Source organism: Podarcis pityusensis (genome assembly GCF_964106645.2).
Source record: "Podarcis pityusensis genome assembly, chromosome: 1".
NCBI classification, from domain to species: Eukaryota; Metazoa; Chordata; class Lepidosauria; order Squamata; family Lacertidae; genus Podarcis; species Podarcis pityusensis.
In genome coordinates this window covers 111217642-111697848 of record NC_138028.1, presented here as the reverse complement: position 1 = coordinate 111697848, position 480207 = coordinate 111217642, and the positions used below count along the sequence as shown (strand labels likewise).

At 42.9% G+C, this 480207-nt stretch overlaps 2 protein-coding genes and 3 long non-coding RNA genes across 12 annotated transcripts; 2 read left to right on the top strand and 3 right to left on the bottom strand.

Annotated features, from left to right (window-relative positions):
• Positions 1 to 27489: 27489 nt before the first annotated feature.
• B3GALT1 (beta-1,3-galactosyltransferase 1) lies at positions 27490 to 360226 on the bottom strand. Of its 6 annotated transcripts, XM_080972706.1 has the most exons (6): positions 360179 to 360226; positions 280655 to 280798; positions 210851 to 211015; positions 174812 to 174893; positions 124919 to 125038; positions 27490 to 34863 (listed from the first exon to the last, which is right to left on the bottom strand). In XM_080972706.1, exon 6 carries the CDS (start codon positions 34648 to 34650, stop codon positions 33670 to 33672), a length of 981 nt encoding a protein of 326 aa, XP_080828832.1. In that variant the 5' UTR covers positions 34651 to 34863; positions 124919 to 125038; positions 174812 to 174893; positions 210851 to 211015; positions 280655 to 280798; positions 360179 to 360226; the 3' UTR covers positions 27490 to 33669. The 6 variants fall into 6 exon arrangements, with proteins under 6 accessions (XP_080828832.1, XP_080828828.1, XP_080828829.1 ...); XM_080972702.1 differs by lacking the exon at positions 174812 to 174893; XM_080972703.1 differs by lacking the exon at positions 174812 to 174893 and having other exon boundaries at positions 360146 to 360223.
• On the bottom strand, positions 36496 to 37210 carry LOC308462822. 2 transcript variants are annotated; one of them, XR_013979373.1, is made up of 2 exons: positions 36703 to 37210; positions 36496 to 36669 (listed from the first exon to the last, which is right to left on the bottom strand). It is a non-coding gene; the product is annotated as an uncharacterized lncRNA (long non-coding RNA). The 2 variants fall into 2 exon arrangements; XR_013979374.1 differs by having other exon boundaries at positions 36736 to 37210.
• Positions 67911 to 99021, top strand: LOC308458854. Of its 2 annotated transcripts, none has more exons than XR_013977735.1 (3): positions 67911 to 67956; positions 95334 to 95732; positions 98770 to 99021. It is a non-coding gene; the product is annotated as an uncharacterized lncRNA (long non-coding RNA). The 2 variants fall into 2 exon arrangements; XR_013977736.1 differs by lacking the exons at positions 95334 to 95732; positions 98770 to 99021 and adding exons at positions 72511 to 72556; positions 73201 to 73594 and having other exon boundaries at positions 67921 to 67956.
• Positions 360227 to 360723: 497 nt separating the features above from the next.
• LOC308471855 lies at positions 360724 to 364385 on the top strand. Its single transcript, XR_013983183.1, has 2 exons — positions 360724 to 360814; positions 364176 to 364385. It is a non-coding gene; the product is annotated as an uncharacterized lncRNA (long non-coding RNA).
• Positions 364386 to 391323: 26938 nt separating this feature from the next.
• On the bottom strand, positions 391324 to 468660 carry XIRP2 (xin actin binding repeat containing 2). The gene is made up of 9 exons (XM_081023151.1): positions 468526 to 468660; positions 445884 to 446035; positions 433843 to 433968; positions 412549 to 412659; positions 410416 to 410488; positions 408589 to 408713; positions 397757 to 407216; positions 393453 to 393586; positions 391324 to 391462 (listed from the first exon to the last, which is right to left on the bottom strand). The coding sequence occupies exons 2-8, from the start codon at positions 445938 to 445940 to the stop codon at positions 393492 to 393494; spliced, it is 10047 nt and encodes a 3348-aa protein (XP_080879277.1). The 5' UTR covers positions 445941 to 446035; positions 468526 to 468660; the 3' UTR covers positions 391324 to 391462; positions 393453 to 393491.
• Between the last annotated feature and the right edge of the window lie 11547 nt (positions 468661 to 480207).

Here is a 480207-nt window from a genome sequence, read left to right as displayed (position 1 = left end):
CTTTCCATTTCCCGCTTTCCTTGAGTTCGTGTCATTTCTAGTTTTTTAGTAATTAGCAGTCAACCCCTGCACATGTTTAACTGGTGAGAAGCCTCTTTACTTCCATTTTTTCTTTTCTTTTTTGAGTTTTAGTTTTTCAAAAACAAAAACCACTTGTCATCACAGAACAATTGTTTAAAGCTGTTGTGTTAATAAGTACTTGGTTTTCTTTTTCAAAAGTTTTTTTGCGGGGAGGAGGCAAGGAATTCTAAAAATCCATTCCTGTGGGCAAGGAAGACCAGAAAAATGGGGGTGTTCCTCTATGGGTGAATAGAGACCATGTGCAGAATTTATACCAGAGCCTGTATACCACCACTATAGAGTAGGTAACAGGCAGTATTAGAGAGTAATGGTGCAGAGACAAAATGCTAAAGCTATTTAAACATTTAAAGCTATGAATGAAAACAGGGTTACTGCCGACTACCTTGGAATAAGAGGGAAAGCTGTTACCTGGCACAGACAAATGATCAAGGAAGAACACAATAAGCTCAGCTGAAGTAAGAGCACGCATAGGAAATCAAACACCTATGGCTTTTTAATGAACCAGTTGACAGCTTTCCGCTGTTCAGTCTCTCCCCCCCCCCTTTTAAAGTAAAAATCAGAATAGTTTAGATATGTAAGCAGTGACAAAGCACCATAAACATTGCATAAGAAGCCTCTTCACTGCAACTCTATTTATTTATTTAATTCATGTATTTATATACCATCCTCTAAGAAAACAGAGAAGTGTACAGCAGCATAAAAAAAACCTTTAAAAGGAATACAGCACAATTGTTAAAATGACTGGCTACCCAAGACATTTTTTAAACAATTGCCTAGGTATGTTGGCATAAGGAAGTCTTCCAAGGGTTTCCTGGCAGTCAGAAGTGAAGATTCCTGCTGAATTTCTGCTAGAAGAGTGCTCCAAAGCATGGGACTGGCAACACTAAATGCCCAACTTTCTTCTGGGGCCATGGTGTAACACAAAATGGCTGCCATGTGAAAAGAGCAGAAAAAGAGACAGGACCATAAAAGAGTTGACACGTGCCCCCCCCCCCAGCCATTTCTTTCATTGGGGGTAGGAGAAACAAACTGAGCAACGACTCATAGAGAACAGCTATTTGCACCTCTTATTTCAGAAAGGAAGTAAACGAGGGTGTCCGGTCTTGGCATCCATTGAAACGTGGGCATGTGTAAGGGGGCACATTCAAAACAGGAGAGACCAAGCCAGTATGATTTTGCAAAGTTTTTTGCAGATAAAATCGCTCAGATTTGGGAAGAAGTAGACTCCACCGTGGGAGCAGGGCCAGGGCGGGAGAGTGCTAGAGTTTTGTCTAGTCAAGTTGAGTGGGATCAATTCCAATCTGTTACCTCCGAGGATGTGGACAGGCTGCTTGGACGACTGAAACCAACCACCTGTCTCCTGGATCCTTGCCCATCCTGGCTTATAAAAGCTAGCCGGGAAGGACTGGGCGATGGGCTTCGTGGGGTGGTGAATGCTTCCCTCCGTGAGGGAGCCTTCCCAGACCCGCTGAAAGAGGCGGTTATTAAACCGCTTCTTAAAAAAACATTTTTAGATGCGGCCACGATGGCCAACTATTGCCCAGTCTCAAATCTTCCATTCTTGGGCAAGGTGACTGAGTGAGCGGTTGCTGAACAACTCCAGGCACGCCTGGAAGAAGCGGACCATTTGGATCCCTTCCAGTCGGGATTCAGGCCTCATCATGGGACTGAAACTGCCTTGGTCGCACTGGTTGATGATCTCCGGCGGGCTAGGGACAAAGGTGAGAGCTGTTTCCTAGTTCTGCTGGATCTCTCAGCGGCGTTTGATACCATCGACCATAACATCCTTCTGGACCGTCTTGAGGGGCTGGGAGCTGGGGGCACTGTCATACAGTGGTTCCGCTCCTTCCTCCTGGGCCGTGTTCAGAAAGTGGTGGGGGGGGGATGAGTGTTCAGACCCCTGGGCTCTCACTTGTGGGGTGCCTCAGGGTTCTGTTCTCTCCCCCATGCTTTTCAACATTTACATGCAGCCGCTGGGAGAGATCATCAGGAGGTTTGGGCTGGGTGTTCATCAGTATGCGGATGATACCCAGCTCTACCTCTCTTTTAAATCAGAACCAGTGAAGGCGGTGAAGGTCCTGTGTGAGTGTCTGGAGGCGGTTGGAGGATGGATGGCGGCTAACAGATTGAGGTTGAATCCTGACAAGACAGAAGTACTGTTTTGGGGGGACAGGAGGCGGGCAGGTGTGGAGGATTCCCTGGTCCTGAATGGGGTAACTATGCCCCTGAAGGACCAGGTGCGCAGCCTGGGAGTCATTTTGGACTCACAGCTGTCCATGGAGGCACAGGTCAAATCTGTGTCCAGGGCAGCTGTTTACCAGCTCCATCTGGTACGTAGGCTGAGACCCTATCTGCCTGCGGACTGTCTCGCCAGAATGGTGCATGCTCTGGTTATCTCCCGCTTGGACTACTGCAATGCACTCTACGTGGGGCTACCTTTGAAGGTGACTCGGAGACTACAACTAATCCAGAATGCGGCAGCTAGACCGGTGACTGGGGGTGGCCGCCGAGACCATATAGACCTACATTGGCTCCCAGTACGTTTCCGAGCACAATTCAAAGTGTTGGTGCTGACCTTTAAAGCCCTAAACGGCCTCGGTCCAGTATACCTGAAGGAGCGTCTCCACCCCCATCGTTATGCCCGGACGCTGAGGTCCAGCGCTGAGGGCCTTTGGTGGTTCCCTCATTGCGAGAAGCAAAGCTACAGGGAACCAGGCAGAGGGCCTTCTTGGTAGTGGCGCCCGCCCTGTGGAACGCCCTTCCAGCAGATGTCAAAGCGATAAACAACTACCTGACATTCAGAAGACATCTTAAGGCAGCCCTGTTCAGGGAAGTTTTTAACGTGTGATATTTTACTGTATTTTTTGTTTTTATGGAAGCCGCCCAGAGTGGCTGGGGAGGCCCAGCCAGATGGGCGGGGTATAAATAATAAATTATATTATTATTATTATTATTATTATTATTATTATTATTATTATTATTATAGATGGGAACCAAGCAGGAAGAGCAAGCAATCTCTTGTGTAGTATGGGTTTCAGATGAGATATTCACCTTATGCAAGCATCCTGTGAGGTTTTGGTAGATAGCCTGGTGGTGCTTGTGGGTGCCATGTTGGCAGTCCCTGAAACAATTATCCCACAATGCTTTGCTGCACTGTGCTATAAGAAGACTTTGTTAGCCCGTGGAAGAGTTCACAGTGCATCACTAATACATTTTTTTCTCCCCAAGCCTCTGCAGAAATAACAGTGGTAGTCACCTGAACTCCTTACATAGTTACTATTGACAGAAGCAGAGGCCACGCTAATACCCAGAGAGTGAGCGCCTGTAATATGAAGTGAAAAGTCAACACCATCTTGAAAAAGTAAACTACAGCAGCTAATGCTCATTCATGCATTAATGATCAATGTAGAGGCACAAAAGCTTTCAAAGGTTTCCTGAATACATAGAATGAAGCATTGGTATTGTTAAAAGCTGTTCACTTGAATACTAAAAAAAGAGGTAAAATAATCAGTAAAGTTGTGTTAACATTAATTTACAAGATTTATATAACTAAGGGAAACTGATGCTGAAGTTGGAAGCGAAGATTGCTTAAACTGCAGGGGGTGGGAATGTGAACCCTTGAGGTGGCAAGATGGTTCACTTCCCAGAATGCAACACCTGAAGCCATTTTATCTAATGCTCAGTGTCTTTACTGAATTTAAATTAAGCTACAGCAGAAAGTTTGCTCAGTTTCACTTGTCAGGGGAAGAATCCCTCCCACCCCACCCGGCCCCACAATTGTAAGAAACAGAAACATTTCACAATGTTGCATCTTGCTGATTTTGAGTCAGATGCAGTGGTGATTTTGTGTTCACAGACAATGCTTCTGCTCAGTTAAGACAGCTCACCTAATTTTCACATATCAGCCTTCATCAGCCAGGAGCAACATTTGAAGTCCATTGGAGTCTACTGAACATCACAAGTGTACACTGAAGCACACAGGGTGTGTTTTGCTTTGACTTGTCAACAGGCAGCAAATGCTTTCCTATGTTACCGACTTGATGCTATAGCAAAAACCCAGAGGCTGAAGAAGGGTTTTGTGGGAAAGGAGCTGTCATGGACCTAACTCTTTGCAAGTGATCATGGGAAACCATATATGACTAATTGAACAATATATGGCCTTTTAAACTCTGTGTGTGGGGTTATTGCTTTTGTTTCTTACTGTGCTATATATTTTTGTGTTTTTATATTGTTAACTACTCTGTGATCCTTGGAGGAAGGACAGTATAGAAGTTGTTGTTGTCCAGTCTCTGAGTTATCGGCAGATAGTCCTCACCAGGAACCACAGTGGGGAGAATGAAAATTGGTTTGCTTGAACTGCTAATAGCTTCAAGTATCCTGGAGGAAGGTGTGACTGGAACCCTGAGTGGGACTGATCCTGTTTCAGGGTGAGGAGGATATTGTATAACATCGCATTGCAGTTCCTGCATGTATAAAAAGCAGTATTGAAGGCTGCACAAACTCGTCCTCTCTTAAATTTATCCTGATGTTCTACATGATATGTTATTTGCACGCCTGGTGGTGATATGTTAGGTGTGGTTAGGACGTAAGTTTCTGAGGAAAAATGTGCTTCCAACCATTGACTTAGAGCGCAACCGCTGAGAATTCAGAGGTTGGTCCCCCTTCCTGCAGAGCCTTCCATTTGGCAAATTGCACATGTGTCTGTTTTGCTGTTTGTACATTCTGTGAAGCTCTGATTCTGGACCACACGATTGTCACCAGAGATGATCTCCATTAAACTCGAGCCGTTGTTTTTCTCTGCTCTTTTCCAGTTGCTGGGGGTGTGTCCCACTGAGCACAGTGGTTTTTTTGTGTGGAATTCAGCGATTCAAGTGGGTCTGTGGTAATTCATGAAGCAGAAACCGAAACCCACATAGCTGGTGATAGTAAAGTATACAATGACTTGCCTCAGAGGCATAAAGTTGAGAGCATGACAGGCAGTTGTAGGAGAACGGCAATACACAGGAGGAAAAGAGCAACATTAGTAAGCTGGCATTCCAAGGCGAGAAGGCCTTTCAAAGGCCAAATTTACATATCTCACACTGTGAAGGGGAATATCGGTGAGATCACTCTGAGTGACAATCAAAACCGAAAATGTGGACAGCGGCTCGGCTGGTTCATCGCAAGCCTGCCTCTCTAGTTCAGCTGGGTCTAATGAGCCTGTAGTGCAATTAGTGTAAAATTTGGCCCTGCTGCTTAGCATAAGAATTTAATCAGTCAAGAATGGGATAAAAGGTCAAAAGGAAACAGCCAAACACTTGTACTGCTGTGAATGCATTAGCCTTTCCTTGGTTGTGGTCTTTCTTGTCAGGGCTCCCAATTCCCCTGAGGGCACACACAGTGCCTCAGATTTTGAAAACCTTTGCCAAAATTGCATTATGTGGTCAAATAATCTGCGCGGGGCTGCCTGTTTATGCCTTTTCCATGCCCGGTATCTGCTGCTGCACAGACTGACCTGACCTCCTCACAAAGTGTCAGGCTGTGTAATAAATTTTATGTAGGAAACTAACTCCATTTGGGGGGAATAAATGAAAAGCGCAATAGCTCTGACCTGCTTCCCAACCTTTTATTTTAACTCCTAACTGCAGGGATCTTTGGATTAGTGCTCTCATCATCCCTGATCATTGGCCGCGCTGGCTGGAACTGATGGCTAATGGAAGCACTACGAGAAGGCCTCATTTTTGCCCTAAATAATACTTCTTCTGTGTCCATTTTGCCTTTCTTTGGAGGCATCCACAGCTCTGCAAGCAGCCCATATTCCCTCAATGTGAAGGATATTACACTGTGAATAGCCCTAGAAAGGGCTTTTTTTTTTTCCAGATGGAACTTTCCGGAACTCAGTTCCGGAACCTCTCAGGTGGGCGCCATTGCCATTCTAAGCAAGAGAGGCGTTCATGGTGAGTTCCAACACTTGTTTTTCTTTCACGGCGAGTTCCAGCACTTCTTTTTCTAGAAAAATAGCACTGGCCCTAGATAACCTGTGAGTTTTGCAGCTGGGCAGGGATTCATATGCAGGACTCCTTAAATCCAAATCGAGTCCTCTAACTGCTACACTATACCGCTGAGCTTTCCAGACTGTGTGTCACGACACGTTAGTGTGTCGGCTGCAGTGTGTATGTGTGCCACACAAACGCTCCTCCCATTCTTATAAGGGGTTAGTTTAACCTCCAGTTTGCTAGTAAAACTGAATTGCTGTGTTAAGAAATGATGCATGTCTAAAAAAGTGTGTCACCAACATGAAAAGATAGGAAAGCTCCGCAGAATGTCCCAGTTTCAGTCCTCAGCACCTCCAGGTTGGGTTAGGAATGTCCTCTGCTTAAAAACCCTGGGGATTGACAGCCAGTTGGAGTAGATAATGTTGAGCTAGAGAGACCATTGGTCTGACTCAGGAAAAGGCAGCTTCATATGTAGAGCCCGATCCCTTGCGAGGAGATCTGTGTCAAAAGGCACTGGGATTCTGAAAAAGCTGCAGCAGCCCATGTGTGGACTCTTAGATCACATATCCAATTTCAGGTGGAATTTCAAGGATGCTCTTGAAAGAGCAGGGAGCTTTGGCAAGGAATCTGTTTTTCTATTCTTCCATTCTCTACGTTTACTGACTCTCACATAATATCCTTCATATCCTTAAGTCCTTAACTTCTGTCTAATTTTTATTTCCTCTGGGCAAGTTGAAGAACAGTTGTATAAGGACAAGTCTATATAGAAACCTTGCTGCTTTGTGTTTTGTTGTTAGTTTTACTGTATTTAAATTGGTTTCTTTTTAAACGTGAGCTGCTTTGGAGGTCCATTCTGAGAGTGAAAAGTGGCCTATATTTTCCAGAATGCCTTCCATCTGCTTAATGCGAAGGTGAAGCGACTGATGGACGTCAGATTAGGTTACGCATATACATGTGGCCTGCTAACTGACTCACCTTCTTGCATTATTATCTGTTATGCATGTATTTTTTATTTTCTGCTTGTGAAACATTTAATTGTGTTAATGTTGGCTCCCACCACATGGCTGCCCATCATTGTTCTCTAGGTGTCAGTCTTCACCTTCTCAGAGCCAATCCTATGAACTACCTTTAATCCAAACATGGATTTGGGGACCCTTTCTAATTTTTCAATCAGATTGGTGGTTGTGAATGATGCAGTTGTGACCCTCCTTAGATCAGACCCTACCCACCTGTTGTGTGTGCTTATAATAGCCACTTTTAAAAATCTTTTTGCCATCTTTGCTTTCTGTGATCTCTGCTTTCTCCTCCCTGGATTATAGCCACATGAATGATGCCACCCAGTTAGAGAACTTAACCCGGCAAACCAGGGCAAGGACAGATATTCAGCACTATATCTTCATTCTTCATTCTGTAGACATGTAAGAGCTACTTGTTCTTGAATTTGTGTCCATGAAAGTAACTTTATTTTCATGCATCATTAGTTCTCTGCTAATGAACTGCAGGATTTGCCCGCCTAAGCAGGAAACCCCCCCCCTTGCAACCCTGCTTTTTTCCACTGCTAGAAAATGTCCTTTGTTTTTACTTGTCTTTCATTTACATGATGGCCCAACTGATTAGATATCCAGATTTAATGGCTGAGCACTGCGACACTCTGTAATTCATTTTGCCACTGTGAATAAACTCAACCTTACAGGGTACATAAAAACCGAGGTTTTATGGCTGTTTTTATGATTGCTGGATTGCTACTTGTCAAGCTTATATGCATAGCCAAGGCAATCAGACCTGCTCAATGAAACCAAGTTAAGTGAGAACTCCCCAATTATGGAAGGCCGGGGCAATGCTGGATCATCATGTAGATGAGACATTGAAGAGGTTCATTCAGAAAAGCTTATGCCCCAAAGCAAGAAGTCTTCTAAACTGCTGACAGGCTTTTTTTTTTTTTTTTTTGTACAAAAAAAGGCCACGTGTGGGTGCATTCTTGCCACCTATTATACAAACATGCCTTTGGAAATGGCATCATTCTGTTATCTCAGTAGGGTACACAGAAGGTCATTATGGCAGCTTATGTGAAGATATGGAGTTATGAGGCAATTAGATACTCCTAGACTATTTTCTGCTCATTCCTCCCCTCCACCTGTTTCCCTGTCTGCCTTACTGTTCAAACCAACATTTCCCCTTTATCTCCTTTTGTTCTACAGTTATTAAATCCATTGAGCTTTCAATGGGGTGTGTTAGGGAGTCGGTATTACTGAGATTTGTATTAAACAATGTAGATAATATTTTATCACTCAATCTACCACACCTCTGCACCTGGTCAGTAGTTGAATGTTCCTCGCCTCTTGGCAGTTTCATACAAGCTACTCATAGCTCCCTACCCCCGTTTATATATTTTGCTCATTTCCTGTGTCTATGGTTAAATGGCTCCAGAATGCAAGTCTGTTATATCTGTTCCCCTCCCTCCTCCCCCAAAAAGAGTTCTTTCTTTCTGAATTCTTGGGTTTGTTTTTCAGCCTTCATTGGTGGGAAAACAATGCCCTCTTCAGAGTTAAATGGAATTAAGGTAAGTAGGGGAAACATCTTGCAGCCTTGGTTTCCATCTGAAATATTAAAAGATAATCCAGAGGTAATGAAGTGGGCTAAGCCATGATTTATAGGAGGGATTTTAAGTTATTTTAAAGATTAATAGGAAACAAACTATAAATCATCATTCCCACTTGCAAAAGCACTGTGTGGGAGTTGGGACAAATTAATGGTTCGAGGAGAAACTGAAGTGTCTTGTGTTTGTATGCTCATGTGACTGGGGGGAAATTGAGAGAGAGAGAGCTCATGCTGGGCACAACAATTTGGGATGCTTTGCTAAAGGAAAGCTTTGTAGCCACTTTCCTGGCTTTCAGTTGATATGCTTTTGCTTTGATGCTAAAAGCTACGTATCAGTCCCGTAATAATAACAAAGGCAGAAAACTCTGCTGTTTCCATGTATAATTTTTACTTTGCAGACTACTGCTAAGAGGAATTACATACACATTTTTAAAAATGAGGGTGCTGGGCTTCTAAACTGGATGTGTGTGTGTACTTGGAATGGGGAAATGGCCTGGTTAGTAACAAGCTTGGTAAAGGTAAAGGGACCCTTGACCATTAGGTCCAGTCGTGGCCAACTCTGGGGTTGCGGCACTCATCTTGCTTTATTGGCCGAGGGAGCCGCCGTACAGCTTCCAGGTCATGTGGCCAGCATGACTAAGCCGCTTCTGGCGAACCAGAGCAGCACACAGAAACGCCATTTACCTTCCTGCCGGAAGGTATCTACTTGCACTTTGATGTGTTTTCAAACTGCTAGGTGGGCAGGAGCTGGGACTGAGCAACGGGAGCTCACCCTGTGGCGGGGATTCGAACCGCCAACCTTCTGATCAGCAAGTCCTAGGCTCTGTGGTTTAACCCACAGCGCCACCCGCGTAACAGGCTTGACTGACTGCCAAATCAACCTGGAAGAACTCATTCTTCCAGGGGAGTGGAAGCCATAGTCTTACGTCAGGGGTTGCCAATGTGCCACCCTCAGGCACACATGTATCCACAGAACAGAACAGAACAGAACAAAATAGAGTGGAATGGAACCAAACAGAATCTGAAGGCCCCCTCCAAGGCAGGTATGGATGATGGCCATGACAGCTTGGGCTTTTTCAGTGGTGGCCCCTAATTGTGGTAGGTTCTCCCCAAGGAGACCTGCCTGGTGCTGACATTATCAGCTTTTTAACACCAGGCAAAGACATTCTTGTTCTTCCAGGCTGTTTGTTTTTTTTAATGTGATTTTTTAGCCTGGTGTTCCATCTTTCGGTAGGGTGGGGAAATGTGCATACAGTGGTACCTTAGGTTAAGAACTTAATTCGTTCTGGAGGTCTGTTCTTAACCTGAAACTGTTCTTAACCTGAGGTACCACTTTAGCTAATGGGGCTTCCCGCCGCCGCGCGATTTCTGTTCTCATCCTGAAGCAAAGTTCTTAACCCGAGGTACTATTTTTGGGTTAGCGGAGTCTGTAACCTGAAGCGTCTGTAACCCGAGGTACCACTGTATATCAATTATCTATAGCTATACATGCACATCTATTCTATGTTGTGTTGTTCATGGATGAACACTCATAGTATGTCTGTTTTTTTATTTTCCTGGCATTCTTGAATTTTACATCTTTTTAAGTCACTCTTAAGACTCTTGCGAAAAGCTATGAATACATTTACATAATGATGATAAATAAATGCATTCAATAGAGCTTACTGCTGAGCAAATACACAGTTCACCTTTCTCAGCATGTTTGCTCACCTTGGTGGCCCCTGATCAACTGTTTTCACCTTTCTGAATTAGTGGCATGCGTAATCCCACCCAGTTATGGATCTTCAAACTGTAAACACAACAGCACGGTACTATGTTACATAACTAAGCACATTTGGCTACAAGGGGTTACAAGATGATGGAAGTGAGGCCAATATAAATGAATTTGCAAATAAAAAGCTTGACTCCCAAGCAAACAACTGACTCTCGATATCCTTGAGTTGAGTTAGGTCATCAAGGCTTTTGAAAAAATCCATTTATAAGCTATTCAATATATAAACCTGTCTCTTACTCCATTTATAAGCATATCCTAAAGGCTTGGGGGAAGTCTCAACGGGACTTATTAGGAAGCAAGTATTTTATGATTGCAAGCTTACTTTCTGATGTGAAATGAAATCATGTCCATACCATTGTGGAACTTTCTATCTGGCTCCAATGTAGCCAGCCTCCACCTCACATCCTTTGCCAATGAACAGAAGCAGTGGTCACAGGAATTAGAAATCGGATCATGGTTTGGTTGCTCAGTAAGAAAGAAAACATCAAACATACTAAACCCCTACGTGAAACTTAAAAAAACTACATGGCTTCTGGTAGTTATGAGCCACATCGAGTTCCACCTTGATCTATCCAGCTCCAGGCTAGTTACCTTTGGCTATAGTCTTTGTCTGCTTGCCCCCTGCTAAACTTTCACAATGGTGTTCTACTGCTTTTTTATCCATGTCTCAGGGTATAGCTAGCTACCCCAATGATCCCCAAAGACCCAACAAGAATTATATGTATTCCCATAAAATACACAACAGTCCATAAAATAAGGCCCATTCTGTTCAGAGCAGCCAAGTCCATCAGGAAAGAGAAGGGAGCCAATATTTTCTTATTCCTTGAGTTTTCTAGAAAGTTCCGCTCATGCCTTATCTACCACATCCCCAAATGTGTGACCATAGGGAGGATCATTAAACAGCAGCCCTGTTTTTCTGAATATAAATGGAATGAAATCCACAGTTTTGCCTGGGTCAGAACAACATTAAGCATTGACAAATAGGCTGTCTGCTCTCTAGCTTTGTAGCCAGAGGGTGAGATTTCCTCCTGTTTTCTTATGTCTTTGCTGTAAGCACCCAGGCTTACAAAATATGTCCACTAGATTTCAGCCGTTAAGATCATGATAACGTTTTCACAGCCATTTGGTTGCAATATGAATCTTTTAGTATATGTGTGTGTGTGTGTGTGTGCAAATATATATATATATATATATATATATATATATATATATGCAAATGCCTGCATATGTATGTTAAAGCAACTGCTTGTGGCACAAAAGTGACATCAGCTGAGTGATATTAATGACAAGTTGAAATGAGGCAGGGAAGCATAGATAAAGGTGTGCCTAAAATGCTCTGTCAAATAAAAGTATCATAAATCATCCCTTTCTTCCATTCCAGAACTTCTTTATATTATTCCTATCCCATCCTGCCACTCCGTATTGTTGTTGGAATTCGTCTGTCTTGAGAGACCATGCATCTCTGGGGGTGAAGTCAAACCTCTGTGTTAGGAGCACCGAAGTGACCTCCCTGGGGCACAAACAAACCTGGGCAGTGTGTATGGAGGCCCTGGGCTGCTTAGATGACAAGACTCACTGATGAGGTCCAAAGGAAAGCAGAGCAATACATTTGGCACCAGCTTGGCTGCAGGAGTTGCTGGAAGAAGGAGCACAAGATGCCATCCAACCATCTTAGGGACTCCACTCTGGATTTATGTAGGGTTTACTCCTTAGTCTTTCTTCTCCTGAAGATGTCCTGCAAGGCAGTGAAAGTCTAGGATCTGAGTTTTGGATGCACTATCTTCCCAGGTTGATGAGCCCCATCTGCCCCTTACTTCCTTCTACTGCACATTCAGAAACCTCCTTCTTGACTGTTGGACCCACTACTGGTCTTATCTACTCAATCTGCTGGAGCCATTCTTCACATGCAGGGGAAGTCCCTAACTTACCAAGGGTTTAAAACCCATTGGCTACCCTCACCTGGTTTAGCCACCCAGTCGAAGCCATTCTAGGAGCTACAGTGACAGCTGAGTGCAGGGAGGGGACTAAAGGTGGACAAACCACCCTAGAAGAAGCGCAATGTGTTCCCCACCAACAATAATAACCCTCCCCTAACACTCCATGCACCCCATTCCATACGGTGACCCACAGAAAAGAACCAAGCATCAGTAGCACATTTTGCTTTTAGCCTAAAAATGTCAGCAGTAAAATGTGAATTAGTTTCACTCTGCATCACTTTAATGTTGAGAGGTTAAGTATCCAGTCACCATGCATGGTACTCTTACAAAGTTCTGGAAGCTTCGAGACAGTTGCTCCACTGTATTTAAAAGTAAAACCCAAATTCTTCTGCGTATCGGTCATTCTTACTCCTGTCAACCTCAGAATATACACAGGAGGGTTTGAATCTGTTAACTTCATCCAGATCAGAATATGTTCATCTGTTCAGGCTCTCCAAATTGTGGTCTGAAGCACAGCAGATAGCAAATATCTTACCCCCTGCCAGTTGTCTTTCCAAAATGGTGGCCATACCTGTGTACTTATTTCAGAACACGCACACCCCACACATTGTACACTAAATAAATAAATTGGGTACATTATAAAACTGATGGGAGAGTATTTTGATGTGATGCATGCTTGGACAAACACATCGGCGTTTTGGCCCCTTCTGTGAACTATTAAATTTGGTGGTATGCACAAATGCAATAACCAAGTAAATTAAATGTGATTTGCTGGATTCCAGCAGTCATCTCATTTTCCTCTCCAGGGCATTTTCAGTTGTTAGTCCTATATGTATTTGTGACACTTTGTGAGTATCTCAGCAATAATTTCTTACTTCCATTTCCCCCTTCTCTGAATTACAGAGCATCTATACTCACTTGGTGGTACTTAACTTTGTTTATCTGTGAGAGATGAAACTCACCTAACTTTAATCTCTGGCAATTTTTTTCTCATTTTTTCTGCTACCTTATTCTCCGTAATGACCAATTTAATTTTCTCATTAGAGCCATTGTATTTTATTAGCACTCCCCAGCATTTCATTTACTAGCGCCTGTGGAGACACAAACAATCAGTATGGATTCCCTCTCAAAATTAAAACTACCCACATCTCGATAACAATCTCTACACAGATCCCCAGAGATTCCTTGCACTCCTGTGTGACTGAATTCTTCTTCTTCCTTTGAAAGTTTCCATGGCTGAGATTCAGTTGCAACCACTGTGTTGTTTATGTTCTTTTTTCAAAATATTCCTCTGCTCCTTGGAAGTATGTGCCCTATGGTTCTCATCACCACTTCTAGGTTGGAAAGAGGGACTATGGACTCCCCTTCTTTGGATGTCTCCAGTTTAAGCCTGGACAACGGGTGTTTTCCCGTGAATGGGAAGGAGTCCCACTCAACACAGTGAGGCTTACTTATGAGTGGCTTCCAACATATATAAAAACATAACAAAATATTACACATGAAAAAGCTTCCCTATACAGGGCTGCCTTCAGATGTCTTCTAAAGGTTATACAGTTACTCATCTCCTTGACATCTGATGGGACGGTGTTCCACAGAGTGGGTGCTACTACTGAGAAGGCCCCCTCTCTGGTTCCCTGTAACCTCACTTCTCGTGGTGAGGGAACGGCCAGAAGGCCCTTGGTACTGGATCTCAGTATCCAGGCTTATTCACAGCTGGTCCAGCAAAATGCTGTGATGGATGATATCAAAAGCTGCTGAGGGATCAAAGAGAAGCAAAAGCCCCAAATGGGAAGCATACCATTAAAATAAGGGAAAATAAGATGAAATGTGAGTACATAACTCAGGGGCTTCTGTTTTTAAAATGCACTGTAACCCATAAGAGCAATTCAGTGAATGACAAACTTTGCTGGTGTGTGTAAATTCAAATAAAATAGATTTCTGTGTGAATGTATTGTGGTGTGTTTTTGAAAAGCTACTTGAGAACTACTAGGTACAAATGTTTACTTAGACGCCTGTCGCCGTACGTGATTATCCAGACAAGTGCTTGAGAAGAATTGCAATATGAATTGCAAATAATTGTCAAGGAGCTGCCAACTATCTAAGCAGAGCCCTGCATCTGAAAGTAATGCGCAACCAGTGATGTAGTTCAAATGGATCTGTGCTGGGAAAATTCTCTCCTGTCTCTCTTACCACTAGGTAGAATTTCAAACATGCCATTGGCTCTTCTCATTCATAGCCTTGCCATGACAATGTGGGTTTTTTTCCTGGAAGCTGCAACTAGTGCAGTATAAGGGCAGGGTTGCTAAAGGCAGTGGCTGGCCATGTAACTGTGGAATATTGGCAATACAGTCAAACCAGCAATGCATGTTTGCTAGATAGGCACATGATAGGAGCGGAAGCTCAAAGAGTTTCCCTCTAAGTTTGCTTGCTAGAGAGAACTCTGAGAGCCATTGCCACTGTGCTCTGATAGGGGGAGTATGTAGCCATATATAATCTCACCTGGCTCTTTCCTCTTTGACCTCATTGCAGTAATGTAGAACACCTGCATGTCTGAGCTCCACAGCTCAGACACCATTTTAAATTAGACTAAAGCATGTCTTTGTAACTGGATTACCATTTTAAGCCTGCCTGTACAAAGCTGCTGTTATCGATTACTCTTCAACAAGTATTCTGAGTGAGTAAATGCTATTTTTACCTTTGGAAAGGCTGTGTGATGGCTGCTTTAAGGGGGGAGAAATACCAGGATAATCATCTGCCTTAAAGCATCCTGGATTACTTAAACTAAAAGGCTAAAACTAGCCTATCTAAGCTTCCCTTTTAAGCTGCAAAGGGTTGGACTCTGCTCAATTCACAAATATGGGGAAGGAAGGATAATTTCTAACAAATGCATTCTCTTGTACCATCTATACACATGCCAAAAATAACACCATTATTAAAAGAACTGCACTGCCTGCCAGTTTGCTACCAGGCCATGTTTAAGCTTTTAGTATTAACGTATAAAGCCCTTAACAACTTGGGACTAGCTTATGTGAAGGAACCCTAACCTTCTGCCACATAGAACCTGTCCATTCATTAAAGTCAGGGCTTTTTTACAGCTGGAACTCACTGGAACTCAGTTCTGGCACCTCCAGTGGGCGCCATTGCCATTCTAAGAGAATGAAGGAGGTGTTCATGGTGAGCTCTAGCACCTCTTTTTCTAGAAAAATTGCACTGATTAAAGTCATCAGTTGAAGCACTCCTGACTCTGCCACACTCTGCAAAATTTCATTTTGCAGCAAAGGGATGTGGGTGGTGCTGTGGGTTAAACCACAGAGCCTAGGGCTTCCCGATCAGACAGTCGGCGGTTCAAATCCCCATGACGGGGTGAGCTCCCGTTGCTCGGTCTCAGCTCCTGCCAACCTAGCAGTTATAAAGCACGTCAAAGTGCAAGTAGATAAATAGGTACCGCTCCAGCGGGAAGGTAAGCGGCGTTTCCGTGTGCTGCTCTTGTTCGCCAGAAGCGGCTTAGTCATGCTGGCCACATGACCCAGAAGCTGTACGCCAGTTCCCTTGGCCAATAAAGCGAGATGAGCGCCACAACCCCAGAGTTGGTCACGACTGGACCTAATGGTCAGGGGTCCCTTTACCTTTACCTTTACTGTAGGTGGAGGATCTTTCAACCTCCCCTCAGAAATAAGGTGAGTGCCAACAGTTCACTGCGTGCTAAAAACTTGCCTGTATACTGAATCGTTTGCTGTCTGTTGGCCATTTGTTCTAACATCTGTGCTGACTGAGGCTGCATACACACCATGTGTTTGAAGTATATTTAAAGCATGTATTATCCCTCACTGAGGTTCCCAATTCCCAGCACCCATAACTACAGTGCCCAGGATTATTTTGGGGGGAAGCCATGCACCTTAATTGGGCTTTCAGTGTATGGTGTATACTCAGGCTGTTTTACTGGAATGGCTTTTATTGAAAACCACCTTGAGATGTTTTCAAAAAAGCGTCTCCAACTAACTGACTGACTGACAGACTGACTAAATGCCTTTTGAATTACGAGAAAGGGAGAGGTAGATATCTATTCGTATCTCTCTCTCTCTCTCTCTCTCTCTCTCTCTCTCTCTCTCTCCACATAATGCTGGAAAACCTTGCTCCAGAGCATGATTTGGGATAACTAGCCACTTATAACCAACATGCTTAAGTCTAATTAATGCATGAAGGGGTTAAGACCATAGAATAAGCTGTCCTGCCAGGCTTAGCCAATGCCACCCCCCCCCCCGATCACCTTGGGAGGAATGGCTATCAAGCTCTTTGTTCTTTCATTCCATTATGAGAACTCCTATGAATAAGGAGGTCTGAGATGGTTGCTTCAAGTTTCGACTGTGCGGCTGACAGAAGCCATCTTTGTGATTCTATACAAATGATTTAGAAACTCTAACCACTTTGGAACCTAAGTTTTACTGCCTGTGTTTTCTGACTACTGTGTGGAAAAGCACACAAATCTGACCTTTGAAGAGTTTGTAAGCAAAAACCTTTTTTTAAATTTACCAAATGTGTGGTCGAGGGGAATCTTGGAAGCAACTCAGAAGGGGGTACAGTGGTACCTCTGGTTGCGAACCGGATCTGTTCCGGAGGCCCGTTCGCAACATGAATGGAATGTAACCCGCAGCAGCGCGTCTGCGCATGCGCGGGTTGCGATTCATCGCTTCTGCACATGCGCGTGACATCATTTTGCACATCTGCGCGAGCGGCGTAACCCGCAAGTAACCTTTCCCGGTGTTTCCGGGTCGCCACGGGACGCAACCTGAAAAAATGTATCATGAAGCAAATGTAACATGAAGGATGACTGTATTTGAAAGGTCCAATAACCTAATTTCCATGTGTTACTTTGCTGCATATTTTGTGATTTTAAATATCTGCTGGGGTTCTCTCACCAAAGAGTACATGCGCCAGACCTGGATCTTAGGCATCCAGGAAGTCTCATTTAATTGTACCTATATTTTTCTTTAACCAAAATCCAACATAAGGTTGGGCAACTTTTTGTCTGTGGAGGACTGCATCCCCTTGGGGAAAATTTGTCAGGGACTGCATGACATGTGTGGGAAGAGTCAAAGACAAGTGTGGATGGGGCTACTCCTTTTCTTCTCACTTTCTGTGATCCCCTTTCTCTGATTGTCGAGTAGGTAATTCTGTTTTTAATAAAGTTTTATTATACGTTTTATCCTTGTTCTTTTAAAAAAAGAGGAAACTGAAAAATCCCTCCTCAAAGTTTGGATTGCTTTTTAGTTTTCATTGTGCTATTCAATCTGTAGACATCAAATAAATTACGTCTGCTGTATCATCTGCAAAAAGTCTCTTAGTAGAATCTCTGAACCATTATGTAATTTATTGAACTTAATTAACACAAGCCAATATTTTACATAAGTAATTAAATGAGTTGAAAGTGTTGCACGACTCTCCCATCTGTTGGAAGCAACAGCTAAATTGCAGTACAAATTAAAACACATAGTGTATGTCTTCCATGTGTGACTATATACCATTTTTGACTATGTGTCTATTTACATATAAATTATGCTATTGAAATGCCTCGCAGTATATATATTCCTTATTGTGGCCCATTAGTTTTATTCCTGACTGTAGAAATGCTGATTCCAAGGAATATGGTGGTAAACAATAGAGCTTAAGGACCATTTAAACCAGCCTAACCTCCACCTTGACATCTGTTGAACTGTAGCTCATGGATTACTGTCGCCTTTTAAAGGTGCACCTGCCCATTGATCCTCCTGATTATATGCACCTCACATTTGCCCTCTATATTGTTTTGAAAAGCATCACTAAGCTGGTCTCATCAAACTACTCGTAAATTGTCAGATGAACTTTGGAAAATTTAGCCGTTACTGAAGAAGATTAGTATCTATCATTAAAGTACCATGGCGTCATGCCAGTTTCACTGCCCATTCAGAATAACATTTAGGGAATAGTACATTTGGTGGATTTCTCTCTCAGTGTAGAGGCCACTCAAATGTCAAGTTGTTGTTGTTTAGTCGTTCAGTCAAGTATCTATCCACTATGTTTGTGTTCTGGCCTTCCCCAAAGTAAGGTTGTCCGTCCATCTTAAAACAAAATGGAAGCTTATAAACAGTTGTACTCGTTGCTATTTTTCTAGAAAAAGAGGTGCCAGAACTCACCATGAGAACTCTCCCTTCTTCTCTTAGAATGGCAATGATGCCCACCAGAGGGATGTCAGAGTTGTGAGCTCTGGCTGAAAAAACACACCCTGTTTGTACTTCAGAATGGTCTCAAAAATATAAGAAAGCATTTCAGGCTGGAAAAACAAGAGCATTGGAAGATGAAGATCATGAAAACTAAAAAGATGGGGCATGGTGTCCAGATTCAACAATGTCACTAAACCTTGAAATACAGTGGTACCTCAGGTTACATACGCTTCAGGTTACAGACTCCGCTAAACCAGAAATAGTACCTCAGATTAAGAACTTTGCTTCAGGCTGAGAACAGAAATCGTGCTCCGGCGGCACAGCGGTAGCAGGAGGCCCCATTAGCTAAAGTGGTGCTTCAGGTTGAGAACAGTTTCAGGTTAAGAACGGACCTCCAGAACGAATTAAGTACTTAACCCGAGGTACCACTGTATACCTTGACACCTGCCAATATTCCCTCCTTGTTCAAGGCCAGTATTGGGATTTCGATGGAAAAATCTGTTTTCCTACATAGCAACAGCACAGGTTTGCTGCGTTCTCAGCAAGGTATATCTCAGCTTCCGCTGCATCTGGACTGAGTAAACTATGGGCGATGAAGAGGTACAGGGAGAACTTAGATTTAGTTCTCATCTGAAGGTGAACCTACCTAATTCACTCTCTCTGAAACAATACACAAATTGAAAGAACAGCCATCCACAACAGGCACTTTTCTGAATTTTGCAATGCAGTTCTCCAGCCAAGCAATGTTTTCAGAAATGCACAGTCTAGGGTAAACTGCATTTTAAATGCATATGTTGGTGAAAATTGCTTTTTAAAACTGTATATTCGGCAAAATTTCATTAAAAAGGTATATTTTGGGAGAAATTTGCACTAAAATTTCCAAGAGAACTTAAAAAATAAATTCATAACCGACATAGAAATGTGGAGAACTGAATTTAAGACTGGGAAAATGAGAAATGGAGGGGAAGTGAAATGGACAGGTTTTCCGTCCCTTGGTCCTGTGTTGCTCATGCTGAGTGACTGAGGACCCATTGTACTTCCAAGGCAGCATCTAGAGTAAAAGATATGAGTGTGGTAATTTAATCAGCTGCAACTCCTCAGACAGCCAGTCAGAGAACAGTGACGCTGGGATGATCGAGAGGGGATCACAGCTGGATTTCAAGCTGCTGTGGCAGCGAAATAAAGAAACAAAAAATCCATGGGGAAGGTGGACAACTTAAAGAAGGTGTACCAGACAGGGAGATAATAGCCTGCCCTCTGAACTGACCTGCACAAAACTCTATTTGTGCTTGTTAGCTGAGGTCAGGACTGGCCTCTGTGTCAGAAGCCCATTAACAAACTGGACACAGCTCAGAGGGCAACAGCCAAGAAGCCATTTCTGCTTCCTCTTTCCTTTCCAGTGGCAAGTCTGAGTGTGGTAATATTACTCCCAGCAGGTTTTGGACCTTTTCCTTATTTTATAGCAGGGGGTGGGATGAGGGAGGCCTAGCTTTCTGCTGAGGGGATAAATCTGTAACTCTACTAATTACGGGCATGGATGCGAGCTCCCTTGGTTCAATGCTGTTGGATAATGCTGTTGTTGCTTTGCAATGTTGTGTGTGAATGAATGAATGGGTGTGCATTATGTGTGGGAATGGATATATGTAGGTGTTATGTGTGGATTCTTATGAATTCTGTGGATTCTGTGTGTTGGAATGAGTGGGTGTGGGTGTGTGTATAAATGGATAAGAAAGCATGTTCTCCTTCAGGGAGAGCACGTGTTGCGGTGGGGTCTACTGAGCCACCCCCTTTGTTGCTGGGTAAGTTCTCCAAGATGGCCATGGGGCAGTGATTGGATTGCTGAGTTGCTGGGGCAAAAGTTGTGTTGCAATTTTGGTGGGAGGGGTAAAAGGTTTAAATACTCTGCACGCAGCCTTGTACTTTCTCTTTTGCTGCGTGCAACGGATCACCCGCCCACCCGCCCTAGAGTAAGGGGTTGTTGCATTGACCTTGCTATGCCTGTCATGGGGTCGTCTGCCTTTGAGCAGGGGCCTGGTAGGAATTTTTCCACCTGGGAAATTGGCCGGCTGGGTGGTTTTTGCCTACTGCGTAGCAAATCGTCACAACTTGTAAGGTTGTGGTTAGGCATTGGTTATAAATCTGGTGGAGGAGGGGTTAGGATAGGCTGGGCCTGCCCCTCCATGGTTGCTGCGGAAAGGGAATTCCGTTAAAGGAATCCTGGGGCTTGCCATCTTTTCTTCCAATCCCTGGAATGGGACTAGGGCCGGCAAGCCTTCGGGGAGCAGGCGGGTGAGAATTGAGGGTCTGTGACTCAGCTCCATTTCTCCCCATCTTGCTTTCCCCCGCACTGTCTTTCGGTGGTGCCCGGAAGTCAGTTCTGTCCCCAGGCGGGGGGACAGATAGTCTTAACCAATGCCTAAACAACCACTCACGTTTGTATTTTAATAAAGTTGTGGCCAAAATCATGCCAAAAATCTTAAACAAAAATTACGTCTCCGTTGTGAGTTATTTTGGGGGTGGATTGGGGACCTCGACACGCAACTCACCTTTTCCTGTAAGGGGGAGAGTTAGAAAAATTATACACCCCACAATTCCCTTCTACGACACAGTGCCTGAAGGCAAAGGAATCCCAGGCTCGTACTTCCTGCCAATCGTGGCACATCCACCATGCTTATCAAAGCATGCTGCAGACTCACACAAAGCTTTTATCCAAGGTTGCCTCTGCTTGCTGATTTAAATCCGCAGAGGAAGCCTTCACGAATCCTCTGCTGTTGTTTCCACAAAATATGAACCCTCCTGAAGCAGGCCATCTGGCCCGGCATCCTGTTTCTCACAGTGGCCAGTTAGATGCCATGGGGAATCAGACAAGCAGGATCTGAGTACAACAACACTTTTCCCGCATGTGATTCCTAGCAACTGGCGTTCAGAGGTATTCTGCCTCTGTATTGGAAGTTGTATATAGCTATCATGGCTAGTAGGCGTTGATAGCCTAATCCATGGGTAGGCAAACTAAGGCCCGGGGGCCGGATGCGGCCCAATTGCCTTCTCAGTCCGGCCCATGGACGGTCCGGGAATCAGCATGTTTTTACATGAGTAGAATGTGTCTTTTTCTTTAAAATGCATCTCTGGGTTATTTGTGGGGCATAGGAATTCGTTAATCCCCCCCCCCAAATATAGTCTGGCCCCCCACAAGGTCTGAGGGACAGTGGACCGGCCCCCTGCTGAAAAAGTTTGCTGACCCCTGGCCTAATCCTCTTTTAAAACAATCCAGTGAGCTACAGGAAGGCTCAGGTCACTGCAAGCAGCATGGCAGTTACATAGCTGGTATAATATCGAATAAACAGACTTTTTGCTGTAAGGAAGCTAAATGTGTTTTTTAACCTTCTGCACAAGCACAAGCGGCAGCTGTGCCGACTGCCTCCACCACCTTTCTGAGTAGTCTTTTCTTCAGTTTCACAAATGTCTATTTTTAAGTCCAAAGGTTGGCAGGTATTGTTCAGGGCAAAGTTTTTCATTGCATGCATATTCTTTCGAGGCAGACATACTCTCCTGAGAGGCCTCGTTTCAGTACTTTTAAGAATTATATTGGCTTCTTGTGCAGTACTGTGGATACATTGGGAGATCTATGACAATTAACCAAATGAGAAAATAGAGTGCTTGTAATTAAGATAATCAAGCTCAGGAAAAACCCACCCTCCTAATACTAATAGCCATGCAGCTTTAAGCTGTACATTAATTAAACCCTGGATAACAGTTACAGTCACTCACAGGCAATTTGGGGGAGAGAGAAAAATACGCAAGATCTGTGGCATGGAGACAAAACTGCTGCTAAAACACATCTACTTCTTCTTGGGTGATCACTCGTAGCTGAGTAAGATATAAACGCGTTTTTAACAATGAGTCTGTAAGTGACTGTGGAGGCCAGTTCTGGATCCACACGTCCTTCCACAATGGGGACATTGGTTTCTGGGTGGGAGTTGATCACAGTGTGGATTTGCCAAGCGTGCCTTCCTCTTAGCACGTTTCTCCCTTGCGTCCTGAGTCTGAGTGTCTTCAAAGCCCATGACACACTGCCCCTGACTTTATCTGCAAAGGTTATTTGTCCATTTTAAGCAGTTGCCAGGATGATTTAATGTGCTTTTTGCTTAAGGCCATCTTCCTGCAAGAGCAATGAATGTGCCCAACATCTGTTTCTGATCTGCAATTCTGTTTTGAAGCCTATATATGTGGCACAATCCCAGCCTCTCCTCGTTGATCTAGAGGCTCTGATCTGCTCCTGATAGGATGATAAAATACAACAGGAGATTTGTGTGAATGGTGTATGATCTCTGCTCTTTTGAATCTGCTCATCCCAAGGAAGAGCCCATTTCTCTGCTGCATCTGATCATGCTAAAACATGGCAGTACTTGCTCCAACCTGCAATGGCATCTCCATCCATGTCAAAGGAAGGGGCAACTCTGCACTCACAAAAATGTGTTTGTGCTGCACGGAGATGTCCTCTCCTATGAAGTAATTGGATCACAGGGCTCTGGATATATATGGTAGTGAGCATGGGCGAAGCTACATTTGTTTGAGTATTATTATTATTATTATTATTATTATTTTGCAGCACTGGAAATTTCCCAGTGCGTCAGAAGAAATTCATCACTTAAGGAGGACTAAGATACAGAATAACTGTAAAAAAATACAGGGGAGAATAATAATAAATTTTATTATTTATACCCCACCCATCTGGCTGGGTTTCCCCAGCTATCCTGGGCGGCTTCCAGCAAAATATAAAAAATATATTAAAATGTCAGACATTAAAAACTTCCCAATACAGGGCTACCTTCAGATGTCTTCTAAAAGTTGTGTAGTTCTTTATCTCTTTGACATCTGATGGGAGGGCATTCCACAGAGAGGGCACCACTGCCGAGAAGGCCCTCTGCCTTGTTCCCTGTAACTTCACTTCTCACAGTGAGGGAACCGCCAGAAGGCCCTTGGAGCCGGACCTCAGTGTCTGGGCTGAATGATGGGGGTGGAGACGCTCCTTCAGGTATACTGGGCCAAGGCCATTTAGGGCTAAAGATCAGCACCAACACTTTGAATTGTGCTTGGAAACAACTGGGAATCAGTGAAGATACTTTAGGACCTGTGTTATATGGTCCCAGCGGCTACTCCAGGACCACATGTAAAAGAAACATGTAAGATAAACATAGTGATCAGCAGAGTATATTTAATGGGTACAGCAAGCTCCAAATTCTAACAAAGATGTGCAGGTAGCCAGCAGGCGGTGCAATAAAGGGGTAAACAGGAAGCCTTGACAGTTATTTAAATATGAAGCAATTGCATGATCCATTGTTAAAAGAAGCCCCTCAAGCAGTGAGTTTATTACTGGAGAAAAAAGAAAAAGATGGGGGGAAAAATGAAGGAAGATGGATCTTTTTGGTTTCTCTTATGAAATAAAAAGAAGAAAATAATTCAAAAGATGCTGACCAAAGGAAACGTGGATTACTTTTCTCCAGGTCTAAAGTTCATGGGAAGAGATTATCATGAGACCAAGGATGCCACTTGGGTAATGAGTTCTGCTGAGTGGGTTAGAAATAGGTGATCCATGGAGCGAGTGTCAAAAGGCAGTGTGCCGCTCAGACTGGAAGGTGCAATGCTAGAGTTTCAGTGTCCAAGTGTGCAGTGACTGTATGTGTCATGTAACTAACAGGAGCGAAGAAACATCAGTTTTGCACCACTGTGATCAAGTATATGGTGCAAGAGATGCTGCTGTACTGTAACACCTAATCTATTTTCTTGCCTCAGTAGGTGTTACCTAGAGCTATCAAAGCTTTGGTATATTAGGGCAAAAATGATGACAGGAAATCGGTACAGGGGTGGAAATTTGGGATAAATCTTGACATCGCAGGTTTGTCAAGAAGTACTTAATTTGTTCCGGAGGTCCGTGCTTAACCTGAAACTGTTCTTAACCTGAAGCACCACTTTAGCTAATGGGGCCTCCTGCTGCCGCCGCGCTGCCGGAGCACGATTTCTGTTCTTATCCTGAAGCAAAGTTCTTAACCTGAAGCACTATTTCTGGGTTAGCGGAGTCTGTAACCTGAAGCGTATGTAACCTGAAGCGTATGTAACCTGAAGCGTATGTAACCTGAGGTAGCACTGTATGGAAGTTTTAGAATGGTTTTATGCAACTGATCAGATGATTACATATATCACCAAACTTAGATGTGGCATAAATTCACCCCGCCCTGCAGAATATTGCTGTTTTGAATGAGGTCCCACTCCCTTGACAGCAGTTCTGACATCCTGGTTGTCCTGATATGGGAAGCGCTGGAATACTCATTGTGTGGATGATGAATGAATAAATGAAAGTCAATGAATGAATACCAATGAAGGATTTATATGGGATGCTTATAAATGGCAGGCCTTTTGTGGTTGCTGTTGAGCTTGCTAGCAATGGGAGGCTGAGGATGTCAGGAAGTTCTGATCAAAGCTATATGTGCACTTCTTTTGTTTACCTGCAGCAATTATGCCACTGTGTGAGGAAACAGACACTTGTGGATACTTAAAATGCAGTGGTATACCGAAGGAGATAGTGTTTTGTTGATGGGAAAAGAATAACGCTCCTTGGTTTGTCTTCCATTTTTTCTCTTGAGCCAATGGGAGCAGACCAGAATGAAACAAAAGGAGTAGGTATAGAAAGACTTCTTGTCCACAAAATGAGACCAAACAAAGATAAAGTACTGTTGATGGGGGCAGATATCCATATTGATAAAGTATTTTATTCTGTTCAACCTCATACAGAATATCCCATACACAAAATGTGCAGGTTAGCACATTTACCCTCTACTCTCAATGTAGTTATCATGGTGCAAAGGGAAGAGTCAGGCCAGATTGGCTGGCCCTGCCCCCAACATTGTGTCTTCCCCCTGTCATCTATACCAGTGGTTCCCAAACTCCCCCACCTCCCAGCATGGACCACTTGAAGATTGCTGCAGATCTTGGTGGACCACTTAACACTTATTCTGCCACTTGTAGAAATTCTAATTTCATAGAATCTAAAATGTAAAACAATAAAAAGCAGAACAGGAATGGAAAGGAGTAATAAAATAGAATTGAAAATCAATATACATATTCAGTGCAATGGATGTGCCATCTCCCACCTTTAACCACAAATCCACAGACACCCTGCAGAACACCTGAATGAAGCTCATGGGCCACAGTTTGGGATTTATGCATTGGAGGAAGAAGGTCTGAGGCAGAGAGCCTGCTTTAAGTATGTTGACTCCTCTTGCAATTTAAAGCTCTGACAGTGCAGGGACCCCACACATGTGGAGCAGGCTCTCCGTCTCACACCTTTCCCCTCCAATGCATTCAAGATGGTGAGGGCCAGGTGATGGGGCTGAAACAGAAGGGGCAAGGTATAACCAGCAAGTAGAACCTGTGTGGTGTAGTGGTTAAGAGCGGTAGACTTGTAATCTGGTGAACCGGGTTCGCGTCTCCGCTCCTCCACATGCAGCTGTTGGGTGACCTTGGGCTAGTCACACTTTGAAGTTTCTCAGCCCCACTCACCTCACACAGTGTTTGCTGCGGGGGAGGAAGGGAAAGGAGAATGTTAGCCGCTTTGAGACTCCTTCGGGTAGTGATAAAGCAGGATATCAAATCCAAATCCAAACTCTTCTTCCCCTCACTTGTTTGAGGGTGAGCTAACATAGTACAGGGCTATGCTGCTCCCAGCTCCAACAGGAAATTCTCCAGAGAAGAAGAGTCAGAGCAGCTAGATAAGATGCTCTTACGACGTCCTCCCTTCTTATGATGAACTTGTCTCCCATTCATGTAAACTTGCTTCATATTGTGCAGCTGTGGAAGCATGACCAATGGATGGTGTTTGAGTCTTGGCCAAATTCTGACCTATCTTTTCATGTGTCTCTTTTGCCCTGGCATCCTATTCGTACTGTGAGTCAATATATTTCAGCTTCCTAAAGAGCAGGTTTCACTCTTGAAGAGACCTGCTAAGTTACTATGAGAAGTGTTAACCCTGTAATTGAACTGATTTTGACCCGAATTTAGCATGGCTTACTACTAGGAGTCTTATCTGTATGCTTGCAATATATCTAGCTACAGTTCCATAGGATACATAACTTATTCAAGAAACATGAAACAACATGTTTGAGGAAAGCATTGTAGAAATGACGACTTGATACAACTTTATTTTTCCTTAATTTATTTCCTCACCCACCCCTGCAATTTTTAAAAACAATCAGCAAAACAACACTCTGTCCTCCTCAGATGTGGTTATAGCTTGGCTTCGTGCTGTCTGAGTCTAGTTTACATTTCAGTAAGGAATGACAAAAAAGAAAACTGTACAGGACACTTTCATTTTCCCCCTTCACCTTTTTTTGAACATTTATATATATGTTTATAAAAACTTGATTAGCAGCTTGGCTGGCACCCCCACAACCCCCTAGATAATACTTTTCAACTAGAAGAAATGCACTTTTAGACAATTACACTAGATAAAACAATATATACAGTTTTGACAAATAAATACATAAATACAGCCATCTGTATATAATGGTACATTTAAACTTCAGATAATGTCAACAAGTTTTCTTAGTTCATTACCTTTTTTCCTTCCTAAATTGTACTTCTCTACATGACTCTATAAAGGTTTAATCCCAATAAGGGGTCATCTAATCCACCAAATCTTAATGACTCTGGAATCCTCCAAAGTCGCCCACTAAGGAAATCTATTATTATATAGTTCTTCAGAAGATAAGACTTCTGAAAGCTTATTGGCAACATGTGCTTTGTCCATTCAAATTTCAACAAAAATCAAACATGACTTTGATTCGGATGTTGGTTGCAATTGTAAAAAAAAAAGAGTGGTTTGTTCAAAAGTAACGTAAGTACTTATTTTCCTCAAAGATTTTTTTTTTAAAAAAAAAACCCAGTAGTTGTTGGTTCTTTACAATCTCTCTGTGACCAAATACTTCCAAGTAACAGGACTTGTATGCAGGTTTCAGGTTCCAAAATTGGTCTCCCTTTGCTGATTTAACCCCCCTCCCAAATTTGCTCAAAATAATTAAGAAAAGTATAAAAAACCAGTTATTTTTAAAAACTTCTTGTACATTCAAAAATCAGGGCACTCATGCTTAAGGCTTTTGAAACACTAAGAGATAAAAAGCCTGTCGCAGCTCCATGCAGAACAAAATGTTACATTGCAAGCTGACTCTACAGACATATGCAGTGGGAAAGAGAATAAATTGATTTAAAATATATACAACACTTTCCGTGATGAATATTTACAGATCTGTCAAAGAAAAAGAGAGAGAGAGAGAGGAGAGAATGCTAAGCATAAATGCAACACTGAGGGAAATTTCAAAATCTCTTGACTTAGGAAGATCTTATTTCTTCACTGTTGAAAATGTGTTTTTCCCATAGTAATCTTGCCATTTTTAGATTTTTTCTTTAAATAGCTGCTGGATTTGAACTTAGATTGCCTTGTACTCTTTTAAAACACTGATTACATCTTGATGTATTGCTAATTGTGATTCAATACTGCATTGAAACCATATCTCTCATATATATTCCAAGAATAATTCATACGGTAAGCCAACATACTTAGATATTTTATAGAGCCTGCCAGCTTCTCTAAGAATGAAATGTAGGATCCTATGATGTGAAATGTGCAGTTTGTCCTTCCTCCTAATGAAAGCACTCCTGTGGAGGGTTTCATCCAGCCATTCCCTCAAGCTGAGCATTTCATTCGTCTCTCCATGCCCCTGGTTTTCCATTTTTCTTGCCAACAGACATTCAATCATCTGTGGCTACTGAGGATGCTCACTGGACTCCCTTTTTTTGCCCTGTTTGTGGGTGTCTTAAATATTTTTAAAAGCTTGAGAGTTCCTTGAGATATGATATCTCCTCCTTATTTCTTAGTTTTGCCACCAATTCTGTTGAAACGTACTGAGTTTGTTACTGGAGGGATTCATGATATGGCCACAGACCAGCAGGGAACCGGTTTATATGTTACTCAGTCTATACATCCCCTGCTATTTCCGAATGATGAGTTTCCATCTGTGCACTTTAATATCTGCAAACATTCTCCATGTGACATTGTTGTCATATGGTGAGTTTTAACTCACCATGTGACAACACTGCGTCACATCTCACAGTGAATGTTTTGTTGACATTACGGTCCAAGAATGTCTCAGGCACAGGTTCAGTAACATCTCAGTCACTGTGAGTTTTCAGTCCTGTGTAATGCTGGATTGCAAATTGCTGGCCACCACTTAGTGCCTGTGTGCTAATGAGAAAGCAGCTCTCATATAAGAAAACCAATAAGAAGTGTCAGAAAAATGCTGAGGTTCTGCATAAGCTGTTAATCAAGCCGAAATACAGGAACTCTTTAACAGCCACTACAGAATGCCTTCCAGCATGTTGGTAGTAAAATGTTAGTCAATCTACACAAAGTACCCAAAGATGAAGTGATTTATTGAAGCTGTAACTTCTTTGTGATCTGTAATGAGTTCCACTTCTATCCTGAGACATTCTTGGGCATCAGTGCAACTGGTCATTGCTTATAACTAACGCTCACCATCACTGTCACTATTTTTTATCCTAGTTTGGGTTGTGTTACACAACCAGTAGGCACACCGACATCCAGTAGTTCCTTTACAAAATATTGAGCAAAGGTATCAGTTCTTACAGATTATTTGCACAGTACATTAAATGCATGCTGCATACTTAAAACATACTTTCTAAAATAAGTCAAACTATCTTAAAAGATAGAACAGATTTTACACTGGTATCTTTGTCCTGTAAGTATGATAAAAATGTATCTGAATGTCTCTCTTCCTGGCTAGAGAGCAGCTTTCATCGGATGATGCTGGTCTAGTGAAATGCTACTTTCCCTACTACATCCTAAAGCTGATGTATGCATCATGTGAACACATATCAGTGTCTGATATAAAAACTTCTTCTCTGCAACGTTTGACCTGTGACATACGATAGGCATTTCACACATTGAGCTATCATTTGCTATTGCAGTCATTTGGGGGCAAGTTAAAGAGAAGCCCTTTTCAAGCATTGACCATGAATGACTTAAAGTGGACACAGGCACAATCCCTGCCCTTAATGTCCTCATCCCCACAGGAAACCTTTGCACATTGAGTGTGAAGTTCAGAACGAGACTTGCAAGTACATTCAGCTGAGCATGCTTAGAAATATCTGCATGATGAGAAATCCTGCATTGTTCAGATTCCCTATCAAGTGGAGATTTCTAAGCATTTATTTGCCCACTCAATGTGGGAAAGTTGAGGTGATGTACGTGGGATGGAAACACTGAGTGAGCAAGCCTATGCACCTCCTAAATGCTGTCTCCCTCCCATGTTTCTCGGATGCCCAACTAGTCCTGAGCTTGTTTGCTGCAGCAAAATCCAGATGCTTTGAGCATATCAATTCTGAAGAAAGCCCCATCTGAGTTCAATGGGACCTACTCCCAGGCAACTGTATATAAGATTGCAGCCTAAGTGATGACTAACTTCTGCTAGTTACTCAGCTACATGAGTAAAGAAAAAGCGCCTTGTATGTGTTATAACACTGTGACACCAGATGGCACTGTGGAGTTCCATCTTTCGCCAATGCGATTTCCCCCTTTGAAGTGTACAATGCGTTTTTCTGAAACAATTTTTTTGATGTGTCTAGATCCAGCCGATGTCCACCAAGCAGCCACAAGCGTGTGTGGACTTGCTTGCATTTTCTAGGACTGATATGGGAAGTCTCTACCAAACCGACATGCGCAGCTACCATGTGATATTAGAACAAAACACCTTTACATCTCTGATATTAGATATTTAAAATTTAAACTCTATTGATATGCTGAGATGTGCTCTGTCCATTGCCTGCGCATATTCTCTTTGCCAGTAACGCCATCTAAGTTAAATGGAAATTGTTAATTACTTGGCCTGCTTTTATTTGCTGTTTGTTCAGCAGTTTTAAAATTCAGATTTATTCCCCAAATTATTTATCAAATTTAATATAGTTATGTGTGATCAGAAGTGGGCTTATTTTTCTTTGCTGCTATTTTTAAAATTCCTTATTTGCACAGCAGGTGTTCTGTGCTGTTATACTTTTTAGTGTGGATTATCACCAGCATGAATTAGATGGATATGAAACTTTTCTCTCTGCTTGGGCTAAGGAAGCAGGTATGTGGGGTTGGGCTGGAAGTGGACATCTTCCTGGAATCTCTTGACAGAACTGCTGTACTCTGTGGCATCACACAAATGACACTAGCGTTCAAGAGAAGGAGGGAAAGGAATAGGTGGTTTTTGAATGTTCAACTTGAGACACTTTTGTTAATTTCAAATCATGAGGCAATCATAATGCCACTGCCCTTTTGCTTTTTGGCAAATGCAAGGGTCAAATTTTACATGACACTGAGCCACATGCATTGTTTACTAGAGTGGGAGATGTGTTTGTGTGTGGCATGAACCTTTCCCCCTCGAATAGTATTTTAAGCTTAAGGGGGGAAAATGACCCCCAGCTGCTTCTTCCACTGCCATGGGAAAAGCAACAGGGGATTGTTGATTTTTAGGGAAAGGCATTGAATGCAACAGGGATAGAATCATGGAATGGTAGAGCTGGAAGGGACCCTAAGGGCCATCTAGTCCAACCCCCTACAATGCAGGAATCTCAACTAAAGCATCTATGACAATCTCTGCTTAAAAACCTCCAAGGAAAGAGAGTCCACATCCTCTTGAGGGAGACCACAACCTCCACAGAGGAAGCTTCTCCTCCCATGCAGAACTTCTACCACAGATTGAAGCATCAATGGCAGGTGAAAACAACAAATGACTGAGCATCTGTAATAGATTTGCTCTAAATCTTTGAGTAGTATTTCCAGCACAAACACTTTCCTTAGTAAAAGAAACAAAGAAAAAAATGAAATGGAACCTGTGCTGTGTAGGGGGCTTTGTAATATTTTTCTTCCACCCTTTATTTCAGAAAATATCTCCGGAGTCCAGACTATTAAATATGCATCAAAAACGTTCCAATCCCCTCAACTAAAGGAGAGCATGCTCATTAGTGTTTTAACGGACCCTGCCCCTGCTCAATCGTAACTTCTGAATTCACTTGTGGCACATAGGAAGCAGCAAGGGGGCGGGGAAAGGAGGTTGTTAACAATATTCCATTCAAACTATGTGTTGTGTATGAAGAGCAAAACAAGCTGAGGATTTATCTGCTACTCTTCTAAGTGGAAATAAATTATCGCCCATTCCAGGGGTACTAAACTGGTGCCTTTCAGATGTTGTGGACTCCAGCTCCCATCAGTTGCCAGCCAGCAGGGCCCAATGATCAGGGATGATGGGAGTTATGGTCCACAGCAGCTGAAGGGCACCACATTGGCTATTCCTGAACTACTCCTTCCAGAGTGCCCTGTGGTTCTGCTGTCAAGAAAAAAGTAAATCAAATAGTAATGAGATGGCCCATAAAAAATACTGGGAATGGTCCACAAAGTTGCTTTAGTTCAGGAGTGGGAAGGTTTTGGCATCCTTAACCACGAGCTGGTATCCAATGACACCTTGAGGAACCCAGTTTCCTTGCCACCCAGCTTGAGTTGCTGGTAAATTTAGGAAAGATTTTGAGTTGAGTCCACTGCTTGATTTTGTAACAGCAATCTCTTTGTTTTTTTAATATTGGGTATCACTGTTTTTAATTGACCTAGCGATGTGTGTGGCTTATTATTACGAAGTTGTCAATGTGTCTGTCAAATGATGATAACTGCTGGCTTCAAATCTAATTACTACTAGTGTCACTGGGAAAGGCATGCAGGGAGTAATAAACAGAAAGCCCTCCCCTTTCTATTGGTTCTCTATGTAGCTCTTAGGCCTTTTAATTATGGGGAAAAAACTAATTATGCTTATATCTACAGAATACAGTGCTATAATTCCTATGGGCAGCCTTTTATAATTGAAAAAGCACTTAGGCTCTTCGAAAAGCAAAGTGCCGTAACAAACGGTTTTTAACACTGAACTAGTGAAAGTGTCGGCTGAGGATTTGCTTCCCTCCCACAGCAGTTACAGATGTTTTCCAGTTAACTTTTTGTTTTATTTAACAATACTGCATATCCTTAATAATCATGTGATCTTTAATTCTGTGTCTACAAATATAATAATAAAACAGAAAATATTATTTTGATAAATGGGCATGTCACCATCTGTATTAAAACTGCAAAGTTCTAAAAGGTTCCTTTTTTGCAGTTTACATACTGGAGAAATTTGCCTTTTGTAAAGAATATAATGTAATGTAATGTATTTTGGCACGCACTTTTTGTTCTGTATTTTAACATCATCATCATAATCATTATTGTTAGTGTATTTTAAAGCCTTATGTTGCATCTCAGTGAAGAAATTGTGCATAGTGATTTTTTAAAAAATAAAAACCCTGCACCATCCCATTTTGGGGTCTGTGTTTTAATCTCTAACAATGCATGTCTACTCAGAAGTAAGTCCAGTGGAATCCAGTAAGGCTTACTCCCAGGTAGGTGAGATTAAACACTTGCTTCCAAAGAATCCTCTGCATGGAGAGAGACTCCTGATTTTTCTTCTTCTTCCAACCACAGCCCCATGTTCTGCTTCAGATCAGGAGGCCACTAGTATTTAGGGGAAGGAGAGGCTAATTTGAAATAGAAGACCATAATAAAACTGCTTAGCTTTCCCCATTCAAATCCATCTCAGTGAGCATAAGCTCAAGAAAGAAAGAGCTAGGATTCTTGATCTTTCAGACTGCTTACCCTTGCCTTAGAGGAGGGTTCCTATTCTGGAGGTGTAATAGGAATAGATTACACAGCATCTAGCAGTCATTTGTCCCCTTTATGCAATTATGAGACTGGCCAAGACAGATGTGACCCTACCTTTTTTGACAACTGCGTTATGTGGTCTGTAAACCAGAAATCAAAGCCGTAAAGAAGAACAAAAACAAAACAAAAAATACAGAAGATCTTCCCCTCCCGAAAGTTAGCATCCCATTTTCCAATCAAAAGACATCCATTTACTCTCTACTCAATTAATTTTTGTGTGTGTTTTTTTTACAAAAAGCATTTACATCTGCAAAGTGTCCTAACACCTGAGGTGCTTCTTGCTTGACATGTCATTCCAAATCCTGTGCATTTCCTCAGGTGATATCTGATGCACTGTGATAACGCGCCGGTATCTACATAGGCTGTAGGCCATCTTCCAGTGATTAAAGCCACTGTTTTGAAAAGGGTGGATGCCCAGCTTCCGCAGGCAAAGTCCCACGTACACATCTTCAAGATGAAGAAGTCTTGTGTGGAGGGAGGTTTTGTAAATCATCTCCGCTACATCCGCTGAAAAGATGTAGCCAGTGCCCGAGCAAAATGGCGGGTAGTTACTGTCAGGGTACAAGTCCCTAGGCATGTACCACTTGCTACGGACATCTCTTATTGGGCCTCCGTTGATGACGTAGCCAGTGAAGTACCTCCGCCTCGGCTTGGTATTGGGTTTTAGCAATTTGTAAATGAGGTTGTCCATATTCACGAAGATGTCGCTGTCCGTTTTCATGATGTACTTGGCTTTCGAACAAAACGTCGCCACCCACCTCATTCCCATCAACGTCTTCAGAGTCAGGTTGTGATAGGAGTCGATGAAATCCTCCACGATGATGTCATGGAAGATTTGACTTTCTTGCTCCACCATCTGATTTAACACGGGGTCTGTGTTTTTCCCCAGGAGAAAGAGAGTGGAAATCTTAATACCTTTGAAGTTGTTCTCGTCTCCCCACGTCTCCCGAATGGCTTGCCTGGCATCAAATTCTTTGTGTGTGGTGCTGATGAGAATGACCAGGAAGGGGGCATTCTTTTCGCATTTCTCCGGCTCGTTTATGAGGAAATCAAATGAGTGAGGATTGATTGGCCGAGTCCTTATATTGCCGAAGGAGACATTCTTTCTAGCTATTGAGATGGTGCGGAAACTTTTGTGGACTGTGTAGGACGAAGTGGGTCGTGTTATACTTAAGTACCACAGAGCACTTGCCCAGCAAACGACCGTCAAGACATACAAACAGGAGACTTTTGAAGCCATTGTTCATGGAGCTCTCCTATTCAGCAGAACAAATGAATAGCCTTGCTACCTCTGGCATCTCCCACAAGGGCAGCATGTTACTTTCCAAGCCGTAAAGTTCGACGCAGAGAAGCAACTTGGAACGCATTCATGGAGCTTAGAGAAAAGGTTTAACGTCTTGAGGGGCGTTCCTTCTCCTGTGTAGTCCCCATTCCTTGTGGCAACGTGCTATTTCTGAAAAACATGAACAGAAAATGATTTTTTTTGGACAGGGGCTGGTTTATGTTGATGCTAGCAGCAAAACATTTGAAATGCTAAATGATACCGGTTGAAGGTGTTTTAAGGTTTTGTGCAGAGATAAATGAATGGTAACTATTATCAACAGGCTTGGTCACGACTGTAAGGAAGCAAATAAAGCAAATCATTAACTTAACATGGCAAAGCAATGCAGTTCACTTGGGTACTTTGATATTTTCAATATCGCCTAGCAATTGGGGTAGCCCATCTAAGATCTTCAGCAACAGGTCACAAATATCTATACTGATGTCTTTCTCTTACAACTAGTTTTGGCAACCCGCCCCATCCCATAATTGGCTGACCTAACATTGATCTGAACCATATGAAAATAACCCTTTATTGTAGGCTCATATAGCACAAAATATCAGCTGCCTTCTGAAGTTCAGGCAGCCCCTCACTTACCCAGGGGTTACGTTCCGAGGCATCGTACGCATTGGAAATTGCATATAATTGAAACCCTTTGAAAAAGCCTGCAAGCACCCCACTCTGCCCGTTTAGTGATGTTTCAATGACGACTTTATGACATTTCCGGGTCACTTCTGGGTTCAGTGCAATGCACATGTAGTCATGCACATATTGTATGCACATAAATAGGGGGCTGCCTGTATTGCATATATTTATATTTGTCCTTTCCTCAGAGTTTAAGGTGACAAACACTAAAATAATCAACACTGAATAAATATAAAAAGAAACAACAAGAACATGGTTCAGCAGTCTGAGAACTGATGATACCCAGTTACAAGCAATGCCTGGTCAAAGTATTTGGTCTAGGTTCTCCCCAAAAAACTTGGTGCAAACTGTACAGATAAGGGCTTCAGTAGCATTAAAATACAGAGACCACTAAGCGGGGCATATAAGGGAGGCTTCATCCTGCCTCCTCTCTAAGGACCTGCTTTAGGCTGGTCAAAAGCTTTCTTCCTTGGCAGCCTTTTGAACAATAAATGGTTGCCCCCTGTTAATTGTTTCTTGCCAGTTGTTTTTGAAGGTTCATATTTTTGTATTTAACTTTGCTATACTTAAACCTTTGCTCTCTCTGCTGCTTTTGTACTTTATGGCTGCTTTACTCTATTGTGGTCAAAACCTGACCCTCAAACTCAGTTCCTGTTTTAACGTATGTGAGTTGCTGCCTTGCGTTCACTGAAGAATGGCGGGGTAAAAGTGTTTGAAATAAATAAATGGAGTACCATTTGCTACATTTGATTCTGATGGTTCTGCTGTGGGGTACCTCAGGCCACTATTAAATGCTATTTAATATCTATATGAAGCTGCTAGAAAGAGCCAGTAGGAGATCTGGGGCAAGGTGTTATTTGTACACCGATGATGTTTAGCTCTATTTCTCCATTATATCTGAGTGAGGAGAGGTTGTCTGGGCCCTGGACTAGTGCCTGGTTGGGATGGTTTGAGGGGAAATAAGCTTAGCTTGAATCCTGGCAAGATAGAAGCACCGTGGGGAGAGTGGTTTCTGTATCAAAAAATTGGACAATTGCCAGCCCTGAATGGGATTGGTACTGTTACCAGAAAAATCCGAGGGCTCCCTTGGACAAAAACAAAGACACCAACCAGGATAACTTGGAGCAAAACAGCAGCCTGTAGGCTTGGCCTTTATTGAACTGTTGCAACAGGGTGTTCCCCTCACTTGCAGGAGAGAGGAAAGACCCAGAAAGATGGTGTGCAAGACCTTATAAAAACTTTTGAAATTCCCATCCTCTAGGTCAAGCCCACCCCCAGAAACATCATGCATACCTTACAGAAAGGAGGGGTTGACATCATGCATACATTACAGAAAGGAGGGGTTGACATCATGCATACATTACAGAAAGGAGGGGTTGAGGGAGGAGTTGTGGTGGTAACCTGAGTGTCCTGTCACCTGGCTGGTTCCTCCTTTCCCCCCGGCCCATGAGTCACTTCCAGGAGACAAAGGGGAGTTGGCAGTTTCCTGCCCCCAGAGGGAAGATCTGATCATTGTCCTTTGTTTCAGTCCATGCTGAATCCACTCCCATATGCAAGTTCTTTGTGATCTTGATGGTCTTCTGTCTAGGACCATCAGGGTTGGCATAACAACTGGGCAGGGCTCCTGTGGATGTGCTGGGATGGTGAAGGGATTATGGCTGACCAGAACCAAGCCACCCCCCTTTGATAGTCCTTGTCATATGGAGTAAAATAAAAATGGAACAGTGCAAATCCAATGTATGGTTGATTTTTCTATGAATTTATAACAGAAGTGTGGCATATGTAGTGTGTGAGTGTGAGTGTGTGAAGTTTGTACAAACTGAATGATTGGGGTGGGGGGTTCCTGCTACAGTACACAGTCTAATAGTGCTTCTGGACCCCCCTTTTCTCAGTGGAGGTCCAGATAACCTCGGTGGCTAGAAGCCCCTTTTACTAGCTGAACCTGGTAGGAAGCTACAAGTGTTCCTAGACGGGGATTTCTCCAGTATCCCCCCCCCTTCTTTTTTAATTTTCAAAATGCAATAAATGCAACTAAAAAATGCTGGTAATAAATTTCTGTGGTACTTCAAATCCCCTACAGTTCAGATTTTATATATATATATATCATTGTCCTTTGTTCCCCCCCCCCCCCCCCAGATACCGTGTCGTACTTTCAGAGTGGATTTTTTTTTAAAAAATTTCTTCCAGAGGCATCTAACTCTTGCACTTCTCCTCTCATTGCCTTTAAGAAATTGTTCTTCGAACTTCCTCGGATTCCGTGTTGCGCGATAGGTCGCCCGTGATTACATCGATCACATTCCGCTATGGTAGTAACGTGGAAATTGCATCCTGGAGAGATTATAAACTGATGCAAATAACACATTTCACCTTCAGTTGCCATAGCCACTGTGATTATCTCTCATCACGTATGTGCCATGCTCTCCTCCAAGCTTTCTCAGCGAGCCTCCTTCCCTCTATTAAATCAACTATAGTGTTTTTCGTTTGATGGAAACTTTACCACAGCAACAGACAGGGACCCCCACCCCCATATGAGCCCTCGGCGCCTTTCTTTTTTGGGCAGGGATGTCTTTCAATGCTATTTAATGAATTCTTCATTATCTCTGCAATAATGCTACTGACAATAATTGCCACCGGAGCCTGTTAAATTATATTGTAGTAAGGAGCTGTTTCTCTGCTCCTTGTCTTAATCTTAAGCCTATTCTTTCTTGTAGTGTTCATAAAGATGCTTGTGGCGTGGCAGCCTGGGTTGTGACTTTCAGAAGGGGTGACAATGGCCTTGGTGATATAGAAGCCTCTTGGCGGAGCAGCGCAGCTTTCAATTAATCTGTGTCAGGATGAGAGGAGCTAATACTAATATGATGGCTCAAACATCTGAAAGCATACTTACAATGTCCGGGGTGTTAGCTCACTGAACTGAATAATGAATCGGCCTCCTATAACTCAACAAGTTATCACGACAAACAATTTAAAACTTTGGCATTTACTGGGCAAATTTCTAGGAGAAATTTCGAGCTTACACGTCAGATTATCCACACAAAATTATCCAGGTATTTCTAGTGCCTTTCAATCCAAGTTCAGTTATCCACATTTCTTTTTTAAGTCATTAAGAAAATTCATTAGCATTTTAGCGCTAATTACCCGCGGCAATAATTTTGACAAATCCCAGCTTCCTTACTCTTGGCCAAGCCATTTGTGCCATCTTATTAATTGTCGTCTTATTAAAATCACTCACTTTTGATCTTGCTTCACTTACTATTTATAGTGGCACACTAACTGTTTTGGAGTTGGTTTTTTATTTATTTTTTGCATGCTGCCATGTGATGTCATTATTCAGCAAGTATTCCAGAATAGTGTTCTTAAAAAACAACAGCACAACCCTGCTTTTCCTTCTCTACCACAAAAAAATCTGATACTTCAAGAAAGATCTGGAATGGCTCTGTGTGTGGCATTATTCTGGTTTTTGGTGAGGAGGGGATGGGGGTTGGTGGATGTGGTTTGGGGGACGCCTGTTTCATGCCACTTCTATTCGACTGGTGTGAGTTGTCAGTTTGAGAGTTCAATTCCGAGGAGAGTGGTGGGAGTCAAAGTACTGCCCATGACATCAATTCTTTGGTGCAGACAAACTTTCATCAGAGCAACCAGGTTTGACGTACCTAAGGCAGACACATCTTCCTCTTTTAATCTCATATACTGCACACCCACATGATTAGAATTCCTGAATGCTAGGCATTAAATACGAAAAACAAACAAACCCCAATAAAATGGCTGTCCACAAGTGCAGACATAACTACAGCATTTACTGGCTGAAGGAACATGAGGGTATGTAAAGGGTGGGACTTCGGCTTTGAAACTTTTTCCAGCTTGGGCACAACTTGTCAATTGTGTGGAAAGTAAAACCCCACACTCGCTCTCTGATAACAAGGGCATGTGATCAAAGCTGCAGATACAATTTCACTCCTCAAAACATCACAACAGACAGCAGTTATACAGCGGTACCTCGGGTTACAGACGCTTCAGGTTACAGACTCCGCTAACCCAGAAATAGTACCTCGGGTTAAGAACTTTGCTTCAGGATGAGAACAGAACTTGCATGGTGGCAGCGGAAGGCCCCATTAGCTAAAGTGGTACCTCAAGTTAAGAACAGTTTCAGGCTAAGAACGGACCTCCAGAACGAATTAAGTTCTTAACCCGAGGTACCACTGTACCACAATAACTGGTAAGTGCAGACAGGCCTTTCAAAAACTTTGGGTCCAAAATCAACTACAGATCCTCCAAGTGTCCCTATTTTCCAGGGACAGTCCCAGATTTTCAGAAGCAATCCTGGTTTTTGGTTTGATCTTGGAATGTCCTGCTTTTCCTTAGGATGATCCTATTTTCATCAGAGAAATGTTGGAGGGTATGCAACTATACCACTACAAATAACATAAGCAGAAGGCCCCCTTGTTTGTAAAAAAAAATAAAATAAAATGGCCAACACCACTTCTCCCAAGAGCAATGCCCCACTTCATGAATATTTTACTTAATTATTTTGAAACTGAGACAGAAAAACACACACCCATGATGTCCTTCCAAGCCACACATAGGTGCTGGCTCCCTGCGGACCTAGATGCCCGAGCACCCACAAAATTCCCCATGAAGGGGCCGGGCACCCAGACATTTTGGTGCCAGGGCCACTTCATGGCACCCACAGACCCAGGCACCCACAGTTGCAGGGCCAAGCTGGCACTCCTGAAGCTGCGTATTTAGTGCAACAGATAGTTTGCATTGGAGCAAAGGCTAAAATAGGGTTGAGGGCCACACACTCTCACACTTTTTGAATAAGCAGAAAATTGAGCACCTAGAAGAAATGTTTTGCATCTAATAGTCTGCCAGCATGGTTCCACTAGTGCAATGGGATTCTCCTTCCACTGTGTACCCCCAAAATCTTCTTTAGAGGGAACTAGAGGGGACAGGAAAAGAAGTTCTGTTGTGTGCATGGAAGTCCCTTATGCCAATGGTCCATTCTGGTTTAGGACTAAGGAATCTACTATATATAAAGAAACAGCAATCAGAAAATCATAATAACTATTTTCATTATTAATAGAATTTCAGTTGTATTCAGTATGATGAATGCAACAATGGCAATGAATAGAAGAATCAGACACCTTAATTTTTTTACCCATTAACTTCTATTCTTTGAAAATAATTGATCATGGAAATCATAATATCTCAATGCAGATGTCATGGAGGGCATTTAATGATGTTAATTGGCTTTCTAGACTCAGGGACAATAGAAAAATCATGTACCGTTTTGAATATCATAATCTTCAATGAATTCTGTTTGAAGCAACATACGTGACAAAATTGCTTAGAATAAAGGTCATCAGCACTGATCCTTTTCTACAGGAGACATCTTTGATTAAACTCTGTTCAATCAACAGACTCATATTCTAAAATATGTGATTAATCTATCATTTCATAACCCATTAGGATTTTCAGTCCAGACATTGTGCAGAAGGAACTGAACTCTTTGACTTTTTATGAAAATGAAACATCTGAGTTTTAGCTTTATAAAGGGGAAATTGGACAGCAATATGAATGTGCAGCAAGAATGTGTAATAATCTAAACAGGAAGGGAACCTGAAATTCTACCTTTTTTGTAACAAAAAAGAGATTTTTTTTAAAAAAAATGCTTTTTAAAAGAAATGATGTGTTACAGATGTAAACATTTTAAGTGCCAACAGATACGAAGCAGCAAAATATTTTATAATGTTTAAAATTGTGACGTGTAATTATAGCTTTTTATCAACATAATTCTGGAACCTACTGAAGATATATAACACAAGGTCTCTAAACTTCCAGTTACCCACCACAAATAAAAGCAGACATAAGCTACACAGGGAACATGCCCATCACAACATGACTGAGTGCTCTCTCTCTCTCTCCACCCCACCCTAATTTCTAAATAAAATTTTAATATGCTGATTCCTACCTGGAAACGATTTCTAACCTGCAAGCTGTGTTCCTTAATCATGAACATGAACTTACTCAGGCCAACTAAATGTGTGAATTCTGCTTGCTGGCTTCACTGCAGCAAATGTTCAGCCACTGTGTGAACAGAATGCTGGACTAGATGGGCCATTGGCCTGATCCTGCAGGATCTTCTTATGTGAGCTTTATATGCAGAAGGGTCCACAAGGCATCACTCGCTCCCCTGAGATGCACAACATTCTCATCACTTTCCTTAACCTTTGATGGGGAGCAAATGGCCAACATTGACTCCAGTGAAAACATTGCACATTTGAGGCAACCTGAACGTTTGCTTCTTTATTTGGTCTTTGTTCTGCCCTCTGTCACCTAAGTGTCCTCGGTTTGACTCCCAATTTCAAAAATGAAAAGAGAATATGGTCAGCATAGAACAGTGATGGGGATCCTGTGGATCCCCAGATGTTGGAGTACTCCACCTCCCATCAGCACCAGCTAGCATGGCTGGTGGTCAAGGATGATGGGAGCTGTAGTTCAACAACATCTGGAAGGCCACAGGGTCCCCACTCCTGGCACAGAAGATCAGAAAACTACAAAAACAGCAGGTAAAAGATGATTGTTGTTGTTTTGAAAGCAGCTTGAAAAGATTTAAAGGTTGGTAGAAAACAGAAATGGTCTTTTTGGATGTTATGTTATCAAGGGCAGATGGGGAGAACATTCCTCAGGCTGGCTGCCACAAGATGGCTGCCGTCTCCAGTTGCCATCTGCCTCACCTCAGGACATTCAGAGGAGAGTCTCTTGGAGTCTTCTGCCTCTTCAGTTCCAGCCATTTCCCAGTCCCAGCCTGTTTCAGTTACACTCAAGAGGGTGGTGGTAGGTGAAACATCTATATAGTTCACCCCCACTTTGAAATTGGCTGGGGTGTGTGTGGGTAACAGAGGTCTGGATTTTGTCCTCCTCCTTGCCTCCCATAAGCAGATGACTGACCATATTGAACCGCCTCTAACAGTAGGCCTAGATGCATTAGGTCCCAACATCTGGAGCAAGTTTCTCAGTTTGGGAAAATGTATGCACGGCACCCTTGTGTTCTCGCCTGTTGGATCAGGGCACATGTCTTTAAATTGTAAGTGTTTAAAATGTAAAGCGTAAAATAGAAGTTACCAAGGGGTCTAAGGAAGAAAGTGCTACGTGAGTATTTCTGTCTCCTGTTTCCATAGCAGCGATATTAAAAAAGTCCTGCAAGCCACTCCAGAAAAAAGGTTCTTTTTTTCCAACAGAAAACTCCAAATCGTAATTCTCATTCATTGCAGAATTTTGTTCCTAGGTCTGTGTGCAGGAAATATGGTATGCTAGTTAAAAATGACACGCTTTAGGCAAAAATATGCATCTACTTAAATGCACAGCTGGCTGATTAACAAAATTTACAACCGCTGTCAGGGTAGCTGTTAAATCTAGGAACAGAAGACGGAAACTAGGTTCAGATGTGTTTAAGAGGAACAGCTATGCAAGAATGAGCTTGATGGGTCCACTTATTACTTTGAATGGGGAAGTTCTGACATCTTTGTTAAATTCTTATTGAAAATAAGGCAGAGCTGCTCACTTTGGTAGGCCTGGAGCAAGAGACTGTTTGTTGATGAACAGCCCAACATGCAACTGCAGCGGAGAATGAAAGGAACCACAAGAACAAACTAACGGGTGGAGTTTTAGCTCCAGCCATTACCACATTCTTCTTTTGAAAGTCCAGTCTGAGAGAGGGAATTGCTCTGTAAGTTTATGTGAAGATAAGCAACCTGAGCATTCTGACTCTTCCTCCACCCATTAGATACCACAGAGGCCACAACCCCTTGTGTTTAACCAGGGTGCTGCCGCTAACCTAAATGCAACAATGAGAGGATTCAGACTTCTTGCTCTGTCTCTTATTTCTTTCTCAGCACCATTAGAATTACCTCTAGTAGATGTTCTTGTGTTTTTATTTGAGGTGCATAAAGTTCCTGGTGTGCTGGAACCTCTGGTCAAACATGCTAGTCCAGACCTTTAATCTAATCTAATCTTATCTATCATCTATCTATCTATCTATCTATCTATCTATCTATCATCTATCTATCTATCATCTATCTATCTCTATCATCTATCTATCTATCATTTATCTATCATCTATCTATCATCTGTCTGTCTATCTATCATCTATCTATCTATCATCTATCTATATCTATCTATCATCTATCTATCTATCTATCTATCTATCTATCTATCTATCTATCTATCTATCATCTATCTATCTATCTATCTATATCTATCGTCTATCTATCTATCTATCTATCTATCTATCTATCTATCTATCTATCTATCATCTATCTATCTATCTATCTATCTATCATCTATCTATCTATCTATCTATCTATCTATCTATCATCTATATCTATCATCTATCTATCATCTTCCTTTCTTCCTTCCTTTGCATCTGCATCATTTGATTTATTGCAATTGTTGCTCCCTGTTGAACAAAACCCCCTGGGTAATCCCATGTGCTCTGCCTTTCCATACTGTGAATTGTTTCTTCAGCAAGGTATGAAAGTGGGGTTTCTCTCCCACATCCTCATTAGGCAGCCTGCACATTATACTTGCATTTTCTCCCCCGTCGCACTCCCACTAGAGGAGCATGAGCCAGGCAATCCCTGCATCCCAATCTAATTGGAGGTTTCAGAATATTCTGCCCGTAACCTTTTGGCTCCCTATTGGGATGAGGCAGGTGCAGTTGGGCTTAGTGCCTTTCCCCATACAAAGCAGTGTAACTATGGACTAATGGAACTGCAGGCTTCAACAGAAGAGGGATAAAATGTGTATATCTCAGAATTTGCTTGTGCTGGAACACCAGGGAAGTATGCAGAGTACATTCCTTATAATATGGAGGTGTTACCAATAATTTCCTATTCTTCTCCTTCACCCACATGCACACTCACTAAAGCACATGTGTGAAACTCCCCTACACTGGCCAAGGCTACCAACGAAGGCATGGCTGCCCTGAGATTTGATCCCAGCACGTTCATGTCTAGGTCTTACCCCCCTCAGCCCCAGCAACCACTTTTGGGTTTTCCCCAAATTCTTAGGATTTTCAAAGCAGGAAACCACAAACTAATTCCAGACACTTGTATAAGGCTGTGATGCTTGGTGCTAACAAAGGCTTTTTTCAGCTGGAACTCTCCAGAACTCAGTTCCGGCACCTCTCAGGTGGGCACCATTGCCATTCTAAGAGAACAAGGGAGGTGTTCATGGTGAGTTTCATCATCTTTTCCTAGAAAAACAGCAGTGGCTAAAACTGGTGGAGTGGAAGGCAGGGAGGCCAACAGGTGGCAGAGCCAGAGCCCATCACAGGCAGAATCAGCTAATCTCTTGTTTCACCCCCATCCTCCCCACTGCTAAGTTCCAAAATGGCAACACTGAGACTAAAGAGTCTTTTAGTCTGTGCCAGCTGCTGAACTGGGTGTAAGTAATAAGGCAGGAAGGCTAAGGGCAGACTGTGGTTGGTGAGGCAATGCTCCATTTGCCCTGACGGACCAGCCTCCCCTGGTGTCAGGTGACTTGTGGTGGCAAGACTAGTCTTGGCTGGTCTTATCAGCTATGCACATTGAACCAAGAGAGACCTCACCACCAGCGATAGACTTACAGTGGGCACCCAATGTCAGCATGGAGCCACGTTGACTAACAACCTGTATTAATACTTGCCATGATTCCCAGCAAGCAATGTGCGGTACCTCCAATGGGAATTTCCTCTAATGTAATTTGGTTCCCTCAGGATTCTGTAATTGTCTTTTCTGAGCAGCAGTTGCTGACTTTACCTTTGGGGGTGTTTTTTAGATGAAATCTGGTGGCAGCTCTTTCCATTACTGAGCATTCATTCTGATTCGCTTGCACAAGGTTTATGCGGAGTTTAGACTCTATCCAGTCTTTATTGAGTATCCATTCTGATTTGTTTGCGGGACAGTTATAGGTGAATAAGCATTTCTCCCACATTCATTCTGATCTGCTTGTGGGGTGTTTATACATCTTTTCTTTAGGGCTTGCCCATACTTCTGCTTGTGCTGTCCTTAGAAATCGCAAGTCTGTACAATTTCCCACTTGACCCGCACTTTCTAGGAAAGGGGCCAAGTTGTTTCCCCCTTGCCCCACTCCTTTCCAAAGGAAAATGCGCTCTTTAGCAATAGATAGGAACAAATGGCAATTTGGGGAAAACCTGAACTGCTGTTTGCTCCAATTGAGTGCTAAAGAGTGGCTCCCCCTGGGGAAAAGCAACGGAAAAAGATGAAGTGTGGAGTCATTCAACCCAAACTTTTCAATGCATTTCCCCAAAACTTCCCAAACCACAGAACACTTTTTTTAAAAAATGGATTTGTTTTGCTAGGGAGGCAGAGCCCTTTGATCTGCTTCAAATGTGAAAACCTAAAGTTCTGGTATGTGATGGAATCTCTCCCACAAAACAGTGGTGGTGCCACAGGTCCAAGTTTGGACAACAAATGCTGTTTAATGGGGATAGCTCAGTTGGCAGAGCACAAGTCTCTTAATCTCAGGGTTGTGGGTTCAAGTCCCACGTTGGGCAAAAGATTCCTGCATTGCAGGGGGTTGGACTAGATGATCCCAATGGTCCCTTTCCAACTTTATGATTCTAGGATTGTGATGCTACTCTTTGTGGTCAGGGTTTGTTTGCTGCTATTCTTGGTTTGGTAATTTGTGTTTCTAATGGTTGGATCGCTGTCGTCTTTCTGTTTGCTTTTATATTCGTAACTCCCTTGGGGAATTACCTTCCCTGGAGACAAGCAGGGAATCTTTATGTGAGTTGGCCCATATTTTAATGGCCTAGGAAGGTGAGAAACAACTTTGATAGTTGTCTTTTATCAATGCAAATTTGTATTGTCTTTTATCTCCCAAGGCTTTTCAGTCCTTTGTGCAGGTGAGGAGAGTGCTCTTGCACTCAGGTCCTGATTGAGGCCTTCTCATGGGCACCTGGTTGGAGACCAGGGCTCTTACGTTCTTACCCAGCTTGCTGTTTTTTGTTTTTTAATTCCACAGACTGCTTTTGTACTGCTCTCTTACATTACGGTGTCCTGACGGTCTTGTTTTTATTTTAATTTGTTTTACTGTTAATGTTAACTTCCTGTAAGCTGCTCTGGGAATTTGCCGAAAGATGGGGGATAAATTAAATCAATGCATACATTATATCCACGACAACATTGGGGGAACGACGCTGGCGTGTTGTGTCCACATTCAGAGTTGGTCCTTAAGAGGCGCAGAGCTGCCAATGCAATTTGCATCTCTCGCTTAATACTTTAATAGTGCCTTCCTTTGGGGGAAATGGCAAGGGCTTTAAAAATATTAGCTCACTGAGCATCTCTGAGGCTGGCAGGAAAGTAATAAAATCTACTAGACCAAAATACCTCCCTGAGAGGTGGGGAAATTCAGCAGAGTGTTTTTCCTCGAGAGCCATTCTCGAGGAAATGTATCGAGACAATACATTCATACTCCATTCTGGGATGGAGTAGCCTTTCCTGAGTAATTTACAAAGCTGTGAGGGAAGCCAAGTACATCCGCTCAAACAGCAGTGGCTCGGCTATAATGATCTCAAACCCGGAGCTGCTCAGAAAGAAGCCCCCCGTGTGTGGGCGCAACGGGGAGCCTCTTGAACTCTGAACATCTCACCTCCGCTATTCTTTTTTTTTTTAAAGGAATTTTTATTAAAGTTTTAAACAACAACAAAAAGCAACACACACAAAAAACAGCACAAAATTCAACAAAAAAAAAAAACAACAAAAAACATAACAATTAAAAACAATATCTCTTTTCCATTTCCATTTTTAAGTTACTTATTTTCTGGACTTCCTCATACCTCCCTCTTTTGTATTCCAATCCAAATTATTTGTCCAGCAGTTTCTTTTCCACTTTTTTAATCCCAATCTTTAGTTTGATAAAATATTAAAATATATAACTTCAACTTCTTTAAACCTAATCCTTGGTCTTAATATCATATACCATTAAAATTTTCCCTCTTAATATCAAATTTCCATTTTTTTAAACATCTTTAATCTTAATCTTTAATCTTAATCTATCATTAACTTTAACCTGTACAGCTGGAGACCACTTATTTTCAGTCCAACATCACTCTAACATTCCTTAATTTTGCAGGGTTTCTGAGGATAGTCTTTGAATTTCTTCCAATCTTCCTCCATCGACTCTTCTCCCTGGTCACGGATTCTACCAGTCATTTCCGCCAATTTCATATAGTCCATAAGTTTCATCTGCCATTCCTCCAACGTGGGAAGTTCTTGTGTCTTCCCACCTCCACTATTCTTTGGCCTCTTTCTGTCATGCCTAGGAAGCTTCCATCACGATTTTAATCTGAGAGCTGTCTTGGAACAAAAGGTGTGTCTGCCCACCCTCCCCTGCACCTCTTGTGTCCCTTGAACCTGTTCTTTCTAACTATTCATTTCTCTGACACGAAGAGCAGCCTGAGGCAAAAGCGACACACAATTCGGCACAGCAGCTGCTAAAGCCAACTGGTATGGCAGTTCATATTGAGGCTGGGGTGGTGTTGGGAGACATTATTCAGAGTAGCACTTCTGAGTTCAGGCAGGAAAGTGAATATGTGTTTGTTTGTTTGTTTGTTTGTTTGTTTGTATGTATGTGTCAGAGAGTGTCTGTTTCATTCATATTGGAGGAAATATGAACAATATAATTACAGAATATAATTATAATTACAGAAGGAAATGCACTCTCTCTTTCCACAGTGGGTGGGATCCAGCGTTCCTGTTCTGCTACCACACAAGACTTTCACTCATGAAACAGAATTTCCCCCTAATATATACAATTTTGTACACACTGTTCAGCTGCAGAACTGCACTGCAAAATTCAGAGATGTGCCAAAACTGGTAAGATTAATGTGTTTTACTTTGAGGATTGGTTTGAAAAGTGTGAATTATCATTAAACGGCAAAGGAAAACAAAATTCGCCCCCACCCCTAACCCTGGGAGCTTTTTGGTTTCTCTGTTTTGTTTCCCCCCCCCCCCGAAAAAGTGGGGTAAGATTGCTTTACATAAACAAATAATAATTTTCAGTGCGGTCTGTTGAATGTTATGATATGCCCCACATGTATGGTAACATTAAGCCTTTTCGCACTGTTGGAAATTGTGTTGGCCTGAGTGTGGGTTAAGGCATTCATATACCACCCTTCTTCCAAACCTCACTCACGTGTGTGTGTGTGAGCACGCGCGCGCGCGCGCACACACACACACACACAGGGTTGCAGCTTGGAAAATGAACATACTCTCAAGGGCATAATCCAAATCTCTTTTCACACATCCCCCTGGCACAAGTTCCAACAGTGTGTGGGGGAAAGCTATTATGGCTTACCACCAACTCTCTGCTATGCTTAATGTTCAAGTGGTAGTGCTCTGTGGTCTCACTAAATATATATGATGCGTAAGAAAACACCTAGAACTGGACAATGTAGCCTGGTGCTGCAACCAAGCTGATTATGCAAACCCATTCTCGTTGTAAGAGAAGTTTGTTAGAATCATAGAGTTGGAAGGGACCCTGAGGGTCATCCATCCCAACCCCTGCAATGCAGGAATCACAACTAAAGCACCCATGACAGTGTCAGGAAAAAGCACCAAGGCAAAAGCCAGCTCCAGATGGCTGGAATGCAAAACAGTGCAGATGTACTGTTGGAGAAAAGGTGGAGCCTATTCTCTGTACTGAGCACCGGATGTTAGCTCAGTGTGTCATATGACCTGTACTGGAAGTACAGGGGAGGAGTGTGAGTCTCTTCTGATGGAGTCTGAAGGGAACAGTCACATTTCTATGTACTGTTGAGTGACAGGAATAAAACATGTAGAAAGGACTCCTGTCTGTCTCATTTCTCCTCCCTGGGGAGAATGCAGGGAGAGAGAGAGAAGCATAGAAGCAGAGGGTGTGTTCTTCTCACGTTTGAGGAGGATCGCCGGGTTTGTTTACCTAGCCTGCCGGGGGTCACAGACGGACGGTAAACACCAGTATCTCGCTCAATTGCCTCGGGGGAGGCCAGGTACCTCTGCCTGTGGGCTGATGATACTGACATATGGCAGCCTTCGGATGGTTTCGATCCATCGAACATCTGCATGAGAGGCTGGTGGATTGTCCTCCTCTGCTCCAAGGAGGAAGAGAAGCGTCTGAAAGAAGCTAGAGGCTCAACAGACAGCTGGTGGAAAGAAGAGGTGCTTTCCAGAGCAACAAAGTTCAAGGTATGCTGCATTTCGGGCTAAAAGTGTGAACGCAGTTGGATTAATTCACTGGTTCACGGGGAGCTGCGTTTTGGAAAAACAAAAGCTCCGGGAGGAAGAGGCCTGCAGCTTGAAGGCTGAAGCCTGCATTCCACAAATTTTTGTGGTTAAGATAAGATGTCCCATTGAAATGCATTGTTGCTAGGTAACGGAAAGTTGGAAAGTTACTGGCAAAGGGGCTGGACTGTGAGCCTGGGAAAGCGAAACAAAATCAGAGAATGTTTTGGCTACAAAGTTTACGTGCCCTTGGAAGGGACTTTAAATAGCAGCCTGAGTTTAGCTGCCAGGTGCAAAAAGCGTAAACAACTTGCAGTTTTGCCTGCGTGAGAAAGGAAAAAACAACTGTTGGATTTTACAGCTTGTTTGACAGAGTGAGAGAGGCTTGGATTCAAAATGGATGCCAAGAAGGGGGGAGACTTGCCTAACTCATCTCCCCTGACCAGAGACAGTTATTCATCAGGGTCTGGATGGATAACTACCCCAGAAGGGGTGAGCCAAGATGATGCTGGCCAAGTTCCTAAGAGCTCAACGAAAGCTGAGGAGAGCTTTGACCCCAGAGGGGAGAGTGCAGGAACTGTGGTTGTTGGAACTGTTTGGTGTTCCTGAACAAGGTGCAATGGGTGTTGCTGACAGGGGGAGGAAGGAACGGAGTTCTAATTCCCCCACTGATGATGCTACTGGGAAGCATGGAGTAGCATTGAGTGCTGTCCGATGCTACAATTGTGGACAGACTGGGCATCTACAGCGAAACTGTAAGAAGCCGCGCCAGTCAAGAGGAGCAAAGAGCAGCTCTACGAAGCCTGAGGCGTCAGGCAAAAGCCGTACCAAGTGCCAGGTGAAACCTGCAAAGGCTATGATGGCGAAAGGAACCACGCCAGATGTTGGGAACTCGTTCATAATCGGCACGGGCTGTACAAAACATTTGTGCCCGCACAGAGGACTATTTTCGACGTTGAGGAAGCAAAGCTTCACTGTGAAACAGCCCAACGGTCAGGAGTTGGAAGCGACTGGAATTGGGACTGTGTATCTTGAGAGTCTGAACTTGACTATAAGTGATGTTTACCTGGTTCCAGAACTGAGATTTAATCTGCTGAGTGTGTCGCAGATTGCAAAGAAAGGACTGAAACTGTCCTATGATGCTAAAAGCTGCAAGATCTACAAAGATGGAGAACTGTTTCTTACTGCCAAAGAGAAAGATGGACTGTATTTGTTGACTTTTGATCAAAATGATTACATGAAATGTAATTCTTCTGTTTCTAGCGAAATCTCTCTTGCAGGTGTGACCAGTGTGAGCACCAGGAAGGTGACGAAGAAGGTCGACAGAGCATTCCAGCGGGTGTATGCTGATGTGATTGGTCCTCTAGAACCATCTAGAGGCGGTGCACGATTTTACCTTGTGTGTGTGGATTGTTTCACTAATTATTCTTGGGTTTATATGATGGAGAAACCGCAAGAAACTTTAGAAAAGTTTCAGGAGTTTTGTGACAAGGTTAAAAGTATGCATGATGCTAACATTGATTGTCTTTTCACAGATGAGAAGCAAATTTTTCTGTTGCAGAAGTTTCAGAAGTTCCTGGATGGAAAAGGGATAGACCACAAAGTGGCAGTTTCGCAAGAAGCGTGGAACAGGGGGGTCTGTGTGAGGGTGAACAAAGAATTGCAAAAGGGGATGAATGCGCAATTGCTGAGTTCACATTTGCCACATGAATATTGGGCCGAATCGCTAGCGTCCTATCTTCATGTGTGGTTGAGAAAAGTCTCAACAGAGTTGGGATGTTCTCCTTTTGAGAAGCTGTTCAGTAGAAAACCTTCTGTTGCCTACTTTAAGGTTTTCGGGTCTCATGTGAGAACAGAAGCTCCAGGTGGAGTAAAGAATGCCAGAGGCATTTTTGTGGGTTATGAAAAGGGTCTCTACAGAGTAATTTTGTCTGAATCTGGTCAGGTGATTCTCACAAAGTTCCTAGAGAGTGCTCCAGAGCAAGAGCGGGTTGTAAAACACACATTTCCCACAGGAAACGATGATGATGATGATTTTTCTGATGTCACAGATTACAGTGGTACTGACGATGACAGTGATAGCTCAGAGAGTTCAGTTGTAACAGTCATTGAGAGAAAATCTCACACAATGGATAGACCTTCACAGGTGAAGGAAGAACCACTGATTGCTACTGGTTCTCAACAGAGTCCAAAGGTTGAACCAGTGAGCACAAAGGATCAGCACCTCATACGCAGGTCTGAGAGAGTTACAAAGGGTGTACCACCAAAGAGGTACTCAAAAGAGTTTGCTAACTTAGCTGTTGCGTGTGTTGCTATTGTTAACAACTCAAAGCAGGTAAAAGCAGTGTCTAAGTCAGAGACAAAGACACAACAGAGAGTAGCTAGCCAAGGTAATGCAGAGGCACTCATTCCTTGGAAGCCAGACAACCAGAGAGGTACACTGGTGAAACCAGTGGTGGGGAGTTCCAAGGGTGGAACTGAAACAACAGGGGACTGTTATATGTATAACAACTGTTTGTTTTCTTCTCTGGATCATGTTTTGCCAATTGATGCTTTTGGGGGAGGATGTCAGGAAAAAGCACCAAGGCAAAAGCCAGCTCCAGATGGCTGGAATGCAAAACAGTGCAGATGTACTGTTGGAGAAAAGGTGGAGCCTATTCTCTGTACTGAGCACCGGATGTTAGCTCAGTGTGTCATATGACCTGTACTGGAAGTACAGGGGAGGAGTGTGAGTCTCTTCTGATGGAGTCTGAAGGGAACAGTCACATTTCTATGTACTGTTGAGTGACAGGAATAAAACATGTAGAAAGGACTCCTGTCTGTCTCATTTCTCCTCCCTGGGGAGAATGCAGGGAGAGAGAGAGAAGCATAGAAGCAGAGGGTGTGTTCTTCTCACGTTTGAGGAGGATCGCCGGGTTTGTTTACCTAGCCTGCCGGGGGTCGCAGTATCTCGCTCAATTGCCTCGGGGGAGGCCAGGTACCTCTGCCTGTGGGCTGATGATACTGACAGACAGATGGCCACCCAACCTCTGCTTAAAAACCTCCCACGAAGGAGAGTCCACAACCTCCCAAGGGTGTGCATTTAGGATAGCACAGTTGGGTGGAATCTAGACACATATAAAAAAACTCTGCGATAATGGTTAAAAAAACGTTTTGAAAAATATATTGAATTTGCCATAAACTCACCATCGCCATCTAGTGTCGCATTTGTATAATGCATGCAAAACATTATATTTGCAGATGTGCAGCTGAGTCCTTGGTTAGAGCGTGCTGCTGATAATGCCAAGGTTACAGGTTTGGTCCCTGCATGGGATGGCTGAATATTCCTGCATTGCAAGGGTTTGAATTAGATGTTCCCCGGGGTCCCTTCCAATACGACTGTTCTATTATTCCATTCCACTGTCAAACAGCTACTATTTTCTTTTCTTATACGATACCTTCCTTTCTGATCCTGTACAATCAACAAGAATGTTTCTTGTTGGATTTGAATTGCAACACACTGACTTTGCCCAAAAGTCTGCTGTTCTGCCAAAATAACAGGATCGCCTTATTCCAGTTCCTGGAGGAAAGTTGGCAAGTAATACAAAAGCAAGAGCTGGAGAGCCTTATGCAGCTTCCATGGCTATTAAGGTTACCAGCTGGTTTGGATGTGAACCTTAATAACTTAGAAAGTGGTGGCAATGTTGACTAAGCTTTGACAGCCACAAAGCGTGTTCTCCCTAGCAGAGAGCACGTGTTGCGGTTGGGAACAGGCCACCCTCCAGTGACTAGGCAAATTTAGTTGAATCCCGACCATTTAAATGGTTAAACTGGGTTGCTGGGGTGTTTTGATTGTTGCCAATTCGGAGGAGGGGTCAGAGTCTATATATACAGGGGCCAGACGTTGGCACGGCCTCTTGGCCGTTTTGCATCGGATCACATGGAGCACTTGGACAATCTTCTCATTGTCTGGTTACATTTCTTTATTTCTTTATTTTCCCCTTCTTTTTAATCCTCTCTAGTCCCTTAAATAATTTATTTCCCCCCTTTTCCTGTTCAATTTCCCACCCCACCCCTTACCCTACCCCGTAGGAAGATTCTCCCTGTATCTGTGGCTTGCCTTTCCCAATAGGGAGAGAGCCCCCGTTAGGGGCTTTCTTTCGCAAAAAGGTTTCCCCCATTTCTCTTGTTGAAATTGTGGGGCTAGTCAGGGCTGTTCCCAGCTTAGCTGGTATCACTTTCGTTTATAGTATCCCCGAAGGTTGGCTTTATGGCTCCCTGTGCCTCCAAGGACTATGAGCACTCTGTATATGCTCTTGAACTATGCTGTTTCTGAACAAGTTTATTTTCTTTAAGTTTGTTTTGCCCTGATAGTGGCGACTGCCATTTTAGAGATGAGCCATTGTGGCTTAGTGGCTAAAGTGTAGGACTAGGACCTGGGAGACAGGGTTCATATCCCCCTCTTAACCATTGTTATAACAAAACAAACTGCTCCTTTTGGGCTATTCTGTTGCTGGGTAGTTCGGCCCATTTGTGATAAAAGAACTTTGGGTTTCTTGAAGGGGTGCTTCCCTCTAAAAGGGCAAGCAGGGATACCTGGACAAGCTGTGGGCTACCTCAACTCTGCGATTTCACTGGAAACATTTATGCCTGGCCTAGCAAGTGACCCTAGGGCTTTGCCCTAGAATTCGATGGCCTGGAAGCGTTTCCGGCCTCAATAGTGTCCCCATGTGGTCCATGAAGCATTGGTTTCACTGGGTCAGCGGATAGTGCCGGTAATGCCTAGGTTGCAGGATTGGTCCCTGTATGGGACAGCTGCATGCTCCCCCATTGCTCTACCTGGACACTTAAGTCCTTTTGGTGGTTACCTCACTGCGAGGGATGTAACGGGCGCCATGTTTGCAATATGCAACTGGGAGAAAGCACCTTTGCGTGCGTTGCAGAGCACGGCGCTGCACGGGCTGCAATTGCATTGCATTGCTAGGAGATTTGCAGTTGCATTGCACGGAGGGTGTGTGCATTGCATGGAGGGTGTGTGTGCATTGCACGGAGTGTGTAGTTGCATTGCACGGAGTGTGTAGTTGCATTGCACGGAGTTTGTTGTCGCATTGAACAGAGGGTGTGCAGTGCACGGAGTGTGTAGTTGCATTGCATGGAGTGTAGTTGCATTGCATGAAGGGTGTGTGCATTGCAGGGAGTGTGTAGCTGCATTGCATGGAGGGTGTAGTTGTATTGCACAGAGTGTGTTGTTTTGTTTTGTTTTTGCATTGCACGGAGTGTGTGTGCATTGCACGGAATATGTAGTTGCATTGAACAGAGGGTGTGCAGTGCACGGAGTGTGTAGTTGCATTGCATGGAGTGTAGTTGCATTGCACGAAGGGTGTGTGCATTGCAGGGAGTGTGTTTTGCATTGCACGGGGTGTGTAGTTGCATTGCACGGAGGGTTTGTGTGTGCATTGCACGGAGTGTGTAGTTGCATTGCACAGAGCGTGCTTTTTTGCATTGCACGGAGTGTGTAGTTGCATTGCATGGAGAGTGTGTGCACTGCACGGAGTGTGTTTTTTGCATTGCACAGAGTGTGTGTCTGAAAAGGAAGCTGGCTTGGCGGCAGCTTGGTTGGGACTTCTTTAGGGGTTCTGGCCAGCATCGGCCCTGTAAATTTACATATCATGATGGCAGCACAAGATGCCCCCTGCCCAAGCGGGGGCTGGAAGCTGGCAAGCAATAGCTCAATACCTTTTGCCCATATTCCCATTTTTAGGGATCCAGTTGGATATCGTTGCTAAAACATACCACTTGGCTATGGAGAAGCTGTCTGCCTTGAAGGAAGTTAATTTGTAATACTTCCTCTGTAGCAAGTGATGCTTCACCAGATCCGATCTTGCTGGGTCACTTAACTAATCTTCCCACTAGGCCAGGCTGCCTAGATTTCACCCCTCCCATATCCAAGAATCTCCTGAGGAGTCTGCTGATTCTCCAGAGAGGAGGAGGCGTGTTCTGGTCTCTACTTATTCTGCTCCAGCACCAAGTCAGTCAGTCAGTCAGTGTCGGAGAGGGAGAGAGACTGAGTGTTAGAGATCATGTGTAGAGATAAGGTTGCTGCTAAGGGCAGCTGCAGACACTCAGTGCAGTGCAGCATTTATTTATACTTAGACCTATTAAGCTCTGTATATAGTTTGTATAGTTGTAGATAGAATAAAGAAGATATTCTACAGAGCTGCTCTCCGAGTTGTTTATATACTCTGCTAGACTCTGCTGTACTCTGCTGTGCGACGACTGTCCTTTTGTTGGAGTGAATCCGGTGCTCACAACTCTAAGCTGTGAGTCCACAGCACTTTGACCTGTTCCTGTGCAGAAGGTGGTCTCTGGAAGTGCTACCCAGCTTGCCTAGCCCAGTTGGGGCTGAAGTGGATGAGTCCAGTTGGTGGCACTGGCTCAAGGGCGATGCTGACAGAGGTCCCCTTACCTTTGTGTATGCCTACCAAGTGTGGTGAAGGCAGATATCAGGCGATGGTAGCAATTCCTGAATGTATGCAATAGTAGTTCGCCATGGCAGGATACCTTGAACCCACTCAGGGATTTTCAGGTTCATGCTGGTGCTGCTGGATCTTTGCCCTTTGGTTTTATTTCAAGGGCTGCTGGTGTGCAAAGCTATGGCCTCAAGCCTGGTGTGGTGAGGCAATCATGTGACATAACTTTTCTTGAGTTTTCCCCATTGTAGTAGCAGTTCACGTGGCCCGAGGAGTTCAGTGACCATCGGATCTGCTTTTGGTCTGATAACCAGGTAGTGGTGAGCGTCTTGGCAAAACAGTCCTCATGCTGTAGCACAGTCTCTGCCCCTCCGCTCATGCTTTCGAGCTGCGCCACTTAAGGTTTAATATTGTGCTTTCTACTCTCCAAATTACGCTGACACTATTCGATTTTCAGATGAAGCGCTTCAGATCCTGGGCTCCAGACTCAGCTATTGCCAGACTTTTCCAGACCTGTGGCATTTTGACAACAATTAGTAATTTCAGAGAGCGGCAGCTTCCATTTCCCCTTCTGCTTTTACCTCTTATGGGAAGGCCTGGATGGATTTCTTAGCCTTAAGCTGGCAGTTCTCGGCCATTCAGAAGAATTGGCCCCCATCCTCTGAGCAGATCCTGCAGTATTTGGTCCACCTGCTGCAGATTGGGCATGCGGTTATAACTATCCGAATTCAGTCCGCTGCAATGTCTGTTACATTGAAGCTTTATTTTTCAGAGACCCTTGTATAAAGTTTGCAGTGCGCAGGGCCTTGGAAGGTTGGAATAGGCTCCAACCTCATAGGACAGTGGGCAGGAAGTCGGTCAATTTTTACCTATGCAGTATCTGCAACAAGTTAAAACTTGTCTGCGGGTTAAAGATCAAGGTGAGACTCCTTTCAGGAGTCCATTGCATTTTCGCACTGAGGGTTGGGGAAATGGTTGTTGGAGCCAGCACGGGGCTGAAAGTCTGGAGGCTTATTGCTTCAGGACTTTTCCTTATCCTTTGGAGCTTGTCATTAGAGTTGGTAACTCTAAAACAGACTTAGTGGGCAGGAGTGCCACAATCAGGCTTCCCGCCACAGGTGAGGAGGGCCCTTGCCCGGTTATGGATAACAGAATATTTGGCTTTTTATTCCCTGGGGGCTGGCCCGCTCCAGTGCATGAAAATGGGTTCCTGTTAGCCCGGCATCAATGTGCTTACGTCGTGCACCAGTTATTACAGCCTGCGGCTTGCTTACCGCTGTACACTCCTCATTCCTTACGATTAGGTGCTGCTGCAAAGGCTGCACACTGGGGGCCTGTCAGTAGACAGGATTGTGAATACGGGTCATTGGAAGTCTGACGCTGACAAGGGTTATATCAGGAAGTGTCACAATGATGTCTGTGCTGATGCTTGTCTGTTATTTCCTTTTTTCATAGGAGCAGCTGTGCACATTTGAGCCACAGCATTGTACACTAGGCTGGCAAGCATGTTGACGAGTTTGGACTGGGGCGCCATCTCAGTCTTCCTGCCCATGTGAACATATACTGGATGTCCAGATGGGGAATGCTTTGGGAGGAGATCCTTCCTTTGGTGCGGTTGAGTGTGACCTCTGCAGGTCCTCCCGCAATGGTGGTGGTACAGCTGGGCGAGAATGTTTGCTGTCTTCCTCCAGCATAAGTTTGCATTCCTGCATGCAAGAGGGCTTGGATTGAGTTGATGGCAGCTCTCCCTGGACTCAAAATAATTTAAGGCATTGGTTCAAGGTGGTCTGGAGGGGGGGTTGGAGCACCTGTCCCCTCCAATGCGCAAAGATGTTCCATTAAGGGAATCCAAGGATTCGCCATGCTTTTGTCGACCCCTTTTGAGGGGTAAGGCCATGCAAGAGTCCCTGGGAGCATTTGGGGTGAGCTTGAGTCTGATCCTGGTTCATTGCTCCCCCATGCTGTTTACTGGAACTGACGATATGGTGGGGCCCAGTCGTCAGTGCTGCCCTGCTGAGGTCAGGTGCAGCTAGTCGGGAACCAATGCCTAGACAAACTACCACCGAGCAGGCCTGAAAGCATGTTAATAAGGCGGTGGATAATAGAATAAAATAAATAAAGTAAATAAAATAACAAATAAAATAAAATAGGTCCTTGCTTTAGGTGGTTCTGTAACATTGCACCCTCCTAATTTTCTTCAAGGCTATTGCCCTCTTTAGGGCAGATGGGGTGCATCTTTCCCCTATGGGGAACGACACCTGGCGGGATGCGATTGCCTTGGGATTCATTGCTCCCCCACAATGTTTGCTGGTACTGACGATATGGTGGGGCCCAGTCGTCAGTGCTGCCCTGCTGAGGTCAGGTGCAGCTAGTCGGGAACCAATGCCTAGACAAACGTACCACCAAGAAGGCCGGAAAGCATGTTAATAAGGCAGTGGAAATAAAATACAGGTCGTTGAAATCGAATGCATTCAAAGATTATGTTCGTTAACATTATTGGTGTCTTACAATTTTTGCTTGTTTTATCTTATTTATCAGGTTTAGCGGTGACCCGTGTTTGGATTGTGGGGCACAGTATCGTCCATTGGGCTGGCGTCGCAGCACGGCAATCTGGATTGGGTCCAGATTTCGGCTTTCCTCCACATATTCGCTTGTCTTGGCTGTCCAGACGTGGGATGCGCTGGTCGGAGTTCCTGCCAAGTATCCGGAGGCAGTTGCTCTTGGAGGGGCTGCCACCTGCTATTGTGGTGCAGCTTGGTGAGAACGACCTGGTGCCCATGGACTGTTTGTCACTACGTGCTGCAATTTTGGGTGACCTGGAGACGCTGCGTGCAATGGTGCTGACAGCGAAAAATTTTTGGTCAAAGCTTTTGCAACGCTGCGTTTGGAAGGGCAGTCGTTGCCCGGCTGCCACTGAAAGGGCCAGAAAACGCATCAATTCTGCTGTGGTCAAAAAAGTTTTGGAGCTGGGTGGCGATGCAATTTCCCACCCCGAGATTCTTTTTGAGAGGCCATCCTTTTTCCGAGCTGATGGCATGCACCTTTCCGCTTCAGGGAATGAGGCTTGGATTGGTGCGGTGGTGACCAAGCTGAAGTCTTGGTTGGGGCTGTGAGTGGTTTGGCGGTGAGCTGAGGGCTCCATGGCGGTTAGGCATTGGTTAAATTGGTGCTTGGAGGGGTAAGTGCCTACCCCTCCAAATGATGCGAATGGGAATTCCGTTAAAGGAAATCCAGGGGCTTGCCATTCTTTCGTCCTTGTCCCCGGAGTCGGACTTGGGCCGTGCAAGCCCCACAGGAACATGAGGGTGAGAAGTAATGGTCTGGTGCCCAGCTTTATTTCTCACCCAATACTTGTTTCCCACGCTGGCTTCCGCTGGTGTCCGGAAGGCCAGCTCTGTCCCTGAGGGCAAGGACAGATAGTCATAACCAATGCCTAAGCAACCACTCACATTTTTGTATTTGAATAAAGTTGTGGCCAAAATTATGCCAAAAACCTTAAACAAAAATTGATGTGTGAAGTGTGAATTATTGGGGGGCTACTGTGACTCAACACGCAACTAGGATATGCCAGGTAAACTGATGGAAGAAAGTGTGGTGAGCAACCTGCCATTCTCCACAGCATATTAAGTAAAGAACAGAATAATAGTTGTGCTCTGCTTGATTTTATTCTGTGTACCTATTTTGAAGTTTGGGCATCCTTTCAACCCTATGCGCAGAGAGGTCAGTGAACATGCCAAATGGTGCCTGGCAATGGTGCAGGTGAGGCAAGCATCACAATCCTGCTCCCTTCTCCACTCCCTCTTACCTACTACTGAGCAAACCTGATACTACAGCATTCATTTCCTTCTTTCTCTCTGTTCCCCAAAATGCAATTTCTGGCATTCTGTATTTTTTGTTGTAAACAAATTTATGTTTTTCCGTTTGTGGCAGTGCAGTGCATATGCACTTTGTAGGAACACACCATCTGCTACTTTGTTTAACATCTAGGGAGGCAGGACAAGAGTGAGTGAGTTCACAGCACAGAAAGAAAAGTAAAAGGAGCTTATTTTTATTTTCTATGTTCAGCAGTGGGAGCGATTCCATAGCCACTCAGGAAGAGTCATGTAAGTGCCAATTGCAATCTTCTTATATAAGCTGCTAATTTAGTTCTTTTGAAACAGTTGCACATCTTGGAACATTGGAGTTTTGTAACTAGTTCGCAACTCTACTTCCACCCACTCAGAAAACAATGTTTGTGTGGTTGCTTTGTGGTTGTTGTTTTTTTAGCTTAAGGTTTGCTTCTTCCTAGAAAAGAAAAGCCCCATTTTTTTTTTTTTGCTATGTGATGATTGGCCTCATAGTTGGTTTTGTGCGAATCCCTAAAGCAATAGAACATATGACCATTAGGGCTGACCTGGAACAGCAAGAGCTGTGTCCATGACCGAAAAGCACAGTTCCTTTCAACAGTGGGCGGAACTATGATGACAGAGATGAAGATAATGAGGATCTGATTGGCTGAGATGACCCATGTGACTCAGCCAATGCAAGAAGTGTTGCCTTACAGTGACATCATCATGTAGCCATCATATTCAATATTTGAACTGAGGTCATTTAGTGGAAGAGAGCAAAGCTCTGCGAAAGAGTAAAAAGGCACTAAATGGAGAAATAGAATGAAAGACAACTCAAAGGAGGCAACATTCTCAGAAGTAAGGGAGTTTCTAGGAGACATCTCATTGAAAACGCAGCTTTTGCCCTGAAGCCCAAAACAGATGCCCACCTAGTAGTGACTGGAACAATGGGCTAAACCAAGGTTCTCTTACCTTGAAATAGTCTTTTGGGTGTCAGCACTGACATACCCTCTAACACGTTGAGTCCCAAAATCGGGAGACACCTGTTTGTGACTTGTATGAGATCAGAGAGCCCAAAAGACATCCTTTTTTTCAGGGCTGTGCTTTCATGGTGCCCCAAAACACATGTTTTAGGGTACCATGTCAGATCACAACCCTGAAAAAGCAGGGTTTTTTTCTGGGCAACATCTCAGCACGAAATCACGTGAGATCAATGACCAAAATGACCACCGTGCTCTCGTGGGAAAAAACAGGATGTTCCTATTTTTTCCAGAACACTTGTGGGGTATGCACTTAGTCCTGGCAGGTGTGTGGTACATAAATGCCTTCAGTCATGTGCCTTGGACTTAGAGGACCAGGCTTCTTGGCCAAAGCATGCGTACATCTGGCACTTGGAGCTCTCACGCTTTCTAAAGCAACTGGAACACCCTGATGGCTGAGGGCTGGATCTAGAAGAGGCTCGACCACCGCATGACCCCTCTGTTGCCCACAAGGACAAGAATATGGCGAGAAGCGGAATTAGACTGGGATTTGCATCTTTCACCAATTTGCGGAGGATGACTGTTGGAAGTGGAAAGCCCCTTGTACTCATGGAGGCTTCCTGTGCTTTTTGGAACCCCAATCTTCTGGGGTTCTAAAATGTGTGGGGAGTCTCCATTAAGTATGAGAAGATCCTTGCTTCAGACCTCTAGCCCATGGAGGGCTGATAACAAGACAAAGAGGACATGCTGGAAGGAGAGGGACTTGGCCGCATACCTCTCCTGTCTCTTGTGCACTTGCTTAATATGTGGATAATGTGAACGCCTGAACAGAGGCTGTGGATGGAGCATCAGATGGTTCTATTTGAACATCATAAAGTGCCAATCTGCTATGATAGTATTTGCAATGATGTATGAACGCCTTCCATCATGTAACAAGCCACTGTGATTACATTAGTTCCTCTGGCTCTCTTGGCATCATGGAAGGCACACACACCTTTAGAATCTCGGTAGCAGAAAGCAACAACCTTTGGCTCAGGACACAGCGAGCAGAATAATTTGGTCTGCCTTCTGAATGGCCAAGTGAAAAGAAAAGATAAGAAAGTACAATGCAACCAATTGTTAAAGAAAACCGCTCCTAGGGCAGTACGAAGCTGTACTCAGCAGTCCTGCCTAGTTGTGTTTCTCAGGGGTTCAGTAGCTCTTGTTCTGAAAGGGCTCGAGGAAAATGCACTTGAAAAGTTATTAATGCTCCTCCAAATTGCTACCCGGCCACACAAAGTTTTCTCCTGCAATGTCATGCTGTAAGTCAAATATAACATGAGAAGCTAAGCTGTATTGGGAAGAAAACTTGCCAGATGAAGATCCAAGACTACTTCTTTTTTTTCTAGCAGAGAAAGGAAACATGGAAAAAACAATAATATATTCTTACAAAAGCCGGGTGCCTGCCTCTCTCTCTGCCGAGCAGTGGCAAGAGCCCATGGGGTTTCCGGCACTCACCCAGGGTCTGTATCCTTTGGAGAATGGAAGACACAGCGGAGACAGTTGTGGCTTTAAGAAATATGCATGGAGTGAGTCCAGATCTTACAGCATGGTCCTTTCAAGAGGGGCTTGTACCCTCACGGAAATGCAGCCATGGAGTCCAAGGCCTCTCTCCCAGCCAGCCTGCAGCCAACCTCCCCAAATATGAATCCCAGACCTTCTTCCTTCTACTTCCCAGCAACCTTTGCTTGAAACTCCCTTTTCATGTCACCTCAAACACACACCCATCACACTGGGAACATCTGACTCCCTAGGCCAAAGGATTGTCGGATGGCCCATTAATACCTTTTGTCATGTTAATAGACTTGCTCTTCACTAAACCAGCCAGGCTGGTTTGCATAAGCCAGCCCAGGGATTCCTCTGCAGCTGGTATTTCTCCCTTCACATCCCAAATAATCAGAATCCTAGCATTTATTATTTTATAGAGTTTTGGGGGTCCCCTCTCCCAAATCTATAACAATATAATACACACAGAATAGATTTACCACAAATGGTTTTCACGGTAAAGAAGAGAAAGGTCTAAGGTCTAAGGTTGACCATGGTTTCAAGTTTCATTTGAGTGGCCTGGGGCAAGTGGCTGATTCTGCTTCATTTATTTATAAAAATGTGATTGGCATCTTACTCTGGAGAGCTGTTGTGAAAACGCTAAGGCAGGTGAGGGTAGCCAATGGGTCTCAAACCCTTGGCTGGACAGGATCTGGCAGATTGAGCAGATGAGATCAATAGTGGGTCAAACTGTCAAGAAGGCAGTTTCTGCATGTTCTTCCCATCATTCCTCTGCATCCAACCATTCCATGACATTCCTGGTTGGAACTGGAGTCCAACAGCGTCTAGGCAGCACCCAGCTGCAGAAGGACAGACTAGACATTTCTTTCAGGGAAGGCAATCAATCACACAAATCAGCCATCGGACTACGCAGAAAGGACCTGCCTTTAATTAGCATTGGGAACCATGCTAATAACTAAACATTAAAACTTGTCATATATTATTGGCAGACATCTCGACTGACAATTGGACTTCTTGCATTTTATAGATTAGATTATATTGTATATAAATAACTGGCAGATATCTCAAATGACAGACGGCTCGATTGTTTTCATAATGCTGCCCTCTTAAAACCATGTTGTGTGTAATGATACCTTTGGTTTCCCCGCAAAAAAAGTCAGTCCCCTGCAGAGCTCTGAAGTATATATAAACCCAGCAATCGAGAAATAATGCTGAATAGTAACCCCTGGCAAGTGTGAAAGAAAACCCACCAGACAAATCCAGACAAATAACATTTATCTCTGTGTGCTGTGACCCACTGTGAACAAAAAAGCAGCCGTCCACTCAGAAGCAATGGTTTCCTTCAGTGAGCTCTCATCGCTCAGTCCCTGCTCCTGCCTACCTAGCAATTCGAAAGCATGTCAAAGTGCAAGTAGATAAATAGGTACCACTCCAGTGGAAAGGTAAACGGCATTTCCGTGCCCTGCTCTGGTTCGCCAGAAGCGGCTTAGTCATGCCGGCCACATGACCCGGAAGCTGTACGCCGGCTCTCTCGGGCAATAAAGCGAGATGAGCGCCGCAACCCCAGAGTCGGCCACAACTGGACCTAATGGTCAGGGGTCCCTTTACCTTTACAATACCAGAAGGAGCGTCTCCACCCCCATCGTTCAGCCCAGACACTGAGGTCCAGCGCCGAGGGCCTTCTGGTGGTTCCCTCCCTGTGAGAAGTGAGGTTACAGGGAACCAGGCAGAGAGCCTTCTCGGTAGCGGCACCCGCCCTGTGGAATGCCGTCCCATCAGATGTCAAGGAAATAAACAACTATCTGACTTTTGGAAGACATCTGAAGGCAGCCCTGTCTATGGAAGTTTTTAATGTTTGAGGTTTTATCATGTTTTTAATATTCTGTTGGGAGCCACCCAGAGTGGCTGGGGAAACCCAGCCAGATGGGCAGGGTATTAATGAATGAATGAATGAATGAATGAATGAATAACTAACTAACTAACTAACTAACTAACTAACTAACTAACTAACCAAAGACAGACAGACAGTACAAAGGGAGATCACTTTTGCATGCCCATATTTCTGAATCATGGGGCTTGATTTGCTTTGGAAAGCACGATGGCTAACGGTGCACCATCATTTAATTTGTGGTAGGAGGGAACTAACTGCAGCTTCTACACAACATCCTGAAAGCAAATTTCCTGAAGAGGGACTTGGTTTCATCTGTCAGTCTCTTTATTGGAGAAGCTAAATAGATTTGTACGCAAAGTATCATTGGCATTCCACAGTGGAGATGACCGGGGTGGGGTGGGGGTGGGAATCCATTCTATTCTTAGGGACAGTGGCTTAATCAGAAGCAACTGTATTCTCTTTAAAAGGCACATGTCAATATGTGGCATGTGCACTGTGGAAAAATAATTGCACAAATTAAGCGGTACTCAAGGAGAAAAATGAAACACCCCCTCCCCACCAAAAAGCCTCCAAAGCCTTCCAGGCCTGAAGCCCATATCTATAATGAACGGAGGCAGAAAGGTAGCACCAGATATGCAAATTATAATACATCAATTTAATATAGTTATGGGTTTGAATCTAGAGCAGCTGAGCCTCCAAAAAACACAAGGAAAAACAAAATAGAAACACAGGCTGAATGTGGGATACAATTAACTCTTGGTTGACCTTGCTCCAAATGGATGCTCCCCCCCCCCTTTTTTTGAGGCGCTTGTGTATTTGAGAAGAACAGACGCAAGCCGCAATATTCCATGGTTGAAAAAGGATAGGGGCCCTCCTGTGCAGGAGTGGGTGGGACAAGAGGCAGAGTCTGGCAGCCTAGTGGTGTGATGTGGTGGGGGACAGAGGCAGGGCCAACATGGGCCAGAGTCAAACGTGCTCTTCATGTGTTGGATTTTTTTACCTGGAAGCTGGGTTCCAGTGTGGTGTAGTGGTTAAGAGCGGTAGTCTCGTAATCTGGTGAACCGGGTTCGCGTCTCCGTTCCTCCACATGCAGCTGTTGGGTGACTTTGGGCTAGTCACACTTCTTTGAAGTCTCTCAGCCCCACTCACCTCACAGAGTGTTTGTTGTGGGGGAGGAAGGGAAAGGAAAATGTTAGCCGCTTTGAAACTCCTTAAAGGGAGTGAAAGGCGGGATATCAAATCCAAACTCCTCCTCTTCTTCTTCTTCTTCTTCTTCTTCTTCTTCTTCTTCCTCTTCTTCTTCTTCTTCTTCCCTGCCCCTCCACAGTGCTCTGAATATTATGTCTTGGAGGCGTATGAAATCGGCTGTTGTTATACAGTCATACCTCGGGTTACAGCCGCTTCAGGTTGCGTTTTTTCAGGTTGCAGGCCACCGAAACCCGGAAGTACCGGACTGGGTTACTTCCGGGTTTCGGTGATCGTGCATGCGCAGAAGCACTAAATTGCACTTTGGGCATGTGCAGAGGCACCGAATCACAACTCATGCATGTGCAGACATGGGTTGCGAACGCTGCATCCCACACAGATCACGTTTGCAACCCGAGCGTCCACTGTATAATGCTACTAATGAATGTTTTTGCACACAATTACCATATTTTTCCGTGTATAACAGGCCCCCATGTATAAGACAACCTTATACCTTGGACCGCATCAAAAAAATTTTGGGGGGGGATTGCCCAAAGTTGGGGGACACACAGATAGCCACAGCCAACAATCATCTGTACAGCTCGCCGCCAAAAGACCACCTGCCCACTAAACACAACCACAGCCAATTGCACGCACACCTCGTCACTGCCGTAAATCAACCGCCCAATTGCCGCAGCTGCAGCCAGTTATCAACAGGCCTTGCCGCAGCAAACAATCACACGCCCAATCAATGCTGCCAAACTCCTGCTGGCTGCTGCCACCAATCGCCTGTCCGCCCTCTGCTATCCGTGTATAAGATGACCTGCAATTTTTGCCTATTATTTCTAAGGAAAAAATATTGTCTTATACGTGGAGAAATAGGGTAAATAGTGAGACAGGCGTCAGCCACCGGGTGTGGCAGAAGGAGACTTCCCAGAAGAAGTTAATGGAATTCATCATACATCAATTATAGCTGGAATTTCCTGTCCAGGCTCTTGCAATTTATGTCTAGCCGGGAGCCTATCCTGTTTCAATATTTTGAATCTCCAGGAAGGAACACTGTCTAGGGCAGATTTCATGCATTGCTGGAAGGCTGGATTTGATACCACTGAGCCTTCAGAGCGTGTTTCAATGCGGATGGAGATAATTCTTCAGATACTTTAACCAGGGTCCAAAGAAGAGTGACACTAGCGAGGCCAATGGGATATTACACTTGTGCTGTTCTCAAACAGTAGATTAGGCTGAATAACTGGCTCCAAGTCAGCCCGTGAGCATGACTTGAGTGAGGATTTGAACCGGGTCTCCTGGGTCCAAGATGGGTGCTTTAGCCACTGTACCAGCCACTGGCTGTTAGACTTTGATGTGGATCCATAATATACAGTAGCAGTATCCATGACACTCACACAGTAAAATGGTCAGGGAAGGAAATAAACCTGCAGTTTAAGTGTTTAGACGATTGATCTTTCTGTTTTATTACTTTTACATGCTAGATTTCTTCCATACATATCAGACCCCCACAAGGCAGCGTGAAGTAGCTCCCTCTGCCGCATGAACCCCCAGGGTGACACACCTGTGGGAACGCTAGTAAAACGCAAACCTGGGTGGAATATATATATATATATATATATATATGCTGTGAAAATGAATATATTGAATTTGTCATTAGCTCACAGGTGCCATCTAATGTCACATTTGTGTATTGCACTTAAAATGCACTGAAAATGTTATAATTGTAGCTGCATAGCTGAGTCCCTGCATAATTTTGGGTGGCCTCATGTGTCTTCAGAATACACAAGGGAACATTTAATGGCTACTGAATAGTGGCATGATAATAACAAACCTAGCAGGCAGATCTGGGCCTACATGTCTATATAATTTTCTTTGTTAGTCCCCCTGTATGATTTCTAATAGTTTTAAATAATATTTGTTTTTGGGGGGTTTTTCTTCTTCTTCTGGCAACCAGATGAATCTAGTAATTTTACAGACCACATAGCTTTTAATCACCCAGTTTCAATTTTCACGGGGCATGGAAAACAATGACTGTACTAGAATGTATAACATAGTGTAGGAAGTTGCGTATTGATTTGTGGGGTGGGGGGAGAAAAAGATATTAAAAGCCAAGCTTTGCAGTTTTTCTCTGCGATTGTCTAGGGGCCTTGGGTTATAAGTGGAAAGAGCTTAATTTTCGACAACAGCATTGTTTGTGACAGTGTTCGAAAGCTACTTCTGTGAGGTTTCTCCTTCTACTTAGGACTCTCTTCTCTATCTCATTCAGTTATTGGCTCGTAATTCCTAAGCACTACGAAAGTCATAGACTGAAGATTTTACTCAGTGAACTCGAAGTGTGCTGCATAAGCTGGAGATTTAAGGAGATTTTTTTTTTAAAGCCACACAAATGGATATGGAAGAGGAACAGGATTGTAAAGAAGAAAGAAGGTGCGTTTGGTGAATGTATGGGAAGGCCTTTTGGAATGAGAACACCATACCCTCCAACATTTCAACAATGAAAAATAGGGACGTCCTATTCTATTATGAAGGGACTCTGTGGGTTAAACCACAGAGCCTAGGACTTGCTGATCAGAAGGTCAGAAGGTTGGTGGTTCGAATCCCCACGCCGAGGTGAGCTCCCGTTGCTTGGTCCCTGCTCCTGCCAACCTAGCAGTTCAGAAGCACGTCTAAGTGCAAGTAGATAAATAGGTACCACTCTGGCGGGAAGGTAAACGGTGTTTCCGTGAGTTGCTCTGGTTCGCCAGAAGCGGCTTAGTCATGCTGGCCACATGACCCGGAAGCTGTACGCCGGCTCCCTCGGCTAATAAAGCGAGATGAGCACCACAACCCCAGAGTTGGCTATGACTGGACTTAATGGTCAGGGGTCGCTTTACCTTTACCTATTCTTTTATTATTGTGATTATGATTATTCCCCACCCATCTGATTGGGTTGCCCCAGCCACTCTGGCCGGCTTTCAACGTATATAAAAACATAATAAAACATTAAGCATTAAAAATCTTCCCTATGCAGGGCTGCCTTCAGATGTCCTCTAAAGGTTGTATAGTTATTTATCTCCTGGGCTCGGGGTTACATAACTGCATACGCCCCAACATTTATCCAATAAAAATAGGGATGTCCTAAGGAAAACTGGGACATTCCGGGATCAAATCAGAAACTGGGGCAGCTTCTGTAAATCTGGGACTGTCCCTGGAAAACAGGGACACTTGGAGGGTCTGGGACATAGGAAGATGTGGAGCAAGACCACGACTGGTGTGAACAGTCAGGTTGAGCACTGCCAAGGGAACCAGAACTCAGGAGGTGCCCTTGCTTGCTCAGTTAAGAGGGATAAGGAAAAAGAAGCCCCATCCCTCACTGGTCCAACTTGTCATCCATCCCCACCCCATTGGGCCTAGTTCCCTTCCCACCACAGCCAGCTTGTCAGACAGTTGGCTCCATCCTCTACATCCCTTCTTTGCCTGAGCTCTGGATAAGAGTCAAGGAAATCCTTCTTCTCAGAGTCTGGCATTTTGGGTGAGGTGGCTAGGAGAACTCCTGAACTACTGCCTCAGTTTGCCTTAGTGAATAGGAAAGTTTTAAACTTAGATTTTTTTATATACAGTGGTACCTCGGGTTACATATGCTTCAGGTTACATACGCTTCAGGTTACAGACTCCACTAACCCAGAAATAGTGCTTCAGGTTAAGAACTTTGCTTCAGGATGGGAACAGAAATCGGGCTCCGGCGGTGCGGCAGCAGCAGGAGGCCCCATTAGCTAAAGTGGTGCTTCAGGTTAAGAACAGTTTCAGGTTAAGTACGGACCTCTGGAACGAATTAAGTACTTAACCTGAGGTACCACTGTATATTCTTAAAAAAGCATCTCACTTTCTCCCACATAATTAAAAAACAGTCAGTGCTCCGAAATGTAGTTTGTACACAGAAAATGGCCAAAAACAGCCACACTGCGGTGAAATTCCACATCCTGAAGGACAGGCCGCTGAGTTTTCCTTCGACACCTCTTTAAAGCCCATACTTCATTTGTATCCAGCTTGAACTTTTGCCCTGTTCCCCATCCTCAACGAATTAATAGCGATGTGCACTGCGTGTATGAAAATATATGGTTGAATCAGTATAATAAACCTGTTCTTAGTCAACTCTGGGAAATGAAGTGGTTTTAATCTTGCCTGTACATGGCCCTTAAATTAGAGTTCTAATGGGAATTAATACCTCATTAATTCCTTACAAGGATGAGCCCTGGCACTGAAAATAGATTCTAGCCCTGGCGAGTCCTGGCACAAATTAAAGCTCGGAGGGTGGCAAGTGGGGAAAAAAGAAGCAAATTGAGGCTGACTTCTTCAGATGGAAGAGCGCTGGAAACGAGAACTTTTGGAAAATAATAGGAAAAAGGAAAGAGGATAAAGAATGAGATTAGAGTTGAGCATGAGGAGGGCGGTCCAGCAGGAGTCCCAATTTGGCCCACGAGGCCATTTTCCCCAAGCTGCACACCCCTGTCCTACACCTGACATCACGCATGACATTGCATGTGGGGCAGGTGAAGACAAAGCTCACAGCCAAAAGTGGGCTTGCAGATGCTGCCAACCAGTTTCACTGGCAGCTCCTGCAAACCCCTGTGCCTTGGCCTGTGTGACTCGATTTCAAACTGTGCAGGCAAAGCAAAATGCTTCACTTGACATCATGGTCAAAGTCAGGTGTTTGACAGGTCAGGAGCCCCAGACACCTATCAATTTGGCCCACACAGGTTGCAGACCCTCCAAGTGTCCCTATTTTCCAGGGACAGTCCTGGAATTACAGACACTGTGGCAGTTTCTGATTTGAACCTGGAATGTCCTGCTTTTCCTTAGGACATCCCTATTTTCATGAGAGAAATGTTGGAGGGTATGGAGTTATGTGACCCCTGAGCTAAGGAGATAAATAACCATACAGCCTTTAGAAGACACCTGAAAGCAGCCCTGTATAGGGAAAGGTTTTGTTTTTTTTAAAATTATTTTTAAATGTTTTTATATATGTTGGAAGCTACCCAGAGTGGCTGGGGCAACCCAGTCAGAGGCGCGGGGCACAAATAATAAAATTATTACTATTATTATTATTACAGTGGTACCTCAGGATGCGAACGGGATCCATTCCGGAGCCCCATTCACACCCTGAAGCGAACGCAACCCGCGACTGTGCATCTGCGTGTGTGCGGGTCACAATTTGCCGCTTCCGCGCATGCGCTTGATGTCATTTTGAGCATCTGTGCATGTGCGAGTGGCGAAACCCAGAAGTAACGTGTCCCGTGACTTCTGGGTCGCCGCGGAGCGCAACCTGAAAGCGCTCAATCTGAAAGGTATTCAACCCAAGGTATGACTGTATTATGGAATAGGACGTCTCTATTTTCACCGGAGAAATGTTGGAGGGTATGGAGTTGGGGGAGATCAGGATCTGTCCTGTCGGCTGGATCCAGTTCCCTACCCATGTTCTAAACTCTGTAACTTTATCCCTGTGCAAAGTTGGTTGATGCCAAAGCTGCTTTCAGACAAGCTGCACTTTTGGAGACGACAGGTGTGCTGATTCCCCATACCTGGCAACCATGTGGAAAAAAACAGTGCCCTCCAGGCTGCTTTCCCAAATTGTGAGGCTCACGAGTGGCACAGCTTGGGGCAGTGTCTGTCACACAGAGGTGATGTGTTGGTTGAGCCTGTTCGAGGTACCTTTTGGTACGTCTAGTTTAATGCTGCAGCGGTAACATCTGGAAACTGTTGTCTGGAAAGCCAGCGGCAGGAGAAGATGAAATAAACCAGGCAGTGTCTTTGACAGAGTGCAGCTTGCACATGTAACTTTCGATCACACCCTTGTGGTATTTAGTGTTCATTTTAAAAACATCATTCCATCGATGGCTGAGAGATGCAAACACGCCTAGCTATGATGAGACACATTCCTGGTAATCCTCCTAGAAGAAAGCAATATTACACCCCAAAATGAAACCCCAAATTTTAGCTCATGCCCAGTTTTCAGCCGGGAAGCAGCCTGTCACAGGATGTCTGAAAGCTTGGCACTGTCTTCACAGATACCAGCTGAAAATGTGGCTTGTCTCGAGTGCCCTGGCCTGGTAGCAGCAGCAGCCGTGGGCATTGGGCGCCATATGTGTTTGATTACTTGTAGCACGTTCTGTGTTGGGGGAACAAAAAGCTGATCCAAGGCCTGCACAGTTACTGCAGATGGCGACACAGCAGTCATCTGTCATTAGGGGTCAGCTCAGGAGAGACTTCATGCCTGCTTTATCCCTCCATGCCCCCCAGGAGCTGGTACCACAAGTAGCAACCGTTTTAGATTACAGTTTTGACATTTAAATCTATAAATGGTTCCAATCTCCCCCTTCCCCCACCCAAATCGGCTTGCATGTCAAGTATCATCTCAGATTCTCCCACGCTGAATGGGATGATCCAACTAATCTCGCAGGGAAAATAACTACACTAGTATTAAGAGATCTTTGGTTTCCAGAGTATTTATGTTCGGGCCCTAGAAAAAATGTGTTATCCGGATGCGTAAAGTTTATATAAGACAACTCCAGCCCTTTATTTTCTTCCTTCTTCCTTCTTGGTTATTATTTATAAAAATGTACAATGTATGTGATCAGAACAGTGTGGGAAGGTGCAGATTGCCTCTCTTTCACTTCCTATAGAATTACTATAGATTCCCAGTATTAATTCATTTATTTCGGTGCCCGCTAAATTTTTTTTTTGTTTTTGTTTCAGCAAGCCTACCCAGAAATGTGACATTAACATGTCAATGTCAATGTTTTATTTTAATACACACAGTTGTTTTAAAACTGCTGATTATTATTTTTTGGTAATTTTTTTGATCAACTTATTAACATGTCAATGTTTTATTTTAATACACACAGTTGTTTTAAAACTGCTGATTATTATTTTTTGGTAATTTTTTTGATCAACTTCTTTTTAATATTTGCATTCATTGGTATTTTTTTAAAATGAGTATTGTAGATTGCTCCATGTAAACTCCTTAGAGGTTGTCGCCATCAATTACATGGTATGTACATTTTGTTAAATAAATTGTGTGTGTGTGTGTGTGTGTGTATATATACAGTGGTACCTCGGGTTACATACGCTTCAGGTTACAGACGCTTCAGGTTACAGACTCCGCTAACCCAGAAATAGCACCTTGGGTTAAGAACATTGCTTCAGGATGAAAATAGAAATCGTGCGGCAGTGGCGCAGTGGCAGCAGGAGGCCCCATTAGCTAAAGTGGTGCTGCAGGTAAGAATGGACCTCCGGAACGAATTAGATTCTTAACCCGAGGTACCACTGTATAGAGCCGTTTTATGGAAGTTTCTAAAAAGCTGGGTATAAATACATAAAATAAATACATACATAGAGTAACTTGACAAAAAGCGCTAAAAGAAATACTTTCAAAGAAATGCCATATGATAGCGTCATTGCATTAGTGGGTGGAAGGTTAAATATTCAAAGACTACAAGATAATTGCAGGGAGAAATTTAAAAGATCACAACAGCAGGAGCTGCAAAACTCTAGCATTCAAATGTTTGAAGACAACAAAATGTTACATTTTGTAGGAGATTCTTGTACTTGGTGTTCTACCCTAACACCCCATGAGTTTTGTTTTTGAAACCTTTACTTATTTATTTATTTATTTAGTCACTTTCTCTTGCCCAGGACAACCCAAAGTGACATACAACCCTATGCAAGTCTACCCTGAAGCAATCTCAATTGAGTTTGATGGAGCCAACTCCTAGGTAGAACAGCTGATTCCATTTCTCCTATTACTACATTGAATAGTTTGACAGAGGGCATTTTGTTCAGTGCATGCAGACTACAGCATGCAGTTGATGTTTCCGAAGTTACACAAATGCACAGTGCATTGTATTTGTAAAGGCAACAAGTGATTCTATCCCCATTTCCCTACTTCACTATAGCTAACAAACCTGACCCAGGACTCTTGCTGTCCAACAGCCAATGTATGTCCATCTGCATTTCGTTAGCATACATAAAACCAGGACCAACTTTTATGATGTCTTTTCATTTTGAGGGTTTTAGCGCTGCCACTTCAGTACTGAGACTGACTTCTCCCCACTGCCAAGTGCTTGTGGATTACGTATTGAACCTGGGCTAGGGAACCATATATGTTTGTGCATTTTGTAAATTTGTAAGCTGTGTCGTCTGCTCAGTTGATTTTTTTTAAAAAAACATACTTTACAGTAATTAATTTATTGTGACTTTGCTGTTATTTTTATTGATTATAATTTATTAATGATTTTTTATAATTCCTGGGACTGATTTTCTGTTCAGTAATGATTTGCTGATATTTTGAGTTGACCCCCCCCGAATATTATATTTCAAATGGATCATTAAATATGTAATTTATTTCAGTTGTTTATTTTGATAGTCATGGATGTTTACAGGATGTGTGGGCTTTGTTGTTTATTTTGTCGTTTCCATGGCTTGTACATAGCAGTGTACAGTGGTACCTCGGGTTACAGACACTTCAGGTTACAGACGCTTCAGGTTACAGACTCTGCTAACCCAGAAATAGTACCTCGGGTTAAGAACTTTGCTTCAGGATGAGAACAGAAATCACGCGGTGGCAGCACGAGGCTCCATTAGCTAAAGAGGTACCTCAGGTTAAGAACAGTTTCAGGTTAAGAATGGACCTCCAGAACAAATTAAGTTCTTAACCTGAGGTACCACTGTATAAAGCTGGCATACAAATTAAAAATGAAATGAAAAAAATACGAAACAGTAACTCAGAAAGTCAAGATTTCCCTTGATGCATTAGGTGATACTTTATAGCCCAATGTGATACCAGTGGATTCTAGCCTAATATTAGCCTTCTTAGTTTCCTCATTTTCTTCCCTAAACCTTATCAAATGTGCATGCATAATTATAATCAATGCATTCCAAATTCATTTCAACCCGTCAGCACTTTCCAAATTCATTCTAACCTGTCTGAAGTCCTTTATTTTTTCCAGTTGTGTGCTAGTTCCACCCTTGCTACAATGATTAAATTGACTATGAAATCCTGTTACTTACACTGTTGCTTACGCTTGAGTGTTTCCTTTAGCAATGCCAGCCAACCAGTCAACGGACTTAAAGGGACCTACCTACATGATGTAAGATAGCAAAAGTTGTCACCTTCCAGGGGTGTCAACTTGAATAAAATATTGGGAGTGGCAGGTAAGCCCCGCCCCACATAAGTGATTACAAGATGTGGCACACACATCATTTGAATGGCAATACCCATCAACTTGGGTGTGTATGTGTGTTGGCCCACTCAAATATTTTATTGGTGGGGCTGAAGGGATCTTGGCCCCTAGGAGTTGGCTTCCAACCAGTATTTTTTGATGACCAAGCATTCCCACAATATATGGTAATAATGAATCAGTGTGACTTCCCCCCTCAGTATTTATGGTTCTAATAGATGGCTGGTGGTAGCACAGTGGTTAAGAAACTGAGCTGCAAAAGAAGACGTATTTCACTCCAATCTACTCTATGCAATGGAATATGGGAGCATGGGAGACCAGCAAAAAGTGCCCCATCGACTCTTAGCTGTGGCCCAGTCCCTGCAATATAGAGATATACCGTATTTTTCACCCCATAGGGCGCACCGGCCCATAGGACGCACCTAGTTTTTTTTTGGGGGGGGGGAAATAAAGGGGGAAAAATTATTTCCCCCCCCAGGTGCAGGGCTGGGGTGGGGGAAGCCCGAGCTTCCCCCGACCCCAGCCCCCAGAACAGGCTGTTATCCGCAAGCCATGGGAGAGCTGCGCGAAGCCCGAAGCCTGGGGCGTACTGAGCTCAGCGCGCCCCAAGCTTCTTGGTGCAGGCAAGCTCTCCGCTAGCCGTGGGAGAGCTGCGCGAAGTCTCGCAGCTCTCCCACAGCTTGCGGATAGCTTCCTGAAGCCTGGAGAGCGAGAGGGGTCGGTGCGCACCGACCCCCCTCGCTCTCCAGGCTTCAGCGAAAGCCTGCATTCGCCCCATAGGACGCACACACATTTCCCCTTCATTTTTGGAGGGGAAACAGTGCGTCCTATAGGGCGAAAAATACGGTAATCTCGTCAGGTGGTTTGTAAATTGACAGCAATGTAATGTCGGTAGCAATGCAGGGCTCAAGTACTAGATGCCTGCAAAGTGGTAGTAAAGATACATTTACTTCCAGAACAATGAAAAACCAGCACTTTAAGATTACTGAGGGCCACATGAATATGCACAAACTCTCTCACACACAGTGTAGATGCAACACTACTCATCTCAAACAATGATTAGATCAGATGTGAGCCATAACCTTCCCTTCCCCCTTACCTATGCAAATGTCCACTTTTTTCCCCTTGTAAAAAAGAACAGCATTTGTCTTCCAAAGGGATCCCCCGTCTTTTTTCTATCTCCATTTCTTTCCCTGGGCAAGTCAACTGGGAGAAGAGGCTGTATTGCCATAAATCTGTGGTGTGGGAGACAGAAGCCAACACCCCACCAATGACTCTTGAGATAAGAGTGTTCTTGCTGGTGCTCGCGCAACATTTCCCCTCTCCCAATCTTTCCTGGGAGCGCACGCGTACAAGTTCTGTGCAATTTATAGGCCTTCAACTCATAAAGCAGATGTGGGGGACATCCAGATGTTGCAGGTCTACAACTCTCACCAATCCCTGGCCACTGACCATGCTTACTGGGCCTTGGCAGGAACTGTAGTTCAGCAAAACATCTGGAAGGCTAAAGTCCCCCCCTAGTTGTCATAAATGTTGGCGGAAGGATCAAGGGGCATGACCCCTTTTATCATGTTCACATTACACTCGGCTACGCTTGAACAGCTTATGGGAAAAGCCAATATATTTGGGAGAAAAGACATCTTATTTCTTAACCATAAACCTGTGCTCTTGTTTAGTTGGAAAGCAAACCAAATGCATCATTCTTTCCAGATGCAGTTTAGCTCACAGAAAAGAAACTGTTTAGAAACTTTCAGGATAGTCTCATAAACTTTTCTGATGGATACTGCAAGCCCCTGAGATCAAGATACTTATCCAAAACCTGGATAATTGATTTTGTCTGCAAGCTAATGCATCAGTCTTGCTGCTTATTTTTTTGCTTTTAAATTCCAGGTCACATAAGCAGTATCATCAGCAATGAATTCCTTTTCTGTTTGGGGTGAGGTGGTGGGAACTTTCAGAGTAACTACCTAACACAATTCCCTGTCCCGAGCCAGTTAGTTACATTTTTAATCCATAACATCCTTTCCACTGTAATATTAAAATCTTTTAAATGCACAGTGGGGAGACCAGATAGGCTGGCATAGCTCTTTTAATTCTTCTCTTGCCCTGCTAACCTTGCACTTGAATCTGTAAACACTCCAAGGGCTCATTCGCTCAGCCCATTGAGGAGAGAGTGATGTGCTAAGCTTGCTTCCATGGGAAGCAAAGGCCCACGAAGATCAATCCATGCCCTTTCCATTTGGAGGGTTAGCAACATGACGCTGTTCCTCGATTCCAGTTACAGTAATTGTGGGTATAAAACAGAAACACATATTGGCCACAACACAACAGCTAATCTTAACTGTGATAAGCTTGAAACCTACTAGTTTGTCTCTATCTAATATTCACCCCCTATCCTATGTTTACTGAGATGTCTTAACTCTCAGTGTACTCAATGGGGCTTACTCCCAGGTAAGTGATACAGGATTGCAGCTTTAAACTTGTGGATTATTTTTTTTGGGGGGGTGGTGTCTAGTCTTGGAAACACCAATTTACATATCTGGCCTACTTTGATTAGGGATCCTGTGCAACCCAAAACCTAGTCATTACCTGGAGATGAAAGGCCACATCCTGCTCAAAGGCCTTGCTGCTCATGCCAACAAGGGGGAAGGTGGGGTGGCAGGTAAATTGCTGCTCCAGCCTAAAAGGCATGCCACATGATGCCATTATTGAAAAGGCAATGTCCAGGAGGGAGGGGGGAGTGACAGAAACAACCACTGAACCTGCTAGAACCTGCTTTTTGAGGAACTAAGCCACTCAAGTCTCACAGAGGACTGACCACAAGGTTTCTCCTTTGCTATCCATGTCTGCCTCCTTGACTTTAGAAAAGCATGCCTATGATCTTGGGTTGTTAACATGTAAATGTTTTGGGACAGTCATGCGCTCCTTTGAGTCATGCAAATTCTTTGGGTATTAACTTAATCTCATACCCTTCAACATTTCTCCGATGATGATGATGATGATGATAATAATAATAATAATAATTTTATTATTTATACCCCGCTCATCTGACTGGGTTGCCCCAGGCACTCTGGGTGGGCTTCTAACACATATAAAAAAATAGTAAAACTATACAGATGTCTTCTAAACGTTGTATGGTTACTCATCTCCTTGGCTTGGGGTTCATATAACTCCATACCTCCAACATTTCTCCGATGAAAAAGGGGACTTGTTCCATTCCCAACATTTATCTGATGAAAACAGGGACACCCTAAGGAAAAGCAGGACATTCCAGGATCAAATAAAAAACTGGGATGGTTTCTGTAAATCTGGGATGTCCCTGGAAAACAGGGATACTTGGAGGGCCTGTAATCTGTGCCTTCTGCCATGACTAAATAAACTATTTGGCTTTCCATCCCAGCGTGTTCATTGGCTACGTTGCTCACTAATTAGTGACAGTTTGGTTGTTCATAATAAACATGCTTTATTATGGCACTTTGACCCTGAACCAAGCTACTTATCCCTCTGATGAGTTTATTTGATGAATTTACTCTATAAACACATAACACAGACACACACACACACAGATTTGGCATGCAGGGGTCTGGCAACGAGCACGCGCAGGGATGACATCATTGTCTCTGCTCTGGAATCAATGGCGGCACTTCATCCTTGCCCATCCCTGGAGCAATTAATACCTGCCCCTGCTGATAACGCTGTTCTCTGTACAATTGTGCATCTGTGCATGGTCAAGAGGAATTGAATGGGAGCCAATGGCATGTGTGAATTATTGATCCATTGCTTTTTTTTATCTGGGTGTTCGCTGTTAAACAAAACCTGAAGTTCAAAAGAGCCTGTGGGATGCAACTAATTCCGCACTGAAAAAAACCTGGACGTGGATATATGATGTTGCTGTGTTATTTGAGCTGCCTTATTCATTCTAGGTCCACTGCTCACAATACAAAAATACCAGAGCCCTGCTAGCTGTTCCCATCCCTCTCGCACTCTGTCTTCCTGTCTCATAAAATGAATTGTCTAGTTTGCCTCCTTTGGTCTGAATAATGCCATTGCTACTGGAGCGGTTGGTGGGGGTTGGGGGGGGGGGAAGAGGAGAGAGACAACAGCTGCAAATCTGAGTTAATGTATGTTTATTCTTTGGGAGATATTTCTCCTCTGAAACTCTAAAACACATTCCTCCTTGATCCTGAAATGTGGCTCATGATATATGACTATGAGTATTTTTAATCAGACTAGATCTATTATTTTCTGTTTTCTCTCTCTACCCGAATGCAATGAATTTTACCACTCCTAGATGTACTTTCTCTCCCTCTCTTTACAATGTACATGTATAATAAAACCCTGCATTAACTCTCAACCTCCCACCGTCACATACTCTCTTAAAAGATTGCTTCTTTGAAATGCATTTCTTTCCGCCCTAATTTTTTTCTTTCTTGCAGCCCATACTGTGCCAGAACCCCATTCTTACAAGTGCTACTGACTATTAATGAAATACAACTGATAAACATAGGCAAATATTTTGATTATGTACATATGCTAGGAGGCTGCCTCCAAAGATTTAGGTAGTTATTTTGAATCTGAACCAATATTTGAACAGCTTTCATCTCCTGCCTTCATCAGGTCCTACTGAGTATATACTGTTCCTTTAGTGCCTTGGCCCTGTATAAAGTTTTTCCTCAGCCCCATCTACCTGACATCCCTGCTTCTCAAATTGCCCCTGTTATCGACCCTTCTTCAGTATACAGCACCCTTGCACTTAGTCCCTACATGATTCCTCCCTTGCAGGGTGGAACAATAAAATTATTTTCTGTTGTATTTTCAGCAAATGATAGACCAGTTCCCTTTTGAAGTTAGAATGTTTGAGGACATTCTGTATCACCAACAGGGCCACCTTCTCCCACACAAACCTTCCTGTACACTGAGTTAGTCTTTGGAGACCTTTTAGCTGGGTATATCTCTGCCTTCTGAGGTTAGATGGATGGGGACTGGAGAGAGGACCTTTTCAGTTGTTGCAATCTCCCTTTGGCACACTTCCCCCAGAGATGCTTTCTTCCTGCCTATCATCTTGTAAGTGCCATGCAAAGACCATTTTATTTCCCTGGGCCTTTTAAGATAGCATCTGAATTGGATTTATCATGGTGCTGACATGCTTTATACTGCTTTGGGTATTTTAATGTGTATGTAATTTTTGCTGTGATATGCTTGTTTTCTTACTTTAATAAGAAAACCACCCTGGGAAATACGAAAGGGTGAGATGATGATAATATATAAAAGTGACACCTTGGGCTTTTCTTCCTTGTTTCCAGCTCTGTGTGAATGTAAGATTTTGAACAGATGGTTTGAAAAGCATTTTTATGCAACAGTTTTTAAGGATAGTTTTTCCAAGGCTTGGCTTAGATGATTCCTAGCCCCTGGAAGGTTGGGGTGAATCAGTAACGCAAATATCTGTTACTGGAACTGTGGGACAAGAAATGTGGATTATTTCAGTTGGTGGTCATATCTTAAAATACAGAGGGTTTTTTTGTTATTTTTTAAGAAAATGTCCAAAAATGATCCTAGATATAATGGACTGGTTATTATGAATGGACCACTTGGCTATAGAACTGGAATATAAAAGAGGTTTGGAATTGGTACTAAATCTATTAATTCTGGTTTGAATAGAGTTGGGTAAGAATTCTCTGTTCTGGTTTGAATAGAGTGGGTAAGAAAAACCCCCAAATGTTTTTGTCATGTCTTTGGTTTGTGGCTGAAATGTTCAAATTAACTATTTTGTTAGGCTAAGGAGGATAATGAGTAATGATTTTCAGCTGAAATGGGAACCATTTGTTAAGTTATATGTTGGAATCTTTCTCTGTTATGCATTTCATGGCTGAAATATTTCATTTTGTTCCTTAATTGCAATGATGAATAATTTTAGATCAATACATACTGCTCAGAAAATACTGCCTACAGTTTTTCAGTGAGAATCTGAGCTGAAGGAGTATAATCTCACATTTATTTATTCAACTCCTCTGCTGTGGGAACTGGACTCCCAGAAACTAAGCATCTAGAGTTTCACTGCTGCTGAAGAATCAGGATGAGCTACACTTCCGAGTAAAGGTCAAGACGATCAGTTTGCTACTGGCTACCAAAGGGATGGATGTACACTTAAGACGGAAGCAAGGGAATAGTTGTCTTGAGTTCCAAGTCTTGTATGCCTTTTTGTCGTGTGATCCAAATGTGGGCATCACTTACTGCCAATCACCATTTGAGTCCCAAACTCAGACACATAAAGAAGAAGAAGAGTTTGGATTTGATATCCTGCTTTATCACTACCCGAAGGAGTCACAAAGCGGCTAACATTCTCCTTTCCCTTTCTCCCCCACAACAAACACTCTGTGAGGTGAGTGGGGCTGGGAGACTTCAGAGAAGTGTGACTAGCCCAAGGTCACCCAGCAGCTGCATGTGGAGGAGCGGGGAAGCGAACCCGGTTCACCAGATTACGAGACTACCGCTCTTAACCACTACACCATGTAGTTTGAAATCCTTAAGAATCTTCATAAGCACACACAATACTTCAGTGACCTGGTAAAGAGGCCACATAAATATCTATGGCAAAGCATAATTGAAGATTCCAGGACTTTAAAAACTGGACTATTGTAATGAAGGAGAAATGATGCACCACGAAGCAAAATATCCATCTGCCATAGCAATCTTGCATGCAATTCATTCTTTTTATGCTGTTCTACATGGAGTGCTACAAGAAACTTTACACTCCCCTTTATAATGAAGATGTGGAACAGCTGTAGCTCAGTGCTAGTGCATTTGCTATGGGGGGCAGAAGGTCCTGGGGTGAACCCCTTGCTTGTCCGGGCAGGGCTGAGCAAGACTCCTGTCAGAAAACCCTGGGGAGCTTCTTCCAGTCAATGTAGAAAATCCTGAGCTAAATGGACCAGTAGTCTGACTCAGCTTCCTATGCTCCCATCAAAATGTCCTTATGTTCAGCTGGTCAACCACAACATTTGCATGTGGAATTCTAACAACCCAGTCCTGTGCATGTTCTGTTGAGTTCAACTGGACTTAGTTGGCCAGGTATTAAAGGAAGGTTCTGGCAAGCAGGGGTGTGTTTGAGTTGCCAGGAAGGCAGGGTTGGTGAGGCAGGTGAACTAAGTAAAAGAACACTTAGCATATCTTGAACCAAAAGTTCCTGAGCAAAAAAGACTTCCAGGTGCAAAAGGGGCTCTTCATTTTCAGCAAAGTCTCCTTGCACCATATATCACGCCATCCCAGAGGGTTCTGCAACATGAAGAAAGAATGGGAAGTGGGTTGAACCAAGAATAGTCCTGAGAGCACTGCAGAGCTCATGGTAGGTAGGTAGAAAGACAGACAGACAGATAGACAGACAGACACTCACCCAACCACCTGAATGGCATAAACTAGGAATACAGTGGTACCTCGGGTGAAGTACTTAATTCGTTCCGGAGGTCCGTACTTAACCTGAAATTGTTCTTAACCTGAAGCACCACTTTAGCTAATGGGGCCTTCTGCTGCTGCTGCCCCGCCGGAGCCTGATTTCTGTTCTCATCCTGAAGCAAAGTTCTTAACCTGAAGCACTATTTCTAGGTTAGCGGAGTGTGTAACCTGAAGCGTATGTAACCCGAGGTACCACTGTATAACACAGGAAATGCTCCTGTTTATTGTGAGCTATTGGAGAAAGACTTCCATTGATCGACTAGCCTGCTTTCGTGTTGACATGCCCAAGATTAAAATGTTTGAGAAACTTTATACCTAAGGAAGCAAACCAGACAGATGGAAAAGAGGGTTGTTTCTATATGATCTCAGATAGGATTCCACATTTTACTTTGTTCCTGTGTATCAGAATTGGATGGAACATAAATGTCCTCCTTTCAAGACCCTACAGTTCTGTAAAATGCCACAGAACCAGACTTTTAAAAAAATAATAATAATTCTGAGTTCTCACTCACAAACCAATTTGGGGACTAATGCCATTTTACACTGCTGTTATCTGTAATGGCTACTGTTTAATTACAGCTTTATTCTCCACACAATAAACAGATAGTGACCCCCCCTTTCTCAAAGTGTTTACACGGCAGTAATCCCATTGACCTTGAAGGGATTAAGCCAGAGTAAATGGTTTGAAATTTGTAGCTAGCAAAAGGTGTTTATCTCCTAGAACAACACACACACACACACACACACACACACACACACCACACAAACACACACATACCCCCCAAACAAAACAAAAAAACCCGAAAAACAGGCAGTGAGAGAAAGCAGAGCCGAACTGATTATTTTTTTTCTTCAAAGAGAAGGGATGAGAGGCAAAACATTGCTAAGGGTCACTGACTTTCCACATTCCTTGTTGAAGTAAACTGGGGATATTTCTAGAAGGCCAGTTTCTCAGCAGGCATAAAACTGTAATGTGAGGTGGGGCAAAACACTGCCTACAATAAACTTTACTGGGTGAATTATTTAAAGTGGAGACATTTTTACACTGCGTCAAGGATGGTGGGAAGAGGATGCTTCTGAGAGCAGAGCTGTGTGAGCATCACCAGGGATATATGGAAAAAAGAAGCAAAACTTAGTCTTATTTGGCTTTATATATCAAGTAGAAGAAGAAGAAGAAGAAGAAGAAGAAGAAGAGTTTGGATTTGATATCCCGCCTTTCACTCCCTTTAAGGAGTCTCAAAGCGGCTAACATTCTCCTTTCCCTTCCTCCCCCACAACAAACACTCTGTGAGGTGAGTGGGGCTGAGAGAATGTAGGTACAAAACTTTACGAGTACTGCCTTTTCGTTTTTCTCTTTCTCTTTCTTTCTTTAGGTTCGTGCAACTTCTGAAAGTGACTGGTTTATTCATGTATTTTACATTTAGAAGAATTTTTTTAAAAATTCACCCCACTTTTCAAAGAAATCACAAAGCACTGACTAACCTGTGACAGCATTTAAGATGACATAAGCACATGTATAAACCAGTAGCTGCATGTAGAAGCGGCAGGGGGGGGGGGAAGACCAGTGACTCCATGGTAAAAGGGGGAAAGGGGGGGGGCGGAGAGAAAGGTCTTAACTTGCTTTGAAATGGCTGCAGGACTGTTTCTTGTCAGAGGTTAATCCAAAGCATTGGGGCTGCATAGGGAAGGCTCTGCTTCACATAGTCCAATCCACAGAAGGTAGTATCAGAAGACAACTAAATTCTAGCCCAGCACAACATGACTGCAGGCTGTTCTGAGCTTAGCTTTCAGCTCCCAGTGCACTTTTGGCTGCAAATGTAGTTTGCAACGTCCTTCTTTGCATTGACAGGATTACCGTATATCCCACTTGACTAGTAACTGTAGGAGTTCTGCAGCCAGATATGCCAGTCCTTTGTTGGAAATCCACCATCACAAAAAAATAAAAAAATAAAAATCCTACTATTTTTTCCCCCAAGTAAGATGTCTTCTAAGACTGGAAAGCTTTTACAAACATTAATTGACTAATTATATGGTTGAATATATATGCTTTATCTTCTGAAAAGAGAGAAAATGTTCATTTTGAGATACTTTCCCTACATCATACATTATGTTCTCATAACTTGATGTGATTAATCCAAAATGCATCCAGCCTTTGGGTGTTTGCTATTAACACAACTGCCACAGCCTGCAGTTCTAAGGCTGCAATCCCTAAATGTACTTACTAGAGGGGAGGTCCCATTGAATTTAAGGAGGTTTACATATGTGAACTCATGCCATTTTGCAATCATTTGCTATTTTAACAAATTTCCAATTTCAATTAGCATTATTTTTTTCTTCAAGTTTAGATGAACACTACATACTCCCCATTCTTCAAAGAAACAGAAGCCCTACAACAGCGCCAATAGGTTAAATATCCCTTTGGCTCAGAGAACAAACTCATGGTATCTTTATAACGTTTGATTACAGTGGTACCTCGGGTTAAGAACTTAATTTGTTCCGTTCTTAACCTGAAACTGTTCTTAACCTGAGGTACCACTTTAGCTAATGGGGCCTCCTGCTGCCGCCGCGCCAACGGAGCACAATTTCTGTTCTCATCCTGAAGCAAAGTTCTTAACCCGAGGTACTGTTTCTCTGTTAGCGGAGTCTGTAACCTGAAGCACCTGTAACCTAAAGCGTCTGTAACCTGAGGTACCACTGTATTTACAAAGAGACAAGCAGGGAATAGTGCAAGCAAACAGAATCCTACAGCATACAGCACAACCACCAATCCTACATCAGATTCTCAAGGCAATAATCTGGACCATTCACAAGTCTGAAGACTGCTTGTAGCTAACCTAAACTCACAGCTCTTTCCCATACTGTGAAAATTCAAATTGCTTCTGGCTGTTTTTCTTATCCCTTCCCTGTAAGCCAACATTCTTTTCTCTGAAGAAGGGTAGACGATTTGCTCCAAATGCAGAAGGTCCTATATTAGATCCCAGCATCATCAAATACAGCTGGGAATGTTTCCTATCTGAAATCATGGAGAGTCGCCCCTCCTAGTCAGGGTAGAAAATGGTCTCACTCTTCTTCTGGCAGCTTCTTCTGTCCCTGTTTTCTATGTAGAAATTCATCCAAGTTGGAGATAAATGCATGCTTCAAAAACTTTATGCAGCACTTTGTGCGTCTATGTCATGCCCAACTTCTTGCAGTGTAAATCTTAGCAAGAATACTCGCTGGCAGTATCCAAAAGGATTGTGCGTTTTACTTTTTATATTGTTTTATAAAGGATCCCATGTGATTCCGATAATTCTTGTGCATAATTCTAACATGAGTCAAGTTTTAAATAACAAAATGCTGTGTGGATAAAATGATTTTTAAATTGAAAAAAGAAAGAAATTCATCCAAGTGAATCTGGTGAATTGTGGTTTGTGAGTTCTTTGCCTACTGTGCACCAATTTCCAAATTTACTCTGTTGTCTCAGTGTCTCATCACATCAGGATGTGAGTGCAAAGTTTTGCAAAAGTTGGTTACTAAAAGCACATAGAAAAAAAGCAACACATAATTGCTGCATCACAGAGCTTTCATGCAGTGCCAAACAAGTCTCACTTCCTCGCAATCCACACTGAAGCACATTTCATCTAAATCAGCCCATTACCATCAAGAGAAAGATTTGGGGATTAGAATATAATTGATTTCACATGCAAGTATATAATTCCCAGTAGTATAATGAGAGCAGAATTGGATCCCCTGGTACATATGGATAAGTTCTGTCGGTAAATAATTTCCTAGATGTTTGTGTCTTGGTCCTGAGAGAGCTTATGTCTGATGAGTCCTACTGAAATATGAATGCTTTGAATAATGAGTCTGTGAATGTGTTTGTGTGTGTAATCATTAATCAATATTAGCTCCTAGCTATTATGTTATGATCAATTGTGTGTCCTTGGATAAGGAGAAATTAAGCCAGTCACTGGTATGTATATAAAATGACAGTTTTTATTTGTGTTTCTTATTTGGAATTTCATTTCCAAACCAAGCACATAATTAACAGTCCCTTGAAAGGCTTTGGGAAAATTCTCCTTGAACCAGTGAAGGTCCAAGAGGTTTGCTGCCTGAGGCAAAGGACAAGATGGCACTCTTCCACAAAATCCCACATACAGAAGATAGTTGGACATCAATGCTGGCTGCTTCTACCACACCTGAGGTCCAGGATTAGCCACCTGAGGCAGTTGCCTGACTCCACCTAATGGTAGGGCCAGCTCTGCCTGGAAACTTATCCCACAACTGAACTATTCTCAGGCTCAATCTACATATACATTCTGCCACAAAGGTGACTGCTTGATGTGGAACCATATGAGTGCAGATCTGTGTGGCAAGATGGTGCCCCAGTGCCACTGCAAACTTGCTTTTCAGCGGGAAAGAGTTACCGTATTTTTCGCTCTATAAGACGCACCAGACCAAAAGACGCACCTAGTTTTTGGAGGAGGAAAACAAGAAAAAAAATATTCTGAATCTCAGAAGCCAGAACAGCAAGAGGGATCGCTGCGCAGTGAAAGCAGCAATCCCTCTTGCTGTTCTGGCTTCTGGGATAGCTGCGCAGCCTGCATTCGCTCCATAAGACGCACACACATTTCCCCTTACTTTTTAGGAAGGAAAAAGTGAGTCTTATAGAGCAAAAAATACGGTACCTTCCCACCAATTGTTGCAAGGATACAATCTGGTGTCATGTGGGAAGTTTTGTGCAGCCCATTCAAAAAGACCTGTTTCTAATTGGGCAGAGAGGAGGGAGAGGGAACTTTAGCATCCCATCACACTTTCAGCGCTCACAAGAATTGTGATTAAATTTACAATTAATCCTATTTGCTAAAACAAGGGGTTCCCAAACCGTGGCTCGTGTCTGCATTAAATAGACATACTGATTTTCAATTGTCGTTTGACTGCTTCTTTTATTTCTTATATTGTATTTTATTGTTTTGCCATTTGAATTCCAATGCATTCACGAGTTTGGAGTGGTGGTGGCAGCTTGGGAGAGGGAATTATTTGTGATAACTTCTAGAGTTCCATTTCTACAAAGGTGTGCCAGGCACTTACATTACTTAGGACGGCCATACGTCCAGATTTCCCCCAGTCATTACCGGTATTTCAAAGGCAGAATTGATGAGGGGGGATTTCTGAAAGGCAGCGGTTTGCCCTGGATCTTAGATAAGTTAATTGAAAAATCAGTTTTTTTGTGCATATTTGTAAAAAAAGGTTGAACAGCTTTTTTTGACATGTGCTGAAAATGTATCTTGCTATCCTGGCCTTTGACACCTGATAAATATATTTAGGACCCACCCCATTCCCTTGATTACAATCTGTTTTAACTTTTTTTAATATTGTATTTTGAAATTGTTGCACGCCCTTGAACCTCAAAGTGAACGGCTGGCAAGAAATGTAATAAATAATGGTAATAGTAATAATACTGAAAGTTGGACAATTATTTTGGATGCATTTCTCAAGTCAACATATAAAACAATAGCAAAATAATAATGTAAGTCAGGCAAAAGCCACCGTCTGCCCCCACAGTACTTAGGAGTTGAAGCCGAACTGTTCAGGCACTATTGTTACTGAATAATAATGATATGCAAAGTACTAGAAAGAAATTAACAGCTAAAGCCTATTTCTCATCTGAAATATAGCAGTTAGCTGCTGGAAGAACAGTCCCCCCCCCTTGCCTTTGTGGAAGAAAATAAGGATGTTCAGCGTATGCATTATAAATATTCCAAATAAAGCTGTTCTTTAAATGTTACGTTAAATTGGATTTGTTTGAATAGAGTATGAATTCATTATGTTCACTGCAAGACTTCAGTTTACTTTGTGGTAATAAAGCTGAGAAATAATTGAACCAAGCTGGTATTAAACACAAGAGAACTAGAGCCATGTTTCAAGAACAACTTTCAGATGTGAGAAGTGAAAGTTGACGTTGTGTGGGGGGAAGAGAGGGAAGAAGGCATAAAGATGTCACGACCCAAAGTTCTGCCTTTAAGAAAAAGAAAAGAAGAGTTATGCAGCCCCGTTCAAAGCTTAGCAGATGCCGCAATGCGCAAATCTGAACTTTTCTAACTGTGGAATGTCCCATTCACTTTGAAGGAGGGGAGGTATAGTTCGCCTATGGTTGAGTTGCCTAGTTCTGGTGGCTGCTTCTACTTGGTCTCCAGCCCTTGATTTCTGGTCCTTGCAGTCTTCCTTAGGGAACTGCCTCCAGAAGAAGTGTTGGGTGGGGGGCATTTTGAGGGTTAAGGTAAAGGTCCCCTGGACGGTTAAGTCCAGTCAAAGCCAACTATGGGGTTATGGCGCTCATCTTGCTTTCAGGCTGAGGGAGCCGGCGATTGTCCACAGACAGCTTTCTGGGTCATGCAGCCAGCAGTACATATTTATCTACTTGCACTGGCATGCTTTCGAACTGCTAAGTTAGCGGGAGCTGGGACAGAGCGACGGGAGCTCACTCCGTCGTGGGGATTCGAACCGCCAACCTTCCAATCTCCAAGCCCAAGAGGCTCAGTGGTTTAGACCACAGCGCCACCCGCTTCCCTTTTAGGTTACTCTAATGCCATCGGCGTTGGGGCTATTTTGGATGGGAAGCTATTGAATACTGTTACTTGGCCTGTTGATAATCTTTATGCTCACTTTAACGTGCAGTTGTAAAACCGCCTGTCAATTCTTAGCATGTTGTGATACTATAACTTCACTGGGCTGGTTTGGGGGCTTCCTCCCCCTTTTTCGTAGTACAAGCGTATACCTCAAGCCTGCTGATATCTTCCTGCTGTATGTGCATTGTGCCATTTTGGCTACTGAAGCAACAGACCTCATGGTAGGACACCAGAAATAGAGGAAAGCCACTACATACCAGAGACATTTGCGCTGAGTGCTATGCTACAAGGCTGAAGACAGTCACATTCCTTAAAGTCTTATAGGAACTCATGGAACATATTTGCACAGTTGTGGACTAGCAGATTATCTCGCTGTTCTCTTAAGATATCTGTTGTGCAGCTCACACAGGTTTCCAAGTGAGACAGCTGCAAATTAAGACATGATGCATTTGTAACTCCCCGTGACACGTTATTCAGTCTTCTGCATAAGTTATGAAATAAGACAGAACAGCTCTTTATTATTTATGGAAGATCGTTGTTCATACAGAAAGCTGTAACATTTTGAAGCTGATGAGTGTTCCTGTAACTTTCTCTGTACTTCATAATGCAGCATTAAACTTTGTGGTTATTTCAGGTTTCTACAAGGCATCTTGTAGTCATTTCATTTTGATTGTTTATTTATTTTTGCCTTTTGGCACTGTTGGCTGGAAGTTGTGGGAGGCAAGTTTCCCCCCCCTCCGGACGAGCCAGTTTTCAGACCAGTTTAGCAGGAGTGGCTCACCAGAGGTTGTTGGACCCCCAACTCCCATAATTCCCAGCCTGCATGTCCAGTAGATGGGAGTTGTAGCTGAACAACATCTGGAGGGAGGCCACAGGCTCCTCACCCCTTTTTTCCCGGGGAGCAGATGTAGGAATCATTTATAGGTCAAGCTGTTGGCAAAATAAGAGCAGGAGGAACAAATTCAAAGTTCTAAATCCATCTCATACTTCCAGCTGAGTTATGAAAAGCATTCAATACATTATATACCCAGTTAGCAGAAAACGCTACAACTGTGCATCCTTTTTGAGTTCTTGTAGAATGGTTTCCTTTTGCTTGTGCATTATCAAGCACTATTAGCTTGTTGCCGTATCTACAAATACTTTTGATCTGATCAATCTCATTCTGCTGCTCTGGGTTCCTTTGGAAGGATATATTTAACAAATATATAAACAAATAAATGAGTATGTTCAACCAACAAGCAATGAAGCATGAAGGAGGTGGAGAAGGCGAAGGTAATTTAGTGAATTTGAACTGAAGGAAGGCAGGGCCGAGGAGGAAAAGGCAAAATTGCACTGAAGGCAACAGTGCAAGTTGATGAGGGAGACGGTGGTGGAAGAGATTTGGCTATGAAGGCAATGGTATTCAAGGCGATTCAAGGTGATGGTATTCAAGGTGTATTGCAAAACCTGAGGAGAGGCTCTTGAACACTGCTTTGCTGGTACCTTTGGTGCTGTGAAAACTGTGTAAAGAAATGGTACCAGTCTGGCCTGCTTAGAAGGAAATTTTCCTGTTGGGCTCTGGAAACGATTCTTTCAGACTGAGCTGCTTTGTGACACTGGTTTGTCACATTTGATGTGTCTAGAGATGGAATTTTGTGTGGGGTTTCTTGCCATCCCTGCTGTATTTTCTCCTCTCTTGGGGTGCCACCAGACTGTCACTATTTTGAGGAAAGAAACTGAGCACATAAAAGCGGATTAAAGTGCCCTGTGGTTCGAGTGCAAGAAATTCACTTAAAAAGCAAACAAACCCAGACTTTTGCAGTTTGAAAAGTGATGTGTGTGTGTGGGGGGGGAGCATGGGTGATTAAACACCCCTCAAGTAAATCTGGGTGAATGCTCATTGTTTCACAATTGCCCTGCAAACAAATCAGAAATGGACAATAAAGGCTGGCTATGCTGCAGAAGCTTTGTGCCAGCGAATCAGGATGAATGCTCAATAAATAGGTGATGTGGAGGAGCCCTTGGCTGTGTGTTCCGGGGCCCAGTCAAGAAGGCCACCAAAATGTGTCCCTACCTTTTAGATCATTATGATAGAATGATTAGCAGGGCAAAGAATCATTCTGTGTTCAGATGAAGATAGGTTCGGGAAAGACTCAAAGCCATCGAGGTGATCTCATTTCACGCTACTTAAGTTAAAAGCCACCTTGCAGCCATAAAAGCAGACAGCTTCTAATATCCTTTCCCTCCTTTCTCTAAAAGTTTATATTACAGCCTTCCCATTGTAAATCCAACCCTTTGCCTACGTCTTCATTCTCCGGTTACTTTGATCAATATATATGAGGCATTTAGAATGAGTATTCAAGACCCCAAACTGAACCACCTCGTATGCGTTCCCAAAGCCCTACTTATTCAGTTTGGGGATTTTAATGGGTATTACAGACCACGGGAACCCCCATTCAGAGGCAGCTGCGCTAAACTCTAATCTAAAATGGTAGGGTGACTTAAAGACACACACACACTCAAGCAACTGCAACTGAGCTTCACTGCTGTTGTTTCCTCATTCCCCTTTCCTTAGGTAACTCTGCTTCCTTTGTTTGTCTCTGCCAAATGCTTAGTTCATTAATGGTGGAGAACTGCATCTGCAATACATTATACAAGGCATGAACAGGACAAATGTGAGAAATGACTCCATAAATAATGAAAATTGACATTATTACAATGTGCCAAAAAAGCAGCTAAACCAGGACTTCATCAAAGTATATCATACTAATAATGATATAATTCACAATGAATAATTTATCTGATGAATTTAGCCCCTATTTCTCTGCTGCTGTAATACTAGTAATTAGCCTGTGATTTCCCAACATCATTCAAATTTATTTGACTTTTTTGTTATGGATTGATGGCAGTTAGAGGAAAACACATCTCACAGAGCTTGACTATAGCAGCTCACTTCACTTACAAATCCGTTGTACCAGGTCCTTGACTAAAATGATTGCTGCGGACATCTGTGCTGGGATGACTCCCCTCCACACCTTCCTTTTAACTGGAAACTTCAAATCCCTGCCCCCACTTTAAAAAAAATCTGGTCTAAGGGACCAGAGTTTATGGTGTTCATTCTCAAATGCAAAATACAAGGAAACAAAAAGACACAAACAACTACAGTGCAATAAGAGAATACGACCTCATGAAATACAAAAGCTAACATTTGACACCAGCTTAGAGAAACTCTGTGAATAATGTAAAAGTAAGGCACATGGGTGGCGCTGTGGGTTAAACCACAGAGCCTAGGGCTTGCCGATCAGAAGGTCAGCGGTTTGAATCCCCGCGACGGGGTGAGCTCCCGTTGCTCGGTCCCTGCTCCTGCCCACCTAGCAGTTCGAAAGCACGTCAAAGTACAAGTAGATAAATAGGTACCGCTCCGGCGGGAAGGTAAATGGCGTTTCCGTGCACTGCTCTGGTTCGCCAGAAGCGGCTTAGTCATGCTGGCCACATGACCCGGAAGCTGTACACCGGCTCCCTCGGCCAATAAAGCGAGATGATCGCCGCAACCCCAGAGTCGGTCATGACTGGACCTAATGGTCAGGGGTCCCTTTACCTTTTAAGGCACAATTGCATATCCTTGTCAAACTCTATTCCCGCCACATTTATTATTACTTTTTCAAGGGCAACAGTTTGTGCAGGCCTCTCTTCAACTTGGGTGGAACTGCCCTGGACAGGTTGTAATTAACTGTGGCTGATGAAATGCTCCTGCAATCTTAGACTGCATCATATGCACTAGCCAAGGTAGTTACCCCCCCCTGATTTTTTTGAAGGGACTGGGCCCCCTCAATGTTCTGAGGATGTTTGGCAATACCCCCCGGCTCTTCACCACATCAGGACATCACATCAGTTCCCTCAATCAACCTGAGAAGATGGCGCCTCTGGGCTGCATCAACAGATCCCTGCTACATCCTGTGTGCAACTCTTGGTACCACCAATGGACAGTGATCAACTGGCGTATGACCAGAGGAGGGTGACCAGGATCCCAAAGGGTCTAAAAACCAAGTCTCATGAGGAAAGTGGAAAGAGTTGAGTACAGTGGTACCTTGGGTTAAGAACTTAATTCATTCTGGAGGTCTGTTCTTAACCTGAAACTGTTCTTCACCTGAGGTACCACTTTAGCTAATGGGTCCTCCCACTGCTGCTGTGCCACTGTGCACAATTTCTGTTCTCATCCTGAAGCAAAGTTCTTAACCTGAGGTACTATTTCTGGGTTAGCAGAGTCTGTAACCTGAAGCGTCTGTAACCTGAAGTGTCTGTAACCCGAGGTACCACTGTATGTTTAATCTGGAAAAAGGGGGAGGTTAAGGAAGGACACAAGAACAGTCTCCAAGTAACTGAAGTGCTGCCATGCAAAACAGGGAGCGGGCTGTTGTTCTCAGCTGTTCCAGAAGGCAGGATTGGATCCACTGGGTGAAAATTGCAGAGAAGCAGATTTTGGTTAAACAGTAGGAGAAACTTCCTAATGGGAAGACCTGTCTGCTTCAGGAGGTGGTGGGTTCTCCCTCATTGGAGATGTAATAAGCTAAGACTGGATTGTCATCTTGCACCGAGCAAGGGTCAGACTAACTGACTTCCAAGCTCTCTTGCAACTCTTAACGATTCTGTTCTCAATCGTTATTTTCCTTTGTAACTGGTTTGTTAAAAATATCTAATTCTGTTTACTCCTTTTTAATAGTTTTTAAACAGCAACTTCTGCTTTAATGTCAGCTTTGTAGGTTGTCATGCACCTCGATAGGTTACATAATCCTTCAGAAAAAATCTATCTGTTTTATCCAGCAATGAGCAGCAGAGGATACAATAGCTCTGAAATCCCTTGGTATGTTCGGCAGTGTTGGCCAAATTGGCAGCTGTCAGATACATACTGTTAGGCTCAATTTACTATTCTGTTTTCATGCAAACTGACACACAGCAGGTTCCATGTCCTTTTCTGAAACATTTCTCCCAGGTGCTGGCTTTTGTGTTCACCAAAATGCCCAAATAATTCCCTTGGGAACAGTTAGAGGGAAATATTTCAGGAATCAGCCAGAAGTAAGGGATTTCTTGCAGTATTAATGAAATGTTATAGTGCAAAATGAGAAGCAGCGTTCATGATATATGAACCTAACAAACTCCAGCATATTCAGATGCCATTTTAATAAGCATACAGAACTGCTTTACAATGCCAGATGTGCATAAGAATCGGTGTGGGGGGGGGGGGAATCAAATCTTTGTACATGACGGATAGCTTACTTGGTAAAGCAGGAGACTTAATCTCAGGGTTGTGGGTTTGAGCCCCACGTTGGGCAAAAGATTCCTGCATTTTAGGAGATTGGAGTAGATGATCCTCATTGTCCATTCCAACTCTACAATTCTGTGATTCTATCTTATGCCCAGAAGGTTTCTGGGGAAATGAAGCCTTGTTACTTTGCTACACAATGCCCCAAACCACCCAAAACATTTCCAAATGCATTTTTTTTAAAATAAAAAAAGAAGTACGTTTCAGCGACTATTGTCAACACCCAAGGTATCTTTCCTGCTGTACTGTTGCTCCCCATCATCTGTTGCTGCCCCTGGTGTAATGGTTAGAGTGTTGGACTAGGATCTGGGAGATAAGGGTTTGAATCCCCACTTAACCATGAAGCTCAATAGGTGACCTTCGGCCAGTCACCATCTCTTACCTTAACCTACCTCACAGGATTATTGTGAGGATGAAATGGGGAGGAGGAGAACCACGTACAGCACTTTGAGATCCTTGGAAGATAAATGAAACAAACAAACAAACAAACAAACAAACAAACAAACAAACAACAAACATTTGGGCCCCCAGGGACTTTGGACTTGGGCTCCAAAGTTCAACTGTAACACCACCACTGGCTTACAGTAGCTCATCCATGATGACTACTCAAAGGGCTTCATGGCTGAATGGAGGTCCCAGGTCTCCCTAGGATGACATTCACAGTGGGAGCTGTGACACTGGGTCACAATATTCACAGCACTGCTTTGTGACTGCTGCAAGCTGCTGGTAGGAATGTTTGGGGGCGACACACTTTATCTTAATGCACAAAGCAAGTGCCACTTGCCTGGAGAAGTGTCCCCTAGGTACAAAAAAAGGGGACACTGGCGATGAAGCAAAACGATGGGCTTAGCGGCAGCCTCTGTTTCGTACGGCTGTGTCAGGACCGTTCCTCTCTGCGCCGAGAGCTTTGATGGACTTCTGCATTCCTGAAGACACTCAGGGCCATTAGGAAGAAAACAAATGCCACTGTTTGCTGCTCAATGAAGCCTAACATTAAAGGCTGATGTCCGTGGTGTGTGAATCCAATTAGCAATTTGATCAATGTTCTCAGTGCGAACAGTTGATATCATACAGAGGCCCTTATTCCAGAAGCCCATTGTAAATTTAGCACAGTTCGTTACAATGCAGATGGGCACACTGTTGCAAATGTTCTCGTTACTCACTGTTTTAAAATGTGAGAAGTTGTTTGTTTTTATTTACTATTTTAAGCAAGAAGTTTCTGTTTCACATCAGGGGTAGCTACCAGCTTTTGTGTAAGGAAGAGAAGACCACAAGCATCATTACTCTCAGCTTGAGACAGCCCTACAGATATCTTTCTGCTGTACTGAAGAAACATTTCAACACATCGATGTCACAGCTATCTGCTGGCATTTTTATCTTGGATCAAGGAGCTTTGCTCCCTCTTCTGAAGCCCACCTCTCTCCATGTCAGAGGTACCAGACAACACAAAGTTACAGCAGCAGAGACAGCTGTAGAAGGGAAGAGGGAGAAGAGGAAAGGGCAGAGGAGCCTGCACTTTGGTTAAGGCACAACAATTGGATGACCAACCTGCTGTGGATGTGTGTCCCCATTTCGGCATGCGTCGGCATCCACGTCGGTTACATGTGCGGATCTTCCAGTCGCTGGACTGAGGTAGATAAATGCACAGCCCCACAAGTTCCCCTTGAGCAACAGACTTTTCCAGAACTGCTTTGCTGGGAACCAGGCTTGGTTTGAAAACAACAAAGACTCTGGGGACTTCCGAAGGAAGGGCTTTGGCATTGTCTAATGATTTAGGCAGAGCTTTATTTCACACTTCATTTAGTTAGATGATTGGGACTGGAAATGAAGAGTAGGGGAAACGTGCCAATCTCTTTTAAATGACTTACTGTGTGTGGTTTTTATCGTCATGTCCCCTTCTGGGTTCCAGTGCAAGTTCTGGCTGTTTTGTCAGACCATCTCCTTAATTTATTATAATTAGTTGCTGCTGCTGCTGTTATTTTCCAGTTAGAAGATGTGCCTTCACTACCAGGATTGGCTATATATGTATTTTTTAACGAGTAAGCCAATTGAACCTTGGTGGATTAGAGAAGAGAGGCTTTCATAAGATCCTTAAAAGTACAAAAGAGAGGGGTGGCAATGTACAGCCCTCTCCTCCGCTCAGCAGAAGAGGTAAAACCCACATAGGCACATAGGGTGAAGGTCTAGTTTTACACTTTATGAGAAATCAAGTGATGCACATGTATGTGTGTACCTGTCAGGAGGTGGAGTCAGGAGCAGGTCAGCAATATGTTACAGACAGTTTGGATGCAGATGAGTGGTGCAAGGCATCAGCTGGGGATGAAGGCTCAGAGCCAGGGGACTGATGGTGGGACGATGGTGAGTGGTCAGAGGGAGAAGAGGGAGGAGACTGGGAGGAGGAGGTGTCAGAAGCTGAAGAGGCAACTGGGTTTAGTGAGCAGGAAGATGCTTGGGCAGACAGCAGCCCTGTTTCAGAGGTAGGAGAGGAAGGGGGCCAGGAGGCCGAGATGACATAGGCTGCTGAAGAATCCAGGGAGTCTCCTCCTGCTGCGACCAGCTCCCCTCCTGGCTGGTCTCCCAGAACATGCAGAGAAGTGAAAAGAGCAGAGGAGAGATTGGTTGTGAGCAGACACAGCCTCCGATTGCTTGGGGGGGAACATTGGAGAGGAGGGGACTTAGGTAGCTGTGGGAAGGTGAGGACCTTCAGTCCTCACAACTGCCTCATTGGGGCAAGACCTACTGAGAAGAGTTGCCTGTACTGTTTTGGTTTCTTTGAATAAAGAGCTAACTTCACAGGCACTGGGTGCTTTCTTGTTTTATTGTGAGGATATGGGAACCACATACCCACAGAGCTTCTGCTGAAAGTTGCTTGAGAATTGTTCTGCCGCTGAACTGAGTGCACAGTTAGCTCAACGGTACAGCATCTGCTTTGTGTGCAGAAGGTGCCAGGTCCTTTCCCTGCACTCCTGCCTGAAAATCCTGGAGAGACACTGCCAGTCAGTGTGAACAATACTGAACCACATGGACCAATGGTCTGACACGGTACAAGGCAGCTTCCTTTGTGCCTTCTAACTCTCATCCTCCCATGGCAGTCAATCCACACACCCCACAATGGCATCTTCTCCGATTCCATCGAGTCAAGAGTTTAATAATCTAGCAGAGAAGAGTAGGATGCTCTTCATCTAATAAAAAAGGGATAATCACAAGCAGGAGTTGAAGATTACACACTCCATGAGCCTTGCTTGTTTAATCGGCAGGTTTTGTAGTGTACAATAAAGTTCGATGCAGAGAGGTATGTAGCTTTTACCATTACTGCATTCAGGCAGGTGACTACGTAGTAAAATTTTTAAAAAGCACACCTGCAAGGACAGCCTTGACGAGTATAAGCAGATTAGTAGCAAAGACCTTGGTTTGCCTCCTCTCCGCTTTAAAGGAGATGTTGGGAAATGGCAGTGCTCTGCCCTTGAAAGACCAAGAACCAAGTTCATGCGAGGCAATTTTATGGTCAGAAACAATGAAAGCTCTTCCAACTCTTCTTCCACCTTTTTTTTTTTTTGCAGCAGAATAAATTCGTGGTCCAGAAGATATTAGTGAGCTTTGGCTGTGTTGAAGAATTTGAGATGGGAAGGAAAAAGAGAAATGCTAATGTTGAGAGAGTGGGTCTTTGTCCCAGAATTAGGCCAGATCTGTATTTCCCCTTATTTTTTCCACGTAGTTCCATGTTACAACCCCTTCCCCAGCCAGGACAGTCAGTTTGCCAGATTTTGGATATGAGGCCTGCAGCTTGCATGGGTGGGCAGGACCTGTCCAGAACCTTGAGAAGATACTTCAAGGCTACATTTTTTTAAAAAAAATGACCAGTACAGAATAGTTGCACCTAGAACGAAAGACCCCCCAATTCTAGCCCCAGTGGTGGCTCCTCATAGTGATGGGAGTTTTTCCTGAAGTAACCATGCAACCACAATATGTCCTCATATACATTTATATAGCAATAACAACCGCTTTCTAGGGTTAGGCTTATTCTTCTTCCTCATCAGCTCTATATGTTTTGCTGTAGTCTTTACCCAAGCAGGATATATATATTTATTTTTTAAAATGTGATTCTGGAGATTCAAAAATAATCAGATTCTGCTTTCTTAACCACCACAGGACACTCTTTTTAATTACCTTCAGCGGAAAGCAAGCGATGAGGTTGCTTAGCAACTGGAAAAGTCTCACCCTCCATACTTGGAAAAATGGCCATCCAAGCTGTGACTAAAATGCTCTGCTCCATTGGATATATGAGGTGTTTGTTGTGTGTACTGTTCTTTCATGAGCAGAGCTGCCACAATTTCTTGTAGGACAGGGATGAATTGTACGTTTATCCATTGAAAATTCTAACACCTATATTCATACAACTCTGTAATGAAGTAGATATATCTTTATCTACTCCCACCACAAATACGTTTAGGAAATCTAGAATGAAAATCACTTGGGCTTTTCAAAACTTATAAAAAGCAGAACAATGCCTCCCTATTCTGGGCAAAGAAATGTTAGCAAATTCACTTAGATAATGCAGATGGTATCCAGAGAGAAAAGTCCTGATTGCACTTTATTGTGGAACCAGAACAAAAGAGTATATAATGTGAGGAGAAATAAACATAGATTGTTTTTGTCTTTCTTATTTCAGGCTTTGCACGTAGCAGGACAACATTCAACCAAACATACAGAGGAAAACCCCTCAGAACTACACAGCCAATCAGAACTCATGCTCCTTCAGCAAAGATCCTACTGAAGTAATCTCTTAAATTACAAAGTGAATGATCCCTGCTGTTGCACTTCCAACAAGAAATGCATAAAAAAATTCAGTAATCAATCTCATCTTGTTTTCCTACTTTTGTTAGAAAGCCTTGAAAAGACAGCTTGGAAGCAATAAACCTACAAACAACCTGGTTCTTCTTTCTTTCTTTTTTTCTACTGAAAAAGCAGCCATTTGCACGCACACCCAATCCTGAGAGAAATGGTTTCCCAAAATCACATCTCCTCCCTCTCTTCTCTATGTAATAACTCCACTCTGACATACTTATTTGTGCAGTGTTGGGGATTCAGCTCAGATTCTTCCCCTTTGAAATGATGGCCTATGGATCAACTGCAAGTTGGTCATGTGACATATGATGCACTGCTAGGATATTATGGCTGTTTTATGACTTGGCTAAATAAATTCTGCTTGGCTGATTAAGTGGCCTTCATCCTATCATGCTTGTGCCTTCTCCTCCTTTTTAAAAAAAATGAATTTGTGTGAAGGAAACTATAAATGAACACAACATAAATTCTTTATACCTTCCCAGGATGAGGACTCTGATGCAGAAAGCAAAGTTACCTCTTGGGTGGATAATGCCATTGTATGGTTTTGCCACTAGGTGGCACTGGAGTTTAGTTGTGTCAGGATGGAGATCGGACAGGCATAGGCAAACTCCGGCCCTCCAGAAGTTTGGGACTACAGTTCCCATCATCCCTAGCTAACAGGACCAGTGGTCAGGGATGATGGGAATTGTAGTTCCAAACATCTGGAGGGCCAGAGTTTGCCTAGGGATGAGATAGGAGTTTTCTGTTATTTTTCTGTCCATGTTTCTGGGAGATAAGAAGATTCTTGGCAAGCTTCCTCACCATGTGTCTTCTAAGCTTCCTATAGCACCTGCCCACTATACAAAGTGTGCAAAGTTCTTTCCATTCACAGGCTTGAGCAGTGAATGAGTAAATCTGATCCTACTGTGCAGTACAGCAAATATGAGGTTTAGGCCAAGGCTGGGGTGAATAACGTCAGGACCAGTAACCCATGTGTGCTATCCATATAAAACCTGATGGCAATCTGTTTCTTCCAAGGTCAATAGTAAAGCTACCATTGGTTTTAATGGAGGATTGCAAGCCCTGCATGTCACTTAAAACTATATGCAATATATTAAAATACTAGTGAGAGAGCTTGAAGCATAACAAGGAAAAAACACAAGCCTCTTTTAATCTAATCCACTTGATAGACCCTTTTCCTTATCTGTTCTATGATTGCTCAGTTCTCCAGAGATATTGCTGGTGTAAACCTAATTAGCATCCCTGGTCTGTTTATTTATCTCTTAAGTGTTTGATATAATTTGATGTGTGCAGATATATTGATTAACTTAATGTATCTATAGAGTTTGTTTTAACCCTATTAAGAGAAAAGAAAGCGTGGGAGGAAGTTACCCAAAAAACATAAGTTTATCTCTTAAGCATTTGCTGTTAGAGCCTGCTCTACTTAATGCTATTAATTGTAAAGCACTTGCTAATTATTGAATGAGCTAAATAATTTACATTTCTAAATGCATATGCTGAGGATTTAAAACAAAACAAAACAGGTAAGTTGCTATAGAACATTCAAGTTGCAAAATATATAGCACTGGAATCCCCCCCCCCCATATATTATGCCCTTATCTTAATAGTTTCTTCTTAAATTAATAACAAGAACATATACTATAAATATATATATGTTATAAATATGCTAACTCTGAAACTTTCTAAAACCTGGTATGCCAAGGTAAGGAGTAAAACAGCTACACATAATGCAAAAAACAATGTGGATTTTAATGGGAATTAATTAAAAAGTATTAGTAATAATTCTAAATATTTTAGGGGTTTAGACTACACATATTATTTTTATGCATTCATCTCTGTATATTCCGGTGACCCAGTTAAGGTGGCCACCCAGTCAACTGAATTTCCATGCAAAATAAGACACCGTTTCTGCTTAGAAACTTGGGCCAGACATTTCCAGGAGAAGCACATTGTGCTCTACAGTGGTACTCTGGGTTACATACGCTTCAGGTTACAGACTCCGCTAACCCAGAAATAGTGTTTCAGGTTAAGAACTTTGCTTCAGGATGAGAACAAAAATCGTGCCCTGGCGGCGCGGTGGCAGCAGGAGGCCCCATTAGCTAAAGTGGTGCTTTAGGTTAAGAACAGTTTCAGGTTAAGTACGGACCTCCGGAACGAATTAAGTACTTAACCCAAGGTACCACTGTATGTCTAATGCCAAATGTACTTCATGCGCTTATGCTATCGTCACACAAATGCAGATTCTGACACCTGTTGTATCATGCTCATTAATGCATGCTAGAAGTATTCAGCCCGGCCATGTTCATAGTCTTCAGGGGATGGGTATGTGACAATGGCCCCCAAAGTTTATTGTGATTTTTCGGAGCTTTGAAATTTGGTGGCAGCCTGGCTTATTTGAAAGATATAAGGTGGCAGAAGTTTGCAATTAGTCTCTGCCCCCCACATTGTTGCTAATTTTGCTGTTGCTGCAAGCAGCGGTGGAGCTGCAATTAAAAGCAGCAGCCTTGATAAATGCCCCACAGGAACCATGCTATGTCATGACTTAACATCATTCCCACAGGCATTCTTGACACACCAGTACATCTTCAGAATATATAATCAACATTTTTTTCCATTGAGTTAATTTTTTTAAGTGAAAGAAAAGACCAAGTTCAGCTAAAATAATTTCAGTATTTGAAAATACTGAAATCCACCTCTCCCGTACAACCACTTCCCTAGCCAAGAATCTACCATCAATAATCAGCTCTCCAACTTTAGTCAGATTATTTAATTCCCATATTCTAAAATCATCAGACCACCCCCCTGGACTGAATGTTTTATGCCACACTAACTCTATTGCAGACCCTCCAAGTGTCCTATTTTCCAGGGACAGTCCCAGATTTCCAGAAGCCATCCTGGTTTCTGATTTAATCTTAGAATGTCCTGCTTTTCCTTAGGACGTACCTATTTTCATTGGAGAAATGTTGGAATGTCTCTATTTTTATCAGAGAAATGGTGGAGGGTATGCTATTGATATTAATGTATATAATCTTAGCTATAATTCACAATAAATCTGGATGTATGACTAATATACCTAGAGGACTTGCTGCATGTTTCTATGTTAACAAATAATCCTCTTTCTGAATGGTTTTGCCCAGAAGTTTTGCTTGCCGATTTTTTTACAGTGGTGCCTCGCAAGACGAAATTAATTCGTTCCGCGGGTTTTTTCGTCTTGCGGTTTTTTTCGTCTTGCGGAGCACGGTGTCGGAAAAGTTTTGGAAAAGCTTCAAAAATCACCAAAGTCTTCAAAAACCTCAAAAAAGGCTACCACACCGCGTGCTATGAGTTGCTCCTCGAAGTCAAGTCGCAACTGTATTAACGGTTTTAAGAAAAAGGAAACAAACTTGCAAGACGTTTCCGTCTTGCGAAGCAAGCCCATAGGGAAAATCGTCTTGCGAAGCAACTTAAAAAACAAAAAACCCTTTTGTCTAGCGAGTTTTCCGTCTTGCGAGACATTCGTCTTGCAAGGTACCACTGTATTTTATTAAAAATACCTATTCTTGTGTTGTAGCAGCGTTTACATTTGATAAGGCCCCATGATGTTAAAGGCTCGTTCTAGATTAATGAAGACACTCTGCTAATTAGTCAGTTCACGGGCTATGTCTACACAATTTATGCGTTCCTTCAATCTTTTTTGTTTCTCTATGTCTTGGGAACCACAGCCTTGACGTCCAGCACCTGCCAGCACTTGATTTACCATTATTATAGATTGTGTTAAGTGGAGGTTGTACAAGAAGATGATAAATGTACCAATGCGCCTTGAATTCTCAAATGGCAAAACTTCACAAAGGGCTCCCCTAACACAGAACTGTGCATTAGCTTATCTATTTGTTTTGTTTTGTTTGTAGGTCTTTCTGACCCGCTCAACTTATAAGATACCAGAATCTTGTGCATTTTAGGACTTGAAAGCATCTGCAAAATAAAATACAGGGGGAAAACCAACAAGATTAAGGTAACACAGACAGCATGGCTGTGCCACACTACTGGGAAAGTCTGTGTCAATGTTTTAAACACCCAAGGCATGGATGGGGAACCTTTGGCTCTCTAGATAGTGATGGGCTTCAACTTCTTCAGGCTGTGTCAGGGATGATGGGAGTTGGGAGTATATCAACATCAGGACAGCCAACAGGTTCCTACCCCTAGTCTAAAGCATAGCACCACAGATGCTGGCTGGATACCTAAGGGAGGGATTTCCACAAAATAGTTGTGGCAATGGTAAAAGCCCTGCCCTAGGTTGTCACAAACTGTACCTCAGAAGTGTGTGGCATAGTCAAAAGCTCCTTTCCTGGGCCTGGGGCTCAAATAGGCTGGTCCCAAGTTGTTTAGGGCTTTATATACCAACATGGTTTTCCCAGTAGTGATGTATGGAAGTGAGAGCTGGACCATAAAGAAGGCTGATCGCCGAAGAATTGATACTTTTGAATTATGGTGCTGGAGGAGACTCTTGAGAGTCCCATGGACTGCAAGAAGATCAAACCTATCCATTCTTAAGGAAATCAGCCCTGAGTGCTCACTGGAAGGACAGATTGTGAAGCTGAGGCTCCAATACTTTGGCCACCTCATGAGAAGAGAAGACTCCCTGGAAAAGACCCTGATGTTGGGAAAGATGGAGGGCACAAGGAGAAGGGGACGACAGAGGATGAGATGGTTGGACAGTGTTCTTGAAGCTACCAGCATGAGTTTGACCAAGCTGTGGGAGGCAGTGGAAGACAGGAGTGCCTGGCGTGCTCTGGTCCACGAAGAGTCGGATATGACTAAATGACTAAACAACAACAAATACCAGAGTGCCTGGCGTGCTCTGGTCCCCGAAGAGTCGGATATGGCTAAATGACTGAACAACAACAAATACCAACATGAGCCTATGTAATACCATAGAGGGATGTGGGTGGTGCTGTGGTCTAAATCACTGAGCCTCTTGGGCTTGCCGATCAGAAAGTTGGTGGTTCGAATCCCCACAATGGGGTAGGCTCCCGTTGCTCTGTCCTAGCTCCTGCCTACCTAGCAGTTTGAAAGCATGCTAGTGCAAGTAGATAAATAGGTACCACTCTGGCGGGAAGGTAAATGGCATTTCCGTGTGCTCTGGCTTCCGTCATGGTGTCCCATTGTGCCAGAAGTGGTTTAGTCATGCTGGCCACATGACCTGGAAAGCTGTCTGTGGACAAATACCAGCTCCCTTGGCCTGAAAAGCAAGATGAGCACCACAACCCCATAGTTGCCTTTGACCGGACTTAACCGTTCAGGGGCCCTTTGCCTTTTTTATGTGGTACCTTAAGCATTTTCTTGTCTTTATGGTAAGCATTATTAAATGGGCAGGACAAATTATACTTTTAGCAGATAGTTGAATAAAATGATGTTACTCTCAACGGATGGGAAAAACGCTAGCTTCTGGTGATCTGATATCCACAGATAAACAAGAACAGTTGTAGACTTGAGTAACAGCACTGCCATATATGTGGGTGACTTTTGTATAAATCCAGGGCATTAAAGATTCCTGACATGTTTCTCACTGAGATGTCAAATAACTGCAACCCCCCCCCCATTTTATTTGACAACTATGTCTTTGAGAAATATGCTGGGTACCTCATCATTTAATTAATTGTGTTACTCTTTGGAAAGCAACAACAAGGTCAACTCTTGACAAGCAAACTTCTGCAACCATCCTGCTCAGTGAAAATTCACTCAGCATATTGGTATTCATCCACATATCTGAGATCTCCTTTTGCCTCAGTAAGGGGTATTATCATCATTTTTCTCGATGCTAAATTTCTGCGTGCTCCTGCTACAAGGAGAAGAAGGAAGGAAGGAAATGGTATGTCAGGCTGAGAGATGGCTTGTCACATTTCTGAAAGCTACATGGAGGCAGGTGAATTCATGGATCCATTTCAGATGCTTAAGGTCAGCTGTTTGTCAGGGACTCTATTAAGAGTTTGATCACAGCAAACAAGTGCCTTAGCAATAACTTTAACTAGCTAAATTTTGGGAGATTTTTGTGTTCTGTTTAAACAAACCAATGGCCCTTATAGCTGGACTTCATTGGCCCTTGAATTTCATGGCCTGCCACCATGGGGTGAGGTGAGATATAAGCTCTCTGAACATGTCACTCTGCATTCTCAATCATAATACACATCCCTTTAATTTTAAAGTATTTAAGATGCAATCTTCGTTGTCATCAAAACCTGTTGCAAGAGTTGATATGTGACAGGTTATTGAATCGTTGCTTCAAAGGAGAGCTCTCTCCCCACTGGTCTGATGCACCTCCCATACAATTATGTACCACATCCAGCAATATAGTAATATCGTTATTTTATAAAATATATTTGCATAGAGTAATAGTTTTAAGTTGCCTTTGATCATTGTGCAACTGCTTACCTAGAACTAATCTGATTTCCCATAGTGTTTCTTGCTTATCTTAAACACCCTGTAACCTTTCAAAGGACAGTCAAATAGGGCAGTTTTGCTGAGCACTAGAGATGCTTAGAATATCAATTCAGTATATATCAATGTCAGAACAGATATTTACTTAACCAACAGAAAGTGTTGAAGCTTGACTTAACATTATTCTTCTTGATGTAAGATGCCAAGGAGAGTATGAAATAAATGAGAAAACGTAGTGTTGTAGAACTTGGCTTTCTCTGTTCAGAGAATTTAAGCCACATTAAATACTTAACATGTTCAGAGGGATGAAATAAAATACAGTCTCTCCATAAGAAGCTGGAATTTTTTTGAAAACGGAGACGGAGATATACAGAAAAGCTGCTTTTTCATCTTCTCACAAGTATGCTACACCCCACATAATAAAGAGTTACATTTATACCAATAGCATAATTACAACATTAAAGAGCTGAGCTCTAAAGAATGGCATCGTCAAGAGAGTTTCAGTGACTGCATTATACCCATTTTGCACATGGCTTTAATTAAGAACAGAAACTAAGACCGGGGCAATAAAGAAAACAAGCACATTACAAAAAAATAAATAAAACAAATTACCGTACAGATTCTTAACACATTTTCCCATGGGCTTCACTGAACCAGACTCTAAAATGTCCTGTTCCAGCCCAATAATATGTTACATCCATCTCTGTAATCTATCTATCCCCTGAATCTTGTGAAATGTTTATGACTATAGCTATCACTAATTTGTTTAGTGATGCTATTTCAAACGTTTCCCCAGAAATCATGTTTTGGGAAAACTATTCCATGCCACCACCATAGTCACTTCCTAACATTCTGTCACACTCCAGTATGATTGACAGCTTGATCCTATGCAGTTTTAAGTCCCATGTATTACTGCTATGAAAAATACTCATAAACGCTTTGTTTCAAGGCTTAAGAAGGCCTTCCCTGCCATTTTGTTTTGTTTTGTTTTATGGGAAGCAAGTGGAATCCAGTGTTAACAGGACAGTCTTATGCATGCTTAAGCAGAAGAAAGTCCCATAAGTTCAGTGGGACTTACTCCCAAGCGAGTGTTCTTAAGACCAGGGTGTAACATGGAGGGGGGCCTACCAGAGTGATCGCCCTGGGTGCATTTTTGCGGGGAGGCGTGCTGGTCACGCCAGCCTCCCCGAGCCAACCCTGTGTCACTTTGTGAGGCTGGGATCATTCCAGCCTTGCAAAGCAGCTTGGGGTTGGTGTCACTCCATCATCCCTGTTGCCATCGAGGGCTGGGCTGGTGCATGGTGGGATCCTATTGCCCTCTGCATCTGGCCCCAACCCACAGGCCAGCCCCCACAGTGTGTGTGCGCACCCTGGGCATTATTAAAGCACGCCCCGCAGCTGCTTAAGACCCAATGAAATAATTTGGAGAACGAAGGTTGGGAATGGGGTAGAGGTAGACAGATCTGTCCGTTCTCAGTTTCTCATTTCCCCATTCTGGGTTCTCACCCAGTGACCAAACAAGCTCTCAGCAAAACCCCAAACGTTTCACAACAAGAACAGTTCCTAGAAACAGCGGACATCACCCTGGTATCACACTCTAGACTTGCTTTTCCAAGATGGATGGCACTTCAAGTGTCACCCAGTTCCGGATGCAGCAAGTTTGAGTTTCCCAGGTGGCTCAAAGGATGGGAAGAGGGGCTCCCTCCACCCCACTTTCTTCACTCTCTGTCCTCTGCTTCTCCTCCTCCTCCTCCATCTCCAGTGGTGTTGGGGAGGAGTCTTGCCAGTCCCTCTTCTCTGCAGCATCCATTATCCCCTTCTACACTATTCCAGAGGGTTGGGGGACTCCCCTCTCAAACAGTGCGGTAAGTGGCACTGGGGTTACCATGGGGATGGGAATCAGGAGCCATTTTGGTTAAACCAACAGCCTTGTGGACAAAAGGAGACTTTCTGTCCCGTAAGGCGACATCTGAGCGCAACGCAGGGCGTTCTTACACATGTGGCACGCACAGAAGACCAACCCTTTTAAACAGTAGCCACCTTTTCTGCCTGGCATCCTCTGTACCCACCAAAAACTGCTGAATTGCAGAATAATCTTATATTGTTAAGAGTAATTAAGTTTTCGGATCAAATTAGCCTGAAAGGCTAAGCTTAATAATGTGTCTAAGAAACATGGTTTTGAATTGGGTAATTTATTGGGATACATTATTACCAAAGTATTCCGTATGAGATGCTATATTTGTCTATATAACAAAAATAATGTGCATGCCGTTATGTTTAAAAAGGTCTATTAAAACTACAGTGAGGGAATAAGCGTTACAAATTACTGTGCAGCCATAACAACAATAAACTTTTTTGTGGCTTAAATCTGCTAATAATAACCTTGCAGAGTTCAAATATGGGGTATGAGCCAAAGTCCTGTTGATGTCAGCTATTCAACTCTCTCCCATTTAAAACAACAGGACATATAAATGTACTCAGTTTTGGCTGGATTGTGTTGAGTTCCCCCACTATTACTAGTAATTTAATCAGAAGCTCTGTCTTCTCCTCCCTAGCCACCAGCTTCCTAGTTTATTCAGAAACGATTCATTCATCCTCACCCCCGCAGCCGGAAACAATTCTATTTAATCACAATTATTAACAGAACCATGCTATTCATTCTACATCCAGTGTGGTGTTGTGTAGTGACTATAGCAAGGGGCAGGGAGTTGTGGCCCCCTATAAATTGTTAGACAACAATTCCCATCAATCCAGACCATTGGCCATGCTGGCTGGAGCTGATGGGAGCTAGATTCCAGCAATATTTGTAGGGCCACAGGTTCTCACTTGACATACAGTGGTACCTCAGGTTAAGTACTTAATTTGTTCCGGAGGTCTGTTCTTAACCTGAAACTGTTCTTAACCTGAAGCACCACTTTAGCTAATGGGGCCTCCTGCTGCCACCGTGCCGCCAGAGCACGATTTCTGTTCTCATCCTGAAGCAAAGTTCTTAACCTGAGGTACTATTTCTGGGTTAGCGGAGTCTGTAACCTGAAGCATATGTAACCTGAAGCGTATGTAACCCGAGGTACCACTGTATTAAGAGTGTCAGGTTGGCATCAAGGCAAGTCAGGTTCACATTCCTACTTAACTAGCCTAGACTACCTTTTCAGGGTTGTTGTGAGAATAAAATGGGGGGAAGGTGAGCATGTATGCATAAATGAACTCCCTGGAGGAATCTATATGAAATAAATAAGTAAATATCCCCCTCCCGCCAAAAGTGGCAGTAGCACAACCAGATCAATCTTCATTAACCACTTCTGCGTCTTCTCCAGCCAGTCTCTTCTAGCCAGTTGTTTTTTTATTGGCGAAATAATGTGCAGAATATTTTGTGAATTTCCAAAAATGCTTAACATAATAATTACCATTCAGATATAAATCATACCTCTACTATAAATTTCAATAATGTTTTCCACTGTATCATTTATGTATTTATTTCATATACAACTCACCATTTACGATGACATCTGAAGGCAATGAGCCATGTAAAATAGCACATAGAAGATTCAAAAAAGGGGGGGGGGATTCATACAAAATATACAACATCCCCCCTCCTGAAATCCAAACTTGAAACACAATAAAAGTAACAAGCACTTAAAAACATAGGTTATTTCTTGCACCTCTCATTTCATATTAAATAAACTAAGTCCTATCCCAGGCATACTCAGAGTACACCAGTGAAATAAGTGAACTGATTTCCATGAGGTTGTTCTGAGTAGGACATACAATGAGGTAATCACCCATTAATCTGATTTACAATCCTGGTGACACTTAATACTTTCATATGTTTCATAATAACCGAGCGTTTAAAAATAAGTGACTTTGCATTTAAAACATTAATCAGGAGTATTGAGAATACGAGACCGAATGACATGAATTCTCATGTAAAAATGCCAGAGTCAACATTCTATCATTTCTTACCCTGTTCTTGCCCTCTCTGACTCTCTTACTATGTTTGTTAATTTAATCATATAAACTATATCCCATATTTTTGTTACCTGGCTCTCTACTGAAGCTCTGTCCCCCCCCCCCCATTCCTGACATACAGTCTGCTAAGCTACTATCATCCAGTCTCTTCTGTAGTTGTGTCCGAGTTCCCACACCCTGTGGATCCCAATAGCTGCACTGTGAAGTGGGAAGGGGGCTTTCGAGTTTTGAACCTGATGGGTCTTGCCTATAAATTGGTGAGCTAAGAGCTCCCTGAGGACAAAGGAACTAAAAGATGGTACACATTTTCATGCGCTGAGCATATTTTTCTATGTGCATGTGAGGTGGGAATCATATTTATAAGGAGGCAGGGAAACACTGGTTGATGTCCTGTGGATGGCTCCTCAACACTTTATGCCCTCATGCCCTTGACATTTTATTGTCAAATCTGTCTCCTATTCCCCTTGCAGAGAGACAATTCCCAGACTGATTTAACAATCTACCCCTCTTCCAAGGGAACCCTGAGAATTCTAGCTGTGGGAGGGCAATAGGGGCTTCCTAACAACTCTCAGAACTATTAATAAACCCAGAATTCTTTGGGGGAAGCCATGATTGTTTACAGTAGTATGAAGGCTTTCCCCCCTAGCCAGAACTCTCCAGAACTCTGCCACCTCTCAGGTGGGCACCGTTGCCATTCTAAGAGAATGAGGGAGGTGTTCATGGTGAGTTCTGGCACCTCTTTTTCTAGAAAAACGCTACTGCGTGGCATCATAGTGCTTTTAATATATGGTGTGAATGTGACCTAAATTCAGGGGTGGACTTGGGTATTATGGCACCCTGTGCAAAGCCAAAATTTGGTGCTCGCCCCAGCCCTAACGCTGCTTTCTGAAAGGAGGGTAAAGAGGTGACCAGCTTTGGGAAGGAGACACAAGGGCTCTGGGGGAGGGTTCTAGAGCTGTCCCACCTCCTTCCCAAATCTGAGAAAGCGCTAACTAGGCTTTGGGAAGGAGATGAGAGGACTTTAGGACCCTGTCGGAGCCTCACACCTCCTTCTCAAAAGTCCAGTGCCTCACTTACCAGGTTTTGAGACAGTGCCCCCTTGGCCCTGTGCCCAGTGCATGCTTGCACAACCCTAAATCTGCCCCTAAGTTGCACGTCTCTGCAGTACAAAGTTCACTGTAGTGAATATCCACCTACATATGGCAAACCCTCCTACTATGTCAGCTGTTAATTGGCTATCAGTGTGCAGAATCTTGTTAAATGTCTGGCCATGCCATCCACATGGCACGAGAGAGGGTGGTGATCAGAAATGGCAGTACCATTGTACAAGACAGCAGAGAGAGGAGAAAGGTTTTCCAGTTGTCATCTCCTCCTCCTCTAAAACCTGACAAATAGCAGGGAAATTATTATTTCCCAATGTTTTTGTCAATTTTGGATAGCGGTTTGATGCAGTACCTCTCTGAGTTATTACCTTTTGCTTGACATGCGTCTGAATAAGATTCTCACTCCTCAAATGAGACTGAATAGCTGTTTTTCATGCAAAATGCCCATGCTGACATTCAAAGAACGATTTTTGCCTATTTGTGGTCGAAATGTGCAGATACTTAAGCAGATCCTGTTATCTGGTGGTACAGCAGAAACATTATGCTGTGATTTAGAGGGCTGAAATCTAACCAAGATGGATCGTCGGAGGCACATTAAAATGAATACTTAGCAAAAGTTTGTGATCGAAGCAGCTATATTCATTTCTCATCTGTCCTTCCCCTGCCCCACTTAGCTTTCTGGTGTGTGTGTTTTAATTTTTTTAAAAAACACTACTGCTATACGTTTTACAAATATGATATGCAGAAATGCCCTTTAATACTGAAGTGGTATTTTTTGGGGGGGGGAGTGGGATCAGGAGAGACATGGGCTACAGTCTTAAAGCCATAATATTGTGATGTGCATGTGGGGTTAAGAACCTTTGGAAGTTTCTACTCCATAAATGTACTGCAAATGTTGACTGCTGCTAATAATAATAATAATAATAATAATAATAATAATAATGGGCAGAACAGTTCTATGGATCAGACTGCCCCTGACGTACCTCCACCCTCCTTGACAACAGCCTCTCTGCCATTCTTCTGAAAGCATAGGGTTGGTCTCCAAATGTAAATTCCTTAAATAATCACTTCAGAGGAACAGACAATGCACAAACCTTGCTCTTTCCTTGAACATTTGTGTTGTGTTTATTTCCCCCTGCATCAGGGCTATGTTGATGGGAATGAGCAGATCACAAGGGGAAGGGTGCCAGAGCACATGCTTTACATAGGGATCAGTTTTCTTACGTTTCCAGTCAAATCTTTCCATTTGTTTGTTTATTTATAAGATTTTGTACTCGCCTGTCACCATAAGGTCCCAGGGCAGGTCACAATAATTGACAGTGTTTGTGAAAGTCCATATGTTCTAAAAACAACTAAAACCGTTTCAAACTATTTTATGAAAAGATTCAGGTAATATCAGATACCAGGTGATGCAGAAGACCTCATTTTTGAGACTCCACAGAGCTGCCGCCAGTAGATAATATTGACCAAGGTGGACATTAGGTTGAGCTGGTAGTTTCCAGTGTTTGTAAGCAGGTCCCTGTTTTCATTACTGAAAATCTGGAATGTCTGCTGAATCGGCCCACAGTCAACAGTTGGTGGGTTTAGCAAAGTATTACTCAGAGTAGACTCATTGAAATGAATGGACCTAACTTAGTCATGGTCATTAATTTCAATGAGTGTAACTCTTGAATAAAACTTAGTTGACTACCACCCAGTGTTTCTTCAGAAGAATACCGAGGCGTGCTAAAGCTTACGAAGATTGCTCCTTGGCGTTTTGCATTACGTACAAACATTCTTCTTGCTGTTAAAAAAAACCCCAGTCCCTCATCACTTTCACAAACACTGTCAATATTTTGAAAAGAAGCAGCCAGGCAACTCCAAGCGAAGAAGGTATTTCTGGAGAAATGCTGATGCGGTGATACCATTCCCTGGCAATCCATTAGTATGCGGTGTGTGCCTTTTTGCTGCATGACACCTTGTCAAGAGATAGAAAAATGTCTCTTCACCCCACCCCAAATAATAACATAGATGAAATAAGCAGAGCTGGCAGGACAGGAACAATTGCATATTCCTACAGCAATTGATTAAATCAACCCCAGAATTACTGTCTCCTTAGATGTGTCTCAAATGTTGCAATATCAGGAAAGGCATAACTGCCTAGTAGATACGCTTCGAAATGGGGGGAAAGCCAGTTATCTCTCTGACTGGCATTTTTGAGGGTGTTGAAAACGAACTCTTCCCCTGAAAACTTGCTATAACGGGCCAGACTTCCCCAAAGCAACGCACAAGGGATGCATGCTAACGCCCTGTGATTTCACAGAATCAACAAATCTTAGAGTTGGAAGCCTAGCAATGCAGGAATCTCAGCTAAAGCATCCATGACAGATGGCCTTCCAACCTCTGCTTTAAAACTTTCCATGAAAGAGAGTCCACCACCTCTCGTGAGAGTCCATTCCACTGCCGAACAACTCTCACTGTCAGAAAGTTTTTTCCGAATGTTTAGTCGATACCTATACAGTGGTACCTCGGGTTAAGAACTTACCGGTAATTTGTTCTGGAGGTCCGTTCTTAACCTGAAACTGTTCTTAACCTGAGGTACCACTTTAGCTAATGGGGTCTCCCACTGCCACCACACGATTTCTGTTCTCATCCTGAAGCAAAGTTCTTAACCAGAGGTACTATTTCTGGGTTAGTGGAGTCTGTAACCTGAACCGTCTGTAACCTGAAGCGTCTGTAACCCGAGGTACCATTGTATTTATAATATTAGTATATCTCGCTAGTGAGTGCATCTGTATGAGTGAAAAGACCCTCCTGCCCCCCGAACCTGCATTATAATGCTTTCCTTCCTTGCCAAGCCCTACTGACACAGGGCATTCTGCTGGTATCCTATGCAGCATGCATTGAGCAAGGCCATTGGTCCATCGATGTCTGCACTGATTGGCGGCAGCTCTCTGTGGCTGGAGGCATTCCTACCTAGAGACGCTGAGGATTCAACCAGAGAGACCTGATCCATGTAGAGAAGATGCTATGGCCCTTTCCAGTATACCTCCTCCACCTGTGAGGGCAACATCTCTCCAAGTGCATCAAGTAGCTTATTTACTGAGAGTGCCTATGAAGATGCAGGCCACTGTTAGAATTCCTGCTCCGTGATTGCAGTCATGGGATTTTTGTCTATCACATGATGGTATATGTTTTGACTCCGCAGAGTGGGAAGTGATGGAGACAGGATGTTTGTGTTGCTGTGTTCTGTGAAGTGGGACTGTTGTCCTTTGTTCTCTCTGTTTGCTGTCTGATGCTAGAGAGAGAGGGAGCCATGTTGCAGTGCTCCGTGTGTGTTTATATGTAAAAAAGTAGATTAGCCAAAATGCTGAGTTGCTGAGGTCTGTTACGCATGATGTGCAAACTCTGTGGATCCCTAAGTGTGCCGGTGTCTGTTGGCACCAGTTGCTGTGATGTTTGTGCAGAAGAAAGCTTTTGAAGCTTCTGAATGAAAACCAGGAGGGAGAGAACATGCCAGTTGGGCATGTGTCTCTGCCAGGGTCCTACTTGAGTGTAGGCTGAGCTCCTGACAGCCACTGGGTGCTGCAGTATGAGGAGTGGGAGGCCTCAGCTTCCTCTGAAGGGCCTGAGGTGCTCCACTGGGCCTGACATGTCCCTGATGTGCCTTGTGACTGGGCACAGGGCTGGGGAAGGAGTAAAGAGGATGACAGCAGAGTCCTGTGGGAAGTTCTTTTCACTCTGCTCCTTACTCGCAGCAGTGAAAGGATTTCCCCCTACAAAACCACTTCTCACTACTCCCATTTTGTTTTCACCCCCCCTTATTTTCAGTTAATTCACATTACATGTTAATTGCCATACACCTTCATAATTATACGTAATATGAATACAGTGGGTTAAGAACTTAATTTGTTCTGGAGGTCCATTCTTAACCTGAAACTGTTCTTAACCTGAGGTACCACTTTAGCTTAATGAGGCCTCCCGCTGCTGCCGTGTCGGCGTCATGTGATTTCTGTTCTCATCCTGAGGTAATGTTCTTAACCCGAGGTACTATATCTGCATTAGTGGAGTCTGTAACCTGAAGCGTCTGTAACCTGAAGTGTCTGTAACCCGAGGTACCTCTGTATATTATTTCTGCAAATTCCCCACATCTAACCCTGCAACCACCTCCCCTTATACCCAAATGCCCGTGTGACTTCCTTCACCCACATGCATGATATCCAACTTATTACTTAATAAAAACCTCTAATATTGTGTTCATTTTTATTCATTGCAAAAGTCATTCATCTATTAAAAAAAGAGAGGGAAACATAACTTCTTAACTTAATGGGTTCAGTCTATACTTATCCAGAGATTTGTATGGTGATTTTGCAAGGGACCCCTTGAAGATCTGAGCAGGATCTGACCACAACCAAGCACTGTTTAACAATAAGTCAATTTGATGCCAACAGGAGAGATTTAAGTATGTGCTTCTCTGTATCGAAGTTAATGGAACTTGACGGTGCTGAAATTTGGCTTATGTTTAGGATATTAGTCACCTGTCCTGATTATTTCTGCTCTGAATACTCCACAGGTGCTTCTACCTCCACCCTTAAGGTACATATTTCCAAACAATTCAATTTTTGTTGCAATGTAATGGCTTGGCGTTGTTGTTTTGGGACACCGCCTGGTTGGAAAGTTCACCTGAATGTCTCTTTTCAAAAAAGTTCATGCAAATTCAGTAGTTACTCTACTTGTCTTTTGATAGCTCTCTTCCCAATGGGCAACTTGTAGGGCTGAATGGATAAACAAGCCTTTATTATTTGTTTATCTGCACTCTCTCTCTGCTTGTGAGGCTAAGTAGAGATCTTCTTACATCCTGGAAGCCTGTATTTGTTGTTCTTTGTCTGTGGACAATTGAAAACTGTATTTTAATTTATGTTTAAACCCAAGTTTGCTTTTTGAATGAAAATAGGAGCATTATCCACAGGGAAGGCTCGTGACCGACTATCAGGCAAGAATGAAGTACACACCAGATAAAGCTCCCAGCTTATACACCCTCTGGGATGAAATTATAGAAACAGATTTAGAAATAAAAGTCGTTATTTGTGCTGTGAAGTAAGCTTTTTTTAAAAAAAAGAAGAAGGAGAAAAGAAAAAAAAGATCGGTTTCTGCAGAAGAAAAGAATTTCTGCCTCCAGGATCTTATCAGCGCAGCCTTAATTTAGCAAAATCCTTCTTACGCCTAAGCCCCACATATAGTAAAAAGCAAGGAAGCTAAGCAATAGTAGGAACCTTTCTTCCCTTCCTAAAAATCCTATTTTTAGAGGAAAGCCTCCTACTGAAACAAGGTGTCGCTAAATGTTGGATGGAATATAAATCTTTTACAATGCTGCTTGCTCATTTTGATTGCTTTCTTTGATTCCCTCCAATGCTTCCTTTAATAATTTAAATTTATTTATTTATTTCTTCAGGTACCTTTTCTTGGCCAATGCTTTGAGGTTTCTTTTGGCATATTGATTTTGATCTTTGATATTGCAGCTGTTCCACAACAGCCCATGTCAAGGAGAGACAAGTATCCGATATTTACACTTTGGACCAGTGCTTAGAAAGTACATTTTTAAAAAGGAACCAGTTCCAGTTCAACTCCATCCTTTCACAAAATTAACTAGTTTCGTTCTAGTTTAGTTCAAGTTCTACCCCCCCCAAATGAACTTAATTCATCTTTAATTCATTCAACAATAATGGGAGCTACGTCTGAATGTGGTTTGGAAAATTCCAAACAAGTTCGTCCCAAGCAAAGAGGAAATGTATCACCAAAAAAGTGGGCAAATAAGGTATGTGTACTGTTCTGGAGGTCCGTTCTTAACCTGAAACTGTTCTTAACCTGAAGCACCACTTTAGCTAATGGGGCCTCCTGCTGCCGCCGCTGTGCAATTTCTGTTCTCATCCTGAAGCAAAGTTCTTAACCCGAGGTATTATTTCTGGGTTAGCGGAGTCTGTAACCTGAACCGTCTGTAACCTGAAGCACCTGTAACCCGAGGTACCACTGTATATGCATATGGCAATTTATATGTATAGAATATGTATACAATTTTAGAAATAGTTGCCATAATGTAAAGATTTTTTGAACAAAACATACCTCATCCTAGTGTAGCAGGAAACTTGGGTTCCTGTTTGGTCTGCAACTTCTAGGCTCCACCTCTCCCTTCTCAGGATTATTCATCTTTAAAACCAAACTTGATAACCCCCGCATTTAGAAAGGCACCTGCGTAAGCCAAATTTATCATCTTGCCATCTGCACTATTGGAAGGCAGATACAGAACTAGATTCCCCATGGCGAGTGGATCTGCCCATGGAAGAGAGGTCAAATTAAAACCGTAGGTAATGTTCTTTTCCCAGTGCAGATTTTATTCAGGTATCAGAGCCTCCTTCATAATCCCGCTTGTATGAAAAGTACCAGGGAGGACGGAGGAATATTTTTAAAGTTACTTCTTGTCTGACTGGAATCCCTATGTCACTAGAAATGTAGCTAGCTTTGGTGCAACAGCTGTAAGTCAAAGAAACCAAAAGACTACACGGCTCCACAAACAGTCATAATCTGACACAGCTCACAGTAAAATTCTTCTATTTTTTTAAAAAAAACTTTTAATGGAGTTTATATTTCCTTGGATGCATATTTTAAATCTATTGAATTAGTATATTGATTGTTAAATTCCACTTTGACCGTTTTAATGTTTACGGAAAAATGATGCTGAATTTCTGATTTTAATATGCTGGCTGTTTAGCCGTAATAATAAACATTCATATCTTTAAAACAGACAGTCCTCCAAACAGAGGACTGTAGCCTGTAAAGTAGGACACATGGCAACTATTAATTAAACAACCACTTTCTTATTTCGGTTTAAGGGAAAAGGAAAAGTCAACCTGGTTTTCAACACACTGTAAGCTTGAATAAATTCTTTAAACCTTAAAACTACTGGCCATATTAGATCCTACCACAAATAAGGATCCCTCACACGAGAAGTGACATTTAAAACTGGCTTCAGAGCTTAGGCCTGGCTGAGTGCTAGCTCCAAGTCTATTCTGTCGGGGAGCACCAAAGACAATACCATTGCTCTGAGAAAGCAGCAATGTCAACACAGCCATCAGCAAGGCATTTTGCTCCCTAAGGTGGAGCAGCAAATCCCCCCCTTTCCCAAAAAAATGAATCAAGATGGACCCAAGGCAGGTCAAGTTATTTTGGTACCTAAGGCAGAACATTCCACAAGCCTTTCTCTCGACTCCCTGGCAGTAAAAATACAATAAAGGGGCCCCTGACCATTAGGTCCAGTCGTGGCCGACTCTGGGGTTGCGGCGCTCATCTCTCTTTAGTGGCCGAGGGAGCCGGCGTACAGCTTCTGGGTCATGTGGCCAGCATGACTAAACCACGTCTGGCGAACCAGAGCAGTGCATGGAAACGCCGTTTACCTTCCCACCAGAGCGGTACCTATTTATCTACTTGCACTTTGACGTGCTTTCGAACTGCTAGGTTGGCAGGAGCGGGGACCGAGCAATGGGAGCTCACCCCGTCGCGGGGATTCAAACCGCCGACCTTCTGATCGGCAAGCCCTAGGCTCTGTGGTTTAGACCACAGCGCCACCTGCATCCATGCAAAAATACAATACAATGCTTTAAATAAATGGCTGTCCTTTCAAATCACCAAAACTTCGCTGATGGAGGTAGCCATTTCACTCTGTCTAATGGAAGGGCCAGCATATAACTGATGCAGATGAACACAAACATCTGCATGTTCCTTCCTCATCTGCAGGGCAATACCATGTGGTCCTGACTGGAATTGCAATCATATCATACATTTAAAGAACAATGGTACCACTTTAAACAGGAATGGCTTCCCCCAAGTAATTCCAGGAGCTGTAGTTTGTTAATGGGGAGCTATAGTTTGTTAGGAGGCCCCTGTTCTTGTCACCTATCTACAGTTCCCAGAGTTCCCCATGAAGAGGGATTGATAGTTAAACCACATTGGGCTGAGGGGGGGGGGGAAACAGGGGGGCTCTTTATAACAATAATAATTTATTGTTTATACCCTGCCCATCTGGCTGGGTTCCCCCAGCCACTCTGGGCACCTTAACAACTCTCACCAACCTTAACAAATTACAGCTCCCTGAATTCTTTGAGGGCAGCCATGACTGTGTAAATTGGGATGATAGTGCTTTAAATGTATGGTGTCAGTGTGGCCTAGATGCATCTTGTCATATGGATGGATATGTATAGCACCACTTGGGACCAAAAGTTGCTGCGATGAGCAACTAGTTGTTTGCAACCATTGCTGGGTTAAAGCTTTTAAGTGTTTCCCTGTTAAGAATGATGGGAGAACATATGGTTGGGTGGTTTTAGCGTCTCAGTGACTGAATGTAGAGCACTGTACCCTTCAGGTAAACATCACATGGCAACGAAACCGCATTTTCCAAGCCACTACCCTCATTTCGTACTTGCAATTATACCCCTCGTTCTAATTCTGTGCAAAGGTTAACAAACGTGATCTGATGAAAACCAAGACCCGAAGCATTTTGGAGTTGTTGTTATTTAAATCTAACAATTCTGAACATGGTAAACAAAGCTCTCTTGAAATGTTGCTAATAAATCAGGATAGGAAAATTAATGGGAATTCACGAGCACTAAATCAATGCTCATCAACAGGAGCAATTTAAACCCAACCCTTTGGCTGAAGGTCCATGCAGTTTTTAAAAAGAGAGCAAAAAAGCACAAGAGAGAAGATCTGTACAAGCCGTGCCAAAGTGTGAACCCTATTGGAAATCAGTGGAGATTTTGCCTACAGAACTGAGGCCATGGTCCTAATTATGCTTACTAGGGAGTACATGGCTTTAACAGCCAGGAGGAGGGCAAGGCTGCCCATAAGCCAACACTGAACTAGCAAAGACATCCTATTCTATCATCATCATTTTTATAACCTGCCCATCTGACTGAGTTGTCACAGCCACTCTGGGCGACTTCCAACATATATAAAAACATAATAAAACATTATACATTAAAAAAATCCCTGTACAGGGCTCCCTTCAGATGTGTTCTAGAGCAGGGGTCTGCAACCTTTAAGACAAAAAGAGCCACTTGGACCCGTTTCCGAAGAAAAAAAAACTGGGAGCCACAAAACCATTGCGACATTTAAAGCATGCGCGCCGCTGCCCTCCGATCTGACAGCGGGCGGGAAGGTGACGTCGGGACGGTGCGTGACTAACGCACGCACCGCCCCCATGCGACGTCACAGCCAGTACAGCGCCTGCCACAGTGGGGAGTGTCGGGGCACACAATGCGCCTCCTCCCCTCGCTAGTATCCGCCCCGGAGCCGCGGCAAAGGTGTAAAAGAGCCACATGCGGCTCCGGAGCCGTGGGTTGCTGACCCCTGTTCTAGAGGTTGTATGGTTACTGATTTCTTTGGTTCAAGGGTTACATAACATCATAGACTCCAACACTTATTGTGGGAGTCATAAAGCCACGGTAAAGGCTTGTAATATTGCAGGGTGCCCCCTGACCTCGGCTGACCAGCACTCTGAGCTTTACAATGTATTGGAATGTATTGGAGCTGTGTTTCCTCTGGGCAGTGATTAACCTTATATGGTGAAGGGGGCAATAAAAGCCTTGACCGGATGAGGTAACGTGAGACACTGGCAAACAGCCATGCGGCTGGAGAGAGACAAAGGAATAAAGAAGTTGCAGGAGGAGGAGAGGGAAGTTCGAGAGGAGCTGCTCCTACCATCATGAAAATATTGCTGGCTCTTTGTGTCATAATTTTATGCTAAACTTTGCCATTTGTACGGCTGGCTCCGACAACTTATCTGATGGAAATAGGGAAATCCTAAGAAAAAGCAGGACATTCTATGATCAAACAAAAAACCAGGACTGCTTCTGTAAATCCAGAACTGTCCCTGGAAAAACACTTGCAGGGTCTGTAATCGATAACCCTGCCTTCCTTCTCATCCAGGTATCTGTTTGTTTCATAAAGTGTAAGACTCCTTGGGCACTCACCTGCATCTAAATTGGACTTTCTATAGGGCCTGTTGCAATGTTAGGTAGCAGTCTTGTCATAAGGGACCGGTAAGTACCTTGAACACCATGAGAAAGCAGGGCACATTAAAGCCAAGAGGACATTAACCTGAAGTGCTCCCATTCATATAGTGGGAGGATTGCGCTTGTCAAATGTTGGCAACTGCTTCTTATTTCCATCGTAATAAATACATGGTTGCAGCATTTGCTTTCAAATCCACACACTGGCAAACCACTTCTGTTGGTGGGTATGTGCGGGAGATCTTCCAGTGCAGGGCAGTGGTTAGAGGCCTGTATTGTGACCTGGGTCCAAATCCCCTCCTATCCATGAAGTTCACATGGTACCCTTGGGCCTATCACCAATGCTCAACCTCACCTACCTGACAGGACAGTGATGACATGGAGAGCCAGAGACCACTTGGAGGAAAGGGGGGGGGGTATAAATACAATAATTAAATGAATAAATCTGCTACCACCAGATTCCTCTTCTGTGTTAAGAATAACTGGCAGTGGTATAACAGAGGAACATTACTCTTAACCGTGGTTACAAACAGTGCTATTTTTTTGAGAAAAAGAGGTGCTGGACCTCACCACAAATGCCTCCTTTGTTCGCTTATAAAGTGCCCACCTGAAAGGACCCGGAACTTAGTTCCGGCTGAAAAAAAACCCTGCTTACAAACAGAGATATGCAACACAAAATGTGGCAGCTGAAAATTGCTGCTTTTGTAATTTGGAAAATGTGCAGAAGGATCGTGGTCTCCAAGTATGCAGAGACCATTGTAATCCCAGACCTAATAAAACATCTGCCGGTCACAGTCCCTCGTCTATATTTAAACCAACAGTGCTTTATTCTTTTCTAAATTTACTTGACTGTTAAGCCATTGGCTCGGCATTTATTTTGCGCACACTTCTCGAAGAAGACGTTTGATTTTGTATGAAAGTCAAATTCAAAGCAAACTTGATTGCACAGACGACACAAGCATCGATTCCCTCTGTAGCCTCAGATAAAAAAAGAGGAAGGAATATGCTAAGTATCTGAAAGGGAGGCAAAGAGAACTGTCCTGGTACATCTCCCCCACCCCCTGGGAATCAAATCAACAGTGAACAACTTTCTTCCTGCTGAGGACTTTGTGGGACTTTTGCTCCCACCCAACAGGAATCAGCCAGATCTTTACAAGTCATCTCAACTGCTTTGTACCTTTATCCTTCTAGAGTCTTCTTCACTCTTTTTTTTTCTTCCATTGCACATTTTACCGCATACTTCCTGTTTTTGCAAACTGTCTGTCTTCAAAAGCCGCTCAAACTGTTGCTACCCCCTTCTTTACACCCCCTTCCCCGGCGCTCAGAGATGCATTTGCTGATTTGAGAGGACTCCTTCTGCAGTTTCACTCTGTAGTTAACTCAGCAGAAGCTATGTGATAGCACAGGCAGTGGAGTGACTGTCTTTGGTCACGGAGGGTGCTCAGCACTTCTGTGCCAAACGAAAAGCGGAGAGCCCAAGCGTGACTGCTGGCATCACTATGTTTACTTGGCAACGTATCAAGTACTTGGCAAGATTCGAATAAAAATTCCAGTGAAACTCTACAATGCTCTCTCACAAAGTTCATTCTCATGCTTTCTATAGCAGCAAAAATGCACCCAAGTTAGAAATACATAGGAACACGTAGGAAGCTGCCTTATCTCGAATCTGACCATTGCTCCACCTAGATCATTATTATCTACATTGACTTGTAGATCCTCAGGCAGAGGGCATTTCAGCCCCACCAAGAGATGCCAGGGATTTGAACCCAATACCTTCTACATGCAAAGCAGATTCTCTGCCTCTGAGCTCCAATCCTTCTCCTTCACGTTCATTTATTATAACTTGCCCTTCCATTAAAAGAAGAAGCAAAAGCCACAGAAATCGTAGCCTCATAGTTAAACACAGGAAGATCTGATTATGATCCATATACTATTTAATTATACTCTGCCTTTATCTCCACTGGGCCACAAGGTACCATATGATGCCTTAGTGTTGTAAGCCCTCACTCTTGCCACGTGAACAAAATATCCACAAACTAATAATACCACAAGTTGAATTGACTGTGTTAGTTCGGTGTGGCCAATATTTTGTTTGAATGCATTTGTCCCATGGCAAGAGCTACTATCTTCCACATCAAAGAGAGGCCTTCGTTTCAGTAGCTTGCCATGGTGTGATAAATACCAGCGCTCAACACAGGAGGGCACATTTACACAAAACATTCCCCACGTGAAACTGATATGGTACTGCTACTTTGTAGTAACTTTATCACATCACATAATACCTTCATTGCCATTACTGTTTTAGTCTTGTCAAGAACTCCACAGTATGTCGCTGAACAAAATGCATGCTAATACACGACCAAAGTGCTGTTACACTGTTAGCTTCATTCTGCTGAGAACTGTGGAGCTACTGGAGCAATGGGGCCTAAGGCCATTTTCATAGCGGATAATAAAGGCTGGAGACAGGCATGCACAGGCCATTTTAAATAGCTGCAATGGACAGGTTGGATACAGGTGACAGGAGCGAGCCAGCAGCAAATTAAACCAAGTAAGTTGGAGTTAACTCTTTATTAGCAAAAACAAGATCTGCACAGCAGTGTCAGGCTTCATGAGCACACCTGTGGGCATCACATTGGTGACCTTCGCATAGCATCATGGAGGCAAATTGTCTGATTTACATTGGGAGCTTGGGCTTGTATCCAAGGCAGCACCAAGTAACTGTGCAAGGATTTACACTTGCCCAATGAGAATTTCCTCCTCCTCCTCTGCTGTGGATACATTATATTTTCCCAAAATCTGTTCCAGAGGGTTGGGAGGGGACATAATCTGGGGTACATATGGGGAAATATCCTGTTGCACAAATGTAAATCCATGGGTTGATGTGACATTTCCTGCTACTCTGTTGGATAGAAGCCTATGTGTGTGCAAATTTTTGAGATACTCACCGTATTCACCTGTCACGGAGATCAGTATTAAAACTTTCATTGGCTTTAATGCAACTTAATTGTTGCTTTACATCTTGAGATTAGGAGGAATGATTAATATAAGCCATTCAACGTTGACTTTCATTTTTAAGTAGTTCAGGCTTTTGTTATAAAATGGATAAAGGGTTGTACCTATTGAAATGCACATGTAAAGATCTTCAAAAGCACTATCCATACCTTTTAAAAGTCGTCCATGTCACTAGCATTAATCTCCTGATGGAACTATTACTATATTTAATGGTATTACTGCAACTTTTTTTTCCCTTGGTCCCATTTTCATCTTGGGAAAGTGCTTTGATGTCTAAGTTAAACTCATTGCATATTTGTAACTCTTCTTACAGCATAAAAGCTTATTTGTGTGTCAAAGGGGGAGGCGATTCATTACTTTCAATTGACAAGAATCACAGAAGAGAATGCACTGCAGAAGTGTTTGATTTTGTGTCTCATTTTACTGTGGCAGAAATAATCAGTTGACAAAGGGAAGGACTGTGAGGATAACCCCAGCTGTGTGCTAAATTAATTAATGCCATCACGTTTCAGAAAATACCTTGGTAATAATTAGGAATAAATTAAAATTTGATCCTGTTTGCTCTAGTGCTGTAAAATGCCTAATTGTAGACAGGAATGGTAATTGTACCTTTGTGGTGGTCGCATGAGGCTCTTAAACACAATGCATAAGAGAGAATATGGTTGAGTCAAGTCCTAGTAAATCAAAAGAGACAGACGTCTAATTCCAAGGACATTCTAAGTGAAACTTCAGTTTCCAAAGAATTAACACACACTTTAAATAACTGGCTAAATGAGATGCCACACTCTAGGATTTCACTGATTAAATAATGTTTCTTAATAAAGCACCTCGTGATGGAGAGCATGCTACCAATTAAAAAAGACTACATTTTAATCTAAACACGTCACATTTATATTGTGGAAATATACACAACTGGGAGAATAACCCAAAAGGCTTACGATTAATTTCTCATGGCATATTCATGCCAAAGTTAAGTGCTTTTATAAGTTCCATTGATTTTATAGGGAGAATTGGCCATACACTTAAATCAATGGGATTCGAAAGTGCTTCACTTTGGCTAGATCACAATGTCAGCTTCTAGACTTTTATGAAAGTTTGTTCCCTCTTTCCCCCACAACTTGAAGCATTCACCTAGACAAATTCACCTGCAGGAGGAACACATCCATTGCATTTGCAAACTGCACATAGCTATACATAGTATTCCCAAGATCACAACAGTGTGGACTGGCGGAAGGGCGGGGGGAGAACCCAACACTATCACATATGATTACATAAGACACACAAGCCATTAAGCACAATCAAAGACGTAATCCAATTGTTTTCCATTCAGCAAAAAACATACAAACCCCAAACTTGTGACAGAATGCATGCAACCAAGTATCTTGCTGTACAGAATTTAAGACCCACAGATAAATGAGTTAAGTGGCAAAGCACTTACCATATACTTGACATCATCAAGCGAAGTTTGCCCAAAGGTCCCGAAAACATTGCCGACAGCTGATTAAAGGATGACCTGGGGTTCTTCCTTCTCCTCTTCTTTTCGTCAGAAGCGCATCATCTGGAATCAGAGCACATTTTGTTCATACTTAAACCTATCCTGCCCTGTTGTCATTTAAAAAAGACTGCTTGTCCATGAAATAATCGGGCTTGACAAACGGCCACCGAATGTGAGGACGGTGCTTCTTCTTCAGAAGGCTTCTCCATGTGTGCATGTGTGCGTACGTACGTAGGTGACTGATACAGGGCTTGTGTTAGGAATTTAGATTCCATTTCATGAAGCAGGATTCCAGCAGACTGAGTTAAAGAAACAGATGGGAGGAAGAGCAGGACAGATGGGGGGTGGAAGGGGGGGGGTGGAGAGAAAGCAAGCAAAAGGACCGAGGCTGAAACTGTTTTCATTACCTGTGTGTTTTGCGATTATGGAACAACCAGCATTTGGTTTATTGAAATGGGGGAGAAAATATCGGAGTTACAAAGCAGCTCTGCTTTATGGGAGATTCCATTTTAGGAGGTGCTTACTGGCACTCGGCAGTACTTTTCATTCAAGTTACAGAAATGATACTGAAGTCCTCAAAACCAATTTCTGCGCATGATTATTGAACGGTGCACACAGCACAGTCACCAGTTTTGTTTACATATTCTGGGTTTCACCCCCCTTTCCTAATGAAATAAAACACCAGCAGGTGTTTTGTACTCATTTGACATCTATGCCGGATCTAAGCAATGCTATCCATCTTTAGGTGCCAGCTAAAGACCTGCCTTTCCCTTCAGGCCTTTGAATGTGAAGGAATTGGCTGACAGATGGCAGAGGTTTTATCTAATTGCACCGAGTTGCTTATTGTGTCTTAATGTTGCCGATTGTTTCAATTGCCTTATTGCTGTAACTGGCCCTGGGCTCACGAGAACGTAAGGACGGCCCTGCTCAGGTAGACCAGTAGCCCCCTTTTTATCAAAGATGCCTATGGGAAACCCACAAGCAGGATCTGAGCACAACACGACTCTCCACTCCAGTGGTTCCCATCAAACGGCTGCACAGGAAAGGGTGGGACACAAGTCTTTCAAATGAAAATGCAACAAAATGAGAAGGTGTGTGCCAGAGGCACATGGGGGAGGGACTTTGGATCTGTAGGATCCAAAGGCCCCCCCCATTCAATCACAGCATACCACAGATAAGGGAGATGAACTACGCCAGTAGCAAATCTGGAATATTTCTCCTCCAGCTGAAAGTAACTTGAGATATATATTTTTTAGGTTCAGTGGAAGAGGGGGAAAGCCATTCCTGCCACCTCCTCGCTTGAGCTTAGAAAGCTACTTCACCACACACCCTAGACTTCCTCGGGGTTGCTCTACACTTGAATGGTTGCAGCTATGGAGTGTTCCAGAAGCAACTCAAAATGAATGTACAGGGGAATCAGAGGGATGCTCACAAGTCCGTTCAGCCCTGTTCCACCCCCTGCTCTGCCCCTGTTCCATTCTGCCCCCATTCTGCCCCCTTTTGGTGCTGAAAACAGCACACGGATCAGCAGTCGCTGATTGTGCATGAGTGGGGAGGTGCCTGTCCTGCAATTTTATTGGTTATATTTCTCCAAAGAACTCAAAACGGCATACATGGTTCTCCAATGGCCACATTTTATCCTCCCAACAGCTTTGTAAGGTAGGTTAGGCTGAAGGACAATGACCAGCCGAAGTGAACTTCATAGCTGGGTGGGGATTTGAACCCCGGCTTCCCAGGGCATAGTCTGACAAACTAACCACTGGACCACACTGCTTCTGAGACACTCACTTAGCAAAATTAGAACCTTCCCCCCACCAAGAATGCAGCTAATTTCAACTGAAACAACAGTCATCATAAAAGTCATCATGGCTGTGACTCATGTTTCATTCACATGCCCCATGGTGCTTTGCAGCCTGAGTCCACATTTGCCAAAGGTATTGACCCTCATAAAGTTAAGTTTGCTTTGGGACACTTAATGCATCAAAGGAGAATCCTTAGAGGTTAGACAATAATAGATCACTGTTATTCAGCATGGCATAAATTCTTCTCCTATGTTAGCTCAGATGCAAAGCCCACTAAATCCCCAGTTTCCCGGGTAAACATATGGAGAGGTCTTTATAGAAAATTAAACTACCTTTCTTTCCTTCCTTTGCATATTTTATTAACAATTGCTGTATTAAGCTTGCATTGCACATTTTGTAATTTTCCTGTTTCCTTACTGTCCCCCATCCCCTTATGTTCAACCACTGGTATTACTACTGTATTATGCCTTTAATGCAAGTCTGTAAAACTATTCTTATGAAAAAATGTCAACAAAAGTCTTTAAGAAAAGAAGAAGTTTGCGTTCAAAGGCGAAGCAACCTAATTCACACTTCCCCAAACAGTATGTGAACCAAAACACAGCCATCCTTTGAAATTTGCACTTTTATGAATTTTGCAATGCTGTTTGCCAACAAAATTGCGTTGCTTAGAGAAATGCTTAGAGGAGGAGAAAGTGTGCATAAACGTGTACATTAGCATAAAACAACATATACAAACATTCAGTATTGGGAACTTGCTTGCAAAAATATGTATGTCAGGAAAGAAATGTGTATCAAAACATGCAGATGGGGAGAAATGCCCACTTTAAAAAAAAATACATTCACAAACTATTGAAGAAATGTGGAGAGCTGAACTTAACACTTGAAAGAAGGAAGGAAGGAAGGAAGGAAGGAAGGAAGGAAGGAAGGAAGGAAAGAAAGAAAGAAAGAAAGAAAGAAAGAAAGAAAGAAAGAAAGAAAGAAAAGAGAAACAAAATTGAGAGGTTCATCCATCCTTACCCCTCACCCTCCTGGAAATTCAAGCACCCTTCCTAATTTGTTCCTATTGTATTTTGCTTTAATCTGCACAGTGCTTCATGGTAGCAGCTATCAGCCCTGAGTGCTCACTGGAAGGACAGATCCTGAAGCTGAGGCTCCAATACTTTGGCCACCTCGTGAGAAGAGAAGACTCCCTGGAAAAGACCCTGATGTTGGGAAAGATGGAGGGCGCAAGGGGAAGGGGACGACAGAGGACGAGATGGTTGGACAGTGTTCTCGAAGCTACCAGCATGAGTTTGACCAAATTGCGGGAGGCAGTGGAAGACAGGAGTGCCTGGCGTGCTCTGGTCCATGGGGTCACGAAGAGCCGGACACGACTAAACGACTAATCAACAACGACCATTAGGTCCAGTCGTGGCCGACTCTGGGGTTGCGGCACTCATCTCGCTTTACAGGCCAAGGGAGCCGGTGTACAGCTTCCGGATCATGTGGCCAGCATGACTAAGCCGCTTCTGGCGAACCAGAGCAGCGCACGGAAACGCCGTTTACCTTCCCACCGGAGCAGTACCTATTTATCTACTTGCACTTTGACGTGCTTTCGAACTGCTAGGTTGGCAGGAGCAGGGACCGAGCAATGGGAGCTCACCCCATCGTGGGGATTCGAACCGCCGACCTTCTGATCAGCAAGCCCTAGGCTCTGTGGTTTAGACCACAGCACCACCCGTGTCCCTGCAAAAAATACAATACAGTGCTTTAAATAAATGGCTGTCCTTTCACAACAACAACAATGGATTCTCTGTTGTAAGGGGCAGTGGGTGCTCTGCCACCCTCCCTCCCTCCCACAACAGTGATCACCCTGCTTCAGCAAGCTGACACATGAGCAATCACTGCTTTGGACTGTAATGTTCACTTTTGCGTATGCATGTATATTGAGCCTCCTGCAGAACTACATACATGGTGTGTGTGCAAATGGCAACAGTGGTGCTCACTTCTATTTTCAGTTCAGAAGCAGGTCTCCAGGGATGGTACTGGTCAGAGCGCTGTCCCAGGGATAGTCACAGGGCCCTGTTCATTGACACCCTCCTTCCAAGGATGACACGTGACCTTTCTCATGAGTCAGAAGGCACAAGGGAGACAGCCGAATGTCAGGAGGTCATGTGTTTAAATGTCTCTTAAAGTAAATCCAAAGTTAAGGAGGTAGGGGGGAAGTGTAAGCCGTACTGGGAGCAAGAGAATGGATGGAATGAATCTGATGAATGACTTACAATAAATGTGTTTTTCAGGGCCTCAGGAGAATGAGCAAGGGTGAATTGATCTGTGTCTAATTGATTTAAAATCAACCTTTTTTTGTGCTAGAGGAGATAGATGAATTGATCCAATTATTAAGTGATAAAAAGTGCAAAGTCCCTGAACTGGAAGTTACTGAGAAGTCGGCTAACTTAAAGCAGGATTATCAATGAAGAGGAAAAGAAATTATCTGCAATACATTTATCTGGATATTTTTTTTTAAAAAAAACAAACCCTGCTGCCTTGTGGGACATCTTAGGGGGAAGAAAAGGCTAAGGAGTAAACCCTACACAAATCTGGAGTGGAGTCCCTAAGGTGGTTGGATGGCGTCTTCTATGCCTCCTTTCAGCAACTCCTGCAACTAGGTAAAGATAAAGGGTAAAGGGACCCCTGACCATTAGGTCCAGTCGTGACCGACTCTGGGGTTGTGGCACTCATCTTGCTTTATTGGCCGAGGGAGCCGGCGTACAGCTTCCAGGTCCTGTGGCCAGCATGACTAAGCCGCTTCTGGCGAACCAGAGCAGCACACGGAAACGCCATTTACCTTTCCGCTGGAGTGGTACCTATTTATCTACTTGCACTTTGACATGCTTTCGAACTGCTAGGTGGGCAGGAGCTGGGACCGAGCAATGGGAGCTCACCCCGTCATGGGGATTCAAACCGCCAACCTTCTGATCGGCAAGCCCTAGGCTCTGTGGTTTAGACCACAGCGCCACCCGCGTCCCTACCTACCCTGTGGAATGCCCTTCCTTCAGATGTGAAAGAAAAAACAACTATTTGACGTTTAGATGACATCTGAAGGCAGCTCTGTTTAGGGAAGCTTTTAATATTTGATGAATTATTGTATTTTAATATTCTGCTGGAAGCCGCCCAGTTGTGACCACTGAGGCTTTGCCCTTTCCCAATGGTAAAAAGCAGGAGTCACATGGCCTGGGGGAAAACTGCTTGTGGAGCATCACCTTTCTCTCCTTCCTGCTTGATGTCCTGTGCCCTGACAGTCACAGATTGCTCTGGGCCATCCAACCAGGCCCATATTTTGAAAAGGCCTGTTTTAGTTCAGGACTCAGCCAAATCCAGTCCACCCTCTGGCTTGAAATCTAGTTACTGTGCATACTTAAGGATGTTTGCTCAGGTGGAATTCCCATTGGATTCAGTGCATCTTACTCCTAGGTAAATGGGTAAACAGATTTAGGCTCACAAGCTCCTCCAGCTCCCTGAGGCTACAGCTCTCTACCCCACCTCTTGGGATGATGTTTTGAGAGGCTTGGCATTTTCCTGTCCTTTCAAACACATTAATAGTAATCCCACACTTTTTTATTGTATTCGCCACCTAAGAGCTGTAGGTAGAATACCTGGTGCAAATCTCTTGGTGAGACAGATTAATGCTGGTGGGATAATCCAGGAACCTTAAGGTCTCCCATCTCCCTCGATGAACTCAGAATCCTGAACTTACTGTGCTTATAATATAAATGGACAATGGTGGGGGCTTATGAAGTTGGTACTTTTAAAGCTTTTCTGAGTTTGGCCCCCTTCTTCATTTCTTCATCTTCTGAATGTATATTTCAAATTATAGGGAGCATTTCATTATGATAACCCTGTTGAATTGCTCATTTCATCCTATTTCCATCTCTGAATTGATGAATTTCATTCATCAATACTCTTTTATCCGTAAAACTCTTTCCCAATCCAATTAGGCTGCAATCCCATATCCATTTGCCTGGAAACAAGTGCCAGTGAACTCAAAAGAGGATTTCTTCTGAGTGGACATGTATAGGATTGCATTGTTATACTTAGCTTTTTATTCTATGAGAACAGGGTTTTAACTGCTTAACAGATGCTTTTCAAACATTACCTCATGAAAGCGACTCTTGGATGATTGAATATTATGCTGAGGGGCTCCCCCCTTTTCCTTTCCCCATCTTTAGGCCACAAATGAGAGGCACTTTAAGAATTTTTTTCCCCAGGGTTGCAGAAGAAAATCAGTAGATTTTTAGGGGCATCGGGTTCACTAGAAAAAAAGTAGTGAAAGCAACTTCCTCTTGGCATCTTCTTGTAAAAAATTTCTAGAAGCTTCAAGTGGTAGCACAGTTCCAACTCGCAGCCTGGCAGCAGACTCGTTATCCCACAATGCTTTGTTGCTAGGAATAATGCTAAATGTAGGGATATTGTTGAGAGAAAGATGGCCGCTTCCGCTGGCCAATGGTGTGGTCCGCCATCTTTGTTTTTGTACAAATGTCACATTGTGAAGCATTATGGTAAAATATGGTGGCTGCTGGGCCACTGGCTACAGCTCCAAGACCGCTTGAAGTGGTGGGAAATATATATACATATATTTCCAGACACTTCTCATAATATATGTGTGTGTATGAAAAAAAAGTGTTTCCAGTGCTGTTCCTAGGACGTCCCCTCCTGAAAATTTCCACTCAACGTTATTCCGCCCTCCTCTGTTTTCATATTCTTCTTGTTACTGTTATTACCTCTCTGTGGGATTTCTACAAGATGGTTTATGTTTCATTTCCAAACTTATATTCTATTTATGAACTTCAGCGGAGAGTGCCCACCCTGCGTAGCACCCACATATAACAGGGATTTGGGGAAACTCTTCAGTTTTGGAGAATTAATAGTGAAAAACCCCTGGAATGGGGGAACCTTTCCCCACTCTGAACGTAATGTTGAGATACTGAGACTGAGGGCAGGAGGATGACTGACAACCAGATGTGAAGATTAGGGAAATACAGAATGGTGTACCTGGAAAGGGAGGGAGGGAGGGAGGGAGGCAAGAGATACTCAGAGATAAGAGTGCAGTCATTATCCTGTGACCCTCCCTGAGACCTGCAGGTATAGGGCGGTATACAAATTTAATAAATGATAACAACCACCACCACCACAACAACATTGTACTGGGAGAGGCATCTGCAACGACCCTCCACAGTAGTCTGCCATATCCCTATTACAGGTTAGAGGGCTTTGCTGACACAGAGTAACTCAAAGCAGCCCTGCAATACAGTCAAGCATTAATATTGTAGGCCAGAGGTGAGACTGAGACTTGCTGTGGATTCCCAGCCACAAACTGTCATACTTCTCAGGTTGCAGCGAAGGTCTATCAACTTAAATTCCCCGCTCAGACTCACAGATATTTTCAAAGTACAGCACATTATGGTGTTGTAATACATTCGTTGTAGCCATAAAAGGACAGGAATGACTTAAAATGAGAACTGTCAGTTTACAGAGGTCCTCTGGGAACTTTTGTTTTCCTGACGTCTACTGAATAATCCCAATCTTGGCTCCCCCACCCCAAGTGACAGAATACGTGGGCTGGAAAACACCAGCTCTCCTTAATGCTCTGTCTCAGCAAAACACTTTCCCAAGTCGTTTCTGCCAATTCATATCCATGTTTACCTCACAGAGATATCTGGGTATCAGCTGGATTGCTTTATTCTAACATGCAGGGATGATACACCCTTGAATTACTGGGCTAGTGTTTATAGACAGCTTCTTTTTTCTTAGCTTTGTAATTACAATGTTTTAGCAGCATTTTATGCTTTTAATTGTTTATATGAGCCACATGGTAAAGGTAAAAGACCCCTGGATGGTAAAGTCCAGTCAAAGGTGGCTATGGGGTGTGGCACTCATCTCACTTTAGGCCGAGGGAGCCGGCGTTTGTCCACAGACAGCTTTCTGGGTCACGTGGCCAGCATGACTAAGCCGCTTCGGGTGCAACACAAAGCCAGAGTGCACAGAAATGCCATTTACCTTCCCACCGGAGCGGTACCTATTTATCTACTTGCACTGGTGTGCTTTTGAACTGCTATGTTGGCAGGAGCTGGAACAGCGCAACAGGAGCTCACCCTGTCACACGGATTCAAACTCCTGACCTTCTGATCAGCAAGCCCAAGAGGCTCAGTGGTTTAGACCACAGCACCACCCGCATCCCTTAAGGAGCAGTGGCCGGTGGGGGGTGAGGTATAAGTCAGCTTTCTTCTCATTTTTTCCTCTTAAAATGAAAAGTGAATGGCTTTCAAGAACTGCATTAATAAAAGGGAAAAAAGTAGTTCATAAAATGGCAAAGCATTCCTGCTGGATAATAACATAGGTAGAATGAAAGGTGTAATGTTGTCAAGGGCGATGGCACATGAGTTGTCCAACTGGTGCTTGTGACACCCTCACTCATTCCACCTCCCACACCGGCTCAATGTAAGTACTAGCTGGGGGAAAATTTGCTTTTCCTTGGCAATAAAACATTGTGCTTTTGAGTGCAGTGAAAAGGTTTCCTCGAAACTGTTCTGCCACAAACAACAACTGTACATTTATTGTGCAATAAAGCAATCATTTGGAAGTTCTGAAAAGCTATTCAGCTACTATATTGCTTGCTGACTTTCTCACCTTCCCTTACATCCATTTTTACCCTACAGCGAGGGAAGAATTAGTTTTGCTCTGTATTCATTCTTCACACATTCATTCAGTCTTCGCACAAGATACACAGGTATCACTGAGCGGAAACTGGCATGTATTCGCTGTGTATACACTCGTCATGCCTTATGGGTTCTGACACATTTGTTTCATTGCACAGACATGCTGTGGACACACATGGACAACTGCTGCTCTCCCCATGTGCACATGCTGTCTATTATTATTATTAGAATTTATATTCCGCCCTATACCCGGAGTTCTCAGGTAGGTCTCAATTAAAGTCTGCTCTCAGTATGTGACGGTGTGTTGTTGGCATCTGCCAGTCTCATCAGACAATGGAGTGCATCTTGGGGGGTGAAGTCAAACCACTGCATTAGCAGCACCAAAGTGACCTCCCCAGGGTGCAAGCCTGGGCACAGTATATGGGACTCCTGGGCTGCCCAGACAACAAGACACCCCAACAACAAGACCCTCCTCTCGGCCTCACTGTTGTGCTCCAAAGCAAAGCAGAACAATATTTTGGCACAATTTGGTTGCAGGAGTTGCTGGCTGGAGGCATACAAGGCACCATCCAATCGTGTGTAGGGTTTACTCCTTAGCCTCTTCTTCTCCCAGAGATATCCCAGAAGAAGAAGAAGAAGAAGAAGAAGAAGAAGAAGAAGAAGAATCATAGAGTTGGAAGAGACCACAAGGGCCATCGAGTCCAACCCCCTGCCAAGCAGGAAACATCATCAGAGCACTCCTGACATATGGTTGTCAAGCCTCTGCTTAAAGACCTCCAAAGAAGGAGACTCCACCACACTCCTTGGCAGCAAATTCCACTGTCAAACAGCTCTTACTGTCAGGAAGTTCTTCCTAATGTTTAGGTGGAATCTTCTTTCTTGTAGTTTGGATCCATTGCTCCGTGTCCGCTTCTCTGGAGCAGCAGAAAATAACCTTTCTCCCTCCTCTATGTGACATCCTTTTATATATTTGAACATGGCTATCATATCACCCCTTAACCTCCTCTTCTCCAGGCTAAACATGCCCAGCTCCCTTAGCCGTTCCTCATAAGGCATCGTTTCCAGGTCTTTGACCAGAAAAGCTAAAGCTAAAGTTTGGATTTGATATCCTGCTTTATCACTACCCTAAGGAGTCTCAAGGGACACGGGTGGCGCTGTGGGTTAAACCACAGAGCCTAGGGCTTGCCAATCAAAAGGTCAGCGGCTCAAATCCCCGCAATGGGGTGAGCTCCCGTTGCTCAGTCCCTGCTCCTGCCAACCTAGCAGTTCGAAAGCACATCAAACTACAAGTAGATAAATAGGTACCGCTCCGGTGGGAAGGTAAACGGCATTTCTGTGCACTGCTCTGGTTCTCCAGAAGTGGCTTAGTCATGCTGGCCACATGACCCGGAAGCTGTACGCCGGCTCCCTTGGCCAATAAAGCGAGATGAGCGCCGCAAACCCTAGAGTCGGTCACGACTGGACTTAATGGTCAGGGGTCCCTTTACCTTTAAGGAGTCTCAAAGTGGCTAACATTCTCCTTTCCCTTCCTCCCCCACAACAAACACTCTGTGAGGTGAGTGGGGCTGAGAGACTTCAGAGGTCACCCAGCAGCTGCATGTGGAGGAATGGGGAAGCAAACCCTGTTCACCAGATTATGAGTCCACTGCTCTTAAACACTACACCACATTGGCAGAAAACATATGTCAGGCAGAAGTTTCTGTCCTAGCCTTCTCCTTGATATGCCAGCTTTCTCTCTCTGTAAGGTCTTTTTTAGATGTGAAAACATTCAGACGTGCCCTCCAACATGAAGTTTGAAATCGTCTAGCTCAGCAACAGCTGCATTGTAAGAGACTCTTGACAGTGTTGCTTGACTGTTTGGGGGCGGGGGTGGGGGAGGAGGAAGGGGCCAAGAAAGCACGTTGTTTCTTTCATGTGAAAAGCATCCCGTTTGATTAAACACAGCTTTGTAAGTGGTTCTCAAACCCCTCCTCCAATGCATCCTCAAAGGAAAGCAATATGCATTGAATGAGAGTGGCACTTGGAAACAAAAGCAAACCCAAGACTCCAGATACTGGAGAGATGAAACAACCTGCTTTTGCTTTCGGAGCTACGTCAGAAGGTCGCTATTCCCATGTGCTGGGATCAAGGAAAACGCTGCGGCTTTGATGACTTGCCTTCAAGAGTACACCACTGAGTCAAGTCTAGAGATGGACTGGGGAGCAGAGCACTTTGCAAAATGAACCGTCATTGATTTGATTTTGTTTCGGCTGTGAATGCTACTATTCCTCAGGCATAATGACACCTAATCCCTTCCACTGGGGATTTCTTCACAGAACTCTCTATCTCTGCAAAACCCTTCTTACTGCTCCCCTCCCAACCTCCAAATCTCCAGCCTTTCCCATTTCTGCATCTGAAGCGGAAAGAGTTGAAGTAGCCCATATATTCAATAGGAGAATGAAGGCATCCTGTTCCTTCCTTCAGACTACAGACTGAATTTTGAAAACTGTAACCCAATGAGGTCTTTCCAAAATACTGGTAAAGTCTTCGCAGTTATTTGTAACTTAATTATAGAATGGATTACTCTTGTAATTCTGCTTAAAAAAAGAAAAAAAGAAATCCCTGTAAGATTGCCTTTAAAGGACAAACCAGACAGTACCTGATTGCTTTCTCTGTGCCCGAGATAAATGTATTTTCTGAAAGGTAGCTGTTATCACTGCATCCTTATGTGGCTCTTAGATCTTTGCCATACAGCAAGAGTGGAATCAGATTTGCATGGGGAGAGAGCACTGGTTAATTTTCACTAATCCAAATCAAGAGAAGCATTCCTACAATTGTTGTGGGTGTGCTGGAGTCCATACACCTTTTCTGCATGAACAAAGCAATGACGAATCTTGTGTTAATATAATACAAAGATAGGGTTGCATTCAATTTTACTTCTACTCAGAGTAGACCCATTAAATTAATGGACATGCCTAAGTTTAAGTCCATTGATTTCAGTGGGTCTGCTTTGAATACAACTTATACCTGTATACCTGAAGGACCATTTCTGCCCTCATCATTCAGCCCAGATGCTGAGGTCCAGCTCCAAGGGCCTTCTGGTGGTTCCCTCATTGTGAGATGTGAAGTTACAGGGAACCAGGTCGAGCACTTTTTCAGTAGTGGCACCCACCCTGTGAAATGCCCTCCTGGCAGATGTCAAAGCGTTAGACAACTATACAGTGGTACCCTGGGTTACAGATGCTTCAGGTTACAGACACTTCATGTTACAGACTCTGCTAAACTAGAAATAGTACCTTGGGTTAAGAACTTTGCTTCAGGATGAGAACAGAAATCGTGCGGCGGTGGCGTGGCGGCAGCGGGAGGCCCCATTAGCTAAAGTGGTACCTCAGGTTAAGAACAATTTCAGGTTAAGAACGGACCTCCAGAACGAATTAAGTTCTTAACCCGAGGTACCACTGTATAATTTTTTGCAGACATCTGAAGGCAGCACTGTTTTGGCAAGCTTTTAACGTTTGTTGTTGTTGTTGCTGCTGCTATTGTTTTCCTGTATTTTTGTTGGAAGTCCAGAGTAGCTGGGGCAGCCCAGTCAGATGAGCAGGATATAAGAAATAAATTATTATTACTATTACTATTATTATTAGTTGGATGCAACCCATAATGTTGCACAAGATTTTGTGGGCCGTATCCCACTATGTCAAATATATGAAGTGGGAAAGTATGAATACCTACAATTATAAACAGAGGACAGATCCCCACTCCCAACCACAGTGCGCCCCAAAGACCAAGGAATGCCACAGGTATCAGGTAGGTGTGCCATAAAGTGAATATTAGACCCAATCAACTGAATACTAAGACTAGTAGGTCCAATTAGTGTGGGTAGCAGCTGCTGGTAGTAAATGGGCATAGCTTGATGTACAATGTAAACCAGGAACAGCCAAGCCTGATGTCTTCCATATGTTGTGGGCTAAAATTCTCATCAACCCCAGGCAGCATTGTCAATAGTCAGGGCTCATTGAAACTGTAGTCCAACAACATTTGTAGGTTGCCATGCTGGCTACCTTTGATGCAAATAAACACCTAGAGGGACAAGTACTTTCTTAGTGAGCTGCTCACTTCTCATCTTCTTATCTAAGTTCTTCATTTTAAGGTTTGATTAATGATTTTAACTTTTGGGTGGCTTAACCTTAGGATATCCCTTCATCAGATCACTATTGCAGTAGAGCGTCATAATAGAAATGGATGCACCAATTGAAGCCTAGACTTTATTTCCTCTCTCCTTCCAAGCTATTTTGAGCTACTTCAATACAGAAATGTATCTGCTTCATGTCCCAAATATTTTAAAAATATAAAACAAAAACCTTACCTATATTCTAACTTTAGCCATAAAAAAAGACTGTCAGACATCACCACCTGTTCTTGCTGTATTCTGAAATGAGGCATTCTTGGGAAAGTAAGCTTCTACCATAGTTTGCAAAGACTCATTATGAAACTTAATATCAGATTCAAATTGTAATTACCAGACTGAAACAGTCTTCGCTGATTTCTTTCCTCTCCCATCTTTCTCTCTTCCTTAATTGGGTATCGACTGATTAACTTGAAATAAGCTGATCTATAAGGACTCGAGGAGCATCTAAAAATTTGCTCCCAAATGTGGCCAGTGTTTACAATCAAACCCATCAGAGATTGCCTGATTGCCAGGAATGGCGTTACTTTATCCATTAGTAACTTTAGCAAAGCAGATAATCCATTTTTTTTTAAAAAGTTCTTAATTGTCGAGAAACAGGAGGGAAATGGCAGGGAGAAACAAACAGCAAGGGAGGTGTGTGGATAAAGGCTCCAGGTCTGTAAATAATGAATGCTGCTGGTTCCATCTATTACATCAAGAGTTTTTGAGAGTCAGAGCGATGGAACAAGAGATAACTCCTGAATCTGGGTTTGATGGATGGGATTCGAACTTGCTCAGCTTGCACTGCTCAGACATACTGAGTGCCCTCCAAGAGTTCTTTTCTAGGCTGGATAATACTCTGAGCCACGGGATCCATCGGCCCCGTCCTGTTGCCCTCATTCCACTCAGTTGCTGTATCAATGAGGACAGTGGTATGAAAGAAGGAGATTGGGAGACTGAAGTGATTGGGCAATTTAAGTGCAAGAGACTCTTGGGAACATAGTTTTCTACATGCCAGGGAGGAAAGGAAGGGGAGGGAGGCCTCCAAGGCCTTCAGATCTCTCTCTCCACTACCCTCATTTTTGTTGTTCTAATGGCTGCCACTAGGCTAAGCCAGGTAACTGAAGGGGTACAGTATTTGGGGACGCCCTGGGAAAAGGGGACAGGGAATCTTGTGAGACATTTGGAAAACGTAATGAGCTCCTGGTGGTGATGATGATGACAGAAGCATGGCAGGGTTGTCAAATACAAAACTAAACTAAAACAAAAAATATATATCTTGCACCCTGCCCAATATATTGGTAAAATCACTTGGTTTACTAAACCCAAACCCAAGTCAAAATGGAGCGGGTGGGGAGGTATCACTGAAAACCTTTTGCAATCATTAGTGCTCATAAAGAAGTCTTGGTGTTTAAAAGTGATCACCTTCACCTGTGCATTCTACTGTACTTTAGGGAACAGTGGTATTTATGGGTCACAATCCGAAAGCAGCAATGTGTAAAAGCAAAAAAAACCCATGCTATTCTGATGCAAAAGTTTATACTACACAAAGTGTTCCTTCATTTTTAATTGGACTCACTACAACCAAGTACCCACTCTGGAATTTTAGATTATGTGCAAGTTTGTTGCATATTTTACAATGGATTTCTTTTTCTTTTTTAAAAAGAAGCTTTGAGATCTATTTATTAGATGTATATCTATCTCGTTATTCCTTTATCAATGGCTTATATCCCAGTGGTCTTCCTTCCAGGTCTGATCCAGCCTGTATTGCTTTGCTTCCATGTTGCAAATGCTGTAACACTGGGTCTACCATTCGCTGGGATCTATGGGAGCTTCCGCAAATCTTTACAGAGCTGGAAAACACATACAAAACCATCTGCCATTCACAGACTAGGCACTCAAAAACACAGCTGCTATGTTGGCATTTCATTGGCCATTCACTGCTGAAGTTTTAATTGACCTGAACTTTCCTGGAAAAAAATGGGGATGTAATTTACAAAACAACATTGTGGCTTTTCACATTCACCCGCAGGGCTGATACCTGGCTCACGTGTTTGTGATCCTTACAAAAGAAAAGGCTACTCTTTTCCTGCGCACTGAGAGGTTTTCTTGTCTGTCAGGTTTTCTTGCTTACTTTTCCAAGTGTTTTTCTGGAGGAGATCTTCTGCTGAGCTGCCTTTTGCTTCTTACCGAACCAAGATGGTTATGTACTGCCTCCAACACAGGAACACAGGGATATGGATTTTGCTGAATCAAAACAATTGTCTCTCTAGCTGGGTATTGTGGTTACTCACCAGTGCTGTCTTTCTCTCCAGATATGTTTTTTTCTACTTCCTGGAGCAGACCATCCACATGTCCCTATTTTCCAGGGACAGTCCCGGATTTACAAAAGGAGGGTAGGCAAAGGGGTAAGGGAGAAAAGAGCAGGGCAACAAGATGCAGAATGTCAAAAATGTAGAGGAAAGACGGAGAGGAAAGAAGTGGGAAGAGGGGGAAATATTAATTCACTTTTCAGGGAGCCATTTTTCTTCCAAGAACAAGGCTTCTTCTCTGTTGTATGTGCAATAAACAATGTATCATTCACAGGGAAGGGTGGCAGGTTTTTAGAGATAAGGATGAATTTCATCTCATGCACGCAATGTCAGATAGCTAGAGGCTGAAAATGTGACAGAGCCCTTCACTGTCGCTATTTGGGAAGAGAAATTATTTACCCATATTGGGTCAGCCCTCCTGCTCCACTTAACTACCTGTGTAACGCAAACAGCACCCACTGTTGGAATGAAGTGAGCAGGGATGCCTATTCTGGATTCACAGCCCATACTTCTGTGCCCTGCCGAAGACTGCTGGCCACAGGAATTCCAAGCAGCAAGTCATTTGTAATGAGGCAATCTCTTTTGCCTATTAGGTGAATGTCTGCATTGGCTCTGAAGGAAATACCTTAAGGAAGGATGACTGGGCTTTCAAATTCAGATTTTGAGATGGCTCTCAAAACTAAATGATCTACCAGGATCAACATGGAGGAATATAACAATGATTGGATAAAATAAGCACCAATAGCACCCAATCCTCAGGCTAGATAGCACACATTCCTTCACTTCTTTTGACATAATTAGAGCTAGAGAAAATGCACTGGGTTGTATTCAACATTGCTGCTCTGCTAGTCCAAAAGACTTCCACTTGTGCAATGAAACTTACCTCTCCCCTCCCCTCCCTTGCCCCCTCAAAATGTGCTCCAGAGGGTTGGGGGACAGGGGAAGTCCTATTAGAATTTTGCACACATGGCATTAGATACAACCCTTAGATCTCCCTTTGGCCTCCTTGATGTTGTTAGGCCACAGCTCCTATCACCCCTCAGCACTGGTCCTATTGACCTCTGGCCATTCCTTAGCCACACTGGTTGGGACTGGTGAGAGTAGGCAACCAACAATATCTGGAAAGTCACAGGATGCCCATTCTTGACTTAGCTTATGAACCAGTTCACACAGAAGTCTTCTAAATGAAGCCTCACATGTACTGAGTTCTCAATGTTGAGTCGTGGGCTCTTCTTGAGAGAGAGAAAAGGACTGGTGACTTAGTAGCTTGGACTACTGTAATGCGTTATACATTGGGCTGCCTATGGAGACTATTCGGAAAGGGCAGATGACACAAAATTCAGCAGCCCAACTGTTGAGTAGGGCAGGATGGTTGGAACATTTAACACCAATGGTCATGACCGCACCCTCTAAGGCAGCGGTTCTCAACCTGTGGGTCCCCAGATGTTGTTGGACTACAACTTCCATCATCCCTGACCACTGGTTGTGCTGGCTAGGAAGATGGGAGTTGTAGTCCAACAACATCTGGGGACCCACAGGTTGAGAAACACTGTTCTAAGGGTTTCAGTGTTTGAAGGGGTCCAGTTCCTACCTCCTCAGGTCAATCAGCCTCCTGCTTTGCTATCCTTTTGCAGAATGTGCAAAGAGACCCCTTTGCCAACTATTGTGCCTTTCCAGCAGCCTCGGTCGTTGCCGCTGCTTTTGATCAAGGCACCACTTACTCCCTGTCTGCTTTCTAATTGTGCCACTCTTTGCCTCTGTAACTTTTTATCTCTTTTGATACTGGAATGACCGGTGCTGAGTATATTTTAAACAATAGCTTATCATAATATTTTACAGTCTCATTAAAACTTCCTCAAACGTCTAGCCTGCAATTTCATCTCTCTCTTTTCTAATGTGTTCCCATTTCCTAGATATTGCTGCAGAGACTGAATTTAGAGGCGAGCACGCCTCATAAAAAGGCTCGCTTCTGCTTCTCCTGCAGTCACTTTGTATTTGTTTTATCATTACGCATGGTGCATACTGTGCATGTCATTTGGTTTTGTGGCGAGCCCCGATTCCCAAGTTAAAATGCAATTTGCAGCTATTGCACACTCCAGGCAGGGGGTACAGGAAGGAAGCCTCAAAGAAACTAGATGATCCCTCCGCAGTTCATTCTGCTTCTCGACCATTACAGGAAAACAGCTCTTGGTAGTATTCATGGCTGGCTGTTTTATCCAAGTCCTCGATTCCTGCCTAGGTCCAAGTCCAAAACCGTTTTGTTGCAATCTGATATGGCACGGAAGGCTCTTTGAAAGTCCAACCTAATTTACTGATACAACAACAACACTTAGGCCGATATTGAGTTTTTAATTAATAAATCATTATAATTCCACAGTTGCTGCGAAGGAGAGCGAACTGCAGTGGTATGATGAAAAAGAAAGTACTTAAATCTTCATTAAAGGAAATCCGGAGACCTAATTAAAAAGCATTTGGGGATTTTTTGCCGGAGTCAGAGTTCACTGGTTATTCAATATATCCCACAAATTTGAGAAGAAAACTCAGCAGCATACCAAAGGAATAAAGCAAAGTCACTGATGCTTTCAACACACACTTAAAAAAAAAAAAAAATCTACCAATGGAATTCAGGAGTTGTTTACATAACTGACATTTCATTCATACCACACTGAGAAGAGTGGGGGGTTTGTAATATTTTTATCTGTAATGAACCGAGAAGGTTCATTAACTTCAAAGTATTGCTACAGTGACTTGTATACTCTGCAAATGAAATGCATATTTACAGTACAATGCATTTATCCTTTCCCCTGTTTCAAGCCATGCACTCATTGTACAGAAAACCAAGTAAACAAGTAATAGAGCTACAATTAACTTTACAGAAGACTAATTAGGTTGATTCCATTACACTATCTTCACTGAACATATTTCCTTCCGACAAAAGACATTTCCATGCAGTGGTGTAGTGAAAGAGAGAGAGAGAGAATATGAGCATTTGCTAGTTAAAAAGGTAATCATAGAATAATGCACTGTGCCTTTATGTTCAGCCAGATGGTAAGAACTGAATCTACTTAATTGTGAGTAACTTCACAGAATGCAACACCAGAGACTCAAGACCAATTCAGATGTTACTGGTGGTCACGTGGGGGGGTTTCATACTTCCCAGAGGATGCCCTGCCCCCATAGGGCGGATGGTATCCATTGGCAGGCTAGCTTGCTGGGGTGGGGGGAACCTGAACAGAGTTTCAGCCATCTTATGAGAACAGTCATTTGATCAAAGAAGCCTGTTTTTTTTCTATTCTATGAGAGCTTTTAGCAGCTGTTGAAGCTGGTAAAGAATTAAAGGAAGAATAGAAGGCTGTCCAGGAAACCAGAAGAGCCCCAAAATAGAGATGGATGCACCTGTCAATTTCGTTTTCCTTCAGTTTCCTTATTTCCCAAACTTCAGTATAAAGGTAAAGGTACCCCTGACCGCTAGGTCCAGTTGTGGACAACTTTTGGGGGGCCTTTTGCAGGAAAAACAGATGCTCTTCCACCAAGCTACAGCCTTTCATCAAAGAAGTACTTTGACTGAGTCAGGTGAGTAACCACTGTAGACACAACACTTCCCAGACCTGCAGCACCAACATTTTGATATGGTTCCGTGAATCAGCTCTAACTCTCTTGTACTCCTCAAGCTTAAAAATAGAATACCTTCATCTCACCCGGAAAATCAAAATTTTAAGTCATAAAAAGGTAATTTAAAAAGGGAAACAATTATGTCCCTCTTAAGGAGCTAATTGACATCATGCTACAAGAAGGAACAAATCTCACTAAAATGTATTTCCAGAGTAAAAGGACATGTTCTTTGCTCATCAGACCTTTGAAACCGCTAAGATTTTCCAAACACAAAGGATGCACAAGAACGAGTGCACGGGGAGGCTTCTATTCAAAGGATGGACTAGGCACAACCCTGGTTTTCCTCCATATCAGATAACACCAGCCTCTGTGCCTGTTTTAAGTATTTGATTTTCCTCTTCTGTTTAAGGCAGTCGGCTCCTGCTGGTTTCCATGACCACAGCTAGGCTGTTCATAACTCTCTTTTCAAGATCAGTTAACTTCTTACTTTAACAAACATAATTATGATCAATGACCTGTCCAATAAAAAATCCCATCAGCACTCTTTCCCAAATTCAGAGATCTGGAGGCCCTCCACCCCACCAAACAAGCAATGCTGGTTTTTTTCTTCTTGCAGTAGGGGTTATCATCAAAACTATATATAAAAAAGCCTTCATTGATTGAGCTTTCATCAATTGTTCAATTAATTAATCAATTACCCCTGAATACATTTTGCATTTAAAGGAAACATACAGGTTGGTTTTCAGACTTAGTCATGCCTACAGTAGGCCCACTGAAATCTTAAATCTCATTGATTTCAATGGGCCTAACTCAAAGCATGATTAATAGTGCAAACTTAAACATGTCTACCGAGGAGCAAGTCCAATGCTGAGTCCAAAGGGGTAGGAGTGGGGGACGCTTGGCATCATTTTTAGAAGTGTGGTTCATTCTTCATTCTCTCACAGGAGAACCTCCTAAGATGACTTTTGCAGTTTATAGAAATAAAAAATAAAACAAGCAGTTGTATTAAACACAATGATTTTTATTTAGGAAAAAAATCTACTGTCCAATTGACAAAGTTTTTTTATTTTTAATTACCATAAATGCATTGCTGTCACCTGCCCGTTATTTTTATTTCCACCCTCTGGTGTGAGGACTGATAAGAAACACGCCATCCCAGTCTTTCCTATGTACTCAAGAGATGCTTCCCACTGAGTTCAATGGGACCTTACTTACAAGGAAGGGTACAGAAGACTGCAGCCATCCTGTGCCACCCTATGCATGCTTACTCAAAAGTAAGCCCCTAAAGCTGCCATCAAGACACTTACCTGAAAGCAAGCCCATTGTACACAGTGGGACTTCCTTTCGCAGTAAACATCCACGGAATTGTGCCATTAGTTCGTGCTATTTTACATGCCACAAATCTTTCCCCCAATGATGCCTTATTTCCTTCTCTGTATTTTGATGTGATTTGGACACTTATCACCGGGCATTTAGGCTTCCCCATCACATAAAATAAATTGTCCATAGTTATGTATATGCAATCTGGCAAATAAAGCAAATCACTCACAGAAGCACATATTGTGAGCTTCGTGCACACTTGATCTGAAACCAGAATTTAATAATCACAAGAGAAGAGGCATCCATTGCCTTTTACGAAAACATTAGTCACTCCAAGGTATTAATAAACTAACCAGAAAGTCTCACTGGAAATTATGCACCTAAGCATCCAAATCATTTTGCATGCATTTACAAACTCCCAGCACAATCCATTTGCTTCAGTGGGATGTGCTAAACATCTAGGTATGCATCTTTTAAACAAAGCATGTAATTATACACTTCAGTTGCACTATAATTATTCCAAGCTGCTATCTCCAAAGCATGCCAGATGTGATGGTGCTAGAGGTAAAGACCAAAGGGCAGTTTCCCCTCACTGTTCACAGTGCAATTCTTCGTATGTCTATCCCAGGAGTAAGCCTCACTGGGTTCAATGGGACTTAAACTCTTAAGCAAATGTGCATAGGAATGAAGCCCTCAGATCTCCACCAGAGAGTTTATTAATACTTTATAGGACATCTGAAGTGGAGTGCACACTTACATAAGTCATGTAACTTACATGGCAGTAAGTAACTCTATTCCAAACTTAAAAATGGAAAGCGTAATGCTGGTGGTCAACAAAAGAGATTTAAAGACTGTCTCAAGGCAAATCTAAAAAAATGTAGTATAGATGATGATGAAGAAGAGTTTGGATTTGATATCCCGCTTTATCACTACCCAAAAGAGTCTCAAAGTGGCTAACATTCTCCTTTCCCTTCCTCCCCCACAACAAACACTCTGTGAGGTGAGTGGGGCTGAGAGACTCCAAAGAAGTGTGACTAGCCCAAGGTCACCCAGCAGCTGCATGTGGAGGAGCAGAGACGCGAACCTGGGTCACCAGATTATGAGTCTACTGCTCTTAACCACTACACCACACTGGCTCAACTCACGGACAACTGGGAAACACTGGCCTGCAAGTGCTCTAGTTGGAGAACAACCTTTACCAAAGGTGTCATAGACTTTGAAGACACTCGAACTCAGGAAGCAAGGGAGAAATGTGCTAAGAGGAAGGCACGATTGGCAAATCCACATGGTGATCAGCTCCCATCCAGAAACCAATGTCTCCACTGTGGAAGGACATGTGGGTCTAGAATTGGCCTCCACAGTCACTTATGGACTCATTGTTAAAACCGTGTTTATGGAAGACAATCTTACTCTGCTTCGAGTGATCGCCAAAGAAGAATAGGACTGCAGCCCTCAGATATTCACCAGTGAGTTTATTAACACTTTATAGGACATCTGAAGTGGAGTGCACACTTACATGGCAGTAAGTCCCATTGAACTCAATGGGGCTTACTTGTGAGTAGACATGCATAGGATTGCATTGCATTTCAAGTCTCACAGGTTTCAAAGGAGAGAGTTCATGCTCACATCTATAACATCTAAAGGGTATCTATAGCATCTAAAAATGTTTGGCGGTCTCGAATCACCCTCTGAGTAATGAAGGAAAACATAGCGGCGGTGTATGTTGAAAATTAAGGATGCTAATTTTCATTTATTCAAGTGGGAGAGAATTGAGCAGCTTCTTAATTCTGTGGTTGAAATAGAAAATCCTGTTCAAATATACACAGAGGTAAGTCCTATTGAGATCAGTGGGGGTTACTCCCACTTAAAGGAGCATAAAGGCTCAAAACATTTTGGCACCTGAGGTGATCCACAAAATTGCACCGCCTCCCTGCCAGGGAAGAAGGGATGAGTGAAAAACTACATCATGAACAAGATGGGAATAAAGATCTACATCTGGATCTGCTGCCCCATGGATCCTGCTGCCTGAGGCAGTCGCCTCACCTTGCCTCATGGGTGGGCTGGCCCTGGCCTGAAGTGGCTAACATAGTTTGCATTGTGTTAAACGTAAAGAAGGAAAAAATGAAGACAAAATAAAAATGGAACAGGATAAAGCAGGAAAGAGTAATGAAAAAGGGAGGTGGCAATGCCAGTTCTATAACTTTTTATTAACTGTGAGGTTCCAGTACATGTTTTAGTTTGATTTACCGTGATTTTTCTTTAGTTGCATAATATTACGATAGTAGACCGTGAAGCCAGATATACTGAACAAACTTTTGTTGCCATATTGCTTCCCTGCAATTGTTTCTGGTCTTGGATACTGCCTGACCGCCTGCAGACATTCCACTTAGAAACTTCCAAGGAAACTTCTTTGGCTTTTTCACCGGCCATGTATTTTTATGGTCCTGTGCGTTTCAAACTGGTGATGCAATGAAGCTTTGCAAGAGGTGTAATTGAACTGCATTGCTCACTGGCTTTCTGATTGCGAAAGAACAAACTAGCCAATGAGCGCCTAAATTAAAACACAATTTCTGGACCAGCGGACCTGAAGAGAAAAACTCCTGTAAGTAAAGGGCAGCCCAGCCTTACCTTCTGTTCTGTTCGACTCTAACGAACACAAATGTCATCCCATCTGCTATGGACTTAATTCAGATATGCCAAATAAGCTACTTATTCCAAGTATTTATGCTGCTCTGCTTTGCGCTGCTCTTTCTCCCTTCCTGCACTTATTTCAGTCATTCTTTACAATGACACTTTGAGGTAGGCACAGGGAGCTGCCTGCTGGGCCATCAAACTGAAGTGTTGTCTACACCAGGGATCACTGAGCTTTGGGGACTGGTGGGGACATGTTGATTTTTGCGGGAGTTCTGGGGGCAGCGTTGTTATCTCCCGCTTGGACTGCTGCAGTGTGCTCCATGTGGGGCTACCTTCGAAGGTGACTTGGAAACAACAACTAATCCAGAATGCGGCTGCCAGACTGGTGACTGGGAGTGGCTGCTGGAGCCATATAGTATTACAGTGGTATCTCACGTTAAGTACTTAATTCATTCCGGAGATCCGTACTTAACCTGAAACTGTTCTTAACTTGAAGCACCACTTTAGCTAATGGGGCCTCCTGCTGCTGCCGCGCCGCCGGAGCACGATTTCTGTTCTTATCCTGAAGCAAAGTTCTTAACCTGAAGCACTATTTCTGGGTTAGCGGCGTCTGTAACCTGAAGCGTTTGTAACCTGAAGCATATGTAACCCGAGGTACCACTGTACTCTTAAGGGATCTACATTGGCTCCCAGTACGTTTCCAAGCACAATTCAAAGTATTGGTGCTGACCTTTAAAGCCCTAAATGACCTTGGCCCTGTATACCTGAAGATCCCACCCCACTACAACCTTTTTTTGTGAGAGACTGAATCTCCTGGAAAATAGCTGAAATGCCCTCCTTTGCCTGCCTTCCACTGGGGCAACAAATTTTATGGAAAGGCAGTTTCAATTAGGTGTGTAATGCCCTGGTCTCAAGCTTACCGTCACAAGGACTGCTGTGTCACTGGCTGAAGAGCTAGACCTGGCTCACGGCTTGCTGAACCAGAGCTGGCCTTCACAAGCCCCTTCCCCAGAGTCTCTCTTTCCATGCCTACTCGGGAATGAAGAGGGAAACTGTGGGAGGCCACAGAAAGATGAAGCAGCACCCATCTCCAGAACATGTGGTTGTTTTTCCCCCCTGAGAAATGGGTTAGAGCAGGGTTTCCCAAACTTGGGTCTCCAGCTGTTTTTGAACTACAAATCCCATCATCCCTGACCACTGGCCCTGCTAGCTAGGGATGATGGGAGTTGCAGTCCAAAAACAGCTGGAGACCCAAGTTTGGTTAGAGCTTAGGAGGGGTGAACTGGAGACCAGAAGAGCTCAGTTTACTTTTAGCCTGGGGGGGGGGGGAGTTTTTCACTCAGAGTTGTTCATGGTGCCCTAACTTGCCTTGCTGCCTTGTGGACGTCCTGTCAGGCCGAAGACAGGATAATCCTTAGAGACAGGATGGGGACTCCTATCAGTCCCGGCCAGCATGGTCAAGAGTCAGGGATGGCAGGAAGTCTAACAATATGTGGTGGGCCACAGGTTCCTCACAGCTGCCCCAAAATCTATGGAGCCTCTGTCTCAGAGCAAAAGTCTGTGCATTAGTATTATTGATGGAACATAACCTTAAAGAGCTGGCTGGGTGTTTCCTCCTAGGCCCCCATTATGTAATCGGCATTCTTTGAAGATAAACAAGCAATCTCATTGTATAAAGTCAACTTGTTATGATGTAATTTAAAATAAGGCAACTAACAAGACACTTATCCTGAGGGCACTGATATAATGTAATGTAAAATATTGGCAATATAATTTTATTCTTCCCATAAATATTTAAGAGCTTAGGGAATTTATGAATGTGTAAATTGCTATCGGTTAAAGAGAAATCCAGTCTAGGAGTTAGAAGTACAAGGATGACTTTTCTTAAAATAATAATTAAAAAATATGCGTGGTGTTTGTGAGATTATAATTAATCTCTGCAACAATCACACCAGAGTCATGAAGCAGGATTTATATTATACTTAGTTTACATAAACAAGAATAATGCCAGAGGGAGGCATAAAACCTAACCATGATTAGAATGCCTAATACCTTGTAGATAAATCTTCCACATGTCTGATTAAAACACAGTCGTCTCCCCACCAAAAAAAGAGTAACAAGTGAAAATATTCCAAAAAATGATTGCGTCCAACACTCTGGAGAATATACATCTGATTTGACTATTCTAGCCTGTTCACTGATATTGCACCTCTTGCTCCTTTACTCCATTTAGCATGGAGGAGAGTGATGAGAGTCATTTTTGGCTATCAATTGTCTGTCTGGAACAGACCAGAGACCCAACAATTGCAGCACCTGGTTTCTGACCCTGGGCAGCTGGGTGCCCTTAGGATGTGCATTGCCAACCTGCTGCCCCCAGATGTTTTGAACTACATCTCTGCTGGCCCCAGCAAACCCAAAACATCTGGAGGGCTCCAGGTTTCCACATGTTTGGCATGCAGGAAGTCCCAGGTTGCAATCCCTGGCATCTGTAGGTAGGGCTGGGAATTGCTCCTATCTGAAAACCCTGGAGAGCTTTTGCAGTCAGTGTTGGCAATACTGAGCTTGATAGATCAATGGTGTGACTTGCTACAAGGCTGCTTCAAAGAATTATAGATTGGAAAGGGCTCTGAGGGCCATCTAGTCCAACCCCCTGCAATGCAGGAATCTCAACTAAAGCATCCATAAACATGACAGCTTTATAAGCTTTGTAGCCAGTAGCCAAAGGAGGTGTGCAAACATTTCTCTTTCCTTCAATCCCAAGTTCATAGTGTTATGTGCTCTGTAGTGTGTGGTTTATGGTGCTGACAAGGGACAGGCAGCAGACAATGTGCTTATTTCTGGCAGGCTATTTGTATCTTTGGGATTCCTCCTCTGGGGCTGATAAATCAGCTGGCCTTGCTCCCTCCCTATCTGATTGATCTGATCAATTGCTACCGGTGAGATCTGTGTGTCCCATTTTAGAAATTATGTTGGGCACAGGAAATCCAAACTGCAAGTCATTCATAATTCAGCAACCTCTTCTCCACATCTGATGAATGTTTGCATTGGCCCTGAGGCAAGGACGCTAGAGAACAAGGCCTGGGCTTTCAGATCCAGATACTGAGATGGCTTCTATACATGTAAGAGCTGCGTAGAAGGGGAAAATTATTCCCAAACCCGGTGTTTCCTAGATGTTTTAAACTACAGCTCCCATCATCCGTGATCATTGCCCATACTGGCTGAGACTGGTGGGAGTTGTAGTGTACCCTAGTTGCCAAAATTGTGGAAACCTTTTGGAAAAAGTGTATTTCTGAGGTTTGATGGCTCATAAAACCCCCTTTTTTGGAGTAATACCATAGAATTATATATCAATGGAATGATAATTTAATGAAGAATGTAAAAAAGTTTGTTCAATTATCTGTAGTCTATCAAAAGTTATAAGCCAAATAGCCAGAAAAAGGAAGCACAACTTGCTTAGGTTGATATGCAGTAGTTTTCCTTCATTTTAATGTAGCCAATGAGAGCCAATCAGATGTCATCTTGTTCTGGCAATGATTCAACCAGGTCACAGTAGGATTCAGCTACTGGAACTGAGAGGAGGACATTTTCCAAAAGGTTTCCACAATTTTGGCCGCTAGTGTAACAACTGTGGCGTCCCATCACAGAAGAGAATTGCACTACAAGGAAATCGTGTGATACTATCAACATTTCCCTTGGCACATCAGGAGAAGGATTTGACATTGCCTGCTATTTGAAACCCATGATTGTAGGGTGCTACTATGAATCTGTATATTTAGCAGTTACTCTGTAGAAAATAGTAGGATGTCACCTGGCTGACAAACAATGCACTAACTGGGTGGATCAAAAGCTGAAACTGGTTTAGCTTAAAACCATGAGAATATCTACAGCAGACCTCCCTTTTCCGAAGAAATGCATGTAGCCTAGGTGGATGTGATGAATACAACAAACAGCCTTGCCAGCATAGTGCAACAATATATAAGAGGGAAGAATCATAGAATTGTCTCTCCTGTAGATATACATCAGAGTTGGAGAAGCTGTGGACCTCTGGATGTTGCTGCAGTACAAATCCCTGACCAGTGGCTGGGCTAATGGAAGTTGGAGTCCAACCACTTCTGGACTCGTAGATGGCAACAGGTTCCCCAGCCCTGATCTAGGTTTATACACAGGGACACGTGGACACCAGCAGTCCTTAAGGGCTTTCTTCTACCAATCTGTTTTCAGTTAGGTTTCCTTACCTTTTTGGTGTAGGCTCTCCTCCCCCACCCTTAATCGCAGGAGCAAATATACCTTTCAATGACACAGACATGAGCTAGTTAAATATTGCGAGTCTCTCACTGTTCTAATATCTCACAGGCTAGATAGCACGTGAGTTGTTGTTGCTGCTGTTTTTTTTAACTGGCTATCGAGTCTGGAGCACAGATAGTTCTCCAAAGCTGATTAGTGCTACCTGTGTTGCGAGTTCTTTATAATGTTGTCACTGCTAATTGGCTCGTTAGCGCCAACAGCACACTAATTACCTCTTTTATCTAAACCTAAATTATCCAACAAGTTGTAGTGTCCTTAAAAATGCTGGATACTTAATGAAACTGCTGCAGATGGGGGTAGCTTTTGGTATAATATTATGAAAAAATATGCAGATCGTGTCTGCAGTTAAGCTCTACAACTCCTACCTTCCAGTATTTTGATGTATAAAATGTTGTACCTTTCCTGAGCGAACATATCACCAAGTTCTTCAGAAAGATATTGTTTATTCCCTGTTGTTATTTTTATTAATCATAGCTTCTACAGCTAGTGCGCTCTCTCTCTCTCTCTCTGTGTGTGTGTGTGGTTATATATAACAAACAGTTGCCCTCTTTCCCACTTTGACAAATATCTGTGACCTGATTACAGAATGGCCTCAATTTGACTTGATGTTAGTAAGAGCTGCTCAACCCCCCCCCCGCTCAGTAATGGAAAAAAAGCTGCAGTAGGAATGTGTGAATTACAGTGTAATTCTGTACAGCAGGGGCAACCAAAGTGGAACACTCTAGATACTGTTGGACACCAACTTCCATCAGTCCCAGCCAGCATGGCCAGTGCTCAGAGATGATGGAAGTCATTGGTCAACAGTATTAACTAATACAGATTAATGGCAACATGGCTAAGTGGTTTACAAAACATAAAAACCAATTTGCACAACGTTGTTAAAATATGGAATGAAAAAAAACACACCCTCAATAAACCACACAATAGAATGATCCCATTAGAACATAGCCACTCATGATTAAAATATGCAATAGAACAACCCCATTAAAACTGAAACAGGAGACTAAGGTCAAGAGATCAAGGGAATGCCTGTGAAAACAGATGCATCTTCAAAAATTGGTGGACTGCCAATTCAGATGAGACTACACTGTCCATCCCTTGTGTGCATGTTTCTCAGAAATAAGCTTTTTTTCTAGTTCAGTAGGGTTCATTCCCAGGTAAGTGGATATAGACTTGTACTCTTATGAAGCAGAGGATTTTCCACATTCTGCAACTTGAGATCCTTCTGCCTGGTGTTTCGCTCCTACTGAATTATTGTTTAACCAGGGGAATTTCTAAAATTACAAACGAATTATTGCAGCTTTCAGTTCCTTCAATTTACTTGCATCTTTCCCCTCTTTGGGTTACCAATGCTCCAAATGTCTTAATTCCAGGACATCCACAAGATTGTTTAAAACCCTTTAATCCTTGCAATACCCTCTTTCTATACAGGTTAGCAGACAGCTGGTTCACAGACCCTCCCGATTAATAATAATAATAATAATAATAATAATGATAATTTTATCATTTATAACCCACCCATCTGGCTAGGTTTCCCCAGCCACTCTGGGCGGCTCCCAACAGAGGACTAAAAACAGAATAAAACTTCAAACATTAAAAACTTCCCTAAACAGGGCTGCCTTCAGATGCCTTTTAAAAGTCAGATAGTTGCATATTTCCTTGACATCTGGTGGGAGGACATTCCACAGGGTGGGTTCCACTACCAAGAAGGCCCTCCCTGTAACCCCACTTCTTGCAGTAAGGCAACTGCCAGAAGGCCCTCGGTGCTGGACCTCAGCGTCCGAGCTGAACGATGGGGGTGGAGACGCTCCTTTAGGTATACTGGGCCTAGGCCATTTAGGGCTTTAAAGGTCAGCACCAACACTTTGAATTGTGCTCAGAAATGTGCTGGAAGCCAATGTAGGTCTTTAAGGACTGGTGTAATATGGTCTCAGCAACCACTCCAAGTCACCAGTCTGGCTGATTAGTTGTAGTTTCTGGGTCACCGTCAAAGGTAACCCCACGTAGAGCGCATTGCAGTAGTCCAAGCGGGAGATAACTAGAGCATGCACTACTCTGACGAGACAGTCTGCGGGCATGTAGGAACTCAGCCTGCATACCAGATGGAACTGGTAAACAGCTGCCCTGGACACATAATTGACCTGCACCTCCATGGACAGCTGTGAGTCCAAAATGACTCCCAGGCTGCACACCTGGTCCTTCAGGGGCACAGTTACCCCATTCAGGACCAGGGAGTCCCCCACACCTGCTCTCCTGATGTCCCCCCAAAACAGTACTGTCTTGTCAGGATTCAACCTCAATCTGTTAGCCGCCATCCATCCTCCAACTGCCTCCAGGCACTCACACAGGACCTTCACTGCCTTCACTGGTTCTGATTTGAAGGAGAGGTAGAGCTGGGTATCATCCACAGGCTGATGAACACCCAACCCCCCCCCCCGATGACTCCAGCATCAAGCAGCAACTTGCTGTAATGGAACCATCGCAAATCATAACCACAGGCACAATTTAAACAAGCCCCCGCGCCCCAAGCCTTCAAACTTTAATCTGCAGTGATTATTATATATTATGTTCATATCTCATTTTTCCTGCGAGAGCTCAAGGGAGTGTAAATGGTCCCTGCCCCAATTTTGATCCTCACAATGACTTTGTGAGGTAGCTTAGGCTGGGTAGCAAGCTTCATGGCTGAATTTGATTTGAACCTGAGTTTCCCTAGTCCTACTCTAAGGCTTCATCTGCACTGTACATTTAAAGCAGTATTATATCAAATTAAATAGTCATGATTTTCCTCAAAGCATCCTGTTATTTGCTAAGGGTGCTGAGAGTTGCTCAGAGACCTAATTTTCCCTCACAGAGCTACAAATTATGTGGCTTTTAATAACCAATCCCTTTTCCAAGGGAACTCTGGAAAGTGTAGCTCTGTGAGGAAATATAGGGTTTCCTAACAACTCTCAGCACCTGAAACATGGTTCTTAAAAATAAACAACAATCAACCAAACACCAGAAGGGTGCATTTATCCATCCAAACAATCCTGCTATTTCAAATCCTTCATCTTACTTCTAAATACCTATTTCCCATTGAGCAGAGTGCCTTCCCCTCTAAGTTCAAATGTAAAAAAAAAGTCTGGTTATCCCCTCTCCCACACCTAGGCTTTTTGGGCCTTCGGAAGATGGACTTCCCTCTCCTATATTATATTTATGTAGTAATTCTGGTACTGGAGAGGGCTCAGGGGTGACGGCATCTTGACAGCAATGGGGAAGCCATAGTGGCAATGCTCCATTTCCCCTCAGAGCCCAAGTCACCTATGGGATCACGAGCTACAGCATGAATCAGTTTGCAAGAACGAATTCCATGCAGATCTCTGCCACGAAGCAGCAGTCACTTAGCAACCACGTGAATCAACCAGTGTCTGCTGAAAAAGTTTAATATAGCTGCCTGTCTTCTGCAATGTTTTGAAAATCAATTCCGATGTGAATTTCCGTGTTGATGAACAGGTGCCAACAAGATGCTTGTCAATTAGCATGCTGTGTTTGCGGGAAAAGCTATACCTTATTTTAAGATGGTGTTTTTCCTTCCAACGTGTGACATCTTATTTTTTTACAAAATAAATAAATATATATGCAGGCATTATTCTGCACCTGAAATGTTTTCATAGTCTCCCCCTGCCTCCCCACACCTGATTGAAAAAAGGAAAGAAATTAGCATTTAAATAGCACCATGTCGTACATTGCAGCAACAGAAGTTTTGTAAGCTGGTTAGCCCTTGTTGAAGGGTGTTACAGAATGGAAACATACAATGATGTCTGGAGAGAGAGAGAGAGAGAGAGAGAGAGAGAGAGAGAGGGAAAAAACACACCCTGGAATTATGGTCTCTAATTTACAACTGTCTTTGTAACTGGAAGGGAAACGAAGGTGCTCAGATGGTGATAAAAAGACCATAAATGAGAGAGAGAAAGGCTAGCTATTCAAATGTGATAAGGACCATAAGGGAGAGGGCTGAAGCCCAGTGGTCAAACACCTGCTTTGCATGCAGAAAGTCTAAGGTTCAATCTCTGTCATTTCTAGGTAGGGCGAGGAGGGAATCCTGCCTAATTTGAGACTTCCACAGAATTGTAGAGTTGGAAGAGACCACAAGAGTCATCTAGTTCAATCCCCTGTAATACAGGAATCTTTTCCCCAATGTGGGGTTCGAACCCACAACCCTGAGATTAAGAGTCTCATGTTCTATTGACTGGGCTATCCCTTTGAGTATCCTGAATCCCTGGGAAGCTGCTCACAGGCTTTGTAGATAATATTTAGATAAAGGGAAAGAAAGGGGACAGTTTCTGGGCCTCACAGTGGGATAGAGACAACCTTTCCCCTCCAGCCCTACAGCTCAGTAAACTAGGGGCAAAACCAGACAAAACTACACCGTACGCAGCACACAGGGGGCAAGGAGCGTATATATGAAAATAGTGAGTGTCAAAGAGCACCAATGCAGGTTTGGCCCACCAGATGTTGTTGCACTCTTATCCCTGACCATTGGTCATATACGCTGAGCGACATCCATAGGGCCAGAGATTCTCCACCCTGATCAAATGCTTTGGATTTGGACAAAGTCACTCTAGTGTTGCCCATCACTTTCTAAAAGTACACGCCTATAATAAGTACAATAAGTCTAGGATCAAGTACCAGGTTTCAGAACTGCCATGCACACATGGAGAAGACCATTTTCCACTTATGCCTACTGGCACTGCAGGAGAATATATGTGTGTATCCCGAGAAGAATTTCCTTTGGCCTCATCTCTGAACCTAGCAAAATTAACTGTTGCTTACGCCGCAAAGCAGTGCACGGTTTCTTAGAATGCAGGTCAGCAGGCTGGTTCTACGTAACATGCCTCAGCCTTCATGCTGTCAATAAATAGCAGCCACTGAGACATTGGCGACACCATCCCTGTGACAAATTCCACCCTTTTCATCACTGTCATGACTTGGAAGTCACTGAACAAGGAGGACAGCAAAATGTCTTGGTGAGAGGGCATAAGAAGAAGGAAGTCTCCTGAGGTGTGGCTGAGGCTTCCAAAAAAGCTAAATGTATTATTCTGGACCTTAGCACAACATGATGCCTTAATCCAAGGATGGGGAACCATTTTCCACCAGGTTGAGGGCCACATTCCCTTCTGGTGAACCTTCCAGGGGCCATGTGCAGTGGCAAAAGTAGATTAAACAGTAAATATAAAGTTGTGTTGTTGTTGTTGTTGTTTTGCATTTTAAATGTATGGTGTGAATGTGGCCTAAATATAGCATACAGTCGTACCTTGGTTTTCGAACAGAATGCGTTCTGGAAGTCTGTTTGACTTCCGAAATGTTCTGAAACCAAGGCGCGGCTTCTGATTGGCTGCAGGAGTGTCCTGCAGCCAATCAGAAGCCGCGCAAGGCATTTGACTTCTGAGGCAAAGTTCACAAACCGGAACACCTACTTCCGGGTTTGCGGAGTTTCAGCTCCAAGTTGTTCGTGAAATAAGCTGTTTGAAAACCAAGGTACGACTGTACTGCCATGCAAGTGTGTGTGTTTTAAAGTGTCTTTGCGGCCTACACACCTTATAGCTCTTCCTCATCAGGCTGAATATCCATGTTTCCAAACATGGTATTAAAATGAAGATATTAAAATGAAGTCTTCTGCCTACACATATTCCCCGCCCAGCAAATAACAAATGCGCTCTTAATGAAATTCATTAAGGGCAACCTGAGGGAACATTCCCAGATGGAGGAGACACTGACAGGTGTGAGGGCAGCTGGGCAGCTGTGGAACCGTGGGAAGAATGACGGGAGTCGAATAAATGCTTGAATGCCTCAGGGTAAGAAGTATAAGACACGGAGACAGGCAACACCAGGAGAAAAACATTTAAAAAGTGATCTGTTTGTAAACAGCTTGCAAGATTTAATTTGGTACAATTTCAACAACTAAGCCTTCTCCCAAATGGCTCCTTGTCAAAAACTGAAAGCCTTGTGGTTTTTCTCTCCTTTTTCTTTTTCATTGAACAAGTTGCATTTAAACCTAAAACTCTTAATGTACAGCAGCAGCAGCAGCAGAAGCTCCGAGAGAAAAGGTGAAACATACTGTTTTCGGCCAAACTCATACTTATAATGCTTTTCAGATGAAGAAGAGACATACTTCTCTTTTTGTTGCCTGCTTGCTTCTCTATTGTGCTCCATCGCCAATTTTGTTGTATAGAATCCCAACCATTTCTAAATTACAGTGTGAAGAAAAAAATAGCAGCATGAGAAGAATGATATAACCGCTGTTATTTTATTTAATTTTTTTTAGCAATTTCTTTTCTTCAAAGGGAAGAAAAATGGTCCCAGAAAAAGGCCAAAAATGGAAAAAGTACTTTGAGAATAACGGTTATTTATCTTTATATAAAAGCCACTCCCTGTGTCCTCTCACAGCCTAGCCATGACCACAAACGTAAGTTTGCAGTTATGCAGATGTTATATAAATGGACATGTGGCACTGGGCTCTGTGGGTCTCGCTGAGTTCCAGTCAACAGACTGTTATTTGGGATGGAGGGCATACCACCTGCCCTAGTCATTGGAGTTGACATGGGTGGGGGCAAGTTTGGTATACCTGAGTGCAACCCTTTATTTTCTGCCATTGAAGTGAACGGCTGAATTGATTACAGTAATGATGTTCCTTATACTAAACAGAGCTGGAATTATGAATAATAATAATAATAATAATAATAATATTTATACTCCTGCCCATCTGACTGGGATGCCCCAGCCACTCTGGGTGGCTTCCAGCATATACAAGAACATAATAAAACATTAAACATTAAGAACTTCCCTATTCAGGGCTGCCTCTAGATGCCTTCGAAAGCTTGTATAGTGACTTAGCTCCTTGACATCTAATGGGAGGGTGTTCCACAAGATGGGCGCCACTACTAAGAGCCCGGCCCTGAGCCCTGAGCCCGGCTTCGGCTGGGGAGGGCGGGATATAAATAAAATTTATTATTATTATTACTAAGAAGGTCCTTTGCCTGGTTCCCTGCAACCTCACTTCTCACTGTGAGGGAACCACCAGAAGGCCCTTGGAACTGGATCTAAGTGTCTGGGCTGAGCGATGGGGGTGGAGACACTCCTTCAGGTAGACAGGGCCAAGGCCATTTGGGGCTTTAAAGGTCAGCACCAATACTTTGGATTGTGCTCTGAAACATACTGAGGTTCAGGGGAAAATCTAAGAGTGGCCTGTGGGGAGGAGGAAAGCCCACCACCACCATGGACAACTTGTGAGGGTGGATTCCCTCCCCCAGTCTTAGTTCTTATCCCTGCAGCTCTTTATTCTGAACCCCTTAAATGCCAAAATACATTGAATGAGGTTAGAATAAAGAGGAGCAGGGACTAAACCAGACAGCAGATAGGGAAGCACATGCCACAAGCCCTCCATGAGGGATGGTCTCCAACCCCACCTTTGGTTCCCCCCTAACTGCAGGGTCTTAATCTTCACCAGTTACATGTAATGGAGTGAGGAAGCATCAATGCTTCTCCCCCATGGATTTTAATTCAAAGGGAAGAATTATGTGATTTGAAGAGTTGACATCTTCCCTGAGGCAGGTTCAACAAACCCACCAAATTCATTTCTAAGCCTAGCTCAGGAGGATTTTCCTAGCATCTCAAAATGGCAACTACTTCTAGGATTAGTGTGCAAAGGGTTGCAGCCCATTGTGTGTATAAAAAAGAAAAATCCTGGAAGAAACATGGTAGCTTTTTGATATCACCCATTTATTCATTACTTTAGGGGTGGGGAGCCTAGGACCGACCAGATGTTGCTGGACTCCAAACCCCATCAGCTTTGGCCAGAATGCAAGTGGTCAGGGATGACGGGTGGTGTAGTTCAAGACCTGTCCTAGCTAATCCATCATGGAATTGCCTATGTCCTAAGGTTGCCCTTAGATGCCCTGTTCTCTGGCCTGTCATTCTTAAGAGATTCAATGGAGACCCGGCCTTTTCAGTGGTGGCACACAAGGTTCTACCTTGTGATATCTGTCAGGCTCCCTCTCTTCCTTCATTCATATGGGATTTGAAAACTCGCCTATTTAAAATTCAATCAGGCTTTAATGCAAATGTTCATATACCTATATATGTTTGTGTGTGTATCCAACAAAGTAATTCCATTAGAAGAAGAACTTGTAGCTTCACAATGGAACTTCTCCTCCCTCTCTGTTTGGGCACTCCCCAAATCTGTTCTAGGTATTCCCCCACCCCTCCATAGCAGATTTGGGAAGGATGTTGATAGTTGCATTGCACAAATGGAATTGCACTAATTAAACAACTTCATTTATCACTGCCCTTGATTTTTGAACACACTTTAATTATCTGCTGATTTAAAGACTGTATTAGTCCAATGTCACTCTCTTATAATTTTAACAGCAATGGTATTTTGGTTTTAACTGTTCTAATTTATTACTGCCTTTACAAGCTGTTTTGGGTTTAATTCCTTATTTTAAAAAGCTGGATACAAATAATAATATATTTAGGGTGTGAGCTCAAATAATATTTTTTAAGAGCTATGTGCAGCTACTAATTGGCCATAGTAATGCTGGCAAAAGCATAAAAGAATATATGACAAACATTTGCTGGCCTTTTTCATGACTAATAGGACATTTCACATCACTCTTCTGAACATGCCAGGAATATGGGGGTAAATATGCCATTTACCTAATAGCTACTGGAAAACACATGGACATCATAATTCTAAACATTCAGAATAAACTGCTTAGTGAGTTTTGAGCCAAGATTTATTTTCCAAATTATCAATAAATACAGAGAAATCACTATTTGCTTAGGCACTGTTCATTAAAACAGAAAAAGGGAAAAAATGTGAAATAGATTATTTATAAACTTGTTCATCTGTAACATTTGCTGTTGAGCATATCTTTAAAAGATTGAAATGTCTTCCACAAAGATTTTACATTATTTCAGCTTGACTCACACAACTGCTGTCTATCTCCCTCCCAGCAATTTTGTAATTATCCTATGGATGAGATTCATGCAATATTTAGAGTTGTCAATTAAAAACCCCAAATGGATCCTTAGTTGTCATATGAACCAGTGTTTCACATTGCTGTTTACACAGTGCCTGAGAATAATATAAATAATATAAATTTAGAATCCTTTCATGAGGGAAATTCATGTGACTATCGTAGTTGGAATGAACACAAAAATAATCCCATGGTGGGCATGGATTGACTTTTCACCTTTTTTTGGCCTTAACTGAGTTCTGACAGCAGACCTTGCACTACTGAAAGAGCACTGAAATACTGCAAATTCAAACAAATATTGACAATATGCATGCATATTTCCTGAACTGAAATGCATGTATGCATGTTTGTTCATATGTGTAATCCAATGGACTTCAAGTGGAGAGTGCTGAAGCTGAACACATCACAAAACTGTTAAGAGACTAAGCTTCAGCAAAACAGTGGCACTGAAGCCTGGTTCATGGCAATGGTATGGGACTTGCTTTGCTGTGATTTCTTTCCTTGCTATCCTATGAAGAATTCAGGAACCATGTCAGCAGCGCCAATGATGTAACATTTCCCCCTATGTTATCCAAGAGCCATCTTTTGGAGGGAAGACTTGTCAGTGTTTGTAAAAAAAAAAAAGGAAAGGGTTTTGACCTCCCTTTGTCTCCTCAGCCTGGTCCTCAGACCCTTGTTGGCATAAAAGAGTCCACGAGAAAAGTATCCTTGCAGAGTTTTATTCTTAAAAGTCTTTGTGCAAAAGCGACTGACACACAACAACACTACCAGCTTTCACTAACTAACCAACCAACCAACCCAACTCAACCTCAGCATTTCTCACTTTATATATACAACCTGCTGCAGGCCGCTGACTCATGCTGACCCAGCTTGTTTAAGCATTAAAGAAACAGCGGTCATTTTAGCCGTGACAAGACTGTGTGTTTTGATTAGTAAAGAACCATATGACTGGCCCTGCTTATGAGGTTTCTGGATGAGTCAAATGAGTCAAAATGAGTCAAAACATTCAGATTAATTGCAGTCTTTTGGCATAAGGGAAACAAGGATCCAAACCATCAACTTTCTCAACTCACTCTCTTATAAAATTCTCCATGATTTTGAACTTGGACTGAAAATGCTTGATGGTATTGCATTGATGACCTTACAACAACATGGATCCTTAGTCATCAAATGAATGGATGTTTCAAACCTACTTTCAATCCATTGTAGATTTGTTTTCTTGCATGTTTGTTTATCTGCACTGATACACTAAAACAGCATATAATGGGGAGAACCACTGAGTGTTTGAAGTATTTCTAACATAGCATGTTCCCAGTCTTCATTAACTTTCTTGCTGCAACTATGATACAGTACATAGTAGAAATGCGTCTCATATTTCCTAAATCCTGAGCTTAACTTGCAATTCAAATGGCCTTGTCACATAAAGAAGCAAATAGATGCCGTGGCTTTAGAAGAATACTCAATGCTTTCTCATTTACAAAATGTGAGATTTAGCTTCTGTTCAACAGCAAAGCAATCAACTTTTTCAATGGTGTATAGAGGATTTTTTTTCATATTTAAAAGTCAAAGGAAACACAAAACCTTTGCAGAGATTAGACAGTCTACAAAGATCACAGAAGTCTATGGAGAGCTTTTGAAATGCATACATCACAGAAGAGACCAATGTGTACATTTACTGAAAAGAAGATGTAAGAACCACTTTCCAAGAGAGCCATGACTGATGATTTACCAACTGTATGCACCAAAGGAGGAGGGGGGGGGGATCAGTTTCCTCAAATGAGCTATTCTGTATTAGTTCCCCAAACTTCTCAAAGGAATATGTGCTCTAAAGCTGTATTGTGCTGTAATTTCTTCCTATTTAATGCATGAGTAGATATGTTCATTTTTTTAAAAAAAAGATAATCTAATTATGCATGTATTTCTATGGTCTGATAGCTGTGTATACACGGAGGTGAGAGGGTCTGATAATTATGCTGCACTAGATGTCAGACACTCTGTATTATAGCTTTCTGTTGTCCTGGAATCAAAGAGTGTATCGTGAGGGAAAACTGGCCTGGCACACCTCAGCCTCATTCAGATCAAGCAGTGCTTTCTTTAATTGAGAAGTTTACTGGCAGATAGGTCAGTAAACAGCCTGCAACTAGGATGGATTATATTTTTAAAAAATTACATTTTTTTAAAAAAAATATTTTATTAAGGATTTTCTTGTTTTACAGAAGTGTAGTGTCTCGTATTTTTTTTTCCCATGTAACATTTTTACAAATCCGTTTCATTTGTTGAGGCATTAGGGGGAGAAGGAAAAAAGAAAGAAAAAAGAAAGGGGGTGGAGAGAGGGAAGATGGATAGGGGTGGGGTCGGGTGGCGGTGTTTCTATTATGTTTAATGTATGTAGAGTTTGGTGTCAGCGTTGCTTGTGTTGTTCACTTGTGTTCCTTTGGTGGTGAGAGAAGTTGGGGTTGGCCTAGGGTGTGATTGTTTGCTTGTGATTGGCTGTGGTGATCTTTGTTTTCGTGTGTGAGTGAGGTGGGTGGGTGTTTTGGATCAGGTTAGCCATATTGATTTGTATGCTGTTGGTGGATTATTGTCATTGTCCTGTTGGGCTGTGTATGTGATAAAGGGGAGCCATACCGGGGTGAAGGCGTCTTCTTCTGTTTGTCCCCGTGTCAGTTTCAGTTTATTAGTTAATTTTTCTAGTAGGGCTGTTTCCCATACTATTTGGTACCATTGGTCCATGCTTACTCCTGGCAGGTCTCTCCAGTGTCTGGTTATGGTGTTTCTGGCTGCTGAGAGCATTTGAACAACTGCCCCTTGCCTGGCTTCAGCCGAGCCTGAATTACCGTAGTTAACTTTTTCACTTCAGCATATTTTGGGAGCAATTTCTGTGTGAGTAATCACCCTTTAAAAAAAACAAAAAAAAACTATGAGAAAACAATGGGAGTATGTTAAACACATGGACTAGGAGGTCTCACAAAATTAGATGTCTTGGAAAAGGAGGTGTGTCCAGGATCCTCTTGCCTGGAAATGAAAGGCCAGGAGCTCAGGCTTCAAGCTTCAAGCTGGAACTGCTGAACTGATCATTTTAGTCTATTCCAGCAAAACCAACACTATAAAGCACCTTAAAGATGAGCAGTTTTATTATGGCATAAGCTTTTGTGGACTAGACTCCACTTTGCTAGATTTAGTGGATTCCAGTCAACAAAACATCTCTGTAATAGATTTTCTTTAAGATTCTTTGCTGGTGTTGTTTGAACTATCCATGGTGCTGAAGCCTACCCCAGCCAGCCTGTGTTGTGGATGATGTGTGAGAATTCCCATATATTTACCAAAAACTGAGGACCCTTTGCACTCTCGTTTGCAATTCAGGGGTTGTATTAATGGGCAGCAAAGAAGCAATTCCTAATGTGTCCAGCATGAGCGAGTGAGTGGGCTTGAATGCAGGAGATAGGGTAGATTATTTCAGCTTTGGTGAATAACATTAGCAGCATTCCAAGTTTGATTGCCACGGTGGCGCAGAAAACAGGAGGAAAATGTTGCAGATCCCAGACAATCAATTAGGAAATACTCTTCAAGCTGTGTAGGATTTATTGGCCCCAGTGACTTTAGTTTGATTTAGAATATTCCCCCCTCAAGAAAAGCAAAGCAAAACGAAACAAACAACATACACCTAAAGAATACGGAATAAAAGAAAGGAAAGAAAATGCTGCAGACAAAATATTCTTTGAAGATTGATGCCTCCTGCTATTTTAAATAATTTAAATCAAGTCAAAACAGAGGCCCCAGGACCCTTAAGATCCTGAACAACATTTTTTTACCAAAGCACTTCTTCAGTGGAAGCAGATCCTGCCTGCACGCTATAGCATATGATGAGGGGGCCTTTGAAGTCACTGTGCCTTGGACTGCAGCTGTTCCCAATTCCGCAGAGATAACTGACAGCTGCTTTCTGTTTCTGTTTTAACTTTTTCTACTGACAGGCAACTTCAATTAAGGGTCACAGTAAAATCAGAAACACAATTAAAATGGCCGAAACAACTGATGTTCTAATAGTTTCAGACTGGAAGAGCTGGCATTAACACACATAAAAATGAGGTGGTGTTTTGTTTTTGTTTTTAAAAATAATAATAACAACAAAATGTTCCATGGTATCTTCAGGTATATATTTTGGGCTGCCCTCCTTTACCCAGACATAGGTTTTCTGCCTTCTCCAGCTAGGGAGAATGCAGGTAATGTTTGTTCTATATATTATTGCACAACACCCAGTGTTAATCAACTTCACCATCATCAGTGATTGTCTTCTGCAGGAAAGAGAATTGTATCTTTTGGCAGAAACTAAAGAGAATATAGAAAATTGCATGACTTGAGGAAAGGAATACATCATCATCAACAACCAAAACATGACGACGACAACATCCAGACTAAATTAGTCAAACTTAAGTTTCCTTGAAATCAATGGGAAAAAATATTATAAATTGGCTTAGGTTGCCATTTGAACCTCATTTACTTGGGAGTAAGTCCCACTGAATCCAGTAGGGAGGGGGTTCCTCATGTGATCCATGAGCTTCATTCAGGTGTGTCTGTGGATTTGTGGATGAAGATAGGAGATTGCATATCCATTGCATTCAGCAGTGTGATTTTAACTGTATTTTTATTGCTTATTTTATTTCTTATCATTCAAACTGCAATAAAATACAGTACACAGGAAATAAAAAGCAATAAAATACAATTAAAAATTATACAGCATTGTGCGTTAAAATTGCTGCAACTGGCATAAAAGTCATTAAGTGGTCTGCCAAGACCCTTAGCAATTTTCAAGTGCTCTACAGGGAGGAAAAACATTTGGGAGCCACTGCAATAGGACTACTCAGTAAATATGGTTAGGATTGCACTGTTAGTTCCCATTGAAATCAATGGAACTTGAGTTTAATTAGTTGAGGGGGCAATCCAAACACAAAATCCACTGGGATGAGTGGAGTTTGGGGACAGGTGGGTCTCCAGCTGAATTGACTGATCCTGGGCTCAAGCAGAGTTATGTCAGCCAAAATCCCTCATCCTGGCTCAGCCAAAGATACACTGGCACAAGTGCTCCACCCATGCTCAGTCACCACAAGCAAAGCCAGCTGAGCTGAAGACAGGATAAGATCCAGAGAGAGAGACTCCTGTTCCAAACTCCCTTCAGCTCAGTCACAGGATCTTAACAACCCAGGGGACGCTACACTGGAAGAGAGGGTGGTGTTAAATCAAACACTACCTTAAAGGCTTGCTATTTCTCTGCCAGGCTCTGCCTGTTCCTGAATAGAGTCTGGAACACAGGAAAGTTACACTAGCATAATTTCCCAGAGCGGTTTAACAACCAACCCTTCTTCACTGGGAGCTCTGGGACTTATAGCTCTGTGAGGGGTATAGGGGTCTCTTAACAACTCTCAGCACCCTTTAAAAACTACACATCCCAGGATTCTTTGGGGGAAGCCATGTATGGTGTGGGTGTGACCACAGCCGTGTGAACCAACCATCTACTCTTCCCAGCAGGGGCGGAGGAAGGGGGGTGAGGTGGGGGGTGTCGGGATCTCTGCTCAGTCAAGCTGATAAAGCTCATCTTCCTCCAGCCAAGTCCTTCAGAATCGCCTCCGACGTGATTAACGACCTGAGCCTTTGATGAGGCCTTAGGCACATTCCCATCCAGCAGAGAATCAAAGCAGCACGCGGAAGTGATGAGATTTATGGCTACATTGCAAAGAGTTTTATTTTCCTAACTACGCAGACAAAAAACTCATCCTCTCTCTGTGAGAGCAGAGAGCAACTGAACAACAAAGGAACAGGAACAGGAAACCACTAACGTCACATCTGTCTCCCGTGAGACTTCCAACAGCCTGGACTGTGTGGAATGTAAACAGAGTCTTGTGACTCCAAAGCACTGCTCAGTGGCAAACAGAAACTAACAGGGGGGTGGGCCGCCCCAGGTGTCACTGCTGGGGTGTGTGTGACAAAATGCTGGGCGGAACTCACCGTGAGCCCTGTGGAGTGTCCTGCCCCGGCTGGCCCCACCCCACGGGTGGCTGGCTCCGCCCCTGGGCGCAGGGCACGCGCGCCGCCCCAGGCATCCAATCGACTTGCTCTGCCACTGCTTCCCCAGTACATTCGGCTTGCACACTTTCTCCTTCACACATTTCCCTCTTCTCCCCTCTGGCATGGCAAATTAGTCAAATTACCCTGCACAAACCAGCCTTCCAGTGCCAAGTGTTATTTTATATATATATTTATGCATTGGTGAAAGAAATGTTTTGATGGGTTCTTCAAAGAATTATTAAAAATGACACAAAGCTGTGGTGCTAAATGAACAAATAGACCCATTCAAGGATTGCTCAGGTTAGAATCACGGCAGCGCAGTTTAATACAGCTTGAAAGGTTAATTTGTCTATTCCTTTTACTTCAGTGGTATTTTGTGGCCTTTCCCAAGCAATGATGGGCTTTTGTGTTGCAGGAGGGGAAAATTAAACAAAACAAAACAAAAACCCAGTTAGACTTGGACTTTGGAAAGAAGCACTTCATGTGTTCTTATTTTTCAACCAACCAAAAACCTTCTAAAATTAAGATAATTTTCTTCCCAGAAATGAGGGGGAAACAAGCTATCATGATTCATACTTGGGGAATTGCTCGCTGCTTTATTCTCCTGCCTTCTTTTCCTTTACAGAACACAATCTGGCCCAGGGGACAGTAAATCCTTTGATGTGATAGGAAATCACTAGCTGGCTGATCAGTTGGGATTGTCCAATCTGTAAGACAATGACTTAGGCAGTTTTATTATTAAATAGTAGAAAAAAAGAGGAACAATTATAGGCCCTTTCCATTAATATATCCCTGTAGGCCATAGATGTTTGCCGCTTATACTGTTCTATTGAATATCAATATCATTATAAGGAAATGACAGACATTGGTGGGGGGAAGAAACATTCATAAGCTGTGTGGCAGTGGACAAATGCTGGAAAAGATTGAAGAGGCCTTCTTGCATATTATTTAAAACGATGATTCCTGGCTTGGCATTGAGGTTCAAATATGACTCCCCCCCCCTCCGCAAAACGTGCTTTTGCTAATCCTGATTTGGGAAGCAGCCAAAATGATTCCTTGTGTCACAGCACAAGAGATTTATTACAGCAGTGGTGATGCCAGATACTGGTTGGGATCCAAAGTATTATGTAGTTACACAGGGGGCTTTTCTGCTACCCCTTTTTTCTGCTACCCCTTTTGGCAACAGCCCTCCCCCCAAAAGCCTATCCAGAGCAGCTTTAGGGGAGTGTGAAGGACCCCAAACATGGTGGTGGTGGAGTATTGGCAACTCTCATGCAAAGGCATGCCTTCTGTTCATATATAGCTTGGATCCAATCCATTGTTCTTTCTTCCTGGGAGCTACAGCTATCTTGAAAGTGGATGCAAATATTGTGCTTAGCTGCAAAAAGGCTGATTAGGCTTAGGAGATGGAAGAAGAGGAGGCATGGCTGATGCATACCTGGGATCACCAGATTTTTGTAACTTCCCCTTGTTTTGAAGGATATCCAGAGGACACCAGTCTTTCAAATGCACTCTCTCTTTCTCATAGCAGTGGGAATACTAACTATGCCTTTCACAGAGAATTGCCAGCTATGATTCTGCTTAGGATCGGCTGATATTGAAACCTTGAGAATGGATAAACACTGATAACACATTAAATCTAGGATACGAGCTACAATAGCTACAGGAAGTCAATTTGGCTTAATTGTCACACACACACACACACACATACAGGTCCCTTCCCCAGCTTATATATTGTTAATCACGTGAAGTTGGCTTCCATTCCATAATGTTCTTATATGCTCAAGTAATAAGCCAAGGGCAATTTCATCAAAAGTGGAGATGGTGGAGCTCCAGTTGTTAGGAGCTGGACCCTCTTGGTAGTTCTACCACCCTCAGAAGCTTGTGGGTAGCAGCCTGGGAGAAGGCATTCTCTGTTATGGAATTCCCTCCCCACAGAGGTGCATCTGGTACATTCATCATGTCATTTTTGAATTAGGCTGAAGGTGCACAACTTTACCAAGGCCTTACGCACACACAAACATTCTTTTGACTGGAATCCATTTTACGGTAACTCTTTTTTATATTGTAACTCGCTCTGGGACTTCATGGTGAAGGACAGATAAGACATCTACTAGACAACAACAACAACATCATGACATTCTCAGTTTCTCTGTAATGTTCAGTCTGTCTTTCATGGAGAATTTAAATAAGCCCAAGTTTTATTTTTAGTTGTTGTTTAGTTGTCTCCGACTCTTTGTGACCCCATGGACCAGAGCATGCCAGGCACTCCTGTCTTCCACTGCCTCCTGCAGTTTGGTCAAACTCATGCTGGTAGCTTCAAGAACACTGTCCAACCATCTCGTCCTCTGTCGTCCCCTTCTCCTTGTTTATTTTTAGTAGGCAACCATTACTGAATGCTATATATCATCAATATTCTGACGCAGCTTTTTGAGTCTGAACATTCTTGTCTGACAGAAAGCCCCTTTAACACATAATATTACTGGGAAGAGCAGCATATGCTGTAATAGTCCATTTACATCTCCTAATGTTTGAGGAATGTGGTTTTATATCATGCAGTGCTCTAAGATCCACTGGATTAAGGTATATAGCCATAGAGTATGAGGTGCACTTAAGTTATTTATTACGTTTTGCGTTTAGAGTTCCCATGTTTACATACACTGCATATTTATTGGTGGGGAAGGGGGGAAGCACATTTCTGAGCCAGGAAATATTTTTAAGAATATTTCAACATAAAGAGATGCATGCATATGCTGTACATAGCTGTTCTAATTATATGAGGCTGGGAGAGTAATATGGTACGTCTTTGCATCTGTTTACATCAAACATACATCTGCAAAGAATGTGATGCTACAAACATGACCTTTCAGTGTACAGAAAATGCCGACTACTAAAGCAGGGGCAACTTTTGCTAATGCTCATTCCTTACTTAGCCTGGCCTTTTTCATTCCCTTTCCAGTTGTGACACCTCTCTCCTTCACTGCCCAGACCTAAATTGCAAGGTTCTTGGGAGCCATGTGCAAACAACACACAGGTAGAATTTAAGAACAGGGGGCCTCTGAACACATTCTTAGCCTAGGAATTCATCATCAGTACCAGAACTGAGCTGAGCTCACAGCCCAAAGCCCACCCATGGCTAGCTTTCTTCATTTCAGCAGCCCAGTTTAGGTGGGAAAAGTCTGTTTGTTGTTGCTATTGTACAACAATTGGGAGTCAGAACCCCTTCATTATCTATTACCCAGAGATCTACAAGTAGATCCTGATCTACCTTCTTCCCACCTCTGCTCTCCTTTCCAAAGAGCAATGGAGCTGTTGGTGGTTGGGCCAGGTACAAGTTGCTGATTATTCTTTCTCAATATTGTTTTTTTATCCCAGGATAAGTTTTGCACCAGGAATGGGGAAACTGCTAGCCTCCAAATGTTATTGAACAAACTTCTCATCATCCCGGACTGCTATCCATGTTGGCTGGGTCTGATGGGAGTCGTCAACAAGAACAACAGCTATACAGGGCTGCCTTCAGATATCTTCTAAAAGTTGTCTAGTTATTTATCTCCTTGACATCTGATGGGAGACATCTTTCATGGGGAGATGCCACTACCGAGAAGGCCCTCTGCCTGGTTCCCCATAACTTCACGTTTTGCAGTGAGTGAACTGCCAGAAAGCCCTCACAGCTGGACCCTCAGTGTCTGGGCTGAACGATGGGGGTGGAGATGCTCTTTCAGGTATACAGGGCTGGGGTCATTTAGGGCTTTAAAGGTCAGTCCCAGGTCCCTCATTTCTGCTCTATACCATAACTAGGCAGCCTGTCTACAGAAATGTGTCCATAAGTAATTTCACCAAGCAGGAAACTGACAAATCGAGTAAGGAGTGGAGAATCTCTTACTTATACTGTCAAATGTAAGCATTAGCAGTACATAGATCTTTTTCCTAAGAAGCAGAATGAAAGAAGAAATATGCAATATTCAGTACGATCATGCAATATTAAACATTATAGAGCTGTGGCCAAGTATAGCACTTTTATGGGTTTAAATTTTTATACCTATATCTCTCATCATTCACAATTTCCTTGGCATTTCTTAATCCCAAATTCTCATTGCCCCTCAGACACATGTAATATGTTATCAAAATATTAATAGTCCATTTCTTTCCATTACAGTCTTTCTTGGAACTCAAAGGCGTTTTCTTAGATCCAGAAGTTGTGAAATGTAGTGGGGAGCATTGCAGGTCACAAGTTCTTTTAGAGATTCAGAAATAAATCAAGCATTTGAGAAACAGGTTTATGAAACTTCCCTTGAATTCATTGCGGAACTAGAGATTGACATACACACAACTTCTCTTTTTGCTGCCCCAAAGCGATGCAGCAGTGCCTTGAACTTCTAAGCATACAAGCTTGATTCATACATCATCCATGCAACACAGCTGCTGTCTCACAATAACTGCACTTTATACCACTCTAATAATGTATAAAACAGCATTAGCAGCTTGTGGAGTGGGATGGAGCCAAGCTCCTAGCAGCAACATGGTTGAGGAACCTGGACAAGCCTAGGAAAGGTCTGAAGCTCAGGGAGAGAGTATCTGCTTCGCATGCAGAGGATCCCAGGTTCAATTCCTGGCAACTCCAGGTAGGGCAGGGCAGGACTCCTGTCTGAAACCTTGGAAAGCCACCACCAGCCAATGGGGATGATACCGACCATGGTGAGAGGAGTTCCCTACCAGGACAGACTTTGCTCGTGTGCTCAAGACATTGATTCCATAAAACATATTTTGTTGCACTGTGCAAAATATGAGTAAGCCAGGGCTGAACTGATACTACCCTTGCTGGTACCTTCCCCGGGAAAATCAGAGGCTCACTATGTTAGGTTCCTATTGGAAGACCGGACAAATGCTAGAACATTAGCAGTGGCAAAGTTTTTATCAGTGGTTGCAAGAACCAATGATCCCTATACAGTGGTACCTTGGGTTAAATACTTAATTCATTCCAGAGGTCCGTTCTTAACCTGAAACTGTTCTTAACCTGAAGCACCACTTTAGCTAATGGGGCCTCCCGCTGCTGCTGCACCGCTGGAGCACAATTTCTGTTCTCATCCTGAAGCATAGTTCTTAACCTGAAGCACTATTTCTGGGTTAGCAGAGTCTGTAACCTGAAGCGTATGTAACCTGAAGCATATGTAACCTGAGGTACCACTGTATGCTGAACAAAATGCTTGTTTAACCCGGAGGTAGGCTGTATGAACTGTGCATTGCTTTGTAACAATTTGTTGGGTCTCTGGACCGTAATAAAGATTGTTGTTGTTGTTGTTGTTGTTGTTGTTGTTGATACTGACCATGGAATAATGGTCTAAGGTAGCTTCCTGCATTGCTGTGTTTGGGATGGGGCAGGTGGCAGTATGTGCACCAGTAGAGCCAATCTGGCATTCTCATCAGCACACCTGCCCAGTCCTGGCATCACCACCACCCTGCCCTGCCCCAGCCCTGCTCAGGTAAGGTATGGCAATGCCATTGTTGGCAGGACAACTCCAAGGTTTTGTCCCTCCACGTAGGCCAGTACTGGAAAACGGGGAAGTTTCATGGAAGGTGAAAATACCATAGGAAGTTCCTCTGTTGTGCAATCTTGTAGCACTTAAACACCACAGTTCCACATTATTCTTTCCACCATTCCACGCATTGCTCTGAACGCCACACAGAACACAGCCACAGAAGGCCCAAGATATGGGGGATCTGAAGTAAGAGTATGACAAATGGAGGGTGGCATTCAATGCAAGTTTTATTCGGAGTAGACCCATCAATACGACTCATTTAGGTTCATTAATTTCAGCGGGTCTGCTCAAATTAGCTGAAGGCCACCTGAACTCTCCACCACCAAATGGTAAAAATGTAACTAAAGATTTGACAGTTTGCTGTCCTTCCTTAGTACAGTGGTGCCTCTGGTTGTGAATGGGATCCATTCCGGAGGCCCATTCACAACGTGAAAAGCACACAACCTGAAGTACCGTATCTGCGCAGGTGCGCGGCACGATTTGGTGCTTGTGCGCATGCGCGAAGCACAATTTAGCTCTACTGCACATGTGTAAGCAGCGAAACCTGAAAGGAACCCTTTCCGGCTCGCCAAGGGACGCAACCTGAAAAAACGTAACATGAAGCAAACGTAACATGAGGTATGACTGTACCCTCAAAAGCTACCATCTTCTACCTAAACCACAGGGTCAGCTCTGATTACTGAGACCTGAGGATTCAGCAACTATGCCCCTCAGCAGATGCCCCTATAATCCTTTAAACCACCATTTCCTTTGACACATTTCTGGCATGCTGCAGCATTTGATTTGCTAATATTCATTCTGGCTTTATGTAGAACTTGAAGTACCAAAGCCTCTTGGTGTGTGTGTGTGTGTGTGTGTGTGTGTCTGTGTCTGTGTGATATTGCACAAAGGAGTCCAAAAATGTGCATCCACTTACTGATCTGGCTGTGGGTGATTCTAAGCTTGCTTATGTTGTCCATCGGTACTTATTTTCTAGAAAGTCTGTTTACTATACTGGGCATTTGTTCTCTCTTTCCTTGCTAAATAATGGTTTCTATATTACTGAGAATAAATAGCACTGGGACAGCATTTCCTTCATTTCAAAATGCTTTGCTTCTCTACCTTTATACCGATCTTGTATGCATATACCACTGGAGTAAGGGAAATTAAGCTGCAAGAGGTTACAAAGCAAAATACCTTGCCTCCTTGTTGCATTTCCTCTCTGCTTCACCCATCAGCTCTGTTCCCTCGGTGTTATCAAACAGCTCCTCATTTCTTTGTTTGTGGGTGTTCACACAGCGATGCGGAAGAGGAAGCTTTGCAATTATAACACCACAACAAAATATTGGCAGGAGACTCAGGCAGCTGAAATGACTTCTTAAGAATCTCCTCAAGAAGGTACCCTGGAGCATCTAAGCATTCAAGGCAGCAGCATGCATTTGAAATATATATTTCATACACAGGCTGCATGAGGGTGTATCATCAGCCGAAAGTCAGAGAGTGTCTAACAATCATGTCACTGATAGTTCAAGGCTTCTTTCTGATAAGAGGTAATCCCAGCTTATATGAAAAGGGAGCAGTGCAGCGATTCAACGAACAAATGTTGTACTTCAAACCATTAGAGGAATAATAATAGGTCTTCTTCAAAGGCTTGGCAGTTGGCATCAGGAGAAACCCGCTGTGAGCTGCCCCTGCAACAAATGACTCACATTTGGACAATGTGAAAAGTACTGACCTCCATGGAAAAGTATTGGTTTTTGAGGTGATACAAGATCTCTCTGCGAGGTTAAGCAACAAGGACTGTTGTATACATGGCTAGGTAAAGTTTTCCAATTTAGCATCTCTTGAAGATGATGATTTCCACCCTAGCACAGCTCCTGAAATTAATCTGCAACTTTTAAAATATAAAAACTGCATAGGTCTCTCTCTTTCTCTCCCTGCCCTCCCCAGTTTTCCACCTATCCAAGAATCAGACAGAGCCTCATTTGAATGTCTGCACCTCCTCCCACAATCTGCCTCAAGACTCTTCAAAGAGACTCACATGACAGCTCCTAGGAGTGTGATGCCACAGGAAGGCTACTAGGAACACCATATGCAGCATTCTGAAATGACACAGTGTGGCACTGTCCTGAATGATTGCCAGTTCCCGCATCACAAAGTCTTAGAAGTAAAGGTAATCCTTAGCGACCGTAGTTTTTTCTTTTCTGTTTAACTCCACAGGAAAACAGGCAGGAGTGGCCATATTTTTCAGATGCAGTCTGTGGTGTGTCTGACCCACTGTGTGGAAGCTGATCACTCCTTGACGAGAAGCAACTTTTCATTTTACCTGCTCCACTAAAAACATGTACAATTATTGCACATGATTTGCATGATTACAAACAATATTATATCCAGTGCTATTTTTCTAGAAACTCACCATGAAGGCCTCCCTTGTTCTCTTAGAATGGCAATGGAGCTCAACCTGAGAGGGGCCGGAACTGAGTTCCAGTGAGTTTGGGCTGGAAAAAAAAAAGCCCTGATTATAACTATAATATTATATGCATGTTGTACACATAATCACTCTAGGTTTCCTACAGTAACCAATGCATTATCAGATATATATTACAACACATATTAGGGCATTGAAATACCTATGCATGAATACATGTAATCTTATGCTGCAGAAGTATAGTACTGCATGGGACTAGACTCTTTTGTATATATTATATATACAATATACTTTTTTGTTGCATATACCGTATTTTTTGCTCTATAAGACGCACTTTCGCCCCTCCAAAAATTAGGAGGAAATGTGTGTGTGTCTTATGGAGCGAATGCAGGCTCCATGGCTTCAGCGAAAGCAATGCGAAGCCTCTCCAAGCTTCTCCCACTGCACTCCAGAGGCTTTGCGTTGCTTTTGCTGAAGCCAGGAGAGCAAGAGGGATCGTTGCACACCGATCCCTCTTGCTCTCCTGGCTTCGCTTTGCTGGAGAGGCACTGCACATCTTTCCCCCTCTACGCAGCGCCCCTTCAGCGAAGCGGGAAGAGAAATGGAAGGGGCTACATTTCTCCTGCCACTTCGCTGAAGGGGTGCTGCACAGAGAGGGAGAGAATTTTGTTTTCTTGTTCTCCCCCTCTCAAACTAAGTGCGTCCTATGGTCGGGTGTGTCCTATAGAGTGAAAAATACCGTACTTAGTTGGATTGGTTTTGTTTTGGTTTTGTTTTAAAAAGCTTGACAAAGCATAAGCAATTTGGACATAAGCAGGTCTTTGAAGCAATATGTAGTCCAATCCAGGGATTGGTCAGAACCACCGAATTCTGTGCAAAAAGTTGCATACATTTAAGGCACATTCCCCCACAAAAGAATGTGTAGTTTATCCCATCACAGAGCTAAAAGTCCAAGCATGCTTAAAAACACACAGTTCCCAAGATTCTCTGTGTTTGTGTATGCGTGCGCGCACACACACATTTTAAATGTATGTTGTGCATGCAGCTTATTATGAGGTGAAAATAGATTGCTCCTCCACCCTTATCTCTCTCCCCCCCCACTCCATGCTGGTCCTGCTCCCAACTTCACAGCAAGCTGAAGTCATCACGATGCCAATGGGGAAAGCAACTGTGCCACGGGGGTTTATGTTGACTGCTAACAAATGGTAACTTATCCCTGTGGTCACACATCCACGTAGAGCACCAGGCTGCATTTACATGGCAGTTGACTCCATTCCCCTGTTAATTTTGGCCCTATATGTGAGCTTTCACGCAATGTGAAAGTCACTTCCGGAAATATAATGGAATATACCGCCTTGCTGCACCTCAAGCACAGCGATTCTACATACCTGGAAGCAGGGAATCTATTCTTTGCAATAGGCTTCATGGGGGAATGGGGGAATTGGCCCCAGTTCCCTGTGCAGCAAGAAACGTACACCGAATACTTGCATTTTTACTGCGTTTTTAAATAACAAAATAACCTTTTTCCTTAATTTGGTTTATGTGCAACCTGACCTATGAGGCTGTATTTATGTGTGCGCTGATTGACACATATTCATTTTTTGTTTGTTTTCTCCCCTCAATCCCGCTCTGTACATATGCTGGTCCCTCAGTGCTTTGGAAAGTTCTGCTGTTAATGATTATATATGAAGACATTTTTATCAGCTGTCTTCGAGTAACGTGGCAAGAGAAGGCAATCCATCAGCACTCCACTTGTGCTATCTTTCACATTAAGCAATCTGTTAAGCAGCCATTTCCATGCAGAGTAGGGTGGATTTTATTATTTCTGAGGACTGCAAATGACTTCAGAGGCTCCCAATCTGGAGCATTCGTGACGGCAGATGCAGCAATAACTGTGAAATGGCAAGGCAAATATTTTAATAATGTAAACTCCAGAGTTTCACTATGATGGGAGAACCACTCAGCAGCTAACACTTTAATAGTCTGTCCTAAGGGCAATTCAGATTTCTCTCCCCCACCAACCCCCGGATTGTTTTGAAAGAGAAGACAACAAAGCACTTTTGCTTTCTCTCCCAGATGTACTAAGGCCAGATATAGATGTTATGGAAGAGGCTGCTTCTCGGCCTGTTTCTGACACTATTTTTTAAAAAAGAAGTTTAGCTAAAAAATGTATACGCTACCTGGGAAGGAGAAGCCTTAGACCAGGGGTGTCCAACTTCCAAGAGACTGCTATCTACTCCCACTATAAATAAACTGGCAGTGATTTACCCATTAAATTGACCAAAGTTGTTGAGTTTTTGGGGGGAAGGGTGAGTCAAAGTTTTTGGTCGATCGATAGGAAGCAAGGGTCAAAGACCTATTGCTTTTTTCTGCAGTGGGCTCCCCACAGGGTCCCTGTCTCCAGTGTTTTAGAGCTGCCCAATCAGGATGGAAGGGGAGCACTGCAGCCACTGCATGCTCCAACACTAAGCTTTTAGGAACACTGAAAAACAGAAGATGCTTCAGTGTCAAAAGAATTGTGTACAGCTTCTGTTACATACCATGGAACTTCATGGAAAACACAACTTAAGTCACTCCAAAAGAAGGTATTGGAACACTCAAAATCATTTGCCCATGCACAGAAAAGAATAGATCTAGCTGAAAGGCAACATATGGCCATCTGTACTGATCATGGCAACACAGCCCTAATTGTTATTCTTGCATAACTGTAAGATTTCTGAATAATCTTAGAAGGTTGTATCATCTTAGAAGGGGTGTGGCAGTGACTATTATGAAGGGACTCTTCTGAATTTGTCACTACATTACCATGAAGGGGGAGAAACTGTAGTGGAAGGGCACAGATGTCTTCATTTGATCCTACTTGCAGAAAGGGATGCAGGTGCCACTGTGTTCTAAACCATTGAGCCTCTTGGGCTTGCTGATCATAAGGTTGGCGGTTCAAATCCCCGCAAAGGAGTGAGCTCCCATTGCTCTGTCCCAGCTCCTGCCAACCTAGCAGTTCAAAAGCACACAAGTGCAAGTAAATGGGTACCGCTGTGGTGGGAAGGTAAACTGTGTTTCCGTGCACTCTGGTTTCCATCATGGTGTTCCGTTGTGCCAGAAGCAGTTTAGTCATGCTGGCCACATGACCCAGAAAGCTGTCTGTGGACAAACGCCGGCTCCCTTGGCCTGAAAGCGAGAGGAGCACTGCAACCCCATAGTCACTTTACCTTTTTACCTTACTTGCAGAAAGCTCAGCTCTAAAAATGGGTGTGCCTGGGAGGGCACTGAACTAATCAAGGTGCCAGGATAAAACCTGAAGGTAGGATGGTGACTTGTAGCCCTACTTGGAATTGATAGGACAGATCTAGAAACAAAGCAAGAAATTAGGAGAGCATGAGCGACGTGTGTGTGTGTGTGTGTGTGTGTGAGAGAGAGAGAGAGAGAGAGAGAGCATGAAAAAGACAGAAGTCAATAGACTAATAGAACTTTGACAAAAGATATGTTAAATTAGGAAGTAGGGAGAGGATAAAACTTTGCTCGAGGGGATTGAGTTTCATGTCTGAGAGAGCCTGAAGAATAAAGGCTGAGAGTTAAAATGTTGGGTACTGAGTTATAAATTAAGCAGCTCAGTGGAGTTAGGAAATTGGTTTTGACTTTGCATCTGTGGCAAGCCTCCCCAAGGCATCTGTGGGACTCTATTCCTTTGGGCATTCTCACCAAGCAGCAGCTGAGTGAGAGGACTGATCAGGTATTCTGAGAAGCTGCTGCTGCAAATGCGTAACACAGCCCGTTTTCAAAAAGAACCTCAAGGCAGCAAACAAATACAAACATCACTATGACATTCACATACATCATAATCACCATTCCAAACCCCACCATAAATCAAAATTATTAATAGTAAGAACAAAACTAGAACGAGGAATTTCAAAATAGCCACTAGAACGATCTCATCATAGAAAAACCAGAAACAGAAAAACAGTTCAGTTTTCTTTTCAGAAAACTAACATAAGAATCTCAGTTGAAGGCCTTTTTAAACAACCAGGTTTTCACCAGCTGCCTAAAACAGTACAGTGGTCTGATGCAGCTCCCCTAATAAGGTGCCATGGTAGAAAAGACAGCCATGAACACTTGCCTTTACATTGTCAAAAAGTTCTTCCAGATATTTAGTCAGAATCTCCCTTCTTGTAACTTGAAGCCCTTGGTTTGGCTCTTACTGTCTAGAACAGGAGAAAACAAGTTTGTTCTATTTTCTTTGTGATGCCCCTTTAGATATTTGAAGGGGACTATCGTATCTTCTCTCAGTCTCCTCTTTTCCAGGCTAAACATCCCCAACTCTCTCATAAGGCTTGGTTTCCAGACCCTTGATCATCTTGGTCACCCCCCGCTGCACACATTCCAGCTTGTCAATATCCTCCTTAAATTGTGGCACCCAGAACTGGACACAATATTCCAGATGTGGTCTGATCACCACCCTAGATGCAAATACCAACTTTTTTAAAAAAGATAATTTATTACAGTCAAAGACCAGCTCACAATAAAAACAGCATTCATCAAGATAAAATATGCAATCAGAGCAGATTGCAGCAATAGCTCATGAGTTAAAATTGAGATATATACATACACCCATACAACTGAGATTTGGGCTACCATAAAAATTAACCCTGAAGCGCCCCAAAGGGAGACTTCAACATTTCCCTAGTAAGCTATTTTATTCTAGAGGATGATCTGTGCCTACAAATCTGGGTGCAGAATCTGGCTACCAGCCAGGTTTTTTTCCTCGTGATCTTTGCCTAAGAGGAGAGAATTAAGATTAGACTTGTCTGAAAGATCGGCGAGCCTCTTCAGCAAAGGATCAATGGTGTCTCTGCAAATCTCAACATAAAAAGGACATCTAAAATATATATGTTCGGGGCTTCCTATTTCCCCTAATGGGCAGGCACAAAGTCTCTGTGTGTACGGGACTCTTCTAGAGGAGCCTTCCAGAACCGGTGAGGGCAAGGCCGAGCTTCTAGCAAGAGTGAAAGCCCTTCTTGCGTTTCTGGATGCGATGCGAATACCAACATGAGAGTGGCACCACTGACAGGAAAACAGGGAAGGGGAGCGGGAAAATGACTACTCCTTGTTCCTTCTCTTTCATTGACTATTTGCTACACACAACATGAAAAGAAAAAAATGGATAACAATTGAAATACAGATCACATTTAAGGCTGCTTTGCATTCATCACATCATGACGGCAGCATCAAATGGTAATCTGCATGTGTGAATGGACAGGTTGATCATTGGTGGTCCTCCCACAGTGCCTATCACCACTGCAGCGGTGCTGTTCAGTGGAGTCAGTTCACACACACAGTTGAAAATCAACCAGTGTGGAACAGTGCAGAAGCAAGTGTAGACTGACCCTGTCAGAAAGGTAGGCCCATCGGCATTGAGACAGATGCTCCGGTTCTTTGTCAAATTGCACATGATGCTTGGTTGTATCAAGTTGGAAGGCTGGCCATTATGTTAGGTGTTCAGTTTAACTGGACAAAAACCCATTTTCTCAGATATTTGGGTGGCATTCATTATGAGATCACCAGGACCAGAATCTCTCTCCCCCTTGCCAGTCAAATGCTAGTGTGTATTTGTTACCCAGCTTTCCACATAATATAATAGGAGCCAGAAAATTGTCAAAAATCCCAATAGAGTTATTTATCTAACTCACACAGGAAATGGACGTGTGTCACACATCACACTTGATGAGCCATTTAAGTGAGTTATGTGGAGAGGCTGATAGATACTCCAGGAGGGCTGATAATATTCTAGCATGTATCTCTGTCACTCTTCGTTCCTTACCTTAAAGTGCATGTACTTTATTGGAACAGAAATTTTGGAACAGAAATCCATCACATCCTGAACTTACTTTTTTAATTGGAAGCAAATATCATTGAAACAAACAGTAGCTGCTTCCAAGTAAATAGTTTAACTTGGACTGTAAGTCAGCTTTGCAAAGTGAACTTTGATAGCACAAACTTTCCTAAGTATGGGGGTTTTTTTCTTTGAAAAAGAAAGGGTGTATGTGTGGTTGATTTCATTTAGACACCGAAGATGCAGTATGGGTGGGGGGGAGAGACCAAAATAGCCCAGAGGTCTGAGAGAAATCTTATCAAGAAGACAAGAATGTTCAGGGCAAACAGAACTTTCCTTTTGTGTAGGCTCTAGGTTTTGATCAAAGCTATTCATTCCCTGCACTGATCGGTCTGGTCCTCCTTCACTTAAGCCATGTGATGCAGCCCTTCCTCATCACATTACATATGTTCTGATTCCAATCACTTTTTGAGCCAAACCACTGAAGTCTGCATGGCTTCCTTCCTTCCTTCCTTCCCCACTGCCTCTCTGTTACAAGGGCAGATTCTGCTGCCAAAGCTGGAGCAGGAAATTGATTACCAACTAGCCTTATCATGGAGCAAGAGGGCATCCCACTGCGCTGCACAGCTGGCATCAGGAAAGCAGAGTCCGCTTGTTTGGATCAGCACTACATTTCCATTTTGCCAGGATGTTGTACTACCAAGAGTATGCAGTGGAAACTGTCTGTTCAAGTCTCTTCTTCCAGGGGCAAAATCAATTTTATAGTGTACATAAGAGCATAGCAACCAGTTGCTTTTAACAGAATCAGACCATTGGTCCACCCAGCTTTGTATGCCTAGACAAACTAGCAGTGGCTCTCCAGAATTTTCAGACATTCCAACCCCTACCTAGACATGCCGAGAATTGAACTTCTGCATGCAAAACAGATGTTCTACCATAGAGCTTTGGTCCTTCTCCCTATGTGAAAAATTCGACATTGCCTTTGTGGATTCTTTTCTGAATATACACCTGGCACCTCAAAATGTGCATCCCTCAAAGGCTGCCTGCATATTTTGCAGTCCCCAGGTATTTACTCCCCAAATGTTATCGCTCTCCAAATGTTTGCCCATCAGTCCAGAAACGCTTGTTTGTTTTTCAAAATTTGATGGCTTTCCCTTTGCTGTTTTACTATTATTTATCATTTCTGCTCATTTAGGCTGCAGTCCTTCACTGTGTGGACACAGAGAGCAGGGCACGAAGTAGCTCACATCGAGATCTGCTGCAACTCTTCCCTTCTCTGCACAAACCTCTGTGTGGGATGCATACCTGGTACAGTAGGTGTGCCTCAGCGGAATGTGGCAGTTAAATCTGAGTCCCACACTTACCTAAGAGTATCCAGCCAATTGCTTGTCACCAGGCAGTGACATATTCCTCCCCCCCCCCCCCGAGATGTAGCACTGTTTATCTAAGAGGCCATTTCACACATTGCAATAGTACACTTGCCAGAGGGGTTGGGGTCGGCCAAAGTATTGTTCCCTGAGAAGGGCAGCAGTAAGAAAAGAAGCGTTTGCCACACTCACAGTTTAAAACAATCACACAAAATAATGGCAGAAACATTATTGTCTTAATAGAAAAGCACAGTGCACGTGTTAAATAAATCAAGGCCATATTCATGCCAGTCATTTAAAACACTATGCTATTACTTTAAACCAGGCATGTCCAAAGTCTGTGTTATCTGCCCCTGTGGCAGTTTGTTTATTGGCGTCAAATCCTTTAAAAAGCTCAACAACTTTGGTTGACCCTCACGCATGTTCACTTCATCAAATCTGGCCCTCTTTAAAAAGTCATGGCTTTCTCCATGACTCCTGGAAATTCTGGGAACTATTGTTGGTTTAAATGTGCCTTAAAAGTGTGGGTGAATGTGGCCTACACGTTATATTCAATTCTATCTATCTATCTATCTATCTATCTATCTATCTATCTATCTATTGGGTTTATATACTGCCCTATACCTGGAGGTCTCAGGGTGTTTCACAGAACAAAATCAGAATACAAAACCACAAAATATATAATCAAAATAAAAACAACAACCCAATAACCCCACCAAACCACATTTTGAAAGGGTATAGGATGTCAATCAAATCAACCAAAGGCCTGGTTAAAAAGGAATGTTTTTTGCCTTGTGCCTAAATGTGTATAATGAAGGTGCCAGGCGAACTTCCCTGGGGTGAGCATTCCACAGACAGGGAGCCACTGCAGAGAAGGCCCGTTCACATCATTGTAAGTTTCTTTAAAAAGTCATTAGCATTGGCATGCAAATTTCTCCTTACACAGTTTCCCCTAATTTTTTTGCTAACTAGTTTCCCCTAACATAATGCATTTTTGTTATGCTCTTTTAATCAATATATGCATTTACATGAACACTTTGCCCTAATGGATGCATTCTCTGTGCACATGAGTTGGTTGGAGAAAATAAATGCACACAGGGGCACAATTTCTCCAAAGATACAGAATTTTGTATATTAGGTTGGAAAATCACTTTGCAAAATTCAGGGAGGTGACAAGAGAAGGATGGATGTTTTGGTTTGCAAATTGTTTCGGGGTATGTGAATTAGGTAAGATTTCCCCTTAAATGTGAACTGAATCAATTTCTTTTCCATTTATGCTCCTCCCATATTGAAGTTCAAACCTTTGCCAAGCCCCATCCATCCAGCTAATCCATTTCCCCCTTGTCCAAGATATCAGGTAACCACAATATTAACAACTTTGCTGCATCTTTTTTTAATTTACAGAAGGAAGTAGACATAGTGGTGTGTCAGAATGTCTTTTTTTTTTTTTAATGATGTCTTTAAAAAAAATATTCTGAGGGACATTCTTGTCAGCACTCAAGGTAGCCATGGGTGAAATGCCCTTTCTTATTAAATGTCACAAGATTTAATGTCATAGTATAATTGGGATGGAAGGATAATTGAACTCAGCTCAACATGTCTTTTCCCACAACCACGTTATTAATCGGCAGGAGAATTGAAATATATTACGGAAAGGCCCAAGTCTCTCAGAAATGGTTGGCAGCTGTGAGGGGGGTGGGGGTGGGAGGAGAAATTACAGCATTTCACTCTGAAGCCCAGACATGAAGAATTTGCAGAGAAATTTGATTTGCAAGTGGAACGTCAAACAGGAGGGGGCCTGCGACAGAAGTAGGCATTTATTCGTCAAGCATATGATTTTCAGGATATAAAATGCCCATATGCTTGATCTATAATATCTTGGTGTCAAGGCAGTCACTGTGGAATAAGCTCGAGAAAAGGTTTCAACACAAAGCTTCTATTCTCTCTCTCCCCCCTTCTCATTTTCTATCTACCTTCATGTATAAAAACATGAGACAGAGGTTGAGGGGGCGGGGAAGGGGGGAATTCTCACCCAGAACTGTACAGAACCAAATGACATAATGTATTACTCGGAGTACTGTTTGCAATTAAATGCATCCATTCATCTTTCTCTCAGGGTTCTTATTGCCAGCCATCACCAAAGTGTTTGAGTGCTTTCCATGAAAAATTCATTAGGTAAGATCTGAGCGTATTTTACAGGGCTTCCATCTCTCTTTTGGAATTTGGGAAGAGACAAGGGGCTTGATAACATTTTTGCTTCCGCAACGGTTTCAAGTTAGGGCTTCGCTTCAATTAATCCCACGTTGCCCTTTCTTCTCGGTGCATTTATTCAACTATGTTTTTTTCCACTTGCTTTCCCAAGACAGCTTTGTTGTCTGGTGTGCATCACACTGAACACCCCCCTGCCTTTAACCTTTCAGCTCCTTCCTTCCTTCCTTCATTCATGGAAATCCTTTACTTATACAAGCCAGCAGAGCTCTGTGTTTCCAGCCAGACAACATCTGCAATCTGGAATGCTGCATCTGGGCCTTGGAGACTTTGTAAGTGGCACTTTGTGGCTGTGACGTGAAAGCTCCCAGGCTGCATGGGGAGCTGGTTGCCACGGGTGGCCCAGAATGAAAAGGCCCAGCTCAGTGGTGGAGCATCTGATTTTCATGCTGAAGTCCCAGGTTCAATTGAGACAGCGCAGGGAATGTCCCCAGCCTGAAACCCTGGAAAGCTGCCGCCACGCAATGTAATAATATTGAGCTAGATGGAGCTTCCTATGTCCCTATTGCCCAAGAGTGTTTAGCCTAAGAGTATGCATTAAAAGCTAACATATTTAGAAGCATGCCGTATTCCGTGGGGCATATTCCCAGGTGTAAACATATCACAGGTATTCCCAATAGGCATTGCATAATGAGTAAATAGCACATTAATGGCATCTTAGGAATAAGTCTCACTGAATACTGTATAGGAATGGAGTCTCAGGCTGCAATTCTGGGCATTTGTCCCTGAGAGTGGGGACTACCACTGCATTTAATAGGATAGACTTCTGAGTAAATACAAAGAGTGCAAGGCCACCCAGGTTATATAGTTCCCCCCCATCCCAAGTTCTGAATGGTATAATAAGAGCTAAGGAGAAAGATGAGTCACCTCCACAAATGCAGTTGCTATCCTTTCCATTTGTATATATCAGGGGTGTCCACCAGCAGGTCAATTGCGATCTCCTGGTTGATCGTGAGGTGTCCTGCAAAAAAGCTCAACATCTTTGATGGGTAGATCACTGCCCCTTTTTTTTTTATAGTGGGAGTAGATCGCAGTCTCTTGGAAGTTGGACACCCCGGTATATATGAAGACCAACAGATCACTTGCATGTGCTAGCAGCAGCTGATTGTGCAAAGCCCTTTGGGAGAAAACAAGCAAACTTTAAACCCCCAAACATCATGTATGAAGTTGAGTCTTGCACCCTGCTTTTTCTCCTGACAAGCCAGTCAGCAGAGTATATTATTATTATTATTACTATTATTATTATTATTATTATGGTACCTCGGGTTACAGATGCTTCAGGTTACAGACACTTCAGGTTACAGACTCCACTAGCCCAGAAATAGTACCTCAGGTTAAGAACTTTGCTTCAGGATGAGAACAGAAATCATGCTCCGGCGACGCGGTGGCAGCGGGAGGCCCCATTAGCTAAAGTGGTCTTCAGGTTAAGAACAGTTTCAGGTTAAGAATGGACCTCCGGAACGAATTAAGTACTTAACCCGAGGTACCACTGTATTATTATTATTATTTCTACCACTATTATCAACCACCACCACTGTGTTTGCAGTCCTTCCTCTTGGATCAAGGAGGGCAGCTGATGGATCTCTTCGTACCCAACCAGATGAGAATTATGCACACAGAAGCTTCCTTTCACAAGCACTTAATTCCTAGCCAGTGTATTGAGCTGCGGTAGCAAATCTCTCAAAAGACAGCCTGATTGAAAAACAGTAGATGCTTTTCAATCTGATATATGTTTGCATGCATTTGAATATACCGTATTGGCCCGAATATAAGCCTCACTTTTTCCCCAAATTCTGACCGTGAAAGGTTGAAGTGCGGCTTATAATCGTGACCTTACGGTATGCAGCCAGGAGCGTGGGGCAGTGTGTAGTCCCTCATTCTCTCCCCCAAGATCGGGAAGGGAGAGAGCGAGGAAGGGGAAAGGCCTCTGGCCATGCAGTGTGGCAACCCCCCCCCCCGTATGCAACCAGGAGCAGCGAGGAAAGGAGCGGCTTATATTCGGTTATTTTCACATTTTTCCTCTCCCCCTCCAATTTTAAAGGTGCGGCTTATATTCGGGTGCAGCTTATATTCAGGCCAATATGGTATTTTCAGCTACTGAGAATCAAAATTGGACACCCTTTCTATCCCCTATGAGAAATAAAGATGAGCACACTGGGGAACCTTGAAACACCCAGTCTTTCACTTCTGCCCACGTCACATAGAATGATAGAACTGTAGAGTTGGAAGGGACCCCAAGGGTCATCTAGTCCAACCCCCTGCAATGCAGGAATCTCAGCTAAAGAATCCATGGCAGATGTCCATCCAACCTCTGCTTAAACACCTTCAAAAGGAAGGACCGTCCACAACCTCCCGAGGGAGCCAGTTCCACTATTGAACAGCTCTTGTGGTCAGAAAGTACTTCCTAATGTTAAGTCGGAATCTCCTTTCTTGTAACTTGAAGCCATTGGTTCGAGTCCTACCCTTCAGAGCAGGTTGCTATGAAGGTTATTACGAAGACAAAAGGGGGAGGAGGAAGACCATGTATTCCACTTTGAACTCCTTGGGAGAGAGGTGGGATATAGAGATAATTATGTAATAATAACTAAAATATCATAGCCACAATGTGGATGGTGAGGGGTGAGGTTGGGGCTGGGAAGGGAAGCCGCATTCCACACAATTTGCTATACACAGGATCTGAACTCTTGCTGACAGGATAGCATCTTCCACTGTACCTGTGGACACCATGTTAGCTTAGGAGCTGCATAGCACACACTGTCCAGTCCACCAACTCTCCAGTCCCCAGCATCTCCTGCCTAAGGCGGTTGCTTGACGCTGTCTAATGGCTGGGCTGGCCCTGTGTATAAAACTTTAATCAACAGACAAATGCTTTCCTTCTCTCATACAGGCTGGGCAGCAAAACTCTTCCTCAGTACCTGAACATCAAAAGCCAGCCTACTAGCTAAGCCCATCAGTGCCAGAGGCACAATTTAGTATAGATATGAAAGACATATCCATAACCCTTAATTTATTTCTCTCTTTTTTCATTTGTTAGAATATGAGGGAAGTGTAGAACACAAATCCACCTTTGCTACTGTTAATTTTCTTTATTCACCACCCATAAGAAGGGGGAAATATGAACTTGTCTTCATAGCCAAAATGTCCATTAGAGTTTGTTCCATATAATTAAATGTGACCTCTTCAGATTTGTTGGATTATAGTGATCCATAAGGAAAGGATCAAGGATCAGGGATTGGGCAAAATGCACCATACTAGAACTTCTGTAGGAAAAAAATGAATAACACTTACATAAAGCCAGATGGCTCAAGCAAATAATCCCTGCCATTTACCATAATTTAAAATAATCCCCAGAGACACCAACAAACTTTGACCCTGAGGGGAAATTCCTATCCAGTCAGAAGGCAAATCTATAGCATGTTTTGACGTGAGAGAAATTCTTTCCTGAGACCAAATAAAGATTTAGAATGTGGTCACATCTACACTGTGCATTTAAAGCACTTTATTTATTTATTTTTAATCATATTTATTAAAATTTCCAATAATAACAGAATAAAGAAGATAGAAAAGATAAAGAAAAAGAAAAGAAAGAAAAGAGACCAATTTTAAACCCTTATGTTCATAACCTTCTTTCTGGGACTCCCTCCTTCCCCTCCCGACTGTATTCCCCTTTCCCTACGTTGGTTCCACAAGTTCTCATTCCCAATTTAACCTAATATGTTATGCCTAATAGCCAATTTAAATTACAATCTTAACATCACTCCTCACCTTTAACAAAATAAAACAAAGATTTTTCCCCCCCAAAATCTACCCCGTTTCCTTCCACGAATTCCCCCTTTTCTTTTTTTTCCCAAAACTTGTTAAATCAAAATACCAAAGTTATATATAAAAAAAAAAAATTTAAAAGATAGAAAATAGAAGAAGATTCCAAAAGTTGATTACATAGCCTTTGGATTCTAGAATTCCCCCTCCCTTCCCCGGTTTAGATTCCCTATGTCCATCAGTCTGTATGTTGTCGGCCTGGAGGTCTCAAGTCCACAGCCAAACTTTCTCAATTCATCTTGCCGGTTTTCTTTAAATTTACTTATTTTGATAATATTTAATTTCAAAAGTCCAGTCTAATCGAGGCCTTTAATTTCCCTTGATCATTGTTACTCCTCCCATTGTTCTTGCCGTGGCGTAGTTGGTCCTTTACTCTTTTGTTTCTTACTTTCTCAGGTTTCTGTCTTGTTCAGCTGCAAAACCATTCTTATTCTGAAATCTAGTATCTCTACAGAGGTTTGTTATTCAGGAGCTTACTTAAATAGAAAGATTCTATTGTGTTGTCACCTCTGTAGACAAAACAAATATTTCAGTTTTGCTACTTTCCCAGGAGCTAAGACCAGTAATACACATCCCAGAGTAGTTTTCCATATACGCCGCTTGTAATGTCCCAAAGCCCCTCTAGAGGGATTGCAATAACTTTGTGTCCTCTCATCCAAAAGTCAAATTGTTGTTTCTTTTTCCATCCGACATTTTGTATCCATATTTATATCCAATTGTATCAAAATCAACCAGCAAAATACTTGTAGCAAAGTCCTCTTTATATTCTCAAGATTTGACAGCTACTTTGACAGCTGTCAAACTCTCCATCTCTCTCCGCCAGGTTCTCTGAATCGCCCCGGTTCCCGGGGGGGGGGGTTGCCTTTTCCCTCTCACCCTCGACTCTCCTCCAGCACAATTCTTGTAATGATTCCATCGTGGAATTTGGTATTTTTAGTCAGCAATAAACTTCAGAATTGATCTTGGTTTCTCAGTCCTTGTTTTAGCATGTTTACAATCAGGGAGGGGACTGACTTCCTTTTTAGATCCCCCCCGCTCGTGCCGAATCCGAAAAAAAAAATTCCTTTTTTCCCCCCTCCTTTTGTACCCGGTTACCCAATTTACTCACGGGTTTTTGTTAAATGTCCGAATTTCAAATGGAAGAAGCCAGCGCTCTCCGACGAATGGCATGCGGCTGCACTCGGCAGGGGAAGCGATAGACTCAAAGTACCACGCCACTCCCAGGCACCCGATCCGTAGCCTTTAAAAAGGCTCCTTCACGAGTCGGGAGGGCGCTGACGGTACCAGCCGAGTCCCCATGTCCACGGGCCCCGTGCCCGTGGTTTTTAAGGGTCCCCGCGTCGCCGGCGCGGTAGGACCCAGCCCCTGCCGAGCCGGCTCCCTCCGGAGCTCGGAGGGAGTCCGCCATTCGGCGATGGCGCCAACCCGGAAGTCCCGCATTTAAAGCACTTTAGCAGTCATGGGAACTCCCAAAGAATCCTGGGAATTGGTTAAGGGTGCTGAGAGTTCGTAGGAAACTCAAATCCCCCTCACAGAGCTACAATTGCCAGAGTGGTTTAACAAATCAATCCCTCTTCCCAGACAATTCTGGGAACTGTAGCTCGGTGAGGGAAATCTCTTAACAACTCTCAGCACCCTTAACAAACCACAGTTCCCATAATACTTTGGGGGGAGCCATGACTGTAAAAATGGAATAATACTGTTTTAAATGTGGCTTTTGGGAGCAATTCAGCACCTCACTGTTCTGATCACCGCAAGTATTTCGGCTTGCCAGAAGAAAGAATCTCCCTTGTCTCACCTGTGCTGCTCTGGGGGGGTCTTCTGCCCCCCCCTCCGTGAAAGAATTTGTGGGGTGCAGGGAGTGCACAGGGAAAGGAGGGGGGAAGCCCCACTGAACAAGCGGTAGTCCTTGTGCAGGGCTTACTGATTTTCCTCAAAATGCTAAAGTATAACCTGTAATACAAACTTAAAATCTCTATCTGCATTGCAAACATTGTACCACTTTGTACGTGGTATTATAATGGGTCCAAGACGTTTTGTTCCCTCAGCAGGAACAATATGTGGGGCAATCCAGTCAAGGTGCATAGTACCCAAAGCCAGCCAAGTTGCCGGTATTTTCTCACCGGAGGCAGAAAAATCCCACAACTGCCTGCTGCTGGAAAACACAATGGAAATAAATTAAACAACTAACTATTTGCTGCCTTTTCATCACAACCCCAATCAGCTGCCTGAGGCTGTCTGTGCCAGGATGAAATTCCCACTGGGGTGTTCAGCAGCTGCAAGTATCTCCGTGTACTTTAAGTAACAGAGAGGTAGAGAAAGGGAGGAATCCTCAGCCACTTCATTTGGAATATTGAGCTAGATGGAGCAATGTTAGGCAGCTTCCTAGGTTCTCAAGATTTTTTTTGGGGGGGGGGCATAAAGTTTGATTAAGACTTCTCACAATACAATAAAGAGCAAACTATTCTAAGCCTAAAATAATAGAAAAGAAAAAAAGAATAAGAGCTGGAAGAATGCAAAGTAAAGGGAAGTAATAAAAGAACACAGAGAGAAAAATAAAAGAGGGATAGGTAAAAGCTAAGGGATAATAACAGAATAAAGCCAAAGAGAAGAGATATGAATAAATGTGACTTCTAAGTATCCAACTGTCGATTGTCTGTTCCTAAGAATTTACCAGGACCTCCAGAAATTTAATGCAAGGTTTGGAGACTGTTTCTGCGCTCTCCCCAAATGTCCCCCCACCCAGGTCTGGCCCCAATCGGCCTGCCCTATGCTATTAAATGGCAGAATGGGAGGCACTTTTGATTGAGGAGATAGAAAGAGTGCACAATTTATGTCAATTTTCCACTACAGGTGCAGTTCCATGCAGGACCAGGGATGGGCAAATCTGTCCATTTCAATTTATCATTTTTCCCCAGTCCTAAGCTCAGTTCTCCACATTTTTGCATCAGTTTGTGATTCCTTAAAAAAAATAAAAATTAAGTCCTCGTGAAAATTCACCAGCATTTTATTGTGCATTTCTCCCAATACATCTTTGCATGCGACTTTTGCCTGAAATGAACATTCTGGCAAGCAACGTTCCCTAATGTAATGCATTTTATATGTTCATTCCCTCAAATGTATGGCTCTTTATGCACACCCCTCCCCTGATCTACACATTTATTTATTTTTGCATGCATCATTTGCTTTGAAAACCTGCACCGCAAAATTCAGAGAAGTGATTTTTTTGTAGGATAGCTGCGTTTTGTTTTGCATATTGCTCCAGGATGTATTGATTAGGTTCCCGTTAAAATGCAAACTGAACCAAATTTCTCCTCCATTCCTATTGCTCTGAGGTGGGCTCAACTCTCAGGAATGGCTTATTTTTGAAGGGGGTTCAATGGGCTCCAGTGGAATGGAGGAGGAAGGCCTGCGGCTCTATGGATTCTGCCCATGGAGCACCAGATAGCCTGCTCTAGTATATTATTTGAGGGGCATTTCTCAGTGTTAGAGAATCTGCTTTGCCTGCAGAAGAACACTGGTTCAATTCCTGACATCTCCAGGTAGCACTGTGAGAAAGCTCTGTCTGAAATCCTTGGCATCTGCTGCCAGTCAGTGTGGACAATACTGAGTTAGATGGACCAATAGTGACTTGGTATAAGGCAGCTCCCTATGATCCTAGTTTATCTACCCGCATGACTGGCAAAAGGTTTCACCTTGCCTATTTTGTACCTCCCAGTTTGGTTTTCAGCATTAGATGTCTGGGAGGAAGGAGGCGGCTGTGAATGTCTTGGTGAGGGAGGCAAGCACCCTCCTGACGCCCACAGGCTGCTGTTGTCAAGTGAAACCTGTCAATCCATTTGTGACAACCCTATGCAATATCAGCAAAAAGGTATCTGTCATCCTGAATACCGGAGCGTAGCCAAGCGTGAGCGGAGTCTATAAAAACTGAGACGCCTGGAGAATCGCAGAAGAAGAGGTGATCATCCCCAGGGAATTATGCAACAATTCTTGCAGAAGAGTACACTCCTGCTTGGTGAGAGGGAAATAGCTACAGCCCCTCTTGTAACCTCGAAAGAATGTTTCTTGGGATGTGTGGAGAAATGGCAGATTCTATTCGTCTCATAAATAGTTTCTGCATCTGGAAAGTCAAATAAATCAATAAATGGAACCCCACCCCTATCCTGCCCAACTGACTGCAATTTGTAAACCAGCCTATACAGTGGACGCTCGGGTTGCGAACGTGATCCGTCTGGGATGCATGTTCACAACCTGCAGCATTCGCAACCCACGTCTGCACACACGCAGGTTGTGATTCGGCGCTTCTGCGCATGCACGACCGCCGAAACCCAGAAGTAACCCGTTCCGGTACTTCCGGGTTTCTGCGGTCCATAACCTGAAAAAACGCAACCTGAATCGTCTGTAACCCAAGGTATGACTGTAGTTTGTCTAGTTTTAGTGTCAAGCATATGTGGCATGCTAAGATTTAGGGTTTGATTTTTTTGGGGGGGGGGGTTGCCGGGATCACTGGCATGATGAAGTTCCCACAGGAACTTCAACCCTGCTGATTACAAGGGCTGGTTGAGCTCCACACTGAACTTGGTTGTGCAGCCACATCTCAAACATCCCCAACCCTGATGTCACATATGATCTCACGAGTGGAGCCGGTGGGCGTTTTGGGAGGGAAACAGCTTCATGGGCCAAACTAGGATGCATGCTGGGCCAGAGCTGGCCCGTGGGCTGGAGGTTCCTCACCTCTGTTGTAAAATGTCTCTGATGTAAGCATGATGGGCAGAGTTCTTCTGAGACCAGAGCAGTGCAGTTCCTGCTTCTGCACAGTTGCATGGTCTTGCAACCCTGCTAATGGTTGATACATAGAGACCCCAGTGGGAGATGCAGAGGCATGAAGGCAGCACAATCTCTCTCCTGTGTTTATGGAGTGCTTTTCTCCCATTTTTAAAGGCAAGCACAGGCTCCAGATTATTATTGTTTTTGCTGTGCCCCTCGTACCCCCAGCCCCTAATCTCCACAATGCTAAGACATTTTTGTTCACAGTGACTGTGTGTGAGCAATGGAACGAGCTGGGGGCATTTTCAAGCTCTGTGAAATGGACGTGAAAACAGCGCTGGACATAAATTGCCTGGGAAAGAAAAAGAGACACGGATTCCGAACGCAGCTATAAAAATAAGAGTATGTTTCACTGAAACTCAGGTCAGTGCCTTCTGCTCTTCCCCCACCTCTTCCTAGAAGACAGCACTGCCGCTGCCACTCTTTTACATGGTCACAAAACATCTATTTTCTCCCAGGCTAAGAGGAGGAAATTTAATTTTGCTCCTCAGGAGATTGAACCAAGTGCAAGTGCACCAAGTAATTAACCATCACCAACTGATGCATGTTTCCAGCACTGGAGAAGGTACTGCAAAGAGTGTGAGACAATTATCTCCTCCTTGTAAAGCTCCCAGGAGCCGTCCCTTCCTTTTCCACTGTAAGCTACAACAGGAACTGGAAAGGAGAAAGTTCAAAAACTCTGCATCCTGAAATTTTACTGACCAGCTATATGCAAGCATCAGGAAAGGCTCTGGCTCCTTTCTCTATAAGCAACATCAGCATCACCCCATCTAGAGACGTTGCGGTGGGGTGCACATCTGCCACAATTATGCTAAAGCAAAGAGCAGTACTATTTTATAAAACTGAATTATCAACTGTGGCATACATGGAGCTTGTATCTAGATTTGTGGTGCTGCACATTTACCTACTTTCTCCATAAAGACACAGTGTTTTATATTCTCTCTGGCAAGGATGGGCAACCTCTGGATAATTTTGGAACTTCTGCTGCAATGGCCTGTTGTTCAGGGATTATAAGAGTAGCAGTCCATCAACATCTGGAGGGCCATCCCTGCTGTATGACATTTCAGCTAGGCTGCCTGAGCTCACAGGAGGTGAAAGAGAACCCCAGAAACAAAGGTCCCTGTTCAGGGAAGTTTTTAATGTGTGGCATTTTAATGTATTTTTAATCTTTGTTGGAAGCTACCGAGCGTGGCTGGGGAGACCCAGCCAGCTGGGCGGGGTACAAATAATAAATTATTATTATTATTATTATTATTATTATTATTATTATTGACAAGCTCCAAGCGACAATGGGATCAGGACAGCAGTTTCACTCATTATTCCCTGGCTCAGCTGAAGAAGATACTGACCTCTCTTGGTCAGTATCTGCACAAGTGCAGTAATGGTGATGGTGAAGGACCAGGACTAGAATTGGTTTCTCTCTCTATTGCAAGGAATATCCATCTGATCTCAAAAACCTGGAGATATGACATGAAGAGGTGGTGTGTGCATGTGCGTGTGCCACTTCCACTTCTGTTGATTAGCAGTACTTTACAGTGATGTAGTTTTTGAATGTTCATTCCCCCCATTACATTATTCTGAGTTTTCTATTTCTGCTAGGCCCAACAGATGAGTGTGACAGCAATTATCTGTCCCCAAGAGTAGATATTCATTGGTGAGCTAACAACCCTTTCCAACAGTGCAGTAATTACCTTTGTATAAAAGGATAATAAGCTGGTGCCATTGTCAGTCCTTTTCTGGCTAGTTATGAATATACCAGAGAGTTGGCTCTTGTAGACTGAAGGCTGTCATAGGAGGAGGACTTGCAGGGTTAAGGGGATCTGTCAGGGAAAAATTAAGGAAGGCTGTAAAATTATTTTCTTGACTCTCCTAGAAGAAAGATAAATTCTGATGTTCCTGGGAAGGAACTATCAAGAAGCTGGAAGAAATCCATAAGGTGCCTTTGCTGGATTGCTTTGAAAACTTCTAACAACCCAGTGAAAAAGTTGAGCATTCTTGAAGCCAGTTTTTTAACACGAAAGCTACTTAGCCATCAATAATTCCCATCGTGGCTTCTGGTGGGATGTCACAGAGTCTGTATCCAGATGGTCAGCCTGAATGCTTAATTGGCATAATGATGAACTACCTAAAGTTAAGGGACATCCCATAAGTTGTTCCTGAAGTAAACCTGTTTATATTTTCACAGGATTAGCATGTTGAACTCCAGATGCCAAACAGGTGGAAGGAGAGCAAGGAAAAATAGAGAGATCTAAATACAATTACCGCAACATGAGAAAGCAAGGCAGCTACATTAGGAAACAAGGCTAGTTAGGGACCTCTGGCTTCTTAAGACACTTTAATTGCAGCTCGGCACAGAATACTAATATCTTGCCAGATACACCATTTGTCCCATCTTATATCTGAAGAACTCATCAGGACTTCTAGTGCTCACAATGTTCATTTTTTGGCTGTGACCCAATGCAGTGACTTATTATTACTTGTGATTTACTCATGAGTTATGACACAGGATACACGTGAAACAAACACACACACACACACACACACACACACTGCAGGTTCCACTACCAAGGAGGCAAACTCATGGTCAGATTAGAAAGAGGGAATCACAGAAATAATGGTCTGGTTTGCACATGATGGATTATTGGGACTGCACAAATTTACCAGTTCCAAGAGATAAGCCCATAGTCACTTTGCTCCTCTTTGGTCTTTCTTACTGCTGTTCCATGCTGAGCAAAACCAAGGTTTGGCTAAGTGTGCCATCCAAATTCAGGCTTGATGGGGTGCCATCGCGGCTGCCCCACCACCCGCACTGGGTGGCGCGCCCCTACGGGTGGCGTGCCATGCCCCCAGGACGCACACCACGCCCCTACGGGCGGCACGCCACACCCCCAGGACGCATGTCAGCCCTGCCTCTGCCTGCTCTCCGTCCCCCAGTGCTGGAGCATGAAGCTCCGCCACTGACTCCAGGTTGGAAGCAGAGCGGAATATAAAAATATGAAGAACAGCCGGGCTGCTGGATCAGACCAAAGGCCCCTCTAGGTGAGCATCCCGTTCTCCTAAAAGCCAGGCAGATGGGGTGCCTGCAAGCAGGTCACGAGTGCAACAACACTCTCCTCACTTTTGTGGAGCCCAACAGCTGGAATTCAGAGGCACACTGCCTCCGGCAGTGGATCTAGATCTATGCTTTGTTACTGTGAATGTAAAAGAGCCCACCTGGATTGGGGCAAAGGCTCATCTAGTCCAGCATTATGTCCCCACAGTGACCAACCAAATGCTGACAGGAACCGCCAATATGGATGACTTCCTCTTTTCTCTCCTCTATATTGTGTGGCTCCTCACCACTATTAAGAGGTGCACATGAATTCCTGAATATATGCTGCATGTGGTAGGAAGAGTGAATAACTCTTGCTTTGCTCTTTTAATGCATCTCCTCCTCCCTCATAAGCATTAGCGAAGATGACAGAAAAGGAGTAGAGGCATCTGTTACCTTCCCGCAAGAGCACCAAAGTCCCTAATGGCAAGAAATTTACCTTTTCTTAACACTCAGGAAAAACACCTGCCACATTTCCAAGGCCAGTGGTTTCTTAGGGACTAGTTCCATTAGTTAGAATGCACCTGGTAAAAATGGAGAGAGAGAGAGTTGCCAGATCCAGTTGAACACAGAGATGAGCATCGCTGTCTCCCTCAACAGCATATAAATACTTCATTTTCATTTATTAGTGCAGAAAATTAAATATAAGTAATCCTTCATACACTTCACCCACCTGCTTGCAGGGCCTGAAAAACCTGCGCAAAAATTAGCAGATGGGATCTCGTAGCAATTTCCCTTTGAAAAAACGTTTTTGTATAAAATACTCAAGAGCCAGAGTTGATCTGGCTCTGCAGGGCTAGCTTCTCGAAAGGAAATAGCGGGAAGCGGGCAGCAGGCATGCAAGAAGGGTCCAATGGCTTCTTATAGGCATCTGGTTGGCCACTGTGGGAAATGGAAGGTAGGATGCTGGACAGGATGTGATCTAGCCGTGCTCTCCTTATATTCTTAAGGGTGTGCTGCTTTGGATCACTGGCCACTCCAGATGATATGGTTTGCCAGCATGATGCAATGTCAAAGCCATCTGTTGGAGCTTCTTCTTATTCACATACAAACGTGTTTGTGTTCTTATATTATTGGTGGCACCCGTCTTTCTTTAGAGACAATGGAGTATGACTCCAGTGTGTGTGGGGGGTCAAACCTGGGCAGTGTGTATGGAGGCCATGGGCTGCCCCTCTTGGCCTCACTGATGTGGTCCAAAGGAAAGCAGAGCAATACGCTTGGCACCAGCTTGGCTGCAGGAGTTGCTGGAAGGAGGTGTACAAGGCGCCATCCAATTGCATTGTGGACTCATCTCCATATCTGTGTAAGCTTTACTCCTCAGCCCTTTCTCCTCCCAAAATTACCCCGCAAGGCAGCAGAGGTTCAGGACCAGATTTTTCCTTCACCTAGATGGGCTACCTTCCCAGGTTGATGAGCCCCATCTGCCCCTCGCTTCCCTCTACAACTTGTTCAGAAACCACTTTCCTGATATTAACATTAATACTGCAAGACTACAAATGGCAACTTCAATGCTTGTTTTATAAGCTGACAAGACAAATTTACCAAATTCATATATATTTTTTTAAAAACCTCTGTGCACTCACTCAAAGACACAAGCAGAGCTGTCACTCAGTCAAACAAATCCTAGTTGAGTGATCATGTGATTAGTTGATCAAGTTGACTACTCAGTTAATCAGATAATTAAGATGAATGCGTAGATAACACACACAATAGTTTTGAAGGAGAAAGCATTTATTATTAGATGCAGGCCTGTTTGTAGCAGATATCACCTTCAAGAGGGTATGTCAAATACTTCATTTAGGATGGTGCTTGCCGCTGGCAACTTTGAAAAGTAGTAGTATTAAAGGTTTCTATATAGTCAGTATCCAAAGCTCAATGAAGACAAAAATGAAATATTCCACCACATCTGAACGACAGAAGGCTACACACTGCAGTGTCTCACATTAAGTCATTTCTGAAAAATAACAAAGGGTTTCAAAGTGTCAAAAGTGAACTCCCTGCTCAGAAACATGAATTGATACCTCAATTAAATCCATGAAATAATGCACCTGTGATCCTGAAATTATAATATCAGCCCTTTGGCTAACCCTTCAAACGAGCCTTAATTAAATATAGTGGTACCTTGGTTTTTGAATGGAATCTGTTCCAGAAGCCTGTTTGGCTTCCAAAACATTCAAAAACTGAGGCGCGGTTTCCTATTGGTTGCAAGAGCTTCTTGCACTCAGTGGAAGCTGCGTCGTTCAGGTCCGAACAAAGTTCGCAAACGGAAGCATTTACTTCCAGGTTTTTGGCGTTCAAGAACCAAAACGGAGGTGTTCAGGAACTGAGGTACCACTGTATATGTTCTCAAAAGGAAGCTTACATTGGTCAATAGCTAACAATTTCAGTTTTGCTAGTTAAAACATGTGCTAGAAACTTACTTTCTCATATTCAAGTACACAGACGTACTTGACTAGTACATTACTTTTAGTTTGCTAAAAACTGTAGATTGAGCATTGTGCCATAAATAATATTAAAAGGTTTCCATTGAAATAAAATCCCAATGATTTTCTAGGCTTCAGGGGCGCATCTTTCTTTTTATTGTTTCAAGGGGGTCCATTTCTTCCTGCAGTACCAATATTTTGGAGAACAGTCTGTCTGACTGTTCAGCTCTGCTGGAGGCTGAAGGAGCAGCACTCCCAAAAGCACTTGAGGAGTTTCTTCTCACTGGTTAGTGGAAGAGGGGAAGAATGTACTCTCTGTGAAAAGGAGGGAAGGCTGCACCCCCTTCTAAGGGAATGTGGAAATGGGCTTTATGAGTGCAGTAAGGGCTGTGCAGCTTGAAGACCTCTGGATCAGAGCCAGTATTGCAGGATACAAATCTACCCCTCTCAGTTAGGAATCCTGGAGGAATTCAACTGCCAAGAAGTCCCGTACAAAACTTGTGGTTCTGCACCATAATAATAATAATAATAATAATAATAATAATAATTATTATTATTTCTTGTTTCTACCCTGCCAATCTGGCTGGGTTTCCACAGCCACTCTGGTTAGCTTTCAATAGAACATTAAAAAGAGAATAAAACTTCAAACATTAAAAACTTCCCATTTGAGACTAAGCTTCAGATCAGAGCTTAACTATCCAGCGGAATTAGCACTTGCTTGAATGTTACATTGCGGCTCAACAGAGGACCTATCAAAGCATATGTTTGAATATTTATTCTGAGAGAAGACACACTTTTTAATGCATATTTTGAGATTAACATAGAAGTGGAATATGTGCAAAGGTGACACGGGCCGAAATGGACGGATTCATATATCCCTTCTCTTAGAGAGTAGGAATGTGAACTTTTTGGGTGTGTGGGTGTGCCAATCTGCAAATGGAAACCTGTTCTGCATATGTATCGTTCCTAGTGGCTGAGGACACTTGTGGGTTTGAGAAAAACAGTCACAGGAAAAGAATGCATATACACATTCCACTAACATTAATTAAGCAACAATCAATGGAAGAAAAGGACACAGGGAGATTCGTAGGGATATATATATATATGGTTAGGAGCAAAATAAAAATAAATGTCTAATTGACTGGGAAAGTGGTCACCAAAGAATAGGCTACAGAATCTAACAAATAAAAGAGCCTTTTATTAGTTGTTTTCTAGTCTTCAAGCTTAATGCAGAGTTTAATATTTCCAACAACCAAGACCATTTTGGAGAGAATGGCTTTGTGTTTCCACATTTTACAAGGTTAAACTGGCATTCTGAAGCCCGTTAGCCCCGGCATGACTCTAGCAGACATAAAAGCAGAAGAACGTTTTCCATTGTATGGTTAAACAACTGTAGACAAGTTCTGTTTCATTTCTTCAAAACAGTGCTCATTTCCTAATTAACGAAACAAAGCTATATAATTGAGACACTCAAATTTGTCCTCTTATGTACCCCAAAGAAGCTTTACTTTAAAAGCAACAATTACATACAATTGTCTGTTTTTGTTGTTTTCTTTTAAAAGATGATGCCTACAATAATGGCATTTCTGCAGAGAAACGTATATGTGTGATTAGTGTGATTACAATACAACAATAACCCATCACCGCTAACTATTATAAAACCGTAAACTATTATTCAGGACACTATAAAATTCAAAGCCTAATTGAAAATGCTAGTTTAGCATAATTCCCACAAGCCATCATTCTTTAATATTGTGAAATGAATGAGGTTTTCGTGGAGCTATTAATTGATACTGACAAGCAATAACCACTGGAATGAAACTCCAATTATGAGAGGCAATTAATCACTTTTACTGTCATCTGTGGTGTCAAACAAAATTCAATAAAGTTCTAAACAGTAAGAAAAAAAAAGAGAGAGAGAAATGTATACCTCTTGTGGATGAATGCAATTCAAGCAAATCAGATAGCCTTTTGTTGAGGGAAATCATGTCAGTTCAAACATGTTATTTTTGCAGAAGTAATAGGACATTTGACTTTCTGTTGTATTCCCCAAGATTAAATTTCCATCTGATTTAGACTTGCCATAATAAGGGTTTGTTCTGAAGCAGCTGGCATTGTCATGGCATAATTAACAACAAGCATGGGTTTGTGGCAGATAAATCATTAACAAAAAATATTCTACGGGATCCAGCTAAGTCATTTCTCAGTACTAAGATTCTAATTGCAGTTCTAAGATTCTAATGCTGTCTGTGACTTAGTTTTAGGGCCAGGGTGGACATAGTCTCTAATGAATATGGCTGTCAGAAGCTGCCAGGGCTTGAAATGAGAATTTTTGGTACTGTTACAGCTTCCCTGTGTGTTGAAGCATTAGAACTGTTGCTTGGAACATCTTGTTTGTAATGAACTAATCTGGGGAATTGGACTGCCCCCACCCATCACTCTAGGTCTATAAGAGACTTCCCATTTGACTTTGGAATTTACAACCAACATTAACATTGGGCTTCTTGGCTCTGGCAAGTTTCTGTGTATCTGTTTCCTTAGCTTTCTCTTCTTGCTCAGCCCATTGGCTCTGACCATTGCCTACAATTCAGCCTTCGCAAGAGTCAAGCAGCAAACTGAGAGGGACTTCCATGAAACCATTAACCACTGTATGCAACTCTTTGCAGGCCACAAGACAGTCAACTTTGCAGTAGGTCAGAAAAAGAGAAATGTTGTGAGCCATTAGGCAAGTGGGGCCATCAGTTACCCACACTCTTCAGGACTCTTCCGTATAAAGATGACTAGCTGATAGCAGCCCAATCAGTACCTATATTGATATAAAGCAAAAAAACCCAGGCACCAAGGATATTAGATTTTGTAACGTGCCTTGGGTTCATTTTCTTGCAGAGGGGTAGGATATACCTTTAGCTGCCATTCCAGAATGAGGCTTCTGTTAAACTCCCATTTCAAATATGACTGAATCTGCTCAGTATGCTGTTGGTTGCTTCCAGCCAGAACAATTGCCAAGTTAAAATATATGAAAATATTCACAACTTGTACTCTGGCCTTCAGAGGGGAGAAGAAAGGTACATCAAACGGATTACAGAATAACACAGTATTGATCCAAGAGACTACCCACACGGCCAGGAAAATGCGCTCAGGGCAAAACCACCCATTATGCAGAGAAACCTACATCTGTCAACCTGAATTGTGGAGTGGGAGGCAGAGTGAAGATTTGTTGGGGAGAACTGTTGGATGGGAGTGGGGAATGGCAGTGTCAAATCCTTTCTGCACCTTCCAACTCTCCCCTGCAGGTGGCTCCCCCAGTTATTTCTCCATGGAGCCAGCCTTTGAGATAGGAATGGGCAAATCCGGCCATTCTGGATTTTCCCAGGTTCTCATTTTTCCAGCCAGTCCTCCACATTTCCATATCAGTTTGTGGTTGCTTTTTTTTTTTTTTTTTGGAAGATCCTTATGATTTTTTTTGGAAAATCCTTAATAAAATAGGCATTTTAGTATAAATTTCTCCTGAAACACACAGAGTAGTGCAAATTTTAGCTAATGTACACATTTTTGTATACAGTCTCCCCCAGTAGGATTCAATTTTGTGCATTCTTTTCACTCATAGGTGCATTTTCAAATGCTTTTATATATATATAACCCTGGTACATGCATTCGCTTACACATTGCTTGGCTGGAGAACTGCACTGAACAAATTTTGAAGAATGGCTGTGTTTGTGTGCTGTTTCAGAAAGCACAAATTAGCTAGCTTCACCTTGCTGGTGGAATGTTTGCATGTGCCTCCTTTGATGTTGCCACTGGCTCTGGAGCTTTTTCTCCACTGACCTATCCCAGGCCTGCTTGGAGATTCAGAAGGCATCAGATCCTTCAGATCCAGGTCTGCCCCAGGCCACCTTCCAAACCACCCATAGCATGTCCCCTTAGTACTTCTGTCAACACCAGAGCTCTGACATTAGTAGGACAAGGATGCAGGTGCTTCTATGGAAAAGAGGCATCTGACACCAGACCTCTCTTGCTTTGATGTCTTTGCGTTGTTTCTTATGACCTTGGGATGCCCGCCTGAGGACATCAGCATTGCAGAACGAGAAATGCTTTAAAACACAACTGCAAGATGCAAACAATAAAATATCTTATGATGCCGTATCTCTTTTGCCACCTCCAATAATTAAAAAAAGAACATTTCCAGTAACAAACATCCTTCATTTCATCTCTACGTCTTTTCTTTTCTTTTCTTTTCTTTTCTTTTCTTTTCTTTTCTTTTCTTTTCAATTCTCCCTTTCAACAATATCTGGGATTTTTCCTAGCCAGCCAAAGACAGATGGAACACTTTGTCCTGTCTGGTATCTAGCCCACACAATTCTTCCAGCAATAAACACATTAGCACTATCAATGAAGGCCAAATTATTATATGAGCCTCAATCAATTTCTGCAACATATTTCCAGAATTGTCTTTTCTACTACAGATGGGGAAAGGAAACAGGTGCGCCGGGACCTTCTAAGCCCCTGCCCACCTATCAATCCATAAATTCTTCCTAGAGCAACTTCCTGCCTTGTGCTGGCCACCAAGAAAACTCTTTATCTTGTCTCCAGATTCTCCTGTGCTCTGGAGGTTCTCCTCAGTGTCATGATACTCAGGTCACTTCCAGGTGACCTGCTTATTGAGCATTTATCTTGATTTGTTGTGGGGAGGTTAGAAGACATCAGATATCTACTGAGCTTTCATCCTCCTTTGCTTGCGGGAAGGATATATTACATTGCGTCAAGCAAAGGTCACCCCATACTTCCCAAAGCATCTCCCCACAGCTTTCCATGAAGCATTAGGAGAAGAAGGTTTGTTGTGCAAGACCTCCAAATCAACTTCAATTGTGCTACCTGAATTTGCCAGTGCATGATTCACTCCTGCCTTAAAACAGTGACAGTCTGGAAGCAGCCTCTGTTTGTGTGTCTGCTTGCTCATTCCTGTTCCAGCTCTTCCAGTCACCCAGCTAGATCCTCCTGGGGAGGAAACCTAAATCTACCACCCACTTCCTGTCCTCCCTCTAAAGAATAACAGTAGCTAAGCCCAAAGGAATCCTTTAATAGCTTGCAATATATGTAAATAGGTCAAGCCATTCGATCTCACACTGTCTAAAATTCCATTATCAAGACATCATAATTGTCCCTACAGCTCATGGTCCTTTCAATATTAGACGAAATAGTCCTTCCAATATTAGATGAAACACCCCACCCACCCCAATACGCTTGGTTTTTTTTTTTGGCTCCAATTCAAGTCACCTTTCTTTCCCTTTACTATGACTTCAAATGAATTGAAAAACCTTTAAGAGGAGGAGAACCCATCACACAACTAATATGCAGTATGTAATGACAATGGTTTTGTCAGCGATTAAATTAAGCAGACTTCCCATTTGACCTCAGATGCTTCCAAGCATCTGAGAGGGAGAAAAGTCTCTCTCTTGGCTGGGAGTTAAAGACTATTGTGGCTTTACTACTTAGATGTTTTGATATAATTTGGGGTCATTACAAGACAGCCAACAGGCTATAATCAAAGGAGTGAGTTCTTTTGAGCTGCTTCCAAACAAGAGTCAATATTTTCAGCAACTTTAACATAGTAGTTCCATTCCATTCCATATATATATGATTTAAAAATTGAGTTTCTCTTGTTCAAAGGCCAACTTTGGCTGTCCACACCGAAAAACAGCAAAAGCCATTTCCAGCATTTTCATCTTTTTTACATTTTAGCAAAGACAGTTTTATTATCAGGGTAACTGACTTTTGCCAAACACTTGGAAAATTTTAATACTGGGGAGGGGGGCGCACCACAAAGGAAATATTCAATGTGCAGCTTTCAAAGAAATGTCTGGTCTGTCAAACATCATTTTTCTCACATTCACTGAAAAATAATAGGGATGCAAATGCAGATATGCCAAACGCAACAAAACCCCAGAGCTTTAAAAGAAATCATTGTGCTCTTCTCTTAACTGGCAGACAAATTAATTTTAGTGGGATGATTCTGAAAAGTTCATGCTCCGGCAACAATTGCTTATGACATTTTAAAGAAAGGGGGTTCTCATTCCAGAAATTATTTAAAGTTGTTCAAATTCTAGTGGCTGCTAATGTAAAGAAAGCAAACAGGATGGCCATAGATTTCAACAATAGAGGGCAGCAGTTTAAAAATTAGGGCTATCCTGTTGTAAAACACACACACACACACACACACAGAGAGAGAGAGAGAGAGAGAGAGAGGAGTTGTATCTTCTGATGATTATTGGAGACTATACCCACTGTAGAAGCACAGTGGGTATAAGGGCTATTAACTCACTTCCTATGAGATTGGGTGATACTATCCTAAGAAACTGCCTTATACCATGTCAGACTATTTGTTCATGTGGCTCAGGATTGTCTGTTTTGACTGCCAATGGCTCTCTAGAGTCTCAGAAAAAGGTTCTTTTTATAAATAAATGTAAAAGTCATTGGTATGTGTTGGTGCGGCTGTCCTACGAGTTACTTCCATGCAAGCACCATATTGTAGCATTGTGCAAAGGGAAGCGAGCTACATGATTGATTGCTATGGGAACGGTAACAGTGAAGTTTAGATTTCTGATACTATAGTTATTACATATATGCACATTATAACAACTAAATATGAACCATACATAAGGTATTTCTCATATAAGACATGTGTTGCCATTTTCTCTTATGCTGTCTTTTGGGGGGAACATCTGTAACAAGAGGGGTTCTATATGTGTTCAACTCACACCCAGGACACACAGGCTTTGCATCAGATTTTGTTACATCCCAGATTCAGAACCTAATAAAGTAGGGCTGCCACAAGTCCGGATTTTTTCGGACATTACCAGGATTTCAAAGGCGGAATTGAAGTCCAGGGGGGATTTCTGAAAGGCAGTGCTTTGCCCTGGATCTTAAGCAAGTCAATCAAAAAATCGTGGGTTTTTTGGTGTTTTTGTAAATAAAAAACCACGCTCAATAATTTTGGGGTTTACCCCAAAAAAGGTTGTATTTGGGGGGTCTTCCTAAAAAAAGTTCAACAACTTTTGGGGTCTCCAGGTTTTTACTCTTTGAAATTTGGCAACCATAAATGAAGTGATTCAGCTCAACCCATAATTTGTCCAGAACAGGTAGAGGCAGCCCCAGATCACCCACCCACCAGGGCTGTCAAAAGGATTGATGGACTGGCATCGAGGGGAGGGGGAGCGGATATACAAGCAACCTGCATGAACCCCCACCTTCCAACGACATTTAATTAGGGGTTTAAGCCCCAATTAAACACTGTGCAATGCCCCTTAATTGGGTCAGGTCAGTCAGAGATCATCGTGGGTCAGTCTGGGGCTGCTCCAAAACACCTGATTCGAGTCCAAAATTGGATTGCAGGGCCCATGCATAGCCCTACATACTGCTTAAGTGACCAATTCAGGAGCTGATAAGGTGAGCGCTAGCCCATGAAAGCTTACAGCAAAGTAAGTTTTTAGGATGGCACATGACTCACTGCTGTTTTTGTGGCAAAAGGCCAACAGGGTTACTCCTCTAGAATCTGTAGCAATAAAAGATAACCCCTGGAGAACTTAGCCTTTCTAAATAAACCAATAGTATGGTAAAAGAAACTGCCGTGCTGAGCTCCACATGAAGTGTCCCTCATAAGCTACATGCTCTGAGAACACGGGGCACATGGTGTCCTTTTCCACAGCTGGCCATGCATGCGCATCATCCGATGGTTCATAGCCAAAGTTTTCCACCGAATACACAGCAACTTTCTTCATTGCTAAAAGAACCCACTTAAATCTTTCATGCCGTGAGATGCCTTTCAAATGTGCTGCAGTATTTAAAGTCCAAACCCACAGAATTCAATTTGGTAGCGAGGGCAATTTCTCTTTTTGCCATAGCCTGCCAGTTTATTACATTGCAACAGGATTATTTTAATGCAAAACACAGAAACTTGACTAAATAGTTCACCATCCAAGAAGTAAATGCGGCAGAAGATGCGGAGCAAATCAAATACAGTTGTTCCAGTGCTTTATTCCCAAATATTTTATAAGCCTTCAGCCTAACTCCAGCAGATGGAATGAGGACAAGTCAGGCTCTGAGCTGATTTTTGCAATAGGTAAAATACAGCCTTAAGACTACAAAACCTATGGCGCATATGAAAAACACAGCAGCGACAACAAACAAGGAGAATCTTTACTTTGCCGGGGGCTCTTTGTTAAATCTTGAGTTTCATTCCTCTGCCTCTCGGGAGCCAGCAGTGATGCTCGGTGTTCGGAAGGCAGGTGAGCAACACCAGCTTGTCCTATTGAATGCCACTGGCTTCTAAAACACATTTTGGACACCAATTAACTTCAAGCTGTTATTTAAAATGTGTGACCCTTTACGTTTTAACTGTTGGCATTTGCTGCATCTGGAAATCAATGTCAAAACACCCTGACATATTCTGATATCAATTAGTGGATGTGGATAAAGCATTTGCCCTTTGGTGTTTTTTTTTTTGTTTTTACTCCAGGAGAATACACAGGCAAAAACTGAAATAGCTCTGACCAGGTAGGTTCTGTCTTTGGTTCTGTATAATGTTACTATGACCACCGTTATGCACATGCCTTACATCACAGCTTTCCAAACTGTGTGTCGCGATACACACAGTGTGCCAGCTGCAGTGTGTCACTCGAAAGCTCCTCGCGCTCCTCCTGGGGATGGAAAGGGGCTAGTTTAACCTCTGGTTTGCTAGTAATACTGAATTACAGTGTCACAAAATGATGCATGTCCACAAAGTGAGTCACCAACCTGAAGTTTGAAAAGCTCTGCTTACATGCATAAGAGTCCTAGATTCACTTCCAGGTATGGAGTACTGAGATTTAAGGAAGGCCATGGGGTTTCAAATAAAACAACAACAACAACACATTGGAAGGCCATGGCTCATGGGCAGAGTGCATGCTTTGCATGCAAAAATCCTCAAGTTCAACTCCTGGAATGTCTAGACACAACTGGGAAAGACCCCTGTCTGGAATCCTGAGGAGCTGCTGCAAGTCAGTGTTGACAATACTGAATTTGGTGGACCAGTGGTCTGATTTGGTATATGGCAGCTCGCTATGCTCCTTTCTGTGGGTATTTGCAGGCAAAGAAGCTCGCTGTCCCTTGAGCTCTGTGACGCAGTGGCACAGTGAGTGCTTAGGTTCTGTCACTGCTGCAAGTGGGATAATGAGATGGGATGAAGCAGCATGAAGAAGGAACACACTGTTTAAATGCACAGTCTGAAAGCGAACCAAGAATGGATGTGGACAAACTATTTGGCTTTTTTTAACACCAGGAAAATGCATTGTCTCTCTGCTTATTTAACTTATATGCAGAATTCATCATACGCAGAATTCATCACAACCTTAATGGCAGAAAGTGAGGAGGAATTAAAGAACCTCAATAATGAGGGTTAAAGAGGAGAGCACAAAATATGGTCTGAAGCTCAACATCAAAAAAGCCAAGATCATGGCCACTCATCCCATCAACTCCTGGCAAAAAGAAGGGGAAGAAATGGAGGCAGTGAGAGATTTTACTTTCTTGGGCTCCATGATCACTGCAGATGGTGACAGCAGTCATGAAATTAAAAGACGCCTGCTTCTTGGGAGAAAGGTGATGACAAACCTAGACAGCATCTTAAAAAGCAGAGACATCCTTGCCGACAAAGGTCTGTATAGTTAAAGCTATGGTTTTCCCAGTAGTGATGTATGGAAGTGAGAGCTGGACCATAAAGAAGGCTGATCGCCGAAGAATTGATGCTTTTGAATTATGGTGCTGGAGGAGACTCTTGAGAGTCCCATGGACTGCAAGAAGATCAAACCTATCCATTCTGAAGAAAATCAGCCCTGAGTGCTCACTGGAAGGACAGATTGTGAAGCTGAGGCTCCAATACTTTGGCCACCTCATGAGAAGAGAAGACTCCCTGGAAAAGACCCTGATGCTGGGAAAGATTGAGGGTACAAGGAGAAGGGAACAACAGAGGATAAGATGGTTGGACAGTGTTCTCAAAGCTACAAACATGAGTTTGACCAAACTGCGGGAGGCAGTGGAAGATAGGAGCGCCTGGTGTGCTCTGGTCCAGGGGGTCACGAAGAGTCGGACACGACTAAACGACTGAACAACAACAATGCACAGTCAAAACCAAAACAAAAATAACTAGGATCTTTAGCTAGGAGCTATCCTTCAGGCAACTGTTTCATTTATTAAAAGCCACTTGCATTTTTTAATTAGATTTGCATTATTTTCACAGTGGATTAACCTGACACTTTGTTTAAAAAAAGAATCTGTGGGTTTTTCCACTCTTCCTCCTTGCTAAATCCTTCTCACTTGTCCCAATTTTGAAATAATTTAAGAATCTTTTTCTTTAATCCCTTTCAGTAAATGAATTTTTGTTAATGTTAATACCACTCAGCCTGTGGACATATTTGCTACAGCTACGCATATGGAGAATCTCTTTTGGAGATTATTGGATTAACATTTTTTGGAGATTACCCTAGAAAATCTGATGCACAGTTGCGTTGCAATTGTTGAAAAGCTTGGGATTTCTCAGCTTTGATTACTTTTGATTTGTCTGAGGGGCTTTTAAATAAAATAGTTGGGAGATTTCTTCCTGTTCAGATGTTCCTAATAGGATTACATTGTCTGTTCAGCACTAGGGCCTTGAAAATCGTCCACCAAGCTCTCAATGGTATTTCACTCCTCCCCTCTGCCGTATCTCAATTAGATATCACACTGGTGTTATCAAGGACTACAGTAGGTTAACTTCTGATTATCATTCTATTCACCTTGAAATGTTCACTTCTCTTTTAATCCTTAGCACATTCCCAGAGGAAATAATAAATAATATCATGCCATATGGCAAATGGGATCAGCTGCAACTCCATGCAGCTTGTAGCTGAGGAGTACTGCCTCTTGTAACACAGCCATAGCTGGCATATAAAACCTGCTCCTGAATTCTCAGGAGAAGACAAAGAACTGGGCAAACCAGATCTCTGTACACAAAGTCAGGCAGAACTTTCTACTGTTCCTTCCCATTATGGCTCAGTCTATAACCTACTCTCCTCCAACTGAACCAACCCTCAGTCAACCTCCTCTCTAGGTGAGCAAACCTATGGACACCAACAATAGAATAATTTCCCTTTTTGTTGGTGACATTTACAACTAATTCAGAATGTGGCAGCTAGACTGGTGACTGGGAGTGGCCACTGGGACCATATAATACCGGCCTTAAGGATCTACACAGGCTCCCAGTATGTTTCTGAGCACAATTCAAAGTGTCAGTGCTGACCTTTAAAGCCCTAAATGGCCTTGGCCTTGTATACCTGAAGGAGCATCTCTCAACATTGTTCTGTCCAGATACTGAGGTCCAGCTCTGAGGGCCTTCTGGTGGTTCCCTCACTGCGAGAAGTGAAGTTACAGGGAACCAGGCAGAGGGTCTTCTCAGCAGTGACACCCTCCCTGTGGAACACCCTCCCAGCGGATTACAAAGAGATAAAGAACTACACAGCTTTTAGAAGACATCTGAAGGCAGCCCTATATTGGGAAGTTTTTAATGTTTGATGTTCTATTCTGTTTCTATATGTGCTGGAAGCCGCCCAGAGTGGCTGGGGCAAGCCAGACAGATGGGTGGGGTATAAATAATATATATTTTTAATTGTTATTTACCCAAGATTCAGGACAGACCAGAAAAAGTACTTCTTCACATAGCTAAATCATGGAATTTACTCTCAGAAGAGATAGCGTTTGCCACCAATGGGAAGCTATCAATGGCTCCCAGCCACAATGGCTCTGTTCTCCCTCTGAAGGCCAGTTGCTGGGAATCAGAAGTGGAGAGAGTGCCATTGTGCTCAAGTCCTCCTTGTGTGCTTTCCTTAGGTATCTGGCTGTTCACTGTGAGAATAAAATTCTGGAGTAGATGGGGCATTGGCCTAAGCCAGTAGGCTTTTCTTATGTTGACACTTAGGATTGTGTTGCATAGCAACCTGATTTAGTCCTCTTTTCTGTCACTCATACTTGTTCTCACCATCCATGTTTTGGGCTTGGCACATGAAGGCTTCTCCCATAATTTGGAATCCTGCAAGATTAGGATTCTACAGCACAGAAGGAGCTTGCACACATATACTAGGTTTGCCTTTAAAGAGGGCCCTTTCCGATGCATGAGGGGCAGTGCCAATGGGAATATGGAGGCGCATGGGGAAATACATAGAGGAGAAGACCTGAATAGCAATAGCTAGCTAGCTAGCTAGCTAGCTAGATAGGAAGGAGACACATAATATATTAATCTCTTGAGGATGGGGTGTGGGTTGTTGTTGTTTTTTCAACATCAGAGAAATCTTACACTGTTTCCGCACAATTACATTTTTCAGTGCAGCTTTCTGAATTACTCACCTAACTTCTCAAGACGTCCTGTTTTTTCTGCTTCCGTTTAAAAATCTGACATTCTTGCCATTGCATCGCCACACCCATCTTGTCAATAGTTCTTCATTCTCTGCCATACTTGACTGTGTCCACCCCACTTGACATCAAAGAGAATAGGGATGCCTGATGCTGAACCTGTTTTTTTTAAACAAAAAACAACAAACAAACCAAGAGAATTACAGTTTATATCAGAAAAGCTCTTAATACCTGTTTAGAGAGCAGACATTAAGATAATCCCAGCATGAATGAAGGAGAAAATAAAATCCAGTGGAACCTGCCTGTGAGGGGGTTGCCTTTAACTGACGGGCTGGTCAGCTGATTATCTTTTGGTGGAATGGGAGGAGTGGCTGAGAAGATGCTGTTTATTGGTTATTAGCTCAATAGTGGTGCTAACTGTACATAATGGTCAGCCACAGTCTGTTGAAGTTGCAATGGGGAATAAGCTTGCAGTTTTCCCTTACTGAACATGCCTGTGTTTTGGGCACCTGAGCTAGCAGGCATCCTTCTGGAAGATTTAGGGCAGGGTACCTTACTCCTCAAGATATTGCTGGACTACAATTCTCATTCTCCCTGACCATTGTCCAGGCTGGCTGAAGCTGATGGGAGTTGGAGTGCAATAACATCTGGATGATGCCATGTTAGCCACTCATGAGTTAAGGGGAATGGAGATGGGGTAGGGAATTCTGCCGTGGGGCAAGTTCTATAGGATTTCTATCAATGTCTAAACAGAAGAGAGTAACGAATGGCTTTTGCTCTGTGACAAGCAGTATTGAAGGAGCATCTCTCTCCGCCCCCATCGTTTAGCCTGGACACTGGGATCCAGAACTGAGGGCCTTCTGGCAGTTCCCTCACTGAGAGAAGTAAAGCTACAGGGAACCAGGCAGAGGGCCTTCTTGGTTGTGGCACCCACCCTGTGGAATGCCCATCAGATGGTATATAATGAGTAAAGGTAAAGGTAAAGGTAAAGGACCCCTGACAGTTAAGTCCAGTCACAAATGACTCTGGGGTTGTGGCGCTCATCTCGCTTTACTGGCCAAGGGAGCAGACGTTTGTCCACAGACAGTTTTCCGGGTCATGTGGGCAGCATGACAAGCTGCTTCTGGTGAAACCAGAGCAGCGCACGGAAACACCTTTTACCTTCCCACTGGAGCGGTACACATTTATCTACTTGAACTTTTTGGGCGTGTTTTCGAACTGCTAGGTGGGCAGGAGCTGGGACTGAGCAACGGGAGCTCACCCCGTCGCGGGGATTCAAACCGCCGATCTTCCTATCGGCAAACCCTAGGCTCAGTGGTTTAGACCACAGCACCACCCGTGTCCCTATATAATGAGTAATTATATAACATTTAGGAAACATCTGAAGGCAGCCCTGTATAAGGAAGGTTTCTAAGGCTTAAATGTTTTACTATGTTTTTATATATGCTGGAAGCTGCTCAGAGTGGCTGGAGCAACCCAGTCAGATGGGCAGGGTACAAATAAAAAAATATTATTTTGAATTGCCTTAGCTCTGCATTTCTCAAAATTTGCCCAATCATCTTCCCCTTTGCCAAGTTAGACACAACTAAGGGATGGGGACCTGCTCTCTGGAGAGTTAGCCACACTTTGGGATTGTCTCCCTTAAAACAGAATCAAGGAATTGTAGAGTTGGAAGGGGTGTCAAAGGCCACCCACTCCAATCCCTGCAATGCAGGAATCACAGCTAAAGACTTCCGGGTCAGCGCCATTGGTGAATGGCGGAGTTCCTCCGACCGGAGGAAAGGGCTCTGTGGAAACTGGGTTTTCCCGCCGCAGTGAAGGTGGGGACCCGCTAGAAATCCCAGGCAGAGGAAGCCTGGGAACGTGGGGTTTGGCAGGGCACCAGAAGCGCCCCCTACTCGCGGGGAATCCCATTTAGGGGCTCCGGAGCGAAGTGGGGTGAGAAGCGCGGTGCTACGAACTGACTGCTACTTTCACGGAGTGAAGCCGCACAGCCATTGCCAGAGAGCGCTGACTTTTTCCTGTGGACAATTGGACTTAAAACAAGTACCCATGAGTAGAAATGGAAAATTGGATCAAGAAATTGCTTAATTTGGTATCGAAGCGGGAAGGTGCAAAACAGGAAGTCCGCCTTCCGCTTTTTGTATATAGACTAAAGCAAAAACTTTGTAAGCTAAAGCCGGGAAAGCTGTCAAAAAAGCCTAAATTTCCTTCATTCAGAATCACTGAAACCCCCCTTGGAAGCAGGAGAAAAGGGGGGGGGGACTCTGTTTAACCCTAGCAGGAGAGGGAGTGAAGAAGGATAAGTTTCCACCGTCTCTAACCTGGGAACGGGGTGTCAGAGAGAGAAACTGTTGGAGAGGTTCATTGACTGTGAATGGAATATTTTGACAGATAGCTAATGAAGAGAAACAAGTTGATTCTAATGTTGCCTTTTGCATTTTAAAGAAACAAAATATCTGAAAAACATCTGAAATATCTGAAAAATGAAAGTAACTTTCCTTTGCCTTTAAAAAAAAATGGATACAAATAGAAATTGTCTCCTCTAGAGGGAGCTTGTTAAATTGTTGCTGCAGTATACTTGAGGACCCAACATCTGTGAGATTAAGATCGTGGGAACAGTCTTTTCCGACCTTGACCAAAGATGAGCTGGGAGGAAGATTGGGTGCTTGCTTTATGCAAGACAAATGCCTTGCTGGAACAGATGCACGAGAAGATGGACTTGATGAATGAGAAAATGGATTTGACTGTTGTGGTTAATAACTGTGGACAAACAGGGAACATTGATACAGAAATCATCCAGGGACCAACCTATGACTCTGTACTGACTGGGCAAGTGCAGATGACAATGGAGGAGGATGCAGTTGCACCTCAAATAATACAAATGGAGAGACCCGAGGCCCTACAGGAGCATAAGCCGCTGTCATTGAAGATTGAAGTTGGAGTGGGCCAGGGGGAGTTTGGAGCTGAGGAGGTTCCTAACCTTGGAGAGACCTTGAAATATGATTTTAAATACTTTTTGGATTATATTGAGGACTGTGGGGAGTGGAACTGTGGGTAATGGGCGGGCTGGATGAAGGGAGATGGAGACAATTTTGGGTTGGAATCCCCCAGAGACCTACTCCTCAATGAGAAAGGAAAGAAATTAAGAAAGAGACCAACAAAAGACAAGGAAAAGGGCAAGTATAAACAAGAAGAAGAAGAACTGCAGAAGGGACATGGAAGAGACTTAAGGGCCTTGGACATAAGGCTTCCAGGTTGATGGACTAGATGGAATGGACAGTAAGGACTGACACGATCCGAGACCAGGAAGAAGAGACGCTGCATGATGATTGGAAGAAAATTTATAAAGGAAACTTTTTATTTAGAATTAGCTTAATGAATATTAGGGGAAATGTTGGAATGAAACTATATGACTCTAGCAGAAATGATATCAGGAGCTATGTATATTTGAAAACTAAGATTTAAGCTTTAAGGTATTTTGGGGTAAGATAAGGTTAAATAAATTAAGGTAATCTGAATAACAGAATATGGGGAAAGATGGAAAGGATTTGTTGAGTTAATTATTAGGTTAAATTGTTAAGATAAATTTTTTAACAAAAATTGAGAAAGATGGAAAGAATTTGCTGAAACAATTAATTAAACTAGAATACAAAAAGGGAGGTGTGAGGAGGTCAATGAAACAAGCAAATGGAAATTATAGATATGCAATTTGGGATTTGTCTCTCCCCCCCCTTTTTTATTTTCTTTTGCTGTATTGTTGTATTGGTTTTTATGTTTTGCGTTTTTCTCCTTTTTTTGTATTGTAGTCTTGTTTTTTCTTTTTTCTTTTTTTTGTAATTCTGAAATTATTAATAAATATTATTTTAAAAAAGAAAAGGAATCACAGCTAAAGAATCCTTGACAGACGGCCACCCAACCTCTGTTAAAAAACCTCCAATGGAGATGGTATCTCCTTCCTGACATCAGTAGAAGGAGGGTGGATCAGAGGGGCCTTCTCTCATGCATAGACACATAGTAGTGGAGACTACTGTTAAGTTGATTCCCAAGGAACTTGCCATCCCCTCTTGCGGCATGCTAGTTTTGTCCCTTGGCACATAGCTTGGGAAATGCTGGCTTAGCCTGCCAAGCAGAATGCAATAGTAAGCAAGTCACTCGAACAAATGAGCTTTAGGACTGGACTCAACTTCTTAAACCTCTTTTTGGAATTTGTGCCTCGGGAAGAAAGCTCATCATTGCCTGCACCACCTCAAATGCTCCACAAAGCACACGCATCCCCAGATTCCCAAATCAGCAAGCCACTGTTATCTGTAATGTTGCTTCTTACAGAGCACCGGGTTTAATCATGTCTTAATGCAATTTGCATTTGTGTGGGTCCGCTGTGCATTTCCTTGGAGCATGCCACATTCTATTAAAGCGTCCGGCTTCTTGCAGGGAGAATATTAAATGAAAGCAGCTCGTAATTTGCCTGGAAATGCATGTACTACACGAAAAACACACACAATGTTATCTGTGATTAGTTTGCAGAAGCCATCTGTCATCTCTGCGCGCACACGCACACACCGCCTTGCACTCAACCAAACCAAGGATGACAGAGGAACTGGGAAAGAAAAGTATATTTACTTTTGACAATGGAATCTACCAGCTTCCTTTTTTGCTATGGCTGTTATCCAGCTTGGAGGAAAATGTGTTGGAGGGAAAGGATGTGGATTCTAATTTACAAGAGGAGAGGCATGCCTAGTCCAGACCAGCAGGCTTTTAACATCTTGAAGAAATGTGTGTGCAAAGTTCACGGCAGGCAGGTGCGCACTGAGTCTATTTACAGCTGGAAGCAAGAACCGAGATGCTTGATGAGGTCGGGTATATCAGGGAATGTGTCTTTTCGGCATCCTTTCCTGAGAGAGCAAATCATTTGCCTCTAATGAGAATACTCGTTTCAAAATTAAGCACAGCAGGTGGGGAAAAATCTTTCCTATTTATGCCCCAAAATATGTAGGTTTAGCGAACAAAGCAAAACAAAGAATAGTGGATACCAATCTTCAGAGTTTGGGGGCCAAAGAGGGGAAATGGGAAACAGGTTGGATGCATGTAGCTGTCACAAGCAGGACAAAGAGGAGGGTGAACAGCAATCAAGCAGTGAGCAACGATGGTTTGCTGAGCTGGTATTGTCCTGGGATTCTCAAGTCTTACTGCAACAAACATAGTGTAGTGATTAGAGCATGGGTAGGGAACCTTTTTCTCTGAAGGCCAGGCAGAGAGGCTTAGAGGACTAGGTTTGAATCTCTGAGTCTGAGGTTCTGTAATCTGTACCACTGGGTCAGAGTGTCAGGCAAGAATCAGGAAGATCCAGGTTCAAATCCCCCCAGTCCACTGAGTGACCTTGGGCCAATCACTATTTGACAGCCTAACTTTTCTGGCAGGATTGCTGGGAGGATTATGGGAGAGGGAGTAGATGATGTACGTTGCTCTAAGCCCGCTGTGGGAAGAGCAATATAAAAACTGGAGTAAATAAAGATATAACGCCTATATATTTTTCCATAAAACCGCCCCCTCCCCCGCAATATTCAGAAATGCCAGAGAAAATGGCAGTGGAGGCCAAAGGGAAATGTGAAGAGCCTAACTGCCCCCAGAGTTTCAGGCAGGCGTCTTTCCCAGCCCACCTTGGGATGCCATGGTTTGAACCTGGGGCACAGCATGTGCCTTGCCACTGAACAGTGTTCTGTAGTCAGAAAGCTCCCTGTTTTCCAACAGCCACATAACAATCCTTGCTTTGCCTACTAAAGTTTGTATTTTATTTCTGGAGCACAGCCTTTGGTGGTTCTTGCTAATAATCTATTGAAATTTCCAGTCTCAGAGATGAAAAGTTGGGGAGCCAACTATTGGCATTCTGCTGTTCTCATAAGGGATGTGCTTATGTACCCAAAACACACCCTTCCTTTTTTGGTGCCGGAGGACGAAAGGCAAGTTTCTTTGTTTTGCCTGGGAAGGGGAAGGGCTGCCACAGAGGGCTGGCTAACAGAAGTGGCATTCTCCATCTTAAGCCAGAACTGAATTCAAAGGTGCTGGCTTGCAACAAGGGGTTCTATCCAACTAAATCTACTCAGACGAAACCCATTTAAATGAATAGACCAAAGTAAGCTGTGAAGAACCTTTTAATGCGGGTGAAAGAGGAGAGCACAAAATATGGTCTGAAGCTCAACATCAAAAAAACGAAGATCATGGCCACTGGTCCCATCACCTCCCGGCAAATAGAAAGGGAAGAAAGGGAGGCAGTGAGAGATTATACTTTCTTGGGCTCCATGATCACTGCAGATAGTGACAGCAGTCACGAAATTAAAAGACACCTGCTTCTTGGGAGAAAAGCAATGACAAACCTAGACAGCATCTTAAAAAGCAGAGACATCACCTTGCCAACAAAGGTCCGTATAGTGAAAGCTATGGTTTTCCCAGTAGTGATTTATGGAAGTGAGAGCTGGACCATAAAGAAGGCTGATCGCTGAAGAATTGATGCTTTTGAATTATGGTGCTGGAGAGTCCCATGGACTGCAAGAAGATCAAACCTATCCATTCTGAAGGAAATCAACCCTGAGTGCTCACTGGAAGAGCAGATCCTGAAGCTGAGGCTCCAATACTTTGGCCACCTCATGAGAGGAGAAGACTCCCTGGAAAAGACCCTATTATTGGGAAAGATTGAGGGCACAAGGAGAAGGGGACAACAGAGGATGAGATGGCTGGATAGCGTTCTTAAAGCTACGAACATGAGTTTGACCAAACTGCAGGAGGCAATGGAAGACAGGAGTGCCTGGCATGCTCTGGTCCATGGAGTCACAAAGAGTCGGACACGACTAAACGACTAAACAACAACAAAGCTGTGCTCATTTATTTCAGTGAGCCTACGCTAAGTAGAACTAACATTGGCGGCAACCCAGAGTGAATCTGTATTTCAAACCCGGCTGCAAATCTGCTCCCAAAAATAACTAAAATAACTGAATTATCTCATAATGGTGAAGTGGGGATCTTAGTATGTCTCATTAGGAAAGATATTCTAACTGGGATTTTAATGTACCTGCTACCTCCTTGCTTGCTTGCTTTAACCATTAATTTCTAATGGCAGACGCTTGTCAAATTAACAGTATACTAAATCTACGGCCTTCCTCTCATCCATCACGGTAATAATATTCTTCAGATGACTCCTATGTGTTAGCAAAGCATGACCTTCTCTGCCTGAATCTATAGAAGTGACTCTTAATCAAACTCTTCATTCCCAGGTGTTCGCTGAAAGAGTCTACTTAAAAAAACCTATTTTCTTTCTACAGCTTCTGGGTGACTACCTTTTTTTTCTGGCACAATCCTAGGCATGTCTACTCAGAAGTAAGCCTCATTCAGTAAGCTCAGCTGGATTTACTTCTATTTCAGGTAAGTGCGCATGGGATTGAGACATTAGTCTGATGGTATTCTAACAAGAAAATATCCTACATTGTTGTCTGAGCTCTCGAAAGTTTATCTCCTTTTTATTGCTTTTTTATTAATTTATAAAGATTTCTTGGTTTACAAAAGTATGTGCAATGTCTCTTTTTTCAAATTACATTTTCTGCAGGTCAATTTTATTTGTTGAGACGTTAGTGTTACATTAGGAAGAAAAGGGGGGAAGAGGTGGAGGGGGCAATGGTGGGTAGGGATGGGGTCAGGTGGCGATGTTTCTCTTTTACTTAATGTATGTTTGGGGTTTTGTGTCATTTCTGCAGGTTCTCTTTGCTATTCGCTTGTGTACCAAAAATGATGGCTATTTAGGGAATGATTACTCAATATTAAGATTTATGTATGCATACACTTAAAACACTTCCTAGCTAAAAGATACCAAGGTGGGGTAAGAGAGGTGCAAATAAAACTTCAATATCAATGCAATATAAACAATACACAATATATTGGCCAGAACAGAGGGAGAGGTGGTGATGGTGGTCCACTTTTCAGGCACTGCATATACGCAACTGAACACCTGAACAATGCAGGTTGCTTTCGTCATGCTCATCCTGTGAGGGTAAGGATGATGTGAAGGTACCGTATTTTTCGCTCCATAAGACACTTTTTTCCTCCTAAAAAGTAAGGGGAAATGTATTTGCGTCTTATGGAGCAAATGCGTGGTCGCTGGAGCCGAATTGCCCAGGGGCAAAAAACAGATCATGGAGGGGGGAGGGAAAGACAGCGAACTTGCAAGGAGAGGAGACTGGAAGATTAAAGCAATGAGGAGAGAAATTAGAAGAAAAGGAGGAGCAAAAAACTGCTCCAGCTAAGGAAAAGACACTAAGGAAAACAAGAGGGAAGGGGGTATTGAAACAAAGCCGCTGAACAGCTGATCGGCAAGGGATCCGGAGGGAGATAAGGGACTCTAGAGATAAAGGAGGCTGCCTGGGAGGGGAAGGTAAAAGCACATGGATCCTCAGGATTTTTGCATTGGGTCACCCCAAATTCTCCATCAGATTACATAGCATGTCCATGGCTACAGCCTGCACCAAAACACACACGCATCCACTGTTTCGTGGGGCCGCAATGGCGCAAAAACGTGGTTACAAAGCACGGGTCCACATGGATCCTCAGGATTTTTGCATTGAGGTACCCCAAACTCACCGCCAAATCACATATCATGTCTATGGCCACAGCATGAACCACAAAAATCATACATCCACTGTTTCGTTCAGAATATTTTTTTCTTGATTTCCTCTTCTAAAAACTAGGTGCGTCTTCTGGTCAGGTGCATCTTATGGAGCGAAAAATACAGTACCCTATTCCTTCTCCCTTCTCCTCCAACAGGGGATCAGCAGAGTCACATCTGAAAACTGATAATTTCTGTGGCGTGAAGGCGATTCTTAAGAGTAAAATAGTGATGTTTTGTACAGAACTCTGGCTATGCATTGCTCCCCTTGTTGTCCTATTTTTCTTTTTCTGCAACAACTCAAAATTCAGCATATAAACTCATATTTTAAGAAGTTTAATGCAATAACAGCAAAACATTATGGGTCTGCCTAGATTACAATAAGAAATCACGGTCTTGAATATAAGTTTATTCAACTCTATTGTGGGTATTTCCAATTATTCTATTTAAATTATGGTGGGCTCCCCCCCCCCATTTCTTTGTGTATTTCTTTCCTCTATTCCCATGCCTCATTTTTTTATTTCATTTGCCTTTTCTACAACATCAGCTTATTTCGTGCTCTCTATCCTTTGAAGCAGTATTTATCATCATTTCAAAGTGGGGGATATTATGATTATAGAACAAACAAGTTTGCATAAATGAGTAAATGGATCAGATTGACTCTTTATTCTTTTGCATTACATAGTTCAGTAGCCACTGTTGCTTGTTCAACTTCTAAATAAATGTGTGTGCTTAAATAAACACAAGCCCATGGCAAACTTGATTTGACATTCAGGGTGCATTTCTGTAATTCTCTGTGCCAAAATCCTATCCCCAATGCCTTTGTGGTTATCTCCCACAAAAGTGGGAACGGTTTGGGGACTTTTGTGGAGTTGGGATAAATTTCTTAATTTGTGGGGGTTGCAGGGTCAAATACTTCATCTGACCTCCAGTAACCTCTCGAGATTTTGTTTGCTGGCTGAAAAGTACAGTTCTATTCCAGCAGAATTTTGACTGCTGAGTATAAACACTGAAGGTTATTTTTCACCTGCGATCTTGGCTCTTGCTGCTTTTAAAAAGGATGTTAAATGCCAAGGATTTTATGTAACGCTATAGTTGTATTATTTGTATTTCAATGCAATTTTATTTTATTTTGATTTTAGATTGTCACAAGCTGCCCTGAGTGGTGCACGTTCATTAAGAGGGTGGGGGAGAAATAGACAGATAGGTAGCTATGAATTAAAAATGAAGACAATGAGAGTGAGTAATTTGATGCATTTTTTCCTGAGATGGAAGCCCTGTGTAGATATTCTTAAAGTGGGTGCACTCACTGCATGGAGAGGGTGATTGGGATAACAATGCCAGCCCTCCTTCGTTCTCTCTGCATGGATCAGTCATTGTGCATCAGAGGCTTCGTATGCAGGATTGGTGTCCTGCTAAAAGTCTGCAGACTATGGGTACAGCACCCAGAGCCTCCACACGTGCTGGTTCCATGCAAAAGGTCAGATCAATGCATGTGAATTAGGAGAGGGCCCAGTTAACAAGAACCACCTTGAATTCACAGGCCTGTCTTTTGTTATCCTAGTTTCTACACAGTTAGAGTAGGTTAAAAGAGATTGTGGACATCCAAGTTTCAGCCATGAAGCTCCTTGATTGGTCTTAGAGAAATAAAGCATGCACTTCAGAAGGCTATTGTGAGAACAAAGTAGGACAACCTCATATGTGCTGCCTGGAGCTCCCCAAAGACAGAAAACAAATGAAAGCACACCAGCAAGGAAGTGATTGAATGGATGGTTGACCTTTGCGACTGTAACTGCTCAGCTTGTATTGAATTATGAAATCACAGAGCAAGGTCTTGCAAAGAATCAAAGCAACATTCAACAAATAATGAAGAAGTGCCTCCATCATCTTTAAAAGAGATAGAATAATGTGTTGGAAAAAAGACAGGATCATTTGACCCTGCTGACTAGCCTTCCCAGACCTGGGGCCTCCAGATCTTTTGGACAACAACTCCAAAGAGTCCCAGCCAGTGATCTGGGATGGTGGGAGTTTTGGATTAAAAACATCTGGAAGGAACCAATTTGGAGAAGGCAGTTTTAAACCAAAGCAGGAGACAGGTTTTTGTTTTTTAAGGGTTTGGGATTTATTTTCTCACTTTTACTTGCAAGGCTCAACAGTGCTAAGGCATTAGTGATTTTTTTCCAGTGAGAAGTCACAGAAACGTTCATTTGCATTCTTTGGGTACTTTTTCTAAAGCCTGGAAAAATGAAGGAGGCACAAATGAGTCAAAGGATCTGGGTGAGGAAATTACTACGTTGAAATATGCTGATGAAACTTAATACAATTTCAGGTGTAAAAACCCTCCTTCAAGTGCTCTCCTTCATTTCAGTAAAGCTTACTCAGGAGAACCTGCCAACAGATTGTGTCCTGTGTCATTATAGCACAGGGCTAGAAATGTAGTTTCCGATCGTAAGGATGACTCCATGTTGGGCTGTAGAAGTTTAACACCTTTAAAACAACATCTGGAATCTAATTAGCAATTGCAGCAGAAATGGGGAAACATTAGTGTTGCCAGCTGCCTTTATTTTACGGGACAGCTTGGATTTAAGAATCACACAGTTCCATAGGACAGAGTGGGTTAGAACTCAGAAGGCATCCCGTATTTCAGAGACCATAGATCAACAGCAAGGGTGGGGAACCTGAGGCCTCAGGGTGAAATGCAGCCCTCCAAGTGTCTATCTTGTCCTTAGAATGCTCCCTAGCTCATACCAATTCTCCCCAGGCCACATCTGTGTTTTTACCAAGCTCGGATGTGTCTTTGAACTCTGAGGATGCTTTTTGACTTCTTGAATGGAGGATGAAGATGGGTCTGTGAGTGTCTAGAAACTCGCCTGCCGTACAAAGGTAAATATTTACATTTGCTGTTCCACCCATGTGCATCTCTGACTCTGCACACCACTGACACGCAGCTTTTGGATGCTTGTTTAGAAGGAGATGTAACTCTTGGGTTGAAACAGAGTAAAAGAGTACTGGGAGATAATTTATAATGAATTGAAAAAAAATGTTTAAGAGTACTTTTCCAAAAACAAAACAAAACAAAAAACAGAGTCCTTTTTGTTGGGGATAATTCAGATGGGAATTCCCAGGTGTAAAAAAAAAGCTATTTTTGTATGCCACTACTGCGGCCCATGTTTTGTTAGTCCCAAAATGGAAAATGAGTGAGGTCCCAACTAAAGAAGAATGGCAACTTAAGCTGATGGAATATGCGCAGCTTGCAGACTTAACTTATAGAATAAGAGAACAAGAAGAATATACGTTTAAAGAAGATTGGAAAATGTTTATTGAATATATGGTTGAAAATTGTGTACATTGAAAACATTGGCAGCTTTAAGATAAATTCAACAGTGTAAATATGTTTTGGTGGATGTAAAAATGCAATAAATGATTTAGTTTATGTAAAATATGCAGGGATCTAAGACATGAAAACTGAACCATGGAAAGAGAAGAAGAGAAGTCACTGATATTTTGAGGTTGTTTAAATGAATATTCTAAAATGTAAAATAGAAAAACTTTATAAAAATTATACCAAAAAAGAAAAGAAACAATAGTTCTCACCTCACTCTACAGTGTCCCTCACTAATGAAACTTTGTTCTGTGATGCTGTAGAAGGTGCAACAAACACTGCAGGCCACAAACAGCTGCTGCAATCTTTCCCTTCCAATTAGATCATGTAAAGACAAGTGAATCTAGACATTTGGGCTGCCAACTCCCACCAGCTCTAGCCAACATTGCCAGTCATCATCTGGAGGATACAAATTCCACCTAAACATTAGGAAGAACTTCCTGACAGTAAGAGCTGTTCGACAGTGGAATTTGCTGCCAAGGAGTGTGGTGGAGTCTCCTTCTTTGGAGGTCTTTAAGCAGAGGCTTGACAACCATATGTCAGGAGTGCTCTGATGGTGTTTCCTGCTTGGCAGGGGGTTGGACTCGATGGCCCTTGTGGTCTCTTCCAACTCTATGATTCTATGATTCTATGAACTTAGGGGAAGGCTGATTTGGGGGACAAAATCACAAGCCACTAAGCAGTCAATTTACACAAGTAGCACTTGATTGAACCTGTGTAGATTGTGTGGGTTAATCTACAGGGTTGCCTAAAACTGGTGGTTAGGCATGGTGATTTATGATGACCCACCTTTTGCTGGGCTTCTCTGGGAAGGAGCTTTTTGAGAAAAGAAGGTGGTATGTGAAGTTTGTGAAGTGCAAGGATGATGGGCCTATGCTATTCACTTCAACTGAAAAGAAATGGCTGAATTAGGATAGGACTTAGAAAGAAATGTTTCCCAAAGCATGTGCTTTTATTTATTTATTTATTTATTTATTAAAAAAATCTTAACCTGTGCCTTTTATATGGCTATGTCTGAAATGAAATCTCATACTTCCAAACATAAAACGGTTGCCACAGATCAAACACCTCAGTCAAAGCTTTCACATCACCTGGCTTCTGTCAAACTTAATACTTTTCAGTAGTGGCAGTTCACCTGTTAATCTGGTAGTCATCCAGAGATAATTCCTGGAGTGAAAGATGAAACATCTAGTGATGCATGTAAACATGCAAATTAGCTATCAGTTAGATGTGTAAGGTCTTTTTCCTCACCCCATCACTTATCAAAATTATTTTAACAACCTTCCACATTTCCCCTGAGCAGGGGAATTCCCCCCCCCAAAAAAAAAAATTACCATTAGGTAAAATTTCTATAGACACACAAAAAGCCCCGGAAAAAAATCCACAAATCTCAGAATAATTTTACTTTACCTCCCAATTCCTACAGATGTTTAGCTTGACTATGACTCTTCAATAGCTCACTTCAGATCTTGCCGTAGGCAAAATTTGATGATAATTATAGCTGTGTTATACCCACACTCGGAGTGAACAGAAAACTTCCAGAACCAAACTTTCAGCATTGTGTGTGTTATTTGAAGCCCTTGAACTGGGAGATTTTAGAAACAGGATTCAGACTTTTAAAAAATGGTTTCAATGATGGTGGGAAGAGAACAGTGATCTCCTGTTCTTCGATTGCTGAAGTGTTTTTTGTTTTTTTAAATAGTTTTGCAGTTGTTTGTGGTGGCATCTGAATTTATTTGCAATGAACAACCGGCAGCTACCATTCCAATGTCCCTGTTGTGTTTTGGTCCAATGTTGGATCTCACAGAGTCAGCAGAGTGGCAAGGCAGAAGTTGCTGGACCATGGATAACTCTAAATAAGTAACTTACTCTGGCAAAAGTTGGAAGCAGACTGTGCCCTTTTAAGTCTCTGTCTCCAGACTATCTTTTCTAGGCTTCACCCTCTTGTAGAGAACTTCAGAGCTTTAAAGGGCCAGTCCTCTGGCCTGTAGACAGGAACCCCTCCTCTCTTTCATTGCCTCCATCCCGGTGTGCTCCATGAGCCACTAAATTGGTGACATGCAGTGGGAGGCATCTGGTCCAGGAGAAGGTGCCTGTGAGGGTCCAGGCTCTAGCCCAAGGGTTTCCCAAACTTGGGCCCCAACTCCCATCACCCCTAGCTAGCAGGACCAGTGGTCAGGGATGATGGGAACTGTAGTCCAAAACAGCTGGAGACCAAAGTTTGGGAAACCCTGCTCTAGCCCTACAGGTGCCAGTGATTCTGGGAAGTTCTTCCAGGGGCTGAACTAGACCCAGCTCCCTATCTGGTGCCTCTGCACCCCCTGATTCGGTGTCTGCATTGCTGCTGGATTCAAGGGTCATGAGAGTTCCCCACTCCTGGAATTCTTTCTACCACCGCCGTAAGTGCCCTATACTGACAAAAACCATTCAAAAATTCTATGGTCCCAGTCCTGAAATCCCCCCTTCCCTCTGTTGCTGAAATTTCTGTTCCACTGATTTTTAATGCAGTCATAGTTCAGGCATGACGTGGTAAGCACTTTTTTTTTAAAGTCTAAAACCATATTTGAGGTGGGTTTTTAGAAGGTCATTTTCATACTTTCACCCCCTACTGCCAACATTGGTGTTGTTTTTGGAGGGGTGGGGTTGTACAAAAAATTGCCGTCAACAATCCCATCACTTGCAATGGGCTGAGGAATTCTGGGAGGTCATATCATCAGACCTTGTTCAAAACAATGAAGGGCTAGATTCAGCCACAGGACCTGCTAGTGGAAGTCAATGCAAGGACTTTTGCTAGCACAGTGTGTCAGGAGACCCTCTAGAATAGCATAGCGGAGAGAGGGACAAGGGCTCTATAGGGCAAGGAGAAATGCTTGCACTGATGAAGCCATCTCCTTATTGCTGCATCGAATTCCTCCTCAGATATTGTTTAAGGGAAGCTTTACACAGAAAGGCATTCCTCATATGCCAGAGTGAAGTTTAATCACCGTGAGAAGCCCGTAGAAACATTACGCAAATAGTTAATAGTAAAAAAAATCTGTCAAAAGTGATATGTGTGCACTTAAAATGCAGCTCTTTCCTTTTATTATTCATAAATCTCATAGCCCACCTTGTTCCATTTTACCTCCCTCAGAGAAACTCTTTAGAAAAGCAAAAGTTGAAAAAAGGACAGAATCAGCCAAAGGGAAGCCTGTGCTGGCTCTAGAGAATATTTGACATTCACATCTTTTCTCTTTGCAAAGGGGGAAAAAGTATTAACATTTTTCCAAATTACAGGTGTGAAAATTAAGTCAGCTGGAGGCATGTGTCTGAAATATGCATTATATATCTGAGAACCTTTGGAATGTTAACAGTCAACCTAGGAAATGCACAACAAAAACAAATAATAATGAGGTGATTAATGAACTAGAAAATCACCAGTAGTGGGGTACCAAGATTGCGTGGTGACCTGAATGCAAAGCGATGGCAGGTCCTAGGCCATTATTCATTGTGGCCATGTATAAGTGAGTCACCACATGACAAGCTTTCAGGACAGCTATTGCATTTGCTGTAGAAAGTGCCTAAATGTTTTATGCCTGAATCGTAAAATGAGTGAATGCACTTTAAATCAGAATATGAAATTTCTCTTGTGGAAGTTATTCAAATACTTATGAAATGACAAAACATTTTGGAGCAGGCAAAAAAGGAAGGAAGGAAGGAAGGAAGGAAGGAAGGAAGGAAGGAAGGAAGGAAGGAAAGAAAGAAGGAAGGAAGGAAAGAATGTGGCTACATTTTTTGAAACCCCAACGATCTGTAAAACAGAAAACATTTAGATACAATTGCATCTTGAGCAGCGGTTATGTTTCGGGTATGGCGCGCATGTCCCCAAAGGTGTACACTTGAACTGTCCCCATTGGAACTGTCCTGTACAATTATCCCTACCATCCAAGCAAAGGAAGAAGGCTTTTAAGCTGTATGCCTTGCTTATTGGGTTCTGGGACACTCTTGTGAGATCTTGCGGGGCCATCCAAGTTCCCACAAAAGCCTCCCAAAGCCTAGGAGGCAAGCTTGAAAGCTTAAAAGCTCTTTCTGCACCAGGAAAACCCAGCACAAAAGGAGCTTTTAAGATCTCCAGCTTGCATGCAATTAATTTGCAGGATTTCAACTGTCCAGCTTTCAAAGTTGAAATTGTGCAGGTTGATTGCACCAAATTTTGAAAAAGTCACACAAGGAGTTATACAACCATACAAATGTCTTTATGTGAAAATGGTTTCAAAACAGATTTGGGGGTTCAGAATTCCCTTCCTCCTGCCTCTCCATTTTCTATATGATTCTCCCAATGTTAGGATGCATGGAAACTAATGGATGTTAGTTTATTGAAACTAACAGAAACTCAAATGACTTCAGAGTCTAGCAGGGGACACTGAGTCAAAGCCTATAGTGCCATCAGTTAAGGAGCCAGACTCCATTCCTGATCTCCCCTGTTGGAGATCAGGGGAGCCTATGGCAGAAGCTCACTGAACCAGATGCCACATGATTCCCCACAAGTTGCTCACTAGGAGCTCTCCATGGTGCTGTAGAAACCAACCACCCTTGTCTATGGGCTCCTATGTGAGGCACAGAACAGGGCAGAAACAAACATGCCTTGAAGGCACTGTTCCTCTCTGTGCAGCAGCCATTTTAACGGTACTGGGAGGGAATCAACGTTGCATTAAGCTGATTGCACCATCACAGCATGCATTTTGATTGCCTGGTATCACAGTCTGCTGCCCTCTCACCCCTCTGAGATTTTCTCAACCTCCTGAGTGAATGTGTGGAGGCAGCAGGACTGCACCTGTGGGAGTCTTCGTTCTTGCTTCTGCTGGTGGGGCTTGTTTGTTGAATCCTGCCCACTGTATACACGAACACTGTGTTTAATTTGGCACCACCAGCATAGAAAAGATTATGGTGGTAGCAGGGATGTGGAAGCTGCAGAAACAGGAACATCTGTTTCAGAAAGGTGAAAGCAAAATTTGTGTTGTGTGTGTAGGACAAATGAGAAAGACTGGATGGGAACATGGGGTCAGGTATGAATTTTTGACTTACACCTTCAAAGCTAAAGCTACCTTTGATTATGCAGGTAATGGAACAGAAGACGGGGTGCTACGTTATGCAAAAGGCTGAGAGAAAGGTACCGAGAGGTATCACAACCACCTGAATGCTAAACATCAAATAGTGCAAAATGGTCTCCCTAGTAGAGAGAACCGCTCAGAAAAAGATGTAGGCTATTTCTTCCCTTCTTTAGCTTGCCAGTGCTTTCATCACCATTAGCTTTTACTAAGAAACGGAAGGTAATCACAGAGTACCTGGTCATAAAGGTCATGAAATCCCACATCATGCATCTCTATTCCCTCTGCTTTTCCAAGAGGAAAACCATACGGAGGTTACAGTCCGGTTGTTGCTACCTTGTGCCATATCAAGGACATTGAGTGAGCTGTTCATCACGACTTTGTATTCACTGTTGAATCAAAAGAGCTTTTCAGTAGGGGGCAAGGGAGAATGATCTTCAAAAGAAGTCATGTGGAAATACAACGAACCTGGATTTGAAGTTACCAGTATTGAGCAAGCACATGAGAAATGCCAAAATGAAATGTGTATGTATGTATGTGTATATATATATATATATATATATATATATATATATATATAATGAAATTAAGCAAAGTTGGTTGTTTTCCCAGTTTGAGCCAACTAAAAAGATCTCACTTCTCTGGATCAATTCCCCCCTCCTCTTTATGATGTGGCGTTACACAATGAGTTAGCAATACAGCTCAGTAATTAGATTTTTCAAAGTAGAAATATGTAGGGGAGGAAAGCGAGCTGAATATTAAACCTTCATCCCGCTTTTCAGTATGGAGCTAAAACTTGGTCTTCTGAGGTCACCTCGAAAATAGTCCATTCTTCCCGCTGGCATCAATTTCCTAGATCAATTAAATTTAATATAGCCCATTATTCCCTGCAAAACTTCCACTCCTCCTTCTAAGCTCCTTGCTAAGAATTGTTAAAATGAGGTTTTGCCTTCATCAAATCACCAAGGAGATGAGTAATAGAAAAACGAGAAAAACTAAACAAAAGCTTCCATTAAACTCGTCCTCTCAATTTTGCCTTCCTTCTTGATAACACTATTTTATAAAGGCAGTCTAAAGCCAGGTACAAACCCTAAACATTTCAAGGGAATCCAATAGAGACTCTCCTCTGAACACTTAGCAAAACCCGAATATGTCGCTCATGGCAAGCTTTGCCCCTTGTTTTTTGTTTCTAGGAATGGTCATTTATCTGAATTTATTTAACAAAATTTATATATCACTTGATTCTATAATTGAGATCTGGCTTGCTAGCATGGCTCAGCTAGAAACTTTATGGAAGCGGCTCCTGAACTTTGAAACGTTCGCTCTGAGACAATGATGAAACTTTGGATTATTATTTTTTTCTTATACTTGTTAGTTGTATTTACTGTTCAACATTGGTTTTATGCTCTTTGTGACCGCTACTTGGGGAAAAGACAATTTATAAATATCTATTTATCCATATCTACTTTAGTAACTTTGTAACGGCAGGAGTGCAATTACATAAGAAATTCAGAGCAAATTCTGAAGTTGGCATCTTTTGAGCCCAAATCCTTATTAAACAGAAAAAAGGGGAAACTATGTTTTGTTAATCTCTTTTGTGAAATTCAAATCATGTTTATACCTCAGGGAAAAGGCCAGAGGCTAAGATTCCAGGCATGAGCTTGGAGACGATTAACCTACTTTACATTGCTCTTGCTACATTGCATTCAGTTAATCATTATTTTTTTACCGCAGTTTCTTTAACAATTAGGCAAAATCAGTGTTTATCTGCTTGCTATATTTAGAATATGAAGCTAAGCACTGTTTTCTGTTCACATTTCCAACAGGATATTTCATATGTCAAGTCCTGGAAGTTCAGTTAGCAAGCAAAACGCATAATTGTGGTTCCAGTGACTTTGACTGATGAGCTACATCTTCCTTGCTGTTAAGTCTTCTGTTAACATTCATGTTTAAGGAGTAGGTGTGGATATGAGCAGCAAATGGGTCTTCACCCCCATTCAGCTTCACAGCCAGACAGGGATTCCCCCCCCCCCATCCAAAACCTATCTGTATGTCCTTAAATCTTTCTAATCTACTGATAACTAATATATGGGAAATGACACTTATCCTGGAGTGTAACCTACACAGGGTGGCCTAAGTGGAATGGAAACTATTTTCATTCTGTTTCAAATCAGGCAGCCAACGTGCTGCAGCATAAATGGAAGGGTTTCCAGTGCACGCTCAGACTACATTTAGCAAGGGAAAATGTCCTATTCTTGTCGAAAAGTTGGACCAATTCCTTCTTGGCATGTTAGAAATTCTGCATGGTGCTCCTGGGGCAAAGACTACAGGGTAGCACAGAGGTAGCCACTAGCTCCTCGCTCCCAGCCCTAGCTAGCAAAGGGAATAGTCAGGAATGTTGGAAGTTGTAGTCTAGCAGCACCTATAGGATACCATGTTGGCTATCCCTGGGTAGTTCCTTCACTGGCAGCATTTTGTATGCAGATCAGAGCTCCACAGAGCTCTGGGTTGTGCCCAGGATGAGGGAGGGAGGGAGGGAGGGAGGGAGGGAGGGAGGGAGGGAGGGAGGAAGGAAGGATCTGGCCCTGATCTGGCCACAGTGATCCATGCGACGGTCACTTCCAGGCTTGATTATTGTAACTCGCTCTACGCAGGGCTGCCCTTGAGGCTGCCCTAGAAACTCCTGCGGGTGCAGAATGCCGCGGCGAGGCTCTTTACGGGGTTCTTACTGCAGGATCACATTAATCCAGTGCTTTTCCAGCTGCTGTGGCTCCCAGTGGAGTACAGGGTCAGGTTTAAGGTGCTGGTTTTGACCTTTAAAGCTCTATGCGGCCTAGGACCCTCGTACCTACAGGACCGCCTCTCCTGGTATGCCCCGCGGAGGACCTTAAGGTCCACAAATGACAACACCTTGGAGGTCGCAAGGTGGTTAGATTGGTCTCAACTAGGGCCAGGGCCTTTTCAGTACTGGCCCTGACTTGATGGAATGCTCTATCACAAGAGACCAGGGCCCAGCAGGACTTGACATCTTTCCGCAGGGCCTGCAAGACAGCTGTTCCGCCTGGCCTTTGGTTTGGACTCATTCTGACCCTTATGTTTCCCTCCCCTTATGGTTTTGATCTATGGGCTACTTTTAAAATGAGGCTGCATTTTAAATTATATTTTAACCTGTATTTTAAATTGTTTTTTTATTTTATTGTAATTTTACTGGTGTTAGCCGCCCTGAGCCTGGCTCTGGCTGGGGAGGGTGGGGTATAAATAGATTATTATTATTATTATTATTAGATAAAGAATCTTTATGTTTGCTTGATGTATATATTCATATGGGGTGTTGCTTTTTTCTTATATAGAATTATAGAGCTGGAAGAGTCCCCAAGAACCATCTAGTTTGACCACTTGCAATGCAGGAATCTGAACACAAAGTCCCCCATCCAACTTGAAACCATACTGGAACCTGCTTAGCCTTGTGATTATGCTAGCTGTTTTATCGCTGCACCGCATGCTACACAGATTGATCCAACCAAGGAGTAGCTCCTAAAATAGGTGTGAATTTATTTGTAGTTAAGGGTGTATGGGGTGTTAGGGGGAGGGTGGGGGGACATGTGGCACACTTTTTGGGGTAGTTTGTCCACTTTTGGTCCCCACCCTGCACTTAGCTCTCACCTGTGGCTCCTAGAAGCTGACAGCATGCGACAGCAGCCACACTCTGAGAAACGGCTTTGACTGCCTGGCAAAATCAGGTGAGGGTAGCTGATGGGTCCTCAAAGCCTCAGTGAATTAGGAACTTCCTCTGTATGCAAAGACAGGCTTTGGCAGATTGAGCAGATGAGAGCAAGAGTGGTCAAGAAGGTGGTTTCTGCACATGCTCTAGAGCAGCGGTTCTCAACCTGTGGGTCCCCAGATGTTGTTGGACTACAACTCCCATCATCCCTGACCACTGGTTGTTCTGGCTAGGAATGATGGGAGTTGTAGTCCAACAACATCCGGGGACCCATAGGTTGAGAAACACTGCTCTAGAGGAAAGTGAGAGGCAGGTGGGTCTCGTCAACCTGGGAAGGCATCCTACCTAGGAGAAGGAAAACTCTGATCCTAAACCTCCACTGCTTTGCAGGATATCTTCAGGAGATGAAAAGGCTAAACCCTACACAAATTTGGAGTGCAGTCCCTAAGATGGTTGGATAGTGCTTTCTACGCCTCCTTCCGGCAACTCTTGAAGCCAAGCTGGTGCCATATTTATTGCTCGGCCTTCCTTTGGACCACACCAGCAAGGTCGGGAGGGAGATACTGCCATCTGGGCAGGATCTCCATACAGCCCAGGATCTCCCAGCTTGTGCCCTGAGGAGGTCACTTTGCAGCTGCTAACACAGCGACAGACGGATGCTGCCCAGCTTTGTAGTTATAGCTGTACAGTGGTACCTCGGGTTAAGTACTTAATTTGTTCTGGAGGCCCGTTCTTAACCTGAAACTGTTCTTAACCTGAAGCACCACTTTAGCTAATGGGGCCTCCTGCTGCCGCCGCGCCACTGGAGCACGATTTCTGTTCTCATCCTGAAGCAAAGTTCTTAACCTCAAGCACTATTTCTGGGTTAGCGAAGTCTATAACCTGAAGCGTATGTAACCTGAAGCGTATGTAACCTGAGGTACCACTGTATTTCTTGTCTGCAGTTTGTTGGAGGTAGAGTTATTAATGGCTAATCAAATTTTGGTGACCCCAAGCTCTATTAGTGTTTTTATATAGCTTTTCTATAAGAAATGCTAACTACTGTATTGGCAGGGACCGGAAGGGCTCCGAAAAGTGTGGGGCAAAGGCAGGGGACCAGGGGAGTGACCCAGGAGAGGAGAGGAGACCAGCAATTAGAGTTTGGTGCCACCCATGAGGCAGGAGTCAGTGCAGGGGGAGGAGGAAGAGTCAGGGAAGTCCAAGGAGGAGGAAGGCATCTAGGATGTGGCTGAAAATAAAAGGCTGTTCTGCCGACAGATGGGTCAGTAGCTTTTTTTGTCAATAAAGACTTACGGTAACTATCAGACGTAGGCCTTCCTCAGGTGTGGTAGGCCAGGACACATTCACACAAAATGTACCCATTCTTATGATTAGTCCCTCATGTGGACACAAATATAAAAAAATGGCATATTTAGTTTATGATCATCTAATGGAAACCCAGACAAAAGCAGAATATATTCTAAAGGGTTTTTAGCTCTCTCTTATGGCAGATCTGATTTATAATTCATTTCTCAGTTATGAGCCTTTTGCTTTGTAAAGGAAACCTGACGATAATCCTTGGCATATGAAGCAAAGTAATAAATTGATACTGCAACATCTTTGCTGATGAGAAACAGCCCAGCTCCATTCTCATTAAAAATTAAAAGGGGACTGAGATGGGACTTTAATCTTAAGATTTTGATAATGCAAAAAAAAAGTAAATATAAGGACAATCAAAATACTTGCGGGCATAATAAAATGCAAAGTCCCCCTCCACTAAAAAGGATTTCGGATTAATTTCTGTGAGTGTCTGAAAATAGGTATATATTTCACCTTATTTTGAGCATATACACAAAAATTTGACTTGAACTTAGATTTTTCAAATGTTCACTGTATTTGTCTGGAATGACCATTTAGGTATGCTGACAATGTAAATAAACTACAGTCAGTCATGCATATCAAATAATGGAAAACAGATGTGGGTTTTGAATTTTGACTCTTATTTAGATTCTGAAACCTCTGGCGGAAACTTGTAATTTGGGTAAGGGCCAAAGTGCAGTTGCAAAGTACCAGCTCTGCATGCAGAAAGTCCCAGGCTCAATCACTAGCAGTTAATGTAGACAGTATTGAATGGAACAATGGTCTGGCTCACTACAAGGCAGCTCCCCATCTTCCTAGGATGCTTGTATTATGTAGCGCTGAACGTGCAAGAGAATAGTTAAACTTGCTACCACCATCAAAACAATACCCTTTCCCTGGAATATTTGGCTGAGCAGTGCAGTTCCACCAAAAATCTCCTGATAACTGAAAATATGCTATGCCTGCACCATTGCCATGGTTACAATATATGCTTTGTTGAGTTAGAGTTCTCTGTTCGCCTAGTATCTGCTTTCTCCTGATACAATGCTGTCTCCAGCTTTTGGAAGGCTCTTGGGTTGTGGGCCTCTGTTTACCAGGGCTTCCTTACTCCTCTGCAAGGCACTGCTGCCCCTCACACAGCTACAATTCTCAGAGTGGCTTAGCAATCGATCCCAGGGAACTCTTTATAGCTATATTTTCCCCACCAGGACTGCGGTGACAAAGGGAAGAGAGGAAGGGGGTCTTCTTTTTCTTAAAGTACTAGAATTTGGTTTGGATAAGTAAGAAGTTCACAAAAGTTTGTGGTCTGCCTTGTAATAGACTGTAAAACGGCCTCGGTCCACTCCTTGTGCAGCCAAGCTGTAAATGAATAATTGACAAAAAAAAAACGACTGGAGCGGTTAAAAGAACTAAAGGGCCATAAATTCTTTGTTAGGAGACGATAGATTGCTTAATATGGTACATGATTAGTTTGGAAGCATGCCATGTTTATATCATAGCTGAAATCAAGGTGTAAATGAGGCCCCATAGAGTGAGGCCAATGGCAACGATGGGTCTGTTGTGCCATGGAAAAGAAAGTTGTGCCATCTTTACAACTGCTGTAAGGAGTCTTGGCTTTGTCTAGGGCAAGTTGGGGCTTTCTCACTGATACTGTTGTATTTTTGTGCAAATGCTGGAAAAAAGACTCAGTGGTTGCATCAGCAGAATGTCAACTGTGCAACCAATATTTTGCACACACCCTGATCAGCTGCCCAAACAATGGGAGCCATACATGGGAAAGGGGGGGGGGAACACCAGAAATCAAGCAGAGGGATCTTGAACCACCAGAACGGCCATGGATCTACCCCCCCCCCCAATTTACAGGTAATTCCTCTGCAAATAGTAGCCTTCAGGCCTTCTTAACCACCCGGAGAGGGATGTGAAATGGAATTAGCGATGGGAGAGAAATTAGATTCAGTTCAAATACACAGGCAAACCAAACCTAAGCTGCACTTCTAAAAACAATACGTAAAACAAAATGTGTATTGTCATTCCCCAGCCAAGTAATGGGTGCAAAAATGTACACACGGGGTAAACTGTGAAAAAGTGTGTGTGTGTGTGTGTGTGTGTGTGTGTGTGTGAAATAACATGCACCATGCATTGTATTAGTGGAAATTGCTTTGCAGGAAAAGTGAGTATTGGGCAAAATTGCATAGAAACGTGTGTACACAAGGAGAAATTTGCACTAAAATGCGGATGAATTTTCATGAGGTTTTTTTTTTATATATATAAATGCAGATAGATGTGGCAGTGTGGAGAAATGAACCCAAGCCTAGAAAACTGAGAAAACTGAGAGAAACTAAAGTTGACGGATTCCCCCATGGCTAGTAGGATATAGGGGGCTGCAAGAACAAGGAGTGGGGAGGGAAAGAAAACAAAGATCAGTTGTGCAAGCTGTCTTCCATGCATGCAACTTTTCACACACCCTTGTTCTTTGCAGTGTCTCTATCCACCAGTTAATTAATTATACCCCTCATTTCCAAGCAAATGGCCCCCACAATGCGACTGCCCTAATCTTCCTGCAGGCCCTGGTGGACACTAACTTGCACCTTATCTGACAGCAGAAACCTTCTCCCCCCTGTTTTAGCTACATAATAATGCAGGCTGCTTAGTAGTAGCCTTTGAGGATTTAAAATTATAAACCACAGGAAGATATCTCTTTGCATAAAAGAGTTGACACAATGCTTCTCTCCTGCTTTACTCTGGCATTCTATTTTATACAATTCCTAGCGGGGTGGGGGATATATTTTGGGGGATGGGGTGGGGGACCTCGAGCGTGTTGATCAGTCGTGCATTGTGATTTGGAAAGATTGAAAGCCTGTGTGCCTACTCAACTATAATACTATATCCCCATCGTGAATTATTACTTCTTTCCAGCAAGGAAGAATTACTATACATAATGCATATAAATAGCCTCGTGTGGAATTTTGTTGGGAACAAAGGAACGGTAAGGTATTCATAAGAAATGCTAGACTGTTCCGGTTCAGAAAGTTGCTGCGCGTTGGTCCTAGGGAACGAGAAATACAAGTGGATAACAAGGCAGCATCCCTTTTCCTAAAGTTATTGCCAAAGCGTTGATACTCTGGTGTACTTATTCTGGGCACCACTTGCCTCTGAGCATCTACAGAAAAATATTTTGAGTGACCGCTTGCCCAAGCTCCCTGCTGTGTTGCCAGAGAACGTTCTGACTGAGGGGCGTAGGTCTGTTTCCAAATGTGGAGCTGGCGGAACATTCTTGCGGGTGGTGTGGTGTCAGGGATGACTGGTCACTGGGGAATGGTGGCTGGGTCCTGAGCAGGGAGGCAGGGGGTTTGGAGATTGACTTGGGAGAAGGGATCAGTGATCTGGAGGAACCTGTAGCAGCTGTGAGATGAGAGTCAGAAGCAAGAGAAGCTGCAGGATTGGATCGAAGAACAGGGGCAGGAGAAGAGAGAGAGAGAGATCAGTCAGGCTAGTGCAAAGGCAAGGGCTCCCACACCTCCTCCTCCTCTTCCTCCTGCTCCCATCTCTCCTGCTCCACTGTCTCCCAGGACCAGGATAAGATTGAAGTGGGAGAAGCAGAAACAGGTCACAAACAGGTAGGCCCTCTGCCTGCTTGTGTGCAGAATGGAGAGCATAGCTGTCAACTTTCAGATTTGAAAATAAGGGACCAGCAGCCTCAAAAATAAGGGATCAGCAGCCTCACCTGTCCCAGGGAGCCTTGAAAATAAGGGATCAGCAGCCTCACCTGTTCCGGTGACAGTCTGTGGGATATCTAACAATCTGGGATAGCAGCGGGAAACGGCACTGGAATAAGGGAATTTCCCGCAAAAAAAAAAAAAAAAGGGAAGGTTGACAGCTATGGCAGAGAGGTCAGAGGTGGGGGGCCTTCTCTGTTGTGGCAACTGCCTCATCGGGTGTACACCCAGGAGTAGGTGAGAAACAAAGAACTGGTGGACATGCCTTTTCCTAATTTGTTAAGTGTACTTTTGACACTAAAGAGTCAAATCCTCACTCTGGACACTCCTTGCCTTACAGGTGGAGGTCAGTCCCATGGGATCCTCCTGCTCCAGCTTGTCCACTCTCCTCTCCTGGCTGATGCTCTTGTCCATTGCTAAGGATGGAGCAGGACAAGTTGCCAGTGGCACTGCCTCCCCAACCTCTACAGGCAAAAGGGTAAAGCCTCTGTCCACCCTCCTGGGCCAACCCCTGCCAAGGGCACCCTCCATGCCATCCTCCTCCTCTGATAGCTAATCTAACAGCAGCTGCCACTCCAGCCAGTTGGGATCATGGGGTGCACAACAGAGACTGTGCAAAATAAGAGTGGATGTATTACTTCCCATGATTTACAGAGAGGCTGTGGGTTAGAGCACTAGCTCTGCAGGCAAATCCCTTGCCTTGCCAGAAATCCTGGACAGCTGCTGCCAGTCAGTGTAGACAATACTGAGCTAGATGGGCCGTTGGTCTGATTCAGCATAAGGCAGCTTCCTAGGATTCCTTTAAATCTGGACACAATGCAGCCTAGAACTGAGTTAGCTTTTTAGCAGCTGCAATGCACTATTGGCTCATGCTGGGCGTATGATCAACTGAGATGCCTATATCCTTTTCATATGCTTCACCATCCACTGAAACACACACACACATACACACTATGGGGTGCCTCAGTACAGGATTTTACATTTATCTCTCTTTAATTTTATCTTGTTGGTGCGGTTCAGTGCTCCAACCTGTCAAGATGGTTTTGATCGTGTCTTCGGTGATGGTGTTAGCTATTCTTCCCAGCTTCATACCATCTGTGAATCTGACTGGCATCCTTTCCGAGGCATCATCAAAGTCATTTATAAAAACCTTATGCAACTTTTTTGATACTCTACTTGTGAAATAATACCCGCTGAACCCCATGAGGCTTACTCCCAGGTAAGCTGCAGTCTGGATCCAATAAAATCAGTGCCAAACATGTAAATAAACCAAGCTATAGACTAGAATGGAGAACAATGCCCAATGACTACTTAAGTGAACTGGAATTTGAATCCAGCTTTCAAGGATTCACTTCCAGTCTTCAGCCCACTGGACTGCACCAAGAACTAGGTAGGAGAGTGAGGAATGAGTATCCCTGGCAGACTGAGAACATGATGGAGCTCAGGGGCAGCTGACATGGACCACAACTCCCACAACCTACAATAATCTTGGAAGATGGAGCAAGCTTGTTTTCTGCTGCTTCAGAGGTAAGGACCCCTGGAGATCCTTTCCAACTCTACAATTCTATCCATTACCATTCTATCCTTGACTCTTGACCCATGTGGGCTGGTGGGAGTTGAAATCCAAAACATCTGGCAGGTACCAGGTAAATCATCCCACTTATAGACCATTTGCTAGTGAAAGGAAATTGCAAAGCTAAACCCTCCAAAACTTTGGCAGGGGAAACAGGAAGGCTGTAGGACAGGGAGCTGAAGCAGCACAGGTCCTAATGAGGCATTAGCCTTTATCCAGTGTAACTGTATGGAAAGAGGTGGGATTGAAGCACCCAACCCAGGTATGTTTGTCCTAGATTATCTACACCATCACTATGCAAATGTAAGATGTATGAAAAGTGCTATTCTGCTGATGAGAAGAGGTGCGAAGAAGAGGCAGGAGTGAAATTCAAAATAATTGGCTAGTATTTTAATCTGGGAAGAAAGAGAGAAAGAGAGAGAGAGAGAGAGAGAGAGAGAGAGAGAGGGAGTTGAGTGGCTGAGGTGCAATGTGGAAAAAAACAAGCTTCCCCCATCAAATTGAAATCCCCAGCCAAAACTTCACCCCACGAGGATCTAGCACATTTTCATTCCTGAGCACATCTTTGTACAGGTGTTAAACAATCTCCCTTTTTAGCGCAAGAGATGGGAGATCAGAGAGGAAGCAATCATGTTGACAGGCATGCTCAGCCACAGGTGAGACTAGACCAAAATAACTTTCTTCAAATGATGTTTGTCGGTGTGCTCCTTACTTCTATTAAATTTGCATTTTATTGCCTTTAATAGCGATCCAATAACAGGCTCTCTTCTAGAAACAACAATATCAATCTGGGTTTATTATTTATGAAGCGCCTCAGAGATCTGAGGTGCTGCGCCATAATTAAGTTTTAAAAGAAGAAACTCTGCCTACGGGCTCTGCGACCTTAACAGACAAATGCAACAAGGGGAGGAGCAGGGAAATGAGATGGAAGGGGGACAGGGAAAAGAAGGAAAAGAAGAGACCAGAGGTTAAAACCTTGGGAGAGGGGAGCCACATTCACAGAGACCATCTAAAAATCAACAAGGAGAGGGAGTGGTGTAAACAACAGGGACAGAAATAGGCAGAAGAGAAGCAGCAGCTCAAAGGAGATATTAGTGACCCTTCAGCCATCATTTTTTTAGTGTGGACTCATGATTTGTGTTCATGTTGCTTCAAGGGCAATCCTGCTATCGAGGCTGCTTGCACCTGAGAAAATGTTGAGGGCGGTCACATGGCTTCCTTTCCAGTCAGTGCACACCCTGTAACTTCCTGCTGAATCTCCATAACTTTTTATACCGCAAATGTTCCAGGGGCTTGTTTTTGCCTCGCTTTGGCTGTGCTGTAGCCTCTCCAGGCAGCAATAATGTGATTTTGGCATTGGGAAAAGCATCGCAGAACAAGCTGAATCAGAATTAATCCACCATTAAGGCACTGTGATTGTTGTCAACACCATGCTGCTGAAGACACCAGCAATAAAACACCTGTCTGGAGAGGCTGTGTGTGAAGATGATAAGAGGGTGAATAAAGAGAAAGAAGAAAAGATAAGGAAGAAAGGGCTAAAAAGGGGAAACTTCTCCCAAGACAAAAGGACCAACCTGAACAGAGGAAGCTCACGTTCTACCTATGAGAGAAACGTATTTTATTTGTACAAAAATTATCCACCCCGAGTCATGTATTCAGGACTTTCTGGGACACTTCCTCCCAACTGAAATCAGACAGGCAGGTTGTTGGACTACAATTCCCATTATGCCTGACCATTTGCCATGCTGGATGGGGCTGATGGGAAATGGAGTCCAACAACTTCTGGAGGGTACCACATTGGCTATCACTGAAGGATAGGATGAAGCTGAACAAAAGGCTAACTAGAGAGAAGAGAATTGATCAACTGAGAAAAGAGACAAAGAGTAAACCATGCCGCTAAACTCCGGCTCCCATAAACCCCCAACACTATAGTCAATGATGAGGGATGCTGAGGGTTGTGGTTCAGCATCTGGAGGTTCCCCCTCCCCTGGAATAAATCAGAACTTTGTAGGAAGTGGACAGCAAATAAATAATAATAATAATAATAATAATAATAATAATAATAATAATAGAAGAAAAATATTTCTTGCAATATTGAAAAATTGAACTGCGAAGACTTTGCAGCAGTTCAAATAAAAATAGAAGAAAGTAAGATGTGGAGACAGACTTTCTCAGGTGTAGTCTAAGTGGTTTTGACATATATTCATTGGATCTCAAAGCATTTGTTTTTCAGGCAGAGTGTGGCCTGGTTTGCACGGCACAGCAAGGCTTACTGGAACCATGTAAATGGGTAGGACTTTGAAGATGACCTCACAGCTGCTTTGCTCCTATCTGGTCTTTTTGCTCCTGCACTGTGCTGAGCTAACCCAGACGCTCTTCTTGTGCACTTTCCATTTCTTCTGAAAGAGTGAATGCATGATAAGCAGCAAGGTTATCCTCGAAGATAGCACACCATTCACTCCTGAGGCTATTGGGTGATCTACCGTTCCTAACCATTTGGTTACGTGTGCCATTTCCTGATTTCTTCACAATCAGGTATGGTCTCAAAATAAGATTCCGGCCTTCAGAAAATGTCCCCCCCCCCCCCCTGGAAGCAGCATGTACTATCACAGAGCAGGGCTGCTTCCCTATTCATTAATCTATCCTATTAACTTCAATGGGATGAAGTGACCTCATAGTCTTGTCCATTGTGCTGCAAGGGTATAACTGAATTTATTTGGCTTTATTACCGTTTATAACAAAGAATACATGGTCCCTGTGTAATGCTCTCCCCCCCCCCATGTATTTCAGATGAGGAACACACAAACAAAAAAATAGGTTTAAGACTCCACTTACACAGATCATTTGAAGCACAGCTAGACAATTCAGTGGCACTTAATCTGCATTCTAAAAGATGTATGCATTTTATGACACATCACTCCTTAAAAGCATCTTAATACTTCCAGTCTTAACTGTAGCATATTACTCATTTTCATTTGCCTGGGTTTTTCTTATTATTATTGTAACTCTTTTTGTTCCCCTGTTTGCAATTTTTTCCCTTCTCTTCCTCTTCTTTTTTATATTTCTGCCTTTGCAGGCATTCTATCATACGGCAGCCTCAGTACCTTGCTGTTTGCTTCCACCCCTTGGGGAGAACTAAAGCAAAGCGCTCAGGACAGGTTCAAAGTAATATCTTGTCGTATTACCCTGTAGCATTACAAATGTACTGCTTGTGCAAGTCATCTCACTGCCCCACTCCCAAGTTACCCTATGCCATTAAAACAGTGACGCTGTACCCTGAAAGCAAGCACGACCATGTTTCTCCAGCCCGGGACAGTGTTCACATGCTTTTCTCTCTCTGTCCCCCTCCCCTTTTGGGGGAGCTGAAACCATGGCTTTTATTTCCAAAGACCAGCAGAACATGCACGTTAAGAGTTTAACTGTTCTAGATTTTTATAAGACAGTCCTCTGAAGTGCTTCTAAAACAGAAAAGTTGATGTGCATAGCTCAGAAGCAGAGCACATGTTTTGTATGAAGAAGATCCCAGTTGATAGAATTACAGAATTGTAGAATTGCAGAGTTGGAAGGGACCCCAAGCGTCACCTAATCCAACCCCCTGCAATGCAGGAATCTCAGCTAAAGCGTACCTTTTGACATCTCTAATTAGGAAGCACAAGCACTTAAGACCTTTGTAGCACTTCAATGCTCTCCCCTGGGAGGTCTACCTGCTGCCAACTTTGTCATAATTTCAGCACTAGGTAAATATCTATTTGTTTTCCTGGGCATCTGAGCAGCAGCAATGGTTGAAGGATTATATTCCAACTACGTTTCTAACAAGGGACGCGGGTGGCGCTGTGGGTTACACCACAGAGCCTAGGACTTGCCGATCAGAAGGTTGGCAGTTCGAATCCCCGCAACGGGGTGAGCTCCTGTTGCTCAGTCCCTGCTCCTGCCAACCTAGCAGTTCGAAAGCATGCCCCAAAAGTGCAAGTAGATAAATAGGTACCACTCCGGCGGGAAGGTAAACGGCATTTCCGTGCGCTGCTCTGATTCGCCAGAAGTGGCTTAGTCATGCCGGCCACATGACCCGGAAGCTGTACGCCGGCTCCCTCGGCCAATAAAGAGAGATGAGCGCTGCAACCCCAGAGTCGTCCACAACTGGACCTAATGGTCAGGGGTCCCTTTACCTTTATGTTTCTAACATGCCTATTTGTTTTTATTATTGCATTTTTACTGTGGGTGTAAATTGCTTCCAGACTTTACGTACTGGGAAGCAATACATTAATTTAACAAACCTAATCCTAAATTTTTGTACAGCACAGTTATTAGTGTTTGAGTGACGCAAATCTCTGCAAATGGCATACTGAGTCCAGAAGATCTTGCTTGCAAGCCCAGTTAATGCTTTGCTATCCATGCAGGAAATATTGGGTGGTATTCAACCACGTTTTACTCAGTGTTGTCCCGTTGACGTTAATAGACCCAACTGAGTCATGCCAATCAATTCCAATGGGTCTACTTTGAGTAAAACTTAGCTGACTATTACACTAAATATGTGCCATGTACTTTTGTTACTTTCTTTTAAGGCGACATCATATTGATCATGCAGAGTCTTCTACCCTCTTTGCCTTTTTCCACTTGGCAAGACTCCAGCAGCCAGGAAAGAAAACCACTTATTGATTGCTTGTTCCTGAATGCATGACCTGGCTCTTTGTGCTACTAGATGTCACAATGCTCCTTTTACTCTAGAACACATAGTCACCCATTTTATCCTGGATTATTTACCGATGAGAACCTGAAGGTAGCACAGGATAAAATGAATGTTTTCCACCATCAGTTTTGATCAACACGCCTGCACTGCCATCATTAGCAAAAATATTTTGCAAGGTATGTTGCAAGACTGAATGGGTTGCATCCCACTCCTGTTACAAGATTGCCTGAGATGACTGGTATTATAAATATAATGACACAAAAGTGGAGTGGAAGCCACCTAAACGGAGCTGATATCTGTAATAATTGGTACTGGCACAAATGTCAGTCCACTGCCAACCTGATATAAAGTTGCATCGGTGGCTGAATGCTGACTATTCAGTCTGCAAAGAAATTTTCTGTTCACTCTAATTAAACTGGATAAAGAAATTCATGAGCTGTTTCTGGATCATTGCTTCTCTTACTTTAATGGAAATCAATGAAAAATAAGTAGGCTTTCTGAAGAGGAAGTGAAAGTGCATTCTCAGGCACAGGGAAAACAAAGCATGACCATTGTTCAATTGGACTGGAAGGTAGCGGTATAAATACACATAATGTAGAGGGTTGTTAAAGCCACCCAACTCTGCATGGTGTTTGGGTGACATTTGAGTGGCAACTATATTCGGAATACTTGGCCTTATCTTAGTTGCACGTGGCTGGATTTTTATTTACGTATTTCTGGGACTGTAAAAAAATGAGCTGTGTCTGCACTCGTTTGAAACGAGCTCTCTCATTTAATGTTCGTTTATGCAGCTGCAGTAACGGAAAAATAGCACTCGGTGTTACATTATCCTGAGTCCAGTCCATTAATACTAAGAAAATTAGAAGAGCCCAACTGCATAGGGCTATTGCACTCAGGTCCTGTTTCCAGGTTTCTCATCAGCATCTCGTTGCTGGATTAGATGGGCCTGTTGGTTGACCACAAACTTGACATGAGCCAACAGTGTGACGCGGCAGCTAAAAAAGCCAATGCAATTCTGGGCTGCATCAATAGGAGTATAGCATCTAGATCAAGGGAAGTAATAGTGCCACTGTATTCTGCTCTGGTCAGACCTCACCTGGAGTACTGTGTCCAGTTCTGGGCACCACAGTTCAAGAAGGACACTGACAAACTGGAACGTGTCCAGAGGAGGGCAACCAAAATGGTCAAAGGCCTGGAAACGATGCCTTATGAGGAACGGCTAAGGGAGCTGGGCATGTTTAGCCTGGAGAAGAGGAGGTTAAGGGGTGATATGATAGCCATGTTCAAATATATAAAAGGATGTCACATAGAGGAGGGAGAAAGGTTGTTTTCTGCTGCTCCAGAGAAGCGGACACGGAGCAATGGATCCAAACTACAAGAAAGAAGATTCCACCTAATCATTAGGAAGAACTTCCTGACAGTAAGAGCTGTTCGACAGTGGAATTTGCTGCCAAGGAGTGTGGTGGAGTCTCCTTCTTTGGAGGTCTTTAAGCAGAGGCTTAACAACCATATGTCAGGAGTGCTCTGATGGTGTTTCCTGCTTGGCAGGGGGTTGGACTCAATGGCCCTTGTGGTCTCTTCCAACTCTATGATTCTATGATTCTATGGTCTGATCCAGAAGCGCTGTTCTTATGCAGTTAAAAATTATTCTGAACAATAAATAATCATAACCTCAACGTGGGTCTTGCTGTCACACATTTTCATAACTTAAGTTTAATACACTTTTAAAATCCTTTCTCAGTCTTTTATTTAACAACTACACCGCCATCAACAAATTGATTGAATGTATAAGCTGTTCTGAGCCCACATAATAGGCTTTTTATCTATATAATTTCCCCCTGCAAGGTGTCTGCCACAGGATGCAAACCACATGAATAAAACATGGAAGCGTTGGCTTTACTGAGATATAGACCTGCAGATTGGTGATGGTTGAAGATATCAACACTGAATTTGTTTGCCAGTCCCATGGAAAATCTTCCTGTGGAAGAGTTGAATGTTGGGTTTCATCCTAAGCACCTGGTGTGCCAATATTTACACACACACATGGTCTGCCAATGAATGAATTATACTTCATATGCTACTGTACATACATGAACCTTCAAGAGAATTTCATCTGGCAGGACATGCAGCAAACCTCCAGGTGAACTAGACCTCCCAATCACATTTCTGACTTATCTGGATTGACCCCTCAGTTTATTTACTTCCCGCCCCCTACACACACTCTCTCTCTCTCTCTCTCTCTCTCTCTCTCTCTCTCACACACACACACACAGCCTTATCACAGAATCATAGAGTTGGTAGGGACCCAAGGGTTGTCTAGTCCAACCCCTTGCAATGTCTTGAAGTACTTATTTAAGGAATTCACCTTAAATAATTCACCTGGATTAGATGTAAAAGAGAAAGGGAACTTGGCGTTATCAATAATAACAATAACAATAATATTAATAATAATAAATTATTTATACCCCGCCCATCTAGCTGGGTTGCCCCAGCAACTCTGGGCGGTTTCCAGCCAAATATTAAAAACAATACAGCATCAGACATTAAAAACTTCCCTAAACAGGGCCGCCTTCAGTTGCCTTTTAACAGTGAAATAGTTGTTTATTGCCTTGACATCTTCTGGGAGGGCATTCCACAGGGCAGGTGCCACTACCGAGAAGGCCCTCTGCCTGGTTCCCTGTTACCTCACTTCTCATGGTGAGGGAACCACCAGAAGGCCCTTGGTGCTGGACCTCAGTGTCCAGGCTGGACGATGGGGGTGGAGACGCTCCATCAGTATTCTGACAGTACCATACTCAGAGGACTCTGTCCCAGGAATGAAAAAATGTAAAGGCACAGCAGCCCCACAGGACAAATCCCACGGGGTGGAGCAGGCACCTCCCAGCATCAACACCAGGGTTTGGAACCTGCCTTTTAGTCAGGATGGGAAGCGCTGTCTAAATGTTAAACCTAGCCAAGTGATTCAGAAGGGAGCCACGGTCAATGGCAACTTTTCCCAATCTGTTTTGGACTATGGCTCTCAGCATTCCTGACCATTGGCCATGCTGGCTGGGGCTGACGGGAGCTGTACTTGAAAGATGTCAGGTTGGGGAAGGTTGGTCACCAGTAGCAAAATTGGCCAATAAATCTTTGCCGCGCTCCAGCTTCTAAAAATGTTATATAAGGACATGGCTGAATTTGAGGCTACCATAGCTTTACCCCCCACCCCAACCCAGTCGGTGTAATTTACATAATATGCAAATTAGGAGAGCTAATTACACAATTTGGGTGTGCTAAATTAGCTTGTCTTATTTGCATAATTCCCAGCCAGCATTATCCCACTTCTTACCACATGCTGAACGCAGCAGGGGAGGGAGCAATAGGAGGTCTTAAGTGTCTCTTACAGCTGCTAGAAGGAAAGGTCTACTCACACCAGGTTTACTCTCAAGCTGTATCCATGCTTTCTGGTGACATTTTGCCCCACCTGTGTACTTCTGCCTTCTCTGGCCTCAAGTCAATGTCTATGAAATTCCAGCACCTCAGCTCCTGGGCTTGGTATCTTGGTACAAAGTAGTTATTCTCCTCTACGGTTATTCTCCTCAGTTATTGAACTCCAAATCCATAGAGGTGCATTTGTCTTCTAGAGTAGCATTTTTCTCACCACCAGTTAAAAGCACACTTGCTTGAGCCTGCGAGGAAGAGTGACTCGGGCTCAGGTGTTTTTTATCCCTGGCCTCCTTTGGAGGAAGGGTGGGGTAAAAATAGAAAACTATAGAAAATTATAGTCTTCCCCATCTCAAACATGCATGCTGAGGAGGTTGACTGGAGGATGGCTCAGTCAGTAGAGCATGAGACTCTTAATCACAGGGACATGGGTTCAAGACCCAGATTGGGCAAAAGACTTCTACATTGCAGGGGGTTGGACTAGATGATCCTTGGGATCTCTTCCAACTCTACAATTTTATGATCCTACATGACTCCCCACTTGAATGTACACCGTGGCTGGGGGTTGCATTTAAGTCTTGTTAAAACCCTTTTTTTAAAAAAAGGTATACATTAGTTACAGCTTCCACACAAGCATCAGCAAAGACGCTGCCTCAGTCTGAATTTGCTCCTTACGGCAATCCACCAGCTTTACTAGTTACTTGAAAGCTTTCAAATCGGCCCAGGAAATGAGAAGCCTTCATTTAATTCGGCAGACATGGTGTTCTGGCTGCTTGGTTGTTTGTGCCCGTAAGCCAAAGTGTTACGCTCGGTGCCTTGGTATCCAGCTAATTCCCGAATCTTGGTCGTGTTGGCAAAAAAGACGACCTAATATAAATTATATGTTCCCGGGAGGGTCCTCTGCACATCTTCCAGCACACCCTGTGAAACTCTTTTCTGGGAAGGTTTAATAGGTTATGCCACCTGACATTTTATGTTGTCAATCATTGTGCCTCGTTACAATTTATAAAGCAGCGCTCGACATGAAGGATTTTGAAGCACTCTGCAAATTAGAGCAGTCTCCAAATGGCCAGGGATGCCACACTAGCCATGCCAGCTGCATCTCCTTCCCAGGAGCTAACCAGGCTCACCTCAGTGTCAAGTCAGCCATAGCCAGCAGGAATGCTGCAGGCTTCTTTCCAGAGCTGAAGCTCCAGCCTTTCCCCTTTCTGCCCCCCTCAGCCATATGGCACAGAGTCAGCTACCACCTTCCTGTCCGGGCCATCTCACAGTTTACTGTGCTGGCATATTATCTGCTGCACTTGCAACATTGCTTGCTGTGGGGAAATACGCAAAGTCTGAAGGGATGTGCCTCTCTATATAGTCAAAGGCCGTGTGGTTGTGGAAGGATGAGGAGAGCAGGGTTGGCCAAGACCAGGGCTGCTTTTCAACACTGTTATGCACCACCAGCGAAACATCGCAATGAAGGGATATATCATGATGTCTGAAAATGAGGAGAAAGGAAGACTTCAAAGCCATTTGAACTGGCTCAGTACAGTAGCCAGCAAGCCCTCCATAGCCATTCCTCCTTTGGAGGAAAACTGGGACGTTCGCAGGGAAACCAAAATGCTTGTTTACAAAACTATTGTACTACCAATCATACTGTATGCTTGTGAAACAAGGACCACTTATAAACGCCATCTCCAAGTCCTTCGAAAATTTTTACATATCACTTGGGAAGACAGGTGAACTAATGTCGGTGTACTGGAAGAAGCAAATATCACCAGTGTTGAAACAATGGTTCTTCAACATCAGCTTTGTTGGACTGTTCATGTTGTTCGAATGCCTGATGACCGTCTTCCAAAGCAACTACTCTATTCCCAACTTAAGAATGGAAGGTGTAATGCCGGTGGACAACGAAAGAGCGTTAAAGACACTCTCAAGGCAAAGCTTAAAAAATGTAGTATAAACACTGACAACTGGGAAACAGTGGCCTGCGAGCGCTCCAGTTAGAGAATAGTCTCTACCAAGAGCTTTGAAGAAGCACTAACTCAGGACAAAAAGGAGAAACAAGCTAAGAGTAAGGCACATTTGGCAAATCCTCACCCTGATTAACTCCTGCCCTGAAACCTATGTCCCCACTTTGGAAGGATGTGCAGATCCAGAATTGGCCTCCACAGTCACTTACGGACGCACTGTTAAGACTGTGTTCATGGAAGACAAATTTACTTGGCTACAAGTGATTGCCAAAGAAGAAGAAGAAGCAACTGCACCAATGGGACAGCATACACCAACAGCATTGCCTCACCTCGGTACCTCTTGCCACCCCCAAGCAGACACACCAACTCCCTGACTTACCCCATGGCCTTTGCTGCCTCGTGGTACACCCAAGAGCACCACAGTCAGTCCCACTACCTCCATCTTTGGGGCAGGGGCTTGAGGGGAAACAGACACCACTACCAACACCACCAATCCACCATGGTTCAGCATGGAGATGAGGTAGAAGAGCCAGAACTGATACTGATACTGATCCCCATGTGCTCCCACCGCAGGGACTCGCAGGACACAGTCATGTCTCCACTTCCCAGTGCCTGGCGGAAAGTGGGCTCTGGCCCACTTCCTCGGCCAGAGAAGCAATGGTGACACCTGCTGGAAATGGCAGTATATTTCCTGGCTTAAAATGGTGAAATCGTGACCATGGTGCAGCTTTTGAAGCCAGTTTTGGGCAATGAATCAATACATTGCCCAGGCCTAGCCAAGACCCCAGGAACTGTTGCTGGTTGGAGCCAGCAGTACCAGGTTCGACTGAGGTGGCATTCACAAGACTGTTCATTCCATTTTCATGACTTCCCCCTAACTGCTAACTTCTGTGTTATATTTCAGCTTTCAGGTGATGTGAAAGCCGCTTCTGGAACCATAGTGGTATATAGTGCCAGTTTAGTGCTCACTTCTGTGTTATTTGTTTCCAGAAAAAAATCATGCTGCAAATACAGTGGTACCTCGGAAGTGGTACTGTTCTGGAAGACCGTTCAACTTCTGAAATGTTCAAGTTCTGAGGCGTGGCTTCCGACTGGCTAACAGCTAGGTTTTTGTACAGTGGAAGCTGCGTTGAACGTTTGTGTTCTGAGGAATGTTCAAAAACTGGAGCACTTACTTCGAGGTTTTTGGCGTTTGGGAGCCGAAACGTTTGAGCCGTTTGAGTTCTGAGGTACCACTGTACAGGGGACTCCCCACTGATGTGAGGGTTACATTCCAGGTCCATGTGTACGTGGGGACTCACATCAGAATAAGGAACTAGGGTGATTTCTTCTTCTTTTACACCAAAAATTTTAGAGCTCTTCTGAACCCTACCTAACAAATAGTAACCCATACTGTACCTTTGCCTCCAAATCACCAGAAAGGGCAGGGGGCAGCAAGAGCTCCTTTTGCACCATAATTGTTTTGTTTTTACAGCCGTTAAAACTTATTTGGGCTCCAGGGAGGGAATCCTCATGAGCCATGAGGCCTTTCCAACTCTCTCCCACCATTTCAAAGTTTGAATTGATTTAAATTTATTTATTTCCCGGAGCCACACATATACGCAGTCACACACATAAGTGTGTGTGGGTGCCTGTAATATGGAAATGGGCGCTAAACTTGCCCTGTGTTCCCCTATAATTTCACTGTGTAGCTCTGGAAGTGGCTTTTACATTGTGTGAAATTTCAAATATAATGCAGAAGTTAACAGGTCATGAAAATGGAATGAGCTGCCATGTGAATGCAGCCCTAGATCAGGAATGGGGGATTTTTTTTTTTCAGCTGGAGGGCTACATTCCCTTCTGGGCAGCTGTCCAGGACCCACATGCCTGAGGTGGGCAAGGCTAGAGGCCAACGTTGGCAGAGCAAGAAGAGTGAGTCTTATCTTTGTCTAGTAGCTAGTTCCTACGCACAGTGGACAGTCAGTTGACTCTGGAAAGCTTCAGAGGAGGACGTGAGAGTGATAAGCATCTCCTAATGTTTTGCAGCAACTGGCAAGCTGCCTTCGATCCTGGAGACAGAATGAAACCATCATGCTTAGGAGCCACTGATAGACTTATTCTCCATGAACTCCCCTTTAAGACTGTCCAAGTTGGTGGCTGTTGCTACATCCCGTGGAACCAATTTCCACAGTTTGACTATGCGCCGTCAGAAGTAGTGATTCTTTTTGTCTGCGCTGAATCTCACACTGTTCAGCTTCACTGAATGACCCCCTAGGTTCTAGTACTAGGAGAGAGGGAGGAAAACAATCTTTTATCTATTCTCTTTCTCTGAACCGTGCATAAATTCATATACACCTCCATCGTGTCCCTTGTTTGCACATCTTTTTTCTCCCCCCCTTTCTAAACACTCCAATTGTTGCCATCTTCCGCCATGCAGGGAGTCTTTCCAGCCCCCACGTCATTTCGCATGCCCTTTTCCAGCTCTACAATTGCCATTCAAAAGAGAGAGACAACATTAGACTTCAGCATTCATGAACCTGGATTTATACTTCGTTCAATCTGTCAATGTTTATAGCTTTTTCAGCAGCTGCCATCTGCAAAACAAGAAACATTCTTTTCTGCCACTTAAGATTTATACATTCTTGCAAAACCGGGCTTCGCTATGGTGACAAGCTATAGGTAAACAATGAAGAGAGAGAGGGGGAGAAGTTGTTTTCACTCCCTGATGATGATGAGAATTGTCTGGCATGGAGAATTACACTGAGCTGTTCCAAGAATAGATGTTCCTATGATCCTCTGCCTGCCTGCAAAATGGAAAGTATCCCTGCTGCCTTCTCTTAACGCGTATTGCAGAATTGACTTGAAAAGCTTCTAAGCTGAAGTGGTGGTGGTGGGTTTCTTTGGCCTTCCTTATATCAGCTCCAAACAACCCTTTTTAAAGGTTTGCAGAGCTGGTTTCCTTTGGAAACCAATTTCAAAAGCAGTAGTAATTTCACTATCATGCATCATGAGGATCCATATTTTTACTGCTTTGGATAACTTGGCATGGAGCAGAAGCTGCCTGGCAGATTGCCACAAAATCCTGACTGCAAAGATTTAACAGTTTTGTACTATATTTTTTTATTCTAGTTGGTATTACAAATGTCATGGCTTTTAAAAACAACAGCGGCACTACTGCAAACTTCCCTGAGGCAAAACAAATCTGAATGAATAATAAATAATAAAAATGAAAAGATAGGCACGCTGAAAATGTTCTAAACTGTCTAGACAGGATTGGTCAAAGGCACCGTTTCCCAAACTCGGGTCTCCACCTGTTTTTGGACTACAACTCCTATCATCCCTAGCCAGCAGGACCAGTGGTCAGGAATAATGGGAATTGTAGTCCAATATCAGCTGGAGACCCACGTTTGGGAAACCATGGTCTGTGGGAATTGGCCACCCAAGGCTATGATAATTCAGTTCCTCTCTGGGGGATCTTTTAACTGCTCAAGAAAAAAAGGTGAAGCAGAGACATGATAGTGTGAGGACTCGATCCCTAGTCACATCCCACAGTTGGCCACAATTAATATTGTATTTATATATTGTTGTAACCTGTTCTGGGATTTTATGATGAAAAATGGTTAAGAAACTGAAATTATTATTATTACATTACTGTTATTATAACAATAATATTAATATAACTGTTGAACTGTTAAGTTCGCATCGTATTATATTTTAATTTAATTATGGTTATGCTATTAAAATTGTTTATCCTGTGAACTGCTCCAAGCACAATGTATTTGTGGAAAGTGCATTATACAAATAAATGTGACTTTGAGGCTTGTGTTTGAAATGGACCCTAGTTATTCCTAGCAGGTCTTATCTGCACTGCCAAAACAAACAGAAAGAAAGAAAGAAAGAAAGAAAGAAAGAAAGAAAGAACCTCTATGGTCCTTATGGAAAAACTAACATGTGTTTTCATTACTTAAAAACATAGTGTTTCATATCATTTCTCTCTCTTTTTTTAAAACTTCAAAGGGCTGCAAGAATGGACTCGGGGTTTTAGTTGTACTGCACATTTTGGATTCTCCATTCAAGTGTCAGGAGAGCTCTTGGCTTTCAAGTGTAGGAAAAACTAAAAAGAATTGCAGTGGATCTAATTTACATTTATTGTCAGACAGCGTCTGAAAGAAAACCAGAAGGGAAGGAATGTGATTGCAGCCGAGTGTGCTAAAATATCTCAATATGTTGAACTGCAGATGATGCGATTTCTGGTGATGTAGGGAAGGGAAGGGCAAGTGTTAATGCTTCACATTAAAGATGGAGGCGATGCACACAAGCTTCGGACTCAGATACAAAATTTGAGATCATAAATTTTCATATTATAGAAGAAACAAGGGAGCCACCATATTCTTCTTCAGCTTGGATTAAAATCTGAACCAAAGAACTACTCCAACCTTACTCCCGCCAGAGCCCTCATGCCTTCTTCCACACACCAATCACCAACCCTCTTCCTTGTTAAAAAGCCCCAGTGAAGAAGCAGTGGCTGTGGTCCTCCTGTCAATATGTGGAGAGGAAGGAAGGGAGCCCTTTGGGAATTGTTTTGGATGGAATAATTCTCAAAGGGTCAACGAAAGAGCAAGGGAAGGAAGGGTAAGACCTTTCTCAAAGAAAAGAAGGTAGGCAGATGTAATGCAGGGTGGGCAGTTCCTATTGTCTTAGAAAATAAGCCAAGCCATTTCCAAATTTTTGAGAAGCAGCCTGGCTTATTTTTCCAATCCAATGCAATCAGACACAAGCCCAAGGGAACTTGCCCATCCCTACTTGGTTCACACAAGGTCCTTGGTGCAATTCCTGCCATATCCAGTTTTTTTTTTTAAAAAAAGGACAGCACTAAACCTTGGAAGGTGAAGAATGGGGAAGAGCTCCACTTAAGAAATGTGGGACGAATAGACTATAGTCTGGGTGAACGTAGGGCTAGATGAGCCCCAAAGGTCTGGTTCAGTACAAGTCAGCATAAGAATATATCACCCGACATAGAGGTTTAACAGATGTTCAGCTGTGCTTGAGAATCTTTTCTTTTGTTGTCTCCAGCTGAAAGACTGTCATGTGTTCTATCTTCAAGGCTGCCATCCTATGTATACTTACCTAGGAATTCATCTCATTGGACCCACAGGTTTGCTCTGTATAACTGCTTGAAAATGCAACCCTAGACATGTCTACTCAAAAGTAACTCCTGTTGAGTTCCACAAGGTTTGTTTTCAGTTGCTGCCTGAAAGCTGTGCGAAATGTGAGGGTAATGTGATTAATATTATCCAATCTACAGCTTGAAAAGCGATTGCTTTTCTCCAGTTCTGATGTATGTATTAAATATGTATCAGGAAGAAAGACATTCTGGTTGCGGCAGGTCCTTTGCTCTCCACACTTCTACATGGGCTGGAGAAATTTGTGTGTTATGTACAGAGTTTCTATGGGAATCACTTGGCTTTTGTTAGTATGATGGAAGTCGGAAACAGCCTTAGGTATTCCACCTCTACCCACCCCCAAGGTAGTCTTATTTTCCAAAGTATGACTTGTACAATGGCAGAAAAGGCATTTCAAAATTAACAAGGAGATGTTTGGACCTGAAGGCAAATGAAATTTGACAGCAAGAAAATGTGCATTTGAAAAAATATTTATTGTGCCTATTCAGCAAAGTTTTGTTTTGAACGTTTCTTAGGTTCTCCTCTTAGCACCTACAAACATTCATAATAATTCAGACAATTAAGTGGAGAGGAACAAAATTAACACAAAAGAAAACAAATGGGTTTTGAGTTTAGGGAAATATTGATATTGCACATCTGTTTCTTGGAATTGAATTTTGTTTGCGGCTTTCTTAAATGTTAATAATAATAATAATAATAATAATAATAATTTATTATTTATACCCCGCCCATCTGGCTGAGTTTCCCCAGCCACTCTGGGCGGCTCCCAATCAAGTTTTAAAAACAGTACTGGTAGTTGCTCCAGTTTGCTTTGCAAGTCACTTAAAAAACAACAACCTGTTTAAATGTATTTTAGTTTTCTATCATTTTAATTAACTTTAAAAGGTTTTGCATTTTGCTGAGTGACTGAATATATGCATAATGATGACCACAGTTTAATTTTGTTTTTTTAAAAATGAGTACTGATACAGCATATTCTTGTTTGTCATTACAGCATTTTTGTTTGTTTGTTTGTTTGTTTGTGAGTGAGGTGGGTAACAGGTAACCTGGAATCTGTTAGGAAGATGAATACAGTGGTACCTCAGGTTAAGAACTTAATTCGTTCTGGAGGTCCATTCTTAACCTGAAGGTACCACTTAACCTGAGGTACCACTTTAGCTAATGGGACCTCCCACTGCCACTGCACAATTTTTGTTCTCCTCCTGAAGCAAAGTTCTTAACCTGAGGTACTATTTCTGGGCTAGCAGAGTCTGTAACCTGAAGCCTCTGTAACCTGAAGCTTCTGTAACCCGAGGAACCACTGTATTAATTTGAAATTGTCAGCAAGCCAGGATGTGTTTGCCTGTTCAGTTCTTGCAATGTAAGTGTAAATGGTTTATTTTTAACAATCTTTGACCCTGCTTTATGTATTGTATTTGTTTTGCTTTTATGTTTTAGTCTCCAAATTAATGCAAAATATTAACGTTTTAAAATTAATTGAATATTACAGATTTAGCTGTTAAGCTATACCCGGGAACCTCGGCTTCTCCTGGAGAAAATATCTGATGAGTTCCACTTCTCAGTTAAGAGAATTAAAAGCTAATGGTCTTCAGAAGGCAGCCAACAGGAAAGGTGCACACCCCCCTGTTGCTTTCATCACCCTCTCTATTAGAAATTCAGCTGGTGAATGCCAACAGGAAGGACTCCAAAATGGGGTCATTGAGAAACAAGGTAGAAGTAAAGGACCCCTGGATGGTTATGTCCAGTCAAAAGTGACTATGGGGTTGCGGCGCTCATCTCGCTTTCAGGTCGAGGGAGCTGGTTTTGTCCATAGACAGCTTTCTGGGTCATGTGGCCAGCATAACTAAACCACTTCTGGTGCAAAGGGACATTGTGATGGAAGCCAGAGAGCATGGAAACGCCTTTTACCTTCCTGCCAGAGCGGTATCTATTTATCTACTTGCATTGGCATGCTTTGGAACTGCTAGGTTGGCAGGAGCAGGGACAAAGCAATGGGAGCCCACCCTGTCATGGGGATTCGAGCCACCCAATCTTCTGATTGGCAAGCCCAAGAGGCTCGGCGGTTTAGACCACAGCACCACCTGCGTCCCTATCATTGAGAAACAAGAGAGAGGTATCAACACACTCAAGGGAAACCCAAGTTTTGAAAAAAGTTATAGAAATCTTTTTTTAACGTGGAACCCCCCCCCCCAAGCCCAATGAGGACTGAGGATGTTCAGTTATAGCAGGATGTAGAGTATTTGTTGGGGGTGGGGGGTGCTCTTCCAGTGACTGGAGATGAGAAGCCTCTCACATACTTTACGAGCTCTCATATGGGGTTGAAGAAATAGCGATGGCAGCACTTGAACATGGTCCATAAGAGAGTAGATAAAACTGCTAGCACATGCACAAAGCTAAGCAGGGTCCATTATGGTTTCAAATTAGATGGGGGACTACGAGTTGAGATTCCTGCATTGCAGGGGGTTGGACTAGATACCCTTGGTTCTGCTGACAACAATATTATATGCACAGAAATTGAAAGAAGAGAAGGTTATAAGGAAGGGGAATGGCTTCTGAAAGTAATGGACCATGCAGAAATGGCAAAGCTGACAGCAAAATTAAGAGATCAAAGGGAACTTTTTGTGGCATGGAGGCCTTTTGTGAACTATTTTGTAAAAAAATTACAGTCAAATGAAATTGCAGGCAGGATTAGAGATTTAAAAATGTCAGAATAATTGTAATAGAGAAACTTTTTGTATTAGATAAAGATTTAATGCTGTAGGAAAGGTTTGAGTAAAAACACGGTGGAGGTGAGAGTAGGAAGTCAGTTTATGATTTGACTTCCCTGTAATTTGAAAGGAATTGTGAAAATGTTTGGAAAAAGTTAAAAATTAAATATAGATGACCCTCAGAGTCCCCTCCAACTCTGCAATTCTATGATTGTCTGTGCTGGGTGTTTGGGAAGGATGCTGCAGAGTAAGGAATGCAGCTCAGGGGTAAAACATCTCTTCTGCATGAAGACGGTCTGAAGTTCAGCCCCTGGCCTCTCCAGATAGGGCTAAGAAAGACTCCTGCCTGGAACTGTGGAGAGGCACTGCCAGTCAGGCTGAATAGTACTGAGGTAGATAGACAGATGATAGATAGATAGATAGATAGATAGATAGATAGATAGATAGATGCACAAGTACAAGACAGCTTCCGATGACCTTCCTGCACAGCATCCTGCTTGGCATAGAAGATTCCCCGGCTGGAGCTTGTTTCCGCACACAGAGATCCGTTCCCAAAATTGGGCAACAGTGTGTTTCTTTCTCCCTTCATGCATTACCTTGGTCCCAAGACACCCCTGTCCTGTCATCAACTCCACAGCCAGAGGTCCTGCCACATCCAGTTGTATTAAATTAAGTGCCACAATCGCATGTGTTAACCCCGGGCACTTCTATAAAAAGGCTGCACATGGTTTCAAGGAAGCAGCAGCAGAAGAAGCAGAGAAGCGAGTCACTAACTTGACACAAGTCCTGAGAGGTAGAGGGCTCTGTAAGAACCTAGCAGAAGAGAAGTCATGTGCTGTAACAGTTGCACTGCTAGCTTCAAACATGACAGCTTCACAAATCTTCAGAATGGTTGCCTGATGTTGCCTGAACGTTACACTTACAAGCAGCCCACAGAGAGCCGTTGTCCTAGGTCAGGTCTACCCAAGGAAACCAAATTGCTCTAGTCTCCCTCCCCATTTTGTTTCCCTTTCTAATGAAGAAGTAAAGTAAGATGTCAACAGATGTTGCTAGAAACAAGCCACCAACAGAAGGCTTTGAGGCTGTGCAGAGCCTCATTTTATTGGGCCCCCTGCAAGGATCTCGGCCTCTAGGAGTTGGCTCCTATGTCTGTTCTTAACACTTGTGTGCTAAGTCTGACAGAAATGGTTCCCTGTAGACATCGCCAGATGTAGGGATATTGAGAATGTGTGACATCAGAAGTGGAGCTAGTCTGTGTGAACCTGGGAGGAATGGAACACAAGACCCATGGAACAATAAAGGAAAGGAACTAGAGGAAATCTTCCCAAATGTTGCAGTGTTCTTGAGAGGTTGAAGCATGACTCTCACCCCACATCAATTTTTAAATTATTATTTTTTTAAAGTGCAATTCAATTTGCTCTGCAAATTAACAAGAATAATTGTGGGACATGTCTATACAGTGGTACCTCTGGTTGCGAACGGGATCCGTTCCGGAGGACCGTTCGCAACATGAAAAGAATGCAACCCGCAGCAGTGCGTCTGCACACACACGGGTTGCAATTCACCACTTCTGCACATGCGTGTGACATCATTTTGCGCATGTGCGAGCGGCGAAACCCAGAAGTAACCCTTTCCGGTACTTCTGGGTCGCTGCGGGACGTAACATGAAAGAATGTAACATGAAGCGGACGTAACATGAGGCATGACTGTATTTAAAAGTGGGTATGTCTATCCTTATTGTATGAAGGAAGGTCTGTTTAATAAGAATGTAAATAGATTTTGCCAAAGCCTGTCCTTGAAAAGTTGAGGTCTCTAATATTATGATTTATACACCTGCTCAAAGTTGTAGACAAGACCAAAACATTAAAAAACAAACACACGCACAACAGCCCTCATGTCTCCTTGCCTGCAAATTGAAATCTTTGGTTCCTGGCTCTTTACAGCAAAATGTAACCTTCAAGTACTCCAATACATAAATAACCACCTGCAAGCTCCCCAAAGCTACTCCCATGCCCTGTTACATAAATAACCACCTGCAAGCTCCCCAAAGCTACTCCCATGCCCTGTTACAGAGAATGTTCATTACAAGCCTGATCTCCCTCCAGGCCAATCTGACAAAAGGTGGGATGGCTGTGTTTCTAAGCTTAGGCAACAGAGGGGAGAAAACCAAGGTGGTAACTCCTCCTTCTACCTCCACGCTGAACGGCCTGCTTCGCACAGACTTTACGAGGCAGAAACCCGTTGTTCGCCCCCTTTAAAAAACAAGGCTCTAATTTGTGTGTCAAAAATATCCATTTGCAAGTACCACTCCTAGCGCTTTCAGACCTGCAGATAGGTGTATCAATTTAAACTCTCTCCCGCGTTGTCAAATGTGCCAATTATACCAACACTGAGAAGCTACTGAACTACTCTGCCTTTTAAGCCTGTTATTACAAAGTAGCTCTCAGTGCACTAGGATGGGCTGAGCCTGGCACTTTCCTCTTAGTAATAAATTAAATCCAACAGGGTTTCTTTTATCACCAGCAATCCTACATCTTCCTCCCCAAGAAGGCAATCGCTTTGCCATTGATAATTCATTAAAAAAAACACACAAAAACCAAAGTCCTACAGATCCGAGATTTCTGAAAATTGGTTTGCTTGCATCACAGAAATAGTGAGAGAAACATGAAAGAGGAAATCTATTACGAGGATGGAATGATAGCTAGTCAATGTCTCAAAATTCTGTCCTGCGTAAAGGGGGGTGCATGAAACGAAGAAGCAGCCCATCAAACTCCAATGGCGGGGAGGCAGAGAGATTCCAGCTCACAAAAATCTTGGTGCAGCAGCCATATTTGCTTATCATTTCATTTCTACAGTGCAAACAGTCTTATTTCTTTATCATTTTATACTGCTTAACACCTTAGTCTCTAAGCAGTGTAAAGATAAAAAAGATACAGTGAAGATAAAACCAGTTGAAACTACAGTGGTAACTCTAGATGCGAATGGGATCCGTTCTGGAGCCCTGTTTGCATCTAGAAGCAAACGTAACTAGCGATGGCACGTCTGCGCGCACACGCGCGCCGCTTTTTGCCACTTCTGTGCATGCGTGTGATGTCATTTTGAGCGTCCGCGCGTGCGCAAGCGGCGAAACCCTTAAGTAACGCGCTCCGTTACTTCCGGGTTGCCACGGAGCGCAACCTGAACGCACTCATCCCGAAGCACATTCAACCCAAGGTATGACTGCATCTGTAACATAAGGAAACTTACTTAAAACGGCTGCTGAAATGAATCCCAGTGATCCTATCTAAACTATATAAGCGATCCTATAAAAAAAATATATAATTGTTTGCAATTTGGGCATAACAAGGGCATATCTACAGCTCCAAAATGGAAGCACCAATGGTTCACAGCAATTGCACTACTGCATAGATGTGACCCTTCCAGAATCCCAGTGGTCCTATAAAAGCAAAAACATTTGCAAAAACAATGTGCAAATTGCTACCACAAAATTGAGTTGCAGAAATCCTTGAGCACTGTTTGGCTGCCTACGTGCACAGCTTTAGTCACACTTAAGTCCTATTGATTCCAGGGTAACTTGGGATGCCTAGGAAAGTACCTTAAGGCCGGAGTAGGCAGTGGTTGTTTTTTTTGAGAGAACTGAAAGTTGTTTGAAAGTGATGGTAATTGTGTGTGTGTCCTTGCCAGGATCACTTTTACATTGTTTTCACCATCTCACCGAATGCAACCACCTAAACGAAGGAGACAAGACAGTGGCCTACTCATGGGAACTGCAATGGCAGAGATCATAAGCAGATTCTTTGTGGAAGGATCTCTGTTAAACTAAGAGCTATATAAAAAAGAGTGTTTCCAAGTGAGGTGATCTGCCTGTCTTGTATGCCCTTCTGCAGTTCCTATTCTTTCTTAACTTTCTGGACCGAGAGCAATCAGTGGCCTTTGTTCTCTACTTATTTCTAACTACAAAATACGGCTCGCTCACTCTCTCCATTATCCTCTCTCTTTGCAATCTGGAGAGGCAAATACTTTCCCCATTTGACATTCATATTAATTCAGCTCTGCCTGAAGAATAAATTACATCTATCAACAATTACTTGCTCACCTTCCCCTAGACTACATTTTACACTTCAGTCTCATTAGTGAGCGAGAGCATGTGTGTAAAATAATTCCACTTGGATAACCGCTTCTAGTTTGCTGCTAGCCTGCTTACAACCATTCCACGGCATTATGAAATGTTGCAGAGTATGTCAGGGCCCTTAATTGCCTCTTCTCCAATTTCTTTTTTATGATCTGAAATGCACACTGCCACTCCAGCTGCATCATAGAGAGGTGTTGCAATGCTAACCAAAGACCGCCTGATAAATTCTGCTCCCAGGCTCCTCAGTCATGCTTTCTCTGCCGCCACCAATACAACTCAAAGGGATTTCCTTTTTTTCCCCAGTCTAGCAAAGAAAAGTCACACTTGGTAGCAGCTGACCACAGCTTGCTGTAATAGAATGAACTCACTGACATAGGTCTTGGCAAAGCTCTTCTTTCTACCACCAATCTCCTGCATCTAAACCTTCCTCGTTAAACAAAAAAAAGTTATTAGAAGGATCTAAGTTCCAAAGGGTAACCTTTCAGCCAACTGCCTGTTCAGCTGTTTGAATTCCAACTAGGCTGTGTTTTAATGTGCAAAAGGAGCGAAGGGGAACTTAGCACACATCAAGGCGACAGCAATTGTTTTTCCTCTTTGGCTGGCTTACATTAACCCACTGAGTCCAGTTCTCCTGAAGTTAATGGGAATTTTGTCATTGGATCAGGACTGCTATTCAGAGTCCTTTGAATTAAATGGGTGAAAAATGGGTGAGAGAATCAAACACACTGCAGTTGTCTAGGGCAACTGAAAGAGGGGGGAAAGGAGAAGCGTCATGGTGATTCAGTAACAGAAAGGTTAGGAAAGTGGAGAATTTGTAAATGTGGGGCAGGGGGCTGAATCTACTAATGTGAAATTGCTTTGTTCTGGATGGTGTGGTACTGCATACCTGGGGAACAATTTCTTAAAATTCTTTGTGCGAACCGTTATGAGATCAAACAGCAGTGGAGTGACATGGAAAGACTTACTAGAGTCGTGAGTGACTGACAGTGTGATCCTATTCCTGTAAATGCACATGGAAGACACACTGTGTTCAATGGGGCGTACATCCAAGTAAGTATGCATAGAACTGTAGCTGACTGCAGTCATACACTTACCTGTGAGTAAGCTCTTTGAATAAAGTGAGACATACCTCTGAGTAAGTACGCATAGGACCACACTGCAAATTACATACTGGGATGTGAGATAGGTTCAAATGAATGCCAAACCAAAGCAAGATGCTTTGCAGGCATTCTGGGCTTGTCTGAGTGGCATCCGCCCAATTCACCCTGAACCAAAGTGAGGACCTCTGAAGCGCTTTGTGGCACCTTAGCAAATCTGACATAAAAAGCCAATGTCCATACAAGCAGAACTAATGTTTTAAAGCTTACAGTAAAAGCAAAATGCCAAGGAGAGCAGAGGAGAGCAGAGCAGAGAAGAAGCCCGTCATGGTTACTGACAGGTCTAGCTCTCCAATCCCAATGCTTTGAGGGAGCGGTGCTGAAGCCTTCAAGAGAATGCAAGGGAATGATCAGAGGCAACAACTAAGCCTGGAATCTTGTTAGTCGCCTACCTGCTGTTGCATAGCAGACGTTGTTTTTATTTTATTTTAAAATTAGTGACTTGGAAAGAAATGTGCTTTTGCTTGTAAAATGGGGATGTATTGCACTGCAGGGGGCTGGACTAAACGACCCTTGTGGTCTCTTCCAATTCTGTGATTCTATGATATTTTCTTATCTTCATTGGTGGGGGAAACCCCAAACCTTGTTGGAAGCTCTGCTAAAGGTTTAGAAAGCAGAATAGATGTGTGTGTGTGTGTGTGTGTGTGTGTGTGTGTAAGGGTGTGTGTGTAGCTCACACTAATGAACAGAGTATCAGGGATTTTTGCATACAGTAGTTCTTTGGTAACAGATTTTTTGCATTCAATGGTTCTTCCAAGCACCATAACCATCATCTTCTTGAGCAATGGGCATCTCTAATTAGCGACTACCTTCAGCTCAATTCAGAATTGGTTCAGTAGCTACCAGCTCTGAGGCTGGCGACTCCCACCAATGAAGGTTTGTACTTTTCAAAAGTCAGATTATGTGGGGGGGGGGGGGTGAAGGGGAACTCAAGCTCATACATAAATTGTAATAAAGTTTAAACTAAGTACATTAATGCTCTCTTATGAGTCAGAATGTCAATTCAGTAGAGGAAGAGGCTGAGATTGCAGACATAATACACTTTTAATTGCTGTGCTTTTCCCATAGAGTTAGTTTATTATGTTCTTAATTCACATAATCCTCAGAATACTAGAGAGAATCATTCTACTTCATATACGATAATCTGTTTCCACATGGCTCTCATTTGGGCATTTTATTAAGTGGCACTTTCTGCTAGGGTAAATCTACTAAGGTGGTGGTAACCAAATCTACACACAGCCTGAAGATCAAGGGGGACCAGTCTTTAGCAGCCAGGAGATCTCCCAAAAACCTGGATGCTTTCAGGGAGGAGCAGATGACTAGTTAAAAAGGGAGCATTGACAAATGGTTCTAATAACCCTGCTGCAGTAGTCGCCGCAGTCGAATTTGTAATGCACTCAATTATATTTTGTTAGACATGCTCGTCTGGTGGCATTATTTTCCATAACACGGTCTAGTAATTTATAATAGAGATTAAATGATAGCAATCAATTATGGAATTACTCTTGCATTTTCCCCTGGACACTACTTTTCCTGCTATTATTCCAAGCCTGATTATAGTGTCTCCCCTTTTCTTTCAAGCATCCATTGCTTTGCTTTATTGTCAAGGTTCACCACCGTCGACACTTTCAATATGCAGCATAATTCTGGGGGGAGACTGTACTGCACAACAGATAAAAGCTTTTGCTTTGCACTGACATTCCATTTAATGAAGTAAAATCCTGCAGCTCTTGCTCTGGTTCTTTACTATGGCCGTCTTCAAGCATCATTACTGTGAGTTTAGAAAACTGCCATCAGTTTTTAGCCACCCTCCGCCTCATAAAGCATGATCTTCTGAAGTAGGACGCCCCTGTCTCGCCACACATTCTAGAACTTAAATTTTCTAGGGCTCTATAACATGTTGGGAGCTTCCATGAGTACCATGGGGAGGAAGGGGACTTCAGAAATTCATTTTTCCATTTGCAAGGGCAACAAGAACGGCAATGGAGCTCATCACTGTTTCCCTTCCTTTTGTGTTTACTTAACTTGCTGCAGGGAGGAAAGACTTGCTGTGTGTCGGGAAGACTCACCTTAAGAGTTGGTTTCACCTTCAAAAATACTCAACAAATACATTTTAATTAGCTTGGTCACAAGGCTGTTTTTTATCATTTTTAAAAAAATCAATCAAATTTACCCATTATACAAAATACCTTATAATATGTGTGCTTATTCATTGAAATTATTGCTACACTGATTCCCTACAATGAAGCATACTCAAGGCAATAAAGCCACAACTTATTTCTTAAAAGAAGAAGTATAAGCACAACAATGAAACAGTAAAAAGCAGCAGCAGTTGAAACACCAGAGGCCAAATTTAGAAAATGCTTGCTGGAATAAGATTCTTTACTGCCCACCAAAAGACGGGGATTAAGTGTGCAATGCACCAAGCATACCTTCCCATCACATCAGTTTGTTATCACTGATATTCTAATGAATTACTCATATCTTTATATCTTTTCAGTTCATCCATCAATAATCCTGTCCTTTGATACTCTTCTTTACCCATGTATTTCTTATAGCAAATTGCCCAATATAGTGAGAGGTGTGTGAGTGTGTGGGTGTGAGAGAGAGAGTGTGCAGAGTGTGTGCGAAGAAAAATGCTACAATGGCCTTTGGGGTAGTGATGGCAAACCTGTGTCCTACCAGGTATTGCTAGACTCCAACTCTCATCATCCCTGACTATTGACCACATTGGTCATTGGAGCTGGACCTGCAACATCTGGGTGGTTGAAGGATCAACACTCCCTGCTGTGTTTTACAAACTACTTCAGAAGTCTTACCAATGAGGGTCTGAGTATTAGGGATGGGGGGGCAGACTTTGCCCTCCCTAGGCCACTATCTTCTTTTGCGGTGCTTCATTCTGCCACATTGGGGTGGGACGATACATTATATGTGACAATCCACTGGAGGGCTATAGTATTCCCTCTGGGGATGTCAACTACTGAGCCCAACTACATGACCACCATCCAAATAGTAGCATTCTGTGTTCTGCTTCCTGCATGCACCAGAAAAGCTCCATCCCGATCTACTAATCTTTTCAGCCAAGCAGACCAGGGCACCTCAAAGGTCTGCAAGGTTGGAGACAGGCAAGTTCCTGAGTAATTTACTCCTTGCATCCACCAGTTCTTTGCAACCTTGTGCATGGGGCTATCAGCACCCTCCTCTCCAGATACAAGGGAGGGGTACGTAGCCTTGTGCACCTTTAAGTATGCAAACCCCATCCTGTGTTGAGATTTGCAGGTCAGTATCAGCACCTGTCTAGTTTGAGTTTCAGTTCCCTTGTCATATTTTTATGTAAATGTGGGTGGGTGGGGGGACAAATTACCTGAAACCCTGTGGATGTATTACTCATTCACTTTGTAAATGGAGGCAAAGCTATTAGAAAGAGGCTTCCAGTTCTAGCCAGCTTGCTGCTCAATTAATAGAGCAGAGTACATGTATTTAAGAGAAAAATAATGGATGCCTTCCAGCATGACGCCTGCTTCACAGCACACATGCGGAGAAAGTAGCTGAGTCAGTCTTTTAAATAAGAGGGAAGGCAAGCTGTGGCCAGAAGCACCATAGAAATAAGGTGGGATGTTCTAAATTCAACCCCAGTTTTCATTCCCCTGGAACACAAAGAAGCACCTTTGACAGCGATCAACTCCCTGAGAAGGATTCCATTCTGACTTGAACCATAGCAACTCCAGGTTAGATTGGCTCAGCCCACAGCACTGCAGCAATACAAGTACATGCAGGTGAGCTCTAAATCAATTGGTCAGTTTGCATTAGGATAGGGAACCATGACCCTCCACATATCATTGGACTCCCAACATGCCAAAGATCAAGGATGATGGGAGTTGGGAGTCTGGCAACATCTGGTGGACCACAAGTTCCTCATTTCTGCACTAGGTGCTTTCAAATGCTATCTTTACCTTGTGATCACATAATCATTGCAGAGTTAGAAGGGGTCCTGAGTGTCATCTAGTCCAACCCCCTGCATGATAGATGGTGATCCAACCTCTGTTTAAAAACCTCCAAGGAAGGAGGGTCCACCATATCTTATGGGTGTCTGTTCCACTATTGAATAGCCCTTACTGGCAGAAGTCCTTCCTGATGCTTGGTTGGAATCTCCTTTCTTGTGACTTGAATCCATTGGTTCAGGTCTTACCCTCTGGAGGAGGAAGCAAGTTTGCTCCATCTTCCATGGGACAGCCCTTTCCATATCTGAAGATGGCTATCATATCTCCTCTCAATCTCCTCTTTTCCAGGCCAAACATACCCAACTCCTTCATCCATTCTTCATAAGGCTTGCTTTCCAGATCCTTGATCATATCAGTCACCCTTCTCTGCACATGTCCGGCTTGTCAATATCCTTCTTAAATTGTGCTGCCCCAAACAGGTCTCAGTACTCCAGGTATGGTCTGAACAAGGCAGAATAGAGTGGGGCTATTACTTCCCTTGATCAGAACACTGTAAATGCAGTCTAGAACAGCAATAGCATTTTTTTTTTTTTTTTGCTGCTGCATCATTCTGTTGACTCATGTTAAGCTTGTGGTCTACCAAGACCCCTAGATCCTTTTCACATCTACTACTGGCAATCAAAGTGTCCCCTATCTTATATTTGTGCAGCTGGCTGCTTCTGCCCAAGTGTAGGACCTTCCATTTGTCCCTATTGAAATTATTTTTGTTAGTGATGCTGGTGACTATCACAGCATAAGGGCAACACTTAGGAGGATGTGAACTTATCCAGTTAAATTGAAAGGCTGGAGCCCTCTGGCATTGCTTGCATGCTTCCTAACCCTTCCCATGACATCCATCTGAAAGGAGAGTCTATCTCTGTCTGTGACTGGTGTTCCTGATCATGTGGACTGACTACATTTGTGCAACTGTATCTGTGTAGGTGGCTCCTTTTCAGACATTGTACAGTCACCAGTTGTGATGGCTGAGATCTCCATGTTAGGTTTCTGTGTGGAAGGGGTTCATTCAAACACATATCCAATGGCATAGGGAAGAGTAGAGTTTTTGCAACATCAGAAGAACAATGTAGGCATTCAGGGTGACATGTTGCTAGTTTTATGAAAGCTTGCATGCTTCATGATACACACTTTGGTGGCAAAGGCACAGTAGAAGTACAGTGGTATCTCGGAAGTCAAATGGAATCTGTTCTGGAAGTCCATTCGATTTCCAAAACATTCAGAAACCAAGGCATGGCTTCCGATTGGCTGCAGAAAGCTCCTGCAGCCAACTGGAAGCCACGTAGGACATTCGGGTTCCAAAGAACGTTTGCAAACCAGAACAGTCACTTCCGCGTTTGCAGCATTCAGGAGCCAAAACGTTCAACTCGCAAGGCGTTCGGGATCCAAGGTACTACTGTATATACATGAATCAACTTCTGTCCTCTAACTTCCTATTGTATCAATGCTGCAAAAGGGGAAGGTGCTGACACAGGCTGATTCTTAAATACCAGCTGGCTTCTGGCACATTTATTCACTAGATTTCTGGAAAATATTCTGGTACTTCTGAAACAACAGTGTTAACTCATCTGCCAAAATGATGACACACTATTGATTGCAGAAGGTTACATCTGTCTTTTCGGAAGAACTGCCGTGATGTTGACTCTGTAGCTGCCAAAAATCTGTCCTTGGGTGAGTCTTGAAAGGGCCAGAATTGTGAATATAAAAGGATGGTTCACCAGGGAGAAAGGAGATAGGATTGTAAAGTTGATATTTAGCCTTCATGTCAGTCAACTTGCCTCTTTAAATAGCAACAGAGACATTGAAAATGAGTATTAGATGCCACAAAGGCTGCTTACAGACTTGGTATTTTGTGTGCAGGGTGAATTGCACACTAGCAAATTGACCTTGCATATTTAAAGTGAACTTGGCACTCTGGTGTTTTTTATTTTTTAAAAAGCAGATTTGTTGCACAAGACTTTTTGCTGTAAGGACAGTGGCAGGAAAATTCCCTGGAAAGTGTAGGGTAATAATTGCTGTACATGACATTGTATAACCTCCCCATAAACAAATCAGAATTATTGCTCAACAAACAGAAAAGGGAATGGTAACAGGTGTTGCCTGTCATGCCAGAGGAAGAAAAGTGGCACTTGCTGGGGGGGGGCACACATTTTCCCCTACAGCAGACCTGTTATTTGCCAATAGCCTCTCTACTGGAAAGGAAAAAGAGTTTGGTTCTGTTCCCTAGGAATAAAGTGGACTGCCATTGATGCTTCCATTACTCGGGGCTGGCCTAAGACATTTTGCTGCCTGAGGAGCAAGTCAAGATGACACACAATCCATATACAGAAGCAGACTAGAGTAGAAGCTGAAGCTGAATTCAGTGCTGGAAACAGGACAGCATCCTTCACCACACCTGAAGAGTGCAGGTACACACCACCATCACTATCATTTATATCCCCGCTTTTCTCCCCAAAAAGCCCAAGCTAGCAAACACACAAATGATAAAACACCTAAAAACAATTCTAATACAGACTTAGGGGGCACAGGGTAGGCCACATGGTGAACACAACTGTTGTTCTCCAACAGAGGGGAACAGCTGAAGGCGGAAACAGGAAGTGTCAGGAGCTCGTCCTACACTCGAGTAGGACCCTGGCAGAGACACATGCCCAACTGGCATGTTCTCTCCCTCCTGGTCAATCGTTCAGGAGCTTCAAAAGCTTTATTCAGCTCGAACATCACAGCAACCGATGCCAACAGACACAGGCACACTTAGGGATCTGCAGAGTCTGCGCAGTTTTCATGACAGACCTCAGCAACTCAGCAGTTTGGCTAATCTACTTTATTTACAAATAAACACACACGGAGCACTGCAACATAGCTCCCTCTCTCTCTAGCATCAGACAAGAAATAATAAGAACAAAGGACAATAGTCCCACTTCACGGAACACAGTAACACAAACATCCTGTCTCCATCACTTCCCACTTTGTGGAGTCAATGTGAAAGACAACAATCCCATGACTGCAATCATGGAGCAGGAATTCTAACAGGAAGATGGTCCGGATGCCACTGTTCCATCACATACTCCAAGTATCTGACACCTGAGGCAACTTCCTCAGTCTGTCTAATGGAAGAGCCGGACCTGCAATTTCTTCATGAGTCTGCCTGAATGCAGACCATCTTGTTTACTCTGGCTGGATACTACATACTGCATACTGATTTTGAAAACTTATTATTTTGAACAAAGATAATGATGTGCTATTGCAACACTCTGGTTTGGGGAAACTGTTGCAATGATACGCAAGCTTAAATAAAAAATGCCTGCTGAAAATGACTTTTTGGTCACATTTCTTGCATTATTCATCAGTAACAAACCTCTGTCAGAACTTTTTTTTTAATTAAAGCATATTCTGGACTATCTTAAATGAGTTTTGAAATTAATTAGAAAATCCAGCCTCTTTATCACCTCCTGTCAGAACTATTTGCAGAAATAAGGTAATAACCAGAGTTATCTTTTTATGAAAATTTGCAAGCGTGACATAAGGATTCCATTTGCCTAATTAACACCTTGAAATAAAAAAGATAATATTTACACATGATTTATGAACAAAATCCAAATTGTTTCCAATTTATTATTGGCACACATGCAACTTGTTCTAATTAAGGAGGCTCCGTTCCACGAGAAATACCTCCGATACATTTGTACTGGTGATAAATCCTTGAGAACGTCTTATGCCAGTGAGGTGTTTGGGTTATTTTCCCAGGTAGGAAGACTCTTGCTGACTTTGCCTATGCAAGAATTTCAATATGTGGTTGTGGCTCACACATTCAGCTCAGGCAGCATAAATGAACTGCTGTTGCTGCAAACACAGTGACGTGGCATGTCCAAAATGCAGCACTCATATAGCAGAAGACAAGGGCAGCAACAACAGCATTATTCCAGGCCGAGTGAACGAGCATGGGGGTGACAGGTGGGAAACCAAACACCTCCGTGTTTCGCTTTTGACGACATAAAATGCATCAATAGCCATTTTATGCCCTGCATGAGTCGCCACCCAAGGAAAGGTGAATAGCATATACTCTTAGCTTGAGCTAGGTATTGAGTGTGGGACTTATTTCTCCATGCAAGGCCAGCTTCCTTTTGTTCCAGGAAAGCTGACTTTTAGTCTCAGAGCACACCTTGGGGAGAGAAGTTTGGACAAAGACAATGGACACTAATGCATACTGTACAGTACACATAGATTAAGTGTGACAGCAATGAATACTCCAAGTTCACAATGGGCTTGTGCAAATTCAACAGAAGCATGGCAGATTTCAATATTTGAAGAGCAGGAGTCAGATTTACTGGAACAGTAATACCCAAGGTAAAGTGGGCAGTATTTAAAAAATCAAAATCAAATTTCTGTAATATTTATAATCTGGGGTATCAGTTATTTAACCCCTAATTGTTTGTAACATTTGTATGATATCCATCCCAACATGGAATAAACCCATCAAGATCGCAATTTAAAGGAATTTACTTCCCATACATCTCTTTTATGGTTAGAAGAATACAATTTTATATATATATATATATATATATATATATATATATATATAACCCAGCTTTGTGTTCAAGCACATTTCCTCAGCCTTGGTTCACTCTTATTTGTTCTTTTCCAGTCTCTTGATTTATACTAGATCATGTTTAGTGCCTCATTTCACTCAGGGCCAGACCTCACTTACCTTGAAAGATATGAAGATGTTCAATTTTAGCAAACAAAATATTGCTTTTGGGGTATAATAATAAATTCCAACCCAACATATTTTCTCCCCAAAATCATTCACACCTGAATAACGCAAAGCACTGTGTGGTCCATTAGCCTACGCAAGCCAGCTTAATGTATGGGAAACACATAAGGCTGTGATATATTATAGCAGCACCATCTCTAAATGTGATGGGGAGAGTGAGATGGGGTGAAAATATTTGAAAAAGACACCTAGTATAGGCAGAAAGGAGGCCGTTGGCATAGGCATTCCTACCATCATGACAAACAAAAACAATATATAAACTGTTACCCAAAACAAAACTCTTCAGCTTTATCATATCCAACAGTGATGCACATTGCTTTATCTAGCTTTTGAGCATGGAATGCCTTCCATTCCTTTGCAATTCAGACAACTTCAGCATTCATTTAAAAAATGTATGGCACTATCCAGCCAAAAATAATAACTTTAAAGTTTTATGAATTTCAGTGGGAGAGAGGGAGGCCTATGGCCAACTCTCCCACTAAAATCAAAGGGATTTAAGTATGACTGGATCGTAGCCATATATTTTCTCGCTTCAAAATAATGATTTCAAAATAGCTCAGCTTCTCCTGATGTTTACTTATGAAGAAGTGGCTCTAAAGCAAACTGATTAGGAATTCTTCAGCATTGAGATATTCCCCTTCTCCCACCCCAGCAATACTCGAGAGATACGAAAGATCTAGCAATGTGAAATCCATGAATACAGAGATTACCTGCCAAATACTGAGGAGTTTTAAGAAATCTTTCTCTTTCAAACTTGGTAGATGCCAAACTAAAAATTACTTATTTATGAGTGACTCACTGCATTTTTAGCCCACCTTTCCTTCAAAGAGCTGAAGGTGACATGCATTTTTCTCTCCTTCTTCATTTTATCCTCAAATTGAGAGAGTGAGTGCATGACTGGCCTAACAAGCTTCATGGCTTATTTTGGATTTGAACCCAGATCTCGCAAGTCTGCTCCACCACACTGATTCTATTACTCTATGACACTAGACTGGTATAACATGAGGTTATTGAACTTTTTGACTGCAATCCATTCTACACACACCAACCAGAGAGAAAACTGCATTAAACAGAAAGGGGCTCAGGTCTGAATAAGCACCTTCCAATTATAGGACTCTCGCTATTCTGTTATTAAAATGAATGGAACACAGAAAAGAAAATTAAAGTAATTTTCAGCGCTCACTGTGTCAGTTATAAAAGAAAGGTTTTTCCTACCTTTGTTTTTAAAATAAGTCTTTTCCTTGAACTTGTTTCCAAATCACAAATATGTTATCAAGGCAGGTTTTCGATAGCGCTCAGTAGAAGTGGTTAGAAAAAGTAATAATGCTAAGAAGCTCTAAGTATCGGCATTGTTAGCAATATAAATTACTCACGTTAGTTTATTAGCTCAGAGAGATACACACATTGTGCCTGCTGAGATTTGTAACAAAATATCAATAGAAAACAAAGCACTATGGCTTCACTCCCCTAAAAGAAACAAAACTACCAGTTGGTTCAGCACAAGCAGAGCTAATTCCTTAACCTTCCTCAGCAAGTTCTCATTCTTAAGGGGCAACTGCAGGTTGAGTCATGTCATCTAAACAGCCAATTACTATTTGGGTTGAGTAAAAATTGCCCTCAGGTGATCGGGCAACGAAACACTTCTAAACGGGAAGAGAGCTGGGATGTGTGTGCTTAATTCTTTGGGGCTTTCAGTGTACGACAGCTTTATTTATTTAAAGCATACATGTGCCTCTATTAAGAGTAAACACTCTCTCAAGGTTGCTTCTGTCATAAAACACTAGAAGGCAGCATGTGATATTTTCCACAACTCTCATAGCAGTCTCACCACCAAAGGTCAGAGCTTAGAGCCACTCTTGGTTCCTGACCGTAGACCTAGGAGCCCAAAGCTCATCATAACATAGGATTTGGGACAGCACCTCCCTCCTACAAAAACACGATATATCATGATGTTGTAAACCAGATATCTCCAGCTAAACACAGTGATATACAGTGGTACCTCGGGTTACAGACGCTTCAGGTTACAGACTCCGCTAACCCAGAAATGTTACCTCAGGTTAAGAACTTTGCTTCAGGATGAGAACAGAAATCGCGCCGCCGTGGCACGGCGCCAACAGGAGGCTCCATTAGCTAAAGTGGTACCCCAGGTTAGGAACGGACCTCTAGAACGAATTAAGTTCTTAACCTGAGGTACCACTGTACTGATATATCATGATGTCTGAAATAAGGATGGAGCTATGTAGAGACGGGAGATGGGAGGCGGGTGGCGCTGTGGGTTAAACCACAGAGTCTAGGACTTGCCGATCAGAAGGTCGGCGGTTCGAATCCCCACGACGGGGTGAACTCCCGTTGTTTGGTCCCTGCTCCTGCCAACCTAGCAATTCAAAAGCCCGTCAAAGTTCAAGTAGATAAATAGGTACTGCCCTGGCGGGAAGGTAGACGGCATTTCTGTGTACTTCTCTGGTTCGCCACATGCTGGCCACATGACCTGGAAGCTGTACGCCGGCTCCCTCAGCCAATAAAGCGAGATGAGCGCCACAACCCGAGTCGGCCACAACTGGACCTAATGGTCAGGGGTTCCTTTACCTTTACCTATGTAGAGACACTGGCTGGATTCATGGTTTTTCCTGCAACATGATTTTTGCCAGCGCCTGCTCTTGTGATTTGTTGCTCCCTGAAGGAGGCAGGCAGAGCTGAGCCAGCAGAGGCTACAGAAGTCCAGAGAAGCAATGGCTGGCTTTGTGGTTATTCCCACATTGTGATTTTTTGCGTAGCACACTGACACACATCATGATTTGAAATACATTGCCAGGTCAAAAATTATGGAAAACGATATAATAACATGGACTTCAAATTGCCATGGGATGATATATCTCTATCTCGCCCAGCCCTGCTATAATCCTTGAGATGATACCTCCCTTGCTGTAGGGATATCGCGGAGTGGACAGTGAGGTCCGGAGGGAGCACACTCTCCACCAGCAGGCAGTCACAGTCTGCCTGCACGCGTGACCCTGGGGTGCAGGGAAAACTCCCCCTCAGACAAGCCATGGCTGTCGGAACATCGTCCCCTACATCTGACCTTTTGCGGTCTCAGCAGTCAGCGGTGTCCTGTCTGTAACCTTTGTCCCTGAGACCTTTTGTCTCCTTCGTCATACACTCCTTCGTCATACACTGTGCAAGGGGAAAATGACGCTGTGGAAACAGGTGCCAAAATAGCTTTGTACCACCCCACAATCTCGGGACGGAAGATGTGTAAAGGTCACAGCCCCAAAATGTATCTGCCTGGCTTGCATATTTGTCTCAATAAAAGGAGGCTCCACAGGAATGGCAGCAGCTCGCTTCAGCCCACCTGTGCGCAGCTCACATGATGATCAACACCTGTCTTGGGACTTCACTTCACCTTGCCTCTGCTCTTCCAACTCCAGCCTCCAGCAACATGCCTGGGCTTGATTCCAAACCACTAGAGCGGGTAGGGAGTCAGAATGGACAATACTGGACTGGATGGGAAGATAGTCTGACTCTGAACTGAGCTAAAGAATCTTCCTCTGTTCCTCTCAGAACTAGAGCACTAGTTAGAGTGAGGTGGTTGCCTCAGGCAGCTGATTCTGCTTTTATGACAGGACATCAAATCATCAGTTATATTATCATATGTGTATCGTATATGTAATGTCGTATCGTATACATAATGCCATATTGTGTTTTACTTTGTTGGAAGCCGCCCACAGTATCTGGGGGTACCCAGTCAGATGGACGGCATATACATAATAAGTAAAATGTATTTTAATGCCAGGGAGGGGAAAACAGGCTTGTAGGATTTTTTGCCTCAGGTATCAGATTGGAGAAGGGTCACAGGTCAGTGAGAGAGAATATGTTTTACGCAGAGAAGCATCCTCTGTGGTAATCCTCACAGAACTCTAGCCCAATGGTTAATTTGATTTGAACTGATTTTATAATGAATTGATTTTAGAATGCTGTATTATTTTATTGTTGTTAGCTGCTCTGAGCCCAGCTTCAGCTGGGGAGCGCGGGTTATAAATAAAAGTTATTATTATTATTATTATTATTATTATTATTATTATTATTCAACCCCCAGCATCTCCCTGGCAGGAGACCGCCTCAAATTCTGACCAATCTAGCTCAGTATTTTCTGCATTGGTGGGGAGCAGGCCTCCAGAATTTGAGGCAGTCCTGCCAAGCTTCCTGTGTAACAAAATAAGATAGTTGGACTGGCATACTAGGCACCTGACAAGTGGCGACATGTCAAGGGTTGACACTGATGTTCTGTCACACCACACCTTGCTGGCATGGATGAAAATTTAGTATGGCGTGTCAGTATAAGTGACCAAAAAGTTGCAGTTTCATAACACAAGAAGCAATGCAGTGTAAAATAAGCCTTGGAAACCGGGGCAGACGTGCTGGCATTGTAATGAGGAAAACTAGCACAATAATCCTCACATCAAATGCAGCCACTGGAACTTCGTTCCAAGTTTATCTTCTGCATGCAAACCTACTTCACTAGCACCAGACTTCATTCAGGAGATCCAGTGCTAGCGATGGCCACATGAACACAAACATATTCCAACGTAAGCATGTTGCAATGAATTCCACTTTGCCTTCTCCAACTTCATTTCCTTTTGAGGGGTTTCAGTTTTGCTTTTCCTGAGCGGGAAACCTGTAATCTGGATTCAAAATGTTATTCAGGTTTTAATGAGAAATCCATGTACTTTTTGAAACTCATGGAAGACTTCATAACAAGCAAGGAAAAGAGCTCATATTTGTGTGTTTGCCGTGCAGCGAAATTCCAGTCATTGTTGGGAGTTTTTGCTCGTATTTTGTTTTACATTTTTAGTGCCACTGGGACTTTTACTAAATTAAAAGGTTTTCTAAAAATTAATTTCTCTCTTGCTAGAGCCCATAATGAATTTCACATCTGAGTTAGTACAATTATAAACATCAAAGAAAGGTCAAAGCCCACAAGTGTTCCTAATGGTACTAAAACTCTCATCTAGGAAGTGAGACTCTCGTTTTATGAACTTGCATTTATTACGCTGCCATCCTATCTACTGTATATCTCTTTCAACATCTCTCCCCACTACCAATATATTTTCACAACTGTAGACAAATGTCAAGCAACGTTATGTATTTTCTTTGGATCACTGAAATCTGCATCATATTGTAATTAATCACGTTTAAAACTATTATTTAATAATCCCTAACTGTAAAATTATTCCTACAAATTTGTAAGGGCTACATTACACTTATATTAAAAATATATTAAAAATTGTGGTGTGCCTTGAATACAGTGCTGTCTCTCTCCTAAACTTGTGTAGCATTTCTTTCTTGTTGATTCTATACAATAAAGAAGCATGCTAACCTTGGAGTAAACGCCACTGAATCCAGTGAGACATATCTCTGATCAAATACCCTGGGGACAGTGATGTACACGCAGCTACAGGGATCCTATGCGAGAACTGTAATCAAATTCCACATAAAGCAAACTTTACCAATTTAAGAGGACTCTGCGGTACTGTAACAGCTCTAACTAAGTCAAAATAAATAAAAATTGTCCAGTAGCACCTTCGAGGCCAACTAAGTTTGTTCTGGGTATAAGCTTTCGTGTGCACTTATACCCAGAACAAACTGAGTTGATCTCTAAGGTGCTACTGGACAATTTTTTAAATTTATTTTAACTGCGTCAGACCAACACGGCTACCTACCTGAAGCTCTAACCCAGGCACATGAAGGCCTGCTCTTACTTAATCTTTTTCAAATTGCTGTCACTTCTAAACTCTCAAAAGGCTTTGTAAGCCCAACCAACAGTGCAAAGCTACTTGTGATAAGGTAAACTTATGTGTGTACATATTGGAGCTACCCAGATCAGAACGAGCGTTTTTAGAAAATAAGTCATGCATGTCTGCAACATTTCTGGATATTATGTTTGCATGAAAACTTACCTTTCCAGATAAATTGTCTAGTATGTGGTTTTGGAAGGTATTTTCAGAAGCAGAAGGTGGGATTCACCGAATAAGCCTCATTAGTACGAGGACTTTTGCCTGTGTGATAGGGTGTACAACCTCTCCTCCTCCTCCTGCACCCCCTGAAATTGGCTTTGAGTGGTTTGGGAGAATCCCTAGAACAGTTCATGTTGGCAGGAGAGGGGGGATCATTCCATCTGGCAAGCTGCAATGCTTGAACAGGCAGAAAGTTCATCACAGTGCAACACTGAATTCCATTCACTGTATTTTAAGGTCACGATCCAATGCAGAACTCCAAAGCAGAGCTCTTTTTGATGTGGTGAAGAGACAAGCTACTGTTAAGTTAAAATAGGCTAAGAGTAAGCGAGTCTCTTTGACAATGGAATTTTCTACAGTGAAACCATTTTCTCTCTTGCGGTCTGATAGCCTTTCTTTTGGAATACAGCAGAATGGTCCTTCACTGTACGAGTTGTAAACCAAGCATCCCCCAGTTTATGCCACACCTCAGCCATGAATTCAGAAAGTGGCCTTAAGCGAGCCATCGCCTGATCCTTACATGGCTTGATCACTTTCTAAGTGTTATTCAATATTGTTAAATATCTAGCATATGTTAAGAAAGCCACTAAGAGCATCAGAGTAGATTTTTGTCATCTTGCAGAACAGAAGCCATGAGCACAATTGTATCTGCCACTCCTAATTGAATGCCGAATGATTTCAATGAATAACAAATAAATTTTTGGACGGTTAGTAAGATATTCATAGATAAATTGCAAGCAAAGTGATTAGAAGTACCGAATTATTCACTGCAAATTACTTGCCCAGCTCTTGTTAATTATCTGCAAGTAGCAATTCCTGCTCTATCATTTGTAGTCTCCTAAAAGGGAAATTAGAATCCAATGAATGGGCAAGAGGGAAAGCCAGCAAGTTTAAAAGCCTCTCAAGAAAATCAAGATATTATGAAATAAATAACAGCCTAAAACATTCAGATAGCTTTGACAAGGGCTTGATTTCTAAGGTGTAAAGTTCCTGGATATGCCTTTCAATAATTTGTCAGTGGTAAAGTGTGTGTTCATATAAAATAATGATTTATTGTTGTGTTGAATAGTATGGAACAGTTTTTGCTACTTTGGTTTATAGTTGACATATGGATTCCATCTACTACCTTTGCCATGAGTGTATATATCTGAATCAGTAGTGTAAAAAAGATGGCAGTGAATCACAATGTGCGTATCTATGTATAAAATACGATGGTCGATATAATATGGATGATACGTGTAGGATATTAGATCTCCTCCCATCTCCATCTCCATATTTTACAATACAACGCTTCTTTAGTTTTTCTTTCTTTTTGGTAATGCATATAGCTATCCATCCATCTATCATTCTATCTGCAGAATTGGGGGGGGGCAGTTAGGTGATTTGGGTACTGTGCCATGTAGGAATTAGAAACTGATGTTTCCCTGGGTAAGGTTAGAATAGTAAAAGGTAAAGGTAAAGGGACCCCTGACCATTAGGTCCAGTCGTGACCGACTCTGGGGTTGCCGCGCTCATCTCGCTTTATTGGCCGAGGGAGCCGGCGTACAGCTTCCGGGTCATGTGGCCAGCATGACTAAGCTGCTTCTGGCGAGCCTGAGCAGCGCATGGAAACGCTGTTTACCTTCCCGCCGGAGCGGTACCTATTTATCTACTTGCACTGGCGTACTTTCAAACTGCTAGGTTGGCAGGAGCAGGGACAGAAGAACAGGAACTCACCCCGTTGCAGGGATTTGAACCGCTGACCTTCTGATCAGCAAGCCCTAGGCTCTGTGGTTTAGTCCACAGCGCCACCCGCATCCCTCCCAAGGTTAGAATAAGAGAAGGCAAATTACTCTTGATGTTACAAACATCTAACACACCTCCCGTACCTATTCCGTTTTGTAGAGAGCGTCCCCAAAAGGTCGCCATGTCTGAGACTTTTATCATCATATCTCTGATTAGATGTGGTGATTGTATATGCAAGCTGCTCTGCAATTAAGGACATGCAATGGGCAACAATGATTCTGAGCTACATTCTGCTGGCTATAGAGATGTCTGTGCTTTTTAATGGGGAACGTGAGTGGCAGCTAAACCAATTCTGGATAATATTATTCAGCAGCCATTTGAATCTGCAAGTCTCATGTTCTATTCAGCACCATTTGGGATCGAGGACAGAGCTGAAACACATGCAGAGGAGGATTATAGGGTGTGACTCTTGCTGAGTCATAACCATGCCAGATTGCAAGTCTTTCTCCAAAGGTTTCTTTTCTTTTCTTTTTTTAAAAGAACCTCACTGCATATAGAAATCTGGAAATTAGGACCCTCCTCCCAGACGTGTCCCCCCCTCATAGGCATTTGAGGGGGTGTTGAAACATGTTATTCCTGTGCTTAGACCACAATCTGAAATGACTGGTGGGATTTTAGAGATTTTGCAATCTGCATCCCTACCACCACCACCCTAAAATACTGGGCAGCTAAAAAAGCCGGTGTCTGCTCATTGTCAGCAGCTCAGACTTTAGGATGATAGGACAATCACTGACTCACCAAGATTTCTTGCCTCAATAAAACTGGCACTCAAAAGAGACTGACTACCAGGGAAGGAAAACAATAAAACCACAGACAGGCTGGCTGACAAAATGAAAGTTCGCTTGCATGAGAGATGAACTTCAGACAACTGATGCCCTAAAACGCGGGGAAGGGAGTGACGAGATTTGGGAGTGCAGGGGTGTATGAAAGGGGTGAAAGATGTGAAATCCAGGTGTCTGATAGTGGGATAGAACAGTGAAGAACAGAGAGATCTGAGCCTCAACTGTGAAAGGTCCTCACATCAAGGCATCCTGGTGAAGGAGATGTAAGTTGAGGATCCCACCAGAGCTTCAGAGAAGTTTCACTTTGACACTCAAAGAGATAATAAAGCAAAAGCAAGAGATCCTCCCTCCCTGAGCAAATGTAAAACTGACAGTGCAAATAAAATGTAAAAAGAAGTGCAAATAAACTGATTGTTTCGGAAATTTAAGGTACAGTGGTACCTCAGGTTAAGAACGTAATTCGTTCTGGAGGTCCATTCTTAACCTGAAACTGTTCTTAACGTGAGGTACCACTTTAGCTAATGGGGCCTCCCGCTGCCGTCACACAATTTCTGTTCTCATCCTGAAGCAAAGTTCTTAACCCGAGGTACTATTTCTGTCTGTAACCACTGTCTGTAACCTGAAGCACCTATAACCACTGTATATGAAGGGACAATGGTTCAGACCCATACTAGAGCTCTTGGGTGAGGGGGAAGGCTCTCCTCTCTCTACAGAACTGACCATCCCATGGTGAGACCCTTCAAGGTTGGTGCCATGAATTTTTATTTGATTCTTCCCCGCCCCCCCAATGTCTTTTGCTATTACCTTTTAAAGTCATAGTCTGGCCTTTTGAAAACACTTAGAACCTTAATAATTAGCAAACACTTGATGTCCTTCACTTTGCTGTTGCTAAAGCAACCACCGGCTGTCTTGTGTTAGGAGAGGACAACAGTGACAGCCAGCTGGGTGGCATTTGGGCAGCTGTGACAAAACTAGAGAATTAAATCCTCCCAAATAATCCCGGGCTGCTTCAGACTTGAGGCTTGGGCTGTGAAAGGATTTCATTCTCACAAAGCCCATAGAGGGATCCTGGGCAGCAGAAGGAACTTCTGGATGGGTGGCCGATAGGAGGATCGTTCCAGGGCAGTCCCTGTCACTCTCTCGATACTGTCAGACTCCAGCTCCCATCAGCCTCTGCCATGATGGAATGATAGGTGCATACCCTCCAACATTTCTCCGATGGAAATAGGAGCACCCCATTCTATAAATATAATTTTACTATTTATAACCCACACATCTTACTGGGTTGCCCCAGCCACTCTGGGGTAGCTTCAAACATATATAAAAACATAATACAACATTAAACTTTTTTTTTAACTTCCCTATACAGCTTGGGGGTTGGCTAACTCCAAATCCTCCAACATTTCTCCAGTAGGGGCATCCTACCATACCCTCCAAGATTCCTCTAATGAAAATAGGGACATCCTAGGGGAAAGTGAGCCACTCCAGGATCAAATCAGAAACTGGGATGGCCTCTCTAAATCAGGGTCCTCCCTGGAAAATAGGGACACTTGGAGAGTCGGTGGGAGCTACAGGCTGACCCTATGTTGGACTACAACTCCCATCATCCCTAGCTAGCAAGGCCAGAGCTCAGGGATGATGGGAGTTGTAGTTCAACAACATCTGGGGACCCACAGGTTGAGAACCGCTGTTCTAGAGTGTAGTGGAAGGGAAATAAAAGGCAGTTTGTACAAGTACTGTACATATAGCAAGCAGGATCTCACCTCAATAAGGTCATGGATGCTTCTGATTTCCACCCTAGTCTTCCGGGATTTAAGCTGTGGGAAGAACAGGTTCAGCCTCATGGTGTGGCCCAGTGTGAAACTTCTGAGCATGTGTTTCCACTCTTAGACTGGTGATGAGTGCTCCTAGTGGGAAGGAAGGAAGGAAGGAAGGAAGGAAGGAAGGAAGGAAGGAAGGAAGGAAAAAGAAAGATACAGCATTACAGTCTCAGCTTTTGGGAACCTGCACTTCATTATTTTTTATTTTTGCCTCTGCTCATTGTAAGCATTCCTCCTCCCTCCTTTTTAATTTTCCTGTTCTCTAATCTTCTCAATCCTCCCCATCCACTGCTTAGCACTGAACTAATCTGTACTGTCTGAGAGAGTTGATGGCCCAAAACAGAGAATTGTTGCAGGAAATGACATCATTTAAAGACTGAAAGGGAGGGAGGAAGCATAGGAGACAGGATTTTTAAAAGAAAGAAAGAAAACAATTTAGGAATTTGTTTTCATTCGACTTATTAGTTACAGCTTTATACTGCATCCTTTCCCTGAATAAGTTGTCCCCACGCCCTTAGCTCAGTCTGGAAGATCTGAAAAGGGAGGGAGGATTATTGAAATTCAGAAAGCATTCTAACCTTTGAAAGAGCTTTAAATGTGAGAGGAGCTTTTATCAGCTCATGGGTGTAATTGGTTGCCTTGTAAAAGCAATGATATGGAGTGATAGGACAGCCTCAAATGCAATCCATCCATAGTAACTACAGATTATGTCTGGACTTTCTTTGGGATGCTCTGAGTAAATCTTTAACTCCGGACATTCCAAATCAGCAAGACTACTATTACACAGCTTGTTTCACACACAGCAATAATCTTCCTCAACCTTGTGTACCTTGTAAACCACACGGCTGCACTGGTAAATCCTCCTCTTAATCTAGGCTGGAAGTAGACCCTCTGGTTCTCACAGTTCATCTCTCTGGAGAGCCTAGCCCAGACCTTTTCCATTACAGTTGTACCTCGGGTTAAGTACTTAATTCGTTCCGGAGCTCCGTACTTAACCTGAAACTGTTCTTAACCTGAAGCACTACTTTAGTTAATGGGGCCTCCTGCTGTCACCGAGCTGCCGGAGCACGATTTCTGTTCTCATCCTGAGGTAAAGTTCTTAACCTGAGGTAATATTTCTGGGTTAGCGGAGTCTGTAACCTGAAGCGCATGTAACCTGAGGTACCACTGTATTCCACAGGTGAAAGAGACATTTATGCATTCTTACACTGAGCAGCATTGCCCCCCCACATAATGTGAAAGTAGAGGACCCTTCCCCAATCTAGCGCCCTTCAGATCTTATGGGCTAGAACTCCCAACCGCTAGAGGACCTTCTCTGACTTTTATATCCTCTGGTTCCTGAATTGCAGAGTGTTGGACTAGATGTACCCGGAGGTCCTTTCCAGCCCTACAATTCCATGACTTTTGAGTAGCTCAGCATCTTGCGCTGCTCTTGTTTGCTTTGCAGTGGCATATATATATTGCTCAAGAGCCACATTCCCTTTTGAGGGCTGCATGCCAATTCTGGGGAGGGTCAGGTGAAAAATTGGGCAGGTCAATTATTGTGAGTTTTCCCTTTGCGTAGGTTGGTTTCTACTCACACCCTTACATATTTTATCCTTCATCCAGGCAAGCAAAAAAAAGAGAAGATAATAGAATGATAATAATAATAATAAATAATAATAATATTTTTTTATTTATACCCCACCCTTCCTGGTTCAGAAAACCGGGCTCAGGGCAGCTAACAACAAATTTAAAACACTTAATTGTAGGAGCAGCATAAAATACAGTATAAAAACATGAATAACAATAAAATTCAAAGTTCAGAAATCAATTTGGAGGAAATCCATCTAATAAGCATTAGATTGTCACCAGGGTTAGCTGGCTGAATTAGTCCTACTTGGGCCAGCGAGGAGGCCGGGGAGAATTAGCTGTGGGGTCTCAGAGCTGGTAATCTTCATAAAAGGGGAGGGGGAGGGAAGAGAAGGGAAATAAAAGATCAGGCTGAATTCAAATTAAAGGCCAGGCGGAATAGAATCAATGCTCAACGCAAAGAAGGGTCACAGAGCAGGTGTGGCCTTAGGAGAATCTCAAGGGTCAGACAGAAAGTTCTAGAAGGCCACATTTGGCTCTGCAGCCAGGGGTCCCCCATCCCTGCTGTCTTTGTTTTATATTATTCTATGTTGCATTTTTATTTCTTTTAAAACTCATTTTGCTAAAGAACTCTTCATTCCATCAATGAAGTGACTTTCTCTGCATCACTTTGGCACCTGTACTCTTTCAGGGGGAGGAAGAGGGGGTCATTTTCCTTACTATTCCTGTTTTGTCTACTTTTCTGGAAATAATTTTTTAAAAATGATTTATTGTAACGAGGTAGCGAACAAATGCAAATACAAATTAAAATAATCTCTCATACTTCTTACTTGCAAATTTCCCAAAGGGCATTCCCAAAATCTCCCTCCAAATTAATACATAGTGCTAAAAATCGGTACGCATTCAAAAGCTGACATTGCATATGATCATGTTAAACAAACGTCAAGAATCAGAGCCTTATTTTCCCCTTAGTAGTGATCTTTTTCACCTTCCACCGATGATATGCATTAACAGGCAAAGCAGGAGACAGGGTGTTTATTCTATGAGTGGAATTATTATTCCTACTCCACCGAGGAGACATTAGTGCCAATAGATCCCCTTGAGTAAGTTTCAACACACTATATTAGGTATCACCTAATTCAGCATCCGGAAGTGCAGAAAAGCCAGCAAGTTCACACACAGCATGCTTCTGCTGCGGCAAAGTTGCACCAGAGAAACTGCATTTGAAGCAGCTCCCAATCCCCAGCCATTACACGTGGGGAGCAGAGAGCATACATCTTTCTCCACCATCTGCAAGGCATACAGGATTCCAAGTTTTTATAACCATGGCAGCTGGCAGCAGATGTCTGGGGGGGTTGGTGCTGCCCGTCCCCTAAGGAGAACATTAGCACCAAACCCGTATACACCAGTCAATTCAAATTTATTTGTACTGTAAGATTCAGATGTACAATAAAAAAGGGCCTTGGGGGAGAATTCACTATGTGCAGCATAGTGGGAGGAAAAAAGGAAAGGGAAAAAGAGACAGTCCAGAATCTAGGATAAAACTATTCTTGCTCTCCACTCCTCCTCCTTTAACTGAACCCATTGCAGATCAACATCCTTGTTAAGAGAAAACATTTCTCCAGAGATGGATGAATGGACGCCATATTTCAATGGATTTGTCCGAGTCCTGGGTGTTATTTAGCACTTTTATGTGTTTAGTCAATTTCTCCATCAGGGCTCTCCTGTGCGAGATGAAGATGGTCTAAACACTTTCAGTTCTGTTCAATAACTTGCCTTGGCACTACAAGTAGGAAGGTTATGAGTTCTTTATGAAATTATTTATGCTGCGGTTCTTTGTGAAGCATAAATACTGTTCTTCTCCAACACTGCATTCATAGCATGCCTCATAGGCCTTATTTTTCTCTTGAATCTTTCTCTTGTGGTACAAGAATTCCACTCTTTAGACTGCGTGTTCTCATGGTTTCACTGAACATTTATAACTAAGGCTGTATCCAAGTTATACTCAGACCCATTGAATTTGACGGGCATTTAGCTATGTCCAGGGATTTAAATGGGTCTACTCTGAGCAGGACTAATGTTAGATACAACCTACAGACTGTGTCTATATAGTACATTCAAAAATTTTGTGTCGGTTTATCTGTTCTGATCTTAATTTCCAGAAGTGTCAATTTAGCTAATTTTGCTTAAGCCATGGAGGTCCTGGGCTGCCCAGACAACAAAACCCCTCTCTTGGCCTTGTTGATGTTCCATCGTCTCTCGAGACAGATGGATGATAGAAAGAAGGTTAAGCCATTCACCTTATTCTCTCCAGTTCTATTTGTATGTACAACTTTATTTGTACAGTCACTCTGAAAACAGGATGCTAGACTAGATGGGCTTTTTGCTTAATCCAGCAGTGTTCATTGTTCGTTGTACCTGAGAGTAAGGCATGCAATTAGATTGTGCTATTGTGGTTACCAAAGAACAAAACACTGTGATGATCATCCAGCTATGACACCTTCTGGCATGCCAGGTGTTTAAAATATATCAGGAGAGCTAGTCTAGCTTCATAACAACCTGTTCCTGCAATCCTATATACACTTACCTGGGAGTACGTTCCGCTGGACTCACTGGAACTTACTTCTGAGTAGGCATGCATAGGTTTGTGCTGCATCATGGCGCCTTCTAGCTCCCCAGCACCAGCTACAGCAGTCTAGTTGCAATGTCTACCACATGGTCTGAAGAGAAGTGGCCCTGCTCCCAGAGCTTTGTATCTGCTTCAGAGGGTTGTTTTGAGTTTCAAATTGCACAAAGCAAATCCCCCATTATATTGAAGAGAAATACAAGGCTGCTGCTGGTGGTGCTGATGGGCAAAGGGCGGGTGGATAAGTTTTGTGATAGCTTGTTTCTTCTCCCCAACCCCAATCTCATTCCTGTTCTGGCCTTGGTTGCATTTGATTAAAGTTTGGCATTAAATCATTGCAGAGTTCTGTATCTGTGAGTTATAGTAGACTATCTGTCTGACTGTGTGTGTGTGTGTGTGTGTGTGTGTGTGTGTGTGTACACACACACTATGTACAAGCAGGTCAGTGCAAAGCTTGTCTGAGGCCTGCAGCGGAAGCCCTGTCCGTGAGACTCACCATTGCAGCACTGCCACCTAATCTGATCTGACGTTACACACTGGTATGTAGCAGTGCAAGTCCAGATTTTACTATTGAAGCCGTGCCATGCAGACAGACAGGCGTGGGCATTCCGCCCATGGCCATTTGACTCATTAAGTCCCCGGCTGGCTTGGAGGCACAGGGGATTCTTGGCATGACAGTGTAACTCCGTCAAGCCCCTGGCAGGTCCCCTGACTGGCTTAACCCTCCAAGACCTGGGGGGGGGGGCAAGTGAACCTGGCTGCACGCCCTGTGCACGGGCCTGTGTACAAACACTGTATTGGTGTACACTTTTAAATTTCAATAAAGTGTCATGCACTCCATCAAGCAGGAGCCTGGCATGGTTTGTTCTGTCCCTGCCCAAGGTAGATGTGTATTTTTGGAGGACATTCTCAATCCTCTCCCCCAAAATCAACTTTAAATGTGCCTGGTGCACACCCACCCACACACCCTGCATTTATTTGCCTGAAATATGGCAGGTTTCATCACTTCAGATAGGTCTATAATGCCTGCACATCCTCTCTCTCTCTCTCTCTCTCTCACACACACACACACACACACACTACAGCAATTTGGGGTTTCCCCAACTACAGTTATTTGGGAGACATACAAAGATTTGTATTTTCTGAAGTGAGGCTCTGCTTTGAATCTAAAACATAGTGAAACAACAGTCTGAACCACTGAACCTCAATGACACAATATTTGAAGGGCTGAAGTGGGTTCTTAAGTGATTCCCCCCCACACCCCCCAGCTGGAAACGCACTTATGAACTGGGGTCACTTATCCTAGGATTCCTTCTGTTTCAGAGTATAAGTCAGTATCTGCATCAGATCTTTAAAATGTATATTATGTTTTACATAGATATCCTATGCTATCTATCCCAAATTTCCCAGAGTTGCATTCCCCCCACCCCCGATCAGTGTGAAACTCTCTGATGTACAGGGGTTACTTGCGGACCCCCATGTACATTGGTGGGGCCTGTGTAAAGCATTCTGCCCCACCCTGCCCCTGTTCCACCCTTTTAGTGATGTTTTAATGACATTTGGTGGTCACTTCTGGGTTTGGCACTATATGTGTATGCGCAATCAAGCATCAACAGGACACTTGTAAATTGGCCATCACCTGTCTTTCACTTCTTCCATAGATGTGAAAGGATCCCACCAATTCAGGCAGGATAAGGGGACTCCCAGTGTCATTGAGGTGACAGCAAAACGTGCCTCCCATTCTTACTAAGCTGGACTAAAGGGCCTAAATCTGCTTTTACCCCCAAAAAGTCTTCTTGATTTACATTGTCTAATAAAAATCAATGGGAGCAATTGGTGAGGGCAGATGAAACCTCTGCAAGTAGGGAAGCAACAGGTCTCACCTCTTCCCTAAAGGAAGGGTAGCCACACATTGCCCTCCCAATATTGTTGGCCTGCAGTTCTCATTATCTGTGCTATGGCTGTGCTTTCAGTGACTGAAGAGAGCTGCAATCCACCAGGTTATGGAGGGCACCATGCTGACTATCCCTGCTTATCATGTTGACTTTCCAGCATCTGCACACCCCTTCCAGCAGAGGAGGGTCCATTGCATCGAACACCCAGCACGACCAAGCCGCAAACACTGAACTGTCAACCTATCGTCTTCATCTCTTCCATCTCCTCCCACTCCTGCTTCTCTGTAGTGGACTTTCTTACTTCAGGCAGTGCTAACACATTACTTTGTTGAACCATCTCTACAGAATATGAGTTTCACACCGGGGTGCTCATAAATCACCCAGAAAACCCATTCAGTACAAGATACATTATAAGGAAAATTATCTTTGTAGCGACAGAGGAGAAGTTAAAATCTTGTGGGCTGCAAAGAAAATGCCAACCAGCCAGCTAAGTCACTGAAGGCCATTAAATCAGATTTTAAGTATTGTCCCACCAGGGGAAAAATCAATCGGGGCTAAGTCCTTAACTTTATGACCTAAAGGCTTTCTAAATTTTCAGCAAGTGACTTGCATAAATTGTAAGCAACACCATATAATGTACCAAGAGTGTCGCTAAATATTGCAGCTTCTTTCCCTGACTCTTCTGAGCAACATGCACAGTCGTAGGTGAAACTTATTACTAATGAAAGCATAAACAAACAGGCCAAGTGACCCCAACACCAATCCACACACTCCAGCAAGGTTTCAATGGCAGGCTATGGCTGACCATCCTCTTCCATAAGTAGTGACTGGAAAGCCTGGCATGTGCTCATGGGCCCACCTAGCCAACAGCTCTTCCCTCCTCCCCAAACAAGCATTGCATAGCCGTGAGCTATGCCATGCAGGGCCACCCGAGACGGACAGGTCATAGCTGAAAGTTTAGACTAAATGTGATCCACCTGGAGAAGGAACTGGCAAACCACTCCAGTATTTTGCCAAGAAAACTCCATGGACATAAAAAAGGAGACGCTTTGAAAAGAAAGTGAGAGTTTCCAAGGCATGCTGTGGTTCATAGGGTCACGGAGAGTCGAACATGACTAAGACGACTAAACAACAAGCAAAATGAATCATGTAAGTATTTACTACATGAGGTGCCACCATTCTGTTTCAAGTCTCAACACTCTTCTTTCAAAGGCTAGTGGGGCCTTGAGATGCACAGTGTGGTGGCAATGTTCCCCATAGAGCAAAGCGTGCAAGGAGGGAGCACCAGGGCATATACAGTCATACCTCATGTTACATTTGCTTCAGGTTGCGCGTTTTCGGGTAGCGTCCCGCGGCGACTCAGAAGTACCGGAAAGTGTTACTTCTGGGTTTCGCCGCCCATGCATACGCACAAAATGACGTCACATGCATGCGCAGAAGTGACGAATCGCGACCCGCGCATGCGGGTTGTGTTCTTTTCAGGTTGCAAACGGGCCTCCAGAACGGATCCCATTCACAAACAGAGGTACCACTGTAGCTCATTCCCACACCGGGTGACTGTTTCCACAGCTTCATTAACATCCAACCCCAAAATTCTGGATCCCCCCAAACTGATGCCAAAGCTTAGTGCCAGTTCTGTGCTGTTTTGTGCCATGAACCAAAAAACCCAACCTCGTCTGGTTGACTCCAAACAGGCGCCAAAGTTTTGTATTACGTTTGTGCCGTTGGCTTACAGTTTTGTGTCTTGGCAAACAGTAATGGCTGTCATCACCCCGGTCTTCCCATTTTATCTAGTTGCCTGTGCATCTTATCCTGCTTTGGATTTTAAACACAGAGAAGATGTGAAACACACCATGAGGGTGACTTCACAGATCAACGTTTTTACAACCTGGTGTCCTGCTGGACTCCTGTTGGCCCTATAAAGACCAAAACATCTGTAGAGAGCCATGTTCGGGAGAGCTGTCATTGCCACAAACAAATAAGCTAAATACTGTGTGTTACTTGCTTGAAAAGCAGAACCACAACTGATAAAATGAAAACGTGGCCACTTTGAAGGCAAACTAATTCTATCGCTGTGATATTCAGTAAACTTTCATTTAGGCATTAGCGGCATTTCCTACTCACAGTATGGGACAATCTTTCCTGCCAGTAGATGTACCCAGCAATTTAAAAAATTGAGCCATCATTGTATTTTACTTCGCTGTACTGTTCGGACTGCCAAGTCTAGAGTAAGCCTAAGGCACAACCTTTGACCTGAAAGACACTTAAAAATAAAAAAGCTGTAAGTCACAATGGTCAAGTTAAGCCATCTAAAAATTGATTCAATGTTTCTTTTTTATCACACTTGCTTTAAGGTAAGGTGAACTGAAGGCACTTAAGAGAGTTTAGTTCTTGCTATTAAAAAATATTTCATTAAATGGGAACAATTATGTCTCTGGCTGATGTATGAGCTAATACTTCCAGTTGTGACCTAATTAAACGGTACTTCATGGCAAGAGTCCTGGAAAAAAAAGAAATTATTTGTACATTCACAGTTCATGTTAGAAATCTCAGGAGTTCTCATTAACTGAAAATTACAGTAGCGCAATCATCAGCGCCTTTGTCATTTGCAGCTAAAATAGTCTCTGGGAAGCTGTGAAGTATTTCAAGGTCTCTATGATTCTGTCTGAGCCACAAAAGCTAGCTGTTACAACTCTTATTTACCTTGCTGAGCGCTCATTTGCTGGAGGAGACAGAGATGGTCTGCCTTGCGGACAAGTTTGTCTCACAACAAAGCCCCACAGAAAGTGGTTAGGCTGCTTGCCACATATTTTAGAAGGCAAGTGGGTATGGAGCCAGACCCAGGATGGGGAACCCCAGGCCTTGGGGCCAAATGCAGGCCTTCAGGCCTAAACCCTCTGCACCACCACCACCACCACCTGTCTCTAGGACTTATCCCTCATGGTCCCTGCTTTCCAGTCTGCTTGAAACTTGTCCTTGAACTTTGATAGTGTCTGCTTGCCTGGATAGAGGATAGAGGACAGTGTGTGTGTGTGCAGAAACTACTAGTCTACTGTACAAACATATCCTTTAAATATTGCTCTCCCTACTTTTGCCTTTGGCCATGCCCCTCGCTGGCAAGAGGCACCTGGAAAGTTGCCCATAAGGAAATATGGCCCTCAATGTGGAAATTGGTTTCTCAGCCATGAGCAGAGCTGGGCTGTGAGACTGGGGACTTTGGAGGCAGGCTTTTAACTATATCTAATGATAACTTTAATATTCCTTGTAAACTGCTTAGAGGTTTCATTATAGGCATTTTGCTATAAGGAACGAATAAAAAGACGGCCAGTCATGGGAAGATGAGTATGTCGAACAGCTTCTCCAGCTTGCACAATGGATCTACGTGCAATGCAAAAACACAGACTTATGGCTGCAGGTTCTATTTATTAATGAGAACATGGGTTATTTTTTTTCATAACTGTGTGGAATCCTGGTCCATGTTTTTGTGCCTTGAAACCTAACTCAATGTTAGGCTGGGGGAAGATTCCTACAGCTGGGTTATTCTTATGCCAATTTTGGATTCCCAGAGTTTGTTTGGTTATTATTCTTTATTTATTTTTAAAAATAAATAAATTGCTGTGAAGCGTTTGGGACAAGTTCCAGTATTTTTGGAACAGCCTTGCCACCATCTGGTACCTGTACCCACAAGGGTATTCAGCTCTTACTCAAAGAGGCAACACATTCATTAACAATTGCTTGTCTCTGCGAGGACACAGATGTGTCTGGGACCGAGCTTCATAGATTATAGCTCCAGGAGATTAATGATGCTATTTCATGTTCCTTCAATGGGCAATGGACCTCACCTCCGATTCTTTCCTATGCAATGTTCCAAGCTCCAGAAGATGCCATCCTCCAGGGTAGTAGCAGCTGAATGCAGGAAAGAGGTGGCATCTGCGCATAAGGATGAAACATTGATTCAACTGAACATCTGAAGCTGCCTTGGATGCAGTCAGATTATCCCTCCATCTATTTAAAACCAAGATAGCTGAAGCTGATGGGAGCAACTTCCCAAGCTCTGTCTGGTAGAAATCTTCCACAGCCCTACAATCCAAGTTCTTCTTAAAAGGAGATGTTGCCTTAGAAGGAACCTAGAACTTTCTGTATTTAAGGTATGGACTCTGTCGCTGAGCTACAGGTTCCTCAAAGTGCAACTGACACAATATTCCAGGATTGTAAGTAAAATGGAATGTTGTCTCGAAAGAAACTCCATGCAACCAACATTTCAGATATATTAATGCAGGGAAGGCACTAGAGATGTCACTACAGCTGCAGTGCTTTAATTCCCCCTTTTCACAACATCTCTCTAAGGACAGGCAACCCCTGCCTTCAAACAGCAACACACACAATGGAAAGGAGGCAGCAGGGTGGTTGTAGGCAGTGCTGCAAATGTTTGTGGATAACAGTGAGAAATTTTGGCTCAGCCCTAATGTTGACGGTAAAATCGAAGTGTGGCAATTTGCGCATTCAGATTTTCTGCTGAAAATTCGTCTTAGTTCCTCAGACATACTTTACTGATATTCCCTCACGTCGCTTCTTTTTTATTATTTTTTCTTCCTCCTACCCGCAATCCTCTGAGGTAACTTTGTCATTCAACTTCAACACCTTGAATCCACAGTCTGCACGTTCTCGTATGTCTTTTACATTTATCTCTTCTGAGATGTTTACCTAGCATAATTTTGTTTTCCCTTCTGTCTCTCTCCACACAAACACACACCTTTGCATCAGCCTGCCTGCATCCTAAAATCAGCCACAAAGCCCCTATTCAAAAGCTTAGAATCACAGAATTATAGAATTGTAGAGTTGGAAGGAACCAACTCTTTTGCCCAACGTGGGGTTCGAACACACAACCCTGAGATTGAGAGTCTCACGCTCTACCAACTGAGCTATGGCTTGCCACTAAACGCCAGACTTGTCATCCCCTCTCCCTGGCTCCATCCTTATGCAATGTCCTCCCATGGGAAAGTCTGTCAGGCCCATTGCCTGACTACTTTTAAATTGGCCTTAAAGATCTGGAGACTTCTGTCCACTTTTAATTGAATAAAGTCTGCTGATTTACATCTTTTAAAAAGCTGTAGTTTTAACTGCCACTTGTATTTTTTGGTTTGTATTGAAGTAGAACACTAATGCTGATGCTCGGTTAACTGTATTTTACAATGTTTTTGTTTTACATGTGTTATTTGTAATTGCCTTGAAAGGGGATATAACATATTTTTAAGTGCATATGCATGAGATATTCTCTCTCTCTCTCTCTCTCTCTCTCTCTCTCTAATATTTTACACCTCTGTGCAAATGCTGTTTACTCTTCCAGCCTAGTCATTTCTTCATTCTTCTCATACAGAGGCTATTTCTCCAGTGCCACATTCCATGCAGATTTATTCCATATTTATTTTATTTATTCAAGTTTTGCTCTTTGGAAAATGTCACTAGTGCTGCAGCAGGTAGAAATTATTTTAATTGTTTAAAATTCATCCCTTTAATGTTTTGTATTAACATTAAATAGCTATGCAGGGTGAAAAGGGGGCACAGTGCCCTTGTTTGCAATCCAAAACAACAACAGAAATAAATTATTTATTTTTTAATCTTGACAACTGCATGATTTACAGTTTAAAGAGGTTTTAAAAAGAAGGAGGGGGGAATAACAAATATTCTACCAAGGTATCATAACCATGGTGTATTCGGAATAGTTCAGCGTTAGCAGAATGAGTGAGAAGTTCAGAAAGCTCTCTCAAAGGCCTTGTGTCAGGAGGCAAATGTATGTTTCTCCCCACCAGGCACCTATACAATTTGACAGTGGAACTGGGCACACTCACCAAACAACCAGTGCTGAAACTGACCAAATATTCAAACTGACAACACAAATTTAAGTGGTATAAAGAGCAGTGGTGGACTTTGTCTCTCAATTTTCAGTGGCACCCTGTGTGACTAAAATTTGGCATGCTTCTTTTTTATGCTTCCCTCAAAAGCAGATACCCTAAAACGACTTCTGTGAAGAGGATTCATAAGCAAAAACATGACTGGTTGTCTGCTTTTTAAATCCAAGGTCTTTCTCGTTCAGTAACTGGGTCACTTTCTATTTAAAAAAAGTGAAGTGGTGTCTGTTGCATTAGGATGTGTTTACACATTGTGGCATTATCCATTGGTGAGGTAGGGTTGGGAGGATGTTTTCATCTTTCTGTTTGATCACTCCAATTTTAAGTGGTTGCTGGCAAGCTGTCCTACTACAGAATTTAGAAGTGCTCTTCCCTTTTTGCAGATTGCTTTTCCATCCAGAAAAACCTCACCAGGCTCAAGACAAAGAGCAATTGGAAAAGATAAATATCACTTAGCAGATTTACACATCTTATTTGAATAGCTTGACTTCCAGCAACCCTGTCTGAAATTATGTGTGTTTTGCATGAATCTTGACAAATCTAGGTCTGTGAAGGTATACTTTGCAATCCCAAAAGTAGGCCACCTGTAAATATTTATTACTGTTGCTACAGCCAAACAGATTTGAAAACAATCCTCATTGATGTCAACTTATCTCTTTCCAACAAAAAAACCCCCCAGTCCTCAAATGAAGACGTGGATTAGTCAAGGCTCTGCCCTTTTTAAATTAACCCGCTCCAACAACAAGACATTGTAACAAATTATTCCTCTGAAATTGAGGTATTTCTAAGTTAATTGCCTCCCACACCTTTTTATTCTCACTCCAAACCAGTTTCAGTTTATGGTATTTCCTAGCTCAGTGTTGCTTTGCTTTTATTTTTAATTAACTCTGCTGCCTTCTTTTCTTCATTGGATGTTGCAGTTGCTGTGCTGCCTTGGAAAACAATTTTTGTGCTAGATATTCCTGCTATCTCTCCTGCCACGGCTGTGCTCTGAGCTGCCAGAGAAGTGTGCTATGGTTATGGTACCTCTTAGCATTGTGGTGGAGTGGGAGCGCGGAACCCTTGTTTCCACAACTGTCATCCCTGGCCATTGGCCATGCTTCCTGCAGCTGATGGGAGCTGAGTTCAGCAACATCTGGAGGTTCAAAAGTTCCCTCCACCTGTAGTAAAAAAAATGGGGGGGGGGACCCCCTGGATGGCTAAGTACAGTCAAAGGTGACTATGGGGTGTGACACTCATCTCACTTCAGGCCAAGGGAGCTGGCGTTTGTCCACAGACAATTTTCCAGGTCAAGTGGCCAGCATGACTAAACCGCTTCTGGTGCAACGGAACAGTGTGATGGAAGCCAGAATGCACAAAAATGCTGTTTACCTTCCCGCCACAGCGGTACCTATATATCTACTCGCACTGGCATGCTAGGTTGGCAGGAGCTGGGACAGAGCAATGGGAGCTCACCCCATCTGTCTCAATCATTCACGATATGCAGCAACACTCCATCTTATGCAATGCACGTTTCCCATGCTTTACAACATCAGAATATGTTTTCTCCAGCCCACGACATTCATGGGGTAGGGAAATAAAATATATAATGTGATGCCTTGACATGGACATATCTGCACTTATGGGGAGGTGGGTGGAGATAGTCTAGTGCAGGGTTTACCAAACTTGGGTCTCCAGCTGCTTTGGGGCTACAATACCCACCATCCTTGCCAACTATTCCTGCTAACTAGGATGATGGGAGCTGTAGTCCAACAACAGCTGGAGACCCAAGTTTGGGATACCCTGGTCTAGTGAGAATGTATTGGATGGGCCACAACATAAATGTGTTGGCATCTTTATCTCAGGAGTAAATGGAGGACTGCACCTTTGGGGGTGAAGTCAAACTATTGGAAGGTTGCAGTGCCTCTTGTGGCTGTAGAGACTGATGCAGAAGAGACACATTTTGTTGCAGCTGGAGCAGATGAATGTTTCTGGTCGTGCTGCTGCAGATGCACCACGGCGTTTCTTCTCTGTGCTCCTCCCAGTGGTCATTCCTCCACTGGTCACTGCTGTGGACACATGACCTTTCTGTCTGTCTCCAGGCACTGTGGTTGTCTGAAAGCAATTCACACATAGCGAGGTTGATATTGCCAACCTTCATGTCATGTTTACAGACAACTTTGTAAAGCAGAGCTGGTCTGCCAATGGGCCTGGTGCCTGAAGCCAGCTCCCCATAGAGCACATCGTTGGGGATTCTGTGAACATGACCAAGTCAGCATAGATGTAGCTGAGATAGGAGTGCAAACATGCTGGGAATGTAGACTCGGGAGAGCACATCTTTGTTTGAAACTCTGCCCTGCCATATGATAGACTAATTATGTTCCTGATAGATTGCATGTGGAAGGCATTGAGGTGTCACTCCTGACAGCTCAACTTAGTATTGGATGTTAGCATCAAATTCTCCCATATCCTTTTGAGAGGTGGGCCATTGCTGTAGTTGCCTTGCCAATATGTTTGTCCAGCTCGGCATCAACGGAGAGGCTGCTGTTTAGGGTGGAATCCAGGTGGTAGTAGAATAGAAAGAAATGTCTATGAAATACAGGGGGGATGGGACTCACACACCAGTAAATATTTCTCTTCACAAGCCAACTTGCTACTTCCTCCCTCTAAAACCGTAATTTTTTAAAATGCTTCCGTTCTTGTCTTCCTCAACTCTTTCATTTTGAGCAAAGTAGTAATTTGTAGGTGAACACAAGCTGTAATTTAATTTGAGATGGTGCTGTCATTAAATAATGCCACACAGTTGCCTAACAAAATCCTGTGTAAACAAAAAGTAATTCGGCAAATTGGGTAAGTGCATCAGCAACGCTAATGTAGTTGTGCTGCGTTCCTTCATAAGCAAAGTGAATAAAAGTAATAATGTTGACAGATGTTCCCTTTTTTAAAACCTTAATAGCTTATTCCAAAATACTTAAACTCTACAAAAAAGCCATAAAACAGGACTGCAGGCTGCTGCTCATGATAGGACCTGGGATAGCTCAGTCTGTAGAGCAGGAGACTCGATCTTAGGGTCATAGGTTCGAGCCCCATGTTGGGGGAAAGAGTCCTGCATTGCAGGGGTTGGACTAGATGACACTTGTGGTCCCTTCCAACTCTGAGTCTATGATTCAGTGAGCAAGCGTCTTCCTTGCATTCGAAGGAGTAGCTACCAGCACTTTGTTGTTTAGTCGTTTAGTCGTGTCCGACTCTTCGTGACCCCATGGACCAGAGCACGCCAGGCACTCCTGTCTTCCACTGCCTCCCGCAGTTTGGTCAAACTCATGCTGGTAGCTTCGAGAACACTGTCCAACCATCTCGTCCTCTGTCATCCCCTTTCTCCTTGTGCCCTCAATCTTTCCCAGCATCAGGGTCTTTTCCAGGGAGTCTTCTCTTTTCATGAGGTGGCCAAAGTACTGGCACCTCAGCTTCACAATCTGTCCTTCCAGTGAGCACTCAGGGCTGATTTCCTTAAGAATGGATCGGTTTGATCTTCTTGCAGTCCATGGGACTCTCAAGAGTCTCCTCCAGCACCATAATTCAAAAGCATCAATTCTTCGGCGATCAGCCTTCTTTATGATCCAGCTCTCTCTTCCATACATCACTAGCTACCGGCACTATACAGGGATAAATCTTTCTACTGACCAGCTGTTAAGCAAGAGCATTGAATCCTGCAAAGTGCTGCTTCAGAGGTGAGGAGGAGGAGAAGCCTGGCAGGAAGAAGAAAAGCTCAGGTGGGAAAGCAGCCACCCACCCTCAACTTCTACCATGAAGATGATTGCATCTCCTTCTTCCGATCTACACATCACCCTCAGACAGCCCTGAATTAATATGAACCCTGCAACCCAGCCAAGGGTATCTCAACCCAACACAACTCACATTCGGAGCCCTCCAAATCAGTCTAATCTGTTGCATTGTCTGAAACATGGAAATGTTCTATTTTCGTCTTCGCGTTACTCTCTTTCCTGTTCAGTTGAAGCTATTTAATTAGGTTACTTTATACAATGTTTAGTTTAAACTGTTGCAATAGATTAGCGTATTTATATCATTTTCATACAAATATAATTTTTTGTATTTATTGATATGCTTATAGCTAATTGTTTCTAACATTTCTCAATGTTTATATTTATTGTTGCCCGTTTTACATGTTGTGAGCCACTTTGGACACAATTTTGAGCAAAGTGGCATATAAACAAACAATGTCCCATTTAGCAGAATAAGCAGGTGGGCCCACAATACATAGTTCAGTTGGTTAGAGTGGTGCTGATAATGGCAAGGTTGCAGGTTCAATCCCCATGTGGGGCAGCTGCATATTCTGCATTGCAGGGGGTTGGACTAGATGATCCTCAGGGTCCCTTCGAACTCTACCATTCTATGAGTAGTGTATGAATCTGGTGCACAGCCCTAGCAGAAACCTGGTTTTCAATGCTACCCTAGCAAGAAAGGGCCACAGTAAAGTAGAGAAGAAGTGGAGAAGTAAAATGATAACTCCACTAATATACTATCATTCCACACTATATATACACCTTATTTAAGCTGTAACTAACACCCACTTTTCTCTGTACTGACAAGCCCGGGGTGACTAAATAGAACAATGTTTTTAACTGTAACTGCTTTTAGATGTTTTCAACTGTAATTGTTCTTAGAATGTTTCAATTGTTTTGGAATGTTTTTGCTTTTAATTGTGGATCTGTTTGCTGCCTTGGGCTCCTGTGGCAGGAAGGGCAGGATATGAATTCAGTAAATGCCTCAGTGCTGTTTTACTTGCTGTTTTCCATGTTGTGCACATAAATGCTTTAATCATAATAATTGTGTGTTTCTTTGCTAAATTTCCCCTACTAATCAAAGAAACGCAGACAGAGTATTGGTGTTCACTGCGATAATCTCTGCAGTACAGAACTGTCTTCACAGTTCCATTACCACACATGTTAAGGCAGGAGTTCACACACATTGTGTGCATATGTATATAAGCAGACCAGCAAAACTATTCACTATTTTTGAAACTTTAACCCAACAACCCAAGGCACATGATAGCTGATTTACCAGATTATCATGTGACTCAGTGACGCGGTCAACTGGCCTATTGGAGCCTTGGATGACTGCTTGGCTAACCTATGGAAGCCTACTGAGGGAACTTGAGGGTAGTCAAATTAAAGGGAAGCAGTCAGGGCTGGATAAGGGTTATAGCCCTTAAAAAGTACAGCTGCCAAGAAGCGTTGAAACTCACATATATAAGCTAGGTGCCAAATGGCTTCTTAAACCAAGGTTATAGTCACCAATACGGAAAGTCTAGTTGCCATTTGGGGGAAAGACGGCTCTAAAGTCTTTATTTTTCAAATGATGCACTGACTGATTATCAGTTAAGCATCTGGCTAGTTCAGATGACAACCTTGAGCTAGGTTAAGAACTTTGAGAACTCAAAGACGAAAAGTCACTTGATCCAGGGACAGTCCACAAACATATATATTGGCCTAATTCTACCTCTCTTTCTGAATGGTGACACGAACCATTCATAACGTAGGGATAATTCTTCTCAACTGTGAGCAGGACAAGGGACAACAATTAACTATAACATTATTCGCTGCTCCTGCTCAGGCTGCACAGAAAAAGCATCTTAGTTCCTGAAATTCAAATGTGCAGATAAAATATAACTGCTCGAAGTCTGCAGGATGTGGTATTAAGTGTGTAAAAACAGGCAAGGTCCAATGATTCCCCAGGCATGTACCTTCAGATGGTGGAGATGTTAGGCACCATCCTGGCGCCCAGGCATCTTCACTTGATTGCAGGTGGCCAATAGTCAGGTGCAAAGTTGCACCCGGCTAATTTTGAACACTGCGATTAAGTGAGGAGTCAAAGAAATCTGCTAAGCAAGCCTCACAGCGTGCTTGAAGTTGACAGAGTACTCAGAGGTCTTTGTGAAAACCACGTTCTCACACACTTTCACACAAAAGTGGTGAAAAAGAGGGGCCAGATGATTTAAGAAAAGTCATTTTTCAAAGTGTACAGCTGGAACCAAGACATTTCACTACCAGAAATGAGCTTACACACACCTATCATACTGCGTTTCAGGGGTGATGGGGATACAGCTTAAGGTGTAAAGGCAGAGCAGGATCAGCTTTAAAATATGCATTATCCAAATAACCTCCATGGGAAGGAAAGGTAAGATCCAGACAACACCTGTCTCATCCAGTCTTCTCTAAGCTGGAACTGCAACTCCCAGCATCCCTGGGCATCGGTTGTGCTGGCTGCAGCTGATGGGAGTTACAGTCCAGCAACAAGTGTAGGACACCAGTTTGAGGAAGGCTGCCTATAATCCTACAACTCTGGAGTTTTGATGGTGGCTCACCAGGCTCCTGATTAAACTGAAGCAGAGGTCATGTGGGCATTTGGGAGTCCCACGTCCCCCTGGATCTTAGTCTCTTGACACATTTCATTCTGAAGGAATACATGAACGAATGGCGGACACTGTCCAGAAACCAACTTTATAGACCATCTGTTTTGATAAATCAAGATGCAAGAATACTGCACCAGCCAGTTGTCAAGAATGAAGAGTTGTACCTGCTAGCAGAGATGTTTTCCATTTCTTAACCAGCATCCCGGTCCATGACAGAACTGATTGGCTTTTCGACATATTCTTCTACACACGGAGATAAAAAATGATCCCTCTTCAAATCACTATCTTTACGCCAAATTTGTTCAGGTCAGACCTGCTCAATATTGTAAATGTTTTGTGTTTTGGAAACAGAGAAGTGCATTAATCCAAAGCTACAGGGCTGTGGCGTTTATCATTGGAGAAATGCATTTTTTTCCCCAAGCAGAATCTGCACAAGGAGAGCATGAGAAAGAGCTTGTGTATTTGTCATAATGCAAGCACAGTGCATGGGATTTGCTCCTCCACCACGGTGTTAACCACAAATCCACATTTTGGAACTGAGAAGGACGTTAAATTAATCAGCTCCAATCTCCAACTTTGTAAATGGTTAATATACAGCAATATTTTAGTAAGGTTGATAAATGTGCACTATATAAAGACTGTGGTTAAGGCAATCATTTTAACTGGTTGCAAAGAGATAAACAAAAAAATAGAAAAAGTCCAGCATGAATTACCTCCTTTGTCTAGATGGGCATTTTCCAGATTTACACTGGAAGCCATGTTCAGATTTTTTCTAAAGCAAATGTGAGTGCTGTCCATGGAAATCTATCTGGAACTGTTGTTTGACTATGGGTAGACACTATCCTGTCCATCCTCAAGTAAACAGAAGAAGCAAGCAGAGGTGTTCCTGGCAAAACAGTCAAAGCATCAATGTAAAGCCCTCTCTCCCCTAGGGGTGACGATGGTAGATTTGCTCCGGGACAGGGCAAGGGGTAGTCAGCTGTCACTATTGCTTGGAATTCCCACTGGGTATACAGCAACCTCCATCTTTTTTGTGATGACCATCCTAACCAATCGGTACAGGTCTACCTGTGCTCACTACTACGAGGAATGACGGACCTCCTCCAGCACCTCTCAATTTAGAAATGAAACACTGATGAGCAAGAGAAAAAAGTTCATTGAAACCTTGTATTTTAGAACATCATTTCCGATCGCTATGAAGTTGAGCTTACATGTGCAAAAGGAAGCTAAATGAATAGGATGACTGAGCTGGAGGAGCCACCGGCCATTGAAGCCATGCCATGCCACACTGGGCTCCACACTTGGACTCCTCCCAACGTTGCAGGCATGATGCTGCATGTGCGCAATGCGCACCAGGCTCCCTCAATCTTGGACACAAGTCGGCGCCTCTGGTGCTCGATAATCCCACTTGTGGTTCCAGGCAGGCAACAGAATCAGTTGGTTTTTAATCAATGGTTTACCAATCCAAACAGTAGCTGCAAAGGAGTGGTGCTGTGGTCGGATGAAAAGAGGATAAATACAGCTATATCCGGAGGACCACATGCGTCTTGCTCTTATGCGGAGGACTGCAAGAGTAAGTCATTCAAATTTTGTTCCAAGGCCCAGTTCAAGGCTTCTCAGTTGCCTGTCCTTATTCCTATCCAAGGCAGGTTACATTATTGTTTCTGCAGTACAGGAGCAGTTCATCAGTGGAACAGTCTGTCCAGATTAGTTTAGGAATCTTCCTTGGAGCTATTCAAACAAAAGCCAATGAAGAGTAAAGGCATCCATCAGGTGTGCTTTAGGTATATGTTCTGCAGCCTCAGGACCGTTGTCTACTACTAGATGAATGATGAATACCTAACATTTAAAATCTATAATCCCACAATTCAAGAAATATAGACACCTACAAGCCCTGCATACTTCAAATTAGACTGAGTGATAAATAAAGGCTAGAGCATTGTTAACAGGGACACTGGAAAGCCAGGTGGGTTGCAAGAATAGGATTTCTCCCAATGGCACTTGCCAATTGTTGGAAGTTTGGGTGCAAACTAAAAAGTTTTCTATCCAAGTTATGCATTTCCTCAGTAAACAACTTTATTATTTTCTTACCTATAAGCATATCACTGTGTGTGATCGTAACAGGTAAAGTCTATTCTCTAAGCAAGATTCACTAGTCAAACATTGCTCATTCTGCACAGAATCACAGAATTGTTGGAAGGGACCACGAGGGTCATCTGGTCCAGCCCCCTGCAAAGTAAGAATCTTTTGCCCAACTTCGGTATTGAACCCAAGACCCTGAGATTAAGAGCCTCATGCTCTACCAACTGAGCTATTTCAATGAGTAACTGACCCAGTTATCCCAATACAAAGTCTTATTTCAATCAGACTTTTTCTCATGACCTTAAATGAGTTTTTCATGTAGTGACATTAATTTGCAAACATGCTGCCCTGAAAGTAATAAAATTATAATGAAAACAATCATAAGAATATTTTCCTGAATCTTTTGACACATACACTTTAAAAAAAAAATAGAAAGGGCTTACAACTTTTGAACATTAGATTTGGGTCATGTTAAATTACACACTCTTTCTGCATTTTAAAAAATTCCTTTCTCGACAACTTTACTTTTTCAACCCACTACAGCAATTCCTTTGAGGCAGAGAGGCAAAGCATAGATCTAATTATGCAAACATGAAGCAAATGTGTGGCTCACTTTTTTAAAGTGTTCTTGCATGGTCATAGTAAAGAGAGAGCGAGAGAGCGAGAGAGAGAGAGAGAGAGAGAGAGAGAGAGAAGAGAAAGGAGGATTGAAATTGTGGTTGCATAGAGGATACCATTCCTGGAGAAAAGACCTTCTACAACATCTCTCAGCAGTTCTGTTTCACAGCGATTCAATACATTAAAATGTTTGCATTTAGAGGCTACCCATGAAATGCCATCTATAAATTTGTAACATTCCAGGATTATAAATTTATAAACCTACAAATGTTGTGAATTCAATAAAGCATGGGAGAACCGTGCGGTTCTGATGTGGGAAAAGGAACCACAGTCCTGATTCGGTAACACTGGATTTTCTCAGGCAGAGCTCAAGGTGTGGAACTAAGGGCTCAGCACAATGCCACAAAGCTGGAAGGAAGCCTTCGTGGAAAACTGCAACTTGCTTCCCAACAAATATGCACAGATAACATCAAGCTGTAAGTAGAGATGCAGGAGAATTCGGATGAAAACAGACACAGGAGCAGAATTGCCAGTATTTGCTTATTTGCCCCATGTCCAGAACGGAAACCTATCTAGCCAACACAATCAGGATTTGCTGTTTAACAAACAATAAGTAACTGATTACACTCCTCTCCATTTGCGCTCTGTTTTCTTTGGATTGAAACGAATGGGGTGGACTATCATAATGACAGAGCCACTTATGCAATTTACATAATTATTTATGTTACATCATTTCATCACAGCAGACAGTGTGATGAATAATGTAGGGGGGTTGGCAGAAGACAAACTGCAGCAGAACAGAAAGAGCACAGCATGCGATGAATAGAGGGTGGAACAGAAAATGGTGCATGTTTACATTCCCAGGTGTAAGACCATCTTGACTGTGAGTCCTGGAAGCCCTGCTCCCTGTATTGCAGGCCTTTGCTCACCTGGACTGAGAGGGCAGGGCCCAGACTGACTCCAGCTACAAAAGCTGAAGCTGCTGAAGAGACCAGAGACCATCTTGGCTGTATCTTAGCGCAGACCCAGATCTTCATGCCTGAACTACCACTATTGCTACCTACCTTGAGCCACCATTGGCAGGATTGGCAGCAACAGCAGCGGACATGTTCTATGCTTATGATAACATTGTATTCTCTTGCTTATTATGCTGTTTCAAGTGTGCATTTTATATTTGACTTCCTTTAGTAACGATTTCTTTTGAAATGTTTACAGCATTTTTTTTGTTAACTTTGATGCAATAAACGTGCCTTCTGTAGTTGGCTTCCTCTGTAACAATTTTTTTTTGAAACCTTTAAAATAATATTTTAGGTAAAGGTAAAGGTACCCCTGACCATTAGGTCCAGTCACAGACAACTCTGGGGTTGTGGAGCTCATCTCGCTCTATAGGTCGAGGGAGCCGGCATTTGGCCGCAGACAGCTTCTGGGTCATGTGGCCAACATGACTAAGCCGCTTCTGGTAAACCAGAGCAGCGCACGGAAATGCCATTTACCTTCCCGCCGGAGTGGTACCTATTTATCTACTTGCACTTGAAGTGCTTTTGAACTGCTAGGGGGGCAGGAGCTGAGTCCGAGCAACGGGAGCTCACCCCATCATAGGGATTCGAACAGCCGACCTTCTGATTGGCAAGCCCTAGACTCTGTGGTTTAGACCACAGCGCCACTAAAATAATATTTTAGTTTCCTTTTAATTATGTTGCTTTGAATGTGTACTTTGTGTGTTCCACCCTGTGGAACGCCCTCCCATCAGATATCAAGGAGATAAATAACTGCACAACTTGTGGAAGATATCTGAAGGAAGCCTTGTATAGGAAAGTTTTTAATGTTTGGTGTTTCATTATGCTTTTATATTTGTTGGAAACCACCAAGAGTGGCTGAGGAAACCCAGTCAGATGGGCAGGGTACAACTAATAAAAGTATTATTATGACTATTGCTGCTACTACTACTTTATAGTTGACATTCTTCAGTAATGTTTTATTCTGGATAGTTTTATTTGATGTTTTAATGTGTTGTAAGCTGCTTTAAGATCTTTTTCATAAAAATATAAAGTGATATAGAAATGCAAATAATAATAAGTCCACGTATCATTTGGAGACTTTATGTCTGTTGGACGGAAGCATACCAAGGGTTTGTGATTTGGCATGGAAGAGGAGCTACTGTTCAAAAGGACACTTTCATATTTCTCACGGGAGACATCCAAAAAAGGGCCCTCTGGATTATCTCCAGTCACATGTTTAAGCACGCTTCACGGCGGGGGGGGGGGGGGGCAAGGAGGCATATAACCAAAGAAAAGACACATTAGGTTACACCATATTTTCAAAGCCTTGGGAAATTACCAGACTTAAAAAAAACCCCAGAAGCATAAAAATGAATGATATTGAGTGCGCTAACAGTACGACGTTCAGTCTTGCTTAGGAAAAAAATGCCAGTGTAATGCTTCCAGGAAGATTGATTGGTCTGACTAGTAAATTTCAAAAGAAATAAAAGATTAAATTACTTTTCTGCAAAAAAAAGAGAAAAGTGTAAAGACTTAGTGAGATCTTAGTACAGTTACAGGAAACCAAGCACTTAAACACATAAGCTATAATATATTGTTGAGAAAATAGCAAAATTCATTAGCTACTGTGACTATGAGACGTTTGCATAAAGAAAAATGAAAGAAGTTATTTGTCCAGAGAAGCAGGGTCTCTATGGCTACTTTCTTGACAGGAAATGCATGCACTATCAACATATCCTGGAGAGTTGTCCATTGATCATTGCTGGATTGGATCTTTAACTGCAGCCATTGCTCTGACCATCTGTCAATCAGTTCTGACAGTTCCAATCACCTGCTGTGAGGGCAGAAGCTGGACCTCCTCTTCCCAGAACAGGGCATCACTGCTGCCAGACCAGACACCATATGTTTGCTGATGGCACATAAGAATCTGTTTACAGAAGCCTGTATGTCAAAACTCTATTGTGTTGAGTTGTGTGTGTTTTTTTAAGCGGACTTTTTAAGAAATAAAAATAAAGAGTTAAACTTGATTTGAGACCACTATCAGCCCTGTCGCATCAGAATCAAAGGCAGCAGAACCATTATGAACAGGAATGTTAATCTCAAAAGGGAGAGTTGGAGAAATCTGAAAATAATCAGTTCTGCTGTTTAGATTTAGACACAGAGGGACAAAGTCCAGAGCTACTTGGGTGTCTGGTCTTACTATTTATAAGGTAACTCACTGCACCTTAAAAATAACTAAAAGCAAAATCACAAAGCCCCTCTTAAAGTTATATTAACTAAAACAGAAGCCCTAAAAAACTATGTACAAACCAGGACCAAGGAATACCCTTTTACAGCTTCAGGTTTCACAATGAGCATCATTAACGAATAGGTCAGTTATGTAGTTTTTCTGCCCTTATTGCACCTGCCGATCTTGGTGGCCACAGGCTCTACCTCAAAGGGTGAAATCCCTGTGGCTCATGCCCTTTGGTTCCCGCTAGAACCTCATGCATGAATTTTAGTTACCCAAGGGAAACAAGAAATGCAGAGCTTTCTGAAACAGTCCCAGGTGAAGTCAAGTCAGGCAACTGGATTCTGGGTCAGGCTTTCATATGTGGCAGAACAGCTCCCTCAGTGGAATCTATTGAAGGAGTAGGCCTATTGCAATGGAGACATCATTACATTTTACTAAGTCAGTAGGCTGAAAAGGATGATAAGGACTATTAACGCTGAAGGATGAAGACAGCTTCAAATGGCAATTTCTCTAAAGTCTTTTGAACATTTTAAGAAGTCAGCAGAGAAGCTAACTTGGAGCTGTAGGTTGGCTAGAGGTGAAGTACAAGGGGGGTAAATCTTCTGAAATATGGCTTCCTTCTGCTGCATATGTTAACCGCAATGGCATTGTGCTGCAACCCTCAGCCTTTCCAAGGTCTGCTTGGTTGGATTGGCTCACAATATAAATTACTGCTAGTGCCTGGTACAGACTGTATCACTGCAGACATACTGAAACTGCAGGTATCTACTGTTGAATTATTGCTTTTGTTTATTATCAAAATTCAATTAAAACACTGAAAAATAAAGAAGAGGGTGTTTCCCTCTCCCCGCCAACCACTGTCTCCACCCACTGCTTTCCCTTCAGTGCTGCTTTGTGGAACTTTTCCAGAAATGAATTGCCTGTTAGTGGACTCTGTTGAAATGTCAGAAAAGTAGTTTCTCCTAGAAACAAGTTGCCACCACTTAGTTACAAGCTGATGAAATATGTTTTTTGTGCCACTGTAGATCACAATTTTTTTGGTTAGAACTAGGTATAATTCAGGCCAAAGGCTTAGCTTTTAAATTTTAAAAGGAGGAAAAACAAAACAAAAAGACTAAACTGGAAGGCAGCCTGCAAGAAAAACATGAATAGAACTCATCTACTCACACTAGCCAAAAGGCGCTGTGCAGAAGTTGGGTTGGCACAAGCTGTTAGGAACCAAGAAGTGCAAAGTGCCAATAGCAAGCATAGCAGCAAGCACTTCCGTCAGAACAGAAAAGTCCAAGCTAAATACGCAACAACACAGGCTGAACACACACACACACACACACACACACACACACATTTTAAAAAATCTGTCAGAAACACAAGCTATGGAAATTATGGACTTGCCTCTTTATTCTCCCCTGTGCTCCCTTTGAAATTAGTTGTGCTTCTCACAGCAAGGAAGAAGGCTCCCACAATTTGCAAAGCACAGTATGTCAAAGCTCAGAATTTTCCTTGTGACAACATTCCTCCCTCTCCCTCTTCCTCCCTCCCTCCCTCTCTCTCTCTCATACACACACCCCATGCAATGTGAGGCAGACTGATGGTTCATTCCTATGCTGAACAATGCAGGATCTGGTACACTCTAGGATTCCTATTGCCAACACAAAGCTGCAGTGGAAAATGGACCGTAAGGGCTTCCTAAGACCAATGAAGCTGAACTCTGCAGTTTGGCCACACGTGGCCTGACATGGGATGCTGCTTTAACTGCCCTGGTGCAAGTGTGTGCTTGGCTGCTACAGCTAAGGTGGCAGCAAAAGCCATAAAGCAGCAGGTGAGGATGTTATGGCTGGAAGCATTGCCCTAAGGATGAAGGAGTGCAGCACTGCTTAATACTGATAATGGTCAGAAGAAGCATCATTTTCCATCTGACCTTGTCAACTAACTACAAATTGCAATCCGAGCACAAGTGTGTGTGTGTGGCTGTCAATCCCATCTACATCACCATTACATTCAGCGGGGGAGGAGGGGGGCTTTAAAAATCCAACACAAAAAACCCCAACATTAAAACTATAAAAACGTCGTGGTAGCTAAATAACTTGCTCTGCTGTTCCACTTGCATCAGCCAAGGAATTCTAGAGAGACAGAAGCTCAACTTTAGCTCAATAAACCACAGTTTATCAAGCCGATCTCCATTGTACCCATAAACTCCCTGCTCCTTCCTCTCACATGCCTTAGTTAATGCAATATTTCTGGGGTATTTTTAAACACAGTTTCTTGTTGCCACTAAACTGGGAAAGTGGATTAAGCTTCTAACAGAAGCCACGATCAGATCTGGATCCAAGTTCTCCACCATTATTATTATATATATTTTTTGCCTTTTCAGGAACCTGAGTTATCGCAGGAGATTTATGTTTAATTTTGCTTGATTTCTGTTTACTAAATGATATGTAAATTCTATCAAAGAGAGACAGCTGCCACAGCATAACTTGTTATCAGAGGAAGTGCAATTAGGAAAGTTGCAGAATGCAAGCTATCATTTACTGAGCAGTAGTTTAATCAAGTTTCACCCCCCATAACAACTCTTCAAAGAAATCTTTGTGCAAGATGAGTATGAATGAGAGCAGCAAAAAACAACCTAGGAGACTAGCAAGCAGATCATACAATATGATGAGGAGACATGGCTGCATTTGCACGTCACATTTAACCATACTTAATGTTTAATTATGGTTTAGTGAAAATGAGCAGAATGCCGCTTTGTGCTGCTCAAAAGTCCCCACTTCAGTCCCCTCCTCTCCTGGCCACTTGCCTTGGCCTGTCAAGTCATTTGAACCCAGACTCATGGCTTGTTTCCCTCAAACAAACTACAAGTGGAAAGCCAAGAACAAACTTTGATTGCTGCTCATGGTTTGTTTGGAAGGGAAAAAACCATGAGGACAGGGCCAGACTACACAACAAGCCAAGGTTTGTGGTTTGTTGCTCCCGGCGCAGTGCAGTCAGAACCAGGAGAGGGAAACCGTAATTTTTGAATAGAATGTGCACCTTGAAAATAAACGAAACAAGCATTAAGTTGGGCTTAAAGCAGCCTAGGGGGACGCGGGTGGCCCTGTGGGTTAAACCACAGAGCCTAGGACTTGCCAATCAGAAGGTCAGTGGTTCGAATCCCCGCGATCGGGTGAACTCCCGTTGCTTGATCCCAGCTCCTGCCCACCTAGCAGTTCGAAAGCACGTCAAAGTGCAAGTAGATAAATAGGTACCACTCCGGCGGGAAGGTAAACGGCGTTTCCGTGCGCTGCTCTGGTTCACCAGAAGTGGCTTAGTCATGCTGGCCACATGACCCGGAAGCTGTACGCCGGCTCCCTCGGCCAGTAAAGCGAGATGAGCGCCGCAACCCCAGAGTCGTCCACGACTGGACCTAATGGTCAGGGGTCCCTTTACCTTTAAAGCAGCCTAGAATTTCTCAGAGCTCTGGGTCAGAAAATAAAAATGTGTAAAAGGAGAATTCAGGGCATGCCCGTGGTGGGTCCGGACAGATTGCTGGGTCCCTGGCAGGTGTCTAACAACACTGGGTACCAACACCAGCCCTGCACAGTTTTTTTAGGGAGTTTTAGGGAGTTACACCAACACAGTGCAGGAATTTTGTAGATCAGGACATAATGTGGAACAATCCATGAAATGCAACAACAACTAACTTCTAACTTGTGTAGACAATATGGAACGTTTTGGGAATTTTTTCTGTCTGGGAGTATCAACAAGGGACATTGCACAATTGAAATAAAAAGTGTTCTGACTTTAATTTTCCACTCAACTGAGCAGTTATTTGGGAGATAGTTTTCAGAAATAATGCCATCTCAAAATGCAATATAAATAAGATGTTAGTGTTTATTAAATAAAACGTTACTATCCAAAAGGCCGATTCTTCTCCTTTGATGCTGCAAACTCAGCATATTTTGCAATATTCAATTTATTAAGAAAGAAATGAGCCCATTTCATCTGGGAGATTTGAAGTGTCTTTAAAACTCATTTTCCCTTTGTATTATATTTCTCCCAGGGAGGTGTGTGTGTGCCTCGACTTCAGTAAGGAAGCTGATGCATTTGATATGTCTTCAGAATAGAAACACAACATCTTCCTCTTTGATCTAGTGTGCTCTGATACCTTGTATAATAACACTGGATATTTACACCCAGATATGCTCGGTTCTTGATAGGTGTCAGTGTAATTGCACAATTCAGTACAAACACTGCTGGAGTTATTCGCTGCATAACCCAGGAACTAAAATTCACTTCTCATCTGCTTTCTCCAGAAACTGAGTTGTGAAGAAAAGGACCTGCACATGACTTCTGTAATCCCTCTCCCATTAATAGGAGGTAATTAACTGCACTAGAGCTTCTAGGATGGCATTACTGAGGGGTTTTACAAGGAGGTACCCTGGGGGAACGGAGGTGACATTAGGACCCTGCAGATTTAGTGATTCCCAACATACCTCAATACCCACCACCTATGGGGCATGTATGTTTGAGGAAATGGGGAAGACTCCAGCAGCATTAGTGCCATCCCAATTACAGGCCTCCCTCTCATGTTTATGCTGCTTTGCACAGCCCCAAGCCAACTTTTGGCCAGTTTTAAGATAAAGTTCTATAAATATTTGTGCATGTGCATCTCCTGCCTTGAAGTCTATCCCAGCCATCAAGGGTCCGAAGTATTCATAAAATGCAATCGAGCTGATCTGCATAGCAAATTATAACCCAACCACAAAAACAGCAGCAAAGTAAGCTTGTTGGCGGCACTGCTCAATAATAATAATAATAATAATAATAATAAACAAAAACAAAACCCTGATGTTCTGAATACATTCATGATTTAAAAAGCATCTCAACAGTCTAAAAATAAATGAAATATAACAGTAGTCACCAAAATAAAAAAAAAATCCTTCCAGTAGCACCTAAGAGACCAACTAAGTTTGCTATTGGTATGAGCTTTCGTGTGCATGCACACTTCTTCAGATACCAAACATGGGTAAAGGATATGAAAGCCTAGGGGGAAATGTGAAAGGCTGTGGGAGAAACAGAGCCCCCTCCCTTTTTCCTGAAACATTGGCAATTGGGGGAAACTGGGTGGTGTTGGGAACCACTTATCAAGGACTCACTTTGGTCTTCCAGACTTCCACGGCGCCCTGTGCAAGTCCAAAATTCAGCACCGCCACCTCTCACCTTCCATTCAGTTCACTACATCACCCTCTAGGCTCCGCTTCCAGTGTGGGGGAACTACCCTAAATCTGCCCTCTGCTCTTTCAAATCATTTTCTCTTTTACAACAACATGGGAAATGTTTTATAGATTTGAAAACTGTTTTAGTTGCACTTTGCACCCTTAAAATAATTTGGGAGGCAGTATGTCGCATTAGGAAATTACATTAGCAAACGATTCCTGTATATTGTTGACGTGAACCAGTCTGTGGTCAGAGGCAGTAATCTTTCTGAATACCAGTTGCTGGAAAACGCAGGAAGGGAAGAGTGATGTTGTGCTCGAGTCCTGCTTGCGGGTTTCCCGCAGGCATCTGATTGGCCACTGTGAGAACAGGAGGCGGGACTAGGTAGGCGGGACTCTTCTCAGGTAGAGAGAAACATTAGTTCTTTTAAGCGAGTAGAAAACTGCTTCAAAGAGAGAGGGCTGGTTATAGAATGTAAAAGCATCCTAGTCACCTCATAGAAGTATGTGGTTTTGGGAGGGTGGTTATGGGTATTATTTCTTCTGTTCCTGTATAATACTGAGCATGGAGATTTTTTCTAAGCCCAAATAGTTTTTTTTTACTTCCGTTTTCCTTCTGTGAAAATTTTCCTTCTGTTTACTACAATGTTGATGGGTTCTATTCTTAAACTCTCATTTTCCCTGTTTTCATAAATATGGAGCAGCAAGCTGTTATAACCTAACACTGAATATATTTTTTATGATCGTTTGAACAAAAGTAAAACATTCAAAATATTAAACGTAATTATTTTAGCAACTGTATGTGCTAAGTTATTCATAATGCATTTTATGTTCTTAAGCAGTAGTTTAGAACAGAGAAGAAAATAAATATTGCAGATATTTCATTACCCCTTTTTTTAACCCCCCCCAAAAAATGGGGGGGGGGTGCTTCCCTGGCTTCAAAATGTCTGAAAACTCCACATCTCTAAAAAATCTATAATACCAACAGCAGCTGCTAGAACATTGCTGTTGTTGTTTAGTCGTTTAGTCGTGTCCGACTCTTCGTGACCCCATTATATGCACATAAATGGAAAGAAAAGAAGGTTGCAACAAAGGAGGAATGGCTTTTGAAAGTAATGGACTATGCAGGAATTGCAAAGATGACCGAGAAAGGAAGAGATCAAAATGATCAACTTTTTATAGAAGAATGGAGGCCTTTTGTGGACTATTTAAAAATATATTACAGTCAAATAAAATAACGGGCAGGATTTGAGATAAAAGCAGTGGAAGAAAAATGATAAAATAATTATAATAGAGAAAATTTTGTAATAGAATATAATGCAGTAGAAAAGGTTTGAGTAAAAACAATGTGGAGGTGAGGGTAGGAAGTCAACTTACAAAGCAATCTAATTATTTGATTTGAAGGTGGTTATTGTTAAAACGTTTGAAAAAATCTAATAAAAATTACACACACACACAAAGATATATCCATCCATAATAAATGGGCAATTACAGTGCAATCCTATATGTACCTACTTAGAAGTTAGCCCCATTGGGTTCAAAGTAGACTCCACCACATGAAAAGTTGTCATAACGCAGCTTATCAATCAGTACTGCATGTCAGCAGAGCCCAAAATAAAAGTGTTATTTTTTGAGGGGGGGGTGTCAATATTTAGCTCCATTGACTTTCTAAGAAGCTCACTGCTTCAGTTGGCACCCTGATCTGTGAAAGTCTCTTTGAGGTTGAAAGCTTCGCATAATGTCATTGATGATCATCAGAAAGAAGTGGAATATGTCAAGTGATTAATGCTGCTAAGATGCAGAGCAGCCCCATGGCTTCAAAAGATCAGAACTGGCACTCTGCAGAATGAAAGATACAACTTCCTAGAAGTGGCAGATGAGAACAAGACTGGACACTGGGCAACACAACCCAGTTATCTTTTGAAGTAGATAAAAAGAACGGATATAGTTCTCATCAGATTTTCTACATGAGGTCTAGGGCTAGATTAAAGAGGCCAACCCCCTGTTACCTTTCATGGGCCTTTTACATGTTGGCTGTAAAAAGAATTTGAACACAGTGCTTTCTAAAAACTGTATGCCTTCCAAACCAGGGCCTTTAAATTTCAGTGGCAGAGGTTGTGCTATGCCCTCCTTGACCCCTGGCTCAAACCTGCATTGCCTCCCATTGAATGACCTCAAGAAGAAAGGTCATTGCTGAGATCCAGCCATATATATTCGCATGTGCCAGGTGTCAGTAGAGTGACCTGAGATGGGCAGATTCACTGACCTCAAAAGGAGCAAGCCAGTCCTTATCAAAGACTTTTTAAAAAAGTGTAGGAAACCAGAAAAATTGCACCTGCTGTTGCCCATTTGTTCAGGGTTTGGATAAACTTCACTAGATTGTGAAATTACAGGGTTTCATTGCAGTTTTCTCCTTGCAGACACTCAGCCCCATAAACAGAGCTGTTTTCCTCACCTCTCTTAGAAGTAAAATGTTTTCTGAGGACAGAAAGGAATGGCAGACTTCCAAATTCTTCTTACAGATACAGAAAGCGTGAAAGTGTGTGAGAGAAAGCAGGGTGGGGGTGGACGGGAGAAAAGAAAGCAAGCCAAACATATCTGGTCAGCAAGAGCTAATGTATTATTGGAGTGGGTATTGGTTTTTATATGGGGTAAAGGTGGGAAAATAAATGTGATCAAGCTTCCAACTAGTTTTTCTCAGTATATAAACTTTTTTTATATATAACCGCACAAAGGAGCATACGTTTGACTTTCTATTACATACAGGAGTCGTAAACCTTGAGCGCTGCCCAGTCAAATTGAAAAAGATGGCTCAAATTGGGTTTCATATTTGCCACCAAGTGTATTATAGCTACAGTGCGGGAATATTGTGCTCAATGTGGGGCTCAAACCCACGATTAAGAGTCTCATGCTCTACTGACTGAGCTGTCCCTCAGGGCTGAAGAAGTGGTGAGGAACCCTGGACCTCCAGATGTTGTTGAACACCAACTTCTATCACAGCCATCGTGGCCAATAGTCAGGGAGGATGAGAGTCGTATTTCAACATCATCTAGAACAGGGGTAGCCAAAGTGGTGGTCTCCAGCTATTGAGGACCACAACTCACATTGAGGTTGGTGAGATTTGAGCTCCAAAATATGTGAAGGGTACCACACTGGCTATTCTATATCTAGACGTTTTTGGACTACAACTACCACCCCACAGGTTCCTCATTCTTGGTATATATGTTCTCATATCCAAAACCTTTTTTAAATATTGAAAGAACCTGCTACACATCCAATCCGTTAGTGTGACCTACAAAGCCTTTCTACAGTGACCTTTCCCTACTGCTGCCCCCCCCCCCTGACACACATGACAAGGATATGTTGCTTGGAAAGGGGAAGGAACTAATAGTGGGGCTCTCTCAAGCTCTCTCAAGCTTGGCATTTCTGAAACTCCTCAGGAAAAAAAGCTGAGCCCCACCCCCACCCCGCATCCCATGATTTCTCTGCAAAAGCAAAATTAATTATGAGGTAAGCCTGAGGGAGCTCACCCATCCCTATTTATTTTTCCTCATGCCAGTGCTCTAAGCATAGTTATTTTCAGCTACGTCCATGGTAATAACTATACTGAGACAATCGCAGATCCACAAGTTGTAATTAAGGCTTGTTAGTTCTCAAGAAGCTTTTGCTGTTGCCAAACAGCAGAAATGAGGGCCCCTTTTGTTTGGCAGGAAGGAGAACATTTGCTCTTTTCTCACCTCCTGCTGCTGAGTTTGGTGTAGAGCTGAAAGCCCAAAGACAATCCTTTCCTTGCCTGGTATTGTTTCTGGGATCCTACAGACCGGTAACCATTAGAAACCTTAACATTCCCAGAAACATAACCAGTAGATCAGCTTAGAGATGGGCACATTCCCTCTTAAGGTCTTCTCTCACTTAATATTTCAGCCCACACCTAAGACAGCAATCTGGAGAAAAACAATCTGGGGAGGAAAAAATGCTGAGAATTGATTGGATCCAGATGTCTGCATACATAGCAGCCAAAGATGCATATGTATAGTGCTCTGAAGAAATAGGGGTGAAATCTACCTGGCTGGTCCCCTTCCCGAATGGCACCTTTTCGCACAGCCAGTTCTTCCTCCTGAGCTTTATAACGAATACACGGAACAGTGGATGCCTATCCTGGCTGGCTTATTTACTACCATAAACAAGACAGGCCAAATGTCCCCTGGATGGAAAATGAGTATAATTTTATTGATTTATAAGAAAAAGGATAGGAAGGATCCACAAGCTATAGGTCAATTAGCTTGTTAGACATATCCTCAAAGCTATATGCGCAGCATTGCCTTCAAAAGTGATCAGACTGGTTGCAAAAACAACAGCATTATTCATGAAGAACAAATGGGATTCAGAGGAAGACACAGTACCATTGATCACTGTTTTACTCTGAACCATATTGTAAGGAAATATACTAAGAGCATTAAGAATAATCTTTATGTAGCCTTTATTGATCTTCCTGGTACATTCGACTCTATTAATCGAAACAGACTGTGGGGGCAATTTAAAATTGTTAACATCAACTGCAGACTTTTGCTATTGATCCAAGAACTATAAAGCAATACAGAAATGAGGGTCAGAGTAGGTTTAAATGGTGGCATGGCTGATGCTTCTAAAACGTCACAAGGCATGAAGCAAGGTTGAATTCTGGCTCCCACTCTTTAACTTTTATATTAATGATTGATGTCAATGCAATCTCCCCTTCTCCAGTAATTAGGAACAAAAGATCTCAATCTTGATGTATGCAGATGATTTAGTGATCCTCTCTCTTTCCCGACTGGGCCTCAAAAATCACTAGGAGGTGTTCAGCACATACTGTAAGAGTAAGATTATGGGTTTGGGCAAACATAGTCCTGGGTATAAATGGTGCTTAGATCAGCAAGCTATAGAACAAACTCGCTTATTTAGATATCTGGGTGTATCATTTAGCAAAACTCTCTCTGCCCATCCCATCTTGGATGGTTGCTACAATAAGGTCCCAAACCCAGACAGACTTTGTATTTGCGGTCAACCTCAGGTGGAATACATCACACATTATCTGTTGGCCTGCTCCTTATACAGACATCCAAGAGATCGCTTTCCAAAACCTTTATTCACACATGAAAACCCCGGCAGAAATGGTTCAATTTCTTTTCAGTGACAATAACAGCTTCGTAACACACAGAGTTGCCCTCTATGCACTGGCTACGAAAAACAAAAAACAAACTAGGAAAAAGGAATAAATTTAAAAAATTTAAAAAATGACCAGTAGCACCTTAGAGACCAACTAAGTTTGTTCTGGGTATAAGCTAAAAAAAAAAGGAATTTGCTAAAATTGCTATAAATTGATGTGGTGATTTGGATGTTTAATCCGAAATCAAGCTGGCTTTGAGTTTGTTGGTGTCTCTGGTAACTTCTCTTTCTTACATCATGGATGTTGACAAATTGGATTTTTAAAAGGCAAAATAATATTAGAATTGAAGCTGTAAGATGTACAAGGGAAACTTTTAACGCTCGGGAACTTTGCAAAAAAAAAATTTACATTATGGAAATTAAATAATCAGTCAATGGTCATGGGTAATAGGAATTGTAGTCTAGGGGTAGCCAATATGGTGCTCTACGGTTGTTGCTAGACTACAGTTTCCATTATCCTTGATCATGCTGGCAGGGGCTGATGAGAACTGTAGTCCCACAACATCTCGAGGGCACCCCATTGGGTACCCCTGTTGTAGTCCGATAACATCTGCAGTGTCATCTCTGGGTTAAACCGTTATAATGATTCATTATCTTTATTCAATCCCTTTGTGTTCTGTATTCTGTATTCAATGGGATTAAGAATTTTAATTCCCAAGCATTTCTTATTCACATTTCCTCTTATGATAAGGACCAAGAGCTGAGAGAGAGAGGGGGAGAGAGAGAGAGAGAGAGAGAGAGAGAGAGAGAGAGAGAGAGAGACTGAGAGGATGAAAATAGTCAGGTTGGGGGAAAATATTACGCAGCTGGCAACTGTGACTTCTTTCCTCCAGAAATGCTACAGCAACATGTTGAAAACCCAACTACCACTGCATGCACAATAAACATATGCAGCTAAGGAAGTTTCAGAATATATTTTCTGAGGCAAGAAAACAGTATGGCAATCTAAGGCCACCAATCCCTACTTTGGCAGGTCTTTCTGGAGCTTTCTCCACACCCTATCTTTCATTAACCCTTCTTTTTTCAACTGTGCTTTATCTGCTGTTGTTTCCCCTGGCCATCTTCTGCACCTGCCTTCCTTAAGGTTAATGTGACTCTCTCCATTCTGCTACTTTCTTCAACTTCCCTCTTCTAACTTTTCTGCCCCATGGATTTCCTACCCCCTAGGATATTGTTTCACTCAACTATCTAGTATTCAGGTTGTTCCTGGGGTCTATATGAAGCTAGACATATGGACATATTTCCTCACACCTTCTTGAAGGTCCATAAAAATTCCGCGATACCACAGAAGCTTAGCCCATCTCTGCCAAAGGCTAAAAACTTCAATGCCTTCATTACAATCTAGTTATAGAAGAATCCTTCCAAAGCTTGTATGGACACTGACAGAGACATATCCGCACCTGTCAACCATCCTTGTATTGTGACTTTATTGAGCTTGATTTCTCATGACTCCCTCCCCCTTCCCCTCATCACTTTATGATGGATTATGGCACAGCTACCTTTGTACCAGAAAAACTGCCACCACCTGACAAACATATTCTATTTTTATCCTTGTTTACCGCATCTTCAGATTTTGCAAGAAGACAAATATAACGAGAGAGCAGCTTTTAACTTACAAATAGTACTGAAAGACGATTCCAAAATTGAAAATAAAATAAAAATACTAATGGATACAGAAAACCACTAATTTTAAAGTTAAATTATGTGAAACCACATGAATACAATGTAGAGTTGAGCATTTTGTTATCTATATATATAATTTTCCTGTTATTAGTGGGCTAAGAACAAAGCCAGAGTGACACTCAGAGGAATATATATTCTATACTGTACTCAAGTTCTTTCTCTGCATCACCAAAAAAGAATAAAACTTTTGTTAGGTTAAGAATGTCTAGGGAACACAGCAAATTTTCTCACAACGTTCCCTTACACAATCTGAAGAAAGAAAAATCAGTTTTCTTTCAATGCCTGCCTTAATATACATTGAAAGCAAAACTAAGCTGTAAACTATTTTTCGGGAATATGGTTTTGAACTTCTTTGGCCAGCTGTGTCAAATGTTGCGAGCAAACAATAAATAAATAGTGCCCCTTTCCGAATCTTTGTTTCTTTTTTTTAAAAAAGGTTTCTCACAACAAAAATGGACTTGTATGTCCCTGACCTTGTTTGGATCTCAAGCTGAGCACATGAGAGAAATCTGTACTGTGACAAATTTACCATCCTCCCACAACACTGAAAGGAAGATTCTCTGCATTGATTTTACAAAAGGGTATCTAGAAGCCCTCCTGTCACTTGTCACTCATTCTCTATCCTATAAGAGTGATGTGAGCAAACATTTTAACCCCCGTCCAACTAATAGGATATTATCTGAGAGGAAAGCAGCTTTTCCAAGATGTCTGCCTTGGAGAGCAACAGCGTGAGGGAGCCAGTGACAGCTGGATTCAGAGCCCATTAAGTGTAGTTCTGTCCCCATTTCACTCTCTGCAGAATTCTGTAAGTTTAACACTTAAGACTAAGAGCTACCCCCTGGACTAGTTGCAAGGAAGAAGGCAGGCAACTGGGAGCTGGCTGAGGGCAGGCTTTGGTTGGTGGAGCAGCTCCCCATTTGCCCCAATGGACCAGCCTTCACCAGTGTAAAAATCAGTTTAGGACTCTGCATATGAGAGGGTAATAGCCAGACCTCTGTCCATCTGGCTTACTGTGATCACTCTCCTTGAAAACATCCGATGAAAATTTTCCTTGAGCACTGTCTGGCTGCTAATTAACTTTCAACAGAACAGCAGAAAGTGGAGAGAGATGAGACGATGCTTAAACACTTTCAAATATCTGCAGAAGACTCTCTTGGGCCCCATTTACATTTAAAGCAGTATCATGCCACTTTAAACAGTCATGGCTTCCTCCAGAGACTCCTGGGAACTGTCGCCTTTTCAGGGTGCTGAGAGTTAAAAGTAAACGGATCCCTGACCATTAGGTCCAGTCGTGACCGACTCTGGGGTTGCTGGTCGAGGGAGCCGGCGTACAGCTTCCGGATCATGTGGCCAGCATGACTAAGCCACTTCTGGTGAACCAGAGCAGTGCACGGAAACACCGTTTACCATCCCGCCAGAGTGGTACCTATTTATCTACCTGCACTTTGATGTGCTTTTCGAATTGCTAGGTTGGCAGGAGCAGGGACCAAGCAACGGGAGCTCACCCCGTCACGGAGATTCGAACCACCGACCTTCTGATCGGCAAGTCCTAGGCACTGTGGTTTAACCCACAGCGCCACCCACATCCTTGAGAGTTGTTAGGAGAGCCCTATTCCCCTCACAGAGAGTTACAAATTACAGCCAATCCCTCTCCCCAAGGAACTCTGAGAATTCCCAGGTGGTTGTTTTATTTCTGCGTGGGTGGAGATACCACTTTCTGAATGGCAGTCAAGCTATGTTCCCAACCACAGTGGCCTCCCGCCATCTTAGTTTACCCCATCTATGATTTCACAGATCTATAGCGTAGGGCATGGCATGGCATTTTGGGTAAATAAGGATGGCAGGCACCCATTTAAAAGTGGCACTGCCATTTGCTCACTGCTAAAACACTGCTTGGGGAAGAGAGTGAGTGGGTGGTGGTGCTGTGGTGACAGAAATAGATAGATAGATAGATAGATAGATAGATAGATGATTGATTGATTGATAGATAGTATAGCGACATTAGGATGGGGTGGGTGAACTGGAGGGGAGCATCAACAACACCATGACAAGGATCTCCCAAAATCTGGCCCTGATCAACAAACAAGGAGTGCGTTCCCTCAAAATTATATTTTAATCAACTCTATGGTCAACTGTGAAATTCATGGAAATGTCTTGTCAAGCCAAACACCACTGAGCCTAGGAAGTTACTTAAAGTTGTGCCCAAAGCTGTTTACTGGTATAATGTATAAGCAAGTTTTCTAGGAACCAATGCTCTCAATTTCTTATACCAGTGGAGTTGTAGGATATGCAACTTTTATCCATTCAGAACCATCCTGTTACTCCTTGGGACAAGCGGACCTCAATTGATTAAACTAAACAAACACGAACATGCCAACAAACAATTACATTGCCATCTGACAACACATTTTCCTCCAAAATCATTTGCTTTTTAAAAAGTGGTATACAATAAACTGAAAAAGAATTACTCTGTTCACCTCTAAAGTCTCAAGGGTAAAAGTTTATTGGGCAGGCTTTTGCTAGCCGAACACACATCTGTTGAGATACACCAGGTCAAATTACACTCCACATTACCAATTTTCTCTGATTTTTAAAAATATATATATTAGAACAGGATGCTAGCTATAACAATCTTTTGCCAGGTATCTGTATTTCCAGAATTATTTTTTTTATAATAAATGGGACTGAATAAGAATGAAAACTGTTTTGCAATTTTGGTAATTGTCTTTCTACCATATGGTGTATATTAAGGCAAGAAATAAGTAACCACCAGCTTAAAGCTGCATGCAACCCTTTTGAATAGTTGTTTCAGCTATATGATCTCTATGCACAGCATCTTTATGGCATCCGCTAAGAAGCGCTGTGGTCTAAACCACCGAGACTAGGACTTGCCGATCAGAAGGTCGGTGGTTCAAATCCCCGTGACGGGGTGAGCTCCCGTTCCTCGGTCCCAGCTCCTGCCAACCTAGCAGTTCAAAAGCACATCAAAGTGCAAGTAGATAAATATGTACCGCTCCGGTGGGAAGGTAAACAGTGTTTCCTTGCTCTGCTCTGGTTCGCCAGAAGCGGCTTAGTCATGCTGGGCACATGACCCGGAAGCTGTACGCCGGCTCCCTCGGCCAATAAAGCGAGATGAGCGCCACAACCCCAGAGTCGGCTACAACTGGGCCTAATGGTCAGGGTCCCTTTACCTTTACCTTTAAGAGGCAAATCACACACACCAAGGCTTTATATGATTACTTATCCAAGGAGGGAGGAGAAGTATGCAAAAAATATATATTAAAAAATTGGTGGATGACTCTTTGGAGCTAACATCAACTTCTGAGGATTGATTCACACTTTATAATGCAAACTTCCCCCTGATGTTTGCACTGCCACAGACAGCACCGTTAAATATGAGATCATTGTTAGATGTAGAATACCAGGTATCATTCAATTGGTAACCTATGGGTCTTGACAGTCAGCCAACCAAGAGGGTGATGGTGGAGGAGGTTTTGCCTAGCAATGAGTCAAGATTGCCATGATCCTTGCTGAGGTAACTTGTTGATTGGCTGTGTGGTTCTGAGGGAGCTTTGCCCAGTATGTGTAGTTGTATGTCTTCCTGCTATGTACTAGTCCTGAACTACTAAGAAATACAACCACCCTCTGTTTATTTCTCCTCAAGTAATAGACTTTTCTTTTTCAGTTTACTCAGTGAAGTATTATCAGAGTCTCTGGACTCTGGCTGCATTATTCAAGTGACTCCACTAACACTTATGTCTCACCCTAAACATGCACTGAACCAGAGTGCCCTCCACATGTTGTTGGACTATTTTCCCCATCAACCTTGACCATGCTGGAAAGGGGTGATGGGAGTTGAAGTCCAACAATATCTGCTGGGCTCCCCATTGACAACCCATGCACTAGGGTGCAGTAATCATTCATAGCTCCCCAGCAAGAGCTGTTGTGTTTCCCTATTTGAATGTCTCCCATTCAAAAGTTATTGTGTTTGTCAGGTCTAGATCAGGTATTTGAAGTTTTTTGTTCTTATAGTGAAGAAGCAGGACCTCCTCCTCCTTGGAGTTCACAATGTAATATGTGGGCGATAAATCCTATCCACATATCTATCAGTGTGAAGGACCAAATCACACAATTCCCCTCCCTCTTTCTCCTGCAGCATTAGAATAGGACTATAAAGTATATGAAATGCGAATCAGTCCTCATTCATACCTTTGATCATTTTTATAAGGCTGAAGGGAGTTCAGTGGTTGTTATCCCAGGAGAACTGATCCTATGAACAGGCTCAGAAATGGGACACAACCCAGCACAAAATGCTTGGTTTTAGCTCCTGCTCCCAAAACTCTGTATATCAAAAGTAACCACTCTTTATTCAGAGAAATAAAACTCAAACCACATGCCTTTTTAATCATCAGTGTCTTGTATTTCATCAGTAGTGTCTTGCAGGAAGGAAATAACACCAGTATAAAACAAATAAACCTCAATATTTACCTCCTCTGTTCTTGACTTGATATGTAGCTTGCACGTCTAGTGATACTTTGAGTTTCCTATTGACGTTAGAAACATTTCAAGTGAAAGAGAAACCAGTGGTTTGTCAGCATACTAATCTGATGTGAAACTAATATGAAAGGAATGCTGACAGTCTACAAAATATTTCTCTTTCCTGAATACATGACACTGTCTCCTCTAGCTCCAAATTAAAAACTGACTCAAACCAATTTTCGACAGGACTGGTGTGTAACTTTTGAAAACCATGGTACAGCTGCATTGCAATAAAGACTCAATTTTGGAAAATGCATATCGCTAGGTTTAAAACATAGAGGCTAGTTCACCTCAATGTCCACTCAAAACCCTACAATGTGAAATAGCCATCAAGTTATTTCTTTGCTTTATTTCACTTTGAATAAAAAAAAATTAAATGCATTAACATTTCTAGCATTATCAAAGTTTTAATTGTATTGGTCACTGGCAGTCAGCAACAAATGCCTTTCAATTATTTAATAGAGTATTTTAATCATTTAATAAATTTCTATGCCATCCATCGTAAAGAACCTCAGGGCGGCTTACACAAACAATACTTTTTATTAAAACTACAAAACACTATTGAACACAATACAACTAATTAAGATCAGTACCAAAATCAATACCAAACCTACAGCAGAAAGCAGTTGTTCATTATAAATGGACTACACTGATGACCTTCCCAGTTGCCTTCAGCTAGCATCAATCCCATACAATGTAGAGGGACTAAACATATTCCTGATGAGAGGGAGTTCCACAGCTGGGTGCCACCACTGAAAAGGCCCTATCTCGAGTCCCCACTCATTGTATCACAGTTACTGGCGGGACCTCCAGAAGGGGCACGCCTGCAAATCTCATACGGCAGGGATAAGAAACCCTTTTCAGCCTGTGGACTGTATTCCCTTCTTCTCATTCTTCCAGGGACCACGTGCCACTGGTGGATGGGTCCATATCCAAAAGTAGAACAATGAATGAATATTACCTTCGTACATTAGATTAGTATCTACATACAGACCTCTCTCCACCCTTCAGCCATGCATGTGAGAAGCATTATCAGCATCCAAGTACACATTCCACCCAGGCAAAAACACCGAAGCAGGGTGCAAATGAGGGGTAGTGACTGGTGTAGCTGAGGAGAGTCAAGAGCCAGATACAGAGGCCCGCATATGGAACCCAGGTCTGAGGCTCCCCACTCATGTTATACACCCACAAACATACCCCACACACCCCAACTCAGGCATGGTTGATACATATCACACCCCCACACCCCGCGTATTTGCCTTCATAGGATTTTCAGAATTACATTTTTGTCTACCCACATCATTCCTATTCTTCAGCCTGAGTCCGTTTCATACACGTGAATGATGAATTCCTAGAGCTTAACCTTCTTGTCTGATGCACGCTTCGGTTAAAAGCATCTCATTTCCGCATGTTTCCACTAATCAAGGTGCGTTTAACTCTGCAGCAAATTTAAGATTTTTATTTGTTGCAGAAGTGCTTCGGAATACCGATGTCAAAATGGGTGCCTTCCTCAGATGATTGACTCAGTCCCTAAGCAGAAGTGATGTTAACTGCGGGGTTTTGGCACCTAATGAGCAGGTTTTTGAAAATGCAAATTGCACCCACCTACCTGCCTGATGCTATTTGCGTTTAAAGAAGCGGCACCTTAGATGTGAAGGAAGGCACATCCATCTCATGATGCAATCCCTTTTGTTTGGGAGGCAAAGCTGCGCTCGTATTTTTTGCTTATGCAGTTGCTGTTTGCAGAGCACACGTATGGAATGCAATGCTGGATAAAGGCAATTGTGTGTTGCAGGCCACTGGGGGGTCCAATAATCATGTCTACTGTATTGTCTCCCCCTGCCCCACCATGCAATATAGGAAGTGTGTGGTGCTTGAAAGGCCACTTTCCTCCCCACCCCCCAGTACATCCATGTGCACTTCCACACCTGCCCAGATATGCAATGCACATTAACAGATTAATCTCTCCCTTAACTTGCATAGGGGAAAAGAAGAGGCTGCACCCCCAGAAACAGCTGAGGGGAAAATATCACCACTGGTGTACATGTGCTAGTGGGAAGATATTCTCCACCAAGACCACTCTTTTCTGAAGATCCAGTCCCTTCTTTTCCCCATGCAAGTTAAGGGAGGAATCACTCTCTCAATTAACTTGTATTGGGGTAAATAGGAGGCACCCCCGCTTCCCCCAGAAAGGGTTGCAGACTGCATGCAGCTACCACCACAGTCACATTCTCCAATCCCTGTGAAAGGTGAAGATCTGGATGAACAGGGCTTTTACAGTTAAGCACAGTGTGCAGTTGTGCATTAAACATTTCCAAAGAAACTATGACAATTGTCCTGTCAGAAATGTGGGTAACACTAGGTTTCCAGTCTATTGGCAATGCAGGCACAGTTCCTGGAAGCAGGAGGGAGCAGAGCTCTCTGAGGGCTGAGCATCCCCAGATATGATCGGGGACAGGGACTGCTGTTGTAGTCGAAGGTGGCTGATGTTCTTCCATGTTTGTTTTGCTTAGCTACTAGTTATTATATGATCACTGGGAGAAGTGCAGAGAGAAGAAACGACATGGGGCACTTGTAGCAGGAAAACCAGGTGCCTTCATCTGCCCCACCTACAACAAAACATGTCTCTTCTGCAGTGTTAGAAAGTGAGATATGAAAGCTAGGAGCTAAATGGCACCTTAAAACTAGGTTATGGGCGCAACAATGGAATGCCTAGGCACACTTTTTTTATAAGAAGAATACAAAGCTAATAATGAACGAGCTGCAGCTAAAATATGTTCATTTTTCACATGGTCTAGTCCTTCCCTTGCCCACCCCCCTAATATTCTTAAGAGGGTCTCTTCTCTAGTATTCAGAGAGTATATGGAAGTGGGGAGGCAAAAAAAGGTCCTCCTTTCCTTCCACTCTGCAGTTTTAATCTGAAATCTTAGGTGCAGTACTGTGCTCAGAGCTCAGAAACTGCTCGCGTGAATGAAATTCCCCATTGCAAAATGCGCCTAGAACATCGGGAGCGTCGGCCACTGCTCTCCTGTATTCGTCTCTAAAGCCACACTTCTGCTGTCTCCCAAGACAGACGGATGGCAACAAGTTAATATATTTTTCTCTCTTTGTGCATGAGTGCAATCAGCTCATTTCAAAAATATTGAATGTGATAGTTTATAGCTTTATACTTTGCCCACTAAATAAGCTGATGTCATAATGAACATGAAATGTGAGCAACATTCATCATGCCCTCCTGACTGCCTTGGACATTCTCACCCACCTAAAAATACTCCTGGTGTCCATCAATATAGACAGAGGCTAGATCTGAATAGCTAAAGCCTCAGCTGCCAGGGGGACACACTTGCATTGCATGGGGGGGGGGGAGCTATGACAAACAGACAACAAATCTTCCTTATCAGAGCCATCTCCACTATATGCATATAGCTGGCAGCAAAATATCTATTATTAAAATACTCACATTGCCCCCATCTAAGTAAAAGGCTTTGTTATTGTTCCTGACAGGGTTTTCTTCTCCCACACTGAGCTGTCTTAGCACTTCAGAATTAATTAAAAGGGGGGAGAGGTTTTCATTTTAAGCAGCACCCAAGCTTGCTCTTAAAAGAAACTTTTCAAATCTGCTAAGACCACCACAGTGGAGCCACTCTCATTAGTGGTTCCATGTTCCAGCCCACAATTAAGCCCCACAGGTAAAGAGGACAAATTATCTCCAACAGATAACGCACAAGCCATCCATTTCAAGCGCATGACTTCCTCTCAAAGAAGCCTGGGGACTGTGGTTTAGCCTTCACAGAGCTACAACTCCCAGCACCCTTAAACTACAGTTCCCAGGATTCTTTGGGGTTAGGGTTAGGTTTAAATGGACGCCGCACACACAGCCAATATGTGAGGAGCTAACATCTTAAAAAGGCTGAGGAAAGTTCGGAAAAGAGCGAGACAGGGAGACCATAGCAACACAGAGAAAGCCAATGCATTTGTTTTGTTTATGGCATGGAGGCAGTTCTACACAGAGCAATTTAAAAATGCCTCAAGTGCATGCAAGTTATTCACTCTCACCTTGTTTTGCTGCCTTTTAACATACATCATTTAAAAATATTGTGCTTTTGGCAGCCCACCCTGTGTTGCATGTCTTGTATAACTGCCACAGATGTGCTGTCTGACAGTTCTATCAACATCTGCATTAGCTTCTTATTTTAAACCAGAAGGTTCAGACTTTTAAAGGCAACCTTCAGCCATAACCTGTTTCAGAGAAATTATCAGCCTCGTGTGTTTCCTATTAACACACTGCAAGCAGCTCCTAGCAACTGTAGCAAATGGAAAGAACCCACACCTCCCTCTTTGTTCTTTCTGCAAGGAGATTACTGTACTTAGCTCTTTTCATATTACAAGTACATGTTGCCTTGCTTCCATTATTCCGATTCACTAAACATTACTTAAAAGGGGGTAAATGTACATTTTCAAAAGATTAGGAAGTGAACAGACTTTATCTCCCTGTCTCTGTTCCCCACCCCCACCCCGCCAAGCAATTGACAGGCAGACCCACAACATAAAATCAGCAATCTGCACTCATCAGAAAACTCCAGTTTTAGTAATGGCCTTCAACGCAGTACATGACAAAATGTGTTTTAAAGGATTCTCTAGCCTTCAGCTGGTCATAAACAAGTCGACTTGGTTTGCGTCGCCACAGCAGCACTACCACCACTGCCAAACAAATTATGAAACGAGGCCCCGGTTTGGGTTCAAGGTGGGTCCTTTCAAAGGGGACCCTACCTCCATTTGGTTTGCCCTCTCACAGCAGTGCAATTTCCATTGCACAAGGTGAAGAGGCTAATCTGCAGGCAGGAGAGAGGCTGACCTTCTGGCACAGAGAGCAAACTGTACTCAAGGAAGCTCCCTGCATGATCAACAACCCTAACCTTCCAAGCTTCTAAGTCAGGTGGGTGTCATAGTCTCGTTGCTGAGCAACAATGTGCAGAGTTCAGTTGAATGGGAGGCCAGCCATCCAGAAGAGTCTCTGAGGTGTACTTGCCTGGAGTCAGAGTCAGCATCTGAAGTCAGGTCCAGTCCTAGGGTCAGACGAAAAGCAATCCACATGGTCAGACAGTCCAGGGGTCAGGGAATCTGATGATCATGGGGTCAAGACGAGCACCAAGACAGGACCAGGAACTACAAACGTTGTTACCAGCAACCAGAAGGCTGAAGCCAGCTGGTTCTCATCAGCACCTCCTCCTCTGTTCTCCTTGAAAGCTGATCAGCTGCAGGTGGAGTCACTCTGCCTTCTCTACCTTCAAGCAGCTGTTCAGCAGGCAAAGCTGACTCCTGGCCCATGATAGTGGGGAACCTACACAAGTAGCAAAGGCTCCCTGCTACCCCCTCCCCTCCCTCCCTCCCTCCCTCTCTTATTGAGAGTGCTCATTCCTTGCTAAAACAGTGCTGTGAGGAGGTTATGGGGCTGTAAGATTTTCCACTGCTTTTACCACTCACCTGGGGATTCCACCCCTTCTGAAAGGAAGAATGCCGGCCTTTGAAGAGAATGGAAAATGGGTGTCCCTTGGCTGCCAAGACAGTTGCCACTGGTATCAGTTGTAGAAGCAACAAAACAAGAGAAAAACCACCACTGCTAATATCGAACCTCATATCCAAGAAACTGTTGGAATATTTTGCTAGGGGAGGAGAAATGATGCCCATTTGTCCACTAGGAGGGTGGGGTTTCAAGAGGCCATCTGCACACATCTCCGGACTTCTGTAGCATAGGAGTTGCCTGGTAACACTTTTGAATCAACTTGCAACAAACTCAGAAAATAAATAAATAAATAAATAAATAAATAAATAAATAAATATAATAATAATAATAATAATTTTATTATTTATATGCCACCCATATGACTGGGTTGCCCCAGCCACGCTGAGCAGCTCCCAACAAAATATTAAAACACAATAAAACATCAACCATTAATAGGCAGCTGTAGGGGGTGGGGTAGCAATGACCCTGGTTGCTGTCTCCCAATCAGGAAGAGTACTAAACACAGTGGTACCTCAGGTTAAGAACTTAACTCATTCTGGAGGTCCGTTCTTAACCTGAAACTGTTCTTAACCTGAGGTACCACTTTAGCCAATGGGGCGTCCTGCTGCTGCCGCACCGCCACCGCGCAATTTCTGTTCTCATCCTGAAGCAAAGTTCTTAACCTGAGGTACTATTTCTGGGTTAGCGGAGTCTGTAATCTGAAGCATCTGTAACCCGAGGTACCACTGTAGCTTCCTCTGGTTGCCATGCTATTCCCATGGACTCAGAATCTGGTCACCCAAATGAGGTGTAGAGTCGATGGGAGCACAGCTCCACCTTCTCCATCATGGAGGCTGAAGGGCTCTGGTTCTGTGGTAAAGCACATGCTCTGTGTGCAGCAGGTCCCAGGTTCAAATCTGGCATCTCCAGTGAAGGCTGGGAAATATCTCTACCTAAAACCTTGGGGAGCCCTTAGCAGTGTATGTAGATGCAACTGAACAAACGGATCAATGGTCAAACTCCATATAAGGCACTTCCCTAGAATCCCAGCTGGAAGATTTAATTAGGCTCCTGCTTAAATGTCGCAAGCTTTAGACCATGCCATTAATAAACTTTGCCCTTTATGTCTACGTTAACTTGTATTACCTGAGAACGCATAATGATGCTCACAAAGAAACGTTCATTGAAAAGTGGATAATGTTTGCAATGTACTGGAAACAACACATTCTGGGGTAATGCTCACCTATAATCTTTCTCCAATTATTATAAAAATAACCTTATTTTTATTTTTAAAAAGCTGCACATTGACGTAATTAAAGTAACTTGCTCCTCTAGAAATGACCAACTTTTAGATGATAAAAAACTTGTACTTCCTATCATTCTTCTGGCACCTAGGAAAAAATAATATTCACGCCTTGCCATGGAATAAAGTAAATAATACAATAAAAAGTAGTAGTATGAATTTCAGGAAACTATTTTATATTTCTTCATTATGGGTTCATCCCTACAAAGATACACTTAAATGGATCCCAACTCAAAAATACTGTGTGTTAGTGAGTCTTGTTTAAAATACTTCTCTTCAGTGAACCAGACTAGCATATCTTAAGTGCAGAACCAGCGAACAGGGAAATTCAATTTGTGGGTGTGCTCCAAGGGTGGCTTCCCCAGTGGAAAATGTTTTAATTGCAGCTCCAAAGTGATAGAGTTCATTCTTAATAACTTGCATTAACTGCATCAGGGCTAGGCAATGGAGAGGAAAATGTAGCAGCCTGCTCCGCCCCTTAATGGCTGCGAAGAATCAAGGGTAGGCTGAAATGTGGCAGTTTCCTTTCACCGCAGTACATCTACTTAGAAAAGCTCCTTCCATATATATGCCCAATGGAGGGGAAGTGGGTCTGTGCCTCTCCAGTGTCCTCTCTCTTCCTCCCGTGCCCCCAATGAGCACAGATCGAGAGGAATGGTGGTGGGGAACTACATTTTTCTAAATGAGCAGACATCTAAGGGTAGGGACAAGAAGCACACAGAAGTCTGGGACACAGCTAAGAGGTGCAGTCCCATACACACAAACACCCTAACACCCCCAGGGAGACTTGCTCTGTTGCGTTCAAAGCATGCAGTGGCAAGGAGCCCTGTATGCTAGAAGTTTGAAAGGAGAGAAATCTCTTTTGGAGGAACAGAAGGAAAGCTGCAGCCTTCAGACCACCTCAATCACAATTCACTTTTAAAAGATGTAAGGATGGGAAGTTGCCAAGATAAATAAATAGATGTTGTTGTAAACTGTATGTTACATCATCTTAAAGTAAATCAATGTAAAAGAATATTTCCAGAAAACAGCAGCATAAAAATACACTGGGTGTTTCCGCATGATATTTTAAGGGTTTCCCCTAAATATTCTGCATGTAAATGGGATGGACTTGCCAACACCCTTGCAGAACGGGGATAGACCAGACTTTAATAAGGTCTATCCATCCCTAGATACCAATTAGTTTATGGGCCAGATGGGATGGTCATTACCATATGGTTGAATAAATGAGGTAGCTTAGGTAATAAGTTGTTTCACTGTGTGTGAGGAAGGTTGATTATGTTCAATAAATAGCCAAAAATAAATAGCTACCAGTTTGGGGCTATAATTTTCACACATTCTGCCCAAATTGGACCCAAGACAGCTGAAATTGAGTGCAAAACATCCATAATGTAGTGACATAATTTTTAGAAGTAGCACTGAAAAAATGTTGGACAGTGCAAAATCTGTAAATAATACAAGGGATGGGTGGGGGAAATAAATATTATTTAGATTTCACTTACAGATAAAATGCTACACAGGTGCTGAAGTGTGGTCTGTCTTCTGCATAACATACACCAATAAGCATTTAGCCTGCTGACATTGATCAGTGGCTGGTCATCTCTCTATTGCAGTAACATTCTTGATGTAAAACAATACTCCTCTCTCCCTTCACCTCTCAACACAGTTCAATCCAATTACACAGGACTTTAAATTGGGTGGTCAGTACCATTTTGAGGTACTGAATTAGGACCTGGTTTTTTTATTGTCTAATAAAATTATTAACCATAATAGTTCTCAGTAATGAGTAGCTTACATGGGACAGGGAGGGAAAGGAACCTTAGGTGCACAGAACAGCAGCTCAGCATACATACTGTATTGGTAAAGGTAAAAGGTAAAGGACCCCTGGACAGTTAAGTCCAGTCAGACTTGACTATGGGGTGGGGCGCTCATATCACTTCAGGCTGAGGGAGTCAGTGTTTGTCCGTAGACAGCTTTCTGGGTCATGTGGCCAGCATGACTAAACCACTTCTGGTGCAACAGGACACCGTGATGAGTGCCAGATCACACGGAAACCCTGTTTACCTTCCCGCCACAGTGGTACCTATTTATATACTTGCACTGGTGTGCTTTCGAACTGCTAGGTTGGCAGAAGCTGGGACAGAGAAACGGGAGTGAACCCCATGGTGCGGATTCGAACCGCTAACCTTCCGATTGGCAAGCCCAAGAGCAGGGGTGGGCAACCTAAGGCCCGTGGGCCGGATGTGGCCCAATCACCTTCTCAATCCGGCCTGCGGATGGTCTGGGAATCACCGTGTTTTTACATGAGTAGAATGTGTCCTTTTATTTAAAATGCATCTCTGGGTTATTTATGGGGCATAGGAATTTGTTCACCCCCCCCCCCCAAAATATAGTTCAGCCCACCACATGGTCTGAGGGACTGGCCCACAGCTAAAAAAGGTTACTGACCCCTGCCCAAGAGGCTCAATGGTTTGGACCACAGCACAGTGTCACCCACTCCCTGGTCACACTGTAATACTCAGCTATGAGCAACAAAACAGCAAAACATCTTGATAAACACAACGTATTCTACAGCCAGAGAACTGAAAATAGAAGATAACTCAATTCCAGGAGAAAATGTTTAGCACGTTGTTACTATACATTCATTCACAAATCCACAAAAACAGCAGAGCTGGAGTATGTTTTGTCCATCATTTTAATGAAGCATAAAGCCATTGTCACCATTCTCTATTTAAAAAGGGCAGGCTCAAAGTCATATTCAGCAGCTTGCTTGTCACAATGGCTTACTGTCATGCACATCAAATAACTCTTCTTACAGGTACACATAGAGGACACTCTCCTAGGGGTACAGGCATGCGATTTGTAGTAGTCCAAACTCACTTCTATCTGCTTATTCTCTTCTTCGTATTTTGCCTATTAGTGGCATGGGACTGCCATGCTTGACACTGTCTGGTGCCCAAATGATGCACTGGGCCAGATGTCATGCCTTGTGATTTTGTAGAAGACACACCCCAGGAAGTGTGGCTGCATCATTTGTTGAGGACCAACAAACTGAAGTTCAGTTGACCCAAGATGGAGGTTCCACTGGTGGGCAGTTTAATGAAACAGAGAGGTGGCAGTCAAAGTGCGCTGGAGAGGTTTAGAAAGGTCATGTTCATGCATTGGGGTTATTCTTAGATCAGCGGTGGAGAACCTGTGGTCCTCTAGGTGATCCAAACTTGGGTCTCCAGCTGTTATTGGACTACAATTACCATCATCCTTGACCACTGGTTAGTTTGGGATGATGAGAGTTGTAGTCCAACAACAGCTGGAGTCCCAAATTTGGGAAACCCTGCTGTGGGTGATCTTTGATTCCAACTCCCATTGTTCTCAGGAAGCATAACCCATGGGAGGTGCCATTTAGGAACAAGCTGAAGGTCAGCAGGATGAGGAAGACTACTTGATCGCATCAGAGTTGCTCAGCCAATGGCTGTATGCATATAAACAAGCCCTTGCAGTCCCTTCCAGCTCTACAATTCTATGATTCTAAGCAGGTGAAAGGACGCGGGTGGCTCTGTGGGTTAAACCACAGAGCCTAGAACTTGCAGATCAGAAGGTTGGCAGTTCGAATCCCCACGACGGGGTGAGCTCCCGTTGCTCGGTCTCTGCTCCTGCCAACCTAGCAGTTCGAAAGCACGTCAAAGTGCAAGTAGATAAATAGGTACCGCTCCGGCGGGAAGGTAAACGGCGTTTCCGTGCGCTGCTCTGTTTCGCCAGAAGCGGCTTAGTCATGCTGGCCACATGACCCGGAAGCTGTACGCCAGCGCCCTCAGCCAATAAAGCAAGATGAGCGCCACAACCCCAAAGTTGGTCATGACTGGACCTAATGGTCAGGGGTCCCTTTACCTTTTAAGCAGGTGAAAACTCTTTTTTTCCCCCTCCTGGGTCTTTGATGACATGACTGTTTTAGACAGACAGATAGCAAATAAGTAAACTAAAATTGAATCTGATTGTGTAGTTACAGATCCATTAAAAATATTACAGACATGTAGTACAAAAGTGATGTTGTCCCCATAACATAAATCTTTGCAATTATATTGACTAAGGCAGTAATGGAGCACAAAATGTGAGGGCCAACAATGCAGGATTCAGGGCCAGCTTCCGCTCTGAAGTATCCTTAGTAAAGCTCTCCCCAGCAATGCCGGTAGGCTCCCAGCCAAGAGGTTTTCCTCACAGCAGCAGTAGCAGCAAATGAACACTTTAATTTCCCACAGTGCCTGCATGACACTATGCAAAGCACTGTGGGAAGATAAAACACCTCCTTGATGCTGCTGCTCACAGATAAGCCTGTGGCCATCAGTCCAGGACTGGCACCAACATGGATGGACTGTGCTAGGGCTCCAAGGGCGCTGGGCATTGATGCCAAGCCTGCTGTGGCCTGGCAGGAGTGGCTTCTTGGGTTTCTTCCCTGGCAAAATGCAGCCTTTTTGTGGAAAGAAGAATGAATAAGAAGTGCAATGGAGACTAAAGTTCCCAACTCTTGCATCGCTTCCTGACAACAGTTATTTTATAGCCTTCTTTGGGAATGGGCCACTTTCCCTTCTTCTTTGGTTCCTCTATATTTCTTACTTTTATGCAAATTTTACCCTAGATACAAAGAGAGAGATGAAAGTCCTGCATCAAGGGGAAAGGAGCTCTGTGATAATCAAGAGCAAATTATACCAAGGTGTCATTAAAATGCAGGTTGGTTTTTTTTAAAAAAGAGATCCTCCTTAAGACAATAGTATGCTTTCCATATTTACTATGAAAACATGCTATCAAGTAAACAGAGTGTTGTTCATTTTTTTACGGCGTGGCTAATTATTTACATCCTTTCTTTCTTCGTCTTATGTGGTGTAGATGGGCAGGTCTGCAATAAGTGGAAAGCCCCTATTAGCACTAATGAGAACTGAAGGGAAAATAGACTCCCCACCTCCCAAAAAAATATATTTTAGAAGAAAAATATTTAATCATCAGTTTAATTATGCAGTGTCCTCCTTATTCTGAAAAGCCTCTTTTTCTTAAGAGCAAGGCATGGAATGGAGAACTAAATCACAAAGATCTAAGCCCTTCCCTTAGAGAACTGAAAATCCCTATTTAAAAATTGGGGGGGGGGGGGGGCAGGCGCTTGTGATCATGTTAACATACATTAGGTTTCCAGTGTATATTTCTAACCAGAACTCATATATTTTCCCCATCTCTACCCCATCATATCTTCCATTTCTATCAATATTTTGGCACATTTCTACACTGGTCTCCTGGGCAGATTGGATTGCAAGCTTAATTCCACTGGAATGAAGAAATATAAGCACACAAGTAAGAACTAATGGGCTGTTTCGGATATAAGTCCCATTCTGACCTAAGTGGGGGGGGGGAGGCAGAGAATGAAAATACCTTAAGGGAGCTGCATTGTGGCAGCAGGCTCTTCCCACCACCTAGGCACATTCATTCAAACATGTAGAAACCCTCCTATGATATATAGCTTCTATGTGTGGGAACTCTCCATTCTAAACAAACATGTGCTGGTTGTGGACGGTGCCTTGCTGCTAGGATCCTGATCCCTCCTTATAAATCTCTAAAACGTGAGTAACCCCAGTCATCCCCAACTGCCTATCCACATGCTCAAACATAATGCAGGAATCAGGCATTGACAACAATTTCAAAGAACAGGGTCGATTCTACCATTAGGTAGATGAGGCCTCTGGCCATTCTCTTCTGTTAGGGATCAGAGCTCTGTGTGTGCGCGTCACACAATCTGTCATGCAACCCGCTAAACTGACCCGCTACCTTCAGGTGCAGAAGATGAGGAGGCTAAATTGATGGTAGCGTCAAGTAAGATTCAACTGGTAGTCCAACCTGCTTCTGTACAATGAATAGGAAAGGGAACCTTCACCTGGGGCAGCAGAAGGTCTTGAACCAGCCCTATCTAGGAAGAGGGTGACACAATGATTCACTGGCTTTTGAGATCATCCATGCAGCAAGTGGACATTCAGACAGCCAATGTAGCTTGTGTGAGCAGAGGATTGTAGGAGCTGATCATGTCTTAACTGGTTTTAATATTGTATTTCCAAATGGTTGTGACCTGCTCTGGCCCCTCACAGCAAAAGGTAGGTAAGAAATCTAATACAGTGGTACCTCGGGTTACAGACACATCAGGTTACAGATGCTTCAGGTTACAGACTCCGCTAACCCAGAAAAAGTACCTCAGGTTAAGAACTTTACCTCAGGATGAGAACAGAAATTGTGTGCCGGCGGTGCAGTGGGAGGCCCCATTAGCTAAAGTGGTACCTCAGGTTAAGAACAGTTTCAGGTTAAGAACGGGCCTCCAGAACGAGTTGAGTTCTTAACCCAAGGTACCGCTGTAAATAACAGCAGCAGCAACAGCGATTCAAATTAGGTGCACCTACTATTCTGCAGGAATTTAGGGAACTCTGCTTAGAAACTTTCCTAAGTGCATTTATATTGCTTTGCCATTCGCCAAAATTCCTCAGATGTTTTTCTTGATGAGAAACTCTCTCCCCACCAGTTCACTTGAATTCCACTGCAGGTAGCATTTCCATGCCAAAGCTGCTTCTTTGTGTCTTGAAGGCATCAGTACTGCATTTGTATGTGACGGGTCTGAGCGAGCAAGGGGACAAGGGGACAAGACATGGTCTGTCTTTCAACTTTTATTCATTCCATTTCTAAAGTGCTTCTTAGCAAACTCCACAAACATGTCAAATGTAAAATAAATAAAAGAATGACTCTTTGGTTCACCCAACTACACCAACACTAAGTAACATCTGGCCTGATGAAAAGTTATGGAGAACTTTAAAGCTCACAGAGTATTTGTGATGTATTAATTAGTCCTAAAGGCATTATCCAACTATGGTTTATTTTTTTAAGAATAAACCAAGATCCAATGAAATCAAAATACAAAACATATTTAAGACCATAATTGAAATCCAAAGTAAGAAGTGTTAAACTAAAGTAGATCAGCAACCAGCCCACACTTTCAGGATCTAATTAAGCTTTTGGGAAATCATCACTTTCTCCAGTTTTGAAAAAGTTTTGCTTTTTAAAAAAGAAGAAGCAAGGCATATGAGTCATCCCACCAATTCCAAGGGTCTGTACCACTGATGAGCGATGAACTATTTTAAATTTGCACATTAAACACACACATCTGTATCACTGCCTTTTGCCATTATGGAATTCTAACCAGCTCACTCCCAAATACATACCTCAAGAATCAACTTTTTAAAAGAAATCTGCTTCCCAATTAGCAACAGAACAAGTCATTACTGATAATATAAGCACTTCCATAAACTGCAGATGGCAGGCATAATCTTTGAACAGACATTCCCCTTCAGTTTCACACAAAAGCAAATGCATCTTTTGTGACATCTACATGCACCACCTAAAAAGAAAGGAGCGTGTTTTTGATCAAAACTATTGTTTTAGTCGTATGCAAACGTATGCAGCCTTAATCAAAAATTAAAATTACTTTGATTAGTTGACAAAGATTTCTTTAATTGGATGACATCCCTTATCTCTCTCTTTCTCCCAGCGATTACATTTCTTGGTATAGCCTTTCAGACCAAGCTGGCAGCAAAGTGCTGTAAATCATCCAGATAAAAAAAAAGAACCATCCAATTCTAAATCCCAACACCATTCCAAGCCTGATATTAATTAGATAAAGAAAGGTTAAAAGAACCATGCACATTCATTCTCTGTGAATCCTGGCACTCAGGTATTCAATGGGGGGGGGGGTGGACAGCAGGTAAAGGAAACAATTCTTCCCTGGCCCAAGGAAGAGGGCCAAAGGACTGCAGCAGCATCAATTTAGATTGAATAACAACAGCTAGGAAATTGAACATATTGCCCAGAAAAGCTATGGGATCTCTTATCACCGGAGGTTTTAAGGAAGCTAGATAGAAATCTCAGCGGGATGCTTTCGGTACAGAATTTCCTCCTCTAAGCTTGGCCTGGATGATGCCTGCCAACGTCTTATGTTTTAGCGATTCTACTGGACTTCAATTTGCAATTCTGGCAGCAAAGGCAGTAAGCAGAAATTTCAAGCAGGGTTAGATGAAATGCCGTGAAATGGTACAGAAGACTTGTGGGTCTAGAAGCCCGACAAACCACATGAATAAATCTATCCAAGAAGCAAGGACAAGGGATTTAGCCGCGAAGATTTTGCTATTAGTCATAAATCATCAAACAAACAAAAATAAATAACATTTGACAAAGAGCAAGATACAAAGGAAGGCTCCATCAATACCATGGAGTGAGCAATGTACCAGATTATAGCAGCGTCTTCTCAGAGCCCATTATTCAGCTGCCCCTATTGCACAGAATGAAACCTAAACATTAGGAAGAACTTCCTAACAGTAAGAGCTGTTCGACAATGGAATTTGCTGCCAAGGAGTGTGGTGGAGTCTCCTTCTTTGGAGATCTTTAAGCAGAGGCTTGACAACCATATGTCAGGAGTGCTCTGATGGTGTTTCCTGCTTGGCAGGGGGTTGGACTCGATGGCCCTTGTGGTCTCTTCCAACTCTATGATTCTATGATTCTAAGCCCACTTGTTATATAGTTCAATGTGTTGGGGTTCATTTCTCTATTGTTTGAAGTCAACAGCAGAACTTTCCACTTGCTCGAAGATGAGACATTATTGATTCCAAAGATGTACCACACACAAAAAAACTTTAATGGGGAAGTTACTGCTACATTCTGGGTCACACCATGGGAAAATGAGTTGTATTGTTCTTGGGGCAGAGTTGCAATTGGTCAATCATCTGTTTGGAGTATTGTAGCTATTTGCAAACAAAACATGTATTTTCCTTTCTTATATGAAGTTTCTATTTTAGGACGGAAATCCAGGATGGAGGCAAGGGTGTGCTCTTCTAGTTCACCATCCTTTGTGGGCATTTTATTTTATTCTATTTTATTTTAGTTGGGCAGCAGCAATGAGAGGAAAATCAGAGGGAGTGTTAAGTTGTGGGTGAACATATCAGACAACACAGCAATTCTTCTAACACCTCTTGTTTATTCACAGGCCCAGAACAGAACTGGGCTGAAGGGTTCAGCCAACCTGCTTATATAGAGCTCAACTACAAAGCAACAGTAACAACAACAGTAACAATCACTGAAGGTCACTTTCAATTCCTTATTTGCATATGTGGACCTGAGTGAAAACTATCTACAGTATCCCCCTGCTGGCCCAGGGAGAGAACTTCAATACATAACAGAGAGAGAAAGGTTTAAACCAGCTCCTGAGCTCGTCTAAATATCTCCATTTTCCAGAAGTGTTATGCACCGAGGCAGCATCGGGTGAAAGCCATTTCCTGTTCCTCCGTTCTTACGCCCCCAAACTGACCTTGATATCCCAAACATTTGCCCCTACCAATAATGGTAAGCTACTATCAGTTGGGCCAAGACACCAGAAGTTTCACAGAGCAGGCTGTGGCGGATCTGATATTGGAGCTCTCACTCCAACGTCAGAGTGGGAAATCTGGAATATTCTATCATGCCTGTGATGCCAAGAGAACCAGGATTACGGGGCAAGTAACAAATGCAAGGAACAAAAAAACAAAAGAAGCAGCAGCATTCTGTTTGAAATGCCTGTTTCAGAAACCTATGACTATGCTGACAGTCTTTTCTCTGGAAGCATTCAAGTTCCTGGCATTAATTCATTATCACAGAACAATATGTCTTCAAAAAAACAACAGCCATAAGTTTTTAATATTACCTACTGCAATTACTCCAGGATTTTGTTTCACCGTTAATCCTGGATATGATTAAATTGCTTCGCGTGGTATCACCAGCACAAATCTTAATAATTTTTATTTAGTGGGGATTGATACAATGTATCATTATAACTTGACAATACAATTGGAAAAAGCAATTAAATTTGTAAACACGTTACTGTGCTCCACAGGAAACATTTGACCAATAAATATTTTTCAAGCAGGAATAAAAAAATTAAGTTGATAGTTCTTTGTTCAAAAAAGACCTACTAAGAGAGTTTCTCAATCTGACAATCACCAGCTTAAGTTCCAATTTAACCATTTTCATTATTTCATAGTTACCCGTATAAAGGAATGCTATATCTTTTGTTCTTCTAGAACAGGGTTTCCAAAACTTGGGTCTCTCGCTCATTTTTGGACTACAACCCCCATCACCCCTAGCTAGCAGGACCAGTGGTCAGGGATGATGAGAATTGTAGTCCAAAAACAGCTGAAGACCCAACTCTGTTCCAGAAGGTAACAAGTGATCACATGTGGTTGATTTTAACTGACAATAGCTATTTGTTCAACAGCATTTATTTAGTACCTATTTACCCCCTATAAACAGGATGGCGGCCTAACACCCTGATCCCAAGAGCATAATCAAAACCCTGGTGGTGGGAGGCAGTGTTGGGGTTTAATGGAGCAATGGAGCCACTGCAGCCCCACAACTTGCAATGGTCAGGATGGAAGGTAGCAAGGGCAGGAAAATGTTATACCTTTACTGCAACAACTTCAGAATGGAACAGCAGAGAGCCCTGAATCAGGCCTACTGCTATTTTATGGTAGCTGGTCCATCTTAGGATTCAGTGGGTCTTTGCCTGATCCAAATCCTCCCTGTCCCCACCAAACAAAAGTCACTGAACTCCCATCAGCCAGCAGGGCCAATGGGTGAAAGATGATGGGAGTTGGGCGCCCAAAACAAAAGGCTGCTATACTGCATATTCTTTCTTTCTTTCTTCTTCTTTTTTGCTGCTGATAACTGCGTTCTCTTTCTCCAGCTTTCGGGCAGAACCATGTAGAAACAGGAAAAACAACAACCCAAAATGCCCTCACACTGAGTACTTTGCTTTTTGATGATGCGGTGGGTGATTTGTTTAAATACCGTATTTTCCCGTGTATAAGACTAGGTCCCCCCCTAAAAAATAATGTCAAAAATTTGGGGGCGTCTTATACATACACCCCCCAATTTTCTTACATTGGAGTCCCCCAAAATAGGGGGAGTCTTATACATGGGGGCGTCTTATAGAAAGGAAAATATGGTAAATAAGTAATTAGCTAGCTCCTGACAATCAGAACCATGCAGCAATTCAAAGGCTTCTCCGAGCTTTCGGTGTCTCTTCTCCAATACCCCTCTGGTTTTAGCATTTGTAATTATTAATAGCTTCAGAGAACCTGGAACGAAGTATGTGGGTAGGTGGGAGAAGACTCTACATTTGCCAATATTAATCCAGCCCTGGTTGCACTGAAGAGTGGAACTACAGTTCTTAATCCTTCAGGCAAGAAGAGGGGTGCCAGTGAGCTGGCTTCTAGTATTCAGTGAATAGAGCTCAGTCAAATGCCGTTTTGACCTGCTTATTGATATCACAGCCACAGCCACGGGGCTCCCTTATGCTCAAACAAAAGCCTCAAGTGATGCCACTGAAAGAAAGAAAACAGGGACGGAAGCTACTTTTGAAAAGATACAGGAGCTTCTTCTCCCCACCCCACCCCCCACTACTAAGGCTGACTTTTGGCTTTCAAGAGACTGCACAAACGAGGCCTCCATCCTGGAAAACACAGGGTAGGTTCACAGACATGCTCACAGTTGTGAAGACTATTCCTGCACTATGAATGGTCCATGTCACCTTTAAGAAAAAGAGGTAGGAATAGGCTGATATATAGAGGGGGCGAGAAATGGAGGCAGTAAGAGATTTTACTTTCTTGGGCTCCATGATCACTGCAGATGGTGACAGCAGTCACGAAATTAAAAGATGCCTGCTTCTTGGGAGAAATGCAATGACAAACCTAGACAGCATCTTAAAAAGCAGAGACATCACCTTGCCGACAAAGGTCTGTATAGTTAAAGCTATGGTTTTCCCAGTAGTGATGTATGGAAGTGAGAGCTGGACCATAAAGAAGGCTGATTGCCGAAGAATTGATGCTTTTGAATTATGGTGCTGGAGGAGACTTCTGAGAGTTTCATGGACTGCAGGAAGATCAAACCTATCCATTCTGAAGGAAATCAGCCCTGAGTGCTCACTGGAAGGACAGATCCTGAAGCTGAGTCTCCAATACTTTGGCCACCTCATGAGAAGAAAAGACTCTGATGTTGGGAAAGACTGAGGGCGCAAAGAGAAGGGGACAACAGAGGACGAGATGGCTGGACAGTGTTTTCGAAGCTACTAACATGAGTTTGACAAAACTGGAGGAGGCAGTGGAAGACAGGAGTGCCTGGCGTGCTCTGGCCCATGGGGTCACGAAGAGTCGGACACGACTAAATGACTAAACAACAACAACAAGTTCTTAACCTAGCTCAAGGTTGTCATCTGAACTAGCCAGATGCTTAAGTGATAATCCCAATCAGTCCATCATTTGAAAAATAAGACTTTAGAGCTGTCTTTGCCTCAATATGGCAACTAGACATTCCTTTTTGGCAACTGTAGCCTTGGTTTAAGGAGCCATTTGGCACCCAGTTTATATATCTGAGTTTCTAACACTGATTGGGGGCAATTCCAGATGTCAAATTTCTGGTGCGCCACATTAGAGAAAGAGTGCTTTCCACCAGCACAAAGTCCATACTAGATATTGCCCAATGCATCTACACTTTTTAAAAAATCTTTTTTAACAATCCTTCCATGCAGCTTATTTTTTTTTTTTTGCATGAGCAAACTTTTAACAGAATGTGGCTAATTATGTTAAGTGATAGGCAGTGATTTTATAATACAGAGACCAGCCTGCTGGGGGGCAAACGGAAGTCATCTAATTTGTTTAACTAAAGACAGAATGTTCTATGAACAGCATCACCCCCAAAGAGTTGAAAGTGCAGCCCCTTCTTCCTGCAATTCCTAATCTTTGACATTCTTCCCTGTTTAGAATTTTTATCCCCCATTATTTCAATAAAGTTTCTATGGTTACAAACCTATTAGAGTTTGAGCAGTAGATGCTAGATAATCATACGAAAAATTCAAATTTTCTCCTTTCCTGGACTATGCTAGAGGCAGAAGATACCCATGTATGATGCCCCCCCCCCAAAGTAGCCTGACAGGATATTTGAAGCAGCCCTTCTTAATTCTTAGACCTAAGGTGTATTGTTTACAATGGTCTAATGGATAGAGGACAGTTGGGAGTCAAATCTCCCATTGGCGGGATTTTCCCAGCATGCCTTGTGTAAGGATGCATGAATTTGTCAATTTCAATTATATCCTCTCAATTTCTTTGCATTTTAATGCTAATTTCTCTTAAAATAGACATTTTTGTACAAAGGTCTGATGAATATGCATTTTTTGCAAGCAATTTTCCCTAATATAATCCTTCCTTGTATGTTATTTTCATGAATGCAATGCATTTTTTTGCACACCCTCTCCCCTAATAAGTTCATTTTTGTTCACAGTGGCTGGAGGCCCACATCACAAAATTAAGAGAATAGCAGATTTCAAGGGATAACCATGTTTCAGTCAGCATACTGGTTTGAAAAGTGTAAATTGGGTAGTTTCTTATTAAAATGCAGAGAAAATCAATTTTCTTCCCTATTCAAAATTTATGGGTCAGCCATGATCTCTTAACCTCACCCTCTCAGCCTTACAGAACCGGGGTTTTTTTTTGGGGGGGGGGATGGAATCACACCCATTGTTTGCTGCCCTCAGCAACTTAGGTGCCATCAACACTATACATTAAACCACTATACATTAAACACTAAACCATTATCATATCACTTTAAACAGTTGTGATTCCTCCCCAAAGAATCATGGGGACTGCGTAGTTTGTTGAATGTGCTGAGAGTTGCTACAGACCCTTATTCCCCTACAATTCTCAAGAGTTCCCTGGGAAGAGAGGCTGATTGTTAAACCACTTTGAGAATTGTAGCTCTAAGGAAAATATGGGTCTCTTAACAGCCCTCAGCACCCTTAACAAACTACACTCTCAGGATTTCTTGGGAGAAGCCAAGCAGTATCACAGTGCTTTAAATGTATAGCACAGATGGGACATTGGTGGAAGGATAGGAAAGAAATGTGAACAACAGCAACAGCCATAAAAATATGTGCTGTACTGCAGGCTGCCTCTGTTGTGTTAGTTCTGTGGAAAGTTCATCCTCAAAATGCCTCTCTTCTTTCCAAGCAGAGTTATTTCGTGCCCTGGCTCGAGGGACAAAATCATTGCTGAATGATGCCAATAATTAATATGAGTAATTGGAGAGGACCTGTGCAGGGCAATCCTAGAGAGCCGGAGCAGTTTCGAATGCCAGACTCATTGAGTCCTGAAGAAGACATCACTCAGTCTCAGAGCTCCAACACCAAGGGATAGAGATGGACTGCAAGACCGAAAGGAAGTCCCTTACAAAAAGGAGGATACAACAGGAAGACTCTGATGGAGCTGTGACGAAGTTCCAAGGTGAGCAGAAACAAGAAGATGCGACTGAGCAAGAAAACCGTATCAGCTATGAAAAGCCAATGGTTGGATCTAGAATTGCCCCTCTGTGACTAGAAGGGCATTTGATGGAACTGTGTTCAACACCACCTTCCATGCAGGATCCTCAATCTTCGAGTTCAACTTTTCAGGGGGCAAAGTGGGTTGCAAAGGGAAGGAGGAATAAGCAAAAATAATATCACTACCCCTTCCTCCAGCATGAGCAGAACTCTGCTGAGGGCTAATCTGGATCTAACCCGACAATTTTTATTCCCAGTCACCAGTAGGGAAAGCACTCCGTTGGGGGGGGGGGGGAGTACATGCCTAGAGAACTCTGAGAAATTTAAAAATCTTTCTAAATAAAATAAATAAAAACAAATTTAAAGGGGGGGGGGGAGGTCAAGATACATCTCTTTATGGCTATACAGTGCATTTTTTCCCCAAATATGGAAATGTGCTTCTCGGGTTCCTTAATAAAAGTAGAGGGGTGCTTCCTTACTTATAAAATGCAGTAAATAAATCTGCAATATAATTTAATGTATTGCAGATGACATGCGATTTGAAGGTAGAGGGAGGGAGCAAGGTGGTGCTTGCTGACCCCTATCTGTTGTGCAGAAGACCTGCTTACTGTACAGCAGAAACAAAGAAGGAGCAGTGCTCAAAATCACTTCAAAAACTGTGATTGACTGGAACTGATTAAAATTCAAGCATTCAAAAAAAAAAAAAAAAAAGGCTTCATTTTATCAGGTTGTGGCACCATCATGAATTCAAAGCATCACTCCAATCAAAGCCTAGCACTGCAGACATCCCACTCTCGCTTGGAGAACATGGAGTCGCAATGGCCCATTTCATGTTACAATTCACAAACGTCTCTTCAAAAGAAGAACTACCCCCGCCCCCACAAAAGAAATCCCTGGGGAAAAGAAGAGAATTTTTAAAACCTTGCACTTCTCAGGGTTTGTACCATAAATCATTTCATAAAAGCAAAAAATAACAATAAAAAAACACAAAATCACATCCACACCTGCTGTGTGACGCATAATAAAAGCAGAAACCCAAAGGAAAGGCACAGAAACGAGAAGGAACACAAAAAGAAAAACTTGTTCTCAAAAGTGCTGGCTTGGGAGGATTTATCATTGCTCAGTACATTTCAGAACACAGATCCCATCTTCTGGCATCAATACTTAAAAGAGCTGAAGCTACTACTTGCACAACTATTGCTGCCTGTTTGGCATCAAGCAGAAGACAATAGCAGCAAGCCAATTAGGCATTTAAAAACCAAAACAAAACAAAGCCTGAAAAGGGCCAAACAGCTCCCTCCAACACACTGGCAACCCAAATCAAATTCACAAGCCCTGACATGACTTCTCATGGTTTATTAGAGCTTTAGAGAAAGCAGCTCATAAGGTGAGGAATGTGAAACTCAGGTCACCACTCCAAAACATTCCAACCTAAATATAGTAGATGCTGGGTTTCAGTCCAACTCCTCAGTATAGGTATGTTAACTTTCTTGGGGTCACAGAATATAATAAGGCAACGTGCATGGGCAATGGTCAGGAATGACGGCAGTTGTAGCCCAACAACATCTCCACCCCTAGTGTAGAGACAAGGAACCAGAAATACAGTAAACAATTTCTGGAACTCAGGGACTGCCCAGATAACTCCACTATTATTTTAAAAGAGGCATATAATCAATACTCACATTCAACCCTTTAGGGAGTGATTGAATAAAGCCTCACAATCTTCTCTGCTTCTTTCTTAAGAAGATTTTTCTTATGCCTCTCTTTAGGGGGGTATTTGCTCTATAATAATACAACAAAACACAAAGACTCCATCAGCAGGAGAGGAGTGGTTGTTTTTTTTTTAGCAGAAAGTGGCAAGCTCCGTAGCAAAGTTCAAAAATCTGATCTTGGATATATTCAAGAATATATGAGAGAGGGTGGGGTGGAAGAAGCATTGCATTCCAAGGAGAATTTGTTGTGTTCCTTGTTTACGTGTAATAATAACCACAGCAATGCCATTTGAAAGCAAAAGAGGATGTGGGGTTTTGTTTTGGTTTTTTTTGGTCTTTTGATACCTAGTACATAGGTGGCACTGTGGGTTAAATCACTGAGCCTAGGATTTGCCGATCAGAAGGTCAGCGGTTCAAATCCCCACGACGAGGTGAGCTCCTGTTGCTCGGTCCCTTCTCCTGCCAACCTAGCAGTTCGAAAGCACGTCAAAGTGCAAGTAGATAAATAGGTACCGCTCTGGCGGGAAGGTAAACGGCATTTCCGTGTGCTGCTCTGGTTCGCCAGAAGCGGCTTAGTCATGCTGGCCACATGACCTGGAAGCTGTACGCCAGCTCCCTCGGCCAATAAAGCGAGATGAGCGCCTCAACCCCAGAGTCGGTCACGACTGGACCTAATGGTCAGGGGTCCCTTTACCTTTACCTTACATAGACCAAGTTCAGCAGAAGGAAGACTGGGATCTATCAGTGACGCTCTGGATGCTTTTCAACCAGTTGACAAGGATATTTGATTCCTAATTGGCTAACAATGGCAACATATCAGATTCCCACAGAAACCTGAGGAAAAGTCGACTTTTTGTCAGTCCTGTGTATTATCCCTACACCATGTCTTAGGGACAAGCCCATGGCCATTCTCAATGTTCCCTACCCATGCCACTGACTTCAGTGTTCCAGATAATGTTGTGTCCTGTACCAGCCAGCTTAAATCTGTCAATTCAATTAGTCTTCATCTCATCTAAAGAGCAGTCAAAAATGTTTCCCGCGTGAGGATCGCTCCTCCTGCCCTGAATAACTGCTCTCTAAGCAAACCATTCATTATAAACAGACCCAATATTCTGTGACTAAAGAAAACCAACACTTTGCCAATTGAAAGGCTTTTATGGTACAATGATATTTTAATTATATTGCAGGTGACAGTTACTTAAATGAAAAGCAGTTTCTTTGAAAGTTATCCACACTGTCACTATCTATATTCTGTTATTATTGACATAATACGATTACTTCTTCAGTATGATGCAGTTTTCGTAGTGTCAACACAATTGCTGCTGCTTTCTGTACCCCAATTAGATATATATATATATATCAAGTGGTAGAGAAATGGTCTAAATCAGGCACATCCAACAGGTAGATCGTGACCACTGGACGTCTGTGGTAGATCATTGGTAAATCACTGGCTCCCCCCAAAAAACAGACCTTCCTCCTCTCTGAACCCCCCAAAACAGGGCTTTCCTTCCTAAAAATAGCTCAACAACTTTGACCTGAACAGTCTCACAGTCTCTTGTGAGTTGGCCACCCCTGATCTAAATAAATATTTTCTTCCTTCTCCCGCCCCTTTTGAAGACAGGACACAATACCCTAAGAAGAAGACAATTGCAGATTTCCCCCATACCATGAATATGGCTGATCTCATACATCACACAATAAAGATACTATGATAATTTTCTATAATTTGTATATCGTAATGTTTAATTGCTCAATCCACTGTTGTCGTTATTGGGTTTTTTTTAAGCCACACACTTTCGCAGCAACCTATGCATCTACTCAGAAGCAAGTCCTACTGACATCAATGTCCCAGGAAAGTGTACATAGGATTGTAGTCTTTATCACTTATCACTCTATCAAGTTGCCCTTGTGAAATTGGGCTGCAGCTTTCATATTTACTTATTGTTAGTATGCTGCTTAACCATAAAAAAAACTTTAAGTGGTTTACATAAAACAAAATATACATTAAAATTGTTGAAGAAAAACATAGTTAAAAACAAATTAACAACCCCCCCCAAATATAAATAACATCAGCAGTTAAAAATAGAATAAAGTCATGTACTGTATTAAAAGGCATGTCAACTCCACATATCTAAGTTTTCAGTAGCCTCCAAGTACAGTGGTACCTCGGGTTACAGATGCTTCAGGTTACAGACTCCACTAACCCAGAAATAGTACCTCGGGTTAAGAACTTTGCTTCAGGATGAGAACAGAAATCGCGCAGCAGCAGCAGGAGGCCCCATTAGCTAAAGTGGTGCTTCAGGTTAAGAACAGTTTCAGGTTAAGAACAGACCTCCAGAACGAATTAAGACCTTAACCCGAGGTACCACTGTACATTAAAAAAATGCAGGGGGCAGGCAATGATTGAGGTAAAGTATTCTCCCTCTTCCGTCACATTGTGTTGCCTGCTGCCTGAAAGTACAGGGGAGAAGAGAAGAGTGGGACGTTCAAATGGAGCAGCAGTGTTGGACACAACCTGAAAAATCCCTTTCAGAGAGCGAGAGAATGGGAGGCCATTATGGAAGACTTACAGGATACACAAGTCAGGAAGCTGGGTAAGAACTCCATTGTCTCTTTCAAATAGGAAGCAAAGAACTGAAGAAAATTTCTGCCACATATATGTAATTTAAGTTCACTAGTAACTAAACTAGGGGTTGCAATGTATGCTGCAAGACTGGAGTTCTGCTCACTCAATAGGACTTCCTTTTTCCTCTCCCATTCCCTGCAGCCCCAAACTTCTCCCTAAAACTACTCTAGAGGGTAAACAGGAAGCCAGCCACACCTCGTCACATCAGATTAAATAAGGCTTAGGTCGGCCCAAAATTCCAGCTGATATGTCTTTCTCTAGGTATGCTAGGAGGGAAAAGCTTCAGCCAGCATAACCTATTTGGAGCTGTCCAGGGTCCTGTTGTGCTTCATGTAAGAGAACTTTGCTCTGACTTTGCCTTCATTGACTGGGCTGGACCTGCTTGCTCTACCCTTACCTACCTATCCCTGTCCAGATAAAGGTGCAGCTGGGCCACAAGACAAAGCTGATGGAAGGCACTCCATACCACTGAGGCCACCTGAGTCTCAAGTGACAGCAAAGAATCCAGAAGGACCCCCAGGCTATGTATCTGCTCCTTCAGAAGAAGTGTAAGCCCATCAAGAGCAGGCAGCCTCCTAACCATCCAGTCTAGGGAACCACCACTAACTGTCAGGAGCTCGTCTTACACTCGAGTAGGACCCAGGCAGAGACATATGCCCGACTGGCATGTTCTCTCCCTCCTGGTCTTTCGTTCGGGAGCTTCAAAAGCTTTCTTCTGCCCAAACATCACAGCGACCGATGCCAACAGACATGGGCACACTTAGGGATCTGCAGAGTCTTCGCAGTTTGCGTGAGAGACCTCAGCAACTCAGCAGTTTGGCTAATCTACTTTATTTACATATAAACACACATGGAGCACTGCAACATGGCTCCCTCTCTCTCTAGCATCAGACAAGAAATAATACGAACAAAGGACAATAGTCCCACTTCACGGAACACAGTAACACAAACATCCTGTCTCCATCACTTCCCACTTTGTGGAGTCAAAACATACCACATCATGTGAAAGACAACAATCCCATGACTGCAATCACGGAGCAGGAATTCTAACACTAACAGTGCCTATCTGGATTGAGCATCAGTTTGTTGGCTCTCATTCAGTCCATTACCAAGGCACATCCACTTCCATACTTGCAGGTGTAAAGCACAGCTATATGTCCTCAGCATTTTGCTAACATTGTACTACAAAACTCTGGATGTTCCAACTCAGCAGTTTCATGTAGATGTTAAACAGCATAAGGTAGGGGATAAAAGCGAACTTTTGCGGAACTCCACATTGAAGGCTCCATGGGGCCAAAGAGCACTCCCCAAGCATCACCCTCTGGGAACGACCATCCAAGAAGGACCAGAACCACTGCAAAGTAGGGCCACCCACCTCCAACTTGGACAGCCACTCCAGAAGGATACCACGGCTGATGGTATTGAAAGCTGCTGAGAGGTCAAGGAGAATTAACGGGGACACATTTCCCCCAGATTCTCTCCCAGCAGAGGTCTTCATACAGTTGGTCATCAAGCAGTTTCTGTCCCAAAACTGGGCCTAAACCCTGTTTGAAACGGATCCAGAAAATCAGTTTCCTCCAAGAGTGCCTGGATCTGGTGCACAATCATCTGCTCAGGGATCTTGCCCAAGAAAGGGAGATTGGCAACTATATGCACACTTTCCATATTTATATTTTTGTACGCATTTTCTATTGGATAACAGCAGCATTTGAATAAGTTTGAACTGTGAAAAATAGAACTGTATTTCAGTTTGTGTATTGTTTCAAGAAGTGCATATCAGGTAGGCTTTCCTTAAAAAGAGAACCAAATCAGATTTCTGCCCCCAACTCTACCCTTGATAGAATACGATCTGGGCATTTCATTTTCCCCAGTACTTGGATTCTGCCATGTCCTTTCTCTACCACCACCAGGTGCCTTATGAAATTGTAGTAAAGCCTCTCATTCAGTCAGCTTTGGGGCTCAGGGTTAAGTTGACTGAGGATGGGAATTATATTTAATGATATTCTAGCACGATAGAATTCTATTCTGTTTTGCTGTGGAGGGAAAGCAGCTGTTGCTACCTTTGGGTTGACGTTAGCTATAAAGATAAGAAATTGGATTTTTTTTTAAAGTGTCTAAGGTAAGGAAATGAAAACATAACTCTTCTCTGGTAGAAAAATAGCAAAGAACCTCAATAGGGTAGAGGGTATTCTGATTTTTTGTTAGGTTGTTTACTTTGAGGTTGATGTGTTTTGTTTTAACATGTAATGTCATTTACAAACAGGTGGGTATTTTTGATGCATTGTTTCATATTTTAAAGTAAAATTAACCACAAAAGCAACTAAGCTGAATCAACACATAACGAGACTGAAAGATGTTGATATTCACTGAAATGTTTGAAGAATTATGCGTATTTCTTCAGTCATCACAAAGCTTACGGCATCAAAGGAGAACACAATAACTGCATGATCAACCTAATTATTCATCCTCCTTTAATTTAGTCATTTATATGGATGCCGTGTGCATGAGCCCCAACATGCTATGCCTCCAATTCTTTAGCCAAAGCAAAATCACACATGCATTTTAAAGCACATGAATCACCACTTAAGTATCTTACTCCTGTCCATTTTATGTGCATTACTACCATTTACAAGATAATACCTTTCCCAGTTCAAATGTCACCTACACATTCCTTCAGCTAATTTAAGAGTCGCCCCTAACCCTTGACTTTGCCTATCCTGGAATCTAGAAACATAGGTAGCTGGAGAACATCTAGTCAATGGGTCAAATTAGGCCCACCAGGGGTTCTAATTCAGCCTGTGGGACAATTTCCCTCAGCTATGCCCACCAACCACACACATCAGCTGTAGGGCAGGTAAAATCACTACTGCAAAGGCAACAATCAGAAACCTTGAAATAGATTCTCAGTTGTTCTTGCATTTGATGTCTTTTAAATCTGGCCTCAGAAGCAAGCCCAGCTAGGATTGATTCCTGAGTGTAGCTGCCCCCCTAAAATTTATTCCATTCAGGAGGTCCCAACTACAAGCTCCCAAGTGGAGCTGAAAACAGTGAGCTTAAATTCAGCACCGACAGCAGGTCCTGCATTCAAGTACTCCATCATTCAAAGTTGATCCAAAATCAGCACATCTGTCATTTTGTAAATAATATTCCACACAATGGAGCTACGATTAGCAACGTGAAATAGAGGACAGAGTAAAAGGATTTGGATTATAATAGGATAGAAGCTGCCAAATGAGCCTTTGCAAAAATTTCTGAAGCTTCTAAATGTGTTTCAGAGATGATCTTGTCTCTCTCATCTCCTCCCACTTGAGACTTTTGATGGATATAAAAATTCCATTATGTTGACCATCTTCCAATTGAACAAATCTGCAGCTGTTACAGGCTTTAGGGTACAATCCTACTCCCACTTTATACTTATTTCTGAGATGTGTTGCACTGTTAAAATGTGTGTGTGTGTGTGTGAGAGAGAGAGAGAGAGAGAGAGAGAAATCAAAAGGATGGTTGATTCAATCTATTTTTGGCCCCTATCTCTTTCATGAGAATTATACACCACCCTCTGAGTGCAGAGAGGACGTCTCTATTGCATGTATCTAAGCTCCCGTGACCATAAACGGGAATCTATTAGGGATGAATGAATTAGTCTATTTGTGGTTCATATCACTTTTGCATGCACTCACCTATAAGACTGTCCCATCCTGCATGTACATTACTTCAGCATTATTTGCTGCTTCTTTTCACACACACACAATCTACATGAAAATTCACATTTAAATTTCTAAGCACATTTTTCTCCCAGAAGATACATTTCTAAACATGATTATGTGAACAGAAAACATGGAGCATTCCAGAAGTGCCAAAGTTGCTGGATAACCACATTCCTATGTACACATTAGTCCAGGAGGGGTGGATCAGCAATGAAAGATTGAATCCTCCAATCGTTCCTACCGCTATGGCAAAAAAAATTACTCATTTGTTGCAAGTTAGCCAAACACTCTCAACCTAGAATCAGAATGTGCTCCACAGCAGGTTTAGAACTGAAGTGGAAATGAGCCAACAAAAGGATAGCATCAACAAAAACTCTTCCTGCAAAACGTCAGCTGAGGCTTGCAGAAGAATGTCATCTCACATGCTTCTTCAAACAGGCTAGAGCACAGAAACAGAAAGCAGCTTTATATACTAATGCGGACCATTGGGCTAACTAACTCAATACGGTCCACACAGACTGGAAATGGATATTTGGACACGGTTGTTTTCCCAGTCCTGTCTGGCAATGTTGGGGATTGAATCTGGGAACTTCTACATACAAGGGAGATGAACAACCACTTAGCTACATCATTTCACCTATTTTGCCTCTCAGGTTAAGTAGCACTAGCCATGGGTGACACTTGGAAAAGCCACCCACCCACTGCTGCTGAAGGAGGACAGATGGCAGAATTACCACAGCCAGAGACATCTCTCTCTCTCTCGCTCTCGCTCTCTCTCTCTCTTTCTCTCTCTCACACACACACACACACACACACAAAGTCAAGGTGGATAGAATTCAAGGCTGGCCAAGTTATTATGGTGCATTTTTTTTATTTTATAAGATACCACAAATGGTGAGAAGAAAACAACTCTCTTAAGCATTTTAATTTTAATTTCCATGGCAAAACCTCAAATGGTCTCAAAGTAAACAAATGTGTCCTTCCTTTTCAGCCCAGTGATTAAAATGTGCCCTTGATTAATCAACAAAAGCATAGTAATTGGTCTACCAATTATGCCAGTAATGACTGAGGCCTTACTTGCTGGACATGCCTTGAATGGACAGTATTATTCCTAAGCATTCCATCCTAAAACACGCTTGCTAGCAAGTCAGCTCCATTGAAGATAATGGGACTAATTTATGGGTAAACATGCATAGAATTGGGCTGCACAGCCAGCCCTCTGTCTAATTATATTTTTAGAGACATAGCCTCATAATTAGGAACAAAGACTTTCTTCCCATCCTTCCTTTCTCCCTGGCTCAGCTCAGAAGCACTGCTCAAAGACACAGCTTTAGGTAGACAATCTATTTGTAATGTCTTCCTGATTGAATATCAGCGCTTTCTTCTGTCACACTGAACTAATTGGTTTCCTGGAAAACAAATTTGCGACCCTAACTTTGCTTCCTCTGCTTCTTTGTTAAGAAATGTTCGTGTAAAAATACTGTGGAATTCCAACGGAAATGAAAAGATGCTTTCTTGCCTGTAGCAATAGAAACTGGATAAGGGGTCAGCCATAGATGTCCATGAGCGGCAGAGGTGTCCAGCCTCTCCAAAATGGCAAAACCTCACTTTTAGCACTGTTTCCCAAATTCTAGAGCGGTGGTTTTCAAATTTACAACAGGGAAAACCTTTCTAGGCCCCTTTGCCTGCCAAAGGGCCCTTTTTTATTTGTTTCCGGAGTTGACAACACACAACAGAAACTGCTCAACGTTCCCCAGCCGCTGGCCTTTGCAAGGGAAGATCAACAATAGCAAAGAAACAACTACTTAGGGCATATTGTCTATCAGTTGACAAATTTTCTCATTAAGAAAGCCATAAGAAACTTCAAATGAAGTCCAGGACCCTAGAGGATATAGTTATTGATATTGATTAAAACTGTATTTGCAAAATTTAAAAATTTATTATTTTTATAAATATAGAATCATAGAGTTGGAAGAGACCACAAGGGCCTTCGAGTCCAACCCCCTGCCAAGCAGGAAACACCATCAGAGCACTCCTGACATATGGTTGTCAAGCCTCTGCTTAAAGACCTCCAAAGAAGGAGACTCCACCACACTCCTTGGCAGCAAATTCCACTGTCAAACAGCTCTTACTGTCAGGAAGTTCTTCCTAATGTTTAGGTGGAATCTTCTTTCTTGTAGTTTGGATCCATTGCTCCGTGTTCGCTTCTCTGGAGCAGCAGAAAACAACCTTTCTCCCTCCTCTATGTGACATCCTTTTATATATTTGAACATGGCTATCATATCACCCCTTAACCTCCTCTTCTCCAGGCTAAACATGCCCAGCTCCCTTAGCCGTTCCTCATAAGGCATCGTTTCCAGGCCTTTGACCATTTTGGTTGCCCTCCTCTGGACACGTTCCAGTTTGTCAGTGTCCTTCTTGAACTGTGGTGCCCAGAACTGGACACAGTACTCCAGGTGAGGTCTGACCAGAGCAGAATACAGTGGCACTATTACTTCCCTTGATCTAGATGCTATACTCCTATTGATGCAGCCCAGAATTGCATTGGCTTTTTTAGCTGCCGCGTCACACTGTTGGCTCATGTCAAGTTTGTGGTCAACCAAGACTCCTAGATCCTTTTCACATGTACTGCTCTCAAGCCAGGTGTCACCCATCTTGTATTTGTGCCTCTCATTTTTTTTGCCCAAGTGCAATACTTTACATTTCTCCCTGTTAAAATTCATCTTGTTTGTTTTTGCCCAGTTCTCTAATCTGTCAAGGTCGTTTTGAAGTGTGATCCTGTCCTCTGGGATATAAATATAATAAATATAAATGACTACATCATGTTTCCTGCAAAAAACCCTCCCCCAAACTTTCTTATTAAATTAAAATCCATTAATAAAAAAAAAGCTTTAATAGCGGGGACACAGTTTGAAAACCATCATTATAGAAAAATAGCAGTAAGAGTTGCAGACTTTTTATTGTGGTGGTAGTGTGATCCAGTTGCTTTTGTGCACCTCACTAGAAGTTCTCCTGACATTTTCTGCATCTATATGTCATTAGTAACTTCCTATGGAACTTTTCTTTATCTCTTATGTATTGCTCTCTGCATACAAAGGACTTGGGCAGTTAAAATACTGTAATCAAACTGCAATTAAGGCACTCAAAATTCCTCTCTTCCCTCCTTATACACAAAGTCAACTGGAAAACGTATTCCACTGCTTCCTGAAGACAATCACATTTGCATCTGAATAAATCAACAAAAGAATCAAAACCCAAAGTTAAGAAGCCATCATCATTAACGCCTCTCTGCCTATATGGCTTTGCTATGTATGCCATCTTGAATCCATTCTTTGGGAGAAGGTGGAATATAAGTCTTTAAAAATAAAGATATGCCATTGCAGCTTGGTTTGTAAACATAACAGAGTATATCCTTCTTATCTGAAGAAGTGTGCTTGCACACGAAAGCTCATACCAAGAACTAACTTAGTTGGTCTCAAAGGTGCTACTGGAAGGATTTTTTTTTTATTTAGAGTTTATCCAGTTGGTCTTCCATTTTGTGATGGGACAAAGGGATGGATATGTTCTCTTAGATATGATGAACTCAAGTCACTTAAGGCAATATGGGCCATCACCAACATTTTCAGCTAAGAGAAGATGGTAATAGAGAGACCAATTCTCTAACCCTGGGGTGGGGGATCTGTGGCCCTCTCGACAGTACAGGACCACAACTCCTGTCATATCTGGCCATTGGCTGAGCTGGATGGGCTGGACAGAAACATCTGAAATCCAACAGCATCTGAAAGGTCAAAGGTTCCCCACCCCTGCTCTAAGAAGAATGATAAAGAATTTAGTTTGTCAAAACACACTGAAGACAATAATATACAACAAATAGGTAGCAATACTACAATGACTAGTCTCCAGAACCTTCATATACTCTGTGTTTCCACTCTTTCTGGGGGTTGAGACTACTAGATAACAATTGTCCAGCTGGTCTTTTTGAGTTGTGCACTGATTTTGGAAGCCATTACACGGTTATGCATAGAAACACCTGTCTTGGTGTATGTGGAGAGACTTGGATGAAGAATCCAGACCTCAGACTAGGTGGTGATGGGAGGGCATCAGAGAAATTAGGAAAATGTTCTTCTAACCAAGATCAAAGTTCCTTCATGCAAATGAAGGATAATCTATGCATGTCCCAAAGAAAACCATCAAGTAACTTGGAAGATGTAAGGCAGCAACTGACAGATCAGTGTAGTTTTATCTCTTGGTTGCCTTGGTATCCCGTGGGAGGTCTGCTGAGTGCCTGAAAAATGTGCATTTATAAAAACATCATTTCAATGGGAGACATAGATGTCACCAATTAACTTTAGTTCAAGGAGAAGAGTAACTTTCCCATGTCAGTCAGAACGCAATTTTGAAGGGTTCATAAAATTACTAAATTAACAAGAAGAACACCTCTGCAGTTCTTAAAAACCACTTTAGTAGTTCAACCTGTTGTATACAAACACAATATTTAAGGGCTTTGTTTTGTCCTGCTGTACCCATGTAAGTCACTTTATTGCTGCCAATTTCACCACTGAGATTTTAGTGCTGTGATATAATCTTTATTTGGGCAATTAAATCAGGCAGCAGGTTGGCATGTGCAAAAATGATGGTTTCATTCCATTTTTTTAAAAAAGCCGAACACATACATAAATTGTTTACATCCCTTTCGTGCAATGAGGAAAATGAGGAAGTTTCTTTTTCAAAGAAATATAGTAGCTTGCTAATTATCCAGGCAATAGGATTCGAATATATTTTCAGAAGGAACTTATATTTCTTCTACCATTTTGAAAGGCAGAATGGAAACTGAATGCTCTTTTTGACATTTCATATTTTTAATGCAAAGACAAAACACAAAAAATACGGCAAATATGCCCTCTGGCAGTTGAGTCATTTTTATTTTTTAAAAAATTCTGTAGTAGTAGCATTTACAGCTTTTCTGTGGTTAAGTTTGGTGTATTCAATAATTTGAACACAAAAGATTGTAATAATGTAAAAAAAAGTTCTTGATCCATTAAAATAACAATACCATACACTGAGGCAGCAGTCCTGTGTCCGCTTACCAGGGAGTAAGCCTCAATGAACTTGGTGTGCCTTAGTTATTTGACGTATCTGTATTGCACACGGTCTTTTAAGGGCTGGCTCCCTACCAGATCCATTTCATTTAGGGCAAAGAAATGCCCCTTTCATCAGGCCTTTGAAATGGAAGCTTTTGTGTTATGAATTACTTTTACGTTGCTTTGATTTTATTCTTATTCTTATAATATCATTCTTATTTGCACCAAGTAGTTTTCAGTGCTAGTCCTACTCAGAGCAGACCCACTGAAATTAATACACATGCCTAACTTAGGCCCCTTAGTTTTAATGGGCTTACTCCAAGTAGGGCTAGCATTGTTGACAACCCATTATTTTGTAATTCCAAACGCAATAGCTGCCCAGAGGACCAGTAGCTTAAGAGGTAAGGCAATACAATAAAAATAAGGGAGATTTCCTATATTTCTATTCAGATGAATAATTGTGCTGAAGTAAATAGGATTTCCCAAGTGAGTAAGCAGGAATCAAATGAACAATGGATTGAAGCCCCAATATACAATGTAAGGCACAAGGAAAATCAGTTTGGGGGTTTCAACCTTGCCTTTCGACAAAACAGCATTTGTCTATGTCACTAAACCACTAAAAAAAATTGACACTGACTGCACCCAGTGGTGTAGGTCAGGAAAAACTAGAATGGAAGCACTAAGTAGGAATAGAACAAACTGCACACAGCTCTCTGCAAGGTACCTAGCTACCGAAAAAAATCTTAAATAGATTTCATTAACTGCATCACATCAGTTTAACACTTTTTTAGCACCATATGACAAAAATTCATAAATCTGATAAAGTACCATTTCAGTTCTGTTTCCTGTAAGTAAATATATTTTTCTCTGATAAGTGCATTGCAGGGCAGAAGATTTGTGTTTTATAGGGACCAAGGAAAGCATTGAGTATTAAAACCTACCCTTAATATTTACAATTCAGCTATAAAAGCTTATTAGTGCAAAACACAAACATGCTGTTAATGACAACCTGATTTGACCAAAGGATTAATTATTCTAAAGCCCACTGGTGTCAATATGTAGCTTTCATTAACTTCCCATTAGTTTTTCAACTATTATGAATGGATTTGTGCATCCAACCAAGACACAGTAACCCAGGTTGCACCATGTTTTGGAGGTCTGGGAGTGTATTGTGGGTTTAAACACGCCTTCCTCTTCCCCCTCCCTGATACTTCAATTACTCATCCATTTCTAAGTTGCCCTAACCACGGCTTTCCAATGTAGCATCCAAGTCTGAATCAAGTAAAACATGATTGGAGCTAACACTCAAACAAAGCACAACTTGAAACCATGGTTTGAGGTCGGTTTGCAAAACATGAATTATGTGAATGCTAACCATGGTTTACCCAGTTCAGACATCAAGGGAAAGTGTGGATAGTACAACCTGGAAACAGAGAAGAGAATTCATGTATGTTAGAGAAGGAGGTCGCATAAGCAACATGGCACATTCCTAGACTTCTAAACATGTGAGACTTTTTCAGAGCTAAAAATGCCTACAGGGAACCAGATGGTTTTAGCAGAACAAAATACCATCTTAAATATTTGAGCAGTCTCCCTACCATTCCACCACTGGCTTTGAATTAATAAGGCCAAGGTATCTGCAGATCACAATCCATTATTTAACAAATCATTAGAATGGTATGTAGATTAGACTCTACATCAGATGGAAGATCATAGATATGCTACACTTTCCCCAATGTGTTGGTGTTTGGCTGCTAATTACATCAGTGGCACAATGCTTCAGAAAATTTAGAAGCATTAAGCACCATAAAAAATAAAAATAAAGATCCCTCTCGTAATTATGAGGGTTAGCTACTGCTCTATTAGAGAGTTAATGTTTTGCATCATGGAGTCGTTCCTTTTTAAGAAAGATATGAGAACAACCAATGCATGCTAAGATAACAAAACACTACTAACCAACTCAGAATCTAGTGTTCGTAATGGTCTGCAGCCCAAGCCTGTGCATATTTACTCAGGAGTAAGTTCCCACTGAGGTCCACAGTGCTTACTCCCTAGGAAGTGTGTACAAGATTGCAGCCAACAGAGCAACATATTAGACCACTGGATAAGCTGAAGTTTTGCTTTGTTTTATTGCTTCCAGTCTTCAAGAAGAAAGAACACATCCCAGTAAACCCAGAACTCATCTGGTGAGACCTAAGGTTTGGAAGAATTTAATAGTGTGATCCTAACTACGCTTACAAAGAAGTAAGCCCCCCCCAACGCAACTGAACTTATTTCAGAGTAAACATGCCAAGAGCAGCACTGCACATTATTATCCACAAGTCAAGGTCAGGGATTTTGTAATAAACTTTCTGTAACCAAAATCTCAGCCAAGTTGCTATTCCCTTTAAGTAGCTCTTGTGCATGTGTCTTTTGACCACTAGCTTGCTCTTTCTCAGTATGCACAGAGTAGCTTTTTCTGCTTCATTTCTGTATTGCTTTTACCCCTCAGAGAACCACGAGAAGTCAAACAGGCGACTGACGTGTCACTGAATTACTTCACCTTACTTCTGAGAAAAACTGCTTAATATTAGGTTGCATATCTCTAAGGAAAAAACAGGGAAAGTTCTGATGTATCTTTAAGACTTACAATGTATCATGCCAAAAGGTTTTATGGCTACAAGCAACCCACTTTGTTATATTCAAGAGGATACATATGGCTGCAGCCACAATCCAATGCACATTTACTTGAGAGTAAACCTCACAGACTTACTTTTGTATAGGATAGCAAGCGACTTCTTGTCCATGAAACCTTATACCACAAGATCCGTTAGTTTTTCGAAAGGTGCCACAAGACCCTTTCTTCAACGTTGCTACAACAGACTAACACCATTACCTCCTCTAGGATCAATATTCATAGAGTTCTTCTTTTAAAAATAATAATCCTCAAAAAAACTATTAAGGAACAAGCATCAATGGGTCATCCCATCCACTTCCCAAAGTTGCAAGGTTCCAAATCTACCAACCAACCAGCATTAGCCATCAGCAGAGTTGGGAACAAAAAAAGCCCTTTTCATTTAACGCAATTTCTGTGGGAGAATAAAATCAAACCCAGTCCCCTGCGGAGATGGTTACAAAAACAGAAGGTTAACGCTGTTTTCTTAATTGGCAATCTGTCTTTTAAAATAAATAAATAAATCCCTGCATCTTATTTGGGAGGGGAAAAAGCAAAGTAACAGCTGCCCTGACATCAATACACTTTGGAAGTCAAACAGTGCAGGCTGGCAAATAATCCGGCATCCCATTGTGGGGAACTGACAGTTCACAGCTGAGAGCCACTGGACTTCTCAACTCTCTCGCTCAGACATGAAAACAAAAGCTTGCTCTTCTCCACCAACCCCCAGCCAAACACACGCCTCCAATAGTACTCTCTCACACACGGGAAAAGCTCCAGAAAAGTAGGCGAGCTGAACCCAAAGCCTGGCATCCACAAGGTGGATCTTCAGGTATTCGAACCAAGGCAGAGGTGGACAGGGAAGGAGTTGGGCGGCTGCCTACCTGACTCACCCTAAGGTCTGAGGAGCTCGAAGCTGCTAGGAGAGATCAGTCCAAGGGCTCACCTCCTCAACTTCGGGCATGGGCTGCGGGGCAAAGCCCGCCAGGCCACGGGCTCCAGCTGAAGTTTCGCTTGCAAGAAGCAAAAAGAACCCCAAAGCAAGCAACCCCTCTTGCTCTCTCTCCAGCAACCTGAGCCCAGGGCATTGCCTTGCCAATCCGCGCTTCCCCTCGCCATGCAAATCGTCTTTTAATTAGGCCAATAAAGTTCCATCTGCGGGGCTTCCGGGATGCTCCTTCGTCCTCGCGTTCCGGCTGCCGGCGAAGCCTCCTTGAAGGGCATCCGAGCACCAGGGCGATGCTCCGGAGGCGGCCGGGCGCCTCTGCCCCGCCAAGTGCGCCCAAGCCCTCCAGGCGCCCATGCCGCTCAGCCGCGCTCGCCCCTCGCCCAGACATCTTGCTCAATGCCCCCCAGCCCAGCCCAGCCCTGCGCCGCCCGAGTCCAGCCCTTCCAACAACGGATGCTGCGCGGGGAGATCCTGCCCCTCACGCACAGCCACAATACACACACACATACACACACACACACACCACAACACACACCCAGAAAGAAGCCTGCCCGGCGCCAAACCTCACCGGCGGGGCTCGGCTCACGTCCTTCCCTTGACTGGCAGCAGCAGCAGCAGCAGCAGCAGCAGCAGCGCGGACGCTTCTCAGCGGAGTTCCGACTCCCGCTCGCCGCTTTCCTGCCCGGCCGCCCATTCCGCCAGCATCCCTTCTCCCTCCGCCGCCGCCGCCGCGCCGCCAGCCCCGCTCTCCCCGCAGCTGCACCAGCCGCCGCGGCAGCAGCAGCAGCGATTCACGCCGCACGCCCAGCCAGCAATGGAACTCGGCCCTCGCCGACTGACAAGCGCCGGCAGCCAATCGGCGCCTCCTCGGGCTCCCCGGGAGAGAGGGGCTCCCACCAATGGCGGGAGGAGGGCTGCCCGCCCAGCCGCTTCCCCCGCCCACCCAGCCCCCGTGGTCGCCTCCTTGCTTCCTCGCGTTCTCCTTCGCCCCCTGCTTCAGTCGGCAGCTCGGCTTCCGGGAGCGCGGGAAGGAAGGGGCCGTCGGCTCCCGGTGGGGCTTTCGGGGGTCCGCAGCGCCGAGGTGCGCCCGCCTTGCCCGAGGCTTTGTTTAAGGTGGCTTCGGCCATCCCCTTCCACCTTAACCGGGGGATCGGAGGGACCCAGGGTCGAAAGAGAGGGGGCGGGGGACAAATCGGTACCAAAGGTATCACTGCTTCTTCGGGAGAATACCTTTAGAGTAAGCGTTGCACGCCAGGAAGGTGGGATTAGCATCGCGGGGGGTGGGGAGTATAGGGCAGAGCTAGCAAAATATGCCCCCATGCTGAAGGAAGGTTTGCACCTGCTGCAAGCAGAAAGTGCACCTTTCTGATCCCTTGTCCCTGATCACTCCAGCCTTCCCCGTTCCTTTCCTCCCCAGCCCCTCTCCCCATTTCCCTTTTCTTATCCGAAAGCTGGCATCGTTGCGTTTATAACAGATAGGTATTTCGGAATGAGGCTGTGGGGTGAGGGAATGTAGCAGAGCCATTGGTAACAACAAAGGAGAGGTTCGTGGCCAAGGATGGAGATTTTCCCCAGCAATAGGGAGAGAACTTGTTTTTGTTTTCTGAGTTTCATGCAACATAGTCTGCTTCTCATTCTCAAAGGCTATGTACAGGTTAGCAACTTAGAACACAGTAAGGTTGACTTCACCCAATATGCATTGCCTGTTTGGTTTCAACTATACCTGCTACCCCCCACCCACCCCACTGGAAAACGCCTATTCTCACAGCTGGCATTTGCACATGTGTCAAAACAGTCTCGAGTGTATACATCACAGTTTCATCATGAAGTGAATGTGCCTTACATTTTCAAATCAGATGGAAGCTGGTTTGAGGGGAAGTACATCCAACAGCTGTATTTCTCAAAAATTACAAGGCAGATACAAATTGTGGCTAATGTCATAGAGCCATAGAATGGTAGAGTTGGAAAGGACCCAACAATCCAGGAATCATAGCTACAGAATCCTGGACAGATGGCCACATAACCTCTGCTTAAAAGCTTCCAAGGATGGTGAGGCCACCACCTTCTGAGGGAGCCCATTTGACTGTCGAACAGCTCTTACTGTAAGAAACTTATTCCTAATGTTTAGTTGTAATCTCCTTTCTTGCTATTTGAATCCATTGGTTCATGTTCAACCCCTTGAAGCCTCAGCAAACAAGCTTGCTCCATCCTCCATGTGACAGCTCTTCAGATATTTGAAGATGCCTATTATATCTCCTCTCAGTCTTTTCTTTTCCAGACTAAGCATACCCAACTCCCTCAACCTTTCCTCATAAAGCTTGGTTTCCATACCCTTGATCATCTTGGTCGCCCTCCCCTGCACACGTTCCAGCTTGTCAATATCCTTCTTAAAACTGTGGTGTCATGTCATATGCACATGACTTCAAACACTATTGGTGGGGGCACCAGTAATGTGTCCAGAGCCAAATGAATGGGAGAGCCCATAACCAAATATTTATAACAATTTTGGAGCTTATACAATGTCCATGGGTTAAAAGGAAGATGGGACACATACACTGTTATGTATTTCATTGGCTTCAGAACAAAAATAACTTGGAGAGTAAAGCATGGAAGAGAATCCTGTAATCCATGTTGTCTGGTGACAATGTTGGAAAAAATCTGTTCTTTGAGAACTTGTGGGTTCAGTTCCACACATTTGTGTGTGTTGATACGCATTCGTCTCACTTCAAGATTAGCGCCCTGTATTTGGTGCATGTGTGGTGGAAGTGAACTCCAACTAAGTCATACTCAGACCCACTGAAATCAATTATCTACTCTGAGTACAGTATGACCAATATTGTATATTACCCAGCTGTAGCATGTCTTTGCATCCTTTACCATGTGAATTTGGCAGTATATGCTGTACATTTATAGGCACCTGTCAACCATACCACCTCAGGAGAAATATCAAAGTTTTTCTATAATGCTAAGGCACTTGTTCCATTAATATATTGGTCTTTCTGTGAGGATTTAAGCCTTTCAACAACCCTTTGAGATAGGCTAGGCTGCAAGATTGTGACTTGAGCAAGACCACCCAGTGAGCATCATAGCCAAGTGTGGATTTCAATAGGGACAAATGTGAGGCTCTGCATTTAGGCAGGAAGAACTAGCTGCACAAATATAAGATGGGAAACATCTGGATTGCCGGTAGTCCATGTGGAAAGGATCTAGAGGTCTTAGTAGACCACAAGTTTAACATGAGTCAACAGTTTGATGCAGCAGCAAAAAATATATGCTAATAATGTTCCAGACTGCATCAACAGAACTATAGTGTCAAGATCACAATACATTTCCAAGCACAATTCAAAGTGTTGGTGTTGACCTTTAAAGTCCTAAACTGCCTCAGTCCAGTATACCTGAAGGAGCGTTACCACCCCCATCGTTCTGCCCGGATGCTGAGGTCCAGTGCTGAGGGCCTTCTGGTGGTTCCCTCATTGCAAGAAGCAAAGCTACAGGGAACCAGTCAGAGGGCCTTCTCAGTAGTGGCGCCCGCCCTGTGGAACGCCCTCCCATCAGATGTCAAAGCAATAAACAACTACCTGACATTTAGAAGACATCTGAAGGCAGCCGTGTTCAGTGAAGTTTTTAATGTGTGACATTTTAATGTATTTTTAATCTTTGTTGGAAGCCGCCAACCCAGACAGATGGGTGGGGTACAAATAATAAATCAGTAATAATAATAATAATAATAATAATAATAATAATATAAAGGGATGTTACAGTCCTGCTCTATTCTGCCTTGGTCAGACCACACCTGGAGAACTGTGTCTAGTTCTGGGAACCACAATTTAAGAAAGATATTGACAAGCTGAAACATGTGCAGAGGAAGGCAACCAATATGATCAAGAGACTGGAAACCAAGCCTTCTAAGGAATGGTTGATGGAGTTGGGCCTGGAAAACAGGAGACTGAGAGGAGATATGATAGCCATCTTCAAATATCTAAAGGGCTATCACATGGAGGATGGAGCGAGCCTGTTTTTTCCTGCTTTGGAGGCTAGGACCTGAACCAATGGATTCAAGTTACAAGAAAGGAAATTCCAACTAAGCATCAGAAAGAACTTTCTGACAGTAAGGGCTGTTCAACAGTGAAACAGACTCCTATGAGAGGTGGTGGCCTCTCCTTCCTTGGATGTTTTTAAGCAGAGGCTAATTGGCCATCTGTCATGCATGATTTAGTTGAAATTCCTGCATTGCTGGGGTTTGGACTAGATGACTCTCAAGAACCTTTCCAACTCTATAATTCCATTATTCTATGCTAAAAATCTCAGATTCTTACACTGTGTAATTTATGACAGAAAATTATAAGTTCTCTTAAAGCCTTACAGCTTGAAACATTTTTCAGGCCTGAGGGGACTTAGGATGTTTGTGTACATAGCATGTCAATATAAAATAGCTAAAAGCCCAGCAGGAAACTGCATTTTAAACAAGTTACCACAATGTATACTGCCGATTCTGTTTAATTCAGAATTAGTTACAAGTATCATCAATATCAACGCTGCGTTGTATGTATTTTGTCAATCCACAGAGATCTGCAGCAACTGTACAGAAATCCAAAGTGCCACAGCAAACAGAACATGAAGATACTTTTCTTCCGTCTAGCAACTCAACTTACAAAAACTAAAAACAAAACCTTTCAATCTCTTCAGTAAAAGCACCCCACATTTCTTAAACTGCAAAGCACTTAAAGAGCAAAGCATTGATCCCAGCGCTAATAAAATCCATGGCTGCATGTCAACATTGCTTGGGTTAATTACCCTTGGGTACCGGAGGATTAAAAACAAATGTGTGCAAAAAGATGTCTTAAAGAGAGCTAGCTAGCTTAAGAACAGCAACACACCATTCACAAATATAAGATGATCTGCATTGGCAGGAAGACAGGACTCCTGAACAGATTGATAGCAACACCAAAACATGCTAAACTTCAGCAGAAGTCGGACTTGGAAAGAAAAAGCCCAGAGGACGGCAAATGAACTCCCAGCATTATATTGGTCAGGATGCAAGTAATAAAAGCTTCCCCTCCTCCCTGTCCAAACACAATAGTGTGTTACCATCATACTCAGCCACAATAGACTCTTATCTAAAGTTATTTATTACTTAAGACAGAGCACCAGACACTCCTCACCTCAAAATGTCAAAATCTTAGAAGATGATACAAAGCAGTGTCTCCTATGCAGTTTTATGGATGGGGAGAGCTGTGAAGAGAATGGCTTAGCCCAGAGTCGATGGCAGATAATAAAGATTAGCAGTATAATAACTTGCTTTTTCCTATTATGATACCGTAAGGAGAAGGGTTCAGGCCGTGCGCCATTGCCAAGCTTCTGTTGTGCTTTGCAGCTTCCTGAAAAATCTTTCTGCATTTTTCTGCATTTTTAAAAGTCATTTTCCTGTCGTGTTTTCAGGTAGAAGCTGAAATTATGAGGGCAGCATGTTTGAAAGGCAACATAACCGGGAAGCAAATAAACTGCACATATGTTGTGTTTTCCAAGCTTGTGACTCAACCAAGATTTCAGTTGAAGGCCTCAGTGCTATACTTGGGAGTAAGCCCCGCTGTGGACTTATTTCTGAGTAGACATGTACAATTGCACCATTAGGATATGATCTTAAAGCCACTTACTTGGGAGTAAGTTCTACTGACCTTGGTTAGATGTCCTTCTGAGTAAATATGCATATGTGGTACTGCAGTCCTTATTTTATGCTTTTAGAGCAATATCAGAGTTTCTGTCCAGAAAGCTTGAAGATCCCTCCCTCTTTGACCAGTTCCATAATTGCATAGCTGTTTATGGGCAATATTCTGAATGGTGCATGGTATATGCCTTCTTGTTCCACCAGCCAAAAACAGTCACATAGATATACCATGCAAAATAAATCCTCATACATGTTTCCCCCAGTTCTGATAAGGTCATTCTGTTCTTTTGTGTGCTCACCAAAAGACCCAAAACAAAAGGATTTTGTTAGGCATTACAAAACCGTGAGGCAAACTCTGAATGTTATCTTCCCGGCAGTGGGGTGTCTTTCCTGCTTCAGTTTTCTCCGGTTTCTGCAAAGCAACATATTAGTAAAATTTACCAGGAAATCTACAAAGGCAACCGTTGTCAAATTCACACAGCAAAGGATGCAAAAACAGATAGACAAACACAGTCATGGAGTATATTGTTGCTAGGGCAACATCAGGGCCTGCTGGAGTTGGACTGACTCCTCTCCTTCCCAGGGCCAAAGGGGTCTGCCCTGTGACAAGGAAGAAGAGAGGAAATATGTCAAACAGTCCCCTCTTCACACAGTGCAAACTGACACTACCTGCCCTGTGAGAAGGAAGGAGAGAGCAAGAGAGGCAGGGTCTGTGCCCTCTCCCCTTGCCTTTGTCAGGTGCAACTTTTACATATGTGTGTGTGTGTGTGTGTGTGTGTGTGTGTGTATTTCTGGAAGTCTGTTTACTTCCAAAACATTCAGAAACCAAGGTGTGGCTTCCAATTGGCTGCAGGAAGTTCCTGCAGCGAATCGGAAGCTGTGCAAGCCGAGCCAGATGTTTGGGTTCCAAAGAACGTTCACAAACCAGAACACTCACTTTGTGGCATTCAGGAGCCAAAACATTCGAGTTGCAAGGCATTTGTCAACCAAGGTACGACTGTATATATACAGCTCTATAAGACCCACTTTTTCCCTCCTAAAAAGTAAGGGGAAATGTGTGTGCGTCTTATGGAGCGAATGCAGGCTGCGCAGCTATCCCAGAAGCCAGAACAGCAAGAGGGATCACTGCTTTCGCTGCGCAGCGATCCCTCTTGCTGTTCTGGCTTCTGGGATTCAGAATATTTTTTTGTTTGTTTTCCTCCTCCAAAAACTAGGTGTGTCTTGTGGTCTGGTGCATCTTATAGAGCAAAAAATATGGTACATACATACATACAGAATATTTTATTATGTAGCAAAACAAAGTACATATAGCGTCTCCACTTTCGATTCATAAAGTCTTGTATCATTTATTTGTGTTAGCATTTTAACTTTGTAAACCGCCTTGGGGGCATTGGTAGAAAGGCTGTGTATAAATGCAATAAATAAAACGAACATAAAAAGTAAAGGTAAAGGACCCCTGACAGTTAAGTCCAGTCGCGAACGACTCTGAGGTTGCAGCGCTCATCTCGCTTTGCTGGCCGAGGGAGCCGACGTTTGTCTGCAGACAGTTTTTCTGGGTCATGTGGCTAGCATGACTAAGCCACTTCTGGCGAAACATGGCACATGGAAACGTTATTTACCTTCCCACCGGAGCGGTACCTATTTATCTACTTGCACTTTTTGGGCGTGCTTTCGAACTGCTAGGTTGGGAGGAGCTGGGACTGAGCAACAGGAGCTTACCCGGTTGCGGGGATTTGAACTGCCAATCTTCCGATCAGAAAGCCCTAGGCTCAGTGGTTTAACCCACAGCACCACCCGCGTCCCACATAGATACGCATAAAACAAACAGATACACATAAATGTGTGTCGCCACATTTCTCTTCTGCTTCCTGCCTCAGATGGATCCTCTATGTCCTCTTCAGTCCCAAAGACACATCCAAATAACTGCTAGATTCTCTGGTTGCCAACAGTACGGGGGAACAACCATCATTGTTTCTTTGTTCTGGCAGTCCTCAGTGCAGCCTGAACTCTGCTTTGCACCTTGCAGTGCCAAACATGGTCTGCCTACCACCTCCTGCACCCCTATCTGCAGACTGTGCAGCTTCAACATCATGCTCAGCAATTCCTCTCCCTTTCTTGTGCTTCCTCAACCTCCTCCTTCATTGTGGTTCCAACTTCCAGTCTAAGCAGTTCTGGAGAACTTGAAAGCTGGCTTCTACTCTGTGTGGCATTTTTCTTAATAAAGGTTGTGCCTCACTGAGACTTTGCCTTGTGTTTCCCCCTCCTAAAATACTGTTTTTGTAAACAGATTCTCAATGTAATTTATTAAGGCTAAGGATTGCTAAGTATTTGCTTTGTCATTGCCACATTTCCCCTTTCTACTGTGAAATAGGAGGAGTTAAGAACACCTCTTTATTACTGCATCCTAAGGGGGTGATTAGAAGGGACACAGGTGGTGCTGTGGGTTAAACCACAGAGCCTAGGACTTGCCGATCATAAGGTTGGCAGTTCGAATCCCCGCGACGGGGTGAGCGCCCATTGCTCGGTCCCTGCTCCTGCCAACCTAGCAGTTTGAAAGCACGTCAAAGTGCAAGTGGGAAGGTAAACAGCATTTCCGTGCGCTGCTCTGGTTCGCCAGAAGCGGCTTAGTCCTGCTGGCCACATGACTTGGAAGTTGTACACCGGCTCCCTCGGCCAATAAAGCGAGATGAGCGCCGCAACCCCAGAGTCGGCCACAACTGAACCTAATGGTCAGGGGTCCCTTTACCTTTACCTTTTTAAGGGGGTGATTTGACTGTCAGGGGTCAGCAAAAATCAGCTGCACAGCCGAATTATCACTCCTCACCTGTTTTGGGTGACACCAACCTTCCACATTGCCAAATATCTTCACTTGGGAACTCATGGGGAACTTGGCAGCTAAACTCATTCCTGTAGGGAGTGGGATTTGAGGATTTATTTAGATGGTTTGACGGAGCTGCTAAGTTGTAAATTTATTTCTTCTAGTCCTTGTCTCATTTTACTGGCTTGACCATCTGATCCCCAGATTATAGATGAGACAACCTGAAGCAAAAATTTGCAAGCTTCTGAAACTGGAGATGGTCAAGCAAAGTTCTGGGAAATGTGCCTAAAATCCCGTGGGAAAGCAGTACCATAAAAAGAAGGAGAGTTCTGAGAAATTGAAAGCTCAGTGCTGAAAACCAATATTATGATTTTAATTCATTGTGAGGTGTGTGTTTTTAAAAGAAAAAGTCAAAAAAATTAGATATGATTTGCAGTAAATTAATCAAGGTACTTGAACTGCTTAAGCTTACAGGATTTGAAGTTATATAAGCCAATTAATTACGTTGAATTCTTCATTGGATTTCCAAACTTGTATGCTTGCAATTCTTTATTTCAAGGCATTTTGAACAGTTTACACTAGCAATAGTACCTTTTTCTTCTTCAGTGCACTTGCTGTAATCATAAGGCTTCACAATAATTTTTCAGAGAGAAAGCTGACTGCACAGAGGATGGACAGCACAAGCTACAGCTCAGCATCCTTTTGACAAGTTGGGTACCACTGTATCAACTGACAACGTTCTTAGTTACAAAACCTTGTGTCATTTGGAACACGACAGTGATACAAATAAGCAAGCACCAAAACATCTGGAAAGAATGATATATATACAGGGTGGTTTAAGGAAATAGGGAGCCTGTGGTCCACATCCATCAGACAGCCGACAAGAGATGATACAAGTATGAGCTCTGTGTATGGGGCATCGCTGTGTTTGTAGATTAAGGTTGCTGCCTTCTTAGAAAGCACCCTTTTGCACATGTGGCTGGAAGCTCATCCCTAACAGGGATGAGGGAGCCGGTGGCCCTCAGGCCATTGTTCAGCTCCCACCACCCCTGACCTTTGGCCATACTTGCTGGGGCTGATGGGAGTTGGAGTCCAACAATCTCTGGTGGGTCACAGGTTCCTCATCCCTCATCCAGAAGAACAATCCACATGATGTTTCCTTTAATGAGTTGCTGTTACAGGATGATGTCAATGTAGCGTAATGCACTAAACTGTGCACAGGCTAATGCAATGTTCCTGCTGTCACAAGGCCTCAAACAGATATGTGTAGTTCCTCAGGAGTTTATTAACTTTAATGGAAGAGGCAGTTCCATGCACAGAAAGGAATGTGCATGTGAAGTGGTGCCCTTCATTGAAACGAATGCTGACACCTGCATGCGCAAGTATGGCACCCGGGTCAAAGCATTCTTCATTGGGGCATCAAAGTCCAATGCAACCACCAGTTTTCAAAATGTGACTCTTTGGATGCAGCAGAATTGAATTAAAAACTAATTATCAGCTGTAAGTTACTCAAACCTTCAATGAATATTCAAAAGTTAGCCTACGGTATTATATGTGAGTTAAAGCAGATATTTAGCAATAGAAATGTTTAGTTGTCTTTAGAACATAAATATTTAAAGTCTGCAGTTTTACATATAATGTATTTTACATTTTCCCTGTGTGGGATTCATAAATCCTTCAAGCCAGGGGAAAAAAAGGGAATAATTCTGTGTTCAGTCATTTCTGAATAGCTAAAAGAAATATTTTTGTATTATCTGAAAAACGTAAACAAAAACCTTCAGCCATTCCGCTTGGACAATATTGGCCATCTCATAAATATAACCTTCAAGACTCAACATTCTGGTGCAGTTTCTTCCCATAATATAATAGCTCTGGTGCACACAGTAGCTATTTTCTTGTCCAGAAAAGCCTGCCCTCAGCCTACTCAGAATCAGTAATATGTCTAACCCAATTCATCAAAAGTGTTGGAAGATAACTAAACAGCATTTGGTTGGAATACAAAAACCATCTATCACATCTCAACAGCTGTATCGTTGCAGATTCTCCCAAAAGTGCCTGCTGGAAGAATCTTGGTAGAGGCAGAGATAAAGGAAACAAACCGTTTAAAAATCACACTTTGGGGAGGGATGTGTGTGGAAATCACATCAATGATATGCCTAAAATTTAATTTAGCTAGCACTTATTATCTCATATTTTTTTAGCTCTCCCTGTTAGTAAGAAATGCCCCACATAGGTGAACTCACTCCACAGAAAAACCGAATCGAGAAGAACCAGGTCCTAGTTTTCAGCATTGTCGAGGCTGGATATTATTGTATTAGTAGTGCTAGATTTTATTGACGATTTTCTGTCCGTTGCTGTATTGCATGGCACTACACCTATCTGCACTATACATTTAAAGAAGTATCATGCCACTTTAAAGCACTCATAGCTTTCCCCAAATGATCCTGTGTTTCTTAAGGAGGCTGAGAGTTGTTAGGAGACCATTATCCCACTCACTGAGCTACGATTCCAAGAGTGCTTTAACAGTCAATCCCTCTTCCCAGGGAACTCTGGGAATTGTGCCTCTGTGAGGGGAATTGGGGGCTTCTAATGATACTGCTATGATAACAGTGGTATATGGTACTGCTCTGGTTTAAATGTACAGTGCAGATGTGGCCTGTGTTTCGTTATTGAGGTCTTTTGCTTTTTTTAAATTCTGGAACCTGAAACTGTAACTCCTCCTCCCCAGAATCAGACAGAACATATTTCTGCGAAGATGAAATCACAGTTTGGAACTGTTCCATAAGCAGACTCCACCCTTTCCCCTTCCTGCTAGCAAGCAGAGATATTTGGATCCTGGTTAATACTCCTCAGGGACCTTCGTATTGACTTTTAGCGAAATAATCCAGCTTTCCAAACAACCTGACCGAGACAGGCCTGCCAGTGTCTGGACTCCTTCCCAAAAAGTCACGCACCATCCCTGCCATGGGAAAGGGAAACAGGTTATCTTCTCATGATTATTAACAGCAGCAATTGCCAGATTATCCCATGAAAAGCCTTTAGAAAGAAATTACATGCAAAATTATAAATAAAATGAAAATATTAATCACGATTAAGGAAACCACTGAACAAAACTACAGATTTATGCAAGCTGAAAGCTGAATGTTCTTTCCCTCGGTTAATCCAGTTCAGATTAATTTATTGTATTAGAAAATTAATTTTTGCATTCTTGATAGCAGTAATGTTCCTTGAAACAGATGGTCTGCTACTGTCTGGTGAGGGGGTGGAGAGACAGACTCTAACCGGGGGGTGGCGGTGGGGGGTGGGATGTGAAATAGCTTAACCACTCACAGATGCAAAGGAAGATTGAACAAAAGGAACAAAAGTCCATTCTGCCGTCCACTCACCTTGCTTGAGTCAGAAATTAGTTTAATTTATGGGGGTTGTGCTCGCACATGACCTCCAAATCTAGGTGCATTCCATCTCCTACCATCCATGACTTTTAGTCATGCTGGCTGGGGCAGCAATATATAGAAGGGGCCACATGGTCTAGCCATGCTATACTTGTCTGGAGAGTGAATCAAGGACAGTGCAATCCTATTTGTGTCTACTCAAAAGTAAGCCGTACTAAATTTATTGGTGCTTACTCTCAGGTACGTGGGGTTAGGATTGCAGTCGACATGCATTGGCTTAAGCTATATATAGTTTAGAGCCTCATTTCCTGTACCAAATTTACAGTGCAGAAGGTCAGTGTGCTACAGTTCACAACCAGATGTACTAGATATGTACACACACAAAAGAGAACACCATGCAGCTTGCATCACTCACTGTTTCCATAATCACCACAGACTGAAGCCCTTTGAGCATATGCACTGTGGCAATTTCATGTGCCATTGGCCGAAGAGATGTGTGGAAACATTTCTAATGAGAAGTCTTCATGCATTTATCACAGCATTACATGCTTCTGTACATTGCTTAAGGTCAAGGTAGATAATCAAATTGATAAGGTGACCTTCAAAAGCCCTTCGGGTGCCCCCGCCAAGTGAGCTATGACTAATGGGTATTGGGGAGATGGCCTTCTACCTTGCCTTCCACCTTCTTGACTTGCACCCACTCGGCACCCTTCTTGGATTTTAGGTGCAGACCCAGTTAAATGGCGATGACAACAACTACTCAGTGTTTCTACAATACAAAGCTGTTTTAACACAAGGTGCTCTTCCTAGGAAACCCTGAGAACCTGTAGGAGAGAATGGGATGGGGCATTTACCTGACCTCCTAGCAGCAGAGTCTCTATAGCTCACCTGGAGGGAGAGTGGGAAGGGCAAGGAAGCAGGGAGGTCAGTGCTGTGCAAACACACCAGCAGGAGACCATGTCAGTTGAAGTCTCCATTGCCTTGCCTCGCTCCCTCTCCCTCTTGGTAAGCAGCAGGAGGTTATGTAACTACTGCTATCCTACCCTATCAACTACTACTGCTCAGAACTGAAGTTCTGGAACGGTTAGAGTTTTTTAGGAGGTGGGGTGCAGACAAGCAAACATCTGAAGACACACCAGCTATGGTCTAAGGCATTTATTTTCAGGGTAGAGAATGTTTTCCAAAATGTATTCCACTAAACATAATAGGATGTAGAAATTCCCAGCGTTTTCACCAAACTACCATTCCCAGAAGCCCTGACAGTTAAAATGATATAAAACTGGCATAGGTTTGTATTGTAGATGCACTGCTGCCCCCAATGAATGGATTATAGGTGCTTCTGGAGGACAATCATGCATGGTTCAGACAAATGGACCACCATTGCCTCTAAATGGTACCATGACCACACTCTTGGGGGGGAAGATTTCTGCATGTTTCAAAGAATCCAGCTGGTGATAACAAAAGATTGTGAAAATAATTAAGTTAAACATAATGATAAAGAATTCTGAGACGGGGCTGAGTGATTTGCTGGTGAATCATGATGACACAACAATTCTATTGTTAAAATGTTGTTGATCAAGAAATATCTTTCTGGCTTCCAACCAATGGCTATTAACAGATGTCTATTTACCCTTGGGCTCAGCACAAAGCCATCAAAAATATGTAAATGAATGAAAAAAATGGATTTTAGAATGCAGTGTAACAGAGCACATCTCTCCATGAACAAAAGGAGGTAAATTGGAGACAATATGAATAGGGTGGAACCAGTAGCTTGCAAACAACTTTGTGTCCTGACCAATCTAAAATATTCATTGTCTAAAATACCCCTCATGGAATGCATTCCCTGGTGCCTAAGACCTGGAATAGTCCCCTGTGCATGTTAGCAGATTCAGCTTGAGAAGAGCTGTTTGGATCCCCCAGTCCTACTACGTTAGGTAACTTCATAATACAAATCAAACCAGGGTCCATGGACAAGGGTTTGATTTGGTGTTTCTCACTAACTTGAACATATCAAATGTCACTGGCTCCCAGGATATTCCAGAGCACAATTCAAAGTGTTGGTGCTAACCTTTAAAGTCCTAAATGGTCTCGGCCCAGTATACCTGAAGGAGCATCTCCACCTCCATCGTTCAGCCGGGACACTGAGGTCCTCCTCCAAAGGTCATCTGCTGGTTCCCTCACTGTGAGATGCAAAGTTACAGGGAACCAGGCAGAAGGCCTTCCCGGTAGTGGCACCCTCCCTGGTGGCACCTTTGGCCCACTTTTTGAAATATGGCAACCCTACAATAGCCCTTTCCTGCTCATGATCCCCAACAATTGGTGTTCAATGCTGCTTCTGATATGGGAGGTAATATAATCACCATGAATGTTCCAATCCCTCTTTAAAAGTAAAGAGGTAAAGATACCCTGACCGTTAGGTCTAGTAGTGGACGACTCTGGGGCTGTGTGCTCATCTCACTCTATAGGCTGAAGGAGCCGGCGTTTGTCTGCAGACAGCTTCTGGGTCATGTGGCCAGCATGACCAAGCTGCTTCTGGCAAACCAGGCAGCGCACGGAAACACCATTTACCTTCCTGCCGAAGTGGTACCTATTTATCTACTTGCACTTTGATAAGCTTTCGAACTGCTAGGTGGGCAGGAGCTGGGACTGAGCAACGGGAGCTCACCCCGTTGTGGGGATTTGAACTGCCGACCTTCTGATCAGCAAGCCCTAGGCTCTGTGGTTTAGACCACTACGCCACCCATGTCACATTATTACCTATATGACCATTAAAGTTCCTTTGAAGTGCTAACTACTGTTTTCCTATGCATCTTTTAGACCAGTTGGATGCTTAAGCTCTGAAGATTCAAGACTGCTTTATTTCAAGGATCTTTGGGGATATACCCACTAATTTGGGGAATGTAGTCATGTACCCCTAATGCAGCAGGGCAGATTGGGTAAGAGGAGGAAGAACCCTAATATCTCTCTCTCTCTCTCTCTCTCTCTCTCTCTCTCTCACACACACACACACCCCCCCCCAAACTTAGAACTGCAAGGTAAGTTGGGAGGGAATAGGATCACATATGATATGAAGTAAGGTATGTAGAAAATCACTTAAAGTTGTGGAACACAGCAAGTACAAGTGGGATCAGGGTGTGGGAATTGTTTTCACACTTGTTCATTGCCCTGGAATCTCCTGATAAAGGACACTTTGGCAATATTTCGGCTGAATAACTAAATATATAAAGCAAACAAAGCTCAAGCTACCTGAGCAAATTAAAACAGCTGAAGGTCAATAAAGAAGGGCAATCATGGGTCTCAGAGAAGAGTTTATTCCGCAGCATTGGGGCAATGTAGTCACGTACACATTTATACATAAAGTAATTAAGAAACATGAACATGTTCTGCCACTTTGCCTTTGCCCTGGACATAGCACTCAGGTTGTACTTCTGATCAGATTAGTTGACGATCGAAGCCCACAGAAATTATTTCATCAGTTTGATCCTTCAGTAGCCCTTACAATATAATCCTGTACACATACACTCAGAAATAAGCCCCATTGGCTTCAATGGGACTTACTCTCAGGTAAGTTGGTATAGAGTTGTAGCATTAGTTGAATTGATCAGAAGGTGCTTGTGTGTGGAATATTCCAACCTCTGGCATCTCCAGCTTCTCCAGATGATTGAGGGCCCCTGACATGTCATCCTGACTTTGCGCACATGATGATGTGTGATGTCCTGATGTCACACTTGGAACTCTCTGAATTTTGAGGGGGCCCAGCCCCTGCAAAAAAGATCAGGGCCCGAAGTGCCTTGGGCCCAGAAACTGGTGCCCTTGTACCCTGGAGACGCCAGAGATTGGAACAGGGGGCTGTTGTGTACTAAGCAGATGCTTCACCACTGACCTCCAGCCTTTCTCCAAATGGTAAAATGGGGAAGAGATGATAGGAACATAGGAATACACCTTATACCAAGCCAAGCCATTGGTGCATCTGTTGACAATGACAGGAAGCAGCTCTCCAGATTTTCAGCCCAGGGTATTTTTCAGTCCCACCTGGAGATGGAACCTGCAACCTTCTGCATACAGGGCAGAAGCTCTGTCACTGCAATACACATCCCTCCCCCCCTCCCAATATATGTAATCTCTCTCATTGGTTTTAGAAAACGCTAATTATCTGATATTGCCACAACCCTGCTTCTAAAAACCAGGTGACTTAGGTGGTGTTCCAGCTGTGCAGAGCTAAGTGGGACAGAGGCAAGAAGAATAAACGTTCAAAAATAGTGGTTTTGATCCCGAAATGTGCCAGTTCTTTGAAGTGCTAAGAATCCTCCAGGGCTGGAACTATATAATGAACACATCAGGAGGAGACATGCCTCCATTTCAAATGGTGGCAGGCCGTTCTGTCCTGTAGCCATTTCCAGCCCCCGAAGGCCGAACATTTCTAAACCAGGCACCTAACTTTGTACTAGAAGGTGACTTTATTCCGACACGGCGCACAGTCTCTCCAGTCAAAGCATCTCCCTCTTCTGCATATTTATTTTCCTGATGGTTTCTCAGCCTTGCTTGTGGAGCCCACGTGAGCTTTATTATGTCAGGCTACCGTAAAGCACCAGTGAGCTTGACAGTGAATCATTTCATCGCAACATTAATCTGGGCTTGGGTTGTGGGTATTTGGGGGAGGGTTTGTATCTTCCTTTTTGGCTGTGCCATATGGTGCCTTAAAAAAAAAAAAAAAGCAGCTTCCAAGGTGTGATCGTGCACAAATTGCAGGCTTACGTGCTTCCGAGGAATAAAAGAAAAATGGGGAAAGGCTCCTGGCGATGCTCCTTCACTCCAGAATCAGGGTTCACATGGCTTCTCTTTTGTTGCACTCCAACAGCAGAGACAACAACCAAGAGCCTTTCAAATTGTTCTCCGTTGCCTCTTTCCCAAGTATCAAAATAGCTGTGCCTGATGGCGATGGAAATCTCCTCTCACCAGCCTTCCTCACAAAGGCACAATTTGTATCTTTTTTTGAAAAATGAGCCCTGTACTGATGAATTATAGCATTGACTCAGCAAGCAAAGGAAGACAGAAAACAAGAGGATGCAAAAAAATGTGCAGGTATTAATTTCTTCCCCTTCACTCATTGCTTCACCCTAAGCCAGGGTTGGAGGACCTGGGGAGCTCCAGCTGTTGATGGACTTGAATGCTCATCAGCACCGGCGAGCATGGCCAAAGGCCAGGGATGTTGGGGATGGTAATCCAACAGAAGATCAGGAGGAAAACTGGTTCGCTGTCCCTGCCCTGGGTTGCCCAAGGCTCATAAAATAAGAATGGAATATATAATAACATCTAGCTGTCCATTGCACACTTTCCCCTCTTAACTGCTTTTATAGTATGCCTACCTTAAGGGGGTGATCCAAAGAAGACAGAGTACCCCTCATTGGAAGAAGAATTATACACTGAATATATTGTACCTGCCAAGTGCCCCAGAAAAAAATGGGACATCCTGTTTTTTTGCACAAGTTTGTGGTGGTCATTTTGGGTACAGTGCTCTCACTCTGCATTCTCACCCCTAGGCAGTGCTTTTTTGGGGTTGCACAAGATCTTGCCCTCCAAAAGTGCTTTTTTGGGGCAAGAGGAAGATCTGGGTCAGGTGACTCTCCCAGAAGCATGTCCTGGAAGACATGCGCCCCAGTTTGGGGTCTGGAAGAGTTGGACAGTGTGATAGATACAGTGCTTTTTTTCCTTAAGAAAATGTTTAGGGGTACTCTCATTTTGACTCAAGAAAACTACCATTTTATAGTTCAAACCAGGGGAAATAAATTCAGTAAATGGACAGAAGTACAAAGAGTCACAAAATGTTTAGGGATATGCATACCCCTGCATCCCCCCAGAAAAAAAGCACCGGATAGATACATCCTGATGGTTAGTTGGCAGGGCTTCCAGATCACAGGGCACAGAGCTGGGCACAGGGCCTTTGCAGGTACTTCCAATCTGCTGGTTGGTGGTGCCCAGAAACAACCTGTTGGCCAACTCTCTTAGTTACCTCCCCACCACCTCCACTTGACACATACGCTCAATTTTTCCAATGAAAATAGAAATGTCCCCTTCAACATTTCTCCATTGAAAATAGGGGAGTCCTCAGGAAAAACAAGGGACGTAGGTGGCGCTGTGGGTTAAACCACAGAGCCTAGGACTTGCCGATCAGAAGGTTGGCAGTTTGAATCCCCACGACCGGATGAGCTGCCATTGTTCGGTCCCTGCTCCTGCCAACCTAGCAATTTGAAAGCACGTCAAAGTGCAAGTGGATAAATAGGTACCTCTCCAGTGGGAAGATAAACGGCGTTTCCGTGCACTGCTCTGGTTTGCCAGAAGCGGCTTAGTCATGCTGGCCACATGACCCGGAAGCTGTACGCCGGCTCCCTCGGCCAATAAAGCGAGATGAGTGGCGCAACCCCAGAGTTGGCCATGACTGGACCTAATGGTCAGGGGTCCCTTTACCTTTAAGGAAAAGCAGGACATTCCAGTACAATTCAGAAACCAGAATAACTTCTGTAAATCCAGGACTGTCCCTGGAAATCAGGGATACTTGGAGGGTCTGTATATCATATGTGGCATCAGGTGTAAGGCAAGCGGTCATGGCTTGACCAAAACAGCCTGTGGAAGCCTGGGAGGCCTAAAGAGGCCTGGTGGTCAGAGGTTCCTATCTGCTGCTATGTAGGTTGGAAGGAAAAGCATCCAGCAATGTTCTCCAGGCTCATGCTGTATCTTTATTCCAGGTGGAAGGGGTTGCTGAGGCCTTCACTATCAAACTGGCTAGATAAATTGCACTTAGAGGTGGCACTTTCACGCATGACACATGAAAATGTTTCTTTACTGTGTTATCACTATGCCAGAAAACCCCCCACTATTTTTCTCATGCTGGGCAGCTGTTAAAGGCATAGACAAAAAAGTATGGGGGAAAACATGGCAACTCTAGTAGCAAAGTGCCCCATGTCCCAAGTGTGAGGGAAGGCAGAAAGTAATCTGTTACAGTGCCTTTCAATAACTTCCTGAACTTCTTGTTTGTTTGTTTTTAAAAACACCCTGCAAAACAAATGCTTCACAGCCTATTCATGATGGATTTAATTTTTAGTCGCAAGTTCAGTTTATATACCTAGAAGCCATTAGCACTTATGAAATATTTCATTTAGATTATTATAATTAGACATTTGATAGTTGTTACACATTTTTTGCTTTTGCCTGTCGTTTGCTCTGCATTTGTTTGTTGTGTGTTGTTCACAGTGGTAATTTAATATGCTTGCAACTGCATTTACCAGTTGGAAGTTAACTCCTGTGACCTAAATCTTACATAAATAATTCTGGTAATTATCCTCCATGTTGGAACAGAAGCCTTGACTGTAAATATTTATAGCTGAGATTCTGCAGAAAGTGCTTTGTGGGGTGCTAGATAAGGTTGGGCTCTAGCATGACGGGAAGAGTTTTCTTGAATGTTGCTGGGGAGGAGTTTGGAAGCTTCCATCCATTTAGCCACCTACAAGACTATCCTCTGTAGAGAACTCTCACCAAACCAGCATCCTTTCAAGGCAATCCAGCCCATACTTGCCTTAAAAAAACCACCATCCCTTGCCTTCAGTTTGGTGGGGCTGGGGTAAGGTTTTTCTTGGCTCAGAGTATTTTCTTGGCTACCTCAGCCAGCCTCCAGATCCCATGAGTTGGTGGGCGGATTATGCAGCAGGATAAAAAATTCAACACCCGGTGCTGCCTTAATACAGTTGCACACTTCCGTCACTGGGTACTTTTGAAAATGGCTTCTCCATGCAAACCAAGAAGTGATCTTTCTAGACAATGGAACACTCTTCTTATCTCTGTGGCTGTGATCTCCTGAGTGATGTGGATACTGTCAAGCAGTCGAATGTGCATGCATACTATGTCTGTTTCCCTCCCTCCCACCTACCCCTCTGCGCAGCCCCGGGCACTGGCAACCCATGTTACACCACTGATCTAATTCCATCACCAGGGCAGGGTGTGTGTGTGTTAGGTTTTAACATACAGTAATCTCCAGGTTTTGTTGGACTACAACTCCCATGAGCCTTGATAATTGGCCATACTGGCTGGGGCTGATGGGTATTGGAGTCCCAAATACCTGAAGGGCACCAGGTTGCAGAAGGCTGCTTTAGATGAAATGAAGTAGTGATGGATTTTCTCTCTTTTGGGTGTAGGAAGAGTTTTGTCACCCAGCTTCACAAAATTTCTAGGATTCAACAGCTAGGATTTATGCAAAGGGCATAAAATCATAGAATCACAGAACTGCAGGATTGGAAGGGTCCCGAAGGACTGCCTTGCAGTGAAGATGAGAAAGTTGCTATTTCCTACTAAGGACTTTCACACGCACACTTTCCTCTCAGTCCTCCTTCCTCTCGCCTCCCCACCTTCTTGGCAAGTCTCTAGGGATCTTATCCCCCAAGGTCATCTAGCATTCATGGATCCAAGAGAAGCAAAATTCCTAGCTAGGAGAACTTTACAGTCACCACTAAAATTTCCTGGGTCATTTTATGATGCTAATATATGTATGTGTGCTGTGGGCCATAAAGTTGGCTATGTTTCACAGAAAACACAAATACTACCAAGACAGTACAAGAGCCATCCACTTCCTTTTTGTGACCACACATCCCAATGAAAATAAGAACACCTCAGGCAGACATTTACAGTTATGATCTATGTTCCATTTTTTATAGTTGTCAGGATGCACCTCGTTGATCATGCAAACAGCACCAATTCAGGTTGTTCCAAGCTGGCCCGGGTGCTAAGCCAACTATGTTAATGAAGCTGCAAAGGGCCTTCTCTCCCTCCCCTCCACACATTTACAAGCCCCATAAAGCCTAATAATAGAAATGCAAAAGTCTCTTAAGGACACATCAACTCACATCCTTTGATTAGTGCAGAAGAAAACGTGTCCACTCTTGGGGCCCTGTGATACACAAGTGGGTGCTCTGCCCCCTGCTAATAGGCTGGCTAGTTTTAGAAGCAGGCATTCTAACTGTTCCTTTAACAGCCGTCTGATTTGCAGCAATTAGCAGGTGACCTGGTTTAGCTTCATAGCCTGAAAAGTCCAAGCTGCTGCTATCAAGCTGCTGTTAAAACAACAGGGATCAAGACAGGCTGTTTCTTTTTCCTTGGCTGGCTGGCAACCTTAAGTGCCGATACGGATAGAGAGAGCTAGACTGTGCTGTCCCAACAGCTATGGATCAGTTGAATTGTTTACATTTTAGGGACATAGGTAGAAACATAGAAAGCAACCTTATATTGAGTCAGACGATTGGCACACCCTTCAGCATTTCTCCTATGAAAATAGTAACACTAAAGGGACCCCTGAACGTTAGGTCCAGTAGCAGATGACTCTGGGGTTGCGGCGCTCATCTCGCATTATTGGCCAAGAGAGCCGGCATACAGCTTCCGGGTCATGTGGCCAGCATGACTAAGCTGCTTCTGGCAAACCAGAGCAGTGCACGGAAATGCTGTTTACCATCCCGTCAGAGCAGTACCTATTTATCTACTTGCACTGCGTGCTTTCGAACTACTAGGTTGGCAGGAGGAGGGACCGAGCAACAGGAGCTCACCCCATCACGGGGATTTGAACCGCTGACCTTCTGATTGGCAAACCCTAGGCTCTGTGGTTTAACCCACAGCACCACCCGCGGCCCTATGAAAATAGGGACGTCCTATTCCGTAACATCTCTACTGTTTATAGCCCACCAATCTGACTGGGTTGTCCCAGCCTCTCTGGGCAGCTTTCAACATATATAATAACATCATGAAACGTTATACATTTGAAAACTTCCCTATACAGTGGTACCCCGGGTTACAAACACTTCAGGTTACAGACTCTGGTAACCCGGAAGTAGTACCTCAGGTTAAGAACTTTACCTCAGGATGAGAACAGAAACTGTGCGGCAGCTGCAGGAGGCCCCATCAGCTAAAGTTTTACCTCAGGTAAAGAATGGTTTCAGGTTAAGAACAGACCTCCGGAATGAATTAAGTTCGTAACCAGAGGTACCACTGTACAGGACTGCCTTCAGACAGCTCGGGGGTTGAATAGTTTCCTACCCTCCAACATTTCTCCAATGAAAATAGGGATGTCTTAAGGAAAAGCAGGACATTCCAGGATTGAATCAGAAACTGGGACGGCATCTGTAAACCTGTGACTGTCAATGGTAAATAGGGACACTTGGAGGGTCTGCATTGGTTCATCTAGCTAAGGGCTGGGGAACCCTTGGCCCTTCAGATGTTGCCAAACCACAGCTCCCATCAGCCCCAGCAAGCAAGGGCAATGACCAGGGATGGTGGGAGTTGTAGTTTAGCAACATTTGGATGCCACAGATTCCCCACCCATGATATAGCTCACTATTAGCCACACTGGCCTGATTCACACCGCGCAGTCAGCCAAACCAAGGTTAGCATGAGCTTAACCACAGTTTGGACAACACAGTAAACCGAACTTTGGCTTATCTCAGTATGGTGCAGCAACAAAAAGCACTGGGAAGGACCAAAGTGACTGCAAGCTCCTCTCCAGAAGTTCACTCCCTTGCACAGTCTTCACTTAGCACATAGCTCAAGTGACTGGTAGTGGCTTTTCAGGATATCAAGCAGGAGTCTCCCCCAGCCCAATCCAGGGATGCCAAGGGTTGCACTTTGGTCCTCTGCAGGTGGAACACATGCTCTGCCATTGAGCTGTGGCCCTTCTATGCAAAAGAGGAGAGGCAGTCCTGTGCCAGATGGCACCCTATATTGCAGGGTGATGAGTGCTGTGCCCGGGCTGCAAAGGGATTAAATGATGTTTGATTCTTGCCTCTTAAAGCAGTTCCTCAACAGTTGAGAAGAAAATGGTTCAGTAAATGTCCTGAACCCCTCGCCTACCTGGTGGCAAGCGCCCAGTCCAGGGTCAATCCATAAGTCCAAAGTCCAAACTGAAGCACAGTCCCACAGAGATTCTACCTCATCCAAGCTGGGGTCCATCAACATGGGCACTTGAGCAGACACAGCACCTCAGCTCTGCTGCTGTTTTATAGTTTGCATGCTGATTGCAGCACCTGGGCTTGGCGAGGCAAGTGACCCTCACCTGTTCCAAGTCTACTCCAGCTGAGGAATCACACACTAGTGAGCCCCACCTGCCTTGCTAGTGAGCTGGGCTGTGGGCCCTTGCCTGCCTCTGCCTCCTAGAGCACCCCTCTCACTGCTCCCTATGCCTCAGAGCCCTCTGTGCTCGAGGAGGCTGGCATCCCTGTGGCTCTGGTGATGGGTCTTGCTGCTCTGGTTCCTGTGCACTCACCCCCATCCCCTTATCATCCTCTGACACTCCATGAGTACTTCCTACACCAACCTCTCCTTGCCCCATCCTCAGCTTGCCCCGGTGTGTCCCAGTCCCAGTTGCTATACCCCTCACTGGGATCCTCTTCCTCTTCTCCATTGTCCTGCCAGTCTATGACACTAAACTAAAGGCTTTCATTGTAAGAATGAGTCTGTTAGAAATAAAAACGCCTAACACATTAGAAAGCATGTAAGAACTAACATGCCGCATATTGCACAAGTAATTTTAGTCATCATCCTTCATACTAGAATTGAATCCTAAACTATAATTATTTGAACTATAATAATATCAAAAATAAACAAAGTTGTGACACAATGTAACTGAAGGTGGTATACCGGAGAGTGACATTTTATTGCTAACATATTTTAATTTTTTTAAATCTTGTAAGTGTGTGTGTATCCCAAGCAGGTATGCTTTTACTTCATATTTTCACCAACTAAAAGTAGCCCCAACTAAGGAATCAGCTGGACCAGATGCAAGTCTGCATCCTCAGTTTGTACTCACAGTTGTGAGAAGAAGAAAAAGGTCACCTGTCATTTTCCCCGTGTTGAATCTGTATTTGTTGAAGTGCCTCCATGTGGTTCTATGGCCCATCCCACGGTCACTTTCCCTCTGTCATAAATGATGACACAAACTGACACTTAAGAGGAATTTGCATGACTCTTTTCAGATGACAACTAATGAATTGTCAAACCAACACAAGGTTGGGAGAAGGGCATAGTAAGTGGTGTGATACCCCCCCACTTTCTCCTCCCTCTCTCTCCCCCCCTCCTTCCCTACAAATCCCACCTGCAAATCATCTGGGCTCCCAGTTCTCTTGCTATAGTGACAAGATGGCACTAATGACAAAACACGAGTGTTGCCTTTTATACAATGATGGGTTGTGGACCACATCCAAGCCAACATATTTAGCAAACAACAACGACAACTCCAGGGAAGAGGCGCTTTACCCTTGGAATGACCACCAGTGAAAAGTAGCCCCTTTCTGTTTTGTGGGCTGTTTTGCTTCTTTATTGCAGTCTCTAGCGTCTGCAGCAAAGAGTCATTCTGAGTTAAATATGGATCTGACAAAACTGAAAATGAAACTGTCCCAGGATGGCATTTTTACAAAAGAGTTTTAGATTTTTATCTCTCTTCCACCAGATTAACTTTTCTACTTAAGAGAGGCACTGTCTTATGAGTCAGAGCAAATGTTGAAAGGTTTAATGTAGCTTTTAGTCACAGTTCCGTAGCGAGGCCACAAAATGGCCTTTCCCCTCCTGCTCAGTCTCAGCAGAGCTGACTGGATTTTTGGCAGCCCCTGATTTCAGAGGTAGCAATTCTACAGGTTTATGTATATAAAAGAACCAGGTTTGAGCTGAAAGTCCAGTTTCAAAAACCCTCATGGCAGCCTCCACCCCCCGCCCCCTTTTTGGCAGATAGTCTGAAGAAAATGTGCAAGTAGAGTCACCGGTGATATTTCACATAAAGCAAAATTCAAAGTGAATTTTGTGGCAGGGCCTGAGGTGCAGCCAAGGAATTTCAAATTCAATAAAGCTAGTGAACCTTCCCAAGGGGCTCCTGTGCCTTCCTAGGTTGACAAAGGAATTCAATTTTTAAAAAGCTTTTTAAGAACATTAGAAGAACTCTAACTCTGCTGGATCAGACCAAAGGTCACTGTAGGTTGAGGCCACCATCTTCATTTCCACCAGATGCTTGCAGAAAACCCATGCGTAGTCTGAAGGCAACATTTCGGTTTATACCCCATCTTCCCATGCCAATGGTATTCAGTGATCAATGGGCTCTGGATATAGACATTTCTTATAGCCACCCATCACAGACAGGCCCATGAATCTGTGACACACCATTGACCCTCCTTTCTCTTTTAAAGGCATTTGGCAGAGCAACCCAAACCTGCTTTGTGCCAGGCTGAGGGAGGGGTTGGATTCACAGAAGTGCCCCTCTGCCCAACTCCGCCAGCCTCCGTTGGCCTCCCACCCACTGCTACCTGTCGATTGACTCTGGTATTGCTCTACTGAGGTGCAGCTCCACCTACTGCCCACCAAACAAGTGGATGGATGCAGGGCTGGCTTGGGGTACTTTAGCACCTGAGACAAACCACAAATGGTGCCCTTCCACCACAACCTGGGAAGATGGGGTGAGTAAAGATTGACACCTGGAACAAGGTGGGAATAAAGATCTCTATCAGGAACCAGGGAGGTAATCAAATTAACCATACCCAGTCTTGGGGATCAAAGGCAATTGCAGGGGAGAAAGGGGTTGGCTTTGAATCAGAGCCCAGGAGACCCCAGAAAGTGGTCCCAGCCATTTCCTCCCTAGGGGTGGAACGAGACCAGCAGCATCCTCTTTTCACTGAAAGGTTGCTGTAGGGGCAGGGGAGGGCAGCTGAAGAGGTGGTAGGGTTGGCGACAGCACAGCTGATGCCTTCCTTGGAGGCAGGACCTACTGCCCCTTTGGATCTTGTTGCTTCTTTGGATTCTACTGCCTGAGACCTTTGCTTCACCTTGCCTCATGAGTGGAAGTTCCAGCGGTGGGATCTGCACCAATGGAAACCCTCCAAATAGGTCCCATTGGATAGGTCCCTTGGCAAGGCCCTATTGCTGTGCAGCAATCTGCTTGCCCCTCCCACCTTATTATTATTATTTATTAAATTTTGCATACTGCCCTATAGAAGAAGAGGAGGAGGAGTTTGGATTTGATATCCCGCTTTATCACTACCCGAAGGAGTCTCAAAGTGGATAACATTCTCTTTTTCCTTCTTCCCCCGCAACAAACACTCTGTGAGGAGAGCGGGGCTGAGAGACTTCAAAGAAGTGTGACTGGCCCAAGGTCACCCAGCAGCTGCTTGTGGAGGAGCTGAGATGTGAACCCAGTTCCCCAGATTACAAATCTACCGCTCTTAACCACTACACCACACTGGCTACCAATAGATCTCAAGGTGCAGCTGGACTGTGAAGGTGGTGGTGGTCCAAGCCCTCTGGAAAACTCCACCAGGGTGGAGTAGGTTTGGGATTGCAGTCTAAGCCAATGACCATCACCACATTTCAATTATTATGCTCATATCATTCAAGGCCGATTCCTGTCCTGTCAGGTAAGCTCATTTACATGTTACTGGGAGATGAGAGAGAAGTCAAGCCAGGCTTGCCATTGCTGGTAGCAGCTCATTTCCCACCACAACTCTGTGCAATCCATTCTCTGCAGGTTGTGCAAGAGGACAGGAAGGTGGAATCCAAGCCACACAGGAAGAAAGTTCATTCTCTACCTTCTACCTTTCACCTTTGCTTCAGAGCAGAAAGAGAACGAGGAGAAGTCAGAGCAGCCCTAAATTGGCCAGGTCTGCTCCCCCATGATTGGTCACCATGGCCCAGGTGACCTTGCCCCTTCTTCCTTAGGAAATTCCTGTCAGCCTCTTTCAGGAAAGTGGGTAATAGTGCAAACTCACCTCTGCTAAAAGATGCTTCCACATTGCTAATTTGCCTGTTTGTCCTGACAGCTCCAGGGCTTCCACAGCGCAGTTCTTCCAAAGCTTCTTAGATTTGATTTCAGCATACTATTGATATTACAAAGAGCACAATCACATCCAACCCCAACACCATTTCCCCCCCAAGTTTTGCAATGGAGAGTTGCTACAGTCATTTTCTATTAGCCTGATGAGAAATACTTTCAAGAATGCCACTTCCCTGATCTCTTTGACTTCAACTTTTTTATTATTATGCTAACGGCTGCGCTGCACGGACTGGTTTGGCTTTACTTTCGCATTCTCTTTCTTTCACTCAGCCTTCTTCACTGAAATTGATGGGGATTTGGGCAAGTGATCCATGTGTCTCATTTCTGGTATGGATGAGCTGCCTCATTTTTATCTCCTTCAGGGAAGATTTAGAGTACTGCTTAAAGTTTTAGACTATTGTGCAATGAATATATATATATATATATATATATATATATATATATATGGAAAATCTTTTCAGGGAGCACTTTGGACTGGTAATCATTTGTGCAATGGAATTTACGCTTGCAAAGTCACACTCCCTGCCAATCACTTAGATGCAGGTCATAATACCACATTTGTTTCATCAGAGGCAAGGGTGAAGGATGCAACCTTTTTCTCGGAAACAAATAAAAATGATCAGCATCCAAAAGGCCATGTGAGATGGTTATGATGATGGCAAATCTCTGAGTAAATGTTCGATGAGTTGTATAATAGGAACAGTTCAAAGCAAAGTGCTCTCAAGTGGAGGGAATGTGCATCTTAAAAAAGAAACCACCCACAATTTTTTATACAGTACAGCCCTGTAACATTAATTTCTTCGGTGGAGTGAGGCTGGGCTTCTTGCTCACAGTGTGAGAAGTGGGTTTCTCCACACAAAGTGCATCTCAGTCTGTTCTCCCAAGTCCCCCCCCCCTTTTTTGAAGCATCACTTAAGCTGAGTGCTTTACACAGAGCAGAATTGATAGCTCGCTGTTTTTTGCCACACCCAGCCTTGGCCAGCGCTCCAGGAGCTACATGGCAGTGGGAGCCACACCACATTCTGTCACACACATACAAAATACATACACAGATCCTGAGCTTTCCTCCTCCTCAGCTGATCCATGCAGATCAGCTGAGAAGGGTGGAAATTGCCCCCTCCCTGCTCATCAAATAATCAATCCCGGAAACTACAACTAATCCAGAATGCGGCAGCTAGACTGGTGACTGGGAGTGGACACTGAGGCCATCTAACACCGGTCCTGAAAGACCTACATTGGCTCCCAGTACGTTTCTGAGCACAATTCAAAGTGTTGGTGCTGACCTTTAAAGCCCTAAACAGCCTCGGTCCTGTATACCTGAAGGAGCATCTCTACCCCCATCGTTCAGCCCAGACACTGAGGTCCAGCTCCGAGGGCTTTCTGGAGGTTCCCGCACTGCGAGAAGTGAGGTTACAGGGAACTAGGCAGAGGGCCTTCTTGGTAGTGGCGCCCGCCCTGTGGAACGCCCTCCCACCAGATGTCAAAGAGAAAAACAACTACCAGACTTTTAGAAGAAATCTGAAGGCAGCCCTGTTTAGGGAAGTTTTAAATGTTTGATGTTTCATCGTGTTTTTAATATTCTGTGGGGAGCCACCCAGAGTGGGTGGGGAAACCCAGCCAGATAGGCAGAGTATGTATGTATGTATGTATGTATGTATGTATGTATAAATAAATAAATAATCTTCTTATTATTATTACTACTACTACTACAACCTGATGACCAGGGAAGGGGCAACTTGCATTCCCATCTGGATGCTGGGCTGCATGGTGAGGTTGAAATCCCAACTCCCAAAACTGCTTTAACGGGACAGTCGATAAATTCATGGTCTACCACTGGCTCTTGTGATGCTCATGCTGTCACTGAAAAAGTGTTTGTGTGCATAGGAGTGCTTTTGCTCATGTGTCCCACTTGTGGGCTTCTCACAGGCATCTGGCTGGCCACCTCAAATTAGATGGGCCTTTGGCCTCACCCAGCAGCATCTTTCTTCTGTTCTCATCATGTATATTACTTTAGTTTTATGAGCCAGTGTTCCCAGAGAGGAATAATTATGAACGTTAGGCTTCAGTTTGGTTTTCAGTGCTGCTGACTTTATATAATTTATTTTTTATGTTCACCACAAAGTAATTCTCTTATGCTAAAACCATTATAGTAATTTTTTATTACCAAACTTTTTCAAAAGTGTTGGGCTTAAAAATAAACTCAAAAGCTGCATTTTGTAAAGTGCTTTTTTATTATTAGGCATTGTCAACTGCTCAGTGAAGTGCTTTCATGCAAGCTCGACTACTGTTAACCTAGAAAAATCACTGCTATTCAGTACATAAAAGTCAGTCATCAAAAGTGCTACATGTTTCTAAAACTGAACCAGAGCCTGGTTTCGTTTCCAGTCACGTTGGAATATTTCAGTGAATTAACATTGGCTCACCAGCTCACTATTTCTGTAGATATCATCCATGATGAAGTTCTCTGAATGCAGATCAGCCCAACTCAAGCAAGCTGAAGTCCTATTGATTCCAATGGGAGAAACTTAGCTTACTGTTTTCTCATTGAGCTAAATGGGACTTTTAGTGTGCAAATCTATGCAGGTAAGCCACATTGAACTTAGTAGTACTTACTTTTAAGAAAATATGCAAAGGATCTTGCTGCATACTGCTTAACTTTGGTTGGATCATGCACCTTATTTTGGGTTTTCAGGCAACATAATGTATACACTGGATTCAAAAATGTGAAGGCACATCATACCTCAACGACAAAAACAATATGTATAATGTGCAAATGCTGGATAAATGGATTATGGTGCATTATGATGATCGATTTCAACCAAGGACTCTGATTCAATATTTCTTTTCTTAAAAAAAATGAAAAAGAAACAATGCTACTCCTATAGCTAAGAAAGCAAATGTACATACCATATCATGAAACAACAGCTCATTTACTTACAGTAATAACAGTAGGTGAAAAAATATCTTTAGAAACCTTTGTCTTCCTCTTAGAGCACACCAGGTGCATCATCTCCAAGTTTATTACAACAGATAAAGCATATATTTGAAAAAGTGCAGTAGAAGAGAATAATATTGTAGCCTGTTTTTCCAGGGATGGAGTCACACATGCACGCTCATCTCTTGAATGCAACACTAACACAATCATCTACAGTATGTGTGAAGGGACCCATCATAAGAGCTAAAACCACAGTGAGAATTTTCATACACGCAATGTCACCTCAAACTAGATACATTTCAGTTCACACCTTTAGCCAGAGCTATCAAGCATTGGGTAAACAGGAGATGCGCTTGCATGTATGAAGTAGCCCTTAATAAACATTTTTTTTAAATACAGATTATCTTTGTCTGAACAGACATGACAGATATTTCTCAGCTAGACATGAATTCCAGTACACCTCCAGCAAATTAAGTGTAAATCGTTGGTGAAATAGAGTACAAATAAATGATTTCTGGTGCGACCTCGTGGTTTAAGTGTTTACAAAAAGTTATGGCAGGTAGCCGGATGTGAAAGGTATATTTCATAAATAATGGTTATATAAACGTTTAACCACAGTTAACAAATTATGCTCGGTCAATTGGACTACATTTACTCATTATCATCATACTGTGTATTTCCTTTAAATTGATCTCCATCAGCTGGCTTCCTCATCTTGACATAATCTTCTTGAGAAGACAGAACAGCTCTACAGCTTGAGTCCAGTGAATCTATGCTTGTATCTTTCTGCATAATTTCCTTTGCTTGACAGATATTAATACGACCATTCATAGCGTCTTTTGAATGCGGGCTGGAAACATCTTTGGTTGCGCCAAAAGAGCCCAACAGACCAATGCTGTCATTGCGGGATAAAAAAAAAGTGTCTGCGTTACCAGATGAAATAGTATTTAACTTTTTAGCATGTCTGACTGTTTCCCTGGTGCCTAGTAACTCACTATCCAAAGGATATGTTGCATTAGCGACCTCCTTTAAAATGACGGCGTTGCTAGCGCGTGGTTTTTGACAACTGGCAATTTTATTATTATGTCGAATAAGACTATCTGAGGTAGTGGTAACTTTCCTTTTGATGCTTTCTTCAACGAGATTTAAAGCCTCAGCGGAGTAGCCCATGTCAGGGTCAGTTCTACTGAGCTGTTCTGAATTTCCTGTGTCTCTCTCTGGCCTTTCAAATGCATATACATAGGGAGCGCTCTTTTCTCCTAACAGAGAGTGCATATCACCAAGAGATACTTCCTGTCTCCCAATGTTCTGATGCGGAAAAGCGGATATACAACTGTTGTTGTTGTTGTTGTTGTTGTTGTTATTGCTGCTGTTGAAAGTGATATCCTTATTATTCGGCAATATGATGTCCTCATCTGTGTTAGTAACTGGTATAACTTCCGCAACATCAGCCTTGCTATTTCTTCCATCCATCTCCTTTTCAGTACCCTTCATAGTCGTGTTATCACATTCTTTCACATTCTTTCCACTTTCCTTCTCCTTTTCTGATTCTTCAGCTTCACTTGTTTTCCCTTGCCTAGTTTCGTTTCCCCCCTTTTTGCCGACTTCACATGTCCTTGTCATACTGGTGTTTGTGGCTTCCACTCCCTGAGATGCAGAAGTAGGAAAGGGCTGGCCAATTGATTGTGAGTCAACAGTTTCACCTCTCTTTTTCTCCTTGGTTTCCCAAATATAGTCATCGCCATTTGCCAGTTGATGCTGGTTTCGGTCACCCACACATGGATTTAGACAGGTCCTGATGACCTCTTGTTCAGAAACTTCTGGTGGCCATTTTGGTTTATTCACCTTAACCTCCTCCTCAATAGAAAATGATTTTTTGGGTGTTTCCATAGAAGGAGGCCATGTGACATTTAGTTTCCCCCACTCTGTGTTTTGTTTTAAATTCTCACCCAAAGTTTCACGATGCCCTCGCCGCCTGCCAGGATTTGAAATTTGATCAGTTGGTTTATCTGTCTTTGAGATGGATGGATGAACTTCTTGAGCACGAACACAGCCAATGGGACCTTTTTGATCTTTGGGAATCCATAATTCTTTATGTTGCTTGTGTCCAAAACCTTCATCATAATTTCCTTTGGATTTGAAAAGTTGCTTAAAATGGGGTTTACAGTATATTTTTCCATGGAGAGAAGCGTAATTTCCCAAGCTGCCAAATCAAAGAGAAAGTGTTTTATGGCATCTATCTATCACAAATGCTCCAAGAATATCCAATTTCAGTTGACATTTTAAGTACCTATAAATAACAGTTTCTATAAATATGGCCCTAACTCATATCATTTTAGAAAAGAGATAATAAATGCATTTTATTTAATGTATTCTCAGAGATTACAGATTCGATGTATTCTAACAGATTATGTCTACTAGCAAGTGATATAACATTCACTTTCAATGTTGGTTTTATAACTTTGTTTTAAATGTGGAAATTGGTTTTTCAGGGCCATCTGCTATCCTCCTGTGCAAGAAGTGGCACAAACCATAGCAGTGTGCAACACTAGACAGAAATTGTTCTTTGTGAGGCAGTGTGGAATAAGAGTAGGTTGAAGGTGCCTATTCTTTTGACGGCAATAGTGAGTTCAACTCACTATTGGGTTGTGGCCTGATCCAAAGGAGGTTGCAACAGGAGCACCACCACCGTGCAAATATATGGCCACAAGAAGAAGAAATGAGTCCTCACATGCATGCCTGGATAGCTCAGTGGGTTAGAGGGTGGTGCTGACAATGCCAAGGTTGCAAGTTTGATCCCTGCATGGGGCAGCTACATATTCCTACATTGCAGGGGGTTGGACTAGATGATCCTCAGGGTCCAACACCACAATTCTATGGTTCTTTGTTTGGGTTAAAAGTAGGTCATGGGTCTCCAAAGGCTGAAGACACCCGCTTTAGAAAAACATATTAGAAGAGACAGAGAAGATAAATCTGTGGGTTGGGCTAGTCTGGTGTGAGAGAGTGAGAGAATTTGTTAAGAGGAGTCAGTCAAACAGTTGAGATAATCCCTCAGAAGGTATTAGGAAGGTATAGGCTGGTAAAGAAACTAAAGTTGATATACTGACAGGAATATTATCTGAGAAACCATAAACTTGTTAATGTTTGTAAAATAAACTTGTTTTTTTGGTTCACTTTCAACAACTGTCTGGGCTCAGTGTTTTACCCGAGAGTAATGGGTTGGTGGCAGCGGGGAAGTGAGCACAGTGGTGGCACAGGGATCAATAGACCGTTAAACGTCCGGGGACCCTGTGTGATCGCCACACCAAGGAACATCAGACCTTGCATCTGATAGCCACGCATCTCCCTGCATGGTATGAGAGCTGGACATTTCACACATGACCCCCCAAGTGTTGCAAGAGGAACCACAACCCATTTGTACTTTCTGTTTGAACACTTTTCAGATAAACCAAGGTGTGTTTCAGATTCATTACACAAGTATTGATTAACTGCAGCGTACTGAAATACAGCACAGCAATGCAAGCGTGGTGAGGCTGTCCAGTCACATCACTACTATTCCTGGAAGCCAAATGGGAATGGGCAACGTGGTAGGAGAGCAGTGCAGTGCACCTCTTCTCTTTTGGTTGATCTATACTTTGCTGCTTTTTCTTGGAATTGTTTTACACGGTTTTTTTTTTTTAATAATCATACATAAACTGATATATTTCTTTTCTTTGTTTTTAAATTGCATGATTGTATTACTGTAAGCTGTCCTGAGGCCTTTTGTTGAAGGGCAAGTAATGAATTTTTCAACTAAATAAATATTATGAGTTCCTTGGGAAACACAGCATATTTAGTGTCCATGTGCAATATTATTTTGCAAACATAGCAAATGGAAAATAATTTCCAGGGAACAGATCCACCCAATTATTCTTGTCGCTCTGATTCTACCTACAAGACTTACATCGCACTTTGCATCCAGCTTTGACAAGTTCTAAAATATGGAGAACCGATATTCCCCCCCCCCCCCTTAGATGGAAATGTCCAAAGAGAAAGAGCTTAAGTGCCAAACGACCATTTCGGTGCTAGAGTTCGGCAGGAATTCCCGGTCTGTTGACTTTTGACCCACTCTCTTGGATATCACTCATATGAGAACAGATGCCGGCTATGACAGTATTTGTATGTCAATGTGTTAATTGTTCACTTCATCTTACCTTAATTTACTGCCACAATGGTGACACCGGAAACATGATTTATGAAAGGTCTGCTTGTCGGCAACCAGGCATTCCATTGGATAGACTCTCTTTTGACAAAGTAGGCACGTTTCCTTTCCCTGAAGTTGCAGTTTCTAGAAATAAATAAGACAGGGTCTCAGAGCTATTACTCATTTTCCCCCCCTTCACGCTCTGCACCAAATGTTTTGCCACCACTAAGAAAGCTGAAATGCTTGACTCACATTGAATTAACACCTAAGATTCCAGTTTAAAGGGCCAAATAAAATCCATGTTGCATCATAACCTATACATCCTTGGGAGACTAGGCTCACCTGTTTACTTGGAAGGCACAGATTGCGGTTTAATATTCCAAGAGGAAGAGTGACTCATGCTTCCTACTTTTACATTTTCACTGTCATGTGCCAAGCAGGAGCTTGCATAGCGAAGCTGCATATTTCTGCAACCGGAGCTCGCCCACACCTTCCCACTGGGGAGGCGATGCATATGTTCCCCCTTAGCACATATTTCAGTGGAAATGCCTGTTTTTCCTCTTTCACTGCATTGGGGATTTTCTGCAGGCAGCAGATCATACATTTTTAAAGGGTTGGCTCAACAGCGTTGATCAATAGTCCAAGACATTTTGTGTTATTTACTTTGTTGAATCAGATCTGTTCTCCTTGGACAACGTGGATTATTACAGTGATGTCGATCCCTTTGTGTGTGTTTGTGTGTGGGGCTTGATGCTGTTTAGCAATGAAGTTGCTGCCAAGGTTTGCGTTGCTGTGCTCTCTGCGAGGGACTGTGTTCCATCCAGGAATGGATGAAACCAGCTGACCAACTCCACTCCACAGTCCCGCCACCTGTGTACTGAAACTATAAACCAGAGCTGACTCACCTATGCCCACCCCAGATGTTGTTAGATTACAACATCCATAAGCCCCAGCTAAATTTGGCCAATGTTCAGGAATGATGGGAGTTGTAGTCCAACAACATCTGGGGGAAGGGGCACAGCTTAGACATCCTTGCTAAAAAGAAGACACTTCAGAATAAATGACAGCAATCTGGATTTCTTTTCTTTTTGAATTACATTTGGCCAGAAGAAGAGAGAATGAGTTTTGGAGAGAAGTTTTGTTCTTGAAATACCCTGTTTAGGTTGAACTAATCTTTTGAATTACGGTGCTGGAGGAGACTCTTGAGAGTCCCATGGACTGCAAGAAGATCAAACCTAACCATTCTTAAGGAAATCAGCCCTGAGTGCTCACTGGAAGGACAGATTGTGAAGCTGAGGCTCCAATACTTTGGCCACCTCATTGAGAAGAGAAGACTCCCTGGAAAAGACCCTGATGCTGGGAAAGATTGAGGGCACAAGGAGAAGGGGACGACAGAGGACGAGACGGTTGGACAGTGTTCTTGAAGCTACAAACGTGAGTTTGACCAAACTGCGGGAGACAGTGGAAGACAGGAGTGCCTGGTGTGCTCTGGTCCATGGGGTCACAAAGAGTCGGACACGACTAAACAACAACAACAATCTGTGAATATTTTACATGTGCTCCTCTATGCTTAAATGTATTGACACTGTGTTTTTTTTTGCATTTAGACCATTCATACAGTTCTTAGGCTGCTGATTTAACTGTTTTTAGTGTTATCTAATTGGAATTGTTTATATTAAGTATTGATTTTTGTGAGAAATTAGCTTATAATTACTGTTGCTTTTGTACTCGGCATATTGATATGTTAGGAAGCAATCTGAGCCCTTGATCCATGTTCCTGGAGGGGGTTAGAATTGGGCAAATGTCACTCCATCCAGCTCTGCTGAAAGGGTAGCTCTATTGCCATGGATGCCCCATTGCACCTACTGAAGATGGTACTGCCATCTGTATTCCTGCTGACAGTAGCTGGTGCAAGGACCCCAAATGTGGGTGTTATATGGGGAGCAGCAGGAGTGACCAAGGGTTTTCTGGGTCCTAAAATGGCCTATTTTCAAGTTAGGGTCTTGATTTGGGCCTTTCTGCTGCTCATGCTCAGAGCTGAAACAGGAGAGAGAGAGAGAGAGAGAGAGAGAGAGAGAGAGAGAGAGAGAGAAATGCCTCCACCTCTGCCAGAAGAGGTTTAGGTAAGGCGATGGTCCCATGACTCTGATTTTCCCTGGGACCAGATTATTCTGATTCAAATTGCTCTGTTATTATACTTTTGACATTGATGTATTTACTGACATGTTGTACATATTATTGCTATGAAGCACTTTGAGCTCAACTTTGCTGTTGGAAAAGTGGCATGCAAGTAAATCAGATGGAATCCTTCACAAATGAAGCCCATCACCACTTTAATTATAGCAATTAAAATGGATTAATATGGCATCAATATCATCACCCTTTGTTTTTAGTCTCTTAGCTGTGATATAACGTCCTGAAATGTTTATATTGCTGTTATTACGACCCTGATTATATTGCTTATATTTTACAAGGTTTTTAATTGTTTTAAATCTTGTACACTACTGTGGGAAAATATTTTGAATGAAGGCTAATAATTTCTTTAAATAAATAAATATCCAGGGAGGCCAAAGAGTTGTTGGGGAGGGGAGAGAAAGGGGCAGGAAAGTCCCTTTCTATGAGCTTCTTTTTGTTTCCTATTCATGGGTTCCAAGCCCATATGTTGGTTTCACGTTTATACTGGAACAGAGTGTTTGAAAATCCCAAAATCCTATGGATGTAATCACCCTCAACAGTTCTGGTAGTGCAAGCATTTCTGGCTATGCAATTAAACTTCCCCTCCCTCTTTTCTTCCTGTCCAACCCCATGAACCACTTAAAGCTGTTCCAGATGGTTGTGGAGAAACCCACTGTGATGTACTGAAGTTCTCACCCTGGGCCAGCAGGGGGATACTGTAGATAGTCATGCAAATAAGGGATTGAAAGTGACGTTCAGTGATTGGATAGTTTTAGAAAATTGTTACAGTTACGTTGTACTGGAGCTCTATATAAGCAGGCTGACTGAACCCTTCAGTTCAGTTCTGTTCTGGCCTGTGAATAAACAAGAGCTGTTTGAAGAATCGCTGTGTCGTCTGATACGTTCACCCACAACTTAACACCCACGACATATTTCGGGGATGTGCAGGCAGAGAAGAGGGAGAGGAAGTTCGGTGGTACAGCCAAAAGTGTTTCCACTAGCGGAACTATTTACCTGGATAACATCTAGTGATTATATCCATAACTTCATTGCTCCTTTTCACAATGTTTTTTACTGCAATTAGTGTCTTCAGTCTCTCCTTCACTATAACATGTATTTGAAATAGTATGAATGAAGTGTTTTCATCAAATCAGTGCAATATTATTGTGCTTCCTTTCCCTGCTCCATCAGTTTGTGCCCATCCCTTGGCACAAACATCATTGAGAATGCCTTCCTATGGGAGAATCATTTTTGACAATAATTCCACACGCCACAGAGTAGAACTCCAAATAAATGCAACATTTTATGATGTCTTCTTTCTCTCTGTCTGGCATTCTGAGGTTTCAGCCCTAAACACACTTCTATAATTGGATCATTACCACGGAGCACATTGTAAGGGTTGCGCTATAAATCTCTTTAAAGGCCTGCACATATAAAACAAAATGAAGTTGCATTAAGGCAGGGGTAGCTAACCTGCCACTTTCCGAATGTTTATGGACTACAATATCCATCATCCCTGACCGTTGGTCATGCTGGCTAGGGATGATGGGAATTGTAGTCCAAAAACATTGGGTGGCTGGAGATAAGACACCCTTGCATTATGGGCATACTCTTCTAGGAAAAAGTCAAGCACTAGCCACTTTTTTTTTAAAAAAAATGATGGCTGCAAAAGATCATATTAATTTTATACACCATGCAGATCCAAAGACCTTCATTCAATTAAGTGCAAAAAAACAAAACAATCCACACATGTTAGCATACTTTTAAAACTCAAGGAATCAACCAAAGTATCTTAAAACAAATGTCATAGTATGTTAATTATTTTGTTCTAATTTTAGTGCTCAGGAGAATGTCATTCCCAGAAATCAAATTTAACATTTGCATTTTTCAACCTAAATCTAGGTGAATCCCACACTTGGCACATATATCAAAGCACATGCCTTTGGAAAGGAAAGATTTCTGAGACACAGAGAGGTGGGGTAAGTGGGAGGGGAAAACACCAGCAAATAATTGTTAGTTGGAGTTATGTAACTTCACTCTTCCAATAGACACATTAATTGCACTCCATGTTTCATTGTCATGGTGCCATACTCTTCCCAAGTTGTTAATACCTGCTTCACACGCTGCATGCTTATTTACCACTGATAAACTCTGCCTCCTCATGGAAGCTACTTCTCACTTCTGCTTCGGCAGCATCAGACACCGTGTAGCCGAGGCTTTTGAAGACTCTCTCGCTTTCTTGCCATGTCTTCTGAAAATTCCTTAGCAGCTCTTCTGGTGAATCAGCAGCAGAAATATCCAAGATATGCCCTGAGATGACGTCTTCATAGGTTGGCGGTGCACGCTTGAAGCCAAATCCTGACTGCATCCCATCTGCACTTCGTGATGTGGAGGTGGCAGTTCTCGATTCCACGACGGTGTTCTCAAACGTATCCATGCCGGAGGAGCATTCAGTGTGGAACTTCGCATCAAAGCACACCCTGGGTTCCAAGGGATGCTCTTTAATGGCACATTGCTTTTGCTTGCAAGGTGCGTTTTCCTTGGGTTCTCTTTGCCACTTGCCTGGAAACTTTTGGAAGCTATCTAATCTCTTCTCACTCTCTTGGGAAGTTTGGCTCAATTCCTCTTTCCTAACCCTGTGCCTTTCTTCTTTTATTTTACCACTGATTACACCATTCTCTACATACTTTTTCTTTGTTTTCACCTCAGCCACTGGCTTATCATGAAGTGTTCCTAACACTACATGTATTTTATCCTCACTCTCCTTGCCCAATCTTTCAGATGCAGACGGTTCCTTCCTTATGGGAATAATCAATTCAGGGACTTCGGCCTTCTGCACAAGACCTTGGGGACCAGTCTTAGAAACCTCAATATTTTGAGTCCTGCAGACAGAGTCCATATTTTGTCCATGTGGCTCTAAGCCTTCTGGAATGTTTCCTCCCTTTTTGGAGATGTGAGCCTTGTTTGTTTTGGATTCGTCACGAGCTTTTTTCACTGTACCAGCAGTTATTTGGGATTCATTTACGGACGACATTTTTGAAGTCAAAACATCAGATTGCCGTGCCTCAATCTTGATTTGTCGGCGGAGTGTTGCAGGAGATTTCACTATCTCTGACCTCTTTTCCACAATAGGAACTGGGGTTACTGATCGGTTTTGCGTTGCTCCTTGAGCAAGTTTTACTGTGGTGTCTTTAAGCTTGGCCAGCTGCTCAGAACGGCTTCTTGGAGGAGAGGGGGAGAGGCAGGCAGCTGGCCGCTGCACCTTAGACGTTGGTGTAGTAGACCTGGGAGGTGGTGATGGTGGAACTGGGGTACTTTCCCTTTGAACAGGAGACAAGACCTCCCTGAGAGGAGATTCAATGCATCTAGATTCAATTGTAATGTAAGTAGGTGAAGGTGCTCTCATTCTTAGGGTTGAGGGTGAAGAAGTTCTGGTTTCCGAAAACCTGTGTTCACTAACTTGCTGTTTCACCTCTCGATGTGCCCTTGTGTCTTTGATCATCTCTTTAGTCTCCTGTGATTCTTTCCTGCTTGAACCAATGCTTACTTTAGCTGTCTTTTGCAATGATCCCCCAACTTTAGGAAACTCTTTTCTCTGTTTTTGGGGTTTTGTGGAATTCATGGCTGTCTGGATGGCCTCCTCAAAGGATTCAAGCATTTTGGTGGCTTGATCTTTAATCAGCGATAACTCTTCTTTCATCTTCTCAACATCATTCCCTTGTGTGAAGTAAGCTAAGTTTTGCTTCCTGTCTTGTTCTACCAACCACTCTGGAATGACATTTAAGAATGCCTGTAATGTTTTGAGCCCATTTTTATTCGGCTCAGTTTCAAACTCCTTCACTCTGGACAACACCTGCTGTACTTCCTCACGTTTCCTCAAAAACTCTAATATATCTACTGGGCTTTTCTCGTTACTCTGCAGTGATCCTCCTGGTGAAACGGAGGATAATGTCTTTTTCTGTGCCAGCTCCTGTTTCATCTCTGTTGCCTTTAAAAGGCCCTTTTTCTGCTGTGTGGACTTTTCCTGGGCATATTCCTTTCCTTGTAGGCTGCTAGTTTTCTGGGACAGTTTTTTATTTTGGGCATTTGTTTCTGAAACAAATGTTTTCTCTTTCTGTGAGATAGATGTCTGTGACTCCTGATGCATATCAATTATCTTTTGCTTGACCATTTTCTCTGATTTATTGCTAACCTCGTCTTGTTTTCTTTGGATTATTACTTTCTCTTCCTTGGGGCAAGCGATGACTTGCTTCTGCTTTCTTTCCACAGCCAAGGAGAGTCTTTCTTGCTTCATTTCTTCTGTCCCTGTTTCTTTCCTTTGAACTAATATTTGCTTCACTTCACTTGAATCTTTCTCTCTTCCGTCCTGCTTGCCTTCTGTATATTTTAGGAGTCCTTTCCCCAGTTGCATCTTCTCATCAACATTCACCTGGTTATTTGTCTTTGTGGTGCTTTGCTTTTTTCTGATAGAATTGCTTACATTGTCTTTCTGTTTCTCTTGAACTTCTTGCTTCACAGCATTCTGGAAGCTAGTTCCCTCTTGCTTTTTATGCATCTCAGACTCCTTGTGGGTTTCATATGAACTTTGTTCTAAGGTGGGAAGCTTGACGGTTCTTACATTGAAAGTAGGGGAGACCAGTTTGCTTTTGGGCATGTGCAAATGCTCCACATTTTTATGTTGCTCTCCTGCATGCATAGGATGTTCTTTATGGGTCTTTACCTTCTGAGAAGACACACAGTGCTTTGTTAGGTTTTCTGACTCATGCGTTGATGTTTTTTGAGTGTGTTCCTCTGCTGAGATCCTAACAATGGTTTGAGACTGTTCAGCAGCTAATACCGTTGACATAGACTGCAGTTTATTGCTTTGTGACACCATGACTTGCGCCTTTCCCTGACATTCAGGCTGAGTGGGCCGATCTGGAGCTGAGGGCAAAAGGCCTGGCAGAGGGGTTTGATCCTGTTTGTCTGGTTTTAGTACTGGCAGACAATGTTCTGGCTCTGTCTGAACTGAACTTCCCGAAGCTTCACTGTTTCTTCTCATAACCACTTTGCAAACATCTTGGGTTTGCTTCTGCTCCATCTGTTCCCTTTGCTGCCTGTATTTTTCTTCTGCGATCATTAAAGGGGTTTTGAATTTTCGCACATAAGGCTTAGGACTTGCTTGTGTCACATCTGCTGGCAGGGAAGGAGATTTGACAAGCGGGAATGGACTTGTTTTCTTTAGTGGCGAGGGCTCCAGCTTGATCACTTCCGTAACTGATGCCGGCCTTCTAACCTCTTCAGCCCTTGCACAAACTCTTTCTTCTCTCTTTTCACAGCTAACAACATTCCTTGTTGTTGTGCTTTCCATGTTTTCTTCCATTATTTTTGTGGCATTGTTTTCTTGGTGCTTCTGGACAATGCTTGGGTGAACTTTGTGAGATGTTTTAGGCTGGGGTGCTTCTGACTCTTTCGTAAGTTCTATTGAAGGATGTTTCTTGCTGTGTGGGGCCTTGCCAGGCTTAACACTGGCATGAAGCTGAGTCGACTGCTGCAAAGTGTTGTCTAGACGTTTGAGGAAATGTTCTTTCCTTTGCTTTGCCTGATGAACAGCAAAGGGCTGAGGAACAGGAGATGAAGCCAAAGCCACCAATTCATGCTCATCTTCGATAGGGGGCGGAGGTGGAGGAGGAAAATGTTCATATTCGGCTTTAGCCTGTCCTATGGGGGGCGGAGGGGAAGGAAAGCTTTGTCTGTCAGAAGCCATCATGAAATGGGTCAGAGGAGGAGGAGGAGGCAGAGGAAGATCTGCTTGAGATGAAGTCACTGAGATTGGGGGTGAAGGGGGAGGCGGAGGCGGAGGCGGAGAATCAATTTCTGTTCTGTCTGGGCCTTTGGGGTTTTTGTTTGGATTCAGTGGATTTTTCACCACACCTCTGAAGTCCAATGCCGCAGCTTCCACGTTAGCTTTTCCTTGAAACTTCACTGTGGATTTTTCATTTTGCTGGATAATGTCTTGCTTCCTCTCGGCTTCTTTAAATTGGCTGTGCATTTCCTGGGTGACTCTGACTTTTTTATTGGTTTTAATATTCTGCTCTGATGCCATGGAAACCTCCGCTTGGGTCGCCTTAACATTCTTTTTCTTCTCTTGGCAAACTGCCTTTGAATACTGAGATTGTTTTCTATCTTGCTGCGCCCCTTGCGCTTCAACATGACCGGTTGCTTTGGAAATCACGCCAGTTGACATGTTGACCAGCTGCTCCGCACCCCTGCGATGAGAGCTGTACTCACGGGCCGACAATTTTGATTTTTCTTTCCTCTCCTCCTGAACGCTCATGTCAAAATATTCTTCATCTTTACATTCCTGGAAAACATTCTGCTTCTTTCCAGTCATTACTTGCTTTGCAGACGGAACAATGCCGGGTGAACTGACTTTCCTCAGCATCCCACCTCCCTCTGACTTCTCTGTTCTTTCGCTTTTCTGAATAGTGCTAGGAAGAGCAGGTTGATCAATCACATATTGATCTGTATGACTTTTTGCTTCCCTTTTCACAGTGTTCTGGACTCTGACCTTATTCATGGACTTATCCACTTTCTCGGTGACCTTGTGCTGGGAATTAGATAAGCACGTCACATTTTTCTTATCTGACTCATGTGCCTTGCTGCTCCATTTCTGAACAGAATGGATTGCTCTGGTGCCTCCGGTGAGAACGCTTGTCTCCCCAGACTTCATTCCTTCATGAAGTTCCCGGTGACATTCTTCAATATTATTTTGTGAACTTTCAGTTACATTAACTTGCTTCTTGACTAATTGCTGAGGTGGCTCATGCAGTTGCTCGGTGAGCCTCTTCATCTCTCGGCCGGTGCCTGTTTGCTGCAGCTTTGTTTTAGTTTCTGCAGAAGTTTCAAGAAAGCTCTCTACCTCCACCTGAACATCCCTCCTGACCATTTCCTCTTTGCTGACACTCTTGAAAGACTGTTGTGCTGCTTTTAAAGACCTCAGTGTGGATTCAAGGTCACCTCGAACAACCTCTTCTCTCAATACCTGTCCTTTTGTGTTTCTTGCTTTCTCCAGAGATTCAATCGCTTGCTTAATATCTCCAGGGATGACATCAGGCTTTTCTGTTTCCTTCAGCTGAGAAGCTGATTCTTTAAGGGACTTCAGAATTGCAAGGATGTCAGCTTTTATAATTTCTTCCTTCTCTGTAACAGTTGTTTGATTTATGGCCTGGCTGAGGGAATTTAAAGCTGCCTTCAAATCACCCCTTATAATTTCTTCTTTGCATACATGACAAGATATATTTTGTGGCTCTGTTGTAAAGATTTTAACTGCATTGCACACATCTCCAGGGATTATGTCAGTTTCCTCAACTGTCCGCTGAATTTGAGACTTCTTTTTCTTAAGCAACAGTTTTGTAGCTTCAACATCACCACCGATGATTTCCTCCTCCTCCTCTTCTTGATTATGTCTTGCAAATGTTTCATTTTCCCCTGTCTGGAGTAGTCTCAAATAATCTAGTGCCCCAGCTTCTATGCATGTTGTAAAAAACTGAACATTTCCCCTTTCTGAATCATCTATTTTAGGTCTTTCTGATATTTCATAATTCATTGCAGAAGAGAGAAGGCTATGAATTGTACGCTTCACATCGCCACATATCACTTCTTCTTGCTCAATTTTATCACTATCCTTTTTGTGAAAGAGAGAATAGACTGTCATGTTAATATCACCTCTCTCATTTTCCTGAATTAAAATTCCACGTTTTACAGAGCTGTCCTTACTAAACAGGTTTTTTATGGCTTGCTGTATATCACCTCTCACTACCTCTTCCTTTTCAATGTGAACATCTGTTGATCTATTCAGCAATTGCTCTTTTGCTAAATTCACATTTCCCTTTTCATCTTCATTGACTTTAGTTTCCCTTTCAATGGGGCCTGGTTTGGACAGCAGGTTCAACATGATGTTGGCTAAATCTCCTCTGATTATCTCTTCTTTTTGTATTTCAGGAGCCTCCTGATTCATAAGTTTATATTTTGTCATTCGGACATCGCCAATTTCATCTGCTTCCAAGATGATCCCATGGGATTCTACGACTTTGTGAGAATAAAGTTCCTTTAAAGTTTCTTTCACGCTTTTCCCTATGATTTCTTCCTTTTCAACTCTGCTTTCATTGAATTCATGGAAAGGAGTTGTTTCAAACAGCCACGTCGTAGTCTTTACATCTGCCTGTGGAATTTCCTCTTTATCTATTTTTGTATCGTTTTCGTCAGTTTCCTTAATGGAGTCCAGAGGCTGGTTTTCAAAAAGCCACACTGCATGCTGAACATCACCTTCTTGCACATCCTCCTTTGTTACTGTCTTGACATCTTTATACTCTGACCCCTCTCCTCTAATCTCATCCATGGTGTGTGTTTCAAATAACCAAGTAGACGTTTTGACATTGCCTTGCTGTATTTCGCTGACACTCACTGTTCTTACATACATGCCTCCTTGGCTTTCTTCAGACTCAAATAATTTCTTGTTGGCCTTCACGTTGCCACCCTGCACAGTGTTGACTGTGGGTACAATGAATTTTTCCTCATCTGAAATGGTGTCCAGCGGCTGTGTTTCAAATCGGTACCTGACCGAACTAACATCTCCTTTCTGAATATCTTCCTGGGTGACAGATTTTATAACATACACATTATCTGATTTGTTTATCGATCCTAAAGGCTTTGTTTCAAACAACCAGCGCGTTCCACGTACATCCCCATGAATTACTTCTTCCTTCTTCACGGTAGTCACCTCATGATAATACCCTTCTTTGTCTTGAATTGCGTAAAGTGGCTGGGTCTCAAATAGCATTCTGTAACTTTTCACATCCCCTTTGGCTATTTCTTCTTCACTTATGGTTTTCTTGGTGCTGACATCTACAGAAGATTCATCTTTAATCTGGTCCAAAGAAAACGTCTCAAAGATGAAACATCCTTTCCTCACATTTCCACCTTGTATGTCTGTAACAGTTTTAACTGAGGTCCTGTCTCCCTGGTGGTCTGTTATTTCGTCAATTGACTGGTTCTCAAAAAGCCAACAGCAGCGCAAAACATCCCCTTTCTGTATATCTTCACTTTGGATGGTTTTAATTTTGTTCACAACTTCCTCTGAGCTGACATTTATTGAGTCTAACGATTGATTCTCAAATTTATACCGCATGGTGGAGACATCTCCAGGCTGGATGTCAATTTCCACCACCCGCTTGAGTTCTTTCTCTTCTTCTCCTTGGATATTTTCTAGGTTTTCAGTCTCAAAAAGGAAACAAGCTGTGCGGACAACACTTCCCTGAATGTCCTCCTGCTCCATAGTGTGAAGTTTTATGGCTGTTTCTGCTTCTTCCCTTATTGCATCGAGAGGCTGAGTTTCAAAGAGCCAGGTACAGGTCTTGACATCTCCTCTGCGGATTTCTTCACTGTCTGTCGTGACCTTCTCTTTGTCATATAGAGATTCCATTGGCTGGGTTTCAAATAACCACCTGCATGTTTTAACATTCCCCTTCACAATTTCAGTTGTCTCAGTCTGTTCTGTGCTTTCTTCATCTTCCACATTGCTAAAGTATTTAATGGAGTCAAGGGGCTGAGTTTCAAACAGCCACTTGGCTGTTTTCACATCACCTGACTGTACTTCTTGTGAGGAGATCCCTTTGATGATCTCAATTTTTTCAATACTCTCGTCAAACTGGTCAATGGGCCTTGTCTCAAAGAGCCACCTGCAGTTCCTGACATCCCCTCTCACGACCTCCTCTTGTCGAATTGTTTTAACTTCATGATATTTGCCATGCCTATCTTGGATGGCATATAATGGAGTTGTTTCAAAAAGACCTTTGTTTAATTTTACAGCACCTCTTGTTACACCTTCCACATGGATTTTACATGAGTCGTCGTGTTTTCTGAAACGGCACATTTCAAATGCATGTTTGCAGCTGTTCACATCCCCCTTGTCAATTTCCTCCAGTCTCACAGTTCTTATGACTTCTTTCTTTTCCTCTCTAATCTGTTCAAGGGGCTTAGTCTCAAAAATCCATTTCTGATGCCTCACATCCCCTTTTTCTTCCTCAGTGGCAGCCATTTTCTGAAGCTTTCCAACATCTGGGCTGTCTTTCAGCATATCCATTGGCAGTGTTTCAAACAAGTGTTTTGTGGTATTTACGTCACCTCCGATTATTTCTTCTGTGGGTAGAGGATTTTCATCTTCACTTTCCTTTAGAGTGTCAAGAGGCTGAGTCTCAAAAAGCCAGCATTTTCTGCAGACATCAGTGCCTAGGATGACTTCTTTTTCCACCACAGTTTCTTCAGTCTCCTCCTTAATGGCATCTAAAGGCTGGGTTTCAAAGAGCCATTTTGCCCTGCCTACTTCACCCTTGACACCCTCCTCCATGGAGATTCCACGGACAACTTTGATTTCCAAGGAATCTTTGTTGATCATGTCCAAAGGCTGCGTTTCAAACATCCAGCGCACTGTCCTGACATCTCCTCTCTCAAGGTCTTCTCTGTGGACAGTTTTAATCTCTAGCATTTGGCCCAAATTGTTTCTAATAACATACATCGGTAGAGTTTCAAAATGCCTTATACTTCTCTTCACACCACCTTTAATCTCCTGTAATTCAGATCGGAGCTGCAGCAGCTTAGCTTCATCCACTGAATAAAGTTGTCCAATGCTATCCAGATGTTGTGTTTCAAACATATACCTCACCGTTTTCACATCTCCACCAGTGATCTCCTCATCAGAGGTTTCATTGGATTCCTGGTCTTTCTCATGGTGAATTTTATTCATTGAGTCCAGTGGCTGAGTTTCAAACATCCACGCAGCTGTGCGGACATCACCTCGAGCCAATTCAGGAATTCTGTCTGCGCTTTCAGTGTTGTCTGAAGAATGTCCCCCCAGTGCATCAATGGGCTGGTTTTCAAACATCCAGGTGGTATACTTAACATCCCCACCTGCAATGATTTCTTGACTGGCAATGCTTTTAACATTGTCCGGGTCAGGAGATTCATCTTTGATGGAATCCAGAGGCTGATTCTCAAAGATCCACCTCATAGATTGGACCTCTCCCTTGAGGATTTCATCCCACTCCAGATATTCCCTTTCTGGGCTCATGCACTTCTGAGGGCTGCTCTCTGTGTTTTCAAAGGCGTACCTCGCCTGGCGTACATCTCTTGCAGTTGAGCTACTTATTTCAGTGTCACTAGACACGATATCAGAAATATCATTGAAGTAATCTTTTTCCAAATTCTTTCTCAATTCTGGGTGGATGTGTTTGTACAAACGCTTTAATTCGTAAAGGTTTCTTTGCTTGGAATACAGATCTTTGGGAAGGGGCTGCTTCAATGGAGAGGGGGAGGATTCAGGGGACTGGGAAAACTCTGTCATTTCAGGTGGAGCCTGTAGTAAGTCTGGAGAAGGTGGAGGAGGAAACTCCTCTGTACTTGCATACTTGGAAGAGCAGCTATAAGCTGCAGCTAAGGCAGCAGATGTGCACTCGGTTTCCCTCGCCATATATATTCCTTGCTGTCTATTTGCAGAAGCCACTTCAGCAGAAGAGGAAAAGGCTGCAGAAGGCCAGGCCATTTCTTGATACTCATTTTCAATCTTTAGGGGACAAAATTAGTTGTTTCTTTTAAAAAACTGTTTCCTTGAATTCATTCTATATAGTTCACTCAGCCCTCCCAAGTGCTAAGCAGCAGGAGCTCAAATTTCTAATCTACCTGAGAACAAAACTAATGTCCAACAGTGTGATTCAACATATTGGGGAAGGGCCATTGCTCAGTAGTAGAGCATCTGCTTTTCAGGCAGAAAGGTCCAAATTTCAATTCCTGGCATCTGTAGGCAGGGCTGTGAGAGTCCCCAGCCTGTTATGCTTGAGAGCTGCTACCAGTCAGTGTAGACAATAATAGGCTAGATGGGCCTACCTGGTAGAAGGCAGCCTCCTACATTCTGTGAATTAGAACTGGTGGAATTCATCCATAGCCTCCATTACTTCAACAAGGTAGTTTGTTCCGATATTATTTATCTGCACTATAGTATATACACATTCTGAGATAATCTTGATCTTGCCTGCTTTTATTTCATATTAACAGATGCAGCAGTCAAAGGCCTATGCCTTCTTGTAAGAATTGTAAATAGACAGAACACAGAGCATGGAGCCAGCTAGTTTATACCCGTAAAATATCATTTATCTACACTATAGTGTGTGTGCCTTCTTCTAAGAATGGGAAATGGAATACAGAACATGCAGCCAGAGAAAAAGAATTTAACAGCACACAAAGGATATTTCAAAAAGGAAAGCTGTACCTTATAGGTGGGTGTTGATCAAAAAATACGCTTAAGGATGTTAGAGAATTCCAGATTATTGCTGTAAAATTTAGACTAAACACTTGCAAGATCTTCCTGGATATCTCCCAAACAGACCTAAATATAATTTAATATACAAACAGCACTGTCCTGTGAGTCACTATACATTGGTTCATGGGATCACTCTTAAGGAGCCCAATGTTGTTATGACGCTCTAACAGGTACATGGGAAGGTAAGGGGGGGGGGAGTCACAACCCCAACTCTGCTATTGGCTGCCATGCTCACAGCATCCTAACATCTTTTTCAGTCAAAGAAAAGCCAGTGTAATCAAATCCCACTACTTCATTGCAGCAAGGACTTGGCAGGAAAAACAGTGAGCACACTCTGTCTTGCTAGCAAGTGATCAGAGGACACTCTAGCAGAACTCACTGTTTGCCCTGCCACAGTTTTAATTTGCCCCCAAACAATTGGAGCATACCCCCCTTGCCACACACACCTCTTGTTTACAGACTTAAGATTTGCACTGGAAATATCACTTAAACGAATGCAACATGGCTATTCTGAATTTAAAGGCACTGCAACTCAGAAAAGAATGTTAACTATATGCAAAAATTGATAACAATTAAGGATTGTTCGGATGGAGATAATCCCATTTTCAGCACCACCGACCTTGATCTGCTTTGCAGGTGTTCCACTCTCTCGGCCAGAATGGAACTGGGCGGTTTTTTCAAAGTGCTGCTTTAAGGATTGCGTAGAAATCTTTGGGATCTCCTCATCTGTAGCTGCATTGACCACTGCAATACAGAAAGAAAATGAAAATGAAAACTTGAATCTATATCGGCTGTATGAAAATTCATCAGCATTTTTCTGTGCGTTTCTCCCCACAGGCACATTTTTGTATGTGATCCCCCCCCCCAAAAATATATTGCATTTTTATATCTAATTTTCACAAATTTATGCATTTTTATGAACAACTCCCCCTAACGTATGCATTTCATTCCCCCCCCCCCCAGTGCAAATTTCAAAGGATGGTTTGCATTTTGGTTTGCATATTATTCGGGATGTGTGAGTTACACCGTTGTGCAAATTAATTGAAACAAACAATGAATTTAGTAGTTTATTGTACAAAACTCACATACAAAACTAGCGGATATGACCTCTGCTATTTTTAAGCAGCATTTGAACATGGTTTGGCATAGCGTCTACTAGTTTCGAACAGACACTGTTGATTTTCGGATCCATGTACCACACCTGAATCATCGCCTGAATTAGCTTCTTCATAGTCATACAGTCTACAACACAGAGGCGACTTTTGCATATAGCCCACAAAGTCCCAAATAGGATTTATGTCCGGGGAATTCCCTGGCCAATCAAGTACCCATATTTGCTGCTCTGTCATGAATTTCTTCACCACTTTCGATGTGTGACAGGGGACTAGGTCCTGCTGCAATATCCCAGTACCATCAGGATACCTCTTTTTCAGCTCTGGAATAACTCTCTTTCATAGAACCTCAATATATTGTGGCGAGCACATCATTCCTTCTATTGGCTTCTGGCTTCCGGCACCATAATGATCAACTGACTTTTCATGTTTGTTTTGAGTACAGGATTACGAGTAAGATAGAAAACATGCTTTGTTTCAATTAATTTGCACAAGGGTGTAGATAGTGTTGCAAACCGGAGCAAATATCTCCTCCATCCCTACTTCAGGAATCCCCAAAGGCTTGAGCATTCCCAGTGGCGTGATTGGCTGGAAGATGCTACCAAAAACCACCAGGTTGGATTTGATGGGCCTCTGGGTCAAAGTCTAGCCTGGAAACTCTATGGTTCTTATTCTGCACTATTTCTCTCGCATTGATAGCAGAGAACCTTTCATAGATAGAAAGACCTAGCCATGAGCTGGAAGCACAATGAACCAGAGCTTATTTGCTGAGTGACATAGCAGCACCTCTTTCACATGTCAGATCAGAGCTGATTGAACACTGCAATAACAGGGACTGCGAGCCTTTATTAATTTCTGGCTAGGTGATCAGTCCAAGGGTAATTATATCCTTTGATATTCATGACATTTAAATATCTGCTAGGGGAATTGTTACAATAATAATAGAGAAAGAAAAATTGTTTGCCTAAGCCCAGGGCACTTGTGAAAAACACTCAAGAATATATTAGGTAATTTTAAGCACATCGCCATTCATATCAATGGGATGTATGAATGTGCTTAAGTGGAGATGCAAAGGCTTCTGGGCTGGAGTGAGTGTAAATAACCTTAATTATATTCTAATCTTTATGGCCACAATCCATCCAAAGTTAAGTCCCACTGATTTTGATGGATGATATTTAAGTAGGTGCTTAGTTCTCCAGTCAAAATTAATGGCACTCCCAGGACTTAATTGTGGATGGATTTTGTCTTTCATCCATATGCATACAACAGAATTTGCTATGTGAAAGGGTAGCTATTGCTTCTTGCCTCCCAGTATATTCTCAGATTTCTCTTACCTGTTTCCTCAATGCTTTGAGTGACGTTAGAAGCTCTCTTAGCCTCAGACAAACCTTGTTCACGATGAGAAACCTGCAAACACAAATACACACCACAAAATAATTAAATAAACCAGATCTCAATGTGAAAATCAATATTTTAATTTGATCTATTGTATGCTTTATGTAACTCTGGGTGGAGGAGGAACAAGTGCTTTAAGGGGGGAATGGTGTGAGTCCTTCCTCCACCAGAACTGATGCTCTGTAGTTATCTGTGAGACAGAAAATCAGCAGTTAAAATTTCACCTCTGCCAAAAATTCACAAGGTAGGCAAGTTGCCATCTCTTCGTCTCTTGAAATGCATTTATTTATGTATTTTATTGACCACTATTTATAAATATGTAAGAGCAATACTTGACAGTGCTTGAATTGGGGGACAGAGAGGGTCCAGCCCCCCTTATTTTAGGGGTCAGTCCTGCTACATGGCTGCATCATTTGGCTAAGCTTAGTATGTTAGGGGATGAAGGATTTCTTTAAGATCCCCCCGCCACCTCCCCATCCCCATAATTTAAGCCCCATATAATTGGAAATGCCATCATCATCATCATCATCATCATCATCATCATCATCATCATCTCAAAGCATTCTGTGACAATACTGGGACAGTAATTTAGCCTACTTTACAGGGCAGTTTCAAGGATAACTGAGACAAAGTATGTGAAGTGCTTTGAGGACTCAATAACTTCCATTTGAATGCAGAAAACATCAAATACACAACATCAGTGACTGAATTTGGAGCAGCTCACACAGAGCACAAACTCTGCAGCCAGTGGTTTGTTTGTTTTTTGAGGCAGTACATGCAGGGACAGTGCACACCACCTCTCCCCCCATCTTGCCACTGTTTGCCTACCCCCCTTGCTTCCCTCACACTTTTGCTGCCACCGCCTCCATTGCTGCAAATGCTTCCTGGGCTTGGGGAACAAGGCACAAGGCTCTGTCAGGATCCTGACTACCTGCTGCCTCATTCCCTAAGCCTAGGAAACACTTGCCCGGCTTTGGGAAGGATGCAGCAGTGTGCCAGGATCCTGATGGAGCCTGACAGACCCTCACACCATCATCCCACAAGCTGGACAAGCACGTCCTGGGCTCAGGGAACGAGGCCCTGCCAGCACCCTGGAGCCTGAAATGAGAGGGCTCTTGGACCCTGTCAGAGCCTTCCTGCCTCCATCCCAAAGCTGAGTAAGTGCTTCCTGCGCTTAGGGAATGAGGCAAGAGTCTCTTCCAGGATCCTGGAGCCCTGCTGCCTCCTTCCCTGAGCATGTGCAGAGCGCCTCCCCACCTTTGCCCACTTGGTTGTCCCTCCTCCAGCCATTTCTAGGCGGTGAGTACCAGCACCTTATTTTCCAGAGACTGAAAAGCGCTGGGTACAGCAATACAAACTTACACATCGGTACAGACATCTGGACCAGCAGTTCTTTAATTTCTGTAGGTAAGTGTCAATCCGGTAGGTATAGCATATTACATACAATGTTCACTTGTTCCAGTTTAGCATGGGGCAACCCAAAGAGGAGAGACCAAAGAAGAAAGTGGAAATGGGTTTGAGGAGGAACGGATGTGGTTAACAGGAAGGTGTCAAAGAAGGAAAGCTGCGGTGAAAGGAGGATGGGGCAGTGTCCAGTGGGATCCACTGCTCTTCTGTCACCCAAGGGCCCACACAAACTTGAAGCCTGCCCTGCCAAGTGGCAACATTTTTGCACAAATACTTTTATCAGTGGTACTTCAATTATTTCCTGAGACGGGTAAGGAGTACAGGGAAGACTCCCTGGAAAAAACCCTGATGTTGGGAAAGATGGAGGGCACAAGGAGAAGGGGATGACAGAGGATGAGATGGTTGGACAGTGTTCTCGAAGCTACAAGCATGAGTCTGACCAAACTGCAGGAGGCAGTGGAAGACAGGAGTGCCTGGCGTGCTCTGGTCCATGGGGTCACGAAGAGTCGGATACGACTAAATGACTAAACAACAACAATGAGTACAGGTGCAAATTATCCCATATAAAACTCCTCCTTGCCACCAAAGCAAGGACGGGTGCCGTAAGCACCAGAGGGCAAAAGTGGCACAGGCAAAATGGTATCTCATTGCATTGATACAGTTACCTTTTCTGATTGAAAGGCTTCCCGCTGAGTTGCCTTTGACGCCACCTCGTTCACTCTGGTTTCTGTGCTGCTGCTGCTTGACATTGTGGCTTGGCTTCGACTCGTCACCTTCTGAAGATGAATAGAAAATAATTCTACGTTGGCAAGTTTTACGGTACACTTAAATAAACACTTTATTTTATTTTCCTTTTATTTCTTGTACATGGGCCTTTCCTCATACAGAGCCCTCAGGGACTAACACCCGCATTAAAAAACACACAAGTAAAGCCACAATTGCCAATGCAACAGCATGTGGCAATCAGCAAAACTGGTTGACCAAGAGGGCCACTCCCGCGATGCTCTGAAGACCTGCAAAAATAAATGGTTCTTAAGCTGGCGCATGAATCAGTACATAATGCGGGTGAGAACCAGATCTGTACTGGGAGGGAGTTCCATAAATAGAACTGTCTCCATAATCATAAATGATTCTACGGTATATAAGAGGAAAGAGCCAGTTATTTAGTAATAGGGCATAACTCATAATATAATTGGCAAGGATAAGATAAGGAAAAAAATACTGGGATGGCTTTTGCCGTAACACACATTGTGGTTTCATTACTATAGTGCATCCAGGAGATTTCCTTTGCTAGGCTCTGTGGCATAAGATATGTATTAAAAGTAGTAGTACAGGACACAGTGACCTGGGTTTTAATGGAAGCTCTGTTGATTTAATCGTCAAATTCCTATTTACAAGCAAGTACGTGACTGGAATATATAGGAGAAAGTTCCCCAACTTGAAGATGATGTGAAGGTCTTGTTCGGAGGATGTAAATATGCGGAGCTAGAAGTCCCAGCAGTTGGGACAGGGGAATATTTCTAGTGTTGCTAGAAATTGTTGCAGCTTAAATCCCTGATTACAAACCACAGCAACTCTTAATCTTTGCCTTCAATACAAGCTGTGCATTATGGCTCCTCAGCTCCTCAGATTTCAACCCTATTCGAGCTGAACAAGGACTTCCCCCACCCACCTTTCTACCCCATTTCTGCCACAGTGGGGCCAGCTGCCACAAAGAAGAAGGTTGCCCTCCATCTTCTGTCCTGCTCCTCAGAGAAGGACACCTCTGTCATTTCCTACTTGCTCCCTGGTGCTTGGGATGCTGTTACTACAGTGCTCCAGACATTGGGGGACGGAGAGTGGAAAGAGACACCTCTTTTTTCCACCACCAGTGCCAAAGAAGAGGAAGGTGAGAAAGAGCACTGTGGTGTTTGTACGAATTGCTTTGGGTTGCTAGCCTCAGCCTGAGTCAAGCCTGGAGAGTTCACTCCTCGCTGCCTGTTTCTCCAAGGGGCAAATGAGGGAGGAGCCAATTCACATGCCGGAAACTGTAAAGTAATGAGGTCTCCAGCAAACAGCATAATGGTGGGAAGCAGCATCTGCAGTGTGCGGCAATTATTATGACAATGTAGCTAGTTTTTTCAGCATGATGGCCATATACAAGCCCAAGTTAAATTCCCATGGATTTCAAGGGGAGCATTAGCAGAAGTCAATAGGAATTTATAAGGGATTAACTTTGGCTGGGCCATGCACAAGAGGGCTTCCATTGCATTCCCTAAACAATGGCTTAATTGGCCATTCCTGGGGTTGCTCAGCTGGTAGTTTATGAGACTCTTAATCTCAGGGTTGTGAGTTTGAGACCCATATTGAGGAAAAGATTCCTGCATTGCAGGGGGGTTGGACTAAATGACCCTCGTGCTCCCTTCTAACTCTACAAGTCGATGATTCTATGATCCTCCTCGGATCCATGTTATCATGGATGTTCATGCCAAATTTTAAAATCAGATGCCTAGCTCTACGGATCTGTGGGACCTGGAGCACATGGAAATAGTCAGAGACACACAAATGGTTTTGGGTGTGATGGACTGTTCAGCTCATGTTCCCAAAGCCCTTGGGTAGGGACAATGGGTGTGGGGGTGATTTTCAAAGGAAATAATCTATTTCCTTGTTTGATAATTCATAGGTTCATAAATATTTCCTGATGTCCACAGGGAAAGAGAGCATGTGAATTGCAGAATGTAAAGGTTTGAACTTTCCAACTGTTGCTTGCAACGGCAATTATGTTAAGCGGAGGCAACCATGAGGCAGAACATATCGTTCAAACTAGGTGGGAAGGAATGGTAGGAAGAATGGGCAAGATTATTTAGATGGGCCATTCCCCCCCCCCATAAATGTAATTGTGGAAATGCTGTTGTAAAGTGATTTTCACATAAAAATAGCGTGCGGTTGAAAGCAAATGTGGGTCAGGGGGAGGAATCAATGCATGTCCCACAGGTAAGAATAAATGTTAAGAAGTGTTCAGGATTGATTGATTTTTTTTTTAAATTTTTTTTTTACATCTAGAATTCTCTGGAGTCGATCACAGTTGAAAGGAAGCAGAAGTCAAGGAGTCTAGATGGCATCATCCACTGGCATCTCTCTCATTTTGAGATGAACCTTAAAACTACATTATATTAAGCATTTTCCTAATTATGGTTCCATTAGGTATATAACTGACAGTTCAAAGCCAGCTAACAATGGTTAGTAAGTGTATGAGGGCTTGCTTTGTTTTTATAGTTGAATCTTTCCTACAGCGCCAATGGGATTGTTATGTAGCTAAGTGGCTTGAGAGCTACAGGCATTCCATTTACAATTTGCCTCATCTTTCTTCCTTGCCGAGACTGAGTGATGGGCACAGCACACAATTTGCTGGGAACACAACTGGCTCTATTCTACACGGTTCACCTACAGCTGTTGTTATCACAGTCTGTGTGCTTTTTATGTTCAGTGCCAAAAATAAAGGCTCCTCTCTTAAGTTATAACTCCAAGTAACTTCATAGGGTAAAAAAAATGGGATGAGTTGCCAGTTTGGTCCAGGCACTCTTGAAGGAGATGGGGTTTCTGGATCCATGAAATCTGGGTCCATGCCTGGTTTTGGTACTTGGTCACCTTGCAGGATAACCTCTGTGGGGATCAAGGATAGAGCATGAGACTCTTAATTCAAGGTAGTGGGTTTGAGCCCCACATTGGGTGAAATATTTCTGCATTGCAGGGGCCCTTGTGGTTCCTTCTAACTTTACAATTTTCTGATTCAGTTATTCTAAGACAGGGGGAGTGTGAACCTGTTGATTCCCCTTGTCCTCGCAGTAATTGCTGTTACTATGAACCATGGTATTAATTTGGAAAGGCTGTCCAAGCTGGGTGAGGGTGGTATTTCATTGTGGTGGTTCCACTCATCCAAAATGTAGCACTGGGGGGGGGGGGGGCGGGTTCTGCTTCAGGGTTCTATCTTATCCACTTTTCTGTTCATCGTCTACAAAAGACCACTGAATGGTCTTGTAATATATTACTAATTTAATACTTTACAGACTTGAAATTGAATCTGTTCACACACACAAATGAGAGAGAGAAATTCTTCTTCATCCGGATATAAGAAGGTCCAATTTCAGGTCTGCCAACCACGTCCCTGTCCATTAAATGGAAGTTATGTGTACAACATTTTAGAGTCTTCTCATGACACATATGCCGATAAGCAAACTCTGCGTTAAAGATACTAATTTTTTATAAGACAACACCACAGGAGATGTTGGACTACACAGCATGGGGAAATAACAGGTTCTCACACATTCTCACCCATTTGACAATGAACCATATTAGTAATCAGCATTGTTTAGTTTGTGTATCCATCATTTGCAGTGACATCCTATGCATGTCTACTCAGAAGCTGGACCCACCCCCAGGGAAAATGGGTGCAGGACTGCAAGCCTCACCTACTATGCTCATCCTTTCATCTACCAGTCTTGGTCTGCTTTTGTGCAGCCCGGGCAAAGAGCTGTCAATCCCCTTCAAGCAAATCCCAAAATAGAGTGGATGAGCCCTACGCGTTAGTGACCAATATTATTTGTAATCACATTCTTTGGAGAGATGTGCAGCCAGAGGTCTCTAAAGGGAATGATGATCATATTCTTCAGCAGTGACTCAGGTGCACTACCCTGGTTTTACTAGCAGTAATCCATTTTCCTGAGCTTTCTGTGCTTTTTATGATGAGCCAAACTTCATATCAGTTGATGCTCTTTGTTATGGCACAATGTCCTCTGGTCTATAAGAATTCAGCTTTATCCCTTTCCATGGAGAAGGCTGCCTGCTCTTTGTCTGAGAGTGTTTGTATCTGACAGCCAGGTTTATGCCGTATTGACGGATTGGCCTCCTTATCCTTCAAAATCAATTTAGTAGCTGCGACTGAGATGATTTTTGGCCCCTTCAAGAACAGAAGAGGTTCTTTCCAATTTCACACAGTGCAGTGGTGAACTTCTGTAGCTAAATTGCATGCTATACCCCGCCACATGCACATAAAGATACCAGGCTCTGAAACAAAGATCCTGGTGTTTAGTAGTGGTCTGCATGCCTAGACACATTGTGAAGATAGTGAGAGAACAGTCCCCAACCTTCTCCAAATGATATGATCAGCACTGTCAAAATGGACAGCATCAGCCATGCATTTGGTACTATAACATGGATCCCAATGCACACTGCAGGAACCTTATATCAATCCTTGGTACCAGATGTAAGGAAGTTTGTTTTAAAAACAAACAAGTTCAAGTTCAACTTGTCTGCAAAGGAGCTAATTCTGGCTCACAGCTGTTCCTTTGCAAAACAAAGCTGCTGTGCCAAAGTATAAAACATACTTAAGAAGTCTAAGAAAACATCTAAACACACACACATATGTGTGTGAATTTTGTTTCATCCCCCATTTATTTCCCCCAACAATTAGGATCTTTAAACTAAAAGGCCCAAAGTGTGAATGAACTTGAAGATGAACAAGAAATCATTCAAAGTTCTGCTCCAAAAATGAACTTAATTCATGTTCAGCTCACTTGGCAATTATGGGAACTATTTTCAGATACAGTTCAGAAATTTTTGAACTAATTCAGTGAATTTCATTGAACCAAACTAGGTCATCCCAAGGCCTGATAAGAATTTGGCAAAAGGAACTGCAGGCATGACCCTCATTTGCACATGTGGATCCTTATCCATTAGGGCTTCAGCCCTGCACAAACAAACTAGGAGTATGCCCCATTTAATACAGTGGGACTTACATTTGAGCATACATATGCACAGGACTGAGGTTCACCGACATTGGGTGGTGGCATTCCATGCCAAAGAGTTTAATATTTGATGCTACAATTCTATGCAATTCTCTTTGCAATGTTAAGTTGTGCATGTATTACAGTATACAGTGGTGTCTCGGGTTACAGATGCTTCAGGTTACAGACGCTTCAGGTTACAGACTCCGCTAACCCATAAATAGTACCTCAGGTTAAGAACTTTGCTTCAGGATGAGAACAGAAATCGTGTGGCGGTAGCGGGAGGCCCCATTAGCTAAAGTGGTACCTCAGGTTAAGAACAGTTTCAGGTTAAGAACGGACCTCCAGAACGAATTACCGGTAAGTTCTTAACCTGAGGTACCACTGTATTTGTTTCTGAAGAGCAAGAGACATATACCAGGCAGATGATTTTTGGAGAGCAGATTACGCTTGCTTTGGTTTTCAGAACACTGGCTGCTGCTTCTATCAATGGCTGTTGCTTAAATGCCATTCAAAACTATTTCCTTGTGTTCAGTAGCATTGTGTGAAGGAGACAGGAGGGGGCTTCCTAGCAGTATTTACAACCAGAGTTTGAAAGCACTTCACCACATGCTGCTTTTTTCTTTTTTTAAACTTTTACTTTTGCTTAGAATTGAACACCACCCTGGTGGGAAAGTCAAATGAAAGAGCTCCATCTATGTGGCTCCTGCTAATGCATGGCTTTTTAGATCTATTTGAGTGTGCTGGTTGTGTGGGAAAGCTACACAAAAGCAGGATGGAATTACTAAGCCCTGTGTTGTGATGCCCATTATTCTCAATGAAATTTGAAATGTGTAGACTGCTCTATGCTCCCTATATGAGTTAGAACCTAAGTTTTGCAGAACAAAACTGTCCTTCCTATAACTGCCCCCCCCCGGTCCTTTACCTAACTTATTATCTGACTTTGAACTTTGGGTTCTGTATTGGTTCTAGGGGTTGCTCGTGCGTAAATCGGCGCCACACCTGGCTGGGTTGCCTGAGTGAACCCTTTCTGTCCGGACAGCCACTCGCCCGTGGCTGTCTCAATCGCTGGCAGAATCCGTCAGTGGGCGTTTCTTGAACTTCTTCCAGCAAAGAAGCTCTTTGACGCCTAGTCTCCGCCTACTCTCCCTGCGCGGAAGCCTTCTGCGCAGGGAGGGTGTGGGTAGCGGAGGACCCATGCTCTCCCCTCTGGTCCCTGACGAGGAGTCATGGAGCCACCTCGCCAATTCCCCCATCTGCCCCCCCTTCTCCACTGGTGCTACACTGATTTCCTTCCCCAGAAGATGTGCTGCTTCTCTCCCTCCCGGGACGCTCTCCGGAATCCCTCTGGAGCCCTCCCTCTCCCCCTGGCTCCAATGGCAGTTCCCTGACAGGTTCCATTGTTTCCCTGTTCTTGTGGTAGTTTTCAGTATCCACCCCAATAACTCTGATGAATCAGATGCTTGATGTCATCTTGCGCTTTCTGGTTTGTATCCCCATCCCTCAATTTTTCTACCTCTTTGGCTCACTCACAGATCATGTTTTGGATTTGATAACAGTTTTTTCTATATTTCCATTTTCTGATGGTCACCTTCTTTTTCTCTCATTCTTCTTTGTGCAAACCTCTTACTAGATCATCAAATTACCTTCAGAATCTGGATTTTGATGCCTTCACCCCTGTTAGGTCCTTCGGTCGATATCTCCTGTTTATTTATTCCCTGCATCTTCTTCCAGTGTTCCTCTTTCCCTATGTAACTGCTCTTCTATATTGTTTCTGTCATCCTTCTCCTACTTTGCCTTTAGTTCCTCATTGTAGTAACTTCAGTAATGAACTTGGGCTGCTTTATAAGTTATGGGGCAAGACTAAACACATTTCTTCTCCCTGGCATAAATTAATGTACATCTCTTTTCTTCTTCCACCTGCTCAACCTTAGTATTTGCCAAAACAAATTGCTTCTTTTCCTTCTTCTCCTTGCTTTTTAACTGTTAATTTTGTGCTCTACCTTTTTTCATCCCTTCCCCATGTCTCAGATTTTTGCTTAGTTCCCCTGCCCACCATAATAAATCAGCAGCTCCTGACTTTTCTATTTCTGTAACTTACATCTCCTGGTCCTTTATAGAACTCTTATTTCTAAACCTTCTCAACCAAATGGGTCATAGCTCATTGGCAGAGGACCTGCAGTGCATGGAGAAGGTCCCACATTCAATCCTGGGCATCTCCAGGGCTGGAAAAGACGCCTAGTCAATATAGACAATACTGAGCTGGACAGATCATCTAAAGAAATAGCAGTGGAAGAAGGAAAACAATGAGCAGAAGAAATAAAGGAAGATGCTTTGCTACAAGGCAAATTCCTATGCCTGCCCCTATGCCTCATGATTTTCTTCTTTCTCTACTATTTCTTCAGAATATCTTTCTGGTTTCATCCTCACCCAAACCTACATCCAGTCCTTTTTCATCCCATTTCTTCTTCTTCTCATTAAATATATTGCTTTAGCTCATTTTGCTTTCTTTCTCTAACTAATCCCTCCTTGATTTCTGGTTAGTTTTCTTTGACCTTTAATTCTAATTTTAATTTAAGAACACAGAAGTGTCAACAATGGTTGATTCTTCTTCACTTGCTATTGGCTAGTTTTTCATCTTGCTTTTTGGTGGCATCCAGTGTTAGTCAAACTTAGAGCAGACCCATTTAAATCAGTGGTTGTCTGCTGAATTCAGTGGGCCTACTCTGAGAATCACTAACATTGGATATCTCCCTTTGTTTCTTAATTACTTGAACAAATCTTATTTGAATTTTATCAAATACTCTTTTTGAGTCTTATCAATCAGATCTTCATGCTAACAGAACAGAAACAATGTTCTTTTCCTTAGCTAATTTATCTGAATGCCCCTTGTATGCTGATCTCTTCCTGATCTCTCCTCTGCATTAAATATTATTAGTAATTCTCTTCTTCCTTCTGTTTTCAATATTGTTAATCATACTCTTCTTTCTTCCTTGCATGAGTTTAGTTTCATGGTTCTCGTCATATTTTTTTTTTTTTTAACAATGCTTGTGTTTCTATTATTTGAAATTCCTAAAGGTTCTGATTCAGGCCGTTTGATTATTGTTGTTTACCTTCATTAGAGTTTTAGATTCTCTCATTTAGTCTTTTCATATTGATCAGCATGTTCAGGACGATATCTAGCTACTCTTTTCTATTTCTGATCTGTCTTCTTCTTTTGCCAATCTTTCGTCATGTCTTCTTGCTGCTTCCACATGGCAGCCTGCTCATTCTTTGAAGTTAAATCTTCAAACAGAAAATAGAATATCTTATTTTTCCTGTCTCTTCTCTTCCCGTTCTTTTTGCTTCTTTGATTTATGGCTGATGTTATCAGTTGTCCTTCTCTTCCAACCAGAGATCTCAGAACCTTTTCCTTCTTTTTTCTTCACAGACTTTATTTTCAGCTAAGCTCTGTCATTTTCGGTTGTCAAAGCCAGCTAAAATTCATTCATTTCTTTTTGTTTATTCTGTCCATCCTTTGAATCATTCTCTTATTTTCTGACACTTGGATTATTGCAGTGCTCTTTTGGTTGGTCTTCTGAATTACCCTCTTGTTGCTTTCATTTTGTCACCTGCCTTATTTTTCCTCACACAAATATGATCATGTTTCTCTGCCTTTGATTCCTCTTCAGTGGTTACCTTTTCCTTTTCACATTCAGTTTATGATTCTGCAACTTGCCACAAAATGTATTCAATCTTGGACTTCCTGTTATGCAACGAACCCAGCGAGTCGCCCTCTCGGGTGCTCTGATGCCTGGGAGGGGTCCCCATGGAGATTAATGGGTAAGGGGCATGTCTCCCCTATCCTTTTGAGGGTAACAAAAGGGCACGACCTGTGGTCGTCCATTAATGCCTTTTTGGTAACAACTGGACTGACTGTCTGTAAAGCACTTGGAAGAGAATAAACTGTTGAGTTGGATGTAATGGAACTGAGGATTGGCAGGATGGACTGCAGGAAGATTAATTAGTTTAGGGAGGAGGATGGAGAGGAGATATGGATTTTGTTGAGATTACATCAGCCCACCCTCTTGAAGCTTGAAGTTGGAAAGAAGAACAGTGAAAGGGACGGGATGGACCACAGTGTATACCAACTTGACGGCTTCTGAGACTTTCAGACAGAAAAGAAGAGATGTGGATTGTGTTTATTTATTAATGAGCTCGTTGTATGTAAAACTGAGGATTAAATTTGGCAAAATCTGAAGGGTGGGTGATGCTGGGAGATTGGCAGTATTAAAGGGGGGGATGTTTATTACATATTTTTACAAAAAAAATTATAGGGGTTTCGTTTTCACCCTCTGCACGCCGCACCAGTGAGGCTGAGTTGTTGATTACTGGGCCAGATGTCAGACAGCAATGTTCAAGACTATGTTAGGGAGGAATGTGTGTGTGTTGACTGGGAGGAAACAAGATCTGTTTTTCTCAGGTAAAATGTTACTCAAGAGGTATCAGGAGGAAATGTTTGAAAATTGATGAACAAGTATTATAGATAGATGAGGATTTACTCTACTCAACTATTTGGAGGAGAGGTTATAACAATGTATAAAAGATATAGCAGAAATTGGTAATCAAACAGGTGTAGAGGTGAAGGGATGAATGTATTTTTAATTATAGCTGGAAAAGTTATTTTATTGGGAGCAGCAAAGGAGGAAGGAAAATAGAGGGGACATCTGGGGTGGCTGGTAAGTCAACTTTTAAATTTGTATTGAACTTGTATTAATTTGGTGAAAATTTGTTAAAATTTATGGAAAATCAATAAAAATAATTGGCAAAAAATGTATTCATTCTCTAGATCCTGCTCGCCTTCATCTCTGGTTTCTCTATATTCTACTTTCCTTCCTTTCCATTTTTCTGCTTCTTATTATTTGTCACATGCTGGACTTCTTCCTCTCATGCTTCATGCTTTTTTCCTTTTTCTCCCTCACTATGCAACTCTTTAGCAAACAATATTTGTTAAATTAATTCTCATACTTTTGATTTAAAAATGCCTTTAGAATGCAATTCTATAATCAAATCTGAATTTTATGCTGAAATCCTAATCCTCTTTAACTATGAGTAAAAGGTAAAGGGACCCCTGACCATTAGGTCCAATCGTGAACGACTCTGGGGTCGCAGCGCTCATCTCGCTTTATTGGCCAAGGGAGCTGGCGTACAGCTTCCGGACATGTGGCCAGCATGACTATGAGTAACCCCAATTTAATTCAATAGGTTTTATTTCTGAGTCTACATGGTTTGGATGGTGTTATAAGTCTATTTGAAGTGGTGCTTGCTTCTGAGTAGAGATATATATATAACTGCATTGTCTTATCTATTTCAGCTAGTTTCTTGCTGCCTTCTCCAGTGTTTAGCTTCATTTTTAGTATATTATTTCAGTATTAGCAGATTGTTGTCTTACATAGACCTGTCTTTGGGTCAAGCAGAAAAGAGGTATCCATAATGAGTCTCCAAAATAGATAGTGTATTGCAAATTCACTAGGATGTATGTCACTGGAATACAATGGGACTGAGACCTGGGTTAAATGTGTAACAAACTCACCCATGCTGGGTTCCATGCACCTGGTGTCATGCCTGTTGGCATCTACATGTGCAGCATTAGTACACAAGTGATCTGTGCCTCAGGAGTATTTTGTGCTAGCATGTTCATTATGCACACAGAACCGGTGACACTGTGTGCGCAATTCCTTTTCTTCTTTTTTGCTCAGCACATTTAAACCGGGCTGTATTTTTGTAAATGCGGAATCTGATATAGTCTGACGGATGGAGGCTTTCACATGGCATCTTCAGTTTGCTTCCAGCGCAGCCATGATGTGCATTTTGTGGCCTTTATCAAGTCAGCATTACCTATCCCACCAGGATGCCATGAGGATGAAAGGAGATCATTGCAAGTGTGCCACCCTGAGTTCTTTAGAAGCCAGAATAGAACAATTACTAATAAATATATTTCTTGCTATCCAGAGACGAGTGATGTTTGCCCTTTAGTTGGACTTTGCTTTCAGTTCTGCTAGAAGCAAGTACTAACCATTATTCAGCCACTCGTTTTATGTGAAGAACTGCACATAGCTCAAAAGCTTGCACAATTAATATATAATACCTTTGTAATACAATGGTATCAGTGCTCAAATTACAGACAGCAGAAGAGAATCAGAGTTGAATAAAGAGGAGTCAGCCACACCTGGGGCTGCTGTACCACTCACTGGGGAATTGGACCAGGTTCACTGTGTGCTCCTACAGAAGCTTGGGCTGATGATTTGGAAGCCATGGAAACTGGGGCTGGTGGTCTGGAGTAAGCAGAGCTTAGGTCCTTAAGAGACACTATCAGGAATCAGACCTGCCCAGCAATACAAGGAGAACATCAGAAGGAAGGTCATAGAAAGAGTAAGTGCTTGTCTTCAGGACAGAGTGCTGGCCAGAACCACAGGTGTCAGGCCAAGGTGGTGGAGCCTGGGGAAGGTAGACTGAACGAAGAGATGTATTAGGTCTCAGTTCATCTCCAGTCTTCCTCAGAGCAAGTTGCTCACTTGGTGCTGCAACCACAGAACTGCCTTGCTGCCTTGGCCCCATGGGTACCCAATTAGTATGGTCAGAACCACCTTCCACTCGGACACTCAGGGTGGGGTGAGTTAAAGCCAAGTCAGTGTCTTGGATCCAAAATGTTCCTCCTAGTAGAATATCCACAGCAAATAATTTGAATGAACGCTTACAGAGGAAATCATTCAAGGAGGATCCTGTCAGTGATCAGAAAAGAGCAAGCCTTCTTCCTTCGGCCTCCCAGATCTTATAATGTCATGGAACTGATATGCTTTCCTGGTTCACTGCTAGCTTTCAAAAATGAAGATTTAACTTGCTTTCCACTGTTTATTGCCAAATGTTCCTTCTAGAACAAAGATCTTTTATAGTAAGACTGTACTGTGTGCTCCTACACACACACAAAACAAACATAGCAGTCTGAAAGGAGAGGCAAACAGCTATTGACCTGAAAGCTGCAGTATGAAAGAAAATCCACGGTAAAATCAGGTAATTTTTGCTTATTTGACTCTAATGCACAACAATAACATTAGCAGATTTTTTTTCTAAGGAACATGGGCTCAACAATCATTATTATTTCTAACTGAGGTGATGCATGCTTCAAGTCCAATGTTTAAAATGCATCTTGATCAAGCTTCTATTGCTCTCTTTGGTACACTGCATTGAATATTGACCCAAGATACCAAAGTTAAATAAGGACCAGATGCCAACCTGGATTTCCTTGTTACCATTAGCTACGTGAATCCTGGCTTGCAATAGGGCAACACAGCAGACCTGATCTTTATATTTGCTCGGGTGGCTTAAAACAGCTTTCAAACGGGGAATGCATCACATTGATTAAAAGGAATTGAATAATTTCCTGTGACAGGCTATGGATTCCCTTAAGAGTTGTCAGAAATCTGTGGACAGAAAACCCATGCAGTTTCAGAAGGGGAAGTGAATGCATAACTTGATTAGATGAGATTTTTTGCTGGAGGCTACTCTCCCTGCCTGTCTCCCATATACCTCAAGGGATATGACTACCATATGCATTTCGAGCTACACTTATTTTTAGCATTAGGTTTACTTTAAGTAAGTAAAATGCACTAAGCATAGGTAAGTACCAGTTGAGATTGCGCCCGTGAGAGTGTAGTACATTACTGACAAATCACGTTAAATCAAATGGCGAGCACCTTTTTTTTATTTCTTTTTTTACTAGGGGTGTGTATTATTTATGATCCTACAGAAGAGAAAGCTCCATTGGATATAAATACAGCACCATCAATGAAAGCAGCAGAAGAAATAGAGTTGAGCTCCTAAAGGACTAGGTAAAGGTAAAGGGACCCCTGACCATTAGGTCCATTTGTGACCGACTCTGGGGTTGCGGCACTCATCTTGCTTTATTGGCCAAGGGAGCCTGCGTACAGCTTCCGGGTCATGTGGCCAGCATGACTAAGCCGCTTCTGGCGAACCAGAGCAGCACACGGAAATGCCATTTACCTTCCCTCCGGAGTGGTACCTATTTATCTACTTGCACTTTGATGTGCTTTCGAACTGCTAGGTTAGTAGGAGCAGGGACCGAGCAATGGGAGCTCACCCCGTTGCGATGATTCGAACCGCCAACCTTCTGATTGGCAAGGCCTAGACTCTGTCGTTTAACCCACAGCGCCACCCACGTCCCATCCACAGGCCAGGAAACTCTGAGTAAATATGCAGAGGACCAAGCTTTTGTTTTTATCCAGACAGTCCCACTTTCTGCTCTGCCCTATTCTATTAAGACCAAGAAGATAATCTCTGTTCTCTCTATGAGTGTCTTTTGTGCCCAGAATTCCTTTTCAGCCCGAAAGACTATGGTGGTTGTTTGTTTGTTTGTTTTTAGCCTTGCAGTACATATTGCTGCTAATAGGATTTATTTGTGTAAAGCCTGCATACATAGAAGACAAAGAAGATACCTAGAGGTCTGTGCTTGTTTTGGTTTTTGGTTTTTTTACAAACCTGTAGTAGGTAAGCTGATTTCTTCTTCATGATGCATTTGAAAATCAAATTAAGAGCGGCGTAATTCATGGGACATTATTAATTGGGCAAAAGCTTCTTTTCAGTCTCAAGAAGTTGAAAGTTTAGTATTATACTAAACTTCTAATGCAGGGATATCCAACCGGTCAACCACACTTGACAGGTCAATCCCCAGGTTATAGTGGTAGATCGCGGTTGATTGCGGGCTCACTTTCCTCTGCGGGGGAAAAAGGGCATCTGCCCCCGCCCCCTCAGTCTTCCCTTCATTCGTGCACGATTGCAAAAATGGAAGACGGAGTTGTTGCTGCTACTCGGTAAGCATTTCATGACGCGTCCCCCCCCAAAAAGCAGCAGAAGTATGGCATCCCCCCAAAAAAGCTCAACAAATTTGGCCTGCCTCCCTAGCTCAACAACTTTGGGTTCCCTCCCAAATGGGTAGATCACTGCTAGATTTTTTTTATCTGGGAGTAGATCGCAGTCTCTTGGGAGTTGGACGTCCCTGTTCTACTGCATGCACATCCTATCTCCTGCTGTAAACCAGTCCCCCCCAAAAAACTTGGGTCCCCCCAGCTGCTTTTGAACTATAATACCCATCATCCCTGACCCTGCTAGCTAGGAATGATGGGAGTTGCAGTCCAAAAACAGCCAGAGACACAAGTCTGAGAAACACTGCTGTAAATACTACACAAAGAAAATGGTCTTTTCACTTTATTGTGGGGAACCTGCCAGGTTCTCTCCCACTTCCCATCTCCACTCAAATCTAGTCCTTGGCTGAAGTATTTGGCCCAGTCATTTTCATACATTTTGAGGAGAATGTCCTCTGGTGATTGGATTAATCTTTGGGGAATGGACAAATTGTTAAGAATTTTCATCGTTGACTTCAAATTCAAGGTGCTCTCAGTTTGTTCATTTCTTTTTTAAAACAACAGAAATGGCTTTCCACAGTGTGGCTGCTCTGGCTCCATTCTCGGAACAGACTGCTCTTTGGGAATAATGCTACATCGTGACATGTACAATATAGGTATTTATCATACACATCACTTGGCTGCAGAAGTTACCTTCGGAGAAATGCAAATTTTGAGAGTTGGCTGTGTTTTGATTTGCATATTGTTAAGTGTGAATTAAGCAAGTTTGCCTTTAAATGAAAACTGGATCAAATTCCCCTCCATTCCCAGTTAAAAAGTAACATGGGAAGTAATTATTAACTACATGGAAGGGAACAGCTACTTCTGACCAGCCTGGAGAGATCAGGGAACTGCTAACATGGCATAAAGTACCTGAAGATAAAGCCCAGTATCAATAAAAACACTTCTAACACACTCTAAAAGGCTTTATTTACGCTTGTTTTGGTTGACCTCTATAACTCACTCCTGGTTTTTCTGCTGAGCCATGTTAAACTTGCACCAATGAAATGTACCGTGCCACAGAGAGCTGTCAGAACGGTTCATTGTATCACCATAGCTGGCAGAATTTCTGACTGTAGATATGAGATGGTCTGAGGAAATTGCCTATGCAAACCTATTAAATATAGGCCTTTTGTGTTTCACACCTTTAATTATTTTGGCTTTTTTCTCCCTCAAGTTTCACCTAAATTTGCTTTCCTGTAATGGAGGGTTAGCTAACATGGTGCCCTCCATCTGTTGCTGTATTCCTGCTCCCTGTAGTACCAGCCAGCTTGGTTAATAGCCAGGAATGATGGTAGTTTAAGTCCAGCACCACATCGCCCACTTAAAACACAGAATTTCTATGTGGTGCACGTAAAATGTTTAAACAAAATAACCCTCTAGAATAAGGACACTTAAAATCTATTCTAGAAACAGAAAACTACCTTTAATGCCTGCCAAAACAGGAAAGTCTTTTTCAAGCACCTGAAGTTTACCAGAGAAGGTGCCTACCTAATCTCAACTGGAAGGGGGTTCTATAGGATTTTGCCCCAAATACTGAATGCACAGCTTCTGGTAGTTACAAGTCATGTATCTAAACCATGGGGGAGGGGGGCTAACTGTGATTCCTTTCAAAGATCACAGTGGTTGGGCAGAGATATAAGGCATCAGGAGGTGCTGGAGGTATCTTGTACCCAAGGGCCTTGTATATTAAGAACCCTGAACCTGGTCCAGTATAATATGGTATAATAAGTACAATAAGTACCAGTGTTATGTGCTGACATGTTTCCATCAACGATCTAGTCGCAGCACTGGGCACCAGACAAAGCAGAAGGGTAGCCCCGTATGGAGCACATTGCAATGATCAAGCCTTGAGAGCGAATGCTCATTAAATAGCCAACTTTGTCTAATATTCTTGCAAACAAATCATGATGAAGGGTCATCTGGAAGCTACACTAATGACATATCCAGGTTGTCACATTATCAAGACATGTGTTTCCCTGCACCTGTACCGCAACAATGGCTGCCTGCTGGCGGAGAGAGAGAAATTGCAGAATGTGTTGATGTCATAACACGGCCTCTTCCAGAAGAGTTTGCAATACCAGCCCTGCCTCATACACAACCCGTATTCCCATACTAGGTATCAGTGGGTTAATTTAAGGCAGCATAGTGAAGTATTGTCAATGGCTAATTTTAAAATTAGACAGCATCTTAAAAAGCGGAGACATCACCTTGCCAACAAAGGTCCGTATAGTTAAAGCTATGGTTTTCCCAGTAGTGATGTATGGAAGTGAGAGCTGGACCATAAAGAAGGCTGATCGCCGAAGAATTGATGCTTTTGAATTATGGTGCTGGAGGAGACTCTTGAGAGTCCCATGGACTGCAAGAAGATCAAACCTATCCATTCTGAAGGAAATCAGCCCTGAGTGCTCACTGGAAGGACAGATTGTGAAGCTGAGGCTCCAATACTTTGGCCACCTCATGAGAAGAGAAGACTCCCTGGAAAAGACCCTGATGCTGGGAAAGATGGAGGGCACAAGCAGAAGGGGACAACAGAGGACGAGATGGTTGGACAGTGTTCTCGAAGCTACCAGCATGGGTTTGATCAAGCTGCAGGAGGCAGTGGAAGACAGGAGTGCCTGGCGTGCTCTGGTCCATGGGGTCACGAAGAGTCGGACATGACTAAACGACTAAACAACAACAAATTTTAAAATCCACAGGGTGATAGCCAGTTGTCAGTGCATGAGTGGAATGGACTTCCCCTTCCCCTCCCCCCCTCTGGAGCTCTAACCAAGGAACATCCCAAGAGGAAGAGGAAGTCCTGTTGTACAAGCAGTAGCCCCCTCACACAACATTGGGTTTCACCCACAGTTTAAAAGCAAAGCAGCCTAGATGCAAAATGGATTTGTTTACAGTACAACCACATATACACACAGAAACTCTCTCACATACATTTACTATACATTATGGTATACTTAGTCCCTGGTCCATACATGCCAGCTCCTAGGGGCTGAGGCTGTTTTGGCCCCCCTGATTTTTTTAAGAGGGCCGGACTCCCTCAATGTTCAGAGGGCATTTGGCTGTATCCCATGGCTCCTTGTGACAACATTAGGATGTCGCATCAGGCCCCTCAATCAACTTAAGAAGCTGGTGCCTCTGCCCAGTCCTAGTCAAGATTTCAGGCTACTCTGAGTAATTTCAGGCTGCTTCATCCTAATGGACTTCACTGGGAAGAAGAACCAAGAACCTTAACCTTTATTTGAAACCCAGGCATGGACAAACACGATATGACATTTCTCTAGGGATGAAACATTTCCTACTACAGATTGTGTGAAGGGATTTAATCGCAATTCTCCATGTGAAAACCCATTATTTCATTGACATGTACCTCCAGCATTAGACTCAAAACATTTTCTGGTGATGCTTTTAATTCTTTACATATTCACAACTGGAGAAAAATCCTGCCTTCGGATACAGAGTTCTCATTTTATGTAAATAAAACCTGCTCACGTTGATACCCAAAGGCAGCTAGCTGTCTCACTGTGGACTGTAAAAGCTGGATGACAAAATTGACAGTGACCTTGTGTATGAATGACCTTGATTTAAAGCACCTCGAGACCATGGAATTTTACTTATTGGTTCAGCAGAGTTTTAGACTAACATCATTTCGTTGTTTCATAGATGAGCGCTGAGCATTAGAGTAAATGTGGCTGTTTATCAAGCCGTTCCTATTTCTCAAAATGAACAGCACATAGATAGTGCAATGAGTTTCATTATACCATCCCTTACATATTCCAAAAATCATTAACTTGGCTGCAACAGTTTTTTTCCATGATATATGATAATGAAGTAATAAAATACATAAACCTCTTATCTAAACCAACATTTGGAAGCTGCGTTTATATGGCTTTGTGTAACATCTGGGTTCCTCTGTGCCATTTTTGATCTATTTAGAGAAGCTGATTAAATTTAACACAAAGAAAACAGCAAACTCTTTCCCAAAGAGAACAGCTTAGCACAGCTCCAAGAAAAATATATGCAAAACACTCACAGATAGTTTATAATGAATTATAACCCCAAAGACGTGGCTTACATTTTCATATGTTTGAGGGCCACAGAGCAGAGGTGTGCTTGGATCACTGTTCTACAATAAGAGTTTTGACTGGCATTTCATTCATTTGTTTGTTTTACCTTCAGATACAGTAACCACCACAGGGATGTGGGTGGCACTGTGGTCTAAACCACTGAGCCTCTTGGGCTTGCCGATTCAGAAGGTCAGCAGTTCGAGTCCCTGCGATGGGGTGAGCTCACATTGGCTGTCCCAGCTTCTGCCAACCTAGCAGTTCAAAAGCATACCAGTGAAAGTAGATAAATCAGCGCCGCTGTGGCAGGAAGGTAAATGGCATTTCCATGTGCTCTGGCTTCTGTTGTGCCAGAAGTGGTTTAGTCATGCTAGTCACATGACTCGGAAAGCTGTCTGTGGACAAACGCTGACTCACTCGGCCTGAAAGTTAGATGAGCGCCACAATCTTATACAGTGGTACCTCGGGTTAAGTATTTAATTCATTCCGGAGGTCCGTACTTAACCTGAAACTGTTCTTAACCTGAAGCACCACTTTAGCTAATGGGGCCTCCCGGTGCTGCCACTGCGCCGCTGGAGAACGATTTCTGTTCTCATCCTGAAGCAAAGTTCTTAACCTGAAGCACTATTTCTGGGTTAGCGGAGTATGTAACCTGAAGCGTATGTAACCCGAGGTACCACTATAGTCACCTTTGACTGGACTTAACCATCCAGGGGTCCTTTACCTTTACCTTACAGTAACCCTGTAAAACAGAACATTGAAAATTACCAATATTCATGCGCATCCAGGAAAATTGCCAATCAGGGAAGCAGCTCATATTACTTTTTTTGTTTAAAGCCAAGTGAACATTCCCATGGCGCATCCTCTTTCAGATGGCGATGCAGGGCCGGCCGGCGCTGTCATTAGGCAGAGGGAAGGGGCTGCCTCAGGCAGTTGATTTTGAGTGTCATTAGAGAGCAGCAAACTGTTAATTGTTTAATGTATGTTTATTGCATTTTTGCTCCCAGAGAAAGGGACTTGTGGGATTTTCCTTGAAAACAACTTGGCCAGCTTGGGTTCCTTATGTGCATAGGGATAGGTTTGGGGAAGCATCATTTGCTGTTCTGTTGTTCAGTCAACAAAATGCCATGGGCCAGCCCTCTTGCAAGTTGGAGAATTTCACAGTCATCAAACTTTAATGTAACTGTAATGTTTGCTTATTCGCCAACCATACGAGTATGTAGAGTTTTATGCAAGCACTAGTGATATTTAAGGATACATTGTAAATCAATCAATCAGACAATCAATCAATCAATCAATCACAAACTTCATGACAATGTTGTCAAACCCAGAGCATTATACTAATGGTACTCTGTTCACTGACATTGTTTTGGAGTTACCATCCAATCTGATATGCTGAAATGTATATTCCCTTGAAGTGATGATGGTAGCCATTAACAATAATTGTTATATTTCTTATCCTGTCTCTCTACCTATATAACTCTCTGTTATATTAGTTTTTGTTGTGAACTGTCCTGAGACCTACAGGTATAGGACGGCATACAAAATAAATAAATAATAAATAAAATAAAATAAAATAAAATATTTCGTGCTTTTATCTTGTATTTTTATGCTGTGAACTGCTCTGAGATCTACAAATGAAGGGTGGAATACAAATTTACTAAATACTAAATAATAGTAGGAAGGACATATTACTCTGTCCCAGCTCCTGCCCACCTAGCAGTTCAAAAGCACGTCAAAGTGCAAGTAGATAAATAGGCATCGCTCTGGCAGGAAGATAAATGGTGTTTCCGTGCACTGCTCTGGTTTGCCAGATGCGGCTTAGTCATTCTGGCCACATGACCAGCTGTCTGTGGACAAACACCGGCTCCCTCGGCCAGTAAAGCGAGATGAGCCTGCAACCCCAGAGTTGTCCACAACTGGACCAAACGGTCAGGGGTACCTTTACCTTTACATAATAGCAATAGTAGTAGGCAATAAATATGCAGGCAGATTATTTTTTAAAGTAAGAACGATTATCTCAGCTTCCCTCAGAGGTACTTGAGGAAATCCTATCAGTGGATGGCTCAGTAATCTGCACAAACAATGTTGGGTAGAAATCTGTATCCTGAGGCAAAAAGTATCATCGACAAGCTGAGAGGAGGAGGACTAGAGGGCGGGCCTTATGAATAGAAGCAGAAACATTACCTATACAATACTGGGTGGTGGATCCTGCATTATCAATTTTGGTTTGAGTCACACTTCACAGTTCCACCAAGTAACTGTAAGGTCAAGAGACACGATTACAGTGCTTGACGGCTTAAAATAAAGCCATCCAGACATGTGACACTTCTCAGTATCAACCCCCACCCCCAAGAAAAAAACCCAGTTAGGACCAACAACACAATTGAGATTTGAGGATTGAGTAAACGTTTAAAACAGAAAATAGTGAAGCAAATTACAGTGTTCAGCTGCATGCACAAGTCTCATTAAATTAAAAAAAAAGGAAAGAAGAAAGGGACATGTCAAAATTAATGTGATGCTGCCACAAGACAGATGAATTACAATGTGCCTGGTGGGGGGGTGGGGTGGGTATATGATGGGATACTTGATGATGGGCAATAAATAACAGTAGCCGTACTGTCAATAACAATATCCGTTACACAAGCAACGCCAGCAACACTGTCAGGAAGATCGAAAGCCCTTACGTTGTTTTTTGTAAGCCACCCAATTTGGCCGAGATCATATAAGTTTAACAAAATATGAACTGCAACAGACCAAGTTTGGGTTATGGTAACATGATGAAAAGATGCAGTAAGCCCTGTTCTTAATGATGACAGTCTTTAAAAGACTTAGGTGGAATCTATACACATATAAAAAAAGTTCTAGGACTGCTTTTTCCAAAAAGCGTTTTTTAAAAATACACTGAATTTGCCATAAGCTCGCCATTGCCATCTAGTGTCACATTGTGTACTGCACTTAAAACACACTTCAAATGTTTTATTTGCAGCTGTATAGCTGAGCCCTGTGAATATGAATGGGCTATCACACATTTAAAACAAAACCCCCCATAAAAGTCATCTGTAAGCATACACCCTGATTTATATGAAGGTGGCTTACAAGGTCAATACATCTTACTGTTGCTTAAAACTAGGACTACCCTCCACACAACCACCATTGCTAATTCTACTACTTCTTACCTGTACAGATTTCTGCTGGTATTGGTACTGAGCACTCTGCGATGTGGCAGTTTCTGCTTTTTCAAATTGGTTCTTCACGCTTGCCAAGCCTCCAGGTATCCTACAAGCCTCTGTTTCGTCGAGAGCCTGGTGGGACAAATAAGGGTGGTATAGTGGTTAGAGCGTTGGATTAGGATGCATGAGAAGAGGGTTCATAGCCTCACCCAGCCGTGAAGCTTGCCGGGTGAATTGAACCAGTCGCTGTCTCTCAACCACCATCTTACTTAAGTTAAAACAGTACAACGCATCATCAGAGATCTACAACCTCTCCTGGACAATGACAGTTCTCTTTCTCAAGCTCTGGGAGGAAGACCTTTCATTGCCTACAGACAGCCACCCAATCTTAAACAACTCCTAACCCACAATAATACTACAACCAGACTTAACACCGACACTGGCACCAGAGCCTGTAATAAACCCAGATGCCAACTTTGCTGCCACATACACCCGGACAACACCATTACTGGCCCCAACAACATCACACATACCATCTCGGGACTATTTAATTGCTCATCGTCTAACATTGTGTATGCCATCAAATGCCAACAGTGTCCTTCAGCTCTCTATATTGGACAAACAGGCCAAACCTTACGCCAAAGAATAAACGGACATAAATCAGACATCAAGAATCACAAAACAGAGAAACCAGTAGGAGAACACTTCAATCTCCCAGGACATTCTATACAAGATCTCAAAGTAGCTGTTTTGCTACAAAGGAATTTCAGAAATAGAGTGGAAAGAGAAGCTGCTGAATTGCAACTCATTACCAAACTTAAAACCATGGAGAGACGTGGTTTGAACAAAGACATTGGATTCTTATCTCATTATACATGACTAAGCCATTTCTCACCTTCTCACCCCTTGCCTTTTCCTGTAAGACCTATTGCAGTCGTTAAGAGTCGTCAACAGGCTCATCCCAGCTATCTGCCAATCACCCATTCCCACCACCCTTCTGAGTAATACCCCTCCCCACCTTCTCACTATATAGAAGGATCTGGCAACTTCTGTTTCAGTGTATCTGAAGAAGTGTGCATGCACACGAAAGCTCATACCAAGAACTAACTTAGTTGGTCTTTAAGGTGCTACTAGAAGGAATATTTTTTATTTTTACTTAACCATAGTTGCTATTCTGCCTATTCTTCCGAATGACGCTTCTGCATTTTGTAGGATTTTTTTAAATTAAAAAAGTCAGTTTTTTTTTAAAAAAGGAGTTTTTAAATATTAGAAGTGCACAAAGTGTAAGATGCGAATTATTATGCAATGACGATGTTGTTGGGTTTTTTTATGCAGAAAATGCCTTTGACACTTGTTCCTTGTATCCCGAACAGCAGCTCATTCGCATACATTTCTTAATAAGCCATGCCAAAGTTAGAAAGCAAACCTATTAGGAGGCTGTCATCAAAATCCTTAAAATATGAATGGGCTGTACATTATGAAGATTCCTACTTAGAGAAGCTTGCTGTGGTATTATTACCTCATTGATTTAAAAGATTAAAGCCATACTAACAATAAACAGATTTCAGAATCCCCTAATCCAGAGCTTCTTCAATACCATTAACTGCTTTACACTGTCAGGTGTTCAGAGACAACGAAGAGATTCTGCCGTTACACAGCTACGAATTAATCTCTTTTCAAAACCAACATGCAAAGTCTCAGAGGCCCCTTCCATAATGCAGATGGATTAGCACAATAATGCACGCTGCACTCTGTGTTTGGAAAGAATTGCGTTTCAGACACTGACCCAGAGAGAGCCACAAAGTAAGTTAGAAAAGCCGAGGCTCAATGACAACTTGGAAACTGGGATTCCAGCGAGACTTTTAAAACAGTGGCGGATCCACAATGCATCTGGAAGCCACTGGCTCCTGACAACCACAATGATGACTAATCACCACCACTTAGGATCTGCCCATTACCTATCTATCTTCCTTTGTTTTCCTCTGTGCTAATAGGATCCTTGTGTTTTGAATACCATGTAAGAGGAGGAAGCAGGAAGCAGGAAGGGAGTGTGAACCAGCAGGTAATTTTAGGACAGGGGTGGGAAACTGTGAACTCCAACTTCCCCCAACCACAGTCACCATGGCCAATGCTCAGGAAAAACAAGAGCTGTGGTTCAAAACCATCTGGGGAGCCACAGCTTCCTCATTTCTGCTTTAGGGTAATAACCCTGATCCCAAGCTCTGCCTGGAGTTTGGGTCATGCACATGCATGTTTGGCCTGGGGCAAGCTATATACATCATGCACGAATGGGCATGACACACTGACAATGACTGCTCTTTCTAAAGGAAGGCAGCCTGTTTGAATCTAGAACAGTGTTTCCCAAACTTGCGCAGCCAGCTATTTTTTGGGACTACAGTTCCCATCATCCCTGACCACTGGTCCTGCTAGCTAGGGACGATGGGAGTTGTAGTCCAACAAGAGCCAGAAACACTGATCCAGAAGCCTCAGGTGACCAGGAGGTGCCTCAGCATTTCTCCATTTTTTCTTCTGATGGCCATTTCTCCTTTCCTCCAAACTACCCTCAAGATTCACATGTGTATACCAGATGTGAGGGGGGAAGGAAGATCTTGAGTAAGAAGATGGCCCATCGGAAATGGTAAAGGACCCTCCTCCTACTCACGGCTTCTCTGATAAAATTTGCTGCAGCTGCATTGCGTGCATTTCTGTATAACATGTTGTTTGCCCCTAAGTATAGAGATCCCATTTGTTTCTTATACATCACTGTGTTGTTCTCTAATATCCAAGTGTGAGTGGGTGAAGCATATATTTCATTCTTTGGGTGCCAGCTTGACAAATCTGCACATTTGCTTCCAGCATTCTTATATATTAAAGCTGTGAAAAACAGATGAGCACACACTTTGCAAATCTCCATTGCACACTTTGTTTTCCAGGAATGCAAGGGGATATATTGCCAGAGTGCATTGTACAAGTTTGTGGGATTAAAAAAACCACAACAACACCCAAACAAACATGTTTTGGACAGGTATGAATTCACTCAGAGACTTCATAACTCCAAGGCTAAGAAACTGCCTCCCAAAATAGCTTCAAAAACATATTGATTTTTTAAAAACAAAAAAGCACATGCTACTTTGCCACTAACCTCCACAAAGAAGAAGAAGAAGAAGAAGAAGAAGAAGAAGAAGAAGAAGAAGAAGAAGAAGAAGAAGTGGCGGCGCCAATGGGATACTTTTTAAATTGTATATTTGCCCACTGATATTAGGACCATCTCTACCATTAGGTAGAGTGAAGAAGCTGCCTCAGGAAGCAGAAACTTGGGTGGGGGCAGGCAGCAGCAGTGAAGTATTGGAAGAAACAGTTGAATATGCTACACAACGTGCCTTGAACCTTCAAGCCAGCCTGCCATCCTCTGGTGTGGTGAAGGGAAAGTTAAACTAGCAGTCCAGTTGGTTTCAGTACGTGGAATGGAGAGGGGCACCATCTTGATCTTCACCTTTATTCACAACGATTTACATGTCACAAAGAGTTGACTAGGTAATGTTGTTACAAAAAAGAATCTCACTCATCTCCCCCACAGCAAGAAGTGGGAGTTGCTCCCTCCCATCTGGATCTCACCTTTTGCAGACTATTATGGAAGCACAAAAAGACATGCTTTTCTCTGTATCAGGGCTGGAAACTGCATGGGAAGAATAAGAAACCCACCGAAGGGCCAAGAACATCACATTCAAGGGAAGCAAGTGGCAAGGAGACCATGGCAAAGAGATATGAAGAAGGGTATAATGTCAAAAATTAAAGAACTTAAAATAAAAATCCTAGCAAGGCGTCCTTCCCCTCCAAAACAAATCAAGCAAAAATTCTGTGTCATGTTCTATCTAACCTAGTGGTACAAGTAACTTTCGTTATTGTGGTTTGCAGGGCATTAGGGTCATCCAAAGACAGATGGGAAGCAGCAACATCATGGCAGGGGGATTGGACACCACTGCTTTGTGACAAATTACCTTCCTGATCGGACCTCATTAGAATATAGCACTCTGCCTGTTTAACTGAACACTTTGTTGCAAACTAGGAGATGGTGGAAGCAGTGACCTTGGGAAAGGCTACCTCTAGCAAAAAGAGTCACGTCTTGTCTATTGAAAGAGAAGTGAACTCTAATAAACCAAGTATGGTGTTTTCAAAATGTCTTTTTAAACCACTAAAAGTCTATAAAAACACTCTCCTGATAAGGAACTGGCAACTTCCTCCCCCAGTTGGGTGGGAAACCGTTCTCAGTTTAGTGCGCAGAGCTTTCCATTAAGATTTTCCACATTAACAAGTGGCGTGGAAGTTCTTGTCCTGCACAGTTTGCATGATTTTGTTAAAAATCAAACCCTGTTAGTGACCTTGTGTGTCAACCCCAGACACACACTTGGGGGTTGTGCTGCTCCTCCTTCCACACACACCTCTGTTGCCTTTGCACAAATTTCACATGCACCTTATTTTCCCAACAAAGACGGCTCCTTCCTGGTTCCTGCCGTACGGCAAGCATTTTGGACTATATCAAGGGGAAGTTGAGGTGTCACACCCTACATTTAGATTTGGGGTCCTCTGTTTTGAAATGGCAATTTCACACCAGGGCACTAAATAGCCAAAGCTGCCAGGATCTGACATATTTCTTAACAACAACAACCTCAAAACACTATAGCAACTAGCAAGTCAGTGGGGAATGTAATTTTCTTGAAATGTCCAAGTCATTTTGGGTAGCTAGTACATATATCTGAGGAGCAACTAGGCATGTCCTAACAAAACAGCACCGGTTTCCAAAGGATGCAAAAGACATGAAGTTACGTTTGAAGATCTATGTTTTGGCAGAGCAAATGTGAACAGCCAGTTATATTAGCAAGCGGCCATTTCATGCATGCCTAGCGCAAGCCAGTGAATTTTCAATGATTTGTGGTGGGCAATTTTAGTCTGACACTCTTTAAGCTCTCCGATGAATGTTACTTATATAAAAGGCCACTAGCAAATATCTACTGTCTGTTCAGACATCCGGTTTGGGAGAAAGTAGCTCTAATTTCAGTGTTAGGTTTAGCTACGTATTGAGTCCTTAAATGGCACAAAACATTCAATGGTCAGTAAATTTACAATGCAAAGGTGTGTAGAGTTCTTAATACAGCTCTTGGATTTGGAGAGAGATTACAGGTTTCCATTAAATTCTCTATTTTAATTATGGAAGCAGTGTATCTCTTTCTCTCTCCAGCACAAAAACAAACAAGCAAAATCTCCTTGCAACACACATTTTCTCTGACCAAAAGTGAAATGCCAATCAACCAAGCAGCTCGAATGCAACAGTTGCCATATGATAGGTAGAAAAGGTAATAATAATAATAATAATAATAATAATAATATACAATGGCCCTTTGTTGGATGATTGTTTGAGGTGTTAGAAGGCAATGAGAAGCAATTGTAGGATGGTTGATTACAGTAATTTCACTATTTCCGAACAAATGGAAAACACAAGTTACATTTGAATACTGCATTGTGTGAAGGCACTCAGAGAAATATATACATATATATATACACACACATATATATATATATGAATGAGAGAGAATATGTTTTGCCTAATTAAACGTATGAGGTCTGTTCTTCAGATAGGAAGGACAGTAGCTCAGTGATAGAGCATTTGCGCTGCATGCAGAAATTTCCAGGTTCAATCCCTAATATCTCTACAGGTAGGTAAGGCTGGAAATGCTCATTGCTCTGAAATCCCAGAAAGCTGCTGCCAGTCAGTGTGGACAATACTGAGCTAGATGGACCAAAGGTTTGTTTCAGCATAAGGCACTTCCTATATTCCTTTGTGAGCGGCAGGAATTGGCAACCCCCTCCCAGTGGCAAGTCCTGTTCCTGTGGCTCCTGTGTACTGGACTGTGTGCATGCTTAGGGCAGAGTAGAGGCATCACGACACAATATGCAAATGACCCATAGTATCCTGCACAACGCACAAAAGTACACTTCATTCGCCAGCCTTCTCAGCTACATATTGCAGTGCTATGCAAAAGGAGCAAGCCGTTTCCACCTGTGTGGGTCTAAAGAACTGCAAGGCATTTGCTACTGCTGCTTCATCATGCCCAATGGACACCTGTTGGTCATACATCACTATCAGCGATGGGGAGCATGTGGCCCATCGGATGTTGTTCAACTCCAATTCCTAGGCACCAATTCCTAGGGACCTGCTCTCCCCCCACCCCACCCACAATGATCAGGGAGTGGAGAAGGCCGAGTGCGGAGGCAAGCGTGGTGTGGCTTCAGTGGCTGGCTCTTCTTCCTCCTGCCGCAGAGGGGAAAGAGGGAGGAAGCAGTCTCTGGTTGGTGGCAGCGACAGGAGGAGGAAGAGGCGGCCAGCCGTGGAACCCAGCAAGGTGTGGCACAACTTCAGCGGCTCATGGTTCCTTCTCCTGCTGTTGCTGTTGCATAACAGAAAGACGGGGGAAGCAGCCCCTGGCCGGTGGCGACAACAGCAGGAGGAGAAGGCCAAGCACAAGAGGGGAGGAGCTGCTGGCCATTGAAGCCACACTGCCACTGTGTTTGGCTCTGGGCCCTAGCTCTTCCTGGCATCCTGACGTCACATATGTGTAATCAGCCCCCCCCCCCATCTTCTGTGCAGGTTGGTGCTTCTGACAGCCAGTATGACCCATGCTCAGGGATGACAGGACTTGGAATCCAGCAAAGTCAGGAGGTCCACATGTTCCCCTACTGTAGAATTTGGGGACCAATAATAATAATAATAATAATAATAATAATAATAATAATAATTTATTTATACCCCGCCCATCTGGCTGGGTTTCCCCAGCCACTCGGGGCAGCTTCCAACAAAACACTAAAATACAATAACCTATTAAACATTAAAAGCTTCCCTAAACAGGGCTGCCTTCAGATGTCTTCTAAAAGTTTGTTAGTTCTTTTTCCCTTTGACATCTGGTGGGAGGGCGTTCCACAGGGTGGCTGCCACTACCAAGAAGGCCCTCTGCCTGGTTCCCTGTAACCTGGCTTCTCGCAGCGAGGGAACCGCCAGAAGGCCCTCGGCGCTGGACCTCAGTGTCTGGGCAGAATGATGGAGGTGGAGACGCTCCTTCAGATATACTGGACAAGGCCGTTTAGGGCTTTAAAGGTCAGCACCAACACTTTGAATTGTGCTCCCACCAACTAAACAGCAAGAAGTAGATTAGGCAATACCTTTAAAGTCTCCACATTACCTGGGTACTTCCTCTGAGGCACTTAGTAATGCCAAGCTCTAAGTATTATGCGTGGAACTTTTATTTTGATACTTTGTATTCTGGCACTATTAAATGGGGCTGTCAAAAGAAGATTTGTAGTTCCTTAATTGCTTGACTTTTAAACAACCAACCGATTTTCATATTAAATTTGCATATTACCCGAACCACCGTATGGGCGTGTTTTTAATATATCAAAGAAGACAGATTTTGTTTGCGAAAATTTAAGTGATCACTCACTGTTAGCAAGGAATGGGACCTTTAATATTTTATTGCTCATTCCTCCTTACCCAGAAACACACCGAAAGCAAAACAGCCTCAAAAATAAGTATTGTGCCATGAACTTACAGCCTCATGAATTAAAATTTGCCCCATCTCTGTTTCAAATTACCCTCTATGTATAAAGCAACTATAACAGCGCATTCCAGCGCATGACTACTCAATATTAAGTCCTTCTGAGTTCAATGGGACTTGTTCCCTGCTAAGTGTGTGCAGCAGGGATGGAGAGCTTCTCACCAGGTCTCCTCATTTGGCCCAGAAACCATGCCCATGTGCCCCAAATCTGATGTCATATGTGACATCAGCTGTGGAACAGGAACAGATGCAGATGAATTGGCAACTGTTGTGGCCAAGATATGTAGAAAGCAGGAATGACATCCCTGTGCACCAGAAGTTCAGTCCTGCTTGTTTCAGGTGCGTGAGAGAGTTCCCTTGCACTTTTCCTTTCGCTGTTTCTTTAGTGGCAGCATTGAGACCCTCCATCTCATCCCTCCCTTATTTCCTCTAGGAAGGGAGAAGTTGGAAAGCCTCTCTGGCTGGGTAGGTGGTGGCAGAGCCAGTCAGGCAGCAGGGCTGCTAGCTGTAGCTGCCAGTTTCAGGTGTGGCCCCCTCCCCACAAAGCATAGGGTCTAAGAGAGGTGACCTTTCTCCACCACAACAGGGGTGTCCCTAACTGTGAGCATAGCTGCATCTTGTGCGTTGACACAAGTTTTCACATGCAGGTGAGATGGAATGGGTATACCCTAAATGGCCTCAGCCCTGTATACCTGAAGGAGCGTCTCCACCTCCGTCCTTCTGCCCAGACACTGAGATCCAGCACTGAAGGCCTTCTGGTGGCCCCCTCAATGTGAGAAGTGAAGCTATAGGGAACCAGGCAGAGGGCCTTCTCGGTAGTGGCATCCACCCTGTGGAACGCCTTCCCATCAAATGTCAAGGAGATGAGTAACTATATAACCTTTAGAAGGCATCTGAAGGCAGCTCTGTATAGGAAAGCTTTTTTATGTGCAATTATTTCTTATGTTTTTATGAGTGTTGGAAGCCACCAAGAGAGGCTGAAGCAACCCAGTATGATATGAATAATAAAATTATTATTATTAGTAGTAGTAGTAGTAGTGGTATTATGCAACATGGAGGATATGGACAAAACAAGGGCATCTGTAACACTCTGGTAATGGTGTATTACCCTATGTAAAGCAGCCAATTTTATAGAACCATGGATATGACTGCAGGCATCAAGCCTTCTGCTGGTTCCATATTTCCTGGGATTAGAGAATCCATCTTCATTACAATTCACTAATTATTTCAATGATCTTTTAACATTCCTGTTGCTTTTCTTACAACACGAGGCAGCTGTGGCTGCACTGCAGTCATTTCAAGCAACAACTACTATTACAACAATACTAAGCTGCCGCCACCATGGGAATCTGCAGCTATTCCTACTCCTTTAACTGGTTTATCAAGTGACAAGAGTGTAAACAGATCTCATTTCTCTGCTGACTAAGCCAATTCGAACAGATTTTATGCCTTCAGCAGCAGGAAGAAGAGAAATTGGCCAGCAGTATGATGTACACAGTACAATTTTTTATCTGTCATACCTTATATTTAACCCTAGGTAATTTTAAAGATGCTACACAGCAGTCGTAAAGTACCATTAATGCTGGAATGTAGCTAAATAAATTCTAATCAGAGTAAACCCACTGAAACCAATGACCAAAATCAGTCCCATCCATTGATTTCAATTAGTCTGCTCTAAATATGAGCAGTACCATACAATTCATTGGGTGGTAAGCAATGCTAGTCCTACTCAGAGTAGACCCACTGAATTTAATATACATTACTAACTTAGGTTCATTAATTTCAGTGGGTCTTTTCTGAACAGGACTTGGTTGAATACAACCCATTGGGCCAAATTCAACTAACTGGTCTCATTATGGCCAGCCCATACAAGGGCTTCCCCCTTCTTCCCTCCCCACTGAATTGGCTGTGTGTGTGTGTGTGTGTAATTAAGTAAGTAGAACTGCTTACATATGGAGGAGAGGAGAGATTGTTCCACTGAGCAAGCAGGAATGCATGTGCTGACAACATGTGTGGCAGTGTGACATTGAATCCTACCTATTGTACAGGGTGAGTCTTTTGAAAGAGGCCCTGTGGAACAGGTGTACTCTGTATCCATGGGGCCTCTTTTAAAGGACTCACCCTGTATATTAGCTTGGGTTATGTATGCATGTATTTTATTTACTGAATTTATATTCCCCCTTTTTCTCCAAGGAGTTCAATGTGGCATACCCTGAGAGTAAGAGTCTTATGCTCTACCATATAGATACAGACCCGGCTTTTTCCCAGTTGGATATGCAATATGCCCCCTCCATCCAAACTGTTACTGGAGGCTGAAGCCTCCAGGGTTAGGGTTGGGAGGCAATTTTCAGCTCCATCTGAAAGATGTCTACAAGCGCAGAGCTTCATTTATCTTCACACGAGTGAATAGCAGACATTCGCTTACATAGGGAGAGTAAAGGGCTTTTTATGTTCCATTCGGCGTTCCATAAAAAAAAGGTGGACTCCTTTCTGAAGGTTAAAAATCCATCATACACACTGCTATGGATTTACTTCACACACACTTTTAAAAGATATCCTTAATTTGGGATGGCTCCCTTTGCATCATGAAACGAGATTATTCTGATATGATATCTGATTGACTTTTGTTTCCTTGACTTTAGGATTTGCCAAACATCGCAAAAGCAAACAGGAGTCCAGGCTCATTTTATTATGCCTTGGACGTGAATTCTCATATGCAGCTAAGCAAAGATTAATCCGTGAGCAGAAGCTTCCATTGGGAGAGCTGACGTCAGCACTTCTGAGCAGAAAGCAGGCACCCAAGTGGGAGCACAGCAGCGATCCCTCTGACCCACGTTATTTTCTTTGCAGTGAGCAATTTATTTTCCTGAGCTCTCCAGGAATTAGTTACACCTCCAGAGCAAACCCCAAGAGTTTAGCTTCTAATCATTTTTGTTATCCCTCAGTAGGGCCCACAATCAGACACTTTCCTTGGACTTCCAGTTGAGGACAGGGTCAGTTCTTACCGCCTTTCAAATATGACTACCAGGTCCCTAACTCCAAAAGAGGTGCATCCACTATACATTATTTGGAAGAACTGTGGAGCTAAGTAATGGGCCTCTTAATCCCAGGATATTTTGTCAGTATTTTCGTACCTTGGAAGTCAAGCGCCTTGCTAGTTGAACATTTTGGCTCCCAAATGTCACAAACATTATGGTTTGACTGTTCCGGTTTGCAAACTATTTTAGGAAGCCAAACATCCGACAGGGCTTCTGCAGTTTCTGATTTGCTGCAGGAAGCCGCGCTTTGGTTTCTGAACATTTTGGAAGTCGAATGGACTTCCAGAATGGATTCCGTTTGACTTCCAAGGTACGACTGTTTAACAAGCACAGTCTGCAATGGCATGTGTGCTAGGGAGGAGCTACCGAGCCAACTCCCCAACACCAACATCGCTGATGTTTACCAGGATAGAAGTGGGTCAGGGCAGGGTGATGGTGAGGTTGGGACCATGCGAGTACATTGGCAGGACCACCACTGCTCACCACCAACCTGTCCCAACTCAACCCCATCAAGGTAAGCAGCAGCTAATTATAGAACTCCTTTGGATTTTTGTGGGTATGTGTGGGGAAAGGAAAATGAATTAATTTGAGACACTTGGGTCTGAAGATTGGGGAAATATTGCTGAAGAGAAAGTAGAACAAGTTGGATGTCATCCTAGAGTGAGTTTTTTGAATAATTTCTTTTATGTAACTGACAGGTAGAAAACCAGAAGTCCTTGTCATTTCTCTTTCTTCTTCTTTTTCTTCTTCTTTCCTTTCCTTCTTTTATCATTTTTTATTTATTTTTGTTTTGTTTTCCTTTGTTTTCCTGCTCTGGGCCATTATTGGGGTCCAAGGATTACAGACACATGAAGGTGATGGATGGTTGGGTGAAGGACATTGACTGAGTGAGAGGCAGGGAAGGGAAGATCTGCCAGAGTGAGCGAAAGGAAAGCTCCCAGGTGAGAGTTTGGAGGAGGGTCCACCACTTTCTGTGTGAGACAAGGGTTAAGATCCACCTTTGAGAGAGGACTCTGTCCTTCCTTCCTTCCTTCCTTCCTTCCTTCCTTCCTTCCTTCCTGTTTTTATTTAGATTAGTTTCTTTCATCTTACTCTATTATGAAAAAACTTTAATAAATTCTTACAGGGTGGGGGGAGTAAGCAGGGGCAATGCCTTCACATGTGCTGCTACTGAAACAAGCTATGACATATGGTCACGTTGCTCTGCTTACCTGTTCACCTACTGGTTGTGTGAACAGCCTATCATGGGCCAGACAGGGAAAATTGTGCCTTCTTATCATGTGACTCGTGAAAGAAAGGTAGGATGGAACATTATCACTGACAAATATTTGCTTTGAAGGGGTGGTATGAAGGCACTGGCACACTATTGAACTAAAGGCTTAGGAGGGAAAGGTGGCTCACTTACATTCGCAGAGGAATTGCTGATCTCTACTTTGGACACGGCTGCTTGATACAAAGCCATCCTCTCCTTCAGTGAGACCACCTCCTGGGGCTCCTTGTTGCTCTGGCTAGTCCCTCCTGGCTGTCCACTGGCTGATTTCTTACCACCTACGGAACCTAAAACAGAACAAAATGAGACAAGAACACAAGGGTATGAAGAAAAGGATTATTTCTGTGTGAAGTAAGGAGGAAGTGGAATGGTTCATATTCATTTATTAATGCCTGCATTTATATACCCTTTCTATAAACAAAAGTCACACAGGAGCTAGTTTGGATTGGATTGTGGTATAAAAGTGTAACATCCGCAACAAATGATTAAAAGCCCCTAAAACACAATTAATGAGCCATTTTAAAATCATTTTGTTTGTACCAGAGATAGGCAAAACTGCTACTTTCTTTGTTTTTTCCTTAGAGAATTATACAAACGGCCACTGTGCTCCATCTATGCAATATTTCTATAGTGCGTAGATGCAGCTGTTTATTATATTTAGTACAATGAGCTGATTACCTGTTATCAGATTGTTTCACCTGTTGTGACCTGTCTCTGGCCTGTCTCTGTTGTTTGCTTATTTGTGATATGCTTACCGGGCTGTTTTCCTATGATGTAAGCCGGCCTTACAATGGAAATATGGGTTATAAATGTTTTAAATACGTGTTTTTAATGCTGCATGTGGCAGCTATGAATGAACAGGAGGCACCTATTGGTTTTCCTTGTGCGGGGGACCTTTCCTTGGATTCTCAAGGGTGTTCAACACCTACTGAATGGGAAAGCGGGATAGCGGTAACACCAGTTCCAGAAACTGGTTAAGGTTAGAAGGCTTCTTGCTAGAAAAGAGGGAAAATCAGAGGTTGCAGCAAAGGGAGAAACAAGACCTTCTGGGAGTTGTAAGGCTGTGAACCCCTCCATCATAGGCTCAGGTTGTATATATGTGTAAATAAACCATATATCATAAAGACACCGCAGTCTCCACTGTGCCTCATTTCCAAACAAGATACAAACCCTGGGAAGCACCTGGGAATCTTGCTCTGCTCAGCTATAGGGGTGGTGTGCAACAATACAATAATGGACTGGATGACCCTTGGGGTCCCTTCCAACTCTACAATTCTATGATTCTATGAATGTGATCTCCACAATTCAGTCTTTTACTATTAATTATTTTGCCTGCAGGACTGTGATAAATCCTTCGCAATAATTAATTATTTTGACCTCCCTTGAAGTACTGCAAAATGAAGTCACTGTGCAGGGGCTGACTACTCCCAAGCCCACAGGTTGTCCCCTTAGTTCTGTAAAACTTTTTGTGGAAACGCAAAACATAAATTACTTCCTCTATTAGCCTCACAACCAGGTCAGTAATTTTCCTTCCAACCAGCAATTAATGAAATTATTCCTGTCAAATATGTGCATTTTCTTGTCATAATATGCTTTTTTATTTGCAGCTTAATGAGCTTAACAACCATTTTATTGAGCTCTTAGCTGGGCTACAATATAACCTTTTCAGCAGAGGGGAACAGGAAACCCAGCGTTTGTAAATTTGACCAAAAAATATACCTATGTATTACACCTATGCTTGTTGATTTCAACCATACATTCACACTTTTCCAAGCGTGCGACTGAAATGAGCAAAATCACAAAAGACTATGGAGCCAAACACCATTTAGGATCAATTTATGCACTTAATGTTCCAGAAAGAACAGCCCCATTTTCATGCGCCTTCCATTCGACTCTGTAAGCACAATCCAGCATGTATCTACTCAGAAATAAACCCCACTGAATTCAATGGAACTTGCTCTCAGAGCATCGGATTGCAGCCTATGAGGCTTGCAGGTGATGTCATCGTGATTTGTTACCAACACCACTTTGCTTTAAAAGTCCTTACATTTTTATTGGTGTTTGTTCCTTCCGCTTTGATCACAGTAGGGGATGTGAGGCTGGGAAATTGTTACTGGCTCTCCATGCACAGCTGATGAGATTCATGAGTTTGCTAGGATTTTCAGCCTCTCAGTCATTTTCAGCCTCACTTTCTAACCCTGTCCTTTTGAAAGTTTTATTTCTTAAAACACAACTTTACAACAATAACTCCAGAGACATGGTGGTGCTTCATACAGGATGGCATGAGTTGAGACACCAGTGAGCAAGGAGGAAGGAAATCTTGGTCTCACTACCACACAAATGCTGAAAATCCAAATATGTATGAGAAGCCAGTCACACAGACGTTAGAGCAGCATTTCTCGAACTTGGGTCTCCAGCTGTTGTTGGACTACAACTCCCATCACCCCTAGCTAGCAGGACTGGTGGTTAGGAATGATTGGAGTTGTAGCCTAACAGCAGCTGAAGACCCAAGTCTGAGCAACACTGTGTTAGAGTATGCAGAAGGGTCAAGCTTTTTTTAAAGGTTGCAATAAGGCATTAAACCAAGATCTGCAAAGCTGGACTTCGGGTACATACAGGTTCCCACAGTAAGAATGACATGAATTCCCTCTCCCACTGGCAGTGACAGCCTATAGGACTAGTATTAGTACTATAGTACTCAAAACACTTCTTGTTTTCTTGTCATTTAGTTATGCCCATTGTAGAATGTAAACTTGGTTTCATATGAGCTATTCTATTTCCGTCTGGAAAGAGTATCCTGAAAACCTTTCAGGTTGCTCACTCACAGAGAATAGGCAATTGCATTCAAGAACAAGTATTTCGTTCTTTCTTATTCTCACTTCCACTTGTTATATTCAAATAGCAAGTAATGGTTGGAATTGGGAAAGGATTTCAGAGAAGCAGCTCTTCCAAGGACTACTGGTCCTGAGCACTATGCATCACCTCCAGCATCAAAGCACAAGAGTGGGAAACAAGATATTATTATTGCATTAATTTTGTATGCTGCCCTATACCCATAGATCTTGGCACTTCACAACATAAAATTACAATATAAAACATTATGCCAATAAAGGCCAATAAGGTAAAGGTAAAGGACCCGTGGATGGTTAAGTCTAGTCAAAGGAGACTATGAGGTTGTGGCACTCATCTTGCTTTCAGGCCAAGGGAGCAGGCATTAGTCCACAGACTGCTTTCTGGGTCATATGACCAACATGACTAAGCCGCTTCAGGCGCAACGGAACACCGTGACGGAAACCAGAGCACACAGAAACGCCGTTTACCTTCTTGCCACAGTGGTACCTATTTATCTACTTGCACTGGTGTGCTTTTGAACTGCTAGGTTGGCAGGAGCTGGGACAGAGCAACGGGAGATCACCCTGTCACACGGATTCAAACTGCTGACCTTCCGATCAGCAAGCCCAAGTGGCTCAGGGGTTTAGACCACAGCGCCACCCGGTCCAATAACAATAATATAAAACACACAAAATACATAATAAAAACAGAATCCAGCAGGGCTTTTCTTTATGTTCTTAAGATACAAATAGATTCCCTGCCCCACTCCCACCCCTTCTGGTCAAAAGTGTCATAAGCAAAATCTTGTAAGTTTACTTGAAAGGTGTGTCCATATACCATGAGCAGTGAATTACTTTTTGAACTCTTGTGCTGTGTGTGGCACGTCCTCTATAATGCCTTTGTTACTATTACCAGAATACTAACTTAGTTTAGTAGTTAGAATTTGCAAGATTTTTCATTGGTTCTCAAAATAGCTTACTGATATTTCTGGGTTGAGTCTTTTTTTTATTTTTTATGAACAAGGGACAGAACAAAGCAATAGAGGCTAAAGCCAGACAATAGTTTCTTTCTTAGAGTGTTGAAGGTGATACAGTTAGCATTGCTCCCTGTGGTTTTCTATAAACTCGTTTCTTTTTATCCTGCTACCAGCTGTGGTGTGCCTGGATGGCAGAAGCTGCAGACAAACCTACAGCTGGAGAAAAATACACCTCTCTGCTGTTGCTGTTTTAAACGCACCTATCTAGAAATACTGGTTTAAAGAGCAGCAGATTAATGCTTGCAATGACTCAATGGGAAAGTTGCATGAGGCTGTTAACATGGTTTTGATTATACACCACATCTTTGATATGGCTGCTATCATAAGAGGAATATAATTAGCCCTATGTCTGAATTGAAACCCAGTGGACTCAGTTATACTTTTTCTTATAATGCAAGAAGATTCCTGCTGGATCAGACCAAAAGCCCCTTGAATCCAACACTCAAAATAGCTAAACATATGTCAGTAGGAAGTCCACAAGAGACTCATGAGTGTAGCAGCAGAATGGAGTGTCATTACCCGCTCTGGGATCCCACAGCTAATTCTCCCCTGGTCTCCTCACTGGCCCAAATAGGACTAATTTAGCCAGCTAGCCTTAGTGATCATCTAATGATTATTGGATGGATTTCCCCCCTAAATTGATTTTTGAATTCTGAATTTATTGTTATTCACGTTTTATATTGTATTTTATGCTGTTTTTTGTTGCATCAATTAAGTGTTTTAAATTTGTTGTTAGCCACCCTGAGCCCGGTTTTCTGAACCGGGAAGGGCAGGGTATAAATAAAAAATTATTATTATTATTATTATTATTATTATTATTATTATTAAAGAGCGGGGCTATGGGTGGCTCACCCATCTTGGGTTCAGGCCCTGTCCACTGCTAACATGGCAGCAGAAACCGTCTCCCCCCCACCCCACCCCAAGGAAATGCAGCAATATTGACAGAATAAATGTTCCTCGACCCTGCTTTTATGTAGTGAGGATTACATGATGGACTACAGCAGTGCAAAGTAGTCCCTAAAGTGTACCCTAAAATATATTTGTCATTCTGCTGTGTGGTAGAACCCAGAAAGAAAGGAGAGCAAGGACTTCATTTGCTGAAGGCTTAGAAAGCAGAGCAGCAAGGTCAATTTCCCCTCGGTTGGTTAATACAATGAAATAGCTGTTTCTCATGCCGTGGGTACAACACTGTGCTCTTAAAGCACATTCAGAGCACATCCCTCCTTGCCCAATAATTCTAGGAAATGTAGTTTGTTAAGGGATGCTGGGAATTGTAGCTCTGTGAGGGGTAAACGTACATTCTCCAGAATTCTTTGAGGGAAAGAATATGCCCTGGATGTGCATTAAAGGCATTGTGTGTTAGCCACATCAGAGTGCAGTAGTACTCAGAAACACACCAGCAGGTGGAGTCTTCCCCTATAGTTACTGGAGGAATATGCTGTTCTGATGGCCCATAAAACATTACACATGTAGCAATTTCCTTTTGGCAAAGTCATGCTGATTGTTAATAAACAGCAGTCATCTGCATAGCTCTTCCCCTTTCTTCTGTATTAGGTCTAAGGAGAAGAGAATGTACTAAAAAGATAATAATTGTAAGCCCACCAAAAAACACTTCCTTCAAAAATTACTGGAAGAGCATTTGCTCCAGTTGACTGGAGAGGCACCCACTGCTGTATATTAAACAAAAATAACGTCCATTTTTAATCCTTGCTCCTGTCTTCCAGGCTGCTAGCTGTGGCTAGCCACAGCGGTGATCACATTATAGCTCCACCACCCATCCCCAGTCTGTCCCCCGTACCTGTTTCTGAAGGCCTTTTCAGCTACTGTTTTTAGAAGGTAACAGATAAAAGGAGCACAATTTGGTAAAAAAAACAAAACAGGAACATTTAAGTGGTGTGGGAATGTGATTTTCATTAAGAGCCCCTCTGCATTATCTGCTCTAACTTGAGCACTGGGTCATAGTTTTGTTTTTAAACTGCATATTCATGCAAAGTAGAGATTGTCGTTAAATGCTGGCTATGTGTGTGTGTGTGTGTGTGTGAGAGAGAGAGAGACAGCAAGTGGGAGAGAGAGAGGAATGCAAAACAGGTAGAGCAAACTCTGCCCAAACTCTTGCTTCCTTTGACTTACTCTGTGAAACTAATATATGCTGCTTGATCCAGGAGTACAGAGAAATGTATACGCAGCCATCTCTAGCACCTCAGAAATGTCTCCATTCACAAACAAGTACCCAGCAGTCTCTTCTGTTGGCATTTTCCCTATTCCCTTGCCAGGCTAAGAGAATCATTTATAATTGAAAGGATGCCTTAAAAGCATCACCATGAATATCTTCGCTCTTGGTGTACGCAGGGATGAAGAAAATAAGTTGTGAACATCCTCTGGCTTATTAATAATCTCTCTGTAGAGAATCAACCACCCATCTCCCCCAAGTTTACCTCATAAAAATTGCACCATTCCTGTGCGGGCAAGCTTTACGCTGCTTGGAAACTTTGATTTGGCAGCACACAAACTTCTGCGAACAGGATGTTTTCCTCTAGAAAATGGGAAGTGTTCAGCCAGCAATTCTGTATTGATTGAAATGCTGCCTTGCTATCAATTCCCACATGGACATACTGTGCTAACCTTTGAGCATCTTGGTGGGGCGAAGGGTTAGTACAGGCAATAATGTACAGCTCTCAGGCCGAACACACTGTGTTACAATCTTGGGATTCCTCCACTTTCATTGATGTGTGGGCAGGCAGAGGCATCCAACAAAATAGTTCCATATGTGCAAAGATTTCCACCTGCACAACAGAACTCCCCTTCCCCCTCCTCTTCCCATGTGCCCTCCCCAAATCTGGTCCAGACGGTTGAGGGAACCACAGAACAGACAGGAGGAGCACAGAAAGAGGCGAGGGAGAAGTTTCATTGCACAACCAAGTATCCTTGAGCTAATGGAACAACTTTGTTTGATAGCACCCAGAGTGTTTGAAAGGTTCAGCAATTAGCAAATATGGAATTGCTGCAATATTCAGAGGCAAATATTGCTGGTTTTTATATTTTTGAAAGGGAAACAGCCATGATGTCCTAGTAACCTTTGGTGAACCTGAAAGCTCTTTTGCATACATCATGATCTAATTTAAGTAGTGCTGGGAGAAAGCCCATTGAGCAAAATTGACCTTTTTTCTTACTACACATGTATAGGATTGCACTGATAGTTTGCATAAGACTTCACGTACGCCATCTTAAGACTGCAAGAATGGACAGTAGTCTGGGCCATTTCCTTCATACCCAGTTTTCTCATTCTCTCCACCACTTTTTAAAAAGTTTTATTTTATATTTGTTTAATGTCCAGCTGGATGAAGATTTGTGGGCTCAAAAGCTTGTTCACTACACTCTGTCCTTGTCGCAGGTCCTAAGGAAAGAATTATACCACTGTTATTTTTTTGATTTCCCCCTCCCCACTCCATACACATACAATGAACACAGGTATCTGTATTTTTTTGCATTGATTGTGATTACCACCATATCTTCTCATGATTTTCTGGGACTATATTATGACATTAAATATATGGGACTCTCCAAGTGAGAGTCCCAGATTTACAGAAGCCGTCCTGGTTTCTGACTTGATCCTGGAACATTTCCTTAGGACGTCCATATTTTCTTCGGATAAATGCTGGCAGGTATGGTTATGCAACCCCCGAGCCAAGGAGATAAGTAACTATATAATCTTTAGAAGATATTTGCAGTCCTATATAGGGAAGAGTTTTTTTAAAAAACTTTTAAATGTTTTATTAGGTTTATGTATATGTTGGAAGCTGCCCAGAATGGCTACAGGAACCCTTTTAGATGGGCGGGGTATAAATAAAATTATTATTACTGTGGAATAGGATGTCCCTATTTTTATCAGAGAAATGTTGAAAAGTATGAAGTAACAAGAGGATTTTGTACATTTCAACAAATTTATAAAGTGCTTATAAGTGATTAGACCATGGTTATTTCTCTTGCCAACAACACACAGTCCTTCCTGTTTCATCTGCAGCTGTTGTCCCAATTCTTTCTCCCAAGCAAACGGATCTTTCACTTCCTTCATGGAAGCTGTGCAATCAGCATTCCAACCACTTTCTGCAAATGGCCAGGAAATAGGAATGGAACCACTGAAGTACAGTGCCCCCAGTCCCCACATTCCTGGGGTGCTCTGGAAAGATACCAAGGATCAAAAGCTACTGAAAGATTGAGGGGAAACAAGTAGGGTCACACTCTCCCCATCTTTCTCCTGATAAATGTCACCAACAAGGGTGACAAAGGCAGTTTCAGTGTTATGACCAGGTCTGAGGCCTGACTGGAAGGGACCCAAGTAATCAGCTTCCTCCAAGCATGTCTGAAGCTGGTCCACTACCACCTTCTCAAGCATTTTGCCCCCAAAGGGGATATTTGACAATTGGCTTTAGTTGTTTAAGACTTCTGGATCCAGGGAGACCTTAAGGAAGGGGGCACACCACAGTCTCCTTCTCCAGGAAAGCATTCATCACACCCTGACCCACCCTGTCAACCTCCTACAGCTAGTCCTACGAAGCCAAGATGGGCAAAGGTGGTTGTCTAAACCTCTTCAAACAGCTTGTTCATATCCTCAGACTGCAATAATCATGACACTTTAAAACCACAAAAAATATTTAAGTGTAGTATTTTGGAGAGGTTAGAAGAAAAGAAAACTGCTAATCAGCAGAGCACCTTAGCCCATGTGAAGTTGCTGGAACAAGCCTAGATTATTCCATTAGTTTAGGAATGGGGTGAGTGGGAAGGTTCTTATAACAATCTATCAGGAGGTTAATTTAATTCCTATGTTGTAGATGTTCACAACGGTCTGTCGCTTTTGTTCTAAATTTCAAAATGCATTTAATCTGATGCGTCTGACATCATGTAATTTAATTTTAAAGAACTCCTCCTGAGATATATACCAGCATCTGGTCATTTCCCAGTAGCTCAACAGGCATTTACTGTTAAGGGCATTGTAGTTGCTAAAAGAACTATTTTAGAACACTTGGAATCTGCTTCCTCTCCAATCAATATGCAGTATGCACAATTAGCAATTTCATTTACGAATGGAATAAAGGCATACAAAGGGAGAAGGAAACTCGAGACTGTTTTGGACGTGGGCCTTCCCGCCCAAATTATGCTGACCAAATCAATGGGCTATTGGATTTCAAAAAAAAGAGAGACTTGGATGCTTATTTTAGCTATGCTTTAATACATTTCTTTTGAAATTACCTAGAAATAATAAAAATACCTCTGAAATTACCTAGAAATAATAAAAATAAAAGAACCTGGTCTCATTTTACATGCCATTGCAGAACACATATAAGTGAAATAATGGGGAAAACCCTTTGGAAGAATAAATCAGTGTGCAACATAAAAAAACACACCCCACGAACTCCAGCTAATAAAGGCGTTTGAAGGGTGCTATGATTCATCTTTAATATGTAAATTGTGATTATGTTTTTTCCGGCATTTGTTTTCTATGCCTCATAATTGCACACACATATTAAATAATGTTGCCATACCGTTCTCCGCTTAATGAGGGGTATTTATTATTATAAATGGAACCAATGAAAATTGGATGTGTTGGATGCAAAGCAAGGATTAGAATGGATTTTGCCTCCCATCAAGTCAGTCTCTCAGCCTTATAATAACTACATCTGAATTACTCAGCTATAACTTCCAGAAAGATATGATGTCATAATCAATATAGGCCGATCCATAACGAGGGCTTTGCTAGTGCAACAGGGGTACTCTCCTGCCTTAATAATTTCCTGCCTTAAGTGCTCTCATCGCAGCTTCCTTTTCTTTTCCCCCTTCATAAATTAAGCCTAGAGAAGTAACAGAATCTGACAGAAGAACTGCTGGGAAAGGGTTTATAGAGGTGGGTGCACTCAAATTGCACATAAAGTGGGACATACTGAAATATTCAACCTCATGGGTAACCCAACCTATAAGGTATGCGAGAGCCTAGAAGTGTACAGTTTAATTCAAAGGGAAGGAGAGGGGGAGCGAGAGAGCGAGACAGAGGAGTAAAAAGCAGAGAGCGTGTGTCTTATTTCTTGCCATTGAAATGTCACTGCTCCCTTTCTGACAGCCGTGCGGTTCTCAAAATCTGCCTGACTCACTCTGAAATTATTTCCCAGTGCCACAATGTTTTTTTAAGCATCAAAATCACCTTTTTTAAAAGTTGATGAATGCAAACCTGACATTCTGCACAAATGTCCCTGCAAGGACACCTGAGACTACTTGCCAGGCTATCATGTTTATCAGCTGAGACCAAACCGTTTGAGGGAGGTGGGGGCACATTTGTCAATTCTTGGGGCAGAGCTGACAACTGACATCTTAGAGGGAACCCAATTTTTGTTTTCTGACAGAGGAACAGCTTTTGTCCTTTTAAGAACCCCAAGGAAGTTGGAAGGTGCAAAGTGCAGTTTCTGACGTCACATCGTGATGGCGGGTGGTGGAGATGGGAAGGCCCTTGCTCTTGCTAAATGCTTACCCAGGCATAGGCAAACTTCGGTCCTCCAGATGTTTTGGATCTACAATTCCCACCATCCCTAGCTAACAGGACCAGTGGTCAGGGATGATGGGGATTGTAGTCTCAAAACATCTGGAGCGCCGGAGTTTGCCTATGCCTGTGCTTACCTGTTTCAGATAACTTAAAGAGACAGAAACTATGTTAGACTGTGGCCACATCTTTGAGGTTCATGAGAGCTTCACTGCCAACATGCATCCCATGAGAACCAACCAAACTCCATCATTATATCTGCAGATGAGACCCATTTACAATGGTCTTTGCATGGCAATGCAACAGTTGTTTCAAATGGCAGGGCTTTATGGCTTCTTTTCCATTCTGAACAGGCTGCCCTTGACAAGCATGTTCAAGGAAAGATAAGGATTAGGAAGGAGTTGATTGGTTTTTGCCCTCACAAAAATTACCTTTCCTGTTCAGGGAAATCTATATTCTCCCTCTTCATGATGGCAGATAAACCTGAGAGCAGCTAAGGTTACCTCTTGCCCCTGCCCTCCTTTATTCTTCCCAGTTTCCCTTTTCTTTTAATTATATAGTCTTTGCCCTAGTCAACGAGCAGTTTTAAATGTGCAATCTTTCTAAGTGTGATAAATGCACAAGTGAACAAATGCATGCAGATTATTCTGTCTGAAAGAGGTACAGCTGACCTGCACTTAAAACAACTTTGGGAGCCAACTTCAAGAGCAAAGTTCTTGTGTTCCATATATACTGCTGCAATTCTCCATTACCTAAACAGGTTTTATTTAAGGGAGGGGGCTCATGGATGATATATGCTACAACAATGAACTACGGTTAACCTAAACCAGGCACATGAAAACTTGGCCCTCCAGATGTTTTGAGACTACAATTCCCATCATCCCTGACCACTGGTCCTGTTAGCTAGGGATGATGGGTGTTGTAGTCCCAAAACATCTGGAGGGCCGAGTTTGCCTATGCCTGACCTAAACTATTGAGAGTAATCACATGCACATTTGTGTTGCATACCTCCCAACATTCCTCAGATGAAAATAGGGACATTTCTCACTCCCCACAACTGACCCTCCTCGGCCCCCCATTTTGGCCCATCCGCTGCCACAGAGCGTTTCCACCACCATAACACAAATCGAACACAGCACACACACCCTCCACTGTCCAAGGAAAAACCCCTTGCGCTTTGCTCCACCCCCCCCTTTCCACCCAAGGTGGCCTCTGCCTGCCCCTCAGAGCCAGTGTGTCACATTGGGTTGGGCGTTGATGGTAGCAGCCTCTCCTTCTCTTCACCCGTTCTCCACTACAAGCTGCCCAACGGTGGAGGCCAACAGTGGCGGCTATGGAAAGGCCATGGGATGTTCCCTCACAGCTGTTATTGCCACTGCTGGCCCTGCTTGAGACAAAGCAGTGGCTCATCCTTGTTCCCAAGTTCGGTGGCAGCAGTACTGGCAGGGAAATTAGGGACATTCCAGGATCAAATCAGGAGCCAGGATGGCTTTTGGTAATTCCAGGACTGACTGGAAAATAGGGACACTTGGAGGGTATGTTGCTGTGTTTTGATAGCAGTTTGTATCATATAAGGTGTGTTCTGCTTCACCTCTTTAAAGCCAGAGCAGAAAACATGTGCCGGGAATATCACTTAAGTAATTATCTTTGCAGCACTTATAAGGCATGAAAGAATGGGAATTAAACTCCCCTGGCAGATTAAAAATAGAAGGCTGCTTTGAACCTCTGAACCTCCTATAACACAATCAAACTTACTGCCAAAAATCCTCCGAAAGGTGCCACATGAGCAAGTGAAGATTAAAACTACAAAACTGTTTGTATGGAAAGCAAAACACGTACCTATCGGGCTTTGCGCCAATTCCGTTCCCTGCCAGAAGTTGAATGTTTCCATTATTGCAGCACAGTGAAAGGCAATATTTATTTGTGTCTGAAAACTTTACCCCACCCCACTAAACATAAAGATTTCTTTTTGACGGTGGCCAAATCACAACAGACTTTACATTTGCTCATGTGGTTGTGAGATTAGAAAACTCAGCCTTGGACACAGTGGCCTTAGTCTGCCATCTGCCCATGGAAGTTGGTGGAAAATAACACTGAGCAAATGAATCTTGGCAGGGAGTGCATATTCTCTCACCGAGTTTTCACCTTCACCTCCATAATTTAATTATGTACATAATGCATAGTGATAAGGGAAGAAATGAGTTCATGGTTAAAGGTGAACCTCCCTAATTTGCACCTTCCAAAAAAAATAAAAATAAAAAATGCATAAACCAAAACACTACCATCCTTTGAAACTCATGAATTTTGCAGGGCACTTCTCCAGTCGAGGAATGTTACACAAATGCACATACTGAGGCAAAGTGTGCATAAAAATGCATATGTTAGCAACCGTAGCTTAACAAAAATGCATTATATTAAGGAAATTGCTTTGCAAAAATGTGTATAATAGGCAAAAATGCATAGAAGCACGGGTACATTCACTCCAAAATCATGGCTGGATCTAGACACACCAAAAAAGCATTGTAAACCTCAAAGTGGGAAATCATGTTGGTGGAAGACGGACCTTCACAGCACCATCTGGTGTCACAGTGTTGGAACACATATAAAACGCTTTTTTCTTTACTAATGTAGCTGAGTTTCACAATTAATTGTCATGAGGACTTAAAATAAAAGAGGAAACTGACGCAGAAACACCAGTTTTTAAAGAGTGGAAAAACGGGGAACTGAAAGAAGCAGAAATTGACAGATTTGCCCATACCTGGTAATAAAAAGCATATGTTTATGCATTTATACATAGAATCATAGAGTTGGAAGAGACCCTGAGGATCATCTAGTCCAGGCATAGGCAAACTCGGCCCTCAAGATGTTTTGGGACTACAACTGCCATCATCCCTAGCTAACAGGACCAGTGGTCAGGGATGATGGGAATTGTAGTCTCAAAACATCTGGAGGGCCGAGTTGGCCTAAGCCTGATCTAGTCCAACCCCCTGCAATGCAGGAATATGCAGCTGTCCCATCAAACCCATCAAACCTGCATATATACATACATATATACATGCAACCAGGGAGGAGCAGGAGGCAAGGGAAGCCAACAGAAAAGCTTCCAACAGAAAAGCTTCCTAATCACACAAGGATTGGAAGGGGCAGAGTAGGCAGGGCACTCAGTTCTGGCACCTCTAAGGTGGGCACCATTGCCATTCAATGAGGATGGTGCTCATGGTGAGTTCCGGCACCTCTTTTTCTAGAAAATAGCACTGAGAGTAGGCCTTCCGTGGGATCTGGAAGCCTGATTGTGCATGCTTCCAGGTCCACTAGAAGTCTATGCATGCTGGCCTCCTCAGCCTAGAAAGCCATGCTCAATACGTGGGCATTGGGAGATGGGGAGCTGCACAATGCTGGGGACTGACTGGTGCCATAGTCCAGTGCTTCCCTTTCCAGTGCCAGACCCTCCTTCCCATAATAAACACATGACAGGAACTAGAGAGAGTGTTATGTACTGAGTTCAATAGGTTCCAAAATGTAGCAGTCTGATCGGTCCTAGAACAATAGGATCCAGAATGCAGCAGTCTGATTGGTCTGCAGGAGCCACCCAATCCACTCCAGGTGGAAGTGAATCCGCAACTTGATTGGCCTACAGGAGAATCCCGGTTCTTATGGTTCTTAAAGGCCTTTAAGAACCATATTGTCAGAAAATCACTGTTTAATGTCTGGACAAAATATAAAGACTTGTTGGAAAATAAAACTCCAAGGTGGCTTTCACCTTTGGAAGCTAAGGTCCGAAAAAGACCCAATATGGAGGCTAAATGGCCAAAATATTGGGAAATACTAGAAAAAGATGGAGACAATTGGAAATTGCAGAGTTTGGAGAAAATGAAGGATAAAGTGCGAGACTGGTTACATTACGCTCAGATTAAAGAAGTTTTTTAAAATGATAAGAAACTAGGGTTCCAGGTGGAGAAATCGAAACTAGAAACAGAATTGTTAGAACCAAAGTCTAAGGTACTTTCAAGGATGTATAACTTGCTGTTAAAATGGAATACACAAGATGAAATGGTTAAATCGGCTATGATAAGGTGGGCGCAGGACATTGGGTATAATATCATGTTTGAGGACTGGGAAAGGTTGTGGAGCACTGGGTTGAACTTTACTGCATGTAATGCTTTGAAAGAAAATGTAATGAAAATGATATATAGATGGTATATGACCCCAGTCAAACTTGCAAAAATATACCACCTGTCTGATAATAAGTGTTGGAAATGTAAAGAGAGTGAAGGAACATTCTTCCACCTCTGGTGGACCTGCCCTAAAGTGAAGGCGTTCTGGGAAATGATTTATAATGAACTGAAAAAGGTATTTAAGTATACCTTCACAAAGAAACCAGAGGCCTTTCTTTTGGGTATTGTCGGCCAAGGGGTGGTAAAGAAGGACTTGACATTTTTTATGTACGCAACAACAGCAGCAAGGATACTTCTTGCAAAGCACTGGAAAGCTCAAGATCTACCCACACTAGAAGAATGGCAGATGCAACTGATAGACTATATGGAACTGGCCGAGATGACCGGCAGAATCCGTGACCTGGGAGAGGAGAAGATGGAGGAGGACTGGAAGAAATTCAAGATTTATTTACAAAAACATTGTAATTTGAGTGAATGTTAAGCAGGATGCTAGATCATAAATAATTGAGCACCACTAAATTGGATGATTTAAGATAATAAGTGAGATTGAGAAAATATAAACTTTTTTGAGAATTACAAGATTATAAATATACAGATGGGACATAAGAATGTAAATAAGATAATAAACTGCTGGCAAAAAGTTACAACGATGAAAGTGGGAGCGGGAGATGTGAGGAAGTCCGAAGAAAATGTGAAATTATGTTAAGACATATGTTATATTATTTGTTATATCTATTTCTATTTGAAACCCTAATAAATATTTATATAAAAAAAAAATACAGGAGAATCCCGGAATTAGCCAATCACGTGGGGCCCATTGTGTAAATAATGTATATAAAGCAGACAGTTTGGGGAAACTTCCATTTCTCGCTACTATGAGCTGAATAAAGAGCATTAAATCCACACTCGACTCCGAGTATATTTCACAGAGGAGAGACAATGTAGAGGAGTAAGGTAAAAAGCACTCTGCATGTGAGCAAACTTAAGGAATGGTGTAGGATAGGTGACCTTTGTGTAAGTTATTGTGTGTTTGGTGGGGGGACTGTTTGCATCAGTTTATTCATGTGAGAGGGACCTGTGTGTACCTGTAGCCCCTATCCAGGACCAGGCCTTAGTCTTTCTGATTTTGTTGTCTCTTGCACATACCCAGCTTTGCTTGTGTATCCTCAAAAAGTATCATGGGGCAAAAGTATCATGTAGCAGGCAAACAAAAATACAAAATTCCCTGATGATTAAATTCAGGCGCCTTCTTCATCATCAGTTAAGCTTCTCTTCAAGCACAACCTTTCTATTTAAAAATAGGATCCCCGTGAGGTCCCACACATTTAAATATGCAACCAACAATTTTAGAGCACAACTCACAGGCAGACAGAATGTGAGGAAGGCTCTCAGTATGGTGGCATTTGATGCGCAACTAGCACAGCAATCTCCCAAAATAAACCGTTTTAGGATCAGTTTTATGACAGGTCAGATTATCAGCTCAAACCAAACATTTGTCTTTTTAAAAATCCTTTTAAGTAAAATTGATGCAGCTCAATTTGGGACAGACAAGGCAATTACAACTTTCTTGGACAAATCCAGTAAGCCGATGGAGATATTTCAAAGACGCTCTGTGGAAAATGATACGCATCCAAGGTGGGGGGGAGGGGGGATGTGAGAGAAGGACTCATATAACACGGATGCTGAACAGCTTATAGCACATACCCAGGGTGAAAAAATAAATCACTTCTTTTATTTTCAGCTTTCATTATTCATAAGGTCATATTCCTTTCCCCTTAACACAACTATTTTTAAAACTTGTGGAAAACAAAACAAAGAATGGATATGGGGCAATCTGTTCCATCTGCCTGGATGAGCAGGGAACTAAATGAATACCATAGGACACCTGGTGTTTCCATACCATATTCAACGCTAACATTTCTAACTTTCCCCAATTATATATCAGGTTGTCATGACCCCAGATGACCCTAAAGCCACAGTATCTTGTAAACTTTAGCAACTTTAGCTCTTTGGACAGAGAAAGCCTGTCACACTCTGGTAACAACTAGCCTACCTAGACATGTCTTTTAAAATTTATTTTGTACATTTTTAAAACCACTGGTTTCATTTATATATTTTTGTTTTTATTGAAATCTTTCATGGATATTTTATAGCATTTTACGCAAACTACTTAGAGACTTTTTAATGAAATGACATGTTGCTAAATCAATCATTCAATCTACAAGTGGACCAAAGGTTTGCAAAAACAAACTTTTCCAATGTGTGTGAGCATGACTGTATGCGTGTGCAAAAGATTTTGAACCTCTGAATTCGGAGGCAATTTCAGGGGTGAGGAGTAAATTTTTCAGATAGCTAGTGTATGTTGACTACAGCCGTGAGCAAAGGCAGCTCCCCCAATAAGACAGCTGTGAAGATGAAGATAATGAATATCTAAACCACTTCTTTACTTCACTCAGTTACAGTTATGGTTACAGCTATGGTTGTTGCTTTCCTCCTTTGATTGATTTGTGCACCTTGTTGACTTTTTGCAGTTGTATTTTTGAAAACTAATAAACATATGGTAAAACTAATACACACACCTGGAATAATGTCACTGCAAGTGGCATCCAAAGTACATTTTTCAGCCATTGTTTTTTTAATGAGGAAAAGGAGATAGCCGCCATCTTTGCTTTTATCACAAAGTATGTATCTAAAGTATTCAAGGTATTACCGAAAGTGCATAAAAGCCCTTAAAACACCCTAGGAGCTGGTTACCTGAAGGATCACCTTGTCTCTTATACACTGGCCAGATTGCTGTGATCACTTGGAGAAGTCCTCTGTCTCACACTTATTTTATGCCCTCTTGTTTTCCATGCAAGCCAAGGCTTTACAGCAAACTGGCACCAGCAATTTGGAACACTTCCTATTAAATTCCAGCAGGCACTGTTAATTCTGATATTTCATCACCTACTGAAAAACATTTTTGTTTCTCCAAGCATTTTTAGGGAATTAATTTGATTCAGTGCTAGTCATTTGTTCTGGGTTTTATAGCTTTATGGTATTTTAATGATTTTATCATACACTGCCTTTAAAAATAAATAAATGCTTTGCTGGCCTTTAAATATCCCCCACACCACCACCCCAACTGAAGACATGTCTTTCCAATTCACCACCACCAAATGCCATAGTAAAATTGGGAATGAGAACTTTGTTAAACTAACATCCCTGTTAAGAGTACTGCAAAGTGTTGTATGCAAGTTGCCTTCGAAGAATATCTGGAAACTTCAATTAGCTCAAAATACAGCCAGTTTTGGGATAATAATGCAATGTGCGTAAAGTTGGTGCAATTTCTCTACTTAGGTTTTGAAAACTTTTGTTTGTGACATTTATTTATGTCTTGAATATGGTTTTTATGCTTGTTTGTGATATTTACTTATTTAAAATACAAAATACAAATACAGTCACTAGACAGTTGACTTCAACAGTCTGGAAAGAAAATATATTGGTGTTCTAAAACCAACTAACTGGCTCCTGGTCTGTTTTATAGCACAATTCAAATCATAGCTCTCTACAGATTGGCATTTGAATATCTAAAGCACTGATTTCTTGTCACATGAATTGGCCCATGTCAAGAGACATGGAGACATCATGGAGAGAGTGGTCAGATGAGCAGCAGCTGTGGGAGGAGATTGGGGAGTTGGAGGAGCCTGATGCAGAGGAAAGCCCTAGAGGAATGCTGGGAGGGCCCTTATGGCTTGGGAAGCAGAGAATTGGATTTGGGGACAGGGCTAAGCAGAAGAGTGACCCACCTCTGGGCCATCAGATACCATTAGCATAACAGAAGTGTGGTTGGCTTGGTGTCTCCCCATGGCTTTCAGGGAGAAGGCATCTAGGGGTAGATCTGGATTCAAGTTGTCCCATTGCCTCCATCTCTATTTCCAAGGATGCAAAGATGACTGCACCAGCAGGAACAGACGGTGCAAACTTTTTGTACTCATAAGGATGCCCACTTGCTTGCCTGGTGCCAAGATTAGGGGGCATGTCAAGTGTTGGAACAACTAATAATAATAATAATAATAATAATAATTTTTTATTTGTACCCCACCCTCCCCAGCCGTAGCCGGACTCAGAGCATCATATATATGCATAATACAATATGCATAAAAACAAGCAATCAATCGATTAAAATGCATCCCAAAAGTAATTCAAATAAATTAAAGTTAAAGTTAAAACCGAACAAATGACAATCCTCAGGTTAAAATTGAAAGTGGTTAATACTTGCCAGGACCAACTGTTTCCACTGATATTATAAGGACCTGTAAGTGGTAAGTTTACACCTAGCCATATATTGTAGAGCTCTGCCATGCCTTAGGAATGTGTAGCCTGCACCCAAGCCTATGTTGGGACAGTGTACTGATTTTTGCAACAGAGCCTTTCATCACAAACTGATAGTTTGCAGAGGGCTTTAAAAATTAGTCAGAGAGCTGCATACAGGCCCAGAACCACACATTGCCCACCTCTGATGTATGGGTTGAGATTATCATGGCTGCAACCCTTTGACCCTGCAGTTATTGTGCTTTCTCACAGCTCACTGCAGAAAAGCAATGGCAGGTTTTCCAATTCACAGGTCCCCACCACCCCCATTAAGCACTAAAGCAAGGTTTGTATCTAATGTAGCACTGAGTAACCATCCTGCCAGTGTAAGGATTTGTGTTTGTGCAGCAGGATGTCCACTGTCCTCTGCCTGCACATGCCCCATTTGCTCTGGAAGGTTAGGGGAACACCTAGAACAGATTTAGGTAGTGCACAGAGGGAGGAAGAAGAAAAGTCCTGTTTCAAAAGTGTAAATCCTTGGAGTTTCTCAGCACTACATTGGACACTTTTCCTGTTTGTCCCTTTCCTGGATCTATTCAAAATAGTCAGGAACTACTTGTTCGTCTAATTTTAGCATCCTCCAAAGTACACATACCTTTTCATCCCTGGCTAATTTGACATTAAGTGTTTAAGTGATAAGGAGGGAAGAAAACAACATAACTTGTTTGAATGTCAGACATCGAATGATGCCAAGGCACTGCTTGATTAAACCGAAAGCTGCAGATAGACTCGCAGCCCAAAATAATCTGCCCCAGGATGAACTTGAATCTGTATCTTCAGTGCAATCCTGAGGCAGCAGTCTTGAAGTTGGTTAGGACCTCAGCTGACCTTAGAAGTTCAGAAGTAAAGATGAACCTCAGATATAAGATGGATGGTCAACAATGCTAAATTTTGGGGGGCTGGAGATGGAGATGGTGGTGGCAAAGAGATAAGTGCCTACTAGACAATGTGGGAACATAACTTGAAAAATATTGGGAGAGTAAGAAGAACCTAAATGAGAGGTATGTGAAAGAACTATTAGAAAAAGAAGTGGGCAACTTAATGTTAGAAGCTTGTGGTAGGTGTGGCCTGCACATATTCATTCATGTGCACATAGTCTCTCTCTCTCTCTCTCTCTCTCTCTCTCACACACACACACACACACACACTCCCTCACAAACACTTAAAAATGGGGAGAGTGCAATCCTCACTCTCCCATACCCTCCAATAAGGACATCTGTAATTATTCCATAACAACAACAACAACAACAACAACAACAACAACAACAACAACAATAATAATAATAATATTTATACCCTGCCCATCTGACTGGGTTGCCCCAGTCACTCTGAGCAGCTTCCAGCATACATAAAAACATAATAAAACATTAAGCATTTTAAAAAACTTTCCTATACAGGGCTGCTTACTTAGCTCCTTGGCTCGTGGGTCACATAACTCTATACCCTCCAACATTTCTCCGATGAAAATAAGGACATTCTAAGGAAAAGCAGGACATTTCAGGATCAAATCAGAAACCAGGATGGCTTCTATAACTCCAGGGCTGTCCCTGGAAAACAGGGACACCTTGAGGGTCCGATCTCAAAAGCTCTCCTTGCTGAAACAGAGAAGGCTGGACCACTCCCTACTTCAGCAGGGAGAGAAAGCACTTTCAAAATGCTGGTAGTGCTGGTGCAAGGAGTTATCTCCACTGCTGAAGGTTATTCTGCCACAACCAATACTTTACCTTCCTGTTTATTTCCATCATCCTGGTTTGAAAAATTCAATTTCAGGCCAGAATATCAGTGCAAAATATCAAGAAGTAGAAAAGTTGTTAGATCAGTTGTCTTGAGCTATGCTTATGGTGAAAAAGAAGGACTAATTGCACAGTTGCACAGCCATTTTTCTGCAGTCATTGCACGTTGACTGTGCCATTTTGGGCTGAGCTGGCTGTGTGTGTGAGCATACTAACGCCATATGCTGAAGTCGGCGTAGATATGATTTTGGAATGAAAAACAGATAATTCTTTTGGGAAGTTGTGTTGAATGCTAGGTTCAACAAGCAATAACTTCAGGTTTAATTAAACTTTGAAGTCCAAGTGGAATGCTCTTGGGGGTAAGGGAGGTAGGGAAAAGCAACCCAATGCCTATTAATACCACAAACATTTCAGTCAGAATCCCTAGATCTTCACCACAGTGCTAATTGTAAAGCACTAAGCTGTTGGTTTATATTAGCGATAGAGGGACATGCCTCTTTATTTTCAGCATGTCTATTTTTATAAAGATTGCAGCTTGGTAATGGTCCTTAAATACATGCTGGAGTAATGGGGTAGGCTGCATGAGGATTGCTTCTGAATACCTTGTGAACTTATTAGCCAACATGGCACAATTAGGGGCGGTGATCTCACTGAAGGAACAAGAATTGTGTAATCTAATACCCTATCGTATTAGCTCACCATTGAAATAAATAATTAGGAGGCAAAAGAACCAAAAACAAAGCACCTACCTAACATGAAATACTTGGGAGTATTACTAGCCAATCTTTCCAACAAGAGTTCATACCAGCGCAATAATTACTGTCGTGACAATGTAACCAGAAACAAATTAACACTAACCATATATGACATTTGAAAAGTTATTGTACTCAGTGCTGTATAAAACTTCTGCTAGTTTCAGTGCTAGTTTCTAAGATCTGTTCAAAACTTTTCAGACATCATACACACTATTCAAAAGCAAGCAAAAAAGATAAACTGTTCAAATGATCTGTATTTCTTATTCTTAATTACTAGTTTTGCTTCTAGGCCCTCTTCTGTGTTCTTGCCTTAAGTTGTTGAATGCATGAAGTGAGGTCCGCTCACACAACGAGACCCCCCCCCCATCTCACCCACCTGCATACCCCCACAACCCTTAAATCTGCTCCGGGCGTTGGGGACACCCCAAGAACAGGCTCAGGGGAGCACAAGGGGAGGGCCTCATTTCCCACCACACTGAATTCCTCTCGCATTGAATTCCACCCGGTGATTTTAAACATCCATGGCAATTTCAGTTCTCACTTCAATCCTACATTTGCACAGTGTCATAAATGCTACCTTTAGATGGTGTGCTATCTCTTTACAACAAAACCTTCGTGCCCTCCAGATGTTTTGGATGTCCCCTCCTGTCAGCCCCAGACAGCAAAGGTCAGAGAATTGTGCTTCAAAACATGTGGAATGCATCAGGTTCAGGAAGGCTGTGTTAAATATTATGATGTACTTGAGCTGCTATGAAAATGACGATTGCTGTTTTAATTTAAAAATGCTGATGCACTCAGGAATTAGAGAGAGAGAGAGAGAGAGAGAGATTTTCATGCAGCGGGTGCTATTAACTTCAATGGGGTTTGTTCAGATCAAACCAAGGTTTACTTCCAACAAAGTGGAATTGGGAGTGCAATCTTGAATGAACTCTGTGCTGCAGTTTGGGGTTTGATCTCGAGCTGCAATCATTATGATTAGGTGCTGAAAATGTATCCATGTGGTGTTTATCCAATATATCAGAGTGTGTGGTGTTTGCGTGCACAAACCTGATCAGTCCACAGCCGCTCAGCTAGAAGTCCACACAAACTAACAAAGCAAAGCCAGTGAGTGCCACAGGTTGAGAGAGTGGTGTGAGATTCCAAGTATTGGCCATTTTGCTGTTGTTGTTGATTCTAAAATAACATTTAAATGCCACTCATGTGTTCTTGCTCCCTCTCAGCCCTGTATCAATAAATGCCATGCTGTATCTATAATCTCCACATAAAATCCATGTCTTGAGAGGGAAGCAGTTTCTGTTCACCGCTCACACAGGAATGCCTTGCTTCCCACTCACATGAACACAGAGAATAATGCCCAACCCACTTACCTTTCCTAATGTTCAGAACTCTGTGAGAGAACCGCAGCCTCTTTGTCACTGAAAAATCTTTATAGTCCTCTCCACACAGACTTGGTTTTGCTTGGTTTTCTTTGCGAGACAAAGTTCCCAGTCCCCTGAATACAGAGTCTAGTGGAGACCAGCTCCACTGAAACACGCACCTCTCCCTTCTCTCAAGTGAGTGGATTGAGACAGCTGGTTTTATTTTAGCCCTGCGTGCAGAGCATGGCACTTGGCACCTATTTTTAGGGGCTGAGGCCTGATGAGCCAGTGCCTGAGTCGACTACTAGCTCTAGGAACCTGTTAGTAAAGGCCATCTTAGAGTGTCCTTTTGTCATATCTCTATGCATGGCATAAGCACTTGTTCAGTCAATCAAAGTTTCACTTACCTAACCCTCTAGTCATTCCTCCTTAAGTTTTTCCCCCCTATATAAAACAAGAACTCCAATTATCCTACCAAAATAGGAACAACCCCACAATGCTTTAGATTAACATTTCTACCCCTTTCCCCTTAATTTATGCATACCAAGTTATTTTGTGAGGGAATTTTTATTATTATTTTAAACTCCTATTCTACCAAACAATATATATCATTTATTTAATGAAGGTTATACAGCAGGTTATTTTGTGAGGGAATTGTTTCCTTTAACCAAGAAGTCCATATTTTTTAGGAAGTAGCACATTAAACTCTGGGGATGTGCATGAAAAAAAGCACTGGGAGAAGAGGTAGGCAGCCAGGTGAGAGCTGTGGGAGTCTGCCTTTCTTTCTAGGAATGATATGATATGCATGACATAAATGTGATAGTTAAAGAATAACTAAAAAGACTTTTTATTCTCTTTTCTCCTATCTGCTTTCTGTTTTGTATTTTCTTATGAGTTTGAATTTTCATGTTTAATATGTTAAAAATAACTTTCAATAAAATTGATATTATTATTTTAAAATGAAATTGACCCTGACTGGAACAGGGTTTTTTTAATTTTTAACCTGAGCCAAAACTCAGTCCCACAACTTGCTCAAAGTTCAAAGTGAAGTAGCCATGAGTGCATTTTTTTTCCTGGTCACCTCTGCATCACGACTCTCTATTCCCAAGCCTGTGAGGTTGATAATAGATTCACCAGTGAAACTCTGCTTACTGTGAAATATGAATTGAATTTGGAGGAAGGGTCATCAGTCAAAACATCTGAGGAATGTTGATAGGGTTTTGAGAAAAGGAGTGAAGCTCCTCACAGGAATTCCACACATCCCAAGGCTGTCATGCCAAGTTTTGCCTGTACTGTATTGTCGGGAGCACCCTGATCAGGTGAAACATTTGTGGAATTTGGAGGGAAGACCATTTGTGTAAGTCTAGCCAAATGTCTAGATCAGGGTGGTGGTAGCAGTTTCATGCATACATACAAGTGTATCTTCTAAGTTAGAAAATACAGCTTCTAGACAGGAGCATACATTAGTACATTTCTTTTAAGCATTGAGGATATCATGGAAAGCTTAGAGGCAAACCAGTCAGAAAGTTAGACAAAAAACTTTATTGTCTCTCTCTAGCAAAAACAGAGGTGACACAGGGAATGCCTGACTCCCGCAAATACAACTAAGTAAAGTGCCACCTAGTGAGTTGACTGTATAATTACCCCTAACCACAAAGAGGGCAGCCACACTTTCCAATTCTATCGTAAAGCTAATTTTATACACAAGGAAGAATGAGTACTGAGTATTAAAATGAAACAATGGCGTGGATCCCAGGCCAGTAAATGCTTTCACTATTTTCACACAGGATGGTGACAAAGTATGCCTTTATTTGGATCCCTAAATTATCTATCACCTTTTTGTCATGTATTAGCATGATCAAGGAACATAATCCAGGGCAGGACTAAACAAATATAGGGTGATGATTATCAGTTCTCGAATTAGCAAACCCCCCCCCCCATGAATAGAGGGATCCTTTATAAAATTTAGAATTCTTGACTACCTAACTCTGCCTAAAAAGTCCTGTTGCACTGATTGATCTTGTTCTGCACACACAACAATTCCACCCTCAATATTTATTTTATCCCCCCCCCCAAAAAAGTTACATACTCTGGTATATTTCCAGGATGATATATAATCATCCTATATTCAATTTAAAGTCAAGTTTTCAATAGTTCTGCACTCAACTTGTGAGTCACATCCTTGATTAAGTGAAGGAAGGTTCATTAAGGAGATGAACAGCTAATAGGAATAAGAGGCCTCTTACCAAACCTCTCACTACCCACCTTTAGTTTTCCTGGCATCTTATTCCATAAACTATGGAACAATAGAATCATAAAATTGTAGAGTTGGAAGGGACCTTAAGGGTCATCTAGTCCAACTCCCTGCAATGCAAGAACCTCAACTCTCAGGCCCCCATCCAACTTGAAACCATACTGTACCCTGATTAGCTCTGCAAATGTGCTAGTAGTTTTACTGCTGCACCACTAGGAATGGCATGGATGTCATGGAGCCAAGATACCATCTGCTTATTTATGTATGACATCTGTCTGCTGCCCCATAACTTAGAGTTCCCTGAGTAGCTTACAATACTTAAAAGAAGAAAGAAATACAAATTGATACATGCAATCATACCAAGGGGTAGAGCTCCCCTTCTCAACCATTATCTTATAGATCATCTTTGTGCTCTACCACCTCTCCTGGGGAGCTTTTGTACATCCTTGGTTTGTTTTGAAGTGAATGCCTTCATACCCATCTTACTTTTCATTGGAGCTGCTTCCTACCAGCACTGCCTCTCTGTTAATCAATTCATAAACACAGAAGTGGGGACCCTTTCTCAGCTCAAGGGCCACATTGCAGCCTGGATAGCTCAGTTGGTTAGAGTGTGGCGCTGGTAACGCCAAGGCTGCAGGTTCGATCCCTGTATAGGACAGCTGCATATTCCTGTACTGCAGGCGTTTGGACTAGATGATCCTCAGAGTCACTTCCAACTCTACAATTCAGTGATTCTATTATTCCTTTCTGAGAGCAACATACCAATGGTGGGTGGGAACAGAGGCAGAAGTGGGCGGAGAATGAAATGTGGATTTTACCTTTGTACAGTAGGCTAGCTACTCCACACCCCACTCTATCCTCCCTCCATGCATGATCAGAGCTCAAGGCCAGGCAAAAACAATCAAGAAGGTTGCAAAGCCCGTCGGAGTGAGTAGTGTGGCTCAGGAGGGTGTGTGGCCTAAGGACCAGTCAGGGAATCCTGGTTCCCTGTTTGGCCCCCAGATCTGAGGATGTCACACTTTGGGAAGTCTCAGCTGTTTGTCTCTCTCTACCCCACTTTTTTGGTAGGAAGCTTAACAAACTTCAGTTTTGTTCCCCAGTTAGTAAGCATGCATTAAAACCATATGAACGGTAGCTAAGATTCATCAAGTAAGTTAGAGGTATGATCCAGCAGCCATCAAGCATGCAGATTGCTTCTCAGCTTTGCCTCCACTAGATATTTGGTTGAGTCAATTAAAGCAATTAAAGCCTGAAGTAATTAAGGACAGCGATCCATGCTGATTGATCACATGGTGCCTGATGGCAGCGTTTTCACACATTTATGGAAGGAGGCTGCAATTATCCTGCGAGGAACACAGACCCTGTGACCTGAGAGTGGGGGGGAAAGTAGCCTTGTTTTCACTGTCTTTCTCTTTTTTACTCAAGGATTTCTATGTTGACAGATGCACCCAGGATGGTAGGAACAGGCCCAAATGGTGAAAAGGAAAAGAAGGGGGAAAGATGATAAATCTGTTAAAGGTGGGACTTAAATCCCGGAGACATAAAATAAGACACAAAATACACAACACACACACACACTCTCTCTCTCATACAACTAAAATGTCTGGCAAGAGGGTTTAAAACAATAATAAATAAGAATTCTAATCTTGTTTACCAATGTGACAATGACTGATGTGTGTACCGACATCAGCTCTCCAAATGCTTGTCAGATTTAAGGAAATACGTGTTTCTATCTGTTGCTGAAATAAATTCCCTGGAACAAGGGCATAGAATCCAAGTCCTCTAGCATACAATCTGGGATAAATGAGCAATCACTCTGGGCATGACATTGTTATAAAGCCAACAAAAGTGCAAGGTGAACTCCGTCGATGACTATTCACATTTTTCAAATTATGTTAATCCAACAGCAGCTAGCTACTGGTACTTACTGCTGCGGTTTATCAATTACAGTTTCCATGCTCTAAACAAGTATAATTTCAAGGTTGATGGAAGCCACACTCCCACATAACTGAGGGCGTGTTATTTTTTTCCAAAAAGGAAAAGGCTTAACCTTCACTTCCTCTCAACAAGCTAACAACATCCATCTCTACTAGATGAAAACGTTCAGGTTCTATTTCAGCTTCGTTTCCCAGACTTCAATACATTATCTTCCTCAGCCGTGATTCTGGTTAGCAGCAAACGAGATTAGCCGAGGCGGTGTGCAATTAACAGTTTGCTGACAGTATTTAAATTGTCTAAATTACAGGGCGATCCTATGATCCTTGGTATGCTGGGAAGTTGCTATGCCAGGGCTGCCACGGACATAATGTCACAACCCGATAGCAAACCAATATCAAGGTCAACAGCAAAATAGCTGCAGAAACGAAAGCTAATGTGCCAATGCCAACACTCCCTCAAACGTTCCTGGAAGCTCTGCTGCCAACCCTCAATCATGCCACTGACGCTCTCTAATTGTGCATAGAAAGTACCGGTCGGTGCACGACAGCTGGGCATTCTCATTATGCACACATGGCCTCTGCACAATGCACAAGCAACCATCAGGAATGAGAGAACAGCAATGCCTACCCTCTGGACAAACAGTCATGATGCTCCAGGAATGAGGCCTGCATGGAGAATGTCAGAGTACAAAGGTTCGAGCCCTGCTGTGACAAACAAGGTTCCGCATAAGCAGTGTCTCCGACACTGCATAAAGCACATCTGTATTGTAGCCTCTGTGCAAGGAAGTCAGCATTATGCAAGAAAGAGGTGAGAGCTACATATGCAAGGAAGGATGAGAATTGCAGCAGCACTGGGAGCTGCTCAGTGGGAAAGGGCAATGCAATGGGAAAATAAGAGCCATCATTTTAACTCCCACCTAGAGTTGACACTAGAGAGGGACGTGGGTGGTGCTGTGGGTTAAACTACAGAGCCTAGGGCTTGCTGATCAGAAGGTTGGCGGTTCAAATCCCCACAATGGACGGAGACTTCCGGGGGCGGCGCGAACGGCAATGGCGGTCCTCTTCCACTAGTGAGGAGGAGGCTCCGCAGAAACTGGGTCGTCCGCTACGGCGAAGCGGAGACCCACTTCGGAAACCCACAGGCAGCAAGAGCCTGTGGTCTTGAGGCTCGGTGGGCGCCAGAAGCGACCTCCAAAACGGTAAAGGAACCCCGTAAGGGGCTCCGGAACGTGGAGGGGGGTTGCGGCGCTGTGAGCCGTTTCGCGATCTGCGGAGCGAAGCCGCGCTGCTGCTGCCGGTGAGCGCTGATCCCTTTTCCTGCAAATTCTTGATTCGGAAGAAAGCAACAACTTGTGAGTAAAGACTGAATATTTTAAATTGGAGACTAAAATTTGAAACTAAAATATTGAACTTCGCTGAAAGCGGAGAGACGTGGAAACAGGAAGTCCGTCTTCCGCTCTCACTGAACTTCAAAAAGCAAGGAGCTGGAGGAGTGGAGGCTTAAAAAGAACTTTTAATCTTATTGATCTGAGCACCCACTGAATTTGCTAAACAAACTAAGGACTTTAAGCTTATGTTTTAGTACCCTTTATCTGTATCGATCTACCTTTCTTCTATTGGAATTACAAATTGGAATGAGAAACCCAGGGTCCGGAGCTGCCTGAGCTCCCTGAGAGACTGAGCTGTCAGTTTTGCAGATTTGGCTACTGTGTATCAGAACTTGTAACAATCTGAGGATATTTGGACTTGCTATTTTGAAACATCGTTTGAAAGACCAGTAAGCACTGGTAGAAACAAAGTGGCTGTTAACATCAACTCTGCCAAATATTGTTTTTGAAGGTTCCTGGACTTTAAATTGGATTTTAACTTTATTAGAATTCTTCCCTAAAGACATCTTAAGCTCCCTCTAGAGGATTTGAGACTTACAACAGTGACTGTACATTCACTTTCCCTTTCCTGCCTCCTGTCTTCTCTGGGCTCCAGTTTTCTCGTGGGAATAACTCAGCTTGACCTTGACTTTTAGATAACTTTGGAATGAGTGGCACAAGAAGAAGGGGAAGAACTAGACAAACAACTCTGACAACCCTAACCTCAGCCTCGCAGATACATAGATCATCTGTACCTACTCTGCCTTCAGAGGTAGAAGAAGCCGTTCTGCCACAGGCAAGGGAGGGAGAAACGGAGCAGTTACAATTGGAAGATATGGCCTCAGGATCATCTGCTTCTATCCTAGAGAAAATCTATGAAAAATTGGAATCTCTGGATAAGAGAGTGGAATCTTTGGACAAGAAAGCAGATGAGCAAACAGCTAAGATTGATCAAAATACAGAATGTTTAACTAGATTAACTGGACAAGTCGCACAGAACGTACAGGCAATTGGACAGTTGACGGAGGCCACAGCAGAAAATCGGAAATTGGCTGAGGACACTAGACAAAAACTGGAAAATTTAGAACAAGAGGTAAGACCACTTTGCAAACAAGTAGGTGAACATCAGATTTATCTTTCTATGATAGAACTGCGAAACCGTGAGAATAACTTAAGGATTAGGTCGGTACAAGAAGCAGAAGGAGGCAACCTAGCTGAGTTCTTAACTAAAGAATTCTCCAAGTTTTGGAATTTAGAGGAAAAGGACTTTAAAATTGTGTCAGGGTTTAGGCTTGGAAGATTTACAAAGAAGGAGAGGCCCAGAGATTGTTTGATAACATTGAGATCAAAGGAGGAAAGGGATAAGATTTTGGGCCTACACTACGAAAAGTCACTGGACATTTTGGACAGAAGAATTGAAATTTACAAAGATATTCCTAGACAATTGCTGGACCTCAGATCCGCCCACTCTGAACTTGTCAAACTTCTAAGGAGCAACTCAATTGCTTTTAGGTGGGAATTTCCCCAAGGAATATCCTTTACCTTCAGAGGGAAGAAGGTTAAAATTAGAACACTGGAAGATAGAGATAAATTTCTGTCTACATACGGAGAGGACCTTCAAAAGGGAATTGAACTACCCCTTGGGCCTGGAGCATCGGCAGTACCTGTGGAACCTGAAGATCCTGTGAATAAGATACCACCCCTAGAAAAATAACCAGATCTATTCAGGATGTCTCTGCAACTTTTGAGCTGGAATATAAATGGCTGTAACATTCCGGAAAAAAGGAAGAAAATATTTCATATATTAAAAAAAGAACAATTGGACATTATTTGTTTACAGGAAACACATGTGACAAGGCTCCACAGAAAAGTGTTAATAAACAAAAGACTTGGCCAGGAATTTATATCTTCGGACAGAGTAAAGAAGAGAGGTGTGGTGATATATGCGAAAGAGAGCCTGTCACCCAAATTCCTATTCAAAGATGAACATGGAAGAGTTTTGGCAATTGAGATACAACACCAAGGAGAGAAGCTTTTGATACTAGGAATATACGCACCAAACGAAGGGAAATCGGAATTCTACAGGAAGTTGCATGAGATTATGCTGGATTATCTGGACTATAACAACATCATTATGATGGGAGATATGAATGGGGTCGTATCAACCAACATGGACAAGTCACAAAGTCAAAATGTTACAAAAGACGGCAGACTACCTAAAACTTTTTTTGAAATGACAGACAATATGGATTTGATTGACATCTGGAGGACAAAGAACCCCTTGGGAAGAGAGGGAACATTCTTTTCTGAAGCCCAACTGACCTGGACAAGAATCGACCAAATATGGATATCTAGAGGTCTGGCACCTAAGGCTAGAAAAGTGGAAATCTGCCCAAAGACCTGCTCCGACCACAATGCAGTAAAGATGGACATGACACTGTTACCAACCGGCTCTTTTAGATGGAAGATGAATGACAACTTGCTTAGAGATCAGGAGATTACCAAGAAGGCCCAAAAAGTTTTGAAGGACTATTTTGAAATAAATATGAACACCACAGTGGAAAAAAGAATCGTCTGGGACGCAAGCAAAGCCGTTATGAGGGGATTCTTGATACAACAGAATGCAGTAAAGAAAAGGACGCAAAATGAGAGAAAAGACAAGATTCTGGACAAAATAAAAGAATTAGAGAAGAAGTTAAGATCAAACCCGAAGTCACAGCCAACTCTGAGAGAAATTAAACTTTATCAAGCACAATACTCTAAATTGATAAACCAGGAAATAGAGTGGAAGGTCAAATTAATGAAACAAAAAACGTTTGAGTCGGCGAATAAATGTGGAAAACTGCTAGCTTGGCAGTTGAAGAGAAGACAAAGATTGAATACAGTTACAAATTTAGAGATCGAAGGAAGAAATATCCAGAATCCTGTGGACATTAGAAAGTGTTTCCAGAGATATTTTAAAAAATTATACACTCAAGGGCCGCAAGACGAGGCTGAGATTAAACAATTCTTGGCAAAAAATGGATTACCAAAATTGTCACAAGAAAATAGGACAATCCTGAATTGCAAAATAACACAACAAGAGATTGAACAGGCCATTCAGAACATGCAATTGGGCAAATCTCCAGGGCCAGATGGGCTGACCTCCAAGTACTATAAGACACTAAAAGATTACTTGATACAACCTTTGATGGAGGTCAGCAACGAAATTATGGAGGGGAAGAGGGCGCCGGAGTCGTGGAAGGAAGCGTTTATCACATTGATACCAAAGTCGGAAGCTGAAAAGACACAACTTAAGAACTATCGTCCCATCTCTCTTTTAAATGTGGATTACAAAATATTTGCAGACATTTTGGCAAGTAGACTTAAAAAAGTTTTAAATGAAGTAATTCACAAGGACCAGGCAGGCTTTCTCCCAGGCAGACACTTGTTTGCTAATACAAGGAACATTATTGACATTTTGGAACTTTTGCAAACAGATATAAACACAAAAGCAGTCTTAATTTTTATAGATGCGGAGAAGGCCTTTGACAACATTTCCTGGAAATTTATGAAGGGAAATTTAAAAGAAATGGGAGTGGGACGGGGGTTTGAGAATGGGATTGAGGCGATATATTCAGAGCAGAAAGCTAAACTGATAGTTAACAATGTGGTTACAGAAGAGTTTAAAATTGAAAAAGGAACACGACAAGGCTGCCGTATTTCCCCTTTGTTATTTATTTCGGTTCTGGAAGTGCTCCTGAATATGATTAGAGGGGACCGGTTGGTGGAAGGAATCCAGGTCGGAGAGAAACAATATAAGCTTAAAGCTTTTGCAGATGACTTGGTTTTGACTCTGCAGGAGCCAGAGTCTAGTACGAAAAGAGTATTACAACTGATTTATGACTTTGGTCGGGTGGCGGGATTCAAATTAAACAAACAGAAAACTAAGGTGTTGGGAAAAAACTTGACAGATACAGAGTCAGAACGGTTTCAGAAAGAGACAGAACTAAATGTGGTTAAAAAAGTAAAGTACCTAGGGGTAAACATAACAGCAAAAAATCTAAGTCTATTTAAGGATAACTATGAAAAGTGTTGGGCAGAAATTAAGAGAGATTTAGACAGTTGGACAAAATTGAAACTTTCTTTGTTAGGCCGAATTGCTGCTATCAAGATGAATGTATTGCCAAAGATGTTGTTTTTGTTTCAAACACTTCAGGTTCCGGATAAGACGGAGTGTTTTCAGAAGTGGCAGAGAGATATTTCTAAGTTTGTCTGGCAGGGCAAAAAGCCCAGAATTAAGTTTAAGATATTAACTGATGCAAAAGAAAGAGGGGGCTTTGCCCTGCCAGATTTAAAGTTGTACTATGAGGCCGCAGCTTTTTGCTGGCTAAAAGACTGGCTACTTCTTGAAGACACTGACGTGTTGGATTTGGAAGGGTTTAACAATACTTTTGGATGGCATGCATACTTATGGTACGACAAGGTTAAAATCAATAAGGCCTTTAAGAACCATATTGTCAGAAAATCACTGTTTAATGTCTGGACAAAATATAAAGACTTGTTGGAAAATAAAACTCCAAGGTGGCTTTCACCTTTGGAAGCTAAGGCCCGAAAAAGACCCAATATGGAGGCCAAATGGCCAAAATATTGGGAAATACTAGAAAAAGACGGAGACAACTGGAAATTGCAGAGTTTGGAGAAAATGAAGGATAAAGTGCGAGACTGGTTACATTACGCTCAGATTAAAGAAGTTTTTAAAAACGATAAGAAACTAGGGTTCCAGGTGGAGAAATCGAAACTAGAAACAGAACTGTTAGAACCAAAGACTAAGGTACTTTCAAGGATGTATAACTTGCTGTTAAAATGGAATACACAAGATGAAATGGTTAAATCGGCTATGATAAGGTGGGCGCAGGACATTGGATATAATATCATGTTTGAGGACTGGGAAAGGTTGTGGAGTACTGGGTTGAAATTTACTGCATGCAATGCTTTGAAAGAAAATGTAATGAAAATGATATATAGATGGTATATGACCCCAGTCAAACTTGCAAAAATATACCACCTGTCTGATAATAAGTGTTGGAAATGCAAAGAGAGTGAAGGAACATTCTTCCACCTCTGGTGGACCTGCCCTAAAGTGAAGGCGTTCTGGGAAATGATTTATAATGAACTGAAAAAGGTATTTAAGTATACCTTCACAAAGAAACCAGAGGCCTTTCTTTTGGGTATTGTCGGCCAAGGGGTGGTAAAGAAGGATTGGACATTTTTTATGTACGCAACAACAGCAGCAAGGATACTTCTTGCAAAGCACTGGAAAGCTCAAGATCTACCCACACTGGGAGAATGGCAGATGCAACTGATAGACTATATGGAACTGGCTGAGATGACCGGCAGAATCCGTGACCTGGGAGAGGAGAGGATGGAGGAGGACTGGAAGAAATTCAAGATTTATCTACAAAAATACTGTAATTTGAGTGAATGTTAAGCAGGATGCTAGATCATAAATAATTGAGCACCACTAAATTAGATGATTCAAGATGATAAGTGAGATTGAGAAAATATAAATTTTTTCGAGAATTACAAGATTATAAATAAATAGATGGGACATAAGAATGCAAACAAGATGATAAATTGCTGGCAAAAAGTTATAACGATGAAAGTGGGGGCGGGAGATGTGAGGGAGTCCAAAGAAGATGTGAAACTATGTTAAGACATATGCTATATTGTTTATTATATCTATTCTGTATGTTAAACCCCAATAAACATTTATAAATAAAAAAAAACAAATCCCCACGACGGGGTGAGCTCCCATTGTTTTGTCCCAGCTCCTGCCCACCTAGCAGTTCGAAAGAACATCAAAGTGCAAGTAGATAAATAGGTACCACTCTGGCGGGAAGGTAAACGGCGTTTCCATGTGCTGCTCTGGTTTGCCAGAAGTGGCTTAGTCATGCTGGCCACATGACCCGGAAGCTGTAAGCCGACTCCCTCGGCCAGTAAAGCGAGATGAGCACCACAACCCCAGAGTCGTCCGTGACTGGACCTAATGGTCAGGGATCCCTTTAGAGTTGAGGGAGAAATTTGATTCCATTCACATCTTTAGGTGAACCTACCTAATCCACACTTTTCCAAATGCATGCATGCACGCACC

Bases quoted from the DNA above. Each gene is read 5' to 3' on its own strand.
- B3GALT1 (XM_080972706.1), bottom strand. From the start codon at position 34,650: ATGGCTTCAAAAGTCTCCTGTTTGTATGTCTTGACGGTCGTTTGCTGG.
- XIRP2 (XM_081023151.1), bottom strand. From the start codon at position 445,940: ATGGCTTTGTATCAAGCAGCCGTGTCCAAAGTAGAGATCAGCAATTCC. The intron at 433,969-445,883 runs GTAAGTGAGCCA...TTGTCCCACCAG, and splicing joins TCAGCAATTCCTCTGCGAAT to GCTCTCGACGAAACAGAGGC. The intron at 393,587-397,756 runs GTAAATAAGCAT...ATTTATTTCTAG, and splicing joins GGAGGCAGAGTTTATCAGTG to AAACTGCAACTTCAGGGAAA.